Source organism: Manis pentadactyla, chromosome 2 (genome assembly GCF_030020395.1).
Source record: "Manis pentadactyla isolate mManPen7 chromosome 2, mManPen7.hap1, whole genome shotgun sequence".
NCBI lineage: Eukaryota > Metazoa > Chordata > Mammalia > Pholidota > Manidae > Manis > Manis pentadactyla.
Genome location: NC_080020.1, coordinates 154,310,694 through 154,875,573, shown reverse-complemented (window position 1 = coordinate 154,875,573; position 564,880 = coordinate 154,310,694). Strand labels below are relative to the sequence as shown.

The 564,880-nt window shown below is 39.8% G+C and overlaps 6 protein-coding genes, 1 long non-coding RNA gene, 1 pseudogene and 1 gene segment (V, D, J or C); 5 read left to right on the top strand and 4 right to left on the bottom strand.

Moving 5' to 3' along the window:
• Positions 1-51,175: 51,175 nt before the first annotated feature.
• On the top strand, positions 51,176-52,918 carry LOC118914240 (cytochrome c oxidase subunit 5B, mitochondrial). The gene is made up of 4 exons (XM_036888912.2): positions 51,176-51,339; positions 51,879-51,952; positions 52,113-52,212; positions 52,718-52,918. Exons 1-4 carry the CDS (start codon positions 51,237-51,239, stop codon positions 52,828-52,830), a joined length of 390 nt encoding a protein of 129 aa, XP_036744807.1. The 5' UTR covers positions 51,176-51,236; the 3' UTR covers positions 52,831-52,918.
• A 12,129-nt stretch (positions 52,919-65,047) lies between these two features.
• On the bottom strand, positions 65,048-73,766 carry ACTR1B (actin related protein 1B). Of its 2 annotated transcripts, XM_036888924.2 has the most exons (11): positions 73,502-73,751; positions 71,626-71,690; positions 70,343-70,418; positions 69,152-69,277; positions 68,691-68,815; positions 68,233-68,449; positions 68,006-68,098; positions 67,739-67,913; positions 66,589-66,650; positions 66,310-66,350; positions 65,048-66,115 (listed from the first exon to the last, which is right to left on the bottom strand). In XM_036888924.2, exons 1-11 carry the CDS (start codon positions 73,547-73,549, stop codon positions 66,013-66,015), a joined length of 1,131 nt encoding a protein of 376 aa, XP_036744819.2. In that variant the 5' UTR covers positions 73,550-73,751; the 3' UTR covers positions 65,048-66,012. The 2 variants fall into 2 exon arrangements, with proteins under 2 accessions (XP_036744819.2, XP_036744826.1); XM_036888931.2 differs by lacking the exon at positions 71,626-71,690 and having other exon boundaries at positions 73,502-73,766.
• Positions 73,767-73,902: 136 nt separating this feature from the next.
• Positions 73,903-101,167, top strand: LOC130682540 (uncharacterized). Of its 3 annotated transcripts, XR_008995739.1 has the most exons (5): positions 73,903-74,012; positions 74,222-74,630; positions 91,499-91,593; positions 92,517-92,594; positions 101,037-101,153. It is a non-coding gene; the product is annotated as an uncharacterized LOC130682540 (long non-coding RNA). The 3 variants fall into 3 exon arrangements; XR_008995738.1 differs by lacking the exon at positions 92,517-92,594 and having other exon boundaries at positions 101,037-101,167; XR_008995740.1 differs by lacking the exons at positions 73,903-74,012; positions 74,222-74,630; positions 92,517-92,594 and adding an exon at positions 82,489-82,626 and having other exon boundaries at positions 101,037-101,167.
• On the bottom strand, positions 84,545-198,286 carry LOC118909533 (girdin-like). 2 transcript variants are annotated; one of them, XM_057496960.1, is made up of 20 exons: positions 197,024-198,286; positions 194,167-194,287; positions 193,969-194,069; positions 178,846-178,954; positions 169,323-169,392; positions 167,788-167,846; positions 159,954-160,037; positions 158,560-158,700; positions 143,150-143,307; positions 110,703-110,784; positions 108,586-108,744; positions 104,767-104,913; positions 104,036-104,180; positions 100,998-101,182; positions 96,234-97,304; positions 92,878-93,023; positions 91,804-91,896; positions 91,475-91,689; positions 87,997-88,078; positions 84,545-85,253 (listed from the first exon to the last, which is right to left on the bottom strand). In XM_057496960.1, exons 2-20 carry the CDS (start codon positions 194,227-194,229, stop codon positions 85,232-85,234), a joined length of 3,132 nt encoding a protein of 1,043 aa, XP_057352943.1. In that variant the 5' UTR covers positions 194,230-194,287; positions 197,024-198,286; the 3' UTR covers positions 84,545-85,231. The 2 variants fall into 2 exon arrangements, with proteins under 2 accessions (XP_057352943.1, XP_057352944.1); XM_057496961.1 differs by lacking the exons at positions 167,788-167,846; positions 178,846-178,954; positions 193,969-194,069; positions 194,167-194,287; positions 197,024-198,286 and having other exon boundaries at positions 84,546-85,253.
• Positions 153,702-155,889, top strand: LOC118909525 (sushi repeat-containing protein SRPX-like; annotated as a pseudogene).
• A 26,410-nt stretch (positions 198,287-224,696) lies between the features above and the next one.
• Positions 224,697-225,480, bottom strand: LOC118909532 (immunoglobulin kappa variable 2D-29-like). The segment is given in 2 exon segments: positions 224,697-225,028; positions 225,406-225,480. Coding segments are annotated over 2 exon segments (381 nt in total).
• Positions 225,481-250,881: 25,401 nt separating this feature from the next.
• Positions 250,882-258,825, top strand: C2H2orf92 (chromosome 2 C2orf92 homolog). Its single transcript, XM_057497525.1, is given in 5 exon segments — positions 250,882-250,885; positions 256,058-256,168; positions 257,544-257,694; positions 258,589-258,644; positions 258,647-258,825. Coding segments are annotated over 5 exon segments (429 nt in total). The 3' UTR covers positions 258,754-258,825.
• A 7,291-nt stretch (positions 258,826-266,116) lies between these two features.
• LOC118909508 (tyrosine-protein kinase ZAP-70) lies at positions 266,117-286,619 on the top strand. Of its 4 annotated transcripts, XM_036880037.2 has the most exons (15): positions 266,139-266,259; positions 266,496-266,576; positions 274,603-274,664; positions 274,971-275,421; positions 275,965-276,125; positions 280,162-280,300; positions 280,401-280,488; positions 280,566-280,612; positions 280,820-280,871; positions 281,788-281,980; positions 282,523-282,729; positions 284,440-284,632; positions 284,727-284,867; positions 284,972-285,084; positions 286,279-286,619. In XM_036880037.2, the coding sequence occupies exons 4-15, from the start codon at positions 275,020-275,022 to the stop codon at positions 286,400-286,402; spliced, it is 1,860 nt and encodes a 619-aa protein (XP_036735932.2). In that variant the 5' UTR covers positions 266,139-266,259; positions 266,496-266,576; positions 274,603-274,664; positions 274,971-275,019; the 3' UTR covers positions 286,403-286,619. The 4 variants fall into 4 exon arrangements, with proteins under 4 accessions (XP_036735931.2, XP_036735932.2, XP_036735933.2 ...); XM_036880038.2 differs by lacking the exon at positions 274,603-274,664; XM_036880036.2 differs by lacking the exons at positions 266,496-266,576; positions 274,603-274,664 and having other exon boundaries at positions 266,117-266,259.
• A 35,032-nt stretch (positions 286,620-321,651) lies between these two features.
• TMEM131 (transmembrane protein 131) lies at positions 321,652-559,035 on the bottom strand. Of its 2 annotated transcripts, XM_036879946.2 has the most exons (41): positions 558,617-559,033; positions 494,427-494,488; positions 449,770-449,810; positions 437,181-437,249; positions 413,214-413,337; positions 394,587-394,703; positions 392,188-392,310; positions 391,288-391,368; positions 388,713-388,863; positions 388,561-388,617; positions 387,592-387,653; positions 380,834-380,942; positions 377,637-377,745; positions 376,648-376,801; positions 376,377-376,547; positions 375,091-375,201; positions 374,867-375,001; positions 372,385-372,489; positions 367,950-368,036; positions 364,784-364,936; positions 364,608-364,683; positions 364,305-364,422; positions 361,877-362,015; positions 361,656-361,765; positions 361,123-361,189; positions 353,128-353,279; positions 352,595-352,737; positions 351,975-352,161; positions 350,764-350,949; positions 349,851-350,009; positions 348,872-349,452; positions 339,080-339,258; positions 336,076-336,203; positions 330,921-331,045; positions 330,582-330,731; positions 326,902-327,067; positions 325,704-325,825; positions 325,509-325,605; positions 324,588-324,685; positions 323,734-323,894; positions 321,652-322,691 (listed from the first exon to the last, which is right to left on the bottom strand). In XM_036879946.2, the coding sequence occupies exons 1-41, from the start codon at positions 558,792-558,794 to the stop codon at positions 322,404-322,406; spliced, it is 5,631 nt and encodes a 1,876-aa protein (XP_036735841.2). In that variant the 5' UTR covers positions 558,795-559,033; the 3' UTR covers positions 321,652-322,403. The 2 variants fall into 2 exon arrangements, with proteins under 2 accessions (XP_036735841.2, XP_057352941.1); XM_057496958.1 differs by lacking the exon at positions 330,582-330,731 and having other exon boundaries at positions 558,617-559,035.
• Positions 559,036-564,880: the final 5,845 nt, after the last annotated feature.

The following is a 564,880-nucleotide window of genomic DNA, read 5'->3' as shown; positions in this document are numbered from 1 at the left end:
ACCTGGGTCAAGCAGGAGGAAGACTGGACAGCCTGAAAAAGAAGAGTGTGAGGAAGGAGATACATAAAGGAATAAAGGTTTTGAAAAGCTCCCACATAAGCCAGAGTCTAGAAGGCCACATGCATACCACAGGCTGACACATACTGAGGGAAGACCTGAGAAGACCCGTGAGCTTTCACCTCTGGCTCATGATTAGATTCCACAGAACTGGGAAGTGAAGGCTAACGCAGAGTTGCCAAAGACCTGGCTAAGTGCTGAAGGAGCGCTCCGACACAGAGCCCACTGCAAAGACTGGGAGAGTTTTACTACTGTTGTTCTTGTTTGGCTTTAGTCATCTGAGGAACTCTATCAAATCACCAGTTGAGTACTAAGCTAAAGGAACAGCAACTTCAGCGACCACACACAACAAAAGAATAGTTTTTACAAAATAGTTTAGAAAAGTCACTAAACAAACAAACAAGTACCAATACCCCCAACTCTGGTGAAGGGTGGGAATCTTATTTCCAGATTTACTGCATTGTAATTTTCAGAATTCCCAATTTTCAACAAAAATTACAAGGCATGCAAAGGAAGAAAGAATGGCCCATTTATAGGGAAAAAATAAATGGAAAAATAAAACTGTCCCCAAGGAAGCCCAGACATTGGACTTATTAGACAAAAACTTTGAATCAATTGTCTTAATATGCCCTAAAACTAAAGGAAATGATGGACAAAGAACGAAAAGAAATCAGAATGTCTCACCAAGAAGAGAGTAGCAATATAGAAATTATAAAAGGAACCAAATGGAAATTCTAGAATTGAAAAGTATAAAAAGGAGTGAAAAACTACCAGAAGATGTCAACACCAGATGTGAACAGACAGAAGATTGGTTAACTTTTAAACAGGTCAACTGAGATTATCCAGTCTGAGGAACAAAATGAAAAAACAATGAAGAAAATGAACAGCACATCAGAGACCAGTGGGACACAGTTAAGTATATTAACATATGCATAACAAGAGTCCCAGGAGTTGAGAGAGAGAGAGATGGGGGAGAGGGATGGAAAAAAGATTACCCTTCTGAGAAGCTCAACAAACTCTAGTAGGATAAGTTCAAAGAGATCCACAGCTGCATACATCACAAACTGTTAAAAACTAAGGAGACAGACTTAAAGCAGGAAGAGAGAAGTGATTCACCACGTACAAGGAATTCTCATGAAGACTAACAGCTGATTTCTCAACATAAACCACAGAGAAAAGTAGGCAGTGGGATGAAATATTCAAAGGGCTGAAAGACAAGACTATGGACCAAGAATACAATAACCAACAAAACTATCCTTCAAAAAAGGAGAAAATAAGATATTCCCAGATGAACAAAAACAGAAAATTTGTTGCTAAGAAACCTGTCTTACCAGAAATACTGAAGTAAGTCCTTTAGGCTGAACTGAAAGGGTATTAGAGAGTATTCACATGAAGAAAAAAGAACACTGATCAAGATAATTAGGTGGATATATACAAAAGATAGTACAAATGACTTTTCTTTCTAATTCTTTTGTACAATCTGACTTAAAAGACACCTGCATGAAGCAATAATTATAAATCTGTCTTGATGGGCACAAAATATCTAAAGATATAATTTATATGACAATAACAGCACAAAGGAGGGAAAAGGAATAGATCTATGTAAGTGCAAAGTTTTTGTATCCTGTAAAAATTAAGTTGGTATTAATCTGAACCAGACTGTGAACTATGTGGTATTTATAGGTAAATAAAAATGCAAGTATTACTGTATTTTTGGCTTTTAATTCTTTATTATTGTATATGACTTAAAAGACAAAACAATATTTTACACCTATGTTAATGAACACACAATGTTTAAAGATGTAATTTGTGACAACAAAAACATAAAAGGAAGGGATGGAGTTGTATAGGAGCAGAGTTTTTATATACTATTAAAGCTAACTTGGTATTAATTCAAATTATTTATTATAAATTTAAAATACAGATTATAATATCCAGCATAACCACTAATAAAATAACTAAAAAATAAAGAAGAAATGAAGAGGGAATCAAAATGGTACACTACAAAAAAAAAATCAATGAAACACAAAAGTAGGCAGCAATGGAGGAAATGAGGAACAAAAAAGAAAAGGTTTATTGGAAAGTAATAGCATAATGGCAGAAATTCTTATTAGTAATTAGTTTAAATGCAAATGGATTAAACTCTCAAGTCAAAAGTGGATTAAAAAAACATAAGCCAAATATACACTGTCTACAAGACACTCACTTCATAGCCAAAGATACAGAGAGGTTGAAGGTGAAAGGATAGGAAAGATACTCCATGCAAAGAGAAATCCAAACAGTGCTGGAGAAGCTATCCTAATTATTAGACAAAAAGGACTTTAAGTCAAAAATTACTATGAAACAAGGAAGTCTTTAAATATCAATAAAGGGTCAATCATCAGGATGGAACAGTTATAAACATATACTCACCTAAAAATAGAACGCCAAATATGCGAAGTCAATTGACAAGAGTGTAAGGGAGAGACAGTTATAAAATAGTTGAAGACTTCAATATCCTGTTTCCAATAATGGAACCAGACAGACGATCAAAAGAAAATAGAGGACTTGAACAACACTATAAGCCAACTAAACATGACAGACATATACAAAACACTTCAGACAGCAGAATATAAATCCTTTGCAAGTACACATGGAATTTTCTTCAGGATAGATCATATGTCAGGCCACAAAACAAATCTCAATAAATTTAAAAAGACCTAAGTCATATAAAGTATCTTTATCCAATCACAATAGAAACTAGAAGCAACAGACAGAAAATTGGGAATTTCACAAATATGTGGAAATAAAACAATGAACTCTAATAACCAATGGATCAAAGGAGAAATTAGAAAATACTTAGAGATATGTGAAAACAGAAGCACAACATACTAAAACTTAGAGGATGCAGCAAAAGTAATGCTCAGAGGGAAATTTGTAGCTTTAACTACCTACATTAAAAAATAAGTTATCAAATTAGAAACCTGACTTTACACCTTAACGAAGTAAAAAAGAAGAGCAAACTAAGTCCAAGTCTTGCAGAATGAAACAGAAATAATAAAGTTTAGAGGTGAGACCAAAGAAACAGAGAATAGGAAAACAATAGAGATAATCAACAAAGCCAAAAATTGGGTCTTTGAGAAGACCAACAAAATTTGCAAATCTTTATTTTAGACTGACCAAAGAGAGAAAAACTCAAATTACTAAAATCATAAATGAAAGTGGGACATTACTATTGGCCTTAGAAATAAAAATGATTAAAAGTGAGAAGATTATGAAAACCGCACACAAATTAGAAAACCTAGGTGAAATAGACAAATATATTTAAGGAATAAATTTAATGAAGTTTAAACTCTAAAAATGACAAAATATTGTTGAAAGAAATCAAATAAGACATAAGTGGAAAGACATCTTATATTTGTGGATTGGGAGGCTTAATATTAGATTGCAAAACACCCTCACACAGTGTACATTATCAAATTCCTATCAGAATCCCAAACATTATTTTTGCAGAAATGCAACAGACAATCACAAAATGCATGTGGAATCATGAGGGACCATGAGACAGTTTTGAAAAAGAAAAACAAAGTTGGAGGACTCAAACTTTCTGATTTTGAAACTTACTACAAAGGTACAGTAATCAAAACAGCATAGTACTGACATAAGAATAGACACATAAATCAATGGAACAGAACTGAGATTCCAGAAATAAAGACATATACCTATGATCAACTGATTTTCAACAAAGACGCCAAGATTATTTAATGGGGAAAGAAGAGTCTCTTCAATACATGGTGCTAGGACAACTGCACATTCACATGCAAAAGAATAACATTGGATCCTTGTCTCACCAGACACTACACACAATAACTGACTCAAAATAGAGGAAAAGCCTAAATATATTATAAATTATAATATTAATTATAAATATATAACTAAATACAAGTTAAAACTATGATTCTGAGAAGAAAAAAGGGTGGTAAGCCTTTATAGCTTCAGATTTGGCAATGGTTTCTTAGATGACACCAAAAGCACAGGAAACAAAAGATAAATTGGTCTTCATAAAAATTTAAAACATTGTGTTTCAAAAGATATGGTCAAGAAAATGAAAAGATAACTTACAGAATTCAATAAAATATTTGCAAATCATACATCTGATAAGGGCCTAGTATCCAGAATATACGAATAACTCTTACAACTCAACAACAAACAAGCGAAAAAATCCAGTTAAAAAGTAAACAAAAGACTTGAACAGGCATTTTTGAAAGAAGATATGCAAATGGCCAACAAGTACATGAAAAGATGCTCAATGTTATAGTTATTTTATTAGGTAAGTGCAAATCAAAATCATCATGAGATACTACTCCATACTCACTAGGATAGCTGCCATCAAACAAAACAAAAAATAACTAGTGTTGGTGAGGATTAGAGAAACTGGAACCATCATATATTGCAGATGTGAATGTAAAATGGTGCAGCCACTGTGGAAAAGTTTAGCAATTCCTAAGTTAAACGTGGATAGACCATGTGACTCAGCAATTCCACTCCTAAGTGAATACCCAAATGATATTAAAATAGGTATTCAGACAAATCTTTGCACATGAATGTTCACAGTAGCACTACTCACATAGCCAAAAGGTGGAAACAAAGCAAATGTCCATCCACTCCTGCGTGATTAAACAAAATGCAGTATATCCATATACTGGAATAACATCGAGCCACAAAAAAGAATGAAGCACTGATAGATGCTGTGACAATGGATAAATCTCAAAAACATTGTGCTAAGTGAAAGATGCCAGACCCATGTTGTATGATCATTGTATGATTCTCTATATATGAAATGTCAAGAATAGGCAAATCCATAGACAGAAAGTAATTACTGGTTGCCAGGTGCCAGGCAGGAGGAAAATAAAGAATAGGGAGTGACTCCCTAATGGGTCCAAGGTTTCCTTCTGGATGATGAAAATATTCTGGAACTAGACAGCGCTAATGGTTGCACAACATTGAATGTACTAAGTGCTAATGACTTATATACTTTAAAATGGTTAAAAGGGTAAGTTTTACACTTATGTACATTTTACCTCACTAAAGATAAATATATAAATTATGCATAGGAAGAAAGTATGTGTAGAATAATGTCAAGTAAGTAGAAGACAACACAACTTGGTAGAAATCATGGATTAAAAATAGAAAAGTACTTAGAGAAAGATGAAATAACCATATTAAGTGAAGGATTATAGCTATGATTTTTGTAAAATTGCTAAATAATAAAATGTTCTAAATTTGTACCTAAGTCCTGGAGGGCAACATCAAAAGCTTCTAGGGGACCAGTGATGTAAGGACAGTGCTAAAAATTATCCTTTGTTTTGGTTCTGACACACTGTCCTCCTTTGGGCCTTAAGGTATTGCCCAAGATTCTACCCATCCTTCTACTAGCCACTGCATTTATTTTTTTCTAATTTTTCTTTCTTAAAAAATAACCAATCTCAGGCTTTTTGGATTAAAGATGGTGGCATGAGAGGTGAGACAGAGGCTTCCTCCTAAAACTGCATACTATACAAAAATATAATTAATACAACTAATTATTAAGAGCAATAGGAAAGAGGACTGCACCAGACTGCATACACCTGGAGAAAAGAGCAGAACTCACAGAACAGGGTAACGTACCAAAGCTGTGGTCCGATGGGATCCAAGCCCTTCCCCCACCCCAGCTCACTGGTGGGAGGAAGAGAAATTGAGTGGGGAGGGAGTAGAGGCCTGGGACTGCTGAATACCTAACTCTGGAGATCTGTTCTGGGAGCGCAAACCTACATTTCATGGTGCATTCATGATATTCTCGTGATTAGGGGATTGGAAAGCTAAGACAGCTGGAATTCCTGGAGAGACTGAGATTCCAGCTACTTGTGGAAAGCAGAGATCCATATCCGGCTGCTCTGGGATGAAAGAAAGGTGGGCAGTCTGAGAGACTTCCTAACAAGGAAACCCTTGGCAAGAGGGCTACTAAAGGGGCAAGGATGGCACAGAGCTTACTGCTCAGGAGAAAGGACAGGTAGACAAAATTGTCTGGGTGCACTTGGCCCAGCAGGTTGGAAGCTTTCACAATTTTCAGGTGCTACAGCTCCCTGGCTGGCTACACAGCTCCAAGGACCCCCTCCATGATAGACAGCCTATTGCATCTCTCTCCCGGCCAGCTACACCTGGCTCACAAACCAGCAAACCTTACCCCGGAATTAGGCCAGCCAGAGGGAAGATCTGTCTACAGCAACTACAAATGCAAAGCACAGAGGCTTATACCTGTGTGCTCGGCCCACTGGTTCAGGCAGTGGAGACAGACATAGTGGCCGGGAAGCAGGAAACAGCTCTTTCCTCCTCCCAGGCACCAATACCGCTCCCCTGTGACCCCCAACATTGCTTCAGGAGCTGAGCAGTTCCAGAGAATAGAGCTTCTGGACTCTAGAGGGTGTCATATACAAATATGAAATGCCAAAGGAACCTGGTCCAGAGTAAAATTATTAATACAACTCCTGAGAAAGACTTAAATGACATGGACTTCATGACTCTTCCTGAAAGGGAGTTCAAGATAGAAATCATTAACATGCTCATGAAGGTACAGAAAGATATTCAAGAACTCAGGAATGAATTCCAGTCGGAGATTCAATTGTTGAAGAGCACAATGGAGAGTATTAAGAGCAGATTAGATATGGAGGAGGAGATGATAAATGAAATATAAACTAGAGAAGAGGAATACAAAGAAGCTGAGGCACAGAGAGAAAAAAGGATCTCTAAGAATGAAAGAATATTGAGAGAACTGTGTGACCAATCCAAACAGAAAAATATTCACATTATAGGGGTACCATAAGAAGAAAAGAGAGAAAAAGGGATAGAAAGTGCCTTTGAGGAGGTAACTGCTGAAAACATCCCCAATCTGGGGAAGGAGATAGTCTCTCAGACCATGGAGATGCACAGATCTCCCAACGCAAGGGACCCAAGAAGACAACACCAACACATATAGTAATTAAAATGGTGAAGATCAAGGATAAGGACAGACTATTAAAAGCAGCCAGAGAGAGAAGTCAGATCACATACAAAGGAAAGCCCATCAGGCTATCATCAAACTTCTCAGCATAAACCTTACAGGCCAGAAAGGAGTGGCATGATGTATTTAATGCAATGAAGCAGAAGGGCCTCAAATCAAGATTAATTTATCTGGCAAGACTATCATTTAAATTTGAAGGAGGGATTAAGCAATTTCCAGATAAGCAAAAGCTGAGACAATTTACCTCCCACAAACCATCTCTACAGTCTACTTTGGAGGGCCTGCTATAGATGGAAGTGTCCCTAAGGTTGAATAGCTGTCACCAGAGGTAATGAAACCACAGTAAAGAAAGTAGAACAGTTAATTACGAAGCAAATGCAAAATTAAATTAACTATCCCCAAAGTCAATCAAGGGGTAGACAAAAAGTACAGAATTTGATACCTAATATATAAAGAATGAAGGAGGAAGAAAAAGGAGGAGAAATAGAAAAGAACCTTTAGATTGTGTTTGTAACACCATACTAAGAGAGTTAAGTTAGATTCTTAGATAGTAAGGAAGTTATCCATGAACCTTTGGTAAACACAAATCTAATGCCTGCAATGGCAATAAGTACATACTTATCGATAATCACCCTAAATGCAAATGGATGAATGCACCAATCAAGAGATATAAAGTCAATGAATGGATAAAAAAAACAAGACCCATCTATATGCTGCTTACAAGAGACTCACTTTAAACCCAAAGACACACACAGACTAAAAGTAAAGACATGGAAAAAGATATTTCATGCAAATAGTAGGGAGAAAAAAGCAGGAGTTGTAGTAGTTGTATCTGACAAAATAGACTTCAAAACAAAAAAGGCGCAAGAGACAAAGAAGGACATTACATAATGATAAAAGGGTCAATCCAACAAGAAGATATAACCATTATAAGTATCTATGTGTCCCACACAGGAGCACCAACATATGTGAAACAAATACTAACAAAATTAAAAGGGGAAATAGAATTCAATGCATTCATTCTAGGAAATTTCAACACTCCACTCACTCTGAAGGACAGATCAACCAAACAGAAAATAAGTAAGGAGTCAGAGGCACTGAACAGCACATTAGAACAGACGGACCTAAAAGACATCTACAGAACTCTACACCCAAAAGCAGCAGAATACACATTCTTCTCAAGTGCACATGGACCATTTTCAAGAATAGATCATATACTAGGCCACAAAAAGAGCCTCAGTAAATTCAAAAAGATTGAAATTGTACCAACCAGTTTCTCAGACCACAAAGGTAAGAAACTAGAAATAAATTATGCAAAGAAAATAAAAATCCCAAATACATGGAGGCTTCATAATATACATGTAAATAACCAATGGATTAAGGACCAAATAAAAACAGAGATCAAGCAATATACGGAGACAAATGACAACAATAATTCAACAATGCAAAATCTGTGGGACGCAGTGAAGGCCGTGCTGAGAGGAAAGTATATTGCAATACAGGCCTACCTGAGGAAAGAAAAATAATCCCATATGAGCAGTATAAACTCACAATCTATGAAATTAGAAAAAAAGGAACAAATGAGGCCCAAAGTCAGTAGAAGGAGGGACATAATAAAGATTAGAGAAGAAATAAATAAAATCAAGAAGACTAACACAATAGAAAGAATCAATGAAAGCAAGAGCTGGTTCTTTTGAGAAAATAAACAAAATACATAAACCCCTAGCTATATTTATCAAGAAAAAAAGAGAATCTATTCACATAAACAGAATCAGAAATGAGAAAGGAAAAATCACTATGGACACCACAGAAATACAAAGAATTATTAGAGAATACTATGAAAAATTATATGCCAACAAACTGGATAACCTAGAAGAAATGGACAACTTTCTAGAAAAATACAACCTTCCAAGCCTGACCCAGAAAGAAACAGAAAATCTGAACAGACCAATTACCAGCAACGAAACTGAATTGGTAATCAAAAACCTACTTAAGAACAAAGCACCTGGACCAGATGGCTTCACTGCCGAATTTTATCAAACATTTAGTGAAGACCTAATACCTATTCTCCTTGAAGTTTTCCAAAGAGTAGAAGAAGAGGGAATACTTCCAAACTCATTCTATGAGGCCAGCATCACTCTAATACCAGGCAAAGACACCACAAAAAAAGAAAATTACAGACCAATATCCCTGATAAACAAAGATGCAAAAATACTCAACAAAATATTAACCAATCGAATTACAAAGTACATCAAAAAGATCATTCATCATGATCAAGTAGGATTTATTCCAGGGATGCAAGGATGGTACAACATTCGAAAAGCCATCAACATCATCCACCACATCAACAAAAAGAAGGACAAAACCACATGATCATCTCCATAGATGCTGAAAAAGCATTTGACAAAATTTAACATCCATTCATGATAAAAAACTCTCAACAAAATGTGTATAGAGGGCAAGTACCTCTACATAATAAGGGCCATATATGACAAACCCACAGCCAACATTATACTTAACAGTGAGAAGCTGAAAGCTTTTCCTTTATGATTGGGAATAAAATAAGGAAGCCCACTTTCCCCACATCTATTCAACATAGTACTGGAGGTCCTAGCCACGGCAATCAGACAACACAAAGAAATAAAAGGCATCCAGATTGGCAAGGAGGAAGTTAAACTGTCCCTGTTTGCAGATGACATGATATTGTACATAAAAATCCCTGAAGAATCCACTCCAAAACTACTAGATCTAATATCTGAACTCAGCAAAGTTGCAGGATACAAAATTAATACACAGAAATCTGTGGCATTCCTATACACTAACAATGAACTAGCAGAGAGAGAAATCAGGAAAACAATCCCATTCACAATTGCATCAAAAAGAATAAAATACCTAGGAATAAACCTAACCAAGGAAGTGAAAGACCTATACTCTGAAAACTACAAAACACTCATGAGAGAAATTAAAGAAGATACCAATAAATGGAAACACATCCCATGCTCATGGATAAGAAGAATTAATATTGTCAAGATGGCCAGCCTGCCTAAAGCAATCTACAGATTCAATGCAATTCCTATCAAAATACCAATAGCATTCTTCAACAAACTAGAGAAAATCATTCTAAAATTCATTTGGAACCACAAAAGACCTTGAATAGCCAAAGCAATTCTGAGAAGGAAGAATAAAGCTGGGGGCATTATGCTCCCCAACTTCAAGCTCTACTACAAAGCCACAGTAATCAAGACAATTTGGCACTGGAACAAGAACAGACCCATAGACCAATGGAACAGAGTAGAGAGCCCTGATATAAATCCATGCATATATGGTCAATTAATATATGATAAAGGAGCCATGGATATACAATGCGGAAATGACAGCCTCTTCAACAGCTGGTGTTGGCAAAACTGGACAGCTTCATGCAAGAGAATGAAACTGGATTATTGTTTAACTCCATACACAAAAGTAAACTTGAAATGGATTAAAGACTTGAATGTAAGTCATGAAACCATAAAACTCTTAGAAGACAATATAGGCAAAAATCTCCTGAATATAAGCATGAGCAACTTCTTCCTGAACGCATCTCCTCAAGCAAAGGAAACAAAAACAAAAATGAACTCATGGGACTCTATCAAACTAAAAAGTTTCTGTACGGCAAAGGACACCATCAACAGAACAAAAAGGCAGCCTACAGTATGGGAGAATATATTTGTAAGTGACATATCTGACAAGGGATTAATGTCCAAAATATATAAAGAACTTACACACCTCAACACCTCAAAAGCAAATACCCTGATTAACAAATGGGCAGAGGATATGAAGAGACAGTTCTCCAAAGAAGAAATTCAAATGACCAACAGACACATGAAAAGATGCTCCACATCACTAATCATCGGAGAAATGCAAATTAAAACCACAATGAGATATCACCTCACACCAGTAAGGACTGCCACCATCCAAAAGACAAACAACAACAAATGTTGGCAAGGTTGTGGAGAAAGGGGAACCCTCCTACACTGCTGGTGGGAATGTAAGCTAGTTCAACCATTGTGGAAAGCAGTATGGAGGTTCCTCAAAAAACTAAAAATAGAAATACCATTGGACCCAGGAATCCCACTCCTTGGAATTTACCCAAAGAATACAACTTCTCAGATTAAAAAAGACATATGCACCCCTATGTTTATCGCAGCTCTTTTTACAATAGCCAAGATATGGAAGCAACCTAAGTGTCCGTCAGTAGATGAATGGATAAGGAAGAGGTGGTACATATTCACAATGGAATACTATTCGGCCATAAGAAAGAAACAAATCCTACCATTTGCAACAACATGGACAGAGAGGGAGGACATCCACTTAGCATACGTTCAGTGAAATAAGCCAGGCAGAGAAAGAAAAGTGCCAAATTTCCCTCATTTGTGGAGTGTATTAATGAAGCAAAACTGAAGGAACAAAGTAGCAGCAGACTCAGAGACTCCAAGAATGAACTAGTGGTTACCAAAGGGGAGGGGTGTAGGAGGGCAGGTGGGGAGGGAGGTAGAAGGGATTGAGGGGTATTATGTTTAGTACACATGGTGTGGGGGGATCATGGGGAAAACAGCGTAGCACAGAGAAGGCACATAGTGGATCTGTGGCATCTTACTACACTGATGGACAGTGACTGCATTGGGGTATGGGTGGGGACTTGATAATATGGGTGAATGTAGTAACCACATTGTTTTTTCATGTGAAACCTTTGTAAGAGTGTTTATCAGTAATACCTTAATAAAAATTTTTAAAAAAATAATAACCAGTCTCTTTTCCTTCCAGTCCTCCCTAAAACTGCTTCTGAATCAACATTCCTAAAGCATCAACTCAATTGGCTACCTTCTCTGCTCAAAAGCCATTGCCAGGCACAGGTACATGAGGGATATTTACCTTTTCTTTTTCTTTTTTTATTTTGTTATCATTAATCTACAATTACATGAAGAACATTATGTTTACTAGGCTCCCCTCTTCACCAAGTCCCCCCCACCCCATTACAGTCCAGCGTAGTAGGATGCTGTAGAATCACTACTTGTCTTCACTGTGTTGCACAGCCTCCCCATGCCCCCCTACATGCTAATTATACATGCTAATTGTAATACATGAGGGATATTTAGAGGGTGAGGAAAATACTATCTGTCTTCATTGTGGCACCGGTCACTCAAACTATATACACTTGTCAAAAATTAGGGAACTGCACATCTAGAAAAGGTGAGTTTTACTGTATGTAAATCTTACCTCGGTAAACCTTTTAGTATCACCAGCATCCACTTAGCATATGTTCAGACCAACTTTCCAACATAAGACATTATTTCTATATTAGAAATCATCTGGATGAAATGAAAACAGAAGATGCTCTGTTAAAACAAATAAATTGTTTTAAATGAAATGGAAATGCTCTTGGGATATTCAAAGCCATCTCTGTAAATAAAGTATCAACTGTTGGCTTTCCCAGTTCCACCCTCCACAGGAGGGAGCCTAGCAAGTGCTAAGGAATCAGTGAACAATGCCCTGTAAAGGACTGGGAACAGGGGGTGTCAAAAGCTTGACAGGAGTCCCCAGTGGCATTTTCTTTCCCACTGTGGGGTGATACCTGTGCTAGGGTATATCTTGTACCTGGGATGCACCTTTGGCCCTGGGAAAACAAGAAGGACCAGGGCAGGCCCAGAGGAAAGGGAATCAGACAGAGGCTTCAGCACAACCCAAGCAGAAGACAGGTCTGGAACTCAGGGGAGTGGTTTGTCCATCAGGCATGCAGGACAGAAGAGCAGGGAGGGTGTCAGGGCACTGGAGCATCAGGGTGTCTGTATCAGTCAGCTTGGTCTGCTGTAACAAATACCACAGATTGGGGGGCTTAAATCACAGACATTTATTTTCTCACAATTCTAGAGGCTAAAAGTCCAAGATCAAGATGTTGGCTGGGTCAGTTTCCTGTCCTCTCCTTGGCTTGTAGATGGTCATCTCCCTGTTGTCACATAGTCTCTCTTCTGTGTCTGTCCTAATCTTTTAAGGCTACCAGTCATACTGGATTAGGGCCCACTCCCAATGACCTCATTTAAACTTTAAAAGCCCCATCTCCAACTACAACCACGTAATTAGGACTTTCGGAGGGAGGTCACAATTCTGCCCAAAACAGTACATTTGGCAACAGCCCTGAGCTTCACAGAAGGTAAAGGCTGGTGGTGGTGGCCTCTGAAAATGTTAGAAGTTCTTCGTATCAGAAAGGGTGATACGTCCAAGGGCTTTCCCATGTTCCTGATTTGAACATCGTCTTGCTGCCAATACAGCCACTGAATCAGCATGATCATAAAGGATGACTCAGACATCAGCTCAAACAACCAAAAATTGTGAGTGACCTACCTAAACTCTCAATGGTTTAATACGTGAGCTCACAGGGAAAGATCAGTAAAATAAATTGCTCTTCTAAACAGAATGATCTGAAAAGCTGTTAGGTCCATAAATAACAACACAGGCGGTGGGAAATGTCTCTGTTCCTGAAAGCACTGAAGACTAAGTCCTGGATTCATCACTACTTACAGAGGATGAGAAAAACGTAGAGAGAAGGAAGTATAAACACAGTGACTACACCTCTAGCTGTTTGATGGAAGCATTTTAACAGGCAAACTGCAAAGTTTGTCAGAAGTAAAATTTGCAAAATCCTACAAAAGTTAGAAAAATACAGTATTTCCTTTGCTTACTGATTATGTAAGGAAAAGCGCTTTGGAAAACAGCCTGGGGGTTCCTCAAATAGTTAAGCATGGAGGTACCAGATAACCCAGCAATTCCATTCCTAGGTATATACAAGAGACAAATGAAAACATATGTCCACAGCAGCATTATTCATAATAGCCAAAAAGTGGAAACAATACAAATGTCCATCAGTTGTTGAATGGATAAACAAAATGTGGTAGAGACATAAAATGGAACATTATTAAGCCATAAAAAAGAGTGAAGTATTGATACATGCTACAACATAGATGAACCTCAAAAACATACTAAGTGAAAGCCAGACTCATAGACCACTTATAGTGTCATTTCATTTATATGAAATGTCCAGAACAGGCAAATCACAGACACAGAAAACAGATTAGTGGTTGCTTAGGGTTGGGAGAAAGGAGGGAAGTTGGGGATGACAGCGGAGGAGTGCAGGGTGTCTTTGTGGGTGTGATGAAATGTTCTAAAATGGACTGTGGTGATGGTCGTACAACTCTTATGAATTGTACACATTAAATGGGTGAATTGTATGGTATGGGACTTACATTTCAATAAAACTTTAAAAAAATTAAGTACAAGGAGAGTAAAACTAAAGGCTCCTGTTGATGATGAACTTGAACCTTCCAAGGACAAAGGAATACAGCCGACAGGAAGCTGGAAAACACGTTAAAGTCTGTTTGTTCACATTGTAGACGCTAATCAAGACGTGAGCAGCAAAACCAAGAATAAAAAGTATGATCACTAAAATCTTCCAGAAATATTCTAAGTGCCTTTTGAGAATTTATGGTGGGGGAATTAAACCTGCTCTTTAAAAAACCTTTTTGTTCAGGGCACTCACTTAAAGTACCTAGTTGATTTGGAACAGTTGCCAAAGACAAGAAAACTGCCCCAAACCAAGCAAATGTTTTAGTATTCAGAAGTCTATAGAGATGATAAAATAGAAAAAGAATCAGAAAGTGCTGATGTACCAAGACCACTTCCATGTAGCAAAAGCTGGGTGCAGTGAGGGGAGGGAGGGAGGGAAGGTTATTTTCTCCTTTTTAAATTGGTTTCTTTTCTGAGCACAAGTGCTTTCTGTGTCTTCCTAACAATGCAGAGCCCACTAAGTTTAGGAAACACAACACCAGCCTTTGTTCCCGTTTAAAGTTGACGGTTTTTGCTGTTCCAGTTTTGGCTGTTCCTCAAGACCATGAAAAGCAGCATTCTCTGGTTTCTGAAAGTTCAGCGGTTCACTGCTCCAGATGGAGAAAACAGGGGAGCACTTAACAGTACGTTAGAGGAGTAAACCTGTCACTGTGGACTGAGGAACTAATTTCCAAGTCCCTCTTCATTTTCACATGCTTTGTATCTTTACACACTGATGAGTTAGTCCTCTTCTTGCGTCACCTGGGTGCACAGATGTCTTCCCTTCGTTCCCCAGTGTCCAGCCCAGGGTCTAGCTCAGAATGGATTGTCAGAAAATTAGGTGGTTGATGCTGTTGTGGTTGATGCTACTGTGCACTTACATGTGCCTTAGCTCAGCCTGCCGTAACAAAAATACCATAGTCTGTCTGGGTGGCTTAAACAGATTTATTTCTCATAGTTCTGGGGGCTGGAAATCCAAGAACAAGGTGCTGGTGAGATAGGCTTCATTCTGACGCCTTTTCTCATGGCTTGAGGGAGGGGCCATCTCTTGTGTGCTCACATGACCTCTCCTTCATGTGCGCCTGGGAAGAAACGAAGGGAGGGAGGAGAGAGCACACAGGCTCTGGTCTTCTCTTTTATAAGGACACTAATCCCATCACGGCCCCACCTTCATGACTTCATTCAATCCTGATTACCTCCAAATACCATCTCAGAGGGAGTTAGAGCTTCGACTCATGAAATTCAGGGGAGACAGAATTCAGTCCATAGCAACATGAAATATACCAATATCAGTATGCTTGGTGCAAATCAAATAATCAACTTTAAACTAAAGTATAATTTACATTCAGGAAAGTGTACCAGGATAAGAATACAGCTTGATGATTTTCACAAAGTGAACACACCTAGGTAACCATTACCCAAGTGAAAAAACATCACATACCAGCTCCCCAGAGTTCTCATGTTCCCTCCCACCCTTGGCCCAAAAGCTAAAATGACTAATACCACCAATTGGTTTTGCCTGTTTTTTGAATAGTGCATAGAAGGAATCACACAGTATGGATTTTTTTGTGCCTGGCTTCTTTTATTTTTTTATTAAGGTATAATTGATATACACTCTTATGAAAGTTTCACATGAAAAAACAATGTGGTTACTACATTCACCCATATTATCAAGTCCCCATCCATACCCCAATGCAGTCACTGTCCATCAGTGCAGCAAGATGCCACAGATTCACTATGTGCCTTCTCTGTGCTACACTGTTCTCCCCGTGATCCCCCACACCATGTGTGCTAAACATAATACCCCTCAATCCCCTTCTCCCTCACTCCCCACCTGCCCTCCCACACCCCTCCCCTTTGGTAACCACTAGTTCATTCTTGGAGCTGTGAGTCTGCTGCTATTTTGTTCCTTCAGTTTTGCTTCATTGTTATACTCCACAAATGAGGGAAATCATTTGGCATTTGTCTTTCTCTGCCTGGCTTATTTCACTGAGCATAATGTCCTCCAGCTCCATCCATGTTGTTGCAAATGGTAGGATTTGTTTCTTTCTTATGGCTGAATAGTATTCCATTGTGAATATGTACCACCTCTTCTTTATCTATTCTTTATTCATCTACTGATGGACACTTAGGTTGCTTCCATATCTTGGCTATTGTAAAAAGTGCTGCGATAAACATAGGGGTGCATATGTCTTTTTGAATTTGAGAAGTTGTATTCTTTGGGTAGATTCCAAGGAGTAGGATTCCTGGGTCCAATGGTACTTCTATTTTTAGTTTTTTGAGGGACCTCCATATTGCTTTCCACAATGGTTGAAGTAGCTTACATTCCCACCAGCACTATAGGGGGGTTCCCCTTTCTCCGCATCCTCGCCAGCATTTGTCGTTCTTAGTCTTTTGGATAGTGGCCATCCTTACTGGTGTGAGATGATATCTCATTGTGGTTTTAATTTGCATTTCCCTGATGATTAGTGATGTGGAACATCTTTTCATGTGTCTGTTGGCCATCTGAATTTCTTGTTTGGAGAACTGTCTCTTCATATCCTCTGCCCATTTGTTAATCAGGTTATTTGCTATTTGGGTGTTGAGGCGTGTAAGTTCTTTATATATTTTGGACATTAATCCCTTGTCAGATATGTCACTTACAAATATATTCTCCCATACTGTAGGCTGCCTTTTTGTTCTGTTGATGGTGTCCTTTGCCGTACAGAAACTTTTTAGTTTGATAGAGTCCCATGAGTTCATTTTTGTTTTTGTTTCCTTTGCTTGAGGAGATGCGTTCAGGAAGAAGTTGCTCATGCTTATATTCAGGAGATTTTTGCCAATATTGTCTTCTAAGAGTTTTATGGTTTCATGACTTACATTCAAGTCTTTAATCCATTTCGAGTTTACTTTTGTGTATGGGTTAAACAACAATCCAGTTTCATTATCTTGCATGTAGCTGTCCAGTTTTGCCAACACCAGCTGTTGAAGAGGCTGTCATTTCCGCATTGTATATCCATGGCTCCTTTATCATATATTAATTGACCATATATGCATGGATTTATATCAGGGCTCTCTACTCTGTTCCATTGGTCTATGGGTCTGTTCTTGTTCCAGTGCCAAATTGTCTTGATTACTGTGGCTTTGTAGTAGAGCTTGAAGTTGGGGAGCATAATGCCCCCAGCTTTATTCTTCCTTCTCAGAATTGCTTTGGCTATTCGAGGTCTTTTGTGATTCCATATGAATTTTAGAATGATTTCTCTAGTTCATTGAAGAATGCTGTTGGTATTTTGATAGGAATTGCATTGAATCTATAGATTACTTTAGGCTGGAGGGCCATTCTGACAATATTGATTCTTCCTATCCATGAGCATGGGATGTGTTTCCATTTATTGGTATCTTCTTTAATTTCTCTCATGAGTGTCTTGTAGTTTTCAGAGTATAGGTCTTTCACTTCCTTGGTTAGGTTTATTCCTAGGTAGTTTATTCTTTTTGATGTAATTATGAATGGGATTGTTTTCCTGATTTCTCTCTCTGCTAGTTCACTGTTAGTGTATAGGGATGCCACAGATTTCTGTGTATTAATTTTGTATCCTGCAACTTTGCTGAATTCAGATATTAGATCTAGTAGTTTTGGAGTGGATTCTTCAGGGATTTTTATGTACAATATCATGTCATCTGCAAACATGGACAGTTTAACTTCCTCCTTGCCAATCTGGATGCCTTTTATTTCTTTGTGTTGTCTGATTGCCATGACTAGGACATCCAGTACTATGTTAAACAGAAGTGGGGAAAGTGGGCATCCTTGTTTTGTTCCCAATCTTAAAGGAAAAGCTTTCAGCTTCTCCCTGTTAAGTATGATGTTGGCTGTGGGTTTGTCATATATGGCCTTTATTATGTTGAGGTACTTGCCCTCTGTACCAATTTTGTTGAGAGTTTTTATCATGATTGGATGTTGAATTTTGTCAAATGCTTTTTTAGCATCTATGGAGATGCTCATGTGGTTTTTGTCCTTCTTTATGTTGATGTGGTGGATGATGTTGATGGCTTTTCGAATGTTGTACCATCCTTGCATTATTGGTATAAATCCTATTTGATCATGATGGATGATCTTTTTGACGTAATTTTGAATTCGGTTTGCTAATGCTTTGTTGAGTATTTTTGCATCTCTGTTCATCAGGTATATTGGTCTGTGACTTTCTTTTTTGTGTTGTCTTTGCCTGGTTTTGGTATCAGAGTGATGTTGATCTTGTAGAATGAGTTTTGGTGTATTCCCTCCTCCTCTACTTTTTGGAAAACTTTAAGGAAGATGGGTATTAGGTCTTCACTAAATGTCTGATAAAATTCAGTGGTGAAGCCATCTGGTATAGGGGTTTTGTTCTTAGGTAGTTTTTTGATTACCAGTTCAATTTCATTGCTGGTAAATGGTCTATTCAGATTTTGTGTTTCTTCCTTGGTCAGCCTTGGAAGGTTGCATTTTTCTAGAAAGTTGCCCATTTCTTCTAGGTTATTCAGTTTGTTACAATATTTTTCATAGTATTCTCTTATAATTCTATGTATTTCTGTGTTGTCCATAGTAATTTTTCCTTTCTCATTTCTGATTCTGCTTATGTGTGTAGACTCTCTTTTTTCTTGATAAGTCTGGCTTAGGTATCTCTTTTGTTTATTTTCTCAAAGAACCAACTCCTGCTTTCATTGATTTTTTTTATTGTTTTATTCTTCTCGATTTTATTAATTTCTGCTCTAATGTTTATTATGTCCTTCCTCCTGCTGACTTTGGGACTCATTTGTTCTTCCTTTTTTAGTTTTGTTAATTGTGAGTTTAGACTGTTTATAAGGGATTATTGTTCTTTCCTGAGGTAGGCCAGTATTGTGATACACTTCCCTCTTAGCATGGCCTTTGCTGTGTACCACAGATTTTGCAGTGTTGAATTATTTTTGTCATTTGTCTCCATATATTGCTTGACCTCTGTTTTTATTTGGTCATTGATCCATTGATTATTTAGTCGTATGTTATTAAGTCTCCATGTGTTTGTGGGCTTTTTGTTTTCTTTGTGTAATTTATTTCTACTTTCATACCTTTGTGATCAGAGAAGGTAGTTGGTTCAATTTCAATCTCTTTGAATTTACTGAGGCTCTTTTTATGGTCTAGTATGTGATCTACTCTTGAAAATGTTCCATGTGCACTTGAGAAGAATGTATATCCTGTTGCTTTTGGATTTAGTGTTCTGTAGATGTCTGTTAGGTCCATCTCTTCTAATACATTGCTTAGTGACTCAGTCTCTTTGCTTATTTTCTGTCTGGTTGATCTGTCCTTTGGAGTGAGTGGTGTGTTGAAGTCTCCTAAAATGAATGCATTGCGTTCTATTTCCTCCTTTAATTCTGTTAGTATTTGTTTCACACATGTAGGTGATCCTGTGTTCGGTGCATAGATATTTATAATAGTTATATCCTCTTGTGGGACTGACCCCTTTATCATTATGTAATGTCCTTCTTTTTCTCTTGTGACTTTCTTTGTTTTGAACTCTAATTTGTCTGATAAAAGTACTGCAACTCCTGCTTTTTTCTCCCCATTAATTGCATGAAATATCTTTTTCCATCCCTTTACTTTTAGTCTGTGTATGTCTTTGGGTTTAATGTGAGTCTCTTGTAGGCAGCATATAGATGGGTCTTGTTTTTTTATCCATTCAGTGACTCTATGTCTTTTGATTTGTGCATTCAGACCATTTACTTTTAGGATGATTATCCATAGGTATGTACTTACTGCCATTGCAGGCTTTAGATTTGTGGTTAACAAGGCTTCAAGAGTAATTCCCTTACTGTCTAACAGTCTAATTTAACTAACTTCATATGCTATCACAAACACAATCTAAGGGTTCTTTTCTTTTTCTCCTCCTTTTTCTTCCTTCTCCATTCTTTATATGTTAGGTATCATATTCTGTACTCTTTGTCTATTCTTTGATTGACTTTGGGGTAGTTGATTGGATTTTGCATCTGCTTAGCAATTAATTGTTCTACTTTGCTGTGGTTTTATTTCCCCTGGTGACATCTATTTGGCCTTCGGAACACTTCCATCTATAGCAGTCCCTCCAAAACACACTGTAGAGGTGGTTTTGGGGAGGTAAATTCTCTCAGCTTTTGCTAATCTGAAAACTTTTTAATCCCTCCTTCAAATTTAAATGATATCCTTGCTGGGTAGAATATTCTTGGTTCAAGGCCCTTCTGTTTCATTGCATTAAATATATCATGCCACTCCCTTCTGGCCTATAAGGCTTCTGTTGATAAATCTGATGATAGGTTGATGGGTTTTCCTTCGCATGTGATCTTTTTTCTCTCTCTAGCTGCTTTTAAAAGTCTGTCCTTATTCTTGAATTTTGCCATTTTAATTATTATATGTCTTGATGTCTTCCTTGGGTCCCTTGTGTTTGGATATCTGTGCACCTCCATGGCTTGAGAGACTATCTCCTTCCCCAGATTGGGGAAGTTTTCAGCAGTTACCTCCTGAATAACACTTTCTATCCCTTTTTTTTTTTTTAGTATAAATTTGATATATATATATATTTTTTTTTAATAATTATTTTTTATTGAAGGGTAGTTGATGCACAGTATTACATTACATGAGTTTCAAGTGTACAACACAGTGGTAGAACATTTATATACATAATTCTAGGTTCCAGCTATCACCCTACCAGGCTGTTACAATATCTTGACTATATTCCTTATGCTATACATTACATCCCGGTTACTAATTTATTTTACCATTGGAAGTCGGTCCTTCTTTTTTTTTTTTTTTTTTTTTTTTTTTTTTTGTGAGGGCATCTCTCATATTTATTGATCAAATGGTTGTTAACGACAATAAAATTCTGTATAGGGGAGTCAATGCTCAATGCACAATCATTAATCCACCCCAAGCCTAATTTTCGTCAGTCTCCAATCTTCTGAGGCATAACAAACAAGTTCTTACATGGAGAAAAAATTCTTACATAATGAATAAGTTACATAGTGAACAGTACAAGGGCAGTCATCACAGAAACTTTCGGTTTTGCTCATGCATTATGAACTCTAAACAGTCGGTTCAAATATGAATACTCATTTGGTTTTTATACTTGATTTATATGTGGATACCACATTTCTCTCTTTATTATTATGATTTTTAATAAAATGCTGAAGTGGTAGGTAGATACAAGATAAAGGTAGAAAACATAGTTTAGTGTTGTAAGAGAGCAAATGTAGATGATCAGGTGTGTGCCTGTAGACTATGTGTTAATCCAAGCTAGACAAGGGCAATAAAACATCCACGGATGCAGAAGATTTCTCTCAGAACAGGGGGGGTGAGGTTCTAAGCCTCACCTCTGTTGATCCCCAATTTCTCACCTGATGGCCCCCCTGCGACTGTGCCTGTCTTAGGTTGTTCCTCCCTTGAGGAATCTTACCCGTCTCTGGCTAACCAGTCATCTTCCGGGGCCATACAGGGAAATGTGAAGTTGGTAAGTGACAGGGAAGCCTTATTGTTTGAAAATGTTCGCTTTTTACTTCTTTGCATATTTATGCCCTGTGGCTTCTATGCCCAGCATTTGTCTTGAGGTATCTTTACCACTTGGAAGAATTATGATACTCGGTAAATTTGATATGAGGCACGAATTCTATTTAAGGGTTGTAATTAGGAAGGAAGAAGAAAAGCTATAGAAGTAGCAGGCGGAAGAAAACATGGGAAGATTGATTATTTCTTTGACATATCTTCTTGTAGAGTAACTTCAGCATGTATAGGTTTTAAGCTACTACTTAAATTGCACACACACATTAACATAATAGGAGTATAGTTACATAACCAAAGCATATCTGTAATTACCAGCCATCTCCAGTGAAACCAAGAAAACCAGTTAGGCACCTTAGGAATTTGTGAAAACTTATCTATGATATGGTGGATATTGTCCAACTGAACTTGAACAGTCTGAGAGAAATCAGACAAATTAAAACAACCCATTCCTGGGGACTGCTCACATGCCATATGTTCTTTTAACTAAATAGTCTGTAGTTGTAAGACTTTGGAGCGCTACAATTTGCACTTCTCCTAATTCTTGGTTGAGTTCCAACAGTATAGATCCAGTCAAATTTGTTGTTTTACTGTATGCACAGGCCAGCTTAGATATCTCCTTCATTCCCATGGCAAGTCCAGGAACGGGTGGGATGAGTGCATCTACAGCTGTAGCAGTGCGTGGATCTTTGTTGGGGTTTTTTGATGATCATCTTCTGGCATGAGTCTTCCAGAGAGTGCAGATGTTGGAAGTTCTTTTTCATATCGTATCTTAGTTCATTTTCGGGGTAGCCCAATTAGACTTTGATCCTCTGTATAAACACAAACAGACCCTTTGCCTACACTTTTATATGCCCTTTATACCCTTGTGTAGAACTCGTTGGAGGTTACCACACAGGAACTGCCCCCTTTTTTTTTTTTGCTTTGTTTTTGGTATCACTAATCAACACTTACATGACAAATATTATGTTTACTAGGCTCTCCCCTATACCAGGTCTCCCCTATAAACCCCTTTACAGTCACTGTCCATCAGCATAGCAAAATGTTGTAGAATCACTACTTGCCTTCTCTGTGTTGTACAGCCCTCCCTTTTCTCCTACCCCCCCATGCATGTTAATCTTAATACCCCCCTACTTCTCCCACCTTATCCCTCCCTACCCACCCATCCTCCCCAGTCCCTTTCCCTTTGGTACCTGTTAGTCCATTCTTGAGTTCTGTGATTCTGCTGCTGTTTTGTTCCTTCAGTTTTTCCTTTGTTCTTATATTCCACAGATAAGTGAAATCATTTGGTATTTCTCTTTCTCCGCTTGGCTTGTTTCACTGAGCATAATACCCTCCAGCTCCATCCATGTTGCTGCAAATGATTGGATTTGCCCTTTTCTTATGGCTGAGAAGTATTCCATTGTGTATATGTACCACATCTTCTTTATCCATTCACCTATTGATGGACATTTAGGTTGCTTCCAATTCTTGGCTATTGTAAATAGTGCTGCAATAAACATAGGGGTGCATCTGTCTTTCTCAAACTTGATTGCTGCGTTCTTAGGGTAAATTCCTAGGAGTAGAATTCCTGGGTCAAATGGTAAGTCTGTTTTGAGCATTTTGATGTACCTCCATACTGCTTTCCACAATGGTTGAACTAACTCACATTCCCACCAGCAGTGTAGGAGGGTTCCCCTTTCTCCACAGCCTCGCCAACATTTGTTGTTGTTTGTCTTTTGGATGGCAGCCATCCTTACTGGTGTGAGGTGATACCTCATTGTAGTTTTAATTTGCATTTCTCTGATAATTAGCGATGTGGAGCATCTTTTCATGTGTCTGTTGGCCATCTGTATTTCTTTTTTGGAGAACTGTCTGTTCAGTTCCTCTGCCCATTTTTTAATTGGGTTATTTGTTTTTTGTTTGTTGAGGCGTGTGAGCTCCTTATATATTCTGGACTTCAAGCCTTTATCGGATGTGTCATTTTCAAATATATTCTCCCATACTGTAGGGATCCTTCTTGTTCTATTGATGGTGTCTTTTGCTGTACAGAAGCTTTTCAGCTTAATATAGTCCCACTTACTCATTTTTGCTGTTGTTTTCCTTGCCCGGGGAGATATGTTCAAGAAGAGGTCACTCATGTTTATGTCTAAGAGGTTTTTGCCTATGTTTTCTTCCAAGAGCTTAATGGTTTCATGGCTTACATTCAGGTCTTTGATCCATTTTGAGTTTACTTTTGTATATGGGGTTAGACAATGGTCCAGTTTCATTCTCCTACATGTAGCTGTCCAGTTTTGCCAGCACCATCTGTTGAAGAGACTGTCATTTCGCCATTGTATGTCCATGGCTCCTTTATCAAATATTAATTGACCATATATGTCTGGGTTAATGTCTGGATTCTCTAGTCTGTTCCATTGGTCTGTGGCTCTGCTCTTGTGCCAGTACCAAATTGTCTTGATTACTATGGCTTTATAGTAGAGCTTGAAGTTGGGGAGTGAGATCCCCCCTACTTTATTCTTCTTTCTCAGGATTGCTTTGGCTATTCGGGGTCTTTGGTGTTTCCATATGAATTTTTGAATTATTTGTTCCAGTTCATTGAAGAATGTTGCTGGTAGTTTCATAGGGATTGCATCAAATCTGTATATTGCTTTGGGCAGGATGGCCATTTTGACGATATTAATTCTTCCTAGCCACGAGCATGGGATGAGTTTCCATCTGTTAGTGTCCCCTTTAATTTCTCTTAAGAGTGACTTGTAGTTTTCAGAGTATAAGTCTTTCACTTCTTTGGTTAGGTTTATTCCTAGGTATTTTATTTTTTTGATGCAATTGTGAATGGAGTTGTTTTTCTGATTTCTCTTTCTGTTGGTTCATTGTTAGTATATAGGAAAGCCACAGATTTCTGTGTGTTGATTTTGTATCCTGCAACTTTGCTGTATTCCAATATCAGTTCTAGTAGTTTTGGGGTGGAGTCTTTAGGGTTTTTTATGTACAGTATCATGTCATCTGCAAATAGTGACAGTTTAACTTCTTCTTTACCAATCTGGATTCCTTGTATTTCTTTATTTTGTCTGATTGCCGTGGCTAGGACCTCCAGTACTATGTTAAATAACAGTGGAGAGAGTGGGCATCCCTGTCTAGTTCCCGATCTCAGAGGAAATGCTTTCAGCTTCTCGCTGTTCAATATAATGTTGGCTGTGGGTTTATCATAGATGGCCTTTATTATGTTGAGGTACTTGCCCTCTATTCCCATTTTGCTGAGAGTTTTTAACATGAATGGATGTTGAACTTTGTCAAATGCTTTTTCAGCATCTATGGAGATGATCATGTGGTTTTTGTCTTTCTTTTTGTTGATGTGGTGGATGATGTTGATGGACTTTCGAATGTTGTACCATCCTTGCATCCCTGGGATGAATCCCACTTGGTCATGGTGTATGATCCTTTTGATGTATTTTTGGATTCGGTTTGCTAATATTTTGTTGAGTATTTTTGCATCTACGTTCATCAGGGATATTGGTCTGTAGTTTTCTTTTTTGGAGGGGTCTTTGCCTGGTTTTGGTATTAGGGTGATGTTAGCTTCATAGAATGAGTTTGGGAGTATCCCCTCCTCCTCTATTTTTTGGAAAACTTTTAGGACAATGGGTATTATGTCTTCCCTGAATGTCTGATAAAATTCCGAGGTAAATCCATCTGGCCCGGGGGTTTTGTTCTTTGGTAGTTTTTTGATTACCGCTTCAATTTCGTTGCTGGTAATTGGTCTGTTTAGATTTTCTGTTTCTTTCTGGGTCAGTCTTCGAAGGTTGTATTTTTCTAGGAAGTTGTCCATTTCTCCTAGGTTTCCCAGCTTGTTAGCATATAGGTTTTCATAGTAGTCTCTAATAATTCTATGTATTTCTGTGGGGTCTGTTGTGATTTTTCCTTTCTCATTTCTGATACTGTTGATTTGTGTTGACTCTCTTTTCTTCTTAATAAGTCTGGCTAGAGGCTTATCTAATATGTTTATTTTCTCGAAGACCCAGCTCTTGGTTTCATTGATTTTTGCTATTGTTTTATTCTTCTCAATTTTATTTATTTCTTCTCTGATCTTTATTATGTCCCTCCTTCTGCTGACCTTAGGCCTCATTTGTTCTTCTTTTTCCAATTTCGATAATTGTGACATTAGACCATTCATTTGGGATTGCTCTTCCTTTTTTAAATATGCTTGGATTGCTATATACTTTCCTCTTAAGACTGCTTTTGCTGTGTCCCACAGAAGTTGGGGCTTAGTGTTGTTGTTGTCATTTGTTTCCATATATTGCTGGATCTCCATTTTGATTTGGTCATTGATCCATTGATTATTTAGGAGCGTGTTGTTAAGCCTCCATGTGTTTGTGAGCCTCTTTGCTTTCTTTGTACAGTTTATTTCTAGTTTTATGCCTTTGTGGTCTGAAAAGTTGGTTGGTAGGATTTCAATCTTTTGGAATTTTCTGAGGCTCTTTTTGTGGCCTAGTATGTGGTCTATTCTGGAGAATGTTCCATGTGTACTTGAGAAGAATGTATATCCCGCTGCTTTTGGATGTAGAGTTCTACAGATGTCTATTAGATCCATCTGCTCTACTGTGTTGTTCAGTGCTTCCGTGTCCTTACTTATTTTCTGCCCAGTGGATCTATCCTTTGGGGTGAGTGGTGTGTTGAAGTCTCCTAGAATGAATGCATTGCAGTCTATATCCCCCTTTAGTTCTGTTAGTATTTGTTTCACATATGCTGGTGCTCCTGTGTTGGGTGCATATATATTTAGAATGGTTATATCCTCTTGTTTGACTGAGCCCTTTATCATTATGTAGTGTCCTTCTTTATCTCTTGTTACTTTCTTTGTTTTGAAGTCTATTTTCTCTGATATTAGTACTGCAACCCCTGCTTTCTTCTCACTGTTGTTTGCTTGAAATATGATTTTCCATCCCTTGACTTTTAGTCTGTACATGTCTTTGGGTTTGAGGTGAGTTTCTTGTAATCAGCATATAGATTGGTCTTGCTTTTTTATCCATTCTGTTACTCTGTGTCTTTTGATTGGTGCATTCAACCCATTAACATTTAGGGTGACTATTGAAAGATATGTACTTATTGCCATTGCAGGCTTTAAATTCGTGGTTACCAAAGGTTCAAGGTTAGCCTCTTTAGTATCTTACTGCCTAACTTAGCTCGCTTATTGAGCTGTTATATACACTGTCTGGAGATTCTTTTCTTCTCTCCCTTCTTGTTCCTCCTCGATTCTTCATATGTTGGGTGTTTTGTGCTGTGCTCTTTCTAGGAGTGCTCCCATCTAGAGCAGTCCCTGTAAGATGTTCTGTAGAGGTGGTTTGTGGAAAGCAAATTCCCTCAGCTTTTGTTTATCTGGGAATTGTTTAATCCCACCATCATATTTGAATGATAGTCGTGCTGGATACAGCATCCTTGGTTCAAGGCCCTTCTGTTTCATTGTATTAAATATATCATGCCATTCTCTTCTGGCCTGTAGGGTTTCTGTTGAGAAATCTGACGTTAGCCTGATGGGTTTCCCTTTATAGGTGACCTTTTTCTCTCTAGCTGCCTTTAACACTCTTTCCTTGTCCTTGATCTTTGCCATTTTAATTATTATGTGTCTTGGTGTTGCCCTTCTTGGATCCTTTCTGTTGGGGGTTCTGTGTATTTCCGTGGTCTGTTCGATTACTTCCTCCCCCAGTGTGGGGAAGTTTTCAGCAATTATTTCTTCTAAGATACTTTCCATCTCTTTTCCTCTCTCTTCTTCTTCTGGGACCCCTATAATACGGATATTGTTCCTTTTGTATTGGTCACACAGTTCTCTTAATATTGTTTCATTCCTGGAGATCCTTTTGTCTCTCTCTATGTCAGCTTCTATGCGTTCCTGTTCTCTGATTTCAATTCCATCAATGGCCTCTTGCATTCTATCCATTCTGCTTATAAACCCTTCCAGAGTTTGTTTCATTTCTGCGATCTCCTTTCTGGCATCTGTGATCTCCTTCCGGACTTCATCCCATTTCTCTTGCGTATTTCTCTGCATCTCTGTCAGCATGTTTATGATTCTTATTTTGAATTCTTTGTCAGGAAGACTGGTTAGGTCTGTCTCCTTCTCTGGTGTTGTCTCTGTGATCTTTGTCTGCCTGTAGCTTTGCCTTTTCATGGTGATAGGAATAGTCTGCAGAACTGGGACGAGTGACGGCTGGAAGGACTTCCCTTCTTGTTGGTTTGTGGCCCTCCTCTCCTGGGAGAACAGCGACCTCTAGTGGCTTGTGCTGCGCAGCTGCACGCAGACAGGGTTTCTGCTTCCTGCCCGGCTGCTATGGAGTTTATCTCCGCTGTTGCTGTGGGCGTGGCCTGGCTCGGGCAGCTACTCCAAAATGGTGGAGTCGCGTTGGAGCAGGAGCTGCTGGGAGGCTATTTATCTCCGTAAGGGGCCTCCCTGCTCCCTGCAGCCCAGGGGTTAGGGTGCCCAGAGATCCCGGATTCCCTACCTCTGGATTAAGTGACCCGCCGTGCCCCTTTAAGACTTCCAAAAAGCACCCGCCAAAACAAAACAATGACCACCAAAAAAAAAAAAAAAAACAAGAAAAAAAAATTTTTAAATTAAAAAAAAAAAGTTTTTAATTAAAAAAAAAAAATGTGGTCGTTCGTTTTTCTTTATTCTCTGGTGCCAGCCTCAGGCCTCTGCTCACCAGTCTTTCTGCCCTGTTTCCCTAGTATTGGGGTCCCTATCCCTTTAAGACTTCCAAAAAGCGCTCGCCAAAAACAAAACAGCAAAAAAGCAAAAAAAAAATGGTCACGCGCTTTTCTTATGTCCTCTGTCGCCCAGCCTCCAGTGCCTGCTCACTGTTCTTGCTGCCCTGTTTTCCTAGTATCGAGCGCCCTGCACTCTGGCCCGGATGGCTGGGGCTGGGTGTTCGGCAGTCCTGGGCTCCGTCTCCCTCCCGCTCTGCCTACTCTTCTCCCGCCGGGAGCTGGGGGGAGGGGCGCTCGGCTCCCGCGGGGCCGGGGCTTGTATCTTACCCCCTTCGCGAGGCGCTGGGTTCTCTCAGGTGCGGATGTGGTCTGGATATTGTCCTGTGTCCTCTGGTCTTTATTCTAGGAAGGGTTGTCTTTGTTATATTTTCATAGATATATGTTGTTTTGGGAGGAGATTTCCGCTGCTCTACTCACGCCGCCATCTTCCGCCCCTCTCCACTTTCTATCCCTTTTTATCTCTCTTCTTCTTCTGGTACCCCTGTAATGTGAATATTGTTCCATTTGGGTTGGTCACAGAGTTCTCTCAATATTCTTTCATTCTTAGAGATCCTTTTTTCTGTCTTTGCCTCAGCTTCTTCGTATTCGTCTTTTCTAATTTCTATTCCATTTATCATCTCTTCTACTACATCTAATCTGCTTTTAAATCCCTCCAGTGTATGTTTCATTTCAGATATGGAATTTCTTAATGATTGAATCTCCATCTTAAATTTGTCCTTGAGTTCTTGAATATTTTTCTGTACCTCAATGAACATGCTTATGATTTTTATTTTAAACTCTCTTTCAGGAAGATTGGTGAGTTCAGTTTCATTTGGCCCTTTTTTCTGGGGTTTGTGAGATTTTGGTCTGAACTGGTTTCCTTTGACGTTTCATAATTCTATGTGGTGTCCTCTAGTGCCCAGAAGTTCCAGTCTCTGGAGCTGCTCAGCCCCTAGAGTGATGTTGGGGGTGGTAGGGGAGTGGTGCTGGAGCCTGGAGGGAGGAAAGTGTAGTTTCCTAATTCCTGGTTACAGTGCCTGTCTCCAGTATCACAGCCAGTGGGCAGAGTACACAGGTGTAAGCCTCTGTGCTTTGCATTTGTAGCTGTTGTAGGCGGGGCCTCCTTCTGGCTGGCCTGACACCAGCGCAGTGACTGCCGGTTTGTGAGCTGGTGCTGGCAGGCCAGGAGGAAGGCGCAGTAGGCTGCGTGTCATAGTGGGGGATCATGGAACTGAGTAGGCAGCCAGGGGGATGGAGCACCTGAGGCTCCTCAAAGTTCCCAACCTGCTGGGCAAAGTGCCCCCAGACAACCTTTTCCACCTATCCCTTCTCCTGCGTACCAATCTCCGTGAAAACCCCGCCCCTTCAGCAGCCCTCGCTGCTAGGGAAGCCTCTCAGATGGCCTGCTTTTCCTTTGTCCCAGAGTGGCAGGAAGTGGATCCTGTCCTCCACAAAAGGCTGGAATCTCAGTCTCTCAAGCACTCCACCTGTCCCAGCTCCCCAACCTTACCAACCTCCAGAGCACCACACAATGTAGGTTTGTGTTCCAAAGCAGACCTCCAGGGATGGGTGTTCAGCAGTTCTAGGCTTCCAACCCCTCCCCACTCTGTTTCTCTTCCTCCTACCGGTGAGCTGGGGTTAAGGAAGGGCTTGGGTCCCACCTGATCAAGGCTTTTGTACATTATCCTGTTTTGTGAGGTCTGCTCTGTTCCTGAGGTCTGCATGCAGTCTGGTGCAGCCTTCTTTTCTGTTGCTGTTTTAGGGCTAGTTGTATTAATTATATATTTACACTATATGTGGTTTTAGGAGGAATTCTCTGTCTCACCTCTCACGCCACCATCTTGAATCTCTCTTAACAGTGTTTTTCTAAAGAAAAGTTTGTAAGTTTAATGTAGCCTAATTTACCAACATTTTCTTCTATTAGTGTGTTCTATGTCCTATTTAAGACATCTTACCCTGTCCCAAAGCCATGAACGTATTCTCCTAAGTCTACACTTAGAATTATTATTTTGCAATTCACATTTGGATCTGTAACCCACACAACATGTTTTAATTTTTATTGGTAAGATGCACAAACCTGCAGTGTTCAGCCAGGTGGATTTCTGCATATACATTCCTCACATTAGGTAGTACTCTCATACCTCCTTCAGTCAATAATCCCCAAAGCTAACAATACTCTGCCTCTATCACCATCAATTATTTTGCCTGTTTTTGAACTTAATACATGAAATTATACATTTTGTACTTCTCTATGTCTGATTATATTTTGCACATTAGGCTTCTGAGATTCATCCACGTTGTTGCATGTTACAGTTGCTCTTCATTTTCCTTGTTCTATAGTTTTGCATCATATGAATAATCACAACTCATTTATCCACTCTCCTTTTGATGGACATTTGGGCTGTCTCTTAGCTAACAGTGTTTGAATAAAGTTACTATAAATATTCTCGTACATGCCTTTGGAAGGACACAAACACTCATTTCTGTTGGCCGTCTACCAGGATGCACAAAATTTTAATGTTACTATACTACAAAAACCATTTAGATTTGTCAAGCTCTCTCTGCCAAACACATATAGTATATTTTATCTGTTCCCACATCTATATTCTTATTGGAAAAAAACTATGAAAAGCAGTCTTTTCTATTTTTTATTTTGAAACAATTTCAGACTTCCCAAAAATTGCAAAAATAATACAAAGATTGCCCGTATGCCCTTAATACAAATTTCTCAACTGTTAACATTTCACTAAGTATGCTTTATCATTATCTCTAATGTGTATGTGTGCATATGTGTGTGTAAATATATGATCTTGCCACTGTTTGTGATGTTTCCTCATGATTAGATTCCGGCTATACAGTCTGGCCAGGAAATACAGAGATGTGATGCTGTGCCCTTCTCTGTATCATATTAGAAGGCACAAGATGTTGATTTGTCCCATTACTGCTGTTGCTAACTTTAATCACTGGGCTAATGTGGTATTTGCGAAGTTTCTGCACCATAATATTACTATTTTGGTCAGAGCTAAGAGGCCACTAATTTTTTAGTGTACCACGACTTTCTGTGCCACCAAGAAAGGCAAAAAAATGCCAAATGAACAATGACACAAAGGAAGACACAAGCCATTGTGGGATGCAGCGGTTAAAATGTAAGCAACGATGAATTCTAGAGTCAATTAAAAATTTAATTCTAATTAATCTGACATGCTTTGAGCACTGTGTGGCAGGTTCCTACAAGAAACACAGGAGAGAACAAAAGCGACCATGTCAAGACCACCCTAAATCAAATGCGAAGACACAACATGTAATTTTATTTCTCTTTCTGCTCTCTCTCTCAAGCCCCCATCACCCAACCAGGCAGAACCCATTCCTTCTCAATCTCACTCATACTCTTTCCAGGCAGGACTGAAACCATCTTCTCCAACCCAGCCCAGGGACTGCAGCACCCTGTGCCTAAGGCGTCCCACCACAGGATTAGTGCCTCCCCAAATCCTGCAAACCCTAGTCCGAAGCCTGTAACGTCTGTCTCCCTCCCCAACCTCTCTCTTCATCAGTGTCTCGCAGTGTGATTTCAACATCACCTCACTTTTTTGTTCTTTTACAGTTCTTTCCCTGTCTACAAGAAAAATGAAATAATCTGACTAAAAATGTAGTCATGAGGCCTAATAATTATAGGATCCAAAATGCATTGAGCCTTGACGCAAACAAATCTCAGATTAACTCAGAATATCACAACTGTTTTGTTTTCATGAATACTGCTTTTTCAAGATGCCTTATTCCTAACACCATGCTTTATGTCTGTCCTGTTAAAACAAATATTTAATAGTTTAGGAATGTTAGTGAGATCAGCGTCTCTGGTCAGCGAAGGACTCAGCTCCCAACTTGAAAGATGAAAGGAGATGAGTTTTATCCACAAAGAAAAGTCAAACAGTCTCCAGGATCTTAAACTGCACATCCATCAAACTGGGCAGGGGCTGGGAACAAAAACCTTTTCTGGAAAGAAAAACAGCAGCTACTCTTTGTGCTCTGGGTAACATTTGAGGAAAAAGAAAACAAAACCCACCACCACCAAATCAACCAAAACATAAATGAATTCTCAAATTAGTTGGAAGAAAGTTCTACCCAAGACAAGTAAACCATGCCTTGGTGACGGTGCCACCTAGGAGAGGAGGGCCTGGCCTGCCTAGCCCTGAGCCCAGCATGGTGCCAGCTTCAGAGTAAAACACAAATACACGTGTTGAATGGATATCCACGAAGGCACAAAAGAGGCCGTGGGCAGCTGTGCTTGATCTGACTGACCCATACGCAGGCATTGGGACAGACCGGAGTCCCAGTGGGCCGTTTCCTGGGTGACCACCATGGGCCCCTGAGGTTCCTCAGCCTGTCTCCTCACCTGTAAAAAGGAGCGGACCATCCTACCATCTGGGTTGCGGGGTGAGGTCTGCAGAAGCGGCCTTCACCACGCAAGGCCGGGGTCAGGAGGGCCAAGGAGAGCAGACCGGAGAGAGGCACAGGCCTCAGAGATGGGACCCAGCTAGCAAGTTAAGAAAGGGGTCGCAGGATTGCAGGGCCACGGAAGTAGAGTGGGCAGCAAGAAGGGCTGGCCTTACCTCCATGGCCACCAGGCCCTGCCTGCCTCATGTTGCACCTCAGCCTGTTGCTCAGCGCTGACCACACCAGCCAGCCCAGCCCACAGATGTGCATGCAGCCTCTGTGCGTACCACGCACATGCGCGCCACACTCTGCAGCACGCAGGGCGGGGTGCTTCCCAGGGCTGGGCCCCCGCCTCTCCCAGCAACTGCCTACACCACTCCCACCTCCGTCCCCACTGGCCATTGGTTTGTACCCATGCTCACCCCAAGGGCACAGGGACAGGAGCCAGTGGCGTCAAGAATGGTACCCTGACAGGTGATCGCCTCTCAGCCATGTGACCACTTGGGATCTTTCCCAAGTTGAGACACTACATGCGATGTGTGTTGGGAGTGTGAAAATGAAGCAAAACCATGTAACTTCTGCCTCCCCCATATCCATCTGTGCCAGAAAACAAGATGGATCCTGTCAGGCTAACCAAGGCCCCAAACCAGATGGAGTCAGACGCCATGTATTGACAGAAGGCTGGACACTATCCTGTGTTCCCGGAATCACCACAGCGGACTTCTATTCTCCTAGGCGGAACCAGTCCCTGAAGTAATCCACTTCCTGATGTAGTCCTGCTACTGCGACCAAAACAGACCTTGGCTAGGAAATCAACAAAGCAGCTGCGACTTGCATCAACCAATCCAGACTTAAAGCTAGCCTCCCTCATTTACATAGGGACTTGTAGGGGAACCTGGGCAGAAACCTTTACTGTAAAAGCAACCTTCTCTATGTTTCTGTGGAGCGTACTTTGGTTCGCAGTCAAGGGCTACACATCCCTGGTTTGTAAACCTTTTTTTGCAGTAAAGTTCTCCTTCATTAAATTTCCTGTTTCACATAGGGATTTGTTAACAAGAGCACTCCACTCATAACTACAATTGATGATTATCATCTGCCACCTTTTGCTTTGAGAACAGGTCTGTGCTGGCTGCATGTATCTAAGTGTGAGTGAGTGTGTTTGTGTGCACATGCTTTTAGGCAGCTCAGGGAATCCGATAGAGGATGCTTGAAGGACCTGGTCATGCCCAGTGAGGACTTGCCTAATCTCTCTATTCTCCACTTCCTCTCTTCCCAGGATCTTCCCCTCCACATCCTCTTCCTAGGATCTCTGTTCTTACAGGCCCTGCCCAGTGGGACCACATGACCCATGTGCCCACTCCTAGTAGCTTGATCTCTCAGGCCCTGTTAAATAGCTGTGTTCCCAATAGTTCTTTGAATAGTGACCCTAGTGATGGGACTGACTTGGGAGAGGGGTTTTTGGTGAGGTAGCCTTGCTCTTTCCCGAGTCATCCCATGTAAGTGGCTGCTTACTTTTCTGAAGGCCAGCCTGGAGTGACACTTTCAATTATTTTATTCATTTATAGCTTCTACATTGTGTGATTATCATTTATCAATCATCTCACTAGGTGCTACATACACTATATACATTGTAATTTAATCCTTTTTAATGACTCAAACACTACCCCCAGGATCGAACTGAGATTCAAGGATGAGGAATGAATAAAGAGCAGATATCATGGACTCTCCTTGGTCTGTCCCTTTTCCCTTTTTTCTTCTTCAACAGAAAGTGAAGTAGAAAGTAATCTGAGCTCATGCTTTCTGATGTCATTTTGGGAAGAGAACCTTTTGGAAGCTTCTTTCACTGAATCTTCTGCTCACTCTGAGCTGGACTGTTGTTTGAGACAGATCTTCGATCAACTGTGAGCTAATTTTGTATATGATGTGGAAAGGTCCATATTCTTTTTTATGAGGATGTGCAGCTGTCCCAATGCCTTTTGTTGAAAAGACTGTTTTTCTACCAGTGAACTGTCTTGTCACCCTTCTTGAAAATCACTTGAACATAAATGTGTAGGGTTATTTCTTGACTAATGTGGGCATTTCTATCACCATTTTACAAAGTTTCAGAGAGGTTAAGCACTTGGCCAAGGTCACAGAGCTAGTAAAGGAGAGAACATTGGATCCAAAACTAGCTCCTTAGATTTGTGCAAAGTGCTATGAGGAAACAAGGCAGGAAAACTATTAACTTCCCACCCCAGGTGACTGGTTCTGAAGAGCCCTGGGGAAAATGAGGACTTGCTAGGGTAATTTGATCTCCATTCTCTGGGAGAGGGGCAGTCATTGGAGGTTTGTAGGCTGGGATGGATGGGGAGGAAGAGGTGGAAGAAACTTGGAGGGGAAAGAGGATGTGTTTGGAACACTTGACTTTGCAGTCCCTAAAGACCATAATGTGGAGATGGGGATAGGCAGCTTAGCTGGGAAGAAGGGGGAAGGAGGCTCTGGTGGGGCCTGAATGAAATGGCAGCTGGGGACCAATCTCCAGTAGAGGAACAAGTCAAGGGACTCCCTCACCCACTGGTTGCCAGTTAGGTTCACAGGCAGGAAGGAGGAGGGAGGGAGGGGAGAGACTTGGGCATCTGTCTGCATCGCCATCCGGCACACCTCCATTAGCCTCTCTGCAGAGCCAGTAGTGGTAAGACTCCAGCTGCTGCAGATCTGACCAGGTACCAACACCAGTCAGTGCATCCTCTGTGGCTGTCTCTGGTCCTCATCATCCCTTGAGGATCCCTCAGCCCTGCTGCCCTTCTGCAAACAGTCCTTGACTAGCCTCTTGCATGGGGTTCTGTGGGGCCCTGACTTAGGAAGAACAAATCCCGAGGCAGGCCTGGGAGGGGGTAGAACAGGAAGGAAGAGGGGGAAGGAGGAGGTGGATATGGGAAAGAGAGGAATATGAGGATTCCCAGGTGGTGCTGAAATTCCTCCACAGGATTGGGAAGAGTGGGTCACTGGGTGAGAGAGGGTCCAGGGACAGGAAGGGTGACAATTCACATCACCTCCTGTGTGAGATGCCCTGTGCTGCCCGGATGGCTTAGCAGACTGCTTTCATTCCATAAACACACACACACACACACACACACCTTAGCAGACTGCTTTCATTCAAAACACACACACACACACACACACACACACACACACACACACACACACCTTAGCAGACTGCTTTCATTCAAAACACACACACACACACACACACACACACACACACACACACACACACACACACACACACACACACACACACACACACACACACACACACACACACACACACACACACACACACACACACACACACACACACACACACACACACACACACACACACACACACACACACACACCCCCTCCCCTCCCCTCCCCTCTGACCGCTGTAAGCTCCAGCCACAACCAGGCCCATGCTGGGAACCACACAAAAACATTTGTTCTGACCTGGCTTTTCAGCCAGAAGGGTCCTAGCTCCTGGCAGTCTGCCAGAGGTTCAGCCACTTTGTCACATCTTCGTCAGACCTGCCTAGGGAACCCCTGGGGCCCGGCCTGTCCCTGGCTGATGCAGGATTTGGCCAGGCCTGCACATAGCAGCCGTCTTCACCCACCTTTCTAATAATTAAAAATTGACCCTACACGTGCCTTGGTAAATCAGGGCCTCTGTGGTCCAGACACAGCTCCTTAGGGTGACAGAAATGCAGATTAAGTCCTTTTTTTGACCCCATTACTTCAAGCTTGTGAGGACTCTGCAAAAACCAAGAGCACTCCAACTCTTCCACCTTCCTTGATAGATTCAAAGCAGACTAGCGCCCAGGCACAGCCCTCGGAAAGAACTCACTATAATCTCCCTACGTTCAGAGTCTCTGTAAGGCAATAAGATAATTGTCTTGCCAGTGGGTTTCAGCCCCCGGCAGGTTCGTATGGATTCAATGTGACCAAAGAAACTGACAGCAAAACGTTTTTGGGGTGAAAGGGTTTATTACCCGGCTTGTTCCCCAGACAGTAGGTCGAGCACTAGCGTCTCTGCCTCCTTGCAGAGCGCTGGGCCGAGCTCTCTGTATAGCGCAGTAATAGCTTATTGCCTAAAGGGGTGGAAGCAGTAGCCCAGCAACAGGCCAGTTACATCACCAGGTGGTTTAAGTTCAGTGAGGATCCTGGCCATAGGAACCCCAACTTCCCCACAATAATCAACCTCCCCAAATAAGAATATGAATAGCCAATTTAAAAAATGTATGTTTCATTCCTGAATAAGAAATACATTCACATAATTAAAAACCAAAATAGTGTAAGAGGTCAGCAGTGAAGTCTTGCTCCACCCCTGTCCCCATGAGCCCAGTTTCCTCTCCTCAACTTCCCCCTACCCTACGGCATCCACAGGGGTAACCACCTGCATTAGTTTTCTGTGTATCCTTCTAGAGTTCCCTTAGGTGAACATAAGCCATCCACTGAATAAACTGAAGAGAAAATTTTTAAACCCGTGAGCACTTACAGTGTGGTAGGCACAGTTCTGAATGCTTTATAGGCATTAACTCAGTCCTCACAACAGCCCCCAGGCTGGCGCTGTGTCCATCTTAAAGGAGATGAAACGGAGGCAACAAGAGGTTAAGAAGTTTGCCTGAGTGTCTGCACCTGGCAGTTCACAGCCCAGGAAATGCAAATGATCAATTAACATTTGGAAAGATGCTCAGCTGCCTTAGAGGTTAGGGAATAGAAAATGCAAACACTAAGAGCTTCTCATTTTTTTATCCATCTGTGGGCAAACTTTGCAAAAGGAGGTGGGGACTGGCACGCACATGCCCTGCTGGTGGGAGCATGAATTGCTCCAAACTTTTGGGAAAACAATCTGGCAGAATTTATTATAATGTTTTAATGCATACACCCTTTGATGCTATTCCTCAGAAAAAAAGGCTCCAGAATATAAAGCTAATGTGCACAGATGTGTATTGCAGCATTGTTTGAGAGGCAAAAAGATAGAAACCATGTGAATATTCATCCAGGGGGAAGTTGTTGGGTAAATTACCATACATTCATAATAGGGAATATTACACAGCTATTACATAAAATGAGATCTGTATGTATTGATTTGTGATGTCCACAAAATATTTTTTAGGTGAAAGAAGCAACTTACCAATAATTTGTATAGTAGTTACATGTTTTTGTATTTTATATTCATTTATATATCTGTATATTTTAAAGAAATATCCCAACTGTGGATAAAATGAAAGTTCCTGTGCCCAGGATTCTCACCTGGTTCTGGTTGGCTGGCTCACTACACATGTGTGGGCAATACATTGCTATTGACTCTATATAAAGAGCTCCGCCCAGTGGTCTGGGCAACAAGGTGGCAAGGCTACAGGAAAGCCAAGGCTGGAGTGCTGGCAGCGCCAGGGACAGAGACTCAGACGATGGCTGTGAGGTCAGAGAGGCTGTCTTGCCAATGGATTTCAGCCCTGGGCAACTTCGCTATGGAGTCAATGTGACCAAAGAAATTGACAGCAAATGTTCTTTGGGGTGAAAGGGTTTATTACCCGGCTTGTTCTCCCAGAGGTAGGTCGAGCACCAGTGTCTCTACCTCCTCCCAGAGCACTGGGCCGAGCTCTCTATATAGCACAATAATAGCTTATTGCCTAAAGGGGTGGAAGCGGTAGCCTAGCAACAGGCCAGTTACATCATCAGGTGGTTTAAGTTCAGTGAGGATCCTGGCCGTAGGAACCCCAACTTCCCCACAATGAGTTCTTCATATATTTTGGATATCAACCCCTTATCAGATGTATCATTTACAAGTATCTCCTCCCATTCAGTAGGTTGCTGTGGGGACAATGGAAGTTCCTGTGGCCAGGATCCTCACCTGACCCTAAACTACTTGATGATGTAATAGGCCTACTCCTAGGCTAATGCTTCCACATTTGTTGGCAATAAACTATTATTGACTGAGTTGTTATATAAGGAGCTCTGCCCAGCGCTCAGGGTTGAGGCAGGCATGGAGGTGGATTATAGATCCGCAGGTTTCTGGATGCGGACATGATTCTAGTGCATGACCTACCACTGTGAGAATAAAGCTGGGTATAAACCCTTTTACCCCAAGAACATTCAGTTGTCATTTCTCAGTATCACCAAATCCATAGTGAATCTGCCCAGGGCTGAAACCCTCAGGCAAGACCGTTGCCTTTTTGTTTTGTTGATGGTTTCCTTTGCTGTACAGAAGCATTTTAGTTTGATGTAGTCCATCCTGTTTATTTTGCTTTTGTTGCCTTTGCATATAAGAGGAGACATATGAAAGAATATATTGCTAAGACTGACACCAAAGAGCTTACTGAGAACGTTTTCTTCCAAGAGTTTAATGGTTTCAGCTGAAGACATTTTTGGTTGTCACCACTGGGGAGTACTAACCACACAACTACTGAACATCCTACAGTGTGCACACAGCATCCCCACCCCATGCCCTGTAAAGAATTATCCAGTCCAAATGTTAATAGTGCTGAGGTTGAGAAAACCTGGCAGAGAGGAAGGAAAAGAAAGGACTAACACAAAACTAACAATTAATTTGCCCTCATAACTATGTTGTTTGACTTACTACAATGTGCATTTATTTTGACAACTAAAAATTATCCTATAAAAGTAAAAATACTACTCAGTAGTTTATTGTTTTGGTAAAGACAGTGAGGGAACAGGAGTGGGAGACTGTTCCCCAAGCCAAACTGTTTTCTAGGAGATCTTGGGAGGCATGGGTATGACTGGAGGGTGGTGGGAGCTGGAGGGAGCAGGGGATGAGTGGGGGTGCCCCAGAGGCTGGACCTGACATTGGAGCTCCCCCCTACTGTCTGAATAATCCCAAGGTTTTTGTGTGCTGAACAAGGACCTGCAAAAAATGTCCTATGATTAGGCAAGCCTACTGTGATGGTGAGAAACAAGCCTGAACCCTATTTCCATTTTACAGCCTGGAATAAACCACCTTATGGTCAGGATGCAGGGAATTATAACTCATCACAACTGAACTTCTCATTGCCCTGCTGAGAGAGTTGGGTTACTAGGTGTTTCTTGGGGGAAAGTGGTTAATTAAGATGAGAAAACTCTGGCTTAAACTATGGGTAAATGAAACAGGATTCTCTGCTGCAGGCCTAATCGGAGCTTTTAATATGCTAGCATGTCATCTCCAAGAAGGTGGTCATCAAATGTGGGACTTCCTTGTCTTGACCAAGTCCTTTCTGGTGAGAGCATCTCCTGAGACTAGGATTCCATGGAATACACTTTGGGAAACACTCATCTAGTCTAATCATAGTTTTACTGATGAGGATATGGTGGTCAAAAGAAAAAGTAATTGGCTGAGCTAACTGGGATGGGTGGGGTTCCATCCCAGAACACCTATCTTCCAATGTTTTGTTTTCCTTTCTAGCACTAAACATATAACCATAGGTACAAATTGATGTTTAGATACTTGGGCAACATTGTAGGGTTTAAGGACAGACTTTTTTCTTGGTGGAGGGGGCACCTGCAAAGAATGCTTCACCAGGTCCTTTCGAAAATATAACCTGCATAGGACAGGGCAGGACTGCAAAGGGAACACTTAGGACTTCATCACTCTCCAATTTACTTCAAATTGACCTCGTTGGGCCAGGAGAGGCCCTACAAAACTGATGCTGTTTTGTAGTTCTAAAAAGTAAACTGACTAAAAAGTATTTGATCCTATTATATGCTGGCCTTCTGCAGGGTACTGAGGATTTAAATATGAGAAGAGTGTAATTCATCCTGTGAAGTGATTTTCTACCTGGTAGTGATACTGTATGCAGCTAGAGTGTGATAGGGCTATACTGAGAGTGTGAACAGTCCTACAAGCTAGCAGAGGGCAGTGTTTACAAAGCCTTTCAAATGCCCACCCTTCTTAAGAAGTGTGCACACATCAACTTGTGGACAATGGGGAGCTATAGAAGATGTTTTCAGTTTTAAACAGAGAACCCAGGCCTTAGAATGTTGTAACCCCATTTCCCATTATCAACTCTCCTTCCTGATACCCCTGTTTTATTTTGGGTAAATTATGCTCAGAGAATGAGATTGTCTTTTGCCAGTAATTTACTCAACACAAGTTCACTGTGGGAGTAATAATTTATAAGAATATTTCACAGGAGGGAGCCAAGATGGCGGCGTGAGTAGAGCAGCGGAAATCTCCTCCCAAAACCACATATATCTATGAAAATATGACAAAGACAACTCTTCCTAGAATAAAGACCAGAGGACACAGGACAACATCCAGACCACATCCACACATGCAAGAACCCAGTGCCTTGTTAAGGGGGTAAGATACAAGCCCCTCCCCCCAGCTCCCAGCGGGAGAAGAATAGGCAGAGCAGGAGGGAGACGGAGCCCAGGACTGCAGAACACCCAGCCCCAGCCATCCGGGCCAGAGCGCAGACACAGTGCGTGAACGGGGGGCCCTGGATACTACGGAAACAGGGCAGCAAGAACAGTGAGCTGGTACCAGAGGCCTGGTGCCGCAGGACATAAGAAAAGTGAGCGGCCATTTTTTTTTTTCTGTTTTGTTTTGGCGAGTGCTACTTGGAAGTCTTAAAGGGATAGGGACCCCAATACTAGGGAAACAGGGCAGCAAGACTGGTGAGAAGATGCCTGAGGCTGGCGCTGGAGAATAAAGAAAAACAAGTGACCATTATTTATTTATTTATTTATTTAATTAAAAAAAATTTTTTTGTGGTTGTTGTTTTGTTTTGGCAGGTGCTTTTTGGAAGTCTTAAAGGGGCAAGGCAGGACACTTAATCCAGACGTAGGGAATCCGGGGATCTCAGGGCACCCTAACCCCTGGGCTGCAGGGAGCAGGGAGGCCCCTTACGGAGATAAATAGCCTCCCAGCCGTTCCCCCTCCAACGCGACTCCACCACTTTGCAGCAGCGGCCGGAGCCAGGCCACGCCCACAGCAACAGCGGAGATTAACTCCATAGCAGCCGGGCAAGAAGCAGAAGCCCTGTCTGCGTGCAGCTGCGCAGCACAAGCCACTAGAGGTCGCTGTTCTCCCAGGAGAGGAGGGCCACAAACCAACAAGAAAGGAAGTTCTTCCAGCTGTCACTCGTCCCAGCTCTGCAAACTATTCCTATCACCATGAAAAGGCAAAGCTACAGGCAGACAAAGATCACAGAGACAACACCAGAGAAGGAGACAGACCTAACCAGTCTTCCTGACAAAGAATTCAAAATAAGAATCATAAACATGCTGACAGAGATGCAGAGAAATACGCAAGAGATATGGGATGAAGTCCAGAGGGAGATCACAGATGCCAGAAAGGAGATTACAGAAATGAAACAAACTCTGGAAGGGTTTATAAGCAGAATGGATAGGATGCAAGAGGCCATTGATGGAATTGAAACCAGAGAACAGGAACGCATAGAAGCTGACATAGAGAGAGATAAAAGGATCTCCAGGAATGAAACAATATTAAGAGAACTGTGTGACCAATTCAAAAGGAACAATATCCGTATTATAGGGGTACCAGAAGAAGAAGAGAGAGGAAAAGGGATGGAAAGTATCTTGGAAGAAATAATTGCTGAAAACTTCCCCAAACTGGGGGAGGAAATAATCTAACAGACCACGGAAATACACAGAACCCCCAAAAGAAAGGATCCAAGGAGGACAACACCAAGACACATAATAATTAAAATGGCAAAGATCAAGGACAAGGAAAGAGTTTTAAAGGCAGCTAGAGAGAAAAAGGCCACCTATAAAGGAAAACCCATCAGGCTAACATCAGACTTCTCGACAGAAACCCTACAGGCCAGAAGAGAATGGCATGATATATTTAATGCAATGAAACAGAAGGGCCTTGAACCAAGGATACTGTATCCAGCACGACTATCATTCAAATATGATGGTGGGATTAAACAATTCCCAGACAAACAAAAGCTGAGGGAATTTGCTTCCCACAAACCACCTCTACAGAACATCTTACAGGGACTGCTCTAGATGGGAGCACTCCTAGAAAGAGCACAGAACAAAACACCCAAAATATGAAGAATGGAGGAGGAGGAATAAGAAGGGAGAGAAGAAAAGAATCTCCAGACAGTGTATATAACAGCTCAATAAGCGAGCTAAGTTAGGCAGTAAGATACTAAAGAGGTTAACCTTGAACCTTTCGTAACCACGAATTTAAAGCCTGTAATGGCAATAAGTACATACCATTCAATAGTCACCCTAAATGTTAATGGACTGAATGCACCAATCAAAAGACACAGAGTAATAGAATGGATAAAAAAGCAAGACCCATCTATATGCTGCTTACAAGAAACTCACCTCAAACCCAAAGACATGTACAGACTAAAAGTCAAGGGATGGAAAAACATATTTCAGGCAAACAACAGAGAGAAGAAAGCAGGGATTGCAGTACTAATATCAGATAAAATGGACTTCAAAACAAAGAAAGTAACAAGAGATAAAGAAGGACACTATATAATGACAAAGGGCTCAGTCCAACAAGAGGATATAACCATTCTAAATATATATGCACCCAACACAGGAGCACCAGCATATGTGAAACAAATACTAACAGAACTAAAGGGGGAAATAGACTGCAATGCATTCATTCTAGGAGACTTCAACACACCACTCACCCCAAAGGATAGATCCACCGGGCAGAAAATAAGTAAGGACACGGAAGCACTGAACAACACAGTAGAGCAGATGGACCTAATAGACATCTATAGAACTTTACATCCAAAAGCAACAGGATATACATTCTTCTCAAGTGCACATGGAACATTCTCCAGAATAGACCACATACTAGGCCACAAAAAGAACCTCAGTAAATTCCAAAAGATTGAAATCCTACCAACCAACTTTTCAGACCACAAAGGCATAAAACTAGAAATAAACTATACAAAGAAAGCAAAAAGGCTCACAAACACATGGAGGCTTAACAACACGCCCCTAAATAATCAATGGATCAATGACCAAATCAAAATGGAGATCCAGCAATATATGGAAACAAATGACAACAACAACACCAAGCCCCAACTTCTGTGGGACACAGCAAAAGCAGTCTTAAGAGGAAAGTATATAGCAATCCAAGCATATATAAAAAAGGAAGAACAATCCCAAATGAATGGTCTAATGTCACAATTATCGAAATTGGAAAAAGAAGAACAAATGAGGCCTAAGGTCAGCAGAAGGAGGGACATAATAAAGATCAGAGAAGAAATAAATAAAATTGAGAAGAATAAAACAATAGCAAAAATCAAAGAAACCAAGAGCTGGGTCTTCGAGAAAATAAACATATTAGATAAGCCTCTAGCCAGACTTATTAAGAAGAAAAGAGAGTCAACACAAATCAACAGTATCAGAAATGAGAAAGGAAAAATCACAACAGACCCCACAGAAATACAAAGAATTATTAGAGACTACTATGAAAACCTATATGCTAACAAGCTGGGAAACCTAGGAGAAATGGACAACTTCCTAGAAAAATACAACCTTCCAAGACTGACCCAGAAAGAAACAGAAAATCTAAACAGACCAATTACCAGCAACGAAATTGAAGCGGTAATCAAAAAACTACCAAAGAAGAACAAATGAGGCCTAAGGTCAGCAGAAGGAGGGACATAATAAAGATCAGAGAAGAAATAAATAAAATTGAGAAGAATAAAACAATAGCAAAAATCAAAGAAACCAAGAGCTGGGTCTTCGAGAAAATAAACATATTAGATAAGCCTCTAGCCAGACTTATTAAGAAGAAAAGAGAGTCAACACAAATCAACAGTATCAGAAATGAGAAAGGAAAAATCACAACAGACCCCACAGAAATACAAAGAATTATTAGAGACTACTATGAAAACCTATATGCTAACAAGCTGGGAAACCTAGGAGAAATGGACAACTTCCTAGAAAAATACAACCTTCCAAGACTGACCCAGAAAGAAACAGAAAATCTAAACAGACCAATTACCAGCAACGAAATTGAAGCGGTAATCAAAAAACTACCAAAGAACAAAACCCCCGGGCCAGATGGATTTACCTCGGAATTTTATCAGACATACAGGGAAGACATAATACCCATTGTCCTAAAAGTTTTCCAAAAAATAGAGGAGGAGGGGATACTCCCAAACTCATTCTATGAAGCTAACATCACCCTAATACCAAAACCAGGCAAAGACCCCTCCAAAAAAGAAAACTACAGACCAATATCCCTGATGAACGTAGATGCAAAAATACTCAACAAAATATTAGCAAACCGAATTCAAAAATACATCAAAAGGATCGTACACCATGACCAAGTGGGATTCATCCCAGGGATGCAAGGATGGTACAACATTCGAAAGTCCATCAACATCATCCACCACATCAACAAAAAGAAAGACAAAAACCATATGATCATCTCCGTAGATGCTGAAAAAGCATTTGACAAAGTTCAACATCCATTCATGATAAAAACTCTCAGTAAAATGGGAATAGAGGGCAAGTACCTCAACATAATAAAGGCCATCTATGAAAACCCACAGCCAACATTATATTGAACAGCAAGAAGCTGAAAGCATTTCCTCTGAGATTGGGAACTAGACAGGGATGCCCACTCTCTCCACTGTTATTTAACATAGTACTGGAGGTCCTAGCCACGGCAATCAGACAAAACAGAAAAATACAAGGAATCCAGATTGGTAAAGAAGAAGTTAAACTGTCACTATTTGCAGATGTCATGATACTGTACATAAAAAACCCTAAAGACTCCACCCCAAAACTACTAGAACTGATATTGGAATACAGCAAAGTTGCAGGATACAAAATCAACACACAGAAATCTGTGGCTTTCCTATACACTAACAATGAACCAACAGAAGGAGAAATTAGGAAAACAACTCCATTCACAATTGCATCAAAAAAAAAAAAAACCCAGGAATAAACCTAACCAAAGAAGTGAAAGACTTATACTCTGAAAACTACAAGTCACTCTTAAGAGAAATTAAAGGGGACACTAACAGATGGAAACGCATCCCATGCTCGTGGCTAGGAAGAATTAATATCATCAAAATGGCCATCCTGCCCAAAGCAATATACAGATTTGATGCAATCCCTATGAAACTACCAGCAACATTCTTCAATGAACTGGAACAAATAATTCAAAAATTCATATGGAAACACCAAAGACCCCGAATAGCCAAAGCAATCCTGAGAAAGAAGAATAAAGTAGGGGGGATCTCACTCCCCAACTTCAAGCTCTACTATAAAGCCATAGTAATCAAGACAATTTGGTACTGGCACAAGAACAGAGCCACAGACCAATGGAACAGACTAGACAATCCAGACATTAACCCAGACATATATGGTCAATTAATATTTGATAAAGGAGCCACGGACATACAATGGCGAAATGACAGTCTCTTCAACAGATGGTGCTGGCAAAACTGGACAGCTACATGTAGGAGAATGAAACTGGACCATTGTCTAACCCCATATACAAAAGTAAACTCAAAATGGATCAAAGACCTGAATGTAAGTCATGAAACCATTAAACTCTTGGAAGAAAACATAGGCAAAAACCTCTTAGACATAAACATGAGTGACCTCTTCTTGAACATATCTCCCCGGGCAAGGAAGACAACAGCAAAAATGAACAAGTGGGACTATATTAAGCTGAAAAGCTTCTGGACAGCAAAAGACACCATCAATAGAACAAAAAGGAACCCTACAGTATGGGAGAATATATTTGAAAATGACAGATCTGATAAAGGCTTGAAGTCCAGAATATATAAAGAGCTCACATGCCTCAACAAACAAAAAACAAATAACCCAATTAAAAAATGGGCAGAGGAACTGAACAGACAGTTCTCCAAAAAAGAAATACAGATGGCCAACAGACACATGAAAAGATGCTCCACATCACTAATTATCAGAGAAATGCAAATTAAAACTACAATGAGGTATCACCTCACACCAGTAAGGATGGCTGCCATCCAAAAGACAAACAACAACAAATGTTGGCGAGGCTGTGGAGAAAGGGGAACCCTCGTACACTGCTGGTGGGAATGTAAATTAGTTCAACCATTGTGGAAAGCAGTATGGAGGTACATCAAAATGCTCAAAACAGACTTACCATTTGACCCAGGAATTGCACTCCTAGGAATTTACCCTAAGAATGCAGCAATCAAGTATGAGTAAGACCAATGCACCCCTATGTTTATTGCAGCACTATTTACAATAGCCAAGAATTGGAAGCAACCTAAATGTCCATTGATGATGAATGGATAAAGAAGATGTAGTACATATACACAATGGAATACTACTCAGCCATAAGGAAAGGGCAAATCCCACCATTTGCAGCAACATGGATGGAGCTGGAGGGTATTATGCTCAGTGAAACAAGCCAAGCGGAGAAAGAGAAATACCAAATGATTTCACTCATCTGTGGAATATAAGAACAAAGGAAAAACTGAAGGAACAAAACAGCAGCAGAATCACAGAACTCAAGAATGGACTAACAGGTACCAAAGGGAAAGGAACTGGGGAGGATGGGTGGGTAGGGAGGGATAAGGGGGGGGAGAAGTAGGGGGGTATTAAGATTAGCATGCATGGGGGGGTGGGAGAAAGGGGAGGGCTGTGCAACACAGAGAAGACAAGTAGTGATTCTGCAACATTTTGCGATGCTGATGGACAGTGACTGTAAAGGGGTTTATAGGGGAGACCTGGTATAGGGGAGAGCCTAGTAAACATAATATTCGTCATGTAAGTGTAGATTAGTGATACCCAAAACAAAACAAAACAAAAAGAAAAAAAGCAACAAAAAAAGGGCAGTTCCTGTGTGGTAACCTCCAATGAGTTCTACACAAGGGTATAAAGGGCATATAAAAGTGTAGGCAAAGGGTCTGTTTGTGTTTATACAGAGGATCAAAGCCTAATTGGGCTACCCCGAAAATGAACTAAGATACGATATGAAAAAGAACTTCCAACATCAGCACTCTCTGGAAGACTCATGCCAGAAGATGATCATCAAAAAACCCCAACAAAGATCCACGCACTGCTACAGCTATAGATACACTCATCCCACCAGTTCCTGGACTTGCCATGGGAATGAGGAAGGAGATATCTAAGCTGGCCTGTGCATACAGTAAAACAACAAATTTGACTGGATCTATACTGTTGGAACTCAACCAAGAATTAGGAGAAGTGCAAATTGTAGCGCTCCAAAATCTTACAACTACAGACTATTTACTGTTAAAAGAACATATGGGATATGAACATTCCCCAGGAATGGGTTGTTTTAACTTGTCTGATTTCTCTCAGACTGTTCAAGTTCAGTTGGACAATATCCACCATATCATAGATAAGTTTTCACAAATGCCTAAGGTGCCTAACTGGTTTTCTTGGTTTCACTGGAGATGGCTGGTAATTACAGGTATGCTTTGGTTATGTAACTATACTCCTATTACGTTAATGTGTGTGCGCAATTTAATTAGTAGTTTAAAACCTATACATGCTGAAGTTACTCTACAAGAAGATATGTCAAAGAAATAATCAATCTTCCCATGTTTTCTTCCGCCTGCTACTTCTATAGCTTTTCTTCTTCCTTCCTAATTACAACCCTTAAATAGAATTCGTGCCTCATATCGAATTAACCGAGTCTCATAAATCTTCCAAGTGGTAAAGATACCTCAAGACAAATGCTGGGCATAGAAGCCACAGGGCATAAATATGCAAAGAAGTAAAAAGCGAACATTTTCAAACAATAAGGCTTCCCTCTCACTTACCAACTTCACATTTCCCTGTATGGCCCCGGAAGATGACTGGTTAGCCAGAGACGGGTAAGATTCCTCAAGGGAGGAACAACCTAAGACAGGCGCAGTCGCAGGGGGGCCATCAGGTGAGAAATTGGGGATCAACAGAGGTGAGACTTAGAACCTCACCCCCCCTGTTCTGAGAGAAATCTTCTGCATACGTGGATGTTTTATTGCCCATGTCTAGCTTGGATTAACACATAGTCTACAGGCACACACCTGATCATCTACATTTGCTCTCTTACAACACTAAACTATGTTTTCTACCTTTATCTTGTATCTACCTACCACTTCAGCATTTTATTAAAAATAATACTAATAAAGAGAGAAATGTGGTACCCACATATAAATCAAGTATAAAAATCAAATGAGTATTCATATTTAAACTGACTGTTTATAGTTCATAATGCATGAGCAAAACCAAAAGTTTGTGTGATGACTGCCCTTGTACTGTTCACCATGTAACTTATTCACTATGTAAGAATTTGTTCTCCATGTAAGAACTTGTCGTTATGCTTCAGAAGATTGGAGACTGATGAAAATTAGGCTTGGGGTGGATTAATGATTGTGCATTGAGCATTGACTCCCCTATACAGAATTTTATTGTTGTTAACAACCATTTGATCAATAAATATGAGAGATGCCCTCACAACAACAACAACAATAAAAAGTACACACTTCCAATTGTAAAATAAATAAGTAACCGGGATGTAATGTATAGCATAAGGAATATAGTCAAAATAGTGTAACGACTTGGTATGGTGATAGCTGGTACCTAGAATTATCATGTATATAAATGTTGAATCACTGTGTTGTACACCTGAAACTAATGTAATGTAATACTGTGTGTCAACTACTCTTCAATAAAAAATAATTATCTAAAAAAAAAAGAATATTTCACAAGCCAATAGCATACAGGATAGTATCTCTTAATAAATAAATAACATACTCCAAACCAATGGTAGGTTAATTACACTATGCTTCCAGGAAAACGGAGATAAAAAAAAGTCCAAATTCAGTTGAGGTACACCTTTCTACAAAATGATTGTCAGTATAGTCGGTCTTTCCAACTAAAAGCTGGGTATCAGCTATGTGCTTAGGTCGCTCACTCCTGGGGCACATGGATAATAACCACAGCACCAGTAATGGCAGGCAGGGTGGGTTGTTCCAAAGGTGTACCATTTGAGGGACAGCTTGCACCACTGCCTATGAGGAGCAGCCTCACCAAGACGGAACAGATGTCCCATCTCTTCCTGATACTGCTGAATGGTTTAACACAACTGCTGACCAAGGGGAGTGTCTCAAGACTGGAGAGCTATTTAGATCAGCAGAGTTGCCTTGCCCAGACTCGACACTCTCGAGTTGGTCACACCTCTTGGTTTTTAAAGTTTAAACGTCTATTACCTTATGGACAGACACCACGGCCCTTACTATGGTGTCAGTGTGCATAATGGTCCTTTCCAGTCCAGGGCAAGAGTTCCATAAGAAAGTCCTAACATTCAACTTCAAAACACGTTATTACAAGATCAAACCGCAAACAACTTTACAGTTTTGGCAAAGGCGATGATGGAGCAGGAGTGGGACTGTTCCCCAAGCCAAACTGTTCCCCAAGCAGACAAGATTTCAAGACATGTATCTGAAATTTTACATCAGTACACAACATTCTCCTTTATCTTCTTCCCTGGTTAATAACCTCCCCGTGGAGTCGTCCCCTCATCCCACATCACCAAGGGCCTTGGTCCCAGATCTCCCCCGTCCCCTCCCACCTCAGGCCTGGACCTCATCACCTGTAATCACCACCACCTCAACACCACTGTCACAGGAAACTGGTGCTCGGAGTACAGACTGGTCCTGCCCAAGTTCGCGATGGCTCACAAACTGCCAGGGGAACCAGCGTAACAAATAACGCATTGCGTTTAGGAGCCCACTCCTAAATTTAAATCGTCTGGGGTCCAGCAGGTCTCTCGAAAGATGCGGGCTTAACGACTTCCATTCATCGGCAGCCTCCACGTTTACTGAGCACAACAATCAGGGAAGACGCACAGGAAAGCCAGCGTGGTTGCTCCATTCTATAGACAAGGACACTTAGCCCAACGGACGCAAAGCGAGTCGCCCCAAACGTCAGAGTGAAGAGCAAAGCCGCAAAAGCATTCAGCGGATGCTGTGACCACCCCGGCTCCTCGGCTGCACGGACAGAGTGAGGCAGAGCTGGGCATGCGCAGTCTTTCCCGGCCGGCGGAGTCACGTGAGTGGGGCGGGCCCGCGGGTCTGGAGGAAGCGGAAGGCTGAAAAGAAGAGACCAGGGCCATTCCCCCGGAAGTCCCCCCTGCCTCCGAGCCTGTTCCCGGAAGTGCTGTTGTTTTCTGCGGGTGTGATGGCTTCAAGGTTACTTCGTGGAGTTGGATCGCTAGCCGGGCAGGCCTTGAGGGCCCGCGGTCCCAATGGAGTCGCCGCGGTACGCTCCATGGCATCTGGAGGTACACAGTCCACCGAGCGCGCCAGGGACCTCGCCGTTGTCCTCCCGCGGTGGTGCTAGGGCAGCAAAGCGGGGCGGGGCCGTCCAGCTCCTTCCTCTGCGCCACAGTGACCGCTCCACTGTCCCGAGTGCTCAGGCTCTGCGGGCGTGTCCCTGTTATTCCCGACCCCGAACTGCTGCCTCCCACCGAACTGACCCTGCTGCCAAATCATCCTAAACGGAGCTGCCGAGTGACCTTGGGGGACAGGGGCTGCAGCCGGGATGTGGAGAGGCTAAGCCGCCCTTTAAATCTGCCCCGACCTCAGTTGGATGAACCCCACTAGAACTCTGATTGACCTGCTTTTAGAAAAGTGGTCTTAATGGCTAAAGGAAGAAAAGATTTCCCTTCTGCTGCCACTTTTGGGGATCATGACTCTGCTTCTTAGGGGACAATGTGTATGGGTGACCTTTAGGAGCTTGTGAGCTGTGTGCAAGAATGTGTATATGTGCGTTTCCCATCTTGATAATTTCAGACGACATAATTCACGTATCTCCCTTTAGGTGGTGTTCCTACTGATGAGGAACAGGCGACTGGGCTGGAGAGGGAGGTCATGATGGCTGCACGGAAGGGACTGGTGAGGAAAAACTCCCTGTTGTGCGTTCTCCGGATAGGATCAGACCGATCTCCTTTCTGGGATCATTTGATCCAGGAAGTCCGGCTTGTGGCAACAGTGCTGCTAGCCTCTGGAGGGTTAGGGGAAATGAGGCAGAATGACTCAACTCTTATTTTTTCAGGACCCATACAATATTTTAGCCCCAAAGGCGGCTTCAGGCACCAAGGAAGACCCTAATTTAGTTCCCTCCATTTCCAACAAGCGAATAGTGGGCTGCATCTGTAAGTACCCCATCACTATTTTCTTATCCATTTGTTTAATATATCCTAATATCCTATAAGCTACTTCAGATTTTTTGTGTGTAAAGAGGATGTGTGTGTGTAAATGAGTTATTCTAAGGGTCCTGGCCCTCTCAGGCCTCAACTTGAATGGACTGCCCTTACTGTAAAGAGGCATAGAACATTGGTAGTACTGCTTCCTGCAGCATAAAGTGTTCAGCCAGAAGATAATTATTTTACTTCCTCCTTGCCAGATACTGTTTTACGCACTAGAACTACGTACCAGAATGGACCTTGCTTTGGGATTCTCCATGGGCAGGGGACCTGTTAGAACCTAATACTAAACTCAGGGCCATCAGTTGCTTCATCTCAAGAGTGGGGAGGCGAGCTCGAACTGATCTCTTAAGGTGCCAGTTGTAACTGCCTATCTCAGAGGTGTATGAGGATGAGATTAATATTGAAAGCCTTCCCTAGGTTGGATGGCCCTTAACCACCTTTTGCCTTTCAGGTGAAGAGGACAACAGTGCTGTCATCTGGTTCTGGCTGCACAAAGGCGAGACCCAGCGATGCCCCAGCTGTGGAACTCATTACAGGCTGGTGCCCCACCAGTTAGCCCACTGAGCCTTTGCACTAACTTAACTCAAAATGTATTATAAAGTTTCTTCTTTCCAATAAAGAGTAGTTGTTGTGTTGGCTCCTTCTCCCACAATTGGTTGGTCTTATTTTTCTCCTGTATTTTTTGTTAAGTCATGGATGATTCTTATATTGGGAATAGTTATCTGTTAATATTAGCTTGCCATCCACTTAACTAGTGTACACTGAGGTTGACAATCCCATAATACAATGATTGGGACCCACTGGCACGGGGAAAGCACAGGCTGTGGAGTTGGGCTGACTGGATTTGTAACATTGGCTCCCTCATGTAGCTTTGTCACTGTGGATGCCTCTCTGAGAGTAGCTTACATTTGTGAAAAAAGATAAATACCTTGTATTATGAGTAATAATAAACATAATAAAGAGGTTGGCAGGTGTAAGTCCTTACAGTATTGTTACAAAGATAGGATGACCTCGTGAGGAGAGTTTTGGGGGCTTTGAAGTCATAAGGGACTCAGGTTCAAATTGTAGTTCTTGGGGATACTATCAGCAAAATCCAGAGCATGGTACAATTCCAGAAACCAATGGCCAGTTCAGATAAATGGCAACAACAAAACAGCCAAAATAGTAGGGGGGAGGGAGGGCACTTAAAGTGAAACAGGTGTGAGGAATATGCCAGCCAAGAGTGATGTGTGGACCTTGTTTGGATCTTGATTTGAAAAGCCATATGTAAAGAGAAAAAATAGAACTCATAATATTTCATATTTAGTGATTAATTTTAGATGTGTTAATGGAATTGTTTATGCTTTAGAGATGTGAAGTGAGGTACTTGGGGGTGAAATATGTCTGGGATTAGCTTTAAAGCATGGGAAGAAGAGTAGTTTGGGGTATGACTGATGCATTGTATCTAGGTACAGGAAGGGCTATTGTTCTTTCAACTTCTGTGTATGTTTTAACTTTACCATAATAAAAAATGGAGTTGAGAGAAAAATCCAATTCTGCCACTTTATAGTTGTGACACCTTACAATTCTCAAAAGCTATTAGCTGAAAAACTGGAAATAATGGCTTTCCATTTGGTGTTGGGATTAGCCACAGAGGTGGCTCTGGTTGCCATCTCCACAAAATTGGCTCAGACTAGATCTTTCAGTTGAACTTATGGGAGATGGGAAGCAAAGCCCTTTTCTCCATTTTGACTTACCTCCTCTTATTGGTATCCATTGTCAACACTACTGCTTCCATTACTTGCTGTTAGTTATCTCATTTCCAGGAAATGCCTGAGCATTTAGCTGCCATTCAAGGCCTTTCCCTTCAGGAAAGAGAACTCCTACATACCTGTGGGGAAGTTGGGGTTCCTATGGCCAGGATCTTCACTGAACTTACACCACCTGATGATGTAACTGGCCTGTTGCTAGGCTACCGCTTCCACACCTTTAGTCAATAAGCTATTATTACGCTATATAGAGAGCTGGCCCAGTGCTCTGGGCGGAGGCAGAGATGCTAGTGTTCGACCTGTTGCTGGGAGAACACGCTGGTTAATAAACCCTTTCACCCCAAAGAATGTTTTGCTGTCAATTTCTTTGGTCACATTGAATCCATAGTGAACTTGCCTGGGGATGAAACCCACTGGCAAGACAATTGGTGTAGTTGGCAGAGTTCATTGTTGACCAAGGAAAAAGGCTGCCCTTAAGGGAGGGGTGCTTCAGTGGGCTGCCCCTGTGAATGGGGAGATAGTGGATTGTCCCCCAATGGGTATGTAGTCTGAGGTGGCTTGCCTCCTAGAGGACTGGACCCTACGACAGAACTGGAGACAAGTGGAGGTGATACCTGAGGCAGTAGGGGTAGCCCTTGGTATAGTAAGTAGGTCTTTTGAGAGAGAGTACCTGTGAGGCAGCAGGGACTGTGGGTTGGCTGCTTCTCAAGAGTCTACAGAAGAGAAGGACATGCTCCTGAAAAAGACCCAAGAAATGGCAGCACAAGAACGTGAGCTGCAAACTTCTGTGGATTCCCTGAAGAAGAAAATGGCATTGATGTGAGAGGATGCAGCATGAGAACACCGGCAGCAAGGTGCCACTGAAGAGGTAAAAGATTCCTTACAGATTGAGATGGCAGCACTGCCAGGGGCTCTGAAGGAGAAAAAGGCCATCAAGGAAAAAAGACAAACTCCTGAGGGGAGCACAGACAGAGGTGGCACAAGAATGCCAGCTGCAAAGCATTGAGGTGAAGGTAAGAGAGCTGCTTAAGACAGCTAGCATTGCTGTGAGGCATGGTAGAAAAGGTAAGGGTTGTAGCAGAAGAGGCACTCATGGGAGGGGAGAGAGGTGCCATCATCCCTGGAAATGGAGGAGCTGGGGAAGGATGAAGGGGTGGTGCTGGAGGCACTGACACCTCCTGTATTGAAAGCACACCCAGTGATTTGTAAAGAAAATAAAGACCCAGCAAGCTGAAAGTTCCCCAAGGAGAGGAGCAGCCCCCTCCCCAGGTCATGTAGCACTCTATGGTCCACCCCCATACTCAGGCTGAGCTGATGGATTTGGGTTCCCAGTTTAGACAGAAACCCTCAGAGTCAATATCAGCTTGGCTCCTGCGTCTGTGGGACTTAGGGGTGGATGGAATTGTTCTGTTGGGATCAGAGATGGGAAAGCTGGCTTCCCTGACATTGCACATCAGTGATTACAAAATGCACATCAGACCCCAGGGAGTCACTCCATCCTCAATTGGCTAATGACTGTACTTCGTGCTGTGTGGCCCAATCTGGGTGATCTACTCTCCTCTCCTGCTAGATGGCAGATGTATCTGAGCTCCAACAGGTGTTATGAGAGCTAGGCATAAGAAATGTCATTATAGTCTGGAGAATTATGGCCCAGATGAAGAGATTTTCACTACTGAGATGAGAAATACTGTGCTTCAAACGGCTCCCACATCCCTCTTGGGGTCTCTAGTGGCCATTCTTTCCCTTCATTTAGGGCATCCCATAAGTGAGGTGACACATACAGTAGCAGACTTAGGAGAGGCTGAAGCAATGAGAACACAGAAAGAAATAAGGTCTGCTACTCACAAGAAGACTTTAAAGGGCCCCATGAAGGTTACGAGGACTCAGAAGGTTACGAGGACCCAGATGTGGGTTGATTTAATACGGGCAGGAGCAGATGGAAGGAAATTAGATGGGAAGTCAAATAGGATCTTACTAGAGCTATAGAAACAACTGAAACCAGAGCAGCAGTTCCAGCCATTAGGAACAAAGAGGCAGAGGTCCGAGACAGAGACACGAGTCCGGCTTGTCTGCAAGACTTCCTGCTGGAGAGTGAGCCAACCTCACTTGAGCACACACAGGAAGATAATAGGAGAACACAGTTTGACTGAGAGGAAGGTCGAGGTATCTGCCCTGAGGGACCAGGAGGGGACCAGAGGCCACATGTTGAAATAGCTATCCATTGGTCCCCAGTGAACATACAACGTGTCCTGGCAATGGTGGACACAGGGGCTGAATGTTCACTGATTCATGGTAACCCTGAGCAGTTCCCTGGGACCCCCACTATCATAGATGGACACAGGGGTAAGGTTATCAGAGTGAAACAAGCCCAAATCCCCATGGGAATAGGGTGTCTACCCCCAAAAGAGTATACTGTGTATATATCTCCTATCCCTGATTGTATTTTGGGGATTGATATTCTGCAGGGTCTATGGTTGCAGACCACTGCAGGAGCATTCTGACTGAGAGTACATGTGGTGAAGGCAGTTCTGAGGGGACATGCTAGACACCCATAGCTTTGCCTGTGCCTCAGTGGGTGACTAATACCAAACAATACAAACTGCCTGGGGGGCATAAAGAGATTGGAGAAACTCTCCAGGAGCTGGAAAAGGTGGGTATTATAAAGCCCACCCGTAGTCCTTTCAATTCCCCAGTGTGGCCAGTAAAAAAGCCAAATGGCTCCTGGTGTATGACTGGATTACAGAGAACTGAATAAAGTCATACCCCCTATGTATGCTGCTGTCCCCTCTATTGCAGGCCTGCTGGATACCCTCAGCCATGAACTAGGAACACACTACTATGTGGTAGATCTTGCTAATGCCTTCTTTTCCACTGACATTGAGCAGGAAAGTCAGGAACAGTTTGCCTTCACTTGGAAAGGATGGCAGTGGACTTTCACCGTCCTTCCACAGGGATACCACCACAGCCCCAACATCTGTCATGGACTTGTAGTCGAGGGCTTGGCTACATGGGAGAAACCACCAATGGTGCGGCTGTACCATTATATTGATTATGTCATGCTCATGTCCGATTCTCTTTCAGATCTAGAAGGTGCAGCACCTAGACTGCTGCAACATCTACAGGAGAAAGGATGGGCCATGAACAGTACAAAGTTCAAGGACCTGGTTTGTCTGTCAAATTCTTGGAGGTAGTCTGGTCGGGTAAAACCAAAGTTATACCAGAAGCAGTTATAAAATCCAGGCCTTTCCTACCCCTACAACTGTAGTATTGCTACAGGAGTTTTGGGGTCTTCAAGGCTACTGGAGAGTGTTTATCTTACACTTGGAACAAATTCTGAAGCCCTTATACTGGTTGGTACAAAAGGGCATCAGGTGGGACTGGGATGAGATATGTGCATCTGCCTTTACTACAGCAAAATGGGCAGTCAAGGCCATGCAGGCCTTGAGTGTGATAGACCCATCAAGGCCCTGTGAGCTGGATGTTCATGTGACTGCAGATGGTTATGGCTGGGGTCTCTGGCTGGCTTGAATGAACTCGCCAACCTATTGGATTCTGGTCACAACTCTGGAAAGGGGCAGAGGTACAATACACTTTGATAGAAAAACAACTGGCTGCCATGTATCACACCTTGCTGGCTACAGAACCCATCACTGGAATGACCCCAATAAAGGTAATAACCACTTATCCCATCTTGGGGTGGGTACAAGACTGGACCCCAAAGCCAAGGAGTGGTGTGGCACAAATGCCCACACTGGCCAAGTGGGGTGCTTACCTACAGCAGCATAATGCCCTCTCTAGTAGCCCCTTGAGTGAAGAACTCCAATGCTTATTGGAGCCAGTGAGAGTGAAAAGCAGGAAGAACTTACTTTTGAACCATTAGTAGCAGAGAGTCCCTATTGGGAGGGAAGAGCCCCTATGCCCGAAGATGCATGGTACACAGACGGTTCCAGCCATGGGCTGCCCCCAAAATGGAGGGCCATAGCTTTCCATCCTAAGACTGAGACAATATGGATGGAAGTTGGTGAGGGGAAGAGCATCCAATGGGCAGAGTTGTGGGCTGTGTGGCTTGTGATCAGCCAGGAGCCCTCCCCTATAGTTGTCTGCACTGACAGCTGGGCTGTCTATCAGGGCTTGACCCTGTGGCTACCAACCTGGTACCATGCCAACTGACTGGTTGGTCACTGACCCCTTTGGGGGCAAGAATTGTGGTAAGACTTATGGGCCTGTGGTCAGACTAAAATAATTGCAGTTTACCATGTGACAGGTCATTTGCCCCTGGCATCCCCAGGAAATGATGAAGCAGATAAATTGGCCCAGATATGTTGGTTAGAAGAAAAGCCTGCCTCTGATGTAGCTCAATGGTTATATCAGTGTTGCATGCAGGGTAAAAGACAATGTGTGCTGTAGCCCATCGGTGGGGCTTGCCTTTGATCTTTGAAGAAGTTAGCAGAGCCCAACAGGAGTGTGTCGTGTGCTCCAAAGGGACTTACACCAAGTTCCACAGCAACATGGGACAATAGCTAAGGGGCCTATACCCCTCATCAGGTGGCAGATAGACGATATTGGGCCTCTACCCATGTCAGAAGGATATCAGTATACCATGACTTGTGTGGACACAGCTACTGGACTTCTGGTTGCTTTTCCTACCTGTTGTGCAGACCAGCAGATGACCAAAAGAGGCCTGGAGTGTCTCTTTGCCACCTATGGCCAACCACAGGTAATTGAGAGTGATTAGGGTCCCCATTTTACTGGACATACACTGCAAGAATGGGTGCGACAGCTGGGAATCAAATGGAAGTTTCATGTGCCATACAACTCTACTGCAGCAGGCATGTTAGAGAGGCACAATGGCTTGTTAAAATCCAGACTAAAGTCAGATACCAATTGTCTGCAGGATGGTCATCCGCTTATGGACCATACTACGGCGTTTGAATGAGAGACCCTGAAAGGGAGCCCTGAGCCCTGTAGACATGTTAACACATATGGCTGCCTCCCTTATACAACTGTAAGTACAAACCAAGGAAGAATCACTGAAGCTGAGGTTCGGCCACCAGAATAACATCTTGCTGCCAGCACTAACTGCACTGAACCCCGGAGACTCCACTGAGTGGATGTGGCCTTGGACCTTTCGACACATGGACCAACGATGGCTGGCTCTCCTGGCACCTTGGGGACAAGGCCTGGAGGCTGGCCTCCTGTGTATTCCTGGAATAACAGCAGAGTGGCCTTCTAAGGTCACAGTAGTATATCCTGAATGGCCAGAAGGTAGGAGCATCTTCCTGGGGAGTTTTGTTTTATCATTGTGGCCAGTGCATGCATCTCCAGTAGCACTACATATAGACTCTTCAGTAACCCCCACGGGGAAAGGAGTAAAAGTATGGTATACTAGACCTGGAAGGGACCCCCTTCCTGCGACAGTCCTATCACAGGACCACTCTCTTGCATGCATCCTACCTGATGGACAAGATTTGCCTATGTTGGTGTCATTAAAACCTGTGTCTTATTGCCCCTAAGGTCTTTGTGGATTGGGACTTCCTCTGGCTTGAGGATTATTATAATTTTTGTTACCTGTATCAAAATATTTTTGTAGCTTAATTTTTGTTAGTATCTCTACGTTGTTGTTCTTCTCTGTTGCTGTTGTGTAATCTGGTTACAGTGCTCCAGCTTTCTCACACAGGGACCATTGCGGAAGATTGAAAGTGTGTATATTGTAAGGCGAGAATCCTGGAGGGGTAGAGTGTGGGGAAGTTGGGGTTCCTAAGGCCAGGATCCTCACTGAACTTAAACCACCTGATGATGTAACTGGCCTGTTGCTGGGCTGCTGCTTCCACACCTTTAGGCAATAAGCTATTGCGCTATATAGAGAGCTCGGCCCAGTGCTCTGGGCAGAGGCAGAGACGCTAGTGCTCAACCTACTGCAGGGAGAACAAGCCAGGCAATAAACCCTTTCACCCCAAAGAAGGTTTTGCTGTCAATTTCTTTGGTCACATTGAATCCATAGCGAACTTGCCTGGGGCTGAAACCCATTGGCAAGATAATAGCCATCTATTAAATCTATCCCTACCACTCCCACTTGAAACGCTGTTCTGCACAAAAGCTTCCAATAAGTTAATCATGAAGATGGCCTGGCACTGCCACGAGGTACTCCTGCCTGGCCTGTCTCCCACATTCCCTTTCCTTTTTCATAGTCTCCTTTTGAATCAACTGCTTAAGGTGAGCTTTTGAATCTCTACATCAATCATCTGGTCTGCCCTCTCCCTCATCTCCAAGCGCCTCCTCCTGCTTTTTCTTTAAAATTTTGGCCAACTGGCCCCTAAAGAAAAATGTCCAGTACATTTCGGAACTGCTGCAGGCAGAGTAATGCCCTCTGAACATGTCCATAGTCCCAAAGACTTTGGATATGTTAACTCATGTAGTAAAAGGCTACCAGGTTTGCAGATGGAATTAAAGTAGTTAATTGGCTAACTTTAAAACAGATTATCCTGGATTATCTAGGTGAGCCCAGTAATCAAAAGGGCAGAGAAGCAGAGAGTTAGAGGGAAATGTGACTGGAAGAATGGTTAGAGAGATGCAGGATTTCTGGTTTGAAGGCAGAATAAGGGAGCCTCTAGAAGTTGGCCAAGGAAAGGAAATGATGTTCCCCTAGTCTCCAGAAAGAAATGCAGCCCTGTTGACACCTTGATTTCAGCCCAGTGAGACCCATGTCAGATTCTATAGAACTGTAAGACAATTGTGTTGCCTTAAACCCCTGTGTGATCATTTTATTATGGAAGAAATAGATCAATAAACAATTCCTGCCTCCTGATTTAGTGGATCTCAACTTTAGCTGCACAGTAGAATCACCTGGAGATCTTTCACAAATCCCTATGCTCAGGTCACACTCAGACCATTAAAGCAGTTTCTGGGGTGGGACCCAGTCATCAGAGCTTTGAATTCCCAGGCGATTCCATCCTGTGGCCAGGGCTGAGAACCTCTGCCCTGGGCTAACAACTATGAGCAGCTCTTTTCCTGCCTCTTGGTAACTGGGACCCCTAGGGGAAGAGGAAATGTAACATCCCCTACAAGGTGTATCAAGACTGCTTTTTGGGTAGAAGTGGGCTCCATCTGAATCTCTGGCCATTTAGCAGCTTAGTAATTAGAACTATTTTTTTCTGGAACCATTTGAGTGTAAATTATTGCTCTGATGCCCCATCACACTTGAGTGTGGATTTCTTACAAAGACATTCTCTTATATACCTACAATATGACCATCAAAATCAAAAAATAAAATTTATACATTTGTACCATTTAATCCTCAAACCCTATTGAAGTTTTGCTAATCCCTACAGTATCCTTTGTAGCAAAAGGATTTAGTTCAGAATCACGTATTGCCTTTAGCTGTCATGTCCCTTTAGTCTCCTCCGCTCTGAACCGTTCCTCAGTCTTTCCTGGGTTCTTGTGACCTTGACACTTGAAGATTACACTACCAACTTGGATTTCTCTGATGTTTCCCAACCATTGGATTCAGGTTATGTATCTTGGACACAAGTACCACAGAGGTCATGCATCCTTTTTGGTAGGCACGATGTTGATTTGTCCTGTTGCTGATAGGGTTCACTGTGGTCACTTGATTAAGCTAATGTCCACCAGGCTTCTCCACTGTGAAGTTGCTCCTTAATTATTATGTATCTTATGGGACAACAGTTGATGTCAATACCCTGTTCCCCATCAAACTCTCAATTTATTAATTTATGTCAGTATAGACTCATGCTTATTATATTGTATATGTTGTATTTTGTATTGCATATTATTTATGTTGTATTCAGATTATAACTCATAACTGACATTACTTAGTTACTGATGTTTAATTTGTTCCAAATTTAGCCCTGGGAGTTTTTTCAAGCTGGGCCCTGTGGCCTACATCCCTATCATTCTTTGAGCACTTATTTTCTGGAACAAAATGTTCCAAGCTCATCTTCCAGGCTGTTCATGAACTCATGATGTTTGTGCTATTATTATCACCCCCATATTAGAGATGGGGAGACGTAGAACGCTCAGGATCCCACAGCTAGTTAGTTGTGGCAGGACTGTGAATCCAAACCATTGAGCTTAAGCTTGAGCTTTTTGCCTTTTATTTTGAAGTAATTTTAGACTTACAGGAAGTTTGCAAACCCAGTTTCTCTTAATGTTAATATTGACATTACCACAGTATGGTGATTGAAACCAGGCCATCACATTGACGCAGTGCTGTTAATTTTGCTAGTTTCCCCAGCGAGGTCCTTTTCTGATCCAGGTTCTCATGTAGCATTTTGCTGTGGTACCTCAGTCTCCTCCCTTATGTGACAAGTCCTTAGTCTTTGCCTTCATAACGACACTTTTGAATAAGAGAACCGTCCATTCATCTGTAGAGCGCCTTCAGTTTGGGTTTGCCTGATGGCTCCTGGCTAGACAGGTCACGTGGGAGCGCCACAGGAGATGATGGGCCCTTAGTGTATATCAAGAGATAGTGACTTTATTACTGGAGATGTAGACGTTAACCATTTGGTTAAGGTGGTATCCACTAGGTTTCTCCAGTGTAAAGTTACTGTTTTTCCTTCTGTAATTAGTATTTATCTTGCGGAGAGATATTTTGAGACAATGCAAATGCCTTATTTTTGCATCCTTTTTTGCCTGCAACTTTTAGTACTGTGGTGTTTGTCTAAAGGTGTTTCTTTTCTATTATTCCTTCTACATTAATTGGACTCCTACTGTAAGGAATGACTGTTCCTCCTCCTATGTATACATGTATTCAATTATTTATCAGATTAGACTCATGAATATTTGATTCTATGGCTTATAATCCATTACAGACTTGACCACTGTTTCCTGTGTCCCTTATTATTTAGTTCCTTTAGGTAAGTCCCCTCCCATTTTTGAATACTTCCTTACTTTATGGACCGCAAGAAATTCCAGACTCATCTTCTACTTCCTCTTGCCTCCAGATTTGGAATTTCTCCAGGGAGCTCTGGTTCCTTTTATTGAAGCATGGTATTTAGAAACTAAGATCTGAACACTTTATGTGCTCATTGCTATTGGGTGTCACTGCCTAGATGTAGGCCCTCCAAGTGGACAGGCATATATATTCTAACCCTGTCCTCACAGAGAGATGATTTATTTACTTCAGTATCTATTTGCATGTATATTAAAGAAAATGAGTTCATACCTCCAACCCAACACAAAGTTCACCTGGCCTTACCACCTTCTTATCTGTGGCTTTTTTCCAACAGTGAGAAACCCGGCAGGGCCAGAGCTCTGTAACCATACCATCCTTGCTAGAAGATGGAGTAGGGAGGTGTTGGCTGTAAAGGATGGGATTTTGACCAACAGAATGTGAAGTCACTCCCCATAGAGGGAACAGTATGAGTAGAGGTTGGCAGGCAAAGCAGGGCATGACAATGTGTAAGCCTAAAACAGGAAATCCCAAAGGGCCTGAATGAAATGCAACAATGTGTAGTTTGTGAAGGTGACTTCACCAGTGTCACATCAATTGTTTTATTCCATCAGGCAGTGTAGAACAGCTTGACATTCTGGATCAGGAAGTGACAGAACCAAGGCTGTCTGGGATTTAGATCCAAGAGCAGATGGATTGGGTGGAGAGGGGAATGGAGCTATGGTCATGAGCTAGGGTGACAGTGGCCACCAAGGAAAAGAAATGATGGGTAGGAAAGGTACTACAGAAAAACCAACAGAACTTAGTAACTGACAGAATGTGGAGGAGGCAAGGGAAAGGGAGGAGTCAGAGTCATAAGGCTTCAAACCTGTGTGCTTGGGAGAAAGCGGTGCTATGAACAGAACCCTAAGGGGTTCTCTGTAAATTCTGTTTCCCCATTGAAGGCACGTACAGGCTTAACTGCTCTGTGACCACAAAGCCTAACAAAATGCCTTGCAGAGACAGGCCTGGTGAAATGATCTTTCTTCTCCTACCTCATCTCCTCAGTTTGGGGCCCTCTCTTAGCCCCACCAACTCCAACTGCCTTCGACACACAGCTATGATGTCCATCTTCCCATGGCTGGCTGGCTATCACCCGGGACACACCTAAAAATCCTCTCAAGGCCCTGCACATGCTGGCCCCAAACTAGTTTTTTGATTTACCTTGTATATAGCCACAAGCCCCATAGAGAGAACAGTGTTAGTAGAGGCTGGCAGGCAAAGCAGGGCAGGACAGTGTGTGAGCCTCTCCTGCTGACTTGGGATCGCCTGGGTCCCCGTCCTTCTCTCCAGCCCCGCAGGTCTCAGGGATCTTCTCGAGCTCCTTCCTCCACGTAGAACACCCTCCCCTACCTGGGGAGCCCCTCCTGGACCCGTACAAGTCAGCCTGTCCCACCCGCTGGGTTAGATGCCCCTACTCAGTCCCCACTTTCTATCAAAACAGCCTATTTATCTTCCTCCAGTGACCTGTATGTTTTCAGGGCAAAGACATGTAGTTTACCATTTGCCCCAGAAATGGCACCCTCCTGGGTATGCTTTAGGTGTTCAAATACTTGATGAAGGAAGGTCAAGGCAGACACTCTCTGAACTCCCTGCTGCTCCCTCTGCTCCCACTGCCTCTTCCTTCGGAGCCAGCGCATCGGCACAGCCTTCTCCACCGTGCTCCTGCCTAACTGCTCTGAGTGCTGAGCCGGCATCCCTGTTGGTCTGTCAGCCTGAGGCACAGCTGAGCCGGGCAGCAGAGGGGCTCAAATAGAACAGCGGAGGATGCAGCTACACCAAGTCCTGGCCCTGCCAGCATGAGGTCCTGTCCAGGAATAAGGCGGAGGAAGGCAGCCTTGTTCTCTGCATCTCCTGGCAGATTGCAAGTGGGTAACGAGGCTGGGGAATTCTACCAACAGGTTGAGAGTCCAGCCTCCTGAGGCCTCCCGAGCCACGTTGCCCTGCCGACCATGGAAACTCTCGGGCTTCTGGCTGGAGCCAGTGCCACGCTTCATTCTCACTGGTCCTTTCTCTCCAAGTCCCCAGGGATGAATGAGCAAACAACAGCACAAAGAACCACAAGAAGTCAGAGCCACACACCATGCCTTGTCCATCGTTACTACAATTATTTACAAAAGTTTTTTTTCAGGCAACTGTTTTAAATTATTGTACATAAATGGGAAGAGGTGAGGGGCCTGGCCACAGGGTTAATGAAGACCTCTTTTGTGGGAGAGTGGGAGAAGGAAGTTTGCACCCTCTCATCCCCCTCTAGGTCTGACTCCTGATTGAGTGGCTTTCCCTCAATAAGTCAAGACCATTAACCCTTTTGCACCCAGGGTACTGGGTAAAGAAGAGGGCGCAAGTCAATGAAGTGCTCTGAGGCAGAAACCATAACGAACCGTGGCTGCCTGAACCCCATGCATCCTCTGCCCTGGTTCCGAAGGGTCCGCCCCTGGGCCGGATCACCTCACTGGGGATGGAAGACTGCCCAGTACTCGGCCTACACAAGCCATCTACTCTGGAAGACGGGAAGATGGTGCGGCCCTCTGGGCTGCCCACAGGGTCAGGAAGAGGCGGTGGCACTAGTAGCAGTGACGCACCAGTGGGGAGCTGCCAGCCACTCCCCTCATCCACCCCATTCCCCAAGGCTCGTGACACAGGCACTCCGGCCCTGGGAGGAATCCTGTCAGACGAAATGGGGGCATTTGGGTGTCTGCCCTTGGAGCTCCAAGCAGCAGCCCTGAGGGTCAGTGCAAAGAACCACAGGCCCAACTGGCCCTGCCAGGGAGACTCCCAGAACTACCCGAAGCTGGGTTCCTAAATTCCTACATTCTAGGTCAAGGCTCCCATCCCTGTGTGAAAGTGGGTGTGTGCGGGTGTGCACGTGCACGCACACATGTATGTGCAGAAGGAAAGGCTGCTGGGAGGCACTGCTACATCACCTGCCCAGAATTCAGGGTGTGCAGGGGACAAGACCCTAGCCTAGTGCGTGAGCCCAGACCAGACAGGACCGAGGGCCTCGGCTCCTCCTCCTCCCTCTCTCAACGTGACACGCCCTCCTCGTGGACACTAGAAGGTTTTACGGTGAATAGCACGGGAGCCATCCTCTTCATACTCCTTTTTGGATACCCACATCTTCTTAAACGTGTCCAGTGAGGCCAGGATGGAGCCACTGTGAGGAGGGAGGGGACAGTATTCCTGTGGACCGAGGGCTGGGCCGACCACCCTCCCTGGGCACTCAGAGCTCTGTTTCCCTTACGTGGGAGGAAAATCCACCCCCCTCCACCCGGCCTGGGCCAACCCTGGGAGGAGGGTCCAGGGTAAAGTGGTCTCCTCCCAGAGCCCTCCCTGCGAGCCCCGCCTCACCCGATCCACGTGGAGTACAACCGCTCCTGAGGGGCCGAGATCTGGAGGGAGCAAGCGCAAGGTGACGCTTCATCCCCACCCAGCAGCCCTGTCCCAGCCCCGGGGGCTTTTCCACCCAAGGCCTGGCACCAGACAGCGAGTGCACCAGCTGGGGCAACAGTGCGGCTGAGTGGGGAGGAGCAGGAAGGGAGAGGGCCTCTGGAGGGGCATCTACCCCCTCCTCCCTGATCAAGACTGCCCAGCACCCCCACGCCCCATGGGGGTTCCCCATAAGCTCACCTTGATTTTGACATCCTTTGGGGCAAGCTTCTTCACTTCACTTAGTAATCGGTCACCAAAGCCTGTGAACACAAGGCCGGCTGAGCCCAGGGTCTACGTCTGGCCCCGTTGCCACTAGGCTCCCTTGTCTCCAACCTCTGGGAACCCCCTGCCTCCCCAGCTGCTGCTACCCATCTTTCAGCAGTTCTTTCCAAGAGTAAGGGGAGGGCTGAGCCACCCCAGGACAGATGAAATCCAGCAGCATGCCTGCAGGTGTCCAGCTTCCTCAGAGAGGTGGCATGAGATGACCCCAAATCACACAGCTCTGCAAGACCCCTATGCTCTCCCTCACCCAACACCCCAGAAGGCAAAACACACCAGAAGCAAAGTCAGAGACAGATGACACGTCAGGAAGGTATGCTACCATTTCTACCCATCAGATGGGCAAAGATCACACAGCACTGGGAGGGTGCTGGGGGCCTCTGGTCCGTAACTGGTGGTGTAAGTGGTCTAACCTCTCAAGATGGTTACGTTGGCAGTGCTCACCAAACACCAAACACACACACACATCCTCTGACCCAGCTATTTGACTCCTAGGATTTATCCCTTAGGTATGTTCTCATCACATGAAATGAGGGGCCTGAGGGTATCCACAGCAGCATCTCTGGGATTAGAATTGATTACAATGGCTTCAGAGGCCATCATCAGGATGAGGGTTGAATAGCGCATCCATCAGTGACATACCACAAGGCCACATAAGAGAACTTACACTGACAGGGAGAGCTCTTCAGATATGGGGCTAAGTGAGACGCAAACTCGCAGAGTATGCTACAATTAGCGTAAAAGAGGGAGTGAGGGAAATGCGCATTTGCAGAGATGTTGCTCAGAGCAAACCCAGATGCTGATACCCTGTGGGGAGAGAACTGGCGGACTAGGAAAATGGAGAAGGGAGACTTTATCTAATACATTTTAGCCCTCGTGTAAACTTATCACATATTTATAATGTAAGTAAAATTTAACTTTAAACCTCCTTTAAAAAAAAGGCTTGCTGAGCACCAAAAAGCCAATAGAAAATGGGCCACGTCCCAGGCCCCAGGGAGCAGAGGGAGGTCTGAGGGCTTGGCTTCCCTTGGCTTCCAAGGTCTCACCAACACCTTCCCAACTACGACACCTTTGAAAAGTGTGGAGCCACCCGAAAGCACGATGTTGGCAAACAGCGTCCGGCGCAGGTCCATGTCAGACTTGTGGATGGCAAAGGCCAGCACCTCATGGAGCCCCTCACTCTCATCCCCTATCAGGTCCGGCTGGAACAGCAGCTCGGGGGCCCGGAACCGCGCTGGTCCCACCTTTGGAACACAAGATCGAGGCAGACAGGCCTCTTCTTCATCCAGGTCCCAGTGTGATGGCCACCACCCAGTGCAAGGCTTGCACAACTTACATCAAGTGTGCTGCCATCCGGCAGGGTGTACTGCACCTTCTCTGTCTCTAAAGCTTCATCCTTCTGTGGGTTGATGGACAGGTAGCAGGCTCGCTGGGTGGACAAGGACACAACTCTCAGCAGGCTGCAATCAGGAAACCTGCACCCAGGGCTCAACCTCATGCTATGGGCCCACCATGGCTCATTTCCCCACCCACGCCATTCTGTGCCCTCCTGCCCTCAGTCACCTCTTTGATGGTCCGGACAACCTCAAACTCAGCCGAGGTGTGAAAGTCAATGCCTTCCTTGCGCAGCAGGAGCCGGAGATAGCGGGAGACGTCACGGCCAGCAATGTCCACCCTCACAATAGAGTGTGGCATGGCAAAGCCCTCGTAGATGGGGACAGCATGAGTGACCCCGTCTCCTGAGTCTAAAACCACTCCTGTCGTGCGTCCTGTGGCATACCTGTCACCAGGTCAGCATCCCTTCACCTCAGCCACTGAGGCACAGGGACCTCCTCACCCCTGAAGGGGACCCTGGGACATTTGCATTATCTGGTCTGAAAAAGGGACACAAGAAACACCCTAAAGGAACAATCACAAGGGGGCTGTTTCTATAGGGAAGTCAGACACCTGGTCACTTTGAGCAGGAGGATGGCCACAGGGAGGATGGGGACCAGGGGACCCAGAACCTAGGGAGCACTCACAGGCTGAGCACGGCCTGCATGGAGATAAACAGTGCTGGCACATTGAAGGTCTCAAAGAACACCTCGGCTGCCTTTTCCCGGTTCTTACTTGGGTTGAGTGGAGCTTCTGTTAGCAGAACAGGATGCTACAAGAGATGGCAGAGCTTGGGCATGGGCAAAGACATGTGCTAGGCCCTGAAAGGACTTTGCTGAGAGCCGGGGTCCCCGCTGTGAGCACATGCAGTGCAGGCCACTATGCTTCCCGAGGGTACCATCCTGTTAAGTGCCAGCAGTCACTCTTCCAAAGACCCAGTTCTCGGAAATATTCTGCCTGGCAACCGCTGACCGTGTGTAACACATGAAGAGGCAGCAGGCCCTAACAAAATGCAGAGGCAGTGTGGAAGCCTGGGCAGGAAGAAGTGCAGCAAGGAGAGGGCCAGCTGGGTGAATCTGGGGCACGGTGGAGGGGCTGGCTGCCGCACCTCCTCGGAGAAGGTCTGCAGCTGATCCTTGGAGTAGACATACTGCCAGATGCGTTCCATGTCATTCCAGTCTCTCACCACACCATGCTCCATGGGGTAGCGGATGGCCAGCAGCCCCCGGTGCTCCTGGGAGGGGTGGGAAGCCAACTGTAGCACCAGGCCCCTTAGCTAGCGACGGCTTTCTGCCTTCCTGGAGCTGCCCCTCGTCTGCCCTGAACAGAGCCACCACTGCTTACCGGGTGTCCTTGTGCCCTGTGGTGGGTCTGGAACTCAGCACAGGCTCATCCATCTAAGAGATTCTCAAGCGGTCAGAGCCCAGCCAGCTTCAGAAGTTGGGGACCAGGGAGGGTGGCGATGTGCTCCTTCCATCCCCCAGTCCCTCCCCTTCCTCCCCGGCCATGCTTCCCAAGCTTCTCTGTACCCAATGCCAAGATGTTCTCCCCGACTCTCTCACACACTGCCTGGGTCCCATTCCCACCATTCCCTAGTCACTGTTGCCATTAGCACCAGGGGCTTCCTCATGGCTTATCCTATGTGGTCCCCTCCTGGGCACTGTTGCCCATGACTTTCCCCAGCTTTTCAGCCAGTGCTCATGTCTCTCCCACAGACCGGTCCCTTGATGCTACCCCTGCCCCCATAGTGTGCCCCTTCTTACCACTTGGCCTCTCTCACCCACAGCCATGGCTCCTACTGACCCCGTCCCTCAAGAGTCCCATATCTGCATCTCCAGGCTGTGTTCCTCAGGTGCCTAAACTACACTTGCCTGTTGTTCCCACCCCCATCCACACCTGCCTCTCCTCTCAAGGGCCTCATTTGGTCCCTAGGCAAGTCATCCCATCTGGAGCATGAGGCTGTCCCCACGGCTCTTGTTTGGATCTCTCACCAACTCTGGGTGATTGAGACTCTTAAGTCACTTTTTAATCAGTTCTTTCCTCTGTAGCTTCTAAAAAGCAGGGCATTAAGTGGTCTGTGTTTCCCCACACAGGACCCATCACTTCATCTCACAGAGCAAAGGGCCCACCGTGCACTACTTCAGAGCTGGAACCTGGAGAGTCCAGGAGAGCACCTGGCAGAGGGCCCTGGGGACAGATTCCCAGGGGCCTCTCAGGAGGCACAGCTCTGACCACCAGCTAATGCTCCTGGGACTATGAAACCCCAAACCCAGGCAAAGGCAGACTCCACAGGTGTTACCTCTGCTTTCGGTCCAATGAAGAGGTCCCCCTCCAGGGCTCCAGCCATTACCCGCAAGTGCTTAGGGCGCCCAACACTGTGAGGACAGGTAAAATCAACAAGGTGGGCAGAGGGCACAGCCATGTCCACATCCAGGAAAACCAAAGTCCAGCTCCAAAGGTCAAGAGGGTAACTGTACTGTAAAGCATCAGAATGTGGCTATGGGTCAAGGTCAGAAGCCAGGCCTATGATTACAGAGCAGGCCTTGGTGGGATGGAGCACGCAAAAGAAAAGGTGTCCCTTCCATTCCCCACCCTTCCTCCCAGAGAGGGCCAAATACTCTAGAATCTCAGCCCTCCTTGGCCCAGCCCTGGCAGAGGGTCAGCTTCTGCAGCCCCTCACTCAGCCCACACCATTGATTTTAGGAGGGCAGAGATGCTCCCACCATCTGCAGACCAAGGGACAATGGCCCTGGGTAGCTGGATCGCGGCTCCCTTGAGCACCCCTGTCTCACTTAGTTGATCCTGCCCTTTTCCACTGCCAGGGCTTCCAGAATACAGATTCAGGCTTGGAAAATTGGACGAGCTCCATTCCAAAATTTGACCCAAGTTCCCTGCACATCAACAGGAAAACTTCTCATTACAGCTAAAGGAACCTTTAATTACACCCAAGTGAGGGGCAGAAAGGAAAGCTAAAGTCTGACAGGGCATGCTGGCTGTGTCCCCAGACTAGGCCTGGGGTTCTTGGTATAGCCAGCTGTTTTGGGGGCCTTAGGATCCACACCACCCCCGCTGAGGCCAATCACTCCCAAGCCTCCAGGATTTGAGAAGAAGCACTGCAGAGGGAAAACCTCCCAATGGGCTAGAGTGGCCCAAGGAGCTCCCGGCTTCAGGGAAGGATTCCCCTTGATGGGAACAAAATATCTATAAACAAGCCCTGAAGAAAACATCTCCTGGGAGAAAGAGGTGGCTGTACATTAACTCCCCATTCTTTTCCCTCTGAGTTTAGGTCTTTCTCCTGATGGCTCCCTTTTATTCTTGCTGTTGCTACCATACCCTGTCCCCAAGAGAATGCTGGCAGCTTTGCCTCTTCCCTGTGTCAAGGGACCAAAATCAGACTCCAAGGAAGGGAAGCCCAGAGAACTTGCTTCATCCCTCCAGAACCCTTCACAGTGATAGCACGAATCTGGTGTTTCCCTTATAGGTGGGGCAAGAGTTGGCCTCTAAGAGGGGGCTGTGACACAGGGCCAATGTTCTCCCAGGAAACCAGTAAAAGGGTTAAGCTGCTGCCTGAGCAACACTTACTAGTTTGCGAAACAGTATTTGGGAATCTGGTCTCCTGCAAAGCCAGCCTTGATCACCCCTGAACCCTGCAAGGAAAAGTAATGTTTAGCTTCTGACATCAGCTCCAGATGAGTGCCCTACAGCAGAGAGAGCTGGCTGCCTCACCATGGGGAGGTGAGCCTAGAGAGGAGGCCTGAGGTCCTGCCAAGAGGGCAAGATCATGTACAAGTACACCAGGGGTTCAAAACTGGGGTGACTGTGCACCCCTTCACCAAATCTGACAATGTCAGGAGACTGGGGAGGGGAGGGAGGAGCGGCACTGTTGGCATCTAGTGGGTGAAGGCCAGAGATGCTGCTAAACACCTTCTAATCACAGGCCAGCACCTCGCAACCAATATTATCCAGCCCAGAATGCCAGTAGTGCAGAGATTGAGGTACCAGGGAGTACATGTTGCTCTACACTCACTCTCTAGGGTCAGCTCCAGGCAGGAGGAATCCACAGCAGCAAGAGCTAACCCCCAAAACCAGCTACAAGTAACCCCTAAGAATAGTTTTTACAATAGCCCCTGGCACTCTGTCTCCTCCAGGAACACGGACCATGTTCCTGGACCTTCACCCACTAGATGCCAACAGTGCCGCTCCTCCCTCCCCTCCCCAGTCTCCTGACATTGTCAGATTTGGTGAAGGGGTGCACAGTCACCCCAGTTTTGAACCCCTGGTGTACTTGTACATGATCTTGCCCTCTTGGCAGGACCTCAGGCCTCCTCTCTAGGCTCACCTCCCCGTGGTGAGGCAGCCAGCTCTGTCTGCTGTAGGAGAACTCGGTCTCACCACTGCTCCAGTATGGAAGCTTGACTTAGGGTCTTAAAGGAACCCTTCACCAATGAAAGAATCAGCATCTCAAACCCAATTCCGAAAAGGAGAGATCTCCGAAGAACACAGCCATTAGGGTCATGTGGAAGGGAGACAGATCCCAGAAGGAGAAGTGACTCATCATCAAAAACATCAGAGGCAGATATTCAGCTAGGGGTGGATCTATAGATCCCTGCCCTTCATTTTCTTCCCATGGACCTGAAATTTCTGAGGCCATAAATCCTTGGAGGGCAGCTGCAAGCATACTGAAACCCAATGCTTGAAAGACAAGGCCACAAGCAAGGCAGGCAACTTTCCTCTGAGGCTTCCAAACATTTATCCCAAACTGCTTATGGGTCCTGGGAAGAGTGGTCCTGAACTCTCTCCACTGCTCTGCCAGATCTGGAATTTCTGCTCAGCACAGGAGCACTGAAGAAGAGGGTCAAAGTAGCCAAGTGGCCAACCAGGTGGTGGTGCATTTGTGGTTGGCCTTAACTTGCATAAACCCCAGGCCCAGGGAAAGAGCACGGTAGAGCCTTTCCACGTTGGAGCCCATGCCTGGGGGTGCAGACCCTGGGGGAGTGCTGTTGTAGAGGTCACAAGAATAACCCTCTCCATAACATGAGGCCAGCAGTGTCCAAAACGGCAAATGCCATCTCTCCTCCACTAGGAGAAGCAGCCAGAGCCGGAGCCCAAGGACGGATCAGGGGGCTGGGGTCAAAATCCGCCCAGCTGGCCACTCTCAACCGAGAAGGTCCGGGGTGCCTCCGGGGCCGGATACCCAGGAGCACCGGCTGCGCCGCCCAGCTGTCACTCCAGCTCTCCCGATGCTGACCATGGGCCGCCAGACGGAGGGGACCCTTGCCTCTCCTATTCTCAGCACCCGGATCGGGGAAGGCTTGGGCAGCAGCTCTGCGGGGCCGCCGACGGGGCTGGTCCCCAGGCTCGGGCTACAGGCTGGCTGGCAGGCAGGGAGCGGAGAACAAGCCCTGGCGAGAGAGGGTCCCTCCCGGCGCCCGCCCTCCTCCCGGCTGGCAAGCCTCACGTTGTCGACGACCACGGGCTGGTTGGCGATGATGTCGTAGGACTCCATGGCCAGGCCGGGCCGGGCCGGCCCTGCCCAGCAGGCAGGCTGCAGGAGGGACCGGCTAGCGGGCAGGTGGGCAGACAGCGACCGCAACAGCTCCAGAAGTGGCGCTGCGCCCCTCCCACCCCGAGTGCGCAGTCTACGCGAGCCAGGCGGGGCTTGCTGGGGGATGGGCCCCGCGGCAAATCACCACCCCGACCTGGGCAGATTGACGGCGGGTGCCCTGGGCCTGCTGCGGTCACAGAGGCGGGGCCGCCGGGTGCTGGCCAGCCAATTGAGGCCGCCCGGAAGGCCGGCCTGGGCGCTTCCAAGGTAGGCTGCGCTCGGTGGGGATGACGTCATGGCTCCGCTCCTAAAGGGGCCGGGGCTGTAGTCAGGCAGGCTGCGAGTTTGCGGGTCGGGAAGACTGGTTGCGGGAGCCCCAGCACCTCCGATCACTCACTTTCGTGGGCGCGCAGTTCTCGAGGAGGTGAGCGCTGGTTACTGCACCCAGAACATTTCTTTGTGGAGCACTGAGAAGGATCCTTTTCCTTGTAAAAGTTAGATACCGTGGCAATTCAGTAGCTAGCGTTAATCGAGCACCTGCTGTGTGCTTACACTTCTACCCAGTTCACATAGATTATTTTAAATCCTTGCAAAAACTCTACCAGGTAGTTGTATTATTGTCCTCTTTTACAGATCTGGGGACTGAGGAGCCTCACACATAACTAGCCCAAGGTTATCCAGCTTGCAACAGCTGGGATGAGCGCGGGCAACCTCCAGGGCGCTGGGGTCAACGGCTTCAACAGTGCAAGATACTGAGCCCTAAATTTATGTACCAAGTTGAGCTATGATTACTGCCTCTGTGTATACTTTTCCTACTGGATTGTGAGATTAAATTTGGTGAAATGAAGCACAGCATCATACAGAAAACTGCAGAAATCCTAAGTATACGTTTCAGCGAATTACTAGAATGTGGACACAATTGTGTAACCATCACTGAGTTTAAGAAACAGAGTATGACCAGCACCCCAGAAGCCCCCCACTCGTCTCTTCACTGTCTTGTTCCTCCTCCGACGTGACTACTTTTCTGATTCTACCACCACAGGTTAGTTTCCCCTATTTTGAAACTTCATGCAGATGAAATCAGGTATGTACTCATTTGTGTCTGGTGTCTATGCATTCATAGCATGGGTCAGTGTGCAATGGCTTATTAGCCATCTGTACATCTTCTTTAGGGCAATGTCTATGCAAATGTCTTGCCCATGTTTGAATTATTTCTTGTTGTTTTAGGAGTTCTCTTTATATTTTGGTTATTAATCCCTTATCAAATACACTATTTTGCAAATATTTTTCTCTTTCTATGGGTTGCCTTTTTACTCTGTTAATATTGTCTTTTGATGCACAAAATTTAAAAATTTTCAGGAAGTCAGATTTGTGTTCTTTTGCTGCCTGTGCCTTTGGCATCATATCTGAGGAGTCATCACCAAATCCAATGCCCTGCAGCTTTTGCCTTGTGTTTTATTCTACAGATTTAAAGTTATAGCTCTTGTTTTTAGGTTGACCCAATTTGAGTCAATTCTTGTATATGATGTAAGGGTCCAGCTTCATTCTTTTGCATGTGGATATCCAGTTTTCCCAGCACCATTTGTTGAAAAGGTTGTCCTTTTCCCATTGAATGGTTTTGGCTCCCTTGTGAAGTCATTTGACTATGTATGTGGAGCTCATTTCTGGGCTGTTTATTCTGTATGTCTGCCTCTATGATATATTACTTTTTAAATGAAATAGAAAACTGAAGGGAAAAGGTATCTGCTAACCAACACCTGAGCATTTATAAAAGAAATGCCAGGGTCCTGTTTGTAAAGAAACTCCCTGAACACTGGGGCCATGGGGGCAACAGTGCTGGGGGAGGAAGGGTTGGAAAAGGGCCTCCAAGGGACATGTTGTTGAAGGCTCTGGAGCAAACCTTCTATAGAGGCAGGAGGGCAGGCTCATCAGTTATCCTCTTGAGATCTGAAGAGGAAAAGCTCAGAAACTTTACTTTAGAGGGAGAAAAGAACAAAGAGAAGAGGAGGGAGGTGGGTGAGAGAGGGACATGTGAGACCCCTAAACATACCAGGCCCACCACTCCCCCTTTGCTCCTTCTGCCCACCCCTCCACATCTCCCCCTTTTCTCACCAGTCAGTTACCCTCTGATCTTTGCAATTTCAGTAGCTGTAAGTTACACCCACTTTACTAATAAAGAAAAGATGTACCCTGCAGGTGGGTTCTTAGCACATGTGGAAGAGCCCACAGGGCAGGGTCTTTGGGGACTTCCCTGGAAGACAGACCCCCTAAGAAGGACAGACATGAAGGAATGCTGAGCTTCATGCCATCTTCTCCTTTTTACTGTAGACATCCAGTTGTAGCCACCAATGATCTGAGAAAAATAAGCGATCAGCCAAAAAAGTGTTAAGGAAATCCTGTCAATTAAATCAACTCTGAAAATGGATGAGTCCTTTCTGCAGCCTGAGTACTTCCCCTGTGATTTTGGTTGGATTCTCTTTTGCTCTTTCCTTGGGGCCTTAGGATAGAAGATTGGGGTGAATTCAAGAGTTAGATGTTTGGGTTTCATTTGCCACCCTTGACTCAGAATCCTATCATTCTATTTCACTTTTGTATGTCTCATAGATGAAAACATAGGATTATTTAATTAGACATTGTATTTTCTTGCAGTGTTATTGAGATATAAATGGCATATCATAAATTGCATGGATATAAAGAATACAATCTAATCAATTTGACATAGGAATATACCTGTGAAACCATTTTCCCTGATGAAGATAGTGAAGCTATCCATTGCCCTTTATCATGCACCTTTGTAATCCCTCTCTCCGCTACTCGTCCTACCCCTTTCTTCATTCTTAGGCAAACAAACATTAGCTAGCTTTCTCTACTGTAGATAAGTTGTTATTTTCTGGAATTTTACATTTTCTATAATATAATATATATATATTCACAATTACAATGTAGAATTAATATACTTAAGTATATAGAATAAATTGTAGTAATTATAGTAGAATTTTAAGTTGTATGTAAATGGACTAAATAAATGGGCCTATACAGTATTTCTTCTGTTGTCCAACTTCATTGGAGCATAATTATTTTGAGACTGCTTCATGTCATTGCATACAACATGTTATTTTTAATTGCTTAGTAATATTTAGCCACATGGACATACCAGTTTGTTTCTATTCACCTATTGTGGCTATTGGGTTATTTCCAGTTTTTTGCCTCTTGCACTCAAAGCTACTATGAACATCCATGCATAGTTGTGTGGGCATCTGCTTTCATTTCTCTTGGGTAAATACGTAGGAGTGGAATGGCTGAATCAGATAGCAAGTGTAGGTTTAATGCTTTGAGAAAATGCTGTTTTCCACAGGGTTGTACCATCTTGCATTTTCACCGGCAGTGTATGAGAGAGTTCCCATTGTTTTACATCCTCACCATTTGCTATTGTCAGTCTTTCAAACTTTTAGTCATTCTAATAGTTTTAATGTGTATTTCCTTAACGACTAATAGTATTGAGCATCTTTTCATGTTTATTTGCCATCCATGTATCTTCTTCAGTAAAGTGGCTTCAAATCTCAATCCCGTATTTAAATGGGTTGCCTACTTATTAAGTTGTAAGAGTTCTTTATAGGCTCTAAATGCAAGTCTTTTGTAAATATTGCTTTTTTTCCTTATTGTAACAGGTCTTTTGAAGAATGTTATTTATTCTGTTCAAGTCCAAATCTAAGTCAATAAGAATTTCCCTTATATTTTACTCTAGAAGTACTATATTTTAGCTCTTACATTTAAGTCTATGCTTCATTTTAAGTTAATTTTGCATATGCTGTGAGGTAAGGGTTGAGGTTCATATTTTTTTGTATGTTTCTATCAAATTATTTCGATATTATTTATTCAGAAGAATGTACTTTCTCCATTGAATTGCTCTGTTTGATTAGTTGATTGACCTATTTGTATGAATTTACTTTTGGATCCCTTATTCCATTCCATTGATCTATATGCTAATAACACATGGTCTTGTTTACTGTAGTTCTATAAAGCTTGAAATCAGGTCATATAATCCTCATTTGTTCTTCTTTTTCAAGTTGTTTAGAACATTCTAGGTCATTTTGATTGCCATACAATTTTAGGGTCCATTTCTGTAAGGAAGCCTGCTGGGATTTTTATTGGTTTTGCTCTATCAACTAATTTGAGGAGAACTCATCTTAAAAACGTGTATCTTCTGATCCATAGCATTGTATGTCTCTTCCTGTGTTAGGTCTTTTAAAGTGCCTTATTATTGTGTATTCTAAAAGTCTTTAGTGTATAAGTATTTTAGTCTTTCATCAAATTTATCCATATTTCATTTTTTTGATGCTGTTATCAATAGTGTTATTTTAAAAATGTCAATTTCCACTTGTGCAATGTCAATGGCTAGAAATACAATTGATTTTTAAAATAGATTTTATTTGAAAGAGATTTTAGGTTTACAGAAAAATTGTGTAGGATGTAAGAGTTCCCATATATTTCCACCCCTTCCCCCCACTTTCTTCCATTAACATCTTTCATTAGTATGGTACACTTGTTACAACTGAAGAACCAGTACTGATACATTATTATTAACTAAGGTCAATAGTTAATGTCAGGGTTCACTCTTGGTGGTGTACATTCTATGGGTTTTGACAAATACATAATGTTATGCATTCACCATTACAGTATCATACAAAATAGTTTCAGGACCCTAAAAAAGGCCTCTATGTTCCACCTATTCATTTTTCCCTGCCCCCTGGCAACCAGTGATCTTTTTACTGTCTGTATGGTTTGGTCTTTTACAGGATATCATATGGTTGGAATCATCCAGTATGTAGCTTTTTCAGGTTGGCTTCTGTCTCTTAGTAAGATGCATTTAAGTTTCCTCTATGTTTTTTTGTGGCTTGATAGCTCATTTCTTTGTCTTACCAAATAATATTCCATCGTTTGGATGAATCAGTTTGTTTATCCATCCACCTATTGAAGGACATCTTAGTTGCTTCCAGTTTTTTCAATTATGAATAAATCTGTGCTGTAAACATTCAAGTGCAGCTTTTTGTGTGGACATAAGTTTTCAACTCATTTGGGTAAATACTTAAGAGTGCCATTGTGGATGGAACCTACGTTTAGGTTTGTAAGAAGGTCCTAAACTTCATTCCAAAGTCGCTGTACCATCTGGCATTTCCACCAGCAATGAATGAGAGTTCCTGTTGTTCCACATTGTCATCAGCATTTGGTATTGCCAGTCTTTTAGACTTCAGCCATTTTAACAGGTGTGCAGCAGCATCTCATTGTTTTAATTTGTAAATCCCTAATGCCGTATGATGTTGAGTATTCTTTCATGTGCTTATTTGCTATCTCTATAGGTTTATGTTTGGATCTTTTGCTCATTTTTTTTCTTTTTCTTTTTTTGTTATCATTAATATACACTTACATGAACAACATTGTGGTTACTAGATTACCCCCATTATCAAGTTCCCACCACATACTCCATTACAGTCACTGTCCATCAGCATAGTAAGATGCTGTAGAATCACTACTTCTCTTCTTTGTGCTATACTGCCTTCCTCATGCCCCCCCTACATTATGTGTGCTAATAATAATGCCCCCTTTCCCCCTTATCCCTCCCTACCCATCCATCCTCCCCAGTCCCTTTCCCTTTGGTAACTGTTAGTCCATTCTTGGGTTCTATGAGTCTGCTACTGTTTTGTTCCTTCAGTTTTTGCTTCGTTCTTATACTCCACAGATGAGTGAAATCATTTGATACTTGTCTTTCTCTGTCTGGCTTATTTCACTGAGCATAATACCCTCTAGCTCCATACATGTTGTTGCAAATAGTAGGATTTGTTTTCTTCTTATGGTTGAATAATATTCCATTGTGTATATGTACCACATCTTCTTTATCCATTCATCTACTGATGGACACTTAGGTTGCTTCCATTACTTGGCTATTGTAAATAGTGCATAGGGGTGCATATGTCTTTTTCAAACTGGGCTCCTGCATTCTTAAGGTAAATTCCTAGGAGTGGAATTCCTGGGTCAAGTGGTATTTCTATTTTTGTTTGTTGAGGAAACTCCACACTGCTTTCCACAAAGGTTGAACTAATTTACATTTCCACCAGCAGTGTAGGAGGATTCCCCTTTCTCCACATCCTTGCCAACATTTGTTGTTGTTTGTCTTTTGGATGTTGGCTGTCTTAACTGGTGTGAGGAGATATCTCCTTATGGTTTTAATTAGCATTTCTCTGATGATTAGGGATGTGGAGCATCTTTTCATGTGCCTCTTGGCCATCTGAATTTCTTCTTGGAGAAGTGTTGTTCAGATCCTCTGCCCATTTTTTAATTGGGTTATTTGCTTTTTGTTTGTTGAGGTGTGTGAGCTCCTTGTATATTTTGGATGTCAACCCTTTATTGGATATGTCATTTATGAATATATTCTCCCATACTGTAGGATGCCTTTTTGTTCTACTGATGGTGTCCCTTTGCTACACAGAAGTTTTTTAGTTTGAAATAGTCCTACTTGTTCATTTTTGCTTTTGTTTCCCTTGCCCGTGGAGATATGTTCATGAAGAGGTTGCTCATGTTTACATTCAAGAGAGTTTTGCCTATATTTTCTTCTGGGGGTTTTATGGTTTCGTGCCTTACATTCTGGTCTTTGTTCCATTTTGAGTTTACTTTTGTGTATGGAGTTAGACAGTAATCCAGTTTCATTCTCTTACATGTAGCTGTCCAGTTTTGCCAATACCAGCTATTCCAATTCCACTAGGAGTGGAAGAGTCTGTCATTTCCTCATTGTATGTACATGGATCCTTTAGTGTATATTGACCATATATGCTTGGGTTTATATCTGGATTCTCTATTCTGTTCCATTGGTCTATGGGTCTGTTCTTGTGCCAGTACCAAATTGTCTTCATTACTGTGGCTTTGTAGTAGAGCTTGAAGTTGGGAAGTGAGATCCCCCCTGCTTTATTCTTCCTTCTTAGGATTGCTTTGGCTATTTGGAGTCTTTTGTGGTACCATGTGAATTTTAGAATTATTTGTTCCAGTTCATTGAAGAATGCTGTTGGTATTTTGATAGGGATTGCATTGAATCTGTAGATTGCTTTAGGCAGGATGGCCTTTTAAACAATATTAGTTCTTCCTACCCAAGAGCATGGGATGAATTTCAATTTATTAGTATCCTCTTTAATATCTCTTAGGAGTGTCTTGTAGTTGTCAGGGTAAAGGTCTTTCACTTCCTTGGTTTGGTTTATTTCTAGGTATTTATTCTTTTTGATGCAATTGTGAATGGAACTGTTTTCCTGATTTCTCTTTCTGCTAGTTCATTGTTAGTGTATAGGAATGCAACAGATTTCTGTGTATTAATTTTGTATCCTGCAACCTTGTTGAATTCAGATATTAGTTGTAGTAGTTTTGGAATGGATGTTTGAGGGTTTTTTACATACAATATCATGTTATCTGCAAGCAGGGACAATCTGACTTCTTCATTGCCAATGTGGATTCATTTTATTTCTTTTGTGTTGTCTGATTGCCATGGCTAGGACCTCCAGAACTATGTTGATAAAAGCGGGGAGAGTGGGCATCCTTGTCTTGCTCCCAATCTTAGAGGAAAAGCTTTCAGCTTCTCGCTGTTAAGTATAATGTTGGCTGTGGGTTTGTCATACATGGCCTTTATTATGTTGAGGTACTTGCACTCCATACCCATTTTGTTGAGAGTTTTTATCATGAATGAATGTTTAATTTTGTCGAATGCTTTTTCAGCATCTATGGAAATGATCATGTGGTTTTTTTCCTGCTTGTTGATGTGGTGGATGATGTTGATGGATTTTTGAATGTTGTACCATCCTTGAATCCCTGGGATGAGTCCCACTTGATCATGGTATATGATTCTCTTAATGTGTTTTTGAATTCAGTTTGCTAATATTTTGTTGAGTATTTTTGTATCTATGTTCAGTAGGGATATTGGTCTGTAGTTTTCTTTTTTTGTGGTGTCTTTGCTGGCTTCATAGAATGAGTTTGGAAGTATTCCCTCCTCTTTTATTTTTTGGAAAACTTTAAGGAGAACGGGTATTATATCTTCTCTAAATCCCTGATAAAATTCAGCAGTGAATCCATCTGGTCTGGGAATTTTGTTCTTGGGTAGTTTTTTGATTACCAATTCAATTTCATTGCTGGTAATTTGTCTGTTTAGATTTTCTGTTTTTTCCTGGGTCAGTCTTGGAAGGTTGTATTATTCTAGAAAGTTGTCCATTTCTTCTAGGTTATCCAATTTGTTAGCATATAGATTTTCATAGTATCCTTCTATAATAATTTTTTGTATTTCTGTGGGGTCTGTCATGATTTTTCCTTTCTCATTTCGGATTCTGTTTATGTGTGTAGATTCTCTTTTTTTCTTAATAAGCCTGGCTAGGGGTTTATCTATTTTGTTTATTTTCTCAAAGAACCAGCTCTTGGTTTCATTAGTTTTTTTCTACTGTTTTATTCTTCTCAATATTATTTATTTCTTCTCTGATCTTCATTATGTCCCTCCTTCTGCTGACTTTGGGCTTCATTTGTTCTTCTTTATCCAGAGTCAATAATTGTGAGTTTAGACTATTCATTTATGGAAGTTATCCACTTATGTTACTAACTAATTCTGTATTCAGGGATAAAAATGGCTGAGATGGATGAGCCACAGTAAATGACTCTGTGCTATGTTTAGCTGATATTGTAAATGCATAATTAGTCATATTAATAGTGGGAAAAGTTTGGTTTAAAAAATGTGACCTTTCTGTTCTTGAGTTTCCAGCCTGGGCATATAGACACTGGCTTATGTGTAGCAAAATCATTTTGTGCACAAGAACCCATAGCATATGTTGGACTGTGAAGTGCACGAGAGGACCCCTGATGTAAACGGTACTCACTGGATGCTGCAGTGATGCTGCTATCAGCAGTAGCTGGTGGTGAATCAACTGACTTAGGCAGTCTACTGTCCTTGGTCAGAAATTCATGGACGCTTGTCCTTCTAGTAGTTCCTTCGTCAGTAGAGATCACACTGCTTGCGCGAGGTAAGTGGCATAATGATTACTATCTTTTGATTGTTGTGACAGGGAAGTTTCTTTTACTAATTTTATCTTTCCTTGTGTGCCTAGTGTAGGTTTTCCTGGAGAACTAATGAAATAAGTATCTTCAGTCTTTTGAGGACCAAGTCTTACAAATTGTTCAGGCTTAGTTGTCTGTCTATCATAGAAGTCTCCTGGAGATCTCCCACCTGGCCAGACCACAGCTAACTGGTTTGTTTTTTCCCAAAAAGTCAGAAGAGACAGACAAACTTTTCATTACTTCATCTAAAAGATTTTCTTGACTTGAGGACTTTATCTGTTAAAAAAAATCAAAGCAGATTAGTGAATATGGCCATGTTTTTACTTTCCTGATACATTAGACTGTATGATATAAAATCATTAGTATCTCTAAACACTCCTTTAAAAAGAAAAGCTCTAAAGTTTGATCTCAGAAATTTAACTGTAGTGTCCTTCTAAATTAAAGTAATCATAGATAAAACTAACCTGTATTGAGGTGAGCTTGTTGCTTTCTTCTAAAAACTGTTGCAGAGTAACAACTTCACTTCCAGGGGAACCAGTGTTGAACTTGTGGTGTGCTCGACTCTCTAACGTTTCAGGCATTTTGTGCTGGAGCCCTGGACTTGATCTGCCTTGTCTTTTCAAGTGCTGGATTGGACTGCTACCCCTGCTGGACCAAGCCTCACAGTCATGAAGCAGGCTAAATTCTCCACTGCTGTGGCTTTGTGGCCTGCTTTGGGTAGTATCTGTACCTGCTTTGGGAGTAAATGATGCATTTAGAGTTTAATAATAGAAATGAGGTAAAAACTATGTAAGTAATAACATTTACTGACTAGATTTTATGAATAGCCAAACTGACTTTCAAGCATTGTTTAGAAATGCTTAAGCCATGTTAATCTTTCATTCAGTCTACCATAGCCCGCTTTCTTATTTTGTCAAATTGACAAATATAAGCTTCACAAGGGCAAAGATTTGCTTTCATCACCTTACCCAGAGCCTAAACATACAAAATAAACACTTGGTATGTTTAATGAATGAATTAACGAATAAATAAATAATACATTTAAAAAAATTCAGGTTCAAATAATTATAGAACACCTCACAATTATGAAAACATGATTATATGAATTTTTAATTATTTCAGAAATGTTAAGATCAAAACTTTCAAATGCGAAAAATGCTAATTCTCTGTCTCACTGTGAAGTCTTTATTCTTTATTTGAAGGCTTCTTTGTTCACCCTAAATGAATAACCTTAAAGAAATTTTTAAAATTCAAATGTTAGTTATAGAAAGAAAGTCAAATGGAGACATGATGATTTACTTAGATAATTCCAGTAAAAATACAAAATCAAATATGTAGTACTTAGTTTTTACTTAATATCTGAATTATCTGATTTTTTCTGCTTTCCACTGTTGGTATAGTGGCTACATAACCTTAAAAGATCAGTTGAAGTTGCACAACTGTAGAGAACGCAAATTAGGTGTTCTGGAAAAAGCACCCTATAGTTTATGCCATTCCTTGAGAATTGTGATTCATTTTGATCAATAGTGAACTGTATTTTTCTATCTTAATACTGTAATATACATATACAGTATTAAGATAGAAAAATCTACCTTTTCATGGTTTCCTAGTCACAGAGAATAAAGTGGGCCATGAAAGATTTGGTGTAAGTTACGTAACATTTTATATAAATATGATTTCCTTAAATTTTCAAATCAGAAAAATACTTCTTTATATTTTCAGACTACATTTCTGTACTGGATATAAGAACATGACTATAAAAATGAAAACATTGTCCCTCCTTAAAATCAGATTTTTCAGAGCATTATAACACAGTCATATAGCATTAATGATAAAATTACAACAGACAAAATCATTTTATGATACAAAAAGCAAAAGAACAGATTTATTCACTATAATTTGACAATTCTGGACTGCAGAGAACAACTACTTTAACCAACCTTTATAATCCATTAAACAATTCTATAATCTGAATAGGCAGTATACCTTTAAGGAAAAATATATTAGTCAAGGTTTCCAGACATTTACATATAAAAATATTATGTTGGAATGCTTGTTAAAAAATTAAGGGAAAGTATCTTGAAATAATTCTTTAAATGAGCTATATGCATCCATTTAGCTCGTTACACACAAATGTCTTCTCAAGTTAAAAAAATTCACCTTATTTGTGGGTAAATTAAGCTGTTAAGTATCTCTAAAAGACTTGTGTAATGTGTTCCATGTTCATGCATCAGGACAACCATTTTCATGACAAAGACAAACAAGTAAATGAGGACCTACATATATTTTTGAAGTAAAGATTATAATAAAAAAATTTTATCTGTGAAGATGAAATATGGAAACCACAATAACTGCTCCTGTTTTCACATTTGTATACATTGAAATACATTTGTATTACAATGTGATGAGTACATGATTTGGATTTCATACTTTACTCCAGAAACTTCATCAGTCTCCCACTTTTAAATCTGGCAATGGACGGAGCATATTAATAAATTCACCTACAGCGTACCTTTGACCTCATGGAGTGAAGCATTATTATTGCTATTGCCAGTGGATGTTCGGCTACTGTCAAGGCTGGCTGGTCTTGAAGCTAAATGAAAAAATCAGGAGACAGTGTGATAAAACTTCCAGCTAATGCCACTGAACTCTACATTCTGATCACAGAATGCTGTCAGGAAGCAATCATGCATACGTTCACTGGCTGAACATGCCCACAGAAAGTTGAATCTTAGACATTAGAGAGCACAGGCATTTCCAGATAGACACTTGAGAAGAGGATACTTCTGCAACAATAGTTAAGATTCAAAAAAAAGAAGATAAAGTGCATATTTAGATTTGGAATTGATTTCTAGATGGCCACACAGACTGTTTTAGTTGACCAGGATGACATGTCCCCCACAGAAAAGTGCTAGTGATTAGGTCACTTACAAGAGATCACACAAGGTACCCTGCACATGGCAGAGACGCCACGAACAGGAGGAATATGAGCACCTGCACTGTTAATGTCCTGTATTCCTATCCACACAAGGGAAACAACTGCAGTTAACATGGCTCTATCCTATTTCTTAAAGTCCTGCTTACATATGAAATTCCTTTAACATCTTATCCACTTATTGTTAATAATTTAGTTTGGCAAGATATTCTCCAAATAGAAACTTAAAAATCACAGACATTCAACATTGCAGAAAATGTGGTTTCTTAAAGTTCATCCGTTACCAAAGTATTTTTTGAACCAATGGTAAAATGTATCACTCATAACTTCAATCTTATACCAAAATAGCCACAAAATTATCTTTGTGAATGATCTTGACTAAAATACAGAATATTTAGATGAAGCAATAACCTTAAAAGGGGCAAAACAAAGTTTTAGGCTTGAAGAAATGGCAGAGGTAGCTATATGATATAAGTTAGAGAAAACATGCTTGCTGGCAGTGCCACATTCACCAGTATAATACAAGTCTTAGCATTCCCATTCTGTACATGATAAGAACTCTCTACATAAAGTTTGTATCTTACCATGAACTCTTGATCTCGTACTAGAATCATCACTAATACCTTGTGGACTTACATCTCCAGAGGATGGTAGTATCTATATAAAATAGCAAAATGGATATAAAAATATTTTTAAGCAAAAAAAAAAAAAAAGCCGTTATAAAATTATTTATGCAGAATATGGAAATTCTTTTCAGTCATAGATAATACATCTTGATTTAACATATTTCATGGATTCAACCAGAAACACTAGGTGCAAGAAAGAATAGCTCTGAGGAGAGTTGACTCATTTAGTGAAAACATAAGAAGCAATGAGACAATCTCCCATGACCCTGCAAAGCAAAGCTAGAGCCTGGGTTGTTCTACATGTTTTCTCTGTGCAGTTGGAGTGTTTTTAGGTTTTTTGTAAAGCTTTTATTTCTCCTTTTCTCACTCTTTACTTGGTTTACCTTTTCCTTTGCTTGTTAGCTCATTAGCTGTTTATTATGAAAAGCCTAGGAAAGACTTCGGTTATTTGTATGATGTTTTAAATTTTTGAAATGATTTCAAATCAAATCCAGATTGTTTTGATAATTATTTCGGGTTGCTGCTATCAAAATTATACATAGGCAAATCAAATGAAAATTCCTGTTGCCAATAGTTACACCACAGTGCAAATAGCAGATGGCCTATACTTTATTATTAAACAACTGCTTGCATATGAAGCCTGTAGAAGAGTTGACAGTTGAAAAGTTGATGGCTGTAGTAGAGAAGGCCATAGCTCCCAATTCTTTTCTCCTTTTACCCGCTGAAATATCATCAGGAACCTCCAAATGTTCAGTACTACCTGTCCACTGTCCTCCTCCTAGGACCATGGACCGCACCAGGTCATTCATAGCTGGGATGCAAATGAAAGCAAATGAATCAGCATGGTTAATGTATATGCTCTTAGTTCTATTTCGTATTATAAATGAGCTGGTTTTTGTCTATGGCTTAATGCAAATGAACACCAAAAACTATAACCACAACGTCATTCTAATTATGACATGCATTTAGCTGAATGAAATGAGTAGGCCAAAGCTTGATAAATTTCAATGAGTATTTTTATCCCACCTCCACCCCCTTTAAAGAGAGGAAAAGGAATTTTACTCTGTACAAATGTCATGCTTTTGTGCAGTAATGTGCAATATAATTAGAAGCCTTCATAGTGTGGTTTTATGGTGACAAAAATGGAATGAATAAAGGTAAGATGGAGAGCAGTTCTTATACAGCATCATCATTGAAAATGATAAAGAGTCCTTGGTCAAAGCAGGTTACTGATGAAAATTTTTCATTTATTAATCAAATAAGTGTACCACTCAGTAAAAACCTGAAAGAGATGGTATCCAAAGTGACAGATATTTAATGTGATTATATAATAACCAATTCAACTTAGAAAAACCAGAGTATTGTTCTATAAAGAATGACAAACATTTTCAAGAGTTACAAGCCATTTTATTTATTTATTATATTTAATTTTGTTCATTAAGGAAATAAATTCCTAATGCTAAAGGTTTTGTTTTAAACCAATTTATTTGGGAAAAAAATCTCTATGGCATTTTTTTCCTGCCAACTCTTAGAAAGCACTGGAAATTTATATTACATGTATGACTAAATATATGCATGCAAATGTATCTGAGCATGCATATAATGCAAATTCAGTGCCAGTTTAAAAAAAATATTCTTCCAGCTCCTTTTATTAGAGGAAGACTGCACTTTGCAAAATAAGACAATTGGCACAGTCCAGAGAAAGGTTAGTGAAATATTAGAAATGGAAGCCAGTGTAGTCATTTGAAAGAAGCTGAACTGTCATAAAGTCTTACACATGGAACGATGGTAGGTCTTCATTTTTGTCTTTATCCTTCGGTCTCTTCATCAAAAAGGGCAGTCTTCTCAGTGCAACCACTTTAATGTCAGAGCATGAGGAAAAACAGAAACAGAAAAAAGGGAGAAGAACAGATGGGAGTTAAATGTTGAAATTAAGGACAGAAATGAATGTCTGAGTTTCAGCTATGTATGCTATACTAAAGCTATTATTCTCTTGCTGCTGAGTGATAATGAAATATGAAATATGTCCTTTGATACTTTAAAATACTTGGAATAACACTGAAGGTAATGATAAGGAACAATGTATTTTGAAGCTTGGATCAGCTAGAGTCCTATCAATACAGGAACTGATTAGAGTCACTTATGGAAGGAAAAGTTTTCCTGGTTAAGTTGTAAAGGTTTACTTTTAAATTACGGCTATTGGTGGCCCACAAAGCATATGTTATGAAAATATGTGAAGGCTTTTTAATCCTTTATTTTTTTCTACTTTTTAAATTATAAGGCTTAATTCTGGAAAAAACATAATTTAGGAAAATACAAATTCTGTACAGGAGCATTTTAGTAAAATACATCAACCATAACTGGGGTGCCCGGGGATGATTAAAACAGTCTAAAGAAACTTTTAATATTTTCATTAAGGACTTTCATTATTAAACTCTACTGCAGAAAATAGGGGATTCTTGGTTTAAACTGAATTCTGGTGTATTTTTAGCAGCACCATGGAAATACACACTCTTTTGAGCAAAATCTTTCAAAAGATAACATTAGTAATTATATTAATGTCATATTGCAAAAGGTTGGCTGGCAGAAGAGAAAAGTATTCTGACAGTAGTAATAAATGCTAGCACTTAATATATAAGCTAATAAATAAGGAAGCACCCTAAAGCAAGCAAAAATGACAGAGAAATATGCATTTATAACATTAGATATTCTGAAGGACTTTCTGAATGAGTTCATTAAAAAAAAAATCAAAGGTAACTTCTAAAAAATTTTGTGAAAGAAAATTAGGGTTATACATAGGTGTCAACAGCATACAAATAAAAATGTTCACTAGAGTCGCTCACAACATTCATAAACTACATTTTATCAGATTTGAATACAAAAAGTTATAACATCTTTTGGAACTGCAATTTAGGAGCTAGGGAAACAACCTGCATAAAGTCTTAAAAGCATACTGTACACAGCCTTAGTAACTACGCTCTTTCTTGGGGCTTGCTGTCATCTTGTAAATAATTAAAGCTCTTTGACAAACCGACAAATATCATTCATCAAGGAGACTGCAATCCGCATACAGCTTTTTAACTTACTTGACTGCTATTAGGAATGGTCATGATTCATTTAAACTTTTAATCAGAACTATTTCTCTACTAGATTGGTAAACACAGCTGTTATCAATGATTAAAAAGAAATGAACTGAAAGCAAAAACGGACATTTAGCTAAAACAAAGCTGAGTGGTTGCAGCATGCACATGGTGTCTTGTTTAGACACTTTTTCTGTTTTCAACTGTTTTCCAAAGACTGCTTTACTGACTGACAGACACTCTCCCAATGGACTGGATAAAAGGAGTTTTAAGTATGCCAGTGGTGGAATGTGATCCCTCTCATGGCAGTTAGTTTGTAGATACACAATGTTCTTTTCTCAAACCATACTGAAATTAAGGGAATGTTAGCATTGTTGGATTTTGTGTTTCTTTTAAAACTTCTAAAACTGAACAACTGCAGGAAAGGAGAATATTACTTCCTTCTGATTCTTATTCTGGAAATGTTTCAGCAGAGAGTATGAAGGAATGACAAATTTATATTTAAAATAAACAAGATGCCCTCAAAAGTGATTGTGCTTTTCTTGTGAATGTTCTCATATCTGCATTGAAGTATCTTCCTTTGATTAAAAAAATTAAGTGCGTCCATTACCATCTCTTATTTAATAAGATGTTATTAGGTATTTTATTTCAAAAGGTGGCAGATAAAGTTGAATTACCTGGCACCTTTTTAGGGAAAACTTGATCTCTCTACAATATTCAGGTTTCATGTAGATTTGCTAACAAGACTAGCAAAAGACCCAGATAACAATAATCTTATGTAGGCGTATAGAATTAAGCCACTTTCTTGAGACTAACACACACACACACACACACACACGGGGTATAGAATTAAATCATTTTCTTGACACTAATACAAACATATGTATGCATAACACACATTATGCATATATGTAGACATGTACATATGTATTCTGTGATGGTTTTTGTTCCTTACATATGGATTTTTAGAGTGATATAGGTGCATTCTGAAACATATACTATAATGAATGTCTAATCTCCTTTACCCTAAAAAATACTCTTCTCAGAGATAATTCTCCCAAGGCTATAGTTAATTTTGAGCGTTTTGAGAGCTGCCCATAAGGAGAGTCTATCTTGGGGGGAAGTATTAGCTATAGCTGTTTTTCCCTATTTACTTCATATACTTACTATATATAATATGTATATAATTTCACTATTATTGTATATAATATATATGTTCATAAGTAAATAAATTATACAAACATACATACATTTATGTAAATATAAATGCATATTTTTAATTTAGTGACTTTGGGGATAGTGTGAATGGATGCAAAGTACCCTGTTTACATATTGTAAGACCATTGCTAGTGGTCAACTTCTTGGACATCTTCAAAAGGCCTAACACTAGACTTTTTTCTCTCTTAAAATATGCTTCCTCAGGCCTTTCTTTTGCTCTTGCTGTTTAGCTAAGCACAGTAGGAAAGAAATATAAAGACTATGAATTATATGTGGTACATTATGATGTGTAGTTCTGCTTTTGTCATTAAAAAAATGAAGTCACAACTTTACACACAAACTTCTAGCACCACATCTATTTAATTTTAATTGATCATTTACCAACCACTCAATTCTCATAACCTTCAATTCATTCTAAATCATTGAGTAACATTCTCTTCAAATTTATATCTATTTCTCTTTGCTACCCCCCAATGTAACTTTGTTCCAATTTGACACCATCAATGTATCAGAATAAAACCTCATTATAAAATGCCTTATTATCTATTTAGTTATAAAGAATTATAAAAATGACCTCTTAGACATATTTCACACCTCATAATCACCCTATGAAGTGTGACACAAAGGTAAAAAAGGCTTGCCTTGTATTAGCAGAACTAGAAACTGGCAGAGGTATTCTGGCTCTTATTTCAATGTTCTTTCTATACTATTTTACCTCCCTGGCCAAATGATGGTATCTTTGTGTATAGTATATCCCTAAACACACAATATCGCAAATCATGTGGTTATGCAGTATTGCAGTGTGCAATGCATTTTATAATTACATGGCATTAAAAAGAAATGATTCATCAGACTATTATCCCAAAGGACTGTTGAAGTTATTTAAGAGGAATCTTCAGAAACGATTCTAAATCAGAGTAGAAATCACAAATATTTAAAGAATTTGAACACTCACTGCTTCTTTTTTTGGTCCCCAAAGTTTGGCCATCTTCTAAAGAGTTTGAACCTGCTGAAGAACTGACTTGACTATCTTGATGGGGGAGTTGAAGAAATCCTTCACTGGAGTCTGAGCAGGTAGGTGTTAATGTTAGAGATTTCTGATGTTCCCGATTAATATCTTTCTTAGACTTCATCAATTTCCTCATTTTCAGAGTAATCCAGTTGCCTTTCCTAATAGTTTAAAAAATCTTATCAGCCTAAAATCCAACATATAAATCCTTCACAAAATTAGATATCTTAACTTTTTTTGTCAAACCATGAATGAATAAATTTGGTTAATAGTACCTTCTAGGAGGAGCTGGGTCAGAAAATTTGTATTGATCCATTATTTTTCTTTCTAATTTCTCCTTTTGTCTTCTTAATTCATTTAACTTCTCACTATTAACAACAAAAATTACATGTTAGGATGGGTATCATAACAAAAAATCTATGCTATTTCTATTATACTATGGTGCTGCTCATTTTGGGAACAAGGGGAAGAGAAAAATTTAGTAAAGGTGAATCATGGTTTAATACTAAGACAATTAATTCACTGAGATGCCCAGGTTAAAATCCCTGATTTTACCAGATTTCTCTATTCTCAACAGAGATCTAACTTAGTCCTGTCAGTTCTGTCTCTCATATCTATCTTTGTATTTGATCTCAAGTTATAACTGCTTGTGATTATTTTTCAAAAGATCACTGCAACAGCCTTCTTAAAATTTACTAATCTCTATTCTCAAAAGCTCAAATTCATACTCTAGAAAAATGTTATAGGTGGTTTAAAAAAAAATACAAATTCCATCATATTCTCCTGTTCAAATTTTTCAACGACTTCTTTGTATGGCATAGAGATACCTTTGAGAAGTGACCCCTGAGTATTTATCCACTGTTCCGGTGTTCCTCCTTCCTCAGTTTTGCTCCAGGCAATAACAATTACTTTTTAGATCTTATACCATGCTATAACATACTTCGTGTTTTTACATTTTTTGCTCTCTTGGCCTGGTAAAACTCCTCAGGTGAGCTCATATTGAACTTCTAAGTCTCAGATCAAGCAACCATCTCTGTAAAGTCCTCCTTGCCTCTCCCAGACTAAGGTACTCCTTTTTACTATGTTTGCTCTATTTCTATTCCATTATAGCAATGATTTGTATTGCTTCCTTTATATTACTAGTTCTTAAAGAGCAGAACCCACATGTATAAACGTCAGTACTTCTGGTTCCTAACATAATGTGTAAAGCATAAGCATTCAAAAAAGTATATATTGAAATAATAATGTCAAAAATCAAGAAAAATTAGCATTGAGTTTCTCTGCCACTGGGTATGGCAATGATGAAATCATGAATAATATTTCAGAGTGCAAAATTATTTGGTACCTACATGTACTGTCTTTGTTCAGCATGAAAAATATTCTTGCTTTCCATATTTTGTTCCAATAGTTTTCCGTTCTGTAGCATTAATGTCTGAATTTGATCTAGCAGATGTCGATTTTCTTCTTCTATATTTCCTTTAAGTTGGCTTAGCAACTGTTTAAAACAAACGTTTATTTTTTAAAATACCAACATTTAAATTTAACATAAATCACCCAAAACATCTGAAAAATACAGAGTACTTCACAAAGACTTGAGACTTCTGCTATTTGAGCAATTAGATGGTTACACATTGACCATAACATGAGTGATTTATTTTAGAGATGACAGCTAGAGTGCTGGGCTCTGTGTTCTACCCATACATTTCCTTAATTCTCATGAACACTGGGTTTTAACATATAATAAATTATCTAGTTCCAAAAGCATAGCTTTCTTCAAAACTGTTTAACTCACAGTCTGAAAATTCAATTCAAATCTATGGCCCTCTATTTAAGTAGCTACGAAAACTGGACAACTTACTTTATTTTCTTAGTTTCAATGACTTCATCTATAAAATAAGGATAATAATTCCAACCTCAACCAGGGTCAGGTGAGAATCCTGGTCACAGGAATCTTCACTTTATCCACAGTTGGTCAGGGCCCCAAGACCGCACCCAGAACAGAGGCTGCTGTGAATTTGCTGAATGAATGAATGATGCTCATTTAAGAATCAAGGTCAGGGCAGACACATTCCAGTAAATTCAAAAGTTTAGGGAAAGGATTAAAGATGGCGAAGTGAGAGGTGACACAGAGGGCTCCTCCTAAAACCACATATAATATGAAAATATAATTAATACAACTAATCCTGAGAAAGCAACAGGAAAGAAGGCTGTGCCAGATTGCAAACACGTGGAGAAAAGAACAGACCTCACGGAATAGGGTAAAGTACCAAAGCTGTGACCTGGCAGGACCCAAGCACTTGCCTCACCCCAGCTCACTGGCGGGAGGAAGAGAAATGGAGCAGGGAGGGACTGGAGGCCTGGGACTGCTGAACACCTAGCTCTGTAGATCTGCTCTGGGAGCACAAACCTACATTTCACGGTGTTCTTGTGATTAGTGGAGTTGGAAAGCTAAGACAGGTGGAATACCTGGAGAGACAGACTGATTCCAGCCGCTTATGGAAAACAGTGATCCATATCTGGCTGCTCTGGGACAAAAGAAAGGCAGGCAGTCTGAGAGACTTCCTAACAGTGAGAGGGCTGCTAAAGGGGCAAGGATGGCACAGAGCTTACTGCTCAGGAGAAAGGACAGGTAGACAAAATTGTCTAGACACACTCTGCCCAGCAGGTTGGGAGCTTTCACGATCTTCAGGTGCTCCATCCCCCTGGCTGGATATGCATTCCAAGGACCCCCACTGTGACATGCAGCCTGCTATGCCTTCCGCCCAGCCAGCCGCCCCTGGCTCACAAACCAGCAGCCCCTGCCATGGTGTCAGGCCAGCCAGAGGGAAGCCCTGCCTACAGCAACTACAATCGCAAAGCATAGAGGCTTATACCTGTGTGCTCAGCCCACTGGTTCTGGCAGTGGAGACAGGCATAGCAGCTGGGAAACAGGAAACAGCTCTTTCCTCCCCCCAGGCACCAACACCGCTCCAACGCTGCTCCCTTGCAACTCCCGACAATGCTACAGGGGCTGAGCAGCTCCAGAGAGTAGAGCTTCTGGGCACTAGAGGGCGCCACATACAAATATAAAATGTCAAAGAAACCTGGTTCAAACCAAAATCATACAAACACCAGAAAGAGAGTCAAATGAAACCAATCTCATTAATCTTCCAGAAAAGAGATTTCAATATAAAAATCATAAACATGCAAATGGAGGTACAAAAAAATATCCAAGAACTCAGGAAAAAATTCTGGTTAGATATCCAATCATTAAGGAATACAATGGAGGGTTGTAAAAGCAGATTAGATACAGTGGAGGAGATGATAAATTAAATAGAAATTTGAGAAGAGGAATACAAAGAAGCTGAGGCACAGAGAGAGAAAAAAGGATCTTAAAGAATGAAAGAATACTGAGAGAACTTTTGAACCTTTGACCAATCCAAACGGAACAATATAATTCAAACCAAGACAGACAGAAATGTTGCTGAACTTTTCCTTTATCATTAAAAAGCAGTTAAGCAACAAATATAAACTAATTTAAACAGTGGTGTTTTTTTTGGCTAGTACTTCTTTTTAACTTTATAGTGTTCAAACTAAAAGGTGAAATTCTTTACTTGCGAATACATACCTTGGGTTTGAGAACTTGGGGAAAAAGTACACACATCCATTCACTTTTTAATAATGAGCTAGAACTTTAGTGCATATTTCTTCTTATGAATGTATGTTGGGTACAACACTCACTCCCACCCCAAAAACCTCTGTCCCAGTGGAAAAGGCTTAAGATATTCATCTGAAGAACTAGGAGGCATTCTTAGAAGTTCAGGCATAAGAACCTGAAGTCTATGTCTATTAGACTGAAGAACACAGAATAAAACAAAAGGCTAATAGTGGTCCCTCTCAATGTGTCTTCAGCAGAAACGAAGACTTCCCAATATGATTTTCTGCCAGAGTGCTTAAGGAACTTAAAGGATTATCATATATATATAGTAAAGAACAGGGAAAGCAAAAAAGAGCCAAGAATGCTATCTTCTGATACACACCAACCATTTTTCATAGGACCTATTACCAATCTACCCTTATAAATCTCAAAATTATTTTCAACACATAGATCTAAGCAACTGCCAATTGTTCAGTGTTGATTTTTAAGTTCAACCCTGATTTGCATTCTCTAGCTTAGAGGTCAAAATTCGTAAGACTTTGGAATTTTTAGGGTGTGGGTTTGAATCCAGCAATCTGATTCTGCCATTTATTAGCTGTGATCCTGAACCTCAGTTTTCTAATCTAATGAAGAGAATAACTATAAAGAACTGGTCATAAAAATTACATAAATATACAGAAATACAACTAATGAAGTTTTTAGCCCAGTACTTGCTACTTAGTTAACATTCAATAAATAGTACCTACCATGCTTCCTATTTTACTTAGCATTCAGTATTAGTCTTGATCAAATATTTTAATATTATTTTGAAACAGAAGTATAAAATTATAATGTAAGAAGTCAGATATCACAAGGAAGCCTTATTACCACAACTTCATTAAAAAAAACAATTCACATTTACTTCTTAGTTTAAGAAAAGAAGGAAACTTGTAAACTATAGTTTTAATTCCAAATTTCAACTTTGAACCAGATGATGCAAATCACTAATGGCTCCAATAAAAAAATTTTTAAAGCCTTGAGTTAAAAATACATAAAATATTTGTCTTAAATCTAAGTAATTATATTTACCTCTCGTAATGTAACCAAAGTTTTTATTTCAATAGATGCTCTTTTCATGAGCTCCTTATTCTCTTTCACTAATTCTTTCAGATGAATGTAGGATTCTTTATAAACACCAATCTCTTTGTAGAGGGTTTTATTTTCTTTTTCTGAATTTCCAATCTTCACATTATTTTCTTCTAATGTAGTACCTTTTACTTCTGCTTGTTGTCGGAGTCTCTTATTTTCCTTCTCCAGTTGTTTCTTATCCTTTTCTAGTTGAGAAGTCTCTTGCTCTAATGACTTATTTTCTTTTTCTAACTGTTCCAGTCTTTTGCTAGATACTTTTAACTCTTCTAGGTTTCTTTGCAATGTTTGATTTTCCATCTCTAAGTCTTGAAGTTCATTCTCTAATTGCTGAATTTTCTTCTTGCTGTTTTCTAGATCTTTCTGTAGCCTTTGATTTTCGGTATCTAAACCCTGGTAGCTAACTTGCAAGCATTCTGTTTTCTCGAAAGTTGCTTTCATGAGCTCTAAACCCTTCTTAAGCTGTTCTTTTTCACTTTCCAGTTCTTTATTTTCTAGTTGTAGCTGAGCCATTTTCATGCTTGCACACTTCAAAGATTCCACATTGCTTCGCAGTTCTAAGTTTTCCCCGTCAAGTTGGGAATTCTCTTTTTCTAGGGATTGTAACTGTAAAGTAACGTTTTGAAAGCTATCCAGTGCTTTTTTAAATTTCCTATTCTCTCTTTCTAGCTCTGAATTTTCTTGTTTCAAGGCCTCAATTTTTTCACAAGTAGTTTTTAAATTGGTTATCTTTTTCTGTAACAATTCATTTTCTTTTTCAAGATGATGCAACTCATTTTCAAGTTCCTCTGCTTGTTCTCCTTTTTCTTTATAATGTTCCAATTCTTTTTTAATTTGTCTTTTTTCAAATTCAATCTTGCTTAGCTTGCTACTTGTTTCTTTGATAGATTCATGGAGAATTTTATTTTCTTTTTGAATATCTTTCACCCTTGCTTCAGCACTTATCTGGGAGCGCTGCCTTAAGGAAGACACAGTTTTATTCAGATGTTCATTTTCCTGTTCTAATATTTTCATCTAATTTTTAAAAAGAAAGGAGAAAATTAAAACCTTAAATTAGCATAAACTAAATATTTTAAATTACATCGTTTTTCCATTCCAAAAACCAATGAAGAAATCAGAACATGAATGTGTATAACATGTCTATCTTACTTTTAATTCTGACAAATATTTACTGAGACACCATTGTATGAACACACGGCCAAGTCGGCCAGGTCATTAAAGCTCATGTCTTTCAGGAGTTCATAATGTATTCAATATTACTCAAAATGACCTTTAGTTATATACAATTACATTTTTAATTTCAAGTATGAATACTGGTGAAATATACACACATATTTACTTAAATTTCTTTGATAAGCTTTTAATTAAATTAATTTTGCAATGTATATATACATTGGTCTTCAGTAAATATTTTGCTCTATTTTACATGTATATATATATATGGGTGTATATATATGTATGTGTGTATTCATTCCCCAAAAGAATTCTAATTTGCCAACATCAAAATGACAAAATCTCCTGGAACATCTGAACTAATCCATTCAATTTATATCATGGCCTAATGTACTGGTTCTCAAAATTCAGTGTGTTAAACAATCCCTTAAGAACTTACAGAAGTACAGATTTATGGTTGGCTATAGAATTTTTGTTCTGTAGCTCTATGGAAATCTGTATTTTTATAGGTGGCCTGAGGACTATACCTATATAATATAAACAAATCATCTTACTTCTAAAAAATAAATAGAAATTTTAAAATAGGAAGTCATTCAATCTATCCAGTTTCTTCAAGCATAAAATGAGAATGACCAATCAACACTTGAAAGCAAATGTGAAAGTACCCAGAAATGTTGCTGCCACCACTTCTCCCTCCTCAGTGAGGGTAGAGTACAGGGGTGTTTCCCTCCGCCTCTACTCAGGGACTTCAGAATCTGTAGCCCTCTTCCACAGATACTTTAACGCACAGGTATGGCAAAATTTTATACCAGAAGATTATTAAGCATAATGGCAATTTAAAAAATTTTAAGCTTTCCCTTCAACTTTCCTAAAATATGAGAGAAAGTTATGTAAAACCATAGTTACTTGAAAATCTAAAAAATTCTAAAATATTTCCCTTTAATATTCTATGACATTTTGTTTGCACATTTTAAAATAACTTCAATAAATGTTAAATACATTGCTAATAGGAAATTTATTTAAATAGTTAAGAATTCTAAGAATTTTGATCATTTTATGTAAAGGAAGTTTTATTTTTCTACTTTAACCTTAACAAAAATGGAAGATAATCTCACATGGAAAAAAGTCTTCCCATATTATCTCAAAAGCATCAACTTGCAAATCTTATCCAGGAACTCAAGTCAACATTAATTTCCATGTTCAGGAAGGTTTTAGCTATTAATAACTAACGGTTCTACCTTTACAGATTGAAATATATGGATAACAGGTATTCAATTACACTTGTTTTACATCAGTGAAATTTAAGTGAAACATTCAGTTTACAAGACATCTTTCATGCAATGACTTTATCAGAAATTGCTAGAATCACTAAGAATTTACAAATTAGACTGCAAAGATAATTTCAAAATCAAATTATAATTTCCAGATCCAACTATAATGATAACCAAAATAAAACTTCCAAATACTAAATGGCTACTCCTACACTTTAACACTATATTGGTTGTCAAAAGCTTATTAATTGGTTAATGGATTAAAGATATAAAAAATGCTTTAAATGAGTAAAAATTTTTAAAGAAAATCAAGGAGTCTTTTCACATTACTTAAGGCAGTGGTTCTCAAAGCATGGTTCCAAAACAACAAGATGAGCATCGCCTGAGAATTTCCTATTAATAAGAACTCTTAGCCCTTAGCTGTGACCTACCAAATCAGAAACTCTGGGCAGGGGGCTCAGCAATCTGTTTGAACAAGTCTTTAAAATGATTCTGATGAATCTATAGTTCAAAACCACTATTGTAAGGGTTAGGGAGATTTTCATAACCAAGTCTAGAAACCCAGAATCTATCAAAGGAAAAACTAGACATGGTTGACTACATATAGAAATAAAAACTAATTCATAAAGACATATGTGTAAGAGTATTTATTGCAATACTGTTCCCAGTGACCAAGAACTGGAAACAAAAGTGAAAGCACATTTGGGGGAAAAAATGTGATGACAGGTGTTCCTGATAAAAACATCACGTGTGTTCCTATGACATGATTCTATTTATATAAAATGTGTGTGTATGAGTGTATGCAGAAAGATATGCAAAAATAAGTTACTTGGATCTATCACACAATTGTAATACTTCTGATTCAACCAAGCCTAATTAAAATTCAGGTTTTGTAATGCCTAAATTGTGGTCTCTAATACTTCTGATTCAACCAAGCGTAATTAAAATTCAGGTTTTGTAATGCCTAAATTGTGGTCTCTACACCATTTACCACTGAAAGGAACAAGGGCTTTTTGGAGAAATGACTGTTTACAGGTCTCAGGCCAGAAATATTTCAGAGGAGCCTGGAACACTTTGTCATGGCAGAAAGCAAGGTAGCTTACAAGGAGTGCTAAGGTCATGTCCTAAGGATTAAGGAACCATTTTAAAGAGTTATGACAGTAACAAACGTAAATGCAGTGGACTGAAACACTTCAAATAATTTAAATCCATGAGTTCATAATGACAGTAAAACAAAAAAACTCATTCATTATCTCAGGATATGAGAGAACCAATTCCTTACTTGGAAACTTGTAAATAAAGGGAAAGACTCAAACATTCATCCTGCTTTTTCCATAGAGCTATTCCTCAGAGTAACGAACGACTGATTTTTGTTTAAACCAATAATTTTTAAGAGAAAGTTTTTCTTTATAGAAATAATCTAGCTACCAAATTAAGAACAATATCAAAATTTTGCAACTTTGATTAAGGGATCCAAGCATATGATTTCCATGACAACTAACATCACAAAAAGAGAGACAACCAATCAATGTGCCTCTTGATTGAAATATACTCCTTATGAATATTCTTACTAAAAACTCAGTTTGAACCTGATATGCCTACAGATAAAACAAGAAATATAGGAGACAAAAGAACTTGTTAGTGACACAAAAAGGATGCAAGGAGCAAAATCTAGATTGTGGGGTATAGTTAGACAAAAATCCTGGTTTCTTCAAGAGGAAACTTGCTAGGAAAAAAGAATAAATCTATACACCAAAAAAAGACTTAAGAGTCTATTATTTTGTAACATATTAAAACCAGAGTCTTTTTTGATTGAACATATTCATCTTACTTGGATTTAGATTCCAACAAAACATTAAAAAAATCATTAACAGATTTGGAGAAACTGAAATACTGACCAAAACACATTAATTTTTTAAGTGTGATAATGTCACTGTTCTTGTTTTCTGAAAAAATTCCTTACTTTTTAGCAATATATACTGAGATATTTATTGGGGAAATTATACCAAGTCTAGGACTTATTTCAACATCATCTAGTGGTTGTAGGGAGAGTAGACAGGGTAGAAGTAAGAAATAATTGTTGAAGCTGAATAATAAATATAGGAGTTCATTACTCCACATTTATGTGTCTGAAAATTTTCATAGTAAGGCAAAAAAATGAGAGTACATTAAAAACTGGAAAATAAGTACTCTGACAGTGCTATTAATTGATACTTTTACATATATTTTTTTGACATTACATTAAAAATTAATTTGAATTTACCTTTTTATTTAGTCTTTGATTTTCTTTCTGAACTTTCAGGATTTTGGAAGTGTTACCTTCTGCAGAATCCATACTACTCCGAAGTTCTTCTACAGTTTTTGTCAAACTCTGGTTTTCCGTTTCTAATTTCAATAAACTACTTGATGTCAATTCATTCACCTCATGGCCCAAAGATTTTTGTGGTGCTAAAATATTGAAAAATATATATTTGGTAAATCTGTGTCTACTCTTTACTATTTAAATTGTTGAGTCTAAATGTACTATATCACCTGGTCCTGAACTTTATGAAATTTTCTACAGTGATACAAGATATACACAATAAAAAAATAACATATTAAAGACAGGTAAATCTTGAATTCTTGAATTTTTATTGCATCCACAGACATTCTAGTGGGGAAAAAATGTACAAAATTTACACTGAAGAGACTAGAGTTTCAGCTCTCATTCCATGAGAAATCAATTACTTGACAATGTCCCAGCCACTTTAAGTTCAATGAGTCTTAAGTTACTTGCGCAAAATATAGTTATTGCCTTGTGCGCTCTCTCCTGGAGTCATTGCTTGATTCAAGTAAGAAGTATAAAACATATCCTATCCCCACACCTTCAAAAATTAAAGGACAGTTTGGGTTAAAATATCCTAATCTGATTCTGAAAAAGGAAAGACAGCATACACTGGTCACCTTGAAAAAGTCTTTCTCTAAATGAAGAATCCCTAGTAAACCTAAGTGTAAAGAGCAATATGTACTTCACTTTGCCAAAGAAAAAAAATCTAAACAGATTTGAGCATTACATTTTTTAAATTAAGAAAACTCAGTTTCTAGTTCTGTAAATGATACTCTTCGGTAAGCTAAAATAGTTATTTTTAAGTAACCCTGCAGCAGACTCATTTAATCTGTTAATTAATTTAAAATATTTACTTTGATGATATAAAAATATTAGGGTTTACAAATAAAAAAAGACACCTATAATTTATTTTAAAATCCTCAATTTCAGGAAAGGCAACAGAAGTACAGGAAGGCCTTTCTAGGTCTGTCTACTTTTGTGTATATTGAAATTCTCCATCATAAAAAGTAAAGAAATATGAACACACGAAATAATATCCCCACAAGCATACATTCTTTCCAAATTAGGTATGATAGACTATCCCTTAGATTTTAAGCAAAGAAAGCCTTGATTCTTCTATCTAGCTTTTTATTCTAGTCTGCATATTATTAATCTTTTAAAAGTTGATGTACTAGGGAGTCACTCACTTTTAAAATTCCATTAGTTGTCCAAGTCTTCTTTAGTAAAACTCTAGTTCATGATTTGTAGTCATGCATTTCAATTAAACAAGATTAAGCTATTAAAGCAATATACCTTAGTAATACTTTTAATACAGTAACTGTGTTTGAAAGAAGTTTCAGGTCAGACACTGCAGAATTAAAAGGATGCTTACAACACATTTTTAACAACATGGGGATCTGCCCATGTTATAATCCTAGGTGAAAAAGAACCTGAATTGTATACACACTAATCTGATAATGTCTAAAATATCTATGCATGTGTAAAAAAATTCTAGAAGCAAATTTTGTGAAATGTAAAAGTGACTTAAGAAAGTATTCGTTTCTTTAATTTCTCACTTTATATTTTTCCGCATTTTATATTTTTTCCAAATTTTCTATAAAGAAAGTCCCTTGTACAACTTAAAAAACCAAACTACAACCCATTAGAATGGATTTGCAGGTCTATAACCCCAAGTAAGGATGATGACGATGATATAATGATAATAATAATTATAAACGTTCAAATGCTTACTATTTACCAAGCACTATTTTAGGGGCTTCATAAGTATTAATAAATTCAATCTTCACAACAGCCCTACAAGGTATTTACTGTTATTGTTCTCATTTAACAGATGGGAAAACTGTAATTTTAACTACTTTGGTATAGAAAACATTTAAGTTTGAATTGCTTTCCTTGTAACAATTCATAAAGAATACAATAAAAAATGTTTCACAGGTATTTTAAGAAACACATCTCACCAAGTTCACTGGCTGAATATTATCACTTACGACAAAGGGAATTCCTAGAATTTGGAATTGGGTTCTCAAGTATAAAATCAGGAGAAGCCTAATGGTAATAAATATGACAAATCATCTGTGAAAGTAATTACTGTAATTACTCTGTTAGCACCAGACTATAAGCTTTCTCAGACCTTATATCTATGTCACCACTGTATCTTCAGCCTGCTATAATATTTTACACATGGTAGATGCTTATTAAATATCTGCAAAAGGAAGGAAAGCAGGTGAAATAATCTAATATTGATTAACTGAGGAATTATGGAACCAGTCTAATTCAAATAAATGTGACTTAGATGTAATTTCAATAAACATAGCAGTACTAGCATTCTCAAAGCTATAACCCAAATAAATATATGTATATGCTCAGCTTTAAGTAAGAGGACAAGTCAATATGGAGGGTATGAAAAAAGAGTCAAAAGTCAAAAATTTATCTAAGGGTCTTTTATCATCTCCAGGGTAAAACTGGGCTGGACTGGTTGGTAGGTATAATCCTAAATTGCTGATTACATATATTGATGAAAATAACCATTAAGATCCTTAACTTGCTTTTAGAAATCTGGCTACATATTCTCCTAAGAATCTTTTCTCTGCATTTTGACTTTCTAATTAGGTTTGCCTCTAGTCAAAGAACAGGTTGACCAGCTAAGTATGACTTTTCTGTACTATCTAGTAGATGGCTATCTTTTTCAAAATAAATTAATAAACTCGTATTCCAGCTTCCTGTGATATTAACATGAAATAATGCCTAAACAACTGATCAAATCTGTCACTGCACTTATAAAGTTGAGTTGTAAGACATGTAAAGATAAGGACCAGATCCAGGAATGTGGTAATTAAAATTACTCTAGACATCATATCTAGAGAGACATCTCCAGGCAGGGAATATAAAACTGCAATAAAATATCCAGAAATGTAAGCATAAATATGACTTCATTTACTCACTCATCATTTTAATTAAAATGATATAGGGAATACCTTCAGAAAGTTCACTAGTTCTGTATATTTGTTCTAGCTGCCAGCCAAGATGTAATGATTCATCCATACTCTGTTTCTGTGCCATTTCCAAAGTCATATTTTCTTCCATTAATTCTTCTATCTTTTTTCTATCCATATCACATTCCTTTTTCATTGGCAGGGAGGAGACAGAGAAAAGAAGCTAAGAAACTGTACAATTTCAAGCTAATATTTTATTATTACTCTTATTTATCAGAAACTGAACAATATGAGGATAAATTTTGAGTTCCTTAAAATTTTTCACAGTTTGAAGGTAATAGTCGGTTACAATCACTACTACTGGTCATTACACTGAGCAGGTGTCTGACATCCTTAAAAAGTAATCTCTGGGCCACTGAAAATTTCTTCATATGAATATAACATTTTGGTAGTATAATAAATAATTTCCTACCCAATGCCAAATTTTAGCAAATAGTTTTATTTCTGTATTTTTAAAGGCATGTTTACACAATAGCTTATTAGGGTTTTTGGAAAAGTAGAAGATAAAATTAATAAATAATAATTGAACAAGAGCATAAAATTCTACCACTCCTGTATTTATATAAAATTTATGTGTAATTTATTTATATATAATTTATTTAGCTAGTTCTCTGTTAAAGCCTCAAGGGCACTAGCCATCCTTGTTATTACAACGAAATTAGAAGAAGCCTGTATTTTTTTTCTTAGAGGCCATGTTACCTTAAAATACTTACCATTTTCATATCATGCAGTTTAGCTTTTAGTTGTAAATTCTCTTTTTCTAATTCACGTAATTTATCAGAATGAGCTCGAGTGCCTTCTAATTGGTCCTCCAACATGGTTTTTGTTTCAAATAAAACTTGATTGTCTTCTTTTAATTCCTAAAAGCATTTCAAATAGGCTTTATTTACAACAAATGGGTTAACATCTGTTAAATTTTCTAACTTTGACACATAAAAATTCTTTATTGTAAAGTAAGACATTAAGCTGTCTTCACCAACTATTCTGTGCAAGAGTAAAGCACTGAGGAATATAAATACAGCTGTTTTCTTGGTTTCATATTTTCCCCCAGAATTTAAGCTATTATGCAAACAAAATCTCAGTACTTACATTAGAATGAGTAATGCTATTATAATTTCACATGAAATTATCAGCATACATTTAAATTCCTTAATCACAAGGATAAGGAAGTACGGGTAAGTAGTCTTTCAAATATTTAAGACACAATACCAATAGAACCAGGGCTTTATTTATTTACTGAAATAGATTTAAAGACTTCTCTCTACTTAAACTATACCTTGAAAGTATATGGTTTGGGGTTTTTGAGTAAAATATAAGACATAATGTCAGCAGTATATAAACTAAAGTCAAGAGAAACTATATTAAAATGGTGGCATTTATAGATCGTAAAGTATCTAAAGATTCCTTAGCAGTGCCATGCATACATGCATTTCAATAACTGTTGAAGAATTAATACGCACCCTATTTCTGAAGTCCACTAGATCTACTTACTGGTAAATGTCAGGCTAAAATGTCCTAACTACTTAAAAAAATTTTTTTATTGAAGTTAGTTGATTACAATACTATATTAACTTTGGTGTATGATGACGATTTGAAATTATATACGATATGAAATGCTCACCACAGTAAGTGTGATTACTGTCACCAGAGAAAGTTGTTATAGTATTACTGACTACATTCCCTATGCTGTTCTTTTCATGTCCATGACATATTATTTTAAAATTGGGAAGTTTGTACCTCTGTATCTCCTTCACCTATTTTGTCCATTCTCCCCCATCTCCATCATCTATGGCCCCACCAGTTTGCTCTCCTTGTTTATAGTCTATTTGTTTTGTTTTGTTAGATTCCACATGCAAGTGCAATCATATGGCACTTGTCTTTCTCCGGCTTATTTCACTTAGCATATCCTCTAGGCCCATCCATGCTGTTGTCAAAGGCAAGATTTCATTCTTTTTTAAGACAGAGTTATACTCCAGTGTGTATACATACCACTTCTTCTTTATCCATTCATGTATAAATAGACATTTAGGTTGCTTCCATATCTTGGTTACTGTAAATAATACTAGGGTAAACATTGGGGCACATATATGTTTTCAGATTAGTAATTTTGTTTTCTTTGGGTAAATACCCAAAAGTGGAATTACTTGGTTGTGTGGCATTTTTAATTTCTTAAGGAACCTCCATACTGTTTTCCATAGTGGCTGCACCATTTTACATTTCTACCAACAGTGCACGGTGACAGTTCCCTTTTCTCCACATCCTCACCAACCCTTATCTTTCTGACACTAGCCACTCTGCCTAGCATGAGGTGATATCTCATTGTGGTTCTGAACTGCATTTCCCTGATGATTAGTGTTGTTGGCCATCTGCATGTCTTCTTTGGAAAAATGTCTATTCAGTTTCTCTGCCTACTTCTTAATTGGACTATTTGTTTTGGGTATCGAGTTGTATAAGTTCTTTATATCTTTTGGATATTAACCCCTTATTGGAAATATAATTTGAAAATACATTCTCCCATTCAATAGACTATCTTTTCATTTTGTTGAGTTTCCTTTGCTGTACAGAGGCTTTTTAGGCCAGTGTCCAAGAGTTTACTGCCTATGTTTTCTTTTAGAAGTTTTATGATTTTAGGTCTTACATTTAGGCTTTTAATTCATTTTGAGTTTACTTTTGTGTACGGGTTAAGAAAGTAGTCCAATTTCATTCTTGTGCATGTACCTGTCCAGTATTCCTAACACCCTTCATTAAAAAGACTCTTTTCCCCATTGTATATTCTTGACTCCTTTGTCAATATATATAAATTAACATAGAAGCATGGGTTTATTTCTGGGTTCTCTATTCTGTTCCATTAATCTGTGTGTCTATTTTTGTGCTTATACCAAACTATTTTAAATACTATATCTTTGTACTATAATTTGAACTCAGGGAGCATGATAACTCCTGCTTTGTTCTTCTTTTTTCAAGAATGCTTTGGCCATTCAGGGTCTTTTGTGGTTCCACACAAAGTGTAGGATTATTTGTTCTAGTTCAGCAAAAATATGCCATTGTTACTTTGATAGGGATTGTACTGAATCTGTAGATTGCTTTGGGTAGTATGGTACTAAAAATATTCATTTTTCCAATCCATAAGCATGGTCTATCTGTTCAATTATTTGTCATCGTCAATTTTTTTCATCAATGTCTTACAGTTTTCAGAGAACTTTCATTTCCTTGGTTAAATTTATTCCTGGATATTTAATTCTTTTTGATACAACTATAAATGGGTTTTCTTCACTTCTCTTTCTGCTAGTTCATTATTAGTATATAGAAATGCAACAGATTTCATTATTAGTATATAGAAATTCTAATAGTTTCTTGGTAGAGTCTTTTGGGTTTCTATATAAACTATCATTATCATCTGCAAATAGTGACAATTTAACCTCTTCATTACTAATTTGGATGCCTTTTGTTTTTTCATTTTCTTGTCTGATTGCTGTGGCTAGGACTTCCAATACCACGAAAAAAGTGGTGAGAGTGGGCATCCATGTCTCATTCCTGATCTTTGAAGGAAAGATTTTTTCAGCTTTTCACTATTTTGATGCTAGCTGTATGTCATATATGGCCTTTATTATGTTGAGGTACATTCCCTCTAAACCCAATTTGTTGAGAGTTTTTATAATGAATGAATGAATTTTGTCAAATATATTTTCTGCATCTATTGACGGATTTTATCCTTCTTTATGTTAATGTGGTGTATCACACTGACTAATGATAATGAACCATCCTTGCATCTCTAGAATAAACCACAGTTGGTCATGATGAATGATTTTTTATTTTTTAATTCAGCATGCCTATATTTTGTCATATATGGACTTCTCAATCTATGTCACCAGGAATGAACTAGTTTCTAACTACTTTCACTTATAATATTTTCACTTCTTGAATTTGCATACAGCTTCCTTATCCCCATAATGAAAGTGAACCAAATTTTCCCATTTACAATGAAGAAACTAAAAAAGGAAAAAAGACTGCAGAAGCAAGCACTGTCAAATTCTAGCTGTCAAACTCAACTTCACATAACACTGAAGCACAACCATTAAGTAAGAAAAATATTCAGAGGGGAGGGAGAGAGAGAAAGGGAAGGAGCATGAGCATGTGTTGAGAGAGCCTTCATTGATCCTACTTTAGTATTCTGCATTGAGCAGCAAAGAGAAATATGTTTTGCTTTCACTTCTAGGAACATGTTTGAATTAGTAGAGATACACACTTTATTTTGACTACGAGAGGACTCAAGTCTTCCCTACCTATAATGCAAAATAAAGGAATGAAAGAAGAACCCCAAAGAATTCAATGAAATTAATTATGTCCCCAAACCCTTTTTACAAGTCTAAGTGATATGCTCATCTATCATAAAATAAACATCTGGAAGTATTTACAGTTTGTCAACATTTCCAGAGTTCCTTACATTTATTAAGTGCATTTGAAATGCACTTTGAAAAATTGCAACAATTTCAAAGAAAAAAATTGTGAGTGGCTTAAATTATGCAACATACCTCAACTCTTGCCTTATAAAATCCAGTATCATGTAGCCTTTCTTTATATTTGCTGACTTCACTTTCCAGCTGATCAAGTCTGACTGCCTTCTCCTGAAGTGCATCTAATTCATCTCGGTACATTCTTGCAGAATGAGCATCCGAAAGCAAGTTCATGTTCTAAATATAAATAAGTTTTAATATCTTAATATTGTTTTCTATTTTCAAATTGATAACCTTTGGTTGCACAACTTGATGAATTTACTAAATAATAAAAAAAATTGTATACTTTAAAAGTGTGAATTTTATGGTATGTAAATTATATATCTCAAGTTGTTTTTTTTTTAAATGAACAGATAAAAGTTTTTTTAAAACCTAGAATAAAAAGTATTAAAAAAATTTTTTTTTACATATAAATATACAAACTTATGCTTACATACGATTTTTCTGTAGTATTCTGTATTAGGAATATAAAAAATATTTAGGATATTTTAAAATAAGTGAACCTCTCCTTAACACAAATTTTTATGAAATGTTATATATAGGAATATAAAAAGTATTCAGGATATTTTAAAGTAAATGTACTTCTATTTAACATAATCATTTATAATTAACTTAAGGTGAAAAAGTTAACTTTAAAATACTGGGTAAGAACACAGAAGAGGCAAACTGTATTACTAAAATTCATCATTACTTACTTTGGAAAAATAATGTTTCTATCCAGGTAATGTAACAAAATTCTGCTGAGTATTTTTTAATACTTCCAAGGGAATGCTTAGCTGCATATCTTAATGTCATTTCAGGCAAATTAAAATTCAACCTTTTATAAGTTGTCATAATACTTTAGAATAGCAGTTACCACACTGTGATCCAGGGACATCTGTGGGTCCCTGAAACCCTTTCAGGGAGTTCATGAGCTGAAAATCATTTTCAAAATAATACTAAAACATTATTTACCCTTTTGCTCTCATTCTCTCACAAGAGTGCAATGGAGCTTTCCAGAGACGACATAGCATGTGAAATCTCAAGAGACTGAATGCAGAAAACAGATATGAGAATCTGGTAGTCTTCAATTAAGCCAGGCATTAAATAATTTGCAAAAATGTAAAAGTACGAGTCTTCTTAATTTGGGGGAGTTGTGGGGGGGGAATAATGGTTATATGGTTAACATAATTTTTAGCATAGAACGGGTTGTATATTCTTTTTAAATGAATTAATATTTAGTTTTTTAAGTTTTAATTTCAAGTATAGTAAATACCAGTAGATACAATCCACATTAAACATCCTTATTAATTTTCAAGAGTGGAAAAGAGTCTTGAGATCAAAAAGATTGAGAATCACTGTTTTAGACAGAACACACATATAAAGAATTCTGCTGCCAAAAGTAGAAAGCAACCACAGCATATTTAGAAATAAATATCATGATTCCCAGTGTCATTCATCTAGCAAGGTTCCAGTTTATGATCCTGCAAGTAGAATATTCCCTCAATTTAAAATGGCACGTTCGGGTAAGGAAAAGAAATAATTGTCCAGCTTACTAGAATCCTACCGTTTATGGTTAAAGAAGACCTCAAGCACTACCTCCAAATGGAAATGAAACCTTATAGTTATTAAAGGAAGTGAACTCGTAAACAATCTTGGTTCAAGATTAAAAAACACAAAGCTTTAGTAAACTAAAAATAATTTTTTAAAGTAAAAAATTTTTATCTTAATAAGAAAAAAGTGAAAAAGCAAAAAACATTCTATTGTATATAAGTTAACATAAAGCACCATCAAAGAGCAGAGACCTAAGGAGACACATATAACCAGCACAGGTTACAGTACAGGTGTTCCAGCTTCCAAGCCCACTGAGGTCAAATGCACATAAAAGAGAAACTTGGAACTGCCCTCGGCCTAAGAGGCTCCTCTGAATCTTAGTGAGGTTGGAGTAACACTGACATAGAAAAAAGAAAAGTCCAAAGACCTTGATTTCTTATCTTGGCTCTACCATTTGTGAAGAGAGACACTGAAAAGTCATCAAATTTCTTTAAGCATCAGCAACCTCATAATTCATTAAAGTAAAAGTTATAAATTATAAGGAGAAAAATTAATTTCCAATTACTTAGCAGTGCTACACAATAAAAGTTTTAGGTACAAACCTCTTGTTGTAGCCTTTTTAATTCTATTTCCATTTGCTCAAGTTCTTCTTTGCAGTCCAATAACTCTTCAGTATTTTCGTCCCTTAAATGCAAAAAATATTTATTTTATAATAAGCTTACTGCTTTTGAAAACTATGATCATCATCTGCATTAATACAAATGCATTATTATTACTAAATATCTAGTTGAACACAGCATTAGCCATAACCCCAACCAAGGGGAGAAAGAGAAAGAAATGGGCATTGGGAATTTGTGATCGGATGTCATTAATCAAACTACCCCTTAAAGTTTTCCAAAGGCTAATAACCTCAGGGATTAATGCCCTCGTAGTTCACAAGGCAGTTTCTCTCTCTTCACCCTTCCTGCCAACCTCCATTCTCACTCCCCTTTCTAGCTCTCTCCCTCTCTTCCTCTCTGCATAGTCAAAAACAAATAAGCTGGAAGAGTTTTCATGCAAGGCAATACTATCTGGGTCTGAGACTTATAAGGTTCTCCAAACTATTTTCGACATAGTCAATGGCCTAAAGGAAATCATACACTGCCACACAGATTCCTATAGTCTTTATATCTCTATTGGTTTCTAACCTGTAGTCTATAAACATCTTCAAATTTCTACAATTTTTTTTCCTCTTTAAATTGCTTTACTTCTACCTCCCATTTTCTATCTCCCCTTCAAGGCCACGCTCGTAAATAAAGTCTCCACTCATTATCTCTACTTTTCCACCAACTGTTCTTTTTTTTTTTTATCATTTGATATTTTTAACTCAACAGGATACTGGAAAAACTTTCACAAAACAATACATACAAAAAAAAGCATAATACATAAATACCATCAATCCATTTCTATATGGTGCTGTTCTCAAAAAACAATCACCAATAGTCATACACTTAGGTTGTTACCAGTCTTTTAATATTATAAAACTTAATAAATAAGCTTGCACAGCCAAATCTGTATGTCCCATCTAATCTACATATTATTTTAATACTTAATGTGGTTTTATATTTTTAATCAGCCTCAAATCGTTTTCATAGGAATTTTTATTTTGAAATAGTTATAGACTTAAAGGAAATTGCAAAAATAGTACCTGTTCTCATGTACCCTTCATACAGCTTTCCTCAATGGTGACATTTTATATGTTGGCAGTATAGTATCAAAAGCAGGGATTTGGCATTGGTACAATACCATTAACTAAATTTACGACCTTATTTCATTTTAAAATCTATTTCTGAAGTAGACAGGAAACAAATAGCATGATTTTACATGTACATACCATGTTCCACATGCTATGCATACCTGTCTAAAGGAACTAGCTTTCCCTAATGATAAATGTTGGCAAATGTCAACAGCCTCACTAGAAAACAAAATTTCATTGGGACTATAACATGAAAAGAAAAGAAGTATCCAACAAAACAAGCAAAAAACCTCAAGGTACCAAGCTGGAGAGCTTATGTGAAAGTGGCAAGTTGGTGGTAGAAGCAGTGAGAGCTTGAAGCTTTACAGGGAGACAAGTCACAGCGTCAGTTTGCTCAGGAAGGACACCCCGGGGAAGCTGGCATCTGTGCTAGGACTTGCACAATAAAAACAGAGTTGCATAGGCTGGGATAGAAAGAAAAGGCAATCCAGGGACAACAGTGCAGAGGCAGGAAGGTAAGGGAACCAGGCATCTGGATCCGTGAAAACATTTCCCAAGTTCCTGCTCTGAAACAGGCCCTGGGCTGCGGGTTGGATAGTCACATGGGTGAAGCAAAGGCTCTGCCCTTGCTGAACCTACAGTTTGTCTGGAGACACAATGTGACTGGTGCTGTGATAGAGGAGGCACTGGGGTCTGTGGGGGTCCAGAGCAGCAACTGAAACTCCCAGGGGTTGGCAGAACTGGGAGAGGCTTTCCACCATCTGTTCTTTAATAAAATGTTTGTGTATATGAACTGTATTTCAATTTTTATAAAGGGTAAATGTTCATTGTAAAAAAACAATCTGTTGTTGACATCCCGTCATACCAATACATTTTTTAAAACAATAAATTTTTAATGGAAAAATATTCCCTTTGGTAGGGAAACTATAATTTATTTAAGTGGATTCCATTTTTCACTGTAATGCATAATGGTCTGGTAAATAAAATTATACATAAAACCTACATATTCCAGATTTCTAAAAACACATTGCAGGTTTGAAAGTTTTTGATATATACTGTCAAAATGATCTTCAGAAAGGTCATTACCAATTTATAATACACCCAGCAGAGGATAAAAATGCCTATATGTGAAAAAATTTAACAACCAAAAAGTGCTGATATTGTTCTAAATTGCCTTTATTTGAATACAAAGAATCACTGTGCTTTCTTTTATGCCACTAAAACTTCTTCTGATAAAATGCTATTATTTTAAGTCTTTTAACTGAAAAAAAGCTATTACTTTTGTGATTTATAAGATATTTCTTACAAATATTTCTTTACAGTTTGTTGAATGCTTTTTAAAAATTAAGAAAATTTTTTTATTGTGGCTATATATATATATTATATATATATATATATAACATAAAATTGTAATTTTAACCATATCAAATATATAATTCAGGGGTATTAATTACATTTACAATGTTGTTAAATTATCACCACTACTTGTTCGCAAAGCTTCATCACCCCAATTTTGAAACCATTAAGCAATAACTCCCCCATTCCTCCAACCCCTTACCTCTAAAGTACTTTTTGTTTCTCTAAATTTGCCTATTAAAGATAATTCATTTAAGTGGAATCATACAATATTTGTCCTTTGTATCTGTCTTATCTGACTTAGCAAATTGTTTTCAGAGCTCATTCATGTTGTAGCAGATAAGAGAATTTCATCCTTTTTTGGCTGAATAATATTCTATCATATGCTTATAGCACATTTTGTTTATGAATCCATCTGTACATGGACACTTGGCTTGTTTCCACCTTTTGGCTATTGGGAGAATGGAGCAACGAACACAGGCATAACAAATACCTGTTCTGAGTCCCTGTTTTCAATTCTGAGGGAATACACCTAGGCACAGAATCTAGGTCATATGAAAGTTCTATGTTTAACTTTATGATTAATATTCAAATGTTTTAATTTTACTCGTTTCTTTCTGGATGTCTATATATTAAAAATTTGTTATAAAAATAGAGCAACCAGGAGGGGAGGCTGAATATGGAGGAGTAGGAAGGCAAGACAGACATCTACACACACACACACACACACACACACACACACACACACACACGAAGCAACTACAGCAAATCCAATTAAACCCCAAAATGAACTGAAGACTGCAGAACAGACCATCTACACCTGGGGGAGAAGAGAAGACCACACAGAAAAGGTAAAGTGGCAAAGCACCAATGGAGTGGGACCCAAGCCCTTCGCCCGTCCCAGCCCAAAGGCAGGAGGAAGAGGAACAGAGCAGGGAGGGGATAGGTGCCCAGGAACTCTGCACACCTGACCCTGGAGATCTGCTCTGGGGACACAAGACCACACTGCACTGTGTTCACCTGATTAGAGGGAGTAGACACCAGGGACAGCTGGAATACTCTGAGAGATGAGACACCAGCCACCTTTGGAGGACAGACATGCTTCATTTGTCCTGCTGAGGCCCAAAAGCAGAGGCAGCAGTTTGAAAAACCTGCCAGCAGTGGGAGGGGAGCCAGAGGAGCAAGGGCTGGAGGGAGGTATCTCTGCAGGAGGAAGGGCAGGTGGACAACATCTCCCCAACACTCCCTTGGCCCAACAGCTTGGGCACACATGGGAGCCCTAGATACGCCATTCTCCTTGCTGGCCTCATTCTGAAGTGCCTTCCTGTACCCCACTAATGCGACAGCCCACTCAGCCCAGCAGCTTTGGACCTTGCTGCCTGGCAGGCAGAGGGAGACTCTCCCAGCTTTCACAGCTCTGTTTCAGCCCAACTGGGGAGGTGCCTGCAGGAGCCAGATATGAGAGCATCTTCCTCCCCAACGGTGGCCCAGCTGGGTAATGGTGCCCCACTGTTGCTAGAGGGCACCTACAGGACTCACTGCTCTAGCAGCTGTGGGCCACGGCAGCATGATATGCTGCCTGCACTGCTGATATGGGCTCCCACTGCACACCTCGCTCCCACTGCACACCTGCGCACCCCACACACCCACCACGGGACTAACTGACTCAGCACACCTACACCCCTCCCAGCACTGCAGGACCCCACCACAGCTGCTGCATGCCCCACACCCTCGAATCACACAGCTAAGCCACTGCTGAGCACCCCTGCACTCCACAACCAGGTGATTTGACAACGCCTGCACCCTGACATAGTACAACTACCCCTGAAACCACTCAACACACCCTGTTAAGGCAGCAGCCGCACCATTGCTGCAGGGCAGGTGGAGGGCAGCCCAGCCCACAACAATCCCAGCAGAATCCACTGGTTTGATCACATAGGCCTGGCTGAGGAAAACTGCTGGGCCTCAGCAGACTGAGATAAACCATGGCCAGAATACATACAGAAAGGCAACCCCACCCATTGCCCACCAACAGCTGCTGGGGCTCCACAGGAAAGGACAAGCAGGCACTTGAGAGGAAAGAGTCCTGAGCTTCTGGGCACCACAGACACCTTCTTTATAAAGCCTTTACTCTCTATGTCAGGAAGCATAGCAGATCCATCTAATAGAAAAGAAAAAACACAGAACCCTGACAAAATGAGGAGGCAGAGAACTATGTTCCAAACAAAACAACAGATTAAGACACCAGAAAGAGGGCTAAATGAAATGGAGATTACAAATCATCTTGATAAATATTTCAAAGTTAAAGTCACTATTTGCAGATGACATATTACAAATAGAAAACCCTAAAGAATCGATGAAAAAACTACTAGAACTAATAACTGGATTCAGCAAAGTTGCAGGATATAAAATTAACAGAAATCTGTTACACTCCTATATACTAACAATGAACCAGCAAAAAGAGAAATCAGGAAATCAATTCCATTTATAATTACATTGAAAAGAATAAAATACCTAGGAATAAACCTTACCAAGGAAGTGAAAGACCTAGACTCTAAAACACTCATGAGAGAAATTAAAGACACAAATAAGTGGAAATCTATCCCGTGCTCATAGATAGGAAGAATGTAGTCAAAATGACCATCTTGCCCAAAGCAATCTGCCCAAAGATTCAATGCAATTCCTATCAAAATACCAACAGCATTTTACAGTGAACTAGAACAACTACTTCTAAAATACATATGGAACCACAAAAGACCCTGAAGAGCCAAAGCAATTCTGAGAAACAAGAACAAAGCTGGGGGGATTACGCTCACTGACATCAAGATCTACTACAAAGCCACAGTAATCAAGACAATTTGGCACTGGCACAAGAACAGACCCATAGATCAATGGAACAGAATAGAGAGCCCAGATATAAACCAACACATATATGGTCAATTAATATACCATAAAGGAGGCATGAATATACAATGGGGAAAAGACAGCCACATACAAGAGAATGATTACTGGATTACTGCCAAACTCCATACACAAAAGTAAATTCAAAATGGATCACAGACCTGAATATAAGGTAAGAAACCATGAAACTCTTTGAAGAAAACATAGGCAAAATCTCTTGACCATAAATATAAGCAATTTTTTCCTGGACACATCCCTTCATTCAAGGGAAACAAAATTGAAAACAAACAAGTGAGACTACAGCAAACGAAAAAGCTTCTGTACAGCGAAGGACACCATCAGCAGAACAAAAAAGTGACCTACAGTATCGGAGAATATATCTGTAAATGATTTATCTAATAAGGGGTTAACATCCAAAATACATAAAGAGCTCATACACCTAAACACACAAAAAAACAACCTGATTATAAAATGGGTGGAGGACCAAAACAGACATTTCTCCAAAGAAGAAATACAGATGGCAAACAGGCACATGAAAAGATGTTTTACATCACTAATCATCAGGGAAATGTAAATCAAAACCACAATGAGGTATCACCTCACACCAGCAGAAGGGCCACTATCCGAAAGACAAGAAATAAGTGTTGGTGAGGATGTGAAGAAATGGGACCCCTCCTACACTGTTGATGGGAATGTCAATTGGTGCAGCCACTGTGCAAAGCAGTGTGGAGTTTATTCTAAAAATCAGAAATAGAAACACCTATGGACAAAATAATTCCACTTCTAGGAATTTACCCTAGGAATTTTGAATCAACAAAATCCTTGATCCAAAAAGATATATGCACCCGTTTATTGCTGCATTATTTACAATGGCCAAGATACGGAAGCAACCTAAGTATTCATCAATAGATGAACGGATAAAGAATACATGGTACATATACACAATGGAATATTATTCAGCCATAAAAAGAAAAGTAATCTTCCCATTTGCAACAACATGGATGGAGCTATAGAGTATTATGCTCAGTGAAATAAACCAGATGGACAAAGACAAATACCATATGATTCCACTTATTTGTGGAATATAAATACAAAGCAAAACCCAATGAACAAAACAGCAGTAGTGTCATAGGCACTGAGAAGGGACTGGTGTTTACTATGGGGGTGGCATTGGAGTGGGTGGGTGGGAAGTGTGAGGGGGATAAAGTGGCACAAAATTCTCAATCAGAGGCGGAGCCAAGATGGCAGCGTGAGTCTCCTCCCAAAAGAGAGCAGCGGAAATCTCCTCCCAAAATCACATATATTTTTGAAAATACAACAAAGACAACTCTTCCTAAACGAGAGACCAGAAGACACAGGACAACATCCAGACCACACCCACACCTGCGAGAACCCAGCGCCTTGCGAAGGGGGTAAGATACAAGCCCCAGCCCGGCGGGAACCAAGCGCCCACACCCCAGCTCCGAGCGGGAGGAGAGGAGTCAGAGCGGGGAGGGAGAGGGAGCCCAGGACTGCTAAATAGCCAACCCTACCCATCCGCACCAGAGCACAGACACAATGCATGTGTGGGGTCCTGGATACTAGGGAAACAGGACAGTAAGACCTGTGAGCAGGTCCCCGCAGCTGGCGCCCTGGGGATATAGAAAAGCGACTGCTTTTTGGAAGTCTTAAAGGGACAGGAACCCCACCGCTGGACGGAAGCATCCTGGGACACTTAGTCCAGCAGCAGGGAATCAGGGGAACTCTGGGCACTCTAACCCCCTGGGCAGCAGGGAGCACGGAGGCCCCTCAGGGAGATAAACAGCCTCCCGGCCGTTCCCCCTCCAACATGGCTCAACCTTATCGGAGCAGCAGCCCAAGGCAGGCCATGCCCACAGCAACAGCGGAGATTAACTCCACAGTGGCTGAGCAGGAAGCAGAAGCCCCATCTGCATGCAGCTGCCCAGCACAAGCCACTAGAGGTCGCTGTTCTCCAAGGAGAGGAAGACCATAAACCAACAAGAAGGGAAGTTCTTCCAGCTGTCACTCGTGCCAGCTCTGCAAACTATCTCTATCACCATGAAAAGGCAAAATTTGAGGCAGACAAAAATAACAGAGAACACACTTGAGAAGGAGACAGACCTCACCAGTCTTCCTGAAAAAGAATTCAAAATAAAAATCATTAACATGCTGACAGAGATGCAGACAAATATACAAGAGCTAAGGGATGAGGTCTGGAGGGAGATTACAGACGTCTGGAGGGAGATTACAGACATCCCAAAAGAGATGACAGAAGTGAAACAAACTCTGGAAGGATTTATAAGCAGAATGGAAAAGATGCAAAAGGCCATGGATGGAATACAACAGAGAACAGGAATGCATAGAAGCTGACACAGAGAGAGATAAAAGGATCTCCAGGAATGAAACAATATTAAGAGAACTGTGTGACCAATCTAAAAGGAACAATATCTGTATAATACGGATACCAGAAGAAGAAGAGAGAGAAAAAGGGATAGAAAGTGTCTTTGAAGAAATAATTGCTGAAAACTTCCCCAAACTGGGGGAGGAAATAATCAAACAGACCACGGAAATACACAGAACTCCCAACAGAAAGGAACCAAGGAGGACAATACCAAGACACAATAATTAAAATGGCAAAGATCAAGGACAAGGAAAGAGTTTTAAAGGCAGCTAGAGAGAAAAACGTCACCTATAAAGGAAAACCCATCAGGCTATCATCAGACTTCTCAACAGAAACCTTACAGGCCAGAAGAGAATGGTATGATATATTTAATGCAATGAAACAGAAGGGCCTTGAACCCAGGATACTGTATCCAGCACGACTATCATTTAAATATGAAGGAGGGATTAAACAATTCCCAGAAAAGCAAAAGTTGAGGGAATATGCCTCCCACAAACCACCTCTACAGGGTGTTCTAGAGGGACTATTCTAGACGGGAGCACTCCTAAGACTAAATAGATGTCACCAGAGAAAATAAAATCACAGCAAAGAAAGGAGACCAACCAAATACTAACTAAAGGCAAAAAATAAAATCAACTACCCAGTAAAAGCAGTTAAAGGAAACATGAAAGAGCACAGAATAAAACAACCAACATATAAAGAATGGAGGAGGAGGAATAAGAAGGGAGAGAAGAAAAGAATCTCCAGACAGTGTATATAACAGCTCAATAAGTGAGCTAAGGTAGGCAGTAAGATACTGAAGAAGCTAACCTTGAACCTTTGGTAACCATGAATCTAAAGCCTGCAATGGCAATAAGTACATATCTTTCAATAGTCACCCTAAATGTAAATGGACTGAATGTACCAATCAAAAGACACAGAGTAATACAATGGATAAAAAAGCAAGACCCATCTATATGCTGCTTACAAGAAACTCACCGCAAACCCAAAGACATGCACAGACTAAAAGTCAAGGGATAGAAAACATATTTCAGGCAAACAACAGAGAGAAGAAAGCAGGGGTTGCAGTACTAGTATCAGACAAAGTAGACTTCAAAACAAAGAAAGTAACAAGAGATAAAGAAGGACATTACATAATGATAAAGGGCTCAGTCCAACAAGAAGATATAACCATTCTAAATATATATGCACCCAACACAGGAGCACCAGCATATGTGAAACAAATACTAACAGAACTAAAGGGGGAAATAGAATGCAATGCACTCATTTTAGGAGACTTCAACATGCTACTCACCTGAAAGGATTGATCCACTGGGCAGAAAATAAATAAGGACACGGAGGCACTGAACAAATCACTAGAACAGATGGACCTAATAGACATCTATAGAACTCTACATGCAAAAGCAATAGGATATACATTCTTCTCAAGTGCACATGGAACACTCTCCAGAATAGAACACATACTAGCTCACAAAAAGAGACTCAGTAAATTCCAAAAGATTGAAATTCTAACAACCAACTTATCAGACCACAAAGGTATAAAACTAGAAATAAATTCTACAAAGAAAACAAAAAGGCTCACAAACACATGGAGGCTTAACAACATGCTCCTAAATAATCAATGGATCAACGAACAAATCAAAATGGAGATCCAGCAATATATGGAAACAAATGACAACAACACAAAGCCCCAACTTCTGTGCGACACAGCGAAAGCAGTCTTAAGAGGAAAGTATATAGTGATCCAGGCACACTTGAAGAAGGAAGAACAATCCCAAATGAATAGTCTAACATCACAATTATCGAAACTGGAAAAAGAAGAACAAATGAGGCCTAAGGTCAGCAGAAGGAGGGACATAATAAAGATAAGAGAAGAAATAAACAAAATTGAGAAGAATAAAACAATAGCAAAAATCAATGAAACCAAGAGCTGGTTCTTTGAGAAAATAAACAAAATAGATAAGCATCTAGCCAAACTTATTAAGAGAAAAAGAGAATCAACACAAATCAACAGAATCAGAAATGAGAATGGAAAAATCACGACAGACTCCACAGAAATACAAAGAATTATTAAAGACTACTATGAAAACCTATATGCTAACAAGCTGGAAAAACCTAGGAGAAATGGACAACTTCCTAGAAAAATATAACCTTCCAAGACTGACCAAGGAAGAAACACAAAAGTTAAACAAACCAATTACGACTGAAGAAACTGAAATGGTAATAAAAAAACTACCAAAGAACAAAACCCCCGGGCCAGACAGATTTACCTCGGAATTTTATCAGACACACAGAGAAGACATAATACCCATTCTCCTTAAAGTTTTCCAAAAAATAGAAGAGGAGGGAATACTCCCAAACTCATTCTATGAAGCCAACATCAAGCTAATAGCAAAACCAGGCAAAGACCCCACCAAAAAAGAAAATTACAGACCAATATCCCTGATGAATGTAGATACAAAAATACTCAATAAAATATTAGCAAACCGAATTCAAAAATATATCAAAAGGATCATACACCATGACCAAGTGGGATTCAAGCCAGGGATGCAAGGATGGTACAACATTCGAAAATCCATCAACATCATCCACCACATCAACAAAAAGAAAGACAAAAACCACATGATCATCTCCGTAGATGCTGAAAAAGCATTTGACAAAATTCAACATCCATTCATGATAAAAACTCTCAGCAAAATGGGTATAGAAGGCAAGTACCTCAACATAATAAAGGCCATATATGATAAACCCACAGCCAACATCATACTGAACAGCGAGAAGCTGAAAGCTTTTCCTCTGAGATCGGGAACAAGACAGGGATGCCCACTCTCCCCACTGTTATTTAACATAGTACTGGAGGTCCTAGCCATGGCAATTAGACAAAACAAAGAACTACAAGGAATCCAGATTGGTAAAGAAGAAGTTGAACTGTCACTATTTGCAGATGATATGATACTGTACATAAAAAACCCTAAAGACTCCACTCCAAAACTACTAGAACTGATATCAGAATACAGCAAAGTTGCAGGATACAAAATTAACACACAGAAATCTGTGGCTTTCCTATACACTAACAATGAACCAATAGAAAGAGAAATCAGGAAAACAACTCCATTCACAATTGCATCAAAAAGAATAAAATACCTAGGAATAAACCTAACCAAAGAAGTAAAAGACCTATACCCTGAAAACTACAAGACACTCTTAAGAGAAATTAAAGCGGACACTAACAAATGGAAACTCATCCCATGCTCTTGGCTAGGAAGAATTAATATTGTCAAAATGGCAATTCTCCCAAAAGCAATATACAGATTTGATGCAATCCCTACCAAATTATCAGCAACATTCTTCAACGAACTGGAACAAATAGTTCAAAAATTCATATGGAAACACCAAAGACCCCAAATAGCCAAAGCAATCCTGAGAAAGAAGAATAAAGTGGGGGGCATCTCACTCCCCAACTTCAAGTTCTACTACAAAGCCATAGTAATCAAGACAAGTTGGTACTGGCACAAGAACAGAGCCACAGACCAGTGGAACAGATTAGAGACTCCAGACATTAACCCAAACATATATGGTCAATTAATATTTGATAAAGGAGCCATGGACATACAATGGGGATATGACAGTCTCTTCAAAAGATGGTGCTAGCAGAACTGGACAGCTACATGTAAGAGAATGAAACTGGACCATTGCTAACCCCATACACAAAAGTAAATTCGAAATGGATCAAAGACCTGAATGTAAGGCACTAAAGCATAAAACTCTTAGATAAAAACATAGGTAAAAATCTCTTAGACATAAACATGAGTGACCTCTTTTTGAACATATCTCCCCGGGCAAAATGCAAAAGCAAAATGAACAAGTGGGACTATATTAAGCTGAAAAGCTTCTGTACAGCAAAAGACACCATCAATAGAACAAAAAGGTACCCTACAGTATGGGAGAATATACTTGTAAATGACAGATCCGATAAAGGCTTGACATCCAAAATATATATAGAGCTCACGCAGCTCAACAAACAAAAAACAAATAATCCAATTAAAAAATGGGCAGAGGAACTGAATAGACAATTCTCCAAAAAAAAAATTCAGATGGCCAACAGACACATGAAAAGATGCTCCACATCGCTAGTTGTCAGAGAAATGCAAATTAAAACCACAATGAGATATCACCTCACACCAGTAAGGATTGCCACCATCTAAAAGACAAACCACAACAAATGTTGGCAAGGTTGTGGAGAAAGGGGAACCCTTCCACACTGCTGGTGGAAATGTAAATTAGTTCAACCATTGTGGAAAGCAGTATGGAGGTTCCACAAAATGCTCAAAATAAACTTACCATTTGACCCAGGAATTCCACTCCTAGAATTTCCCTAAGAATGCAGCACTCCAGTTTGAAAAAGACAGATGCACCCCTATCTTTATCACAGCACTATTTACAATAGCCAAGAATTGGAAGCAACCTAAGTGTCCATCAGTGGATGAATGGATAAAGAAGATGTGGTACATATACACAATGGAATATTATTCAGCCATAAGAAGAAAACAAATCTTACCATTTGCAACAATATGGATGGAGCTAGAGGGAATTATGCTCAGTGAAATAAGCCAAGCAGAGAAAGAGAAATACCAGATGATTTCACTCATCTGTGGAGTATAAGAACAAAGGAAAAACTGAAGGAACAAAACAACAGCAGAATCACAGAACCCAAGAATGGACTAACAGGTACCAAAGGGAAAGGGACTGGGGAGGGTGGGTGAGTAGGGAGGGATAAGGGGGGGTAAGAAGAAAGGGTGTATTATGATTCGCATGCATAATGTGGGGGGTGGGAGAAAGGGGAGGGCTGTGCAACACAGAGAAGACAAGTAGTGATTCTACAACATTTTGCTATGCTGATGGACAGTGACTGTAATGGGGTTTGTGGGGGGGACTTGGTATAGGGGAGAGCCTAGTAAACATAATATTCTTCATATAATTGTAGATTAATGATAACAAAAAAAAAGAGAAAGAAAAGGGGGATTACTCCCTGATAGGATAAAACTAACTGCAAATCAACGATTAATGCGTGCTTTACATATCCTTAATTTTGATCTTTTAAAGGGTGTCAGATGATCAGCTATGGAAGTACATTTTTCTGATAATGTTCCTTTCTCTTAAAAAAAAAAAAGCAGTTCCTGTGTGGTGATCTCCAATAGGTTCTTCACAATGGTATAAACGTCATATCAAAGTGTGGGCAAAGGGTTTGTTTGTGTTTATACAGAGGATCAAAGCCGAATTTGGCTACCCAGAAAACGAATTAAGATAATGATATGAAGAAGAACTTGCAACATCAACATCCTCTGGAAGAGTCATTCCAGAAGATGATCATCAAAAAACTTCAACAAAGATCTTGGCGCTGTTGTAGCTGCATTCATCCCACCTGTTAATGGACTTGCCATTGGAACGAAGAAGGAAATATCTAAGCTGGCCTGTGCATACAGTAAAACAACAAATTTGACTGGATCTATACTGTTGGAACTCAACCAAGAATTAGGAGAAGTGCAAGTTGCAGTGCTCCAAAATTGTGCGACCATAGACTATCTAATGTTAAAAGAACATATGGTATACAGAGGATCAAAACCTAATTTCGCTACCCTGAAAATGAACTAAGAAACGATATGAAAAAGAACCTCCAACGTCAGCACTCTCTGGAAGACTCATGCCAGAAGATGATCATCAAAAAACCCCAACAAAGATCCACGCACTGCTACAGCTGTAGATGCACTCATCCCACCAGCTCCTGGACTTGCCATGGGAATGAAGAAGGAGATATCTAAGCTGGCCTGTGCATACAGTAAAACAACAAATTTGACTGGATCTATACTGTTGGAACTCAACCAAGAATTAGGAGAAGTGCAAATTGTAGCGCTCCAAAATCTTACAACTACAGACTATTTACTGTTAAAAGAACATAAGGGACGTGAACATTCCCCAGGAATGGGTTGTTTTAATTTGTCTGATTTCTCTCAGACTGTTCAAGTTCAGTTGGACAATATCCACCATATCATAGATAAGTTTTCACAAATGCCTAAGGTGCCTAACTGGTTTTCTTGGTTTCACTGGAGATGGCTGGTAATTATAGATATGCTTTGGTTATGTAACTATACTCCTATTATGTTAATGTGTGTGTGCAATTTAAGTAGTAGCTTAAAACGTATACATGCTGAAGTTACTCTACAAGAAGATATGTCAAAGAAATAATCAATCTTCCCATGTTTTCTTCCGCCTGCTACTTCTATAGCTTTTCTTCATCCTTCCTAATTACAACCCTTAAATAGAATTCGTGCCTCATATCAAATTTACTGAGTATCATAATTCTTCCAAGTGGTAAAGATACCTCAAGACAAATGCTGGGCATAGAAGTCACAGGGCATAAATATGTAAAGTAAAAAGCTAACCTTTTCAAACAGTAAGGCTTCTCTCTCACTTACCAACTCTACATTTCCCTGTATGGCCCCGGAAGATGACTGGTTAGCCAGAGATGGGTAAGATTCCTCAAGGGAGGAACAACCTAAGACAGGCACCGTTGCAGGGGGGCCATCAGGTGAGAAATTGGGGATCAACAGAGGTGAGGCTTAGAACCTCACCCCCCCTGTTCTGAGAGAAATCTTCTGCATACATGGATGTTTTATTGCCCTTGTCTAGCTTGGATTAACACATAGTCTACAGGTACACACCTGATCATCTACATTTTCTCTCTTACAACACTAAACTATGTTTTCTACCTTTATCTTGTATCTACCTACCACTTCAGTGTTTTATTAAAAATAATAATAATATAGAGAGACATGTGGTATCCACATATAAATCAAGTATAAAAATCAAATGAGTATTCATATTTGAACTGTTTATAGTTCATAATGCATGAGCAAAACCGAAAGTTTCTGTGATGACTGCCCGTGTACTGTTCACCATGTAACTTATTCACTATGTAAGAATTTGTTCTCCATGTAAGAACTTGTTTGTTATGCTTCAGAAGATTGGAGACTGACGAAAATTAGGCTTGGGGTGGATTAATGATTGTGCATTGAGCATTGACTCCCCTATACAGAATTTCATTGTTGTTAACAACCATTTGATCAATAAATATGAAAGAAGCCCTCACCAAAAAAAAAAAAAAAAAAAAAGTGCACACTTCCAATTGTAAAATAAATAACCGGGATGTTATAGTGTATAGCATAAGGAATATAGTCAAAATATTGTAACAGCTTGGTATGGTAATAGCTGGTACCTGGAATTATCATGTATATAAATGTTGAATCACTGTGTTGTACACCTGAAACTAATGTAATACTGTGTGTCAAGTACCCGTCGAGAAAAAATAATTATCTACAAAAAAAAAAAAAAAAAAAAAAGAACATATGGGATGTGAACAGTTCCCAGGAATGTGTTGTTTTAATTTGTCTGATTTTTCTTAAACTATTCAAATTCAGTTAGACAATATCCATCGTATCATTGATAAGTTTTCACAAATGCCTAGGGTACGTAACTGGTTTTCTTGGTTTCACTGGATATGGTTGGTAATTGTAGGTCTGCTTTTGTTATGTAGCTGTATTCCTATTATGTTAATGTGTGTACACAATTTAATTAGTAGTTTAAGACCTATACATGCTTATGTTACTCTACAAGAAGATATGTCAAAGAAATAATCAATCTTCCCATGTTTTCCTCCGTCTGCTACTTCTATAGCTTTTCTTCTTCCTTCCTAATTACAACCCTTTAGGAGAATTCGTGCCTCATATAGAAAATTACTGAGTATCATAATTCTTCCAAGTGGTAAAGATACCTCAAGACAAATGCTGGGCATAGAAGCCACAGGGCATAAATCTGCAAAGAAGTAAAAAGCTAACCTTTTCAAAGAATATTGCTGCTCTCTCACTTACCAACTTTACATTTCCCTGTATGGCCCCGGAAGATGACTGGTTAGCCAGAGACGGGTAAGATTCCTCAAGGGAGGAACAACCTAAGACAGGCACAGTCACAAGGGGGCCATCAGGTGAGAAATTGGGGATCAACAGAGGTGAGGCTTAGAACCTCACCCCCCCTGTTTTGAGAGAAATCTGCATCCGTGGATGTTTTGTTGCCCTTGTCTAGCTTGGATTAGCACTTAGTCTATAGGCACAGACCTGATCATCTACATTTGCCCTCTTACAGCACTAAATTATGTTTTCTACCTTTATCTTGCATCTACCTACCACTTCAGCATTTTATTTAAAAAATAATAATAATAAGGGAGAAATGTGGGATTCACATATAAGTCAAGTATAAAAATCAAATGAATAATCATATCTGACTTGATTGTTTATAGTTTATGATGTGTGATCAAAACCGAATGTTTCTGTGATATGACTGCCCTTGCACTGTTCACCATGTAAGAACTTATTCACTATGTAAGAACTTGTTCACCATGTAAGAACTTGTTCGTTATGCTTCAGAAGCTTGGAGACTGTTAAGAATTAGGCTTGGAGTTGATTAATGATTGTGCATTGAGTCCCCTATACAGAATTTTATTGTTAACAACCATTTGATCAATAAATATGAGAGATGCCCTCTCAAAAAAAAAAATTCTCAATCATAATGTAGGTTGGTCCTGGGGATATTAATACAACATGGAGAATATAGCCAATGATTCTGTAACATCTTCCTATGTTGACAGATAGTAGCTGTACTAGTGTGGGTGAGGATTTAATAATATGGGTAACTGTTGAACCACTGTGGTGTATACCTGAAGCTAATATAAGACTGTATATAAAAAAAAACAAAAAACAGAGCAACCACTTCTTTTGCTTTGTGCAAAGATATCCCCTACCTAGAGGACAAATATATATATATATATATATACTTCTATATTTCTTTTTGGTTCTTTCATCATTATTTAATTTTTTACATTTAGCTCTTTAATCCATCTGAAATTCAATTTGGTTTATGTGCAATATTAATTTAAATAATTTTTCCAAGACTTATCCAGGATTTCCAGCCTCAATAATCATTTCTTTCTGCACTCATTTGACTATAGCAACGAGGCTTTCACCCACAGTTCCCCACTGACACTGTTTTTCAAGAGCTGATTACTTCCTTACTGCCAAATCCAGTGGATTATTTTTGGATCTTTTAGCAGAATTTAATATAATCAACTCCATTCTTTTCCTTAAAACAGTCTCCTTTGACTTCCTGACTCCACACTCAGGTGTTTCTACTCCTCTACACATTAACTCTAGCCCTTTCACTGATTTCATGTTTTGTGCCCATCTTTTGGCCAAAATTATCAAACTCGAATTATCTGTACCAAGCACTTTGGTTAAGCACTTTTCACTTTGTCAAGCACTTAATCCTCACAAGCGCCCTCTAAAGAAACAGTAGCAGTGATAGCAGCTTACATTTATTGAGCACTAATGTACTAGACACTGTTCACTTGACAATTTACCTCACACAACAAACTTACAATAGGCACAATTATTATTACTACTTAATAGGCTAGGAAACTGATCTTAGAGAGATTAAGTAACTTGGCCGTAGTCACTCAGTTAAGTGGTGGGCCAGGATTCCCACTCAGGCAGAATGCCTCTCAAGCTCATGCACTTGATCATAGGCTACAGGCAGCCTCTCTCCAGGGTACATATTAGAAGTTTCATTTTTATGAAGAGACAGAGTAATGCATATGTATGAATACATCTATAATATTGTTGAATAATATGTGTGAAGAAACACAGTAATATGGCTAAAAAATGGTGAAGTCTGCCCTTAACCACTTAAACACCTTTATATTGTGTTCTTCAGATCACATTCTTCTCATTCTTCATGTTCTTCCTGGGCAGTCATACCACTCCCAAGGTTCAACTCCTATGCACAATGCTGCTATTATTCTGCATCAGGTATATCCTAATAATTCCAAATCTCTATTCTGAATTTGAACTAATCATCCAGGGATCATCTCCATGGAGATATATCAAAGGTACCTCAAACTGAATATGTCAAAAACTAAATTTGTCTTTTACCTTACTATTCTTCTTCCCTCTTATGTTCCCTATCTGAGTAAATGGCATCACCATCCCAATAGAAATCAACGGTAAGAAACCAGGAATTATACCTAAATCCTGCCTTCTCCCTTACCTCCTCTACAACTTCACTGTTACAACTTTGCATCAGACCCACACTATATGCCTGGACTGCCTTCGGTCGACCTTCACACTGTCAACAAAATTTTTTAGTCTAAAAATTCACTAAGAGTCAGTTATTAAGACTAGTATGTCTTTAGTAAAACAGAAATCGGATATTACACTCCTACACAAAAAATCTTCAATTCGTCCCTGCTATTTAAAGTCTGAACTTCTGAGTACTACATATATTACCGTCCATGTATTCCCTCCATCATTTCCTACCTTTCCTTTCCTTCCTCCCTCTCTTTTTTTAATTAACGTATCATTGATACACAATCTTATGAAGGTTTCACATGAACAACATTGTGGTTTCAACAGTCACCCATATTATCAAGTCCCCCTGCCCTGACCCCATTGCAGTCACTGTCTATCAGCATAGTAAGATGCTATAGAGTCATTACTTATCTTCTCTGTGCTATACTGCCTTCCCCGTGACCCCCACTACATTATGTGTGTTAATCACAATGCCCCTTAATCCCCTTCTCCTGCTCTCTCCACCCCAACCCCTTCCCTTTGGTAACCGCTGGTCCCTTCTTGGAGTCTGTGAGTCTGCTACTGTTTTGTTCCTTCAGTTTTGCTTTATTGTTATACTCCACAAATGAGTGAAATCATTTGGTACTTGTCTTTCTCCTCATGGCTTATTTCACTGAGCATAATACCCTCGAGCTCCATCCATGTTGTTGCGAATAGTAGGACTTCTTTTCTTTTTATGGCTGAATAATATTCCATTGGTATTCATTCCATCATTTTCAACTTCACTTCTTGCCATTGCCCTCCTTAAATCGTATTGAAATTCTTCAACTTCACCTTCTGCTCACAACACCCAAATAAGCTTTTTCAGCGTAGTTAATGTCTACTAAAGCTGAAATGTGACTATCTCTATGAAAACTTCTTTACACCCTCCCTTTTCGCTACCAAGTCAGAAATGACCAAAAGTCCTTTAGGTTTCAACTGCAGGCTATATGGACTTCTTATATAACTCCAGTTTCATGTAACTTCACTGATTAAAAGTTTATCTCAAAATTCAATTTAAAAATGGGCAAAGGAACTGAATAAACATTTCTCCAAAGACGACGCACATATGACCAAAAGGCACAGGAAAAGATGCTCCACATCATTAGTCATCAGGCAAATGCAATTCAAAACCACAATGAGGTATCACTTCACACTTACTAGCATGGCTGTAACCAAAAAGGAATATAAGTATTGGTGAGGATATGGAAAAACAGGCCCTCAGACATTGCTGGTGCAAATGTAAAATAGTGCAGACAGTCTGACAGTTCCTCAAAAGGCTAAACATAGAGCTACCATATAACACAGCATTTCTCCTTCTTGGTACACAACCACCAAGATAAATGAAAACAAATGCCCACATACAGACTTGGATATGAATGATCATAGTAACATTGTTTTATAAAGTCAAAAAGGGGAAACAATCCAAACATACAACTCATAAATGGATAACTAAAATGTGATATTATCTATGTAATGGAATAGTATTCAGCCATAGAAAGGAATGAAGTACTGAAACATGCTAGAATGACGATGAACCTTGACAACATTATGCTAAGTGAAAGAAGCCAGTAACAAAAGGCCACATAATATATAATTTCATTTATATGAAATGTCCAGAATAGGCAAATTCATGGACTAGAAAGTAGATTAATGCTTCCCAAGAGCCTTTGGGCAAAAAGGGACAGGGAATGGCTGCCAATGAGTATGCAGTTTCTTTGTGTGGTGTTAAAAATTACTTGATATTAGATGGTATGTGATGGTTGCCCAGCTCTATGAATTATATAACAATCAGTGAATTGTATACATTAGAAACATGAATTTTCTGATTTTTGAATTATATCTCAAGAAATCTATTTTAAAAAAATACACAATTTGTGTGAAAGAAAAACTCTGAATACATGAGATACAAGGAAGCAGAGAAAATTATTAAAGAAAGTCTTTGATAACTGAGAAGTGACTGGTGGTTATCATGGGGGTGGGGTTAGGACGGGTAGGTAAAAGAGATAATGAGGCACAAAATCTAAATCATAATGTAAGATGGTTGCAGGGATGAAGTGCACAATGGAGAATCAAGTCAATGATTCTGTAAAATCTTTCTATGTTGACAGACAGCAACTGTATTAGTTGGGGTGAGGATTTAACAATGTGAGTAACTGTTGAATCACTGTGTTGTATACTTGAAAACAATATACTACTGTATGTCAACTATATTTCAATAAAAAAGAGAAGAAAAAAATGAAGTTTTTGATGTTAACTAATGCAAATAGTGAAATTTATAAGGAATTATGTATTCTTCCATCCAATTCACAAATTATTCTTTTACTCTGTATATTAATAAATCAAAAGCAATTATATTACAATGTACTACCCATAAGTAATTATGCTATCCATTGCATGTTCTCATTACAATTATTTATTTCCATTAGGTATAAGGCAACCTGAACTATTTTTACCTACCATGATTCCCACACCTTATCACTTTAGTCAAGATCTGTCCCAACAAAAATACGTAAAACTAATGTTAATAGAAGAAATCCATGAAGGAATGTATTTTCAAAGAATAACAAAGATGGCATTTGACAAAATGTTAGTTACTGGGAATACCTGCTTTATCTGGCACATTTATTTACTCATTTAAAATCCTCATTTACGTTTTTCCACCAACATATGAGATAGTCAATTTTATCAATCACTCTAAGTTGCTTGGAATTTTAAAATACTCCATGGCCAAATAAGTTTTATTTAAAAATCAAATTTTAATATAGTGCAAAATGTTAAATGAATTCACAGCCGTCAATGCAATTCTAATTGCATACTTTAAATACTGAAGAAGATTATGCTAAATCATATGGAAACAACTAGTGTTCACTGTTTAGGCTATCCATTAACTGTCAGTCAAACTAAGAACAGCAATCTCTCCTCCAATTTCCCTGGTGCAGCTGTTTATAGAATATCCTGGGCGTGTTCACTTCAACAGGTACATAATAATACAGACATCCACAATGAAAGCTATATCTTTTTGTTTTCAAGTTTTCCTACAGACTGTGTATTTTTTATACCTTGTATATTCAGTCAGATTTTTAAACCAAATTTTTTAAATAATCAGTAAATAAACATAACTGCTTTATTTTGTCTTTAAATTTAAATCTATACTCTGAAGACCAAATCTAGGAGAACAAATCAAGAAAAAAGGTAAGAAGAAAAAACTCCAAACACAAAAATCTTCTGTTCTTTTTGAAGTGCAAAATAAAAAATCTCCACTAGAGATTGGTCATGTCTTTACAGGCATAGCTCAGAGATACTGCAGGTTTGGTTCCAGACCACCCCAAGAAGCAAATATCATAATAAAGTGAATATCACAAAAAAGCAAGTCAAATGAATTTCTTGCTTTCCCAATGCATATAAAAGTCAGGTTTACACTATACTGTAGTTAATAGTGTACAATAGCATTATGTCTAATGTTAACTTTAAAATATTTATTGCTAAAAAATGCTAACCATCACCCGAGTTTTCAGCAAATTATCATCTTTTTGCTGGTGGAGTCTCTTGCCTCCACGGTGCTGGCTGCTGACTGCTCAGGGTGGTGGTTGCTGAAGGCTGGGGTGACTGTGGCAATTTCTTAAAACAACAATGAAGTTTTCCACACTGACAGACTCTTCCTTTCGTGGCTGGTTTCTCTGGAGCATGTTATGCTGTTTGATAGCGTTTCACCCACGGTGGAACATCTTTCAAAGCTGGAGTCAGTCCTCTCAAACTCCGCTGCTGCTTTATCAACTCAGTTTATGTAGTAGTCTAAACCGTTTGTTGTCATTTCAACAATCTTCACAGCATCTTCAGCAGGAATGGATAGCATCTCAAGAAACCCCTTTCTTTGCTCATCCACAAGACGGAAATCCTCATCCATTCAAGTTTTACCATGAGGTTGCAGCCATTCAGTCACATTTCCTGGCTCCACTTGTAATTCTAGTTCTCTTTCTGTTTTTGTGACATCTGCAGTTACTTCCTCCTCAGAGTCTTGAACCCCTCAAAGTCATCCATGAAGGCTGGAATTAACTTCTTCCAAAGTCTGTTAATACTGACATTTTGAGCTCCCTCCACGAATCACAAATGTTTTTAATGGCATCTAGAATAGTGACTACTTTCCAGGTTTCAGTTTACTTTGGCCAGATCCATCAAAGGAATCTATCCATGGCAGCTACAGCCTTATGAAATGTATTTCTTAAATAATAAGACTTGCAAGTCAGAATTACTCCTTGATCCATGGGCTGCAGAATGGCTGTTGTGTAAGCAGACACGCAAACACATTGCTCTTGTTGCACATCTCCACCAGAGCTGTTGGGTGAGCAGGTGCGTTGCCAATGAGCAGTAGTGTTTTGAAAGGAATCTTTTTTCTGAGCAGTCACTCTCAACAATGGGCCTGATATATGCAGTAAACCATACTGTAAACAGATATGCTGTCATCCAGGCTTTGTTGTTCCATATATGGAGAACAGGTAGAGTGGACTTAGCATAATTCTTTAGGGCCCTAGAGTTTTCAGAATGGTCAATGAACACTGGCTTCAACTTCAAGTCACCAGCTGTATTACCCCCTAACAAGAGAGCCAGCCTGTCTTTTGAAGCTTTGAAAGCAGGCTTGCTTTGACTTCTCCTTTCTAGGTATGGAAGTCCGAGGTGGCAAGTTCTTCTGATATAAGGCTGTTTTGTTTACATTGAAAATCCACTGCTCAGTGCAGCCACCTTCAAGAGTTGCCTTAGCCAGATCTTCTGGATAACTTGTTGCAGCTTCTAGGTCAGCACTTGCTGCTTCACCTGCACTTAGATGTGTTTTGGAGACATCCTCCTTCCTAAAACCTTAAGAACCAACCTCTGCTAGCTTCCAACTTTTCTTCTGCCCCTTCCTTACCTCTCTCAGCCTTTATGGAATTGAAGATAGTTAGGGCCTTGCTCTGGATGAGGCTTTGGCTTTAAGGAATGTGGCGGCTGGTTTGGTCTTCTATCCAGACCACTAAACCTTTCTCCCGATCAGCAGTAAGGCTGTTCCACTTTCTTTTCACCCAGGGGTTAACCAGAGTAGCGCTTTTAATATCCTTCAAGAACTCTTCCTTTGCGTTCAGAACCTGGCTAACTGCCACAAGAGGCCTAGCTTTCAGCCTGCCTCGGTTGTTGACATGCCTTCCTCGCTAAGCTTAACCTTTTTTAGCTTTTGATTTAAAGTGGGAGATGTGCAACTCTTCCTTTCACTTGAACACTTTAGAGCCCATCGTAGGGTTATTAACTGGCCTAATTTCAATATTGTTGTATCTCGGGGAATGGGGAGGCCCAAGAACATGGAGAGAGACAGGAATGGCCGGTTGTTAGAGCAATCAGAACATGCACAATACTTATGGATTAACTTTGGGTTGTGTTTCTGATACCCCGAAACAATTACAGTAGCCTTAAAGATCACCGATCACAGATCACCGTAACGAACTTTACAATAATGAAGAAGTTGAAATATTGTGAGAATTTCCAAAATGTGACACAAACATGAAGTGAGCAAATGCTTTTGGAAAATGGCACTGATAGACTTACTTGACACAGGATTGCCACAAACCTTCAATTTGTGAAGAAAGCAGTATGTGTGAGTGCAGTAAAGCCAAGTACGCAATTAAAGAACAATAGAATGAGGTATGCCTCGACATTTTCTTCACCAAGGATGGCCTATGTGACATTTATACTGACTTTCCTATAATGATCTTTGAAGACTAAATAAATATAATTTCATCAGCACTAACCAATCTGAGTATTTACCATTTCTAAGTACATGACTCAAGCATTTCCATTACTCAGTACAGAGAATACATACACAATATAATTTTTTTGTAATACTTTATGCTAACAATTCAGTCTTTTATGACATTTATTTTAAGAGCTAGACTTGTTGATCTGATTTGGGGGATGCTAGTATTTTGGATTTCACGGGATGTTAAAATAAAAAAAAAAAAAAAAAATTAAGGAGAGGGGCGGAAGATGGCGGCGTGAGTAGAGCAGCGGAAATCTCCTCCCAAAACAACATATATCTATGAAAATATAACAAAGACAACCCTTCCTAGAATAAAGACCAGAGGACACAGGACAATATCCAGACAACATCCACAACTGAGAGAACACTGCGCCTCGCGAAGGGGGTAAGATACAAGCCCCGGCCCCGCGGGAGCCGAGCGCCCCTCCCCCCAGCTCCCGGCGGGAGAAGAGCAGGCAGAGCGGGAGGGAGACGGAGCCCAGGACTGCCGAGCACCCAGCCCCAGCCATCCGGGACAGAGTGCAGGGCCCTCGATACTGGGAAAACAGGGCAGCAAGAACAGTGAGCAGGCACTGGAGGCTGGGCGACAGAGGACATAAGAAAAGCGCGCAACCATTTTTTTTTTTTTTCCTTTTTTGCTGCTTTGTTTTGGCGAGCGCTTTTTGGAAGTCTTAAAGGGACGGGGACCCCAATACTAGGGAAACAGGGCACAAAGACCGGTGAGCAGAGGCCTGAGGCTGGCACCGGAGAATAAAGAAAAACAAACGACCACCTTTTTTTTTTAATTAAAAAATTTTTTTTTTTTTTTTAATTAAAAAAATTTTTTTTCTTGTTTTTTTTTGTGGTCGTTGTTTTGTTTTGGCGGGTGCTTTTTGGAAGTCTTAAAGGGGCAGGGCGGGTCACTTAATCCAGAGGTAGGGAATCCGGGATCTCTGGGCAGCCTAACCCCTGGGCTGCAGGAAGCAGGGAGGCCCCTTACGGAGATAAATAGCCTCCGAGCAGCTCCTGCTCCAACGCGACTCCACCATTTTGGAGTAGCTGCCTGAGCCAGGCCACGCCCACGGCAACAGCGGAGATTAACTCCATAGCAGCCGGGCAGGAAGCAGAAACCCTGTCTGCGCGCAGCTGCGCAGCACAAGCCACTAGAGGCCGCTGTTCTCCCAGGAGAGGAGGGCCACAAACCAACAAGAAAGGAAGTCCTTCCAGCCGTCACTCGTCCCAGTTCTGCAGACTATTCCTATCACCATGAAAAGGCAAAGCTACAGGCAGACAAAGATCACAGAGACAACACCAGAGAAGGAGACAGAACTAACCAGTCTTCCTGACAAAGAATTCAAAATAAGAATCATAAACATGCTGACAGAGATGCAGAGAAATACGCAAGAGAAATGGGATGAAGTCCGGAAGGAGATCACAGATGCCAGAAAGGAGATCGCAGAAATGAAACAAACTCTGGAAGGGTTTATAAGCAGAATGGATAGAATGCAAGAGGCCATTGATGGAATTGAAATCAGAGAACAGGAACGCATAGAAGCTGACATAGAGAGAGACAAAAGGATCTCCAGGAATGAAACAATATTAAGAGAACTGTGTGACCAATCCAAAAGGAACAATATCAGTATTATAGGGGTCCCAGAAGAAGAAGAGAGAGGAAAAGAGATGGAAAGTATCTGAGAAGAAATAATTGCTGAAAACTTCCCCACACTGGGGGAGGAAGTAATCGAACAGACCACGGAAATACACAGAACCCCCAACAGAAAGGATCCAAGAAGGGCAACACCAAGACACATAATAATTAAAATGGCAAAGATCAAGGACAAGGAAAGAGTGTTAAAGGCAGCTAGAGAGAAAAAGGTCACCTATAAAGGGAAACCCATCAGGCTAACGTCAGATTTCTCAACAGAAACTCTACAGGCCAGAAGAGAATGGCATGATATCTTTAATACAATGAAACAGAAGGGCCTTGAACCAAGGATACTGTATCCAGCACGACTATCATTCAAATATGATGGTGGGATTAAACAATTCCCAGACAAACAAAAGCTGAGGGAATTTGCTTTCCACAAACCACCTCTACAGAACATCTTACAGGGACTGCTCTAGATGGGAGCACTCCTAGAAGGAGCACAGCACAAAACACCCAACATATGAAGAATCGAGGAGGAGGAACAAGAAGGGAGAGAAGAAAAGAATCTCCAGACAGTGTATATAACAGCTCAATAAGCGAGCTAAGTTAGGCAGTAAGATACTAAAGAGGCTAACCTTGAACTTTTGGTAACCACGAATTTAAAGCCTGCAATGGCAATAAGTACATATCTTTCAATAGTCACCCTAAATATTAATGGGTTGAATGCACCAATCAAAAGACACAGAGTAACAGAATGGATAAAAAAGCAAGACCCATCTATATGCTGCTTACAAGAAACTCACCTCAAACCCAAAGACATGAACAGACTAAAAGTCAAGGGATGGAAAAAAATATTTCAAGCAAACAACAGTGAGAAGAAAGCAGGGGTTGCAGTACTAATATCAGACAAAATAGACTTCAAAACAAAGAAAGTAACAAGAGATAAAGAAGGACACTACATAATGATAAAGGGCTCAGTCAAACAAGAGGATATAACCATTCTAAATATATATGCACCCAACACAGGAGCACCAGCATATGTGAAACAAATACTAACAGAACTAAAGGGGGATATAGACTGCAATGCATTTATTCTAGGAGACTTCAACACACCACTCACCCCAAAGGATAGATCCACTGGGCAGAAAATAAGTAAGGACACGGAAGCACTGAAAAACACAGTAGAGCAGATGGACCTAATAGACATCTATAGAACTCTACATCCAAAAGCAACAGGATATACATTCTTCTCAAGTGCACATGGAACATTCTCCAGAATAGACCACATACTAGGCCACAAAAAGAGCCTCAGAAAATTCCAAAAGATTGAAATCCTACCAACCAACTTTTCAGACCACAAAGGCATAAAATTAGAAATAAACTGTACAAAGAAAGCAAAGAGGCTCACAAACACATGGAGGCTTAACAACACGCTCCTAAATAATCAATGGATCAATGACCAAATCAAAATGGAGATCCAGCAATATATGGAAACAAATGACAACAACAACACTAAGCCCCAACTTCTGTGGGACACAGCAAAAGCAGTCTTAAGAGGAAAGTATATAGCAATCCAAGCATATTTAAAAAAGGAAGAGCAATCCCAAATGAATGGTCTAATGTCACAATTATCGAAATTGGAAAAAGAAGAACAGATGAGGCCTAAGGTCAGCAGAAGGAGGGACATAATAAAGATCAGAGAAGAAATAAATAAAATTGAGAAGAATAAAACAATAGCAAAAATCAATGAAACCAAGAGCTGGTTCTTCGAGAAAATAAACAAAATAGATAAGCCTCTAGCCAGACTTATTAAGAAGAAAAGAGAGTCAACACAAATCAACAGTATCAGAAACGAGAAAGGAAAAATCACGACGGACCCCACGGAAATGCAAAGAATTATTGGAGAATACTATGAAAACCTATATGCTAACAAGCTGGGAAACCTAGGAGAAATGGACAACTTCCTAGAAAAATATAACCTTCCAAGATTGACCCAGGAAGAAACAGAAAATCTAAACAGACCAATTACCAGCAACGAAATTGAAGCGGTAATCCAAAAACTACCAAAGAACAAAACCCCCGGGCCAGATGGATTTACCTCGGAATTTTATCAGACATACAGGGAAGACATAATACCCATTCTCTTTAAAGTTTTCCAAAAAATAGAGGAGGAGGGGATACTCCCAAACTCATTCTATGAAGCTAACATCACCCTAATACCAAAACCAGGCAAAGACCCCACCAAAAAAGAAAACTACAGACCAATATCCCTGATGAACGTAGATGCAAAAATACTCAACAAAATATTAGCAAACCGAATTCAAAAATACATCAAAAGGATCATACACCATGACCAAGTGGGATTCATTCCAGGGATGCAAGGATGGTACAACATTCGAAAGTCCATCAACATCATCCACCACATCAACAAAAAGAAAGACAAAAACCACATGATCATCTCCATAGATGCTGAAAAAGCATTTGACAAAGTTCAACATCCATTCATGTTAAAAACTCTCAGCAAAATGGGAATAGAGGGCAAGTACCTCAACATAATAAAGGCCATCTATGATAAACCCACAGCCAACATTATATTGAACAGTGAGAAGCTGAAAGCATTTCCTCTGAGATCGGGAACTAGACAGGGATGCCCACTCTCTCCATTGTTATTTAACATAGTACTGGAAGTCCTAGCCACGGCAATCAGACAAAATAAAGAAATACAAGGAATCGAGATTGGTAAAGAAGAAGTTAAACTGTCACTATTTGCAGATGACATGATACTGTACATAAAAAACCCTAAAGACTCCACCCCAAAACTACTAGAACTGATATCGGAATACAGCAAAGTTGCAGGATACAAAATCAACACACAGAAATCTGTGGCTTTCCTATATACTAACAATGAACCAACAGAAAGAGAAATCAGGAAAACAACTCCATTCACAATTGTATCAAAAAAAATAAAATACCTAGGAATAAACCTAACCAAAGAAGTGAAAGACTTATACTCTGAAAACTACAAGTCACTCTTAAGAGAAATTAAACGGGACACTAACAGATGGAAACTCATCCCATGCTCATGGCTAGGAAGAATTAATATCGTCAAAATGGCCATCCTGCCCAAAGCAATATACAGATTTGATGCAATCCCTATGAAACTACCAGCAACATTCTTCAATGAACTGGAACAAATAATTCAAAAATTCATATGGAAACACCAAAGACCCCGAATAGCCAAAGCAATCCTGAGAAAGAAGAATAAAGTAGGGGGGATCTCACTCCCCAACTTCAAGCTCTACTATAAAGCCATAGTAATCAAGACAATTTGGTACTGGCACAAGAGCAGAGCCACAGACCAATGGAACAGACTAGAGAATCTAGACATTAACCCAGACATATATGGTCAATTAATATTTGATAAAGGAGCCATGGACATACAATGGCGAAATGACAGTCTCTTCAACAGGTGGTGCTGGCAAAACTGGACAGCTACATGTAGGAGACTGAAACTGGACCATTGTCTAACCCCATATACAAAAGTAAACTCAAAATGGATCAAAGACCTGAATGTAAGCCATGAAACCATTAAACTCTTTGAAGAAAACATAGGCGAAAACCTCTTAGACATAAACATGAGTGACCTCTTCTTGAACATATCTCCCCGGGCAAGGAAAACAACAGCAAGAATGAGTAAGTGGGACTATATTAAGCTGAAAAGCTTCTGTACAGCAAAAGACACCATCAATAGAACAAGAAGGATCCCTACAGTATGGGAGAATATATTTGAAAATGACACATCCGATAAAGGCTTGACGTCCAGAATATATAAGGAGCTCTCACGCCTCAACAAACAAAAAACAAATAACCCAATTAAAAAATGGGCAGAGGAACTGAACAGACAGTTCTCCAAAAAAGAAATACAGATGGCCAACAGACACATGAAAAGATGCTCCACATCGCTAATTATCAGAGAAATGCAAATTAAAACTACAATGAGGTATCACCTCACACCAGTAAGGATGGCTGCCATCCAAAAGACAAACAACAACAAATGTTGGCAAGGCTGTGGAGAAAGGGAACCCTCCTACACTGCTGGTGGGAATGTAAGTTAGTTCAACCATTGTGGAAAGCAGTATGGAGGTACATCAAAATGCTCAAAACAGACTTACCATTTGACCCAGGAATTCCACTCCTAGGAATTTACCCTAAGAATGCAGCAATCAAGTATGAGAAAGATCAGTGCACCCCTATGTTTATTGCAGCACTATTTACAATAGCCAAGAATTGGAAGCAACCTAAATGTCCATCGATAGATGAATGGATAAAGAAGATGTGGTACATATACACAATGGAATACTACTCAGCCATAAGAAAAGGGCAAATCCAACCATTTGCAGCAACATGGATGGAGCTGGAGGGTATTATGCTCAGTGAAACAAGCCAAGCGGAGAAAGAGAAATACCAAATGATTTCACTTATCTGTGGAATATAAGAACAAAGGAAAAACTGAAGGAACAAAACAGCAGCAGAATCACAGAACTCAAGAATGGACTAACAGGTACCAAAGGGAAAGGGACTGGGGAGGATGGGTGGGTAGGGAGGGATAAGGGGGGGAGAAGTAGGGGGGTATTAAGATTAACATGCATGGGGGGGGTAGGAGAAAAGGGAGGGCTGTACAACACAGAGAAGGCAAGTAGTGATTCTACAACATTTTGCTATGCTGATGGACAGTAACTGTAAAGGGGTTTATAGGGGAGACCTGGTATAGGGGAGAGCCTAGTAAACATAATATTCATCATGTAAGTGTAGATTAGTGATAGCAAAAAAAAAAAAAAAAAATGGCAGTTCCTGTGTGGTAACCTCCAACGAGTTCTACACAAGGGTATAAAGGGCATATAAAAGTGTAGGCAAAGGGTCTGTTTGTGTTTATACAGAGGATCAAAGCCTAATTGGGCTACCCCGAAAATGAACTAAGATACGATATGAAAAAGAACTTCCAACATCTGCACTCTCTGGAAGACTCATGCCAGAAGATGATCATCAAAAAACCCCAACAAAGATCCACGCACTGCTACAGCTGTAGATGCACTCATCCCACCAGTTCCTGGACTTGCCATGGGAATGAGGAAGGAGACATCTAAGCTGGCCTGTGCATACAGTAAAACAACAAAATTGGACTGGATCTATACTGTTGGAACTCAACCAAGAATTTGGAGAAGTGCAAATTGTAGCGCTCCAAAGTCTTACAACTACAAACTATTTACTGTTAAAAGAACATATGGCATGTAAACAGTCCCCAGGAATGGGTTGTTTTAATTTGTCTGATTTCTCTCAGACTGTTCAAGTTCAGTTGGACAATATCCACCATATCATAGATAAGTTTTCACAAATGCCTAAGGTGCCTAACTGGTTTTCTTGGTTTCACTGGAGATGGCTGGTAATTACAGATATGCTTTGGTTATGTAACTATACTCCTATTATGTTAATGTGTGTGTGCAATTTAAGTAGTAGCTTAAAACCTATACATGCTGAATTTACTCTACAAGAAGATATGTCAAAGAAATAATCAATCTTCCCATGTTTTCTTCCGCCTGCTACTTCTATAGCTTTTCTTCTTCCTTCCTAATTACAACCCTTAAATAGAATTCGTGCCTCATATCAAATTTACCGAGTATCATAATTCTTCCAAGTGGTAAAGATACCTCAAGACAAATGCTGGGCATAGAAGCCACAGGGCATAAATATGCAAAGAAGTAAAAAGCTAACTTTTTCAAACAATAAGGCTTCTCTCTCACTTACCAACTTCACATTTCCCTGTATGGCCCCGGAAGATGACTGGTTAGCCAGAGACGGGTAAGATTCCTCAAGGGAGGAACAACCTAAGACAGGCACAGTCGCAGGGGGGCCATCAGGTGAGAAATTGGGGATCAACAGAGGTGAGGCTTAGAACCTCACCCCCGCGTTCTGAGAGAAATCTTCTGCATACGTGGATGTTTTATTGCCCTGGTCTAGCTTGGATTAACACATAGTCTACAGGAACACACCTGATCATCTACATGTGCTCTCTTACAACACTAAACTATGTTTTCTACCTTTATCTTGTATTTACCTACCACTTCAGCATTTTATTAAAAATAATAATAATAAAGAGAGAAATGTGGTATCCACATATAAATCAAGTATAAAAACCAAATGAGTATTCATATTTGAACTGACTGTTTAGAGTTCATAATGCATGAGCAAAACCGAAAGTTTCTGTGATGACTGCCCTTGTACTGTTCACTATGTAACTTATTCATTATGTAAGAATTTGTTCTACATGTAAAAACTTGTTTGTTATGCCTCAGAAGATTGGAGACTGACAAAAATTAGGCTTGGCGTGGATTAATGCTTGTGCATTGAGCATTGACTCCCCTATACAGAATTTTATTGTTGTTAACAACCATTTGATCAATAAATATGAGAGATGCCCTCACAAAAAAAAAAAAAAAAAAAAAAAAAAAGGACAGACTTCCAATGGTAAAATAAATTAGTAACCGGGATGTAATGTATAGCATAAGGAATATAGTCAAGATATTGTAACAGCCTGGTAGGGTGATAGCTGGAACCTAGAATTATGTATATAAATGTTCTACCACTGTGTTGTACACTTGAAACTCATGTAATGTAATACTGTGTGTCAACTACCCTTCAATAAAAAATAATTATTAAAAAAAAAAAAAAAAAATTAAGAAGACCCCAAAATACCAAGGAAGAACATTATTTTATAAATGAAAGGATATTTTAAAACTAGAAAGATAGGAAGGACAAAAATCCAGAATAAAGGACATAGTGTAGACTGGTAAGATTTAGCATTAGGAAATCCTTATGCCAGTTTCCTTATTTTTCTCATTTTGACAAATACTAGTAAAACTCTGACACAGGCTAGTCAATGGGAACCACTGCTGTATATGCCATAAGTCTATACACATTACTTAGGTCAACTCTGTGACCATATAAATTCAATGAAACTTGAAAATCAGCAACTTACAATTCGTCCCTAAGCCTTCTTATCTTGGCTTTAGTGTCTGCCAGTTGTTGACTTTCTGTTTGCCTCATGCCTGGAGAACCACAGGGTGACTGTACAGATGAAGAGGCATGGGGTAGAAAGTGAAGACCATCTTGCTCTTCAGAGAGTTCTGTGATAGTCTAAGGAAATACAGAAATAAACACAGATTCACTTTTAGTATTCTAGGTTATGAGAACATCAACATGATTCACTGCATGTAGTACTGTACTACAATATGAAAAACATCTCATTGGTCAAAAAATATCTTAACTTTGTGATACGTAGCTCTCATTTTTAAAAGTTTCACTCAACAATTCATGGATAAGCTATTTAGTTGACAATACTAGAAGACAACTTACTATTTTTTCCTTCCTAGTTCTTTTAAGAAATCAATTGTGATAAAAGTAACGATTCCGATAGCAATGTTGGAAAGGCATAGGAAAATGACATAGAAAAAAAATTAAGCCAAGAGTGATATGTCTACAACTGTGCTGGCCAATATTGTAGCCAATAGCACAAGTAGCTATTTAAAATCTTTTCAAGTTAAACACAAGGTTCCTTGTCATACTAGCCACCTTTCAAGTGCACAATGGCCATATATAACAAGTGGTTACCGTACTGCACAGAGCAGAAATACAATCTTGCCATCACTGCAGAACTGGACAATGCTCTAGAACTGACCTAACAGGGGCCTGACAGGGACCTAATAGGACCTCAGAAGTTTAGTTCAATTTCTTAATTCTGCAAGTAAGGTAACTGAGTCACAGGAATTGATTTGCTTATGATCACACAAGCTAGTAGCAAGCAATGCCAAGACTCTAGGCCAGTTTCTTGACTCCATATCCTATGCTCTCCTCTTACAGTATTGGTCCAATCTGCTTCCCATGTCAATGCTACTTTTATTTCTTTGTCTAAAGACGCTCTATGGGACACAAATCTCCTTCTACTTATCCTAGACCTGAACTTTAAAGGGCTATTTAACCTACATGGACTTCATTCAATCATATTCTCCTCTAATTTTCCTCTTTTTGAAAACTCTCTTTATTCTAAACTAATTTCTCAGGTTTTCTTTCAAACTTCGCAGGCAAACAGAAATTGTCTTCAATAGCAACTTCAACTGTCCTCCTCCAGAATGGGTGGGAATACCACCTTGAGACCATGAAATCACAATCCTCACTTTGTTTCTCATCACCAAGTCTTATAATGCCCTCACTGAATCATTACTTTTCTTATTTTTTTAACCACTCATCACAATTCATTTCTTTATCCTCTGCATTTTTTTTTCAGCACCTGAATCAAGGTCTGTCCTACTACTGCTGTTACAGATTCCAGTATGCCTACTAATAAACCACAGAGTGGAGCTTCACAGTCCCTTTTCTCTCTACAACTCCACATCCACTCGCTATTCAATAAATAGATGGTAGGAGGGGCGGAAGATGGCGGCGTGAGTAGAGCAGCGGAAATCTCCTCCCAAAACCACATATATCTATGAAAATACAACAAAGACAACCCTTCCCAGAATAAAGACCAGAGGACACAGGACAATATCCAGACCACATCCGCATCTGAGAGAACCCAGCGCCTCACGAAGGGGGTAAGATACAAGCCCTGGCCCGGCAGCAGCCGAGCGCCCATCCCCCCAACTTCCGGCGGGAGAAGAATAGGCAGAGCGGGAGGGAGACGGAGCTCAGGACTGCCGAACACCCAGCCCCAGCCATCCGGGCCAGAGTGCAGACACAGTACGTGCCCAGGGGGCCCTGGATGCTAGGGAAACAGGGCAGCAAGAACAGTGAGCGGGCACCAGAGGTCAGGCGCCAGAGGACATAAGAAAAGCGCGTGACCAATTTTTTTTTTTTGCTGTTTTGTTTTGGCGAGCGCTTTTTGGAAGTCTTAAAGGGATAGGGAACCCAATACCAGGGAAACAGGGCAGCAAGAACAGTGAGCGAGCACCGGTGGCCTGGCACTGGAGGACACCAGAAAAGCGAGCGCCCATTATTATTATTATTATTATTTTTGCTGTTTTGTTTTGGCGAGCGCTTTTTGGAAGTCTTAAAGGGGGGATAGGGACCCCAATACTAGGGAAACAGGGCAGCAAGACCGGTGAGCAGAAGCCTGAGGCTGGCGCCGGAGAATAAAGAAAAATGAGCAGCCACCATTTTTTTTTTTTTTAATTTAAAATTTTTTTTTTTTTTGCTGGTCGTTGCTTTGTTTTGGCGGGTGCTCTTTGGAAGTCTTAAAGGCGCAGGGCGGGACACTTAATCCAGAGGTAGGGAATCCGGGGATCTCTGGGCACCCTAACCCCTGGGCTGCAGGGAGCAGGGAAACCCCTTACGGAGATAAATAGCCTCCCAGCCTCTCCCGCTCCAACGCGACTCCACCACTTTGGATTAGCTGCCCGAGCCAGGCCACGCCCACAGCAACAGCGGAGATAAACTCCATAGCAGCCGGGCAGGAAGCAGAAGTCCTGACTGCCGCAGCTGCGCAGCACAAGCCACTAGAGGTCGCTGTTCTCCCAGGAGAGGAGAGCCACAAACCAAAAAGAAAGGAAGTTCTTCCAGCCGTCACTGGTCCCAGCTCTGCAAACTATTCCTATCACCATGAAAAGGCAAAGCTACAGGCAGACAAAGATCACAGAGACAACACCAGAGGAGACAGACCTAACCAGTCTTCCTGAAAAAGAATTCAAAATAAGAATCATAAACATGCTGACAGAGATGCAGAAAAATACGCAAGAGAAATGGGATGAAGTCCGGAGGGAGATCACAGATGCCAGAAAGGAGATCACAGAAATGAAACAAACTCTGGAAGGGTTTATAAGCAGAATGGATAGGATGCAAGAGGCCATTGAAGGAACTGAAACCAGAGAACAGGAACGCATAGAAGCTGACATAAAGAGAGACAAAAGGATCTCCAGGAATGAAACAATATTAAGAGAACTGTGTGACCAATCCAAAAGGAACAATATCCGTATTATAGGGGTCCCAGAAGAAGAAGAGAGAGGAAAAGAGATGGAAAGTATCTTAGAAGAAATAATTGCTGAAAACTTCCCCACACTGGGGGAGGAAGTAATCGAACAGACCACGGAAATACACAGAACCCCCAACAGAAAGGATCCAAGAAGGGCAACACCAAGACACATAATAATTAAAATGGCAAAGATCAAGGACAAGGAAAGAGTGTTAAAGGCAGCTAGAGAGAAAAAGGTCACCTATAAAGGGAAACCCATCAGGCTAACGTCAGATTTCTCAACAGAAACCCTACAGGCCAGAAGAGAATGGCATGATATATTTAATACAATGAAACAGAAGGGCCTTGAACGAAGGATACTGTATACAGCACGACTATCATTCAAATATGACGGTGGGATTAAACAATTCCAAGACAAACAAAAGCTGAGGGAATTTGGTTTCCACAAACCACCTCTACAGAACATCTTACAGGGACTGCTCTAGATGGGAGCACTCGTAGAAACAGCACAGCACAAGTCAACCAACATATGAAGAATCAAGGAGGAGGAATAAAAAGGGAGAGAAGAAAAGAATCTCCAGACAGTGTATATAACAGCTCAATAAGCGAGCTAAGTTAGGCAGTAAGATACTAAAGAGGCTAACCTTGAACCTTTGGTAACCACGAATTTAAAGCCTGCAATGGCAATAAGTACATATCTTTCAATAGTCACCCTAAATGTTAATGGACTGAATGCACCAATCAAAAGACACAGAGTAATAGAATGGATAAAAAAGCAAGACCCATCTATATGCTGCTTACAAGAAACTCACCTCAAACCCAAAGACATGTACAGACTAAAAGTAAAGGGATGGATAAACATATTTCAAGCAAACAACAGCGAGAAGAAAGCAGGGGTTGCAGTACTAATATCAGACAAAATAGACTTCAAAACAAAGAAAGTAACAAGAGATAAAGAAGGACACTACATAATGATAAAGGGCTCAGTCCAACAAGAGGATATAACCATTCTAAGTATATATGCACCCAACACAGGAGCACCAGCATATGTGAAACAAATACTAACAGAACTGAAGGGGGAAATAGACTGCAATGCATTCATTCTAGGAGACTTCAACACACCACTCACCCCAAAGGATAGATCCACCGGGCAGAAAATAAGTAAGGACACGGAAGCACTGAACAACACAGTAGAGCAGATGGACCTAATAGACATCTATAGAACTTTACATCCAAAAGCAACAGGATATACATTCTTCTCAAGTGCACATGGAACATTCTCCAGAATAGACCACATACTAGGCCACAAAAAGAGCCTCAGAAAATTCCAAAAGATTGAAATCCTACCAACCAACTTTTCAGACCACAAAGGCATAAAACTAGAAATAAACTGTACAAAGAAAGCAAAGAGGCTCACAAACACATGGAGGCTTAACAACACGCTCCTAAATAATCAATGGATCAATGACCAAATCAAAATGGAGATCCAGCAATATATGGAAGCAAATGACAACAACAACACTAAGCCCTAACTTCTGTGGGACACAGCAAAAGCAGTCTTAAGAGGAAAGTATATAGCAATCCAAGCATATTTAAAAAAGGAAGAGCAATCCCAAATGAATGGTCTAATGTCACAATTATCGAAATTGGAAAAAGAAGAACAAATGAGGCCTAAGGTCAGCAGAAGGAGGGACATAATAAAGATCAGAGAAGAAATAAATAAAATTGAGAAGAACAAAACAATAGCAAAAATCAATGAAACCAAGAGCTTGTTCTTCGAGAAAATAAACAAAATAGATAAGCCTCTAGCCAGACTTATTAAAAAGAAAAGAGAGTCAACACAAATCAACAGTATCAGAAACGAGAAAGGAAAAATCACGACGGACCCCACAGAAATACAAAGAATTATTAGAGACTACTATGAAAACCTATATGCTAACAAGCTGGGAAACCTAGGAGAAATGGACAACTTCCTAGAAAAATACAACCTTCCAAGACTGACCCAGAAAGAAACAGAAAATCTAAACAGACCAATTACCAGCAACGAAATTGAAGCGGTAATCAAAAAACTACCAAAGAACAAAATCTCCGGGCCAGACGGATTTACCTCGGAATTTTATCAGACATACAGGGAAGACATAATACCCATTCTCCTTAAAGTTTTCCAAAAAATAGAGGAGGAGGGGATACTCCCAAACTCATTCTATGAAGCTAACATCACCCTAATACCAAAACCAGGCAAAGACCCCACCAAAAAAGAAAACTATAGACCAATATCCATGATGAATGTAGATGCAAAAATACTCAACAAAATATTAGCAAACCGAATTCAAAAATACATCAAAAGGATCGTACACCATGACCAGGTGGGATTCATCCCAGGGATGCAAGAATGGTACAACATTCGAAAGTCCATCAACATCATCCACCACATCAACAAAAAGAAAGACAAAAACCACATGATCATCTCCATAGATGCTGAAAAAGCATTTGACAAAGTTCAACATCCATTCATGATAAAAACTCTCAGCAAAATGGGAATAGAGGGCAAGTACCTCAACATAATAAAGGCCATCTATGATAAACCCACAGCCAACATTATATTGAACAGTGAGAAGTTGAAAGCATTTCCTCTGAGATCGGGAACTAGACAGGGATGCCCACTCTCTCCACTGTTATGTAACATAGTACTGGAGGTCCTAGCCACGGCAATCAGACAAAACAAAGAAATACAAGGAATCCAGATTGGTAAAGAAGAAGTTAAACTGTCACTATTTGCAGATGACATGATACTGTACATAAAAAACCCTAAAGACTCCACCCCAAAACTACTAGAACTGATATTGGAATACAGCAAAGTTGCAGGATACAAAATCAACACACAGAAATCTGTGGCTTTCCTATATACTAACAATGAACCAATAGAAAGAGAAATCAGGAAAACAACTCCATTCACAATTGTATCAAAAAAAATAAAATACCTAGGAATAAACCTAACCAAAGAAGTGAAAGACTTATACTCTGAAAACTACAAGTCACTCTTAAGAGAAATTAAAGGGGGCACTAACAGATGGAAACTCATCCCATGCTTGTGGCTAGGAAGAATTAATATTGTCAAAATGGCCATCCTGCCCAAAGCAATATACAGATTTGATGCAATCCCTATGAAACTACCAGCAACATTCTTCAATGAACTGGAACAAATAATTCAAAAATTCATATGGAAACACCAAAGACCCCGAATAGCCAAAGCAATCCTGAGAAAGAAGAATAAAGTAGGGGGGATCTCACTCCCCAACTTCAAGCTCTACTATAAAGCCATAGTAATCAAGACAATTTGGTACTGGCACAAGAGCAGAGCCACAGACCAATGGAACAGACTAGAGAATCCAGACATTAACCCAGACATATATGGTCAATTAATATTTGATAAAGGAGCCATGGACATACAATGGCGAAATGACAGTCTCTTCAACAGATGGTGCTGGCAAAACTGGACAGCTACATGTAGGAGAATGAAACTGGACCATTGTCTAACCCCATACAAAAGTAAACTCAAAATGGATCAAAGACCTGAATGTAAGTCATGAAACCATTAAACTCTTGGAAGAAAACATAGGCAAAAACCTCTTAGACATAAACATGAGTGACCTCTTCTTGAACATATCTCCCCAGGCAAGGAAAACAACAGCAAAAATGAGTAACTGGGACTATATTAAGCTGAAAAGCTTCTGTACAGCAAATGCACCATCAATAGAACAAAAAGGAACCCTACAGTATGGGAGAATATATTTGAAAATGACACATCTGATAAAGGCTTGACGTCCAGAATATATAAAGAGCTCACATGCCTCAACAAACAAAAAACAAATAACCCAATTAAAAAATGGGCAGAGGAACTGAACAGACAGTTCTCCAAAAAAGAAATACAGATGGCCAACAGACACATGAAAAGATGCTCCACATCGCTAATTATCAGAGAAATGCAAATTAAAACTACAATGAGGTATCACCTCACACCAGTAAGGATGGCTGCCATCCAAAAGACAAACAACAACAAATGTTGGCAAGGCTGTGGAGAAAGGGAACCCTCCTACACTGCTGGTGGGAATGTAAGTTAGTTCAACCATTGTGGAAAGCAGTATGGAGGTACATCAAAATGCTCAAAACAGACTTACCATTTGACCCAGGAATTCCACTCCTAGGAATTTACCCTAAGAATGCAGCAATCAAGTATGAGAAAGATCAGTGCACCCCTATGTTTATTGCAGCACTATTTACAATAGCCAAGAATTGGAAGCAACCTAAATGTCCATCGATAGATGAATGGATAAAGAAGATGTGGTACATATACACAATGGAATACTACTCAGCCATAAGAAAAGGGCAAATCCAACCATTTGCAGCAACATGGATGGAGCTGGAGGGTATTATGCTCAGTGAAACAAGCCAAGCGGAGAAAGAGAAATACCAAATGATTTCACTTATCTGTGGAATATAAGAACAAAGGAAAAACTGAAGGAATAAAACAGCAGCAGAATCACAGAACTCAAGAATGGACTAACAGGTACCAAAGGGAAAGGGACTGGGGAGGATGGGTGGGTAGGGAGGGATAAGGGGGGGGAGAAGTAGAGGGGTATTAAGATTAGCATGCATGGGGGGGTGGGAGAAAGGGGAGGGCTGTACAACACAGAGAAGGCAAGTAGTGATTCTACAACATTTTGCTATGCTGATGGACAGTGACTGTAAAGGCGTTTATAGGGGAGACCTGGTATAGGGGAGAGCCTAGTAAACATAATATTTGTCATGTAAGTGTAGATTAGTGATACCCAAAACAAAACAAAACAAAACAAAAAGAAAAAAACAACAAAAAAAGGGCAGTTCCTGTGTGGTAACCTCCAATGAGTTCTACACAAGGGTATAAAGGGCATATAAAAGTGTAGGCAAACGGTCTGTTTGTGTTTATACAGAGGATCAAAGCCTAATTGGGCTACCCCAAAAATGAACTAAGATACGATATGAAAAAGAACCTCCAACATCAACACTCTCTGGAAGACTCATGCCAGAAGATGATAATCAAAAAACCCCAACAAAGATCCACGCACTGCTACAGCTGTAGATGCACTCATCCCACCAGCTCCTGGACTTGCCATGGGAATGAAGAAGGAGATATCTAAGCTGGCCTGTGCATACAGTAAAACAACAAATTTGACTGGATCTATACTGTTGGAACTCAACCAAGAATTAGGAGAAGTGCAAATTGTAGCGCTCCAAAATCTTACAACTACAGACTATTTACTGTTAAAAGAACATAAGGGACGTGAACATTCCCCAGGAATGGGTTGTTTTAATTTGTCTGATTTCTCTCAGACTGTTCAAGTTCAGTTGGACAATATCCACCATATCATAGATAAGTTTTCACAAATGCCTAAGGTGCCTAACTGGTTTTCTTGGTTTCACTGGAGATGGCTGGTAATTATAGATATGCTTTGGTTATGTAACTATACTCCTATTATGTTAATGTGTGTGCGCAATTTAAGTAGTAGCTTAAAACGTATACATGCTGAAGTTACTCTACAAGAAGATATGTCAAAGAAATAATCAATCTTCCCATGTTTTCTTCCGCCTGCTACTTCTATAGCTTTTCTTCATCCTTCCTAATTACAACCCTTAAATAGAATTCGTGCCTCATATCAAATTTACTGAGTATCATAATTCTTCCAAGTGGTAAAGATACCTCAAGACAAATGCTGGGCATAGAAGTCACAGGGCATAAATATGTAAAGTAAAAAGCTAACCTTTTCAAACAGTAAGGCTTCTCTCTCACTGATCAACTTTACATTTCCCTGTATGGCCCCGGAAGATGACTGGTTAGCCAGAGACGGGTAAGATTCCTCAAGAGAGGAACAACCTAAGACAGGCACAGTTGCAGGGGGGCCATCAGGTGAGAAATTGGGGATCAACAGAGGTGAGGCTTAGAACCTCACCCCCCCTGTTCTGAGAGAAATCTTCTGCATACGTGGATGTTTTATTGCCCCTGTCTAGCTTGGATTAACACATAGTCTACAGGCACACACCTGATCATCTACATTTGCTCCCCTACAACACTAAACTATGTTTTCTACCTTTATCTTGTATCTACCTACCACTTCAGCATTTTATTAAAAATAATAATAGAGAAATGTGGTATCCACATATAAATCAAGTATAAAAATCAAATGAGTATTCATATTTGAACTGACTGTTTAGAGTTCATAATGCATGAGCAAAACCAAAAGTTTCTGTGATGACAGCCCTTGTACTGTTCACTATGTAACTTATTCACTATGTAAGAATTTGTTCTCCATGTAAGAACTTGTTCGTTATGCCTCAGAAGATTGGAGACTGATGAAAATTAGGCTTGGGGTGGATTAATGATTGTGCATTGAGCATTGACTCCCGTATACAGAATTTTATTGTTGTTAAGAACCATTTGATCAATAAATATGAGATATGCCCTCACAAAAAAAAAAAAAAAAAAAAAGTACACACTTCCAATGGTAAAATAAACAAGTAACCGGGATGTAATGTATAGCATAAGGAATATAGTCAAGATATTGTAACAACTTGGTATGGTGATAGCTGGTACCTAGAATTGTCATGTATATAAATGTTGAATCACTATGTTGTACACCTGAAACTAATGTAATGTAGTACTGTGTGTCAACTACCCTTCAATAAAAAATAATTATCTACAAAAAAATAAAATAAATAAATAAATAGAGGTTTCTCCATGATAGAACCATTCCCCTTTTCTGCCTTGTTTCATACGAGCATGACTCCCAAGTCAATGTATCTATCGTAAACCTTGAATCACTCAATTCCCCGCTTTTTGCCCACCCAAAAAGATTATTCTTTTACTCTAGACTTCCTACTTAGCCTGGAACTGCAATTTAGCCCTTAAGTATTACCCTTACTTTTGAATTTAATACTATCATTCCATTCTTTGACTCTGAATCACATTGGGGAACAAAGAAAAGGGTATGAATATTTAGAGGACTTTTAGCTAGGGGATTTTCCTATAAGAGCTTATTCAGTATTATAGTCTGCAATAGAGATATTATGTCTGTACACATAAGGAAACTGAGGTTTATATAGATTAAATAACCAAAGTCACATATCTAATGGTAGTTAACAGGAATTCAAATTAAAGTTTAACTAAAACACTATGTTATTTTTCTATCATTAGTTTTTCTATTCCTGCTCCAAGGTGATAAAGAACTCTCTAAGAAACACAAAAACAAAAAAATACACAGCACTGATACAGATCACAACATCCATTTTCAAGTATGTTCTTTGTAATGCCCATCAATTGTTCTATTGGAAATCTTGCTCAGTTCCTGGCAAATGTCCTTATCCAGCATAGCAGTGGGCACAAAAATAGTTGTTCATAATTATTTAACTAAATAACTCACAAAATGGAAAACTCAAGAGAAGTACTGAAGACACATAGTCCACTTGAACTTAGTTAAGTAGTGAAATAGAGATTATCAAGAGCTTCCAGATGCCAACAGAGTACAAAAGAACTATGGACAGCAAACTATTTTTTAAAAATAAAAAAAGAAAGAAACCTGGTACTAAGAATTAAGAGTATCCAGAAATATTTTTAACTAAGATTACATAGTATTTTGACTTCTAATGGTGACAGTTTCTTGAGCAGAAAGCTTCCAAACATTTCAAAAAAATCTGAGAGGAAATGGTATTAAAGCATAACTTTAATTTCATAAGTCGCCTCTCATCCTTCTGACCCTAGACATTCTACTAGCAGTTGCAAATAACATCTTTCTTTAAATTCCTACAGTATTTAGTTAGATGTCTCATTTGGTAATTATCACTTTTAAAATTTTATTAGAGTTAATTATGTTATTAAAATAACTTCCCTATTTGATTGTAACAATCTATGCTTCTTTTTGAAAGTTAGTTTGTTGCTCCAACGCACTCTTAGTACAAGACCTTGCAAAAAGCAGGGGCTTACAAATATATCAGAATGAACACAAAAATATATTATCAAGGCTGAGAACAAAATTCAGGTGACCTAATAATTCTACTTATAGCACTCATCATTAAGGAAAATAATCAAAGATTTGTTTCAGGTAAAGGTGGATTTAGACGAAGGTATTATATTGGTTAGTTAGGAACACAAGCATTGGAATTAGACTTGGCAAGTTATTTAACTTCTCTGAGTTTGAACATCCTCATCTATAAAATGGGGTTATTGCATAGAATTGATAAGATAGTATTGGATAAAACTTGTAACACAAAGCTTGGCAAAAATAAAACAGCAATAATGAAGAGATCTTAAATTTAGTAAGCTCTCCTATTTGGTTCTTAATAAAAGGAGATGATTAAACAGATACTTGTTCTACAGCACTAAGAATAAAAAAGTGAAGAGTAATTAAAAACAGGGTGACCAAACTATACTTTCTAGATTGAAGAGACAATTAAGACAAAAGATCAATTAGGACAGAAAAAAAAGGGCTCTCTGTTCTAAACAGAGAGAGCATCCCCAGTGGGCAGCTTGCAGTTGCCAATACTGACTGAAAAGTGACGTCTCACTCATGCCATGCCCGCAAACGTAGGGTGCTTAAGTGCATAGATGGTGCCTATTTTAACTCCAGTGAGACGACTACTGTTCACCAGGGTACACATTATAGGTTTGTATAGAGTATGGAGTAGACCTTCAATATTTATTTGTTGAAATATATTTAAGTGGAAGCAGTCATGTGTATGGATAGGGAGGAGCTGTTGACCAGTCTCTTGTGTTCATATGGAATCTCCTAGAATCAAATGCCCAAGTGTGAAGGATGCACACTAATGCAACCAAATAAACTGACAGTCCATGTGTCCAGGGAGACTCCTGACGGAAGAAACATATCAGACAACATTTTAACTGATGTTATTCTAAAAGGCATCCTCCCAGACTTGAATTTTCAAGGAGACCACAAGATCCAGTACATAGGTCAGAACAGGGCCAAGAAGGGTATTTGCAAGTAAGACACACTAGCAGAAACTCAACTCTCCAGAGAATGATTACATAAAGTGCCCCAGCAACAGCCATAATTACAGACCCACCTGTGGGTCCTACTGCTACAGACCTTCTGCATTATTGGCTATGAACTACAGGGTATCCCTGACCAAGTCTGTCAGTCCAACCTGGCTTGGTCTGGCACAGAGCCCACGTGTACAGCCATGAATGTCAATGTGGGTGTCAGAATAGCAGTTTTCTGACTCCTGGATCAGTTTCATCAGAAAAGGAGGGTCCTCACAGTGTCCATACCCATAGCTGGAAACCTCTTCTGGCTGCAGCTGGGAATGCTACAACAAGGACAGCACGGCCTGGATCTTTGATACCTCACAGTGCTGGAGCTGGTAGGCATGTCCAGCAGGATGGGAGCAAAGATTATGCCTCCAGCACTAGTGCTGCAGCTCAAGCTGTTACTGCAAATTCCACTCTGCTCCTTCAGTGTGGTGCTAGAGGATAAGGATGACACAGACAAGGAGCATAAGGTCTCTCTGGTGAACCCTATGACTCTCTTCAACTTGACTGAGGCTTTCCCCTTGAGAAAGAGGAGGTGGTCCTACAAGCTGAAATGGGCCAAATCTGTAACACCCTATCTGAAACACTTGGGAGTTCCACTTTTCTTTCTACATGGTGCTATGTACACAGAAAGGCCTTGAAAATCTTTGATATACAGATTTTTATTTATAAGTTTTAAGTCTATTTTATAAGCCTTCTTTCTACTTAAAAATTAGCATAACGCTTTTTGTACTTTGGATTGTTCTCAAAAATGATATAAATATGGTAGTTACTCTTTCTTTCCTCATTCCATCTTTGCTGGTGTTATCAGTGTGACATATATAACTTTTTTCTATTTTGCTTTTTACATAAAATTTTTATTAATGAAATTTTTTGGAGAAAAAACTCAAAAAAAGTTAAAGGGAAAACCTAACCAGCTTGTTTCAATCCAACAGAATGATAGAGAATTATATTTACATTTGTCTAATATTTTTCACAATTATCTTAAATTATCTTTTCTAATTAGTCCACTGGCAACCCAAATTGAAAAAATTTTACCCCAGAAAACTGGGTTTAAACTAGCTTTCCAGATACGTGATATGAGAATGTGACTTTTTTCTTGTTAGAAAAACAAATTCATTTAAAATGTTTCTTAATCAGTCAAGATAATAGATTTTAAAAGGTTTTTCATCACTCTATGTTTTTATATTTTGACACAGATCATGTAATGACAAGTATTTTGTTCACATTTCTCCAAAATAATGTCTGCCTTCACCCCATATTAATCATTTCATGTGAGGTCAATTTATACATATACACCAGTTACATGAAACTAAAGTATAGATTTTTAGAAATAATTCCTCAGAAGTTGGAGGACACCTTATCAAAATGCTCTAGAACAAAGAATGTTCTAGAGAATTGATAAAGCAGTAAAATGTACTAATATTAAAAGACTATACAGTATATTCAGTATATATATATATATATATATATATACAGTAAATATGATTCAAAATTCAGATTGAAATGAAATGATCTAAGTACCTCAGAATAAGTTTGACATATACTCAGGATACTTTTTAGGTCACTGTTTTCTTTCTTCAGTCTCAATGTCTTAGATTTTTTTTTTTTTTTTTAGTTGTTGCTCTAAAATATTTACTTATTTCCTATACATTTTCTCTTTTAATGTGCAAATGAAACTGAAAATTCTTATCAGAAATGAATACACTGTATAGCAACACAGAGTTTTGGTTCAGAAAATAAAAATCTCTAGGAATTTCTTTGATGTAGTCTTTCGTTAGTCCCACGAGTGATCAAATTTTCTATAAATAAGCTCAAAACTGCCTCTCCCATGTAAATGGAACATCTGATCAAGGCTACACATTCTCCTGAAGGGCAGAGTACTCTGGTCAGCTATTAAGAAAACATTACTCAGCATCATTTGCAACAAAGTCTAGACTCCTCTAAAAATTATAAGCTGCTTTCAGAGTGGGCAGGCAAAAAAATCTGTGTAATTTTGTTCTCCTTAAAAAGCAAAGTACTCTCTGGGAATGTAAACTAGTTCAACCATTGTGGAAAGCAGTATGGAGGTTCCTCAGAATGCTCAAAATAGAAATACCATTTGACCCAGGAATTCCACTTCTAGGAATTTACCCTAAGAATGCAGCAGCCCAGTTTGAAAAAGACAGATGCACCCCTATGTTTATCGCAGCACTATTTACAATAACCAAGAAATGGAAGCAACCTAAGTGTCCCTCAGTAAATGAATGGATAAAGAAGAGGTGGTACATATACACAATGGAATATTATTCAGCCATAAGAAGAAAACAAATCCTACCATTTGCAACAACATGGATGGAGCTAGAGGGTATTATGCTCAGTGAAATAAGCCAGGCAGAGAAAGACAAGTACCAAATGATTTCACTCATATGTGGAGTATAAGAACAAAGAAAAAAACTGCAGCAGAATCACAGAACCCAAGAATGGACTAACAGTTACCAAAGGGAAAGGGACTGGGGAGGATGGGTGGGAAGGACAGGATCACGGGGGAGAAAAAAGAAAGGGGGTATGACGATTAGCATGTATAATGTGGAAGGGGGGATGACGATTAGCATGTATAATGTGGAAGGGGGGCACAGGGAGGGCTGTGCAGCAAAGAGAAGACAAGTAGTGATTCTACAGCATCTTACTACGTTGATGGACAGTGAATGTAATGGGTTTGTGGGGGGTAATTGGTGATGAGGGGGTCTAGTAAACATAATGTTCCTCATGTAATTGTAGATTAATGATACCAAAATAAGTAAATAAATAAATAAATACATCTAAGAAAAATAAAAGCAAAGTACTCTCTTAAAGGAGGGTATAATAATTCTTTTTTTAAAAATCACACTTCATTATACTGACTACAGAAATTTGAAATATTTTGTGGGACATTTTATTCAGAACACCTGTTACTCTCCTTTCATTAACACTTATTTTTCTAAACTCAAAATGTGGCAATAAAACTAAGATAACTTTAAGTTGATTCTTATGTTTCAAGGCAATGATTTCTCCACTTATATCAACAATATTTTCAGTTTCACATTTTTGTACTCCTGCTAGAGCTATGGAGATGACTGAAAAAACATACAGGATGAAAATCAGAACAATTTAAAAGGAAGGAGAAAAGAAAACTTAACTGCAATCTGCTTACTAGCAATTGGGGGATTTTATACATCCTTTCTAGTTCCTGTGTTGCACAAAAAAAGATATACAGTACTTTATTACTGTCCCTAAGCAACAGAGTATCAATTCTAAACACTCTCTGAAGCTACTTTTTTCCTTTTTTGGAAAGCAAACTTTTATAATACACTGAAAGAAATCCACAAACCTCTGAATATTCATCTCTTTCATCTATAAGTCTTTTTAGATGCAATGCCATATTTTTCAAGAGTGGTTCTAGTTCCTCCTGAGACATATCAGTCTCTTCCATCCACCGAAGATCAAACACATTCTCTTGATTATCGATTACCTTTAGGAAAGCAAACCAATTAAACAATTAAAAAATGGCTAATAGTTAAAAACTGGTTTCATTTTAGTACAATATTTGTTGAGATATATAATATTCATATATAATACTCATATTTATACAATAAAATGCATACTTATATATTAAAATATGAAAAAGATTTTTAAGAATGGAAAAGCTATATAAGTAAAATACGTATTTCTTATTTTCCATTTCTCACCATGATTCTAATATTTTCCTTTAACTTTTAAAATAAGCAGAAAGAATAACACTTTCAAGAATGGTGGCATATTTCGTAACTTGCAATACTTAGCATTTATTCAAAATAAAATACAAACCACAAAGCAAGCATAAACAAACATATATGTATGTGTGTATATATATATATATACACACACATATATAAACCAATACCAACAAAACTGTATTTTGTAGAGTACTAATATGCTTACTGGTGACAACAATTTTACAGACAAGAAAGCTGGGCTCTGTGAATGTTAACAATGAGAAAAGATGATAGATGGAATACAAAGTCATTTAGATAATATTTTTAAACACTACCACTGATTTTCACCATTTAAAAATTTGCTCCTCTCCCTTTTCAGTTTTTTTCTACTTAACATGGAAAATCTCATATGCTCTAGTTGTAAAGTCTTGTTAAGCATGCAAGATTAAAAGCCTATCACTGGATAGAAGCAGAAATGGCAGCTTTTAAAATCAATCTTAACAAATAAATTATCTTAACTTTAATTATTTGACATTGCACAGTATGTCCTAGATTTAAGTTTTGTATGGATACTACAAATCACTAAGGAATTTATTATTCAAGTAATATTTTCAACAAAAGTTATGCTGAATATTCATTCAAAAGAAAATCACTGGAAGAACATAATACTAAGGTTGTTATTTTACCTTACCTCACTTTAGTTTTGAATTACAGGAAGTGATCCACTTTCTACTGCTTCCATTTACTACACTACTCACTCTGTGCTAACAAAGACATATACTTCATCAAATTAACACTTTGTGCCTATGTCCCTAGCACAGTACATCTGTAGTTGAGCACTGTGCCATATATAAGATAATTCATTTAAGAAACTATTTCTGACAAGAAGAAAACAAAATGCCTAAAAGCAGAGTTCATCAGGATTTAACTTTCATGTGTTCATGCTTATTCTTTGAGTATTTTGGGACATATTCAAATATACCACAGGCTTCATAAAAAGTACATAAAAATTGTATGCAGGTTATATTACCTCTTGAATATGTGCAGCAACTGCTGCTTTGGTGTCAAAATTTAAGCCTTGAATTCTTCCAATAAATTCTTCTTTTTTCTGACACTAAAAGAAATGAATAAAACCATCATTCACACTTAACAGGTAAAGTACTTGATATGCTTTAACTAAAACTCATCAGGTCAAAAAGCCTGGCTATATTTTGAACAGTACAATGAGGGTTTGTTTTACTTTGTATTTAAATGGTCTCTAATATACTTACCTAATAAAAAGATAAGAATTCAGAAATATTTATTTAAATAGCAAGGCACTGAAAATCCACACTATTTTTATGCTGCTAAGTTCTAAAGTGGGAAACCATTACACAGCCTATCTGAGTTCAATACAGTAGTATTAATATGCTAACTTTACAAACAGAAGTAAAGAATCAAGAACTTGTTTCAGGGAGGGTGGATAACTGCCAAAAAACACAGTGAGTCAGTGGCAGAATTCGGAATACAGCCCAAATGCTCAGTCTTTGGCTATCATCAAACAACACATCCCTTCTTCTTGGAAAAAAAATTTAAGCAATTTTTGTTTTAAGCTTACAATTCATTCATACATCTTCATCCTATCAATCTTAATAAAAGACCTATTTCTGAGGCCCAGTTCAACATTTATAAGGTAATACAACAACTATTTAATTTGTTTCTGCCAGTACTAAAGTTACCAGGAGCAAAATTTAAGAATGCATATATAAGTACACATATATTAAGCAGAATAAAGGCAGCATTCTTTATTGTGTAATTTTAGAAAGCTTTAAATAAATTTAAAAAATATTACAATGCAAATGTAATCCCTTTCTTTCCAGTCAGTATTGAATAAAGATTAAACATGCATCTTAATCTCTGCCTTCTGTCCACATCTCTTCCACTGCAATCCAATCCAACTGCTAGTATAACTGTATTCTTGTAGTTACCAAAAGAGAAGTGCATACAAAACAGACAGCATTGCCTTGTCTAGCTTAGCTGCATCTCCTGAGACAATTTCTGAACTACTAGTGAAGACAATATACTCAAAAAAGAAAATCTGGCTCTCTGATCAAGAAATTTAGCAAGGTTCTGATTTATTCTCTACACATTACATCAAATCATAACATTCTGTTCCTATTGCCATACAGTTCAGCTTAATCAAACACTTTCCCTCCCATCAGTGCAAAAAGTTCTGTATCTATGTTGTAAAAACACAATTATTGGGATGATATAATAATATTTAAAATTAAGTTACTAGGAATGTACATTTCCCAGCTGTGACTAGAAAGTCAGAAATTTGGGGGAAATGGGATGAAAATTACGAATTTTTAAAACAAGAATTTTTTTTTGTACAGTAAATAATATTTGACAGGCCTAATGAAAATAATTTAAGAATGACTTTCTGATAGTACATTTGTAGCATACAGAAAAACTAACTTTTTAGGTATGATAACCCCAATTTTTAAATTTAATGCTTCCAAAAATGTTGACCTGTGCATAGTTTCTGAGCCAATGAGCATATAAAAATGGCATGGTTAAGACTGAATCATTGAAGGGTCCTCCAATTCAACTGTCATATCTTCGACTTCAGTTTAAACTAAACACATATAACTTCCCTTTTCTAAGCCCCACAGCCATTGTTTCTTTACTTAAACTATCTTTAGGAGCTCAACCTCTAACACAGTATCAATACAAATCAGTAAGAATTCTTCCTTTACCCTTAGAATACCCACAATTTCTACTAAACTTCATCTTTATTCAAACTGTAAATGTTTTAAATGTTGTAAGAATTCTGAAAATGCTTTATAAATAGGTTTTCTTCAAGAATATAGAATGAAGTTTATAGGATCTTGAAGGATAGAAAAAAGAAAGATTATTAAAAGATGGAAAAGAGAATGAGAGAAGATTCAAACTTTGAAGTTAAATCATCAGACCACATGTTTTATACCAGTGTTGTCACATACTGTAATTACTAGCTACATGTGGCTACTGAGTTTTAAATTGTAGCAAGTGCTATATTTCTGAGAAATTGAATTTTAATTTTATTCGACTGTAGTTAATTTTAATTTAAATAGCTACATGTTCAGTGGCTATTGTACAAACAAGCCTAGCTCAAGAGCATAAAAAAGTCTGATGTTAAAAAAAGACATAAAAGTAGTTTCACTTTCAGCTATAAAGACTCTGGTGAAGACTTAATAATCATCAGCAAATCTTTTCCACTTAAAAGTAAGTTCTATTTTATCTGTATATACAGCTCTTCAAGGGTTATGAGCACTAAAGTTACTTCTAACTCTATTACAGTAACGGATTCCTAAGCCTGCAAAATACCATGATATTCCAAGAATATGATATGGACACTGGAATACAGGAAAAGAACAGAAAAGCTATTTGGGTGGCAAGGTGCGGGAAGGAGAATTGCATTAACCCTAAAATTGACTTTCTTCCAGCAGAAAGTTTAAGTTCTTAATACATTATTCCTCCAATTCCTCATATTCACTTGGTGCTCTCAGTGCTTTCACTTCTTAAAGGAAGAAGACAGGCTTATGTGGAAAAATTATACTAAAATAGAGGAAGGAATACCCAAAACAAATACTGAAAATAATAAAGCAAGGAATACATTATAGTGTTTTCAATAATAAAAGCACCAATCGCTAAACATATCACAGTTCTACCTAAGTAACACCAAAAATAAGCCACAATAAAAGAAATAAAGGGAAACTAAAATTCTCTCCTTAAAAGATGACTATTACAAAAAAAAAAGCAGAAAATAATAAATGTTGGAGAGGATGTGAAGAAATTGGAACCCCTCTGTATTGGTGGGAATGTGAAGTGGTACAGATACTATGGAAAACAGTAGCAGTTGCTAAAAAAGTTACAAACAGAACTACCATATGATACAGCAGTTCCCCTTCTGAATACATAGCAAAAGAATAGAAAGCAGGAGCTTGTGCTATTTGTGCACCCATGTTCATAGCAGCATTATTCACAGTAGCCAAAAAACAGAAGCAACCCAAGTGTCCATCAATGGATGAATGGAGAAACAAAATGTGGTATATATGCACAATGGAATATTATTTACTCTTGAAAAGGAAATTATGACACATTTCACAAATTGAGTGAATCTTAAAGAGATTATACTAAGGGTCCATTTACAAAAGGACAGATAGTATAGGATTCCACTTAGGTGAGGTCCTAGAGCAGTCAAATTCATAGAGACAGAAAGTGGAATGGTGGCTGTTAAAGGCTGGGAGCAAAAGGGATGGGGAGTTACTATTCAGTAGGTATAGAATTTCAGTTTTGGAAGAAGAGAAAGTTCTGTTGATGGATAGTGATGATGGTTGCATGACACTGTGAATGTACTTAGTGCTAGTGAACTGTAAATATTGGTTAAAATGGTAATTTTATGTTACATATATTTTTCCATGACTACAAACATAATAAAAATTTAAAAAATATCAGCAAATAAATTACCTCTTTAAGTTAAGCTACATTTTCATATATTCTTGGAAAAAGAAATGCCTCAGCTAGAAGTTATAGATTGTTTTATCTTCCCAAAATGTAATACAATAATTAATATTTCAAAATGCTAATTTTTAAGATGCTTTACAGAAACTGATAGGAAAACAATAGACTGTAGCCCTCAAGCTGACCAAGTTCGAAACTGGTTTTTGGAATAAAATACTAGTTAGAATTGCTTGTGAGGGCACACATTAAGGTCAAAATTTTAATTTCAACCACATTTGACACTCACCCAGTTACTTTCAAGCACTAATGGAACTGGCCAAAGTCCAAAATAAATGTTTTTGGATACTGAATAACCAGAGGTTATTTGCGGATATAAATGTAAGTTCGCCTGAAAAGGGGTGAATTCTGAGATTTGGTCTCGGAAGAGAAATCCCCAAACAAAATACACAGCAAAATTTTTCCTTTTGTGTGGGATGAATTTGTGTGGGAATCTCTCAACTACCTCATAGTGGGGATGCAGGGCCATACAGCTCTGAAAATTCTAGCTGATGCTCAGAAGTGGTTCAGGAGACTTGTGTTACCCACTGAAAAAGGTTCTGGAGGGAACTGACTGGTTTAGCCGACCAATAATGAAAATACCCAAGCTCTGGTCTTGAACAGTTTTCTTCATATTCAAAGTTATTCCTATAGCTTACATATATATGTATTTATATATAAAAGTCTTAATTATAATTTATTCTGTGAGGTAAGATATTTGGATAGTGACTAGTGTTACTGTTTTTGAATGCTGCCTTCCCCTTAAGAATTTCATCATTTTTTCTTCAAAAGAAAAACCCAGAGCCCACTGAATTCTTGGACTATAGTATCAAATCAGCAAACTTTAAACTTACTATTTCTACTTACAAGTCACAAGTATAATAGATAAAGCAGATCTTAATGTGAAAAACATTTATGCCATTTATACATTATACTAAATATTAGAACTTTAACCTATTCAACTACTAGATGAACTGATTTTCCATAATAGAGATTATGTTCTAGAAAGTGTTCAAGCAATACTTGTCAACTGATTAGTTTTCTAAATAGTTTCTGGTCCTAAAATACATTTTGTTTTTCAGCATCAACAAAGATTTATTTTAATTGTTCATATAGTTAGAGCTGAAGGCTAGCAATAAATATTGTTGTTACACATTTAATGTCCATAGCATTAGTAGCTCCCAAATATCTGTAGGATAAAATACAAACTCTATTTTAATATGGCAAATCCAGTCCTTTGTGACTCAATCCCTGTCACCCCTCTAGTCTAATCTCTTGCCATTCTCCCCAATGCATGTTTCATTCCAACCATACTTGATGGTCCCTAACAAGTTGTTTATCTCAATGTCTTTGCTCTCACATCAAATATTACCTCCTGAGAGAGGCATTCCCTTACACTACAAGCAGACTTAAGAAAATATTCCCTCTGTGTACCAATATATCTTGCGTTACGGTAATTATTACCGTGTACTGTTTATTGTTTGGTCTGTCTCTAAAATTTAAACTCCCTGAGATTTGTATTTTTTAAAAAAAATCCCTGTCCCTGTTCTTAACTACAGCATCTGGTACATAGTGTACATTTGGAAAAAAAAAAAAAACAAATCATTAACATTTTAAAAATACAGAATGAAAAAATACAGTATTTTTTTCAAAATTGGATCCTACCCCCGTTCTTGGTAGACCTGACATTTTGGCACTACAGATGCGTCTCAAGGGCTTTCAAGTGAAAAAAAAAAATTCTGCCATGACTGCAAATACATAAGAATATATACTATGACTGTTTTACATCAATTCACATCAAAGACAAAGGTCTGACAACCCTGCCACCTCCTCATTTCTATAAAAACTCTGAATGATGCTGACACAGGTTAAGATTAGAATGATGGTCTCCTTGAGTCTTTGCTTTGTTTTTGACAACTGGTAAAATCTATCCTTACTATGAAAAATGAACTTCCTTGTATTTATTCTTCCTTTATTTTCAAATGCGTTTGCTACTTTGGGTCCTAGACATCTTCCAAACATAGTGCTACAAATTACTCTTCACTGACTCCACTCATACTTCCCAAGAGTCACACTTTCACGTAGCAGATACATTTCATTTAGTGGCTCTTTAAACTATTCTCAAGTTTAGGAAAAAAATTATAAACCTAATGAACTCCTTCTGTCAACCCTAAAACCTACCTTCACACTGCCCTGCTCTCTCAAAACATCTTAAAATTACCTTTATTTTCTAGGTTACTTTATTTACTATTTATGTCACACCGATGCATATTTATATAATTACTCTTTTACACAATTCTCCCACTCTGTGCCTTCTCTTAAACCTTAATATACCCAAATATTCTTCTTCCTTTCTCCAATGACCACTTGAAATAACAACTACCTAACAAGCCCTTCCCAGCTAAGTGAGTCTAAAGTACAGGTAATCATAACCAGCTAATAAATTAATAGAAAAAAATAAGAACACTTTAACATCACTAGAAAATCTTCTTGTTTTAATTACATGCTGACACTAATGTAAACTATTTTAGAAAGTGGGCTCCTTACAAGAGTAAGTCTATGCACATGTAGTTCTGTGCATTAATAAAAAGGAATGTATATATCTGACATTTTAATTGATGATTTCTAGAATGGCTATTAAGTAGTTTTAAGAAAAATTTGCCCATTACATAGAGGTGCTTTATTTCAATAGTAAAGTAAAATGAAAGAAGTTGTTTTAAAACATATGTGTCAATAGTCATTCAAATGTCAAAAATTATTTGTAAATTTCTTTAGGAAATCACCAATATATTGTTACACAATATAATGGTACACAGAAGGAGTATTTTCCTAAGTCTAGAAGAAACTAGAAGAGACTTCTGGTTTACATAGGTTAACCTACCTAAAGCTTTAGCTTATTAGAAAAAGAATGTTATTTTCATGCCATCCTTTTCATTTTCCAGCATCTGGGACACTATTATCTGAGTTATAGAAAATGGTAGGGAAGGGGGAAGCAGTTAAGATTTCATAATCTTTCTTTGTTACTCTTAGAGATGGTAATAACATTGGTTTCCTTAATATTGAACCTTTCCCTAAAGTGTTCATAAAAAAGTCCTTGGTTCTGCTTTATTTACTGTTAATTTTACTAATCAGCAATAACAACCACATAGTAACCAGAAATAACAACCAAATTTATGCCATCACTGTGTTGCCTAAATTTACATAACATTCATCAACAGAGTATTTTTAAAGCAAATAGAGTACAGAAAGGATGTAAATAATTAATGGCTATGTTTATAACTCAAGAGTTGGTGGCCAAATTAGAAGATAATGAATATAAATACTATATTCAACTTCATATTTCATAAATTGTGAAGTAAACACCTATACATTACATATCATGAAGCTTTAATAACATAAAAATACGTAGTTCTGCAGTCAGCTCTAAAAGTCAATACTCTTGAATATATGACTTCTGGCATATGTAATAAAAAATCATTAGTGGCCACATTATTTATTTGTTTACAAATAACTTTATTCCACAAAGAGCTAAGATAGTTTAAAGTAATACTGTAATCACTCATCCAAATAATGGCAAATTAAAGGAAAATCAACATAGTATAATAGGTTTTGAAGTCAGACCAGAAGTGAGTCTCAACTCTTCGGCCTGCCAGCAATATAACTTAAATCTAACGCGGCCCCTTGGTTTGTCGGGGACAGCCCCAATGACACATGCACGTGCAGTTCCACTGTAACTGCTGAGAGAACCCTTCTTGACTCTCACAAGTGACTTAATTTTGATAACTTAAATATCACCCTATCTAAATATCAGTCTCCTTATCTGAAAAATATGAGAAAACCTATGTAAGGTATTATATCTGACACAAAGTAGGCATTCAATAAATCACAGTTTCTATTATTATAATCATTGACCAAAAAGGGCAATATAATTACAACTCAGACTCCTAAATTAGTTTTCATAATTCTGACTCTTTTTAATTGTTAATTCTGCTTCCTTTCTATAATACAAATGCATCTGTTTAAATCATAAGGATTATGTTTTGGGGGAGGTTTTTAAGGGTACTTCTACGGAAATTTGAAAAACTTGGGGCCATTAGAAGCCGCAGAATAAAAAAAAAACAAAGATTTTGAATGCTATGACTATCTGATAATATAAAGTTTGAAATTAGATAACAAAACAAGTGTTTTTCTCCAAATTCTCCTTGGGAGGTTATACAGCTATTTGAAACTTTCTAACAGACTGAAAACCAATGGCCTATCTGTAAGTCTTTTAGAAACCAGAGCCTGAAAAAACATATAAGGAAGTTATTAAAATGAAAATATGAAGAAATATTTTAACTTACTTGAACTGCACAACCCAGTAAAAGTAAAAGCAACTTTTTAACTTCTTCTGTGCCTTGTTCTGAAATAAAAACAATTACTAAGTACAATATTTTACTTTACTTCAACACTCTTTCTCAGTATTGGCAGAATCACTTCTAGAAGTAAGAGTCATAATTCGACCAAAGGATTAGGACTGAAAGTACAGTGCAGAATTTCAAAAAGCAGCTCTGAACGTGCACAATGAAGTAATAGCAGAAGACATGGGCAAGGATCTCAGTTTTTTAAAGGGCTGCAGTATAGATAAAATAGAACGCCAGGCTCTGTGCAAAAAAGTATGGTCACTATAAATCCACTACTTTTCCATAAATTGATCACACAAGCATACCAAATGAAGAGCTGCTTATATAGGGACATGTCACAAAGTCAAAATGGTTCCTAACAGGTCTGGCTTCTTTTAGGCCTCTTAGTGTTTTCTTTCTAAAACACATCTTATATGCAGATTTATCTATCTATAAAATTTACATGGCTTTCCACTGTGTAGATTCATGAGGACCAAAACCTCAAATGCAGTGAGTTACAATGACACTGGTAAAATAAATAATGCTGGAAAAAGTTAATGATCTGTAATAGAACAAGAGTTCATTCACTGTCCAACAGCATTCACATCAGATTTTTCTTAGGACATTCAGCTGACAAAATAAGTCACTTCTTTGGCCCAAAATTTTATCACAGGCCAATAATAAAACAACATTCCTCTATAAAAGATCAAGATAAAGTCAAAATCTTTTTAAATGAAACGACCTACCTTCTTAGCCACACTGAACCATACTAATCACCCTTCTCCAAATAAATATTTTTTTCATTTTTTAAAATTCCTTTTGGTTTTATTTTTGTTAGTTTGACTGAGGGTGGGGGTGGGGTTTGGGGAAAATATACTTGATTTGGGTTACACATAGCTTGTAGGAAGAGTAAGTCCTTTGTTGAAACTCTGTGGTTGCTGCTAATTTCCCCAACTGTTCAAAATTAAAACTCTGAACATGTCACATTTAAAATATGGTAAAGGGCAGAAAAGTTTCAAAAAAGTAAATTAAATGATCCAAGAAACTGCTTCTTAGCTTTCCATGCAGTAGTTTAATATAAATTACAACCTATCAGTCAGTAAAACTTTGGATTCAGACAAATTTGGCAATGGTAGATAGTATATATACACACAGCAACCTAGAAATTACTTCAAAATCACTTTTCTAAGGTTGTAACCATATTATCTTCTATTTTTGTTTATAATGAGACACTAAAAATCATCAGAAATAAGTATCAATTTGGTAGTAAAAAAAAACTCTGGACTTAATGCACAATGTGTATCTGATCCCATATACAATTTACAAATATTGTAGGTTTATTTTCTCTCTATAAAACAGATTATCAACTGCAACTTTCCCTATAAAGTCATAAAAGACCTAGTGTGTTAATGTAAATAAGCAAGATCTTGGTAAGCATTACAGTATTGCATAAAGAGAAGACTCTATTATCACATTATACTAATTCTAATACTTACCAGAAAAGGGATTTTTGCCAATGACTAAGACATTTGGCAATGACATCATGATCAACTGCTGCAAAGTCTCCTGTAAAAAAAGATACCCAAAGGTTGTTATATGGGTAATACTGATTAGGTAATTACTCAGTAAGCCATGACTTAACTTTTGTGCACTTCTCTGTAGGTATGCTGTACTGCAATTTAAAAGCTTAAAAAAAATAAATGTGAAAAAAGATATCCAAGGTCTTAAGTCTTTTGTACCTTTAAGTTAATGAATTAAATAACTAAAATTATAATATCAGATAGACTACAGTAATTGCATATCAATTGCCCACAAAATAAAAGTGTCCAAGTAGAAGTGGTCTAATATTTATAATTTGGAAATCTAAGTTTTAGGTGTTAAATAATTAAATAACATTCTTCAATAAAAGTTCAATCATGTATACTCTCTTTTTTTTGTTACTTCTCTCTGAGGGAACTAAAAATGTCAATTGATATTAAAATTAAGAAAGCTAAAATAAACAAATAACTGAATAAAATTAAGAAAGCTACTTTATTTGAAACTCTATCTTATGATCATTTCATGCAAGTGTGCTCTTCCTCAGTGAATCATTTTTTTCTCTCTATCTACAACAGATGTTTTATTTTTTTTACTTCTGTCAAATTTTTAGACAAGAATATATGTACAATTTGATGGTACAGGATGATTCAGAAAGAACTGAACACTTTCAAATTACTCATTTTAGGTAATACATCAAGTACGTACCTTCTGTTTATGCTACCTTTCCTTTGAAGAAATAAAGGAACACATGATGTCCTTTATTACAACCATTACAATGATTTGCTACGAAGGATCTGGGATAAATTAGGCTATAGATGATACAGATTCTTTGCAAGATTACAGAAATAACTGTAAGGGTCTTTACAATCTAGTTTCTAATACATCATCAGACATAACTAGTTACTGAGGAATGAGGTTTTGAAAGTATTCAATTCTTTCTAAATCACTCTTAATACTATGATGAGGAAGCATAATAACCATGAAAAGTTAATTTGTGTTGTTTTTTGAAAGATGTGTAATTCTAGATCCACTAAAGCATTTTCCTATAGCCAGTGTGTGGCAAGACACCAGTGGCTACTTAGAATTAACCTTTCATCTATAATTATCCATAGTTAAGTATTAGAAAGTTTCAAAAAATTTTCTCCAACATTATATATACTAGCTCTTTAAAAAAACTATCACCAAAAATATACATACATTTAAAGAAAAGTATACTCAGTATGTGCATCATTTAGGTAAGGTACAATTAAGGATATTAAGAGTATTAAAAACTGCTAAAATCACTTACTGTAAAGATTTATAGTGAATTTGCTATTCAATAAATGAATTTTCCAGTTAAAAGCAATTTATCTCAAGAGGGAATGTGCTATAGCTAAGTCTGCAGCAGCTAAATGGACTTAAAGTAATATATTTCGAATTCATTCTAATTTTTACCTTCCTTGCCTTGAAGCAGAATTATCAGGACTATCACTGTAGATATTTAAAAGAAATCATAAAGAAGAGATATGTATAAAAAAGTGATCAGTGCTTTGTCTATATCCCATTTAGTGGAGATAGTCTCAGCCAGAACAAAGAACAGTCAAATTCATTCTCATAGAGGCTTTAACTTTTAAAAGATCCAGAATTACCAGAAGAAAAGCTTTATCTCACCTTCCAAGATAAAAGATAATTCTTATTCACACCACTTATTTTGGGGGTTAACAGTCAAAATTGATGAGTTAACTAGAAAACATCAGCTTACATTTCCAAGGCAATTTTGTAACTGATTTACTATGTATTTTTCTAAGTTGTGACACTTTTATGAGGAAACTGTCCAAAGTGGTTAGGAATCTTCAATACGGTCCACTCTCTCTCCTCCACCCTCTTCGTCAGCTGGCTCCCCACTTCCTGCCTACTATGTTACCCCATGCTCTCATGCTAGCTCAGTCTCCCCACAAAGATGAAAGCAATCTCATATATCCTTTCACCATAGGGCACCATCAATGACATCATGTGTTAATACAGCTGACCTTTACACTATGAAGTTCGATTATATTTGGATGATGCAAATTACTGTTGCAAATTGCTAAATTCAAACTTACCTCTCTGTATCTAACAATGTACTCTAGTGTAATGAAATTGAATGAATTAGTAAAGAGTACTCTGGTGCAGCAGAACCAGAATGCCTAGGCTTAAATCAGCTCCATGACTTTTTATGTGTATGACTTTTGTTGGGAAGAGTAGGAAGTGAAACAAAAGTAGCAAGTTACTATAACGAAGACTGGTGGGGGGGAAGGTCTACCTTTTAATTTAGTTCCAACTATTAATTTTAAGTTATCCCTGAACAACTGATATTAGGTAAGACAGGTAAAAATTATACAAATTTTAGAAACCCTACTTATTCTAAACCTTGTATTTCATTCTATTGGTTCTTCAGAGGTTTCCAGCTATATTTTTGGAAAAAAATCCTATTTCTTTATTCCAGTCTTATAGGTAATTAAAAGATATACAAGACATAAGAGATGAGAGACTAAAAAAAAAACTGATTGGTATTGTTAAAGCTCTATTGTATCATCCCCAGACTTCCCAGACTTCACGTAGTTCTAAAGATGTTCATTATTAAGGTGCTAAACAAATGGAAAAATAATATATAAATGAGCTCAAGATAAATGATTTTAAGTAGATGGAACTAATTAGTTGATGGGTTAAGGATAATACATGTACATGAAGTAGTAAAGATACTTCTTGAATTGGTTACTAAAGTAATAAAAACTTATAAAAAGTGTGTAGAGAAAAGAATTTTAGCAATACAATTGAAAAAGGAGAAAGTTTTGAGAAAATCAGAACAGTCATTCATCCAAGAAATATTTACTGCATGTTGATTTTCTGACAGACATTGTTTTTGACTCTGGAGATACAGCAATGAACAAACAAAACCCTTGCTCATGGAATTTATGTATTAGTAAATTTACTAAAGGGGTAGACAGAAAATAAGTAAGTAAATGTTTTTGTTGATAACTGCTAAGGATAAAAACAAAGCAGAGAATGAGGAGTGTTGGTGGAGGTGAAGATAGGAAGGTTGCAATTTTTTAAAAGTATGCAGGCATTCAAATACAGAGAATTGGAGTGTTTCCAGGACCACTAAAGCTGACTCACTGAATAGGTGGAAATTTTACCCTGGTAGGAAGACAGTTGAGAAAGATTTGGAGAATAGCAATACTTTATAAAAAGAAATAGGACAAGAAAGAGCTAGCAGAAATTATGTTAATAGGAAAATTATAATAGAGGTGCTTTGAAACATAATACAAGCAATTTAATTCCTATTACTTTTAGTTGGTTTGTATAACTTCTCTATAAAAATGTTATATTACTCTAATTTTTAGTTGACCACCTAAAAACTTTATTAATACACATTAAAGTTTCTGTGTGTTAAAGTTCATGCTACTAAACCATTGTAAGAAAGGATATTTCATGTTTGTGCCAAACACAGACATTATTTAGTTACTATTCAAAGATAACTTAAACTAGCCTTCTCCTTCTTCCTGTAAATTATCTGTAACACTTCCTTCACAGTAAGAAGTCAAATGATATTGCTGGCAAAGGTCTGAGCTTATTTCCCTTCGCTGAATCACACACTAAGCAAAATATTATTACTATAAGTTCACTTCTATAGTACTAAGTATGGGTTTTAAAAGTTTCTACAATAAACTGGAATGATAGTCTCTCCTTTGAGACTCTTATAATCTATTTAAAAATTTTGAACATAATTACATCTATCATACTATTTGTATTTGTCCTTTTATTTGTACTACTAGTGAAAAGATTTAAGACTGTTACCATAATTTTAGCAGACTATAGAAAAAAGTTAAATGCATAGCATTAAGGGAAAGAACATCTGACCAAAGGGTCAAACATATGACAAAACATAAAGCATTTGTTGTAGAGCAAAGGGTCTCATTTCCTTGACTACTGAGTTTCATTATTACTGCAAATGTTGCTTGTTATAGGAGATGTTAAAGAAAAAGCTTTAAAGAAATGCTTTTTCTGACAACTAGATTAATGGTACTAGACTTGGTTTTTGTTTTTAATATTAGTTACATCAATCATGCAAAACCTTCCTAATAAATTTAAGTTTCCTAATTGTAAAGTATGCTTTCTTTTTGACCCCGAAATGATTCAGATCATTATTTTAATGGTGGGTGAAACACTACCATACTGCTTTTAGTACTTATTTAAACTGCAGCCAGTGCAGTCATTCCAAACAATAGCTCTCGACAGAGATAAAAAAAAAGGACTAAGATTTTTACTTGTAAAGTATGTCTCTGATAATCAAATTATGATTTGTTTTGCTTGCCTGGGTAATTTTACATATTACAAAGTTCTTAGGTAATTTACATTTTATGAAACAAAACCCTTTGTTATTATGTAAATAATTCCCCCCACTAACAATCTTCTTAAGAGTATTCTGTCAAGTTTCCTGTCACCCTGGGAATCCTTTTTGCAAGGTAACCTTGATGCTTACCAGTTCATTAAAAAAAGAATTGGAAACAAACATTGTGAATTTTAACCTACGCAAATTCATTTTCCTTTTGTGAATCAGAATATCAAAACGTATTAAAATATTTTACTTCAAATGCTTTTTCTGAGAGATGTGTAAGATATAAAAAAATATTATTACTTTTAGAAAGATTTTTGTGGAAAACTGGATTTTTCCAAGAGATGGGTAATTTAAGAGATGGTAAGAACAGCAATACTTTAGACTTTGTTAACTTGAAACCTGTCATATATTAAACCATGCCATGTGTGTCTGGGTAATAAACATGAGAATAAAACATTATTTTAGTAAGTCAATTAATTATGTAAATGAGATGGTTAACCTGTTTCTTTAGAAGTACCTTAGAAACATTTTATCTAAGAATATGAAGCATGAGGCAGGCTAGAGATTGTATGGTAAACTGTAGTGGTACAAAGGAAAATTCAACCCTTGGTAATATTTTGTGTTTTAAACATCTTAAACAATATTGACAAAATGTTAAGATATTTGATCCCTTCCAGACCTTACTTAGTCCACTGGTATTCAAACTTAGATTAATGAAAAGGGTATAACTGGTCATCCAGCAAACGTTAATGAAAAACTTAGATCTGTTTAAAACAAAGTTGATAGTCAAGTCAAATTGCTAAAAATAATAGTATCGTCTTGGCACTATTAACATTTTGGCTTCTCAACATTGGCACTACTAACATTTTGGGCTGCATAATTCATAGTTGTGGAGAATTGTCCAGTGCACTATAGGATCTTAGGTGCATTCATGGCTTCTTTCCATTAAATCAGTAGTACCTCTAGTGTGACAACCCAAACTATCTCCAGTCATTACTAAATGCCTCCCAGGGAATAAAATCACCTTCCATTGAGAACCACTTCACTGCTGAACTGAAAGATTTCACAATTCTCTCTTCCTCAAATCAAATTTTTTTACAGCTATAATTTCATTAAATTAACATGACTAATACAAAGATAACTTTAACAGTTGCCTTGGGCATGAGAAGACAAAGAACAAGAAAGTAGTAGTTTAATAAAAAAGAATTAAATACTACCACATGCTACGACATGGATGAACCTTGAAATCATTATGTGAAGTGAAAGAAGTCAGTAACAAAAGACCATTGTATAATTCCATTTTTATGAAATATCCAGAATAGGGAAAACTACAGAAACAAAACAGCTCAGCTGCCTCAGGCTGGGGTGGTGGTGGCAGAGGCAGGTAAGGATGGTGGCAGATGTGTATATGCAGGGTTGGGGGAAATGGAGAGAGACTGCTAGTAGATACAGGGTTTCTTTAGGCAGTGATAAAAATCTCCTAAAATTGGTTGTGTTGATGCTTGCACAACTCTGTAAATTTACTAACTATTGAACTGGACAAGATAAATGGGTTTTTATTATGGTATGTGAATTTTATCTCAATAAAGCTGTTAAAAGAAAACGTTAAGTATACAATATAGAAGTAGGTTGTATTGACAATGGATTTAAGATTCTGATGCAGAACTCCCTTTGTCTTTTTTTAAATTCAAGTATTGTTGACATATGATATTATATTGGTTTCAGATATACAACACAGTGGTTCAACAGTTACCCATATTGTTAAATCCTCACCCTCTCTAGTGTGGTTACTATTTATGAACATAGTAAGATGTTACAGAAACATTGGCTATATTCTCCATGCTGAACTACCAACCCCAGGACCAACTTGTATTGTGGTTGCAAATTATTGTGCCCCTTTATTGCCTTCACCCTCCCCCACAACCCATCCCAACCCTTCCCCCTTGGTAACCACTAGTCCCTTCTTTGTGTCTGAGTCTACTGATATTTTGTTGCTTCTGTTTTGCTTTGTTTTTATACTCCACAAATAAATGAAATCGTATAGTATTTGTCTTTCTCCACCTGGCTTTTTTCACTGAGCATAATACCCTCTAAATCCATCCATGTTATGACTTTTTTCCACAAAAAAGTTTCACTGAAATTTTTAAGGGAAATTTCCACCTCCCTAAAAATAGTATGAAACTAAAAATCCAGCTTCTTTCTCTACTAAGGTCAAAACTGATAAAGATTGTCAAGATAAGTCACTGTACCACTTACTCTAGTCTTTTGTTTAAACTATCTAGACATATGATATGAAAAAACAATAAAAAAACAAAACAGATATACTGTAAAACCTAATTCACTGAAATAATCTGGAGGAAAATGAAAGCCAGAATATTGGCAACTATTAAATTAAGTTTATTAAAAAAAACCTAACACAGGTTTTTACTTCTGGGAACAATAAGTGCTAGACATTAGAAAGGAATTTAAAAATGCTGGATAATTTTTTTTAAATCTTTTAAAATATATGAGTGAACTCAACAAAGTAAAAAAAAATAATATTCAGCTAAAAAAAAACAAAATAAAAAACCTGAACTCTGCAAAGGAAGACAAGGAAGACGTCATTTTTCTTGGCTTTTGGTACAGACTGAGGAGGGTTGTTTCCTTAATGATTTGCAGTAATGTAGTCCCAATCTTAAAAAAAAATATCAACACATATATAACTTACATATACAGAAACGCAGAAAAAGAGATCCAGGAGCCCAAATACGCAGGCTCTAATAGTGGCAGTCTCCTGGCACTGAAACTGTAACTGTGTTTGTACTTTCTACTTTTTTTTTTAGTTTTCTACAGTATACAAAACAAGTGTTGCTTCTAAAATAACATAAAGTTGCTTAAAATAAATTAAAAGTGGTTCTGGGTAGGCTACACAAAAAGAAATGAATCCTCTCTGAAGCAATGCATTTTTGATCCAGACAAAATGTAAACTGTGCTCCCACAAATAAATTTCCCACACAAAATGAGCTCACAATTAAAACATACATACACACCACTGCCACCATCATCCTGAGAAAAATAGCAAGCAGAAAAGAAATAAAGGTGAGATTCAGACCCCCACAGATCTGATTTTAGATTTTGGAATTATCAGACATAAAACCCAAAACAAAAAATGCTTAAATTCTGAGGAAATACAGGAAGGAATTAAAACAATGACTACTAAACAAAATGAAAAAGCAGACATAAAAAGAATCAAGCACAACTTCTAGGAATGAAAGATACAGTTACTCAGAGTCAAAACTTAACCAATGAATAAAACAGAAGATTTGACACACAAGGGGCAAATTAGCAAAGTGGAGAGAAAGTCCTGAAAAAATACTCAATGAAGCAGAAGACTCATAGTGTAAAAGAAAGTTTAATAAATGTGGAAGACAAAGTAAGAAAATCTAATACACATGTAATATCAATATCTGAATAATATCAGATTAACAGAATAGAAAAGATGCTTTTAAAAGAGAGAATATTAGAAGCTACTATGGACATAAATAAGAAATTTAAACTTAAAACAAAAATTATGCTTATAGCTGACTTCTCCAAAATAAAAAGTAAGCCAGAGATAGAAGAATAAAATCTACAAAACACCGAGAGAAAAGAAATTGTTAAAAAAGAACTGCATACCCAGTAAAATTGTCATTCACGAACAAGAGTAAAATAAAGACATTTTCAGGACAAATGAACACTTAGAAACTTTACTATCAACAAGCTCTCTCTAAACAAACATTTAAGGATGTACTTCAGTAAGAAACTTATACAAAAGCAGGCCTGAGATACTTAAGAAAACCAGGAGATGCTGAAAAAAGGAAGACATGGAGCTTGATCTAAAGAAACACTGAGTTTATGTATTTAATAGTACTTTCAATATCTAATTTATGAGTTTAAAAAAAAGAAAGTACAAGAAAAGAACTGGTTAAAAGTCACAGGGGAATGACTGGACATAAAGCATTTAAAAGCCATAGTACTATTCTATAAAAGAGAAAAAATCTTGATTAATTTTGGCCTTTGCTATGCTAAGTATGAAAGGTAAAATTTTGAGAGTGGCCTCTAAGAAAAGAGAAGAGAAAATCAGCACCATACAAACTATAGTGGCCTCTAAAAAAATAGAAGAGAAAATCAGTACCACACAAACTATATTCTTTGAAAATGTTTAAACCAGTAGAAAGCAAAATATGAGGAAACAATTACTGATAAGTGTATAATTGTGCAGAATAATTAAACAATTTTAAATTCATGTACCCAATAACATAGCTTTAAACTGTATAAATGAAAATTTGACAAAACTGTTATCAAAATGGGAGATTTCAAGTCATCTTTCTCACTAAGTAATAGATCAAGGGACAAAATTAGTCAGGCTGCAAAAGACTGAATAATATATTTAACAAACAAGCTTGCTCTGACTCACTCAAACAATTGGTGAGTACACATCTTTCTCAAGCGTATGTCAAACAATAATGAAAACTGACAAAATACTAGGTCAGGGCAAATAATTGTTAACAAATGTCAAAAAATCAGTACCATACAAACTATATTCTTTGACAAAAATAAAAACCAAAAAAGGCTGATTGAAAAATACCAAATGTTTGCAATCTAAAAGCATATTTCCAAATAAAATTAAGTAAAATAAGAAATCATAACAAAAATTAGAAAATGCTTAAACACTTAAAAAATATAACATATCAAAATGTGTGTGATGTAGCTATAGCAATTCTAAGAGGCATATTGATAGCCTTACAAATGCTCATATTTAAACTCTGAAATATGCAACCAACTTAAGTTTTAAAAAGGATGACAGAAAGTATATTTTTCAAAGGCAAATTCAAGTAAGCTACAAAGTGTTACACTATGTGAGTTCTCAGGAAACTAGGAAATGGTTTTAAAAATTTATCAATTATTTGTGAAATTAGATAATTATGAAGTGCATTAATATTGAATAAGAAATAAACTATATTATTCCTGCTCTCTCCAGCAAAAAGATCAGATCTGGAACATAACAAGAATTTAATATATATTAGTTGATTGATACTAAATATCACAAAAATATGAATATGAAGCAGTTATGAAATTAACAGATGAAAAAAGGGACCACTTACCTGGTAATAAAATTTTATCTGTCTCATCAAAATGGATAGATTATGAATTCTAAGTGAGGCATCATTGTTGACTTTTTTATTGACTCTCTGACTCTCCAATTTAGGATTACTAAAACAAGAAATTAAAGAAATTAAGAAAAAAATTTTAAATGCTTTAAGCTACAATTATATTGACATACACCTATCAGCCTATGGATGACAAAAAATAATCATATAATACATTTTTTAAAATTTGTGCATTCAGCTGTATTAACAGAGAATCAAAAAAAAGACAAATGATTACTTTGACATGTATTCTGTGCTTCTAATTAATATAAATGTACCTGATATTTCTAAGACCTACAAAACAAATCTGAAACATTAAGTAAGATGCTACCCTTCATTCTCATTTTCTCTCCACATAATATGGGGGAGGGGAGCACAGGGAAGGCAGTACAACACAGAGAAGACAAGTGGTGATTCTATAGCATCTTACTATGCTGATGGACAGTGACTGTAATGGGGTATGTGGTGGGGACTTGATAATGGGGGGAGTCTAGTTACCACATTGTTGCTCATGTAATTGTACATTAATGACACCTGCCCCCAAAAAAAGGTTACAAGCCAGTTATTTCACAGAACATTCTTCAATTGAATTTGTCAGATTAGTCTGTGTCTGACTCAAGTTCAGGTTATATATCATTGACAAGAAAAACAGATAAGAGATCTTGTGTTCTTAATGCATCCTAAGAGGTGGTACATGATTTTGATTTGTCCCATTTTTGTTGACATTCCCTTTTCACTTGATTCAACTGGTATCTGCCAGTTTTCTCTAAGAGAGTTACTCTTTTTCTTTTGTATTAAGTATTTTGTGGGAACAAACTTTGAAACTATGTCAATATCTGATCTTTAATTTATTTATATCTGTATGCATTCATGGGTACCAATAGTATTCAACTGATCATAATCTATTACCATAATTACTTTGATAACTACCATAGGTTATCTTTTCGTTTTGTAGATTATTTCCTTTGTGGTGGTGAAGTTTTTAGTTTGATGCAATCTCATTTGATGAATTTTGCTTTTGCGGCCATATCCATCACTGGGTTTTCTTTCAAAACCACTTTATAATATTCTTTATGATGGTCTTTTATTAGATGCTTAAATGCCTTCTAGTATTTGCTGTTAGAGTGAATGTAGTATTTTCAAATTATATCTGTTAATAGGCTATTATTCATATATGAATGCTATCAATTTTTGTGTATCACTCTTATCTTTAGAAATCTTGCTAAACTTTAATAGGTTGTCCTTTGATATTCCTTGAGGTCCCCTGAATATAATTTATAGTCTTTCCATACTGATCATCAATTATCCCAACAATTACTAAGGAGCTTATCATTTCCCACTGATCTCTATGGTATACTAGATGCCCATTATGTAAGTGTGGGTCTACTTTTGGAGTCTACTCTGTCCCATTAACCCATATATTTATTCCTGTGTCATTAAAACCTTTTTAATATTACCATAGCTTTATTATTATCTTAATTCTTTTAGTGCAAGCTCCTCTTTTATGTTTTTGTTTTCTAACTTGTCCTGACTGGTCCTATACATCACTCTTTTCTATGAATTTTAGGACATTTATAAGGTTCTATGAAAAACATCATTGAGATTTAATAGGATTTCATTAGTATTAATTTGATAAAGACTGACATTTGCATTAGTAAAATGTAAAAATTTCCCCCACAAAAGTGTTGCACATTTAAATAAAAAATTTTAACTTGGGTTTTTGTGAAATGGATGTTTTCTATTTCATTGTCTACTTTATCATTGCCAGTGTATAACAGGAAAACTGTAGTTTCTGTGTATCTCACTTTTGATTAACCACCTTTCAAAATTTAGTTTACTTAGTTCATTGTTCTAGGTTTTCCAGGTAAAAAAATCTTATCATCATCAAATATCAGTTTCGTTCCTCCTTTCCAATCTTACATGTCATTTCTATTTCTCTTCTTATTGTATTAACAAATAATAATGGAGATAGGAGCTACCCTATCTTCTTCTTAAAGTTAATGGGATATTTCTCCACTAATGTTTCTCCACTAATGCTATAATCTCCTAATGGATACTCTCCTTCAAGTTAAGTTCCCTCCTATTCCTATTCAATTATCTGTATAGGTGCTGAATTTTATCCAATTTTTCCTACATCTACGCCTACCTGATTCTTCTCCTTTGACATGTTAATGTAGTGAATTTATGTTACTGAATCATCCTCATAATCCTAGACTATTTACTCCATCAGCTCCACCCCACAGTATAACAACTACTCCCTTTTTTTGGTATAAAGTTCTACCACAGGTTTTCTAATAACTGCCATTATGCCTGTCATGTTATCACTAGACCAAGCTTCTTGAGAGCAGAGACCATATCATATTCACATTTTTATCTCTATAAAATTACCATATAATCTAACACAAATGTTGTTTGAATAGATAAGAATAAGTGATCTGAGACTAAGCATAGTATTTTAAAAATTGTTGCTTTCTAGTAAGAGTTATGAGATGGCATTCTCCAAGCTAGTAACTCACTTGGCAACCTGGAACAAATACTTCCTACCAATGCGTGTGTCTCCAAAATCAGTTGAAAACAGAGTCCTAAATACAATTTGACTTTTACCAAATAAGGGAGAGTAGTAGGAAGATGGCAAGCCAAATCTGACCCATGACAGATTTATGCTTAGTTCAAGGGAAATAATGAATAGCCCAAGGCAAAAGAGTATAACTGTAAAAGTGGGTCAACGAGGTAAAAGCATGAATCTGAATTAGTCACAATGACAAGGATACTACATCACAGATGTCAGATCATGTGTATAGGCTTTTACCACTTTTTTCCATTCGCTTTCTCAGCTTTTCCCTTATAGGGTTATTCAGGAAAACAAAGAAAAGACAGACAGAAAAAAGTTTCAGCAGTGTTTTATCTATAAAATCCATGTGCACAACAAATCATTGTTTTTACTATATTTGGCAGACAAAGACAAACAGCAGCATGGTCACAAAGTCATGGTTAAAAACTCAAAAGAGAGCTGAAGGGAAACTTGTTTTATATAATTAACTCTGGTATACTTTAAGTCAGTAAATTAAACAAATGTTTATTGAATACTTACTGTGGCTATATTAATGTATAAAAGCTTAGTTTAGTCAAGCTATCATTGTGGAGAAAAGTACATCTGTATTTGGGAGAAGAGAGTAGGAACAACTCCAGTAACCAAAATATTAGATAGTTATTGTAAGATAAATTCCAATAAATTTTGACCGAAGTAAGCAGGCGAAGAGAAGCAACAAAGGGCCAGGTAGTTTATTTGAATGCCACCCCTGGGTGATGTTCCGTGTTCTGAAACACAGGCCAGGGAAGTCACACCCAGCAGAGCAGGCAGCAAGTTTTTAAAGAAGGCAGGGGGAGGGAGAGCAAAGGTGTACAGTGGCTCCAGGATTGGCTCATCTAGGGTACGTGGGGGTCTCTCATTGGCCTTTAGGCAGGTACTGGAAAGTTACCACTAATCTTTTAGCTTGGGGGAAGGGCTCTAGTTGGGAGGGTTATCGCATCAGGCTCTGTAATGTTGTCGGACAGGAACCTGTTAGTCTCTTTGCCTCCTTTGGTGAGGCCTGAGCTTGTCTATCAGGCTCACCCCTTCCCCTGATGCCTGCAGCCTAACAGTTATGTAAATTTCATCTGCAATCCTAGGCACTCAGTAAATCTTTTCCTCTCTAGTCTTCTTCCATCTCTTTGTTTCTATTTTCCTTGCTCTATATTTGAATCCCCGTATATACCTCTCATCCACCACTGTCTCCTATTCATATGTTGGTAACATTTAAACCTAAAAAATACTTTAGAGATTATCTAGTTTCACTATAAATCAGAAAATCAAAGTCCAAAGTAGTAATTTGTATAGGCTTTTACCACTTTTTTCCATTCTCTTTCTCAGCTTTTCCCTTATAGGATTATTCAGGAAAACAAAGAAAAGATAGACAGAAAAATGTTTCACCAGTGTTTTATCTATAAAATCCATGCACACAACAAATCATTGTTTTTACTATATTTTTGGAGCATATCCCTAATTCTGTCTTCACAATAAGTAATCAATCTAATGAAAATTCATTTCCTTCTCCCCACCCCTTGTTTATTACAGTAGTTTTTATTATAAATCTAGGTATTTAATTCTGAAAACAAATACTTAAGAAATATTTCAGTATTACTACTGAACATGTGTATAAACTATAAAAACTGTACAAATTTACATGTAATCCATTATTAAATGACAATAAACAATTTGGATTCTTACTTTGGGATGGATGTATAATATTCTAATAAATATGTGTGATTTCATTCCCACTTTAAAAAACTCCCACCTTAACAAGTAATGTACGTATTGTCTTTGTGCTTGACAGGTTATTACCAAGTTTCCTGTGCTCCTTAGATTTAAAAAAAATAAATTCCCAAAGTTTTTTGTTAAATTTATGTCTAACACTCCACCTTACGATATTTCAAAACTTAGTTGCCAGAAAGGCCTATAGTCTCTCTCTTTGAATGAAGTTTTTCTAAGAATTGGCGAGTCTCAAGAATTTAGAACTGTGGTTTGCTTGATCTTTTAAGATTTTTTTGTAAAAAAAATGTTTTTTCATTTTTTATGTTTTTTCATTTTCATTCTTTGAGAAAGACTGCTTGAAACAATTAAGACAATTCTGAATATTAAAAAAGGAACTGTTTAGTTTTTAACTATTAAGATATCAGATGAAATTATTCTACTAATCTAGGAAAAAGTGAGAAATGCAATTTAGAGAAGCTAGAGAAAGTATTTTGAAAAATTCACAGAAAAGTATTTTAACAACTAAAAGTAACCTCATATTCAACAGGGATCTTAAAGATAGGGGAATGAAAGTTTTCTACATCCTTTTATAAAACTGGTGCTTTGTGTTTACAAATCTCTGCTATGATCACATGGGATTTAAGGGGATTTTTATAAACTGGCCGACTCATTAGGAAATCCAATATAATAGTGGAGTTCTTTGGTAGAACAGGCAGATACCTAGGTTCTCACAGCCTCAGTTTCAGTTCCTAATCTACATTATACCTATTTAGAGTGTGCAAACAGAAATATAAAATTCCTACTTCTTTAGAATCATAGGATATCACACCACAGTTTATCTATAAACTTTCTGGACTTGGACACCAGGATAACTACTAAGCACTCTGGGCATGAGCAATAAACTTCCAGTTATAAGGGTTGGATTTCTCACTTGACTCATGTCTACTTTGAGTTATGGTCATACTTACATATGTTAGGAATATGGAAAACAGGCCCTTTCAGTCCAAGAGTGTGATCTCTTTATGGGAGAAGGATCACCCTTTGGTGAAACTGCCCCAAAAGTACTATCTCCACTTCCATGAAAAATAGTTGAATATTCAAAGATAGATTTACTGAAAATTATGCAAATCAAGAAACAAAGTAACTCAGAAAAAGAGTATTTTTTTTTAAAAGAAAAATGTGATAATGGTACACCATCTGGCACTGCAAAGAACATTATAGTTATACTATATAACTATACAGTGTAGTATACAGTGATTATTGATTTAACTAAACTTGGAATAACTACATTAGGACGACAGGGGAAGAAGATAGGGCATAAAAAAGATAACATTCCATTTACCATTATCCAGAAAGAAAACAGATAATGTCTAAAAGGGATAAATCAACATATACTAGGGCAGACATATTATCACTATATATGGGCTAAATAATAGAAGAAATTGTTAAAAAAATTCAAAGGTTTTACTTTACAGAACTGAGATGTGAGTAACTTAGGGCAGGGGACTGCTGTTTTTCATTACAAACCTTTTGGTATTAACTAATCCTTTTAACCATGTAAACATTTTCTAAAGGGAGAAAAAATACCCACAAAAAAATTGTGTTTCATGAAGCCTGTCCATTTTTTTTACTTTGAGGGAAAAATTTAAGTAATTGTATCTGACTATTATTTAACTGAATCACATTTAATGAGGCTATATATTTGTAGGATTCAATGACAGATTCAATAAGACAAGTTTGAGAGACTATGCATAAACAAAACAGTATAAAAAATTTCTCTTGTAGAAAGTATGCACTCTGTGTGAAAACAGAAAAAACTTTATGCCTGCATGTATTTTAAGGTTTGTTTCTTTTTTTTTTTTTTAACAGTGGATCAAGGCTTTAATGACGGATGGTCTTGCAAGATCCGGTGTCTGGTGGGCAGTGGTTTGTTTCTTTATATAGTAGAAGTCACAGTATAGTAATTTAAACAAACTGGGTATAGTAGAAGTCTAAAATTCTCTAAAAGGAAACTGTAGTCTCTCAAGTATTCTCAATATTCTCTTTCCTTCACATTTAATAATTAAAATGCTAACCAAAGATTAATTCAGAATAGACAGAATCATAGTTTATGAAGTTTTGATTAAACCCTTTTAGAAGGCATACTTTTAAAAAATCTTATCTTTGGAAAGACCTGTTTTTCTAAAATTACAGAAAACCTATGGAATTATACACATGTGATATGTGAACAAGTACCTTTCTAATCATATGTAGCTATTTCCAAGCCAACATTCTCTCAGATTGACCATTTCCTTTCACACGATGAAAAGAGAAAAATGCTTTATTTAGAGGCAAATAGCCTAGAGCAATACAGCTCAAATCCGTCCTGCCGGAAGCTAAATATAACATGACAATAAAAGAGGGCCTCCAGAAATTTCACATTTATAAATGATCTACTTATGACCAGATGCATTAATTACAATAAACAGTAGTGTTATCTATCACTGTATATAGCTAATTTTTAAATTAGGGTAAGAAATAAAGGAAAAGTTAGCAGTTCTGCAACACTAATATTCTAAATTTGGTCCTTGTATAACCAAGGATTCTGTCTTTATTTATTCATAGATCAGTATCTACAAAAAAAGAAAACTGATAGCTTTAATGGCTTCATGTTCTTCTGCCCAGACTGCACACCTGTTATGTACCTTCCTGGGCCATCTGTTTAGTGCTGGTGCTTCACAACATGTACTCGTTTTTGATCATGCCACCCTAACTGACAAGTAGGTATATACAGGGTTTTCTTTTTAATTTGGGGTATATTTTATAATATTTCCATGTCATGATGAAACATTTCAAATAACTAACTTGCATATCTAACTTCAAATGTACATATACCAGGATGAGTGCTTTATGAAAAATAATTATCACCATTTAAGGTTATCCAAGTAAGAAGGCATCTCAGTCTTGAGTATAATCAGGGAAATAAGTGGTTTAAAAAAAAGTATTAAATCAAGAGAACCAATGCTCTGATTTAAAAATTGCAACTGGACACAAACAAAATAAAAATCAAACCTAATACATACCCTTAACTTTGGTTTTATCTGAACTGGACAAAATGACTGAAGATCTACGCTTTACTTCTTAGAATGAGTCAGTCTTCAATATTTGACTCCTTCAAATATTAGACTAGTAGTTTTCTAACTTTTTGGTGTGAGCACCCTTTTCCATTCTTAAATTACTGAGGACTCTAAAAAGCTTTTGTTTATGTGAGTTGTATCTACCAATATTTACTATATTATAAATTAAAATTAAGGATTAAAAAATAATTTCTTAGTCTGCTAAGAACAAACTCACATGTTAACTTAAAGACCATTTTTATGTTAAATGTTTTTTCCTAAAACAAAAAAATTTAATGGGGAGTGACATTCTTTTACAATCTCATTTCCCATTAGCAAGAAAAATAAATCTCTGCTTTGGCCATACCAAATAACCTAGAGTTCTTTAATTACACCATTGTTATCTACATCTTTAATGCCACTTTTCATGCTATTTTCTTTGCTTAAAATGTCCTTCCTCCTACTTCTGGTTATGACTCTTATTCACCCAATTGCTCCTACTTAATTTTAACTTTTAAGTTCTAGTTCAAATGCTCCTTCCTCCAAAGAGCCTTTCCTCCATATAATTCATCAGATCACTTTGTGGCAACACTGTATCAAAAACTCAATTACAGGATACAGCACATACATCACACTACAATTCGTTTACATGCTTGTCTCCCCTTACCAGCGACCAAGGACCATACCTTACTTATGCAGCATCATATGCCCGACACCTTGCAGATTGTTTGTCATATAGAGTAAGTCACACAGTAAGCACTGAGAAACCATTCACTGACTAGATTGAACTTTGATGAACCATCCTTTCACACTTCTCTCGGTAAGTACTATGTTTAGATACTGGCAAAAGAGGGCTCAGCCCTGAGTTCCAGACTGGCCCTCCTCAGGGCCACACACCTCACCACTGGGCAAGAAGTCCATGGAAATAAGACAATGTACCCATATACTCCTCCTTCTAAATGACACTCCAGTCACTTAGAACTCTGGAATTTCTTGCTCAAATACCTCCAACCCAATTTCAAGGCCTGAATGGGCCACATGTTCTAAGGATGGACTATGCTACACACATGTAGACCCATGGGCCAAGGAGCAGTATCTAGAAGAGGGAGTATAAGAGCTAGCACCTTGGGCATGCATGCAGGAAACCCACAGGCACACACGAGACCTCTTCATGGTGCCAAACAGAAAAAGGGATGGGGGAGGAGGCTGGGGTAGGAAACTATGCGTGTATGAATTCTAAATTCAACAAATCCTAAATCTGAATCTTCCCTTTTAAGTCATTATGAAAACATATGTATCAAGACAAAAGGCAAAAACATATTTAACAATTTATTAGCTTGGTTATAACCTTTAAATATTTAGAACTATTGTGGTAAATTAATGCTTGCCTGGGTCTCACGAAGGTTAGGGGTAGGCCTCCTCTCACTCAGAATTAAGTTGATAAGTTTCATCAACCTAGTTATATTAATCACTAAACTAGCAAAACAATGCTGAGATAGCATAAAAATAAAATCAGAAGGGAGAAAAGATGGTGGCATGAGTAGTGTGGCAGAAATCTCCTCCCAAAGCTACATATATTTTGAAAATACAGCAAATACAACTATTCCTAAAAGAGTGACCTCAAGTAACAGTACACCAGCCAGTCTACATCTGGGAGAAGTCAACATCTCATGGAAAAGGGTAAAGTACAAAGCCACGACCTGGCAGGACCCAGGCACCCCCTCCACCCCAGCTCACCAGCAGGAGGAAACGAATCAGAGTGGGGAGTGAGTGCAAGCACAGGACTGCTGAATACCCAGCCCCAGAAATCTACCTGAGGAGCACAGACCCACACCGCATGGTGCTCTGGAGTAAGAGCAGCTGAAAAGCAAAGTCTGAGACTAAGACGTGAACAGATTCCCACAACCAGCTGCCCTGGGACAAAAGAAAAGCAGGTGCTTTAAGGGATCTCTCAACAGTCAGAGGGCTGCTAAAGAGGCAAGGGTTTAGGAGAAAGAACAGGTGTACAAAATCGTCCTAGTGCACTCAACCCAGAAGGCTGGGAACTTTCAGGAGCTTCAGGCGCCCTTTTCCCCTGGTTGGCAGCGAAGCCCCAAGGCCCATCACTGCAATAAGCAGCCTGTCGCTCCTTCCTCACCACCGGCACCTTAGCACAAACCAGCTGTCCCTGCCACTGCTGCACACCAGCTGCAGGGCAGCTACACCTACAGCAACTACACAACTGAATGCAGATGGTTCTCCCTGCACACAGCTAACTGGCCCAAACACAGAGGCTGCTCCCTGGGCATGGTTGACTGGCACGGCACAGACAGCAGACATTGGTGCTGAGACCGGGAGCCACAAAGGGGCTTTGTTATCCCAGTGGAAACTGCACTGCTCACCAACGACCCCCACCATTGCCTTAGGCCATCCCAAGGGCAACCCAGCTCACAGCACTTTAGGGATTAACCCAGAGGTCACTCCCTGTGCTTGGTTAACCAGCACGACAGTGGACACAGGCAAGGACACTGGCAAGCAGGAAGGGACTTTGTCCTCCCAGCTGACACGGTGCCATTCGCTGGCAACCACTCCCATCGTTTCAGGACTATGAAAATGCAGAACAACCTTTTTCAATCCAAAACCATTCAAACACCAGAAAGAGGGCTCTGTGAGACTGAAATCACCAATCTTCCAGAAAAAGAATTAAAAAAAAACAACTCATGAGCATGCTAATGGAGATACAGAAAAATATTTAAGAGCAAAGGGATGAATTCAGGAGGGAGACAATGGAAATGAAACAAACAATGGAGGGATTTAAAAGCATATTAGGTGAGGTATAGAGGAGCCAATAAATGGAATATAAATCAGAGAACAGGAACACAGAGCTGAGGCACAGAGCAAAAAAAGGATCTCTAGGAATGAAAGAATTTAAGAGAACTCTTTGACCAATCCAAACAGAACAATATTTGTATTATAGAGGTACCAGATGAAGAAGAGAGAGAAAAAAGGAAAGTGTCTTTGAAGAAATAATTGCTGAAAACTTCCCCAATCTGGGGAAGGAAACAGTCTCTCAGGCCATGGAAGTCCAAAGATCTCCCAACACAACGAACTCAAGGAGGACACCACCAAGACATACAATAATTAAAATGGCAAAGATCAAGGATAAGGACAGAATAATAAAAGCATCCAGAGTGAGAAAAAAGACTACCTACAAAGGAAAACCTATCAGGCTATCATCAGATTTCTCAGCAGAAACCTTAAAGGCCAGAAGGGAGTGGTATGATATATTCAGTGCAATTAAACGTAAGGGCCTAGAACTAAGAATACTCTACCCAGAAAGATTATCATTTAAATTTGAAGGAGGGATTAAACAATTCCCAGATAAACAAAAGTTTGAGGAAATTTACCTCCCACAAGCCATCTCTATCATGTATTTTAACGGGACTGCACTAGATGGAAGTGTGCCTAAGACGAAATGTCTGTCGCCAGAAAAAATAAAACCACAGCAAAGGAAGTAGACCAATTAAATAGTAACCAAATGCAAAATTAAATCAGTGACCCACAAAGTCAGTCAAGGGATACATAAAGAGTATAGAATATGACACCTAACATATAAAGAGTGGAGGAGGAAGAAAAAGAAGGGAGAGAAAAAAGAACCACAAGACTGTATTATAACAGCGTAATAAGTGAATTAAGGTAGACTGCTAGATAGTAAAGAAGTTGCCCTTAAAGCTTTGGTAACCAAGAATCGAAAGCCTGCAATGGCAATAAGTACATATCTTTCAATAATCACCCTAAATGTAAATGGACTGATGCACCAATTAAAAGACACAGAGTTACAGAATGGATAAAAAAGCAAGACCCATCTATATGCTGCCTACAAGAGACTCACTTCAAACCCAAAAAGTTCCACAGGCTAAAAGTGAAGGGATGGAAAAAGATATTTCATGCAACTAATAGGGAGAAAAAAGCAGGTGTTGTAGTACTTGTATCAGATTAAATAGACTTCAAAACAAAGAAATTAACAAGAGACAAAGAAGGGTATTACATACTGATAAAGGGGTCAGTCCAACAAGAGTATAAAACCATTAAAAATATCTATGCACCCAACACAGGAGCACCAACATATGTGAAACAAATACTAACAAAATTAAACGGGGAAATAGAATGCAATGCATTCATTTTAGGAGACTTCAACACTCCATTCACTCCAAAGGACAGATCAACCAGACAGAAAATAAGTAAGGAGACAGACACCCTGAACAACACAATAGAACAAAAGGACCTAACAGACATCTACAGAACTCTACACCCAAAAGTAGCAGGATACACATTCTTTTCAAGTGTATAAGGAACATTTTCCAGAATACACCATATACTAGGCCACAAAAAGAGCCTCAGCAAATTCAAAAAGATTGAAATTGTACCAACCAACTTCTCAGATCACAAAGGTATGAAACTAGAAATAAATTCTGCAAAGAAAACAAAAAGCCTCACACAAACACATGGAGGCTTAACTACATGCTCCTAAAAAATCAGTGGATCAATGACCAAATTAACACAGAGATCAAGCAATATTTGGAGACAAATGAAAACAGCTCAAGGCCCCAACTTTTGTGGGAGGCAGTGAAGGCACTTCTAAGAGGAACGTATATAGCAATCCAGGCTATTTAAAGAAGGAAGAACTATCCCAAATAACAGTCAAAATTCACAATTATTGAAACTGAAAAAAGAACAACACACAAATAAGGCCCAAAGTTAGTAGAAGAAAGGACAGTATAAAGATCAGAAATCAATAAAATTGAAAAGAGTAAAACAATAGAAAAAATTAATGAAACCAAGAGCTGGTTCTTTGAGAAAATAAACAAAATAAATAAACCTCTAGTCAGACTTAACAAGAAAAAAAGAGAGTCTACACACATAAACAGAATTGGAAATGAGAAAGGAAAAATCATTACAGACACCACAGAAATACAAAGAATTATTAGAGAATACAATGAAAAATTATATGCTAACAAACTGGATAACCTAGAAGAAATGGACAACTTTCTAGAAAAATACAACCTTCCAAGGCAAACCCAGAAAGAAACAGAAAATCTGAACAGACCAATTACCACCAATGAAATTGAAACAGTAATCAAAAAACTACCCAAGAACAAAATTCCCATACCATATAGATTCACCGCTGAATTTTATCACACATTTAGGGAAGACTTAATACCCATTCTCCTTAAAGTTTTCCAAAAAATAAATGAGGAGCATATACTTCCAAACTCATTCTATAAAGCCAGCATCACTCTAATACAAAAACCAGGCAAAAACACCACAAAAAAAGAAAACTACAGATCATCTCCCTGATGAACATAGATGCAAAAATACTCAACAAAATATTAGCAAACCAAATTCAAAAATACATCAAGAGGATCATACATCATAATCAACTGGGGTTCATCCCAGGGATGCAAGGATGGTACAACATTTGAAAATCAATCAACATAATCCACTGAATCAATAAAAAGGAGGATAAAAATCACATGATTATCTCCATAGATGCTGAAAAAGCATTTGACAAAATTCAACACCCATTCATGATAAACACTTTCAACAAAATGGGTAAAGACAGCAGGTACCTCAACATAATAAATGCCATATGTGACAAATCCACAGCCAACATCATACTTAACAGCGAGAAGCTGAAAGCCTTTCCTTTAAGATTGGGAACAAGACAAGAATGCCCACACTCCCGGCTTTTATTCAACATAGTACTGGAGGTCCTAGCCATGCAATAAGACACCACAAAGAAATAAAAGCCATCCAGATTGGTAAGGAAGAAGTCAAACTGTCCCTGTTTGAAGATGACATGATATTGTACATAAAAAACCTTAAGGAATCTACTCCAAAACTACTTGATCTACTATAAGAATTCAGAAAAGTTGCATGATACAAAATTAATACACAGAAATATGTTGCATTCCAATACACTACCAATGAACTAGCAGAAAGAGAAATCAGGAAAACAATTCCACTCACAACTGCATCAAAAAGCATAAAATACCTAGGAATAAACCTAACAAAGGAAGTAAAAGACCTATCCTCTGAAAACTACAAGATACTTATAAGAGAAATTAAAGAAGATACCAATAAATGCAAATTCATCCTATCCTCATGGGTAGGAATAATTAATATTGTGAAAATGGCCATCCTGCCTAAAACAATCAACAGATTCAATGCAATCCCTATCAAAATACTAACAGCATTTTTCAACAAAATAGAACAAATAGTTAGAAAATTCATATGGAACTACAAAAGACCCAGAATAGGCAAGGCAATCCTGAGAAGGAAGAATAAAGGTGGGGTGACTACGCTCCCCAACTTCAAGCTCTACTACAAAGCCACGGTAACCAAGACAATTTGGTACTGGCACAAGAACAGACCCATAGACCAATGGAACAGACTAGAGAGTCCAGATATTAACCCAAGCATATATGGTCAATTAATATACAATAAAGGAGCCATGGATATACAATGGGGAAATGACATCATCTTCAACAACTTGTGCTGGCAAAACTGGACAGCTACATGTAAGAGAATGAAACTGGATTACTGTCTAACTCCATACACAAAAGTAAACTCAAAATGGATCAAAGACCTGAATGTAAGTCATGAAACCTTAGAGCTAATTTTGAAATGCAGGTTACTGAAATCTTGATAACAACTAGATAATGATTTAGTAGGAAAATCTTGGTCTTTTATGCTTATGATATTGGGTTCATATTAAGTAGGAATGTGTTTTTGAGATGGTAATTGAATATCAAAATCATACTGGGAGCTGGACCAGTGAAATAAAACTCCATTTTATCATTTTAGGTAGTGTAGCATACATGCATTCTAAATATATCACTATAGGTCATCAAGCTGAATATTACAGTTGTGTTCAAAATAACATGTATTTAGCTTTATTTCTTTTGAATAATACTGATAACAAGAGTACTGTAGAGCTTTCAATTTCAGGAGATTCTTATCTTTTATATATGTGGGAATTTAATGTGTTATTAATACTTAATTGTTACTAGAGAATAAGTCAAGATTTCAGTAACCTGCATGTCAAAATTAGCTCTAAGAGTACCTTAAAATAATCCCACAAATATTAATATAATAAATCACATGATAAATCATCTAATCAGACTTCGGTCATTTTACACATTTAAATTACTTGCTGCAGCAACAGTCCTCACCAATCAGAACTGTTTGAAATTCTCTCTTCTAAAATGTGTTATTACTTCACCAGTTTCAAAATTTGAGCCATTTATTTTTAGACACAGAGGTTAATGAGAAACATTTCTGCATCAAAGATACATAACTTCACAGTAGAGGTTTTTTTCCCCTTAGGAAACTATTCTCATTCTCTCTCATTTTACCAATAATCAAAGTGGTTACTGTGTGGTTTGGATTTCAGCACTGAAGACAATAAATGACAAGACTTGGTTTGCATAATGAAAAATTTAAGCTTCACAATTTTAACAAGTATAATTACTGGGTTGTGATAAATGGGCTGGGCATGTAAGACTATTGCTCCTTTCAAGGTCCAATTCTTGAGCCACTTGAATTTTTCTGGCCAAAGAATCAAATCAGGAGCTTAAAACATAAATTCTAAGTTTACAGTATGCAATTTTTCAATAAAACAAGTTATCTAGAAAAGAAAAAGACACTTACATTTGGAACATAACCTGGTTCAAGAATACCCCATCCACCAAAGCCACATACTCATCCAGGACAGTCCCATTTTCTTCAGCCAGAGGTCCAAACGTTTTAACCTGGAACAGAACGATCATCACGATACGAACGCCCACCTCCATCTCTGCAGCCACAAATAATGCAGCAAAATAATACGATAAATAACACCCCACTTACCCAAGTGACCATGGGGCTGGTCATGAACTGCTCCACAAGGGGCGTAAAACTCTCGTTCTCCATTTTACGGATATTTGTAAAAGGAACTATCACAAAAATATGCCTAGGGAATTGGTCAACGCTTAAGTAGGAGGAAATCAATGAAATACGTTAGATACCACGCTAAGGATTCAAAGCGGCCCCCATGCTCAAAACGTTCCAGCCACCAGTGGGTATGGAACCGCTTCGACCCGCGGAACCTTCCCTGCCCGCAGCCCCTTACCAACGACAGGCAGGGCTCGTCCCCTCCCCAAGGGGAGGGGGCTTGAACGTGTGTTCCTAAGCCCTCAGTTTCTTGCGCCCCGCCAGCCTTTTCAGTGCGCCTCTGTAAAAATCACTACCGCGCTCCAGCCTCCTCCTTCTCCTCCGCCCTCTGGAGTGGCTGGAGTAACGCTCTCAGAACCGCAGAACCGAATGACACCCCGCTCCTCGCCGACCAACCAATAGCGGGAGACCGCGCTCAATGAAAGCGCGCTGCTCCCTCCGCCGACTCTCCGCCCCACCCGCGCCGAAGCCTCTGGATTGTGACGTAAGAAAACCGCTGTATGAGCGCGCTCCCGAGCGAGCGCGCCTCCGGGCCGGCTCCGCCGCCGCCCAGATTTTGGCGGCGGACGCGGGCGCGCGCTCGCTGCAGCTGCTCTGGTGGCCGGCCCCTAGCTAGTGCCCAGGATGGTTGCCAGGGCTTAGGGGGCGGAGACGGGGAAGGCAGAGGAAGGGGTTTGTCTGCTTACTCGCTCATACCTAATTATATGAATGGGATGAAAAGAGAGTGAGGCCCACCAAGAACTCAGGGAGTTAATCAGTTTAAGCCAGAGAGCTAGAAAGGACTCACACCCTTTCAATGTGAGTTCATTCCACATGCTCTGAATCTGGGCTGACCTTGAGACTTGCTCTAATGCAGGTGAGATAGGGCAGAGACAAGGGACAAGCGTTATGATAAATTTTCCTAAAAAAATGCTGAGATTAGCATATTAACAGGAGAGACTTGTCTTAAAGCTGAATTTCCACTTTTGAAAGACAATTGGGAAGTTAGATTCACCCAACGACTCTCTTACGGCAAGGCAAGCAGTCTTAACTAATGTGTTCCCAATACTTGGGGTAGCCACTAACTTAGAGAGGAACAAAAGGTTTGTCCTACAAAATAACCTAGAAGACTGGCTGTAGACAATGACATACTGTCTCTCACCAGAGATAGAATCATGAGATGAGACTGCCTGACAAGCCTATACCCCTGACCCTATACCTTTGCCCCATTCTTGAAAGCCTTAAAAGACACAATCCCAGGCTTTGGGTGCTCCTCCTCCTCTCTGAGATTGCCCACACTCCCCTTCCTTGGAGTGTGTATTTTCAAAAGACTTTTTTACTGCTCAACTTACTGTAGTTTGTCTCTCTGCTCTTCCAGTGGTGTCTTTGTCACTTTGCTATTCCATTCTATCTTCCAAACTTTAAGCATAAGTCTGCACTCTCTCTGTCCTACTCCAGATAAGCAAGTAAACCTGCCTTTATCTTCCTTGGCTCTGGTCCTCCCTTAGAGTATATTCAAATAACTTTCATTCTGCTTCACTACTGTGTCTCTGCCCTTCAATTCTTTGTTGCAGTAGGGACAGGAACCAAAGAGAACAAACTGATCACCTCCAACAGATTAGCTATGGGGACGGGGAATTCATACCTTGTATAACTGGCAGTTCAATTCCAAAGAGATTTCTGCATCAGAACAATTGCCTAGACCCTGCGCTGGATCTACTGACAATTTTCCCTCTTTATGCTCTTTTGTAGCTGTCATGGAGATCCTACCTGTGGTTATTGTTTTCCTACTTCTAGGCATAATTTACATTTCTCAGTTACAATCACACTCAAATTCTTTCTCCTTTTTACTGTTAGTTTGCCACATTTGGATTTGTGTACTCTTGAAAGCTTTCAAACAAATGTGATCCTTTGGCATATGCCATTATCTTCAAGAGGGAGATCTTTGTGATTCTAATGCTTTCTAATGTCATTCTCAGAGAGAAACCTAGTGAAAAAAGTGAGCACTACGATACCTTATATACCAATATGAATTTTAAATGAATGAATGAGTTGTATATCCTTTAAAAAGTAAAAAAGAGAGTGACTATTCTATTGCTGAAGTTTACTTTCTTAACTTAGATCTGAATAACTTAAAAAGGAAAGAATGGCATTTGGTCACACAAAAAAAGGAACTTCTGTAGAAAAATCAAACAAAAACAAAAAAACTCCTAAAATGGTGTGAGTGCCGGGACAGCGCCCAGGACCCGGAGCAGAGCCCACAGGGGTTCCCACTGGATCTGTGGAAACACCGCGTGCATTTCGGGGCAGGTGGCATCTGAGCTGGAGGAATCTGCCAGGCAGCAAGGGCCCCGGGCGCATCCGAAGGGCAGGGAACGCAGGAGCCTTAGCCGTCAGCCCCCAGGGCGGGGACGGACCGGAGAGGCGACGCGCGTTAGGGTCAGACCAGCCCCGGAGCAGCTGTCAGAGTTCGCGGGGGGCGCAGCCCTGGGATCCAGGGCTCTGCCTGAAGACAAATCCGGGTCGCAGGATCGCTTGGCTTCCTTCTGGAGAAGCCGGGCAAGCGTACCCGGAGAGGTGACAAGGCGGTCTCGGCGGCGCCGCCGCGCAAGCGCAGGAAAGGCACCCGGGAGACGAGCGGCACAGCACACGACCCCCTTCTGGCGGCCCGCCTCCGGGCTGAAGACGCCGCGGCGGCACGGCCACTCCCGCCGAAAGTGTGCCATCGGCGGCTCCTTCCCTCCCGGCCGCACTCCGACGCCGACTGGACCCAAGGGCCCGCGGACTCACTCACCCGCAGCGGCGGCGGCGGCTGGCCGCAGCCTCTCCATTGCTCCTCAGCAACGGTTTTTTTCAAAGGTCGCGCTCGCAGCTGAAGCCGAGCCTTGTGTGCGTCCACCCGCTCTCATTGGCCCCTGTGGGTTTGAAACCCGCCAGTCGGAGGGGCGGGAGAGCGGGACCAAAGGAAAGGGGCCCTTGTGATCGGTCTTCCCCTTGGAGCCCGCACCCCGGGGCCCGTGGATTGGAAGAACTGCACCACCTTGGTGAAGAGAGGCGGTGGGGCCCGCGGGGCGGAGGCTCAGGGCGCCAGGGCTGCCCCGTGGGGAAGCTTCACCCTCCGTACCCTTATTCCTCTCTCCCCCAAGGTCCACCGACCTACGGAGAATAAGGTCCCCAGACCGGGGGAATTCTGGCGCTCTCCAGCGCGGAGCTGCAGGTCACGGTCTCCGCGCTCAGGCTTTCAGTGCTGCGCTGTGGGTCCTGTTTTGAGTTTTGTTGCGTAAAATACAACTGAACGTTTTACTCTTTTCAGGCGTGCGGTGCAGTCGCATCCAGAAAAACATAGTGTACAAACTCCGTCGCCATGCAGCTCCTCAACCTTTTCATCCCCGTTTACTGGCCTCCCTCCCTGCCCCGCGCCCTCTGGTCCCCCATGGAACGAGCACCGCCGCTTGCAACGGTGGAGCGGCGGGTCCACAGAGTCCCTCCCTGGAGCTGTGGGCTAAGTGTCGGGTTTGTGGACGGCCTGGGCCCCTTATTCACAGAAACACCTCCTTGGGATGCAGACTCCTGACCAAGGTCTTGTTCCTTGGGGCTCTGCTGGCACAGCACACGGTCTGTCTCCTTGCCCCTGGCTGACACTAGTCTCTGCCTCTTCACCCCAGCATGCAGGTAGTGGCTGTCCCCTTGTTAGGCAGAAAGACAGATATGAGCTAGGTGGAGAGAGAATAAAGCCAGTAAAGCCCACTAAAAGGGACTCAAAGAGTTAACCAAATAAAAACAGAGAGGCAGAAAGGACTCACAGAGTCAATTAGTCAAAGTTTCAAGGGCCAGGAGTGACTTGGAATGTCCAGACACTCCCCAGATGAAAAACAGCTTTCCAGATGAGAAGCTTCCAAGCACAGACACTCCCCCAGATAAAGAAAACATCAGAGGACAGGCACAACAAACATCAGAGTGCTGCCCATGTCTCCTTATTACCAATTAACCAGGCCTCCAAGGCCAAAGGCCAAAGATTGTCAGTCAAGGATGTTTCTGCCCTGCCAAAAACCCCATAAAAAGAAGCCTCACAGTAAACAGCTTGCCTGTCTAATCTTAGGCAGGCCCACTCTGTTACCCTGTACAGAGTGAAATACAATTTACTGTGCCTTCCACACTTTGGTTTCATGTCTCACTCTGTCTGATTTCCCTGTGACTCTGAACCAAGTTCCTCCCCAACACCCTCACCCCTGGCACATAGGTAGTCTGTGTCCTCTTGCCCCTGGCACACAGGTAGTCACTGTCCCCTCACCCCTAGCACTCCTGTAGTCAGTGCCCCTCACCCCATATAAGCAGTTCCCTCCCATCTGTGATAGTGATGGGCAGTCTCCTCCAGCAGGTGCTCCTGGTCTTCCTATATGAGTCCCAAGAAACTCTTGTCTCATCTGGCATCTCTGGGTCTTTCCTTGTGGATGTGCTTTCCCATCCCAACTGGCCCACTTGGACCTGCCATCGGACTTGTGAACACACATCTGCTGCCCAGGATTTTGATGACTCTCAGAATCCCATTGAAGTGGAATGGGATAGCATTTGTCTTTCTGTGGCTGGCTTACTTCATTTAACATTGAGTCCTCAAGGTTCATTCATGTTGCAGCATGTCTCAGATTAGCTTCCTAGACTGAAAATATTCCATGATGTTTATGTGCCCTATTTTGTTTATACCTTCATCTGTCATGGTTGGGTTGCTTCCGTCTTTTGGCTCCTGTGAATAACGCTGAGATGAATGCAAGTGTATACACCTATCTGTTGGAGTCCCTGCTTTTCATTATTTTGGTTATACATCTAGAAGTAGTATTGTTGGATGATTATATGATAATTTAATTTTTAATATTTTGAGGAACTGCCATACTGTTTTCAGTATGGAATCTATGTTTTTGATTTGACTTCATTAGCTGAGGAAGGGATCATGAGCTCAAAAAAGCCTCTTGCTCATTAATTAGTCCTAGTTTTTTGGAGCAACAGAAGCCACTTCTGCTCCCTCTTCTACATTCTTCGAATATTTGAAGGACTATTTTGTAGAACACAAAGAGTGCAAAGAAAGCTAGGCAGGCTTCACAATTCTCAACTCATCAATCAAACTCTCCACCACAGTTCTCCCGTGCCTTCAGTGGCTTCTCTTGCTTGCAGGCTAATGTCCTACAAATCCCCACAGGGCCTAGTCTGCTTGTTTAGCTTCAGCTCCTACTCTTCTCCCCTTGCTCACTGTAGTCAGTCATGCTGTTTTTTTCTTCATTCCTTTCTATACTCTTCTTTCTGGGAACTCAATCATCACTCTCTCTTTTTCCTAGTTAATTATAACAGCTCTGTTGAGATATTCACAGACCATATAATTCATTCATGTACAATCCAATTTTAGAACATTTTCATCACCCTAAAGAAACCTCATACCCATTAGCAGTCAGTCACTCTCCATTCCCTCTTCTTAGTCCTTGGAAACCTCTAATCTACTTCTGTCTCTGTGGATTTGCCTCTTCTGGACATTTCATACACATGAAATCATCCAGTATGTGGCCTATGATGGGCTTCTTTCACTTAGCCTGTTTCTGAGATTCACCATGTTGTAGCACGTATCAGTTCTTCATTCCTTTTTATGACTGGATAACATTCCATTGTATAAATACACCACACTTTATTTACCCACTCATCAGTTAATAAACATTTGGGTTTTTCCACTTTTTAGTTATTGTAAGTAATACTGCTATGAACAACTATGTGCAAGTTATTGTGTGGATATATGTTTTCCACACTTTTGGGTATATACCTTAGGAGTAGAATTACTAGGTCATATGGCAACTCTATGTTTAAGCATTTGAGCTCAAATAAGCCTCTTGCTCATTGCTCCTTGTTCTTTTGGAGCAACAGAGGCACTTATGCACACTCTCCTACATTCTTTGGATAACGAATGAGATCAAAATGAAATATAATGTAGAAGTTGGAAAGAAGTCTAGATTGAAGTCACCAAGGATAGTGGACTGGCTGGTCAAGAGGCTTCACTTGATGGTTTGCAGAATGTCTACTTTCACCTAGATTCCAATCTTCTCTTTGTGGGTTCAGAAACTTGACATAATTAGTATCTTGATTGTGGATTACTCTCTCAGGGACACATTCACTAAGTAAAAACGATAGCAGCTATTATTAGGTGAATGAATGTATGAACTGAGATTTTTAAATCTCTGGTGATATACTGAGCTCTTTCTGTATTTCATCTCATTTAACACAACAAACCTTTGATATAGTTACTACTATCACCATTTTTAAAATTTTGTTATCATTGATATACAATTACATGCAGAGCATTATGTTTAGTAGGCTCCACCGCCACCAAGTACCCCCCACAATCCCCATTACAGTCACTGTCCATCAGCGTAGTAAGATGCTATAGACTCACTACTTGTCTTCTCTGTGTTGCACAGCCCTCCCCATGTGACCCTCCACATTATAAATGCTAATCGTCATGCCCCCTTTCCTTTTCCCCACCCTTATCCCTCCCTTCCCACCCATCCTCCCCAATTCCTTTCCCTTTGGTAACTGTTAGACCATTCTTGGGTTCTGTGATTCTGCTGCTGTTTTGTTCCTTCAGTTTTTCTTTGTTCTTATACTCCACATATCAGTGAAATCATTTGGTACTTGTCTTTCTCCGCCTGGCTTATTTCACTGAACATATTACCCTCTGGCTCCATCCACGTTGTTGCAAATGGTAGGATCTGTTTTCTTTTTATGGCTGAATAATATTCCATTGTGTATATGTACCACATCTTCTTTGTCCATTCATCTACTGATGGACACTTAGGTTGCTTCCATTTCTTGGCTATTGTAAATAGTGCTGCGATAAACATAGGGGTGCATCTGTCTTTTTCAAACTGGGCTGCTGCATTCTTAGGGTAAATTCCTAGAAGGGGAATTCCTGGGTCAAATGGTATTTCTATTTTAAGCATTTTGAGGAAACTCCATACTGCTTTCCACAATGGTTGAACTAATTTACATTCCCACCAACAGTGTAGGAGGGTTCCCCTTTCTCCGCAACCTCACCAGTATTTGTTGTTGTTTGTCTTTTGGATGGTGGCCATCCTTACTGGTGTGAGGTGATATTTAATTGGCTTATTTGCTTTTTGTTTGTTAAGGTGCGTGAACTCTTTATATATATATATATTATAATCAGAAATCTTTTTTTAAAATTTTTTAATTTTGGTATCATTAATCTACAATTAAATGAAGAACATTATGTTTACTAGGCTCCCCCCTTCACCAAGTCCCCCCGACATACCCCTTCACAGTCACTGTCCATCTGCATACTAAGATGCTGTAAAGTCACTACTTGTCTTCTCTGTGTTGCACAGCCCTCCCCATGTGACCCCCCACACTATACATGCTAATCGTAATGCCCTCTTTCTTTTTCCCCACCCTTATCCCTCCCTTCCCTCCCATCCTCCCCAGTCCCTTTCCCTTTGGTAACTTTTAGTACATTCTTGAGTTCTGTGATTCTGCTGCTGTTTTGTTCCTTCAGTTTTTCTTTGTTCTTATACTCCACATATGAGTGAAATAATTTGGTACTTGTCTTTCTCCGCCTGGCTTATTTCACTGAGCATAATACCCTCTAGCTCCATCCATGTTGTTGCAAATGGTAGGATTTGTTTTTTTCTTATGGCTGAGTAATATTCCATTGTGTAAATGTACCACATCTTCTTTATCCATTCATCTACTGATGGACATTTAGGTTGCTTCCATATCTTAGCTATTGTAAATAGTGCAGTGATAAACATAGGGGTGCATCTGTCTTTTTCAAACTGGAGTGCTGCATTCTTAGGGTAAATTCCTAGAAGTGGAATCCCTGGATAAAATCTATTTGAGCATTTTGAGGAACCTCCATAGTGCTTTCCACAATGGTTGAACTAATTTACATTCCCACCAGCAGTGTAGGAGGGTTCCCCTTTCTCCACAGCCTCGCCAGTATTTGTTGTTGTTTGTCTTTTGGATGGTGGCCATCCTTACTGGTGTGAGGTGATATCTCATTGTGGTTTTAATTTGCATTTCTCTGATGACAAGTGATGTGGAGCATCTTTTCATGTGTCTGTTGGCCATCTGAATTTCTTCTTTAGAGAACTGTCTATTCAGGTCCTCTGCCCATTTTTTAATTGGATTATTTGCTTTTTGTTTGTTGAGGTGTGTGAGCTCTTTATATATTTTGGATGTCAACCCTTTATCGGATCTGTCATTTATGAATATATTCTCCCATACTGTAGGATACCTTTTTGTTCTATTGATGGTGTCCTTTGCTGTACAGAAGCTTTTTAGCTTGATATAGTCCCACTTGTTCATTTTTGCCTTTGTTTCCCTTGCCCGGGGAGATATGCTCTTGAAGAAGTCACTCATGTTTATGTCCATGAGATTTTTGCCTATGTTTTTTTCTAAGAGTTTTATGGTTTCATGACTTACATTCAGGTCTTTGATCCAATCGGAGTTTACTTTTGTGTATGGGGTTAGACAATGGTCCAGTTTCATTCTCTTACATGTAGCTGTCCAGTTTTGCCAGCACCATCTGTTGAAGAGACTGTCATTTCCCCATTGTATGTCCATGGATCCTTTATCATATATTAATTGGCCATATATGTTTGGGTTAATGCCTGGAGTCTCTATTCTGTTCCACTGGTCTGTGGCTCTGTTCTTGTGCCAGTACCAAATTGTCTTGATTACTATAGCTTTGTAGTAGAGCTTAAAGTTGGGGAGCGAGATCCCCCCCCCACTTTATTCTTCCTTCTCAGGATTGCTTTGGCTATTTGGGGTCTTTGATGGTTCCATATGAATTTTTGAACTATTTGTTGCAGTTCAATGGAGAATGCTGTTGGTAATTTGATAGGGATTGCATCGAATCTGTATATTGCTTTGGGCAGGATGGCCATTTTGATGATATTAATTCTTCCTAGCCAGGAGCATGGGATGAGTTTCCATTTGTTAGTGACCTCTTTAATTTCTCTTAAGAGTGTCTTGTAGTTTTCAGAGTATAGGTCTTTCACTTCCTTGGTTAGGTTTATTCCTGGGTATTTTATTCTTTTTGATGCAATTGTGAATGGAATTGTTTTCCTGATTTCTCTTTCTATTAGTTCATTGTTAGTGTATAGGAAAGCTACAGATTTCTGTGTGTTAATATTATATCCTGCAACTTTGCTGAATTCATATGTTAGTTCTAGTAGTTTTTCAGTGGAGTCTTTAGGGTTTTTAATGTACAATATCATGTCATCTGCAAATAGTGACAGTTTGACTTCTTCCTGATCAATCTGCATTCCTTGTATTTCTTTGTTTTGTCTGATTGCCGTGGCTAGGACCTCCAGTACCACGTTGAATAACAGTGGGGAGAGTGGGCATCCCTGTCTTGTTCCCGATCTCAGAGGAAAAAGTTTCACCCTCTCACTGTTCAGTATGATGTTAGCTGTGGGTTTATCATATATGGCCTTTATTATGTTGAGGTATTTGCCCTCTATGACCATTTTGTTGAGTTTTTATCATGAATGGATGTTGAATTTTGTCGAACGCTTTTTCAGCATCCATGGAGATGATCATGTGGTTTTTGTCCTTCTTTTTGTTGATGTGGTGGATGATGTTGATGGATTTTAGAATGTTGTACCATCCTTGCATCCCTGGGATGAATCCCACTTGGTCATGGTGTATGATCCTCTTGATGTATTTTTGAATTCAGTTTGCTAATATTTGGTGAGTATTTTTGCATCTACATTCATCAGGGATATTGGTCTGTAGTTTTCTTTTTTGGTGGGGTCTTTGCCTGGTTTTAGTATTAGGGTGATATTGGCTTCATAGAATGAGTTTGGAAGTATTCCCTCCTCTTCTACTTTTTGGAAAACTTTAAGTAGAATGGGTGTTATGTCTTCTCTGTATGTCTGATAAAATACCGAGGTAAATCCATCTGGCCCGGGAGTTTTGTTCTTGGGTAGTTTTTTGATTGCCAGTTCAATTTTGTTGCTGGTAATTGGTCTGTTTAGATTTTCTGTTTCTTTCTGGGTCAGTCTTGGAAGGTTATATTTTTCTAGGAAGTTGTCCATTTCTCCTAGGTTTTCCAGCTTGTTAGCATATAGGTTTTTTCATAGTATTCTCTAATAATTCTTTGTATTTCTGTGGGGTCTGTCATGATTTTTCCTTTCTCGTTTCTGATTCTGTTGATGTGTGTTGACTCTCTTTTTCTCTTAATAAGTCTGGCTAGAGGCTTATCTATTTTGTTGATTTTCCCGAAGAACCAGCTCTTGGTTTCATTGATTTTTTCTATTGTTTTATTTTTCTTGATTTTATTTATTTCTTCTCTGATCTTTATTATGTCCCTCCTTCTGCTGACCTTAGGCCTCATTTGTTCTTCTTTTTCCAGTTTTGATAATTGTGACATTAGACCATTCATTTGGGCTTGTTCTTCCTTTTTTAAATATGCTTGGATTGCTATATACTTTCCTCTTAAGACTGCTTTTGCTGTGTCCCACAGAAGTTGGGGCTTAGTGTTGTTGTTGTCGTTTGTTTCCATATATTGCTGGATCTCTATTTTGATTTAGTCATTGATCCATTGATTATTTAGGAGCCTCCATGTGTCTGTGAGCCTTTTTTATTTCCTTGTACAATTTATTTCTAGTTTTATACCTTTATGGTCTGAAAAGTTGGTTGGTAGGATTTCAATCTTTTGGAATTTACTGAGGTTCTTTTTGTGGCCTAGTATGTGGTCTATTCTGGAGAATGTTCCATGTGCACTTGAGAAGAATGTGTATCCTGTTGCTTTTGGATGTAGAGTTCTATAGATGTCTATTAGGTCCATCTGTTCTAGTGTGTTTTTCAGTGCCTCTGTGTCCTTACTGATTTTCTGTCTGGTGGATCTCTCCTTTGGAGTGAATGCTGTGTTGAAGTCTCCTAAAATGAATGCATTGCATTCTATTTCCTCCTTTAATTCTGTTAGTATTTGTTTCGCATATGCTGGTGCTCCTGTATTGGGTGCATATATATTTATAATGGTTATATCCTCTTGTTGGACTGAGCCCTTTATCATTATGTAATGTTCTTCTTTATCTCTTGTTACTTTCTTTGTTTTGAAGTGTATTTTGTCTGATACTAGTACTGCAACATCTGCTTTTTTCTCCCTATTGTTTGCATGAAATATCTTTTTCCATCCCTTGACTTTTAGTCTGTGCATGTCTTTGGGTTTGAGGTGAGTCTCTTGTAAGCAGCATATACATGGGTCTTGTTTTTTTATCCATTCAGTGACTCTATGTCTTTTGATTGGTGCATTCAGTCCATTTACATTTAGGGTGATTATCGATAGGTATGTACTTATTGCCATTTCAGGCTTTAGATTTGTGGTTACCAAAGATTCCAGGTTATTTTCTTTACTATCTAAGAGTCTAACTTAATTCACTTAGTATGCTGTTACCAACACAATCTAAAGTTTCTTTTCTATTTCTCCTCCTTTTTCTTCCTCCTTCATTCTTTATATATTAGGTATCAAATTCTGTACTTTTTGTCTATCCCTTGGTTGACATTGGGGATAGTCAATTTAATTTTGCATTTTCCTTGCAATCAGCTGTTCCACCCTCCCTACCATGGTTTTATTACCTCTGGTGACAGCTATTGAACCCTAGGAACACTTCCATCTATAGCAGTCCCTCCAAAATAGACTGCAGAGATGGTTTGTGGGAGGTAAACTCTCTCAGCTTTTGCTTATCTGGAAATTGTTTAATCCCTCCTTCAAATTTAAATGATAATCTTGCTGGATAAAGTAATCTTGGTTCCAGGCCCTTCTGCTTCATGGCATTAAATACACCATGCCATTCCCTTCTGGCCTGTAAGGTTTCTGCTGAGAAGTCTGATGTTAGCCTGATGGGCTTTCCTTTGTATGTGATCTTATTTCTGCCTCTGGCTGCTTTTAACAGTCTGTCCTTATCCTTGATTTTTCCCATTTTAATCACTATGTGTCTTGGTGTTGTCTTCCTTGGGTCCCTTGTGTTGGGAGATCTGTGGATCTTCATGGCCTGAGAGACCATGTCCTTCCCCAGATTGGGGAAGTTTTCAGCAGCTACCTCCTCAAAGACACTTTCTATCCCTTTCTCTCTCTCTTCTTCTTCTGTTATCCCTATAATGCGAATATTGTTCCGCTTTTGTCGGTCACACAGTTCTCTCAATTTCTTTCATTTTTAGAGATCCTTTTTTCTCTCTGTGCCTCAGATTCTTTGTATTCCTCTTCTCTAGTTTCTATTTCATTTATTGTCTCCTCCACTGTATCCAACCTGCTTTTAATACCCTCCATTGTGCTCTTCAATGATTGGATCTCCAACCTGAATTCATTCCTGAGTTCTTGGATGTCTTTCCATACCTCCATTAGAATGTTGATGATTTTTATTTTGAACTCCCTTTCAGGAAGAGTCACGAGGTCCATATCATTTAAATCTTTGTCTGGAGTTGTATTAATGATTTTACTGTGGACAAGGTTCCTTTGGCGTTTCGTGTTTGTATATGGCACCTTCTAGTGTCCAGAAGCTCTATTCTGGAGCTGCTCTGCCCCTGAAGCAATGTCGGTGGTCGCAGGGAAGCGGTACTGGTATCTGGGGGGAGGAAAGAGCTGTTCCCTGCCTCCCGGCTGCTGTGCCTGTCTCCACTGCCTGAGCCAGTGGGCTGGTCACACATGTATAAGTTTTTGTCCCAGAGCAGCCAGATATGGATCCCTGCTTTCCACAAGCAGCCGGAATCTCAGTCTCCCCAGGAACTCTGCCTTTATTAACTTACCATGCGAGTCTCATGAAAGCACCATGAAATGTAGGTTTGTGCTCCCAGCGCAGATCTCCGGATCTAGGTATTCAGCAGTCCCAGGCCTCCACTCCCTCCCTGCTCCGTTTGTCTTCCTCCTGCCGGTGAGCTGGGGTGGGGGAGGGGCTCGGGTCCCGCGGAGCCACAGCTGTGGTATGTTACCCTGTTCTGTGAGGTCTGATCTTTTCTCCAGGTGTATGCAGTCTGACACCGTCTTCTTTCCTTTTGCTCTCTCAGGATTAGTTGTGCCAATTAAATTTTCTAATTGTATCCAGTTTTAGGAGGAAGCCTCTGTCTCTCCTCTCATGCTACCATCTTTAATCCTCTCCTCAAGCTGTCTTTTTTTGTCTCATTTTATTAGAGCAATAGAGTCTGCGCGATTGGTCATGAAACTTAGCTGCTTTTGAGCAGAGAAGAGAGCAAAGAACTGTTGAAAGCTCTTAGTTTAACTAATTCTCTGAAGTGTGCTAAGACAGAATTTCTGAATTCTTTTCAAACTAGATAAGAAGCACTAAGCCATCTTGTCCTCTGGTGATCAATTTAATACCTGATAGGACTCTACATCCTGGTAGTCAACAGCAAAGGATGAAAGGAAGCTGATGTACACATACATGACTGAGATGATTCCCCTAACCAGTTTATACAACCTGTAATCAAAGCCAGGGAATGAGCCTCTGTAAGTTTAGGGGGTGGAGAGACTTCCTGCTTTATTAGGGGTCTTATTTATGGGTCATATAGACAATCATTAAGAAGACTGCTTTGCTTTCAAATCTCTCCTGAACAATTGATGCAAATTCCACAATTAGTGACTTTTTTTCTTTCTATCCTGACCTTTCCTCTGTTAAAATCAAGAGTTTGAAAGCTGCATGCAGGAAGTTATAATCAATTTAGTCTGGGTCAATAAACATGCATTGAGTGCCTCCTATGCTAAGCTTAAGATACAGAGACGAGTAAAATGCTTGTCTTGATTTAAGGACCACATAGCCTAAGCAATGATTTCCTAAAGCCAGCCCAAAGGATTGCACGAGATTACAACTGAGGTCCTGTTAAATAAAAATCCAGATCCCCAAGCTCCATCCCACAGATTCTAATTCATTAGGAGTTCCTCAGGTGATTTTGCTATGCAGTCTGAGTTAGGATTCACTTGTTTAGGAAAGGGACAAAAACATCAATCAAATAAGTTATTTTAATTCCATGTTATAAATTCTATAATAGAAGCATCTACAAAGTGCAACAGGGCAAGCAACTAAGACTGACTGGAAGGATGAAGTGGGAAATCTGTAGAACAGACATGATATTTAGACTTGGCAGTGATGGATGAGTGGAGTTTATTTGGTGGCCAAAGGAGTGAGAGAGAAGGGCATTCCGGACAGAGAGAAAAGCTTGTGTGTGGACGGTAAGAAGGAAAGTACTTGACATGTTCACTGGGCAACTCATAGCCTGCTGTGATTTCAACATAGACAATGAGCTGTGGAGGGGAGGCAGACTAGTTTTCCATATTAAACACATCCCTTTGTCTAAAGGGCACAAAACTATGAGAGAATTAACTGAGAAGACACAGACAAGCAGATAAAACACATTAAGTTATTAATTTAAATGCAGATTTTCACTCAACTTATTATTGAATTATTATTCTTGAGTCTTATTCTTGAGACTTACTCAACAAACGTTTATTGAGCAACCTCTGTGCTCACACTGAGCATTTTTGTTTCTGCTGAAAGCTCTATCTTCAGATAAAGACCACAGGGAAGTATAGAAGAGAATGAGCCCTGGAGCATAGGAAGGAAAAGTGGAATGCTCAAAAGTGACCCATTCAGCATTTAAATGAAAATTCCTGAAGACATTGAGAATAGTGACTCAAGACTGGAGATTCCCAAGTAGAATGAATGGCTATATGAGTGGCTAATCTGCACTGGAATGTAAGAACTGGAATTGGATAGATAATGTATTTGAAAATCATGTGTAACTATATATCACTACACAAATGTTTAAATTGCTATGTAGTCATACAAAAATAGAGTAGCATGTGAAGTGTGAGGGAAGATTGGTTCCAAGACAGGTCATTTACTAAAGGGTTAATTTATTCCTGTCAGGTAGTTCAGAATCATGCACTTGGAGAAGCAGGAGTTGCCAGTGCACCTCAGAAAAGAAAGAAGCTTCAGGTCTGACTGTTGGTTCCTGAATTCTCTATCATAGAAGTCTTCCACTGGAGTCCCCAAGGCAAGGACATTGATTCTGCTTAGAAAATCTCATTGGCCCCCATGGGAGAAATTTCAGCCTGGGAATTTATGATTCTATTTACTTTTCTTTCTTCTTCCTTCTTTCTCTTGTTGTGTGCGGTTGTCTGATTTGACTGCTTAGGGGCATTCTGTGTCCTTCTTGTTGATGTTTTGCTTTGCTTTTGTTTTGATTTCATTTGTTTCTCCTAACTTGTTATCCTTTGTGGGGAGGTCCAGCATAGACTTTACTGATGAGACTGATGATCTCCATAAGGCCCTCCTCTTCTTCAGGAAAGCTGGCATGGAAATGGGTTGAGGATGAGCTTCTCAGGGACTAAGGAATAGGGTGGGCCAGTGTCTTAGTCATCTCAGGCTACCATAACAAAATATCGGAGACTGGGTGGCTTCAGCAACAGAAATTTATTTTCTTACAGTTCTGGAAGATGGAAGTCTAAAATCAAGGTGCCAGCGTGGTCGGTCTCTGCTGAAAGCTCTATCTTCCTGGCTTCTAAACAGCTGCCTTCTCTCTGGTGGGTCTTCTGATAAGGACACCAATCCCATCATGGGGTCCCCACCCTCATGACCTCATCTAAACCTAATACCTCCTAAAGGCCCCATCTCCAAATACCATCACATTAGACGGGCTTAACATATGAATCTGAGGGGGACATAATTCAATTCATAGCAGCCAGTGCCACCCCCTGCCAAGGCCAACTCTTCTCATGCTGGTCCTGGGGCTGATGGTCCAGAGTACTTGTTAATTAGAGGCCACGTAGGCTATGGAGTCCACCATACAGATGCAGTCGCGGAATTCATCTTTATACTAGAAAATGAGCTTGACAAAGTGGTTGTAAGGGCCATGGCTGATCCAACATCAGAGGTGGAGGTCTCACTGAAACCTCCTTTTCACCTGGGATACCCTTGAGGGGTCCCTCTAACACCTGCCTCACCTTTTGTAATGTAACCTTTTGTAACTATTTTCCAGCTTTCTCTAGAGATCAGGTCAGATCCATGACAGGTATGTTAGGGGTAGGAATTTGGAAGACCAAGCCAGTGAGATTTCTGTTCAACTCAGGAGGTCCTTCCCTCAGCTCTGCCAGTTCCCTGGACGTAGAGATGGTGCTCTGGGCAGCACCCCAGGCACTGTGCCAGTCTCCTGGAAGAGCTATGTGAAGCTCTCTGTGTGGCAGCACTGGCCTTGACGTAGTTACCAGTGTCTCTACAGTACCATCGTTGTCATGATCACCTGGGAAACCAAGAGTTGATGTAGGAGGTGCTGCTGACAAGGTTGAGGTCAACGCCACCACAAACACGATGGCATACACAGGAGGGGCAGAGATGACGCGAGCCCAGCCTTCCATAGGTAGTCAAGACACCAGTGGTCTCATACTCATCCACGCAACCTGGTCAGCACCAGCGCCACCCCCATTTGATGTTATAAGGTGGAGATGTACTTCCCATTGATTCCAAGCCTCCCAGTCTTAGCTTACTGCCAGGGAACTTGCCATGGACAACAGAACCACAGAGCATGTAGTTGTGATTGAGGGGGACAATGATGGTAACAGTATTGCTTTGCCAGTACTGAAAGCAGAGCCCTCCCTGGTGATCAGGCGTGCTGTATGGCCAAATCTGTTTATTCTGACATTGTCATAGGGATGCAGCTGGCACTTCATGAAAGGGCACAGCTGACTGTTGAGTGGGAATGAGCCTTTCTTAAGGAGGCAGGATGGCAACATGATTATGTCCTTTCTTACATTCTCAGGGAAATAACCAGAGAGGAAGCCATCTGTATTAGCACAGGAACTCAGGGGTGGGTGCCAACACATGCCAGACACCTGAAGGAATTCCTTAGGCACATGGTGCAGGAGGAGCCACTGGGAGCTGACACGAGGCCCGCAGAGTGAACTTGGTGGTGTTCGTTCACTAGAAAAAGAAGTCCAGAGCCAGAGAGTGCAGCCCCTTGGGCTTTACTTGTCCACTGAAGCCACTGAAAAGTTTTAACCCAAAGAGTAATATACTGGATTTCTAATTTTAACAGATTAAGAGACTTGGACTAGGATAGTGGCAGTGGAAACTGAGTAAAGTGGATAGGTTTCCCGAATATACTGAAAGTACAGTGATAGGTTTTTGTGTTGGATTGGATGTTAAAAGTAGCTGTCTATGGGTCATGGAATTGGAGGATAATTTTTAGTCACCTCTTTTTCTTTTATACATTTTCTAACTTTCTACAATGAACACTGATTTTTCAATGATTTTTAAAACCGAAATTTTTTTTTTAAAGTTCTTCTTGAATACACCAAAAAGAAATAACCAGATTATGTGCATGGTAGATCTTGGAGAAATCAACTTCCAAATAAGAAAAGTCTTCAAAAGAAAAGCAAGAGAGATGGAAGAGGAGCCAGGCCAGCGGCTGGCATGTGGAAATGGCATGACTGTCAAGGTCCCTGTGCTTGGCTAGGGCAGTGGGTCCCAGAATTGCTTTCAGCACTGGAATTGTTTCTTCAAATAAAATCTACACAGAGGCCCTGCCTATAAAGAGATGGCAGGGGCACTGCTCTGGCTGAAGGGAGGGGAGGCCCTGAGCCCCTGTGGCTCCACCTCCCCTCCCTTTTCTCTCCTTCCCCAGCAACAAAGGCCCGGGCACCTCTGAGGGTGAGATCAACAATGGTTGGCTTTTCCTTTTCTGTTTCCTTGGCTTTAGAGATTTAAGCAGAGGCAGTTCTGTTTGAGGCATGTGATATGTGGGTGACAGACAAAACTGAGTGGAAGCCTGGTTTCACTGTTGGTCGATCATAGCCATTATTGTGCATTGGCAAGAATGAATGTATTTTGAAGGTAGTACAGCCCTGATTAGAAAGATGCCTTATATGATAAACATCTTAGATGGGAAAACAAAGGAAAGAAGACGTTTATCTTTTAAGGAAAGAAAAGACAAATGAGAGATGAGAACATGACTTGCGAGACAAACACCTACCCCAGGTTGGGCTTAAATTATACGTTTTCTTAATCTTTTGTTTGAATCAGGGCCACTGCTAAGGACACCTAATCAAATTACAGTGCTAAGAGAGCCAGCTAGTCCAGTGTAGGTGAGCAGGCTGGGCCCCTGCCCTGTGGGCAATCACTACCCCTTTTCTGTCACCACTCAGACAATAAAGGGGTGTCAGTGTCCTGTCAAACTGAGTTTTCAGCACAGCTCTAAGAGCTTATGAATTAATGTTGGGAAACCATACTATTATTTTTGAAGTTATGCCTTTTTAGATCAATTCATCTTAAAAGAGGTTTGATGGAGAACAAGGGCATGGGGGGTAGGTTAAGAATGCATTCTTTTTCCATCCCTGACTCCTCTCCCTGCCCTGCCTCATGGTTGCTATGGCAGCTGCCCTGTTCTTTATGACTGTACTCCTGGCCAGAGGTGAGGCACAGGGATGAGCATGCATTCAAGCTGGACCAGTCCTAACACTTCATCCCCAATTCTAGCTGATTTCTTCAAGGGTGGCAATCGAATCCATGCCAAGCCTATGAAACAGAAACAGAAGAAAGGAATTCTGGATTTGAACCCAAGAACATCAGTTCATCTTTTTGGGCAGCTGAAGAAGTAAGCATTAAAACTTTATCTCATCCTTCAGTAGGTGGATGGATAGTCAAATTCTGATACATCCACATAATGGAATACAATACAACTGTTAAAAGGGAGAAGCTACGGATACACACACCAACTTCTGTTGAGATTTCAAAGACACTTTGCTGATTGAGGGAAACCAGTCCCTAAAAGTTATATACTTTATATTTCTGTTTGTGTGACATTCTCAAAAAGACAAACTATAGTGATGGATATATGTCAGAGGTTGCCAGGTGTTAAAGGTAGGGGGAAAGTATGACTGTACAGCAATAGCAAGAGGCAGTTTTGAGGGCTATGCTATTGTTCTGTACTCTGTGGTGGTAGTTACACAATTGTATACACATATTAAAATTCACAGAATTCACAAATCTATTTCAAAAGAAAAAAGTAAATTTTACTGTATGATATTTTTTAAAACAACAATTTCAAACTGTTGAAAAGAAAGGCTTTCTCATCTACAAGGAGAGATGGCTGATCTGCAAAAGATAGAAAGTAGAGAAGAGGCGAGAAGGTACAAGAAATGAACCCGAGTCCTTTGAGGCCAGTTGTTCCAGAAGCTGCATTCCCATTCCTGGGCTCCATGAAACAATCTCATACTCTTATAATAAATTCTCCTTTTGAGTTTAAGCTAGCTTAGCTAGGTTGTTTCATTAACAATCTGGAATCCTGACTAATTTAGTCAGGAATTGCTGGTTTGTTTTTATATTTGTTGTTCTGAAGCTGGAAGATAGCTTTCCCCTCTATAAGTGTAATAGTGAATGCGAAGCTACTTTCCAGATAATGTCACCTCAGCATTTATAGGTTTTACTGCATGAATAACAAAACACACATTCCAAACTGCTGACCTACTAAGTCCTAACCCTTGCCAAAACATATCTCTCCCTAAGGTTACCACATAATTGTGTGAGTGCCCATTAAATCTAAGAAATTTTTAAGCAACATTTACTATCACATGCAGTTCAGCTGACCTTATAGGGCAGTTTCCACAAAGCATGCCAGGAAAAATCCCATGTTCCTAGCCTGCTGATGGGGTTAGCCCCCCAGGTTAAGCACAAACTGATGAAAGACGCCAATGATGCCAAGCTCAAAGAAATGCTTTTAAAATTTAGCAATCTAATCACCACCAGGTTTGGGAAAAGTTTAAAGCATTTCAGAAACAGTGAGAAAAGCAAAGGTCCTGTTGACTATGAAGTTTGTTCTTGGTCACCAAGACCTGAAGTAAGGTTATGATCACTGTTTTAATATGAAATTCAATTTTTTCATTTAAAAATAAGAAAGATAGGCTAGTGTAGGCCTTGTTGCTCCTGTAATGAGCCAAAAGACAAGAGCCGCAATTCTGATAGATGGAGAGAGAAACGTTTTATTTTATTATTAAAAATTTTTTCATTGAAGTATAGTTGATATACGATATTATATTGGTTTCAAATATGTATGTTTTATTTTATAGGTTGATTTTGTAAAATAGAATTCAGGATTTAAAAACAAATATCAGCATTTTCATGTTCATAAGATTCATATTATAGCAGAAGCTCTCTTAACAGTCTGAACTAATGAGCAGATAAACCAATATTCCTCATTGTCTTTGTAATACACTCTGACCCATATATTCAATCTGCCTTGTTACTGTAAGATGCCTCATCCACTGAGCTGTACACTTACCAAGAGTATTTGTTTTCCTCTAGCTCTACTCATTCTTTTATATGCATTATAATGAAATATTCTCTAATCTGATAAAATGGGATTGCAAAGAGACAGAGTTGAATACTCAAGAAATATTCAATAAGACAAATTGCTGATAATAAAGAATAGGCTGACAGAGACAGCTATCAATAACCAAGAGGAGAAGGGAACACCTATGGGGAATATATATAAAGATTTTTTTTTTTGCTCATATCATTTGGTTCTCATTCTACTTTACAGAAACTGGAACTGGAAACTGCAGCTGTTACATTCTAAGTGTGAACTAAGCAAGCAAGACCATGTAGAACTCTTATCCCTGGGCCTGTTTTCTAAGAGCCATAACTTTTTATCAAAGATTGCCATATAAATATATTCATGTTTTAAGTTGACATAAAATGGTTTATCTTTTACCCACAAATGTACCCTTTGTCCTTTATTTTTATCAACATTTTGATTTCTTGTCCATCTGCTGGTCCTCAAAGCTACCAGTTGAGAGGACATGGGCTCAAATACTTTGCCCGTCTGTTCCTGTAGCTTCAGTTACATCAAAACTTTGATGTCTCCCAAATATCCTAATTTAAGGCCTGTTTGTCAGATTACTCACTGGATACTTCCACTTGGATGTGCAAAAAATAAACTCAATATCCCAAACCACATTCACTCCCTGCCCCTACCTCAAGTCTGCTCCCCTCCTGCATCTCCCATCCCAGTGGGCCCAGCACAGCAGAGACTTTGCCCCTGGTTTCTTCTTAGCCCACCATCTCTGACCGTTTCCTGAGGTCTGTGTGTGTATGAGAGAGAGGACTCTTCTCTCTTAAGAGCTCTTCACATCTGTGTAGCTCTCTCTAAACCTACTGCCGTTCTTCTGCTCCAGCCCACTGTCGCTCTCTCCTGGATCATGGAACAAGCCCTAATCGAACCCCTGCCTCAAGCCTGTTCCATTCCCACCATTCTCCTTCACACAAAGTGGCCTTTCTAAGATGTAGGTGTGATCATGTGAATCCCTTGATGAGTTTCTTGATTACCATTCTACAGTTTCCCTTTGTTCTTATAATAAAGTCCAAACTCCTTGATGTGGTTACCAGGCCCCGCAGGACCTATTTTCTAATTACGTCTCCAGCCTCAGATATTACCGTTTCCCTTTCACACTCTAAATCCAGCTGGAATAAACTGTTCCTTTCTAGGGACATACTAGGCTTGCTCTTGCCTCCTGGCATTGAGTAAACTCTTCCTTCTTCTTGGCACACACCCTGCCCCCTCTACCGAAGTATCGTCTGGATTATATCCACCCACCCTGTAGTTCTCAATATAGGCTTTGCTTACATGAAACACCCTGGGGCGCTTCTCCCACTGTCTTACGTGTTCCCCAAACACCCTGCATCTTCCCTTCCTCTCACTTGACACTCTGTGCTGTGATGCGCTCCTCAGGGCCAGGGTGATGTCTGTTCACTGCTGTACTCCCAGCACCTGATAGAAAGTACTTTCTTAATAGAGGCATGTGAAATGTGTGATTGAAGACAAGTGTCCCCACGGGTAGCCCTGCTCTGATAGTGGAACCTCCTTTTCCAGACAATAATCTCCCTCACCTTTCTTGAAAGCTTGACTTTCTTACCTTTATTGCTTTTAGTACTAAGTACTCTAGCACTGAGATTCTATTCCCAAAGGCTTGCAAAGGCAACATATCCTGAAATTTCTTTTCACCATCTACCCTTCTCTCACATAAAAAGTATAGGTTTTAGCACCCCCTTCTGGCATATAATTGAGTCAGCTGGGAAATGGAAGCAACAAATTTTTATTTTATAGCCCATAATAAAGTTATCTGTCATCAATATTGGAGGGCACAGGATGTCATCTAATCCAAGGGATCATATTTTTCTGCAAAAGGAAGTGAAACACTCTTGTGCTAATTATTTATTCAGCGTGAATGAAGCACCTACTGTGTGCATGGTCACTGGTCCACAGGTAGACAAAAAATTGGTCCAATCATAAACATGACTACTTCTATCAGTTAGACAAGGCATACTGAGAAGAAGTGGAATCGCTTTTTTTACTGGGCTAGGAACTAGCCCTCATCATTCTGACAATTTGCCTTAAAGAGAGCTAACCATGTAGGAATGACTCCAGAGATAAAACAGCACAGATGGGTTAGTTTTCGTTGACCAAACCCTACTCCAAGCCCTCAGCACTTGTCTGTTTCATTAGTTTACTAATTTGTCACAAGGTGGCTTAAACTGATGAGTTTTTTACTTAATTGTCAAAATTTTAATTGGAAAAAATCATAAACACATGGCAATCATTTCTTCTATTCTAGACACTCTGCGTTAAAGGAAAAGAGTTACAATATACCCTGCTCATCCTAATCTCAACCCAAGAATATGCTGTTCCACCTGCCTAGCCACCACCGGAATATAAAGAATGAAAAGTGCTTGGGGGGTAGAGAGAAGTCATGAGAACAGGGTGTAGAAAAACTACAGAATTTCTCCCCAGGCAAGGCATTGGAAACACTGCCCTGCATTAGGAAGCCACAGAATAGCCCCTCTGTGCTGACCTGGTGTGGAGCCTGAACCTACAATCGAACTGGCTTTAGAATAAACTTCTCCTCTGCAGGACAGGTCAAGGGCCCTTTCTGCTGGCTCCACATCAGTTTTTCACATCACTGTGGTAGAAAAACTGACACCAGCTTTGGTGGTTTGTTCTGGTTGGTACTAGGATGGGTCATGGCAACCCTCATTCAGCTGCTTTGGGCAAAAGCAGAGAAGAGGCAGAGACCTGGTGACAACTCATTCTAGGTCAAGGTCACATGTATTACAAAGTCTTTTTTTATTTTTATTTTATTTTTCAACCAAAGACAAATTGCTTTCTTTTTCAACACGTTACATGAAAATCAGCATTCCTCATTCCAAGGGCAGGCCGCAGTTGTGGGCATGCCCAGTAGAGGGAAGTCTCTCAGCTGCTTACAAAGAATATTCACTACGCAGTAACAGATTTATTTACAGGGAGAAAAATGAGAATAAGAACTTAAAAAATGGTTTGATATAAAATCAGGCCAATTTGGATTATTGGTGCTTGAATTTTACCTAAATATAAAGGACAGAAAAGGCAAAACAGGGCAACACAGCATTTAAGCTCCTGGAGTCCTTGCAACGGGCTCTTCTGTCCTTATTTCAGACAGACATTAACACCTAGTCCAGTCTGCGGATAGAATGGCTGGCAAAGAATTCAGGGTATCCCTCCTAAGAAGTTCAAGCTATTGGGATGTAGAAGATTTCTACATTCAGGCATGGTGGTGATCAGCTGCATTATTTTACATAGAACATATCCTGTGAATAACTGTTTCACATAATAACATCTCCACTAGCACCCAGGATTCTGAATTGCACAACCCCCACACCACGTCCACTATGAAGAAGGGGTCCCCCTCTATTTCCCGCTGAATTCAGCTCATTTCATGGACTCCCAAACCAAGGTTTAGAACAAAAATGAACCTAGTGGCTTTCTTAGCCCCCCTTTCTCCAGGGTTTAACCCCAATTTCAAGCCTTTATGATGGTTGCTTCTCTGATGCTGAATAAAAGTATGTCAGACAAGAGAGCAGCCGCAGGGGAAAGCCTACCAGCAGAGCAGGTAGCTCACTGCTCCCTGAAGATGGGCAGAGTTTGTTGAAACCATTAAGAGCTATAGAGCTATAGACCCGGTGCTTGAGGCCCAACAGACTTCTCAAGTTGTAAGTTCTGAAAAGGGCTTATTTATAAAGAAGTGCTTGAGAACCAACTCAAAACCTGTACAGGCTCTGAAATAGGAAAAGAAAATGTATCATTGGTAAACACCTCTCTAGTACTTGCCGTGCCCCAGGCTGGCTTCTGAGTACCTCTCTCATGCTAACGCATCCGTGCCTCAGTAACCCCCTGGTACTCTTACTTCCGTCTCCATGCTGTGACGGGGAAACCAAGACATGTAGCGATTAGTCACTCTGCCAGCAAGTGGTCGGGTCAGGATTTGAACCCAGGTGTCTGGTTCCTAAACCCTTGCTTCTGGATCTCTAAACCAGGACACCTCTCTAAATGGTTCATCTTTAATTTAAATACCTACGACTGTCTATCAACTAGAAAATTATATTCCAACTCCATTTTTATAGTTGCATATGCCCTAGAGGATCTCTCATACACATTCCAAAAAAAGTATCGTCATAGCTATGTTGTTGGTAACAGCAGAAACTTGGATAAACAGAAATGTACATGAATAGGAAGATAGATAACCAAACTGTGGCCTATCAGAATGAACTTTTACACAGTGTTTAAATGAATAAATTAGGGTGACATGGATCAGTATGGAGAAATCTCTAAAAGCATAATGTTAGTGAAAAAAGGCAAATGCAGAATAACACAGCTTTAAAACAGGGAGAACAATGCTAGACATTATTGTGGGTTCATGCTTATGTGGTGAAGTGTGAGGCATGCAGAGATAAGATAAATTCAGGAATGTGAGTTCAAGATGGTGATTCTCTGGTGAAGGAAGGAGGAAGGGCAAGGGCAAGGGAATACGAGGAGTAATATCTGTGATTCTATATATTTTTGCATATGAGAGAAGTATAGTATAATAGAAAGGATTTAAAAGAATAGAATTAGACATAAGGCTGCAAACTTTCAGTCAAATACCAGAATGCCCAAAGCTTTTATAGTGGATGAAGGAAGAAGAAGTTTCAGACAGATTTTTTCACTATTCAACAGATTCAAGGAACAGGGCAGGGGTGTGTGGGGTGGGCACTGCCCTGTGGTGGTAGGGGTTTCGTGAGAAACCCTAGGATAAACATACATCAGGGTTTGCTCAGCTTGATTATGAATAGTGCCACCTTTCACTTTCAAAAGTGCCCCAATTTGGAAGGTCAATGATTTGCTCACCGTAACAATAAAGCACCTTTAGCTATGCCTGAGGAGCCAGACATGGGTAGCAGGTACAGGGCTTGCCTGGCAAGACCAGAGGGGCTCATTAGATGAATGAAGAGCTGGACACAGGAGAAATTCAAAAGACCAATAATAGTAGCCAGTCTTCAATAGATCTTTTATCTAAAAATGAGGGTCTCAGGATTCTCACCTCCTAAGAATCATGTCAGATTAGAACAAAGGTCTGAGGTCTTTGAATCTTCTCAAAGACACGGCTGATGCAGTAAAATGGCCTACAGAGCAAACTCACAGACCTGGTTTGTGCAAAAATACACTTGAGTAGTTGATTTGAGACCTGGGGAGTTGTGGCCACAGAATCCATATTTTTTTCCACTTTTCAGGTAACTCTGGCACACGGATCCACAGAAATTTGAAATGAACACCAGAACTCTACAGCTGTGCTATTTTACATAGGCACTTATTACTAATAGCTAGTCTTATATAGTGAACTTAAATCCTCGGGTATCTGTCCTAACCTATCCTCACTTCTTGACTTAATTTAAAGATTTTTCCAGTCTCATTACATACAGCTTACAATCAGTCTCTCCTCTTGGTTAAATTGAAGTGGATGGGTCTCTACGATTAAGACCGAGAAAGGGCTGGAACCCAGGATCTATAACATGCTCCCTCCTAGCCTTGCTGACGCAGCATCCAGGGTGCCCTGAACACAACGTCAGGTCAAAGGACACTTCATTAGTGACCTAAGTCCAAACCCTCATGGGAAACTCTAGCCCTGGTCATTGGGTAGAGGTGTTTTGGCCCTTGATGCAGGTACCTAGCATAGCTCAGGCCCTATCCTGCCCCTCTGTGAGGTAAGAGGCACTGAAAGGCCTGTTTCTGTTCATGTCTCCTTTTCAATTAATAATCTGGAGCGTACTGAACAAAAAGATGGGGTCCTTTTCAGAAAACCCTGATAAATTCAACAATGAGCTCAGGCAAATTACCCAGGGGACAGATGAAAACCCAGCCCTCGTTTATAAATGGCCTTTCAGAGGTGCACAAACACCAGCCCTAACTCCCCTGAGGGCCTTATTCTCCTACCCTCTACTTCATTTGCCAGTCTGACCCAGATATTCCTGAAAAGCTCCAAAAATTAAAAAATGGACCCCAAACACCTCAGAAAGAACTTGTAGACCATGCCTTTAAAGTTTTCAACAATTGGAATTAGCAACAAAAACTCAGAAAAACAGGCTAAAGCCAAGTATCAGATTCTGGCCTCCTAGTTCGACATCCTGCTGACAAGCCCGCAAAAGGCTCCACCCCACACCCTCCTGGCAACTGTTCCCGCTGTGGCAGTCTGGGCCCCGGGGCAAGAGCTTGCCCCATCCCAGGCCTCCTACAAAGCCGCGGCCGCACTGCGCACAGTGGGGTCACTGGAGAGTGGATTGCCCTCTTGGGAAGTCAGCCCCTCCCTTGGGACACATCTAGAGAGGACCTGGCACTCATGGCCTTGTCCTTAGCGACCAATTGACGCGGCCTGGATCCCAAGGCCCCCTCCACAACACCACCAGCGGATCCCCGGGTAACAGTGGTGGTGGCAGAAGTCAGGTTTCTTTCCTGGTCGACACGGGAGCCAGCCTCTCTGTGCTTACTGAATATTCGGGGCCTTTGCTCCCTTCCTCTATGCTGGTCGGTGGAATGAAAGGCTTAATAGAAACTCCAGCCCAGACCCCTCCTTTATATTGTTCCTTGGTCAGTATTACTTTCCCTCTTTCCTTTCTAGTAATCCCCCACTGCCCACCCCACTTCTGGGAAGGGGAATCCTCCACCGCAAGGGGGCAGGGCCTGCGGCCTTGACTGATATGCTCCCAGAGGGAAGCTGCTATCCTGGGAGGGGACAAGACTACTAAAATTCTTATGTTAATTTTGCAGACTTACCCACAGGACTGGTAAGATACTTTCTACCTCTGGATGGTTGTGACCTGATGATGTAGTAAATGGCCTGTTGCTCGGCTACCGCTTCCGCACCTTTAGGCAATAAGCTATCATTGCACTACAGAGAGCTCGGCCCAGTGTTCCGGGCAGAGGCAGAGACGCTAGTGCTCGACCTACCTCTAGGAGAACAAGCTGGGTAATAAACCCTTTCACCCCAAAGAACGTTTATACTGTCAATTTCTTTGGTCACATTGAATCCATAGCCAACTTGCCTGGGGCTGAAATTCACTGGCAAGACAATTAGCCAAGTTGGCAGGGTTCATTGTTGACCAAGGAAAAAAGACAGGCTGCCCTTAAGGGAGGGGTGCCTCAGCGGGCTGCTCCTGTGAATGGGGAGACAGTGGATTGTCCCCCAATGGGTATGTGGTCTGAGGTGGCTTGCCTCCTTGAAGACTGGGCCCCACCCCAGGACTGGAGGCAAGTGGAGGTGACACCTGAGGCAGTAGGGATGGCCCTTGGTATAGTAAGTAAGTCTTTTGAGAGACAGAGTGCCCATGAGGCAGCCGGGACTGTGGGTTGGCTGCTTCTCACAGTATTAAAAAAGTCTACAGAAGAAAAGGACATGCTCCTGAAAAAGACCCAAGAAATGGCGGCATGAGAATGTGAACTGCAAACTTCTGTGGATTCCCTGAAGAAGGAAATGGCACTGATGCGAGAGGAGGCAGCACAAGAACGCTGGCAGCAAGGTGCCATTGAAGAGGTAAAAGAGTCCTTACAGAACAAGACGGCAGCACTGCCAGGGGCTCTGAAGGAGGAAAGGACGAACTCCTGAGGGGAGCACAGGTGGAGGTGGCATGAGAACACCAGCTGCGAAGCACTGAGGTGAAGGTAAGAGAGCTGCTGAAGACTGAGCTAGCATTGCCGCAAGGCACGGTAGAAAAGCTGAACGTTGTAGCAGAGGAGGCACTCAGAGGAGGGGAGAGAAAGGTGCCATCAGCCCCAGAAATGGAGGAGCTGGGGAAGGATGAAGGGGTGGTGCTGGAGGCACTGGCCCCTCCTATACTGAAAGCACACCCAGTGGTTGTAAAGAATATAAAGACCCAGCAGCTGAAAGTTCCCCAAGGAGAGGAGCAGCCCCCTCCCCAGGTTGTGGAGCACTTTATGCTCCGCCCCTATACTCAGGCTGAGCCGGTGGCTATGGGACTGAGGGGTGGATGGAATTGTTCTGTCGGGATCAGAGATGAGCAAGCTGTCTTCCCTGACAGTGCAGCCTGCCGTGAGGCAGCGATTACAAAATGCGAGGTGACACGTACAGTAGCTGAAGCAACAAGAACCCGGAAAGAAATAAGACCTGTTAGTCACAGGAGGAATTTGAGGGGCCTCGTGAGGGTTACGAGGACCCAGATGTGGGTTGATTTGATACAGGCAGGAGTAGATGGAAGGAAATTAGATGGGAAGCCAAATAGGATCTTGCTGGAGCTATGGCAACAACTGAAACCAGAGCAGTAGTTCCAGCCATTAAGACCAAAGAGGCAGAGGTCAGAGACAGAGCTGCAAGTTTGGCCTGTGTGTCTGCAAGACTTTTTGCTGGAGAGCCTGGAGAACAATGTTCAAGCTTCCTTGCACAGGGATCATTGCAGAGGACTGAGGGCACATAGATTGAGAGGAGAGAATCCTGGAGGGGTGGAGTGTGGATAAAATGAGAGTTCCTGTGGCCAGGATTCTCACCTGGCCCTGGTTGACTAGCTCACCACACACCTGTGGGCAATACATTGCTGCTGACTCTATATAAAGAACTCTGCCCAGTGGTTTGGGTGTGACACTGGGTGTGATGGCCAGGCTGCAGGAGAGCAGAGCAGAGGCTGGAGTGGTAGCAGCACCGAGGACAGAGGCCCAGAGGATGGCTGTGCAGGACAGAGGGGCCCAGAGGATGGCTGTGCAGGACAGAGGGGCCCAGAGGACTGCTGTGCAGGCAGAAACGGCTGTGCAGACAGAGGGGCCCAGAGGCAGAGACCGGCTTGCTGCATGCAGCCTCGCTCTGAGTGAATGGGATTCTAGTGACTGACCTGCCACCTGAAAATAAAGTTGGCTATAACCCTTTCACCCCAAGAACGTTTTGCTGTCAGTTTCTTTGGTCACATTGAATCCATAGCAAACTTGCCTGGGGCTGAAACCCATTGGCAAGACAGTCTCATGTCAATTTCATTCTTGGACCGTCTACAAGAACCCTGAAGGATAGAGGAAAGCTTTTCCTCCCCAGTACTAGTACTTCAAAAACCATGAACATGGGTAGATTTTTTCAGCTACTCCATTGAGGACTATAATGTACAATCTTATGCCTGCTGCATAAGGACAAAGAGAGTGGCTAAGAGTACAGTGGAAAAGTGGATGAGAAGAAAATAGTATCTTAAAGCATGAAATATTATCCTGCTGTATGTATACCAGCAGCTGATGAACCAAATGAAACCAGAGATGCATTCGTTTTGTGCTGCCCCTGTGACCACAGGAAAATGAACCACCAACTTCCTCAGGCCTGAGTAAGATGGTTTCATTAACTCTGGGAGTCTCAAAGTGGCCCCTCGTAAGAACTTAAACTTTCTAACTCTACAGTACAAATTAAAATCAAGCTAAAAACTAAACCAAGTGTGTACCCCATCTGCTCTCCTGTGGCATCTGGATTCCTGCTCAAGGACATAAGAAAGAATGTTTGCCTTCCCATAATACCCTTCGGTGACCTGACCTTTTTTCAAGCATCATGTATCTTATATAGATGGTGTACCCTTCTGGAGTTCTGTTTTTTTGCCTGCCTCCTCAAGGATAAAACACCTTCTATAAGACTGTAGCTCCTGGCAACACTTGTATTTGTAGAATTTGTGTCTCCCAGGCTAGTTCTCAGTTTGGCTCACATAAACTCCCTCTTTATTTTAAAGTGACTTTAGTGGTCTTTTTTGTCAATGCCATGCATTGGTCTCATTATGTGGCTGAAAGAAATTAATTGATAAAGGTGTGCAAAGCAGGGAGAATTAACATGGGCTTTTATTCAATTCTCCCTTCTGACATCTCTGGTTGCCCAGTGGCAGCATGGACCCATTTTTCTTTTAGGTTTTATATGTCAAAGCTGTTGCAGCTGTTGGGGTTTCAATATGTGGAGCCCTGAGTGGAGGCACTCAAGGTCCAGAGCCCGCAGCTGCCACCTACTTCCCTGATTCTGCAACCTCTTCCTCTCATTCAGACTCAGAGAATCTATTTTGCTTGCTCAGCGGACAAGCAACGTATTTGTGCAGCTGGGCCACCCCAAAGAGGGAGGTTTGTGTTCAGGGCTGTATCATTGTGGGAGGAAGTTGTGTAGCTTGTACACAGAAATAAACTCCAGCATCATCAGCCTGCACCCTGCTGATCCTGAGAGTGAAATCTGTCCCTGATCCACTGCCCCTGAACCTGTCTGGGACCCCGGACTCCCTGTTGGAAACCCAATAAACCAGGCGCTTTGGAGACTGGCCTGGCTTCTGGAGGAACCAATCAAAATAGGTTTTTCCATCACTGTGTGGGAGGCTCTGACTAGACCTGCAGGAGATGGAGGCTGGCTCTCCGGGGCTGACAGGCAGGGAGAGTGGGGTCTGCGTCAACACAATGTCCCCACCGGATCCTAAAATAATGAGAGAAATACAAGGTTATGTACGAGTAATATGAACAATTTTCATCATTTAACTGGTAATTATTTCAGGCTGAATCACTTTTTGTGTGATTTTGATTCATATACACCAAATACCCAATTTCAAAAACTCACAGAGATTTGTAAGGTACAAATGGCTCTCTAGAATCTCCTACACCTGCCCCTTCTTTCTGTAACAGAGTCTTGTTAATTTTAGGTTCGTCTAATTCTCACAGATTTAAACATGTCATGCCACTTCCCCAAGACCAAGACATATGTATTTAAAAGTGTACAGAATAGACATGGAGAGCAGTGGTGCCCCTGAGCTCAGCCTCCCCACTCCCCTCTCCTCATCTGCCCTCTTTCCTTACCAGGGATCCAGAGCATCAGCAGCCCCAGGAGCTGAGCAGGGAACCCCATTCTGAGAAATGTGTCTGATGAGGCCTGGTAAGTCAGAGCAAGCCTAGAGCTGACCTTTTATCTCAGCCTTGCAGGGAAGGTCCTCCCTGGGGCACAGCATGCAAATCCCCAGGTGGGGGCAGCAGTTTGGAAACAGCCAGGGTGAGTGTGGGAGAACCTCTCAGTGAGCCAAGTGAAATACAGTATCTTCCCTTTTGTAGGTAATTCAATAGAGATAAAGTCCATGCTGCCTGCAGTAGTAGAAAGAAGGATGCAACTGTGGAAGTCAGGATGTGCAGCATGGATGCTACACATGGTTCTGCCCTCTCACAAAGCATCAGAAACAATGACTGCAGAGATATCCTCATGTCAATCTCTGGGAGATCAATGGCCATTGCCCTCGGCTCCCTCCAAACTAATCTTGAGGAGACAGCTCTCACCTCCACTGGAGAGTAAGGGCCTGACAGTTGGCTTGTTCATTATTGTGATGCAAGTGCCAGACATGAAGCTTTCATTGTCTAGGCAGCCACCTCTAAGACAGCTATCTCAAGGAAACACAGTGCCAGCTACAGGACTAGAGAAAGAGCCAGACCACCCCAGCCCTGGGTTTCCTTTGTTTTAATGATCTCCTGTGGCCTGAGATTCCTGGCTTTTGGCCTCTTGTTTTTCTCTTTCAGCACTTTAATTGCTTTAAAGTCCCACTCTGTCTTATATTCACTAATAAAGAGTGAACCCTCAAAACCCTTGGCTCCCCCACCTTTGACCCTGAAATGAGCAGAATCCCAGGAACCTTAGGTATTGCCCCAGGCATCATGTATCCTCCAGGAACTCTGGGTAATAAATTTTGTCTTTCCAAGTTCTCTGAAGGATGTTGAGGGGTGTCTTACAATCGTAAGGATCAAAGGGCTGGCCCAGCTTGAACAGGGGTTCTGAAAGGGGAAATATCTGTGGGGGATTACCTCTAGCCCAGATGAGTGCCCCTAGACATTTCCAGCTGATAGCACCACTATTCATAGGCTTGGGCTAGCACAAAACACCCACTAGTGTTGATTTAGGTGGCTTCTCCCAATAATAGCATGGCCTGGATAGGTGAAGCGTTGTCTGGTGTCTGATGTTACCAGGCTGAACTGTTTTAGAATGATAGACGTGAGGGCTAGACACTGACTTTCCTTGGGACCTAGTGGATTAAACTCCATAAAACACTCAGGTCAGAAGAAACTGATCAGTGGGAAAAAAACTTCTCACAGCTAGAAATGTAAGAGGAAAATGGAAATAATTTTATGCCTCAGGCAGTGAATATGAAATTCCTGTTGACTGGCTGTTATATACTGGTGATTTCCTATCATGCTCACTGGGGAAAAAATTGCAGTATTTCCAGAATCTCTCACCTGGCCTTTGTGCATCTCCACATCAACAGGTGTTTCCAAGGTTGTGATTACAAGGGTTGGGGGAGCGAGGGTATATCTGGCCTGGAGAGGATTGGTGGGGTCCCTCTTTTTACAGCCATGTTGCAAGAGACACGGGAGAGCAGAAGTGGATGACTGCTTGTAATAAATAAATAGATTTCTCCCACTTTATTTCTTCCTTTGACTGATTTTGGCTTCAAAGGTTATTTGCCCTGGGCTGGGAACGTATTTTCCCCCCTGGAGTTATACTTACCTCTCTCTTTCTCCACACACACATACACACACAATCAGATAATTAGAAGAATTTCTAAGTGGGAAAATTCCTTTGAGATGATGGAACAGATTGAACAAAAAGTAATTGTGTAGTATACTATTTTTTTGAATGGTTATAGAAAAATGATTCCTGCATTCATAGCCATGAGTCCACCATTTAAGAGTAGATCCCATATGTTAGAATAATAGGAACTAGATCCACTTTGTTAATGTCTCAGTATAACCTGGAGCTATGACTGACGTTTTCCTAGGCCTTCATCAGAGATGGTCAGTGGAAAAGGGTGCTGGGCCAGAGCTGCTCAGGGGCATTAATTTCAGACTTCCTGCCTCCAGAGCTGAGAATAAATCTATGTTGTTTCCAGCCATCAAGTGTGTGGTACTTTATTAAGGCAGCCCTGTGAAATAAATGTACCCACTATCTAACATGGAAACCTAAACTGTGAGAAAATGAACAGTAATGAAAACTCTGTCATGTTTTCTTTTATTATAGATCAGTTCCTGAAAAGGCTACTTTTATACAGTGTTGTAATTACAAATTAAGATGCTTGAATTCCAGAGAATGGTTATTGTCTGTGAAATTAACAAAAAACCTTTAATAGCCCCCATTTCTGATTGTTGGTTTATGCCACAATCTGTGTCCCTGAAATATACAGAAAATGTCATATAAATATATTTCCTGGCCAGAAAAAGGCTTTGATATTTTCCTTTATTACCTGAAGATTGAAAGTGTATTTCTAATTCTAGAAAAGAATCTGTCTCCTTTAAACCATGCTGTGGCCTGAACAAGAAAACTGATTGGCAGTCAAAGCTGGTCCCTCTACACTGGTCACCAATAAGAAGGGTTAGTCAAGAGGTGTAAGTGGGTCAGGTGGGAACAGGCCTCTGTATTTCTCTAATTTTGACCATAGTCAACAGAATGAGAAAGGACTTGTATAGGTGGGTTTTACTGTAGTTTTGTCTCTGTTGCCAAATGCTGTTAGTTTGGGTTCCAAATATGAGCCAGTCTGTGGTCTGCATGACTTAAAAGACAGTCTAGTTGGTATAACAGCTTGTATTTGTTATCCTGGAGTCAGAGATTGTTGAGAGGAGAGTGTGAAATTGTTACACATTCTGTGGACTTTGATCTATAAACTTTGTCACCACAAATAGTCAAAACTCACATTCTTCAGGCCAAGACTGGAGATACACAAAAGACTGACCCCCTGACTGGGCGCAAATGCAGTTTCTTCCCAATTAAAAGTGCGACTTTCTTGGAAATTGAAGAAGACACAAACAAATGGAGGGATATTCCTTGTTCAGGGATCAGAAGAATTTATGTCATTAAAATTCCCATACTACCCAAAGCTATCTATAGTCTATGCCACCCCTATTAAAATTCCAATGGCATTTTCCACAGAAATAGGAAAAACAATGCTAAAATTTATACAGATCCACAGACCCCTCAAATGGCCAAATCAATCCTGGGGAAGAAGTATCAAGCCAGATGCATCATACTACCTCATTTGAAACCATACTGCATAGCTGTAATAGTTAAAACAGTATGGCATTGGCATCAAAATAGACACATAGACCCACAGAACAGAATACAGAGCCCAGAAACAAACTCCCATTTACATGGTCCATTAATATCTGACAAGAAAGCCAAGAACACTCAAAGTGGAAAGAATAGCCTCCTCAATAAGTGGTGTTGGAAAACTGGATAACCACATGCAGCAAACCGAAATCAGATCCCTACTTACACCACTCACAAAAGCAACCTGAAAGGGATTAAAGACTTAATCATGTAAGATATGCCTTGCATAAAACTGCAAAACTTCTAAAGAAACCATGAGGAAAAAGCCCTTTGATACTGGCCTAGGCAATGATATTTTTGGATATGACAACAACAATACAGGAACAGAAGCAAAAATCAGCAAGTGGGACTACCTCAGTCTCAAATGCTTCTGCACAGCCAAAGAAACCATCAGCAAAATGAAAAGGTAGTCTACAGAATGGGAGAAAATATTGGCCAAGTGTATATTTGATAAAAGATTATTATCCAAAATATATCAACCAATTATTCAATTCAATAATAGAAAAAACAATTTGATTTAAAAAATGGGCAGAGGAAATGAACATACATTTTTCCAAAGAAGATGTGCAAATGGTCGACATGTACCTGAAAAGATACTCAGTGTCACTAGTCATCAGGAGAATGTCAATCAAAACCACAGCAGGGTTTCACCTTACCCCATGAGAATGACTACCATCAAGAAGACAAGGAATATTAAACATTGGCAAGGATGTGCAGAAAAGGGAACCCTTGTACACTGTTGGCAGGAATGTAAATTGGTGCAACCACTATGGAAAAGAATATGGAGGTTACTAAAAAAATGGAAATGGAGCTACCATATGATCCAGCAATTCCATTTCTGAGTGTATTTTCAAGGAAATGAAAACAGGTCATCAGGGATCCACACTCTCAGGTTTATTGCAACATTATTCACAATAGCTAAGATATGGAAACAATCTCAGTTTTCATCAATGGATGAACAGATAAAGAGGTGGTGGTACATATATACAATGGATATTATGTAGAGAACAAAGGACATTCTGACATCTGTGACAACATGGATGGACTTTGAGGTCATTATGCCCAATGGGAATAAGTCAGACAGGGAAAGACAAATATTGTGTACTATACGTGGAATCTAAAAGAGCTGAACTCATAAAAACGGACAGTAGTATGGTGGTTATCAGGGGCCAGGGGTGGGGAAACTGGAGAGATGTTGTTTAGGGGTATGTTAACCTTAAAAATAAAATACATAGTTATTTTACCAGCAAAATGAGCCTATCTGGGAATAGCATAGAAATTCCAATTCAAGACAAGCAAAGTACGGCAAACCATAGGCAAGTCCAAGGAGACAAGGAGAAGGTCAGCTTTTCTCAGCTTTAAGGAGGAAATGAACAGTGTTGTTTTGAACAAAAGTTCAATGGGGAAGAACAAGAGTTTGTGATTGTGTTTGAGATTGTGGCAGTTTCTCACTGGCTGCAAGCAGCTGGGGCAGGAAGGGCTTCTTTTTCTTAAAAGCAGAAGATAAAATTCCTATGTGAAAAGTGTTCTCCCTTGTCAAGGTAAGAATTACCTTCTTTCTTCCTGCTGGTTATGCAGGCTGCAAGGAGAGCGGTTTGTGCATAACAGCGCCCCCTTCAGGGCTTCTGGACTCCATTTTATTTACTCATTGATCTGAATAAAGTTGATGTACAATATTATATTGGTTTCAGATGTACAACATAGTTTCTAGATAATTATATACATTACTAGATGCTTGCTACTGTAAGTATAGTTACCACGTTACCATACCATGATACTACAGTGCTACTGGTTCTATTGTCTATGTGGTACTTCCATTTCTATGACTAATTTGCAATTCACAGTTTGTACCTTTTAATCTGCTTCACCTATCTTACCCACTCTTCCCCCACTTCCCTTTGGTAACCAACAGTCTGTTGTCAATACTTATGGGTCTATTCTCTTTTTGATTGTTTTGTTTTCTAGGTTCCACATATAAATGAAATCATATGGTATTTGTCTTTCTCTGCCTGGCTTATTTCACTTAGCATGATACCCTCTAGGTCCAATGAGGTTTTCTTTATTCATGGTCACAGGTACAAACTTGCAACTAGTAGAAAAATAAGTCCTGGAGCTAATGCACAAAATAGTGATTATAGTCAATGATACTGTAGAATAATCTTCAAAGTTGCTAAGATACTAGATATCTTAACTGCTTTCACCACGAAAAGGAAAAAATAATTGTACAAAAAGATAGAATTGTTGGCTTACCCTGTGGTGGCCAACATATTGCCATATATAAATGTATCAAATCAACACAGTGAACACCTTAAACTTGCACAATGTTGTATGTCAAGTATATCTTAATTTAAATAAACAGTGCTATTGGCTTCATATATAGAGAATAGTGTTAATTCAATGGAATGAATGTGACAAAGAGCTTGAATGTGATAATGATGGCTGTAAAAGTGCTACATGCATGCTACTTAAGAGAACAGTGTTACTTCAGGAAATCCAGTGTGGGAAAGCCATTCTGCAGTGTATACAGGGAGGTGTTCAAAACACATGTGAGAAAGATGGTTAGAAGAGTGAATAATAAAAAAAGAAGAGAAAGAAAAGTGAGACTTTCTCCTTGCATGAGAATTGAGATGCAGCCACATAGCAGAGAGTTCTCCCAACTGCACATGGGCCGCAATGGATTCCTGGAGCTTCTGGGACCTGTGATTGAAGCTGGCTATCTTTTTTAAATAACTGCAGGATGTCATCCACTAGGGGATAAATTTATGATAAATGTTCTGGTTTACTATGAGCTCAGGAAATCCCTATGGATGGGTGTGTCTTCTGAGTTTGTTTGTTCTCTCTAAACCGAGGGGGAAGCATGTATGTTTAGCTGGTTGACTTCCTTTTTTTTTTTTATATTAAGGTAGCACTGATATACACTCTTATGAAGGTTTCACATGAAAAACATTGAACATTGTGGTTACTACATTGACCCATATTATCAAGTCCCCCCCATACCCCATTGAAGTCACTGTCCATCAGTTTGGTAAGATGCCACAGAGTCACTACTTGTTTTCTCTGAGTTACACTGTCTTCCCCATGACCCCACACACACCATGTGTACCAATCATAATACCCCTCAATCCCCTTCTCCCTCCCTTTGCACCCACCCTCTCCCACCCCTCCCCTTTGATAATTGCTAGTCCCTTCTTGGGTTCTGTGAGTCTGCTGCTGTTTTGTTCCTTAATTTTTGCTTCGTTGTTATACTCCACAAATGAGAGAAATCATATGGTGCTGTCTTTCACCGCCTGGCTTATTTCACTGAACATAATACCCTCTAGCTCCATCCACATTGTTGCAAATGGAAGGATTTGTTTTCTTCTTATGGCTGAATAATATTCCATTGTGTATATATGCTTCCATATCTTGGCTATTGTAGATAGTGCTGTGATAAACACAGGAGTGCATATGTCTTTAAATTCCTAGGAGTGAAATTCCTGGGTCAAATGGTATTTCTACTTTTAGATTCTGAGGAACCTCCATACTGATTTCCACAATAGTTGAACTAGTTTACATTCCCACCAGCAGTGTAGGAGGGTTCCCCTTTGTCCGCATCCTCACCAGCATTTGTTGTTTCTTGTCTTTTGGATGTTGGCCATCCTAACAGGTGTGAGGTGATATCTCATTGTGGTTTTAATTTGCATTTCCCTGATAATTAGCAGTGTGGAGCATCTTTTCATGAGCCTGTTGGCCATCTGAATTTCTTCTCTGGAGAAGTGTCTCCACCCATTTTTAAATAGGATTATTTAGTTTTTGGGTGTTGAGGCATGTGAGTTCTTTATATATTTTGGATGTTAAACCCTTGTTGGATATGTCGTTTATGAATATATTCTCCCATACTGTAGGATACCTTTTTGTTCTACTGATGTAGTCCTTTGCTGTACAGAAGCTTTTTGGTTTGATGTAGTCCCATTTGTTCATTTTTGCTTTTGTTTCCCTTGCCCAAGGAGATGTGTTCAAGAAAAAGTTGCTCATGTTTATATTCAAGAGATTTTTGCCTATGTTTTCTTCTAAGAGTTTTATGGTTTCATGACTTGCATTCAAGTCTTTGATCCATTTCAAGTTTACTTTTGTGTATGGGGTTAGACAATAATCCAGTTTCATTTTCTTACATGTGGCTGTCCAGTTTTGCCAATACCAGTTGTTGAAGAGGCTGGCACTTCCCCATTATATATCCATGGCTCCTTTATCATATATTAATTGACCATGTATGGTTTGGTTTATATCAGGGCTCTCTAGTCTGTTCCATTGGTCTATGGGTCTGTTCTTGTGCCAGTACCACATTGTCTTGATTACTGTGGCTTTGTAGTAGAGCTTGAAGTTGGGGAGCATAATTCCCCCTGCTTCATTCTTCCTTCTCAGGATTGCTTTGGCTATTCAAGGTCTTTTGTGGTTCCATATGAATTTTAGGACGATTTTCTCTAGTTCGTTGAATAATGCTGTTGCTATTTCGATAGGAATTACATTGAATCTATAGATTGCTTTAGGCAGGATGGCCATTTTGACAATATTAATTCTTCCTATCCATGAGCATGGGATGTGTTTCCATTTATTGGTATCTTCTTTAATTTCTCTCATGAGTGTCTTGTAGTTTTCAGAGTACAGGTCTTTCACTTCCTTGGTTAGGTTTATTCCTAGGTATTTTATTCTTTTTGATGCAATTGTGATTGGGATTGTTTTCCTGATTTCTCTCTCTGTTAGTTTATTGTTAGTGTATAGGAATGCCACCAATTTCTGTGTATTAATTTTGTATCCTGAAACTTTGCTGAATTCATATGTTAGTTCTAGTAGTTTTGGAGTAGATTCTTTAGGGTTTTTTATGTACAATATCATGTCATCTGCAAACAGGGACAGTTTAACTTCTTCCTTTCCAATCTGGATGCCTTTTATTTCTTTGTGTTGTCTGATTGCTGTGGCTAGGACCTCCAGTACTATGTTGAATAGAAGTGGGGAGAGTGGGCATCCTTGTCTTGTTCCCGATCTTAAAGGAAAAGCTTTCAGCTTCTCACTGTTAAGTATAATGTTGGCTGTGGGTTTGTCATATATGGCCTTTATTATGTTGAGATACTTGCCCTCCATACCCATTTTGTTGAGAGTTTTTATCATGAATGGATGTTGAATTTTGGCAAATGCTTTTTCAGCATCTATGGAGATGATTATGTGGTTTTTGTCCTTCTTTTTGTTGATGTAGTGGATGATGTTGGTGGATTTTCGAATGTTGTACCATCCATGCATCCTTGGAATAAATCCAACTTGATCATGATGGATGATCTTTTTGATGTATTTTTGAATTTGGTTTGCTAATATTTTGTTGAGTATTTTTACATCTATGTTCATCAGGGATATTGGTCTGTAATTTTCTTTTTTAGTGGTGTCTTTGCCTGGTTTTAGTATTAGAGTGATGTTGGCCTCACAGAATGAGTTTGGAAGTATTCCCTCCTCTTCTATTTTTTGGAAAACTTTAAGGAGAATGGGTATTAGATCTTCACTAAATGTTTGATAAAATTCAGCAGTGAAGCCATCTGGTCCAGGGGTTTTGTTCTTAGGTAGGTTTTTGATTACCAGTTCAATTTCGTTGCTGGTAATTTGTCTGTTCAGATTTTCTGTTTCTTCCTTGGTCAGCCTTGGAAGGTTGTACTTTTCTAGAAAGTTGTCCATATCTTCTAGGTTACCCAGTTTATTAGCATATGATTTTTCATAGTATTCTCTAATAATTCTTTATATTTCTGTGGTGTCCATAGTGATTTTTCCTTTCTCATTTCTGATTCTGTTTATGTGTGTAGACTCTCTTTTTTGTCTTGATAAATCTGGCTAGGGGTTTATCTATTTTGTTTATTTTCTCAAAGAACCAGCTCTTGTTTTCATTTATTCTTTCTACTGTTTTATTCTTCTCAATTTTATTTATTTCTTCTCTAATCTTGGTGTCCCTCCCTCTACTGATTTTGGGCTTCATTTGTTGTTCTTTTTCTAGTTTCATTAATTGTGAGTTTAGACTGCCTATATGGGATTGCTCTTCTTTCCTGAGGTAGGTCTGTATTGCAATATACTTTGCTCTTAGCACAGCCTTGGCTGCGTCCCACAGATTTTGCGGTGTTGAATTATTGTTGTCATTTGTCTCCATATATCGCTTGATCTCTGTTTTTATTTGGTCATTGATCCATTGGTTATTTAGGAGCATGTTGTGAAGCCTCCATGTGTTTGTGGGATTTTTCATTTTCCTTGTGTAATTTATTTCTAGTTTCATAGCTTTGTGATATGAGAAACTGGTTGGTACAATTTCAATATTTTTGAATTTACTGAAGCTCTTTTTGTGGCCTAGTATATGATCTATTCTTGAAAATGTTCCATGTGCACTTGAGAAGAATATGTATTCTGTTGCTTTTGAGTGTAGAGTTCTGTAGATGTCTGTTAGGTCCATCTGTTCTATTGTGTTGTTCAGTGCCTCTGTCTCCTTACTTATCTTCTGTCTGGTTAATCTATCTGAGTGGAGTGTTGAAGTTTCTGAGAATGAATGCATTGTATTATATTTCCCCTTTTAATTCTGTTAGTATTTGTTTCACATATGTGGGTACTCCTGTGTTGGGACATAGATATTTATAATGGTTATATCTTCTTGTTGGATTGACCCCTTTATAATTAGGTAATGTCCTTCTTTGTCTCTTGTTTCTTTCTTTGTTTTGAAGTCTATTTTGTCTGATACAAGTATTGCAACTTCTGCTTTTTTCTCTCTGTTAGTTGCATGAAATATCTTTTTCCTTCCCTTCACTTTTAGTCTGTGTATGTCTTTGGGTTTAAAGTGAGTCTCTTGCAGCGAGCATATAGATGGGCCTTGTTTTTTTATCCTTTCAGTGACTCTGTGTTTTTTGATTGGTGCATTCAGTCCATTTACATTCAGGGTGATTATTGATACGTATGTACTTATTGCCATTGCAGGCTTTAGATTCATGGTTACCAAAGGCTCAAGATTAATTTCCTTACTATCTAAGAGTCTAACTTAACTCACTTAATATGCTGTTACAAACACAATCTAAAGGTTGTTTTCATTTTCTCCTCCTTTTTCTTCCTCCTCCATTCTTTATATATTAGGTATCATATTCTGTATTCTTTGTCTATCCCTTGATTGACTTTGGGGATAGTTAATTAAATTTTGCATTTGCTTTGTAATTAGCTGTTCTACTTTCTTTACTGTGGTTTTATTTCATGACAGCTATTAAACCTTAGGAACACGTCTATCTATAGCAGTCCCTCCAAAATAGACTGTAGAGATGGTTTGTGGGAGGTAAATTCTCTCAGCTTTTGCTTATCTGGAAATTGTTTAATCCCACCTTCAAATTTAAATGATAATCTTGCCAGATAAAGTAATCTTGGTTCCAGGCCCTTCTGCTTCATTGAATTAAATACATCATGCCACTCCCTTCTGGCCTGTAAGGTTTCTGCTGAGAAGTCTGATGTTAGCCTGATGGGGTTTCCTTTGTATGTGATCTTATTTCTATCTCTGGCTGCTTTTAATAGTCTGTCCTTATCCTTGATCTTTAATAATTTTATTACTATGTGTCTTGGTGTTGTCTTCCTTGGGTCCCTTGTGTTGGGAGATCTGTGCATCCCCATGGCCTGAGAGACTATCTCTTTCCCCAGACTGGGGAAGTTTTTAGCAACTACCTCCTCAAAGATACTTTCTATCCCTTTCTCTTTCTCTTCTTCTGGTATCCCTATAATGCAAATATTATTCCATTTGGATTGGTCACACAGTTCTCTCAATATTCTTTCATTCTTAGAGATCCTTTCTTCTTTCTGTACCTCAGCTTCTTTGTATTCCTCTTCTCTAGTTTCTATTTCACTTATTGTCTCCTCCACTGTATCCAACCTGCTTTTAATACCCTCCATCGTACTCTTCAATGATTGGATCTCCGACCTGAATTCATTCCTGAGTTCTTGGATATCTTTCCATACCTCCATTAGAATGTTGATGATTTTTATTTTGAACTCCCTTTCAGGAAGAGCCATAAGGTCCATGTCATTTAAATCTTCCTCTGGAGTTATATTAATTTTACTCTGGACCAGGTTCTTTTGGCATTTCATATTTGTATATGGCGCCCTCTAGTGTCCAGAAGCTCTACTCTGGAGCTGCTTAGCCCCTGAAGCAATGTCAGGGATTGCAGGGGAGCGGTATTGGTGCCTAGTGGGGAGGAAAGAGCTGTTGCCTGCTTCCCGGCTGCTGTGCCTGTCTCTACTGCCTGAACCAGTGGGCCAAGCACACACGTATAAGCTTTTGTCCTAGAACAGCCAGATATGGATCCCTGCTTTCCACAAGCAGCTGGAATCTCAGTCTCTCCAGAAATTCTGCCTGTATTAACTTTCCAACCCAGTCGTCATGCGAGTATCATGCAAGCACCATGAAATGTAGGTTTGTGCTCCCAGAGCAGATCTCCAGAGCTAGGTATTCAGCAGTCCCAAGCCTTCCACTCCCTCCCTGCTCCTTTTCTCTTCCGCCGGTGAGCTGGGGTGGGGGAAGGGCTGGGGTCCCACCGAGCCACAGCTCTGGTACGTTACCCCGTTTGGTGAGGTCTGCTCTTTTCTCCAGGTGTATACACTCTGGATCAGTCCTCTTTCCTGTTGCTCTCTCAGGATTAGTTGCACCAACTATATTTTCTAATTGTATCCAGTTTTAGGAGGAAGCCTCTGTCTCTGCTCTCACGCTGCCATCTTTAATCTATATCTCCTTTATTTTCTAGTCAATAGTTTTTCCCTGAATGAATGTTAAATTTTGTCAAGTGCTTTTTCTGCATCTATAATGATGATCATGTGATTTTTCTATTGATATGACAAATTGTGTTAATTTTTGAATGTTCATCCAGCCTTGCATTCTTTGAATGAACCCCACTGATTATGATATGTTATCCTTTTAACAAATATTATTGGGCTCAAGTTGCTACAATTTTGTTAAGCATTCTTGCGTCTATGTTTGTGAAAGATACTAACCATGGTTCTCTTTTCTTCTAGTATCTTTTCTCTGGTTTGGTATCAGGATAATGCTGGGCTCACAGAGTGAGTTGGGAAGTATTTTATCAGTTTCAACTATTCAGAACACTTTGTATACAGTTGTTGATGTTTATTCCTTAAATATTAATAGAAGTAACCAGTAAAGCCATCTGGGCTTTGAGTTTTCTTGTGGGAAGGTTTGTATCCACAAATTCCATTTCTTTTGTATAGAGCTTTTTAAATTTTTTATAAAGAAAAGTAATTTATTTTCTATAGAGCTATTCAGATTCTTTACTTTTTCTTGAGTAAGCTCTGTTTGTATCTTTGAAGGGATTTGTTCATTTTTATCCAGCTTGTTAAATCTATTGGCAAAAAGTTGTTCACAATCCTTACTTTCCTTTCACTGTCTTGAGTATCTGTAGTGATGTCTACTATTGCAGTCCTGATATTCATTATGTTTGTCCTCTGTCTTTTTCCCTCATTAGTCTGGCTAGAGGTTTATATATTTTATTGATTTTTCTTAAAAAACCAGCTTTTGGTTTCATTGATGTTTTTCCCCCAATGCTCTACATTTTTAAAGGTTGTAAGAATAAAGAATGTGAAGCTAGACATATATGGCCTGTAAAGCCTAAAATATTTCTATTTGATTTTTATAGAAAGAGTTTATTGACTCCTCCTCTAGACCTGGATGCTGCATAAATATAGATGTTTTTCTCTCATGCCTAATGGTCAACATTAGGAAATAATAAAGTAATAAAATAATAATGATAGTAAAATGCCTGGAAATAAGAAATCAGGCAGAGGAAGTCTGCTGATCACTTAAGGTAAGTGCACCATAGGGTCACTTAGGATGCCAAGCAGCCAAAATTCTCTTCCTCTGGTGATGTGGACAGATAGAAGGGAGGGGAATGGTGAGGAGGAGGGGGTGAAGATTTTGGTAATGGGATTTGTTGGGGTTCAATAGTGGTCTGAAGAATGATAAGGGGATTTGGTTGGCCTCTTATTTCATGGACAGTAAAGAGAAGATGATGGTGGTCTGGACTCCACTGGGGAAGTGGAGGTGGGGAAGGTGGCCAGATTTAGGAATGTGTGTCAGAATCAAACTGAGTGGATTTGCTTATGGATTGCATGTGTGGTGAGAGAGAAAGAGAGGAGTCTAGGATGACCCTGGATTTTGGCCCGAGTAAGTGGAAGGACTGATTTGTCGCTGAAATGGGCAGAGTAACAGGAGTAGGCAGTGGGGTCAACAGTTAAGTGGTTGCACATTTTGACTTTGAAGTTAGCCTATTTCCCATTGCTTCAGTTTCTACTAACCATCAGCATTGTGTGAAATCTCCCTGGTAAAAGGTCCCCAAAGGGTTCCATCTCCACCCCACGCCCAGCCCACACTCAGCCTCTTCCAGGATTTCACTTTATTGAAGCCACACCATCCTCTTTTCCCAGGTCATTTCCATCGATTGTTATTTGTTCTGATCTACCAGGACATACTGTCAGCATTTCCACATGTAGGGTGGGTTTTCTCTTTCTAGAGGAGATTTTGGACTGTCTTGGGCTGCTGCATTTCCTTGTTGCAAAGGCAAGCTGCAGAACAGTGAATCAGTGCCTGGGGTTAGTGTTTATTTTTCTAGTTACTGGTAATTTGAATTTGGATATTTTTGCCTTCTGGTTCTGTTGAGGGTGGGAGTTTGTGTTGTTCTATATGTGCTTTTTTGTTTTTAATTTTTTAAAGATATTTTAGAGAGATGATTTATGTTGCTGCCATTACTTAGTGTTGTGGGTTGAACGGTATCCTTCTCTCTAAATTTATATGTTGATGCCCTAACCCCCAGTATCTCAGAATGTGGCTTTATTTGGTATTTCTTTATGAAGGTAATCAAGTTAAAATGAGGTCATTAGGGTGGGCCCCAGTGAATATGACTGGTGGCCTTCTAAGAAGAGGAAATTTGGACCCAGGTTCATATGGAGTGAAGATGATGTAGACATAGGGAGAAGGTGGCCATCCATACGGCAAGGAGAGAGGCCTTGGAAGAACCAACCCTACTGACACCTTCAACTCAGACCTCCAGCTTCCAGAACTCTGAGCAGATACATTTCTGTTGTTTAAGTCACCCATTTTGTGGTAACTTTGTTATGGCAGCGCCAGCAAACTAATTTGCCTGAACTACTCAGAATTCTACTGTGTAACTTTCTGTGTAACTTTTTATTCCCCAAAGACCCTTTCCATCTCAACACTGCATACATTGCATGAACTCGAGGACTAAGGCAGGTTGGCTGTGCAATTGGTGAGACCCAGTGTAAGATGAATATGCAGGAAAAAAGTGGTTAAAGATGCTAAAGTATAGAATTTTCCTTTAAAAATAGTTATACTTACAAAAACATAATGGGGAAATAGTGATACCATGAGTGACAGCATCACCTTATACTTTTGTTTGTAATATTTTTGGTGTTGTAAATACCTTCTTCATGTGATGTCTTGATTTAGCATAAGATTTTTCTGGCTACCTCAGCTACTTCCAGTTCACTTAAACTGAGTTAATTTTTTGTCACATGCACCTTCAGAGTCCTGGTTAATATCCTACTGCTTTCAGGCTACAGTACGGGCAGGATGGAGGAAGACACTGCAGTGAGCAGGGAGGCTATTACCACAGTGCAACCATTGTCCCCCTCCCGTCCTCGTCTACAAACACCAGGTCCTCCCCTTTCCAGCTGTAGAACTGCCCCCATCTGGTTTCTGAGTGTGACTTCACAGACTGCCAGGTTCTGCAGTGTTCTGGAGTCCAAGGCTGTTATGTTGGAAGGGTTTCTGGAGATTTGCTTCTCCCTGATTGCATACAGACTATGGTAAAGAAGAGAGGAGCAGAAACCCTCTTCCTTGTTCTCTTCCTGGACTGTTGGCAAGGTGCAGAGCTCCACCCTTCCTATCTGGTCAAAGGTACTGTCACCAGGCTGTTGTTACAGCAGATAGAGAAGGTGTGAGGTGCACTGTGAGCCTAAATCAGGCAGGATGTGCTATTCTCTGTGGGTTCCAGAGTGAAGAACACAGGCTTTCTCCACATCTGCCTTCTTTACCTCCTGAATCTGCCGTAAGGATTTCTTATTCAGAAGGGAGGAACTATAACATTTTTCCTTACTTGGAAGCTTTCTCAAAATCCAAAGTGCCATGGGAGAACAGCACACATGCATATTATAAAAATTTCAAATGTACACACAAGGAGAGAGATTAGTATAATGAACCTCCATGTGCTAATCAGGCCAATCTTGTATGATCTCTCCTCTCATGTACACACACACACACTATATTTTAAATAACAACTTTATTGAGATAAAATTCACATAACAAAATTCACCCCTTAAAAGTGAGTAATTCAGTCTTTTTTAGTATCCCTAGAGTTGTGAATCAGCAATCTTTCATTTTGGAACATTTTCATCTCCCCACAAGGTAATGTCACACTTGCTAGTGGTCACCTGCCATTGCCCCTTTCCCACAGCCTCTGGCGACCACTAATCTACTATCTGCTCTATAGATTTGTCTATTCTGGTTATTTTATAAGTGTACAACATGTGGTCTTTGGTGTCTGGTTTCTTTCATTTAACGTGTTCTCAAGGTTCATTCACATTGGCATCAATACTTCACTCCTTTTTATGGCTGAATAATATTCTGTTATACAGATAGGCTACATTTTGTTAATCCATTTGTCAGTTGAGGGACATTTGGGTTGTTTCCACCCTTTAGCTACCTGGATAACACTGTTATGGACGTTTTCTGAACATAGCTTTTTAAAAATGAGCATTAGGTTTCCATACTCTATTTTTAGGGTCTTACAGCTTTTGGAACCACTATTGTAATTTGCTACACTAATTAACCACATTCTGGGAAATTCTCTCAGCGTAAAGATATTTGGTCTGTAGAGAAAAGCAAAAGCAATAGACACAATCCTTGTGATAGAGACAGCTGCAGTATTGTTCTCCAAAAATCAGGTAGACTGAGATCACAAAGCAGTGATCAGACAGGCCAGGCGGGTGACATCAGAAAAAGGGAGACAGCCACTACTCTTGCCAGTGCACTTAAAAAACCGAAGGATTTTATGATCAAATGTTTTACTGCATGAGCTAACTTTGCTTCCATTGATTGTTAATGCTTTACTAATATCTCAGCATGAGAGAACTTTCTATTTCTTGCATTTATTCAAAAATCTATCAGACTTGGGAGCAATAGTTATTTGCAGCATTAATGACCTGAGTACCAATTTTCCTGTAGAGTTGAAAGCTGACATGTGCACTAATTGCTACCTGGTTATGCAGATTATCTATGAGGAATCGTGTGGTTGCTGGCTTTATGTTAAAAGTTCAGATTCTCACAGATAATTCATGAATGCTCTGTGGCAGTCAGAATTGGTGGGCACTGTGGCCCTGACAGTACCTTCATTAGAGGAGAGATTTCTCCTCTTGGATGGTTTGCCCACTCCCTGAGTGCCAGAAAAAAGGGTTGGCCTTGAATCAGGAAAAGGTGTTCACCTCTGAGACATCACAGCATCCCTAATGAAAACCTGAAAATATATTTCAAAATCTCCACAAGTTGCTAGAGTCTTTTAGCACAGTTACTTCAGATCCTTGATGTGGCCGCAGCATGTCAGCAGCAGCCTTGAAATCAGTCTCTGACACTCTAGGAGAGATTGTGGACCCAGTCAGCTTCATTTTTTCATTTGTCAAGGGAACAGCAGGAATCCCTCGTGCTTATCAAACAGGTCAAACAGAGAACTTCAGGCCCTCTGATCCGCTCCCAAATACAGACACACAGTGTGGAGTCGTGCGGAGTCTGCAGTAGTATTGTTCCCCCCACTCCCAAACAAGAAAGCATCACATTTCTGAGATGGTCAAAGCCACTGCTTGCTGACATCATGTCCCATGCAGGAGGAAGTGTTTATGGAAAAGACACCGAGATGTGTGTCCATCTGTTCTTGTTCCTCCACCCCTGAGCACTGAGCATAACCATGCTCAGAACCAGCGCCACTCACTGCAGCTCATGATGGATAATAACACTGAGACGTGACAAGGCAGAGCGCTTTTCAGCCTGCAGATCACAGCAGCACATGAAGTGTGCCTCCCGTGGTGGATGCCTTCTCCACCATTTCAGATGAGAAAACCAAGCCCCACAGAACCTTGCTGTCCAAGCTCACAAGGCGCTCAGAGGGTGGACCAGAATCCAAGGCCTTCCTCCTGCAGCGAGCAGATTGCCCAATGCTCCTCTCCAAGTACCATGCAAGGGAGTATTGATTGGAACACATGCAGATCCAATGAAAGATTAATCACAGCTGACGTGTATTTTCCCACAGGTAATCCTCAGGAGAAGAGCTTGAAAAGCACTGCATTTGCATCAAGTTCAAATAAGCAAGAAGAACATTTGGCTAAACTAGCTGGTAAGTAACTCCCTCACGTGAAACCAGCAGGCTGTGTTTGAAGTCTTGTGCTTGTCTGTGGTTGTGCCCCCAATAACCTGTTCCTCCTGCTTTGATGGGAAGGACAGTGTTTGCTCTGAGGCTGAAGCAGTTCCTCAAAGTGTCAGGTCTCAAGAAACTAAGCAAAACAGAAGACAAACACTGGGAAAGGATTCTGCTTCTGAAGGAGGATCCATGTAGGAGCAGCAGGGCCACCAACTGGGAGCTATTGGAAGGGCAGGATCAGACCCCAGCTCAGACCAGCTGCACGGTCATCTGCCTTGAGGAGGGGCCCAGTTTTCTGCATGTGTTGGAGACAGTGAGGTCCTGGGGCTGAGATGGGTCTGTCCTAATTGAACATGAGAATTCCCTGGGGAGATTGTGAAAAAGAGACACCTGATCAGATTCCCTGGCAGGGGATGAGACCTTTGTATGAGTTTTAAAATACCTCCAGGTGACTCTACATTGGAACTCACTGGTCTACTCCAAGCCTCTCTTGTAACATTTGAGAAAAATCAAGGTCTACAAGGGAGATGGTGGAGTAGGGAGCTCCAGGAATACATCCCTTCCCCAAAGCTGCAATTGAGCTGATAAGAACTGTCTTAAGCAACTATTTTGGACTATTGAATTCTAGTTGAATACTTGTTTCATCCAGGGGAAAGCTTGATGAAGAGACTAGTAAATTTTGGTGAACTCAGTGTTTCATGGGGACCCAGCCATTCTCCAACCTCCAGCCCCATAGCAGGTAGCCAGGGGGTCAGCAGTCCACATTCTTGGTGTGGCTTGCTGGTGCCAGAGACAACTAGGGACCTTGTCCTCCAGAAATTTGGGTATGTGTTGATCACCGCTTTTGACACAGGGCTAGCACTGAGGCTGACCATTGTTTCAATCCCCACGTGCTGAAAAGGCTTTCAAGCAACTCTGTCAAGGGTATTAAAGAGACAATATTTTTACTTTTCTCCTTTCATGATAGAGACACTGAAGGAAACTTGTCAGGTCACTGAGGAACTGCAGAGACAGTGAACTGGGAATTCAGCACCCACACCCAAGGAATACACACTTTGCCTAAATAGTTTGGAGAAGTCCTAAGTGGATGGCTGTAGCCCTCAACGAGCAGAAATCAGCAATCCTGAGGAGTGGAAGATTTAGATTTCCTAAGTTACCAAACTATAATACTCAGAACGTTCAGCTCTCAACAACAAAAAATTACAGGAGCAGGAGAGTGTGGCCCATTCCCAGGAAATAAAAAGAATTTGAGAGAACCTATCCTCGAGGAAACCTGGAAATTGGAATTATTAGTCACAGATATTAAATCAATGGTCTTCAATATGTTAACACTCTTTGGTGAGTTCAGAAAATGATGGACAAAGGGCTTAAGGAAGTCAGGAGAATAATGTTTGAACAATATGAGAATATCAAAGAAATAGGAATTATAAAAAGGAGCCAAAGAGAAGTTCTGGATTGTAAAGTACAGTAACTGAAATGAAAAACTCACTAGAGGGATTCAGCAGCAAATTTAAGCAGGCAGAGTTAAGGATCAGTAAATTTGAACTTGGGCAATTGAAATTATCCATTCTGAGGAGCAGAAAGAAAAAAATGAACAGAGCCTGAGGGCCCTGTATGATACCATCAAGCGTACCAACATATATATTATAGAATCCTCAGAAGGAGGAGAGAGAGAGAAAATATTTGAGGACATAATGGACAAAAGTTTCTCAAATTTGATAACTGTACACACCCAAGAAGCTCTATGGACTCCAGGCAGGATAAATGCAAGAGATCACACTGCAACACATTCCAGTGTGATTGTTGAAACCCAAAGACAAAGAGAGAATCTTGAGAGAGCAAGAAAAAGCTATTCATCATGTACACAGCAGCCTCAGTAAAATTAAAAGCTGCTTTCTCAATAATCATGTAGGCCAGAAGCAGTGGTATGATATATTTAAAGTCTGGAAAAAGAAGTACTGTCAACCAAGAATTCTATTTGACAAAACTATTCTTTGAGCATAAAGGAGAAATTAAGACATTTCCAGATAAACAAAAGCTAAGAGATCTGTCCTGCAAGAAATGCTAAAGAGAGTCCTTCAGGCCGAAATGAAAGGATGCTATATAGTAACTCTAAGCCCAAGAATAAGGAACACTGGTAAAGGTGATTACATGGATAAATATAAAAGCCAACATAAGGGTAATTTCTGTTTGTAACTTATCTACATTTCCAATATGATTTAAAGGGAAAATGCATAAAACAAAGTTGTAAATCTATGTTAATGGGCACACAATGTGTAAAGATGTAATCTGTGGTAATAACAATATAAAAGGGGAGTAACAAAGATATATACAAGCAGAGTGTTTGTATGCTATTGAAACTAAGTTGGTACCATTCGACTAGGTTGTTATAAGTTTAAGATGTTGATTGTACCCCTCAATGTAACCACAAAGAAATAACTAAAAATATGCAGAAAAAGAATGAAGAGGACAATAAAATGTAACATTACAAAAACCAACTAATTCCCAAAGAAAAGCAGTAATGGAGGAATTAAAGAACAAAAAATTTAAGAGACATAGAAAGCATATAGCTTAATGGCAGAAGTAAATCCCTCCTTAATAGTAAGCACATTAAATTAAATGTTGATAGATTGAAACCATAAAACTCAGAGAAGAAAACATAGGCAAAAATCTCCTGAATATAAACATGAGCAACTTTTTCCTGAACGTGTCTCCTCAGGCAAGGGAAACAAAATAAAAAATGAACAAATCAGAGTACATCAAGCTAAAAAGCCTCTGTACAGCAAAGGATAACATCAGCAGAACGAAAAGGCATCCTACAGTATGGGAGAATATTTTTGTAAAGGACATATCCAACAAGGGGTTAACATCCAAAATATATCAAGAACTCACAGGCCTCAACACCCAAAAAGCAAATAATCCTATTAGAAAATGGGCGGAGGATATGAATAGATACTTCCCCAAAGAAGAAATTCAGACGGCCAACAGGCACATGAAAAGATGCTCCACATTGCTTATCATCAGGGAAATGCAAATTAAAACCACAATGAGATATCACCTCACACCTGTTAGGATGGCCAACACTGAAAAGACAAGGAACAATAAATGCTGATGAGGATGCGGAGAAAGGAGAACCCTCCTACACTGCTGGTGGGAATGTAAATTAGTTCAACTGTGGAAAGCAATATGGAGGTTCCTCAAAACACTAAAAATTTGACCCAGGAATTCCACTCCTAGGAATTTACCCAAAGAAAACAGTATCTCAGATTCAAAAAGACCTATGTACCCCTATGTTTATTGCAGCACTATTTACAATAGCCAAGATATGGAAGCAACCTAAGGGTCCATCAGGAGATGAATGAATAAAGAAAATGTGGTACATGTACACAATGGAATATTATTCAGCCACAAAAAGAAAACAAATCCTACCATTTGCAACAACATGGATGGGGCTAGAGGGTATTATGCTCAGTGAAATAAGTGAGGCGGAGAAAGACAAGTACCAAATGATTTCACTCATTTATGGAGTATAACAACAAAGCAAAACTGAGGGAACAAAACAGCAGCAAACTCAGAGTTCAATAAGGGACTAGCAGTTACCAAACGGAAGGGGTTGGGGAGGGTGGGTGGGAAGGGAGAGAGAAGGGAATTAAGGGGCACTATAATTAGCACTCACAATATAGGTAGGTCACAGGTACGGTTGTGCAGCACAGAGAAGACAAATAATGACTCTATAGCATCTTACTCTGCTGATGGATAGTGATTACAATGGGGTGGAGGGGAACTTGATATTATGGGTGAATGTTGAAACCACAATGTTGCTCACTATTGTTGTATATTTGAAACCTTCATAAGATTGTATATCAATGATACCTTAATTAAAAAACAAAATGTTGATTGATTAAGCTGTTATTATTTATTTATTTTAAAGTATCATTGATATACAATCTTATGTTGGTTCCAATACACAACAATAGTGGCTCAACATTTACGCATATTATCAAGTCCTCACCCCCTCCAGTGAGGTCACTGTCCATCAGTGAAGTAGGATGATACAGAATCATTAATGTATTCTTTGTGCTGTACTACCATCCCTATGACCAACCTATATTGTGGTTGCAAATTATTGTGCCCCTTAATCCCCTTCCCTCTTCCCCCCATCCTCCCTAACCCCTGCCCTGTGGTAACCACTGGTCCCTCCTTGGTGTCTGTAAGTCTACTGCTATTTTGTTCCTTCTGTGGATTAAACTGTTATTAAAGGGCAGAGGCTAGCAGATTGGATAGAAAAAAACAGGATCCACCTATATGCTGTCTACAAGAAAATCACTTAAGGTTAAAAAAAAAATACAAAGAGGTTAAAAGGAAAAGGATGGAAAAAGGCATTCCATGCAAATAGTAATCAAAAGAGAGCCCGAGTGACTACATTGTTTTCCAACAAAATAGATATCAAATTTTTAAAGTTTATGAGATTTATAGAACATTATATATTGATAAGAGGTTCAATACAGAAAGAAGACATAACAATAAAGATATAACAACAGAGCAAATGAACTGAAATACATGAACCAATAATTGAAAGAATAGAAGGGAGAGATAGTTCTACAATAATAATTGGAGACTTCAATACTGCGTTTTCAATAATAGATAGAGCTAGAGTTGGACAATACCATAAACCAATTAGACCTAACAAACATATGGAACACCCAACAACAGCAGAATGTACATTCTTATCAAATGCACATAGGACATTCTCCAGGATAGACCATATACTGGCCAGAAAACAAGTCTCAATAAATTGAAAAAGATTGAAATCATACAAGGTATCTTTACTGATCATGGTGGAATGAAGTTAAAAATCCACAACAGAAGGAAAATAGGAAAATTCACAAATGTGTGGAAATTAAGCAACACATTGTTAAATAGCCAAAAGGAAATTAGAAATTACATTGAGATGAATGAAAATCAAACAAAACACACTAAAACTTATGCAGCAAAAGCAATGCTAAGAGGGAAATTCATAACTAAAAATGCAAACATTAACAAAACAAGAATGCCCTCAAATAAATAACCTAACTATACACTTTGAGGAACTAGAAAAATAATAGCAAACTAAATTAAAAGGTAGAAGGAAGGAAATAATAAAGAGTAGAGCAGAAATAACTGAAATAGATAATAGAAAAATAGAGAAAATTCAATGAAACAAAAGATTGATTCCTTAAAAAGATTACAAAACTTATAAATCTTTAGAGTGAATAAAAAAAAGAGAAGACTCAGAAATGAACTCAGAAATGAGAGTGGGGACATTAGTACTTATTACAGAAAAAGAAAGGACTATAAGAGAAATTATGAACAATTTTATGCCAACAAATTGGATAACTTAGAAGAAATGAACACATTCCTAGAAATCTACAAATGACCAAAACTGAGTAATGAAGAAATAGAAAATCAGAATAGACTTATAATGAGTAAAGAGATTGAATCAGTAATCAAAACTTCCCAAAAAAGAAGAGCCCAGGGTCAGGTGGCTTCACGGTGATTCTACCAAACATATAAATAAGAGCTAATACTACTGTTTCCCTAAGTCTTCCAAAAAATTGAAGAGGAAGGGATACTACCTAGTACATTCTAAGAGGCCAGTATCACCCTGGTGACCAAAGCCAGACAAAAACATTATTAGAAAAATACAGAGTAATATTACTTATAAATATAAATGCAAAATTCCTCAACAAAATATTACAAATTGAACCCAACATCATAGTTAAAGGATTATACACCAGATCAAGTGGTAGTTATTCCACTACCAATGCAAGTATGGTTCAATGTATGAAAATCAGTTAATATACCACATTAAGAGTATGAAGTACAACATTATATGATCAGCTCAATTGATGCATGAAAAGTATTTCACAAAATTCAACATTCTTTCATGATAAAAGCACTCAACAAATTAGGAGTACAGAGAAACTACTTCAACATAATAAAAGTCATATATGGAAAGCCCACAGCTAACATCAGACTTGTTTTTCCTCTAAGATCAGAAATGAGACAAGGATGCTCACTCTCATCACTTCTATTCAACATAGACTGGAAGTTATAGCAGAACAACTAGGCAAGAAAAAAAAGAGGCATTCAAATTGGAAAGGAAGAAGTAAAATGATCTGTGTTCACAGATGATATGATTGTATATGTAGAAAATTCTATAGACTCCAGACACATGCAAAAAGCTGTTAGAACTAATAAAATAATTTAAGAAAGTTTCAGGATACAAAGTCAACACACAAAATCAGTTGCATTTATACACATTAATAATAATCCAAACAGGAGATCAAGAAAACAATTCCATTTACAATAGTATCAAAAAGAACAAATACTTGGGAATAAACTTAAGAAAGCAAAAGATTGTACAATGAAAACTATGAAACATTGCAAAAGAAATTAAAGATGACACAAAATGGAAATACATCCCATGTTCATGGATTAGAAGCCTTAATATTTTTAAGATGTCAGTAACACCCGAAGTGATCTACAGATTCAGTACAATCCCTGTCAAAAATTGCAAAGGCATTTTTTTTTGTAGAAATAGAACATCCTAATATTCAGATGGATTCCCAGGAGACAAAAACATAGCCAGAGGCCTCATATTTCCTGATTTCAAAATGTATTACAAAGCTACAGCAATCAAACAGTGTAGTTCTGAATTAAAGACAGACCTAAATTTATGAGCTAAACTGTTAAACTACTGGAAAAAAACATGAAAAAATCTTCAGGACTCTGGATTTGTCAGTGGTATCTTAATTTTGGTACCAAAAGTATAAGCATCAAAAGAAAAAATAGGTAAGTTAGACTTCGTCAAAATTAAAACTTGTACATCGAAGGATACTATCAATCAAGAGTAAAAAAGACAAACTACAGAATAGAAGAAAATATTTGCAAATCATATATCTGATAAGGGATTAATATCTATAATATATAGAGTATGCCTACAAATCAGAACAACAAAAACCAACCAAACAACCCAATTTAAAAATGAGCAAAGGACTTGAATAGACATTTTCCAAAGAATATACACAAAATGGCCAATAAGCACATGAAAGTTACTCCATATTACTAGTCCACAAATCAAAACCACAATGAGATACCACTTCACACCTATTAGAATGCCTGTTATAAAGGAAAAAAGGGAAATTAGAACCCTTGTGCATTGTAGGTAGGAATGTGAAATAGAGAAGTATCTGTGGAAAACAGTTTGGCAGTTCTTCCAAATGTTAAACAGAATTACCATATGATTCAATAATTCTACTTCTAGATACATACCCAGTAGAATTGAAACAGGCGCTCAAACAGATGCTTGTACACCAGTGTTCATAGTAGCCTTATTCATAATAGATAGAGGATAGAAGTAACCCAAGTGTCCATCACAGATGAATAGATAAACAATACGTGGTGGAGACATACAGTGGAATTAGGTCAGGAGTGAATACTGACGGTCACCTTGGGTCTGAGGAGTGCCCATGAGTGTGAGCACGGATGCTTCCCTCTGGGTGAGGAGCCATTAGACATTCTGATCACAGAGCCAGGTCTGCTGATCCTGCTTGGAAGTGGACATCTCTCTGCACAGGATGGGGACCTTTTTTCCAGACATGGTTCCATGCCTGGAATTCTGGGTTTGCCCTTCTTCCAAGTGTGCCATTAAAGAGGCTTCAGTAAGTCTGCACTGACCGTCAGGCTGAGTGAACGATGGGTAGGTTACCATGCCTGATGAATGGATGGGTAGGTGGGTGCAGATTGCTCTGGTAGTCCCACTGTCCCTGCTTTCAGGAATTCTCATTTAGGGATGAGAAGACTTTCTTCTCCCTGCAGGTGCCCTGTGTCTCTGAATCCAGCCCCACACGTGTGGAAGGGGAGTGAGTGCATTTGAAGATGGGTGTATGGTTTGGGGTTTGGGTGGGTCCCTTTGCCCCACAAAGGCTTGCTGACCTACCACGTGCCATCTAGGATTGGCCTTGGCATTGGTGGACCATGAGTAAACTTGCTGGGTTCTCTCTGAGCAACAATTCAGGAACGTGTAGGTTAACACATTCATCAGGGAAGGGGGCCAGTTGATGAGAACTAATTATTTGGAATGATTGAATGTGATAGTTAATCTTTTTGTGTCCTTATTCTAAGCATCTATTCCATCCACCCACCAATATACCAACAACTCTTGAGAAAGGACTCAGAATATATTCAAAATATATGAAATTTGTGATGATTATTTTCTGTAGCTTTGCAAAGTAAACCTAGAAGGCAAAATAAACTGCTGCCCCAGGAAAAAATAGAAGCCTGAAAATCTTAAAAAAGGAGGAGAAATTAGTGTGTTTTAAGAAATGTAACTATGAATAATTAAGAACAGTTTATAGATGAAGAGCTTTCTGACTTTCGGAAATCTGTTCTTTATTTTACATGCGCAGACTTCACCCATTTTTATGGGCCATCTTGGGGAAAGTCTCAGAAGTTAAAATGACGATAGGAGCAAGAAGGAAAATTATGACTAAATATCACGAGATTTGGAGCGAAATTTCTAGCCGCCTCTCTTTAGTGGGCAATGTTTACTGCTCAGGACATCCAGTGCGATCACAGTATTTCAGGAATGATTAGAGAGTAGGGATTTCCCTTTCCAAGACCAGGTACTTACAGAGAAAAATATGTCAGTCCTCCCCTGCTGGCATTTATATGTTTTTATTTACTTTGCTTGAGATAAAATTCTACAGCAAACATTTTCTAAAGTTCTGCATGACACACCCTTTGATGGAAGAAGAGCAGCAGACGAAGCAATTACAAAGGCAGACATGAAAGAAAGCAAGTATATGTTTTTAAAGCTGTAAGTGCACATATTTCTTAGGCTTATGCATTGTCATATACACTACACTACCATCTTATCATTCTCTAAAACAGCTATTTGTGTGGCAAAGACAAATCAGATGTGAAAGAACTGTCTGAAATCCTGTCCGTAAGCTCCAAGTCTGTGGTCTAAAGTGTGACTATCCCTCTATTTTGGGGTGACCCCTCAAGTTCATGTGTCAGGCAGGTTCTTGCTTTGTGGAGGTTGTTCAGAGGAAGAAACCAGAATCGCAGATGGTGTTTACTGTTCCTGACAGTTCCATGTATGTCGCATTATTATTATTATTAGGCCCGCATTTTACATACATGGGTACTGAAGTTATGTAACTGGCCACAGGTCCAGCTGGTCCCCAGTAGGAGACACTGCTGGTGTTTGAACTCCAGATGCCTGTAAGGGATACTCAGTTATATGTGCATTATTTGTGTCCACGTTAGGGACACCTGAAAGAATTTTTAGGCAGAGTTTTAAGAGCAACTTGCAATGGCTTATGATTAGTCATTAGATTCCCTAACTGGACCAGACACCCATTTGCTCAAGGTAAGACTTCTGCTGTCTGCTAAGTGGGCTCCACATGTGCTGCTGATGTGCTCAAAGTGTTGACACTGGCGAGCAATGCAGGTAATGTTTTCCTTTCAAGGAGTCACTAGATGAAATAATTTTCAAATGCAGAAGCTGACTATGAGCACTTCTGCCCCCATTATGACACTGGACAGGTCCAGGAGTCCCTGGTGCCTTGCTGAGCTTGGGTCCTCTGGGAAAAGTGTGGCACCCTCTCTTGGACCTTTGTGGCATGCCCCAACTTGTCATGTTGAGATTTCTCTACAGCTTCTGCATGTTACCAAAAATGACATCACTGTCTCTAAAACTGTCCTTTGGTAGTCAGCTTTATTGATTTTTCTCCCTTATAGGAGCTTGATTCAGTGCTTGACTACTTTCTAAACATGAAATAGTCTTATTCTCCTCTAATCTTCCCCAAGGTGTGTAGTGATCAGTCTGAACTAGGTTTCAATTCCATATACACATATTTGTAAACAAAAGATCCCATTACAAACTGATCATCACATTCATCTTGATAATCCATGATGTTCGGTTTCTAGAAGCCTCAAAATTAGAAGATATATGTAGATTAGTAACTTCCCTTGGGACTATAATGTGAGGCTGAATCATTTGAGCTTACTGTTTTTGTAGGTCAAAAATGGTCAAATCTCTCTGATTGCATATGGCTCAACCTAATATTATGGAGATCATTCAGGGTCTCTGCTTAATGGCACAGGTCACATACCCAAGTCCAGGCTCCCTGCAGAGTGAGATGCCTCTGGAATGGTGTCACTTCTTTCCATCCACGATTCCTGCACAAAACCAGAGGTAGCTCATTAAAATCTTTATATTCATGTGGACACAAGTATTCCTTTGTTCAATTGTCTTCCATGGAATTTAATTCTTACTGTGGTTTTAAAATATGCCTGCAAATTCTTTGATACCCCTCCCTTCCAAAGGCAGAGCTTAATCCCCCTTCCCCTGAGTATGGGCTGGACTTGGTGACTTGCTTCTAGTGAATAGAACATGGCAGAAGTGACAGCATGTTACTTCAGTGATTAGGTCTTAAAAGACATTGTGGTTTCTGCCTGGTTGTCTCTTAGACTGCTCATTCTAGGGAGGGTCAGCTGCTGTGAGGATGCTCCAGCAGCCCTGAGGACAGGCCCTTGTGATGAGGACGTGAGCCCTCCGGCCTACAGTTGGTGAAGAGATGCCTTCTGCCAACAGCTGTATGAGTGGAAGCAGACCCTCCTGCACCAATTGTACTGCACATGATCCCTCTTGGCTACCGGGACAGGCTTAGCTGGTGGTTCTGGCTCAGAGTCTCTCATGAGGTTGCAGTCAAGAGTCACGATTCTTTCTCTCACGAGAGCCTAAATATTGCTTTCCTGCCCGGTGCTCCCCAGAGTAAGAGGGCTAAATGAGTGTCCTCCAAGAGCTCACTGCTTAATCTCATCAATCATTATTAGAGATAAATATGCTGAAATCTAAGGTATTTAAAAAGTGCTTCAGGTGGTAGAAAATGCACGGAGCATTGAGCGAGCAAAAGAGAAATGGGTCTGCTTAACTAACAGTTTGGGAGCAGGGAGCGTGGAAAGAGAGGAGGCCTGAGAAAGTCTGCAAACGGTACCATGATCGTGCCTCACAAGAAAAGGAGGCCACCGGGCCCTCTTCAGAGGCCAGGAGCTGCTGTGAGACTACTCTGACGGGACCAGGGAGTCCCAGATCACACTGTCTGCACCTCTTCCTTAGCAGCAGTGACCATTCAACAACTACAACAAAAATTAATGGTAAAAAGGGCTGGGTAGGAAGAGAGCTGAGAAAATTATCCTTTTAAGAGAGAAGTCTCTTATAAAAGGTGTGCCCAGGTCTTCAGAGAATTCAGTTATTAATGATCTTGGATGACCCAGAGGGAATCTCATCCTCGGTTAACAACAGTGTAGCAGCAATAGGTTCCATTAACATATAATCAAAGGCTCATTTCAATACTAGAGTCTCCTAAGAGTAAAAAAACAAATCAAAACAAAAAATCAGAGAAAGTATGAGATGTAAGACTTCAACTCTTCCTTGAGCCCAGTGTGAACATTTCTTGGTGTTGAGCTCATTTAAGACAGTTTTGGGCATAGCAGGTCACTGGCAGCTTAGATGGAGTCTGCATGGTGGGAGTGGGGAATCCGCTTGTTGTGCATTATCAGAAACAAGGAAAGTAAAGATCTGTGTTCGGGGACAGGTGGTTTAACGCTCTGGAAGAGTAAAGCAAATGCAGCTGCTTGGTGGACTAACTGTGTTGCCCAGAGTTTTCTGTCTGGGATTGTTCGTCTCTCAGCTGGTCTGACAAGCTGGAATTTCCAAAGTCAAGTGATGGTGAATTACATTAAGTTGGGGGTTTTCTGTCTTTTCTAAGCCAAACTAAATAAGGGACATTTTTGTCTTTGCCTAGGAATAATTAAGACCTCATGAGGCTGTTACCACACACCTCCACCACAGTCTTAACCATGGTGTCATTCCCACACCAGACTCACCCCAAGGCTGCCTGTGAGCCCTCAGCGCAGCTCCCGCCTGGAAGTCTCCTGGGGGTGTGGATTCATTACTTCTCACTCTCATTCCCTTTTGATAGACTGACTTTCTAACTACTGAACGGTTAGGCCAAACACATGTCTCTGGAGCTCCTACCCACTCATCCTGGTTTGTGCCCTGGAACTTCTCAGAGCATCTCCCAGGACTTTCCGAGGGCCATTGCTGTGTGGGGCAAAAACATCTCTCCTGGCTTCCCAATTTTCTCCAAACTAAACCACTCAGCCCCCTTTGACAAGGTCTCGTATGCCCATCAGTCAAGATAGCCAATGCAGAATTAGGATGCTAACATTTCTCATTTTCAAGCCTGTCTGTTTTGACTAAACCATTCTGCAGTCTGTCTACCAATAAGAGAATATTTCAATGTCGTTTCTTTTCCTGCCTTGCCCTGAAACACTTCTTGTAGTACTTTGTGATTTTAGATTGTTTTCATGCACATTATGCTATCTGTAAGGTGGGTCTTATTATCTCTATTTTATACTAACAGAGACTGGGGTTAGAGAAGCTCAGCAGCTGGCTGAAAGGTTCTCTTGGGGTGCTCTGGCAGGGTCCCTGACCAGCAGCAGCTGTGTCGCTCAGGTCTGTGAGAAATGCACGTTCCCAGGTCCCCCAGACCTAGTGAATCAGAAAGGCTGGGGTGGGGCCCAGCGACCTGTTTTTTAACAAGGCCTCCTGGTATGACTCTGACTCGCACTCAAGTGTGAGAACCACAGCATCGGTCTAAGGGTGGGTCACCCAGGAATTTGTTAGATTAGAAAAATAAGCAAGACCGAAACACTGATGTACATTTGAACTCCTCCAGAATCCTCCCTAACTCCTCACTTTGACTCTAGAGGAAGTGACTTTTATCATAAAAGCAGAATTAACCACAGGCCAATAGTCGTTTTTCAACTAACACATTTTGTCTTTTGTTGTTTGTAGGTCACATTTCAGAGGAGAAGAGGGATAAAGAATCCTCTCTATTCGACAGGGATGTGGGTGAGCAGTTAACTACTGTCAATAAAGAAATACTTACAGGAGTGATTTTGCCAGGTGATAATCTAGTAGAGTGAGATAATAAGAAACACAAGTACAGACGACCTCAGAATGCATCTGTTTGCCTTTCATGGTATTTTAACAGAATAGATGTTAGCATATGTTTAATTTACCTGAGAAAGTATACCACCTGTGGTTAAAATTATGACTTAAATTAACTCTAGGAATTTGACCACTCTAGGGATTTGGCCACCGTTTCAAAAAAGATGCCACTTTTATGTTTTTTCTTTTATGTAGCCACCGTCATTCATAACATGGGCACCATCCATTACTGTGCACTGAGGCTTTCTGACAACCAGAGGTGGTTAAATGCCAAATGTTAACCTAGTCTCTGATCTTTAGCTTTGGATTATCTGAGCCTGGGCTCATTCAGAGTGGGTAGAAACTTGCCCATCGTGGCAGTGTGCCTGTACCAAGCCTAGTATACTCCCTCTGTATAGCCACCTGCTATCAAGATTGTAACTGGTGTCACTTCCTAACTCTAAGAAATTCAGTGCTGAACTCTTCCTACAGAGCCCTGAGAGTGGCTTAATGCTGCTCCCCCTTGACATAGTGTAGATGGAAGGGGGAGGGCGACATGCCCAGCTTTCTCCCCAGAACCGAGGAAGGCCGGGTTTCCTGGCCGGCATCACTAGGCTCCATCAGTAGCTCTCCACATGAAGCCATCCGATTTCTGTCACTGTACCTCTGTGCCCCATTTTCCTGATCCCTCTTTTGGTCACATTACAAATTGGGTGGATTCTAGGAGTCCCCGATGTTGGCTGGGGTCTCCTTCTGTTGACATCTAGCTAAGATCACCTGTTCTCCCAAGTCCCTGGTTGGTGGCTGTGCCCCAAACCTACCTTCAAGAGCTCTGCAGATCCCTAGGGGGCTGTAAGAGCTCAGGATCTTCTCTGGCATCCCATCTGCCTTATGTATGGAGTTCCCCCACACCTGCACACACGAGGGAGGCTGTATATATATGGCAGAATTTCCTGAAGCTGGTGGAGGGCAGCAGAGAAGAGGTGGTATCACTGCTCTTGAAAACCGAATAGTCTTAAAAGCCATGGCAATAGGACTCTTCACCTCCTCCAGTGCTCCTGCCTCCTGCCTCCATCTGAACTCCCATCCATTCTTCTCTTTACTGCCTACACACTGGTTTGTTGACCCTTAATCGTGGCTTTGCTGCTTGCCTGCTCATACCCTCTGTACCTCACCTCCACCACCTAAAGGCGTATGAGCGTATTTTTCTGAACAGAGCCAGTTTCTTGCAGAGGACCATCTGGAGCCATGGCTACGATGCTAAGGTTTTCATTTCTGCTACAAGCAGAACTAACAGGTATGCTGCAGATCTGCATGGGCATTTCTCTCTGTTTACTGTCTTCTCATTTAGATGTTCAAAAGAGAGACTGGCTGTGTGCACAGCTTCTGCACTTCCTACAGAGGAACATCATTATGTCTGCTGTCTCAGTGGCAGGAATCCTCGTGGCCACAGTGCTGTTTCTGCTGGTGTTGACCACATGCATCAGGAAGAAAAAGCTGTTGTGAGTGGCTCTTAGCTCCCACCTTCCAAGAACTTTTGGGTGTTTGTACCAGTGTTGCCCCAGAGCTTCCTGCTGATCCTGGATTTAGGAGGTTGGCAGCGACCTCTAAGACTGGCTGTACATCAGTGTCACCTGGCTGGCTCCGTAGGTGTACAGATGACTCAGACTGTCAGTTTTGAGGCACTGCCTTGGTGGTTCTGATGCACAGCTGGGTTTTGGATTTTCTGGCTTGGGCCATGCTTGCCTGTAAATGCCACTGCAGATACAGATATTCCCATACTGAGAGGACCACTGAAAGAGGAGATGGTACAGCCTCTGGCTAAAAGTAGGAAATAGGCATCGGATGTAGAAGAGAAAGGACAAGTACAGCTCTAAGAGGGCCGGGAGGGATAAGGTTGTGGAGGAGAGAGCAGGGCTGACATTGGCTGGCACAGTGGCACTAGTTAGAATATGGAAAGATGCCTCTGCTGGTGGGTAAACAGCCCCTTCCCAAAGCCTCCCCCAGATTTCCCCATCTTCCCTAGGATCCTGCAAATGCAGAGTTAATGCCTGGCACAGCAGAGACCCTCTAGGGCTCTGTTCCAACAGTGGCCATTTTGACTCGGCAGGGCCCGTCTGTACCAGTTGCTAAATATTTTGATTATTCCCTTGATGAGAGCTGAGGTACAGTGGCTCTGACGTCAGGTAGGCATGAGAAAGCGGACAGTTTCCAAGTTTGTGCATTCGCAGTGATTGCACCTTGAAATCATCCCGCATGTCACACACGGCAGACCTTCCTGGTGGGAAGCAGAATCCTCACCCCTCAGAAACATTAGCTCATTTTGCCACCCAGCAGGTAGACAGGAGGTATTCCTATACATGTAGTTGTGCAGTATGGCTTCTGTGTGTTTTTAGATTTCCTTTGGAAAACATTACATACAATATTTTCATAATAGATGGCAAGACCTGGTGGAAAACTCTCAAGAAAACAACTCCAGAGAACAGGAGGAAAAACAGAAACAGTTGAATACACACTGCTGTGTTGAAGCCCAGGCCAGCCAGAGCAAGACTTCAAGCTGAAGATGAGAGGCGATTCTCCATCCAAACGAAGAGGCAACTGAGTTTCTGGCTGTCAGGTGTACTGTACAAAATGTTTACCTTCTTGTCTCAGTCTTGAATGGACCAAGAAACAATGTTTTATGACTTGATGCTTGCATGGTATGGCAACAGGGATGAATGAAGAAGACTTAGCACATTTGCCCCCAAACACACCTGACAAACAGTGGATTTATTTATTAAATTGATTCACTTATTTAGCTGTATATTCTGATATTAATTGAACACTTAATATGGAGACAGTATCAAAGTACATGAGGCAACCAAAGATAATGGAGTCAGGCATGGCCCTCCCAGGTGGGCTACGCTTCTATGTTCCCACTGCTAAAGGAGCCGAGGGCAGGAGGCTTGGGGCGCAGAGGGGGAAAACAAGAGTCGGAAGCATGCACTACTTTCCAGAAAAGTGCCACTTTCTGAGTGCCACTTGGCTTTTATGAAAGACCTACGTTCGTACCTGTTTTCGTTAACCAAAAGAAAATCCTAAGAGGATTTTCACTTTTATGAAAAAAGTTACTGTGTCAACATAGGCCTTCCATGAGGCAAAGTGGCGGAAAGTTCTGGATCATTTCTTGGCTTAGGAACCCTCTACTTTGGGGTAAGGAGGAAACCTGTACTTGCCCCTCCTCTCTCCCAGGAGGCCGTCCGGAGGTCTGCCCTGGGGCTGTCGCAGTTCTGGCTGGAGGAGGGCTCGCTGCTGCACACCTGCTGGTCCACGCGCTCCAGGTCCCAATCCGGAGGCGACGCGCAGCCTCGTGGCACCAGTGGGGGATGCAGCTGAGGGCAGCCACATGCCCAGTCGCCGGCTTGGGCCCCATCCCTGGACCCAGCGGAGGCCTCTGCCCTTCGGGACACAGTGACAGGGACAGGAGACCTGAGGTCGGAGGAGCGAGTTAGCGTTGAAGGAAGGGCCGAAGCGACGGGTCTCAGAACAAATGGAGGGGCCCCAGACACCTGTGAGGGGCGAGGCCTGCGGGCCCAAGCCCGGGGAGCGGCTGGCAGGAGCAGGGGGCGGGGGGGGGGTGGCGGTTGGGTGTGTTACCTGGGGAGGGAACCAGGCTCTCTCAAGAGCGCGCGGGGCGCACCGGGCCGGACCTTTGGAAAAAGGGCAGACCACGGTCGACAACCCGCGGCAGGGTGGGTTCCGACTGAAGGCCAGAGGCGTGGCCTGGCTGGTGGAGGGTGCCCTCGGCCCCGGGGATGCCCCTGGGGAGGCACGGGCTCCCGCTCAGACACTCACAGTGGCCCCAGGTGCAGGCCAAGGCGTCCCCACCACCACCCCTCCCGGGACTCGTCCTCCCGCCGGCTGGAGAGGACCCCAGGTCTCCCACTCGCTGTCTGCTCCACGCGCCTTTCCAGAGCCTCAACCAATATCAGGTTACCTTACAGGCTTCAACCTGGGACCCTCTCTCTACCCTAATAAGCTGCCCTTATTGAGAAACTATTGTATGCTTTAGCTCCCTTAGGCATCATTATCCTCATTTTATTTCAAGAGAAGGAAGGCTGAGACAGGTAAGGTCACTTGCTAGAGATCACATAGCTAGGGGCCAACCTGGACTCTCAGATCCAGGGTCCCTGCTGTAACTATTGAGCAGCTCAGCCCCTGTCACCTTCTGAGTCTCCAGAGTGACACTGGGACTTGCTGAGGAGGCTTGAGCAGACAGGATTCTAGGAGGAGGGGTGAAGCAGCCCCAGGGGGATAGAGTTGGTACTGAAAAATCAGGCCTGGTGGATGGCTCACATTAAGGGCTCCATCTCTCATTTTCCCAGCTGTGTGGTTCTCCTTGTTTGTCTTCCCAAACTGGGGAAGGCTTCAAAGCTTTAAGTCAAGGCCTGGCTGGGTCTGAGGGGGACATTTTTCTGCACCCTTTCTTCACCAGTGAAAAAAATCAGCCCTACTGGGACTGACCCAGGCCCGGCCTGGAGAATGGAACAGCCCCAGGGAATCACTGTGCCCCTTTAGGTCAGGGTTGATATCCCTGGACAAGTCCCACTGGCTTCAGCTCTGGCAGATTCTTTGGATGCTCTAGCCTACATTCCACTCCATTTCCAAGGGACTTCCCTTTGAGAAATGGGAATCCTCTGTCCTCTTTAAAAACAAAAACAAAAAACACGTGTAATCCTCTCTTTGAACCGAACCTTCCAAGCTCTGGGAACTTGGACTTGGATCAACAGCCGTAGGAAGGGACCCTGTGTGAGAACTGGAGTACTGGGCAGATGCCGTGGTGGTGGGGATGCCTCTCCCTGTGCAGCGTCAGCAGTATTACCTGTTGAGCACCTGCCCTCCTCAGGCATTTATTGGACACCTCCCTGTACCAGGTGCAGTGTGCTGGCAACAAATACATCCCAACTCACCCGCCCTTCCAGAGCTCTCTGCTGGAAGTTGACCTGCGTGGGCCTACCCCTGGCCTCTGATCTAACCCCCTGTGAGGTGGACATGACCATTTCCATTTCACTGATTAGGAAACTGAGGCAAGAGAGAGAAAAAGCAAACATTCTAAGAAAGCTGAGCCCTGTTACTGTGGGTGGCCAGCTGCCCCAAGGTCTTCAGGTGCCTGGCCAGTTCTTGTGGGATGTGGCCAGTTGCACCTGAGATCTGCCTGCCCCGGATCTTACAACTCCAGGCATGGCTCTGTGGGAAGCTGGGCCCAGCTGGACTCCAATACTGGTGGTGCCTTGGTTTTCTCTGAGTCTTGGTTTCCTCATATTGGCAATGGGTTAGGAATTTACCTCTTTACAGGGCTTTCGGGTGACTCATGTAGCAGCAAACATTTACTGAACACCTGCTGTATACCTGAAACTGTGCAGGGCTGGATGCCAGGGACACTGTGGACAGCAGGTAGAGCAGTCTTCCTAATAGCAGGTTGCTGGTGTCTTCTGAGTTTGGAAGGAGATGCAGCTGTCAGGGCTTGGGTATACAGCAGGTGTACCATAAATACCAGACTCTCCCTTGAGTTCCCTGACTCATCCCATCCTCCTCCTGGGCCTTTGGGGCCCTAGACCTGAGAGGCAGCCACCCTCCTGTGGGCCTCCCTGCCACCTCAGACTTCCACTGGAAGAGCAAGCTTGGCTCAGCTGCCTCCAGCCTCTGCCAGCATCTCCTCATTGCCTGCGGGCTCAGTGGGAGCTGGCCCTGAGCTGTCTTTCATTTCTCTCTTTCTCTATCAAGAATTATCTCTCTTTGTGCTCTAATGCTAAGGGCTTCTGCCTTCAGCTCAGTGGTTGGTCTTGCCAACCTGTCCCTGGCTGGGTGAGGGCAGCCACCAGACAGCACAGGGACTTCAGGGTGGAGCCCTGCACAGGCTCTGGGCTCCCTGTGAGCTGGGAGATGCCAGGAACTGCCACTTACTAGCTGTGAAATCTCAAGCCTCAGCTTCCTCTTGGCCTCAGCTATGTATCTGTGAAATGCAGCTAACCTACTTCATGGGATTGTTGTGAGCATTAAATGCACCTTATCTGGGGCTAGCACAGGAGTGCTCAATATAAATGAATAAATAAATCCCAGTTGTTATGATTAAGCTGCAAAACATTAGTTCTTTCTCTCTTCCCAGCATCCTTTCTCCCTCTTTCCAGCCATAACCATAACCTCTGACGTCCTTGGGTTCTTCTCCCGTCTCAGTGTGCTGTGGGTGAGGCATGTGACCTCGTTCTGAGCCACCATTACACCCCATCCATGGCTTCAGGGACTGGATGGAGGAGGGACATACAATCTACCCACCCAGCCAGTGCTGTGTTGGGGCTTTTGCTGGGAATATGAGAGATTAATACTTACTGCTTGAGTGGGATTTGAAGCTGAGTTACGTCTAGGACCACAGGAGAAAAGTTGTCTGAGAACAAAGCCAACAGGTGGAGCAGGTGACAGCACTGGGGCCATCATTCAAGCCCTGAGCAAGCTTTTCCTAAAGCCCACAGCTGGGCATTTTATCCATTCATGGCATATTTGTTGAATACTATTAAGTGCCAAGTGCCACTGGTTGCTGGGGATGCATCCAGTAACAAGACAATCCTCATCTCACAAAGGTCACAGTCCTACCCCAGGGCCTTTGCATCTGCCTAGAATGATTTTTCCCTAATACCTCCATGGCTCTGTCCTGCACCTCCTTCAAGTCTTGACTCACAGGTTATCCCCTCAGTGAGGCCTGCCTTGACCCCTCTGTTCAAAATTACATGCCCATGCATCTCTTCTACCCTTTCCTGATTTGTTACTCCTTAGCACTTAAAACCACCTGATACACCTTTATAGGGTACTTATTTTGTCACATCTTTATCTCTCCATTAGAATGACAGCTCCACAAAGGAATGGATTTTCCTCTGTGTTGTTCACAGCACATTCATAGTGCCTAGAACAGAGTCTGGCACAAAAGTAGGTGTTCAGTGTTGAATAAATAGGAAGCCCCAGGAGGAAAAAGAGGTGTCATTGTTGTTTGAATGTTTAAGAAGGAACCAGACATTTGATGACCCCCAGGGGAGGGCACAGCATGTGGCTATTGTAGCAAATCAGTTCTCTTTTGATTTAAACCTTGTTGGATTATTTCTATTTGAGGGGGTGTCATTTTCAATCTAGGATCCTGAGTTGCACTAGGAAGTGTGCAGTATTTGAGAGCCGCCCCTGGAGGGCGCAAGGGAGCCCCGTTGCTGCACTTGGACGCGCAGTCACTAGCATACTTCAAACCCCAATTGAGATTAGGAAAATCATACATGGGGATAGAGATAGCAATAATGGCGTATTTGCTTTGAGGCTTGTTTTATTCTTCATAATAGCCCTATGAGGGAGGTATCGATATTATCCTCATTTCTTAAATGAAGAAACTAAGGCATAGAGAGGTCAAGTATATCTTGCTCAAGGTCTCTCTGCCATAAAGGCCAGAACCAGAGAAGAACGAATAGATAAAAGTCACTGTTGTCTGACTACTCAAAGGAAAGGTAGGTTGGAGGAGGAGGAGTTACTGCTCAGAGGAGTCACATGGCTGGATGCCGGGTGGGAGGGAATTCAGGAGGGGCCCTCGGGGGAGGGAGCTGTCCTCTTTTTGAGGATCTCGTGCTGAGGTGTGTCCCCTCTCTGGCAGGCTGGAGTCTCCACCCGCCAGCCCTCCTCCCTGACGTCTCCTTAGCAGTGGCCCAATGTCTTTGCAACTTTGGAGCCAAATCTAGCCTGCTCCAAGGTCAGGTGAAACTGACACGAAGCCCTCCCTGCACAGTAGGATGGGAAGGCTTCCTGGAGGAAGCCACATTTAATCATTGAGCTGGAGGAGGAGTAGGAATCAGGTAGTTGAAGAGGTGGGGGAAGAAAATTCAGGCTGGGACACAGCGTGGGTAAAGGCCTGAAGGTGTGGGTGGGAGCCATCAATTTCTTCCGAAGCTTTTTGCATATCTGGAGTGACTAGTTACCCAAACTCAACTGGGACAGACACACAGCAACTTTCCCAGCCCACGTTCCACCTGTTTGTATCCCACTTGCTCTCTTCACTGAACTTTCAAAAGAAGCATCCACCTCCTTTCACTTGGGCCTTATCTGCAAGCCAATCTCAGATTCGTCTGAGGGTGAGCAACCAGCTAGGGGCCTCTAGTTTCAGGACGCAACCTTGGGGACCGGAAGGGGGTTTGAGGGCTGCTGAGCCAGTGCTCTGCAGAGGCTGGGAGTCCCCTTCTCAGCCCTGAAGACCCCAAGACTGGAAGCCCCAAATGCTGCTGCCCCTAACACAGGTCTCTGAAGGTTGGCCCTGCAGGGGGCTATTTTGCAACCAAGGTTTCCTTCTCCTACATCCAGCAGGGCCATCTGCTATGGGGACGGGCTGCCCTGGTCACCTGGCATCTGTTATTTAACCTCTCTGGGCTTGACTTGCCTTATCTGGAAAATGGTTTAAATGGGTTTTATGGATTAAACTGTAAACTGCTGAGGACATTGTCTGGCACATAGTAGGGCTCAGTTAAGTGCTACTGTTATCGTCATGGACTGTGTGGTGCTGACGCTGCAATTTCTCCTGTCTTCAGTCTGCCAGGGCATTCTTCTTGCATTACCCCGAGAGAGGAGTACGCAGTGTGGAAACAGAGATTGCTTTCCTGCATCCTGAGTTTCATGGTACCTGTGGGGAAAGGGAAGGAAGGTTTCTGGCAAATACAGTCTTGGGGAAATCTGTGTACAGAAAAATACCCCAGCCTGGAGCCCAGAAAAAATATTTCCTGAGTGGCGAGAGGGAGATTTAGGGAACTAGAGGACAGATGAGACTAGGGAGAGGGTCCCAGGAAAGGAGACCTGGCCTGGAGCATGGAGGAAGCACCAGGTAGGGTGGAAACTGAGCCCAGGGTGAGAGGACCCAGAGAAGAAAGGTTCTTGGGGTCTCTGGACAGCCCCACATAGGTCCCCGAAGCCACGTGGGTGGGCAGGCCAGTGGAGAGATGCCCACGTGCCCCAGACGGCAAGGACCTGGCCAGTGAGAGCGCCCCCAGAGGCCTCGGGGCCCTGGGGGAGAGCTGGGGTGAGGTGGGTGCCAGGCGCAGGAGCGGGTCCGGCAGCTGCGTGGCTCTGCAGGCTGCCGGGCTAGTGGCTGTGAGGTGTGGCCGCTGGTCACTGTGGGGGTGGACGATGTGAGGGAAGAGAGGAAGAAGGGTGAGGAAGAGGCTGTGGCCAGAGCAGCCAGTGGCAGCATGTGGGGATGGGACGAGGTGTGGCCGGCCTTGGACTGGGTGGGCCCTGGGGGACACACCACCTCCGAGTCTCAACAATATGACCGATCCTACTCAGCATCCTTCTCTGATGCCCCCAGGCTGTGTCAAGATCTTCTAGGTCTGCACAGTGCCCAGGTCCACCTTCCCAGCCCTGGCCTCCCTGTTGACTCAGCTGCCTCCTCCTCTAGCCTGTGACCCATTTAAGGAAAAGGACAGTGCTGTCATCGGTGTCCCCATGCCTGGCACACAGTCAGTGCTCTGAATCTTTGAGGTATGGACCTGCTCAGCAAATTTCTCCTCTCTGGTTTTAACCTGCCTGTGGAATAAATAAATCACCCTTATGAGCGATTCCCCCAGGGGCCCCACGAGAGGGGAAAGTGGGGGCATTCCAGTTTCCAGTGTGTCCTGGGAGCCAGCTCCCCTGCCACTGCCCGCAGCCCCCCGCTTGCTCACCCGGCCTGCACACACAGCCCCGTTCTCACTCCCTCCAGGTCTGGGATGCTGCTGGAATCCGCATTGTCATTCTAGCACAGCCCCTTCCTGCAGCTTGCCTCATTTCCCCTGCTCCTGGGGTAGGCACCGCCTGGCCCCGGAAGTGCCCTCTGCCCTCCCAGGAGCACATGACCTGCAATTTTCCTTGAACACAGCACTTTGTGACTGTGATGTAAACTTCAGACGCAGCCCCCTTTCCTGTCTTTGCATCAAGGAAATAGGTTAAGTTTCAGAGAAACCCGCTAAGAGCACACTAGGCCTTCCGGCCCAGGTCTCTGCCAGCTTGGGCCTTTCTGCTGCCACTGGGGTATCCAGGTGAGTCCTCCAGCCTTTTGCCCCATTCTGCCACTACAGTCATCTGGGGAACTCTTGCAGCAGTGGGCAGAGGGTGAATAAAATTCCCACCCAGAGAGAAGCCCTGGTGGGACGTGGCCTCCTTACACCTTTGCCTGGGCATGTGAGGGAGTGGCTGGCCAGCAGGGGCCTCAGGCTGTGGGCTTAGGCTGCAGAGACACCCAAGTTGGTTTCTTGGGCCCCAATTCTTCATCTAGAACCAGATGCCTATCAGCATCGGGGATCAGATACCTCGTAGGTGGCCTGTTTTGTCTTGATACCCATCTGCACATCCCCAGGTAAGTCATCCCAGATGGAGCAGCACTGGGTAGTAGTCTCTAGGGGTGGCCTGGGGCTGGTGGAGGCAGACAGAGTCAGGAGGCTGCTGGGAAGGACAGGGAGGCTGTAGGATTGGTATGGTGGTGGGCAGCTGAAGAAGGAAGCAGGTATGGCTGTGGCCACCCCGAGGAAACCGCTCCCTCTCCAGAAGGTCAGCTGAGTGGCAGTGTCCAGGGGACACAGAGATGCCTGCTCGGTCCCTGGTCTCTTGCTGGGCCCCACTGGGGTGGCATCCTTGGCTCCAGGAAGCAGAGAAATCTCCAAAGAAAGCTCTGGCCCCTTGGCCCCATGAATATGAGGGCACTCAACAGGGCTGTGAATTTGAGCAACAAAATGCCAGTGAATCCTACGAGGGGCCTGCGGCAGGCTTGAGTCAGGTGTAGGGTTGCTCCCGTCCAAGGGGCACCAGGAGGGGGGAAGGAGCAAACTGCTCCAAAGCTGTTCAACTGTTATGTGTCCTTGGTGCATCACTGGGCCTCGGAGCCTCGGTTTACGCATCTGCTAAATGCGGTTACAAATATTGGTGTCTATGACTTTGGGGTGAGAGATTGAGAAAGGTGATCCCAGGCGGCAGGGAGTCTTGACAGGAAGGTGTGGGGTTTCATGTGAACAGCTGAAGGTGAACTTTGTTACTCTCATCTCAGCCAGGACATTGAGAACCTGGTAGGTGCTTATAAGGCTTTGCTGAGAGATTAGGGTCAGGGACACCTGTGTGCCGCCTGCCAAGGATCTTCCCCTGCCAACCCAGAGCTTCTTTTTCCTTTTCTTACCCATCCTCCAGCCTCATGCACACAGCCTGGCAGGGATGCTGGGTAGGCAGGCAGCCTGGATGGCGTTTAAGTGTACACTTTGGAGCCTGGTAGCCTAGATTAATGTCCTGGCTCTGCCACCTACTGTGTGTGCTGTGTGACCTTGGGCAAGTCACCCACCTCTGTGTGCTCAGATCCCGAATCTAGAAATGCTTCACTCACAGTATTCTTGCAAGGCTAGGTGAGAACATACCTAGAGTGCCTGGCACGTAGTTGGTGCTATATAAGCACATATAATTCTAATTATCATCACCAGCTCTGACCCGTCTCAGGCTCTGGACTTCATAGCTCCTGGAGACACTTCTGGGCACTGTAGCAGCCAGACCTCTCCATGCTGACCACTCCTTGCCCCACCCCAAAGCATAGGGTTATGGCAGCAGTTCTCATCTGGAGCCACTTTTGCCTTCCCCCTGTTCCCTGGGGACATTTGCTAATGTCCGGAGACATTTTTTGATCATGACTTGGGGTGTTACTGGCATCTAGTAGGTACAGGCCAGGAATACCACCAAACACCCTACATGCACAGGACAGCACCATGCTGTGCTCGTGTCTCCATCAGCCTCCAGCCTCCTGTTCACCACCCCACCTTGTCCGTCCCCTAAGCCTTGCCAGTCTCCCTTTTACAGTCACAGAGCCTGACACCCAAAACCCAGGCAGCAGAGGCTGGGGTGGCGGGACTGGTCTAATGGCATCGTCCAGCAATCAGCAGACACTGGGAGTCTGCTAGATGTGAGGCCCTGTCCCCAGACCCCATAAGCCCAGCACTCTGGGTCCTGACAATCAAAAGAGGTTCTAAGTGCAATGACACCAGCACAGAGCTGTGGATTCCTCTCTCCCCATGGACACTCCTGAGAGCCATCAGTGCCAGCTGCTGGTCAGAGAGACCCTCACTCAGATCCTGCGTGACACTCGCTGACAGTGTGATTCTGAGTATAACCTCCACCCCTCTGGGCCTCAGTCTCTTTAGCTGAGGAATGGGGATAACTGTTCCCGTTAAATGGAGTTGAAGTGAGGTGTAAATTAAGTGGGTAATGCTCAGGGGAGGTATAGTAAAATCCAGACACACAAGCTGTTGTTGTTACTGTTTGACAAATATTTATTGGGATGAAGTGGGGGCTATCGTGGAAAACAAGCCAGCTGTAGGCGCTGCCTTGGGGGCTCAGCCTGGTCAGAGACTGGAGAGCAAACAGACAGCGATCATACATGCCCTCGTGATGTGGGTCAACAGGGGAGATAGGGAGGGAGGCTGGGAATCATGGAACATTTCTGGGAGGAATGACAGTGGAGGAGGACTGAAGCACACGGCCAGAAGGGTGTGGGCACTGTCCTGAGCACAGGGGACAGACTGTGCAAGGCTCCTCCAGGTCGCCTACTCCTCCTACCACTGGTTAGTGGAGGAGGCCCCTGGGTCCAGCATTCACTTCTCTCCCCCAAGGTAGTCTCCACAGATCCTCTCTACCCCTGCCAGGCTGCCAGGTTCCAAAGACCCGTCACAGTGGGCTACATACTTTTTAGGTATGCCAGTATCAGTGGCCTCTACACACTATGAACACTTATTGGGCACCTACTATGTGCCTTGCTGATATAGGCAGGGAACAAGACAGAGTCTCCACTCTTACACTGATTGCATTCTAGCAGGGGATGAAGGTCCTATGTCAACACATTTTCAGGAATGAGGAACAGTAAAGCTGGGTCAGGGATAGAGAAAGAAGGAGATGTGATTTTAGAGAGGAAAGTCAGGAAAGGCCTCTTGGAGGAGGAGGCGAATATTTAGGCACAGCTCCCAGTGAAGCGAGGGATTTTGGGGTAAGAGTGTCTAGGAAGAGGGAACAGACAGTGCAAGGTCCTGAGGTTGCACCACTCCTGATTTGTTCAAGTAGCAGAAGGAGACTGGTGTGCCTGGTCAGGAGCGAGTGAGGCGGGCAAGGAGGACATGGGGCAGATGGTGCAAGGCCTTGGTGGCCACCATGAGGACTTGGGCTCTGACGCTGAGTGATGGGGGCATCCCAGAAGACTGTGAGCAGAGAAGGACATGAGACACAATGGCGGGTCAGCCTGTGCGTGGTGCACAGCGTAACTTAGCTCATGGGATCCCCACAGTGCCCCAGGGCTGGGCACCTTCAGTGGGCCCATTTTCCAGATGGGGGTCTGCGAACTTAGCCCACTGCCCAGAATGCACCATTACTACACAGTAGATCCATGATTCCATGATTTCAATATGACTCCCTGGTGTCAAGAAAAAGATATGAAGGAGCCTATTGCCATCCATGGAACAGTGCCAATGGCTGTTGTGACCTAGAATGTAACCAAAGTGGCATTTTATTGCCTGGCAAGTGCCTGTGCCACCTCTCTTAGTGGGCACAGGGGGCTGCACCGTGGCCTGCCGACTAAGGAGCAGGGAACGGCTTCAGGGGGACTCCGTGTATCTGGCAGAGGGCTGGGGGTCAGTGAAGGAGGCATGGGCAGTGAGGGGCTGGGCTTCAATTCCAGGAGCACCTTGGGTGGGGACACTTCTGGTGTCTGGCTGAGGGTGGCACATGGAACCTCCAGGCCTGGTTGATGCCAATCCCGCTCCCTCCCACCAAGTCCAGTTGGATTGGTTCCCTCCCTCTGCACCCTGACTGCCTCAGTCTCTCCTCTTGGCTCTTGTGATGGACACTGAATCAGGGTTTTTCATGCTCAGGTGTGTTCTGTGGAAGAGCAGAACTTTAAAGTCCTACTACATAGGTGTAGGGATCAAACAAAGCTAGAAAGGGTCCTTCCATGCAGATCTTGTCAGAGCCTTTAACATGCTAATATACCTTCCACAGCTTTTGAAAATGTGTTTGACCACGTGAGCCTTTTTCCTTTGAAGGATGTTTGGGGCATCAGGTCTGTCTGGAACAAATGTAATTTAACCCTGCCTTACCCAAGGAGGATGTTAAATGGTGGAATTCCAGGCAGATACATCTGGCCAAAGATCATAGATTTCCTCTTCCTGGACCTGGGCTATAAGAACAAGGCTTGTGTGCCATGATCTCTCAGTGGAGCCGCAAACTCTGTAAAGGCTAAGTTAGGATCTTTGAACTCAGAAGGAGCTCACAAGCTCAAGGGGAGGCTGGCTGGGGTCAGCCCAGCAGGACTGAGGTGGGGTGGTAGGGGCTCATGGTGGGCATGTTCCCTGGAAAAGTGCAGGGACACAGCTCAGGATAGAAGCAGCGGATCCCCCTGCCTGAGTCTAGGAGGCTGCAGATGGGCCCAGCTTATCTGGAAGCAAACACTTCATGCTGGCCTGGCCTGTGTGGGGGTACCACATGGACATGTGCTCCAGCTTCTTGTCCCCTGGGCCCTCACCTTCTGTCTCCTGCTGCCCACCTCCTCTGGCCTCCCCAGCATCTCTGGCCTCTGGGTCCCTGGGAGGTTGGTCACCCAGCGCTCACCCCCATGGTTTATTAGTGAGATAAGCCCAGAAAGGTGCAGGGAGGCCGGAGCAGATGCAGGGTTGGCTAAGCCCCGGACCCACCTGCCCTGCAGTGTGGTGGTTACTGCCGTCGTCATTATTGGCAGCAAGACTGGGAAGGTGGAATAAAACTGAGGGTGCCCAGGGAATGCTTCTGCCTCTGGGACACCTTGGCCTCGGGTTCAAGGTGGCCAGTCATGACTTACAGCCCTGGACGGGGCTCCCAGGGCAGCCTCCCCCACCCACCCTTCTCTAACAACCCACCTCTGGCTACCCAGGTTGCACCTGTGGCCATGGCAGGGAGGAGCTTCTCAAACTGTGTTGCCGACAGTTTCCTGCCACAGTTTCCTGCCCCAGAGACCAGCTTTGATACCCCCACCCCTCCCACAGTGCCTGGACAAGCCCCCACTGTGCTGCCTTGTTCCCCACTCATAACAGCTGCTGATGCTCTGTAGGGGCAGCTATACAAGTGTGTGAGCGGGGCTAGCTGGATCTGGGAAGATGGAGGGGAGTGAGGAGGGTGCCACCCAGCGGAGGGTGCTGCGGGGATTAAAGTACAGCAGTAAGTTTGAAGGGAGGCTGATAGTGCAGCCCAGCTGGAGCAGAGACAGGCTGAGGAGTTTAGTTAGATTCAGTGAAATGGGCTGGAGGGAGCCACAGTATGTTCTTGAGCAAGGGAGCCTTTACGAATTGCCTAGAAGCAACTTGCAGACCCGAAGCTCAGCTCCTGTGGGAAACAAGACTGTGGGGTTCAGCCAACCACAAGCACCATATGAGTTAGATCTGATCTTAGGTTTTATTAATAGAAACAGTGGGTGGAGATCAAAGTGATGCCAGCACAAACCGGCCTCAGGGGAAGCGATCTGGATGAGACATGTGCATGTGGCAGCGCAGAGAGCCAGTCAGGATGGCCCAGTAAGGGGGCCCAGGCTGGGAGAGGAAAGAGCAGGAACTGTCAGAGAGGAAGGCATGTCAGGGAGTCTGTAAGGAGCCAGGATAGCCAAGAGGCTCTAGCCGGAAGGAGGGTCACCCGTGTCCATCACTCAGGGAACCCAGCATGAGGAAGGCACTGAGTGCTTGCCGTGTGTCCCCGCTAGCATGGAAGGCCGCCTGGCGGGGGATGGGGGTGCACCATGAGGCTGGAAGTCAAGGAGGTGGGGCAGGAGTGTAGACTACACAGGAATATAGTCAGTGTCCATTATTCTCCTATTTCAGTTACTATTTTGAGTGTCTCATTTGTTTATACCCTTCAGTCCCTTTAATTAAAAGAATTAAGGTATAATTTATATGTAATAGAATTCAGCCATTCCAGTGAAAAATTCCGTGGGTTTTGACAAATGCACAGACCCAAGAAACTATCATCTCAATCAACATATAGATTACTCCCCCCAATTCTCTCATGCTCCCCTATAGTCAGTTTTTGCCTGACCCCCAGCCTCTGGCAACCACTGACATGTTCCCCATACGTATGGCTCTGAATGGAAGTACACGGTTTGTGGCCATTGGGGGCTGGCTGCTTTCACCGAGCATGATGCCTCTGAGGACCAGCATGTGGTTGTGTGTATTAGCATATCATTCCATTTTACTGCTGAACAGGATCCCCTTGTAGGGAGGGAAGTACCACAGGTTATCTATCCATCTGCTGAGAAACATTTGAGTTGTTTCAAAAAATCTAGCAATTATGAAGAGAGCTGCTATAAACATTTCCTGTGCTGGTTTTTGTGTGAAAGCAAGTTTCCATTCCTCTAGAGTGAATACCTAGCAGCCCTCTTGACTTTAAAAATAAAACACTTTTATGGAATGGTGACCTACATCTCCATGTAGGGACATAAACGCAGTCCCTGATTAATGGCCTGCCTGTAACAGTTGCACATCCAGGAACCCACCCAAGCTGGACCTCCCAACAGCAGTGTCAGAGGAGATCAGGTCAGAATGCAAATCCTGCCCCTTCCTCCAGCTGCTCTGACCAACACCGCACCTGATTCCCATCCAGTATCTTCCTCTCAGCTCTAGTGCCCATCCGTGCATGCCTCTGGTCACCCAGGGGAGAGGCAGCCTTTCTCAACCCACCAAAGCTTTCTTTGTGCCCCCTGCTCACATTTGCTTAATTGAGAAAGGCCTCCAAGGACCCTTGCTTGAACATAACCGATGCCTGGGTGGCCTTGCTGGGCCTATGTTAGTAGAGAAATGAAGTAGGAAACTGCTTAGGTTCTACAATGAACACGTTGTTATATTCACTTTATCACATATAGTCAATTTTCATTGTCAGCGGATTCCGTATTTATAAATTAGCCTACGTGCTAAAATCTGGCACTCCAAAACTAATATTCACATTTTCACTGTTGTTCAAGGACACATGCAGAGCAGCAAGATATTTGAGCCAACTGATGTACAGGTTCCCACCAAGGTCAAACAAGGTGACACTGGCCTTCTTGTTTTAGTTCTTACACATTGTAAACAAGTGTCCTCACAGTCTATTTGATCCCACATCTGTGTGCTTTTTATTGATGATTTCACTGTTTAAATGGCCTCAAGGTGCAATGTGGAAGTGCTGTCTAGAGCTCTTACATGCAAGGCTGTGATGCGCCTTAAAAAGAAAGAATGTTAGATAAGCTTAGTTAGAATGCTCTTGGCTGTGAGTTTTTTAATGAATTGATAGTATGTATTAAGGTGTCTTTAAACAGAAGTACACATAAGACAAGGCTATATATTGATTGACTGATGACAATGGAACCAAAGGCTTGAAGGAACCCAGCCCTGGATTTCCTCTAGGAACAATGGTTTTTAGCATTCGCAGATTTTTTGCAGTGTTTGTGGTAACTTTATGGAATGACTCCAAATAATAAGACTTGACTGTGCCTATCTACCTCCCTATTCACCCATCAATCGATGTTATTTTTTTGGATGCCTTTCAAAGTAAATTACAATCATAAGTGCCTACCAAAGCTAAATATTTTTACACACAGATCATAGAGCTAGGGGGTTAATACTTTATGGTTCTTTTAAAATGAGGGGTCCAAATACAATGTAATGAACAAATCCTAAGTGAACATTCTCTGAGTTTTGAGAGATTCAAACACTTGTGCAACCCAATCAAGTGTTTCAGACCCCACTATCAAGATTTCAGAACCCACTATCACCCTTGAAAATTGAAGGTAGATAATTTTAATTTTTCTACCTCACCAGTACATATTTATCTAAATATCCTTAATTCCTGCTCCTCACCTAGGATCATACTTTCCAAGTAGACACCTTATTTTTCTTAATTGCTGTGTCGAAGTTCACACTGGTGTTATGCCCTAATGTATTTAACCAATCCCTTATTGATGGATACTCAGATTAGTTTATGTTTTCTAGAAACACGTCCAGGAAGGCAGAGGGGTCAGTGCAAAGAGGAATGTCTAAGACCAAGAGGAAAGAGTCAGTGGAAAGGGAGAGGGGAAGGCTAGTGTAGTAAGTTTCCTCTGATGATCAATGCTTGTTTCAGCTTCGGGCCCTTTGCACTTGCTGTTCCCTCTGCCTGACATTCTCCTCCACACTTTTTGAATAGTTGGCTCCTCCTCAACCTTGAGATCTGAGCTCAAATGCTACCTCCTCAGAGAAGGTGACCATCCCAGCTTTAGTGGCCTCTTCTCTATTAAACCATTCTCTTTCCTTTATAACACTGGTCTCCCTCAATCTGTAATTATTATTTTTGTCTATTTTCTTGTTTATTGTAACCTCCTCCTCCTTTCCAAGACTGTTGTCCTAAGAAGGGAAGGACCATCTCTGTCTTACTCACCCAGATCTCCTGAAACACAGTAAGAATTCAACACGTGTTTGGGAAGTGAATGAACGGTTCCAGGGGCTGGTGTGGGGTACCGTGGAGGTGTTTGGGCACCCCGCAAGGTCTCCGAAAAGTCAGAGCTGGGTTTGGGACTCCCTGACGTGAGCTCAGCAGGCTGGCGCTCTTCTCCAGGTTGACTCTCACACAAAGCAGGCTCTGCGCTATCAGCACGGATGCCTCTCAATGAGGCCTCTCTCCCACTCTCTCCGGCCCAATGGACGGAGCTCAGAAGAGAAAGTCAAGGCCCTCACGCGCCTCCAATCCCGCTCTGAACCCGCAGGGTCTGCCGAGGCGCAGGGGTGAGCAACCTGCGCGGGGCGGCGGCGGTGATGCCGGACCCCGCGGCGCACCTGCCCTTCTTCTACGGCAACATCTCGCGCGCGGAGGCAGAGGAGCACCTGAAGCTGGCGGGCATGGCAGATGGGCTCTTCCTGCTGCGCCAGTGCCTGCGCTCGCTGGGCGGCTACGTGCTCTCGCTCGTGCACGATGTGCGCTTCCACCACTTCCCCATCGAGCGCCAGCTCAATGGCACCTACGCCATCGCGGGCGGTAAGGCGCACTGCGGCCCTGCAGAGCTCTGCGAGTTCTACTCGCGCGACCCCGACGGGCTGCCCTGCAACCTGCGCAAGCCGTGCAACCGGCCGTCTGGGTTCGAGCCGCAGCCCGGGGTCTTCGACAGTCTGCGCGACGCCATGGTGCGCGACTACGTGCGCCAGACGTGGAAACTGGAGGTGAGAGCGTGGGGCCTGGCGCCGAAGGGGCAGTGGGGACTCCGCGAGAAGGGCTGTCTTCGCCAACCCTCGCTTTGCGGTGCTGCGTCTGCTTTGGAAGCTGGAGGGGTGGGGCCCTGGCTCGGGAGGGACCTGGGAGGAGGCCTCTGAGGCCTGAGCTTCGTCCGGTTCTCGTCTGTGCCTGGTGGGAACGTGAAGGTTGCGCTGGGCCAGGAGGGGGCCGCGCCCTAGGGTAGAGTGGCCAGAGGATCGGTGGGCTGTGGTTTTCCACAGCCTGCACAACACCCGGTGCGCAACTACCACGTTCAGATGTCAAGCTTTAAATGAACTTTGGGCTGGCTGGAAGGCGAGGCCTGGGGTGGGGCCCCGGGTGGGTGGAGAGTTGGGGAGGGACCAAGGAGATCGTTGGGTGGGCTGTCCTCAACAGCGCCTGGGTGGGAAGGTCTTGGGGTCGGAGACAATTGGGGAGGTCCAGAAGATGGAAGAGGGTTCCTGTAGTCGCACCCTTTGCAACACAAGTCTCCTTGACCCCCACTTTCCTAGGGCGAGGCCCTGGAGCAGGCCATCATCAGCCAGGCCCCCCAGGTGGAGAAGCTCATTGCCACGACGGCTCACGAACGGATGCCCTGGTACCACAGCAGCCTGACGCGCGAGGAGGCCGAGCGCAAACTGTATTCAGGCTCACAGACCGACGGCAAGTTCCTGTATGTGGGGCTTGGGGTCTGCGGCTTTGGGTGGAGAGGCTGGGGACTGTGGCTGGAATCCTGGAGACTGGGGCAGACCTCAGTGTGCACGTGGGCTGGGGGGCTGTGCCAGTGCTCATGGGTGCAAGTGGGTAGTGGGTTTTTGAGTGCAAAAGGGCACCATATGGGAAAGGGGCAGCAGTGGTTAGGACTCAGTAGTTGGACTGCCTGGGTTGGAATCCATTGTCTGCTACTTACCAGCTGGGGGACCCTCTCCTTCATTAAACAACTATTTACTGAATACCTGCTGTGTGCCAGGCACTGCTTCAGGCATGAGGACACGGCAGTGAACAAAACTCACAAACCTCTGTCCTTGTGGAGCAGGTGGACAAAAAAATGTTGAATCAGTAAAATATAGTTATGTCAGATGCTGGATGCTATTCGTCTGCTCAGGCCATCCCACATGGTGAAACTGACCCATTTCCATGATTTCCTGCACCCACGTGAGATCTATGCATGTGTGCTAGATTGCCTGTGGGTCTCCTGCAAAAGGCAGGTCCCTCCACAGGGTTCTGCAGTCAGCTGATAGGATTTTTTTCATGCTGCCTAACAGATTTAGACTGTCAATTGGACTGAGTTTCCAAGCCTTCTGAAGGAACTCTTGAATGCATATTACAGATAATGCCTAGTTGCAAGGATGGCTTTTGAATAATTTGAGATAGAGTTTTCTTCAAGAGAGTAAACTTACTTTTGCATTTGTATCAGTTAGCTTTTGCTGTGTAACAAACTGCTCCAAGACTTACTAACTTAAAACAACAGTTTGTTATTCTTCATGATTCTGTGACTCTCCCAAGCAGTTTTTTGGTCTGGGATCAGCTGGGTGGGGATTGAACAGGTTGGTGGGCATGGATCTGGCTGTTGGCTCAGTGTCACCTGGGTGATGTGGATGAGTTTGCCACAGTGCTCATTGTCTAGCAGGCTACTTTGGGCTTATTCACATGGCAGTCGTTACAGGTTTCCCAGTAATAGTCAAGAGAGGTCAAGTTACAGCACACAAGAGCTTTTCAAGCCTCTGCTGTGTAATGTTACTGTCCTGTTGGCCAAACTGTGGGGAAGGACTACCCAAGGGAGAATTAAGGCAGGCAGTTTTGCAAATGGCCTATTATAGGATTGGAACAAGGTGAGTGGCATCTGTAATATGGGCATTTGGGGCTATCTTTCTTTCCTTTTGGTCTGTAAACTTGAGGGCAGAGCCAGCATCTGGTACTTCTAGAGGGCTCTATCTTCTACTACTAGTGATGGCTGGTACTCCAGATGTTACCCACCTGTGTCCAGAGGCTGCACACTCCCCCCTCAAATGTGATGCTCATTCAGACCTTGCTGACATTTGGTCACACGTGTCATGCACATTCATATCTCACGTGCTCGTACATGTCTCCCTAGGTGTCCGGGGACTGTCTCCAAGCCAGGCACCATGAAGGGAGGGGCTGCTGCTGCTGGCCTTCTGGTGTAGCCCACTCATTCTCCTGGTCTCTGCACTCTCCTTTACAGATGTATTTTCATCTTTCTCTGTTTTACAGTCTAGGTCTCCTTCTCTGGTTTCCTCTCCAGCTTAATTCAGCTTTTCATCACACAGCCTCACATGTTCTTTGCCTCTCTTCTGTCTTGTTTTTCTTCTCTCTTCCCTTCCCTCCCTCTGTTCCTCCTTTCTACCTCACATTGTCACACACACACACAGATAAGGATTCCACCATTCCAATTGTGCCTCCAATTTCCTCCAGGTCCCCAAAGGCCCCTAAAGGTATCACAGGATTCTGGGGGTGGGGGGGTGAAGTGAGTGGTGGGCAGAGCAAGTGGGATTCTGAACCCCCAGCCCAGCTCAGCTCTGACCTGTTACATTTCTTAAGCTTCCATACAAGATGTAATTTGACAAATAATTTGCTGCCCAGAGGAGAAGTTTTCAGACTTCTTGCAGAGTTTATGACAGACTTGGAGGTACCCATTCTGTTAAGATAAGAGGACTCTCTGGAGAGCCAGGACCAATGGCTTGGAGCAGGCGAAGGTGCTTTGGGTGTTGAGCTGGCTTGCATCTCTGAGGCAGGTTAGGGCAGCACTGGCCATGGGAGGGTGAGGCTGGAGGAGCGAGGAGCAGGTACAGTATAGAGGCTGAGGCTGGCTGAGGGTCAGAAGCAGTTGGTGATGTATGAGGGACAGTGACTCATGCCAGGAAGTGTCAAGAGACCAGAAACAGCTACATTGAGCCAGACTCCTGGGAAATTTGGCAAGGCAGGCTTTGGACAGAAACTGCTGTAGATTCTTCTTGAAGTTTCTGTTGTCAATGACTGCTTTCTCAGTGTGTGGCTAGGGACCAAAGGTCAGAGCTGTAGGCACAGAACCTCGCATGAGGCATGGCTGAGACAGCATCCCTGGTAGGTGGTGGTCCAGTTCTGAGATATGGGTGCAGGGTGTGATAGAAGGATGCATGCCACTCAGGCCAGGAGTTAAGACCAGGGCCACCCTCACCACTGAGCACAGTTCAGAGCTGCTGAAGAATGGATGGAATCATACCTAATGCTGTTTGCTACCAAAGCACTCTTTATTTCTACAGACTGCAGTGTGTGAGGTGCTGGTTCATTCTACTGAAAAGAAACTTGAGCTCTGGAAAGAGCGTGCAGGCATATATTGTTAAGTGTTTTTTAACCTCCTCTGAATCACAGACTCCTTTGGGACTCTTACCGAAGCTGAACCCTTCTTGCAACCCCCAAAACATATTTACCCCAAGGATTTTGCCTACAGTTACTTGAGATTATGGTTGAACCTGAGATTTGGAGCCCCTTTCATGTTAAGCAGCTCCGATTTTGTTCACTGAGGCATGCAAAGGCCAAGGTGATGTGCTCAGATAATCCGTGGCTGAGCTGTTTCCTGCTGACAGCTGTAACTCAGTGCCATTCCTCAGGCACTGGTTAGCTGCCGACAGCTTCCACAAGGCCCGAGCCCCGCAGGACAAGCTGGTCTCCCTCCTCCATCGGGAACCTGCACTTACCTATGGCATAGGGCCCTGTGCCAGTGACTCAAGACAGAGCTGCTGTGTGGGACACGTTGGTTGGTTCCACTGCAGGATGTGAGGGTTGCAGGTGTCTGGCTGTAAATTGACCCATGTGTGTGTGTGTGTGGCACGTGGTCAGATCAGTCTGTGTGCAGGTAGACAGGTTCTTACTGCACAAAGGCACCATCTTTGAGGGGTTCAGTTCCCATTAACAGACATGGAGGATTTGTTTATTTACTTTGGCAAATTTCCAGCAGAGGACAGTCAAGGGTCTCATTTGTCAAAGGTCAGTCTGTTACAGTAACCAGCGGGTCTACTGTGATGACAGGGTGACCCTTTCTGGTTTGTACAAAGGTGCTCCTGAGCTAGACACAGAACTGTGCTTACCTTTGTTGTTTTCCATGTAGAAATGACTTTCTTTCCCCAAGAGAATGGTCTTAAGGCTACCTATATAGACCTGTGTATCCACTGTGAGTGGCTGGGTGTCCACCATAGATGGCCAAACACCCCTCATGGGTGGCCAAGTGACCCCTGTAGATGGTCAAGTGTCCTTCACCTCCTGGATGGCAAAGGGTCCTCTGTGGAAGGCCAGGTGCCCAGCCATGGGTAGCCAAACATTTAGCCATGGAGGATCAGGTGTTCCCCCTGGATGGCCAGTGTCCAGCTGTGGGTAGCTGAGTATCAGGCCATCAGGGCTGAGTATCTGCTGTGAGAGGCCCATTTCCCTGTGGATGGTCACATGCCAGTCCTTGGACAACTGTGTTTCCCTGGGAATCCTGCCACCCCCCTTTCCCCTCCATCCCCCCCCCACCCCTTCTGTGACTGGCCTGTTACCAGGAGGTCTGGTGGTTGAGTGGGTCTGACCTTGGCTCCTGCAATCCCTGCTGCTCCTCCATGAGGTGCCAGGCTGCAGAGCCCAGGGTGGGGGTGGTGCGGGAACTGTGGTCCAGCAGGAGGAGCCACAGGAAGGGTCTGGTGGTTTAAGGTGACATCCCTCCTTGCCCCTGCCAGGCTGAGGCCCCGGAAGGAGCACGGCACATACGCATTGTCCCTGATCTACGGGAAAACCGTGTACCACTACCTCATCAGCCAGGACAAGGCGGGCAAATACTGCATTCCTGAGGGGACCAAGTTTGACACGCTCTGGCAGGTAAGCTGCCCGTCCACCCTGCTGTGGGCTGGGCTCTGTGGCAGGGCGCTCAGCTCCTGGGCAGGAAAGGAGGCCCTGCCCTGACACCACCCCCCTGCAGCTGGTAGAGTACCTGAAGCTAAAGGCTGATGGGCTCATCTACTGCCTGAAGGAGCCCTGTCCCAACACCAGTGCCAGCACCAGCTCAGGTGAATGGGGCGGTGGGGGCGGCGGAGGGAGCGGAGGCCCTGCCCCCACCCGCTCACTATCCTTTCTGCTCCCCCAGCGGCTGCTGCTCCCACACTCCCAGCCCACCCATCCACCTTCACCCAAGTGAGTTGGGGCCTCAGGGAAGGAGCTGGGTGGGTGGGCAATGGGTCTTGTTCCCAGGGTGAGGCTGGGATGGAGAGGGGACTACGTGGAACAGAAGAGGGCCCCCCACACTGTCCCTGAGAGTCCTCAGAGGATAGGGGTCTCATGAGAGGGGCTGGGTGCCCCCAGCTCGGCCCTGATGACCCTTATTGACCCTATGACCTTTAGCCTCAGAGACGGATCGACACCCTCAACTCAGATGGATACACCCCTGAACCAGGTGAGCTGGCAGAGGTGGAGGTGTGTGTGTAGGGTCTGCGCCAGGCTGTGACCAAGGTTCCTGCTGGGGTCTGAGTTGTGGCAGGGGAGGATGTGGCCCAGCCTGACCTACAGCAGCTGGCGTAATTTGCCGTGTGCTCATGCTCTGCCTGCAGATGTCCGTGTGGGTTCCCACTGCCCATGCATACCTGTGTGCGTGTGCATGGGGTGCTTGCTGACACGCAGGGGAGTACCCCTGGCTGTGCCTAAGCCACCTGGGGCAAACACATTTGTTAAGCACCTGCTGTGTACCAGTCACGCTCCCAGCTCACTGCCTATGAGCTTGTTGAATCCTCCTGACTTGCTTCTGAGGTAGTCAGGGTAACTGTTCTCACTTTACAGATGAGAAAGGAAGGCAAGTAACTTCCTAAGGTCCCACAGTCAGGCAGTAGTGGATCTGGGATTTGATCCCAGGCAGATGCTGCAGGGCCCACATTCCTAAAATTCCCTGCAGCTGATGCTCACGTGTTTGATGTGTGGATGCAAGCCTGTCCACGTGTGTGCATGTGCCCACAGAGGCTCATGCAGGGAGCTCTTGTAAATATGGCTGTGTGCTGCACACATAGACGTGGCCAGGCACGGGCATGGGTGCACATGGCTTGTACACACAGTGCTGGTGTGCATGCTCTAGCTGGTACAATAGTGGTGACATGCACAGATGCACTTTGGATCCTCATCACACAGAGATATGAGCAAGAGTGTACATGTGCACATCGATGCACACACCTTTGGAGTCCACGTGCCTGTGCGTGCTCTGGGTGGAGCGCCCCTATCTGGGGCATGTGCCTTGTGGGCACCAAGGTTGCCCTGCTGTCTTCATCCCCTGTCGCTCTCCCCACTCCTGACTTGGGAGCGTATACCTGTGTGTGTGTGCCCAGCACGCCTAGCATCCCCAGAGAAACCGCGGCCAATGCCCATGGACACAAGCGTGTATGAGAGCCCCTACAGTGACCCTGAGGAGCTCAAGGACAGGAAGCTCTTCCTGAAGCGTGAGAACCTCCTCATGGCTGACATAGAACTTGGCTGCGGGAACTTCGGCTCAGTGCGCCAGGGTGTCTACCGTATGCGCAAGTATGGCTGCCCTGCTGTGGTTTGGGGACTGCGGGGGCGGGGCGCAGGGGAGAGGCCTCAGCAGGCCTCAGGGGCTGGAGCCAGGGTGTGTTGTCATCTTGCCTGGGAAGCAGAGCCTGGGACGTGCTAGGCGATTACCTGGGAGAATCGGGGGCAGCCCCTGCGGCAGTGAGAGAGGCAGGCCTGTAAGGGGAGAGGTGGGGCTGAGCTGCCCTTGCAACAGGCTTCATCCGATCCCAGGGGAGCTGCAAAGGGCACCCCTTTACCCATGCATTGGTGGTCTTCGGATATAGGCGCCCCCCCCTCAGGGAGAGTGTAACTTTGAGGAGGTTCTTTTCATTGAGGGGCAGTTCCCGGTGAGGGACTTGGCTGTGAGGTGTCCCCAGCCGACTCTCCTGGCAGCTGAGGGAGTGTGTGCCTTGTCCCAGAAGGGTGTTCTGGGTGGCCAGCAGCATCCACTACACAAGTTGCAATGGGAAATGGGGCCAAGTGGGATATGTGCCAGCTCATGTGTTCACCTCTGTGGGCATGCACTGTGGCAGGAAGCAGATCGATGTGGCCATCAAGGTGCTGAAACACAGCACGGAGAAGGCAGACAAGGATGAAATGATGCGTGAGGCACAGATCATGCACCAGCTGGACAACCCCTACATCGTGCGGCTCATCGGTGTCTGCCAGGCCGAGGCCCTCATGCTCGTCATGGAGATGGCGGGCGGTGGGCCCCTGCACAAGTTCCTGCTTGGCAAGAAGTGAGTCCCGGGTGAGCTGGGCTTTGGGGGCTGGGGGCCTCACCCCCTCCATTCAAGGGATGTTTATTTTCACACATTCACAGACCCTCACACCTGCCCCCTTGCACACCCTGACACCCATGCCCACAAGGCAAAACCGTTAACGGTACAGGTGACAAAGCCCGACATCCAGGTGTGAATTTCACCTCTGCCACTACATAGTGTGACCCAGGCAGGTCTCTGAATTTGTCTGGGCCAGTTTCTTTGTACCACAGTGGTGGTTATAGTGTTTACCTCAAGGGGCAGGATCAAATGAGGATCAATGAGGATCAAGTGAATGGCTACTGCTCAGGTCTCAGAACAGTCTGGCACTGTTTTTAAGAGCTTTGAAAGTAAAGCTCTAACATGGTTGCTACCTCAACTCTTGGGCAAAATTACAACCTTCGTGAAGTTGCCGATAGTTGATTGTCTTTGACCCAAAGCAGGAGTCAGCAAACTGCAGCCTGTGGCTTGTTTTTGTACTGCGTGGCTTTGCATTTTTAAAGGATTATAAAAGAAGAAAAATCACAGAAGATTGCATGGCAGAGACCATGTGTGGCCTACAAATGTTGAGATATTTACTATCAGGCTTTTCACAGAAAAAGTTTGCTGACCACTGATCAAAATTGTATTCCCTTGTGCCTCAAACACTTACCCTCACAGACACCTTTTTACACACGCTGAGGCACGTGATGGCAACCCACACTTGCTGGTGTAATATGATAAAGTATAGCATATGTTGGAAAAGGGGGATGAAAGTGTCTGGGTGGGAGGTGAGGTGAGGCCTGTGCAAACTGAGGGAGCAGCCAAGTGCAGCTTAGGGGGAAAGGTGCCCAGGCAGAGGGCCCGGTGCCAGCGCAAAGGCAGTGCCTGGTGGGTGGAGGAAACCAGCGAGGGCCCTGGGCTGTGGTAGACTGGGCGAGGGGGAGGGGAGCTGCAGTGGGGAGGATGGTGACGGGGCACAGGGTGCAGGGACTGTGCGCTGTGGGGGAGCTTTGGACTTTCACCTGGAGTGAGGTGGGCAACCTGGGTGGCTGAGCACAGAGGGGGGCAGGACCTCACTCTGGTGTGGGGCCAACAGACTGGGGGAGCACGGGTGGGGCTGACTGTTCCGGTCCAGGCTGGCGGTGATGGGGCTGGACTGGGGGGCAGAAGCAGAGGTGGAAAGAAGTAGGAGGATTCTGGAGGGATTCTGGGGGCAGAGGTGCCAGCACTTGGTGATAGATTGGGTGCTGAGTGTGAGAAAGAGGAGCAGAGGGAAAGGGAATGCTGGAGGAAAAAAGTGGGGGGCGGTTGTCTGTGTGTGCGCCGTGTACAGGGGAGGGAGAGAGGGGGAGGGGAGAGGGAGGGGAGAGGGAGGGGAGAGGGAGGGGGAGGGAGGAGAGGGGGGGAGGGGAGGGGCGATCAGGAGCTAGGCTTTGACTTTGTCTTTGAGATGGCCAGAGGGCACGTGGAGGATGCAGGCAAATGTGTAAGTTCCGGGAGTGTAAGGGTGAAGTTTAAAGCCTGAAACCTGGATGAGGGCCGAGGTTTTTGGCTGCTCCATTCACCCCTGCATCCTCAGTCCAGTGCCTGGCGCACAGCAGGTGCTTGGTAAGCTTCTGTTGAGCACATGCTCGTGTGGGCTCAGAAGTGGGCTTGGGAAGCCGGGCTGTCCCCTCTCAGCTGACTCTGCCTTCCCCTGCACCCCAGGGAGGAGATCCCCGTCAGCAATGTGGCAGAGCTGCTGCACCAGGTGTCCATGGGGATGAAGTACCTGGAGGAGAAGAACTTCGTGCACCGCGACCTGGCGGCACGCAACGTGCTGCTGGTCAACCGGCACTACGCCAAGATCAGTGACTTTGGCCTCTCCAAGGCCCTGGGAGCCGACGACAGCTACTACACCGTGAGCCCCCTGCCCTGCGGTGCCCAGGTGGACGAAGTGGGTGTGGGTGGAGGGTCCCCCGAGCCCTGCGCCAGCAGCATCTCTCCCTCTCCAGGCCCGCTCGGCTGGGAAGTGGCCGCTTAAGTGGTATGCACCTGAGTGCATCAACTTCCGCAAGTTCTCCAGCCGCAGTGATGTCTGGAGCTATGGGGTCACCATGTGGGAAGCCTTCTCCTATGGCCAGAAGCCCTACAAGGCAAGCGTGGGCAGAAGTGGGGGTGGGTGAGGGGGCTGCCACGGAAGGGGGCGGGGTAAGGGCCTCTGCTTACTCACGCGGCCACGTGCTTCTGGCTTGAGCAGAAGATGAAGGGCCCCGAGGTCATAAGCTTCATCGAGCAGGGCAAGCGGATGGAGTGCCCGACAGAGTGTCCGGCTGAAATGTATACCCTCATGAGCGACTGCTGGACCTACAAGTGAGTGCCCGCGGGTGGGAGGGTGTCCCTGAACCGGCACCTGGGCCTGGGGCAGGCAGGGGTGGTTCCCAGTAGCCCAACCTAACTCATCCCCCATGGCCTTTCCAACACTCAGTACCTTTGGTCTCTGCATCTGCGCTCAACCCTTCAACGCTCTGACCCCTCGGGTTCCAGTGTGCTGAGCCCAACACACTACCTGTGGACACCCAGTGCCCCAGCACCTGAACCCTCAGCCCCCCACCAGCCAACATGCAACACGTTGATCCTGCAACTCAGATCCATGCAAGTCAGAACAAGTCAGTACTGTTACCCAAATTCCAATGCCAATACTCAGGGCTTAGGGTAATACTCTAGTGCCTAATCCTCAGCCCCTGCCATCCAACACCTAATTACCCAGACAGGTCAACACTGAAGCGTCCAAATACTCAGTGTACTCAACCCCCCACCTCTTGTCTGGTTGAACGTGAACACCCCACTCCTAACACCATCAGTATCTGAACTTCCCATCAGGCAATAGGCAAAATACACCCAAACAAGCAATTATCCTACACTGATCATGCAACGCGTGGACATTCCAACATTTGATACATCTCTGTCCCCAATGTCCATTATTCCACTGGCCAACATTTAGGACCCTGACACCCAAACACCTGAACAATTCAATAAATAGACACCCTGTTTATGACAAATAATTAATGGTCAGTCCATCCCTCCTCCAACATGTATTAACCCGGCTTCCATGAGGGAACCCTCAGGACACCACCACCCTATTACCCAAAGAGGCCAGCCAGCCCCCTAAAACCCAGCCATGGATATTCCCCACACAGGACCGTTAATACCCTAACTTTCCACTAGGGGGCCCTACCCTCAGTACGCAACGTTCTGCTCCATTACAGGCAGCATCCTCGCCCCTCGCTCTCAGCACATGCTCAGTACTTAGCATTCAACATCCTGTCTCCTGTGTTTATAGTTGCTTCCCCGACCCTCAGTCTTCACCGGCTAGCCCTCATAGATGGCCCCTGTCATCATGTATGTCAGCAGCTCGTCTGTAACACGCTCCGGCAACACCTGAACCCTAGTGCTCCACCACGCTGCCAGCCCCACTGAATTTTGGAGCCCGGTGCAGGTCTGCCCTCCAGCGGAAGTTGGGTTCTGGGGTGTGGTCAGTGGCCTAGATCTAGCCTGTCCCCACAGGTGGGAGGATCGCCCAGACTTCCTGGCGGTGGAGCAGCGCATGCGGGCCTACCACTACAGCTTGGCGGGCAAGGCCGAGGGCGCCTCAGCGGGCGGAAAGGGGGCCGACGCTGCCTGTGCCTGAGTGCCAGTCTGCCCAGGGCTTGCAGGCCCCCACGTGCCCTTGGCCCCAGCCCTAGTCTGCCGGGTCTCACATCCTCTCCCGTACTGGTGGGGCTGCCATCCGGTGGGCAGCGAGGCCTCAGGTTCCTGCTGGTCTACGTTCCCTGCCTGGTCACCTGTCCTCCATCTGGGAGAGGAGGGAAGGCCCCCGGAGGGTGGGAGCATAGTCCGGGCTGGTGCCTGCGGGGGGGGGGACCTGAACCAAGGGGGCCTTACAGCAAGGACGCTCCTTCCTCTGGGCCCCGAAGGGAAAGACTTGGGGGGGTCCTAGGTGGAAGGCCGCGGTCATTGTAATAAACTCAGCTTCTCTTGTCTGAAACTCCTCATGTTTTGTGGGGTGAGGGCGGCACCAGGAAAGGGGCTGTGCTGTTGGAAGGGGTCGGTAGGAAGTCCCTGAAAACTTCCCCTTCACGGGCCTGCACGTAACCCCCAGGGTCCGGGGAGCGGGGTGGGGTACTCAGGGAGGATCTTCATAGAGGGTGGGCTGTGCACGCCGACGCCTCCCTGTGAGCATTGCACGCGATGGGCGCTCTCTGTGCTGGCTACATGCTCGTGTAGCCACCTGGAGAGATTTTTAACAGATGCCGATCCCTCCCCCACTCTGTGCCCCAAACTGATGCATTTTAGTCTCTTTAGGTGAGCCTATCAGCAGCACCCCCTCAACTGCCCCATCTTTCTCCCTGGGCCCAGCTGGGGTGGGTGGTACCTGGGGACGCAGGAGGAGACTGCGCCTTGGGGACGCGAGAGTGTATTGCTGAAACTGGAAGTCGGCACTGGTGTTAAGGTAAGGATCTTAACTCTGATGTCACCATTTACTGTTGAATTATGGTAGTTTATTTGTAAGCTTCATATTATCATAATATTTAATGAACGTTGTATTCCGCATGGAAGTTAATTCAGAGGACCCTCAGTTATACAGTCAACTCCGGCACACCAAGACTCTAAGCTTTGGAGACTGATTTTGAAGAGTAAATTTGTAATGGCTTGGGATTGTCTGAGGGTCTCCAAGCTCTGCCAGACAGATACTCAAAACAGACAAGGAGAGCACAGTGATTATAAACATAAAGACACAAACTTGAATTATTTCCATTTTGTTATTCTGTGTGACCACTTGGAGATTTTACATTTAAAATTAAGACAGTGAAGCTTTGCAAACCATGAAATATAGTCAGTAAATGCACGTATTAGTTCATACATGAACTATATTACTAAATTGGAGTAACCATTAAATGCGAGCTTTGTTTCTTAATTGTTTTCAAACAAATGAGTGAGTCAAAAAAACATCAACGATACGAATCCGTGGCTTTCCAGACTGCACTGTTTGCAGATATTTCAGTTTTATTGAAATTCACTTGTTTGTTACTGGTCAATTAGTTACATTATTATATTACAGAAGGGAATGCATTTTTACTGTCAGCATGTCTTTTCTGGTCATCATATTTGCTTAATTGTATGATTATTGCAGAAAGAAATTAACTTTATAGGAAGGAGGGGTTAAAAATGATCCTTTTTGCCTGTCGAATACCTTAGGAACGCTAAATGTGCTCCTAGTTAATGTTTGTTGAATGAAACAATAACAGAGGGTGCAGTTCCATACACATACCACGAGGTGCCGCTGTTCCCCAGGCTAAAGTCATTCGGTTTCTCAAAACTGGTTCTGGCCACCTTCCTTCCTTAATAATCTAGGCTCTTTCCTAGTCTCCAGATTGTCTGAAGGTCTCCAAGCTCTGCCAGACAGATATTCAAAACAGGCAAGGAGAGCACAGTTCACCCCAGAAACACTTCCAGAATCTTTCCCACCAGCACTCCTGAGCAAGTCTCTCTCTACCCTCTTCAAGGGTTCTGCAAATATCCAGGCTGACTCATATCTCTGGACTTTTGCTTTTACTGTTCCCTCTGCCTGTAATTTTGTTTTTCAGTATTTATTGTTTATTTGCCACATTTGACATGTTACAGTTTGTAAGTTTAAGGTGTACAGTACAGTGTTACTTTGATATATTTATGTTGTAATAAGATTGCCATTGAAGCACTATTGACCACATTACAACATGATAGTGCAATGTTATTGACTATATTCATTACACTCTAGATGAGATCTCGATGGCTTTTTTGCTAATTGTTTGTACCCTTAAATATCAATTTTCCCCTCCCCTCCCCTGGTATTCACCTTTTTACTTATTTTTTTGAACAGGTTTGACTTAAATAATAGTTCCACATATGAGTGACACTGTATAATACTTGTCTTTCTCTGACTTGTCTCACTTAGCATAATGCCCTCTAGGTCCATCTATGTTGTCACAGATGGAAGGATATCATCCTATCTCATGGCTGCGTAATATTATTCTACTGTGTGTATGTACATCTTTTTTATCCATTCATCCCTTGATGGGCATTTGGGCTGTTTATGTATCTTGGCTATTGTGAATAATGCTGTGATAAATGTGAGTGTAGATACCTCATTGAAATCCTGTTTTCATTTCTTTCAGGTACATACCTAGAAGTGGAATTACTAGACCATATCGTAGATCTATTTTTAATTTTTTGAGGAACCTCTCTATTGCTTTCCATAGTGGTTGGACTAATTTACGTTCCCACCAACAGTGTATGAAAGTTCCCTTTCACCGTATCCTTGCCAGCATTTGTCTCTTGCATTCTTGATAATGGCCATTCTAACAGGTGTCAGGTGGTATCTCCTTGTGGTTTAGATTTGCATTTCCCTGATGTTGAGAATCTTTTCATGTGCCTGTTGGCCATTTTGCTGTCCTCTTTGGAAAAATGTCTATTCTTCCCATTTTTAAATCAGATTGGTTATTTTTGTTACTACATTGTGTATTTTCCATATTTGGAATATTAATCCCTTATCCAATATATGGTTTGCAAACATTTTCTCCCATTGTGTCAGCTGCCGTTTCATTTTGTTGACTGTTTCCTGTGATGTGCAGAAGCTTCTGGGTTTGATGGCTCATTTGTCAATTTTTGCTTTTGTTGTTTGTGCTTTTGGCATTCTGTAAAAAAAATCTTGTCGAGACCAATCTTGAATTGCCTCCCTATGTTTTTTTCCTTCTAGGAGTTTTATGGTATCAGGTCTTACATTTAATTTTTGTGAGTGGTATGAGGTAGGGGGTCCAGTTTTATTGTTCTCCGTGTTTCTCTAGTTTTCCCAGCACCATTTGTTGCAGAGACTACCCTTCTCCCATTGGCTGTTTTGCCTGGAATTCTTTTTATCTCCATTTTACTCCTGTCCACACGAAAAGTTCGTACTTCACTTAAAGATTTAGCCCTAATTTCCCCTGGAGGAAAATTACTTATTCCCTCTGTGCCTCAGTTTCTTTGGATGGATTGACTAGAAAGAGAAGGTGAATGCAGGACGAGGAGTTAGAAAATCTAGACGGCAATGGGGAGTCACAGAGGGTGTTTGAGCAAAGGAGTGTCCTGGAATGTAAAGAGAGAAAGGCCTCCCCTGCCCACCGCGGTCACCTGGCCCCACGGCCCCCCGCCCCCACCCCCGCGGTAACCCACTCCCCAAGGTCATCCCGCTCCCGCGGCCGCCTCTTCTCTCTCTCCTAGCCCTTTCTCATCACCAGCTCTGACCTCCTTCCTGTCTCCGTGCTGCTTCTGTGGCTGTCACCCCACTGCCTGTCCTCCAGTCACGGCCACTCAAAGCGAATTGAAAGGGTCCTAGGCTGCACGAACCCCCGGAAAGGCCCCGTTACCGTCGGTCCTTGGTAACCCCTTGGCGGGAAGGGGAGTATGGGGTGTGGCCAGCAGGCCGGGGTAGTGCTTGAGCCCGGAAAGACAGTGCCGGGAAGACGGGGGAGACCGGGGAGGCCCCGGCTGGTGTGCAGCTCCAGGGCCCTTGGCTCGGGCGCTGGCTGTAGACCCTGGGTGAGTGCAGGGACTCTCCTCAAGGAGAGAGACTGGGTTGTGGGCACCAGGAGAGGGACCAGCCCTGATGATAGCTGGGGGAGAGTGTTCCAGGCAGAGGGAAAGCTCATGCAAAGGCCCTGGGGCAGGAATGTGCCCAGGGTGTTGAGATCCAGTGAGGAGGGAGGGGAGTGTGGCTGAACAGAGTGGTGGGGGCAAGTGGGAGAGGTGCAGCCCAGGGCTCAGGGTTTGGGTTTTTACTCCAAGGAAGATGGGAACCACAGGGCTGGGCACGTACTAGTTGCACACATGGCCCCTGAGTGGTGCCTGCTGTCATACAATGTTGGCTGAGCCCAGGCGGGACCCATTCTGAGGCTTTCATGTGCCAGCAGCCTGCTCAGAGGGAGAGCCAGGGCTCTGAGGCCTTCTGAGGAGTGGGCTGGGCTGCCCAAAGCTGTGGAAATAGCCCCTGTGATCTCCCCTACCCCAGATCCCCCCAGGCAGCCTTCTGAGAGAGAAGAGGGGCACAAGGCCCGTGCTCAGCTTGGGAGAGGGCACTGGACGAATGCCTGGAGGGAGGGCTTGCCTGAGCTCATTACCCACCAAGGCAGCCCAGGATGGTGGGTGAGTTAGAATTCTTTGTTTTTGAAGCCTAAATTATTCATTTTTTTATTAAAGTATCATTGCTATATAATCTTATGAAGGTTTCACATGAACAACATTGTGGTTTTGACATCCACCCATATTACCAGGTCCTCCCACCCCTATTGCAGGCACTGTTCATCAGTGTAGTGAGATGCCGTAGTCATGACCTGTCTTCTTTGTGCTGTACTGCCACAGAACCTACCTACATTGTGAGTGCTAATTATAATGCCCCTCAATCCCCTTCTCCCTCCCTCCCCACCCGTCCTCCCCCACCCCTCCCCTTTGGTAATCGCTAGTCCCTTCTTGGGTTCTGTGAGTCTGCTGCTGTTTGGTTCCTTCAGTTTTGCTTCATTGTTTTCTTTTTCTTTTTGTTATCTTTAATCTACACTTATATGAAGAATATTATGTTTACTAGGCTCTCCCCTATACCAGGTCCCTCCTATAAACCCCTTTACAGTCACTGTCCATCAGCATAGCAAAATGTTGTGGACTCACTACTTTTCTTCTCTGTGTTGTACAGCCCTCCCCTTTCTCCCACCCCCCCATCTGCATGCTAATCTTAATACCCCCCTTCTTCTTCCCCCCCCTTATCCCTCCCTACCCACCCATCCTCCCCAGTCCCTTTCCCTTTGGTACCTGTTAGTCCATTCTTGAGTTCTGTGATTCTGCTGCTGTTTTGTTCCTTCAGTTTTTCCTTTGTTCTGATACTCCACAGATGAGTGAAATCATTTGGTATTTCTCTTTCTCTGCTTGGCTTATTTCACTGAGCATAATACCCTCCAGCTCCATCCATGTTGCTGCAAATGGTAGGATTTGCCCTCTTCTTATGGCTGAGTAGTATTCCATTGTGTATATGTACCACATCTTCTTTATCCATTCATCTACCGATGGACATTTAGGTTGCTTCCAATTCTTGGCTATTGTAAATAGTGCTGCAATAAACATAGGGGTGCATCTGTCTTTCTCAAACTTGATTGCTGCGTTCTTAGGGTAAATTCCTAGAAGTGGAATTCCTGGGTCAAATGGTAAGTCTGTTTTGAGCATTTTGATGAACCTCCATACTGCTTTCCACAATGGTTGAACTAATTTACATTCCCACCAGCAGTGTAGAAGGGTTCCCCTTTCTCCACAGCCTCGCCAACATTTGTTGTTGTTTGTCTTTTGGATGGCAGCCATCCTTACTGGTGTGAGGTGATACCTCATTGTAGTTTTAATTTGCATTTCTCTGGTAATTAGCGATGTGGAGCATCTTTTCATGTGTCTGTTGGCCATCTTTATTTCTTTTTTGGAGAACTGTCTGTTCAGTTCCTCTGCCCATTTTTAAATTGGATTATTTGTTTTTTGTTTGTTGAGGCATGTAAGCTCTTTATATATTTTGGACGTCAAGCCTTTATCGGATCTGTCATTTACAAATATATTCTCCCATACTGTAGGGTTCCTTTTTGTACTATTGATGGTGTCTTTTGCTGTACAGAAGCTTTTCAGCTTAATATAGTCCCACTTGTTCATTTTTGCTGTTGTCTTCCTTGCCCGGGGAGTTATGTTCAAGAAGAGGTCACTCATGTTTATGTCTAAGAGGTTATTGCTTATGTTTTTTTCCAAGAGTTTAATGGTTTCATGACTTACATTCAGGTCTTTGATCCATTTTGAATTTACTTTTGTATATGGGGTTAGACAATGGTCCAGTTTCATTCTCCTACATGTAGCTGTCCAGTTTTGCCAGCACCATCTGTTGAAGAGACTGTCATTTCGCCATTGTATGTCCATGGCTCCTTTGTCAAATATTAATTGACCATATATGTCTGGGTTAATGTCTGGAGTCTCTAGTCTGTTCCACTGGTCTGTGGCTCTGTTCTTGTGCCAGTACCAAAATGTCTTGATTACTATGGCTTTATAGTAGAGCTTGAAGTTGGGGAGTGAGATCCCCCCTACTTTATTCTTCTTTCTCAGGATTGCTTTGGCTATTCGGGGTCTTTGGTGTTTCCATATGAATTTTTGAATTATTTATTCCAGTTCATTGAAGAATGTTGCTGGTAATTTGATAGGGATTGCATCAAATCTATATATTGCTTTTGGCAGGATGGCCATTTTGACGATATTAATTCTTCCTAGCCACTAGCATGGGATGAGTTTCCATCTGTTAGTGTCCCCTTTAATTTCTCTTAAGAGTGACTTGTAGTTTTCAGAGTATAGGTCTTTCACTTCTTTGGTTAGATTTATTCCTAGGTATTTTATTCTTTTTGATGCAATTGTGAATGGAATTGTTTTCCTGATTTCTCTTTCTATTGGTTCATTGTTAGTGTATAGGAAAGCCACAGAATTCTGTGTGTTAATTTTGTATCCTGCAACTTTGCTGTATTCCAATATCAGTTCTAGAAATTTTGGGGTGGAGTCTTTAGGGTTTTTTATGTACAATATCATGTCATCTGCAAATAGTGACAGTTTAACTTCTCCTTTACCAATCTGGATTCCTTGTATTTCTTTGTTTTGTCTGATTGCCATGGCTAGGACCTCCAGTACTATGTTAAATAACAGTGGGGAGAGTGGGCATCCCTGTCTAGTTCCCGATCTGAGAGGAAATGCTTTCAGCTTCTCGCTGTTCAGTATAATGTTGGCTGTGGGTTTATGATCTATGGCCTTTATTATGTTGAGCTACTTGCCCTCTATTCCCATTTTGCTGAGAGTTTTTTTCATGAATGGATGTTGAATTTTGTCAAATGCTTTTTCAGCATCTATGGAGATGATCATGTGGTTTTTGTCTTTCTTTTTGTTGATGTGATGGATGATGTTGATGGATTTTCGAATGTTGTACCATCCTTGCATCCCTGGGATGAATCCCACTTGGTCATGGTGTATGATCCTTTTGATATACTTTTGAATTTGGTTTGCTAATATTTTATTAAGTATTTTTGCATCTACATTCATCAGGGATATTGGTCTGTAATTTTCTTTTTTGGTGGTGTCTTTGCCTGGTTTTGGTATTAGGGTGATGTTGGCTTCATAGAATGAGTTTGGGAGTATTCCCTCCTCTTCTATTTTTTGGAAAACTTTAAGGAGAATGGGTATTATGTCTTCTCTGTGTGTCTGATAAAATTACGAGGTAAATCTGTCCGGCCTGGGGGTTTTGTTCTTGGGTAGTTTTTTGATTACCGTTTCAATTTCTTTCCTCGTAATTGGTTTGTTTATCTTTTGTGTTCTTCCTAGGTCAGTCTTGGAAGGTTGTGTTTTTCTAGGAAGTTGTCCATTTTTTCTAGGTTTTCCAGCTTGTTGGCATATAGGTTTTCATAGTAGTCTTCAATAATTCTTTGTATTTCTGTGGAGTCTGTCGTGATTTTTCCATTCTTATTTCTGATTCTGTTGATTTGTGTTGATTCTCTTTTTCTCTTAATAAGTTTGGCTAGATGCTTATCTATTTTGTTTATTTTCTCAAAGAACCAGCTCTTGGTTTCATTGATTTTTGCTATTGTTTTGTCCTTCTCAATTTTGTTTATTTCTTCTCTGATCTTTATTATGTCCATCCTTCTGCTGACTTTAGGCCTCATTTGTTCTTCTTTTTCCAATTTCAATAATTGTGATGTTAGAATATTCATTTGGGATTGTTCTTCCTTCTTCAAGTGTGCCTGGATCGCTATATACTTTCCTCTTAGGACTGCTTTCGCTGCATCCCACAGAAGTTGGGGCTTTGTGTTTTTGTTGTCATTTGTTTCTATATATTCCTTGATCTCTGTTTTAATTTGTTCGTTGATCCATTGATTATTTAGGAGCATGTTGTTAAGCCTCCATGTGTTTGTGAGCCTTTTTGTTTTCTTTGTAGAATTTATTTCTAGTTTTATACCTTTGTGGTCTGAAAAATTGGTTGGTAGAATTTCAATATTTTGGATTTTGCTGAGGCTCTTTTTGTGGGCTAGTATGTGGTCTATTCTGGGGAATGTTCCATGTGCACTTGAGAAGAATGTATATCCTGTTGCTTTTGGATGTAGAGTTCTATAGATGCCTATTAGGTCCATCTGTTCTAGTGTGTTGTTCAGTGCTTCCGTGTCCTTACTTATTTTCTGCCCGGTGGATCTATCCTTTGGGGTGAGTGGTGTGTTGAAGTCTCCTAGAATGAATGTATTGCATTCTATTTTCCCCTTTAGTTCTGTTAGTATTTGTTTCACATATGCTGGTGCTCCTGTGTTGGGTGCATATATATTTAGAATGGTTATATCCTCTTGTTGGACTGAGCCCTTTATCATTATGTAGTGTCCTTCTTTATCTCTTGTTACTTTCTTTGTTTTGAAGTCTATTTTGTCTAATATTAGTACTGCAACCCCTGCTTTGTTCTCGCTGTCGTTTGCCTGAAATATGTTTTTCCACCCCTTGACTTTTAGTCTGTACATGTCTTTGGGTTTGAGGTGAGTTTCTTGTAAGCAGCATATAGATGGGTCTTGCTTTTTATCCATTCTATTACTCTGTGTCTTTTGACTGGTGCATTAAGTCCATTTACATTTAGGGTGACTATTGAAAGATATGTACTTATTGCCATTGCAGGCTTTAAATTCGTGGTTACCAAAGGTTCAAGGTTAGCCTCTTTAGTATTTTACTGCCTAAGTTAGCTCGCTTATTGAGCTGTTATATACACTGTCTGGAGAGTCTTTTTTTCTCTCCCTTCTTATTCCTCCTCCTCCATTCTTCATATGTTGGGTGTTTTGTTCTGTGCTCTTTTTAGGAGTGCTCCCATCTAGAGCAGTCCCTGTAAGATGCCCTGTAGAGGTGGTTTGTGGGAAGCAAATTCCCTCAGCTTTTGCTTGTCTGGGAATTGTTTAATCCCGCCATCATATTTAAATGATAGTCGTGCTCGATACAGTATCCTTGGTTCAAGGCCCTTCTGTTTCATTGCATTAAATATATCATGCCATTCTCTTCTGGCCTGTAGGGTTTCTGTCGAGAAGTTTGATGTTAGCCTGATGGGTTTTCCTTTATAGGTGACCTTTTTCTCTCTAACTGCCTTTAAAACTCTTTCCTTGTCCTTGATCTTTGCCATTTTAATTATTATGTGCCTTGGTGTTGTCCTCCTTGGATCCTTTCTGTTGGGGGTTCTGTGTATTTCCGTGGTCTGTTTGATTATTTCCTCCCCTAGTTTGGGGAAGTTTTCAGCAATTATTTCTTCCAAGATACTTTCCATCCCTTTTCCTCTCTCTTCTTCTTCTGGTACCCCTATAGTACGGATATTGTTCCTTTTGGATTGGTCACACAGTAGTCTTAATATTGTTTCATTCCTGGAGATCCTTTTATCTCTCTCTATGTCAGCTTCTTTGCGTTCCTGTTCTCTGGTTTCAATTCCATCAATGGCCTCTTGCATCTTATCCGTTCTGCTTATAAATCCTTCCAGAGTTTGTTTCATTTCTGTAATCTCCTTCCTGGCATCTGTGATCTCCCTCCGGACTTCATCCTATTTCTCTTGCATATTTCTCTGCATCTCTGTCTGCATGTTTATGATTTTTATTTTGAATTTTTTGTCAGGAAGACTGGTCAGGTCTGTCTCCTTCTCTGGTGTTGCCTCCGTGATCTTGATTTGCCTGTAATTTTGTCTTTTCATGGTGATAGAACTCGTTTGCAGAGCTGGGACGAGTGACGACTGGAAGAACTTCCCTTCTTGTTGGTTTGTGGCCCTCCTCTCCTGGGAGAACAGTGACCTCTAGTGGCTTGTGCTGGGCAGCTGCAGACAGGGCTTCTGCTTCCTGCCTGGCTGCTATGGAGTTTATCTCCGCTGTTTCTGTGGGTGTGGCCTGGCTCAGGCTGCTGCTCCAAAATGGTGGAGTCACGTTGGAGGGGGAGCGGCCAGGAGGCTATTTATCTCGGTAAGGGGCCTCCGTGCTCCATGCTGCCCAGGGGATTAGAGTGCCCAGAGATCCCCGGATTCCCTACCCCTGGATTAAGTGTCCCGCCCTGCACCTTTAAGACTTCCAAAAAGCACTCGCCAAAACAAAACAACAACAACAACAACAAAAATTAAAAATAAATAAAAAAAGAAAGAAAGGAAAAAAAGGCCGCTTGCTTTTCTTTTGTTCTCTGGCACCAGCCTTTGGTACCCGCTCACCAGTCTTGCTGCCCTGTTTTCCTAGTGTTGGGGTCCCTGTCCCTTTAAGACTTCCAAAAAGCTCCCGCCAAAACAAAACAATGACAACAACAACAACAACAACAACAAAAAATGGCCACTAGCTTTTCTTTTGTCCTCTGGCGCCAGCCTCCGGTACCCGCTCACCGGTCTTGCTGCCCTGTTTCCCTAGTATCCAGGACCCCATGCATGCACTGTGTCTGCACTCTGGTCCGGATGGCTGGGGCTGGGTGTTCGGCAGTCCTGGGCTCCCTCTCCTTCCCGGCTCCGACTCCTCTCCTCCCGCCAGGAGCTGGGGGGAGGGGCGCTTGGGTCCCACCGGGCCGGGGCTTGTATCTTACCCCCTTAGCGAGGTGCTGGGTTCTCGCAGGTGTTGATGTGGTCTGGATATTGTCCTGGGTCCTCTGGTCTTTATTCTAGTAAGAGTTGTCTTTGTTATATTTTCATAGATATATGTGGTTTTGGGAGGAGATTTCTACTGCTCTACTCATGCCACCATCTTGGCTCCGCCCCCTATGACTGGGTTTTTTTCTTGCTTCCTTGTTATACTCCACACATGAGGAAAGTTATTTGGTACTTGTCTTTCTCCACCTGGCTTATTTCGCTGAGCATAACACTCTCCAGCTCCAACCATGTTGTTGCAAATGGTAGGATTTGTTTTCTTTTTGTGGCTGAATAATATTCCATTGTGTATATGTACCACATCTTCTTTATCCATTCATCTACTGATGGACACTTAAGTTGCTTCCATTTCTTGGCTATTGTAAGTAGTGCTGCAATAAACATAGGGGTGCACATGTCTTTTTGAATCAGGGATCTTGTTTTCTTTTGGTAAATTCCTAGGAGCGCAATTCCTAGGTCAAATGGTATGTCTATTTTTAGTGTTTTGAGGAACCTCCAAATTGCTCTCCACATGGTTGAACTAATTTATATTCCCACCAGCAGTGTAGGAGGGTTCCCCTTTCTCCACATCCTTACCAGCATTTGTTGTTTCTTGTCTTTTCAATGTTGGCCATTCTAACTGGTGTGAGGTGATAGGTCCCTCTGGTTTGCATTTCCCTGATAATTAGCGATGTGGAGCATCTTTTCATGTGCCTGTTTCCATCTGAATTTCTTCTTTGGAGAAGTGTCTGTTCATATTCTCTGCCCATTTTTTAATTGGACTATTTGTATTTTGGGTGTTGAGACATGTGAGTTCTTTATTTATTTTGGATGTTAACCCCTTATTAGATAAATCATTTATGAATATATTTGCGCATACTGTAGGATGCCTTTTTGTTCTGCTGATGGTGAGTGAGCTAGAATTTTTAGAGTGTTCTTTCAAATCCTGACCCTGACCTGGACTTCTGTGCCTCTCTCCATGGTCCCAGTAACCTCTTTCACCAAATATTTCATGTCTCCTACATTTATCATGTGTTGAATGTCTTATACACACAATTTCCACTTAGTTCTCAAAACATCTGCCCATGATGGGGACTCTTAAACTCATTTCACAGATGAGGAAACTGAGGCTCAGAGAAGTTAAGACAAAAACCAACATCCAATGACCAATATGTAGGAGGCAATTCTATTGGCTGTTTTTCTGGGCTTCACTTAACCAACCCTTCTTTGGATATTAAGATTCTGTTAAATTTGATTCAAGTTCCAGAGGAGAGGGGTTGCTAGCTCTCCATTTCGAGGAGAAATTTACTCTCATCCTATCCTGTCAAGGAATAGAAACCCTGTCTCTCATCCAGGAAGGGGCTGTGCAATTCATTTCAGAGCCAGTTTTACACTTCAGGGAAAGAAAAGAGAAGAAAGAGGGAAAGACAACCTGAACATCCACTCTCCTTGGAGAGCCTAATTAGTGAGTTCAGCCTTGATTCTAGTTACATGTCTGCCACTAAAATCTGATATGACCTTGTTAAATTCCTTCCCAGCTCTGGGTCTTCATTTCTGCATCTCTCGTATTTTTATTCTAGCAACTATACATTTATATCTGAGCTCTGAGTTCTTTTATACTGGCCTGTTTTTGTTTCATAGTCTCCTATTCTCACTTATGGTGGTTATTCCTTCCTTTATCTCTTTGATTCATTTAACATATATGTTGGGAAACCCTTTTTAGATTGCTCCTATTCTCTCTTTCCTCAGATGTGAGTTCTTTCAGCTGGGAAGTTTGGGGGAACTGCATGAAGAGGTTGTGAATCAATCATCACTTTAGGGTATTTCTTACATGTGCACCTGGTCAGGGCTTTATGAAAGCAAGTGCTCTTGACCTCATGCATTTAGGGTCCCCGAGCCTCCTATGAGGGCATGGGGGCTTCAACCCTTGCCATTGGGTACCTCTTCCCTGGTCTTTTGCTTGTGTTAGTGTTTTCTTGTCATTTCTAAGTATTTGGAGTTGGGTGGTTGGTTCAAGTGTGTACTTGGTTTGCCATCTTGAATGGAAGTCCAATTGTATCACCTGTAAACATATCAGTTATGAGGAAATGGAAGCTCAGAGAAGCAGCCTGAATTGCACAAGCAGAGACAGCTAGCAAGGGGCATTATAATCTGGCTAAACTGTTCTCCTTCTTTGCATCTGGCAGCCAGGATGCTGATCTCAGCTGTGCCTCATTGCCAGCCATGTGTTCTTTGGACAGGTTTTTCCTCTGTGAGCTACAGAGACCTCTACCCTTCAGACATGCTAAACAAACTCAAAACTGTTCTTGGAAGAAGAAGTGAGAAAAGCTGGCAAGGTTTAATCTGGTGTATTAGAAAGGTGTGGGCTCTGGAGTCTGGTCGTCTGACCTCAGTCAGGTCACTTAGCTTCTTGGAGCCTCAGTTTTCTCATCTGTAAAACAGGGATAATATTTGTACTTACTTCTGTGGGTGCTGATGAGTGTGAAATGAGAAAATGAGTGAGCTTGGCACATAACAGGTGCTTAATAAATATTACTTCCTTCCATGGGGGAAAGCAGACTGGGGGTGTTTGGGAGTAAAGGAATGTGACATCTGATCCACCAAATCCCTCAGAATTTTGGGAGCCAGAGGGAGGAGAGGTTCTCCATGGAACCACAGAGAGAACAGAAAATAATAGGAAAGGATCTAGGGAAGGCAGATTTAGTTCCATTTTAGGAAAACTATGTAAGCTTATCCAATCTGGAAGGAGTTGACTTTAGAAGGAGTGAGTTCCCTGTCACTCAAGGGGACTAAACAGAATTCAGAAATAAACTCATACATATATGGTCAATTGATTTTTGACAAGGGTGCTCAGTCCATTTCTTGGGGAAGGAATACTCTACAACAAGTAGTGCTGGGAGAACTGGGTATCCACATGCAAGAGAATGAAGTCAGACCCTTGCCTCACACCATATGCAAAAATTAACTGAAAATGGGTCAGAGAGCTAAATATATAAGAGCTAAAACCAAACGATTCTTAGAAAACATAGAGGTAAGTTTTCATGACCTTAGATTTGGAAATGAAGTCTTAGATATAACACTAAAACCATGAGCAACAAAAGAAAAGTAGATAAATTGGCCTTCATCAGAATTAAAAACTTTTATGCATGAAAAGACATTGTCATGAAAGTGAAAAGACAACTCACAGAATGGGAGCAATTATTTGTAAACCATATACCTGACAAAGATTTCACATTTAACAGAATGTATAAAGAACACCTACAATTTGACAACAAAAAGACCATCAACCCAGTTAAAAACTGGGCATAGAACTTGAATAGACATTTCTCCAGAAAAGATAGAAAAATGGCCAGCAAGCACATGAAAAGATCCTTAACATAGTCTGTAGGGAAATGCAGATCAAAACCACAATGAGATACTACTTCATACCCACTGAGATGGCTAAAATAAAAAAATAAAACAAAACAGAAAAAAACAGCAGTTGGTGAAGATGTGGGAAAGTTGGAACCCTCACATAATGCTGGAGGGAATGTAAAATGGTGCAGTACTGTGCCAAAACAATTTGGTGGGTCCTTACAAAGCTGAACACAGAATTATCATATGACCCAGCAATTCTACTTCTGGATATATATCCAAAATAATTGAAAGCAGGAATTCAAACAGATATTTGTATACCAATGTTCATTGCAGTATTCACAATAGCCAAAAGGTGAAACAACCAAAATGTTTATCAACAGATGAATGGATAAACAATATGTGGTATATACATATAATGGAGTATTTCTCAACCATAAAAAGAATGTAGCCCTGACACATGCTACAACATGGATGAACCTTAAAAACATTATGCTAAGTGAAATAAGCCAGCCAGACAAAATAGAAAAAATACTGTATGACTCCATTTATATGAAATATCTACAATGGGTAAATTCATAGAGCTAGAAAGTAGATTAGAGGTTACCAGGGGCTAAGGGGAGTGGGGAATGGGCAATTTTTGGCTAATGTGCACAGAGTTTTTGTTTGGGGTAATGAAAAACTTTTCAAAATAGATAATGGTGATAGTTGCGGAACATTGTGAATGCAATTAAGGGCACTGAATTGTATGCCTAAACATGGTTAAAATGGCACATTTTGTGTTATGTGTATTTTTCAAGTAAACTTAGAAAAAACACAACTTAAAAAAAATGAATACAGTTACTCTGTATAAATCCAGTGAGGATCAAGATAAGGCAGAATCTTTCCTGCTTGGGACACATCTGATGATGTCTATCCTTGCCACAGGGTGTGTTCATGAGACTTGTGTTTTTAGGTTTCAGTTTGAGCAAGGAAGTAACTGGAATATTCAGAGGAGGTTAAGGGCATTTTGCTGCTGATGGACCAAAATGGAAGTACTTTAGTAGTTGGATAGGGGCAAGGTATAAGGTCAGATTAGGTCAGTGGCATGCACATTTGTTTTTACTATGACTCACACTATGAAATACAATTTATAGCATGACCCAGAAAGGCATATTAAAAAAAAAAAAGAGGAGTAGTAAAGTAGAAGCACAGTAAAGGGTATTGAAGAATCAGAAGTTAGTGACTTCTAGAAGATTCCTTAAAATCCTCAGTTTAAGATTTCTGGAAGGAATGGATGTTCATTAGCCAGGAGAAAGTGATGTACAATTGGCCCTTGAACAACATGGATCTGAACTGTGCAGGTCCATTTATATATGGATTTTTTCCAGTATATTGGAAAATTGTTGGATATTTCTACAATTTGAAAAAAGTTTCTTTTCTCCAGCTTACTTTATTGTAAGAATAATAATACAGTATATAATAAATTTAACATCCAAAATATGTGTTAATTGACCGCTTATGTTATTGGAAAGGTCAGCAGTAGGCTATTACTAAAGATTTTGGGGAGTCAAAAGTTATACATGGATTTTTGACAGCTTTGGGGAGGTTGGTGGCCCTGATCCCTGTGTTGCTCAAGGGTCAACTTATATTTTTTGATCTGGGAAACATGAATATAAGGATCAATACTTTTATTTTATTGTGGGTTTACATATTTTTATTTTTGTTTTTTAAAAATATTTTTTATTGAAGTATGTTTGATATACAATATTGGGTTCAAGTATACAACATAGTGATTCAACAGTTATCTACATTATTAAATGCTCACTCCAACTAGTGTAGTTACTGTCACCATAGAAAGATGTTACAGAACTATTGACTATATTCTCTATGCTGTACTTTCTTCCCTGTGACTAATTTATATTATGATTGAGATTTTTGTGTCTCTTTATCCCCTCATGTATTTTACCCCCCCGCCAAAGGCCTCCCCCATGGTAACCACCAGTCACCTCTCAGTGTCTATGAGTCTGTTGCTGTTGATGGGAATGTAAATTGGTACAGCCACTACAGAAAGCAGTATGGAGGTTTCTCAATAAACTAAAAATAGAACTATCATTATGACCCAGTAATTCCATTTCTAGGAATTTCTAATATCAGAAATGAAAGAGGGGTCTTCACTATTGAATAAAAAACATAGCAAAGGAACATTATCAACAACTCTATGCTCACAAATTTAATAATTCCTTGAAGGACACAAACAAAAACTCGCACAGTGGAAACAGAACATCTGAATTGGCCTTTAGAGTTTAAGAAATTGAAGCAATAATTAATAACCTTCCAAAAAAAAAGATGAAGAAAGGACCAGAACAGACCTAGATGGTTTCACTGGTGAACCAAATATTAAGGAAGAATGATACTAATTCTCTACAACCTCTTCTAGAAAATAGAGGCAGAGGAAACACTTTCAAACTCATTCTCTAAGACCAACACTACCCTAATACCAAAACCAGATAAAGACATTACAAGAAAAGAAAACTGTGGAGCACTATCTCTCATGAGCATAGATGCAAATTGAATCCAACAACAAATTACACACAACTGTATGGGATTTATTCCAGGTATACAAGGCTAATTAGTTATTATAAATTAGTTAATATAATCCACCACAATAGGCTAAAGGATGAAAATCATATAATCAGATAAATTGATGCAGAAAAAGCATTTGACAAAAATCCAACCCCTTCCATGAATAAAAATTCAGCAATAGAGGGAATTTCCTCAACCTTGTAAAGAACATCCATAGAAAAACCTACAGCTTAATACCCATTCATGACAAAAACTCTTGGTAAACTAGGAACAGAGCAAAACTTATAGACAAATAGATCAATAGAACAAAATAGCCTAGAAATAGACCCACATAAATATAGTCGATTGATCTTTGACAATGGGGCAAAGGCAATATATAGGAGTATGGACAGTCCAGCAAATGGTGCTGGAACAAGTGGACATCCACGTGTCAAAAAAAAAAAAAAATCTAAAGACAGACCTTACACTGTTAATAAAAACTAACTCAACATGGTTGTTCAAGTAATTGTAGATTAACGATACCAAAAAAAACCAACAACATGGATCACACACCTAACTCCAACGTGCAGGACTATAAAACTCCTAGAAGATAACATAGGATAAAACCTAGATGACTGTGTATGGGGATGATTTTCCAAATATAACACCAAAGGCACAATCCATGAAAGAAATAATTGATAAACAGGACTTTACTAAAATTAAAAACTTCTGCCCTGCAAAAAACATTGTCAAGAGAATGAGAAGATAAGCCAGAGGCTAGAAGAAAATATTTGTGAGAGACACACCTGATAAAGGACTGTTATCCAAAATATACAAACAACTCTTAAAAGTCCATAATAACAAAACAACTGGATTTAAAAAATTGGATAAAGACTTAACAGTTATCTCACCAATGAAATACAGGTGGCAAATAAGTGTATGAAAAGATGCTCCACATCATATAGCATCAAGGAAGTACAAATTAAAACAACAATGAGATATTACTATGCACTTATTAGAGTGGCCAAATCTAAAACACCAGAAACACCAAACGCTGGTGAGGATGTGGACAAAAGGATCTCTCATTCATTGCTAGTGGGAATGCAGAATGGAACAGCTGCTTTGGAAGACAATTTGGTTCTCACCATACAACTCAGCAACTGTGCTTGTAGGTATTTATCCAGCCAATTTGAAAATGTGTATCTTCCAAAAATTGTACATGAATGTTTATAGCAGCTTTATTCATAACCATCCCAAACCAGAAGAAACAAAGATGTCCTTCAACAGGCAAATGGATAAACAAATGGTGTTACACCCACACAATGGAATATTATTCAATAATGAAAAAGAAATGAGTTATCAAGCCATGAAAAGATATGGATGAAACTTTTTTTATTTTTGAAACTTTTTGGGATCAGGTTTATTGAGATGTTTATAGATAATAAAGTTTTCCCCTTTAAGGGTGTACTGGGATGAATTTTAGCAAATGCATATAGTCCTATAACCAAAACTATAACTAAGACATAAAACATTTCCATCATTGCAAAAAGTTTCCTTGTGTCTATTTGTAGTCAATTATCTCCCCTCACCCAGTCCTTAGCAAGCAGTGATCTGCTTTCCGATCTGCTTTCTGCCTTTTCAAAATGTCATATAGATGTAGTCTCAGAGTATGTAAGTTTTGTGCCTTCTTTCACTAGCAAAGTGCTTTCGAGGTTCATCCATTTTGTTATTTGTATTGATGCTTTATTTTGTTTACTAAGTTGTGTTCCATTATATTTATACATCACAAATTGGCTATACACTCACCAATTGATAAGCACTTGAATTATTTCTATTACTTGATTGTTATAAATAAAGCTTCCACAAACATCTGTATATATGTCTTTGGTGGGCATAGGTTTTCACTTTTCTTGCTTAAAGTAGTAGGAGTGAGTTTCTGAGTCACATAGTAAATATGGATTAATCTTAAATGCATATTGCTAACTGAAAGAAACCAATGAAAAAAGGCTGTCTACTGTGTGATTTGAATTGTGTGACATTCTGGAAAAGGCACGACTATAATGATGATGAAAAGATCAGTGGTTTGCAGTGGTTTGGGGGGAAGGTAGGAGGGTTGAATAGATGAAGCACATCAATTTAGGATAATGAAACTTCTGTATGATAGTGTAATAATGTGAAAAAAACTATTCTGTATGATTGTGGATACATGACACTGTGCTTTGTCAAAACCTATAGAACTTTACAGCACAAAGAATGAAGCTTACTATAAACAAAAGTGAAAAAATGATTTAGGAGGTTCCCAGGATGGAATGCAGACTGTAACAAAACAAACAATCCAGCTGTATTACAAATGTGTAAAACATTCTCACAGAAGTGGGTAGGGGAAAAGCTGTTGACTTAACTTTGGAAATGAGTATAGTCTCTAAGACCAAAGGCTGAAGACACTGCACCTGAGTTCTGTGTTCTCGTGGATAAGGTTGTTCCCCACATGAGTACAGGTCAGCACTTCTGGTACGGTGTACTGGGATTGAATAATTAAGTAAATGGCTGACAGATGGTGGGAGCCGGCTTCCTCATTTTTGGAATAGAAGTTTACATAGGAGTTAAGTGAGAATTAAGTGAAAGAAGGAAACTGAAATGATCCATATGGTAATGAATTAGAGATCTTAGTAGGAATTCAGGTTTAGCTTACTGTGGATGTACATGGTTACACATGAAATATTTATAAATAATATTTATATTTATATATATTGGGAGCAATGGCACTCTGGTAGCAACAAGAATACCTGGACTTGAAAGAACAAACACACACACACCCACACACACACCTATGAGAGCTAATAAATGAGTTCAGCAAAACTTGCAGAATACAAATAAATACACAAATATTTGTTATCATTTTCAAAATGAACAATCTGAAAAGGAAATTAAAACAATTTCATTTACAATAGCTTCAAAAAGAAAAAAAACTACTAGGAATAAATTTAACCAAGGAAGTACAAGACTTGTACATCGAACACTATAAAACATTGATGAAAGATATTAAAGAAGACCTAACTGCATGGAAAGACATCCCATGTCCATGGATTGAAAGACCTAATATTGTTATGATGCCAACAGTCCCATATTGATCTGTCAACCAATAAATGAAGCGGAGATCCTGGTCAAGTTAAACAGATGAAATTTTATTTGGGGTTTGTTAGGACTGCAGCCCATGAAACACAGTTTCAAGATGCACTTGAATTGTGTTCCACCAAACAACGAAATTGAGGAAGCTTACAAAGGCAAAAACCACAAGGTTACGGAAAATCATATAAGTTGTAAAAAATTATGATTGATGATGGCAAGAGGTGAGGATGCTCACTAAGTAAGGATTTATAGGGGGAAATCTTAGAACAACGAGGTTATAGTTTGCAGCTGGTATTTTGAAAAACTATGAGGTCGCAGTCAGCAGAATTTGGTCATATTGGTCTTTGAGATATTGTGGTTTAGCACAGTTTAAAGTTCAGGTTTGCCTTCACATTGGAGTGAGGACATCTTTGGCCTTGTCTGCCTGACTCCATTTTGACTGATACATTTTGACTGACTCCATCTTGATTTTTCAAAAGGTCAAAAATAAGTTCACAGATCTATAGATTCAATGCAATCCTTATCAAAGTTCCATTTGCCTTTCATGTGTGTATGTGTGTGTTTGGAAATAGACAAGCTGATCCTAAAATTCATATGGAATGCATGGGACCCCAAATAGACAAAACAGTTTTGAAAAAGAACTAACATGGAGGACTCACATTTCCTGATTTCAAATTTTACTACAAAGTGACTGTTATTAAAATAATGTGAGAGTAGCATGAGGTTAGACGTGTAGATTGATAGAGTAGAATTGAGGATCCAGAAATAATTCCACACATCTGTTTTCAATTTTTTTTAATACTGGTGACAAAACTACTCATGGGGAATGAATGATGCTGAAACACCTGGGTATCCACATGTGAAAGAATGAAGTTGGACCCCTACCTTATACTATATACAGAAATTAACTCAAAATGGATCAAATGCCTAAATTTAAGAGCTAAAATTATAAATTTTCCTTAGAAAGAAATGTAAGCACAACTCCTTGTGACCTTGGATTAGACAATGGTTTCTTAGATATAATGCCAAGAGCATAAGCAATAAAAGAAAAAATGGAGAAGTTGGCCTTCATCAAACTTAAAAACTTTGTGCAAGAAAGCACGTTGAAAATGAAAAGACAACCCATAGAATGGGAACAAGCACTTGGAAGTCATATATTTGATAAGGTGTAATATGCAAAATATGTAAAGCACTCTTACAACTCCAGAATAAAGACAACCCAGTTAAAAAATGGGCAAAGGATCTCAATAGACATTCCTTTAACTAGACATTTAAAGACATACAAATGGCTAAGTACATTGAAAAGACACTCAATATCATTAATCATTAGGGAAATGCAAATCAAAACCACAATGAGATTACACTTCAGAAAAAGAAAAAATAAAATGAACAATAACAATAGTTGGAGAAGATTCGGAAAAATTGGAACACATACATTGCTAGAGGGAATGTCAGAAGGTACAACTGCTTTGGAAGACAGGAGGTTCCTTAAAGAGTTAAACATATATTTACCATATGAACCAACATTCCACTTCTAGGTAATAGCCAAGAGAATTGGAAACATGTTCACAGCAAAACTTTTACAGCAACACTATTCATAAAGCCAAAAAGTGGAAACAAATGGAATATTATTCAGCCAAACAAGGAATGAAGCAGATTCATGTCATAACATCCATTAACCTTGTAAACATTTTTCTATTTGAAAGAAGCCAGACACAAAAGGCCTCATATTGTATGATTCCATTTACATGAAATCTCAAATATATGTAAATCCATACAAACAGAAAGCAGATTAATAGTTGTCAGAGGCTGAGTGGGTAGTGACAGCTAATGAGGTGTTTTTTTTGGGGGAGGTGGAGGGCAGAGAGTAGTGATAAAATGTTCTGGAATTAGAGGGCAGTGATGGTTGCACTACATTGTGAACAAACTAAAAACGACTGAATTATACCCTTTAAGATGGTTAAAATGGTAACTTTTTTTATGTGAATAAAAAAAAAGGAATGCTGTCAGAAGAGTGTCTATTGAACATAGTTTGTACTTGCATCCGGATTTCTTTTTCCCTGAACCATCTCCTGTGACAATGTCTGCTCCGTAGAATTTAAGACTCTGGACAGGCCGTACCTGCCGACTCTAATTCTGACAACCGTCAGGAACAAAACGACAATTTCTTTCGAAGGGATCTCAAAACCCAGGCATGGCAAACACTGAGGGAGAAATTTCCAAATTAATGGGTGGCTGTTACTGATCCACAAGGAGAGGGCGATGCAGCAGTAGGTATGTGTCTTCTCAACTCTCCACTTCCACACAGTGTGAAGTAACCTACTCTGGGTCCTGGGTCCTACCGTTTGCTAGTCCATTAGTACTGGGCCATGGCTGCGTGAGGACTATTCGCTCATGAAGTTGATGGTGGGGGCGGGGCCAGTTCCTTATAATCGATGTGTTGCTGTGGTATTTGTAAGGGGGACAAAAAACTCTACTTACTGGTAAAGTTAAAGTGGGTTTTATTTGATCAAGAAGAGGCTTAATTTTTAAAAAGCCATGACCCTACATATACACAATGGAATATCAGTCAGCCATAAGAAGAAAACAGATCCTACCATTTGCAACAACATGGATGGAGCTAGAGGATATTATGCTCAGTGAAATAAGCCAGGCAGAGAAAGACAAGTACCAAATGATTTCATTCATATGTGGAGTATAACAACAGAGAAAAACTGAAGGAACAAAACAGCAGCAGAATCACAGAACTCAAGAATGGACTAACAGTTATCAAAGGGAAAGGGACTGGGGAGGATGGGTGGGAAGGGAGGGATAAGGGGGGAGTGAAGAAAGGAGTCCTTACGATTAGCACGTATAATGCGGGGGGGCACGGGGAGGGCTGTGCAACACAGAGAAGACAAGTAGTGAGTCCATAGCATCTTACTACGCTGATGGACAGTGAGTGTAATGGGGATTGTTGGGGGGACTTGGTGAAGAGGGGAGCCTAGTAAACATAATGTTCTACATGTAATTGTAGATTAATGATACCAACAACAACAAAAAAAGGTAACAAGGAAACTTTTGAGATGATGGACATCTTCATTATCCTGATTGTAGTGATTGTTTCACAGAATACAATATTTCAAAATATATCAAAATATTTAAGTATGAAAAAAAAAACCCCATGACCCTTTCCTTCTTCCTTCCCTGATTTCTTCTTGTTTTGATTTTCCACCGGTGAGGAGGAACGAGCACTCGAACTACGAAGACCAGACGGTCGGTTGTGTTTTCCCTTCCTGGCTATGGGCTGGCCCAGTGCACTGCGGGGCTGTGGTGTCTGCGAGGCAGAAACGCTGGGCTTGCTCTCATCGATGACTGTCCTGCCCTGAGCCCTGGGGGCGCTGGGGGGCGCCTGGCCGCGGACGGCTGCGCGTGCTTGCGCGGTTTCCCCTGCCCTGTCAGGGCTGTACATTCCTGCAGCAAGATTTCCCCAGGAGGGAGTTCCCAACGGAAAGCCTGGCCGGTGTGCACTCGCCAAGGCTTGGGCCACTTCTAAAAGAAATTATGAATTCCAATTTTATAAAATGTATACCTTCCTAGCACTGTAAGGCCAATTTTAATTTTCTATAAATTGCTTCATATAAAATTTACCCTGAAAAAACAAAACAAAACACAAGATTCCTCCAACCCACCCCAGGAGACCACGAGAATACCCGGGTCCTCATCTCATTTGCTCTGGCTAGGCTGGCTGGTGCGGCTGATGGTTTAGATGGCCGCGCGCTCGTGGAGGAGGTATCAGTTACAGCGATTGCACATTTCTTATTAAAAAGAGGGGCGGGGCTAGAAGAGACGCCTGCGCAGTACCCTGCCCGGAGAGGAGGGAGAGGGCGTGGAGGTGGCGGGCAGGGACAGGGGGATGACCGCAGTGGGTTTTTCTCAGCAGCAGGCCATGGCCGCCCAGGGGTTCTGGGTGGGCGATGCACTGTTAGGGTTCAGGTCTGCAGATGTTTCCGGCAGAGCCATGCCTGTGAGCACACGATCAGAAGTGGGAGGGTGACGTAGGGCAAAAGAATTAAGGTACAGAGGGATGCTGGATGCAATAAAATGTGCAACCCGACACTGGCTAACAGGAAAGGGGGTGGTGATTTGGGGACATAAGAGATTTGATGCAGCCTCCTCTCCCGCAGAAAGGGGGCGTGGGCCAGGAGGAGCCGGCAGGGTACCACAGACACCTTAGTCAGACCCACTCCTCTAAGGAACGACCCTGCCACGGGGTGTCCTGATAGACAGGGGGACTGAGGCCAAGGGCAGCCCGGCGCCTGCTGTGTGGTGAGGGGAGGGGTTGGTGACAAATTCGCTCAAGGTGCCCGGGTCTGTGAGCCATTCCTCCTGCCAATGTTAGTTTAATCTCCTGGGTAAGTGAAGTTTGCATTACAAAGTTTTGACACTTGAAATGCCCTTGGAATAGCTTACCACAGTGACTAATACGAACAGGAAGTGCTACCACGTAGTTATTTTAAAAAATTTTATTAAGACATAATTGACAAAACCAGTTTCAGGTTAATGTAACGTAACGATTCGATATCTGTATATATTGCAAAATGATCGCCACAGTAAGTCTGTTTTAACATCCATCATCACAGCTACAAGTGCTTTCCTCTTGTGATGAGAACTTTTAAGATCTACTCTTAGCAACTTTCAAATATATGATACAGTATTGTTAATTGTAGTCACTCTGCTGTACATTATATCCCATGACTTATTTTGACCCCTTTCACTCATTTCACCCCCCCACCCCCAACCACCAATCAGTTCTCTGTATCTGAGTTCGGTTTTTTTTTGAGTGAGATACTTGTCTTTCTCTAACTTATTGCACTTAGCATTATGCCCTCAAAGGTCCATCGATGTTGCTGCAAATAATAAGATTTCCTTCTTTTTTTACAGCAGAAAATTTTTGCTGTAGTTTTGCACGGAACTACAAAGACTCAGAACATCCAAAGCAATCTTAAGAACAAAGAACAAAGCTGGATACTTCATCCCTGATCTCAAACTCTATCACAAAGAGCTTGTTCATCCATTCATCCATCTCTGGGCACTCAGGTTGCTTCCATGTCTTGGTTATTGTAAATAATGGTGCAGTGAACATGGGGTGCATATGTCTTTTCAAGGTAGTTTTTTTTTTCTTTGGATGAATACCCAGAAGTTGAATTGCTGGATCATATGGTAGTTCTATTTTTAATTTTTTGAGGAAACTCCATACTGTTTTTCATAGTGGCTGCATCAATTTACATTCCTACCAATGATGCACAAGGGTTCCCTTTTCTCCGCATCCTTGCCAACATCTATTATTTCTTGTCTTTCTGGTAATAACCATTCTAACTGGTGTGAGTTGATGTGTCATCATGGTTTTGATTTGCATTTCCCTGATGATTAGTGATGTTGGATACTGTTTAATGAAACTGTTGGCTATGTATGTCCTTAGAAAAATGTCTATTGAGATCCTCTGCACATTTTTCATTTGATTTCTTCTTCTTTTTCTTTTTTTGCTAATTGAAGTGTCTGGGTTCTTCATATATTTTGGATATTAGCTTCTTACTTGATACATGATTTGCAAATATTTTTGCATTTTGTAGGTTGCCTTTTCATTTTGTTGATGGTGTCCTTTGTCAGGCAGCAGCTATTTAGTTCAATGAAGAGCCACTTGTTTTTGCTTTTGTTGCCTTTGCTTTTGGTGTCAGATCCAAAAAAATCATTGCCAAGACCAATGTCAAGAAGCTAATTACCACCTAAGTTTTCTTTTAGGAGTTTCATGGTTTCAGGTCTTAAATTCAAGTCTTTAATCCATTTTGACTTAATTTCTACGTATAAGAGAGTGGTTCAGTTTCATTCTTTTGCATGTAGCTGTCCAGTTTTCTCAGTGTTATTCATTGAAGAGACTGCTCTTTCCCTATTGTGTATTCTTGGCTCCTTTGTCTTAGATTAATTGGCCTTATTTGTGTAATTTTATTTCTGGATTTTTTATTCTATTCCATTGATCTGTCTGCTTTTATGTCAGTGCCATACTTTTTTGATTACTATAGCTTTGTAATAGAGTTTGAAATCAGGGAGTATGAGGCATCCAGCTTTGTTCTTTGTTCTTAAGATTGTTTTGGCTGTTCCAAGTCTTATGCAGTTCTATGAAAGTTCTAGGAGTGCTTGCTCTATTTCTGTAAAAAATGCCATTGGAATTTTGATAGGGATTGTACTGAGTCTGTAGATTGCTTTGGGCAGTGTGGACATTTTAACGGTATTTATTCTTCCAATCCATGAGCTTAGAGTATCTTTCCATTTATTTGTATCTTCTTCAATTTCTTTCATCAATGTGTTTTACCATTTTCAGGGTGCAGGTCTTTTAACTCCTTGGTTAAATTTATTCCTATGTTTTATATATTTATTTTATTGCAATTGTAAATGGGATTGTTTTCTTAATTTCTCTGTTAGTTTATTGTTAGTGTATAGAAATGCAACTGCTTTTTGTGTATTGATTTTGTATCCTGTAACTTTATTGAATTCATTTATTAGTTCTAACAGATTTTTTGGTGGCATCTGTAGGGTTTTCTACATATAATATTATCATGTCATCTGCAAATAGTGACAGTTTTACTTCTTCCTTTCATATTAGGATGCTTTTTATTTGTTTTTCCTGCCTAACTGCTCTGGCTAGGAAATCCAATACTGTGTTGGAAAAAAGTAGCAAGAATAGGTATCCTTGTCTTTTTCTTGATCTGAGGAAGAAAAGCCTTTAGTTTTTCAACATTGAGTATGATGCTAGCTGTGGGCTAACATATATGGCCTTTATTATGTTGGGCAAAATTCCCTGTATACTCACTTTGTTAAGTTTTATTATAAATGGATGTTGAATTTTTTCAAATGCTTATTCTGCATTTTTGACATGATCATGATTTTTATCCTTCATTTTTTTAATGTGATATATCACATTGGTTGATTTTATGTTGAACCATCCTTGCATCCCTGGAATAAATCCTACTTGACCGTAGTGTATGATGCTTTTAATGTATTGCTGAATTTGGTTTGCTAATATCTGTTGAGGATATTTGCATCTATATTCATCAGGGATATTATCCTGTAGTTTTCTTGTAGTGTCTTCGTCTGGTTTTGGTATTAGGGTAATGCTGGCCTCTTAAGATGTCTTGGAAGTGTTCCCTCCTCTTCTGTTTCTTTGGAAGAGTTTGAGAAGGACTGGTATTAATTTTTAAAAAATGTTTGGTAGACTTCCTGAGTAAAGCTACCTGGTATTGTGAATTTGTTTGCTGGGAAGTTTTTGATTACTGACTCGATCTCCTTATCAGTAATTAGTCTGTTCAAATTTTCTATTTCCTCATGATTCAGTCTTAGTATGTTGTATGTCCCTAGGAATGTATCCATTTCTTTAGGTTGTCCAATTTGTTGGCCTATTAATATTCATAATAATCTTTATATAATCCTTTGTATTTATGTGGTATCAGTTGTAACATCTCTTCTTTCATTTCTGACTTTGTTTTGTCCTTTTTCTTGTTGAGTCTAGCTAAAGGTTTGTCAATTTTGTTTATCTTTTAAAAAACAAGCTTAGTTTTGTTGATCTTTTCTATTGTGATTTTTAGTTTCTATTTCATTTATTTCTGATGTGGTTTTTGTCATTTCCTTCCTTCTGCTAACTTTGGACTTCTGTCTCTTCTTTGAGGTATAGAGTTAGGTGGTTTATTTGAGATCTTTTTTATTTCTTGATGTAGGCATTTATCCCTTGAACTTTCCTCTTAGGACTGCTTTTGCTGCATCCTATACATTTTGGAATTTTGTGTTTCCATTTTAATTTGTCTCAATGTATTTTTGGATTTCCTATTTAATTTCTTCATTGACCCATTGGTTGTTTATAGTATACCATTTAATCTCCACGTATTTGTAGATTTTCCAGTTTTCTTCTTGTAATTGATTTTTAGTTTCATACCACTGTAGTCAGGAAAGATGTTTGATAAGATTTCAATATTCTTAAATTTATTAAGACTTGTTTGGTGGCCTAATGTAAGATCCATCCTGGAAAATGTGCACTTGAAAAGAATGTATATTCTGTTGCTTTTGGATAGAATGGTCTGGATATCTGTTAAATCCATCTGGCCTAATGTTTTTAAATTAAGGCTAATGTTTCCTATTGATTTTCTGTCTGGATGATTTGTCGATTGATGAAAATGTGGTATTGAAGTTGTCTACTATTATTGTATTACTGTCTATTTCTCCCTTTAGGTCTGTTAATATTTGCTTTATATGTTTAGGTGCTTCTATGTTGGTGGTGTAAGTATTTACAAATGTTATATGCTCTAATTGGATTAGCCAATTTGTCTCTTATTGTAGTCTTTGTTGTAAAATATATTTTCTCTGATATAAGTATAGCTACCTATTTACTTTTGGTTTTTCATTTGCATGGAATATATTTTTCCATCCCTTCATTTTCAGTCTGTGTGTGCCCTATCTGAAATGAGTCTCTCGTAGGCAGTGTATATTTGAGTCTTGTTTTTATTCATCCATTCAGGGGCTCTGTGTCTTTTGATGGGAGGATTTAGTCCATTTACATTTTAAAGTAACTAGTGTTAGGTATGTACTTATATCCATTTTGTTAATTGTTTTCTGGTTGTTTTGTGATTCCTTTGTTCTTCTCTTGCTCTCTTCCTTTTTGATTTCATGATTTTCTGTAGTGGTGTGCTTACATTTCTTTATCTTTTGCATGTTTATGATAGGCTTTTGCTTTGTTGTTAATATGAGGTGTGCGTAAACAACTTACATTTTAACAGTCTATTTTAAGTTGATAACTTAAATATTAACATTCAAAAGCTCTAAATTTTTACTACCTCTCCCCACATTTTTGATGCAATAATATGTATCTTTTAATGTGTATCTATAACAAATTATTAAAGATAGTAATTTTTATTATTGACTTTCAACCTTCATACTAGCTTTATAAGTGGTTAATCCACCTTTACAACATTCTCAATTTTACTATGTATCTACCTTTACCAGTAAGATACATTTTATGTCACTATTTAGTATCCTGTTTCCTCTTAGAGAAGTCTCTTTAACATTTCTTGTAAGTCCAGTCTAGTGGTGATGAACTCCTTTAGCTTGTCTGGAAAACTCTTTATCTGTCCTTCAGTTTGAAAGCACAGTTTTGCCAGGCAGTTATTTATTCTTGGTTGGCAGTTTTATTCTTTCAGCACTTTGAATATACCGTGTCATTCCCTTCTGGCCTGCCAAGTTTCTGCTGAAAAATATGCTGATAGTCTTATGTTCCTGTGTATGTAACAAGTTGTTTTTCTCTGTTTTCAAGATTTTCTCCAGTTTTAACTTTTGACACTTTAATTATAATGCATCTTTGGACTTCTTAGATTCTACTTACTGGAACTCTCAGGCTCCCTGAATCTGGATGTCTGTGTCTTCCCCTAGGTTAGGGAAGTTTTCAGCCATTATATTTTCAAGTAAGTTTTCTGCCTCTTTCTCTCTTCTCCTGGGACTCCTATAATGCAAATGTCGGTCCATTTGATGTTCTCCTGTATGTCCCTTAATTACCTTCCCTCCTTTTAATTCTTTTTGCTGCTTTGGCTGTGTTTCACTTCCCTGCCCTGTCTTCCAATTCACAGGTCCTTTATTTTGCCTCAGCTAGTCTGCTGTTGAACCCCTCTATTGTGTTTTTCAGTTATTATTCTTCAGCTTTATGACTTCTATTTGCTACTTATATTTTCTTTACTGAAATTCTCACTTTGATCACTCCATTCTTCACCTGAGCCAAGTGAACATTGTTTTGATCATTATTTTGAACTCTTCATCAGGTAAATCATTTATCTCTTTTTAATTAAGGTCTTTTTCTGAGGTTTTACTTTGTTCTTTCATTTGGAACATATCGCTCTGTTTCATTATTTTCATTGACTGTCTGTGTTGAGTTCTACCCATTAGATAAAAGTCACCCCTCCTAGTGTTGAAACATGGCCTTGTGTAGATGAACCTTACTGTTCAGCCTTGCACTAGCTCTTGGTTGTCTCTCAAATCTTTGTGATTGTCCAAGCAGCCTGCTTTATTCTTAGTGGTTCCCAGTAGTTGAAGGTGTGCCAAGACCTTTCAGTGCCCCAAAGGGGAGAATCTCAGTCAGCACCTGAATTTAGGCTGATTGGAAGCCAGACACTCAGGCAGTCACTTTTTAAGTATGCAAATATACCTCTCTCAGGGGGAGACTGGGAGATGAGTGCTTCTGTCTGCTTCCTCTGCACTGAGCCCTGGGGTGATAGCCAGTTAAGAGCTACTTGCTACCATCCCACTGAACCCACGAACACAGGGCCAGGCTATCAAAAGAAGTGTTCTCTGGGTAGTAGGCACAAAAGCCGGGCATCAGGTGTATGCACAAGCTCCTTTATTGGAGACACGGATGACCCGGGCAGATTAGAGGGAGAGCATGAAGATGTTGCCCACTGGCCTCCTTGGTCTCCGGAGAGGATCGTAGTTGGCCCCTGGATGTGTTTTAATTAAAAGCCTGCCCCTCAGGTCACACCTGTGAAGCTAAGAGGCCTCTTTCACAAAGACGGGAGCCTCAGTCTGTTGCCTCTCTACTGAGCCCTGGGGTGGTAGCTGGTTGGTCCCCTTTGAGTGTAAGCTTCAGAGCCACGCAATCTGGAGGTGTCTCCTGGGCAGCAGGGGAAAGAATCAAGGCACTGGATGAACGTACAAGCTCCTTTCCAAGAGATACTGGTAGCCTGAAGCAAGGCAGAGGGAGAGTGTAAAGTCAGCACCTGCCAGCCTCTGTCTTCAGGGATTATTAAGCTGTTAGGCGTGTGTTATATTGGACAGCTGGCCCTCAGGCTGACACTTTAAGATAAGCAAATATGTTTTCTTTCTCAGCAAGTCTGGGGACTTTTCAGCTGGCTGGCTGTGCACTGAGCTCTGGGGCAGGTGAGTCTGTGTGCAAGCCCTTGAAGAACCATTTCTGTTCGCTATAGTCTCACGGCCCTTGTGGATGGAAGCCCCACTGACATTCAAGGACAGAGGCTTTGGAGGCCTTTCAGGTGCAGGTCTTGAAAGTTGTGATGCCAGATGTGGTGTTCAAAGTCTTTACTCCTCAGGGAAAAACTTGAGATATTGAGTTCCTTTCTGATTGTAGGTTGCTGTGCTAGGGGTGGGGTTATGGTGAGATTGTGTCTTAGTCTCTCCTACCTGCTTCACTGTGGGTTTTTTTCTCATTTGCCTGATGTGTAGGCTTCACTAAGCTAGCTTTAGGGGTTCTTTCAGAGGCAATTTGTTTTTTCATATGTAGATTTGAGGTGTTCTCAGGAGGAGGTGTGCTCAGGGTCCTCCCATCACCATCTTGAATTGGATTTCCATTTATTTGGCCTCATCTCATTTTTCACACCATCCTCCTCTGAGATAGGATGCTCCTGTTTTACATATGGAGAAAATGAGGCTGAGAGCAGGAGTGAGAATGCCCAAGGCCCATCATCAGTAAATGGCAGAGCCAGGACTGGAATCCAGACCACCAGAAGCACACCTGGTACTACAAGCTGGACCCATGACTCTGTAAGAAGGTGTTTGGAAAAATCAATAATAGGATTTGAACTTTGGTTGGGCGATTTGGGGGGCAGGTCTATGCAATCAGTGATTTGCTCTAGGTTGGGTGCTGTTTGAAAGCCTCTGGAGAGTATCTATTGAATGCAGCTTGTGGTTACACCAGGGTTAATTCCCCTCCCCTCCCTACCCCTACATTGCAGAGTGAGGTGTTGAACCATATGACATAAATGCTATACAGCAGCATCAAAACTCTAGATAAGATATATTGGCTGTTCTACAGGCAATCATTTAGAAACCTTAGTCCTTATTAGTCCTTGTATCAGGTCTCTAAGCCAAGGCCTAGATTTTAACCCTGGGTAATAGAAACATGTCCCAAAATTCTGCTGGGTCTGCTTTAGAGAGTCACAGACTATATTCTATTTTCTTTTTTGTTTTAGTCACAGACTGTTCTATTTTCCCTACACGTTTATGTAGGTGTGAGAAAGGAGTATTTGCTATATAGCATTACCTGCCTCTGCTAGCTAAGAAGAAAACAAGGGCTATGTGGTTGTCCTTGACAACTCTGAAGAATGAACTCATGGTGTTGGGCATTTATTACTTCAGCTAAGCTTATGGATTCATTTTGAACTATCATCTGTAGTTGCTTTGTTCCCATGGTAAGAATTATAGTTTGCAGAGTATGCATGAAGAGCAAATTAATTATCTTTTTTGGAAGTTTTTTGAGTAACTCATGATAATTTTATTTTGTATTATTGGGTATTCTTTTAAAGAATGGCTTACTGGAGATTTGGTATTTCCAATTATCTGGGAACATCCGATACTGAGTAAGTGCAGAGTGGGTGAGTGAGTTCTAGACAGATACAAGCCTGATATCCAATAAGAAGTGCCCTACAGAAGCACAGATTGTGTAGGGAGATAAGTATTGTTTAGTGTAACAGGGATACATTTCCTGTCTTTTTGTTCCTTTTGTATAAACTAGATCATGTAGAGACCGGTGTTTTGGATAAGTAATCCATATTTGTTTACATAACGTTGGAAATAAAACGTGTTAATCATGTAGAAAGATTAGGGTAAAATTTCAAAATGCATGAGGTGGCATGTTATTGATTCATAAAGAGATAATGATGTGGCTGATCTTATAAACGCTATGCTGATGGTAACTTCCAAGTCATAGGACTTCAAAGGTTTCTGAGAGTTTTGGTAATATAAGTTTGAAAATTCTATTTTTCCAGAGGATTACAGAAGATAAGGACAATGAAGTGTCTGGATAAAAGGCAAAACTTTATAGTGTTTCTTAGTAACAGTACTAGAAAAATGAGTCTCTCTCTTAATAGGTAGGGACCTTCCAGGTTGGAAAACAAAATAAAGTACTTTGTTTTTGCCTTAAGTCTTTCACTCTCTAGCAAGGATATTTGCACTCCACAGTGAAAATAGACAATACCCAGAACATATTTATAATTCCTGGAAGGAGGTGTATGTATAAAGCCTTGGATGTGTCTGAAGGCCTCTGTGGCTCTGGTTCCTGCCCCATCCACCTTTACATTTTGTTAGGATCATTTTGTTTGCAGGGAAGACAGAGAGACATCCTTGGCAGTATCTCTACCATTATTACTCTATGAGTGTTTGTTTAGGGTCACTGTCAGTTTATCTCTGCAATTATGGGTAATATCATTAATTTTGTTAAGACTCCTCCACTGTGAATATTTTTTGGTGATATTACCAGGCTACCCCAAAATACATTTCCTAACTTCCACTGGTTTTTTTTTCCTAATCAGGGGCTTGTTCCAACAGTTAATAACAGCCTCTCCAAATTTCTCCAACTTCTCTTACCAGTGAGATTACAGGAGAGTTTCTCGAGGTTAATGTTGTTTCATTAGCTTAGTGGTCAGCCCAAGCACTACCACGAGAGGCTGAGTCTTTGTGTTTTTGTTTTATTAAAGCTGTTTTCCTGGGCAGTCGCAAAGCATCTAACCTGTCTTTGTCACTCAACTTTTTTAGGCTTTTGACAAAGTTAGAAGACTCTTTGTTTCTAAAGCATTCATACTGGGTAGACATCCCCCAAACATATTTATTTATACTGTTGGTATAAATTTTTTTTTGGCCAACTTGCTGAGGTGTGGGTAAATATTTGTCATCTGAGCTGATTTAATTTCTGGGGTTGTCTCTAAGAGTGAATTTAAGACTGTGATAGCATTTTAAGTGAGAATAAAATTAGGGCTAATTAGGGGAATCTCTAACAAAAATTATGAAGGGTATGCAAAGAAGCATTGAGAGTTAACAACTTGGTGACAAAAAGGAGTCTCTCTTATTTGCTGTAATTTAACTAAATAATCTTATGTGAAAAACCCAGTCTTATTTTATTTCTTTGGTACATTATTTATGTAAGAAAAATTTTAACATATCTACCACTATTCCTTTATTTGTATGCATTTAGGCATATATAGATATAAAAAAATAGACAGTGATTGAGAGTTTTGAAATCTAGCTTTAAAATGTAATCTTTTCAGATATTAAATACTATACATATATTTATTAGAATGAATTGTAGCAACTTTTAGAGATCAATAGAAAATCATATCTATTATCCTGTGCATATACCTTAATGTCTCTGTAATTACTGTACTCACTGTTAACTATGTTATGATCTAAAATAGTATATAAATATGTATGAATATATAAACTAATCAACTTAGTTTTTCAGACATGAGACTTTCAGAAATAGAAAAACTGTTAATGAACATTTATTTCACATTACTTTAAATATTTGAGATGTCAAAATCTTATCTAAAAGTACTTGTATATTTGTTAATCTACTGGAATTTTAAGGGTAAAATTCTTTTTATGTCAGTTTTTTTTCAGTAACTGTACAGCTATTTAAAGACTATTTATAAATCCCATCTAAGTGTTTCAAGTTAGTTACTTTACCAATCTGGATATTCAAATTTTATTAATATAGTTAGTCTTCATGAATTATAGTATTTAAGGAATTTTATAAAATTCAACTAATTAAGAAGATATCCATTATTTCAGCATATATATTAGACATATATAAAATTATATATATGTATTTGTGTACAGCAGAGAAGAGGTTGAACTCAAAATCACTGTGTACAATGTTTTAACTAAACCACTGTTGACTTTCTCAGGGGTGGTTGGATTTCTTAACGATGTAGCTGACTCAAACAGAACATTTATGTTTAGCATCTCCTGGTTACCCAGCAAAAGCTGTGTGTCCAAAGGCTGGCTTTAAAATAGACTGGGAACAGGAAGATGAGAAAAGCAGGTTGGAGCAGGCAAGACTTTCTGTTAAGACTGAACCAAACAGGGGCACGCACAGACCAAACTTGCTGGTACCCGTTACCACAAGGAAGAGTTGTGGGAGTTTTAAAATTGGAAAAGGGTCAATACATTCTATTTAAAAGGAAAAAATGAATTTTGATGTGTAAATAACTTTTCTCTATCATCACGGACCCTCACTGATTACCACGGAAAAACACAGAATTTATTAGACCACGGGGTTTCTAGTAATGACAAAAATCAAACTCTTTAGAATAAAGTGATGACAGGATGGCTTACTTTGGTGCAGGAGAATCCAAATAACTGTGCCTTGCAAGTATAGAAGGGACATAACAATTCAAGGCTTTTGAAAAAAGCATCATTTATTTCAAAGTACAACACAAAGTTGTATTTTTATGAAATACACATTCAATCTTGTATCTCAAGACTTGGCTATGTGCATTTCAGTTTCTCTTTAAAATAAATTCCGGTATACAAATGTTACATACCTCAAGTACAAACAGCACAGAAAATGCATATGGTCTCAACCGAATGTTTTTACATTCATTCATTTTTCTTCAAGTTGACTTACATTTCTGTAATCTGCTTTTAAACCAGGACAGCCTTAATTTTAAAAAAATATTCTGTATTTTCAGCACAAAGTCCCCATACATTTTTAAAATTAGTTCTTGGTGTATAATATTGTGAAATTATTAAAAACCAAATTTGGTAATTTAATAAAATTGTCACATGCCAGGACTTCTGAATCACCTCAAATTATTTCCTTAGCTGTAATGTCAAATTTGTGTTCATACAGATAAAGAATGGAAGAAGACAGGTGGTGGAAACTTGATAGCAGTTAAGGTTTTCAGTTGTACAGGTCTCATTAGAGTTTGTGGCTGAGTCCAGACTTTTCTCTAAAAGCACAACAGCAAATCTCATTATCATAATTGCAGAAAGATCTGAAAGAAGCAAGTGGTACAAGCCTGCCCTGCTGGAGTCTGTTTTGCAAAGATGAGGAGGGTGGGGGCGTGGGAGCTACAGCTGTAAGAGCCTTAACAAGATGTCCCTGGAACCGGCGCATCATCATCTAGACGAGGGGCCTTTTTTTTTTTGCCTAATTTAAATTCTCATGAGGGAAGTGCGAATTAGACCAGGGGTCAGAGCTTCTTCTTCCGATTGTGGGGCTCCATATCCGCCACGGGTTGTAGGCCTGTCCCAGATCGTCGGCGGGACTGGAGGCGGGAGGAGCGTGAGGGGCCGGGTTCTCGGAGCCCACGAGGCCGATGCCCGTCAGCGTGCTCGCGGGAGTGGTGAACGGCAGGGCGCTGCTCAGGTTGCTGGACCAGATGGAGCTGCTGAATGGAGTGGCGGACCACAGGCCGCTGGTGCTGCCGAGGATGGACTGACAGAACAGACAACACGGGGTGTGAGCATGGAGGCCGGCAGTGGTAATTGCTATGCTAAGAATGGGGACTAGGCCATAGTTTCTTTTACTTTTTTTATTTTAGAAGAAATGTTTTCTACATAGAGACATCCCAGAGTCTGAATAAAGGTTCTGATCATCTAAAGAAGGGTTGGCAAACTAAGCTGGTGGGCCAAAGCCAGCCCTGACAATTTTTGTAAATGTTTCCCTGGAACAGGGCTGCACCCGCTTGTTTCCCTACGGTCTGTCTCTTCTGTGTTACTGTGGCAGCAGGGAACGCCAGTAACAAACAGGATGGCCTTCCAAGCCTAAAATATTTACTGACCCATTTTAAAGAATGGTTAGAGGCTTTAAAAACGGAAGCCAGAATGATTACAAGTGTAGACATACTCTGGAATCTATGAAGTTAAAATACTTACAGTTAAACCTTACTTGTCTAATTCAGTTTTTCTGAGAATAAAGAAGGTAACCAGAGTGGGATAATAGTTTTCTGTCATAATTTTGTGAAAGATGGAAGTAATTATTTTCCTTGGTAAGAATGCTTTATTGGAGAATGATCTTTAGAGAAGCATTTAGCTAAAATACAAGTGCACACTGGAGCAGCTCAAGCTAAGACATAAGTGCAACCCTCTGGCAGCTGCTTCTGGGGGGTGTGAGGGGCTGCAGAATGTACTGGTGAAGGCCAAGCTCAGTCACCTGCTGACACTGGACATGGCAGAGCCAAGGCAGGCCTCCAGCCACCCTGTGGCCTACTTTACAGTCGGGACGAGGCTGAAATGACTCTTCTCCACAAGGAGACAATTCAGAGGCCAGCCCACAGCTGCCAATGTTCTTCCTGTCATTCCTTGACTACAACGGCTGTGGGGGTATTAATGTCACTGTGGCAGAGTAAGGAGGCATGGCAATGGAGACGCAGAGTGCTACCCGTTCCTCCTGCACTGCTCTCTGTACCTGTGCAGCACCAACCAGCGACAGCAGGAAGGACGGGAGCGAGGGTGTGGCCCAAGCCCCTGGTACTCACTGTGGCTGTGTGGGTCGGGGAACCGGAACCGGCGGGCCAGGAAGGGCTAGGATCTGTTGCTGGAGAGTCCCAAAGGTATGAAGGGCCACTGCTAAACTCATTCCAGCTCCTCTGTGAGGCCTGATTACACGATCGAGATAACCCGAGTTTGCTGAAAACTTCTGAAAATAAGGAAGCACCCACCAAGTTTATATTTTATTTTGCCATGTGGCTCCCGCTCAGTGGCACATACCCCACTGTGGCTCACCTGGAGTTGTCACACTCACCACTCTCCAGGGACAATGGGGTATAGGGGACATCTCCCAGAACCCAAGCAAAAACATGCGAGTTGAATGCTTTACTCACACCTATCACTGATGACACCAATGCAAACATCCCCCAACTGTAACATCATCATAGCAAAGGCAAAACTCACAATGTTACCTCTAAATCCTGGACAGCAAGAGAAAATAAGGACCCCAGAAGTCCTACTTCAGACACAGACTCCTTTCTGGGAGCTCTCCAGTAAGTGCTGTGGGACACAGACCCCTGGGACACACACAGCGCTGCACTGTCCATCACCCTATGTGGTAGCGCAGGTGATGGCGGGAGGACCCTTTCGAGAGCTGAGAATCTGCCCAGGAGAGCAAGAACAAACGCCTGCCCTAACGGTCAGCCCATCCACCTTACACCTAGCAGTGCCTGGCTGCAGGAACTATGAGGCGTATCTTCAAAAATGTCTACTGAGTGACACCATTTACCAGGCTGGGCTTCCTCTTCTACTTCAGTGTTTCTCCATGCTAGAACTTGCCCTCATCTTCCTTTCTTCTCAGTTCACGGGCTTATTAGTTACACATCTAGTGTTAAACACTCACCACCAGTTAGGTTAAAAGAATTCCCAAAGGCCGAGAACGAATTGAGGGGTGTGAAGTCAGGGCTGCTGGGGTTGCTGACGGGACTCCACAAGCCCGAGCTGAATGTTACAAGAGGAAAAGGCAACACACAAAAATACATGGTGGTTAGTGGGAACAGTCCATTGCGCACAGCTTCACGGGAGACACTGCTCCCACAAGGCTATTGACCAGAGACAGGGAGAACTGAGAAACAGCTTCCACACCACAGAGCATCGGGTGCAGGGAATCCCGAGCACCTGGCATGAGCTGAGGGCCTGCTTCAAAGCAAGTGTTTTGCAGAGAAAACAGGTATTTTTTCTTTATGTTTACTTTTTGGTAATGGAAGATTAAAAAAACTGTTTCAACTCTAGGACTCAATTCTTTTTAGCACCAAGTAGGCAAAACTAGGGCTCTATAGCCTGTCTTTACTGCTGCTGTTACCTGTCTGGGAAAACAAACCTCGGCAGTCACCGTATGTCCCCATGCCCCCTGTGGCTGCTCTGGGTCAAGAAAGAGGCAGTTCCAGTAATTTACTAAAACCGTCCAGTGTCTGCTTCAATTTCCTTCCTCTCAAATACACATTTGTTCTTCTATTTCTATTATCACAGCACATCCTTCCTTGTACCCGGCCATGATGAAGGAAGAGAAGATGCAAAGTGAGGGACACATGCTTCTGTCTCTCTGCTGGGGTGAGACCTGCTGTGTGCGCCTCCAGGGGACACCGCGCTTTCTGCCTCCACCCCACAGTCAAGAGTTCCCAGAGGCACCTGGCCCCTTCTGACACTGCCTATTTGAAGCTGGGGGGAAAAATGCTTTGAAATCACAGGTATCAGCAAAAGATGCCAACCTGACTTGAAAAACCTTTCTCAGACCCTTCCGTCGATTAAGAACAGCCTACTGTACCTGTCTGAGCCGTCGCTGTCAACAGGAGTGTGTGAAATGCCAAGGCTGCTGGAAAAATCTGTTTTGCTTGAAGAAACTTTAGCAAAGCCATTCCCACCTGTAACAATGGACTCTGAATCAATCAGAGGCAAATCAGGCCCTCCTCCGTGCCTGTAGCCCAGACGTGACAAGTCCTTCCGACACCATGCCACTCACCTGGGCTCTTGTCATACCCAGCCGCCACTGCAGCAAAAGTGGGGTTGCCGTTCTTGCCGGGGAGAGAGGCTGCTTTTGTCAATTTGTGTTTGCTTCCACTCGGTTGCTTTGCTTTAGGGTCACTGGGGGAAGATGCAGAGAGAGGCATTTTCTTCATCAGCATGGCCTGCTGTGGGGGCCTGTGTGGGTGCCGCCTGGGGGTGTGGCTCCTGCAGGACTGAGCCCGCCATCTCTGCGGCCACCCCAGGTCTTGTGACAGGGACTTGGAAACAGCCCAGAACAGCCCACAGAGCACAGCCTGGCCTCATGTCCGATGCTCTGGGACTAAGACTGGTGGTCAGATGGAAAATAAGGGACTTGGGAGAAAGGGAAGAAGACACAAGGTCCCTACGAAATAGACAAGAGCAGGAACCCAATGTGGGGACTGGAAAGCCTGCACTGTGTTCTAGAGAGGAACACTGGAGAGGGGCCAGCAGGCAGCGGGCCATGGAGGAAGATGTGAGTGACCAGCAGGCAGTCTCCCCGGGGCTAAGGGCCTCCTGTCTCTTTTGGTAAGAGTTACAACCTAGGGCAGCTGACCGTCGGTGCTGGCTGGGAGCTTCCCCACGGGAAAGCAGGAACAGTGGCATTCCCAGTAAGGGCCTGCTTGGGGGACAGTGCGGAGACCATGCCCTGCTGGGAACAGCAACAGGCACAGTAAGAACTTGACATGCGGCAGCTGTCACCAGGGTTCCTGTTACCCTGTGTCATGCAAACCTAAGCGTGTCTCTGTGAGAAGCGCCAGTTGTGGGACCCCATCTGCTTGTTCAGGAGGCTCCCTATGTGCATGGAACCCACTGCTGCACCTCCCCAAGAACTGCTCAGCTCAACTGCCAGTGGGTCAAAGTCAATGTCCCATAAGCACCCTTCCCCAACACACAGGGTAGCTCTGGTAGATCTCCGTTTAATGCTTAGGATTCTGACTCTTGAATAAGAACCTAACTCAAATAACTGAAATGGGGCAAAGGCCCCGGGTGGGAAGAGCTATGGATGGGGCTGGGGCACTGCGGGATTGGGCCCCAGGTGAGGGGCATACCCACTGTAAAGACATGAGAGGCAGACGGGGCAGCAGGTTGATTATCTCCACTTTGAGGGCGTGGGTATCAGAGTTCTGGAGAACTTCCCTGTCTGAGGATAGGGCGGTGACCCGTGGGCTTACCTGCTGGCGCTGCTGTTGACGATGCTGCTGTAGCTGCCCCGGGAGGCGAGCAGGCACGGCGCGGCAGGGGGAGATGGAGAGGCAGGTGGTGGCGAGGTCTGGCGTTGTTTTAAGAAAATGTCTGCGTTGAGGGTTTGCAGAGAAAGTTTATAAAGACTATCGGTAGCTGGAAATTAAAAATACGTCTCATTAATGCAATATTTTGATACTTACTCTTCAAAAATCAGTCACTTCTGATGTTCTACCTGATACTATGCAGAACTCAAGTGCTTTTACAAAGAAAACTAAAGCTTTTGTGTGCTGTTTAAAGGTTTTGACGATAAAATGGGCAGTCATGTCTCTCTGCACTCTGGGGCTCCCCTGCAACCACTGACATGGCCCACCTCTTGCTGCACTCTGCAGGACAGTGGCATGCGGGTTCTCCCACCTCAGGCTGAGGAGGCCTTTCACGTCCTCTGGGGGTGGGCAGGTGCATGGCCCTGGGCTCTAGTCACAATGACAGCCCTGCACTCCATGGGCACGCTGGGAGCAGTACCACTCCTGGTCCATTTTACAAGGATACCAACTCCTAGTACATTCCTGCTGCCCTTTAGTGTAATTTCTACACAGCTGTTGCAAAAATTTCTGTGTCATGAAATATTTATTTTGCACTCATTAAATGGAAATGTAACTTTTATCAGAAAAGGGCATCATTTTGCATGTCTACCATGTGCCTTGGTGCTGCTCCTGGGATACAAAGGAGCATAAGGAAAAGGCTTGGTCTCTCTGAGTTCAGTCTCCAGGGACTCTTAGGCGTGAGGCTGCCCAAGTACCCAGCTCTCATGGCCCCATCAATCTCCGTTCTCAGCCTGGCTGGCCTCCCATGCCCGGCAAGTTCCGTCTATGGTGGGGGCAGTCTGCTGCTCTCCGGGGCTCTGCCCCACCTCACTTCCAGACCTGCAGGCGGTTCCACTTCCTGTGATGCTCTCCTGCACCAGCTGCTTTTCCGCAGGCCTTTGGGGCTCAGGGCCTGGATCAGCTGCACATACCTGGCTAACGGCATGTTTGAGAGGCCCCATCATCACAGGACTGCCAAATAGAGCACCTTCTTTTGAGCCCAAGGTACCCATTCCCCATCTTCAGTGCCACCTGGACCTGCCCAGGAACTCCCCAACCTTCCTCAGTGGTGAGGCACCTTATCTACAGCCCTCGTCTCCGCCCCACCTCAACTCCACCCTTATCACATAGGCAACCGCTTCCTTACCTGCTGTTTGTTGGCACCAAGGGCCCACCTTGATGCCATCTTCCCTAGCTATGGGCAGGCTTGCACAGTCTCACATCACATCTACCCCGTGGGCCATTATTTGTACAACTGTCCTGACCGTTCGCTAGCCACCTCCTGTACGGCACCATGACCTCCCCCCACCAGAGTGACGTGGGACCTGCCCATGCTTGGAGCAGGCCATGCCCTGCCTCGCGCGTGCCACCTGCCCGAGGGCCTGTGCACTGCATCCCTCGGGTAGCTCTCCTCCAGCGAGATGAGCGTTTCAAGACCCAGCAGTTGCAGAAGCACTTGAAAAACATTCATGGGATGAAACAGGGAAAGTTAAGAAGTTAGGAAAAGACTTTATGGAATAATACTTGCAGCAAGAAAAGAAGATGGGGGAGGGAAGGAGGCCAAAAACAGCACAGTGCATGTGCAATTAGAGAACTTTTTGATTCAAATACTAACCAATTTCACCTCTGTGGTTTTTTGCCTTTCCTTTAACAACCCATTGTATTCGCTGTCTTTTTAAACCACAGAATTATTGCAGGAGAATTTTTTCAGCATCTCACATGGGCACTATGCTCTAAAGGGTGTGACTTGAGTTAGAGAGATGGCTGCAAACCCCCTGTGGGGTCCCAGCTATGTGCAGGCTTGTGCAGTCTCAGCAAGATCAAACAGCAAAGGCAGGGCAGGGGAGAAAGGATTAGACAGTGGGGGACAGGGAACAAAAAGAGACAAGTGACAGAGAATGTACTGGACTGACCGATGGACTATTCATGCAGCAATACTGTGTACATAGTGGAGCCCTGCCAGGACTTTCAGTGAGGTTGGTGGAGAGAGTAGAGAGGTCACAGGGCTGGGGACCAGTGTATGGACTTCCTTGGCTGGAAAAACATAAAATTTTGCAGATGTGGGCCTTGGAGAGAGTAACACACTTCCCAGTGGCAAAGCCATCTAGCAGTGTGACCCTGAGCTCTGGGAGGCATCGGCTGGCCTGGTGGGGCACTTGCGCTTACAAACACCTTCCCCAGACCACCTGCCTGGCATTTCTGGCATTCCTCCCCCTGAGATGTGAAGTCAAACTTCCATGGCTGGGGTCCGGTCATCCTTTTCTCCTCTATTCCAAAGGCGTGATGCCAATGTATGCCTAAGGTGCACTTGCTGACATCGCCGACAGCCACTCTCTCGTCTTGGAGGCTGTGCCTGGATAACCCCCTGCTTTCCTGCTCAGTGTGATGATTGTGTTGCTCCTCACCCAGCAGAGTTCATGCTCACCTCACACTTCAGGGTGCCCCAGACAACCCTAAGAAACTGGCTCCCTGGGAAATCATACTCCCAACACTGAAACCCAGTTTCCCTGGCAGTGGAAGTGGCGTCTGCTTGATGGGGAACTGCCCACACCACACAGGAAAAGCCAAGGACTACTGTCCAGCTGAAACCTCAGGAGGGGAATCTAAGCAACCAAAAAACAGCCAGCCTGGACACAGCACTACTGAGAGGCCATTCGAGGTTTCCTGAGTGACCAGGGATATAGGGTCATATCTCATCCCAAGTGAAACAAGTACTAAAAGATGGCCTAAAGTCTCATGGTGAATAGGGGGCTACAGCTTTTACAACACGGAGTCTCTGGAAGGCACGTACGTAGGTGAAAATCTAACAGGTGGCATGTGTCACATGCACCTCTCCTTGGCGTCTGAGTCCCTGCCTTCCCTCAATGCACCCAGGCCTTCCACCACCCACTCTTTATTTAATCCCCCCTTCACCTCAGACTATCTTATTGCTCAACCCTGCTTTTCCCCTTGGTACAAACACGCCAAGTGGGAGTTCACTCTAACTCTGGGTGAGTGCAGATCCATCAGTCCCAAGGCTGGACCTCTTCTGATCCCAAATGCCTTCAGCCTCCTGCCTCTGCTTGGCTGCTGTCTTCTGTTTCAGGTCCTAAGTACCTAGAGGGTGAGGACCTCTACCCTCTTGTTGCAGACCATGCTGTCATGACTCACTGCAGGCCACATCTGAGAAACAAGGCCAAGAAGCTAGCAAGAAAGAGAATGAAACCTTCACATATGTTGTTTATGTGAAAGATGTGGGTAGATATGAAAGTAGACTGAAGTTTTACCAAAATGATTACACTGGGAGTGTAGGAGGAACTAGTCAGGTAAAGGATGGCTGAGTTCACACTTTCATAAAGATACACTGCTGTGGCTCATTCACCACTCCAGACAGAGTTTCACTGTCTGTTCACTTTTCTGGTGTAAATTGTCCCACTGCGGCCAGTCAAGCTTCAACAAATCCGCCAGTGGTAGCCTACTTAACAACAGGCTCCTGTGGGCTGGTGTTCCCCAGCAGACCAGATACCAGGTGTGCTTTTAAGCAGTATGTCCCTGCAGAGTTTTCTTGACCAAAGGGGGTTGGGAGGGCTGTGAGTGATACTTACAGCTGCCGGGCTTGTGAACTGGCACAGAATCCCACTCTGGGGGAGGAGAGTCTTTTTCACCCTCTGAGCTACTGGTGCTGCCTAATTCTTGACTATTTGGGAGGAATTTTGCTAGGGCAGGTGGCCTGTTATCCACTAACTTACTTGTACCTACACAAAAAGCAGAGAAAATGGTTAATATAGGATAATTACTTTCTTTCAGGTCTATTTCAATGAACTTCTAATGAGGACAAGAGCACAACTGTAGCCTTTGGTATGACTAATAATTACTAACTGATTGTCAATTATAACAACTATTAACATAATGATCACAATCATATCTGTATGATCAAAAAGTACCTTTTGTCTTTTGGGAACTTCGGGATTTGGATCCGCTCATCAATGTAGTTGGAAGAGGAATCTTGGTGGGGATATTTCTTCGTTGTTTACTTTCCAACGGGGGAGTATATGGAAGCTCTAAAGAACTGAAAGATAGGCATGGATGGAAAATTTAGATTACCCCTGTTTTGGTGCACAGATCGATGTCACTGATCACTCTACAATTTCAACTCCATGTTTTACTAATTTGGCTTCCTAAAGCCTTATCTACCCATATGTAAGACAGTCCTAACTCGGAACTGGCTGCATTCCAAACACATCTAGGACTGCTCAGGAGACACTCACCACTCGTAGGTTTATCTTTTGCTTTTCTGAGTGCTGACATTGGGTCCATTATTTAATAATATGTACTGGAACAGAACAGCTATTTCAGGTAATGCATATAAAGCCTTTAACACAAACTTGCTTTTTGGGGTTGCTGAGTGCAAAGTCATTTTGCTTGTGAGTGACTCTATCCCAGCATCGAGACTAACTGGTGGGATTCTTGAATACAGAGATCCTGAAAGGTCTCAGGCTTACAAATGTCAAAGCTTCTGCTTTTTAAAACTTTGAATGCATTCTCCTCATAGAAACTATGGCATGAACCAAGGCTAAGTTCCTGGGTTACCCATGAAAATCCACTGAGCCCCCTGCAGAGCAGCAGGGCTGAGCATTTGCTTAGCTAAGGACTAAGGTGAGTGGCGGGAGTTGAATTTTCTTTATTCCTGAACTCAGGGTTAATCTGAGGCAAAAATTTAAATATCATATTTATTTATTTGGAATGTACATGCTTTCTAAAAGGTTTAGAGGTAAGCTTAACTCACACAATAAACACATTTGCGTAGAACTGTCAGTTCAGGCAAAATGGGAGGCATGATGGGCTATTTTAAGTCTCCACAGCCCAATGAAGAAAACACTAACATCTGCTGGGAGAGAAGCAGTCTGCAGGGGCAGTGGGAAGATGGTGCAGCTAAGGCAGCACTGTGAGCAGTGAGGTACAGGTGCCACGCACTGCGCACAAAGTTGCTTCTCTGTGCCCACCGAGGTCAGGCCCCAGGCTTGGGAAGGCCTCTGACAGGAGCTAAGCTGACAGGGCCCAACCAGGGCATTTTCTGTGAAGGCTGAGACACCGCTGAGAGAATTCTGTGGCCCCTAAGGCAATTCTTCCAAAAATCATCAGTGAACTCCACTGTGCTCCTGGTAGTGGCTAGAAGCTGTCAGTAAGGCTGGGTTTAGGGCTTGCTTTTCATTAAAATCCTCACAAAGTTTACTGGCTAACGAAGTTGTTCTAAAATGGATGTTATCGCTTGTGTTTTCCACCTTTGTGCCCTTCCTGTCCCCAGTCCTCAGGCGTGACCTCACACAGCACTCTGGCCTTGCTCAGGCCCAGGCTTCAGGCTCTTCTCACATATCATCTTCCTTCTGCTGCCACTCCAACTCCTCTCTCCTACAAGGCAGCCAGTTCCACCAGGTCCTGGGGTGGGGACAGCCCACTGTGCTAATTCACACCCCATTTCAGGGTCACAATTTCAAGGTCAAACCTTCCAGATCCAGTGGCACCACGGCAGCCCAGCCCCCCACAACCGTACTCAGATGACAGAATATGTAACATGTGATTTCATAAATACGTATATTTTAGTGGAGGTTATTTACTAACATTTATAAGGTAGTAGGTCAGAGGCAATTTTCTTTTCATTCTTTTGTTTTTCAATATTTCACAAAATTTCTATAATAAAAAGGTATTGTATTTGGTGTTAGTAGAAGAGCTAATCCAAAGGGTTAACCCAAGTTAAGTAGGATTTTAGTCAGGATAAGACACTGACATGAAAACACTGTCTATGGGTGAGAATATTAATGCTACAGTTTTATAAATCTTCTGTCCTTCTTTCACTTTAGACTGATGGGCTTTTAAAATAACCCTATCTTTTAAAAAAACAAAGGCCCCATGCCACAGCCCACCAGCCCTCAGGTGGTGCTGGTGGAGGTGGGTAGGTGTGAGTCATTTTAAAGTAGGTCATTTGTAAGTGTGGAGTTGGGGGCTGTCTGCACAAAGCTTAACACTGTGCCTCTGAAAATCAGTTGTTTTTTTAAGAAAAAGGTTCCAGACAAGTATTCTATTTTTGCTGATTCATACTTTCATGCTAGATGATCTCCATCAAAAAATCTTTTATAAGGCTTCTGAATAAAATGGCTGAGAGTGAACTTAATTGATTCTTTCTAAAAGGGAAAACAGAAAGATGGTTCAGATGCCAGACTTTATTTCTGCTCATAATACACACTATCTACCCCTGTTTGGGGGAGCAGGGTGGCAGAGGGCTGAGGGCTAGGTGTCCAGTGCCAAAGGGTCTAGTGTGTGGAACGTGGTGCCTATGGCCCTGAGCTGAGTGTGAGAGTACAGCAGATTATTTGGAGAGTACAATTATTCTATCTACTAAACTTTTAGGGGGGCACTTATTTTAGGTAATTACATATTAAGTTATAGATAGTTACATATAATTACATGTAAAAGGCTGATAAACAGAAAACAAGAGGATCAATGGACAGCTGGTACCCAAAACCAGGGATCCCTGGGCATTTCCTGGTGCAGAAGTCTTTTAGTGTCTGAGATCTAACTCCCATTCCCTGGCACTTTTGACCTATAACCCATTTTTCTGGAGGTCTACAGACCTACTTCTCAGGTGCTGAAGCTGAAAAAAATGTAGAGGCCAGACTCTGCCACTGCAGCCCCATTTTCCACATTCCTGGGAAATGACTTTTTTGAAGTCAACTCTTGGGAGTATGGTAGGATGGGGTTGCACAGGCAGAGACTGTGTCTGAGGTATTACTCTGGCTTTACTACTGTATTTTTAGGAAAATGAATTCTTCAACATCTAACAATTTGGGTCTTGAGGACTAGAGATGACATATAACAGTATTCCAATAACAGTGATAGTATTTAAAGACTAGCTTTTGGAAAAGCAAATGTGAGTGAAACCCACAGATTTAATTAATATCAGAAGGTCAATTTTTTGGCTGGTATATAAAAGATTTACTCCCAATCAGATAAAGCTGCCCAAGGAAGTGAAAATACATGCCTTAATATTAATGAGATCTTTTCACAGTGCAGAAATATGCCTCAGATGTGTATTATCCTACAGAAACACACTGAAGGCACCTCTTATAAGGTGACAGGAATTCCAGGTGTCATCAGTGCTAGGATTAGCCATGATGAATGACAGAGCAAGGCATCAACTATCACAGAGTGGACAGGGAATGGTTCCACTCAGGGAGGCTACCTTTCTGGTTATTAAAAACACCAGTCTTTGTTTAACTCTGTGTTTGATTGATGTTAATGTAAGAAAAACACAAAACAAGAGCAGTGAGTTTAAACAGATCAGATTGAGAGACGAGACGTCTGAGGTTGCATACGGATTCCTCCAGTTAACAAAAGACAATTTAGAGTACACTGCTTACACTGTCTGCTGGTAACGGTTTCTCTCTTTTACACCTCAAGGGAACATGAATTATTACTGTAACTGCCCCTTGACTAGGTAGGTGGTAGAGAACAGGCTACTGTAGCTTTTGGTTTACCAGAGAAGTTAAGATCCCTGCAAAGTTAGTGGCATTCAAATGAGGTGTTTTATAAATTTTCACAATCAAATTTGCTAATGGTCAACTTATATTTCATAAAAAAATCAGAATATAACAGAAGTCAGTGGGGGAGGGATGATGGTCAGGATTAACAAAGTACTATCTGTTTTAAAAATATGTCGCTTTAGGTACTGCACTCAGACATCAAGGCTAATAGTGCAGATTTGGTGACAGTCATCTCTGGAATGGTTTTCCTATGATAATTTTTAGAATCTTTGTTTTGAAATAAATTTATGATTGTAAGAATTACAGCATAATTGTCTCACAAGATCTTTGCATATGGAAAAAGTAGGGTTTTCATAATTTGGGTTTTTCAGCTCATTTACTTTAGAATACCTGAGCAGTCATCCAGTCTGAGAAAGGCCTACAAGACTGATCACTTCCCACTGGATGAGAATTATTCTTGTTCTGGGGCCAGGGTCTTAGCACCAATGAGTGATATCTCCTGGGAGAGATCCAAGTGGGACAGCCATTACCCCACTTGACATTCCTTCCAACTGGGGCAGACTGTTCTCAACAAATTGTGGAACTGGATCACTCAAATAACAATTTAAATTTTAGGTATAAATAATCCATTAGTAAGCTCTGCCATATGCTGTGTTATTTCCTAAGTTCAGGGACAAAGTTACATTTTACTGCAGTAACCACTCATTTCTTATTAGCTTTTGGTACAGAACAGACTGCCCCTGCTTGAGCTAGGCTGTATAATCTAGGGATAGAGACTAGGTTATTGGTGTTTTCGAAAGCTCAAGTATTCCTCCCAGCATCACAGTAAATGAGATTAGACCCTCCAGAAATCTAATGCCAGTTCTAATGGTAACAAACTATGACTTCCTTGATTAATTTACACCTAATTCTTTCCACTTCCTAGGTTGATGCCCACTTATCACACAAGGCAAAATATTGGCTTTGATGCTGATGGCCATTTTATATAAGACAGGAAGGGTGTTGTTAGTAATACCTTCCTGTGGGGCCTATCAGAATAAATCCTGTCCACAGGGACTGAAATGGAGTCATTTCAAGGTACATCTGCCTGACAGGTAATATCTGCCCTGAGCATTTTTCAAGTAAGAATAAATTCTTCAAAGTTTTACAGCACAGAATTCTAGACCCCAACTGCAACTCGGAGTTAGTGAGCACATTCTGGGATAGAGGTCTTGAGAAAATTATGCTCATACCAGTGGTTAAACCATCAAGGTCATCTTTGTGTGAAGTGAAATGGCTCTCTGCTTGGGAACAAATTACCAAGCTAAATTTCCCTTCAAAATTGTCACAAGTCATTAACTCTGCCTTTTACGTGTCTGACAGCAGAAGCATGTGGCTGTCCCTAATCCAAAACGGTGAACAGGCGTTAGAGAAACCCCAAGCAGGGTATGATGCAGGACACGGCTTTTGTTGCAATCCCCCCTAAAAATCAACCAACCAAAAACATACTGAGATTTCACCAGTAACTTCTTATGCACATCTTTCACATCTTTACCTCTCTGCACTCATTTATTGTTCTTACCTGGGTTTCACATCCATTGGGATTTCTTTCTTAACACTTAAGAGTTTTTTGCCTTTTTGCTTCACTTGAGACATTTCATTTTCATATTTTTCAGGCATGGCTTGTTTTCCCTTTTGCTTTTCTATATCCTGTAAAAGACATACATTTAATTGCTGACAAGGATTCATGAAAATGACTGACACAGTCCTGTCTGAAGGCAGAGACACAAAACCAAAGATGTAGCAGGTACACATGTCCTCTGTATAAAAACGATTAAACTCCTTTCTTCAAATATATCTTTACTGTGGTTCTGTCAATTTTTCAGTCTTTGACTTATTATAATTATGTTTTTGGTATGTTTAAGTTATAAAGAATGTCATTTTAATTTATATTCATACCTAAATGGGATGGGTTAGGTATAGTGGCAGTGGTAACGGCAAATTGGTAGCTTTTTATTTCTAAGTACTGGGGAGCAAAACCTTGCCTCTCTTATAGGAAAGTTCATCTAAGATTACAGAGTTGTAACACTCTGGCAATGTTCCTAATCCTGAGCAAGAGGAAAATCCAGGGCAAGGAACAGTGCAGGCAGTGCTAGGTGTTCACAGCTGTCACTAAGTATTCACAAGTGACACTGTGACTGTCAATAGTGTTACACTGGGTCCAATGCCAACAACTATTCACCATCAACAGGAGGGTGTTATTCATCCACTTACTCAACATTTACTGTGAGGCAGTGGGGTGACCAAGGGGGCCTGGGCCCTTCCTTCAAGGACTGTGAAGTCTAGCAGGAGGGAGACACATATGACAGTTAGTGCACTTTCATGCAGAAATGTTCACTGGCTGTGACTGGAGCACAGGAAGAGTTGACTTGCCTGGCTCGAGTAGGGAGCCCAGACAGAGGAGGTCACACCTGAGCTGCATCTTAAAGCTGAGCTACTCAACTGGCCCACCAACTGCTGTCTGTGGTCCGGAAACTGCACACATGCGTTTTTATAATAATTTGATAGTGCTGTGGCATTCAGGTGTGAGATTAGTGGACCTATCTTCTGAACAGGGCACATGTCCCTCAGGTATTACTGAACTAGCAGGGGAGCTGCATGTGGAATGGGTGTGCACCACTCACTCAGGGGCAATAGGAACCATGTATAGGACAGACTGGAAATAAAAAAACCTGGTTCTTAATCACAAATAGTTTGAACTATGTTCAAGGATGCACAGAGGCTAACAGGGGGACAGACAGGGGAAGAACATACTCAGCAAAGGGGAACAGCTGTGGGGTTGGGGGGTTTTACCAGCACATGGTAAATTTAGAGTGTATGCAAGAGTGTCCAGCTTCACAGATTATGATTATTAAGGCAGCCTGGATTTTAAAAGGTCACATCAGGTCAATCTATTTAACTGACAAGAGTAAGTAACCAGAGAAACGGCTACAACATCTTCCCACATATGCACCTTTTAAGACTACTCGGACTTATTTAAAAAGTATGTCCTGAAACCCGACTTGTCAAGAACTTTGTAGACTGTGAGCTCTTTGAGAATAAGAACATGGTCTTTTGTCTTCTACTATTTCCAAAGCACCCAGCAGAAGGCCTGGCACTCAGGTTCTCAATACATATTTGTAGAGTGAATGGGCCAAAGAGGTTTGGGAAAGACTATTAGAGAAAATGACCTGTCAAGTTTGTTATCTCATTGGAAGAAAATATACACATCTAGCGAACAGATCAGTCACCAAGCAGTCAAAGCACCAGAGTCCACACAGGAGTGCAGAAGGGGGGAGGAGAAGGTGCAGAGGCCCACAGAGGCCGTGAGTGCTGAGCTGCATCTGTAAGGCAGCCGGTGACAGGGAAGGCAATGGGAGAAGCAGGAGGCAACGGACAGCAGAGGTGCCAATCAGGCCAGGGGGCACACAGAGATTGGGGGCAGATGGCGTTGGCAGGAGAGGGTGCTGTTGAGGAGTGGTTGGGAAAATAGCTGGAAAGGCAAAAAAAGGAAGTGAGGAAAAGCTTTTACATGTATGTAATGTTACATACAGACAGAGAAGGCATTCTGCATCTCTGAAGGAATCTGTTAAAGGATATGAAGTACCGAACTCCAGTACTGCTATGGATTGTAAGGGGGTGCACAAAGCACCATCCCGAACATGAAGGACGAAAAGGGGAAGACAACTGACAAGAGAAGGAAGTTCCATGTACATCTGATTTTAAAAATTAATATATACAGATGACACTTTTGGATATCTTTAAGAAATGATTCCTTATGTCACTAGAAGAAAACTGAAAAATTCTGGTCTACTGTATTAAAGTCTCTATTAAGATCATTTTAGATATGAAATATAGCTATCTAAAAATAAAACTGCCCACATAAAATCACACTGTCCCCTTTCCATATACTGCTCATAACTCACCTCAGACAGAGTCACTGCAGCAAGCTCACCCTCCGTTCGTCTGAAGCCCACTAAGTACAGGGATTTGCAGTATTACCCCTGATACGAACGATCACCCTGGGAGCCGAGGACTCTCAAGAGTGAGGCTGGGTTGCCCGGTCACCACTAACGCCTGAGGTCTGTCCCCAGGCCACCTTCCCCTCTGGAGCAGTCACTGCTCTATGTGCATTGGGAATGGGCTGCTACTGAAGCCCCTGTACTAGCCGTGATGTGGCAGGACAAGTCCAACTAAAATGTTATGATTCCTTCTCATCCTCTTTGGATACTTAAAATTTGAAACCTATTTCATGAGCTAGAGGAGTTACTATTCCAGACAGACCCTAACTTTCAAGCAGAGTTTCCGATTTCTAAGTATTTTACTGCATTATTAACATGTTTCCCATTGTTCAGCCCTGGGAAGGTGAAGACATCCATCCCCAGGATTGGGACCGCTTCCCATAGGACAGTGACTATGTAGGCATGTCTGTGCACATCATGAACCCTCTGCACACTCTGGATGCTAAAATACTGTGTTTACTGTGTGTTACACACCCGGCCTAGAGGCTGGGCGGGCGCCATGCACGCCCGGGGGCCCCACCATACCTCCTTGAGGAGAGGCTCTGTGTCGGGGTTGGAGGTCTCTGTGGTGCTGGACGAGCTGTCATCGTCCGCCAGCGAGGAGTCCTTGAGGTCGTCTTCCTGGGCCTTTCCCTTTCCCTTCTTCTCCTTCTCCTCTTGTTTCTTAGGTGGTTTAACCTTGCGCTGAAGAGGTTTTCCTTTCCCTGGGGATGAAAATCAAAGTAAAATAACTCCTGAGTCTTAAATAGCTCAGAAAACAGCCACTGACACTTTTTGAAGAGGCTAGACTCTTGCTGATTAGTAAAGGTTTCTTTCCCTACTTTTTCTCTAATTAAAGCTTTCTAAAACGTGTTTGAATTTTTGATTAGAATATTTTTAAAAATCAACTTTACTGAAGTATAATTTATATACAGTAAGATAAACCCATTTTAAGTTCTCAGTTCAATGAATTTTGGCGAACTCAGTAGCTTTGACAAATCTGTATGACTGTCTTGGAATACTTTCTTACATCCCAGAGGGTGATGTAGCTTTGAAAAGTCACAGAAGTGATAATCAGATATCCTTTCCAATCTGTTTGGAGATGGAAGCCTGATGGCTACAAAGGCTGGGCTGTGTGTACGCATCACCAGGTGGCAGAGCTGTGATGGCCCAGATCCTGGCTCTACGCCAACTAGTGGTGTTATCTTGGCCTCTCATCTGTAAGGTGGGGGAGACAAAACCTCAAGGGTTGTAATGGAAGCCCTTAGGACAGTGCCGGGTACAGAAACAACATGTAATGTTACATACAGACAGAGAGTAATAAACATATTGGAAAGATGCAGATGCTCCTAAGACAAATGGGAAACCAACCTACAACATATTTGAGTGTCCACTATTTTCTGGGCAGTGTCCCATGTCCTGGGAAAAAAGCTGTGAACACCAACAACATGGTCCCTGCCCTCAGGGAGCTCACATTCCAACTGGGCTACATAGCGGCAGAGCATCACTGGATTCCAGCATTTCAGACTTCACGGCAAAATCACCATGGCAGGCCAGCAGGGTGAAGCTGCAGAAGCCGCTGAAGTCACGGTTTAACCCATTCTGTAGATGCCATTTTAAAATAATCCTTTTGTTAATGGTGACTTAATATAACTTTTTTAAACCCTGATGTTTTATGGCCAGAGACTCAAACTTCAGCATCTAGAACAGGACTGGCAAACTATGGCCCGTGGGCCAAATCTGGCCTGTGGCCTGTTTTGTGTAAGGCTGGTGAGGTGAGAATGTTTTTTACATTTTAAAGTGGTTGAAAAGAAGAAACAAAGAGGGTATGACAGAGACAGTCTGTGGCACACCAAGCCTCAAATATTTACTATCTGGCCTTTTACAGAAAAAGTTTGCTGAGCTTACTCTAGAAGGAGAACAAGTAAGCTCTGATTTTTAGCATGTCATTTTGTCATTTATTTCCACATTGATCCAGGAGGCATTAGATTTGAAACCATTAACTGGGATATTAGGTCTCAAAAATTGAGAGACCTTTGATGGAGTACAAGATTGGCCAGTTGGCTTAATTTTAACAGCCTCTGGCCCTGAGTGGCCAAGGTTCCTTTTTGCCTCAGCGGAAAGGAAGGAGCCCGTCCTGCTCTGACCTGCCTTGCACCCCAAGATTTCTCAGGTTCTGAGTTTGATAGTTCATGCTGAAAACACTTCAAACTTTCCCACATGATCAAGATCAATCTCCCATGCATGAATTTCGCACCTGGAATTAGACAATTTTGTCATGCTTAGGTTCAATGGCTGAGAGGCACTGTCTGTATAAGTCATCTCAACAATAACCTGAAAACCACCTTAGTAAACATGAAAGGGCTAGAAGGGATTTTTTTTCTTACTGGCAGGGTGGCCACAAATCTTCAATTTATAAAAAACACAACAGCTGTGAAGTGCAATGAAGCAAATCACAATAAAATGAGGTGTGCCTGTGTCCTGGCTATGATACTCTATTACTAAGTTATGTCTTGTTGATGGTTGCTATGCCCGCTCACAAAAATGGTCAGAATGAGGCAGTTTTCTTCATTGTTTTAGAGCCAAATTAAGTATATTTTTTCTAATAATTGTGTAAATTCAAAACTCGTTATTGACACAAACCATTTGTCCCTAGCTCAGGGCTAACCTGAGTGCACGAGAACAGAAGGCAGGCTGCTTAATATATATGACAGAGTCCCATCTGCTGCTTACGGGCCTAGCATCTTTACCCTTATCAGATGATCCCACTATGAACTGATATGTACATACCTACAGTCACCATAAAGGCTGTGCCTGTGCATGAGGTTGAGCATTATGTCCGAGAGGCATGATGGAGATGAGGAGCTACAATTTAGCTTTATAAGGCCGATATAAAGCATCTATGTGAAGAATATTCCCATGATGTTTTCAACAAAGACACAATGCACATTGTTACTCAGTGTCCTCAGATTCAAGCAGGAATTCAATGCCAGCAAAGTCTGTTTTTTCAGATGGACGCTTATGCTTCCTTTTCCTGCATGAGAGCTACACATAAATGTTTTCCTCTGGCCTTAGCTGCCAGGAAATCTGCAGCTCAACTAACACTTAATGGTTAACAACTAAGCTTATTCTGGGCCTCTGTCGAGAGCACTGTAATTAAAAACAAATACCAAAAAACTTCTTTTTGTCTTTTATTCATTGCTTTTTATGAGTTTTAATAATTGATGCCAACTCTGATCATTTCAACAGCAGGCAAAGTATGAATTATAGATTTAAAGACTACATCCTAATCATTTACTTTCTCTGTCTTCATGAAGTAGTGTATAAATGAATTTATAATCAGTTGGGCAAGTTGCTTTGGTTGTTTCTCTCCCAACCAATTTATATCAATTCATTTTTTATTTCCACCCAAAAGAACTGTTTCAGGAACGTTTCCTTTAGTAGCAAATGGTCTCGTAACTGGTGCAGTCCTGGCAGCAGTGGGCCTGACAGGCCAGGCAGTGACAGCATAGTCCCCCTGGACATCCTGCAGACTGTCTAGAGAAACATCAGCTCAGAGCTCAGGCAGAATCTGAATTCCTCCTCATCTTTTGGCTGTTCAAACGGTCTCAATGAGGCTGATAAACAATATAGACCAACACATGACTTACTTGGGTCAGTAAGTGCCATGTAAATTTATTTCCCCCTATTTGTTCTGAAATAATACCTTTATAAGAGTATGAGAAACAAAAACACTCCAAAAAATGCCTATGAAGAAAACTCTTCAGGAGTTCTTTAAGCTAAAGCAAATTAATTGTTTTCTGAGTTTTATAGCAATTGTATTATTTGGCCTCACTAAGCTCTGTGCTTAGACAGCAAAGATACTTCTTTAGCTCAAGAGAAGTCAGAAAAGAATTCCTACTAAGTGAAAAAATTTTACTGCTATCCCAGGGAAGGAATTAGTCTATCCATACTCTGTCTGGTTTGTTCTAGTTTTTCTTCTGTCTTTAGAAAGTTGTATATACCATTTGCAGCATGCAGGACTAGGAAAAAAGGCCGAACAACCAAAACTTTATAGTATACAGAGTTCAATTAGGTTTTCTATAAAATTGTTAAATTCAATTAGATTTTGGATTTGTTTATTCTAGAAATAAAATATCACAGATATTCAAAAGAAAACTTAACTACACTTTAATGTTGGGAGAAGACAGCTTGTTCTTCTGTGTTGGCATTTCTCTCCACATGCTTTGAGGGCAACTCCTCACCTGCCCAAAATGTTACTAGATGGGACCAGTGCCCGCCTCCCAAGGACATTCACTGATTATATTCCATTTGTGGGTGGGGTTATAATGGCTTAACACAGGTTATTCCAACCTCCCAATCTTGTTAAATGCAGATTCTCATTCTGCGGACTGGGTTGGGGCCCAACACTCTCCATTTCTCAAAGCTCCCAGGTGATGTCACTACTGCTGGTCCCTGGACCGCAACTTTGGGTAGCAAGGCCTTAAGAGCCTCTGATACCCTGTCCTCCAGGACATGGCTCTGTGTGGGTTAGCCACTGCACTTCCTGTCCCAGAAGGCAAGCTGACCTCAGAGGGCCTGCTTCCCTTCTGACACTAGCCCTTCTCTCAGCTCACTCCTGCCCAGCTTCTCCACCTGTGTGAGGCAAATCACGTTAGATTTAGTCCAAGGGCTAGTGTTTTTGCCTATGGGACTATATTTAGTAATAGAAGAGTGAGTGGAAAGCTTATTAACCAAGCCTCAGGCTTCTCCAATACTCAGCTCTGCTTTTGGAGGGAGGAGGGAATTAAGAGCAGATTTTATGATTTTCACTCTGCATCTTGTCTGTTCCCTTGGCAGGCAGCCCAGAAGGCAGGAGAGGGAACTGATCAGATCTGTGCTCCTAGAACCTCTATATTCAGGACCTAGATACACTACATATAAGTATATACATGACATTCCTACACAACACCTGGCACCAGATTCGTGGACTTCCTCTGACCCTCAACCTCCAATCATGTGGGCTCCAGGCCTTGTACAGGTCGGACCGACAATCTCTTATCAGTAACCCTGAAATCTCCAAAGCTCTCTAAAGCTTTTTCTAACTTATTTAGAAACAAAATTTGATGCCTAAACTCTCAGGAGTACAACCTAAGCTGAACTGATATGATGCTTCCTCCATAGATAGTCTTATGAATCACAAGCTATATGTACTATGAACCTTTCAAAAAATCTGAATTCCCTAATACATGTGGCTCCAGAGTGCTGAGTAAGGGTGTGTGGACCTCTAGCTCTGTGGCCTTGCTGCTGCTAATGGGCATCACTTCCATGTCACTTCCACATTCCATTTCCAAGGCCGCACCTAAGAACTTGTGATCGCCCAGAACTGCTTTTTTCTGAAACACTAAACCCTTGGGCCTCATTTCCATACCTAAGTCTCCATTAGCCCCTTGCTCCTACCATCCCTGCCATTTAGCTTGCTGGATCCCCCACCCACTGGCTTGTCCATGTCCTGTCTGGCTTCAAGTCCTTCTCCAGGCAGCTAATCCCACATAGTCCAGCATGTGCGTTGCTCTCCTGTCAACACCCTATGTCCTGGTACCTTCCCCGTCCTACAGGATTCCAACATCATTGTAATCCAACTAGCCAGCTTTCACTCTCCACCCTTGGGCTGCAGTGTACATTGGAGTAAAAGGACAGAAGTGTGAGGTAGTGCCACAGTGACCCTCAGCTGGGCCCCCAGTGGTACCTGAGGGGCTGGTCCTACAAACCCCTCTCAGGGCCCATGGACTCCCAGTCAACAGATGTCTCAGCTATTTGCAATGTGACTACTCCAAACTTAAGTGCTGACTGACACCACTGCTCTCAAGCTCTACTGGCTTTCTGTCATTGGCCCATACATATTTTCAAGTACCGTGATCTCCATTTTTTTCATTAAAGATACACACAATATATTCATTCCTATTCCTTGTCAAAAATTAGAGAACATGGAAACTAGAGATTAAAGAGTAAATGCCGCCAATGCAGACACTAAGAGGTGGCCACTGTTAACAGCCTGGTGTGAAAGGTTTTCTCTAAGCCACAGTAACCTGGCTTTGGGGCCTATTGCTTCACAGAGACTATCTTGCCAAGGTCAAGCACTGTCCTAACTGCCAGGCTCTGTGCGGCTCTGCTCGCTCTTCGCTGTTTCTGGCCTTGTTGGGATATGCTGACCACATCTTTTTTCCTGCTTCCTGTTACATGGTCGGCTGGCCTTCCTTCTGCTGGCCTTGCCCTCAGGATTCTGTCTTTAGCCTTCTACTTGTCCCATTTCTCACCCTCAAGACCAAGTTCCAAGCAGGCATTTCTGCTGGGATGTTCCACAGCCACCTTCAACTCAGCAGGCTGGAGGTGGTGTGCACCCTCCCTGCCCTAGTCACAATCGTATGCTGTGGGTAGTACTGATCTGCTCTACTTTAACAAATGGCAGCTCAGAGGACCACTTTTCTCGAGTCCTGCAGTAAGTGGCAGAGCCAGGATGTGATCTGGGCCTGCCTGAGGGTAAGCCTGGCTTTGTGACCCCATACCACTCTGTGTCTCTCTACCCTGGAGAAAGCTGCCCCTCAGACCACCAAAGCCAGAAATGAGGATGGCTGCAAATTCCACCATTTCTTCAGTTAAAGCAGATACTGAGAACTGACTGCACCAGGTTCTGAACTTTCTCAGGTTCTAACCCTCAACCCAGCAATGGTCTCTGTCCAGTTGCCAGGGTGTAGGTGTTCCTGAGGGAGAAACCACAGAAGTACACAATCTCATGACTGCCCGGCTGATGAGCCCCACTCAGGTCCACGACAGGGCCTTTCTGGGCGTCACCTTCCATGAGGAATAGCAATTGGAGGAGTGACCAGAGGAGTAGCTGGATGGCTACAGATGTAGGCAAGATCTAGGGGGCTCACATTCGGTTGGAGAGATGTCATTCAGAACAGTTTACAATAGTAGAAATTACATAAGCTCATTCATTGCCAGGAGACTTTTTTATTGGAAATAATGCGAGTGGGGGCAGAGAACAGGGTGCCTTTGAAAAGAGGTTCACATTTAAATATAAACACAATGACTATTTATAGGGGTGTTGGAAAGCTTTAAAGAGATTATAAAGGTTCTACTCAGCTAAAGGTTTTATGACATACCACTATTTTGCAACCCAGAGATCAATGCCCAGCGTTTAAAGTTCATTTAAAGACTGGCTTTCTATATGCAGATTATATTTCAATAAAAACACTTAACAAAAAAATAATCCAATTAAAAAAATGGGCAGAGGAGATAAGCAGACAGTTCGCCAAAGAAGAAATTCAGATGGCCAACATACACATGAAAAGATGCTCCACATCGCTAGTTATCAGAGAAATGCAAATTAAAACCACAATGAGATATAACCTCACATGAGTAAGGATGGCTACCATCCAAAAGACAAACAATAACAAATGTTGGCGAGGTTGTGGAGAAAGGGGAACCCTCCTACACTGCTGGTGGGAATGTAAATTAGTTCAACCATTGTGGAAAGCAATATGGAGGTTCCTCAAAATGCTCAAAGTAGACATACCATTTGACCCAGGAATTCCACTTCTAGGAATTTATCCTAAGAATGCAGCAGCCCAGTTTGAAAAAGACAGATGCACCCCTAGGTTTATCGCAGCCCTATTTACAATAGCCAAGAAATGGAAGCAACCTAAGTGTCCATTAGTAGATGAATGGGTAAAGAAGATGTGGTACATATACACAATGGAATATTATTCAGCCATAAGAAGAAAACAAATCCTACCATTTGCAACAACATGGATGGAACTAGAGGGTATTATGCTCAGTGAAATAAGCCAAGCAGAGAAAGACAAATACCAAATGATTTCACTCATATGTGGAGTATAAGAACAAAGAAAAACTGAAGGAACAAAACAGCAGCACAATCACAGAACCCAAGAATGGACTAACAGTTACCAAAGGGAAAGGGACTGGGGAGAATGGGAGGGAAGGGAGGGATAAGGGCGGGGAAGAAGAAGGGGGGTATTACGATTAGCATGTATAATGTGGAGGGGGTGGAAGGGGAGGGCTGTGCAACACAGAGAAGACAGGTAGTGACTCTACAACATCTTACTTCGCTGATGGACAGTGACTGTAATGGGGTTTGTGGGGGGAACTTGGTGAAGGGGGACCCTAGTAAACATAATGTTCTTCATGTAATTGTAGATTAATGATAACAAAAGAAAAAAAAACACTTAACAAAGAAAAAATAAAAATTTTTGGCTTCCTCCTTTCCAAACAGCTGCAGCGGGTGGGGTAACAAGTAGAATGGCACTCTTGTGAAACACCTACTCATTATCTCCTCAGGTGCACAAGAATCACTAATAATGATGGTGCCTGATAATAACATCGATAATAATAAGGGTACCCATGCTCCATCACTAATTATCTTCAGTAGGTCAACTAAGACCAATGTGAAAATTAAAAAGCATTTTTTAATTTTAAAATTTACATTCTAATGAATGGATCCTGAGAATAAAAATGGACATCCCATACTGATGTTAGAGGACTATCTTAGACACAGATGATGAGATTTTCAATCTGACTGCCAAACTCTTTCTCTCTGATGATACGTAAGAAAGGATGATACGTATTTATTTTATTCATGCCCTCAATATGGGAAAAACACATTATGTAACTAGATCTAATTTAAAAAGAATGTTAAACATTCATTTACTATTACTATAAAAACTACCCTAAAGTAAGTAAGCTCTATTAATAAACTAACAAATGATTTATATGGAAAAAGTTAAACAATATTCAAGACACTTTACTGTTTTACAAACCTGAATGCATGTAATTCTAAGCAGACTCTATATAACTAGCTTGTGTGTCACTGAGAGTGAGCATTCTCTGAAATTCCTGGGCTCTCAGGGCTGCCATGTTCCCTGTTCCCTGTAAACCAAAGGTGAAAACTCCTCAGTACATCAGCGAGGGAGGTACTTAACTAGGCTTGGAAAAACATGTACTGGCACAGAGGCCACAGGGGAGAAAGGAAGATGCAAAGTTCAGGCTGTGAAAGGGATTACACTGAAATAGAGCAGGAGACCATTTACAGGCTTTTACATTTTGATTTTAGACTACCTGTGTACAAGTGGCAGGTAGACACTTGGCTCCCACTGAGCCCCACTCTCCTGGTATTTAAGTTCTTGTGGAATTCTCCTTTAGAGTATGGGCTGGACCTCATTTCTAATGAGCAGAATACTGCAAAAGTTAATGAGCAAAATACTGCAAAAGCGATGGCAGGTCACTTCCAAGATTATGTTATAAAAGCCTGACTTCTGTCCTGCTAGCTTGTTCTCTCCCTTGTCTTCTTGCTTGCCTGCTCTGGGGAAGCCAACTGCTTTGAGCTGCCCAGTGGGGAGGACTCCTGACAGACTGCTGGCCGGGACAGCAAGGAACCAAGATCCTCAGTCCAATAGGCCCCAAAGAATGGAATCCTGGCATTACCCACCTGAGGGAGCTCAGAGGCAGATCCACCTTGACTTGAGCCTTAAGATTTTGCCTTCAGCTCCAGGCAACACCTTGACTGCAGTCTTGTGAAAGCCAGAGAGACCAGCTAAGCTGCACCCAAATGCCTGACCCACAGAAACCGTGAGATAGTAAATGTTGGTGTTTTAAGTGACTAGGTTTTGGGGTAATTTGTTACTGAGAAATAGATAACTAATACAGTATGCAGACCACCAGAGCAGGGGTCAGCAAACTTTTTCTGTAAAGCGCTAAATAGTAAATATTTTCAGGTTTCTGGGCCTTATGGTCTCTGTGGAAACCACTCAACTCTGCTGTTGCAATATGAAAGCAGCCACAGGTAGTATGTAAATGAGAGTGGCTATGTTTCTAATAAAGCTTTACCTGCAGAAACAGGTCGTGATTTGGCCCACTGGCTGCAGTTTGCCAACTTCTGCTCTAAGGACAGGTTGTGGAGAAATCCTATTTCTGAGTTAAAAGGCAGATGATCTCTATTTTACCACTGTGTTAAAAATTATCTTTACAATTAAAAAAAAAAGTTCAGCCTATTCTGGGCAACACAAGAATCACAGACACTTGAAAAGGAAAACAGGTGTCCAAAACATTTCTGAATTTGGTAAGTAATCTAAGAAATATAGTATCTTTTATGATAAATGGATATCTCAATTTGCATTTTGATAGGGAAAAGCTGACACCCAATACTGGAGACAAATGTGAGCCAGAGGACACTAACTGAATTAGTGGTTTACCACAACCTCGATCATGCTAGCTCCTTAAATATGTGCTGGTGTTCCCCTCACACAGCCCGCTTTCCTGGCAGTGAGCAGAGGGCCTTACCTTTGCTTTTGGACAAGGGCGATGGAGGCTGCTCTGTAAACACTTCTAGGGATGGGGAGTCATGGTGGTCGAAGTCCTTGTCCATGGCTTCTATGAGACCCGTGAGGTCAGAGTCCTCTGAGCTGTGCCTCGTGCTGCTGACCCGGTCGGGGTGGGGAGGGTGCGCAAGCCGGGTGGGGGACAGCCTGTCCAGCTGTGGCTCCTGGTGCACAGGCACTGGTGGTGGTGGGGGCGGACAGTGCTGCTCCAGCGGGCTGGGGACGTGGTGCTGGCTGCTGTGCTGGCTCTGTCTGGCCCCCTTGGACTTCCTGCCTGCTGCAGGACCCTGGGCCACGGCATTTGAGTCTAAGACAAGGGGGCCTGCTTTGCTAGCAGCTTGAGCAGAAGTCCTGCTAGAGGTACTTGAGCTGTTTTTGGCTCTTATATTTTCCACATCAGTTGAGTTTCTATTGCTGTGGCTGCCATGTGGGTGGACCGCTGGGCCACACTGCTTATGACCCCCGGCCCCGGGCCGGGACGATGAGCTGCCTGCTCCACAGAACCCCCTACTGTGACCTGGGTCACAGCTGAGAGTGTTCAAGCTGAAAAAAGGACCAACTGCACATCAGTAAAGAGCAACCTACAAAATCTAAGATTAAAAAAAATTTATTTCATTAGTTACAGCCACCACAAATATAAACCTCTCTAAGGAAAAAACAGCAAGAAATAAGGATAGTTTTCCCAACTCTATAGGGTCTGCTCTCTGCAAATTTAGGAATTGAGTCAGTCATCTATCTGAGAACATTTGAACTCTCACGAACATAACAGAAACAGAGCTATGAGTTCTTGTAACTGACAGCGACACACAGGGTATTATTAAGTGATTAGAATTAGGATTCTTTCCCCCCGAGCAAAGATGAAAAGCAGAAACTTATTTTTTCTAATTACGTCAGCCAGATCTATGTATACTAGATAATTTATTTCCAGCAAATGAACATACTTTCCTTCAGATGGAATACCAACGATTCTCCTGAGATCAAATGGTCTTCCCACATCAAAGGGCGGGTTTGAGGCCTCAAAGGATAGTCGCCTTCGAAATGGCTCCCAAATTCCTTGAGCTTCTAAATAGGCTGTTCCAATTACCAAAAGAAACAGTGCACTGTAGGTACAGAAGGTGGGGCATCAGGGTTCATTCATTAGTGCAAGGGTAATACAATTTAACATTAAAGGCAGAATTTCTTGGTTAAAGTACAGTATGATCTTAAAAAACAAAGATGCCTGTGACAATTTTTAGTGGACAAGATGAAAACAAAGCATTATAAATAAAACTTTGCCCACCAACTTTTATAGAATGCCAGCCTACAGAGGCTTATATGGAGAAAACAGTCATTTCTATCAGAACAGACATTTACTTAGAGGACACTTTTCTTTTAGTTTTAATTCTCTAGGCCAACTCTTTCCCTTAAAGGATGGGTTAACTGCAAATTAATTTAGAGGTGAGTATATCTGATTCTCAAAACACACAGAGTACACTGGCAAAAAAACACAAGGATGTTGAGGATCTAAAAATATTTCTAATCAGTTGTATGTAGCTTAGATATTATTTAAAAAAACATTCTACTATGTTGAGTAAATTACATATGCCCAAATCAAGTAACTTTACCCGGTAAGTTATGAATATTTTCCTTTAAGAAATTAACATGTAGTTACTGTGCTTATCAAATCTGTTTATCGTATATGTCAGCCAAGTTCTGAATGCTCCCACTGGCGTATGTAAGCTTGACTAATGCAGAGGTCTGCTTTGATTTTTGGCAGATCCCCACTACTCAGAACAGTGAGTGCCACACAGTGGGCACTTGAGAAACAGTGGCAGGTGATGCCTGAATACCAACCTCGAAGGAAGCCACAAGTACCTCATTATTCCTGAGATGATGATGTACAGAGCCAGTTCCCAGTTGGGTCTGGGGAGGGCTTCTGCACAGGTTGCTAACATATGGTATGGAAGGGATGCATTCAGTACAAACACAAATTCAGAGCCACTGGTTGTTATAAACTTCAGTTCACGAATAACTCTAGAAGCTGTGAAATCAGGAGTGAACCTGAAACAGAATGACGGCAGTAAGACTGTCTTAAAAATATACTGCAAGCAGTTTAAATATACTAGCCCCATACACCAAATATAAAAAAATCAGAACTTTTGAGTTTGATACTTAGATTCAACTTCCTCATTTTAAGATGGAGAAAGTATTATCCCATGAAGTTAGTAACAAAACCAATCATATTCTATGCATGACTGGAGAAATTACATAAAATGAGTGATTAGCTTCCCATCATTCAGTGCATGGTCTCTGAGTTTCCTTTCCCGTCCCTTCTCCCTTTGCCTTTATCTAAATCCACTGTTCTCCCAGGATACACTCCCAATAGTGCCTTTAAAACACCACCACCCTAGCTGTAGAGATCTTTTCATTTTCTGCCCAATTACTCTGTTGGTTTTCTAACTGTTTGCCCCCCAACCAGATGGTCTGCACCTTGAGGAAAGGTGACTTATTCCTCATTCCCGTAGGTGTCAAGCACGATGCCTTATACAGAGTAATGTAGTTACTTATTAAGTAAATGTTCACTGAAGAGCATGTAATTATCACTCCATTAAGGGGGCAGAGGTTACATTTTATTACATAAACCTTACAGCACAAGTTATCAATTGTTAAAATAATGTTGCCACTATTGCCAACCCAGGCATTCAACCGGTCTTCTGCCCAAAGCATCCCCGCTCTGCTGCTGTGCACTGTGGGAAGACTGCATGCGTGACACAAGCAGCTGCCTTGCTGCTGAGACTGACCTGAGAGCCAATTTACAGCCAGCGCCCTCTGCTTTAACACAACCCTGAAATTAATTTTGAAACTGGTTTCTAAGGTTATCTGATCTACTTGGGAGATAGAGAAAGTTTCACAATTTTGAAAACAAAGATATGAAGAAATAACCAAAGATAAAGTAAAAAAAAAAACCAAATGAACACATTTGTTGGTAAAGGCTTCCTTTTGTGAGGATGGAAGCTTATCTGTGCATAGGGTTGAAACGACTTGAGTATGCAAAGTTGATGAAAATCTTATGAGAAAATACTTACAATACGATTATGTCTTTAGAGGCATTGGCGCTTAGTGCAAATTCTTGACAATTAACAACTTTAAAGCCATATCCCTCACATGAGTACCCACTGACTTCAATGGTTTCTATGTGAATTTGAAGTTGTCCTGTATTCTCTACTTTAAATGTTCTTTTCAGTGTGAAATTTGGTTCTCTTACTTTTGAACCTAAAGGAAAAAAATCAGGTATGAGTGTAAATCTTGCTCCAGGTCCAAATGACTAATGTATTTTTCATGAATTTATGCCAGAGATTATGAGCCACCTCCTCTTACTAAAGTGACAATCTGCCGCCCAGATTTCCTCAGGAAGCACTCCACATTTGCCATTTCAGATGGCAGAAGTTTAATTATGCTCTATTTTTCACAGAGTAAACCACCTAAGGCATGCAATGAATACTGAGCATTTAAATCTTTAAAGATACAAATCAAACAACCTTGAAACCAAGTCAGGGTGTTTTCTTAAAAATCTTAAGAAAGCACATGTGCACTCATAGAAATACACATACATGCCCATGTAGAAATACTGTTGTTTTTATTTTATTCTATTTATTGTTGAATAAATGCTGAAATTTGTACGCTTGGAACCGTTAGGAATACTTACTATCTGTACAGTCTTTTAATAATGCCTCTGTGATTTTAAAGCGTAAGGAGCTCCCTGGACCCGGAAGCTTGCCGGCCACCCTCAAGTTCTCGGTTGTTCCTTGTCCTTGGACCATCACGGCATCCATCACGGTCAGGTTATTTCTATGCAAGAACAAGAATTCGATTTTTTTCTCCCACTAATTTGCATAATTTTTTGATCTATAATTTTTACTTATTTTATAAGCCATGTAGAAATGAATACACTAAATTTAAAACAGTTATACTTCAAGAGTTTTAGAATATTTTTACACAGAGAAGAGCAAGAGTTTTTCATTTTTAAGAGTCACACATGATACAGTAAGACTATTCAGGTTTTAAAGCCATAAATGTAATCACAAGGGTATGTTTCATCAGGTATGGTGTGTGCATATTTTGGATAAAGTGAATACTCTATTTCATAAACTAGATAGGCAAACTTATACTGAAACAAATCATGTATGGACTTCTATATAAGTACTAAAAATCTACCTATGATTAAATAACAGAACATACCTGATTATGATTAGTGAAGAAACAGTTCTATTATAAATTGGAGTGAACTTTACTTTGACAGATTTCTTTTCTCCAGGTTTTAAAATAAGGTTTAAAACTGAATGTCGAGAGAAGCCCTCTGTAAATCCTGTTGAACTCCGCACTGGATGAGCCTTGGAAAATTGGGTAAACAGGGGTCATTAATATATTCTCTGGAAAAATGTTTTTTTCTTTACCCCAGCTACAGCCCAGGATTAGTTTCTTGAATTGATTAAATATGCAAACAATTTGATCCCTCATGACTTAGACACTAGTCAGGTGGCAAGCAGAGCTGGGCAACCAGGGATGACACTTTTTATTGTGCATTAAGTCCCCAAAGGGGCTTTGTTCCTCAGGTCACCAAAATCTTCATGTTAATAATAACAATCTGTTTTTGTATACCAATCTTTTATTTTTAACTTTAAAATGTTTGAAATATAACACACATACAGAAAAGGACACAAACCTAAGATGAACAGCTCAGTGTTTCAGCAAAAAGCAAGAAGCTGTGTAACCAACATCCAGCACCCTGAAGTCCCACTGATGCTGCCCCTGCTCTCAGTCACTGCTTTCCTTGAACAGTGTTAGCTAGAGGATCTTAAGGATGCATTGTATTTTTTTATTTGTAAAATTATTTCCAATTCACATCAATCTATCTTTGAATTTTATTTTGAAAACTAAGCACATAATTACTGTTTCACACTTGATTTGAAGTTTAAAGAATAGTTTAGTTTCATAACTAAAATATGACTTAACAGCTAGTTACAGACAACATTAAAAATTTGTTTTTTATAAAAAAATCATAGTGATACATATGGATACACTGATTTTTAAGCAACATTAAGTTTAAATGTTTTTGGGAAAGGGGCTGGTAGCAGCTGGCTATAAATGTCCATGGCTCTTCATGGCTCTGCTAACATGTGGAAGGGAGTGAGTTCTGTATGATTTTCTACTCCACTTGGCATAGTTGAGTTTAAAACATACAGACCTATCTACTTGCACTGGCATACTTCTACAAATACAACTTAGAGTCAATAGGCTTAAGGAAGCACACTACTTCTTAACTTTCCCTTCTGAGGCAAAATTTTTTTTCAGCATGTAACAATCTTCTCTGTTATTGTCTACTAGGACAACAGAATATTCCAATTGTTCCAAAATGGTTGGCAAATAGGTTCCCTTTTAAATAAAATATCTGGTAATTGATGGATACATTACATACTATACTTGATGTATTCCCAACAAACTCTAGCTAATTTAACCTCTAGTAACTTGGCAAACACTTGAGCATGGTGTGATGCCTGAAGAGTGTCATCAAGGGCCTGGATAATTTTCAGTAATTTTGTAGTGGTGATTCTCAAAGAGGGACCCCATTGGGCCCCTGGGAATCTGAGAGATCTTTTCAGGGTATCCATGGTGTCAAAACTATGTTCATAATACCAACTGATGCTATTTGCCTTTTTCAGTGTTGACATTCACACTGATAGTCAGCAAAAGCAATGGTGGGTAAAACTGCTGACCCTTATGAGGCAGAACAGGGACATGAGACAAGCATCCTGATTCTTTCTTGCCCATGATGAAAAATGCCAAGATATAAATAGTATAGTAAGAACAGGAGGGACTCCATCTTAAGGCTAAGATTTCATTTTAAGGAGGTGAGATTCCTAACATACTCTACTGTGATTAGCCAACAACCGAATGTATCTTCAGGCAGGGCGAGTGGTCCTAAATGGGATGTTTCCACTGCTTGAGGGCAACCACTATCTTGGAGAAGAACAGGACCAATTAATTCCTTGTGGTAAGTTTACCTTACAGAATATCTAGAGGATTGACCATGGGTGGAGACATAATCTCTCTCACTGGAAACAGACATCATGTCAAGCCTATGTCCCCGGGCCCTTTGCCCCATTTTTGAAACCCTTAAAAGACACAAATCCCAAGCTTTAAGTGCACTTCCTCTCTGTGTCTGCCTGCATTCCCCTTTTTTCAAGTGTGATCTCTGCCTTAAATAAAGCCTTCTCACTGCTTGACTTACTGCGTTTTGTCTGTGCTCTTCCAGTGGTGTCATTACTTTGGTATTTCATTCAGCTTTCTAGACTTAAGCACTAGTCTTCTGTTGTTCTACTTAAGGCAAGTAGGGAAGGGCTACTGAGATCTCTGATTTGGGCCTCCAAGTTCCCATTGCTAGGGTGACCTGGACAAGACTGCAGCCGTATGATCATGCTCTTTAGCAGCTTGCCCAAAAATCTCCTTTCTTTGCCTTTGAGAAGTTCTCAGAACATAATCTCACTTTATCCAATGCTCCTCAGCTACCCCAAATCCTGGGGTCGTAGGGACTTAGCTCTCATGCCATGCAGGTTCGAGCAGACATTGGACCCCAGGTGACCCTGGCTTCAGAAGTTGGCAAGGGATCTGCCCTATGCTGAGCAGTTCAGTGGACTTCCCTGTCCTCCCTGTTTGTCCTTGCTCTCTACTGTCTGCATGGCTGTTGCACTGTTGCCAATTGCTACTACTCTCGCTTCTTACCTACACTCGTCCGACCTGGTTGAGAATTTTCTCGGTCAGAGTCAAGTACTCTCCCCAATTCAGGCTGAGGTTTCACCTAGTGCACAGGGAGACACCTCCCCAGATGCAGCTGCCCAACAACACTTAGGCATGAAGTGAAGCAGTGTTATCATACTTCCCTAGCAGGCGTTAGGTCTTCATTTTTGGGGGGGAAGGTGGCAACAGCTGGCTATAAATGTCCATAGCTCTTCATGGTTCTGCTAACATGTGGAAGGAGAATGAGTTTTGTATGATTTTCTCCTTCACAGCCATGCACTTGTAGTTAAAATTCTTTTATTACTGATTAGGCAGTAGTATTAATATCATTAAATTTCAACCCTTGAGCACATGCCGTTTTAATAAACCATGTAATGAAATGGGAAGTATTCATACCCCTGTTGCATACTGAAGTACCAGGCAGTCTTGAAAAGCTATAATTTGAGATGCAAACTGAACTACTTGAAAGAATGACTGACAGTCAATCTATGGTTACTCAGACTAAGTTATTTGGTAAATATTTTCATGAATTGTATCCATTCAATTAAAGAAAAAAATTGAAGTATTCACTGCCAATGATAAAATTCAAGTGTTTGAACAAAATTTACTATCTTGGAAAACTTGGGTCCACCCCTGTGAGCTCAACAGCTTGCCAATAGTTAAAGGTTCCACTGTAGAGTGAACTGAGTCAATATTTGGAAGCTCTGCATATCTTGGTGAACCAGTATTTTCCAAAGGACTGATGAATAGTATTTTAATTAAAAAGGCAATTACATGTATGTATCATGTCAGATATTTATCATATACTTCAACCAAAATAATATATCATGAGAGATTAGATGCAGAAGCAGATAAGAATCTGTGTATTAAGTTAGAGAGCTATTTAATAGATTTGTAAAAACAAACCCACTCTTGCAATTTTTTGGGGGGGAAATATAACTTTTTCATTTTTATGTTTACCTATGTTAAATTGAGTGGGTTGTGTTTTTTTATTAAGGTATCATTGATGTACAATCTTATGAAGGTTTCACATGAGCAACATTGTGGTTACTACATCATCCATATTACCAAGTTCCTCAGCCACTGCAGTCACTGTCCATCGGTGTAGTAAGATGCTATAGAGTCACTACTTGTCTCCTCTATGCCCTCCCTACACTATGTGTGCTAATCATAATACCCCTTAATCCCCTTTTCCCTCTCTTCCGGCCTGCCTTAACCACCCTCTTTCTCTTTGGTAACTGCTAGTCTCTTCTTGGAGTCTGTGAGTCTGATTTTGTTCCTTCAGTTTTTGCTTTGTTGTTATAATCTACAAAAGAGTGAAATCATTTGGTACTTTTTCTCCACCTGGCTTATTTCACTGAGCATAATACCCTCTAGCTCCATCCATGTTGTTGCATATGGTAGGATTTGTTTTCTTCTTATGGCTGAATAATATTCCATTGTGTATATGTACCACATCTTCTTTATCCATTCATCTACTGATGGACACTTAGGCTGCTTCCATTTCTTGGCTATTATAAATAGTGTTGTGAATAACATAGGGGTACATATGTCTTTTTGAATCTGGGATCTTGTTTTCTTTTGGTAAATTCCTAGGAATGGAATTCCTAGGTCAAATGGTGTTTCTATTTTTATATTTTTGAGGAACCTCCATATTGCTTTCCACAATGGTTGAACTAGTTTCCATTCCCACCGGCAGTGTAGGAAGGTTCCCCTTTCTCTGCATCCTCACCAGCATTTGTTGTTTCTTGTCTTTTGGATGTTGGCCATCCTAACTGGTGTTAGGTGATATCTCATTGTGGTTTTAATCATTTCCCTGATGATTAGCAATGTGGGGCTTCTTTTCATGTGCCTGTTGGCCATCTGAATTTCTTTGGAGAAGTGTCTGTTCAGATCTGCCCATTTTTTAAATCAGGTTATTTACTTTATGAGTGTTGAGGCATGTGAGTTCTTTATATATTTTGGATGTTAACCCCTTATTGGATATGTCATTCATGAATATATTCTCCCATACTGTAGGGGTACCCTTTTGTTCTGCTGATGGTGTCCTTTGCTGAACAGAAGCTTTTTAGTTCGAAGTAGTTGGAATGGGTTTATTCTTATTTTAAATGAGTTAAATCAATATTTTAAGGATTTCACTTCTTTTTCCCAGTTTTATTGAGAAATAATTGATACGTATCACTGCATAAATTTAAGGCATACAGCTTGATGGTTTGGTTTACAGAAATGATTACCACAAGAGGTTCAGCTAGCATCCATCTTCTCATACAGATATAATGAAAAGAAAAGAAAAAAGAAAAAGGAAAAAAAATTTCTCCTTGTGAAGATAACTCTTAGGATTTACTCTCTTAACAGTTTCCCTATATACCACACAGTGGTGTTAGCTACAGTCACCCTGCTGTACACTGATCTATAGTATTTATTTATCTTATAATTGGAAGTTTGTATCTTTCGACCACCTTCCTCCAATTCTTTCCCCCTACCCTCCACCTCTGGGAACCATAAGTCTGAATTCTTTCTCTATGAGTTTAGTTTTTTTTTTTTTTTGGTGGATTTCACATATAAGTGAAATCATACAGAATCTTTCTCTTACTTCTTTCACTCAGCATAGTGCCTTCAAGGTCCAACCATGTTATAAATGGCAGGAGCTCCTTGTTTTTTATGACTGAAAAATATTCCACTATATATTTATATCACAACTTCTTTAGCCATTCATCTATGGATGGACACTTAGGTGGCCTCCATGTCTTGGCTGTTGTAATAACACTGCTATGAACATGGGGTACAGCCATGTTTTTGAGTTAGTGTTTTTTCTTCTCTTGGAACTCCCAGAAGTGGGATTGCTGGATCATACAGTATTTCTATTTTTAATTTTTTGAGGAACCTCCATATTGTTTCCCATTATGGCTGCACCAATTTACATTCCTATCACAAGGGCTCTCTTTTCTCCACATCTATGCCAGCACCTGTTATCTCTTTTCTTGTTGATCATGGCCATTCTAACAGGTGTGAGGTGATATCTCACTGTGATTTTAATTTGCTTTTCCCTAATGACTACTAATGATGCACATCTTTTCATGTACCAGTTAGCCCTTTGTATAAAGAATCTTTAAAAATTTTTAATACAGTAAATATTGACAGATTTAACCTACATAAACAAAAAAAACCTCTCTGGCGTCCTTACTAATTTTTAAGACTGAAAAGGGGTCCTGAAGTCAAATATTTCAAGAACTACAGTTTTACAGCACTGTGGAGAACTGACAAATTTATCCTAAGTTCACCTAAGACCTCAAGAATTCCATATGTAGAATGGATTTCTGAGGTGTAGAGTTTTCTTATTCATCTTCCTACCTTCCATAGTGCCTATACGTCAGTGTTTTACATCAGGTAGATACCACTTAAGAATTTGTATTCAATAAGGAAAAAAAGGTAAATATTAGCTCATTTATTTCTTATATATATAGCTTCCGTTATAAAAGCAGAATGAAAGAAATTTTTGGTTCTTGAGTTTTCTGATTATTTGGAATCTAGATAACTGTGAGCTTATTATGTTGACATTTTATGGATGGAAAAAGCAAAATACAAAAAGATCCCAAGAGAAGAGCACAAGACTAGACTATATGACTGCCTAAATTTGGCAGAAAAAACCCCGCAACATTGAACATTTCTTATACAAAACTGACTTAAAGACAAGACTTAGAAAAAGGAACTATTCTACAAACGTTTGGCTAACATATGCCTTATATATTAAAACACAAAGCTAAATGTTTCAAGAACCATAAATATCTGGCTTGACAGGCTAATTAATGACTCCTAATCAGCAAATGACCGGGTGGCACAATGTCATGGGCAAGGGCTCTGGAATCTGAGAGAACTAGACTGGAATTTGGTCCTCCAGTTATTACAGGTATGAACTTTAGCAAATTACTTCCTCTTCTTGAGCTTTGTTTTTCCCACCAACAGAATAAGGGAATATCTCTTATGGTGGTTAGTAACTGCTCAGTCTAGCTGCTATAGTGATAACATGAAATTATAAATGTGAATCCATCTGGCATAATGCTGATACATGCCAGGTGCTCATGAAATGCTGGGAAGGGTTCTTCATTATGTCCTGTAATACTGAAAACCTTCATGTTGCTTTTCTTTCCAGGCCTAGTTAGCCACAGATTGACTTATCCAGTCAATATTTTCTGAGGGCTTCCTATACACCAAGGAACCAAATGAAGGGGTTCTGTGTGAGATTAATTTGCTCAGCAACTTCATAAGACACACATTACTAACTTCACATTACAAGAGAGAAAGCTGAAGTTCAGAAAGGTTTATTTACTTGGTCAAGATGACAAAACTAGTAGATACAAAGCCTGGATATTGTAGGAGCCAAACTGCCTTGTTGTAAGAGAGAAGCACGGCTGGAAGGCAGCTGCTATCACATGATGACTGTGACCATGGTCAGCAAAAGAGCCAACAAGCAGAGGAAGGAGGTGATCATTTTCTGTTTTCACTCAAATTCAGATGATGAAGGATTAACTAGATTCCTACTTTCATTCATTCAACACCATTCGTGTTATTAATATGGGAAAGAAACAAGATAAATAGAAGAGAGCCCTCAAGGAGCTTATACCCAGATCTGGAAAAAAGGGTACCGCACATCAAAAAGACAACCAAAACCAAAGTTAACCAAAGTCAATGGCAAGTCAGGGAGAAGCAAGGCCTCCCCCTCAGCGAAGGCTTCATGAACAGAATGTTTATGGATGAATGACATGTGGCTGCACAGAAGGAACAACACTGAGGCTAAGAGACATGAGCCAGTTTGAAGGTGGCTTTACTTCCAAGGGCGAATTTCCTGACTGATACGTACCCTACAAGGGCCTTATATAAGAATGAGTGCTGAGTGGCTGCTCACTGTGGCCTGGATAACAAAGAATATTTTGTTCCTAAAACAGATGAGTTTACGGATACATTTCTTAATTCAAGAATATCTATTGAGTGACAACTGTACATTTTCCTGTGCTAAGTATGAATACAGCCACCCACAGGCCTGGTGTTTTGGAGCTTACAATTTTATTAGAAAATATCCAAAATAAAAATTGTAATGATCAAGTTCAATATTTTGAGGCTTACTAAAAACAAATTATGTATTAGTATATACCTCATTTATATATTCTCTGGTACCCATTATTATAAACCTTCATGGGCTTAGTGTTTAATGCCTACAAATAGGAACCTTCCACCCAGTGTGTCTCATGTTGGTCTCAAGCCCACTAATTCCTCCTGGGTTTTTTGCCTCTTTTCAGAGGCAAATAATTACTGGACTGCTCTTACTTTTTTAGTAACTTGCCATTCAGCCAAACTTAAGGACAGTCAGTAGTTTTCTTTCACATTTGCATTTATCATATCATTGAATTTATCTTTGGAATAATATGAAGTCTGAATACTTACACTGTTTCTGAAGACTTGGAATTCTAGTGTTCTTAAATCTATCTTTGCCACCTTACTCAAGTTAAACCTAGAATAAAAAATGTACATATATTTCTTCATGAACAGCATCATAATTATGGGGTACAGAGTAATTATCAAGTTTGTACTTGTTTGCAGATTGCCTTTTCAGAAGATTCTGAGATAAATATTACTAGATTAACTGCCTTCAAAAAAATTGAAGTCTACAACTTACACTTAATGTTTTGTTGATTTTTAAAAACTGAAATATTTGTAAGGTTCTACTTATTTTCTCTTTATCATTTTTAGGAAAGGAATTCAACATTAGTTTTTCTTGTCTTAAACTGAAAGCTTTTCTTGGCGACTGACATAATGTCACTATCTCTCTCCAGAATCTTCTCTCAACTTTAAGTACAGATCCAGAATTTCTCTAAGCCAAGTCCCTTATTATATGAGCTGCAATAAAGTTTTAAATGTGCAAAATAATAATTCAGTGCCAGTATAGGAATATTTCCATGATCTAAAGCAATGCTTACCTTGACATTAACTTGTCTGCAAAGACTGAAGGGTTGGAATATAAAGCCAGAGGAATGAACTGAATATAGACAGGAACTTCTGCAGGGTTTTCTAAAGTAACTTCTTCTTCCTTAAACAAAATGACACAGTAAACCAAAGACTTCCACAGTTTAAAGTAAGAGTAGATACTTTATAACCCTATGAAGTATTTCCAAAGACTGATGTCACTTTGAATACTTACTGAAGAGCAGTTTGTATTGGTAAGTGGAAATTTCAAGTGCCGGGGTGAGCTAAGTATGGAAGGCCAGGAGAGCTCAGCAGTGATTTTTGATAGTATATTTTTTTGAAGGTCTGTATTTACTTCAAATATAGCACTCAATCTAGAAAAAATAATTTGGAAGTCACTATCAAAAGGACATATTTGAGTTTTCTGAATATAGTAAGTTCTATTAGGCTTGGGTACAGAAGAAATAAAAACAGAAATTTTATTCTGGTTCTGAATAAACACAGGTTTATATGCTCTCATATTCTATTATGCTTTTATTCATTTAATTTTTCTTGAAGTATAGTTGATATACAGTATTATATTGGTTTCAAATGTACATGGTGACTCAGCAGTTATCTACATTATTAAATCCTCACCCCAACTAGTGTAGTTACTGTCTGTCAACATAGAAAGAGATTATAGAACCACTGACTATATTCTCTATGCTGTACTTTCATCCCTGTGACTAATTTATATATGATTGAGATTTTGTGCCTTTTCATCCCATCCATTTTTTCACCCACGCACCACAACCCCTCCACCATGGTAACCATCAGTCACTTCTCAGTGTCATGAGTCTACTGCTGTTTTGTTCATTTTATTTTGTTTTGTATTCAGATTCCACATATAAGTGAAATCATATGGTATTTGTTTTTCTCTGCTTGGATTATTTCACTTAGTGTAATACACTCTAGGTCCATCCATGTTGTTGCAAATCTACTATGCTTTTAATAGACATGTATGAAGGTGTCTTTATTTTGGAACAAAGGCATGCCAAAATATCCATCACTGATTACCTGCATTGTTTTTGTACTGAATATGGAGAGGTAAAGGCAGGCATGTACAGCTAATATGATGTTATGGAGATTCCCAAAGGTCTTACACTCCTAGTGGAAAGCTGTAGACTAAAAGTAGGGAGCTAAGGATATTTTCAGTAAAACTAATGAGAAGGCAGTTCATTGCTTGGCTTATGGCTCTCTTCTGCTTGAGATTAAAAAAATAAGGCAAAATCCTGATAGGCAATGAAGATGTCAGTCAAAGAGGTAATAAAATGAGGGTTTTGTGCAGATGTATGTAAAGTCATTAACAATACTCAGGACCTCATTTGAGTATTTCCCTACTTATGCTTGTTTATAAGCCAGCTGTTTAACACTCAGAACACATTTCCTAAGGAAATGGTGTTAAAAATGGGGGCAAATGTCCCTGGGCCCAAACACTATAGCCTATTTTAATTCCAAAACCACTGAATTATGATACTCTAATATTGGTAAGTGTATTAGTAACATAAGTTCTCTGTAGCATGCACAATGCCAAGGAAACACAAAGGCAGAAGCAGGGAGAATGCCACACTCATGGCACCACTGGGGCATGGAGGAGTCTTCAGTGGCAGAATGCTGGGCACGCAGAGAGGAAGGCAGGGGTTTTGGTGGGTGGGAGGATGACGAGGCTTCCTGGCAGCACCATGAGTTTTCATAATTGGATGTTAAAATATGGAGGCTGCCTATATATTATAATGTCCACTATAGAAATGTAAGGGTCAGAGTGTCTTAATGAGTGTTCACTTAGTGGGCTCATTAGAAGAAGTCTCTTTGTACTTATTTTAATCATTTTAAAGGAAAAATTTCACTCTCTTTTGCCTTAAGAATACTTTCACAGCAGACAGTTCAGATAAATAGAAACTCTCAGATTTAATTATTAATGGTTTGAAAATATTACCATACTATAAACTGGAATATTCTCATGATACTGACAAATACTTCAAATTAGTCAATTGAGAAGAGCAGTTTTAAACAGTTGTCATATTATCATTATTCTATTCAAATTTTCTTCTGAAACAGAAGAAAAGATCAAATTTCTATACTGCCAAGTGCTTCTGAATCCAGGTGTGGTACTGGCTTGTTATTAGCACATTTTCTACCTTCCGAGGACATATGGTTAAAGCCCAATTGAACTGGGCCCCACGACCCCCTTAACAATTCAACTCTGGGAAAAGGAGGAGGCAGTTCTTTCCACAATGAGCAAATAGACACTTGGTCTCTACCATGGGGTTAACCTAGGAAATATTTGCTTTGCTTTTAACAGAAGTCAGTAGTAGGTAAAAACTCTCTTATGAATGTGTCTAAATAACACTGTAGTCATCCCACATAACTTCAAATAGTTTCTTTGTTCAGGAAGTGTCTAGAGCACTAGAGAAAAGCAAAAAATGGTAGTGTGTATATTTCTGAGTAATTAAAAATGGCAATTTAAGATGACTCATTAATAATTTTCTAAAGATGAGGCTTATTTTTTAGCTACAGAGAAGTAAAATAACCTAACAAGAATAACATTTAGGAGGTAACATCAACTGAGATGTTTTAAATGTGTAAAGATAGGTAAAATACTTCAAAAAAGCAAAACCACTAACCTATAACCTGAATTTTCATTTATTCCCATCCATCCTTTGAATAGGCTTTGATGCAAATCCCAATCAGCATCCCATGAGTCTTCCTGCATGGCTACACCAGGCTGCACTTTGGGTTCAGCTAAAACAAGGAAACATGTAATGACACACTCAGCTTTACATCTGTATCCACTTGTCAGTTAGTTTTCTTTCAGATGATTCCTATAGTACCAAGAGAGAGGAATGGACTTCACAGGCAGCAGCCTTTCATTAAAGAATATTCTGGGAGGAGTGAAGGGCACGAGAGAGAACAGCAAGATAACTTACATTTTGATAAAAAAGGCAAGCCAACATAGCAATGGTCCCCACACTGCAGTCCAGCATCAAAATAAATGTTTGCAATCTATGAAGAGGCACAGGAGAACCATGAATCCCAAATCCACAGAAGGTCACAATAACAAAATCCTAAAGGACGGGAATTCTCAGATACAACATTTTCAAACCTTTGATTTTTTTCCTGGCTCCAAGTCTTCCTTATTGCCCCGTAATCGTTTGTAGTAAAATCGAACATCTTCTGACAAAGATCGTATTTGTTGTATCTTTACCTTCTGTGAGAAGGAATTCATAATGTTTAAACTTTGATGAACTATTTTCCCCTACAGGAAGAAAACAAAACAAACAAACTCATTTGTATATGGCTGGATTTTCTTAAGAACACACACTTCAGATCTGACAGACATTTCTAAGAAACGAAAGCCCGAAAGACATCTAGAATTTTCACATATATGTTTTTTATGGCTTTATATAGAATAACTAGCAGGATAAATCTTTGCAATCTTGTTAAAATGAATTAAAGTAAAAATGTTTACATTTCACATTAAAATACTGACAATGCCAACAAAGGTACAGACACAGCTTAGAATAAAGTAAACAGTCACTGTGTTTATACCAAAGGCAGGCTGTCCTAAAAATGTCCAAATTCAGGATGAAATAATTCTAAAATCCAAAGCCAAATGAGACCCCCCCATTCAAAAATCAGATTTATTTTCCTGCCTAATATTTGGTATCAAAAGATAGAGAAGTTAAGAAAATGCAGAGGCAAAAGAGCTGAATGAGGGTGAGGTGAAGACTAAGGCCCATCATTTGCAGCCTAGCCAGAGGGAGCACTGTGGAGAGGCATCAGAGGCAGGCACAGGGGTGTGATGCTGACAGCATAAGAGCAGGAAGCACAAGGCCTCTGCAGAGACTGGGCTTGGCCTCTAACCAGCTGTGTTTTCCTGGCAGTTACCTGGTCTTCATGTCCCTGTAATTACTACTTCTCTCGTGTCCATGTCTTGTCTCTCAGGGGTGTAGTAGGGATCAAAAGAGGTAACAAAAATTACCTTTTACAATAACAAAATAAAATAACAAAGGTTCATTTTACAACAGTATTCAAATATTAAGTATTAAAGTAGGAGTTATTTGAAATGTTGACTTGAAAGTATTGTTTATCAGTTAGCTCTAGTATTCTCCATCTGCTGAAGAGAATTTACAGAATCTGGGAATTGTTATGGACTGAATGTTTGTGTCTCCCTCAAAATTCATTATGTTGAAATTCCAACCCGCAATGCGGTGATATTGGAGGTGGGGCCTTTGGGAGGTGATTAGGTCATGAGGGTGGAGCCCTAGTGAATGGGATTAGTGTCCTTAAAAGAAGACACAGAAGAGCCTGCCCACCCTCTCTGCTTTTTTGGCTCTGTGAGGATACAGAGAGAAGAGGGCCATTAGCAAAACTAGGAAGAGTGCCTTCACCATACTCTGGATCTTGGACTTCCAGCCTCCAGAACTATGAGAAATAATTGTTGTTTTAACCACCCAAACCATAAAAATTTGTAATAGCAGCCTAAGACAGTAATATCAAATTAATTTATAATTCTAAGCAAATATCTGGTCCTATAAGCCATCTGAAGATATGTGAAAGCTTAATTTGAAGTTGTTCAAAGCCACCACTTAATTTTTATACAGATACTTTCTCATTTAGTCCATCCATAGGCCTTTTGCTGTGTCATCTACTGAATCATTCATTCCCTTCTAGGATTTCTGCAGTGATTAAGGAGATCACTGATTGAAAAGGCAATTGAAAAAAGGAACAAGGTTCTTTTGGATAAGTAATGAAGTCAAGAGTTCTGTACAGTCAGTGCAAAGTGGAAAGACAAGACAAAGATTTAATTAAGACCCAAACTTAAACCCTGAAACTACTAATTCAAAATTTCTATTTTAACAAGCTATATTTTGAATTTTGGTTTAAATGTACATAGCATTAAGATTTTACAATATACTGTTTCTCTTAACCACATGTCAGGTAAGAGATGCTTCTATAGTTGCCCCAAGGTGCTTGGAACTGGTTTCATCATCTTCCTGCAAAAGGCAGTGGCTGTCTCCTGGTCTCCCCATTTCTTCCCTCCTTGTTCTCTAGGTTCAAATTCTAAGTCCTGTTTTTGACTGCTCTATCTACCTTATCCATACTTGTTTGACCTCCTCAGGCTATTCAAGCACAGTTCAAATGAATCATCTGACATGTCTCTTGCCTTAGTTGCCTTCTCCATCATTCTGCTCCTTCATCCCCCCAGTATCTTCTAAATGACTGCTACTGGGGATCAAAGATCTCTCACCCCTCTCCCAGAGGACCTCAGAGTCTTGTTGGGGACACCAACCGATAAGGCAGTATTTATAAGCCAATGTTTGCAGGCTTGCTGCAAAGAAAGGTGATTTCAAGTGGTTCCAAGATCACACATGAAACAACTAATACTGTTCAGTGGAGTCAAGAAATCTTCAGAGAGGAGATGACAACAGAGTTGAATCTTGAAAGCTGTGTAGAAGTTCTTGGAAGGTAGAACCAGAGGAAGAACATTCAAGGCAAACTATCAGCAAAGGCTTGGAGGTATGAAAGGGCTTTACTGCCTCTGTCAATGCCCTCAACTTAAGCCCCTCTTGCCGGGTTTCATGCGGATGCTGCCCAGAGTCCCTGGTTTGGCCCCCAGGCAGTCCACTGTTACTTCCACATGCATCCTATATTTACTTCTTCCAGAGAGCCAATCTTTAGAGCTCTGATGATGTCAAGCCTTTTCTGAAAAACTTTAGATTTTCATGGACTTAAATTCATTTATTATTTATTTTCATGCTATGACTCCAACATACCATTCCATCTTCTCTCTTGAAACCTCTCTTGATTCTAATGAGTAAGGCATCTCACTACTGCTTAAAGCCATCTCAGACTTCACTGCCACTGTGTCTACTCAGGTTGTTCCCTGGGGCCTGAAAGCCAGTTCACACCACCTCTTATCTATCCCTGCTGGAAGAAATTGTAAACCAGTTCATAAGGCATCTTCATCAATTAGATGTGTAGTTCCCTCAGAGCACTTAATTTTAACACTTCTTAGGGCAATTCCTGCATCTAGCTTTACATCCAGGAATCATGGGCCCACTTCCCATTCTATATAGAAAAACTTTTTGAGAGAAGGGATTTTTCTTCTTCTTCTTTCTATCACCTAAACAACTTGGCACAATGTCTTGACTCACAATAAGTGATTAATAAAGAATAACTGACTTTACTGTTGAATTCTAGGAACACAGAGGTAAAAGCAAAGAAAAAAACTGAGCAAGAAAAAGTCTGTAAATTAAATGTCTTACTGGAAAGGAAGGTGGAAGAACCATATGCTTTGGGAAGCAAGTCAGTGAACCCACTGCAATCACAGCCTTCACAGGAATTGTCAGGATCTGTGGAGTGAAGCAGCAGACGTAAAGAAACATGTTTCAGTCTGAGACTAATCTTGACAGTTACTGCATCATTTTTTGGATAAAAAAACTCATCTTTGGACTTACATTAGCACTAACACAATATTAAAACACTATTTATACATAAATTAATAAAAAAAAGGATTAGCAGCAGTATTAAAATCATCAGTGGATATTGCTGAATCTGTCCAAAATAAGGCATAAAATGCACAGAAATACAATAAATTTCCATGTACTTCTCAGTGATTCACTGAAGACATGTAAATGAAACCAATGGGGAAGGAATGAAGAACAGGTTTTTCATAATACAGGTTATTTTGTAGATTATTAATTCAGAAAAGAAAGTCAAATTGTACTTTTAAAGAAAAACTAGCATTTTCTAGAGCTACATAGCTCTATTTTGTTGTATAAAGCCATAAATTAACATCAACGTAATTACAAAAATATGAGTTGAACATTACAGATTTTGAATCTCACTCCACCCTTTTTGTAATTCACAAAGATACGTCTCTTAAGATATTTTTCCTCGTTTTTTAAATCCATACTAACAAAAACTTGTCTATCTATGAAATGCACTTATTTCTATCATATTGTTCACTTTTGGAAGTAATCAATTTGACATACTCCCAACAAATCATTTATTACGAATTAGTTTTCTTTCACATTAGGGTTGTATGTGCTGAAAAAGGCAGAAGAATGTGGGTAGCAATTGTTTAATTCAGCAGTGCTCAACTTCCCAAATAAATTTTTTTAATTTTTAATTTTGGTATCATTAATATACAATTACATGAGCAACACTGTGGTTACCAGATACCCCCAATATCAAGTCCCCACCACATACCCTATTACAGTCACTGTCCATCAGCATAGTAAGATGCTACAGAGACACTACTTGTCTTTTCTGTGCTATACTGCCTTCCCAGGGGCTCCCCACTCCGCATTATGTGTGCTAATCATAATACCCCTTAATCCCCTTATCCCTCCCTCCTCCCCAGTCCCTTTCCCTTTGGTAACTGTTAGTCCATTCTCAGGTTCTGTGAGTCTGCTGCTGTCTTGTTCCTTTAGCTTTTTCTTTCTTCTTGTATTCCACAGATGAGTGAAATCATTTGATACTTGTCTTTCTCTGCCTGGCTTATTTCACTGAGCATAATACCCTCTAGCTCCATCCATACTGCTGCAATGGATTTGTTTTCTTCTTAAGGCTGAATAATATTCCATTGTGTATATGTACCACCTCTTTATCCATTCATCTACTGATGGACATTCAGGTTGCTTCCATTTCTCAGCTACCGTAAATAGTGCTGCGATAAACATGGGGGTGCATATGTCTTTTTGAAATTGGGCTCCTGCGTTCTTAGGGTAAATTCCTAGGAGTGGAATTCCTGGGTCAAATGGTATTTCTATTTTGAGTTCTTTGAGGAACCTCCATATTGCCTTCCACAATGGTTGAACTAGCTTACATTCCCACCAGCAGTGTAGGAGGGTTTCCCTTTCTCCACATCCTCGCCAACATTTGTTGTTGTTTGTCTTTTGGATGGTGGCCATCCTAACTGGTGTGACATAATATCTCATTGTGGTTTTAATTTGCATTCTCTGATGATTAGCGATGTGGAGCATGTTTTCATGTGTCTGTTGGCCATCTGAATTTCTTCTTTGGAGAAGTGTCTGTTCAGCTCCTCTGCCCATTTTTTAATTGGTTTATTTGCTTTTTGTTTGTTGAGACGTGCGAGCTCTTTATATATTTTGGATGTCAACCCCTTATGGGATATGTCATTTATAAATATATTCTCCCATACTGTAGGGTACCTTTTTGTTCTACTGATGGTGTCCTTTGCTGTACAGAAGCTTTTTAGTTAGATATAGTCCCACTTGTTCATTTTTGCTTTTGTTTCCCTTGCCTGGGGAGATATTGAAGAAGTTGCTCATGTTTATGTTCAAGAGAGTCTTGCATATGTTTTCTTCTAAGAGTTTTATGGTTTCATGACTTATATTCAGGTCTTTATTTCATTTCGAATTTACTTTTGTATATGGAGTTAGACAATGATCCAGTTTCATTCTTTTGCATGTAGCTGTCGAGTTTTGCCAACATCAGCTGTTGAAGAGGCTGTCATTTTCCCACTGTATATCCATGGCTCCTTTATCATATATTAATGGACCATATATGCTTGGATTAATATCGGGACTCTCTATTCTGTTCCACTGGTCTATGGGTCTGTTTTTGAGCCAGTACCAAACAGTCTTGATTACTGTGGTTTTGTAGTAGAGCTTGAAGTTGAGAAGCAAGATCCCCCCTGCTTTATTCCTCCTTCTCAGACTGCTTTGGCTATTCGGGGTCTTTTGTGTTTCCATATGAATTTTAGAACTATTTGTTCCAGTTCATTGAAGAATGCTGTTGGTATTCTGATAGGGATTGCATTGAATCTGTAGATTGCTTTAGGCAGAATGGCCATTTTAACAATATTATTTCTTTCTACCCAAGAGCATGGGATGAATTTCTATGTATTAGTCTCCTCTTTAATTTCTCTAAAGAGTGTCTTGTAGTTTTCAGGGTATAGGTCTTTCACTTCCTTGTTTAGGTTTATTTGTAGGTATTTTATTCTTTTTGATGCAACTGTGAATGGAACTGTTTTCCTGATTTCTTTTTCTGCTAGTTCATCATTAGTGTATAGGAAAGCAACATATTTCTGTGTATTAATTTTGTATCCTGCAACTTTGCTGAATTCAGATATTAGATCTAGCAGTTTGGAGTGGATTCTATAGGGTTTTTAATATACAATATCATGTCATCTACGACAGTGACAGTTTGACTTCTTCCTTACCAATCTGGATGCCTTTTATTTCTGTTGTCTGATTGTCATGTCTAGGACATCCAGTACTATGTTTAATAGAAGCGGGGAGAGAGGGAGCAGCCTCTGGGTCTGGGCTGGTTAGCCGCATGCGGGGAGAAGCCTCTGCGTTAAGGTGTGTGGTTTCTGTAGGCAGGGCTGTTCTCTGACTGGTCTGCAGCAATGGCGGGGACAGCCAGGTTGCTCACAGGTGCCGGCAGGGAAGAAGGAACAGCAGGCTGCTTATTGCTGTGAGGACCTTGGAGCTGCATTGCCACCCAGGGGGATAGGGCACCAGAAGTTCCTTAAAGTTCCCAGCCTGCCGGGCTGAGTGTGCCAGGACAGTTTTGTACACCTGTTAAACCCTTGTCCCTTTAAGACTTTTAAAGTGCCTGCTTTTCTTTTGTCCCAGGGCAGCCGGCTGTGGGAACCTGTTCACAGTCTTGGTCTCAGATTTTACTTTTCTACTTCTCTAATATGCAGAGCACCATGCAGTGTGTGTCTGTGCTCCTTGGGCAGATTACTAGGGCTGTTTATTTAGCAGTCCTGTGCTTTTACTCCCTCCCCACTCTGATTCTTTTCCTCCCACCAGTGAGCTGGGGTGGGGGGAGTGCTCAGGTTCCGCCAGGTCACAGCTCCACCCCTAACCCTTTTCTGTGAGATGTTGAGTTTGCAGATGTAGCCTGGCTGGTGTGCTGTATCTTCTGGTTGCTCTTTTAGGAATAGTTGTATTTGCTGCATTTTCAAAATATATATAGTTTTTGGGAGGAGTTTTCCATCACCCTACTCACACTGCCATCTTTAGGTGGAGAGCCCAAAGAACTTTTAAATATTAAATTAAAATATTTAGGTTTGGCAGAAATATATCCATTAAAAGATTGCATTGAATGCAACATGTTAAACACCATGAAGAATCTTTAAAAAGCTCAATGATCTTTTGTCCTCTGACTCAGAATGATTCACTTAAATACAATCATTAGACTCAAATTATGATGTAATTTCCTGATTGTATCTCCTTTTTGGAATGTTACACAGGAGGATATTCATAACTACAGGAACAATCAGATATATCTCACTCAAGAATTTCACTTGGGACAGTGACTGTAAATGGGTTATGTGGTGGGGACTTGATAATGGGGTAACCTAGTAACCACAATGTTGCTCATGTAATTGCATATTAATGGTACCAAAATTAAAAAAAATGAATTTCATTTGGGGTCTGTCCAATATTATAATAATCTGTTAAGTACATTCCCAACAGAGCAATTCTAAAAGTGCCAAAGGCATTTTTATGAAGTTGTTTTTGGTTAAAAGAGTTCGGTTTCATCAGAAAACTATGAGATAAGGAACACCAATACTCTATAAATTATTGTCAAAAGTTCAGTTTTTAAGGCATGAAGCAGGTACTGTAACTTTATCAGTAACTTAGTTTTTTCTGTAAACATAAAAGAGGACTGAATTATTCAGAAAAACCTCACTGACATGAATCCCCATGAAGTCCATACCTCATAGTCTGTTGTGATCTGTATGGCTCCATCATGAATCCCTTCCAGTTTTTTTGCAGTAAGTTTGACTCTGAAGACTGCAAAATAGCCTGAAGCTAATATTACCTGTATGTGGTAGAAATGACATCATTCATTAGCTTTGCTACTTGAAATTTCCTATTAAAATGGAAAAGAAAGCTATAATAATAAAATGACTTCCAAATCCTAACGTTTACTGTTTACCTACAGTATGACAGTGGATTACCACATCATCATGCACAAATATGTCAAAATAATGTCCATCCTTGGATTTTTATTTACTACACTTATTCCATGGGCCACTGAAAAAACTGGCTCCCTGTGGAACAGATTTCCTGCCAAGGTGGGGAGGGGTATGGTCGTCATGCACCATCTGTGTACCTGTGTGAACAAAGAGGGTAAGGGCTGGGGCAGAGAGGCACAGCCTTCTACTGGCCCTTCAGCCACATTAGGGCATGAGAACATACAGAGCTGGTTCTGCTTCAAGCTCTGAATTTAACTGTCATGTTCATAATTATGTCTTCAGAGCAACTGAGAATGGGTCACATGAAAACAGCAAAATCAAGGAAAGGAGGAAGAGTCACAGTAAAAATCTTACAGTAGTATGGAGATATCACTCATTTTCTCAAGGTATTTGCTGATGTTTCTGGCACTTTTTTAAAACTGAGGTATAATTGACATATAACATTCTATTAGTTTTAGGTATATAACAACATATTTGATATTTGTCTACACCATGAAATGAGCACCACAAAGTCTAGTTACCATTCCTTACCATACATGTTACAGTTTCTTTGTTGCTGTGATGAGAACTTTTAAGATTTATTCTCTTAGGTACAAAATTCAATTTACAAAATAAATTAGTCATGGAGATGAAAGTACAGCATAGGGAATATAGTCAAGAATATTGTATTATCTTTGTATGTTGACAATGGTAACTACACTTATGGTGGGAAAACAATTAAATGATTGAAGTGGAAAAAAAAGATTCACTCTCTCAACAACTTTCAAATATGCAATACAACATTATTAACTATAGTCACCAGGCCATATATTACATTATATCCTTTACTTCTTTATTTTGCAATCTAAATTAATTTATAATGTCTTATCAGCAAAGTATGTAATTCAACCATTTGAGTGTAGATATACATATGATTTTACTCCAACTTCACTGTTGAAAGGAACACATTAATGGCTGGTATCATTATTTTTCAGCATTCTTTTTGTATTAAAAATAAAATCTCAGCTGGAGTGACAAATATTACTTCTCATGGAAATAACCTTTTTTGTCTTAAAAGGAGGCTTTATTTCTGAATCAAATTTAAAATACTATAAATTATTATAATATAAATATCCCCAAATCTACCACTATTCATAAATATTCAATTACGTAGCTTGAATGCTACATAGTTGTAATTGGAATATACATTATTTAGTACTGTTTCCCACTTTCTCATAAATGCTTTTCCAAGTTTCTACACACAATCATGTCTATAATTTTTCATTTGCTTCCTATTCAATCATAAAATCATGATTTATGAATTGAGCTGTTTCCAATTAGTTGAAATTACTAATGATGATATCACAAACATCTTCATTTTCACAATTTTTTGCTCTTTAAATTACTCCCATGGGAAGAAATCCCAAGAGTAGTAAATACTGCCAAACTGCCCCCCAAAATAACTGTTTTGGGGAGCCTTTCAGTAGAAGCTGTTTAAATAAATTTCTACAACCTGTGTCATTTCATGAAAGCATATTTGTCAGTGATCTTTGTGTGTAAGGACATTTGCTTTTCCTTTTGTAAAACTTCTGCAAGACGTTCTATCTTAACTTATAGATGAGCTATGTTACGCTCCTTCTCACACAAGGTGATTCTAATTCTGTTCCGAGGAGGTATACACTCCCAAGTTCCATTTTATGAGTGGTGAGGACTTAGATTGATACATTCTTTTTTCTGTTTCATGCTCTATTTTATGACCAACTGCACATATTTTTAAGACAGAGTACATAGGCACATCTACACAGGGATCAAACAAAGTTTGCCTCACCGACACTCTTTATTTAGTACATAAAATTGGCCAGCAACATTACTATGTAATTGAAAACACTCTCTACCAACACACAGGGCTCTCTCTTTTACCTAGTAAATTCAACACAGGGACAGTTTAGCACCTATAGGGATTTCTCCTATAGTGACACATGTATTACGAAAAGTTAACTTAAATTTGACTTGTCATATATAGTACACTCCATGGTAAGGTAGAACTTAATTCCTTTAGGTTTCAAGTGTTCCCATCATAAAAGGAGGGATTGAAGTAGATTATCTATAATGACTTTCAACAGCAAATAACCAATGATAGTATGAATCTTATTAGCTGAAGTACATAATATAGGTACAGCATTTTATTTGGGGTTTACACACACAGCTAAATTTAAAGAAACAATAAGAAAGTTTACTTACTGATGATTGGTCTGATAAAGAGGATTTTTCTAACTCTGGGAGGCTTGAGATTATTGTAGTTCTATTGCCTCTTTCAGTAGCTATGAGTTCTATTGATAAACCATCTCCTATGATATGCCAACTTTTTACAGCCAACTAAAAAAGAGAAAAAAGACATGGAAATGATTATTGTGGCACTATCATAAAATCCTTAAATGTGATTTAGAATAAAAATAGATTTTTACCTCAATTGGATTGCTGTTTATAATTGCAAATAAAATACTACTTGCTTCTGTAGCACTCAGTATGCCAAAATCTATGAAACGTTCCTCTATTTTGGGGGGTAATATAAAGTACTGGAAAGACATAAAAGAACTATATTAAACAAAAAACTGCACTTAGTTGTTGAAGAATGTTATCAAGAGAAGGTAATTAAGATACATTTAAGTGTCTATATTTTATGTCAGTATACACAAATAGATAGAATTAAGAATATTGTACAATGAAAATATTTTGAGTAATTGGACATGAAAACACTCATGGCCTCTCTGGAACAGCTATTACCTCTGAAGGCACATAAAAGAAGCAGGAAGCTAAAGTACTAGGAGAGGCTAAGTGAGCCGTAGGGCATCAGGCAAAAAGTCTATGGTCTCAGCGAACATCATGTATCCATAAAGCAGTCACAAATAAGGTATCACTTATGCAAAACAAACGAAGCAGGAGCAGGATGATACTGTTGGTCCTTCCAGCTCTACTGATGTAGGGCTTTTTGGAGAACTAACTTTTTGTATGTTCTAATTTTCTTTTTATGTTTCATATCTTTCCTATCAGTTTTATTTCCCATCTAAACTTCTTTCATCGATTATTTTAAGGACAGCTCTGTTTGTATTCTTTTCTGGTGTATTTTCTGTGTTCTTTCCTTCTATGCCGCTTATGGATAACTACTCCCAGTGTATGTCTCTACTGCCTGACTTTCTGAATTATCTGGCTCTTTTCTTTATCCTTTATCTCCTGGTTTTGGCCATCTCTTCCTTAGGTAGTTCCCTCTTTACTCTCCTTGTATATACTTTTTTCCTGCTTATTTTTCTTCTTTCACTTTGTTGGTTTTTAGCCATGATGATAACAGTTGAAAAACAAAACCAAGAGAAAGGAGAATGTGGAAAAGAGTTAAGACCTTAACTGAAGGACTCAACTGTGTCATGAGGAGAGATGGTTAGTGGGAAGGGTGAAATTAGACTAACTCATAGAGCACAGAAGACGGCAAAAATTTTTTTTATTAAGGTATTATTGATATACACTCTTATGAAGGTTTCACATGAAAAACAATGTGGTGACTATATTCACCCATATTATCGAGTCTCCCCCATACCCCAGTGCAGTCACTGTCCATCAAGTGTAGTAAGATGTCACAGAGTCACTATTTCCTTCTCTGTGCTACACTGTCAGAAGATGGCAAAATTTAAGAGTGTGCAACATGAAAACACAAAAGATGAGTGGGGAGTTTAAATTTTAAGGTAGATAATATACTTACATCTAAAAAACCTGTATATACCCGCACAGGTAAGTGAAATTTAGAAGCGTTGGTAATAAGTAAAATATTGTTATCTATGTGCATGGATGATGTGGATGGTATGAAAAACAGAGTAAAAATGTATCCTGATTCATTTGGAAGAATCAAGACTGGCTTGCTGAAGTTGTGAACCTAGGGAATTGAGGGAGAGAAAAAAAACAATGAACAATGTGTCAGCATCATCTAGTTGGTAGATCAGTAACATTAAAAGTATGAGGGTTCTCAGACGTACTTTAAACATTGTTTTGGCTTCTTCTGGTAGTAACACATCATGAATGAGGATCGCAAAACTGAAAGTATTCGTGAGGTATATTGGCCTTTCCACAGGGTCAGCAGGACTGTCGCGGATGTGAAATAGTGTTGCAGCGTGATCGAATCCCAAGTAACTATTAGAAAAAAACAAAAACAAAATAAGTCATTTTTATTTCCATAGGTTAATTTAAAACCCAAGTTCTTTTGTCACAAGTAATAATTTACTTTTAGCATTAAGGACTGCTATTAGAAAATTAGACGAATAAATATTTCAGTGACTGACCACATGATTTAAAACAAAATTTAGCTTGCAAAATATTGAAATGTAATATAAAGAACTATTCTCTAATGAATTACAGGTAATCCAATGTTAAAATCAGGAATGTACTAACAGAAGAAGTTTTAAGTTATTTTTAAAAAACCATGTTTATCATTCAATTGCAACCAGCTTTGTTAAAATGAATCCCTTCTGAGTCGCATATTAAACTATTATCAGTTAAAGTATAATTAGAAAATGAACATGTATTATTGTCCATTTATAAAAAGCTTTAGTTCTAGAACAGTTTATGAGTTTATAAAGGAATATAAATGATTTTGTTTCAAGTGACAATATACTTTAATAATAGGCCACAATCACTTGCTTGCTATACAAGGAATTACAGAAATACCTCAAATGATTTAAATATTATTTAAAAATCATAGGTTCATTTTTCTACTGTATTACTGAATTATTGAGATTTCATTTAAGCCCAAATCATGCAATCCCATTTACCCTTTTCTTCAAAAAAAAAAATACAACCAAAAAAGATCTGGAGCTGTCTCTCCTTTATAGCTCTACTTGTTCTTTTCAACAATTATTCCATGGAAATTATGTAAATTTGGCTACTAGTTTAGCTAAGGTCAATAAATAGGAAAACAGAATTTGCTGATTTGTATAAGTTACAAAGCTTATTTTAAAGAGAAACTCACCCATCTAAAACTTCTGCTTGGTATGGTATTTCAAGTTTAGAATAACTCTTTTCCTTTGCTTTAACAGTTATTTTCCCAGAAAATTGAGATGGTTTTCTTGCTTTTGATGCTGAAAGGCAACATAAAAAAATCACTTATGTCATCTTTTGCTATTGGGTTTATATAGAGAAGTATGAGAGTGACTTTATGTCTTTATCCTTTATCTCCTGGTTTTGGCCATCTCTTCCTTACGTAGTTCCCTCTTCACTCTCCTTGTATATATTTTTTTCCTGCTTATTTTTCTTCTTTCACTTTGTTGGTTTTTAGCCATGATGATAACAGTTGAAAAACAAAACCAAGAGAAAGGAGAATGTGGAAAAGAGTTAAGACCTTAACTGAAGGACTCAACTGTGTCATGAGGAGAGACGGTTAGTGGGAAAGGTGAAAACCTTCCTCAAAAGTGCTGACTAGGGAGAATCTTTGAAAAGTTGATCTTTCAATTGGTAAACAAAACTACATTTTAAATCAAATATCACATTATTGATACAAAAAGGGGAAAATTTTAGTTTTCCTGTGATGAGATGAACAGATAAAGAATTACCAAGTGAACACAATTCAGGAGGCAAAACACTGTATTTGAGCTACTTGTCCATAGCCATAAACTTTGGCTTTACCTTCAGCAGAGTTTCCCAACCTTGGCACTATTAGCATTTGGGGCCAGATTCCTTCCTTGTTCAGTGGGGGTGCGGGCAGGGGTGGGAGGCTGCGCTGTGCGTTGGAAGATGTTTAGAGGTGTTCTGGGCCTCTACTTGCTAGTTATCAGAGGCACTCCCTACAGGTGACAACCAGAAATGTCTGTAGACACCATGAAATGTCTCTGGGGAGGTAAAGCTGCCCCTCATTGAGAACCACTGGTTTGCAGCTGTATTAAGATATAACATTCCTTGTACGACCAGTCTTGCTATAAATACTAATATAGTAACACGCTGCAAAAAATGTGAAGAGTTATGAGCTCTAACTTATTACATAAGCCAACCCTAACTCACAGCATTAAGAGGAGTACCCTCTTGTCATACCCTCTCTGTCATCATACTGTCCTCACAGAAGTAAAACCTTTAAATTTTGTAGCAATTATGAAAAATTCCATCTGGAATTACAGAAATACATTCAGTTGGATCCAATCTGGATATCCATTAGATATTCCTTTCAAAGCAAATAAAGGATCTGTTTATCCCATTTAAGTATCCCAGGAACACTTTCACTTATGATAAGAATTTATGTGAGTTCTGCAAATTTACATTACCCAACTTTCACACAAAAGAACAACAAAAAAGTGGCACGACAGCCAGTTTGTGGCTATGTACAGATGATGACCTCAGATTTTCAAAAATCCCATGAAGTCTTGTTTCTTTCTGCTGGCTGTATAGCCATTTCTGGATGCTTTTAATCTTTCACTATTTATTCTGAGGTAAGGCTGATTGCAAGGGCTGTAATTTAGGAATTAGTATCTTATCAAGTCACATTTTAGCAAATGAGGTAGTCAAAAGCCTCAAGAAAAGTTGGTTAAAAATCATAAAGAAGAGTAACAGTAAGAAGATGCTGGCTTGGTGAGTGAACACTGTACAGTTAATACATACAGTGCATCCTGGAAATATCAGAAGTTAAATAAGGTACACATTTCTTGACTGACTTTCAGCACAACCTCAGTGGTACTTTGTATTGGAATCTGGGGCAGTAGTGGTGCAGGTAGTTTCCCATGATAATAAAAAACACTCTTAAGAAACATAGCACTTGCTTTAAAAGATGCCTTCCACTTTGTCTTTGTATTTAACCTAATTTCTTTAGGAATCACGACATGTCTATGATCTCAGAAGAACCAAAATTATTGACATTCCTTTATCTCAAGAATGGGAACACTGACTGGGCTGTCAATGCAGGCGTTCGGGAAGAACGCGGCAGAACACGCAGCCCAGCTATCCCCACTGCGCACTCCTACTCTGTGGATTTATCAGAAGGATGGGCCCTAAGTGCTCTGGGGGCAGGGATTATTACTGATGTTCTTCCTCAATAAGAGAAGAGAATGTACCTTCTGATGCAGGTGCTGATGATAAATGTGGGTCATGACTGTGGATCCTGGCAACATAGAAGACTATCACAGATTGGGAACTAACTGTGACACCAAAGCACAATACTATTTCTTGACAGCTGAGTTATGAAAGTGTGGCACATATTAACCTTTATTTCTGCAGGAGTTTTCTCTGAGGTCAGGGGATGAGTGCTGAGGCTGGCATCCTCCCTGGGACTCCTGGCTGAAGGAGTAAGTACAGATGCTCCCACACACTGTGCCTGGGTTCTGGCATTCTGCTACGCTCAGTAGCTCACTCAGGGATCAAATACTCTCTTCTGATGACGAGTTAAGACTCCTACATCATGGACCTATGGAAAATCTAGACTATGAGCAGAGGTGGCTTTAACCTAAGTCCAAAGCTTAAGCTTCAGGTCTCCTTACTTGCATAGGCCCTCATGAGAAAAACCCCATTGGGAGTTTTGGTTTCATTAAATGTAACTATATACATAGTTAATCAGCCATTAAATCACTGTTTAAAAACTTTTGTGACAGTAAATTCAACAAATTTTATAGTAAAGTGGTCAAAGCTGAATAATATATGCTACTGAAATATTATAAAGTCTGAGTTAACATTTCAAATGTTAAAATATCCAATACACATGTTTGAGGTAATAGTTACCTAAACTTACAATTCTATCATAAGGGCTTTTATGTTAGCTTAGTTAGGACTGTCTGCCTTGCTTATACAAGGCAATTTATGAAAGTGTTATACAGAGTACTTTATTTCTGCTCTCAAATTCAAACATGCTTCTGAAATTCAAGTATATCATCACTCGATTATAAATATGACTGTCTTTAGAGTTAAGGGAAAGTATAACAGGTATATATGTGAAAAAGCCCAGATTACAAAAATTTAATTCCAATCCTAATATATTTGGAAATACTAATTTAGGCTTATGAAGTTATAGTTTTCTCCCATGACACAATCAATAACGAGTTAATGATGGCTTATAAGAAAAACCAATCTAAGCAGTAATATAGAATCTAACTATAAAATGGTCTGGATTTCTTTATTAAGATGTCAACACAGATGCCTCCTACTTTATCAAAATAAGACCATCCCATTATAGAGAACCAGCTGAATACTTACCATCAAAACTAATACTTGCAACCTTGGTATATTTACTTTCTGAAGCTTTTAAGGTAATTGGTTTGAAGTGTACTGTTATAGCATCATTTTGTGGTGTAGGTCGAACACTCTGCAAAGATAAATACATATAGTGTTATGTTAGTCTAACAGTTCAGTAACATAATACTGGAAAGTGTACCAGAAAAGTAAAGCAGAATCAAAATTTGGGAAGTTTAACTTTGGTGGTCCCTTTAAATGGAGTAGGCTAAACTGGTAACACTTCAAGTTAATTTCACTAGAATATCTCTGTGAAATAAAACGACGGCCAGAGGAATAATGTATGATAGAATGTAAAGATTTAAGGAAAAACTAGTATGCTGGATATGAGTGCATAAAATAGGAAAAAAAAAAAGACATTTACTTTCTAAATGAAGGCCTTCTTCATATAGGAGGAGACATGAAGATTTATGACAGGGTCCCTCTTAAAAGAAACCCACAGTACTAAATGTAACACCCTGACTATATGAAGATGAAGGATGAACATGAACTTGGGAACTGGTGCCCCTTTGCCAAGGTGGTGTTGCAGACCCCACCGCTAAGGGCACGTTCTCTCCTCCTCCAGAGTGTGGCTGCCAAGTGGAGAGCCCTGGGGTGGAGGCAGGTCCGCACTCCCAGCTGCTGGACTGAACAGTGGGGCAGACTGCAGGGATGTGCAATTTGGAGAGGTTAGAATGCTTTAAACTTAAAAAATAAGATCTTTCTATTCAAACAGCTAAATCTAAAATATCTCAAACAGTAAAAGCTCATACTTTTGAAGCAAGCTAGAAAAATAAGTACACTTTAAGGTGGTTACTTTTTCTTGGTTATTCTTCCTGACACAAAGTGTTTTTTATTGGAAGGGAATTTAAAGATCCCAGCCTCCTTCCCTGTTTTATAGAGAAGAGAGCCTTGGAGTGTGGGGTGAGGTTCTAGTAGGTAGGAAGCAAGAGGCAGGGCTGGGAGCCAGGTGTTCTGGCTTGGTCCAGGGCCCTTTGCCTGGCATCCTAGTGCCCAAACATGTATTTATGAAATTGTGGAATTATACACACATCTTGCCAAAAATCTTTTGGAATTCAATTACAATCTTACTTTAGTCTCAAAACTCTTCTGGGGTTTTTGCTGGATCTTCAGGGGCTTTATCAGTTTGTGTTTCCTGCACAAACAACACGGTTCTCTCCTGTGACGCTCATCAGGGCAGGCCTGAGAGCACAGGCAGGTCAGACAGTTTCCCCAGCGGCCCTCCCCTCCTCTCAGCTCATTTATAAAGGGGGACTCTTCCCAAACCGAGCAGAGGGCAGTCCCCTGAAGGCCAAGTGGCACCCGAGAGGAGTGTGAGGAAAAAGTGTCCTTTTGCACTGTGTCTGTGATCACAGGGAACAAGGCTGGTTATTTATATCATGATTACAGATGCTGCCTCTTATTAGCAGTTGGCAGAGCATCTCCCTTCCTGCTGCTGGTTAGTCCTCAGTGGTTAGCACCACCTCACTGTACCTGGAACATGGCCCTAAGCATGGTTCTGCACTTTTCTGGGCTGGAAATCCTAAGAGCCTAGCTCTTGGCCGCAGGCCCTCTCATCATTTTAGCTCTTTAATCCTTCTTCCTATCACTTGTTTGAGAACTCCTTCTCATTTTGTTCATATCAATATGTTTATTACCAATAAGCTTGCTGTTACTAGCAATCACTTAAGTACAAATCTCTTTATTCCTTGAAGGGCATGTACAAATTACTTTTAACAATGAAACAAAGCAGTCTGAACTATAAGATCCACTACAGACTGGACATTTTTGTTCGGGTTCATTATATACACTACTCTACTAATATTTTTTCCAAAGGAAAGGAAAGCAGTACAGAAGTGCATGTGACAATCCCTAGTGATCAGTTTATGCAACAAAAGGATATTAAATATTTAATTACAAGTGTGAGTTTGAGTAAGCTGCCCATCTATTCTGGGCCTTATTTTTCCTACCTGTAAAATGCTGGGGGATTGGATCCAATTATTTTCTACAATCCCATTTATCTACACAATTTTATGATTCTATTGATTTTGTTTTTTCAAATTAGCCACTTCTGTCCTGAGGTTAAGATTTGTTAGAGAGATGAGTATATAAAGCTTTATAGTTTGCAGAGGACTTTCACAGATATGGTTCCTAATTCTTGCACCTGCTCTACTGTGTATGATGGGGAGGCAGTGGAACCTCGACCACTTTAAACATGCTTGAGGAACCAAAGTGGCAGCTCACCAAGTAACAACCAACACTTTGAGTGTTACCAGCCTGCACAGCACTGTGCCAGAATAGCCAAGCAATGGTGTTTATTATAATATAGTCACCCAAAGTAGTAAGAGCTTAGAATAGCTAAAGAAAAAAATGGTTCTCTCACGTGAAATATATCACCTTAAGATTTTCCTTACCATAGGAAAGTTTTACATTCAGTATTACCTTAAAATATGTTGTACTAATAGTAAGCTGATGTTCAATTGACTTGTGCTTTGTACAAATTATTTGTTCACTTGTTATTATTTTAAAAACCCCTAACTCAGTTAAAACCCCTTTTCCAAGGAAACAAAGCAGAGTGAAAAAAAACAAAACACTTAATAGTTGGTTCATTCTGGTGGCTTTAAGTGAAAAATACATAATCATTAACTTGTAATGAGCATATTCATACTAACAATATGTTTAAGTATCAGTCACTAACTGTTACTTAAAGTTAATCAAGAAGTAGAAAAAATATGGCAAGATTCCCAGGAAAGGCAGCTCGCACATGTTCTAAATATAGTTTCAGCCTTTTCTCACGACATTCATAACCAAACAATGCTCAGTAACTCTCAAGTGAGACTTAAAGGCCCAGGACATTCTGAAATTAGTTACAAAAACATTTGAGCAAGCAAGGAAAATAGCCTTTGGGTATATAACAACTGCATTTTTTAACAACAGACACACAGATTTCCAAAGCTGATTATCAAATTGACATTTGTAAAATTAGTAAGTGCATCTGTGATTCTTATTTATCAGTTAGCAAGGAAACTTCATGTAAATGTTCCTCTTAAGACATCTCAAGTGAACTTATTCCAACATCTATATAGTACTAATGTTTTCTAAATGTTGAGGACAACCATTTTCTCGAAGTTGTATTATAGACAATCAGTGTCAGGAAGGCTTGAACCTGGGCATCTCATTCCTAACAGGAGAGGTACTTGTATTTTGAGTTGCTTGCTTTACTAGTCCTGTATCTAGGAAGATGGGAGAATCTGAAGTCCCTGAAGGGGAATTTATAAGAAATCTCCAGCTTCTAGCACTGCCTAGCCAGTCCTAAAAATTCTATATATGCGTGAAATGGAAGCTCTCTTAAAACTCAGCTTCCATGATGTTGAAACCACAATGTTGCTCATGTGAAAGCTTTGTAAGACTGTAATATCAATGATACCTTAATTAAAAGAAAATAGTGAAGCAGAACCATCTGTGACATTAAGGAGTCCATTGGAAATCTGGATGCTGATTGAATTTTTGGTGGTTTTAACAACAGATCATTAATTAAACACATTTGTAATGCAAAAAAAATGGCCTTAAGGAGCAAATCTAGGATGAGAAGAGTCAACTGGGAATACTGCTTCCCATTATAATCCCTTTTGTATTTTTTAATTATAAGCATGTATTTCTTTGAAATAAGTAAAAATAAATAGAAAATAAAATGTTATAAACTGAGGAGAAAATGTAAGAAATTTGGAAATTAAAAAATTAATTTATTTCTAAAAAGGTAAAAACACAACACAACAAAACAAAAACACCTTCAGTTCCAAGATAGATGGGCTTGTTTCCTGGCTGTTAAGGGAAGAAGACTATACTACAATCATTATTCAAGTGGATGACCACCACAGAAGATTCTAACGTTCTGTACTCATTCTCCACAAAGTAGCTACAGTGACCCTGTACAACACATCAATCAGATGATGTCACTCCTGCTTAAAATCCCGTAATAGTTTAATTTCTCATTGCATTTTACTTTATAATAAAACCTAAACACTTCCCACTTGGCTCTCAAGCTTCCACCTTTTACATTCAACCCCTTCATGTTCCCCACAGCATTTTAAAGCTGTGCCTGCCTCAGGCCTTTGCACTTCCTGTTCCCTTTGCTGGGAACACTTTTCCGTCAGCTTCTCTTAGGGGTACCAACATCTTCCTCTTGTTATTCCGTCAAATACTAGCTCCTCAGAGACAACCTTGTCTAAATCATCTTCCTCCCCCACATACACTCTATTTCTTTCAGAGAACTTGGTTTGATTTACAATGACATCGTATGCCTGTTTGTTGTCTGTCTCCCAAAAAGTGAGCTTGGTAGGGGCAGGAACCTCAGTTGTCTGATTCGCTACTATATTCTCAAGTACTTAGTCTAGAAGCTGGCATGTAGCTGATGCTCAGAAAATATTTACTGAATGAATGAATGAATGAGGAAATAAAACAAAACTACCAAAACACTGGCAAAGTGTAGGCTCTGGATGTTAGAAAAAAATATATATATATAGGCAGATACAAATGTAGATATACAGACATATGCAGATCAATAGGTTTTTAATAGAATTATTAAATATGAAATTAAAATGATATATTAATAAAGACTTGATTGGTAAGTACCATTATATACCAGTATATTTTCATGCAACTTTTGACTTTTTATAGTTGAATAAGTCACATGAAAAAAGAAAAGCTTTGACTCATTTTTCCTATTTGGAAAAATAGGACCTGTGTACCCCATAGGATTGCATAGTAAGAGAAAAAAATGTTCACTTATATCTGAAAACTCCTTAATAAACGAGAAAAGAAGGAATATGGGTCTATTGAATTCCCTGTCATAATGAACTGAATATTGTGTTTTTTAAAAATTTATATTCTGAGGATTAACTGCTAATTTCATTTTTTAAAAGAAAATGTTTATTGAAAATGCCATTAGTTTCAGTCCATTCATTGTACGTAAAAAGTTAGACAAGATTGCTTGGGCTTAGTAAAGGCATTTTCCTATCATATCTCTAAGCCTTCACATTTCAGGAAGCAATTGCAGGCCTGAAGTCTGCTGGACAAGCATGAAAGTTCCCACTCAGACCCCACTCTGTGCAATGGCATCCCAGAGACTGAAGAAACCAGTAACAGATAAATAGCATGCTGAACACACAAAAAATCAAAATTATCTAACATCTTACAACAGATTATCTGATATGTGCCAATAGCCAGTGTCTGCTATGGGCAAATGCACTGACATCCAGAGCTAAAGAGGAAATCTCCAAATGTGGTGCCAGGAAGCTGTGCTTGTTCAAGGTGCTTCCTCTATGGAGGTGGGGACCTGAGCAAACAAGGAGAGGGCTGTAAAGAGAGGTGTGCGCTTGTTACCACGCACATGGTAAATGTGCTCCATGTGGCCAGGGGGTGCTCAAGGAGAAATCCAGTACAGAGTTGTTCAAAGAAGATGAATAGGTAGCACCAAAGCAAGCTGAACAAATTGCGCAGTGGGAATTACAGTCTATTCTAAAGGGAATGCCTTAACCTAGAACATTTTGAACAAAAAGAATCACAATTCTGGGTAGAAGATAAGATTTTATCTTTATCTGGGCCCTTGCAGACCCCTCCTAGGAGCATGGGTGTGAATTCTAACAGACTCAGGCCACTGTGTCACAGGACTCTCTCAGCCTGCAGAACGTTGGACAGGCAAGAACTCCAAGGGGGGTAGTTTCAACTCCACAGTATAGTGTGGGAAGCTCTCTACCAGACACCATGCTCCTAATACACCCCTGATTCTTCTATGTATTGGTCACTGCGCATGAGAAGGTGGTTACCAGGGATGGCCATCTGTCTCCTGTTTCCTCGTTGAGGGTTTGTTTACTCTCCTCCCTTTGGTGTCTGCTCCACCAGCTGATGGTAAATTCTGGGTTTGGCCATGATGGACAAAGGTCCTTCAAATCTCAAAAGCATTTGATCTACCGCATTTTATCAGAGTTCCCTGTTTAGGTTTCAGACATCAGAACAGGTTATAATAAAAATATGCTGTTCTCCTTCCCCATTATTTATTCCCTATGTATGTGTCTTGGGGACCTTACCAGAAGGTTGTGGGCCAAAGCAAAATTTGGGTATTTCTGTTTTTTTTTTTTTTTGCCTAAGGCGGTGTAATGGCACCCAATTCCACTATAAGGTATAAAGTCACCTGTTTTGTATGTATGTGTGAGGGAAGAGAGGCCTCTAGTTCAAAGTATGCCATCTAATACACTATGCTAAACAACTGCTGGTTACAAGGGGTACCTCTGACAAGCATTAACAGCATTCTGCCATTACCCACCCTATTTCTTTGCTTCATTATTTCTCTTCCCAAATTATCTGAATCTTTTTTTTTTATTTACCCATACCTTAAATCTAAAAAAGCCCAAACTGATAGAATGCTTATAACCTGTTTTTCTTTGCACATGGCACACAAACCCTAGGATTTATCAGAATCCACAGGTCTCTTGTATGATTCTGCCTAAATAGGAACCTCAGAAACTTTGGTTTAATCTTAACTTAGAGAAGACCATCTATTTTCCTTCTCATCCTTAAAATTTGGTGGTTAGAGGCAGAACAGGTTTCTTACATTACACTTGGAACCAAAGTGTCACCAGGTGGCCACAAACCAGAATTCCTATGGGGCAAGAGTTTATCTGTAAATTTGTCATAAGTTTAAAAAATAGAATATATAAAATAAGAGAAAATTTTTAAAAACTTACAGTTATTGGTACATCTTTTGTTCCTGAATTTAATAAATGAAGATTTAAAACTTTCGGCAGATCTGTAAAAATTGAGGAAAAGACATATTTCTTAAAAGTAGTGCTTTACACTAAGTTAGAATCTTTATCTTATTAGACATCAGACTGAATCTATTCCAGAGTGCAATAAAAGGATATCATATAATAAAAAGAATGTGTTTCTTTCTAACTCATAGGTAGGAATCACCTTTCCCATAAGGACATTGTGTATTACAAGAATTGCCCTCTCCCCTAAATAACCAGACCCAAAACACAAAACATACTTTTTAGTGAAATGAAACATTACTAATTTTTTAGTTTTCCAGAAAAGCAGAATGAAGCAAATCAATGTGCAATGTGAAATTAGGTTAAAAACAAATCTAACTTTTAAAAATGGATCTTCCAAATTTGAATTATATATGGCCTACAAAAACCCCAAATTACAAATACTATTTTTTCCTTAATAAATCCTTTACTTGGTTGTTTTTAATTTTAGAATTTGAATTCTTTCTCTGACCTTATGGCTTAAAATTTTAACATTATGTCATTATAATGCAATTGAATAATCCATCCACATCAAAGCAAAAATCCAAAAGTAAGTTTTTAAAATTTCCTTTATTTTACTACTTTAAAAAAAAGATTGAGTATAACTAAACAGGTGAGGAACTGGATTAGAACACTAAGAAAATACTTTCTGCTTCAGTCTTCCTCTTAGAAGTCTTTACTTGGATTACCCCATGAGCCTTCTTTCCCACCTAGTAAACAAGGGTATCTCTCAGATGAACAGGGAATAAATCTACGAGGCCTCTGAGTTCCCAAAATTAGATGTCTACAAAATCACATAACACACTGAGAAATAACCTTCAAAGGTGAATTACAAGGAGTTAAAGCAGAGCCACTCAGCACTGAACAGGGATTTTTAAGACCTATAAAGGCACTCTCTTTTTTTACCTTGTGTTCGTAGTGTACCAAAATCTAACATTTCAGTTGAGGAATAAATTCCAGGAGCTTGGAAAAAAAGAAAACAATTATATTTCACTTTGCCTGAGTAGAATGTATTGAAAACAACACTTATTTTCCGTTTCCTTCCATTTTCCACTAACCTGTTGTAACTTCAACCTCAACAGGAAGAATGATAAACTCTGTGCTGTCTGAAGCATTAGTCTTTATTCTTATGAAGGCTGTGTGATTATCTGCTTCTCTAGATGAAAAACTGGCTCTCATCACTCCTTTAGTTTCATAAGGAGGAATTTCCTGACAAGTTAACAGAGCATAATGTAGCACAGCTTTTATAATGTTCCATAACCACCAGTTTATTGAATAAGATGACACTGATAGAAAGATACGTTATTATTTTACATACTTGCCAAGGAAAAAAACGTGCTGCGATTAAACAAACATAGTTCACTGACTGTAACATACACTCCAATTATGGAAAATGTTAAGGTGTGGAAAAATGTGCATCTTAGAGTTAATGAACATGGTATATTAAAGTGAGTAAAATAAAAAAAATAAACTTATCTGAAAACGGGTTGTCAGTTGTGAAATCAACAAAATACATTATTTATTATAATTAATCTATAAAATTAGTTATTCTTTAATGTGGTACTTGGGTGTGTAATTCAGTCCTGGAATTTTCTTTTTGTTTTTCTGCACCCTGTCTCCCTGGCCATTAGTGAACTTGCCCTTAACGATGTGGGGGCTGGGAGGGCTCCTTTAGCAAAGAGGAAATGGGGTAAGCAGGGGGAGGGAATGGGGAAGATGGGGCCAGAGGTCACAAAGAAAGGCCGTGACCTCCAAGAGCCTCACACTGGAGTCGCTGAAGTGACGAGTCTCACTGGAACCGTTTTAGCAAGTGTCCCAGAGACAGTCAGAGTCCCTTGTCACTGGAATTTTTCTAACCAACAGAAATGTCACCATCACAGGGAACTACTTTTCCAGATACCTGGGAATCTTTCAAAACAATAACCAAAAGAGCTCAGACTCTGCCTTTCCTTTCATATAAAACCTAACAAAGCTTCCCAAATTAATCTACAGCTTACCAACTGTATTCAGTAAGGCTCTCAGCATGTAAGATAACAATTTTTTCAGGCCCGTAATGACAGAACATTCATACATACACTAGAAAAAAGGCTCATTGAAAAAAAAATTTTTTTTGTGTGTGTGATATAATTCTTTTCCTGGTTTTAGAACAATCCATGTTCCTCAGGATCACTAGAATTTTCCTACACACACCTTTTGGCATATTTTGGGAAGTCTGTGTTTTAGAGTTCTTGGTCTTCACTTACCTCTTCTTTCTTTTTAGTCTCAAAGTAGGAAAGATGTGATTGGAACCTTCCTTGGCCACTAGAGATGCACCATCTACTTCCCCAGCTTTAGGGAGCTAACTTGGTCTCTGGGGTTGTCTTATGGGCTGAGGGTGAGGTCAAGGCTAATTGACTTATACTACATTTGTAGGAATAAGGATCACTATCTTTTCTTATAGCTTCTGGGAGTATTAAAACATTATGCCATCTCTGCTACCATTCATTATAGTTCTTAACTAATTAGAAATCTGAGTTTTCTTATTATATTTCATAGTGAATCTTAGTTTTTTAATCTGGAATTACAACACAAATTTAATAGCTTATAGGTCTCTGAAACCATGTTCTATATACTATTTTTCCCAAAAGCTTTTCAAACAATAAATAATTTCAAGGTAAAACATTTTTGTGAAAGGATATAAATGGACTGTCTATTACATAGTCCTCCCTGCTAGTTTGTTTCTGTATCTTAGAAGTTAGCCAAATCACTGCCAAATTTATTTCAAATTATTCAAGTCAGCATCCTAAAAATGTCCCCTCCATGTCTCTTCCTTGGTTGAGACTGGTCACAAGTCAGACTCAGAAGCTATATGTGTTTAACAGAGCAATTAATAAATAAACTTTGATCTTCTGAATTTATTCACAGTGGTAAAGTCAGTGTGTCTTCAATTATGGATGAGCTGTTGGAGTGACCTTGGTGCAAGAACTGCATTCAATACACCTCCCCCTCTTTGACTAAAGCATGGCAGACAAACACTCTCCTAAGGCAGGAACCTTTACAAACAAGGCAGCTGTTACACAGTCATTAACTTGATTAATATTTGCTAGTATTCTCCAAGAAAAAGTGGTACTCTAGGCACTGACATAAACTATTGTTAAATATTCAAAAATATTAAACACAGATGTAGATCACCTGAGAATTTAAACATTTCTAAACTTGACTATGTCTCTCTGACAATGCCATCTCTATCAACAATAAGCCTGAATGTTCGATTCTTTACCTTTAAAAGTATAATGGATCCTTCCCATAGACTTTATTTGTTTTTATCTTTTATTTGTTTTATCTTTGGTAAGCATATTGTAAGTAATTAGATTCAGAGACAACTTTACCAATATAATTCTGTGAAAGAAGAGTTGAAATCTCTTCCTTTCCACATCACAGGTTAAAGCTCCCACCAATTTTATTAACTGCTCTTCCCAAGAATTACTACTTAATTTTTCTCCCACTCTCATCCAATTTTCAAATATATTTGATATCAATTTAATATTAAGACAATAATTAAGGAAATGTCACACACATTTGTTCATGTGACAAGGAGTTAAGTCTGTCTGGCGGGTCACGTGACCATACAGGAGCAGCCATGTTGGTACTCACCCATAGTTTTCTGGTCCCTCCCTGCTGACCTGTTGGGAGTTCAAGGTGAAGATCTCCTCCACTAGAGTACATTTCTACAACCTGTGACAAAAGAGCACATGATGGTTAAGTTCAAAGTCATATTCGTAATGCAAGTGGTTGGCTGTTATATAGAAATAAGTTTGACACCCTGTTTTATTAGAAAAATCTAAAAACATTTACAGATAGAAAAGTAAGGTAAGTGTATCATATCACTAGAGTCAGTGCCCCATATGTGTAAGCAATGATGCTATTTTAAATTAAAACTGGAAGCCACTGGGAATGTGAGGTGGGGATTTTAGGAAATATCTGAAGGAGCAACAATAGCTACCCCCACTGTGGAAGAGACAAGAAACCAGGGAGATTTCAAATGTGAAAACAATTAGAACCAAAAGACTGGGTAAGATAAGGAGGTGTGTTTTTTTAAATTAAAAATAAATAAATTTGTTTGTAATCAAGATTCTGTAATGCTCTTCCTTTGGGTTTTAATTTCCAGGCTGCTATCACCAAAAATTTATTATTACTAGAAATAAATATGAACTGTATTTAAAAAAATGTACATTGGGCCAGAAGGAACTCATAGGCAAGTAAAGAAGTGGCCTTGTGAAGCTGAAAACTCTTCTTAAATTACATGAAGAGCTGTTAAACTGTAACACCAGAGAAGCTGTAAGTTGTTTTAAAAATGGTTCCAAAAATTCAATAACTGGACTGCTTTACTCTAAATTCAGACCACAACAAGCTGCATAAAATACTGCTCTTCCATTCTTCTATAAAACCCCATTATTATAAATAGTCTTGAAAACTGTAACATACTGAGATTTCATGCTAAGTATTAATTCCCCCCAAAATGAAACCCATTCAAAATCACCATCATAAACTCACCTGTAAAGGCTCACTATGAGGATTGTGTATGTTTATTATAGGTGAAAAACTGCTATTCACAGGGACTCTGGCCCCAAGGAATGGCCTCAATCGATATGGATTTGGAACTCCAACACCAAATACCTATTTCAAAGGACCAAAAAAATGCAATTTTAGTTGTTTTGTAACTAATATTTTTAGAGTTATAACCAACTGATCTAGGGAAAATTGATAAATCTAATTTTATTAGATGGAAAAATCGTTAACAACTCCCTTTAAAAAAACCAACACATAGTTTCTGTACTTGATTTAGCTACAATTTAAATTACTAAACACACACTTATATGCATCTGTAATGATTTCTATAATATACTGGAAATTGAAATGACAACAATCCTTCATGAGGTCATGGGATAGGACAAAGAAAGAAGGTAGGGAAGCAAAAGATGTCCATACTCCAATCATCAGGAGATGTATCTAGGGCCTAGACAATCTCTCAAATATCAAGCCCAGCCCCAGGTCATTCCCACACATGGGAAGGCATGGCCTTGGGCTGATTAAACAGGGTGAACCAGTTTTTCAAATGACAAATATTTAGTAAGTGCCTACAACATGCTAGGCATGAACATACAGTAGTGAACAAGATAGAAAATTGTGCCTGCTCTCATGAAGCTTACATTCTAGTATGTGGGACAGCTTACATAACAGTACAAAGGTTTTTGGGTATTGTGATATACAGTAACTGGTTGGAGTTGCCAATGGGAATACTTTTTAAAGAGTGTGGTTAGAGTAGTCTTTCCTGGGGAGGTGATGCAAGCTGATGTCAACTGAAAGGTGAGAAAAGCCATCCCTGAGAGTGTATTCAGGCAAACGAAAGTGTACAGGCAATGGGCACGAGGCAGGAGGCAGGAAATGGCTTAGTTTGTGTGAAGATGAGAAGCATGATCAAATGGGATGAGGGAGGAGAGAGATGGTAGTCAGATCCTTTCAGGCTTATTGGCCTTGGTCAGAAGTTTACATTTTGCTCTAAGAACAATGGCAAAACACAGGGATTTTCATGGGTTGATGAGATTTGGTTTATGTTCAAAGAAGATCACTCTGGCTACAGAGGGAATACTGTGGTATGGACTGGGGAGGAGTGGAAGACCAGTTAGAAGGCTCCTGTGTACTCCACTGAGAAGTGATGGTGGCTTGGGAGAGAGCAGGGGCAGAGGAGCAGAGAGAGGTAGACAAAAGTGAGATATGTTTAGAAGAAGCCTTGGTAAAAGACTAGATGTGGATAGGTAAAGAAAGACAGCTGGTCCCCGAGGCTCACCTTGAGAATAACCTGGTCATGACCCTCTGGTAGTCCAGATTGGTCATGACCCCCTAGGTCAGTTGGGGTGCCTCTGTAGGGCAAAGATCTTCATATTCTTATCATAGACTTCTCATTTATTCAACAAGTGTATGTTAGATGAGTGTCATCTATACAGTGCTTCGAAGTTATTCATCTATTTGGCATTCATAAGTTTACTGACTGCCTATAAACAACCATTAAAGATTTATTCACCATTTATGAGCACAAATTTCTGACTGAATGGAATGTTTATTCTGACACTAATTTTCAAAATACATGAAATGTTCTGGGCACTGGGGAAGAAATGTTCAAAAACAGAAGCACAAAAGTTGCAAAGTAGGAAAATAACTAAGTAAGGATTTAAATAACTGAATTCCATAGGCAGGCAGTATCTATGCATGGTGGTTGAGAGGATGGTCTCTGTAGTTACACAGACATGGATTTGTTCATACTTAACAACCTACTAGTAGCATATTTTGGTCAAATTATTGAACCTTTCTAAATTTCCCCTTATCTAAAAAAATGAGAATAGTAGTATCTATAATCCAGGCAGAAATGCATGTAAAGTATGTCTTCTAGTTCTATATAAGCAATTATTCTGAATAATCTTGATAACCTTAATATGTAAAAATCTTGACTCACCATACATGAACTATCTTTAATAATCTAAACAATGATTGTACATGAAAAAGAAGTTTATCAAAAAATTTCAAACAATGTAGTTACTAAAGAAAAAGCAGGCATGTATGTTTTAGTCTTGAAACTATTATCAAGTATGCTTCATAAGTGTACAAAAGGTAAACATTAAAAATATTTATAGTCAGTATAAAAATATTTTTTACTACTCTTGCCAAACAATCTTACATTAGCATGTTAGCTGTAGCTTTAAGATAATTTGTTCATAGTCTGATATGAATAGGGATATTCACAGATCCCTCTTTAAGTATAAATGCTCTAAGCCTAAATGTTTACATTTTCTATTATCTCTGAGTTTTTGAAGAGAGTTCTTCAAAGGTTGTCATATGATAGGTCAGAAATGATAACTATATTTTATAAAATAAATGAGTTTTAATCTCGGTCTTACCTGGTAAGTAAATACGCCATGATTGGATGTGTTAATAAATAAGGTATTTTCTACATTGCCCACTACTCTTGCAAGAAAAACTACATCAAATGATGTATTTCCTCCTGGAAGAATTTTCTGAAAAAGAACAGCAATAAAGTTAAGTACTAATTTTTAAAAATTTACTAAAGTAAAATTCAGATAAGTCACTTCCATAAACAAGCTTTCCCCTGCAAATGTTAAAGCTTTAAATTAGCCAAACTATTTTGCAATGGAAAAATAATAAAAAAAGATATCTTCATATTGCTTGTCTACAGTCACATATCTTTGACAATTATGAGTTTAAAACCCTGTACAACAGATCTCTCAATTCTGTTCATTCAACAATCACTAGACTGGAATGATGTGTCTAATCATAGGCTGTTCTGTCACCATATAGTGAAGGAGGAGTTGAGCTGAAGTTGAGCTTCTTAAATAGACATACTACTCTACTACTAAGCAGCAATTTGTACTATTCCAAAGAAGAAATAAGCCCAGGCCTCATCCCTCTGACCTTCATCACCCATTCTCAGAGAAATGGATATCTCTGAAAAACATCACCCAGTCACAGGGATGACGGTTGACGGTATGTGCAGGAACTCACTCCTATTATTTTGTGTGGATTGTGAATGTCATTGTAGTTACTGAAAAAAAATTTATTACAACAAAACAACAGGGCTGCTCCATGCAGTTCAAGAGAATATGACTGTAATTCTATCTGCAATGAAGCCTTAAATGCATTACAGTATGTGAAGTTGCTCTCATTAGGCCCCTATGGCTAGAACTCTAAAATGGTCTCTAAATTATAGCTTAAAACACATGATATTGAGACTCCTGTTTTCACCTTTTGATGTGGAAAGCTGGAAACACTTCTGCACTATTAACAACAACAAAAAATAACCAACAAAATCATAACTTTTCTTGAACCCATCACAGACTTTATATATTAACTAGCCCAAAATGTAAGGAAAGACAAGAACTTCCAGGGAGAGATGGAATGTTGATACTGGCTCACCATGGCAGAGAATGGGAGGTGAGGCTACCATTACAAAAGGGCAAATATTGAATTTAACTAAAATTTTTACACCCTGCTGAAGTCAAGTGTGGGCAAGAAGAGAGTACAGAAGCCTTGGAAGCTGTAGAACTGGATGGGGGCCATACCTGAGACAAAATCAGTACCAGACAGCTTATCTGGTAAATCATCTAAATAGTCTGAAATTAAACAACACACTTCGAAATAAACCACCGGTCAAAGAAGTAGTCACAAAGGAAATTATAAAATATTTTGAATAAGTTGTAAGTTAAAACACAGCATTACAAAATTTATTGGCTGTAGCTAAAGTAATACTTGGAGGCAAAGTTACAATATTACATGCTTATTTTGAGAAGAAATGTCTCAAGTCAATAATCTATAATTCTACCTTCAAAAACTAGAAAAACAGTAAATTAACCCAAAATGTGCAAAAGGAAGAAAATAATACAGGCAGAAATGGAATAGAAAACAGAAAAATACTAAGAAAATCAAACCAAAAGCTAATGCTTCAGAAAGGTCATTATCCTTTATGCATAAAAAGGATGAAAAAGGAGGTAGAACAAATAACTCTATGGCCATAAATTCAATAATTAGAAGAAATGGACATATTATCTGAAAAACATAATGTGACCAAGCCCACTTGAAACAAAATAAATAACGAGACCAGACCTATATCCACTAAAGAAATTTAATTTGCAGTTAAAAACCTTCCTACATAATAAAGCCCAAGGCTAGATGGTTTCACTGGTAGAATGGTAGAATTCTCTATCAACCATTTAAGAAAGAATATCTACTTTACATAAACTTTCCAGCATCCAGAAAAGGTGAGAACATTTCCCACCTCATTTTATGCTTTTATGCACAATCAGCATTACTCTGATACCAAGACCAGACAAAGACTTGAGAAGAAAAGAAAATTACAGTCAATATCCCTCCTGACATAGATATACAATCATCTACAAAATACTGGGAAAATGAACCCAGTCAATATTTAAGAAAAGATAATACACCATGATCAAGTGGTTTTTAACTTGGCAATGCAACTGTAGTTCAACACTCAAAAAGCAAATCAATTTAACCAATATTATCAACTGACTAAAGATGAAAAACCACATGATCGTTTTAATAGATACATAAAACAGTTTAACAGAATTCAATATTCATTTCTGACTCAAAAATCTCAGTAAACTAGGTTAACAGAAGACAGCTTCCTCAACTTGATAAAGAGGATCTATTAGAAAAGTAGAGCTACTGTATTTCACAGTGAACGACTGAATGCCTTCCCCTCAAAATTTGAAACAAGGCAAGGATGTCCTTTCATGACAGCTATTCAACACCATATTGTAAGTACTAGCAGTGCAATGGGGCAATAAATAAAAAGCACAGAGAAAAGAAGAAAAATCTGTCCTTAGTCACAAACAACATGGCTGTCTACATAAAGAAGATATCCCCCAAAATATCTTCTAAAGTCCTGTTAGAACTAGTAAGAGTTTTACAAAGTCACAGGAATCAAGGTCAATATATAATGATCAATTGTATTTTCATATACTAGCAATGAACAATTTTTATTTATTTATTATTTTATTAATTTTTTTATTAAGGTATCATTGATATACACTCTTATGCAGGTTTCACATGAAAAAACAATGTGGTTACTACCTTCACCCACACTATCGTGTCCCCCCCATACACCACTGCAGTCACTGCCCATCAGTATAGTAAGATGCCACAGAGTCACTATCTGCCTTCTCTGTGCTACACTGTCTTCCCCATGATCCCCCAACACCATGTGTGCCAATCATAATACCCCTCAATCTCCTTCTCCTTCCCTCCCCACCCAGTCTCCTTTGGTAACTGCTAGTCCCTTCTTGGAGTCTGAGTCCAGTACTGTTTTGTTCCTTCAGTTTTGCTTCGTTGTTATACTCCACAAATGAGGGAAATCATTTGGTACTTGTCTTTCTCTGCCTGGCTTATTTCACTGAGCATAATATCCTCCAGCTCCATCCATATTGTTGCAAATGGTAGGATTTGTTAGCAATGAACAACTTTTAACAAGTATCATTTACAATAACATGCACAAAGAAATAGTGAGGTATTAATCTAGTACATTCTAGTTCTGTAAGCTGAAAACTACACTAACATCACTAAAAGTAATCAGAGAAGACTTTAAAAAATGGAGAGACAAACTGTGTTCATGTATCAGAAGATACATGTATCAGAAGTTACGGTATTAAAATGTTAATTCTCCCAGAACTGATTTGTATTTCCAGTGCAACTGCAATAAAAATTTCAGTCTAAGGAGAAATAACTAAATGCAATGTTAGATAAAATCCTAGGACAGTAAAAGTACATTGCTAGAAAAACTGATGAAATTTATGTAAGTTTTTTAGTTAACAGTATTGTAGTGATGTTAATTTTCTGGTTTTGATAATTGTACTATGATTATATAAAATATTAGCAGTAGCAGAAACTGGGTGAGGAATATATAGGGATTATTTTTCTACACATTTAAGATTAATTCAAAATAACAATAAAAAATCTCAGAAAGATTGAAAAAAAGAAATTGATAAGCTGATTCTAAAATTTAAGATGGTGAGAAAAGGGATAAGAGAGTAAAGCCATTTTGAAAAAGGAAAACAAAATAGGAGGCTGCACAATACCTGATTCTAGGAATTACTAAAAAGCTACAGTAACCAAGGTAGTGTGGTACTAGTGAAAGGCAGACGTATTGGAGTCTATCTGTTAGATACATATTGGAATGTCATGTGGAGTCCAAAAAACAGACCCACACCTATGAGGTCAATCGATTTTTCCCCAAAAATGCAGGGGGATTTCGGTGAGAAAGGATAGTCTTTTCAACCAATGCTGTAGGAACAACTATACACCCATATGCAAAACAAACCAAAACAACTCTTGGTCCTTCTCTCAAAACCTTGAAAATCTCTATAAAAAACATTAACACAAAATGGATCATAGATTAAATGTAAAATCTAAATAAAGCTATTAAACTTCTGGAAGAAAAACTGGAGAAAATCTTTGTGACCTTGGTTTAGGCAGAGTTCTTAGCTACAAGTCCAATAGCATGCATGACCCATAAAAGAGAAATTTGATAAACTGGACTTAATGGAAATTAAAAGCTTCTGTCTTTGAAAGTCTATAAAGAAAATGAAAAGACATGATGCTGACTGGAAGACAAGATTTGCAAATCCCATATATGACTAAGAACCTCAATTTGAAATATAGGAAGAACTCTCAAAAGCTCAGGAAGGAAACAGAACAGCCCACTTAAAAAACAGATGAAAGATTTGATTAGACATATCACCAAAGAAAATACATGGATGGCAAATAAGCAAATGAAAAGATGCTCAGCATCATTAGTTACCGGGAATGTAAATTAAAATAAAAATGAGCTAACATTATACACCTATTTGAGTAACTAAAATTAAAAACCAACCAACCCAAACTTGACAATACCAAGTGCCATAAGGACAACAAACAATTTGGCATCTCATACATTCCTGGTGGGAATATGAAATCTTTAGTCACTATGAAAAACTGCTGAACATGTATGTAGCATTTCCAATTCCACTCCTACATATTTATGTAAGGGAAATGAAAACTTCTGTTCACACAAAATCTCTATGTAAATAGTTATAGTGGTTTTATTTTTAGTAACTCCAAACTGAAAAGAACCCAACTGTCTTTTGCCAGCGAATGGATAAACAGACTGTAATACTGTCACCCAATGAAATACTACTCGGCAATAAAGAACTGATACATCCAACTACATGGATCAGTGTGAAGTGCATTATGATACATGCAAGAACCCAGACTCAAAAAGCTATATACTGTATGGTTCCATTTATATAACCTTCTGGAATAGGCTATACTCAGAGGCTTGAGCTGATTGGGTTGTTTATTACATGACTATGAGTTTGTCATAACTCAACTATATACTAAAATGGGTGAATTTTACAAAAGGATAATGTAATAAAATATATACATATATATTTTTGCAGATTCATTCAAAACAATTTAGCCTAGACCTTTGTTACAAGGATTTCAGTTTATTTGTGCCCTAGAGCAAGGACAAGTAATTGAATGTTTAGGTTAACCTCTTGGTAGGTAAGAATAAACTCAAGTCTATTTTAGGACAAGATTTCGAAACAAAGTGGATAATATCACTGAGTTCAGGCAGTATGTCCACATTTCTCAGAATCCTGATTTAAAATCCATAGGGTCACACTGCTGGCTACTATTTAACACCTTTATTACTCCTCTGATGGTTTAATGATTAAGTCCTGACATCTACAGACATGGAGAGGTACCTTAAGCCATTTGAGGCAAAATGACATTTTCCCACTTAAGATGCCATTCTTGTAATACAGATGTTTAATTTTTGTACCACACCAAGAAAAAAAAAACACTAAAAAATACAGAGCTCATCAGAAACCCCCACATAAGGGAAGGAGTGGGGATTAACAAAAAACCTCACAGAAATGGGCAGTAAAGAAATTTGTATGGCTCATTCTGGCCACTGCATTAAGGAGAAAAATTAATTTACTCTAAGAATTTGAACTATAATTCAGGACTCATGCAGGTCTACAGTCTGATTATATATTAGTGGTCAAAAAACCTTAAGCAGAAAATGTAATGTTCAGTTGGCAGTGCTGGGACCACTAGTATCAGTCATTCTCTTTGGAAAACTCAACTTTCATGCAGTCTAACAGTGACTAAGACTGCCTTCACTGTAAGATGTGTCCCAATTTCAGAGATCTAAATATGTTTAAAAAACTGTTAGGCTCAATGAATATGGTGTTCCTGTTTGGTAACAGTTCAAGTGTCAAGTATCAATGAAGATATTCATAAGGCCTGGTTTACCACAGGGAAATATATCCAGGCAGAGGAAAAACTCGTTTCCTTTAAAATTTTTATGGGAACTTAATTTTATTCAAAAAGTATATATATTTAAATATCCTTTAGAAGCCCAACTAAATTTCAAAAAGTAACGGAAATTATCATGGAATGCTTAATTCTTAGCATAATCTGTTATTACCAGAACTGGACATCTAGTCTTAAGTAGATGACTTTCTAGTTCTGTCACTATGAAACTATGATTTTGCCAAGTTACTAAACCTTTGTTGTTCTCCATCTCTCCTACTTTCAAAATGAGCCAGTTTTATTAGATGATCACTAAGATCTAATTATTAAAGAAACTGTCAACATGACCAATCTTGCTGCCAAATTCCTATGGAAGATGAGGCTTTGTTTCGTGATGTCATCTTTATCCTGGGGTGTGTGTGTATGTGGGGGGTTGTTGGTGGTGGTGGTGGTGGAAGAGCCCAGAAATGAAGAGTACAATTTCTCATCGATATTTCCCAATATGCAGTCAAGACTTGACTCTATTATTTCAATACTTTAAGATGATGCTGAGAAAGGCAACTAGAACAAATATTTCCTTCATAACAGGAAAAATCTAGTTCCAAGTGACACTTAATGGCATAACAAAATGGTGATTAAACATAACAGCAAATGCAGGCTCTGGAATGTAATCTTTCTATAAGAGTTCATCAGATTTGCTACAATTCACTTTTTGTTCCTTTCCCTGCACACTTTCTAAATTAGATGAATTCAGTGTGATAAAATTAGAAAACAGTAGAAAAAGTAATGAACACAAACACCATGTGCGAGCCTTAGTCTAACATTATCTGCAGCTAACCATCTCATCTTTGAACTATAGCTCAGTTCCTGGCCTTTCTGCTCCCTTGGTGATCTCATCCAGGCCCACAGCTCCTTAGCTTTACCAGTGACTCCTAAACTTCTATTTTGAGTCCAGTCCTTTCTCTCATATGCCAAACTCAACTGCCTACCTGGCATCTTCTCCTGGCTGTTAAGGAGGTCTGAAATTTAACATGTCCAGAATTAAACTATTGGCTGTACTACCCACACCTGCTCTACCTCAGCCAGAATTCTCCACCTCAGATGATGGCAACTCTGTCCTTCTACTTATTCAGGACAAAAATTCTGGAGTCAATCTTGACTCTTCTCTTTCTCTCAATCTCATTTCAGGAATCCGTCCAACCGGATGTATCTTCAAAATATGTCACAAATCCAATGGCTTTCTTCCCTTCCTCACCCTGGTCAGAGTGATGCCTTCTTACCACACAGTACTACAACAGCCAGTGGTGACTCTAATTCTCCCCTGGCCCTTCTTTAGTCTTTGATAAACAGTGATCCTTACAAACCATAAGCTATCATTTCATACTTCTGCTCAAAACCCAGATACGGCTTCTCATTTCAATCAGGATGAAAGCCGAAGCCCTTACCATAGCCTGTAAGGCTCTTCACAGTCTGTCCCTGCTCATCCCTCTGTGCTTCTCCTCTCTCCCTTGCTCACTCTGGTCTAGTCACACTGTCCTCTTTGCACACTAGGATGCTTTTATGCTGAAGCCTTTGTACTGGCTAAACTCTGTGTCTGGAATGTTCTTCGGCCATATATTCCATTTCCCTACCTATAGTCCTCTCTCTTCCCTCCTTCAAGATGTTCAAATGCCACCTTGCGAATGAAGCCTACTCTGAACCACCATATTTAAAACTGGAGGAGTGATGTACCATGGTGACATAAGACATTTCTCCTTTTCAGCAACAGATTAGAAATCTACCCATGAACGAAGTGCCTTTGTAGGAACTGTGGGATCCAGTGCCATCTGCCAGGAGACTTGGGTGTTATCTTGTCTACCTGTGCACCTGGTAACAGGCAGACAGATTTTGGTAAGGCTGTGGAACCAGTGAACCTGACTTAATTCCTCTTGCTGTGGTTGGGAAAAAAAACTGATGAGTGCTGACATGGAAAAATATCCATGGACAAGAGAGATTTTGTAAAAGTCTAACCTTTCTAAGGAGAGATTCCATCTAGCCATTGGAGTAAAAAAAAAAAAAAGGGTTTGGTTGCAGTGGAGACCATAAGAGGAATTTTCCCAGCACCACTCCACTTCCCCTCCCCTCAGCCCTGCCCAGGCCACACTGCATGGGACTGAACTGTCTGGCAGCAGTGGCCCTCCCTACTGGGGCTAAAGGAGAGCAGTGAGTGAGTGCCTGGCTATTCATTATGCAGGACATAGCTGGAGAAACCCATTTCTCTCCAGTGGCACCCAGAGTGCTGAGACAGGACCTCCACAACTGGGGGAGGGAGGGAGAAAAGAGGCTGGTAAGAATATCAAAGGCCATCAAAGCAGGAAAGTCTGCCCACAACCCTCTGAGAATACTTCACCCAAGGATCTTCCTACCAGGTCTACAGGTACCCCCAACACCCCAAGTACTAAACCTATACCTCTCCTCACTCTACAGCCAGCTCTCTGTACTCACCTCCAAGTGCAGTGGTGAAAGCAAGTCCAGTAAATGGACTATCAGAAAAACATACCAGGATCTGAGGGTATGGGAAAAACCACAAACCTGAGCTATAGCACCATCTTCCAGAAAATCCAAAAGGTGGAGAAAACTCCAGACACAGCAGCACCAACGAGCAGTATACTCCACCTGAAGACAACTAGTAAAGATTTAAGATGTCTGCTATTTCAAATGTTAAAGCAGCAACACAGAACTACAAGGAACATGAAAAATAAAGGAAACATGATCAGCAAAAGAAGTAATTCTCCAACAAATGAGCTCAAATGCACAGAATTTTACAATCTAGCTGATAAAGGATTCAAAGTAGTTCTTTTGAAGAATTCCATGAGCTATAAGAAAACTCAGAAAGATAACTCAATTAAATCAGAAAAAAATGAACAAAATGAGACATCTGTCAAGAGAAAAAAATCATAGAAAAAGAACCGAACAGAAATTCTTAAGTTGAAGATTTCAATAAATGAAATGAAAAACTAAAACAGAGAGCAGCAGAGGAGAACAAATGAAAGAATTAAGTGATCCAGAGGAAATTTTGAAATAAGCCAATTAGAGCCAAAGAAAAAAAAGAGAAAAGTGTAAAGAAAAAACCTACATGACCTATGGGACCCTATCAAAGAACAAATACTAGACTTGGTGTTCCACAGAAGAGAGGGAGAAGGCATAAAATGTATTAAGTAAAATAATAGCTGTGACCAGAGAAACATAAAAAGATTGCTGGGAAGCCTTAAGGTACAGGAAGATAATGCAGATCATAAAAGAACAGTCAGGGCAGCTGTGCAGTTACTCTGCAGGACACCTGTAGGAAGAGCAATGCTGGACAGTTGTGCTGGGGTTAGCATTTTGCTAGGCACAGAGATGAAGAGTCGTGGCTAAGGAGTTAAGAATGTTTTAAGTAGTGAGTCCTGGGGTCTAAACAAGATAACGGAGAAGAAAGTAAAAAGGAAGAGAGATGAAAAGAAGAAAGTGGGGAAATCCAGAGAGAGCTGCCAATGAGGTTGGAAAAGGTTAATAGAGGAGTCCAAAAGCAGGGAAGAACTTGTGATTATAGGGTGGTAAGGTGTTTGAATTTATGATTACAGGGATGGAGCAGTTCCAGATGATTTCAAGGTTCTGGGTGTGGTCATGGACTTAGATGGACTTAAAGCAGAAGTGGGTAACAAAGTTAATGTAGTTAAATTTTCAAGGATCTGAGAGATACAGTATTGTCATAGTATGCTGAAATCACTAGGATGATGACTGAGTAGAGAAAGTTAAGTCACTGAACCAGGAATTAAGTCTTCTGTGATTAAAAGATAAGAAGGGAGAAGTTTGTAGAGGACCACTAAGAAGAGAAACAAAGTTTCTGGCTAGATGGCTTTAGTCTCAAAGGAAGGAGATTTTACAAGAGTTTAGAAGACAAAAAGTCTGGAATCAGCATTAAAGTAGAAAAGAATGAGTAATCTCCGTTTGAGAAGTCTATAAGGGTACTAAGATCCTTACCCTTGAAGAACCAGGTGTCAGCTAAGGCAAGACCAAGCATACAATGAACAAATTAAAGAGGTTTGCCATGGAATGGGAATTTCAGAGTATAGTAAAAAACCTGGGCAGAAGCACAGAAGGAAAAAAAAGAGAAGTAACAGCTAAGAACTTCCCCAACTTGGGAAAAGACTCGGACATCTAAATTCATGAAATTAACCCATCACCCTATTATCTTGATGCAAAAAGACTGCCAAGACATAATATAATGAAACTGTGAAAAGTCAAAGATAGAACCCTAAAAGCAGCCAGGGGAAAAGACTGTAATCTACAAAGGAACCCCATTAGGCCATCAGCGATTTCTGAGCAGAAACCCTACAGCCCACGGGAGAATGGAATGACATACTCAAAACTGGAAAGAAAAGAACTGCTGGCTAAGAATACTCCATCTGGCAAAGTTATCCCTTAGATAGGGAGGAGAAATAAAGACTTTCTCAGATAACCAGAAGCTGAGGGAGTTCATCACCACTAGACTTGTCTTGTAAGAAATGCTCAAACGAGTTCAAGCTGAAATGAAAAGATGCAAATCAGTGACATGAAAACATATGAAAGTATACAACACACTGGTAAAGATAAATATAGTTAGACATAGAAAACTCTAATTCTGTAATAGGATGGCACGTTAACCACTCAATTATAGTATAAATGTTAAAGAAAAGTATTAAACGTAATTATAGGTCCTATAATTTGTTAAGAAATACAGAATAAAAAAGGTACATGGCATCAAACATATAAAAGGGAAAGAGTAAAAGGTGAAGCTTTCACATGAAATTGAAATGTAGTTGCTCTCATCTTAAAGTGGACTGTTTTATCTAAGCCTCATGGTACCAAAATGCAAACCCAGAACAGTCACAAAAGTTAAAAAAAAAAAAAAAGGGGTGGTGGTGGTGGTGGTGGCAGGAGACTAAAGCTTAACACAATGGAAAATTACCAATCTACAAAGGTAGACAGAAACACAGGGATAAAGAATCAGTGGAAATACAAACAACCAGAAAGCCACTAATAAGATGGCATTAGTAAGTCCTTACATGTCAACAATAACTCTAAATGTTAATGGATCGAATTCACTAGTCAAAATGCACAGAGAGTCTGGACAGATAGAAAAACAAGACTTAACCATATGCTGCCTAGAAGACTCACTTCAGCTTTAAGGACACACACAGGCTCAAAGTGAATGCATTGAAAAAGATACTCCATGCAAGTGGAAACCGAAAGAGAATGGGGGTAACTATGATTATATTAGACAAAATAGACTTTAAGCCAAAAATGGTAATGAGACAAGAAGGTCATTATATAATGACAAAGGGGTCAATTCATTAAGAAGATGTAACAATTGTAAATATATACACACCCAACACTGGAACACCTAAGTATATATTAACAAATATTGACAGATCTGAAGGGAGAAATAGACAATACCATAATAGTAGGGAACTTCAATACCCTACTTTCAGCAATGGGTAGATCATTCAAACAGACTATCAAGGAAATGCTGGATATGAACCATACATTAGACCAAATGGACTTAATAGATATATAGATTACTCCATTTAACAGCAGCAAATACACTTTTCTCAAGAGCATACAGAATGTTGTCCAGGACAGATCAGAGACAGCACACAAACAATCATAGCAAATTTAAGAAGGCTGAAGCCATACCAAGTATCTTTTCAGACTACAATGGCATGAAACTAGAAATAAACATGAGGGAAGCTGGAAAATCTACAAATATGTAGAAATTAAACAACACACTCCTGAACAACCCATGGGTTAAAGAAGAAATCAAAAAGGAAGTAAAAAAAATACATTGAAAAAATGAAAAGTAAACACAACATATCAAGACCTATGAGACATTGCAATGCAGTTCTGAGAGAACTTTATGGCAATAAATGCATATATTTAAGAAAACTGAAAGATCACAAATAACCTAAGATTATACCTTAAGGAACTAGAAAAAGAATAAACTAAGCCCAAAGTTAGCAGAAGGAAGGAAATAACAAAGATCAGAGCAGAAATAATTAAAATAGAGAACCAGAAAAATAGAAAGAAAAATCAACAAAATTAAGAACTGTTTTTTCAAAAAGATAAAACAGAATCAACAAATCTTTAGCTAGACTAATCATGAAGAAAGGAGAAAAGGCTCAAACAAAATAAAAGGGTACATTACAATAGATACTACAGAAATACACAGGATCATAAAAGACTAATATGAATAATTATACACCAACAAAAAGGACAGCCTAGAAGAAATGGATAGTCCTAAAACCTACAACCTATCAAGACTGAATCAGGAAGAAACAGAAAATCTGAATAGATCAGTAATGACTAAGGAGATTGAATTAGGAATCAAAAACCTCCTAACACAAAAAATTTCCAGGACCACATGGCTTCACTGACAAATTTTACCAGTTAAAGAAGAATTAATTCTAACATTTCTCTAACTTTTCCAAAAAAACTGAAGAGGAGGGAATACTTCCAAACTCATTTTATGAAGCCAGCATTACTTTGATATCAAAGCCAGATAAGGACATTATAAGATTTCTCAAAAAAATATTAGCAAACTGAATTCAACAATACTTTAAAAGGTTTACATACCATGACCAAGTGGGATTTATCCCTGGGATGCAAGCATGGTTCAATATATGTAAAGAAATCTGACACATCACATTAATAGAATGCAAGATAAAAATCACATGGTCATCTCCATAGATGCAGAAAAGCATCTGACAAACTACATCCTTGCATGATAAAAACCCCCAACAAACTAGCTATAGAAGGATCATACCTCAACATAATAAAGGCTATATATGAAAAACCCACAGCTAACATAATACTTGATGGAAAATTGAGAGGTTTTCCTCTAAGATCAGGAATAAAGACAGGGTGCCCACACTCACACTCAACATAGTACTGGAAGGCCTTCTTAGAGCAGTTAGGGAAGACAAAGAAAAACATCAGAATTGGAAAGGAAGAAGTAAAATTGTTATTATTTGCAGCTGATATACTCTTATATATACAAAATCCTAAAGACTCAAAAAACTGTTGGAAATGAAAAAATTCAGAACAGTTGGGAATTTCTGAATTGCTATACACTAACAATGTTGTGTTGCTATACACTAAAAATGAGACATCTGAAAAAATAAAATAAAACTATCCCATTCACAGTAGCATTAAAAAATTCTTTGAAATAAATTTAACCAAAGAGGTGAAAGAGCTGTATAATGAAAACTACAAAACCTTGATGAAGGAAATTGAAGACACAAATGGAAAGATATCCCATGTTCATGAATCAGAAGAATATTGCTAAAATGTCCATACTACTCAAAACCATCTATAGATGTAATATAATCTCTATTAATATCCCAATGGCATTTTTCACAGAAATAGATAAAAATTTATCTATTATCAATACAACTTAATAACCAGAACCAAACAATCTGATTACAGGATGGGCAAAGAACAGTTTTTTTAGACATTTTTCCAAAGATATCCAAATGGCCAACAGGTATATAAAAGATGCTCAAAAATTCTAGTAATCAGGAAAATCTAAATCAAAATCACACTGAGATATCACTTCACACCTGTTAGAATAACCATCACTAAGAAGAGAAGAGATAATAAGTGTTGAGGATGTAGAGATAAGGGAATCCTATATATTGCTGGTGGTAATGTAAGCTGGTTCAGCCACTATGGAAAACAGTATGGAGGTTCCTCAAAAACATTAAAAATAGAACTACAATATGATCCAGCAATCCCATTTAAGGTGTTAAGATGTTGTACACCTTAATCTTACACAATGTTATATGTGAATTATATCACAATCCTACAACATTCAAAGAAATGAAAACAGGATATCAAAGAGATATATGCACTCCCAAGTTTATTGCAGTGTTATTCACAATAGCCAAGATACAGAAAGTGTTGATGGATGAATGAATAAAAAAGTGGTGGTGTGTACACACACCACATGAGAAAAAAGGAAATCCTTCCATCTGTAACAAATGGATGGACATTGAGGGCATAATCCTAAATGAGGTAAGTCAGACAGAGAATTACTTTATGACGTCACTTGTATGTGGAGTCTAAAAAAGCTGAACTTGTAAAAACAAACAGTAGAATGGTTGTAATGGGGAAGCTGGGGAATATAGTGTGGAAGGGTACAAATGTGTAACCAGTAGATAAGTAAGTTCTGGAGATCTAATGCACAACATAGTGATTATAGAAAACAATACTGTATTATAAATTTCAAAGTTCCTAAGAGACTAGATCTTAATGATTTCCACCACAAAAAAGAAAGGATAATTATGCAACACATTAGAGGTGTTAGCTAACCCTGTGGTGGTCATCATATTGCAATATGTATAAAATCAACATGCTGTACACCTTAAACTTCTACAATGTTATATGTGAATTATATCACAATAAAAAAAGAAGAAAATTATTCTACAACACTTGACACACTTCTAATCCTCTTATCCTGCTCTTCTTTTCCTCTGCTTGTATCGTCATCTAGCATTTTGCAAAACTTTTTTATTATTCCTGCCTCCCCTCTGCTGCTGTCACCCAAACCTCCCAGAGTAATCATAAGTGAAGAACCTCTGCTGTTCACTAATAAACCCAAAGTGCCTGGCACTTAGTAGGCACTCAATAAATATTTGTTAAATTAATTCCTTATTTCCACTCAGGTGGCAAACTATTTTCTAATTTAAATTTTTGTGTAGGTTTTAAATTGCAAAAATAACTACTTATTTACTTAGAGATACAGTATAAAGATGTGTGGAAAAAAAGTTAATATGAGCAACCCTCCTCCATTCTCATCCTTTTCAGCTTACCCAGCTCACCAGCTGCATCTATCTATACCTTACTCTGCTGCTAATTCATACATCCAAATAAATACAGATTTTCCAGTTTTTATAAAAATGGCATCATATTCTAGTCTAAATATACTTTTATAACATATTAACATATGTAACATTATTCCAAGTCAATAGATACAACTGTAGTTTATTCTTTGTATTATCTGCACAACAATTTTGTATCACTGCTATATCATATTTTGTTCAATTCCCAGTAACATCCATGGATTGATCAGAGTTTAACCTAAAACAGGATAAACAATGTCCAGGTTTCTACATCTAACTGAAAATAATCATTAATATTCATTAATGATCTTCAACCTGTGAGACATTGTTTATTATAGCATAGTAAAATAAGTGCCCAGAAACATTTTCATTTTAGTTACAGACTGAAACAAACTTTATAGTAGTCAACCTCCAGTTTATCTGAAAATTTAGTCAATTAACAGGTTCTAGATAATCAAGGAAAAATTTTTGTTTGCTTACCAAAGTCTGTAACATACCTCGTTTCCACAATTTTTATGGTCATCAGAATTTGACTATTATAGAGTATTAAAACAATCTGTGTCTTTGACACAAAACACCTATGACGTATTTTATGGCCAACATATAATATATCCATGAAAGAGGAATAGGCCTAAACTGCAGTCTTAATAGCATGTAATTTTTAGTTGTAATTAATTAGACAATTTTAATTAACAGGTAATTATAACAGATAATTATTAGAAGTTATACATAGAAGAGTAAGTTGTCACAGCACGACATTCTTTGTTACCCTGATTCTTCTTGATCTCCAGGTTTTAAAATCAAAACCTTAGCAAGGGGGATTATTTGTGTGTGTTGACTATGGTTATGTAAAACTTGGCCTTTTACACAATAATTATTCTTTTCTATATTTCCTACTGGTTGGTTAATGTAGAGATGATATTGGTTAATAATCAGTAACTTGAGTTACAGAAAATGCTTTATTCTTGAAAAAATAAGATCTGACCAGAATTCTGAGGGTGCACAAGGGCAATCAGAGTTAGATTTGAGATAAAGGTTCCTATCAGAGTCATAAAATTTAAGTAGAAGAGAGATAAGGGTATTTTTTTTCCCCAAGAGTTCATTCCATCTCTCCCCTCCACTTCTTGAGCTTCTGGAATCAGTATCTTACTGTAGCAAATAAAAATGGAAAGGAAGAAAAGGGAAAAAAAGAGAAGATAGCATAGATTTTGGCAATCTCCTGAGGCTAAATCTGAATTACCTAAATGTAGATCTGCATAGATATAGATAATTTTATTGTTTAATTCTATCTCCTGACAATGGAAAACACATCCTGGTTTTTAACTTTGACTACATACAAATTTAGTTTATTTTTTTGACAAATTTCCAAAAAAATGAATCTCTGCATAAAGTTCATATGTAGAAATAAATTCCTGGGAGAGCCTAGTTCAGAAATGTCAATTTGGTGGCCTTTAGCTTGTTTTGTTTGGTCCACATTGTCTTTCTAGACTTGAATTCATTTCAGTATATAAAAATTGGGGGTTTTATATAAAAATTCCTATTTCTGATTATTTTTGGAAAAATCAGAAGAACTAGGCAGGTACTTACACTCCCACATGGCAACCACTGGCTGGAGCCCAGAACAAGCTGATCCCTTTGGAGGGGCCACATGCTATCCAGGTCACCTTTCTTCCCACTTGGCCTGCTTCTCTCCTTCACACTGCCTACCTGACTCCTTTGAGAATCTCTGTGTGTAACTCTCAGTCTAGTCTCTGTATTGTGATAGCAACATGGAAAAAGAGAAAACCCTGGTAGTCTTCAACACGTGTGAAGTTTTATGTTTAGATACAACTAAACATTGCCTGAATTAGCAAATTAAATTAACAAGTTAAAAATAAATCTGTAGTATAGTTGTCAACTATTTTTAAGCTGTTTCCATTTTCATTTCATTATTTTCCCCTTTAACCCAAACTACACACTGGTGATGTCTAAGAGCTGGGTGGTTCCGTTTGCACATACATGCTGCCTATACTAAAGCTGAATATGATACAAATCACTGGGTAGGCCGACAGGGCACCCAGACCCTCAGCCTGGCTCTTGAACTGCAGGACCAGGGGCAAACCCCTCAGAGGGTCAGCTTTTCATTTTCACAATGAGGGTACTGGACTAGATGAATACACATAGCTCTCCCCCAGCACTGGGATTCTATTATTTGAGAATATCAGTACATTTCTAGAAACTGTAAAAATGCCTTCTAGGTAATGATATTAAAAAAAATTTGAGAAAACTATCACTTTAAGAAACAGTTCACAGAATTATAAAAAATGTGAAAAGATTTTTTAAGGAACAATAAAGAATAACTAAAGGGAAATTTGGTTTAAGAAATATTTTAGAAAAGGGATGTTTTTTATTGAGTACCACAAAAAATTAAAATTTTTAATGAAGTAACATGCTAACTTATCAATTCCTCGTTTATAAAATACTTTTAAATTTAAAAAAGCCGAATATGTGTCATTTTTTTTACTCTGGAAGTTGCTAGCTTAACAACAATGAAATAGGATTTTAGAAAGAAGAAACGTAAAAATCTAAATAATTGGTACAATTCGTATGTTTAATAAAAGGTCCTTTTAGTTATGTATTATTCTCCCTTCTTTGGAGTCACTGAAAACCCTGGGAAAATGAAATTAGTTCCATTCATTTATTTCCCTCTGATATTTGCTATTTAGCTATTTTAGAAACCTATTTATAAGATATTTTGGAAGACTATATATACTAAGGCTTGATGTATTCTCTCAAATTCAATATTAAGATACAACTTTTTTGTTAGATAAAATTTTTTAATAACAAGTTTGCATACTATCTACAAAAATGATTATAAGTAAAACTTAGAGGATACTTGTGGTAGGTAGAACCCTAAAACAGCTCCCCAAATTTCCTGCCCCAATCTCCAAGATTGTGAATATGAGGTAATACCACACCTATGATTATTTACATTAAACAATAAAAGGATTTTACATTTTACAATAAAATGTAATGAGGTTATTTTAGCTGACTCAGTTAATCAAAAAGGAGACTATCCAGGTAGGTTCTGACCAAAACACATGATAAAAGCAGAATTTTCTACACTGGTAGCAGAACAGGAAGCTGATCTGAGATCTGAGTACGAGGTAAATGTGACAATATTGCTGGCTTGGAGATGGTGACAAGGCATGTGGAGGCCTTAAGGAACTGAGGTCCCCGGCTGACAGCCGGCAATGAAATGGGGACCTCAGGTCTACAAGCACACGGAACTGAATTTTGCCAACAACTTGAATGAGTCTAGAAGTGGATTTTCCCTGAGTCTCCAGTCAGGGACTCAGATCAGCCACCATCTTAACTACAGCCTTATGAGACCCTGAGCAAAGAACCCACTGGACTGATGACCTACAGAACTATGTGCTAATAAGTGGGTGTTGTTTTAAGCTATCATGTTTGTGGTATTTATTATGCAGCAACAGAAAACTAACACAATGCTAAGGAATTACCTATTATGAGGAGGGAACAGAAAATGAACTGTATCTGAATGCTACATTTTTCAGAGTGTTTAAGTTTCAAAGTTGATTTATTAATCTATTTCATGTTGAGAAAAACAATGTGTGTTGAAGAATAGAAGTAATAATTTCTTAGGAAATGGGGCAAACTGAAATCCAGAACAAATATGAACCATTCAAACCAGATTTTAATTATAGCAAATAAAATTATAACAAAAAAACCCACAAAACCCTAGGCATTTCAATTTCAAACTCAAGAGAAATCATCTGTAGTAGAGAAACTTACCCTATTTTGAAAAAATGATGCATGAAAATGTGATGTTGTGGCAGATATTGACACTAAAGTAATAGTTTCTTCAGAACTAGGATTATGTAAGTAAACTTTTTCCATTTTTGGCATTCCAACTGGCCTGTAAAAACAAAATGAAAATTGTCACAAATACTTCAAAGATAATTTCTAGTTGAAAAATTTAATACATAGCCAAACAATAAATCTATTTATTAAATTGGTTCATATTTAAAATCACACATAAAAATTCATTTAGCCATTCAGCAAATATTTATTTAGTGCCAATTATATGTCACACACTGAGACAGGTCATGGGATACAATGAAGCAAGTCCCTGCCCTGGATGAAACTACTATCTAGTGGGGAAGAAGGCAGGCAACGAAATGGTCAGATCCTTACTTCCTGTAACACCACCTCACCTTCCTACTAATTGTGACTCAAGTCTTCTCCCCAGATTCCACTGATACATGCTCTTCAATTTAGGAGGAGAAATCAAGTGGCAAAGTTATGTAAGCTTATCTGCCTTATGAGTTTAGGGATTATTATTATTCTCATGTTACCGATGGTGACACTGAAGAACAGAAAAGTTAATTAACTTGCCCAAAGTCGTACTTGGAACTAAATTTGAATCCAGGCCATCTTGCTCTAGTACATGTTTTAATCTGCTGTACTAAATAAAAACACACTCAGTGGTCTGATATCCACAAACACATTCTAATGCTTCCTTTGGCATCCATGTCATAATTTGTCTTAAAGTGAGGTCTCCTCAGTATGTAGTCCAGTAAGTACTTATCTAGTTCATCTTAGTTGTACAGACTTCCAGACTCCTACAAGCACTACAGAACTCTGCATATAAATTACATTTTTTTCCTTAGTGCTTTCTAATCATTTAATTAGAATCAGTCTTACTTCTCAACGAGATCATCGGCACCTTGAGGACAAAGGTCACACACATTACATATGCACTGTGTACTCCCCATATTGCCCAGCACAGTACCAGGCACATGGTAAGGGTGTGCACAGGGTTGCTCTCCTTCCCTCCCCAGTGGTTACTAACGTACTTCCAAATCTGACATCACTCAACCCTTGTTTGTAACTCCCTGTTTTCACAATTCTGACCTTCCAACTTGAGTCAGACTAGTTCTACGTGCGATTACCAATCTCTTTGCTCTGTGCCAATCTAAACCCTCATTTTCTGATTCAAATACAAATTCTTTCACAAGGTTCTCTCCTCAGGTGACCATCTTGGTCGATGTTTACTGAAACTTTATTTCATTTGTATAAACATCAAATCTGAAGAATTGAAGATACAGAGCCAGAACTGTGTTTTATATGTGGTTTGACTGTCCATCATGCTTTTGTCCTTCAGGAAACTTTGCCCCTAAATTTTCCTCTACTTTATGACTGGGGAAAGTTGATAAACAGTGAGTAGCTGATGATTTTCACTAGTTTGAAAAAAGGAATCAGGGGCTTTGGGTTCCTTTAAAGACACTGCTACTGGCTCTCCCTCACAGTACCCCCCCACCCTAACCCACTCTCTCTCTCTCTCTGCTGGAAAAGATAGAGGGAGGTACTGGAACCAAAGATTAACCAAAGAACAGTAAGAAATGCTTGGCGGAAGGCTGCCTTGAACTGGTGGGTGGGAAAAGTGAGGGACAAAGAGCAGCCTAGACTGACAATGCGAGAGTAGGGAAAGAGAAGTCTTCAAAGCTCTCTTCTCCAATTCCCCCCATTTGCTTTGGGACAATCAGAGCCCACCTACCCCTTCAACCTAGAAAAACAGGAAGGCTCATAGGGGTAAGAAACCGATAATCAGCTGCCCTTGAGCATACCCACCTCTAACTCCTCTCTCTGGTCCTCCAGAACCTGGGGCTGTTAGATTACAACTCAGGAGACACCTCTGTCCAGATGCTTCTGCCTAAGCACAGTCAGATAGTGGCAGCAAACATAAGACAATTAACAGCTTTTACGTGTGTGTGTGCAACTGAGGCTTTCCACCTTGGCAATCATATCCTTTAAAAAAGCTCACAACAGACAGAGACCAAGGCTCGGCCTTCCACCCTTCCTCAAGATGCATTTCAAGACAGAAGCTCCTAAGCTCACACATGAAAATATCATCACCCATGAGTACAGTCAACTAGAAAACATACAAAATGGGACACTGCAATGTTGTTCCCAATTTGCTGACTGAACCTGTGAAAAGATTATTCTCCACTTCATTAACATTAGGTTTGGCCATATGACTTGCTCTGGTCAAAGAAATGTGAACATATCTATAATATGTTTAAATAATTTTCCTGTATTCTTTTTCCTCTGCCAAGAAAATAGTGTTTCCCAGATGGAAGGTCTGATTTCAGTCCAAATCCAATTGGATTTTGGGACTGATTGTAGTCATGGCATAACCTAGTAAAGGCTAAATAATACATACCTGAAGATGGAAAAATTGGACCAAGAATTAAAAATAAGCATAATGTAATATACTTAAGGAGATATGGCAAGATATTAGCAAAATGAAGCAAGAAATCATATAGAAAAACAAGATAAAATATCAGTATAAAAAGAGTGTATAAAAGTGATAGGATCTATTAGTGAGTTTGAATATACTGACAATTTAGTTCAGAACTCAGCAAGAAAGAATATATTTAGAATATTTTTGAAGATAGAGCTATAAAAAACCAAAAAATATTCATAGGGCATAGGTGGAAAATGGAATTTAGAAATATTTGAAGAATGTGGACAAAAGTAATGGGCAAAACCCAAACTTTAAAAAAAGATGAAATAACTTGATTGAAAGGGTTTATGAAGTATTAACAAGGAGAGATAAGGAAACTGTACTTAAACACAGTAAAATTCAAGGGATTGCAAGAGTTCTTTATATATTGTGGATATAAGTCTCTTAGTGAGATATTTGCAAATATTTTCTCCTATTCTATGGGTTGTTTTTTTCACTTTCTTGATGGTATCATTTGTTGCACAGAAGTTTTTAATATTTATGTATCCAATTTGTACATTTTGTCTTTTGTTGCTTGTGCTTCTGGAGTCATATCTAAGAAATCACTGCATTAAACCAATGCATAATGCACATATATTCCATTGCTTTTTTTCTTAAGGTTTTACAGTTTAGCTTTATTACATTTACATTTAGCTCTATGATACAAGTCAATTTTTGTATACGTTATGAGGTAGCAATCCAACTTAATTCTATTGCATATGGACATCCAGTTGTCCTAGCACCATTTTTTGCACAGACTATTCTTTCTCCACTTAATTGTCTTGGTACCCTTGTCAAAACTCAATTGGCAATAAATGTAAAGTTCTATTTCTTGAGTTTAAATTCTTTTCCATTTACCGCTATGTCTATCCTTATGGCAGTATTACAGTGTCTTGTTTACTAAAACTGAGTAACGTTTGTGATATTAAGAACTGAGTCCTCCAATGTTGCTCTCCTTTTTAAAGAATCTTTGGCTATTCTGGAACGATCCTCTTATTTTTTTGTGAATTTTAAGATAAGATTGTCTATTTCTGCAAAAAAGTTAATTGAGAGTTTGATGGGGATTGTGTTGAATCCATAGATCAATTTAGGCAGCAATGCCACCCTCATTTGTGTCTTCTGATCTATGAATATGAAACAGCTTCTATTTATTTAGTTCTTTAATTCGTTTGGCTAATGCTTTATCGTTTTTAGTACACAGGTTTTCACTACTTCTGTTAAATTTATACTTAAGTATTTTATTCTTTTTGATACTATTGTAAATGGAATTGCTTTAAGATTGTTCATTGCTAGAATACAGAAATTAATTTTATTGTTGTATAGTAATTATATATCCTGTAACCTCACTACACTCACTTATTCCAATTTTTTATTTTTATGGATTGCTTAGGATTTTCTGTATACAAGAGTGTATCACCTGAAAATGAGGTTTTACTTCTTCCTTTCCAATCTGGGTGCCTTTTGTTTCTTTTTCTTGCCTAATTGCTCTGGTCAGACCTGCAGTATAATGTTGAGTAGAAGTGGTAAGAGCACACATCCTTATCTTGATATAGGGGGAAATCTGTCAGTCTTTCATCATTAACTATGATGTAAGCTGTGGGACTTTCATAGATGCTATTTATCAGGTTGAGGAGGTTTTCTTCTGTTTCTAGTGTTGTCATCATGAAAGGATTTTTTTTTCAATGCTATTGCCATGATCATATGTTTTTCTTTATTCTATTAACATAGTGTATTACATTAATTCACTTTCAGATGTCAGACTAACCTTGCATTCTTGGAATAAATGACGCTTGGTCATAGGGCATAAACCTTTTTATGTGTTGCTGATTTCTTTTTAAAATTATTATTATTATTACTATTATTATTTTTGCCATTAAATGAATTTGTTTTCTGGTAATCACCAAAGCATTTACATACATTTGAGAAATTATCATGCTTCATATTATTTTTCTAGATAACGCTTGTGCTGGTGTGGCTTTGGTAAAGTCTCAACCTGCCCACAGGTGGGAGCCTTCTGCAACTCCACACTGCTGATCGCCTCGGTTTTTTAAAATTATTTTGTGGAGGATTTTTACATCTATATTCATAAGGGATACTGCTCTGTAGTTTTCTTCTCTGTGGTGTCTGTGTCTGGTTTTAGTATCAGGATAATTTAAGCCTAACAGACTGAGTTACGAAGTGTTACTCTTTCTGTTATTTGGAAGAGTTTGTGAAGAACTGACATAATTCTTTGACTGGTAGGATTCATTAGTAAGACTTTCTGTGGATCAAAGCTTTCTCCTGGAAGTTTTTCTTATTATGAATTCAAAGTCTTTACTTGTTATAGTCAGTTCATTCAGATTTTCTATTTCTTCAGTCAGTTTGGTAATTTGTGTCTTTTCAGGAATTTATCCATTTCAACCAAATTAATGAATTTGTTAGCATACAGTTGTTCACAGTATTCCCTTATCCTTATTTCTGAAAGGTTGATAGTAATTGAAGGGCCCCCACCCATAAGATGGCGAACTTCCTGCTTCTCTTCTGGGTCCTTGGTTCCCGCCGGCACCACCTGAAGCCCAATCACCCTCGCCCCCCTAATCCCAGCACCTAGCCAATAGCCAGCAGCCCCGTAGAAGTGACACCACAATCACCCCATGCCCCTTCCTATATAACCCAGCACCTTTCCCTAATAAAGCGGAATTCTCCGGTGAATCGCTGCTGTGTGTCGCTCCTTTCCTTTCAGTAATGTTATCTCTTTCATTTCCAATTTCAGTAATTTGATATTTTCTCTTTACGGCTTCATCAGTATAGTTTAGGGTTTGTCAATTTTGTTGCTTTTCTCAAAGAAACAACTTTTGGTTTTGTTGATTTTCTCTACTGTTTTTTATTGTTTCATTTTTTTTCACTTTAGTCTTTATATTGCTTTCTGTTTACTTGAGTTTACTCAGCTTTTCTTTTTCTAGTTTCTTAAGGTGGAAGGCTAGGTTTCTGACTTTTTTCTTTGCTGATGAAGACATTTACAGCTCTAAATTTCTTTCTGAACAGTACTTTCACTGTATGACATAAGTTTTGGTATGCTGTGTTTTCATTTCATTCATCTCAAGATCATTTACTAATTCTTTTGCTTTCTTCTTTGAAACACTGATTATTAAATATGTTGTTTAATATCCCAAGATTGTTTTTTTCTTATCGTTTTCCAATTTAGTTCATTAGAGAATGCAGTAATCAGAGAACATACTTTGTATGATTTCAATCCTTTTAAATTTATTGGGTCTTGTATCCTGGAGACTATTCTATGTGTGTCTAATCAGAGGTAAGCATTTTGTTGTTGTGAGTGGAGTGTTCTATAGCTGTCTATTAGGTCTAGTTGTTTTGTACTAGTTTCAGTCTTCTGTTTCCTTTGTTAGCTCCTGCTTAGGCAGTTGAAAGTGGGATAGTACACTCTGTAACTATGAATGATGAATTGTCTATTTTCCCCTCAGTTCTGTCCTATACTTTTTTTGCTTCCTATACTTTCGGTTTTTGTTGTTCGTTGTATCTTGCTTTTTAAATCTGACAATCTTGGTCTCCTAATTGGTGTATTTGGACTATTATATTTAATGTAATTATTATGGTTAAAGTCTACCATCTAGAACTATTTGTTCTATCTATTATTTATTTATAACTGATATATGCAGAATTTTCTATTCCTAGACCAATTAAGCTAGAAATCAGTAACAGATAACTAGATTCCCTATAAATTTGTAAATAAATCAACACATGTATAAATAATCCATGAGCAAAGACAAAAACCTGAATAAAAATTAAGAATTACTTAGAACTGAATGAAAATGAAAAACTAACTCATTAAAAGCTAGTAGAATATAATTCAAGCTGTACTTAAGGAAAATTTGTAAATTTAAATGTAGATATTTGAAAAGAAAGCCGGTAAATTAATGAGGTAAGCATCTACGTCATTAGAGAAAAGAACAACAAACTAAACCCAAAGAAAGTGTAAGGGGAAAAAAAATGGAAATAAGAGTAGATACCAGTGGGGTAAAACGTAAAATAGAGATTTTCTACAAAGACAAAGTTTTCATTTTTGGGGGTAGGGGCTCTAGTAAATTGATAACTACCTGGCAATACTGATAAAAAAGAGATGGCATGAAACATCAACATCAGCAGTGATAAAGGAGACATCACTACAGATGCTGCAAACATTTAAACAGTCATAAACTGATATTAACTTTAGGTTAGTAAATTTGAAAATTATCCTGAAATTGCTAAAATCCTAGAAAAAAAGTTTACTAAAACTGATTAAGAAAAAAATATATAAGCACTACAAAAAAATCATATTAAAAAAATTAAATCCATAATTTAAAACCTTCCCAGAGGAAGAATTCTAGCCCAGGAGGACTTCACTGGGAAATGCTACCAAATATTTGGGGGAAAAGGGAAATGCAGATATAAAATGGAGAAAGATGATGAAGAACTCTGTGAGGTTGGATTTGAATTAGAAAAACTGAGATGGGAATTACCAGTATGAACCATGACTTATATGTAAGCATATAAGTATACTTCCATAGATCTGTTCATGCAAACCTAGTAGCAGTGACTCCAGAGATGACAAGCAATGACACCTGGGAGCAATGAGCACACTTAGTGCCCAGATCCGGGTTTCTGCATGTCATTCTCCATTAAAAGAAACCAGGACTTCTCATAGTTTTGGCTAATTCCAGGTCTGGGCCAAGGAAAACAGAAGAAAGTCTAGAATGTTTTGTTGTATCAGAAAGCAAAAAACTGTTCAAGGATTAAGGGGCACATAAAAAAAAAAAGGCAGTATTCAGCTTAAAGAGGCTTCTACTAGGAAAATTTGGAACAAAAAATAGTGAAAGTAACACTAAATAAAAAAGAGAACCCATGAGTCTATAACAAGTGTCCACATTTTCTGTAAAGGACCAGAAAGCAAATATTTTAGGTTTTACAGACCATGCAGTTGTGCAACTACTCAACACTGCCACTGTGAGCAAAAGCAGACATTGACAAAATGTGAATGAATGGGGATGGTTATGTTCCAGTAAAACTTTATTTACAAAAACAGGTGACAAGGGCCATAATTTGCTGACCCTTGGTTTATAGTGATGATCAAAGAAAAACAAGAGGGTACCTCTTTATAGAAGAATCTTATTTCCTAAATGAAAAAACAAAGATAGAATTTGAAGGAAAAAAAAAAGGAATCTTTGCAACTATCAATATAATAAATTATTTAGGCCAGAGTCAGTGGATGATGAGTAGGTAAAAACTGGTTAGATAAAAGGTTGTTGGAGAACAGGATATTAACCCCGCACATTATTTATTAATTAGAAAGGAAAAGGTATCTTTGCCATTTACAAAATCTGCCAGATAGTACATTAGGGAGTTCTCAAAGTAGCACTGGCAATAATTAGAAATAAGGACCCTACAGATCCCCTGATGTGATGTACTTGGAAATATACATTATCTATCTAATATTCCTGACAAAAATGCTTAGCCTGAATCTAATCAGGAGGTAATAATCAAATCCAGTTTGTGGAGTGTTCTACAAGTCAACTGACCTGGACTACCAGTGACAAAAAGGAAAAAGGTAGGCAACTCTTCTAGATTAAAGACACCTTCCAACCAAATGTAATGTGTAATCTTTGATTTGATCTTGGTTGGGGGGTGGGGTGGAGGGTAGATTATAATGGACATGTTTTTGGCAACTAGGAAAATTTTAATATAAACTATATTAGATGTTATTTTATCAACATTAAATTCTTTGGGTGTGATAATGGAATTGTGGTTATGTAGGGGCTGTCCCTTAAGATTTACTTACTGAAGAACTTAAGGATGAGGTATCATGATGTTACATTTACTTTCAGAAAAAAAAGTGGTGTGTGTGTTTGTGTGTGTGTCTGCGTAGGAAACAAGAAAAAAACAAATGTAAAGATTATCTCTTTTAGATAAAAGTTATTTAAGTGTTTACAAGAGAATTGTTTTTCCAACTTTTCTATACTTTAAAATTCTTCAAAAGTTAGGAAAAATATTAAGAATTTCTGTTCAATGAAGTATAGGAGGGGAAAAGTTAACAGGTGGCAAGCTGGAAAAAGATATTTGCAATTACTAACTATCTTTCTAGACTTTAAGGTTATTTCTACACTTAAAAGGAATTGCTAACAAATTAGTATGAACCTCAAAAGAGAAAAGATATGAATAGGCAATTTATAGAAGAGTAAACTTAAAAGGCCATTAAGTGCATAAAGAGATGTATACTCAAATTTACTAGCAGTAAGAGAAATACAAAATTAAGAATGAGGTATCACATTATCCCTATTTAACTAGCAAAATTAGAAAATTGGCTAAAGTTAAGTGTTAGTGAGATTATAGGGTATGTGGAAATACAGGAATGCTCATGCCCTGCTCTCAGGTATATACAGTGGCATATTCACAAGAGCATGAAGTGTACTCACACTCTGATCTATGCATTCCACTCCAGGGCTTATATTCCAAAGAAATTCCCATGATAGTCCATAAGCAAACTTGTAAGAGGATTTCATTGCAGGACTGTTGCTAGTGGTAGGGTATTAGAGGCAATATGTGTAGCCACCAAAGAGAGAGTTATGGTAAAATAGTGGATACTCTGATGTGGTTAGAAGCAAGAGAACAAATGGACACCTAACAAAAATGGATCTTTAAAAACAGAATAAACTTCAGAGCCACTTCATATAACAATATGAAGCCTTCTCATGAAATAAAAAAATAGTACCGTATGATCCAGCAATCCTACTTCTTTCCATATGCAAAGGAAATGGAAGGATCTCAAAGAGATATAGGTACTCCCATGTTCATTGCTGCATTATTCACAAAAGCCATCAACAGATGAAAGAAGATGTGGTATGTATATATACAATGGAGTATTATTCAGCCATGAGAAAGGACATCCTGCTGTTTGTGACAACATGGATGGTCTTCGAGGGCATTATGCTAAATGAAATAGATCAGACAGTGAAAGACAAATACTATATGATATCACTTATATGTGGAATCTAAAAAGAAGCTGAATTCACAGAAATGGAGACTAAAACGGTAGTTACCAGGGCTTGGGGAGTTGTGCGTAGAAAGGTTAAAGGTGGGTCAAAGAGTACAAACTTCTAGTTAAAAGATGAACTGAGTTCTGGTATCTAACGTACAGAATAGTGATTATAGTTAATGATACTGTATCATATACTTCAAAGTTGGTGAGACCTTAAATGTTCACACCACAAAAAAGAAATGGTAATTATGTGATGTGATGGAGGTATTAGCTAACCCTATGGTGATAATCATTTTGTAATATGTAGCATATCAAACCAACACATTTTGTGTAACTTAAACTTATACAATGTTTTATGTCACTTATATCTTAATAAACCTTGAAAAGAAACATTAAGCTGTATCACAATATTATTTGTATATTGAAATATATTTACATAAATTAAAAATACATAAAAATACATATCTAGTTGGGTGGCAGATATAAAACTACATATGTGCCATATATTTTTCTGTATATAGTTTCATAAAAAAAAGAAAGAAGATAAAACCGATGTTATAGCAGACTAATAAAGATACTCTGGAAACTAACACTACTCTACAACTGTTAAGCATCATCCTAAGAAAGTGGAGTAAAGCATTCAGAGCCTTTTTTTTTCTTTAGAGTGACCACATCAGTCAAGATGGCTTTGCTGTGTGATTGTTCAGAGGTCAATGAATCAATAGTTACTTGCTAAGGACCTACATTTGAGCTAGTGTTATCACAATGCTACATCATTTTTACTGTTGTCTTATATAGCCATCAATGCTGAATCCTATTTAGTCAGAGAGTGAGCCCTATATATTGTGATATGACTCCTCAATAATTCAATTTGAAAAGTACTTTAATAAATGCTCCCTAAAATAGAATATCAGAGAACTCAGGTGAAAGTAGTACAATTAAACATTACGTAAATAAATGAAGCTCATTTTATCACCCAAGTAGAAATTTTAGTCTGTTTCCTTATAGGTGTGTCTAACTTCCTCATTAGAACTTTTAAAACTCACAGCCTTTTTGGGGAGGAGGGGGAGGGAGAGGGGGAGGTAAAACCCTCAAAGTCAAAGGTTGGTTAGAATTTCATGTTTTCAATCAGACTTTAATATAGTCACATTAAATCACTTGATTTTCATATTCTGTATCATCAACATCTACTTCACCAGCACCTCACTCATTTCTTCTGCAGCTTCACCAACAGTTCTAATCTTGGATCACTTTAAACACTTTTGTCTTTTCTAGAATAAAATAATAGTATCTTCCTCCATACTACCAAAAAGCATCAGGTTCATATGCATTAGGTCCACATAAGGTCCACTGTCTTCTGTAAACATTTAGCACACTTTAAAGGTTTTGATAATAGTTTGTACTATTTATTTTACATACCACTTGAGAATTTCTTTATAACGCTGATGTGAAGTTTTGTTATTGCTGAAGTTAAATGTTTTCTAAGGCCTAGACCAAGTCATATATTCCCTTTCTGAGAGCTCATCATGGCATATGCTACCACCTCTTGTCAAAAGTGGGAAGGATGTGGAGAAGATGAACTCCTGGAAGTTTCTCAGCAGACAGCAGATGACCGCTGCATCAGCAGTCACCAGGAAGGCTGTGCCCATAGACTGCCCTTGAGAGGCAGGACCTCACCAAAGAGTTTCTCTGCCTTATGGGCAGGGAAGCAAACACCTAGCCCCAAATCATCCATGACTTACAGCCCAGCCATCAGCCATCACAAGGTACAAAATCTTCTGTGGCTTAACAGTTCAGCCATGAGGAAAAAACCCAAAGGTGGAACCAGGGCTTGGGTCCTGGGGAAGGGAGAGTGAGGTATCCACAGGTATGGTTGTAACAACACATTTTGGGTTAGGAAGCAGGAAGCTGAGTGCCCTCAGGAGATTCCTCAACCAGGTCCATCAATCCCAGGTGGGGTGACAGGACTATGAAACAGGGAAGTAGGTAAAGATCCTGCAGGGTCTCAAACTATGGGCATGATGCTGCAGGGAGAAGCTGTATGAAGACAATATAGATAAAATTCTTTTTCCTCAGAGAGAGACATGTAAGTCAAATAATAGTACACAAAAATAAAAATGTCCTCATTGTACCCTGAAAATTCACCAATAATGTGCTTTCTTCAACAAATATGCTCTTTTACAATTCAAATGTCCCAAAGGCTAACTGGCAACCAGCCATTTACCTCACTATGAACTCATTCTTCATGCTTTTCCTCCCGTGGACACCTCAGCGCAATCAACCTCAGTTACGATTAAGATAAATGGACTGGAAATTTGGGGGATCCTTCTAGAAAACTGAAGATGGCCTGCTGTCAAGGGAGGACCACGGGGGTAAGGAAGTAAGTTTGATGTTTCTAGGAGCCCAGAAGCAGGGAGTGGGTCAGAATGCTTGATCTGCAATGCTGTGGAGGCTGGCCTTGCCCCTTCTTCCGGGATCAAGGGATCTGGACCACACCCCAGAGAAATGAACCCATGCTCAGAGGAGAAGGGTCATCTGCTTACGTTGTTCCAAGAAGTTTGGCATGACAAAAACAGAGGATATCTCAGAATGGGTGTCAGCAGGCTATTCTAGCTGTGCACACTCTACCACCATTGGAAGCAGAGGGAGCATTCATTCCTTGAGCAGACCCCCATATGGACTCGTATGAACAGCTACCTCTGCCCCTTCCTCACATCAGTTCCCTTGGTGATATGAGCAGAATTCATGATAAAGTGGGAGACTGGAGAAGTCGTGCTAAACCATGGAAAACTGGTGAAGTACTAATATATGCTTACCTGTATATAAATAAGCAATGCATTCATTTTCTGCTACATAACAACTTACCATAAACTTAAGAGGCTTAAAGCGACACACATTTATTATCTTACAATTCTGTAAGTCAGAGTCTAGGCACAGCATGACTGGTTTATCTGCTCAGGGGCTCACTCACTGAAGCTCAAAGTCCTCTTCTAATCCAAGCTCATTCAGGTTGTTGGCAAAATTTAGGTTGCTCTCAGGCTCTTGCTGTACAGGCCCCCTTCCTTTCTAAGACCAGCACAAAGAAACTCGCATTACACCAAATACCTGTCACATCTTAAATCTTTGACATTTGTCTCTCTGACTGCTACAGCCAGATTTAGAGGGCTCATGTGATCAGGTCAGGGCCCCAGATAATCTCCCTATCTTAAAGGTCAACTGATTTGGGACCTTAATTACATTTAAAAAATCCTTTACCACAACATACAGATTAGAGTTTGACTGAATATAATTCAGAGGTGTGTGTATGTACTTTAGAGACCAGGAATTTGGGGGACCACCTTAGAATTCTGCTGTAAAAAGCAGTATGTGTTACTGCTTGGCTAGACAGGTAAGGTTTAAAAATAAAACAAAGATTTACAAATGCCTGTCAGTGCTGGTCTGTCTGTTTCCATTATCAGCTGCTCCAAAGACAGAAGTAGGGCCAAAGGGGACAGTGTGAACTATTTAGATAAACCAAACTGCATCAAATATATGCTGTTCTCTGTCCTGTTAGAGCAGAGCTGCTGATGAACTGTCCATATTTTAGAAGAATCTGAGGCTCCAAAAAAATTAGGAAGAAGCAGTTGTGAATTAGAGATTAGCTTGGAAACTAACCTGCAATTTTGTGCTCAGTGGCAAGTCTTCTATGCCACAGAAAGATGACAATGCAATGCCAGGCAACAGCTGAGCAACTGCCTTTAGACAAACTTTATGAATGCAGTGACACAGCACTCTCTTGAACACAACTTTTGGCTGGAAACTGGGCCAAATCAACACGCAGTATACTTCGTTCCACTCAATTACCACAACATCCAAGCATCTTTCAAATGCATTTTAGATTGAGGGCTGAGCCAGGGTGTTGGTGGAACAATTAAGAAATTGAAAAGCTGAAAGGCACTAAACATCATTTTAGAAAACAGAGTTTATTTGATTTTATTGGGATACCAAAAAGTGAGTAAGGATAAACACCTCTGATGAACTGAATTTAACTTGACAATAAAGACCTCCATTTTTACCAAAGGTCCTTCAATTTCCATTTTTTTAAAAGCCATTAGGTCTCCATTTTAAGCTTTATATTTGAAATCAAGATTTTCTACACTTAATAATTATATAAACCAAAGAACTCGGTAAACCAAGTTTCTACTCAAAGCATCTTTTACAGCCTACAATAAATGTTTGAAAAAGGGAGTTGTTATGGAAACAGAGAAATATTTAACATTGGCTTTATTAACTGGGGTCGGGGTAGAGGGTGGGGGTGAGCTGGTCATGCCCAGACTGCTCCAGCCAATTGCTGGGGGTGGGGGGTAGAGGAGAAAAGAGATAGAATCAAGGAATAAATTTAAATAAAATGGATGAAAACAAAGAAAGCCTATTTTTGAAGAAAGGTAATTAGATTAATTTTCTGTGAAAGAAGTTGCAGAGGGCAGTAGGGGAACAAAAGCTGTGTCCTTGCTGAGGGGCCTGCACCTCTCTTGGAGGCCCAGGATGGCAATTAGATGTTATTTGTAGTTGTAAATTCCATCCAACGTAAGAGTTCTTCCATAAACTCCAAAGGTGTTTTAAAATTAACAGTGACTTCTGGTTTAGCAAAAATGACCACAAGGAGTAGAAACAGTTCATAGAAAACATGAGCCAAAACTTTAGTGAATTAGTCAAGGTGGTAAGTAAGCAATGACAACTCTACTTAAATTTTCTGGAAAAAATATTAAAAAGTGTTCTGTTAAAGACTTCTTCTCAAGTCCTCAAATTAATCCTGTATGTATAAGTTAAATGAAACATTTCCAGTATGGACATTAAATCAGTACACTGTTGGATCAAGAAGAAAAGGTAAAGCAAATTTTCAATGTAGTCCAGCATACACACTTGAAAATCAATCTAATTTAACTAAAGCAGAAGAAATCATCAGGCAATCTTGTAGAACTTAAAAATAATGTATTGAATGCAATTATTGAGTATGAAGTATGTGCCAGAGATACAAAAATAAGTGTGTACTTACTGAGAGCTTGGTCTACTAGGGGAGCAGACATCAAAACAATTCAAACAGACATAATTGAAGTCCCTAAACAGCTGACTTTAATTAAAAGGGAGATTATTCTAGGTAGGCCTGCCTTAATCAGTTGGAAGCCCTTTCAAAGAGAGCTTAGCTCTTGCCTGAGCTAAGGGACTCCAAATGACAGCTGGATCTGCAATGTTCTGTTTCCGGGGATCTCCCTGCCTGCCTGCCTGTGCACAGCAAGCTTCAACTGGTGCCCTTGGGCTTTGAGCCTACTCACATGCCTCCCTTCGTCACCACCTGCCCCTGTACACTTTTGGGCTTACTTAACCAGCTCCCACAACTGTATAAGCCAATTCTTCATGAAAACATATATACATATACACACAAATGTAAAATCTCCAACTGGTTCTACCTTTCTGATTGAACCCTAATACACATGTGTTCACATCTGCTCCCAGTTTACGCTGGACACAGAAAAGTGTAAAGTAATGGTAAAACATTTTACTTTTTCTTTTGTTTCCCCTATTTTGGAGCAGCATATAACTTTGGTACTTGAGGGATGGTGAGGAGCCAAGATGGCGGCGTGAGTAGGGCAGCGGAAATCCTCCCAAAACCATGTATATTTTTGAAAATACAACAAATACAACTATTCCTAAAAGAGAGACCAGAAGATACAGTACAACAGCCAGGCTACATCTACACCTACGAGAACCAAGCACCTCACGAAGGGTAGTAAGATACAAGCCGTGGCCCGGCAGGACCCAAGTGCCACCCCCACCCCAGCTCCCCAGCAGGAGGAGAGGAGTCGGAGCAGGGAGGGAGTGCAAGCCCAGGACTGCTAAATACCCAGCCCTAGTCATTCACACAAGGAGCGCAGACACACAGTGCGTGCTGTGCTGGATACTAGGGAAACGGAACAGTAAAACCTGGGAGCAGGTTCCCACAGCCGGCGCCTCTGGGACAAAAGAAAAGAAAGTGTTTTTTGAAAGTCTTAAAGGGACAGGAGCCTCACAGCTAGACAGAAGCATCCCAGCACACTCAGCCCAGCAGTTGGGAATCCTGGGGAACCCCGGGCACCCGAATCACCTGGGTGGCAGCGCAGCTCTGAAGCCCCTCACAGCGATAAACAGCCTCCCAGCCCATTCCCCCTCTGGCGCAGCCCTGCCATAGCGAAGCAGCAGCCTGAGACCGGCTGCACCCACAGCAACCGCACAGAGCCTCTTCTGCAGCCACCCGGGCCAGATTCAGAGGCCACATCAGCGCATAGCTGCCCAGCACAAGCTGCTAGGAGTCGCAGTTCTCACAGGAAGGGAAGGCGACAGGCAAGCAGGAAGGGACTTTGTTCTCCCAGCTGACACACGTGCCAACTGTCTACGACTACCTCTATCGCCATGAAAAGGCAGAAGAATTTGATACAGACAAGAATAACCCAGACATCCCCTGAGAGGGAACCTGGGGAGATAGATTTAACCAATCTTCCCAAAAAAGAATTTAAAATAAAGGTCACAAAAATGCTAATGGAGCTGCAGAGAAAAATGCAAGAGCTAACAGATAAAGGTTGGGGGGAGAATAGAAATAAAACAATCTCTGGAAGGACGTAAAAGCAGAATAGACGAGGTGCAAGAGGCTGATAATGGAATAGAAATCAGAGAACAGGAACGCAGAGAGCTGATGCAGATAGAGATAAAAGGATCTCCACGAATGAAAGAATATTAAGAGAACTGTGTGACCAATCAAAACAGAACAAAATCTGCATTATAGGGGTACCAGAAGAAGAGAGAGAAAAAGGGATAGAAAGCGTATGTGAAGAAATAATTGCTGAAAACTCCCCCAAACTGGGGGAGGAAATAGTTGCTCAGACCACAGAAGCACAAAGAACTCCCAACAGAAGGAACCCAAGGAAGACACCACCAAGACACATAATAATAAAAATGGCAAAGATCAAGGACAAGGACAGAGTATTAAAGGCAGCCAGAAAGAGAAAAACGGTCACCTACAAAGGAAAACATATCAGGCTATCAGCAGACTTCTCAACAGAAACCTTACAGGCCAGAAGAGAATGGCATGATATATTTAATGCAATGAAACAGAAGGGCCTTGAACCAAGAATACTATATCCAGCACAATTATCATTTAAATTTGAAGGAGGGATTAAACAATTCCCAGACAAGCAAAACTTGAGGGAATTTGCCTCCCACAAACCACCTCTACAGGTTATTTTAGAGGGACTGCTCTAGATAGAAGCACTCCTAAGACTAAATAGATGTCACCAGAGAAAATACAATCACAGCAAAGAGAGGAGACCAACCAAATACTAACTAAAGGCAAAAAATAAAATCAACTACCCACAAAAGCAGTCAAAGGAAACACAAAAGAGCATAAAATAAAACACCTAACATATAAAGAATGGAGGAGGAGGAATATGAAGTGAGAGAAATAAAGAATCATCAGACTGTGTTTATTATAGCTCAATCAGTGACCTAAGTTAGATGGTAAGATAGTAAAGAAGCTAACCTTGAACCTTTGGTAACCACGAATCTAAAGCCTGCAATGGCAATAAGTACATATATTTCAATAATCACCCTAAATGTAAATGGACTGAATGTACCAATCAAAAGACACAGGGTAATAGAATGGATAAAAAAGCAAGACACATCTATATGCTGCTTACAAGAGACCCACCTCAAACCCAAAGACAGGCACAGACTAAAAGTGAAGGGATGTAAAAAGATATTTCATGCAAACAACAGGGAGAAAAAAACAGGTGCTGCAGTACTACTATCAGACAAAATAGACTTCAAAACAAAGAAAGTAACAAGGGATAAAGAAGGTCATTATATAATGATAAAGGGTTCAGTCCAACAAGAGGATATAACCATTATAAATATATATGCACCCAATACAGGAGCACCAATATATGTGAAACAAGTACTAACAGAAGTAAAGGAGGAAATAGAATGCAATGCATTCATTTTAGGAGACTTCAACACACCACTCACTCCAAAGGACAGATCCACCAGACAGAAAATAAGTAAGAACACAGAGGCACTGAACAACACAGTAGAACAGACAGACCTAATAGACATCTCCAGAACTCTACACCCAAAAGCAACAGGATACACATTCTTCTCAAGTGGACATGGAACATTCTCCAGAATAGACCACATGCTAGGCCACAAAAAAGAGTCTCAGTAAATCCAAGAAGATTGAAATTCTACCAACCAAATTCTCAGACCACAAAGGTATAGAACTAGAAATAAATTGTACAAAGAAAGCAAAAAGGCTCACAAACACATGAAGGCTTAACAACATGCTCCTAAATAATCAATGGCTCAACGACCAAATTAAAATAGAGATCAAGCAATACATGGAAACAAATGACAACAGCAACACAAAGCTCCAACTTCCGTGGGATGCAGTTTTAAGATGAAAGTATATAGCAATCCAGGGATATTTAAAGAAGGAAGAACAATCTCAAATGAACAGTCTAAAGTCACAATTATCGAAATTGGAAAAAGAAGAACAAATGAGACCCAAAGTCAGCAGAAGGAGGGGCATAATAAAGATCAGAGAAGAAATAAATAAAATTGAGAAGAATAAAGAAATAGAAAAAAATCAATGAAACCAAGAGCTGGTTCTTTGAGAAAATAAACATAATAGATAAGCCTCTAGCCAGACTTATGAAGAGAAAAAGAGAATCAACACACATCAACAGAATCAGAAACGAGAAAGGAAAAATCACGATGGACCCCACAGAAATACAAAGAATTATTAGAGACTACTATGAAAACCTATATGCTAACAAGCTGGAAAACCTAGAAGAAATGGACAACTTCCTAGAAAAATACAACCTTCCAAGACTGACCAAGGAAGAAACAGAAAATCTAAACAGACCAATTACCAGCAACAAAATTGAAGTGGTAATAAAAAAACTACCCAAGAACAAAACCGCCGGGCCAGATGGATTTACAGCGGAATTTTATCAGACATACAGGGAAGACATAATACCCATTCTCCTTAAAGTTTTCCAAAAAACAGAAGAGGAGGGAATACTTCCAAACTCATTCTATGAAGACAGCATCACCCTAATACCAAAACCAGGCAAAGACCCCACCTAAAAAAGAAAATTACAAACCAATGTCCCTGATGAACATAGATGCAAAAATGCTCAACAAAATAGTAGCACACCGAATTCAAAAATACATCAAGAGGATCATATACCATGACCAAGTGGGATTCATCTCAGGGATGCAAGAATGGTACAGCATTCGAAAATTCATCGACATCATCCACCACATCAACAAAAAGAAGGACAAAAATCACGTGACCATCTCCATAGACACTGAAAAAGTATTCAACAAAATTCAACATCCATTCATGATAAAAACTAAACAAAATGGGTATACAGGGCAAGTACGTCAACATAATAAAGGCCATATATGATAAACCCACAGCCAACATAATACTGAACAGCAAGAAGCAGAAAGTTTTTCCTCTAAGATCAGGAACACGACAGGGATGCCCACTCTCCCCACTGTTATTTAACATAGTACTGGAGGTCCTACCCAAGGCAATTAGACAAAACAAAGAAATACAAGGAATCCAGATTGGTAAAGAAGTCAAACTGTAACTATTTGCAGATAACATGATATTGTACATAAAAACCCTAAAGACTGCACTCCGAAACTACTAGAACTGATATCAGAATACAGCAAAGTTGCAGGATACAAAATTAAAGCAGCTTTCCTATACACTAACAATGAACCAATAGAAAGAGAAATCAGGAAAACAATTCCATTCACAATTGCATCAAAAAGAATAAAATACCTAGGAATAAACCTAACCAAAGAAGTGAAAGACCTATACCCTGAAAACTACAAGACACTCTTAAGAGAAATTAAAGAGGACACTAACAAATGGAAACTCATCCCAAGCTCTTGGCTAAGAAGAAATAATATTATCAAAATGGCTATCCTGCCCAAAGCAATCTACAGATTCAATGCAATCCTTATCAAATTACCAAAAGCATTCTTCAACGAACTGGAACAAATAGTTCAAAAATTCATATAGAACCACCTAAGACCCCAAATAGCCAAAGCAATCCTGAGGAGGAAGAATAAAGTAGGGGGGATCTCGCTCCCCAACTTCAAGCTCTACTACAAAGCCACAGTAATGAAGACAGTTTGGTAGTGGCACAAGAACAGACCCACAGATCAGTGAAACAGAATAGAGAGTCCAGATATTAACCCAAACATATATGGTCAATTAATATATAATAAAGGAGCCGTGGACATACAAAGGGGAAATGACAGCCTCTTCAACAGCTGATGCTGGCAAAACTGGACAGCTACATGTAAGACAATGAAACTGGATCATTGTCTAACCCCACACACAAAAGTAACTTAGAAATGGATCAAAGACCTGAATGTAAGTCATGAAACCATAAAACTCTTAGAAAAAACATAGGCAAAAATCTCTTGGACATAAACATGAGTGACTTCTTCATGAACATATCTCCCCGGGCAACGGAAACAAAAGTAAAAATGAACAAGTGGGACTATATCAAGCTGAAAAGCTTCGGTACAGCAAAGGACACCATCAATAGAACAAAAAGGCATCCTACAGTATGGGAGAATATATTCATAAATGACAGATCTGATAAAGGGTTGATATTCAAAATATACAAAGAGCTCACACACCTAAACAAACAAAAAGCAAATAATCCACTTAAAAAATGGGCAGAGGAGCTGAACAGACACTTCTCCAAAGAAGAAATTCAGATGGCGAACAGATACATGAAAAGATGCTCCACATTGCTAGTCATCAGAGAAATGCAAATTAAAACCACAATGAGATATCACTTCACACCAGTAAGGATTGCCACCATCCAAAAGACAAACAACAACAAAAGTTGGCGAGGTTGTGGAGAAAGGGGAATCCTCCTACACTGCTGGTGGGAATGTAAATTAGTTCAACCATTGTGGAAAGCAGTATGGAGGTTCCTCAAAAAGCTCAAAATAGAAATACCATTTGACCCAGGAATTCCACTTCTAGGAATTTACCCTAAGAACACAGCAGCCCAGTTTGAAAAAGACAGATGCACCCCTATGTTTATCGCAGCACTATTTACAATAGCCAAGAAATGGAAGCAACCTAAGTGTCCATTAGTAGATGAATGGGTAAAGAAGATGTGGTACATATACGCAATGGAATATTATTATTCAGCCTTAAAAAGAAAACAAATCCTACCATTTGCAATAACATGGATGGAGCTAGAGGGTATTATGCTCAGTGAAATAAGCCAGGCGGAGAAAGACAAGTACCAAATGATTTCACTCATATGTGGAGTATAAGAGCAAAGAAAAAACTGAAGGAACAAAATAGCAGCAGAATCACAGAACCCAAGAATGGACTAACAGTTACCAAAGGGAAAGGGACTGAGTAGGAAGGGTGGGAAGGGAGGGATAAGTGGGGGGAGGAAAAAAGGGAGCATTATGATTAGCATGTATAATGTGGCGGGAGGCACAGTGAGGACTGTCCAACACAGAGAAGACAAGTAGTAACTCTACACCATCTTACTATGCTAATGGACAGTGACTGTAACAGGGTTTGTGGTGGGGAGCTTAGTAAATATAATGTTCCTCATGTAACTGTAGATTAATGATAACAACAAAAAAAATTTGGTCCTTCAGTGATAGTCCAGTATAACTACTATATTCCTTTCCTGTGCGTGCTATGCTTCAAATAAATTGCATTACCAGACCCTTGTTTGTATGGGAGCTCATCTGTCCATTCATACATTCAACAAATCTTCCAGCCCCTCTCAACTCTTGAGATTCCAGTTTCTCTAAGATCAGCACCCGTCTCTTACTTAAATCTCATTTATTTCCTCTCTAGTCATAGATTAATTCATTTATTACTATCAGTTCTCCTATTCATGACAACAAATTGTTTCCTAGCCTAAATATTAACTAAAATTCTTTGTTTTCTGAATATCCTTTCATCTCACAATTTCATTTTTAGGACTCTCTCCTGAGGAAATAGTCACAGTGTGTGTAAATCATTAGTTTCAACACTGATTACAAGAACAAAAAGTTTAAAAGAATTACAAACACAATAAATTAATTTGATATATCCATACAATTTGATGTTCTTTGATACCATAAAATAAGATAACAAAATTAACTGGAATAAAAAATGTATAATATATTATGTTTAGAAGGCAGGTTATAAAATAGTTTATGTGTAGAAAATATGGTTATGTTTTTGTAACTCAGTAAATACATATAAGTGCATAGGAAAAGGACCTGAAAGATTAAAAACTCCATGTTAATGTTTCTGAGTGACTGGATTGTTAGTAATTTTTTACTGTCTCCTTTCTCTTGATTAAGTATCTTCTAAGTTTACTATAGTGGACATGTACTATATATGTATTAGAAGCAAAAACCCTCTAAGTTTTGTAGTGATTTAATAGCCTGTGGCCTAGAACAGGAATTCTTCAGTGGCTCTTAAGGATCCAGATATGGACTTTGAGGGGATGTCTAGAAAACCCTTGAACCTATTTGCAAAATTTGTTTATATGCACAACTGTGTGTGTGTGTGTGTGTGTGTGTGCGCGCACGTGCGCGCACGCACATGCACGTGCATTTGGAGAGAGTAAGGAAGATGTTCCATGGCTTTCATCTATTCTTAAAGAGATCCATAGAAGGTTAAAATCACCAGTCCAGAATCTTGCTTGACCTTATCTCCATTTCTCCTATTTCAGAGCTGGGGAATTGTTTAAAGGTTAAGAGACAGATTGGAACAGGAATTCGCAATTTCAATTCAGATATTCTGAATTCCTGAAAATTTCTTTACCTCAAGGGATACATGAAATTTGAAAATCCCCCTCAAAAAACAAATAATAATGTGAAAAGGTTAGATACAACTTTTGAAACAACCTCTCTAGAATGGTTACTGCTAAGCTTTTCAAAATAAGAATACAGACAGTTTTAGACTAAAACTTTTGTTACTACATACTGATCTCACTTGTCCCCACCCTCATATGTCATCATAAATACCATTCATACCACAGTCTTAGAACAGAGTTCATCAGTCTCTCTTCTGACCCACTCTAGAATGAGAACACACTCAAAGACAATTTTACTGGAGAGAGAAAACTCGCTGTTATTTTAAATATAATGAAGTCTCTTGATAAAGATCCAAAAATATGACATGTTTCATTTTGTATTTGACAGAAGGAGACAATGAGTGATATATTTTTGTGATTTGGATTAAGAACTCTATGTTCCTTTCAATCTCAACATTGTACCTAAACCTATTTTACAGGATAGAAATAATAGTGATGTATTTCCTATCTAGACATTATGGTCATTAAATCTAACACCTAATTAATACAAGTCAATTTACTTATACATTGACTATTCCCAAATACTGATTCCATCTAGAAGTGCACAAAGAAGCATGCAAATGTCTCTCTGTACTCCCACACCTAAAATGCATGATCTCTGAAAGAATGTAATCTCCTGAAAAGACAGAATTGCTATGAGCTATTTCTCCTTATGCTAACTACTCTATCACGGTTATGTACAAGTACAACTGATATATTTGATTATTCTAGGTATATGATTGTAAATAAATCATTGAAACTTAATGTGTTTACTATAGCAAAAAGTGATTAACTACAACTTTGACAACATTAAAGAAAATTATAATTGTCATTTATTAAGTCAGAACAGATCTACACAGAGCTTCCTTTTTCAATTCTCTTCTTCTTCTAACTTACCAGAGTGGCACTGCTCTAAGAGTTAACATCAATCAAGATGTTCCCTTTATCCAGTTGCTAACTGAGTTGGAACCAAATGCAGGTAAAGACTTGTTTTCCCCTTAGAATATCTGAGATGTGCAAAACCTAGGATGCCGAGGTAGAAGGTAAGCCAGAGTATGGTTTGTGAAAGCAATTCTGCAGTCTTTCTGCAGAATTAGCTTTTGTTTACCCTTTAGGGATGGTGATATTACTACTTACACAGTAATGCATAAAGTTTGTACTTTAAAGGCATATGCATCAAATAAATACCATGAATCCTTCTAACCTCAGGGAAAATTTTAAATAATAAAAAATGGAAATGAAGTGCTAATCAGAAAAGGCAACCTGTAAGTTTTATGCTGTTTCTGAAGATCTGATCCTCTGGACCAGCGACTCCATTATGTGGGTATTTTTGAAAGTCCAAAAGTTAATATTGTATGTTAGACTCATAATAGACATTTGCTTCTCATTTTCAAACTACGTTCAACGTCATTTGTTTCCCTGATGACTTGAAAATGTAACTTTCTCATATGGACAACACAACCAAAAAGGCAAGATGAACGCATGCATAAAATGGACATAATATTTTAATGGGAAACTTGGTCTGAAAACTTTTTACTTACTGTTCATGGAAATCCAGCATTGGTGGCTCAAATCGTATAGGTCTGCAATTACCCCGATACAGAGAAATACTGTAAGTAAAAAGAGAACAGCATAAGAAGCAAATTTTTGAAATACGTACTTCTCCAAACAGAAGTCAGGCACTTGAGGTTTGTCACAAGAAAGCATCTTCAAGAAAAGATGGTGGAGTCTAACGTTCTGTTAGGAATGTGAACTGCTTTTCTTATTCAAGGAAATTATTAAATGTGTGTTTCAAAAAATGAAAAAAAAATAGGAGTTTTTTCCTACTCAAAGGTATGGAAACAGAAAATGCTCATGTAGACTGAATGTTGAAATTTGGTTGATGTAATTGATAACAATATACCTTAATATGTTCATTTTTTGCTACATGTACAATGAATAATAGTTAATTCAATTACACATACTTGGCAGATAATATAGAGATAAAAACCACGATCACACTGTAACTGTAGAGTGGCAAAGGAACTAAACAACAACAAATTTTGGAAGAGAAATTGGCAAGAACTGAAATACCTTTCTGAGAGTCTAGAACACAATGATCTACGACATTTTGGCCTAAATATTTGAGCATCATTTCTAACTACCTCACTTGATACTAGAACTCACTAAAACAGATTTCTGAATAGCAAACCTCCTAGATATCACTAAAACCTAACAATGATGCAATGTGTAAGTGACCTTGGTGGGTGGGAGGAGTCCGTAACTAAAGTCATCTGCTTATATACTGAGAAAGTCAGAAAGTCAGCTACTAAAGTTTCCAAAAGTAGGTATGTATCTTTCTGTTGTAGTTTAAGAAATTAGCTTATAGCAAAACCCATTTCATGAGACTTTATTTCCATCACCACCAGAACTCACAAGAACACAAGCTTCAAGAGACACAGTAATTTCATTCTCGGGAAATATAGGAAATAGACATTCAGAATATGTAGGAAATTTAACTTTAATTCAATTCTATAAAGGTTAAATAGTTAAGTAGTGGAATAAATCTGCTCTAAGAGTTAACATCAGTCAAGATGTTCCCTTTATCCAGTTGCTTTATTCCATCACCACCAGAAACAGTTAAAAGAAATCAAGTCTTATGGTGTTTTTAGCCAACCAATTAAGAATATTCCTTTAGGCTGCTTGATAATCCTTCTACATATGTGAAACAGAAAGATAACAGACTAAGAAGGAAAACACCAAACTTTTACTAAAGCACAAAACTGAAGCCCCTGGGACAAAAATGGTACCATTCCTCACAAGAGGGCTGCCACATGGAGCAGGATGTACAGAATCTACTCTCTTGATTTCTGTTCTTCTTAGGCATGATATATACTAGGAACACTCTCTGGCACCTTTAAAATAAAAAGATACTTATCAGCCTGTCAGTTTTAATGGTGTGAGATCTAAACATATAAAATCTTAGTCCAATCAAGGAAGAAAAAAAGTAGAATTCATAAAGTAAATGTGTGTAAGTCATTAATTCATATAGACATGAACACTGTTAGATGCTGGAGAGCAGAAGAGATTGAGACAGTTTTTTTTCCTTTCACAGAACTGGTCTGTTCCTTAAGCTGTAAATGGAAATGTCTAAAATGGGCAGGCAAGGTGAAAAAAAGCACATACTCCATTCATTCAACACAAATATACCAAGTATCAGGGGTTGTCGAGTGGCTGAGGCTACAGAAATACAGCAAAGAGCCTGCTCTCATCCTGGCACTAACATCCCAGGAGGGGAGAAAAAAACGGAACATACCAGGTAATGATGTGTGACATATAAAAACAAATCCAACACAGAAGGAGGGACGCTGTAGATGAGATCTGAAAGGCGGCAATTTGGGGGAAGAAAGGGATATACTTGTCATGTTGAGGAGCAAGGGGGCTGAACCAGAGGGAAGGGAAGAACGGAGAGGAGGTAAGGGCTGAGATCAAAGCGGTACAAAGGCCAAGTCTCCTTGGAGGAGTCTGAATTTAATTCTAAGTTTAATCAAAAGCCTCTGCAGTGTTTTAAGCAAAAGTAACATGATCTCACACATCTGAAGAGGTTAATTCTGAATGCTGTGTGAAGAAGAAGAGGCTACAGGAACCTGAAAGTGGAAGCAAGGAAGGCCTGCAGTAATTAGTCTGACAAGAGGAATGGCTGCCACGTCTAGGAGGATTTTAAGGGGTGGGAAGAAGTGACTTGTTTCTGAACATATTTGGAAGCGAGAGACATCTGGTCATGCTAATCGACTGACTTTGGAGTGTGAGAGGAAGAAGAGAGGAATCAAGGATGACTTAATCCTTAAATTTTAGCCTGAGAAACTGGATATAGTCAGAACATGGAGAAGTGGGCTGGAGGTGGGAAAGGGTAAATGCATAGATGTCCAAGAGTATTTATTGCTTTAGACATTAAAATTTGAGGTATCATATCTAGATGGAGACGTCAGGTAGGCAGCTGGATATATATGATTATTGCTTTATATAAAGAAGTTATTGATTTTTGTATCCTCATCTTATACCCAGTCACTCTGGTGAGTTAATTCTAATTTTGTCTAGATTCTCTTAGATTTTCCCATTACTTTATGTGTTGCCAAAATGATCACTATCTTGATTATCTCTGTAGACAAATCATCTGCAAGCAACAATAATTTTATTTCTTCCTGTTAAATCCTTAGACCTGTTATTCTTTTTTTATGCCTTGTGTGGGTGAAGACCTCCCATGAAAGGCTCTATAGAAGTGGTGCCCAGCAACTGTTAACTGTGGTATTTACAGAAGGCTCACAGCATATGAGACAGAGGGAACAATACACAAAAGGTGACTCCCTCGTAAATAAATGTGTATTTTCAAAAACAACAGATCTATATTTAAGTAACAGTTTAATATTTGAATAGGTACACAAGTTGTCTTATGACAGAACCAAACATCTAATTACATAGCTGTCTTGTATCTGCAGCTTTTTGAGATGGTTGCTACTATGTTTATTTAGAAAAGGTGTGACATTATTTAGTGCTTTATTAATAAACAGAAAGCAAAGGTTTGCAAATCTATGTTGAAAAATAAGCTGGAGAAGAAGCAATGTGAAAAATGGTAGCCTCTGCCAATTTCAGAGAAACCAAATCTGAGATACTGTAATAGTATACTACATGATTTTATGCTTTCTGCAGATCAGTGATCATATGTTTTGAAAGCTTCAACACAATATTTTAATTTTCACTAAAATACTAACTATCTGGGAATAAGGAGATGAATAAAGACTATTTTCTAACTTCAAGCAAGAAAACAACTGGAGGGCAAGAAATCTCATGGGACACTGTCTATATTGCTTGGTGAACTGCCAGGTAAGGTTAAAGTTACGCAGGTAGCTCCCAAATGAAGCTTATGAGGCCTTCTTGGAGTTTTAGGAGTTTGTGTAGGAAATTTAAAATGTTTTTCTAGGGGCAATTACTACCTAAACAAAAGGTCATCTTCGGCCCAGTATTTCTTGAAGGTTTGTTGTGTACCTACATCTTAATCATCTAGAATGATTGTAGAAATGCAGATTCCAGGGCTCCACCTCCAGAATTTGATTCCTCACATCTAGTATGGAACCCAGGAACTGGCATTTTTACATATATTCTCACATTTGGGGACTACTCTCTTTTGCATCTTGATCCACAATAAGTGCTGTACACAGAAATAAGAGGGGGAAAAAAGTACCTTAGAAAATAAAACTTTCAAAGTCATCAACATATTTTTAAATGGTTCCAAATATGATTTTTATCACAGACACCTAAAAAAAGTGACTTAAGAGAAATTATATAGATTACTCCTGTATGTTTTTTCCTATATATCTATATACACATATCTATATATATTTGTATCTTTTAAATTTGCATTCCCCTAAGGACCAATGATGCTGAACATCTTTTCATTTATTTACTATCCCTTTGGATACATTCTTTTGTACAGTGTCTATTCAAAGTTTTTTAACTGGCATGTTTGTCTTACTGAACTGTAAGAGTTTTTATGTGTTCTAGACATGTGACCTTTGTCAGCTATATATGTATTGTGAATATTTTCTCCCTGTCCTTCCTTTCATTATTGTTTTGGGGAGTGATGTCATAAAGGTGTTGACATATATTGCTCCCAACTTCAGCCCCCTCACAAGAAGACCAACTAGCAACTATCCATATACAAGATACTATTGTGAAAATTCTGGAACATGTGATGAAGTTGAAGAACTGCCATGGACCACTGAGATTGAAAAGGACCATGTTAGAAAGGTAAGTAGGGATTCCAGCCAGAGGCTATGCCCATGTGCAGAGCTGAATCAGTGGCCTTGTCTGGCCAGGGAACTGGTGGACAATAATAGATGATTTGGTGGTATTGAAAACTGTGCCAGCCATGGAAACTGTTCTATGGCCCCACCTAGGCTAGGAAGTGAACTAAAAGACCTGTTGAAGGTTAAAGATAGCCTCCTGCCTCATCCAACAGGAAAGCCTAACCAGAACATGAAGTTGTCTAGTCCAACTTACAGCTCTGCTTATAATGGCACGCAAGCAGAGAACCCAGCCAATGGCACAGCTTATCTGCAGAGCTGAGCTGACTGCCTTTTCTGGCTAGGAGCTTGAGGGACAGCTTTGCTACAATGCTTGTGGAGCCTGTTATATGGCTCTGCCTGGGCAGGGAAGCAAATTCACAGCCCTTCCCAACTGCTTAGTACAGCACCCAGACCTGCCCAATTAGAAAACATGAGCAAAGAATCTGGGCACTGTGGAGTCCAGCCCATAGTTACGCATGGACAGGGAGACAAGTCAGCAGTTCGATCCAAACATTCCCAGTCAGTTGCAAATCCTCTGGCCTCAGAGATCAGAAACTGTCCTTGGCCAAATAGAGATCCTGATAACAAGTCCCACCTGCCCAAGGATGCTGTCAGTTGATCTCTCAAGAACCCCAAGCTGAGCTGACTGGTGAAGGATCATTTCTGCCAAGGTGAATTGGTAAAGTCTCAAAGAGGAGACTATTTACCCAAATGGGGAGATACTAACACAAGGAATCAAAGATTAAAATCAATCAGGCAAACATGACACCACCAAACAAAATAAATAAAGCTCTAATAGCTGACCCTAAAGAATGGAGATCTATGAGCCATCTGAAAAAGAATTCAGAATAATCCTCTTATAGAAGTTAACTTTAAGGACATCCAGACAATTACATGAAATTAGGAAAACAATGCATGAACAAAACAAAGTTCAACAAAGAAATATAAACTATCAAACAAAACAAAACAGAAAACTGAACAGAAATACTAGAGATGATGAAAATAATGACTGAAGAATTCAACAGAGAATTTTAGTAATAGGCCCAACCAAGCAGTGGAATCAATGAATTGAAAAATAGGTCATCTGAAATTATTCAGTAACAGGAACAAAAAGAAAAAACAATGAGGAGTGAAGAAAGCATGACAAGTTTATGGCATACCTTCAAGACAAACAATACAGCACTATGCCAATCAGAGAGTGAAGAGAAAGGACACAAAGTATATTTAAAGCAATAATGAATGACGATTTTCCAAATGTGGGGAGAGAAGTGGACAACCAGATTAAAGAGGCCCAGAGGACCCAATAGGTAGAACTTGAAAAGGGCTACATAGACACATTATAATTAGTCAAAAGTTAAAGACAAAGAGAAATTTTGCAGCAGCAAGAGAAAAGTGTCACATCATATGTAAGACAACGCCCATAAGACTACGGGAAGATTTCTCAACAGAAACTTTGCAGACCAAGAGAGTATAGGAAGAAATATTCAAAATACTGAAAGAAAATAACTGTTAACCAATAATATTATACATAGCAAAGCTGTTAATTCTGAAATGAAAGAGTTATGAAGACTTCCCCTAATAAGAGAGTTCATCACCACTAGACTTCTTACAAGAAATGCTAGAGTGCTTTTCAAGTGGAAATAAAAGGATACTAATTATCATAAAAATATGCATGTGTAAAACTCACTGGTAATGATAAATATATAGTCAAAGTAAGATTGTCTAATATTGTGATGGTGGCATGTAATTCAGCTACAACTCTAGTTTAAAAGTTAAAAAACAAATATATTAAAAATAACTAAATCTAAAATTATACATATACAATATAAAATACGTGTAAAATTTAACATTAATAAACTAAAATGTGAGGGGCACGCAAGTAAAAGTGCAGTTTGTGTATGCTACAGACTCAGGTTGTTATCATTCTTAAAATAAGATGTTAAGAATATATTTTATGTAAGCCTCGCGGTAACCATAAAGGAAAAACCTGCAGTAATTACACAAAGACTATGATAAAGGAGTCAAAGCATACTGCCACAAAGGGTTATCAAATCACAAAAGAAGACAGCAAGAAGCAAGGGACAAAGGTTTTACAGAAGAAAAAAATTAGTAAAACAGCAATAGCAAGACCTTAGTGACCAATAATTACTTTAAATATAAATGGATTAAATTCTCCAATCAAAAGACTTAGAATGACTGAACAGTTTAAAAAAACAAGATCCAATGATATGCTGTCTACAAGAGGCTAACTTTAACTTTAAAGACACACACAGACTGAGAGTGAAAGGTTAGAAAAAGATATTTCAACCAAGTGGTAACAAAAGAAATCAGAGATAGCTATCTTTATATCAGACAAAACAGACATGGGCTAAACATGGGCCAAAGAGACAAAGAAGGTTATTATATAATTAAAAGGAGTCATTCTAATAAGAAAGTATAAAAATCATAAACATTTATGAACTGAACAGCAGCACATATACTTTATAAAGCAAATACTAACAAAACTGAAAGGAGAAATTATAATAACAGTTGGAAACTTTAATATCCCACTATCAACAATGGATAAATCATACAATCAATAAAGAAAGAGTGGAACTGAACAACACTATAGACCAAGTGGACCTAACTGACATATATAGAACATTCCATCCATCAGCAGCATAATACATATACTTTCAAGCACATACTGAACATTTTCTAGGATAGATCATGTTAGGCCACAAAACAAGTCTTAGCAAGTTTAAGAAAAAAATCATTACTTTTCTGACCACAATAGTATGAAACTAGAAATTAGTAACAGTAGGAAAACTGGAAAAGTCACAAATGCATGGAAATTAAGCAAGGCACTCCTGAACAGCCAATGGTTCAAAGAAGAAATCAAAAGGGAAACTAAAAAGTATCTTAAAAGAGGAAGGAAAATGGAAACGTACCAAAACATATGGGCTGCAGCAAAAGCAGTTCTAAGAGGAGTGTTTACAGCTATAAACATATACATCAAGAATAAAGAAAGATCACAAACCAACTATATCTCAAAGAATTAGGAAAATAACAGAATAAGCCCAAACTTAGAGAAGGAAGGAAAGACTAAAGATTAGAGCAGAAATAAATGAAATAGAACAAGAAAACCATAGAAAATATTTACAAAGTAACAGGTGGTTCTTAGAAAAGATAAATTGACAAACTTAGTTACACTAACAACAAAAAAAGAGGATCCCAATAAATAAAATGATAAAAGTCAAAAAGATTATGACTGATACCACAAATGTACAAAGAATCATAAGAGACCACTATGAACAACTATACGCCAAAAAACTGCACAACCTGGAAGAAATGGATAGTTTCTTAGAAACACACAATTTGTGATGACTAAATCATGAAGAAATAGAAAATCTGATCAGATCACTAACAAGATGATTGCATCTGTAATCAAAATATCCCAACAAAGAAAATCCTAGGACCCAGTGGTTTCACTGGTGATTAACCAAACATTAAACAATACCAATCTTTCTCAAACCCTTCCAAAAAACTGAAGAAGAGAACTACCAGGAAACTGAAAGATTCGAAAACTCTGGTTCTTCTTGTGCGCACACACACACACACACACACACACACACACACACACACACACACACATCCTTCTTACCTGGCAATATACACAAACATTTCCAGCTCTTGTAATAACAGTAATATAATAATAGTAGCATTGCATCCAACAGAAGACCTTTGCACTAGCTGTTCCAGTCTGAAATGTTCTTCCCTAAGACTTTCATCAGAGGCCTTAAACAACTTTCAGAGAGGCCTTCCTTAACATCCGATCTAAAGAAGCAATGGAGCCCTGTCTATCCCAGACTACTCTCTAGCTGATATTTTGTTTATTCATTTTGTGGCTTATTGTCTGTTTTCCCCATTAGAACACATATTCCAATAGGGCAGGAGTCTTGACTATCTTGCCCATCCACCACTGAGTAGTTTTAAGATATGTTTACAAATTCTTTGATACTCCTCTCTTTAAAAGATGGAGCTTAGTTCCCCTCTCCTTAGGGGTGACTTCTTATGAATGAATAGAATATGGCGGAAGTGATGGTATGTGACTTCTAAGACTCAATTACAAAAAACACTGTGGCTTCTTCCTTGTTCTTTCTCTTGGTTCACCTTCTCTAGGGTTGCCAGCTGCTGTGACATGGGAACACTCAGCTCTACAGAGGGTTCCACATGGTGAAGGACTAAGACCTCCTGCCAATGGTCAGCAAAACCTGAGGCCTTCTGCTGACAATTAATTACATGAGTGAGTCACTCTGAAGATGATCTACCCATCCCAGGCCTTCAGATGACTGCAACTCCAGTTGATATACTGACTGCACTCTCACAAAAGATCCCGAGTTACAGCTATTTAGCAAAGGTGCTCCAAATGTTTGCTGTTGTAAGCTGCTAGGTTTGGGCATAATTTATTACACAGCAATAGATGACAAGTACAATTACTGAATCATCAACTCTGAGAATAATGCCTGGTATACATAAAGATCCCAGCTAAAATTTGCTGAATGACTGAATGAATAAAGTAGCAGACATCCACAACTTACATTCATAGAACGTTTTAAAGTTTGCAAACTATTGCTACCCAAATAAGTCTTCTCATTTGATCCTCACAACCACCTTTTATAATGTACGATCTTCTACCATATATAAGAAATACCAGGCAGAGAAATGATCTTCTCCAGTTTGCAAATGGAAGTCATGCTCAGAGCAGTTAAGGAGTTATTTCCCAAGGACACATAGCTGGTGAACACAGAACTGAGGGTTCTTGATTCTTAATCAAGAACCAAAGGGCTCCACAATCCTAGAAAAGACATCTATAAAAGGTGGCTTGATGTCACAAAATATTAAATTATTACTGATACTCATTATAATATTTTGGTGGTCAAGTCAAATAAACACTGATGGAACACTATACATACATCCTCAACCACTCTACCATGCAGCCAGCACCTCTTTAGACAAAATATTATATCATGCAACTGATATAACATAGAAAGGGTGAGAAATACAAAAAAGAGTATTCTGTAAAATTCTGTTTTTCATGAGTTTTATTACTTCTGGTCATGAGAGCAGCAGCTCTTTGCAGAATGTATGGGAGGCCCTTGGAGCCAAGTCTGCCCCACAGCTGAAGCAGATGATAATGGTGATGGGGTGGAGAGGAGAGGAGGACACTGAATGATAGCAGAGGTGGCATCTACCACTGTACAGACATACAGTCCATTAGCTAGAGAGCGATTTTGTTAATTAAGCTTTTTATAATATAAACTTCCACATAGTAGGTTAGATTTCTTATGCAGAATGAGAGTTTTTGCTTGGGAGATCATGTATAAGAAATTCAAGAAAGGATGGGGCTGAATTTACTGGGTCACTAAAAAAGACAGGTGGCAGCAAGTGGATCATACAACTGAAGAGTAGAAAAAGTGAGAAATTGACACAGAAAAGAAAAGGCAAAAACAAGGGGGCTCAACAAGACAATTTATTATGATTTCATAATCAGAATCATCTCTGATCATATGACAATTTTCATGTTAGTCAAATTTTCAAACACAATCCAAAACTCCTGATGCTTATAGAACAGTTTGTTTTTGAACTGAAAAAAATTACAATTTCTCTTGTTATATAACTGCACAGTTTATATTTTCATTTCACACACACATATTTTCATTATTCTTATTTAAATTATAGCTCTGGAAATGTTTAATTAGATTGTGCAGTCCTCAAACACATATAAAAAGAACTGGCTAAATTCTTCCAGTGTGGAAGCTATGTTCTGATCATCATGAACTAGATGAGTATGGATATTGTATTTGCTTTTCCACATTGTACACATTTTTAAATAACCTATTAAGGGTAATTCACAAATACCTTTTAGGTTAGTTTTCAGTTAGGTGACATGAGGTTCAAAATCTAACTGTAGACTTGTATACTGTTATGGACTGAATTGCATCCCCCAGAATTCACATACTGAAGACCTTAACTCCCAATGTGATTGGCATTTGAAGACAGGGCCTTTGGGAGGAAATCAGATTTAGAGAAGCTCATGAGGGATTAATGCCTTTAACAGAAGAGACACCAGAGAACCTGCATCCACTCTCTCTTTGCCATATGGGGACAACAGGGAGAAGGTGGGCCATCTGTAAGCTAAGAAAAGAGCCCTCACTGGGGAACTAAATATTCAGGCACCTTGATCTTGGGCCTCCAGCTTCCAGAACCGTGAGAAACAAATGTCTGTTGTTTAAGCCACACAGTCTCTGGTTGGTAAGCTAAAACATGTTAGTGTCTAATCCAGTTTCACAGCCATAGGAATTATATACCAATTCAAAACAAGTGTTTATACAATTCATGGTCTTGGTCAGAAAAAAAAAAAAAGTGAAATGTGATGGTTTTAAAACTTGTCCGCAAATCCTGTGACATTCCTGCAATGGATAGGTGAGGGATCTCCTCCGTACAACACAAATGCCTTGAATCCAGGCCAACCTAAGTGACTGGCCAGCCAACAGCATATGACAGAAATAACACTATATGACTTCAGAGGGTAGGTCATCAAAGGTGATACAGCTTCAACTGGTTTTCTATGGGATGCTCACTGTTGGAATCCAGTCATTATGCTGAGGGAACCCAAACAAGCCTTTGTGAAATGACCATACAAAGGGGCCTACATGTTGGTATTTCTGGCAATAGCCCAGCTAAGGTCCCAGGTAACAAGCTAGCATGTGTGTGAACATGCCTCCAGCTCCCAGCCACTGAGTCAGTCCCAGCTCTGGAGTCTCCTCAGCTGAGGCCCCAATCATCATGGAACAGAGACAAGGTGTGTCTGCTGTGCTCTGCCTAATTTCCATACTTACAGAGCCTGACAGCATAATAAAATGATTGGTTTTAGCAAGTGAGTTTGAAGTAGCTTATTGGACAGATGTAGATAATACATAAGTGGAACATGAGATCAGAATATAATCACATATTGATGTAAATTCTTTATTATATTAGGAAAAGAACTTACTCCCAAATCTTGATTATGGATGAATATCATCTTCATAAATGTAGTCCAATATAATGCCATGCCTAATGTCCTAACTACTGGAATAAAGGACCAAGGAAAAAGCACAAGACACTAAGGGTTCTGAGATGGTCCAGTCAAGGTGTCATCAGGCTAGACTTGTTGTGGTGTGGAAACAATCCACCCCAGTGCAAAAAATACTTAGAGGAGAGGTGGAGGATGGAAGGGTGGCATTATGCTTTGTAATCACAGTAGCAGAGAAGTCTATGCCTTACTGCAGGCAGTGGGTGTGTCCTTTGGGGAAGGACCACAGTAGAAGTGGACCCAACAGAACATGTAACATTAGGGAGGAGGACAGAGAAATGGGGAAGTAGAGCCACGTTACTATAGCTATTAAAGTGAAAGAACAGAAATGGTGAATACTGCAGGAGTCTCATCATTATATTTGTGAAGTAAGGTTTTAGTTGTTCTACTCTTAATCTGAATATTTGCTACTTATCACTCAAAATAAAATTCTTTGGTGATTCAACTTACATTTCACTAGTCTGAGGACATTCCGAGATGTCTTTAAGTATCAACGTTATCTAATTCACAGAAAGCTTTCATTCTCTTCTAGACACCAGGTGCAGGCCCTCTCTGGATACGGAAATGGAACAGGACAGTATCTTTTTTTATACTGTCTCTCTAATAGATTTGAGAAATTACCAAAAGACAAAAAAATTTGGAGGTAAGGACGCCATCTTCAGATTCATATGCATGAATATATTCTCACAATATCCGAGGGTAACAACTTTCCTGTGTGTTATCACAGAGAATGTGTTTTAAACACAGAGCTCTCTTTTAGTCACAAGACTGGGTGTCACTGCTCTGCGTTCCTCCTCCAGGGTCTGCAGGCAGACACCTGATGGTAACTGAGGGCAGCACCAGTCAGTCCATAAAAGGCAGGGACAGCCTTAAGAGACAACATCACTAGGGAGTTACAAAGCCCATCCACTTAGAAAGCAAGGAGAGTTTCAGCTATGAGTGAAACCCCCTTATATATGATAGGGGGAGTAATGCTACAGAATCCATCACATGCAAACTCAGGTTTAAACCTAGTTTTCCATAAACAACATTTCAAATGCATGATATGATTTATAAATAAATGTGATTTATAACTTGCTTTTCTCTCTTCACCAGAAAAGTTTGGGGATTCCCCAGAAGGAACTGAAAGTATGTTAGCAGCTTAATAAATATGTTAAAATTTGCATATTATAAATACATATATTCCTTCCTTACCTTTTCTGTTGATATGAACTGAGTCCAAGTGTTGTCTCAGTCTGTGAAAGGAAGAAAACAATGATGAAAACACTAAAACCTTTATACTATAAAACATGGAAAACCCCAAGTATTGTATCTGTAGTTACAACTTTGATCTTACACTCACTTGGATTTCAGGTTACACCTTATCCCCAAATCACATGAAATGATTTGTTATACTATAGAATTCAAACAAGAAAATAATTTGGGTTAAATATGAAACACACATGGAAATAACACAGTTATGAGATTGATTTTTTAAATTAAGGTATCATTGATATACACTCTTATGAAGGTTTCACAAGAAAAACAATGTGGTTATTACATTCACTCTTATTATTGAGTCTCCCCTATACCCCATCGCAGTTACTGTCCATCAGTGTAGTAAAATGCCATAGATCCCTACTTGTCTTCTCTGAGCTACATTGTCTTCCCTGTGACCCCACACACACCATGTGCACCAATCATGATACCCTACAATCCTCTTCTCCCTCCCTCCCACACCCCTCCCCTTTGGTAACCACTAGTCCGTTCTTGGAGTCTGAGTCTGCTGCTATTTTGTTCCTTCAGTTTTGCTTTGTTGTTATACTCCACAAATGAAGAAAATCATTTGGTATTTGTCTTTCTCTGCCTGACTTATTTCACTGAGCATAATACCCTCTAGCTCCATCCATGTTGTTGAAAATAGTAGGATTTGTTTCTTTCTTATGGCTGAATAGTATTCCATTGTGTATATGTACCACCTCGTCTTTATCCATTCATCTACTGATGGACACTTAGCTTCCTTCCATATCTTGGCTATTGTAAATAGTGCTGTGATAAAACATAGGGGTGCATATGTCTTTTTGAATCTGAGAAATTGGTTTCTTTGGGTAAATTCCTGGATCAAATGGTATTTCTATTTTCAGTTTTTCGAGGAACCTCCATATTGCTTTCCACAATGGTTGAACTAGTTTACATTCCCACCAGCAGTGTAAGAGGGTTCCTCTTTCTCTGCATTATTGCCAGCATTTGTTGTTCCTAGTCTTTTCTATGTTAGTCATCCTAACTGATGTGAGGTGATAGCTCATTGTGGTTTTAATCTGCATTTCCCTGATAACTAGTGATGTGGAGCATCTTTCCATGTGCCTGTTGGCCATCTGAATTTCTTCTTTGGAGAAGTGTCTGTTCATATCCTCTGCCCATTTTTTAATAGGGTTATTTGCTTTTTGGGTGTTGAGGCATGTGAGTTCTTTATATATTTTGGATGTTAAACCCTTGTTGGATATGTCATTTGCAAATATATTCTCCTATACCGTAGGATGCCTTTTTGTTCTGCTAATGGTGTCCTTTGCTGTACAGAAGATTTTTAGCTTGATATAGTCTCATTTGTTCATTTTTGCTTTTGTTTCCCTTGCCCGAGGAGATGCGTTCAGGAAAAAGTTGCTCATCTTTATATTCAAGAGATTTTTGCCTGTGTTTTCTTCTAAGAGTTTTATGGTTTCATGACTTGATTCAGGTCTTTGATCCATTTTGAATTTACTTTTATATATGGGGTTAGACATTAATCTAGTTTCATTCTCTTGCATGTAGCTGTTGAGTTTTGCCAACATCAGCTGTTGAAGAGGCTGTCATTTCCCCACTGTATACCCATGGCTCCTTTATCATATATTAATTGACCATATATGCTTGGGTTTATATCTGGGCTCTCTAGTCTGTTCCACTGGTCTGTGGGTCTGTTCTTGTTCCAGTACCAAATCGTCTTGATTACTGTGGCTTTTGCAGTAGAGCTTGAAGTTGGGGAACACAATCCTCCCTGTTTCATTCCTCCTTCTCAGACTGCTTTGGCTATTCGGGGTCTTTTGTGGTTCCATATGAATTTTAGAATGATTTTCTCTAGTTCATTGAAGAATGCTGTTGGTATTTTGATAGGGATTGCATTGAATTTGTAGATTGCTTTAGGCAGGATGGCCATTTTGACAATATTAATTCTTCCTATCCATGAGCATGGGATGTGTTTCCACTTACTAGTATCTTCTTTAGTTTCTCTCATGAGTGTCTTGTAGTTTTCAGAGTATAGGTCTTTTTCCCTTCCTTCATTAGGTTTATTCCTAGGTATTTTATTTTTTTTTGATGCAATTTTGAATGGAATTGTTTTCCTGATTTCTCTTTCTGCTAGTTCATCATTAGTGTATAGGAATGCAACAGAATTTTGTGTATTAATTTTGTATCCTGCGACTTTGCTGAATTCAGATATTAGATCTAGTAGTTTTGGAGTTGATTCTTTAGGGTTTTTTATGTACAATATCATGTCATCTGCAAACAGGGACAGTTTAACTTCTTCCTTGCCAATATGGATGCCTTTTATCTCTTTGTGTTGTCTGATTGCTGTGGCCTGGACCTCCAAAACTATGTTGAGTAAAAGTGAGGAGAGTGGGCATCCTTGTTTTGTTCCCAATCTTAAAGGGAAAGCTTTCAGCTTCTTGTTGTTAAGTATGATGTTGGCTGAATGTGGTTGATTTTTAAGTTTGCCAAACCAATACATCCTATTGGAAAAGTCCTCTTTACAATCACTTTGTGAGGCTACATGCCTCTTACTGTTCATGCCTAACAACCATATGCCAGGTATTGGTATAATGGTTCCTGCCATGACAGAGCTCAAGGTTGTGGGGTCGGGGGGAGAGAGTTTTTAAAACTAAGTAAGTATGATTGGACAACCTAGAAGAAATGGACACATTCCTAGAAAAATACAACTTTCCAAAACTGACAAAATACGAACGGACCAATTACTATCAATGAAATTGAGTTGGTAGTCAAAAAACTCGCGCCCCCCCCTCAAAAGTCCAGAACCAGATGGGTTCACAGCTGAATTTTACCAAACATTTAAAGAAGAGCTAATACCCACCCTCCTTAAAGTTTTCCAAAAAGTAGAAGAGGCGGGAATACTTCCAAACACATTCTGTGAAGACAGTCTATTACACTAATACCAAAACCAAAGACACTACCAAAAAGAAAAATTATAGACCAATATCCCTGATGAACATAGATGCAAAAACCAACAAAATGAGCAAATTGAGTTAAAAAATACATCAAAAGGATCATCCATCACAACCAAGTGGGATTTATTCCAGGGATGCAAGGATGGTATAATATTAATAAATCAATCAATGTCATAAAACACATTAACAAAAAGAAGGATAAAAGCCAAGTGATCATTTCAATAGATACTGAAAAGACATCTGACAAAATTCTACATTCATTCATGATAAAAACTTTCCACAAAATGGGTATAGAGAGTACATACTTCAATATAATAAAGGCCATACATGACAAACCCACAGCCAACATCATACTCAATGGAGAAAAGCTAAAAGCTTTTCTTCTAAGATCAGGAACAAGACAGGATATCCCCTCACCACTTATATTCAACCCAGTACTGGAGGGCCTAGCCATTGCAATCAGACAAGGTGAAGACACAGAAGGCATCCATATTGGTAGGAAGAAGTTAAACTCTCATAAATTGCAGGTGACATGATATTATACATAGGAAACCCTAAAAATTCCACCAAAAAACTATTAGAATAACTGAACACAGTAGAGTTGCAGGATACAAACTAATAAACAGAAATTTGTTGCATTCCTATATACTAACAACAAACTAGCAGAAAGAGAAATCAGGAAAATAATTACATTTACAATTGCATCAGAAAGAATAAAATATCTAGGAATACACCTAACCAAGGAGGTGAAAGACCTATACTCTGAAAACTGTAAGACACTCATGAGAGAAATTTAAAAGAAAAACACCAATAAAAGGATATCTATCCCATGCTCATGGACTGGAAGAATTAATATTGTTAATACGGCCAAAGCAGCTTACATATTCAATGCAATACCTATTAAAATAGACATAGCATTTTTCACTGAACTTGAAGAAATAATCCTAAAATTCATTTGGAACCACAAAAGACCATGAATAGCCAAAGCCATCCTGAGAAAGAACAAAGCTGCAGGCATTATGCTCCTTGACTTCAAGCTGTACTACAAAGGTACAGTAATCAAAACAATTTGCTACTGGCACAAGAACAGGCCCACAGATCAGTGGGAAAGACAAGAGAGCCAAGAAATAAACTCATACATATACGGTCAATTAATATATGATAAAGGAGTCATGAATATACAGTAGGGAAAAGAGTCTTTTCAATAACTGGTGTTGGAAAAACTGGACAGCTACATGTAAGAGAATGAAACTGGATCACTGGATAAATACATAAGGGTGCATATATCTTTTCAAATCAGGGATTTTGTTTCCTTCTAAATTCCTAAAAGAGGAATTACTGGGTTGTATGGTATACCTATTTTTAGTTTTTCTGAGGAACCTCCCATACTACTCTCCATAGTGGCTGCACCAATTTACATTTCCATCAACAGTGCAGAAGGGTTCCTATTCCTCGACATCCTCTCCAACACTTGTTATTTCTTGTCTTTTGGACAGTGGCCATTCTAATTGGTGTGAGGTGATATCTGATTGTGGTTTTGATTTGCATTTCCCTGATGATTAGTGATGTGGGGCATCTTTTCACATGCCTGCTGGCCATCTGTATTTCTTCTTTGGAGAAATGTCTGTTTAGGTCCTATGCCCATTTTTAAATTGGGTTACTTGTGTTTTTTTGGTATTGAAGAATGTGAGTTCTTTATATATTTTGGATGTTAAGCCTTTATCAGATAAATTTTTTATGAATATACTCTCCCATAATGTAGGTTGCTTTTTTGTTCTGTTGATGGTGTCCTTTGCTGTACAGAAGCTTTTTAGTTTGATGTAGTCCCACCTGTTCATTTTTTATTTTGGCAGGGCCCTGGGAAAAAGCCATGGTAAGATGTTTAGACTGTGTTGTACTCTAAAAACAAAACAAGGGGTTTGAAGGAGTAAGAGAGACAGAGACAGACAAGGTCTCATTTAAGTTTTACAGTCATTATTCTGGCTGTAGCACAGAGGATGGATCTGAGGACAAGAGAGAGAGCAGGAAGGTGGGAGGCAACTGATGAAGAAAATGATGCTCTTGACAATGATGTGTGAGAGAATGCCAAAACCCTAAGGAATGCCATCAGTGAACTTATCTCAAAAGGTCAGCTTCTATGTTATATTAGAAAAAGCAGTAAGTAGCATGGCATTATTTTTTCCCATTTATATATACTATTTTGAAATGGTATTTGGGAGAACATATAAGGGGAAGTATGACAGATGTGGGAAAATGTCCTTATTTGTTGGAAGTAAATGCTCAGATGAAAGTGAAGTGTCAAATGCCTGTAATTTAAAAAAAATGTTTCGGCAATATAATTTGTATGTGCATGTAAGTATGTGTATAAATAAAGCAAAGATGGCAAAATCTTAATAATCCATCTCAGGGGAATGGGAATGGGTATTCATTCTCAACTCTTATATTTTCTGTACTTAAAAATTTTCTTTAAGTTTTTGTTTTGAAGGTTTATTATTATGGGATAGAGTATTTGCAAATCATGTATCTGACAAAGGATTCATATGTAAAGAAACCACAACAACTCAACAGCAAAAAACAACCAACCTGATTAAAAAATGGGAAGATGACTTGAATAGTTTTCTAAAGAAGACATCCAAGTGACCAGCAAGCACATGGAAAGATGCTTGATGTCATTAATCATTAGGGGAAATATCAAAACTACAATGAGATACCACCTTATTCCCACCATGATAGCTACTATCAAAAAAACAAAAACAAAAACAAAAAAACAGAAAATAACAAGTGTTGATAAGGTTGTAGAGAAACTGGAACCCTCATGAACTGCTAGTGGGAAAGTGAAATGTGGAGCTACAGTGGAAAATGGTATGACAGTTCCTCAAAAAATTAAATGTAGAATTACCATATGATCTAACAATCTTACTTCTGGGTATAGACCCAAAAGAACTGTTCAAATCTTGAAATAGACATAGATTTCCTGAACAGGACTAAAGAAAAAAAAAGGAAAAAAAATCTCCAGCCATGTAAGAGAAATTTGATAGGTCAGATATCAACAAAATTTGGAAAATATTCTCACCAAAAGACACTGTTATGAAAATGAAAAGGCAAATCATACATATATAAAGAAAATATTTGTAAATCACATATTTGATGAAGGACTTATGAAAGAACTTGTGACTCTGAACTAAAAAACGCACCCCATTTCTAAAAATGGGCAATTATACAAATGTCAGGTAAGTACATGAAAAGATGCTCAGTATCAGTTATTAAGGAAAGGCAAATTTAAACTACAATGACACATTACACACCTATTATAATGTCCAAAATTGAACACTGACAATATCAAGGGTTGACAAGGCTGTGGAGCACCTGGTATTTTCATATGGTGCTGTTGGAAATATAAAATAGAACCACCACTTCAGTAGACGCAACTTGGTAATTTTTAACGAAGTTAAATATACACCTCCCATATGACTTAGCCACTCCACTGCTAGATGTTTGCCCAAGAAAAATAATAGCATGTGTCTACACAAACATTCATATATAGATGTTTATAGCATCTTTCTTTGTCATTTGTCTATTTTGAACAACCCAAATTTCCATCAACAGGTAATGGAAACATGAATTGTGATATAGCAACACAGTGGAATACTACTCAGCAATAGAAAAGAATAAACTCAAACACTGAAAATCTTTCCTTTTTTCCATTATACATTTCTTTATTAAAGGTTTTATGATATGTTCTTTAAAAAAGAATAGAAAAAAGAGCCAGAGCCAAGATGGCTGCATGAGTAGGGCAGTGGAAATCTCCTAAAATAACCATATATATTTTTGAAAATACAACAAATACAACTACTATTCCTAACAGAGAAACCAGAGGATACAGTACAACAGCCAGGCTACAATTTACATCTGTGAGAACTCGGCATCTCACGAAGGGGGTAAGATACAAGCCGCAGCCCGGCGGGACCTGAGCACTCCCGCAACCCCAGCTCACTGATGGGAGGAGAGGAGTCAGAGCAGGGAGGGAGTGGAAGCGCAGGACTGCTAAATAACGAGCCCTAGTAATCCACACCTGGAGTTCAGACACACACAGCATGGTGTGCTGGATATTAGGGAAACGGAAAAGTAAAATCCAAGACGGAGACTGCAAGGAGGTCCCCATAGCCGGCTCCCCTGGAACAAAAGAAAAGTGGGTGCTTTTTGAAAATCCTAAAGGGACAGGGGGCCTCACAGCTGGAAGAAATCGTCCCAGTACACTCAGCACAGCAGGCTGGGAATCCTGAGGAACTTCAGGCACCCCAGTCCCCTGGGTGGCAGCACAGCTCAGAGGCCCCTCATGGTGATAAACAGACTGCTGTTCATTCCCGTGGCTGGCGTGGCCCCGCTACAGCAGCTGAGCAGCCAGACAGTGGCTGTGCCCACAGCAGCTGCCCAAAGTCTCCTCCAGCACGCAGCCGCCTGGACCAGACCTGGGGCCGCAACCAGTGCGCAGCTGCCTGGCACAGGCAGAGAAAGCCAGAGCAGGGCACAAAGGGGTGCCGTTCTCTCAGGAGAGCACACCTGGCGCACCTGCCGCTTCCTGCAGGGCTCTGGGCTGACCTGCCCACGGCGACTCAGGGGATTAACCTGGACGCTGCTCCTGGTGTGAGGGTGAATGACACAGGAAGCTGAGAGGGGGAAGGATGACCAGCGAGCAGGAAGGGACTTTGTTATCCCAGCTGACACATGTGCCACCTGCCTACAACTACCTCTATAGCCATGAAAAGGCAGAAGAATTCCGCCCAGTACAGAATTACCAAGACAACCCCCAAGAGAGGACTGGGGGAGACAGTTATAAGCAATCTTCCTGAAAAAGAATTCAAAATACAGGTCATAACCATGCTAAGGGACCTGCAGAGAAATATGCAAGAGCTAAAGGATCAACTTAGGAGGGAGAATACAGAAATAAGACAATCTCTGGAAGGACTTAAGAGCAGACTGGATGAGGTGCAAGAGGCCGTTAATGGAATAGAAATCAGAGAACAGGAATACAGAGAAGTTGAGGAAGAGAGAGATAAAAGGATCTCCAGGAATGAAAGAATATTAAGAGAACTGTGTGACCAATTGAGACGGAACAATATTCGCATTATAGGGGTACCACAAGAAGAAGAAGAAGAGAGAGAAAGGGATAGAAAGTGTCTTTGAAGAAATAACTGCTGAAATTTTCCCCAAACTGGGGGAAGAAATAGTCTCTCAGACCATGGAAGCCCACAGATCTGCCAACATAAGGGACCCAAGGAGGACAACACCAAGACATATAATAATTAAAATGGCAAAGATCAAACACAAGGACAGAGTATTAAAAGGCAGCCAGAGAGAGAAAAAAGGTCACCTACAAAGGAAAACCCATCAGGCTATCAGCAGACATCAGCAGAAACCTTACAGGCCAGAAAAGAATGACATGATATATTTAATGCAATGAAACAGAAGGGCCTTGAACCAAGAATACTGTATCCAGCATGATTATCATTTAAATATGAAGGAGGGATTAAACAACTCCCAGACAAGCAAAAGTTGAGGGAATTTGACTCCCATAACCCACCTCTACAGGATATTTTAAAGGGACTGCTCTAGATGGAAGCACTCCTAAGGCTAAATAGATGTCACCAGAGAAAATACAATCACAGCAAAGAAAGCAGACCAACCAAATACTAACTAAAGGCAAAAAAAAAAAAATCAGCAATTCACAAAAGCAGTCAAAGGAAAAACAAAAGAACACAGAATAAAACAACCAACATATAAAGAATGGAGGAGAAAGAATAAGAAGGGAGAGAAATAAAGAATCATCAGACTGTGCTTATTATAGCTTAATAAGCGACTTAAGTTAGATGGTTAGATAGTAAAGAAGACACCCTTGAACCTTTGGTAACCACGAATCTAAAGCCTGCAATGGCAATAAGTACATATCTTTCAATAACCACCCTAAATATAAATGGACTGAATACACAAATCAAAAGATACAGAGTAATAGAGTGGATAAAAAAGCAAGACCCATCTATATGCTGCTTACAAGAGACTCACCTCAAACCCAGACATACACAGACTAAAAGTCAAGGGATGGAAAAAGATAATTCATGCAAACAACAGGGAGAAAAAAGCAGGTGTTGCAGTACTTCTATCAGACAAAATAGACTTCAAAACAAAGAAAGTAACAAGGGATAAAGAAGGACATTACATAAAGATAAAGGGCTCAGTCCAACAAGAGGATATAACCATTATAAATATATATGCACCCAATACAGGAGCACCAACATATGTGAAACAAATACTAACAGAATTAAAGGGGGAAATAGAATGCAATGCATTCATTCTAGGAGACTTCAACATACCACTCACTCCAAAGGACAGATCCACCAGAAAGAAAATACGTAAGGACACAGAAGCACGGAACAACACTCTAGAACAGATGGACCTAACAGACATTTACAGAACTCTACACCCAAGAGCAGCAGGATATAGATTCTTCTCAAGAGCACATGGAACATTTTCCAGAACAGACCACATAATAGGCCACAAAAAGAGCCTCAGTAAATTCAAGAAGACTGAAATTCTACCAACCAAATTCTCAGACTACAAGGTATAAAACTAGAAATAAATTGTACAAAGAAAGCAAAAAGGCTCACAAACACATGGAGGCTTGACAACATGCTTCTAAATAATCAATGGATCAATGACCAAATTAAAATAGAGATCAAGGAATATATGGAGACAAGTGACAACAACAGCACAAAGCCCCCACTTCTGTGGGATGCAGCAAAGGCAGTTCTGAGAAGAAAGTATATAGCAATCCAGGCCTACTTAAAGAAGGGAGAACAATCCGAAATTAATAGTCTAAAGTCACTATTATTGAAACTGGAAAAGAAGAACAAATGAGGCCTAAAGTCAGCAGAAGGAGGGAACATAATAAATATCAGAGAAGAAATAAATAAAATTGAGAAGAATAAAACAATGGAAAAAAATCAATGAAACCAAGAGCTGGTTCTTTGAGAAAATAAACAAAATATAGAAACCCTTAGCCAGACTTATTAAGAGAAAAAGAGAATCTACACACATCAACAGAATCAGAAATGAGAAAGGTAAAATCACAATGGACCCCACAGAAATACAAATAATTATTACAGAATACTATGATAATCTATATGCTAACAAGTTGGAAAACCTAGAAGAAATGGACAACTTCCTAGAAAAATACAACCTTCCAAGGCTAACCAAGGAAGAAACAGAAAACCTAAACAGACCAATTAACAGCAACAACACTGAATTGGTAATCAAAAAACTACCCAAGAACAAAACACCAGTCCAGATGGATTCACAGCTGAATTTTATCAGACATATAGAGAAGACATAATACCCATTCTCCTTAAAGTTTTCCAAAAAATAGAACAGGAGGGAATACTTCCAAACTCATTCTATGAAGCCAGCATCATTGTAATACCAAAACCAGGAAAAGACACCACAAAAAAAGAAAATTATAGACCAATATCACTGGTGAACATAGATGTAAAAATACCTAACAAAATAGTAGCAAACCGAATTCACAAATACATCAAGAGGATTATACACCATGATCAAGTGGGATTCATCTCAGGGATGCAAGCATGATACAACATTCAAAAATCCATCAACATCATCCACCACATCAACAAAAAGAAGGACAAAAACCACATGATCATCTCCATAGAGGCTGAAAAGCATTCAACAAAATTCAACATCCATTCATGATAAAAACTCTCAACAAAATGGGTATAGAGGGCAAGTACCTCAACATAATAAAGGCCATACATGACAAATCCACAGACAACATCATACTTAACAGCAAGAAGCTGAAAGCTTTTCCTCTAAGATTGGGAACAAGACAGGGATGCCCACTCTCCCCACTGTTATACAATATAGTACGAGAGGTCTTAGCCACAGCAATCAGACAAAACAAAGAAATACAAGGCATCCAGACAGGTAAAGAAGAAGTCAAACTGTCATTATTTGCAGATGACATGATATTGCACATAAAAAACCCTAAAGACTCCACTCCAAAATGACTAGAACAAATATCTGAATTCAGCAAAGTTGCAGGATACAAAATTAACACACAGAAATCTGTGGCTTTCCTATACATTAATGATGAACTAGCAGAAAGAGAAATCAGGAAAACAATTCCATTCACAATTGCATCAAAAAGAATAAAATACCTAGGAATAAACCTAACCAAGGAAGTGAAAGACCTATACCCTGAATACTACAAGACACTCTTAAGAGAAATTAAAGAGGACACTAACAAATGGAAACTCATCCCACGCTCTTGGCTAGGAAAAATTAATATTGTTAAAATGGCCATCCTGCCTAAAGGAATCTACAGATTCAATGCAATCCCTATCAAAATACCAACAGCATTAGTATTCTTCAATGAACTGGAACAAATAGTTCAAAAATTCATATGGAATCACAAAAGACCCTGAATAGCCAAAGCAATCCTGAGAAGGAAGAAAAAACCAGGGGGGGTCTCGCTTCCCAACTTCAAGGTCTACTACAAAGCCACAGTAATCAAGACAATTTGATACTGGCACAAGAACAGACCCACAGACCAGTGGAACAGAATAGAGAGTCTAGATATTAACCCAAACATATATGGTCAATTAATATACAATAAAGGAGCTATGGACATACAATGGGGAAATGACAGCCTCTTCAACAGCTGGTGTTGGCAAAACTGGACAGCTACATGTAAGAGAATGAAACTGGATCACTGTCTAACCCCATACACAGAAGTAAATTCAAAATGGATTAAAGACCTGAATGGAAGTCATGAAACCATAATACTCTTAGAAAAAAACATAGGCAAAAATCTCTTGGACATAAACATGAGCAACTTCTTCACGAACATATCTCCCTGGGCAAGGGAAACAAAAGTAAAAATGAACAAGTGGGACTATATCAAGCTGAAAAGCTTCTGTACAGCAAATGACACCATCTGTAGAACAAAAAGGCATCCTACAGTATGGGAGAATATATTCATAAATGACAGATCCGATAAAGGGTGACATCCAAAATATATAAAGAGCTCACCCCCTCAACAAATAAAAAGCAAATAATCCAATTAAAAAATGGGCAGAGGAGCTGACCAGACAGTTGTCCAAAAAAGAAATACAGATGGCCAACAGACACATGAAAAGAAGCTCCATATCGCTAATCATCAGAGAAATGCAAATTAAAACCACAATGAGATATCACCTCACACTAGTAAGGATTGCCACCATCCAAAACACAAACAACAACAAATGTTGGCAAGGTTGTGGAGAAAGGGGAACCCTCCTACACTACTGATGGGAATGTAAATTAGTTCAACCATTGTGGAAAGCAGTATGGAGGTTCCTCAAAAAGCTCAAAATAGAAATACCATTTGACCCATGGATTCCACTCTAAGGAATTTACCCTAAGAATGCAGCAGCCCAGTTTGAAAAAGACAGATGCACCCCTAGGTTTACTGCAGCACTATTTACTATAGCCAAGAAATGGAAGTAACCTAAGTGTCCATCAGTAGATGAATGGATAAAGATGTGGTACATATACACAATGGAATATTATTCAGCCATAAGAAGAAAACATATTCTACCATTTGCAACCACATGGATGGTGCTAGAGGGTATTATGCTCAGTGAAATGAGCCAGGCGGAAAAAGACATTTATCAAATGATTTCACTCATCTGTGGAGTATAAGAACAAAGAAAAAACTGAAGGAACAAAACAGCAGCAGACTCACAGAACCCAAGAATGGACTAACAGTTACCAAAGGGAAAGGGACTGGGGAGGATGGGTGGGAAGGGAGGGATAAGGGGGGAAAGGGGCATCACAATTAGCACATAATGTAGGGTGGGGGGAATGGGGAAGGCAGTGTAACACAGAGAAGACAAGTAGTGATTCTATAGCATCTTACTATGCTGATGGACAGTAACTGTAGTGGGCTATGTGGGGGGGACTTGGTGATTGGGGGAGTCAAGTAAACATAATGTTCTTCATGTAATTGTAGATTAATTATACCAAAATAGAAAAATAAAAAATAAAAAACGAATAGAAAATAATATTTGAATAAAAAATGAATAAACTATTGATAAATAAGAAAATTCAAAGCAGTTATGCTGAGTCAGACCCCCCCAAACAGTACATTCTGTATGATTCCATATATATATAATGGTTTAAAATATAAATTCATAGTGACAGACAGCAGATCAGTGGTTGCCTAGAGGTAGAGAGTAAGGATGGAAGGATTACAAGAGTCACAAGTAAACTTTCCGGGATGATGTGTATGTTCATTATCTTGATTATAGTGGTGGTTTCACAGGAGTATAAATATGGCAATCCTTTCAAATTGTACACTTTAAACATACACAGTTTATCATGTCAGTTATACTTCAATAAAGAGCATAACCTAAGAATTCTAGAACATGCAAACCTGTGGTTCTCATGTAACGTTGACAGAACGGGGACTCGGGGAGTATCACTCATGCATACTTTCTTAAGGGGAAAAAACAACCTTCATGAAGGCAGTCTGGCCAAGAAGATTACTCATGAAGAATTGCAAATGAGGATGCTATCTTATGAAAGCCAGGCAGACACTCACCATAAAGGAACTGTGGAAATAATGTTACAAAAGGAGAAAGTGAATGTTTTAAATAAAGTATAAGCCACAAAATGCCAACGATACATCCGAAGTATTAAGAGAAAGGGAAAGATCACAATAGGCACTATTTTGTTTCTGAAGTAATTTGAGAAATAAAGGCTTAAACATATCTTAAAAGTATATCTGAAAATTAAACCCTTATATCAAGAGAGAAAACAAAAAGGAAAGCATAAAATTTAGATGGTATTAATTAAACACATCCAGTGTGATTAAATGAGATAAACTTGCCTAGTTAAAAAAGACAAAAGACTGTGCAAAAAACCGAAGCCCAACTATAAATTGCATATACCCAATACAAAATAATGCAGAAATGTTGTAAGTCAAAGAATGAGCAAAAATAGGGCAAGCGCCCCCCAAAAAGGAAGAGAAAAAGCAGGCGAATAAGGGTTACATTAACAATGAAAAGATCTGATATCTTACATAAAATCTTTTATGAATCAACAGCGAAAAAATGAAGAAAACTGGGAGAATCAGGGAGGGGCGGAAGATGGTGTCGTGAGTAGAGCAGTGGAAATCTCCTCCCAAAACAACATATATCTATGAAAATATAACAAAGACAACCCTTCCTAGAATAAAGACCAGAGGACACAGGACAATATCCAGACCACATCCACACCTGAGAGAACCCAGCGCCTCGCGAAGGGGGTAAGATACAAGCCCCGGCCCCGCGGGAGCCGAGCGCCCCTCCCCCCAGCTCCCGGCGGGAGAAGAGCAGGCAGAGCGGGAGGGAGACGGAGCCCAGGGCTGCCGAACACCCAGCCCCAGCCATCCGGGCCAGAGTGCAGGGCCCTGGATACTGGGAAAACAGGGCAGCAAGAACAGTGAGCAGGCACTGGAGGCTGGGCGACAGAGGACATAAGAAAAGCGCGCAACCATTTTTTTTTTTTTGCTTTTTTGCTGCTTTGTTTTGGCGAGCGCTTTTTGGAAGTCTTAAAGGGACAGGGACCCCAATACTAGGGAAACAGGGCAGAAAGACCGGTGAGCAGAGGCCTGAGGCTGGCACCGGAGAATAAAGAAAAACGAACGACCACCTTTTTTTTTTTTAATTAAAAAAAATTTTTTTTTTTAATTAAAAAAATTTTTTTTTCTTGGTTTTTTTTGTGGTCGTTGTTTTGTTTTGGCGGGTGCTTTTTGGAAGTCTTAAAGGGGCAGGGCGGGTCACTTAATCCAGAGGTAGGGAATCTGGGATCTCTGGGCACCCTAACCCCTGGGCTGCAGGGAGCAGGGAGGCCCCTTACGGAGATAAATAGCCTCCCAGCAGCTCCTGCTCCAACGCGACTCCACCATTTTGGAGTAGCTGCCCGAGCCAGGCCACGCCCACAGCAACAGCGGAGATTAACTCCATAGCAGCCGGGCAGGAAGCAGAAACCCTGTCTGCGCGCAGCTGCGCAGCACAAGCCACTAGAGGCCGCTGTTCTCCCAGGAGAGGAGGGCCACAAACCAACAAGAAAGGAAGTCCTTCCAGCCGTCACTCGTCCCAGTTCTGCAGACTATTCCTATCACCATGAAAAGGCAAAGCTACAGGCAGACAAAGATCACAGAGACAACACCAGAGAAGGAGACAGACCTAACCAGTCTTCCTGACAAAGAATTCAAAATAAGAATCATAAACATGCTGACAGAGATGCAGAGAAATACGCAAGAAAAATGGGATGAAGTCCGGAAAGAGATCACAGATGCCAGAAAGGAGATCGCAGAAATGAAACAAACTCTGGAAGGGTTTATAAGCAGAATGGATAGAATGCAAGAGGCCATTGATGGAATTGAAATCAGAGAACAGGAACGCATAGAAGCTGACATAGAGAGAGACAAAAGGATCTCCAGGAATGAAACAATATTAAGAGAACTGTGTGACCAATCTAAAAGGAACAATATCCGTATTATAGGGGTCCCAGAAGAAGAAGAGAGAGGAAAAGAGATGGAAAGTATCTTAGAAGAAATAATTGCTGAAAACTTCCCCACACTGGGGGAGGAAGTAATCAAACAGACCACGGAAATACACAGAACCCCCAACAGAAAGGATCCAAGAAGGGCAACACCAAGACACATAATAATTAAAATGGCAAAGATCAAGGACAAGGAAAGAGTGTTAAAGGCAGCTAGAGAGAAAAAGGTCACCTATAAAGGGAAACCCATCAGGCTAACGTCAGATTTCTCAACAGAAACCCTACAGGCCAGAAGAGAATGGCATGATATATTTAATACAATGAAACAGAAGGGCCTTGAACCAAGGATACTGTATCCAGCACAACTATCATTCAAATATGACGGTGGGATTAAACAATTCCCAGACAACCAAAAGCTGAGGGAATTTGCTTTCCACAAACCACCTCTACAGAACATCTTACAGGGACTGCTCTAGATGGCAGCACTCCTAGAAAGAGCACAGCACAAAACACCCAACATATGAAGAATCGAGGAGGAGGAACAAGAAGGGAGAGAAGAAAAGAATCTCCAGACAGTGTATATAACAGCTCAATAAGCGAGCTAAGTTAGGCAGTAAGATACTAAAGAGGCTAACCTTGAAGCTTTGGTAACCACGAATTTAAAGCCTGCAATGGCAATAAGTACATATCTTTCAATAGTCACCCTAAATGTTAATGGGTTGAATGCACCAATCAAAAGACACAGAGTAACAGAATGGATAAAAAAGCAAGACCCATCTATATGCTGCTTACAAGAAACTCACCTCAAACCCAAAGACATGTACAGACTAAAAGTCAAGGGATGGAAAAACATATTTCAAGCAAACAACAGTGAGAAGAAAGCAGGGGTTGCAGTACTAATATCAGACAAAATAGACTTCAAAACAAAGAAAGTAACAAGAGATAAAGAAGGACACTACATAATGATAAAGGGCTCAGTCAAACAAGAGGATATAACCATTCTAAATATATATGCACCCAACACAGGAGCACCAGCATATGTGAAACAAATACTAACAGAACTAAAGGGGGATATAGACTGCAATGCATTCATTCTAGGAGACTTCAACACACCACTCACCCCAAAGGATAGATCCACTGGGCAGAAAATAAGTAAGGACACGGAAGCACTGAACAACACAGTAGAGCAGATGGACCTAATAGACATCTATAGAACTCTACATCCAAAAGCAGCGGGATATACATTCTTCTCAAGTGCACATGGAACATTCTCCAGAATAGACCACATACTAGGCCACAAAAAAGAGCCTCAGAAAATTCCAAAAGATTGAAATCCTACCAACCAACTTTTCAGACCACAAAGGCATAAAACTAGAAATAAACTGTACAAAGAAAGCAAAGAGGCTCACAAACACATGGAGGCTTAACAACACGCTCCTAAATAATCAATGGATCAATGACCAAATCAAAATGGAGATCCAGCAATATATGGAAACAAATGACAACAACAACACTAAGCCCCAACTTCTGTGGGACACAGCAAAAGCAGTCTTAAGAGGAAAGTATATAGCAATCCAAGCATATTTAAAAAAGGAAGAGCAATCCCAAATGAATGGTCTAATGTCACAATTATCGAAATTGGAAAAAGAAGAACAGATGAGGCCTAAGGTCAGCAGAAGGAGGGACATAATAAAGATCAGAGAAGATATAAATAAAATTGAGAAGAATAAAACAATAGCAAAAATCAATGAAACCAAGAGCTGGTTCTTCGAGAAAATAAACAAAATAGATAAGCCTCTAGCCAGACTTATTAAGAAGAAAAGAGAGTCAACACAAATCAACAGTATCAGAAACGAGAAAGGAAAAATCACGACGGACCCCACGGAAATGCAAAGAATTATTGGAGAATACTATGAAAACCTATATGCTAACAAGCTGGGAAACCTAGGAGAAATGGACAATTTCCTAGAAAAATATAACCTTCCAAGATTGACCCAGGAAGAAACAGAAAATCTAAACAGACCAATTACCAGCAACAAAATTGAAGCGGTAATCCAAAAACTACCAAAGAACAAAACCCCCGGGCCAGATGGATTTACCTCGGAATTTTATCAGACATACAGGGAAGACATAATACCCATTCTCCTTAAAGTTTTCCAAAAAATAGAGGAGGAGGGGATACTCCCAAACTCATTCTATGAAGCTAACATCACCCTAATACCCAAACCAGGCAAAGACCCCACCAAAAAAGAAAACTACAGACCAATATCCCTGATGAACGTAGATGCAAAAATACTCAACAAAATATTAGCAAACCGAATTCAAAAATACATCAAAAGGATCATACACCATGACCAAGTGGGATTCAATCCAGGGATGCAAGGATGGTACAACATTCGAAAGTCCATCAACATCATCCACCACATCAACAAAAAGAAAGACAAAAACCACATGATCATCTCCATAGATGCTGAAAAAGCATTTGACAAAGTTCAACATCCATTCATGTTAAAAACTCTCAGCAAAATGGGAATAGAGGGCAAGTACCTCAACATAATAAAGGCCATCTATGATAAACCCACAGCCAACATTATATTGAACAGCGAGAAGCTGAAAGCATTTCCTCTGAGATCGGGAACTAGACAGGGATGCCCACTCTCTCCACTGTTATTTAACATAGTACTGGAGGTCCTAGCCACGGCAATCAGACAAAATAAAGAAATACAAGGAATCCAGATTGGTAAAGAAGAAGTTAAACTGTCACTATTTGCAGATGACATGATACTGTACATAAAAAACCCTAAAGACTCCACCCCAAAACTACTAGAACTGATATCGGAATACAGCAAAGTTGCAGGATACAAAATCAACACACAGAAATCTGTGGCTTTCCTATATACTAACAATGAACCGACAGAAAGAGAAATCAGGAAAACAACTCCATTCACAATTGCATCAAAAAAAATAAAATACCTAGGAATAAACCTAACCAAAGAAGTGAAAGACTTACACTCTGAAAACTACAAGTCACTCTTAAGAGAAATTAAAGGGGACACTAACAGATGGAAACTCATCCCATGCTCGTGGCTAGGAAGAATTAATATCGTCAAAATGGCCATCCTGCCCAAAGCAATATACAGATTTGATGCAATCCCTATGAAACTACCAGCAACATTCTTCAATGAACTGGAACAAATAATTCAAAAATTCATATGGAAACACCAAAGACCCCGAATAGCCAAAGCAATCCTGAGAAAGAAGAATGAAGTAGGGGGGATCTCACTCCCCAACTTCAAGCTCTACTATAAATCCATAGTAATCAAGACAATTTGGTACTGGCACAAGAGCAGAGCCACAGACCAATGGAACAGACTAGAGAATCCAGACATTAACCCAGACATATATGGTCAATTAATATTTGATAAAGGAGCCATGGACATACAATGGCGAAATGACAGTCTCTTCAACAGGTGGTGCTGGCAAAACTGGACAGCTACATGTAGGAGAATGAAACTGGACCATTGTCTAACCCCATATACAAAAGTAAACTCAAAATGGATCAAAGACCTGAATGTAAGCCATGAAACCATTAAACTCTTGGAAGAAAACATAGGCGAAAACCTCTTAGACATAAACATGAGTGACTTCTTCTTGAACATATCTCCCCGGGCAAGGAAAACAACAACAAAAATGAGTAAGTGGGACTATATTAAGCTGAAAAGCTTCTGTACAGCAAAAGACACCATCAATAGAACAAGAAGGATCCCTACAGTATGGGAGAATATATTTGAAAATGACACATCCGATAAAGGCTTGACGTCCAGAATATATAAGGAGCTCTCACGCCTCAACAAACAAAAAACAAATAACCCAATTAAAAAATGGGCAGAGGAACTGAACAGACAGTTCTCCAAAAAAGAAATACAGATGGCCAACAGACACATGAAAAGATGCTCCACATCGCTAATTATCAGAGAAATGCAAATTAAAACTACAATGAGGTATCACCTCACACCAGTAAGGATGGCTGCCATCCAAAAGACAAACAACAACAAATGTTGGCGAGGCTGTGGAGAAAGGGGAACCCTCCTACACTGCTGGTGGGAATGTAAGTTAGTTCAACCATTGTGGAAAGCAGTATGGAGGTACATCAAAATGCTCAAAACAGACTTACCATTTGACCCAGGAATTCTACTCCTAGGAATTTACCCTAGGAATGCAGCAATCAAGTTTGAGAAAGACCAATGCACCCCTATGTTTATTGCAGCACTATTTACAGTAGCCAAGAATTGGAAGCAACCTAAATGTCCATCGATAGATGAATGGATAAAGAAGATGTGGTACATATACACAATGGAATACTACTCAGCCATAAGAAAAGGGCAAATCCAATCATTTGCAGCAACATGGATGGAGCTGGAGGATATTATGCTCAGTGAAACAAGCCAAGCGGAGAAAGAGAAATACCAAATGATTTCACTTATCTGTGGAATATAAGAACAAAGGAAAAACTGAAGGAACAAAACAGCAGCAGAATCACAGAACTCAAGAATGCACTAACAGGTACCAAAGGGAAAGGGACTGGGGAGGATGGGTGGGTAGGGAGGGATAAGGGGGGGAGAAGTAGGGGGGTATTAAGATTAACATGCATGGGGGGGTAGGAGAAAAGGGAGGGCTGTACAACACAGAGAAGGCAAGTAGTGATTCTACAACATTTTGCTATGCTGATGGACAGTGACTGTAAAGGGGTTTATAGGGGAGACCTGGTATAGGGGAGAGCCTAGTAAACATAATATTCGTCATGTAAGTGTAGATGAGTGTTAGCAAAAAAAAAAAAAGGGCAGTTCCTGTGTGGTAACCTCCAACGAGTTCTACACAAGGGTATAAAGGGCATATAAAAGTGTAGGCAAAGGGTCTGTTTGTGTTTATACAGAGGATCAAAGCCTAATTGTGCTACCCCGAAAATGAACTAAGATACGATATGAAAAAGAACTTCCAACATCTGCACTCTCTGGAAGACTCATGCCAGAAGATGATCATCAAAAAACCCCAACAAAGATCCACGCACTGCTACAGCTGTAGATGCACTCATCCCACCAGTTCCTGGACTTGCCATGGGAATGAGGAAGGAGATATCTAAGCTGGCCTGTGCATACAGTAAAACAACAAAATTGGACTGGATCTATACTGTTGGAACTCAACCAAGAATTTGGAGAAGTGCAAATTGTAGCGCTCCAAAGTCTTAAAACTACAAACTATTTACTGTTAAAAGAACATATGGCATGTGAACAGTCCCCAGGAATGGGTTGTTTTAATTTGTCTGATTTCTCTCAGACTGTTCAAGTTCAGTTGGACAATATCCACCATATCATAGATAAGTTTTCACAAATGCCTAAGGTGCCTAACTGGTTTTCTTGTTTTCACTGGAGATGGCTGGTAATTACAGATATGCTTTGGTTATGTAACTATACTCCTATTATGTTAATGTGTGTGCGCAATTTAAGTAGTAGCTTAAAACCTATACATGCTGAAGTTACTCTACAAGAAGATATGTCAAAGAAATAATCAATCTTCCCATGTTTTCTTCCGCCTGCTACTTCTATAGCTTTTCTTCTTCCTTCCTAATTACAACCCTTAAATAGAATTCGTGCCTCATATCAAATTTACCGAGTATCATAATTCTTCCAAGTGGTAAAGATACCTCAAGACAAATGCTGGGCATAGAAGCCACAGGGCATAAATATGCAAAGAAGTAAAAAGCTAACTTTTTCAAACAATAAGGCTTCTCTCTCACTTACCAACTTCACATTTCCCTGTATGGCCCCGGAAGATGACTGGTTAGCCAGAGACGGGTAAGATTCCTCAAGGGAGGAACAACCTAAGACAGGCACAGTCGCAGGGGGGCCATCAGGTGAGAAATTGGGGATCAACAGAGGTGAGGCTTAGAACCTCACCCCCCCGTTCTGAGAGAAATCTTCTGCATACGTGGATGTTTTATTGCCCTGGTCTAGCTTGGATTAACACATAGTCTACAGGCACACACCTGATCATCTACATTTGCTCTCTTACAACACTAAACTATGTTTTCTACCTTTATCTTGTATCTACCTACCACTTCAGCATTTTATTAAAAATAATAATAATAAAGAGAGAAATGTGGTATGCACATATAAATCAAGTATAAAAACCAAATGAATATTCATATTTGAACTGACTGTTTAGAGTTCATAATGCATGAGCAAAACCGAAAGTTTCTGTGATGACTGCCCTTGTACTGTTCACTATGTAACTTATTCATTATGTAAGAATTTGTTCTACATGTAAAAACTTGTTTGTTATGCCTCAGAAGATTGGAGACTGACAAAAATTAGGCTTGGGGTGGATTAATGATTGTGCATTGAGCATTGACTCCCCTATACAGAATTTTATTGTCGTTAACAACCATTTGATCAATAAATATGAGATGCACTCACAAAAAAAAAAAAAAAAAAAGGACAGACTTCCAATGGTAAAATAAATTAGTAACCGGGATGTAATGTATAGCATAAGGAATATAGTCAAGATATTGTAACAGCCTGGTAGGGTGATAGCTGGAACCTAGAATTATGTATATAAATGTTCTACCACTGTGTTGTACACTTGAAACTCATGTAATGTAATACTGTGTGTCAACTAACCTTCAATAAAAAATAATTATTTAAAAAAAAAAAAAAAAGAAAACTGGGAGAAGAATATTATGATTATAATATAAGCAAAAGGCAAGAACAGGCAACCTACTGAAGAAAAATAAAGGCCAGCAGTCATATGAAAAAGGTCAGCCTCACTAAACAGTGAAGCAATCCCTAGAAGACACTGAGATTTCGTATTTCACCATCTCATTGCAGGCACCTTTGAACCTTATGAATTCATGCCCACAGGTAAGGATCTATCATGAGCACTCAGGCTCTGGAAAATGCCTGCACCATGTATTTTTGGATTTTTTATCAAATATAAGACATACCTACAATATTTCAAACTACGCTGAACACAGAAGCTCAAGTTGGTAATTCTTGACTTAATGTAAATGATTTTACCATTGTGTCTTTCTAGAGAGACAGGCACAGACTCCTTCCCGCCCACAATTCAGACTCCATGCTTCTGCTGCATGGGCTTCAGTCTCAGCCTGGCTCACTACCAGGCCCCAGATTCCAGACCAATGTGAGCCCAGTTTCTCTCAAAGCACTCCAACCCCAAAGAAGAATCCATGAGAGAAAAATGGATTTTTCTTCCAACTGAATGGACCAGCCTCTGCAAAAATATATACCTATGCTCTAAAAAATTATTAAAATCTCATTATCACAAAAATAAGTACAACCCAGTAGTTTTCAATTGGGGGCCATGTGTCCTCTAGGGCTGTCTGGCAATGTTAGAGGCATCTTTGATGGTCACAACTGAGGATGCTACTGGTGTCAAGACTGTGGAGGCTAGGGATGTGCATGAACACGCTACAGTGCACAGCCCATCACCCTGCAAGGAATTATCTGGTTCAAATAAATACTGCCAAGACTGAAAACCCTACTGTAACTTGAATTATATCAAGAAATGTCTTTTAGATTTTTGTTGTAGTAACTTCTGCTTGCATTAAAATTCAAAGTGCTGATTATCACAACTGTGTCTATTTATAATAGCCCTTGTAGTTCTTAACACACTGGAGACACTCAAATACAGGATTATACTTTACAGAGAATGACACTAAGCCTCTGATGATTCAGATCATTAGTCCAGGGTCAAATGGTATAAATCAGAATTCAAATCCTGTGATCTGGTTTATCATTACATATTTACTATGATATATACTTGATAAGATTTCATGTGTCTAAAACTGACTTCTTTAGCTTACTTACATAGCTGAAGTTGGCTATATTGCTGCTAACAATTTTAAATGTGGCCACCATTTTCTACTGTGTAACAGTTGAACATAGTATTTAATTTTTCTAGAAAATACTCAACTAAATGAAATTTATAATGTCAGTTGTGTGCACTTACTTGGTGTGCTTAGAAATAATACAAGGTCTGTACCACCCTGGAACTTAAGATTCCTGCCGGCACAGGCGGGGGCCTGTACACAGCTGGTGGTACCAGGGAGCCTCGCTGGGCAGCTCATGATTATCATGCACCAGGAGGCTTTCCCTCAGCTGTGCCTGAGAAGAGCAGCAAAGTTTCCTTGCAGAGCTCAGGATTGTCACTTTCAGATATAAAATTACATACTTCCTCAAGGGTAGGGGAAGGGGCAGAGGATGAGGTCTGCTTTTGATCAAGAAGACTTAACATGGGACCCTGCTTCTCATCAACACCCTTCCAAACCTTCCTCCGCACATAATCTCATCACTGAAAATGGACAAGCATCTGTGAGGCAGTTGTAGGAATTTCTAATTCACAAAGTGTGTCTTTCCTGACTCTTCTTTGTAGTTGTTTTGCTTCGTGTACTTGACATATGTTTGTATTCTTAATATAAGTTTCTTTATTGAGATAATTGTACATTCACACACAGTTATAAGAAGTAAAATAATAGAGAAAGGTACATTTTACCCAGTTCTCCCACTGTAACATTCTGCAAAAACTATGTGACAACCAGGATATTGACATTGATACAATCCACTGATAAGATTCCCTTAGTTTTATTTGTACTCATTTGTACATGTGTTTAGTTCTACACAATATGCTCATTTGTGTAGGTTCATATATCCACCACCTCAGTCAAGATACGCAACATTTTTGTCATCCCAAGGATTCTGTATTCTGTCCTTCTAGAACCTTATTTACCTTCTGCCTCCCTTCCCCCAAACCCTGGCAACCACCAACCACTCTTACTCATACCTACAATTTTCTCATTTCAAAATTGTCATATAGATGGACTTATACATATATAACCTTTTGGATGTTCACTCAGTGTAATTCTCTGTCAATTCATTCAAACTGTTGTGTGTGTCAATAGTGTGCTCCATTTTTTTTTTGCTAAGTAGTACTCCATGGTATTGCTGTAACACAATTTGTTTGATTCATCCACTGAAGGACATCTGGGCTGTTTCCAGCTTTTGCTTATTGCAAATAAAGCAGCTATGAATAGATTTTAGTGTGAACATAAATTTCCATTTCTCTGGGAGAATGTACAAGAATACAATTGCTGGGTCATATGATAACCCCATGTTTAGTGTTATAAAAACTGCCAAACTTTTTCCAGAGTGGCTGTACTACACTTACAGATCCACTAGCAATGTATGAGTGATCCAGTTTCTCCACATGCTTATCAGCATTTAGTGTTGCCATTATTTTGGTGTGCATGGTTTTATTTTACATTTTCTTGATGGATAATGTGGTTGAACAGCTTTCAATGTCATTTGCTTTCAATATCCTTTTTTGCCATCTGTAAATCCTTTTCACTAAAATGTCCATGTCAATTGTCAAACTCGAAGTGTATTGTTTCTTACTGTTGTTAGTGAGTTTTGAGAGAGTTTTATATATTCTAAAAACTAGGTCCTTTGTCAGATATCTGGCTTGTGACATTTTCTCCTAGTTTGTATTTTTTGACTTTCTATATTCTCCACATGGTCTTTTGCATAGTGAGTTTTTAATTCATCAGTACTCCCCTTATAGATTGTACTTACGGTATCAAGTTTTTGGTGTCAAGAACCCCGCCTTGCTTTATAACCTGAAGCTTTTTTCTCATGTTTTTTTCGTAAGAGAGCTACCATTTTATATTTTATACTTAATATCCATCATTTATTTTAGTTTAATTTTCATATAAAGTGTGAGGGTTATCTGTATATTTTAGTTCTATTTTGATATCTTTTGGTGTTCTTTGTTCCTAGTTTTTAAATTTATTTTATTTTATTTTGTTGTCATTAATCTACAATTACATGAAGAACATTGTGTTTACTAGGGGCCCCTCTTCACCAAGTCGCCCCCACAAACTCCATTACAGTCACTGTCCATCAGTGTAGTAAGATGCTGTAGAATCACTACTTGTCTTCTCTGTGTTGCACAGCCCTCCCCATGCCCCCCGCCAACATTATACATGCTAATCGTAATACCCCCTTTCTTTTTCCTCACCCTTATTCCTCCCTTCCCTCCCATTCTCCCCAGTCCCTTTCCCTTTGGAAACTGTCAGTCCATTCTTAGGTTCTGTGATTCTGCTGCTGTTTTGCTCCTTCAGTCTTTCTTTGTTCCTATACTCCACATAGGAGTGAAATCATTTGGTGTTTGTCTTTCTCCGCCTGGCTTATTTATACCCTCTAGCTCCATCCATGTTGTTGCAAATGGTAGGATTTGTTTTTTTCTTATGGCTGAATAATATTCCATTGTGAATATGTACCACATCTTCTTTATCCAATCATCTACTGATGGATACTTAGGTTGCTTCCATTTCTTGGCTATTGTAAATAGTGGCTTTTGGATGTAGAGTTCTATAAATGTCTATTAGATCCATCTGTTCTAGTGTGTTGTTCAGTGCCTCTGTGTCCTTACTTATTTTCTGTCCGGTGGATCTAGCCTTTTGAGTGAGTGGCGTGTTGAAGTCTCCTACCATGAATGCATTGCATTCTCTTTCCTCCTTTAGTTCTGTTAGTATTTGTTTCACATATGTTGGTGCTCCTGTGTTGGGTGTCCTATATATAAAATGGTTATATCCTCTTGTTGGACTGAGCCCTTTATCATTATGCAATGTCCTTCTTTGTCTCTTGTTACTTTCTTTGTTTTGAGATCTATTTTGTCTGATACTACTGCAACACCTGCTTTTTTCTCCCTGTTGTTTGCATGATATATCTTTTTCCATCCCTTGGCTTTTAGTCTGTGCATGTCTTTGGGTTTAAGGTGAGTCTCTTGTAAGCAGAATAGAGATGGGTCTTGCTTTTTTATCTATTCTATTACTCTGTGTCTTTTGATTTGTGCATTCAGTCCATTTACATTTAGGGTGATTATTGAAAGATATGTACTTATTGCCATTGCAGGCTTTAGATTCGTGGTTACCAAAGGTTCAAGGTGATCTTCTTTAGTATCTTACTGTCTGACTTAACTCGCTTATTCAGCTATTTTAAACACTGTCTGGTGATTCTTTATTTTTCTCCCTTCTTATTCCTTCTCCTCTGTTCTTTATATGTTGTTTGTTTTATTCTGTGCTCTTTTGTGTTTCCTTTAGCTGCTTTTGTGGGTAGTTGATTTTATTTTTTGTCTTTAGTTAGTATTTGGTTGGTCTGCTTTCTTTGCTGTGATTTTATTTTCTCTGGTGACATCTATTTAGCCTTAGGAGTGCTCCCATCTAGAGCAGTCCCTCTAAAATACCCTGTAGAGGTGGTTTGTGGGAGGCAAATTCCCTCAACTTTTACTTGTCTGGGAATTGTTTAATCCCTCCTTCATATTTAAATGATAATCATGCTGGACACAGTATTCCTGGTTCAAGGCCCTTCTGTTTCATTGCATTAAATATATCATGCCATTCTCTTCTGGCTTGTAATGTTTCTGTTGAGAAGTCTGATGATAACCTGATGGGTTTTCCTTTGTAGGTGACCTTTTTCCTCTCTCTAGCTGCCTTTAATACTCTGTCCTTGTCCTTGATCTTTGTCATCTTAATTATTATGTGTCTTGGTGTTGTCTTCTGTGGGTCCCTTCTGTTGGGGGTTCTGTGCACTTCCGTGGTCTGATCGATTATTTCCTTCCCCAGTTTGGGGAAGTTTTCAGCCATTATTTCTTCAAATACACTTTCTATCCCTTTTTCTCTCTCTTCTTCTTCTGGTATCCCTATAATGCAGATATTGTTCCTTTTGGATTGGTCACACAGTTCTCTTAATATTGATTCATTCCTGGAGATCCTTTTATCTCTCTCTGCATCAGCTTCTATGTGTTCCTGTTCTCTGGTTTCTTTTCCATCAATGGCCTCTTGCATCTTATCCATTTTGCTTATAAATCCTTCCAGAGATTGTTTCATTTCTGTAACCTCATTCCAGACATCACCCCTTAGCTCTCGCATATTTCTCTGCAGCTCTTTCAGCATGGTTATGAGCTTTATTTTTAATTCTTTTTCAGGTAGATTGGTTAGGACTATCTCCTTTTCAGGGTTTGCCTCTGTGATCAAATTCTTCTGCCTTTTCATGGTGATAGAGGTATTTGTGGGGAGCTGGCGTGTGTGTTGGCTAAGAGAAAGACCCTTCTTGCTGGTTTGTGGCCTTCCTCTCCTGGGAAAACAGCAACTTCTAGCAGCTTGTGCTGGGTAGCTGCATGCAGGCAGAGTTTCTAATTCTTCCCTGGCCCCTGTGGAGTTTAGCTCCGCGGTTGCTATGGGCGTGGCCAGCCTCAGGCTGCTTCTCCAATATGGCAGAGCCATGTCGGAGGGAGAATGGGTAGGAGGCTGTTTATCGCTGTGAGGGGCCTCTGAGCTGTGCTGCCGCCCAGGGGGTTAGGGCGCTCGGAGTTCCCTGGGATTGACAGTTGCTGGGCTAAGTGTCCCGGGAAGCTTCCATCCAGCTGTGGGGTCCCTGTCCCTTGAAGACTTTCAAAAAGCACTTGCTTTTCTTTGTCCCTGGGGCACCGGCTGCGGGGACCCGCTCACAGGTCTTACTGTCCTGTTTCCCTAGTTTCCAACACCCCACGCACACACTGTGTGTCTGCGGCCTGGTGTGGATGGCTAGGGCTGAGTGTTTATCAGTCCTGGGCTCCCTCTCCCTCCCTGCTCTGACTCCTCTCCTCCTGTCAGGAGCTGGGGTGAGGGGCGCTTGGGTCCCGCCGGGCTGGGGCTTGTATCTTACCCCCTTCACAATGCATTGGGTTCTCGCAGGTGTAGATGTAGTCTGGCTGTTGTCCTGTGTCTTCTGGTCTCTCTTTTAGGAAGAGTTGTATTTGTTGTATTTTCAAAAATATATATGGTTTTGGGAGGAGATTTCCACTGCTCTACTCATGCCGCCATCTTGGTTCCTGAATCTTTTGTTCCTAGTTTTTAAGGCTATTTCTGAACCAGCTACTCAGTCTTCCTTGTACCATTTACTTTTAAAACAAAGGGTAGAAAATAGTAATGAGAAGGGAGTAGAGGGTCAAAATGGGGAAGAGATGGAGAACAGATCCTTCTGAGAAGACTCCAAATTTGGAGTAAAAAACAAAAACAAGGCCAAAGAACTTATGTTCAAATAACAACTCTGCCCTCACTAGCCAAGCTGCCTTGGGAAACACATGAGGAAGCACTCTGTCAACTGCCGAGAGCTGCATAGACCTCTGGTGAGGGCCTTCAGGTTTCCCGCCCATTTCCCCAACTGAAGCCATAAAGAATCAAGTTGACATGAGGCGAAATGGCTTGCTTTGGGTATAAAATTAGTTGTTATTATAAAACAAACTATACAGAATGAGAAAACAAAGCTATATTTGCAGAGAAAAAACACTGAAAGGAAATAAACTGAAGTATTAACTTGTACTACATTTAGGTGTTGGGATACAAAGATAACCCCTAACTCCCAGTCTAGAGCACAGTGGTTAAGAACTTAGGCTTTAGAATCAAACAGCCTGGTTTTGAATTCTAGGTTTACTATTTACTCGTCACTTATTTTGTTAAGTTATTTAAACTCTTTATACTTTACTATGCTCCCCTGTAAAATGATCATAAAACACTATCATATGTATTTAAGAATTTAAAAGAGTGCCTGGCACTTGGTAATAGCCAGTAAATATTACTTATAGTTATTATTCTTCCAAGTTTTCCACACTTTCTACAAGCACATACTCCTTCTGTAATTTTTTTTTTAAAGATGAGTAAGTACTTTTACAATTCTGTATGTCACAATCACAGCTCCTTCTTCTTTTCGGAGAACATTAAAAAAAATCAATAAAATTTAGAACAGAGGTTGGTAATCTACAGTCCCTGAGCCACATCTAGCCTGCCACTGTTTTTTTGTTTTTATTTTTTCCTTTCACTATTGTGGTAAAATACACATCATGTAAAACTTACCATTTTCACTATTTTAAGCACATTCACAAGGTTGTGCAACCACCTCCACCATCCATCTTTAGAACTTCTTTCATCTTGGAAAGATGAAACCCAATCAGCAATAAAACACTAACTCCCCATTCCTTCCTCCTTTCAGCCTCTGACAACCACCATTCTACTTTCTGTTTATGACTGACTACTCTAAGTACCTCATATAAGTGGAATCACACACTATTTATCTTTTTGTGACTGACATTTTCACCTAGTGTATGCCCTCAAGGTTCATCCATATCGTAGCATATATCCAAATTGCCTCTATATCCACACAAGAATGTGGATAATTGGAGGTGAGTGGGGTTTCCCAACAAATTAGATTAGTGCCTTTCTCCATACATCCATGTATCCCTTGATGGACACCTGGGTTCTTCCAAGCCTTGGAGTGGCAAATAGTCTTATTAATATGCTGATGAATTCAGTTTGCTAGTATTTTGTTGAGGATTTCTGCATCAATGTTCATAAGAGATATTGGTCTGAGTTTTCCTTTCTTGCAGTGTCTTTGATGTTGGTATTAAAGTGATACTGGTGACTTAGAATGAGTTAGTAAGTGTTTCCACCTCTTCACTTCTTTGGAAAAGTTTGAGAAGGACCAATACTTCTTCAGAGGTTGATAGAATTCACCAAACAAGCTATCAGGTGCAGGGTTTTCTTTGTTGGGAGATTCTTGATTACTGATTGACTCTCCTTACTAGTTACAGGTCTATTCAGATTTTCTATTTCTTTATGATTCAATCTTGGCAGGTGTTGTGTTTCTTGGAATTTCTTCATTTAATGAAGGTTATCCAACTTGTTGGTATACAATCATAGTACTCTTTTATAATCTGTTCTATTCTGTATAATCAATAGTAATGTCCCTACTTTCATTTCTAAATTTAGTCATTTTTCTTTCTTAGTCACTGCAGGTAAAGGTTTGTCTATTTTGTTGATCATTTTAAAGAACCAACTTTTGGTATCATTGATTTCCTCTATTTTACTATCCTCAATTTATCTCTGTTCTAATTTATTACTTCCTTCTTTGTGCTAGCTTTGGGTTTAGATTGTTCTTGTTTTTCTAGTTGCTTATGTTGTGAAGTTAGGTTACTGGTATGAGATCTTTTTTTTAATATAAGCACAGCTATAAAGTTCCTCCTTACCACTACTTTTGGCATGTCCCATAGTTTTAGTATATTGTATTTTTGTTTTTATTCATCTGCAAATATTTTCTAATTTCCCTTGTGCAATTTCCAGTTTTCCTCTGTTAATGATTTCTAATTTCATCCCATTATGATTGGAGAAGATACTCTGTATGCTCTCTATCTTATAAAAATTGACACTTGATTTGTGACCCAACATATGATCTATCCTGAAATGTGTTCCCCGTGTACTTGCAAAGAATGTGTATGCTGCTGTTGGACAGAATGCTCTATATAGGTCCATTAGCTCTAGTTGGTTTATTGTGCTAAGTCTTCCATTTCCTTACTTATCTTCTTCTCTGGCTATTGAGAGTGGCACACTTAGCCTCCAACTATTATTACATAACTGTTTCTCTCTTCAACTTCTGTTGGTTTTTGCTTCATATATTTTGATGGTCTATCATTAGTGCATAAGTCTTTACAACTGTTGTATCTTCTTGTTACACTGAGCCTTCTATTAATATGTATAAACATTAAACATATATGCTCTCTTTTGGTTAATATTTGCATGCAATATATTTTTCCATGGTCTTAATCTGTTCAGACTGCCAGAACAAAAATACCATAAAGTGGACAGCTTATAAAAAACTGAAATTTATTTCTCACAGTTCTGGAGTCTAGAAGTCTGAGATAAGGGTGGCAACATGGTTGCATGAGGGCTCCCTTCTGGGCTGCAGACTTCTTTCCATATACCCTCACACAGCAGGAGCACCAAGGGATTTCTCTGGGGGCTCTTTTGCAAAGGTACTGATGTAATTTATGAGGGCTCCTTGACTCACAACTTAATCACCTCCGTAAGGCCCCATATCTTCTAATACAATCACTTTGTATTAGGTTTTCAATATATTACTTCTGAGGGAACATAAAAATTCAGACCATATTACCAACTTTTTACTTCCAATTTATTTTTGTCCTTGGATCTAAAGTGATTTTCCTGTAGATAGCATATAGTTGGACCATGTGTTTTCATCTATTCTGCCAATCTCTTTTGACTGGAGAGTTTAATCTATTTATATTTAAACTAATTACTGATAGGAAGAATTTCAGCCATTTTCTACTTGTTTTCTGTATATCTTAGATCATTTTTGTTTCTCAGCTCCTCCATTACTGCTTTCTTTCATGTTTACTTGACTTGGTATTATTATTGATTTTGAATCCCTCCTCATTTCCTTTTCTCTATAAATATTTTTTGGTTATTTTCTTAGTGGCTGCCCTGGAGATTGTAATTTGTATCTTTAAAATTTTTAACAAACTAGTTTGAATAAGAACTTGGCTTCAATAGTATCCTTGTATCATTTTGCTATTTGTTTTCTACAGCTTTTCATAAAGCTTATACCTTTTTTGTCCCTCATTTCCTGCATTACTGTCATCTTTTAGGTTTAGTTTGTTTTTTGGTAGTGAAATGTTTAAATTCCTTTTGTGTATTTTCTATAATTTTTTTTGTGGTTACCATGGAGATTAATCTAACATCTTAAAGCTATAACACTCTAATTGGAATTTATATCATATTAACCTCAATAACATACACAAACTCCACTCCTTTACATCCTGATCTCTATACATTTTGGTGGTTGTTTTCGCAAAATTTAATCTTTATACACTGCGTGTTCAAAAAACACAAACTGACAATTCTTTTAAATATACTTGTCTTTAAATTATGTATAAAACAAAATGTGAGGTTACAAACCAATGTTATAATAATCCTAGCTTTCAAATTACTAGCTGCTTTTTAAAAAATGTCTTAGCTTCTTAAATCATGTAGAAAACAAAAGGTGGAGTTTTAAACCATTATTATAATAATACCAGTTTTTATAACTGCCCATATATTTTCTTTTACTGTATTGTTTGTTTCATCATATGGCTTTGAGTTTTTGTCTAGTGCCCTTCCAGTTTAATCTTCAGGACTCCCTGTAGCATTTCTTGCAAGGGAGGTCTAAAAGCAATGAATTTCCTCAGCTTTTGTTATCTGGGAGTTTCTTAATTTTTCTCTAACATTTGAAGAACAGTTTTAGCAGGTAACAGGATTCTTGGTTGATGGTTTGGGTTTTTTTTTCTCTTAGCACTTTAAATATATTGCCCCACTGCCTACTGATCTTCAAAGTTTATGATGAGAAATCTGTCGGTGTTCTTATTGCTCTTACTGTTTTCAAATTATCTCTTTGAAGTTTGATTATGACATGTGTCAGTTCATCTTGGAGGTCACTGAGCCCCTGGATGCTTATATTCATGTCTCATTAAATTTGTGACATTTCAGCCATTATTTTGTCAAATAATCTCTGTCTTTTTCTCTTCCGGTACCCAGTTTTCAACAACAGCAACAATAAATGTAATGGGGAGACAGGTTAAGAGGGACTTAAGAGACATCAACCGAATGAAATGTACAGACCTTGTTTGGATCTTGGTATGAATAAACTGAATGTAAAAAGGAATTTCTGCAACAGTGGAAGAAAAATGAACACAGACCAACCAAGTATTAGATGACATTGAGTATTCTGGTTATCTAGTGCTGCATAATAAACCACTCTAAAGTTTAACAGCTTAAAGCAACCATTTATTATTATCCTTCACACTCTTGGGTTGACTAGGCTCAACTGGCTAGGTCTCACTATGTCTCTCGTGTGGTTGCAGTCAGATGTGAGTTGTGGCTGCACTCATCTGAAGGTTCGAATATATGCTCATCCACACTGGCAAAGTGATGATGTCTAGTAGCTGGGCACTCAGCTGGGACCACTGACCACATGACTACATGTGGGCTCTCCATGTGGCTTAGGATTCTCACATGGCAACTGGGTCCCCAAAAGAAATGTCCCAATTCCTAGAGGTCCAAAAGGCCCAGGCAGAAGCTGACAACTTCCTATGACCTAGCCTTGGTAGTACCAGAATATTCTGCCATACTGTACTCATCAAGATATTATTATCCCTTTACACATTATGTATTCATTTAGTTACCCACATATTTATAGTTTGTTGCTCTTATTCTTTTGTATTCTGAGCTTTTATCTGATACATTTACCTTCTATTTGAAGAACTCTCTATTATTTCCTTTGGTGCAAATATGGTGACAAATTCTCTATATTCTTCTCTGTTTGAAAATGTCTTTACTTCTACTTTATATTTGAAGGACATTTTCACTGAGTATAGAGTTCTAGTTTGGGTATTTATTCCAGTACATTTGATTATTTTTGCCTCCAAATGCTTCAGTTTATGAGTGCGCCATCAGGCTAATTCTAGCTTCTTTGAAGGTCTCCTCCTTTTCTCTGGTTGCTTTTAGAATGTACCTCTTTGCCTTTGGTCTTCAGTAATTTTAGGGTGTACTACTCAGATATCCCTATAAAAAATTGCCATTCAGCTATGAGAAACATTGTTGGCTATCAGCTTATGACTGTAGTACCTTTGGGATTGACTGCAGTGTTTGAGGTAAGGTTAAGTTTTTTCTGCACAACTCCCAGTCAATGAATGAGCCCTGCAGATGTACTAGGGTCTGGCTACTTTTGCCCAATGCAGGATGTTTCCTTTAGCATGCTGCCCAATCTCTGCTCCAGAGCCCCCCACTGTGTTGGCCTGCATCACTGCCTGAGGCTCTCCCTGCCCAATCCTGTCTCCTTCCTCTTTTTATAGGCAGTGGCCCTCCAGTAAGTTCTTGCATTCATAACTCTGTCTCAGGATCTTGCTGAGAATCCTAATTGACACATATGATAAAGGGTATCTATTGGGGGTGGGGTAGAGAAAAACTACAGTAAACAACATACTTAACAGTGAAATGATGAAAGTTTTGTCTCTGAGATGGGTAATGGGTCAAAGATGCCCATTAAATACCACTTATGTTCAACATCCTGCTGGCTGTAACTAGTAAGGCAAGAAAAAGAATTAAAAACTGAAAAGACTGTAAAGGAAGAAATAAAATGTTAGTAACCTCAGAGTATGATAGTTTACAGAGGTACTCCAAAGCATCTAGAGAGAATTCATTAGACTCAGTAAGCAATTTAGCAAGTTGTCAGCATAACATTCAATATATAAAGAACAAGTGCATTTGTACATTTTATCTTAAGCCATATTAACTTGCACTTTAATAGATCAGAAAAGCCAACAGAGTCCAGAAACAGACTCATGCACATATGCTTACTTGATTTATGAATAAAGTGTCCTGAGAATTCTACTCAGGAAGGAAAATGTTGGGAAACCGTCAATAAAGGGTGCTAGGACAATATCTATATGGGAGAAATAAATAAGAAAATCACGACAATAACAAAAAAATCAATTCCAGTTGGAACTGTAGCTGTAATTGTGAAAGACAAAACAAAAAATTTCTAGATTTTAGAAGATAATACAGGAGAATACCTTCATGATCCTGGATAGGAAGATTTTTTTAACAGGGCACAAAAAGGATAAATTCTAATGGAAAAGACTGATTGATTAAACTACACTACAATTACATTAAAATTTGGAACTTCTGTTCATCAGAAGTCATGATTATATGTGAAAAGAACAATCCCCCAAGTAGGAGGGAATATTTCTAATACATATAACCAGAATGGTCTCCAGAATTCATAAACAATTCTATAAAACAAGAAGGAAAAAGATAGGCAACACAATAGTTACTCGGCGCAAAAGATTTAACTGAGATTTCGCAAAAGAGGATATCCAAATGGTCAAAAAATCATGAAAAGGTGCTCCACTTTACTAAGAATCAGGGAAATGCAAATTAAAACCACAGTAAAATACCATTATTCAACTTTCCAGAATGCTTTTTTAAAAATATGCCAAGTATTGTGGAGGCATATTCCAAAATACTGCACTTTGAAAAACCACATGGCATTACCTATTAAAATAGAGAAATTCACATACCCCATGAACCAGAAATGCATACATATGTTCATCAATAGACAGCATTACTTACAACAGTCAAAAATTGGAAACTGGTGAAATGTCCATCAACAGCAGAAATGATATATAAATTGGAGCATAGTCCTATAATGCAATACTATTTGGCAATGAAAATGAGTAACTACAGTTACACTCAACAGCACAGAGAATCTTAGAAACAATGCTAAGGGAAAGAATACAAACTGTATGAACTTTGAAAAAAATAGATGAAACCAAACTATAGTAGTTAAGGACACTGTTCGATCAGATGGTAAAACTTGTAGGTAAAGACATACTGTAAACTTCAGGACAATGGCTAACTCTTGGGGATAGAGACTGGGAGACAGCTTCAGGCAAAAACTTTCAGGAGTGCTGGCATGTTTTTAACTTGGGTGGTGGTTATATGTAATGTCTGTTTTACAAAAAAAAACCCCACATTTTAGGTATCTATGTATAAATTGTATCTCACTTTAAAGAAAATTAAATATGTTAATCAAATTCTTGGACTTCTTTTACACTCAAAGAAGTACAATCAATACAGGATTCCTAATTAAATGGTAAGAAGCCATTTACACTAGCTTGCCTCTAAAATGAACTCAATTCATCTTCTAAAAGGCAGAGCTTCCACAGGCTCCAGCTCCAACTCCAACTCCTCTTATTTATACATACTAAGAAAAGTAATCTAGGGGTTAAAGTTATCCCCAATAGCCTCTTTAACTCCTGTTAAGTTTTACTATAGCTGTCTTTAAAAATCAGTATCTTTTTAAATGTAAGCTCATCCAAGAACAAGAGAATTTAGACAATCAAACTACCCTCATTCATTCAATTTAGTGTTTTGGTGTGTTGCAAATAACTGTCTAGCTAAGAAAGGATTCCAGAGTTCTTTCTAGGACAACCTAACATATAGACTAGGAGGCAAACTTCCCAAAATCTTTTTCCCAATCTTCCTCTGGGAAAGTGGAAAGTATGAAGCATAAGCTTTAGAATCAAACTTCCTTCTTACTCCTACACCCCTTATTAGTACTGAAATTTGGGGCAAATTAATGAACCCACTGAGACTCCAGCAGCAAGTGCTCAAAAAATACTAGTACTAGTCAGTCTAATACTGTCTTCTAGTCAGTGCTTCCTATGATGGGCACTTGGAAGCCAGATTGTGAGTGAGCAAAAATAACAGCTGTCTATACGTTATGAGAACAAGCAATGAGCACTCAGGAAAGGAATATTTATTATCACTGTTTGTTGACTAAAGTTAGAAAACAAAATTATTGATTCCTATAGTTATACACTTTAAAAGATAAAACTGCATGTGTCCTCAATTCAGGAACACTATGGAGCTTGTCTTCCAACATTTTTAAATTCTGGTAGAAGAGTGGAAAAAATGCAGAGCTAGCCTTTTCCTTGGGCTTTATCTTTATTTGTTTATAAGAAACCTTGATTTAGAAAAAGATTAATGCTTATAATATATCTTTTTGTTATTCAAGCCTATAATCTATCAAAGGCATAGGTTAGGAAAAGCCAACCAATCTGATCAGTTAGGCCTGAAATGATGGTTAGCGATACTTGACAAGGGCTTCCAATTTTGATGATTCTTAATGCATTTTCTTCAGTTGGGATGCAGAATCCTCAGTATCTGTGTTCACCTCAGGAATTACTTCAACTTTCTATATTTACATGCCAATTTGTAGAAGCTTTTTTTGCCAAGCAGGAATGACAATGGTCAAAGTACCAACTATAGAAAATGCAGGCTCAGAGAATTACTGTGATTTCTAATTGTATATTAAATAGTGATAGCCCTAGAATGCACCAGAGAGAACTGCACATGTGTTGTGCTGTGGAAAGAGCTCAGAAACCAGGCAGGCTGGCTACTTACTGGATGTTGGATTCCTGCTTCAGCGACTGAACACTGAGCAAACCATTTAACTTCCATGAGCCTCATTTTCCTTATCTTTAAAAAACAAAGAGAGCAAATCAAATCTTACTAGCAAATTTTTTGAGTTTTGGTAATTTTTATTGACTTATCAATTAATTTTCAGGACTAAAAAGTTATTATAAGCCAAACCACATGAATGTAATATAAATCCCAAGATCTGGGAAGAAATGCTCTCAGGCAAAATTCTCCTTTTAAATAATGTAAAACAAGGCTGTTGCTTTGACTCTCTCCCTGATTTAGATTAAATCTGGAGAAACCTGATACATATTCTGCCACAGAAATGCTGTATGTCCATATTTCTGTTCTAATCATAAGAAATCTGGAGTTGTTTTAAGAAATAGTTGAACCTATTGGCAAGTCATCACAAAAAATAATGACATGTTGGAATCAAAATTGTTCTTAGGAAACACTCTTCAACATTAAAATAAATGATTTATGTGTATATATTCAAAAGGGTCTTATATTCTGCTACTTGAGGATTTATAATACACTATATATAGCATCTCAACACTAGAATTCTGCAGGAGTCTTAGTGAGGTTTTACTGTGGCTTAGATAACCAATTGGCACCACCTGTCCCCGATATTTTTCCAGTCCAAAAACTTTTGCCATAAAACTCTGTTAGGCTGGAGGAAGGAAAAACAAGGACATGCAAACAGAACAGAGAGATGCCATAGGGGGAGAACAGACCAGACCCCAAGATCCATGCCTTACATGGAAAGGGGACAGCTCTTCCTGAATTCCATCCTTCTGATGTGCCAACTAAGACCCACATGTCAGCCTCCTCCCTCTTGGAAGGAAAAAAGTTTCTAGTTGTCTATTATGGCACCTTTAGCCAATCATACCTCTCCATGCCCCCTAGGATAGCTTTCCCACTCCTCCCCCTCCTAATCCCTTATAAGCCCCCACCTCCCTGACCGGGTGTGACTTCCCTGGCCTGTGATAGCCAGACCGCAGAACATCACCTGGGAATTTGCATTCAAATAAACTACCTGGCCCTTTGTTGCCTTTCTTCACCTGCTTATTTTGGCTAGAATTTATCTTACATTTGGGGGCCGAAACCCGGGAAGAAGCATGAGCGTGGGGCCCCGACCGGCCACCGGTGGCCCCACCCCCTCCTTCCCCGACCCAGGACCTCAGCCTGCACTCCGCTGCATGGACTATTTTCCAGTGAGTCCCTCAGTTTCCTCCAGTCTGCTTCCCTTCCTAACTCCGTTTCACCTGGTCCATTAGAAATCATACGTTTGTCCAGGTGGGGGCATCTGGCCCACCCCTGGCCCTGCGGTACGGGAGACATCCCTACCCCAGACCCCAGGCATCCAGCCCGCCCCTGGCCCTTGGCATGGGAGATGTCCCTACCCCAGACCCCAGGACGTCTACAGGCATCCGGTCCACCCCTGGCCCTTGGTATGGGAGATGTCCCTACACCAGGCCCCAGAACGTCTCCCGTGACTTGGTGCGCTTGGGATGCTGGGCGCTCCTCTCAGCAGGATTAGTTGGGAAGTGGCGCAGACATGGGGAACCAGCCCTCAAAAGCAGAGGCTCAGACCCCGTTGCGGTGTCTCATTTCTAATTTGGCTGCTCTATATTTGTCCCAGGAAGTTCGCAAATAGAAGCTAGTCTTTCTTTGCTCTGAGGCCAGGCCTCAGTATCCCTTGGACAATCAATCTTGCTGGCCCCCTGAGGGAACTTTCAATTTTGGCCTCCTCACCAACTTGATTAATTATTGCCACTAGAGCGGAGAGTAGAGTGAAATCCCATATGTGCAGGCTTTTTCAACTTTGTGCTCCCGCTCAGACCTTTATGTTGTGTTCAATGACTCAGGTTCTCCTAGCCCAATCTCCAGTTAAAGATTGTCAGCCTCTTAGTCTGCCCAGTCCTTCTTCCTTTTCATATCCACCAGAAGACCTCAGTCATCCGCCTCCCTCAGCTCGCGATCCCCTCTCCCTCTCTCCACCACCATCTTTAAGTCCTTTGTCTTCACACGTGTTGCTGCCATCTTAAAATCCTACATTCTCAACCATGCCGTTGTCCTGCTCTCCTCTCCTGCTGCACCCCCACCTCCTTCCGCCTTCACCGCCCTCTTCCCCCACCAAAACACGCTCCTCCCGCCCTCTGGTTCCAGAAGCCACGGACAGGAAGCTGAAGAGAGGGAAGGCAATTGGATATCAGTGACTCAAGTCTTTATATCTGTTTGTCTGTCTGTGTACATGTTTTTGTGTGGGAGGTGTTGCTGACTGCAGTCATTGTGTCTCACTTTGTATGTTTGTGTGTCTAGGTGTGTAAATGAAAAATATTTTCCTACCTCCAGATGGTATTAATAAAAATTGATTTAAAAACAAGCACTTGTGAAAATTGGGCATTCTAAAACTTCCAGAAAATCTGATAAAAAATGTTAAGCATTAATGCTAATTTGGGTTTGGCTGAGGCGGGCATGTCCTTGTGGTTATCAGCTGCCTAAGTTTACCTAAGGTCATTTAAGTTGATGTTATCTGCTAAATCTTTTAAAAATAAAATGCTTAAAAGGCTTAGCTTTGTCTAATATTCAGTAAAGGTCTTGTAAGTAATCTAACATAGTTGTTACGAATCAGTGAACTAAATAAGTGTGACAAGTGAACACCTTTTCAATTGTGTGTTACAGTGTGTATACCTATCTACAGCCTAAAAATCTTTGTAGTAACCTAAAACCTTAAAATTTTGCTAAGTTAAAAAGATACACTTTGTACTTAGTGAGAGATTGTGTTGTAAAGCTCATAGTTAACAGAAATTATAAAATGTTCATAAATTTGTCAATCCAAACAATGCTAGTGTAACAGTTTACAATAGCCTGCGTCTCAGTGTTCACTAAAAATTAAGGTACCTAATAGCTTCAAGTTCTAATTAAAACTACTTAAAGTAATAAGGAAAACATTTCTGCATACTAAAGAATGTCTTGATAAAAGAAAGTAACTTTGTTCTAAAGTACAGCTGTTTATTTAGAGAGAGAACTCTAAATATAAAAAAGTTGTAGAAAGTTTATAGAAGAAATTAATATGGTCATGCTATATAAAATTAAAGCAAATGAATCTTGGTATCAAGTACACAGCAAAATTAGAGTTTTGTTTTCAGTTAAAAAGACCAAGTTTTCTGCTCTTAATATTGAAAAATTGCAAAAAGTTCTCTAATTGTTTTATCAAAGCAGTTTCTCATGCTTAAAGTCTCAATGAGTTGTCAGAGTATTTAAGAAAATGATATCTTAATATTAAAAAGACTAAAAGCTAAAGTTTGCTAACAACTGTGTAACCTTCTTTATTTGCCTTTGAAGTATTTTGTTGTCATTCTGATTAAATAGATAAGTATTGTTTCATAGCAACCTATAATCCTATTTAAGCAAGTGCCAAAGAAACTTTCTTCTGACAACTTCCCAAAATCAAATTCAAAAAAGTACTTTTACCTCTAGTTAACTCTGATATTTTCCAGAGGGACCCAGAACATGTCAGAAGAACTTTTTCTCATTAGAGAAAATATTTAGCTAATTTGGCTTATTTATCTGATAGATATTTACCTAAAAAGCACTGTCAAAAAAAATAATGCTAAATTTTGTTACTGAGTGTTTTGTGTTACAGAAATATCAGAATTTCCTTATGTCAACTGTCTTACAGTAGGCTCTCATCAGATCTTTAACCATTGTCATTTGTAAGTCTTTTATTATTTATAGTTACTGTTTTATTAGTCTTAAGCTATTAAAAGAACTATATTTCAGCAGAACAAGTATTAGTTACATAAGATTAACTAACTAAAGAAGATGATTTTGTGGCTTTTTGTTTCAAATGTCGCTGATAAAGTGTTTTAAGCTTTTTCTCTTAAGCTGACAACAGTTTAGTAAATGACTGCCTTTATAAGCAGAATTGAGACTTTATCTTTCTCTCTACTGGATCCCTCCAGAATTAAAAAAAAAACTCTCAGTGACTATTTTTATACTTCATGGCAGTATGTTTATTTGCGCAAGTTCAATAAGAATCTGCTTTCCTTGTAAGAAGACCAATTAGAAACACTGGTTATATTACCAAAGCTTTGACTGGAATGTCATACCTGAGAGACACGTGTGTAAACTCAGATATGAACAGACAGCTTTAAGGAACTAAGATTAACTTTATAAAGCCAACAAAGTCCCTTGGAAGAACAGGCCTGGTACCTTGCTTACAGAATTCCCAGGAGAGTAAAGAAGGTCCCTTCGTGGCAGGTGTAGGAACCTCAGGAATGTCTTGAGAACCTCAAGAAGAGAGGAATTCACCCAAATCTACAGGTACTGCAGGCACAACCTGATAGCAAGTCTGGCTTGGCTTTCTGGCCTCAAGGAGCCCTTAAAAGTTCAATCTGAAATTCCTTACAAAAAGTTCCAGCAAAGCATATTTAAAAGAGCCTATGTAATCAATTGCTCTTTTTGCTGCACTTATGCAAATAATCAAGCCAAGTGTTACTTATTTTCTTAACCTAGTTACTTCTAATAAAAATGAAGGTGATTTTAGAGAGAAGTATTATTTCAATAATGAAGTCTTATCTATACTAAATCCTAATACTAGTCATTGAGATATAAACTCGATCCAGAATTCCAGCCCCCCATAATAGCCTAGCTAATGCCCTTACTGAGCCCCCTAATAACAGTTTGTAGTTTACTCTTAGTTGCCCCTTATGTCCTCAAGTTCCTCCAACGGCAGCTAACCCAAATGACCTGGGTCACCACCAACCAGATTACTTCACCGTTACACACCTCTTCCCACTGAACCCCCTCCTTCAGCCTAATACCAGTCTCAAAACCCCACGATGCCCCTTGTCAACCAGAAGTAGCCAGATCGAGTTGTCGCCCACTATGACCAAAAGGCTGGAATGTTAAGCTGGAGGAAGGAAAAACAAGGACATGCAAACAGAACAGAGAGATGTCATAGGGAGAGAACAGACCAGACCCCAAGGTCCGTGCCTTATATGGAAAGGGGACAGCTCTTCCTGAATTCCATCCTTCTGATGTGCCAACTAAGACCCACATGTCAGCCTCCTCCCTCTTGGAAGGAAAAAAGTTTCTAGTTGTCTATTATGGCACCTTTAGCCAATCATACCTCTCCACGCCCCCTAGGATAGCTTTCCCACTCCTCCCCCTCCTAATCCCTTATAAGCCCCCACCTCCCTGACCGGGTGTGACTTCCCCGGCCTGTGATAGCCAGACCACAGAACATCACCCGGGAATTTGCATTCAAATAAACTACCTGGCCCTTTGTTGTCTCTCTTCGCCTGCTTATTTTGGCTAGAATTTATCTTACAAACTCCAAGGTCTCAGCCAAGCTCTCGGCCAAGCATTTCAGCAGACCCAAAGAGTGTATGTAAGTGCACCACATTCCAGTCCACAAACTATTCCTCAGCCAAGTCCATTTAGATGTGGACTGACTGCCTCCCCAGGCAAAAATATAAATCAAGCTCCCAGGATTCTCAAAATGGATTATCAATTTGCAACCTAGATGTCTAGTGCCTAAAGGACATGGACTCTTCCTCAATCAATAAAGAATAATTACAATTTCTCAAAAACAGAGACCTGATTTGCCTGCTCACCAGACTCTACAAACCATCTAAAAGATGATTAACTTAAAACAGTCATTCCTATAGGTTTTCCAAATTCTCCCTTGCAAGAGATTAAAGAACTAGGAAAAAGAGATTAAGGTAATTTTCTAGTAAGGTGGCTTTACAAAATTAGACGTCATTAAAATATCTTCAGTTTTTATGCAGTTGGAAAACACAGAAACTCATACAAAGACTTTTTGCAAATACCATGCAGCCAATGCCTGTTGTGTTTCTCAAATTCTCTTAGGCAACAGTATGAATGATAAGTTTATTTTAAAATTAGAAGCAAGAAAAAAGTTGCCACACTTACTTGCTTTATTTTCAGTGAAAAAGAACCTTAAAACCCATCACTTTTTCTTGTTCTCTGTTTGGATCACTGCCACAAATCTAAGTCTATTATAAAATGCCAACAGAAATCTTATTTGAGGTCTATAGAAGAATTATTTCTCTATTGCCTTAATCGAACTTTAATTTTTAGTTTCCTGTCTTTTTTGAATAAGTTACAGGAAATATTTTTTTAGAACTCTTTAAGTCATGTTATTTAGTTATAAATAAGTAAACAAATACATCTTAGGCATCATCATGAAACAGACTAACAATCACACCTGGAGTGAGAAGACCAGAATTCTAACACAGTCCCACTACCACAAAGTCATCAGTCTTGGGCAACTTGCTTAATCTAAATCTTGCTATCCCTTGAATATAGAATGAATTTTAAAACAATCAATCATACTGTCAGATAATACAGTACTTGAAAAGAAATGTTATCATTACAAAGGTGGTCAGTTAGGAGATGGGCATGGAATATGATAAAAGTTTGGAAGAAAGGAGAAAACAACTCAGCATAAAATCAGACGATTAGTTAAGATGGCTTTTACTGTCTCTGCCTGAAATTTCAGAACTGATTTTTAGCTAGGAAGACTAAAATAGGCTTCATGGGATATCTGAGCTAGGTTTGAAAGGAAGGACAGGATTTTATCAGATTATACTAATTTTATGTATATTTAAGGATGCAGCTTAGGATAGCAAGTGGAAAGATTATAAATCTATAAAACTTACAATAAACAGTAACATTTGTATATACATATATAAATTACATATTTATAGATTTACGTACACAAATTATATACTTATAGCATAACTGAATACTTAGAGTAAACCTATGGAACTTATATTCTCTAGAGAAGTTCTCTTCCAGATAAATATTTTGAGATCCAACATCCAAATTCAGCATTTCACTCACTGGCTCCATACACATAGCACTTGCCACCTGTCCCACTGCTCCTGACCCGACTCTCCCCACCTAATCTCCCAACAAACATAATTGAAAAGATAATTCTTCTAGCTAAGGAAGTTTTTGTTATGACTCATGACTCTAATGACTTGCCTGCATATCAAGCTCATAAAATGTACTTCATAGAAACCAGTTACATTTTTAAAAGTAAATAATAATTAAGTATTATTCAAGGCTTGACACTGAGATAATTCTTCAACTTAAAATAAAATTACCTGTAGTAACCCTCCATCATCAAAACGCAGTACTTCTATTATACTCTCCGACTGAATAAATGCTGTGAAGGAAACAAAACATACGATCACTTAACATGAACACAAATTTGATTTAAATAAAATCTTTTACCTCAAAGTTAATTAGTACAATTTAATACTTTATAAATACACTGCTTGATGATGATGATGGTTAAAGAGAAAAACATGACTAAAACTTCATTTAATAATTACAAAATGCTTTAAAATAAAACAATACAACCCAATTAGAATATACCTTCAGTAACCTACAGGCTGTGTAAGCCACTTGCAAATATCTATCTATTCCTGCTATACTCCCAGAAAGCATAATATAATCAAAATCGACTAGAAGCAGCTGATTATTCTTACTGCTAGATTAACTGAAAATATCCTAAGCACACAGAAAGGATCACTGGAGGATTACATTTCCCCCTCAAAAATAAGCTAAAATTCTGTATCATCTGCTCTTTTGTAGTGATGTAGGACCTGGTATCCATAGTCAAGAGAGACTTGGTGGGGGAATGGGCAAAGAAAATGGCAAAAGATTATTTTTTTCCAAGAAATGGAGTACAATGTGAAATCAAGGTATTTTAAAAGCTGACATACTTCTACTGTAATTTGGCAATTGTATTCTTCGGTATTTACCCAAAAGATCTGAAAACTTAACATCTACAGAAAAATCTACAAGCAGTTCCTTATAACAGCTTTATTCATAATCATGCAAAACTGGACACAATCTAGATGATATACTTCAACAGGTGAGTAGACAAACTTCAGTACATTTATACAATGGAATATTATTCAGTGATTAAAAGCAAAATAAAAGCTACATATTGTATGATTCCAAGTATACGATATTCTGGAAAAGCCTGTACTACAAAGAAGGTAAGAAGATGAATGATTGCTAGGGGCTTGTGGAGAGAAAGGAAGGCTCAAATAAGTGAAGCACAGGAAACCTTTCAAAGCAGTGAAACTATTCTGTATGCTATAGTAATAGTGGGTACATGACACTATGCATTTGTCAAAATAGATCTTATTTATAGCACAAAGAGTGAACCTAATGTATGTAATTAAAAAAAACAGGAGATCAGGATGGAATGCATAATATGACAAAACAAATTATATTACAAATACATGAAATGAGGTAATTGCATACTGAAGGGGCGTGGAGTCGGGAAAGGTACTCACCAAAGCAATTTGGAAATAAGTGGAATCTGTAAGACTAAAAGGCAAAGGAAACTATACATAAGCACTGTACTCTAGTTTATAATGTTACTTACCACAGGGGTTTCGGTTAACAATTCTGATGCTGCTCTACATGTGTACTAGAACAGAACAATTAAATACATGGATGGTGGAAGGTGGGAGTCAGATTTCTCACTGTTGGAATGAGTTTACATCAAAACAAGGGAAGGAAGCTAGTCTTAATCCATGTGGGAATGGATTAGAGTTGGTGACATCCGTATGAACTCATGTATAGCTTAATATAGATATAGACAACTGCATACAGAATTATAATAAATACGAGTATATGCAGGAGCTAGTATACACATACATATTTTCTTGCTCTTTTCAGTTGAGAGGGCCGGGAATCAAAGAGACCCCAGTAACAAAGAGCACACTTAGAACCCAGATGTCAGGTTCTGATGCCATTCTCCAAAGAGGGAACCAGGGCTTTATGTAGATGGCTAATTCTAGGACTGGGGCAGGAAATATACAAGATGAAAGTGGAGCATCTTGTGGTGTGAGAAAGCAAGAAAGTGAAAAACAAAACAAAACCCTGCATTGATGAGAATATGTTAGAGGGACATAAGAGTTAACAGAAAGAACTCCTAAAGGGCAAAAGCTAGAATTTGAGAAATAAAATATAGTGGTACAGAATTATAACCGAAAGTATAAAATAAATATCTATGGGTCCAGAAGATTCAAGATGGTGGCGTGAGAGGTGAGACAGAGAATTCCTCCCAAAACCACATATAGTGTGAAAATACAGTTAATACAATGAGCCCTAAAACAGCAACAGAAAAGCAGGCTGCACCAAACTACATAAAAACCTCATGAACAGAGCAGACCTTACGAAACAGAGTAACGTATGAAAGCCTTGATCCGGCAAGATGCAAGCCCTTCCCCCACCTCAGCTCACCAGTGGGAGGAAGAGAAATGGAGTGGGGAGGGGGTGGAAGCCTAAGACTGCTGAACACCCAGCCCTGGAGGTCTGCTTTGGAGCACAAACCTACATTGTGTGGTGCTCTGGAGGACTGGCAGCTTGGACAGGTGGAGTGATTGAGAGACTGAGATTCGGGCTGTTTGTGGAGGACCAGGATGCACACCTGGCCACTCTGGGATAAAGGAAAGGCAGGTGGTCTGAAGGGCTTCCTTGCAGTTACAGGGCTGCTGAAGGGGTGGGGATTGTACGGAGTTTGCGATGCGGGAGAAGGGATAGGTGAACAAGGTTGTCTGGGTTGGCCCAGCAGGTTGGAAACTTTGAGGAGCTTCAGGTGCTCCATCCCCGTGGCTGCCTACTCAGCTCTGAAGCCCCTCACTCTGGCATGCAGCCTGCTGCACCTTCCTCATGGCCTGCCGGCACCGGATCGCAAACCAGCAGTCACTGAGCTGGTGTCAGGCCAGCCGGAGGGAGGCCCTGCATAAAACACCTAGAGATGCCAAGAACAGAGACTTACACCTGTGTGCTCAGCCCACTGGCCCTGATACTGCACACAGGCACTGCAGCTGGGAAGCAGGAAACAGCTCATTCCTCTCCTCCACCCCCCGCACCCGGGCACCAGCCCAACTCCCCTAAGACCCCCAACCTCACTCTAGGGGCTGAGCAGCCCCAGGGACTAGAGCTTCTGAGCACTAGGGGCACCACATAGAATTATGAAATGTCAAAAGAACCTGGTTCAGACGAAAATATCACAAGCCACAGAAAAAGGGCCAAATGAAACTGAACTCACCAATCTTCCTGAAAGAGAATTTAAAATGAAAATCATGAACATGCTAACGAAGGTAGAGAAAAATATTCAAATACTCAGGGACAAATTTAAGACAGATTCAATCATTAAGAACGTCCATATCTGAAATGAAACATACAATGGAGGAATTTAAAAGCAGATTAGATATAGTAGAAGAGACAGTAAATGGAATAGAAATTAAAGAAGAGTATTGAACACAAAGAAGCTGAGGCACAGAGAGAAAAAAGGATGTCTAAGAATGAAAGAATATTGAATGTGTGACCAATCCAAATGTAACAATATCGGCATTATACGGGTACCAGAAGAAGAAGAGAGAAAAAGGGACAGAAAGTGTTATTGAGGAGGTAATTGCTGAAAACTTCCCCAATCTGGGGAAGGAGATAGTCTCTCAGGCCATGGAGGTACACAGATCTCCCAACACAAGGGACCCAAGGAAGACAACACCAAGACATATAACAACTAAATTGGCAAAGATCAAGGAAAAAGACAGACTTCTAAAAGCAGCTAGAGAGAGAAAAAAGATCACATACAAAGGAAAACCCATCAGGCTATCATCACACTTCTCAACAGAAACCTTACAGGCCAGAAGGGAGTGGCATGATATATTTAATGCAATGAAGCAGAAGGGCCTCAAATCCAGAATACTCTACCTGGCAAGGTTATCATTTAAATTTTAAGGAAGGATTAAACAATTTTCAGATAAGCAAAATCTGAGAGAATTTACCTCCCACAAACCACATTTACAGTGCGTTTGGAAGGACTGCTATAGATGGAAGTATTCCTAAGGCTAAAGAGATGTCACAAGGGAAGTAAAACCATAGCAAAGTATAACAATTAAGTACTAAGCGGATGCAAAAACAAACAACTACCCCCAAAGTCAAAAGAGATAGACAAAGAATAAAGAATATGATATCTAACATATAAAGAATGGAGGAGGAAGAAAAAGGAGGAAAAAAAAGAACATTTAGGTTGTGTTTGTAATAGCATACAAAGTGAGTTAAATTAGACTATTAGATAGTAAGGGAATTACCATTGACCCTTTGGTAACCACAAATCTAAAGCCTGAAGTGGCAATAAGTACATACCTATCGATAATCACCCTAAATACAAATGGTCTGAATGCACCAATCAAAAGACACAGAGTCATGGAATGGATAAAAAAACAAGACCATCTATATGCTGCCTACAAGAGACTCACTTCAAACCCAAAGACATACACAGACTGAAAGTAAAGGGATGGAAAAAGATATTTCATGCAACTAACAGGGAGAAAAAAGCTGGAGATGCAGTACTTGTATCAGACAAAATAGACTTCAAAACAAGAAAGAAACAAGTGATAAAGAAGGACATTACATAATGATAAAGGGGTCAGTCCAACAAGAGGATATAATAATTATAAATATCTATGTACCCAACACAGGATCACCTACATATGTGAAACAAATGTTAACAAAATTAAAGGGAGAAATAGAATGCAATGAATTCATTTTAGGAGACTTCAACACACAACTCACTCCAAACGACAGATCAATGAGACAGAAAATAAATAGACTGAGGCACTTAACAACATGTTAGAACAGATGGACCTAACAGACATCTACAGAACACTTCATCCAAAAGCAACAGGATAAACATTCTTCTCAAGTGCACATGGAACATTTTCAAGAATACATCATATACTAGGCCACAAAAGGAGCCACAGAAAATTTAAAGATTGTAATTGCACCAACCAGCTTCTCAGATAACAAAGGTATGAAACTAGAAATAAACTACACGAAGAAAATGAAAAAGCCCACAAACACATGGAGGCTTAATAACATGCTCCTAAATAATCAATGGATCAATGACCAAATAAAAACAGAGATCAAGCAATATATGCAGACAAATGAACAAAATAATTGAACACCACAAAATCTGTGGGACACAGCGAAGGCCATGCTAAGAGGTAAATATAATGCAATACAGGCCTACCTCAGGAAAGAAGAACAATCCCAAATGAACACTCTAAACTCACAATTAACGAAACTAGAAAAGGAAGAACAAATGAGGCCCAAAGTCAGTAGAACAAGGGACATAACAAAGATCTGAGCAGAAATAAATAAAATCGAGAAGAACAAAACAATAGAAAGAATCAATGACAGCAGGAGCTGGTTCTTTGAGAAAATAAACAAAATAGATAAACCCCTAGCCAGACTTACTAAGAAAAAAAGAGAGTCTACACACATAAACAGAATCAGAAATGAGAAAGGAAAAATCACTATGGACACCAAGGAAATACAAAGAATTATGAGAAATTCTATGGAAAATTATATGGTAACAAACTGGTTAACCCAGAAGAAATGGACAACTTTCTAGAAAAATTCAACCTTCCAAGGCTGACCCAGGAAGAAACACAAAATCTAAACAGACGAATTATGAGCAATGAAATTGAATTGGTAATCAAAAAACTACATAAGAACAAATCCCTGTACCAGATGGTTTCACTGCTGAATTTTATCAAACATTTAGTGAAGATCTAATACCCATCCTCTTTAAAGGTTTCCAAAAAGTAGAAGAAGATGGAATACTCCCAAATTCATTCTATGAGGTCAACATAATTCTAATACAAAAACCAGGCAAAGACACCACAAAAAATGAAAATTAAAAACCAGTATCTCTAATGAACACACATGCAAAAGTACTCAACAAAACATTAGCAAACTGAGTTCAAAAATATAAGCAAAAAGATCAGCCATCAGGATCAAGTGGGATTCATCCCAGGGATGCAAGGATGGTACAACATTAGAAAATCCATCAACATCATCCACCACATCAACAAAAAGGACAAAACCCACATGATTATCTCCATAGATGCTGAAAAAACATTTGACAAAATTCAACATCCATTCATGATAAACCCTCTCAACAAAACGTGTATAGAGGGCAAGCACATCAACAAAATGAAGGCCATACATGACAAACCCACAGCCAACATTATACTTAAGAGCGAGAAGCTGAAAGCTTTTCACCTAAGATCGGGAACAAGACTAGAATGCCCACTCTCCCCACTTTTATACAACATAGTTCTGGAGGTCCTAGTCATGGCAATCAGACAACACAAAGAAATAAAAGGCATCCAGATTGGTAAGGAAGAAGTCAAACTGTCCCTGTTTGCAGATGACATGATACTGTACATAAAAAACCCGAAACAATCCTTTCCAAAATTACTAGATCTAATATCTAAATTCAGCAAAGTTGCCATATACAAAATTAATAGACAGAAATCTGTTGCATTCCTATACACTAATGATGAACTAGCAGAACAAGAAATCAGGAAAACAATTCCATTCACAATTGCATCAAAATAAATAAAACACACAGGAATAAACCTAATGAAGGGAGTGAAAGACCTATACTCTGAATACTACAAGACACTTATGAGAGAAATTAAAGATATGAGTAAATGGAAACACATCCCGTGCTCATGGACACAAAGAATCAATATTGTCAAAATGCCCATCCTGCCTAAACTAAACTACAGACTTAATGCAATCCCGACAAAATACCAACAGTCTTCTTCAATGAACTAGAGAAAATAGTTCTAAAATTCATATGGAACCATAAAAGACCCCAAATAGCCAAAGCAATCCTGAGAAGGAAGAATAAAGCAGGAGTAATTACGCTCCCTGACTTCAGGCTATACTACAAAGCCACAGTAATGAAGACAATTTGGTACTGGCACAAGAATAGACCCATAGACCAATGGAACAGACTAGAGAGCCCAGATATAAACCCAAGCATATATGCTCAATTAATATACAATAAAGGAGTCATGGATATACAATGGAGAAACAGCATGCTCTTCAACAGCTGGTGCTGGCAAAACTGGACAGCTACATGTAAGAGCATGAAACTGGATTATTGTCCAACCCCATACCAAAAAGTAAACTCAAAATGGATCAATGACCTGAATGTAAGTCATGAAACCATAAAACTCTTAGAAAAAAATGTGGGCAAAAATCTCTTGGACATAAACATGAGCAACATTTTCATGAACATATTTCCCCAGGCAAGGGACCCAAGAACAAAAATGGACACGTGGGACTTTATCAAAGTAAAAAGCTTCTGTACAGCAAAGGACAGAATCACTAGAACAAAAACACATCTTCCAGTATGGGAGAATATATTCATAAATGACATATCCAAAAGGGGTTGACATCCAAATTATATAAAGAGCTCACACACCTAAACAAACAAAAAGCAAATAAGCCAATTAAAAAATGGGCAGAGGAACTGAACAGACAGTTCTCCAAAAAAGAAATACAGATGGCCAACAGACACATGAAAAGATGCTCCACATCACTAAATATCAGAGAAATGCAAATTAAAACTACAATGAGGTATCACCTCACACCAGTAAGGATGGCTGCCATCCAAAAGACAAACAACAACAAATGTTGGCGAGGCTGTGGAGAAAGGGGAACCCTCCTACACTGCTGGTGGGAATGTAAATTAGTCCAACCACTGTGGAAAGCAGTATGGAGGTTCATCAAAATGCTCAAAACAGACTTACCATTTGACCCAGGAATTCCACTCCTAGGAATTTACCCTAAGAACGCAGCAATCAAGTTTGAAAAAGACAGATGCACCCCTATGTTTATCGCAGCACTATTTACAATAGCCAAGAATTGGAAGCAACCTAAATGTCCATCGATAGATGAATGGATAAAGAAGATGTGGTACATATACACAATGGAATATTACTCAGCCATAAGAAGAGGGCAAATCCTACCATTTGCAGCAACATGGATGGAGCTGGAGGGTATTATGCTCAGCGAAATAAGCCAAGCGGAGAAAGAGAAATACCAAATGATTTCACTCATCTGTGGAGTATAAGAACAAAGGAACAAAACAGCAGCGGAATCACAGAACCCAAGAAGTGACTAAAAGGTACCAAAGGGAAAGGGACTGGGGAGGATGGGTGGGTAGGGAGGGATAAGGGGGGGGTAAGAAGAAGTGGGGTATTAAGATTAGCATGCACAATGGTGGGGGGGAGAAAGGGGAGGGCTGTACAACACAGAGAAGACAAGTAGTGATTCTACAACATTTTGCTATGCTGATGGACAGTGGCTGTAAAGAGGTTTATGGGGGGAGCTGGTATAGGGGAGAGCCTAGTAAACAATATTCTTCATGTAAGTGAAGATTGATGCTAACAAAAAAAAAAAGAAAGAAAAGGGATTACTCCCTGATAGGATAAAACCAACTGTAAATCAATGATTAATGCATGCTTTAAATATCCTTAACTTTGATCACTTAAAGGGTGTCAGATGACCGACTATGGAGGTACAGTTTTCTGATAATACTCCTTTCTCTTAAAAAAAAAAACCAGTTCCTGTGTGGTGACCTCCAATGAGTTCTACACAATGGTATAAAGGGCATATCAAAGTGTAGGCAAAGGGTCTGTTTGTGTTTATACAGAGGATCAAAGCCTAATTTGGCTACCCAGAAAATGAACTAAGATACGATATGAAGAAGAACTTCCAACATCAGCACTCTCTGGAAGACTCATACCAGAAGATGATCATCAAAAAACCTCAACAAAGATCCAGGCGCTGCTACAGTTGTAGTTGCATTCATCCCACCAGTTCCTCGTCTTGCTATGGGAATGAAGAAGGAGATATCTAAGCTGGCCTGTGCATACAGTAAAACAACAAATTTGACTGGATCTATACTGTTGGAACTCAACCAAGAATTAGGAGAAGTGCAAATTGTAGCGCTCCAAAATCTTACAACTACAGACTATCTACTGTTAAAAGAACATATGGGATGTGAACAGTTCCCAGGAATGGGTTGTTTTAATTTGTCTGATTTCTCTCAGACTGTTCAAGTACAGTTGGACAATATCCATCATATCATAGATAAATTTTCACAAATGCCTAGGGTGCCTAACTGGTTTTCTTGATTTCCCTGGAAATGGCTGGTAATTATAGGTCTGTTTTGGTTATGTAACTGTATTCCTATTATGTTAATGTGTGCCTGCAATTTAATTAGTAGTTTAAAACCTATACATGCTGCAGTTACTCTACAAGAAGATATGTCAAAGAAATAATCAATCTTCCCATGTTTTCTGCCGCCTGCTACTTCTATAGCTTTTCTTCTTCCTTCCTAATTACAACCCTTAAATAGAATTCGTGCCTCATATCGAATTTACCAAGTATCATAATTCTTCCAAGTGGTAAAGATACCTCAAGACAAATGCTGGGCATAGAAGCCACAGGGCATAAATATGCAAAGAAGTTAAAAGCTAACCTTTCCAAAAAATATGGCTTCTCTCTCACTTACCAACTTTACATTTCCCTGTATGGCCCCGGAAGATGACTGGTTAGCCAGAGACGGGTAAGATTCCTCAAGGGAGGAACAACCTAAGACAGGCACAGTCGCAGGGGGACCATCAGGTGAGAAATTGGGGATCAACAGAGGTGAGGCTTAGAACCTCATCCCCCCTGTTCTGAGAGAAATCTTCTGTATCCGTGGATGTTTTGTTTCCCTTGTCTAGCTTGGATTAACACATAGTCTACAGGCACACACCTGATCATCTACATTTGCTCTCTTACAGCACTAAACTATGTTTTCTACCTTTATCTTGCATCTACCTACCACTTCAGCATTTTATTAAAAATAATCATAATCATAATCATAATCATAATGGAGAAATGTGGGATTCACATATAAATCAAGTTTAAAAATCAAACAAATATACATATTTGACCTGATTGTTTATAGTTCATAATGCTTGATCAAAACCGAAAGTTTCTATGATGACTGCCCTTGTACAGTTCACCATGTAAGAACTTATTCACTATGTAAGAATTTGTTCACCATGTAAGAACTTGTTCGTTATGCTTCAGAAGATTGGAGACTGACGAGAATTAGGCTTGGGGTGGATTAATGATTATGCATTGAGCATTGAGTCCCCTATACAGAATCTTATTGTTGTTAACAACCATTTGATCAATAAATATGAGAGATGCCCTCTCAAAAAAAAAAAAAAATGGGCAGAGGAGCTGAACAGACACTTCTCCAAAAGAAGAAATTGAGATGGCAAACAGGCACATGAAAAGATGCTCCACATCGCTAATCATCAGAGAATTAGAAATGCAAATTAAAACCACAATGAGATATCACCTCACACCAGTTACGATGGTCAACATCCAAAAGACAAACAACAACAAATGTTGGTGAGGATGTGGAGAAAGGGGAACCCTCCTACACTGCTGGTGGGAATGTAAAATAGTTCAACTATTGTGGAAAGCAAGATGGAGGTTCCTCAGAAAACTAAAAAAAGAAATACCATTTGACCCAGGAATTCCACTCCTAGGAATTTACTGTAAGAATGCAGTAGCCCGGTTTTAAAAAGACATATGCACCCCTATGTTTATCGCAGCACTATTTACAATAGCCAAGAAATGGATGCAACCTAAGTGTCCATCAGTAGATGAATGGATAACAAAGATGTGGTACATATACACAATGGAATATTATTCAGCCATAAGAAGAGGGCAAATCCTACCATTTGCAACAACATGGATGGAGCTAAAGGGTATTATGCTCAGTGACATAAGCCAGGTGGAAAAAGACAAGTATCAAATGATTTCACTCATCTGTGGAGTATAAGAACAAAGAAAAAAACTGAAGGAACAGAACAGCAGCAGACTCATAGAACCCAAGAATGGACTAACAGTTACCAAAGGGAAAGGGACTGGGGAGCGTGGGTGGGAAGGGAGGGATAAGGGGGGAAAAGGGGCATTACGATTACCCCATATAATGTAGGGCAGGCAGTGCACAGGGAAGGCAGTATAACACAGAGAAGACAAGTAGTGATGCTATAGCATCTTACAGTGCTGATTGACAGTGACTATAATGGGGTATGTGGTGGGGACCTGATAATAGGGGTAGTCTAGTAACCATAATGTTGTTCATGTAATTGTACTTTAATGATAGCAAAAAAGAAAGAAAGAAAATCTATTTGTCCATACTGATACAAATAAACGATTAAATAAATAAATAAATAAATAAATAGGGGAAAGAGTTCTCTCCAGGCAGAAGAATTTTAAATAATTTATGTAGAAACTCTTGTATTTAGAAGGTAGAGAATACCTCCTCACTCCTTAAGCATAGGATGCACACAGGGATATCCTTCCAAAGAAAATAATGGAACAGAGGGAAAAAAAGAATAACTTTACAATGAAGAATCCTGACAAACATTACGTCAGTCAGATGATCATGGTCGGCATCCACAATGAAAAGTCTATGTTCATAGTACATACACTTAATATAACAAAAGTGACCTTCTGCCTCTGTGTCTTCTTCCCAAAATCACATAACTCCAGTTTCACCATGAAAAAAACACCAGACAAATCCCAACTGAGGGGTCTCCTACAAAAAAAAGTATCTTGACTCCTGAAAACTGCCAAGGTCCTCAAAAACAAGAACAGTCTGAGAAACAGTTACAGACCAGAGGCTTATGATAAAATACCATAATTACCTTTTACTTGATCCTAAAGTATCTAGTTTATATGAAAAGATTAATAAACTTGCTATACAATGAATGTTTGAGAACCATCACTACTATAAACAAGCAGTTAGAAAATCGCTAATACACTGAAGCTTATCCTAGTGTGCTTCCTCCCTTCTCAGCACGAGCAGGAATAAGTGGGAGCACCAGAGGCACCACATAAAACAAGCAAACCAAAACAACACTTCAAAGGGTCTAAAAATGAAGGTGTTATTGAAAGCACAATTCACAGCAGGATCTGTATTATAAACCTAAAGAGGATGACTCCCTGTAAAATAAAATATTTAAATAGTTCCAAGTCTCCAAACATAATAGGAATCATCCAAGTGTCTACCAACAGATGAATGGACCAACAAAATGTGATAAATAAACATGAAAATTATTCAGCCATAAAAAGGAATGAATTTTTGATACATGATATGACATGGATGGACCTTGAGAGCATTTATCCTGAGTGAAATAAGTCAGATACAAAAGGACAAATACTGTGGTTTTCCATATATAAAAGTTATAGAATAGGCAAATTAATTGAGACAGAAGTGAATTAGAGGTTACCAGGTACCTGGTAAGGTAAGGAGGAGTGGAAGCTACTGCTTAATGGTTATTGAGTCTCTGGGGTAATGAAAAAGTTTTGGAAATAGTTAATCATAATGGTGGCACTACACTGAAAGCAATTAATGCTACTCAACTATACCCTTAAAATAGTTAGAATGGTGAATTTTATGTTACATATATGTCACCAAATCACACAGGTTGTATTTTTAAAAACTACAGCTTATTAACTTGAACCAGAAAAACAAAAAAGTGCGACAGACTATTAACAAATTGAATAAGCAATATATTTAAAAAGTACACCTTGTGATAAATGGGATTTATTCAAGTTGTGTAAGACTCATTCAAAAATTTAAAATCAATCAATGTAATTCACCATTATCAACAGGCTAAAAAAGAAAAATTACTTGGTCACATTAACTACAACAGAAAAAGTATCTAACAAAATCCAACAACCATTCATGAGAAAAATGAGACCTCAACAACACAGGAGAAAAGTAGAACTACCTCAACCTCCAGTTAATATCTCACTTAATGGTTAAAGAGATGGCAACATGTCAAGGATGTAGCTCTTGCCGCCCCTAATCAACATAGTACTAGAAGTGCCAGTCACTACAACAATGCAAGAAAAAAAATACACAATAGAAAAGTAACACTGTGCCAAATTGCATATTACATAATTGTCTATGTAAAAATTCCTGGACTCAAAAGAAAACAAAAACTCTCTTAGATCTAATAAGCAACTTATAGCTTAGTTGCAAAATATAAGGTCAAAACCTCATAATCAATTGCATTTCTATACTAACAGTGAACATGTAGAAACCAAAATTAAAACCACAATGTCATTTACAATTGTTATAAATAAAATGAAACAGGCTGTAAATCTAGGCTAATAAGTACAGAACATATATATTTCAATATGCAAAATGCTGCTGAAAGAAATCTTTAAAACACACAAATGGGGAGACATACCATGTTCATGGATTAGAAGACTCAGGAAGATGTCAATTCTTCCCAAACAGACCTATGAATTTAACATAAATCCTGTGTGAATGTCAGATGGTTTTTCATAGACAAGCCTACTCTAAAAATCAGATGGAAAGGCACAAACCCTAGAATTGCTAACACAATCTTTAAACATAAGAATCAGAATCTAATTAGAAAGATCACTCTACCAAATATTACACCTTACTGCATATAGCTCAACAATCAAGAGAGCACATTTGTAAACAGACAGACATGTAAATCACATGGACAGAATAGAGAACCTAGAAATAGACTCAAATATTCCTACTTGATTTTGACAAAACCGCCAAAGCAATTCACTAAATGGTACAGAAGCCACTGGGCATGCAGGCAAAAACAAAACAAAACAACCTTGACATAATGCTCTCACCTTATATGAAAATTAACTCAAAATGGATCATGGATGTAAATGTAAAATCTTAAAACTTAAAAAAAAAATAGAGGAGGAAATCTTCGGGATCCATGGTTATGCAAAACATTCTTAGAATTGACATCAAAAGCACAAGCCGGTAAAGGTAAAAATGATAAACCATACTATGTCAAAATTTAAAACTTTTACACTCCAAGTGCCCTTGTTAAGAGGAGGGAAATTATTTGAGAACACATATTCAATAAAGGGCTATAACCTAGAATATATAAAGAAATCTCAAAACTGAACAGAAAAGAACAATCCAATTAGGAAACAGACAAAAGAGAGAACAGACATTTCACTAAAAAGGATATTCAGATGGCAAATGACTACATGATAAAATGGTCAACATCATTAGCTGTCATGGAAATGCAAATTAAAACCGCATTATCAGAATGGCAAACATGAAAACATCTATCAGAACGTCAATATCCTAGTTGGGACACTGTAGTATTATTTGCCAAGATGTTGCCTTTGGGAGAAACTAGGTTAAAAGTAAAAGGGATGTGTCTGTATTATTTTTTGCAACTCTCGATTATTCTAAAATTATCTCAAGAAGAACTTGCATTAAAAAAACTGCCCAAGTAGCTAATGATAAATCCTGGCAATTGTATTTCTACCTGCTCAATAGTTTACTTCATAGCAAAGTTTTTGGAAGATTGTAAGAATGGTTCCTAAGTGGATTAGTATTATTAGTAAAATTTATTAAGATTACAAAAAACAACTTCAAGATATATATCCTACTGCCAATATTAATTAGATAATTGAAGACTGATTCTGGCACTAAAATTTGAGAATAACAGCTTTAAAAACAGTACAAGAAAAGGGATGGGAAAAAGCAATAGAGATGATGCCAGTGAAAATGGCGAAGTATTAAGGACCTCTGAGAATTCTCTTCTCTATAAAAGAAACCACATTGGCAGTGTCTGAATCAACTTTTTAAGAAATCTAGATATTAACCATAGGTTTGCAGCAATCCAAGGAGCATTAATTCATTTTTTAAAAGCCGAATCTCTGCAAGAACAGAGATTTGTGGCATTTAGCTTGCTCTGTTTCCACTCCCCTCTCTCCAGCTCTGGGGTACAACCAGTAGCTAAAATCTTGGTGAAAACCAGCAGCCTGACAGTCATCAGAGTGGGCAGAATGGGGCTGAAGCTCCCTTGAAGTCTCCTTTCCAGAGAACTGTCTGTATCTGACCTGGCTGGTGAATCCCTCTAAGAAGCCATGTGGAGGGTCATCTTTACTGGATCTGGTTCAGAACCACCCCACTGTGAAAGCCTTATCCCTAGAATTTGTCAAAAACACTTACAGGTAATTTTTTTTAACAACTTGATTGCAGCCTGAGCTGCTGGATGACAGGCCCAATATGTTAACCCAAAAGCTTAAAAGAGAAAGTTGGGAGGTCATCTACATAGGCTTTGACAGCTTCCTGGCAATCCAGAAGGTCATGTCCATGCAGGGGGCTGTGTAGTTGCTCAGGAAAGAGTGAGAAGGCCCTGCTGTTCTCACACCTGGTTGGTCCTGAGGATCTCGGTGAGCAGGAAGTGAAGGATGAAGCCCAGTTGTCCACTGCCTGACTTAAGTGTTGAAGGTATAACCCAATACTTACACAGAGCCTCTCACCAAAAACTGGGAAAAGTGCTGGTTCCAGATGTTTAAAATAATCTCTGTTCAATCACTAGCTCACCACAGGCTAATAACTATGCTGACTTCAGTGGCCATGCATGACAAATAATACAGGCTTTCAAGGATTTGTTAAGAAAAGTCACTAAAGAAATAAACACCACCATGACCAACACACTTCAAGAAGGGGAAAAATCTCACCTCTAGAGTTGCCAGATTACATGTTATTTTAAATGTCCAGTTTTCAACAAAAAATTGTGAGACATACACATGCATGATCCATACAAAGGAAAAGAAGTATTCAACAAAGTGTTGCTGAGAAAACCCAGATGGCAGAATTACTAAACACACATTTTAAATTAAGCTACATTAAATATGTTCACAGAACTAAAAGGAAGATGAAAATGATGTCTCACAAAAAAAGAACACCAGTAAGGAGAAATAATATAGAAAAATAACCAAATAAAAAGTACAAATGAATTACTCAGTTTTTAGCAAAATTGCAAGAAATGTAAATAAATGACAAAACATGTCCCATACATACAGAGAAAAAAATTCAATGAACAGAAGCTGTGCCTTAGGAAGCCCAGACATAGCACTTACCAGGCAAAAACATTACTTTAGTATGACAGAAATAAAACCACGTGCAAAAAACACAATGTCTACAATACATGAGGCAAAAACTGACAGAAATGAAAGGAAAAATAAGGAATTAAAAATACTTTAAGAACTCAATACCCTATTTTCAAAATGGGTAGAAAAACTAAGCAAAAGACCAAGGAAATAATGAAACCTGAACAATACTAGGAACTACCTAGAACTAACAGACTGAGAACATCCAGCAACAGAATATACATTTGTCTCAAGTGCACATGGAACATGCTCTAAGATAGACTATATGTTAGGCCATAAAATAAGTTTCAATAACTTTAAAGGGATTGACATCATACAAAGTGTCTTCTCCAACCACAGTGGAGTAAAATAAGTCAGTAGCAGAGGAAAATTTGGAAAACTAAAAAAATATGGAAATTAAAAAACACAATCCTAAATAATCAACGTGTCAAATAAGAAATTAGAAAATATTTTGAAATAAAAACAAAACCACAAAATACCATATAACCTATAAGATGCAGTGAAAGTAGTGCTTAGAAGAAAATTTATATTATACATGCCTTTATTAAAAAGAAATGAAGAGCTCAAATAACCTAACCTACCATTTTAAGAAACTATTAAAAAAAAGAGAAAATTAAACCCAAAGTAAGTAGAAAGAAGGAATTTAGAGTGGAAATAAATAAAATTGAGAACAGAGAAACAATAGAGAAGACAATGAAACAAAAATTTGGTTCCTTGAAAGATCAATAAAATTGACAAATCTTTAGCTAATCTGACCAAGAAAAAATTCATAAATAAAATGGGGAACATTACAGCTGATCTTACAGAAAAATGAAAGGGATCTAATAACCTTACAGAAGCAAAAGGGATTATAAAAGATAACTAGGAACAACTGTATACCAACAAATAGCCTAGATTAAATGGACAAATAACTAGAAAGACACAAACTACTGAAATTAACTCAAGAATAAATAGAAAACCTGAATGGACATATAACAAAAGATTGAATTGCTTATCAAAAATCATTCCACAAAGAAAAGTCTAGGGTCAGACAGCTTCCTTGGTAAATTCTACCAAACGTTTAAAGAAGAATTAACACCAGTGCTTCACAAACTCTTCCAAAATATAACAGAGAAGGAACCATTTTCCAACTTATTCTGTGAGGCCTATCTTACACCAAAATCAGATATAAAGTTATCACAAGAAAGGAAACTACAGACCAGCATCTCTTACGAATATGGGTATCAAGTCCTGAACAAATACAAGCAAACTACATCCAGCAACATACACAGAGGATTACACACCATGACCAAGTGTGAGACCAGTACACTTTAAACTATAAGGCTTCAATGAAAGAAATTAAAGGACTAACTTAACACAAAGACATCTGATGTTCACAGTCTGCAATACTTAAAATGTTAAGATTGCAATACTCCCCAAACTGATCTTAGATTCAATGCAATTCTTATCAGAATCCCACCTTGCTTTTTTTCAAGTTGACAAACTGATCCTAAAATTCTTAAAAAATGCAAGGGACCCATAATAGTCAAAATAGTGTTGAAACACAGAGGAGGACCTATACTTCCTGATTTAAAACTTACTCTAAAGGTACACTAATTAAGACAGTGTAGTACTAGGAATAAAGCTAAATGTATAGATCAACAAAACAGAAGTGAGAGTCCAGAAATAAACCCTAACATTTGTGATCAATTCATTTATCATAGGAGTGCCAAGATAATTCAAACGCGGCAAGGCTAGTCTTCTTTTCAACAAATGGTATTGAGACAACTGGTATCTGCATGCAAAAAAAAACAAAGCTAACTTTACCTCACACCATATGCAAAAATTAACTCAAAATGGATCAAAGGCCTCAGTGTAAGAGGTGAAACTATGAAACTCTTCAAAGATAACACAGGTATAAATCTTCATAACTGTTAGGCAATGTTTCTCATCTAGGATAGCTAAGCAATCAAAGCAAAATACAGGTAAATTGGAATTAACCAGAATTAAAACCTTTGTCACAACCAAGAAAGTGAAAAGACAACACACTGAATGGGAGAAGATTTTTGCAAATGATTTATCTATTAGGGATATTTATATAGATATATAGAGAAAACTCTAACAACTTATTAAAAAAAGACAAACATCCCAATTTTAAAAATGGAGAAGGGATCTGAATAAACAATTCTCCAAAGATATAAAATAGCCAATAAACACATGAGAAGATGCTTAAGATCAATCATCAGAGAAATACAAATCAAACCAAAACAAGGTAACATTTCACACACACTAGGATGGCTATAATCAATATAATCAAAAAGATAGACAGTAAGTATTGGTGAGTATGTGGAGAAACTAGAAACCTGTAAGCTATTTGTGGGAGTAAAAAGCAGAGCAGCTACTTTGGAAAACAGTTTGGCAGTTATTCAAAAAGGTAAACATGGAGTTACCATACACAAAGCACTTCCATTCTTTACACACACACACACACACACACACACACACAGAGAACTGAAAACATGTGAATACAAAAACTTACACATAGATGACCACAGCATTATTATTCGTAACAGCCAAAATATAGAACCAACACAGTGGGGAATCCATATGAAAGAGTATTTTTCAGTCACAAATAAGAGTGAAGTACTGATCATGCTGCAACATGGATGAACCTTGAAAACATAATGTTAAGTGAAAGAATCCAGATACTAAAGGCTACATATTTTATAATTCCATTTATATGTAATGGCCAGAATAGGAAAATCCATAGAAACAGAAGTGTATTACCAGCTGCTAGGAGCAGGAGGAAATGGGGTATGACTAAATGTACATAAAGTTTCTTTTTGGAGGGATGGAAAATATTTTGAAGTCATATTGTGCTGATAATTATTCTGTGAATATACTAAAAAAAACCCAACCCACTCAATTGTATACTTTAAAAGTGTGAATTTATGGGAATTATATCGCAATATTTTAAAATTCAACAACAAAAAAGATAGCAGATGGTTTTGTGTTCTATTCCATACATCTTTTCTTAAAAGGTTGCCTGAATGGCATTTTAAATACTATGTAACTATTGGGCAAAATGTAATCTTTATTCCAGCAGAGCTTTAAGCTTTATAGTTCCTTTACCTACAGAAATTTTTTTTGAGCGTGTTATGTGTGGGTGAGTGGGGAGAATGACCAGCAAATGATAAAGTAGATGGGGCAAATTGTCAACGACAGGTGAATGTGAAGATACGTGTTTTTTATTCTGTTTTGATACTTAGAAATGTTCTGAAAGTTTGAAAATATTCCAAATAAAAAGTTCACAAAAAAGAAAATGATTTATGCAAGACTTATATAAAATTTGAATGTTAAACACACTCACTCTTTTAAAAAGCCATGTATCAAGCTCTAGTAAATCTTACTTAATAATGCCAAATTGGAAATACTGGTTACAGAGTTGCTTGGCATCCTTACTGTTGGCAAAAGTTAACCGTGACAAGAATAATAAAACTGCTGAAGTGTCTGTGACTACACTGGTATTACATAGCCTGCTTAATACTGTCAGCTAAAATATATACCAACTCAGCTGTTACGCAGGATTTTATCTTGTGTCTATTTTCAATATGAAATCATCTAAGATATACAGTGTATGTATAGTTATATTTATCTACATTACATATATATACACAATACATAACATATTCTAAATATCAGGTAACTTAACCATGCATATTTTACTAATATAGTTTTTAATTCCACATACCCAAAGTGACCAATGTAAGAAATTAGAAAAAGAAGAGCAAATTATGCTAAAATAGAAGAAAAGAAAAAATAGAGTACAAATCAATGAAAGAGCAGAAGAGAGAGAAATCAACACCTTTTTTTTTTTCCTTGAAAACAATAAAATGGAAAAACCTCTAGCCAGACTAGTCAGTAAAGAAAAGTCAGCCCCACAGTAGAAACCTAAGAAATGAGAGACTGGACATGACTACACTTTCTCTAGATATAAGAAGGCTAACGTGGGACTATGAATAAAAACTTTGTAAACAAAATGCATACAAATCAGGAAAGAAAACTAAAACTGCCCTTATTTGTCAATGACATGATGTTCTACACAGATAACCCAAAGGAATCTATAAAAAACATCAAAACTACAATGATTTCAGCAAGGAAGCAGGATATAAGATCAACACACAAAAATTAGTAACATTTCTATATACTTAGAATGAATATATGGAAACAAAACACTGTTTACAATCCAAAAAAAATTTAGATATGCACTTACCAAAATATGTACAGGATCTGTATGCTAAAAATTACAAAATGCTGATTTAAAAAAGACCTAAATAAATGAATATACACACATGGATTGGAGTACTCAATATAAGGCAACTGTTAATTCTCCACAAATTAACACAGATTTAATGCAATTCCTATTAATATCTCAGCAAAGTATTTTATAGAAATGGACATGCTTATACTAAAATTTATAAAGAAAGCCACATTCCCTAAAACTGCTAAAAGACTCTTGAGTAATGAGAATTAAGCGGAAGGAGTTAATCTACCCAGTATTAAGGCTTACTATATAGCTGAAGTATTTAAGGCAGTGTGGCACTGGTAGAGGGATTTACACATAGATCAAAGGGATAGAACCCAGAACCCAGAGACAGACCATACAATAAACAAGTATGCTTATCTGATCTTGACAAAGGTGCAGAAACAATTCATGGGAAAGAGGATGGCCTTTCGAACAAGTGGTGCTGGAGCAGTTGGACACCCATAAGCAAAACAAAAGCCAAACATTTCAGTATCTTAGAACCAACTTATTTTGCTTATGTTAAGTAGAAATGCAAAATAGTAACAATGTCCCATCATATAATTTGTTAACTATAGAGATAAGGCTCTTTTAAAAATTTTCATTCTTTGTTTTAACTCGTGGTACTTACTGATCTTCTGTACTTTGATCAGCTTCTGGGTGCAAATCAAAATGTCAAGTTTCTTCTCAAGGAACTCTTACAAGTAACGATTGTCATATTCCATTAGTGGTGAAAGAAAAAAAGAAACACAAAGTTTGGAAAATTTTCTTGGACACAGTAGTAACTGGGGTGAAAACAGATAAATGATGTCAAATTGAGAGTATGTTATAATTAGAAATTTTAAAGAGTATTTCAGTAGTGAAACTAGATTTCTTTTTTTTTACTATTAAATATGACTTGTATAAATTCATGGCTCAATAATTTTATTCACTATCAATCTTTAATAGCTACTTTAATAACTTATTCCTCACCACTGATATAAATTTTAAGTTTAAAAAACTGTCCAACAGTATTAATTTAAAAATGAAATAAGACGTTCAAAAAAAATGTGAGACTTTTTACAAAGGGAAGAAAAATTAAGACATCAATTTGGCAGGTTTCAAACTGACTAAAAACAAAAAAACAGAATTCCTATTGCACCCAAGTACTTAATGTTTTATTTAAATATAAAGTTTAGCATTACTATGAATTTTGAATTTTTTAAATTTATTAATATATTTTCATGTTATCCTATGATTACATGAATATAACAATGTCAATATAGATATTTTTTCTGCCTCTAGAAACTAGGCACAAATCTTAATTTACTTCCAGTCTGTGCTGGTTTGCTTCATAGCTTTGGCACTGACCACCTGCTATAAATGGGAAGGTACCAACTAACTCCCAGGATAGGAAGGGCAAGGTTACTTTATGATCTTCTTGTGTAGTGAATCAATTACAAACTTGAACCTAAAAAAAGAAACAAGTTACCTCTTCAGACATTAGGAAAAAAATGTGTTTAAGTGTTAAAACTTCTATCCCAAAAGGACATAAACGTTTTTTGTTTTGAAAATATGCTGAAAAGTTTCTCAGCTGTTGTCATGGCTGCCAAGTATGTTGACAAGCAAGAAAGAAAATTTCAAAATTAGGCCTCCACCTGCCCAAAGCAATTTACAGATTCAATGCCATCCCCCTGAAAATACCAATATCATTTTTCAATGAACTGATCAATTAATATATGACAAAGGAGGCAAGAATAGACAATGGGGAAAGGAGAGTCTCTTCAATAAATGGTGTTGGGAAAACTGGACAGCTACATGCAAGAGAATGAAACTAGATCACTCTCTTACACCACACACAAAAGTAGACTATAAATGGATTAAAGACCTAAATGTAAGGCATGAAATCATAAAACTCTTAGAAGAAAACACAGGCAACAATCTCATGAACATAAGCATGAGCAATTTTTTCTGGGCCTGTTTCCCTGGGCATGGGAAACAAAATCAAAAATAATGAGTGGGACTACATCAAACTAAAAAGCTTCTGCACAGCAAAGGACACATCAATGAAACAAAAAGGCAACCTACTTTACGGGAGAATATATTCACAGATGATATATCCAGAAAGGGGCTGATACGAAAAATATATAAAGAACTCATGCAACTCAACACCAGAAAAACAAATAATCCAATTAAAAAATGGGCAGAGGACCTCAGTAAACATTTTTCCAACAAAGATATACAGATGGTCAACAAGCATATGAAAGGATGCTCAACATCACTAATCATCAGCAAAATGCAAATCAAAATCACAGTGAGGTATCACTTCATACCAGTCAAGAATGGCTACTATACAGAAATCAAGAAGTAACAAGTTTTGGTGAGGATGAACTCTCCTACACTGTTGGTGAGAATGTAAACTGGTTCAGCCACTGTAGAAAACAATACAGAGGTTCCTCAATAAACTAAAAATAGAAATACCATATGACCCAGCAAAGCCACTTGTGGGAATTTACCTCAAAACAAAATTACTAATTTGAAAAGACATATGTACCCCTATGTTTATTGCAGCACTATTTAACAATAGCCAAGATATGGAAGCAACCAACATGCCAATCAACAGATGAATGGATAAAGAAGATGTGGTGCACATACACAATGGAGTATTATTCAGCCCTAAAAAAGAAGGAACTCTTGCCATTTGTGGTAATGTAGATGGACTTAGAGGGTATTATGCTAAGCGAAATAAGTCAGATAAAGACAAATACCATATGATTTCACTTATACAGATAATCTAAAAAACAAAACAAAAAAAAGAGACCCATAAATACTGACAATAGACTGTTGGTACCACAGGGGAGGGATGAAACAGGTGAAGTATAAACAGGTACAAACTAAAATAAAATAAATAGTCATAGGAATGGAAGTACAGCACAGAGAGCATAACCAAAAATATCATAATATCTTAGAATGGTAACAGGGGGTAATTACATTTACCATAGTGAGCATTTAGTAATGTATGTAATAATCAAGTCACTATGTTGTACATCTGAAACCAATATAATACTGTGCATGAACTGTATTCCAATAAAAAAAATCTAGGCCTCCAAATACAATTAGCTAATGTCACTGTAGGCACTCTGGTAATTTATTTTTTAAAAACAAACTCTTTTAATGGGAAGCTACTGCACGTAAGCACTGTGATAGGGGTTATGGCTGGACACTGCCTGTCCTGAAGGAGCTCACAGACAAAGATGGGACAGAGACAAGTAAATTAAGTACTGGGGCTCCAGGTGCACTGACGCCACCAAATTCAGCCACATGAGTCTGCAGATGCCTCCAAAGAAGTGGTTACACAGGAAAGACAAGTGAAAGTCAGAAAGGTGTCGTTCTTACCAGAAAGCAAAACAGGGCAAAGGCACTAGAGGCATGAGAAGCTATGGTACTCCCAGAAAATAACAGTCATTTAGTAGGTTGGAAGCTTAGGGAGTTTGGGGAAGAGGTAGAGATGAGGCTGGAGAGGGAGACCGTGGCTGAGCCACAATCCTTGCTGATCCCTGGGAGTTCTGTGCTATTTTCTCTATTTTTCTATTAACTTGGCCAAGGTCAAACAGCAGGTAAATGGCAGGGTTAAGATGAGAGCTCAGGTCTGACTTCCTACAAAATTCAAGCTCAGGCTGTCTCTGAACAATCTGCAGTACTTAGAGGGGGGTCTCTGAACAAGACTGGCTTCCTCAAGGTGGAGGATTCCAGAGTGAACGAGTTAACAACTAACCCTCAATTCATCAAGAGAGCAGTTCTCACAGTGGAGTCACTGGATCCCTGCATCAATTTGCCTGGGTTCTCAGTAAGATGGACATTCTGGACATACTTCCACAGGCACTGAATCACATTCTCTGGGACTAGGACTGAGCCTTGTATTTTTTTGTTTTACAGTGATACACACCAGAGCTTTGGAGGTCAGTGATTTAAATGCCTTTCAACTGAAGCCAGGTGGATGACCAGATTTGAGGGGAGTACAAAAAAAGGAAAGGCTTAATTAAAGTTCATACATGCAGGATTTGAGATAACAATGGGATACGAATCACAAGTGAAACCACTGATGCAGGCAGTTCCTGGACAGTATTTGAACTTGGGAAGAAGGATGCAACTGAAGACACTCAAGAGTTGAAAACCGAAGCTCTAACTTTAAAACGTCATCAAGGAAGAAATGGCCTATAGTTTAATGCAGGGCAGAACCTCCTTTAGGCAGTGTTGGAGCTACTGACAGTAGAGGTGTCTGAAAAAGAAAGTAAAGCAGAGTGTGTGTTATGGAAGCCAAGAGAGAGAAGGCTCAACAATGTCAGAGTCTATTGTTTTATATAGAGATGATGGAGGGGAAGGGAGGCAAAGACTTTACAATAAGCCACCTGATTTGGCCTACTGGAAGCCATTGATAAGTTTTGAGACAGGTTTCTGAGTGGAAGAGCAGAAGCCAGACTATATAAAGTGGCTGCCTTGGAGAACAAAGAAAAGAGGGTAAGAACTGGCTTTGGGAATGCTCTTTCTAAAGACTGAGGTAAAGACACATGTGGGAGAAGAGACACAAGTGAGGTTAAGAGATGGGAGAGCTAACAGAGGAGCCTCTGCTGGAGGGTCTGTCTTCAATAAGCTACGATTCAAGGTCCCCTGTGTCTAGGGGTAAGAGGTTGAAGAAAGAGAGACAGCCTTGTAGAGCCAACTACATCAGTCACATGGTAAACGATGTTGCCTTGACTCTCAAACAGGGAAACATCCACCAAATCTTTTACTGTCAAAAACTTTAGCCTATAGAAAAATTAAAAGACTGATACTTTGTTAATTTGTTTTGGCACATTCCCCTCCTCCTTTTCTCTCATTCTATTCACTTTTTCCTTCTTTTTTTTTTTTTTTTTTTGTTCAAACCCTTTGAAATTAGGCTGCAGATATCACATTTCCCAGTAAATACGTTAGTATGTGTCCTCTAAGAATAAGGCCATTGTTCAATATAATCACAATTCTATTACCACATACAAGTGATTTTATGTTGATAAAATAGTATTTTTTTAATGCAGTCCTATTTAAGTTTCCTCAGTTGTCTACTCAAAAGAGTCCACAATTTTTTTGCAGCCAAAATCCAATCAAGATCATGCATTTCAACTGGTTGTAATGTTTCTTTAATCTAATTAAATTTGAACAGTCTTTTCAAAATGCCTTTGTCTTTCATGTCATATTCTTGAAGAGCCAAAACCTGGTGTTTTATGGAACATCCTACAATCTTGGTTTTCTTTATTGTTTCCTCATGATTAGATCCAGATTATACATTTTTGGCAAGATATATAGATGACACTGTACATTTCATCATCAGGCAGATATGTTGGTTTGTCTGACATTACTGGTAATGCTAAACTGGATTGGTTAACACAGTATCCACCAGGTCTTTCCATCATAAAGATGTCCCATAATAAAGATGTCTTTTTCCATCTGTAATTAATAAGTAATCTATAGAACATTGAGATAGTGTGCATCTATCCAACAGCCTTTCAAAAAAGAGTTAGCATCCACTGAAGATTATGGCCTGAATCAATTATTACACTGGTGGCTCTGAAAGGTGATCTAATTCAATCCATTCCTTATACATTGAGTACATGACATTTTTTGGTAACGACATTTTGCCGTTTCATTTCCTCTCATCCTTCTCATTTTTTAATATGACTATGGACTCATGAATTTTCCTCCCAAAATAAATGACTACTGCTATTATTCTTTTTTGGTGCTTGAACTGTCTCAAATTTAGCCAACTGGAGTTCCTTCAAGACAGCTTTTCTGTCCTTCTGACATGTTCCCATTAGTCCTTGAGCACTTCTTTGCTTTCTGGCACAATAAAATGTTCAAGGGTCATCTTGTAGTTTTCCTCTCTAGACTCTAGATGGTTTCCTGAAACAGCTTAAAAGAAATAATACCAACCCTATATACATATTTCAACATTATAAGAGAATATACCTAACTTATTTTATGAGGCCAACAGTACCCTGGTACCAGAAACAGACAAAAAAAAATAAGAAAATTAAACAATATTCTCCATTACATAGATACAAAAATATTTAACAATGTTTTACCAAATTGAGTCCAGAAATATATAAAAAATGAGTAACATAATGTCCAAGTTAATATAATGCCAAGGTTGGTTTAACATTTTTAAAAATGTATTATTATACTAGAATACTAAAAAAAAAAAAAAAAAGACTACATAACATCTCCACAGATAAGGAAAAAGCACTGGACAATTTCACCAATTTGTGATGAAAACTATCAGAGAACAGAAAAATAGGAATTTCTTCAACTTGATTATGAGCATCTATGAAAAATCTACAAGTAATATCATACTTGATGGTAAAAGACTAAATGCTTTTCCTCTAAAATTGAGAGCAAAGCAAGAAAGTCAATTCTTGCCACTTTTAATCAACATTGTTATGGAAGTCTTAGCCCTAGCACCAAGGCAAGAAAAAGAAGCAAAAGGCAGGGATAATGCTCTTAGACTTCAAGTTCTACTACAAACCTATAGTAATCAAAATAGTTTGCTACTGGCACAAGAATAGACCCATAAATCAATAGAACAGAATAGAGAACCGAGATGTAGACCCACACATACATGGTCAATTAATATACAATAAAGGAGCCATTAATATACAATGGGGAAAAGCCCTCTTCAATAACTGGTGTTGGCAAAACTGGACAGATAATACATAAGAGAATGAAACTGGATTACTGTCTAACTTGATACACAAAAGTAAACTCTAATTGGATCAAAGACCTGAATATAAGTCATGAAACCATAAAACTCTTAGAGGAAAACATTGACAAAAATCTCTTGAACATAAGTATGAGCAATTTTTCCTGGACACATCTCAGGCAAGGGAAACAAAACAAAAAATGAACAAGTAGGACAACATCAAACTAAAAAGCTTCTGTACAGCAAAGGACACCATCAGTAGAACAAAAAGACATCCTACAGTATGGGAGAATGTATTTGTAAACAACTCATCTGATAAGGGGTTAACATCCAAAATATATAAAGAACTCATATGTCTTAACATCCAAAAAACAAATAACCCAATTAAAAAATGGGCAGAGGATCCGAACAGACACTTTTCCAAAGAAGAAATAAAAAATGGCCAGCAGGCACTAGAAAAGACGCTCCATATTGCTAATCATCAGGAAAATGCAAATCAAAACCACAATGAGACACCACCTTACACCAGTTAGAATGGCCACTATCCAAAAGACAAGAAATAAATGTTGGCAAGAGTGCAGAGAAATGGAAACCCTCGGTGGGAATGTAAATTAGTGCAACCGCTGTGGAAAAAGCAGTATAGAGGTTCTTCAAAAAACTAAAAAGAGAAATACCATTTAATCCAGTAATTGCACTTCTGTGAGTTTACCCAAAAAAAAAATCCCTGATTTGAAAAGATATATGCACCCCTATGTTTACTGCTGCACTATTTGCAATAGCCAAGATATGGAAGCAACCTAGGTGTCCATCAACAGATGAATGGATAAAGAAGATGTGGTATATATACACAATGGATTATTATTCAGCTATAAAAAGAAAAGAAATCCTGCCAATTGCAACAACATGGATGGATCTAGGGGGTATTATGCTTAGTGAAATAAGTCAGGCAGAGAAAGACAAAGACCATATGATTTCACTTACTTGTGGAATATAAAAACAAAGCAAAACAGAATGAACAAAACCGCAGTAGACTCAAAGACATTGAGAAGTGACTAGTGGTTACCAAAGGGGAAGGGTTGGGGTGGGTTGTGGCCAAGGAAAGGGAATAAAGGGGCACAATAATTTGCAAACACAATATAAGCCGGTCACGGGACTGGTAAAAGAGCATGAGAATATAGTCAGTGATTCTGTAACATTTTTCAACATTGACAGTTACTGCACTAGAGGGGGTGAAGATTTAATAATATTGGGTAACTGTGGAACCTCTGTGTTGCACATCTGGAACCAATACAAGATTGTATATCAATGATAGATACTTTAATAAAAAAAAGAAGCAAAAGTCATATAGATTAGAAAGGAAGCTGTGAAAATGTTTTATTCACAGCCTTGACCATGTATATAGAAAATCCTAGTTAATCTAACCAAAAAAGGCATTATTAGAATTAATAAGTACATTAATTAACTCCACAGGACACAAAGTCAACATACACAAATCGATTATATTTCTATAATATTAATAATGAATAACTGAAAATTAAATAAAAACAATTCCTTTCACAATAGTTTTCATATACATAAAACAATAAATTTAACAAAATATGTGTAACACTTGTGTATGAATGATAAAATACCACTTAAAGAAAATTAAAACACCTAAACAAATAGAGATGTACCATGTTCAAGGATTGAAGACTCAATGCTGTTATGATGTCAATTCTCTCCAAACTAATCTAGAAATACAAAGATTCAAAATCTCGGCAGGTTTTTTTTTTTTTTTTAGGAAATAGACAACTAAAGTCTGAAATTTATATGAAAATGTGAATAAACTGAAAAGACTAGGCCAATTTTAAAAAGAACAAAGTTGGAGAACTTACACTACCTCTTTTGAAGACTCACTAAAAAGGTGCAGTAATCAAGACAGTATAATACTGACAAAGTGATAGATGTATAAATCAATAGAATAGAATTGAGAAGATAAACACACAGACATGGTTAACTGATTTTCAGTAGGATGCAATTCAGTGGGGGAAAGGAAGTCTAATGACGCTGGTACAGTTAGCTGAACATCCATATGCAAGTAATGAACATTCACTTGTACTTCATGATATATACAAAAACTAGCTCAGACTGGATTATAGATTTATTTAGCTAAATAAAAAAGCTAAAACTGCAATATTCTAAGGAAACACATAGGAGTAAATCCTGTGATTTTGTGGTAGGCAAAAATTATTACAGGACTCAAAAAGCACAGAATTATAAATGAAAAAATTGAAAAATTAGACTTAACTAAAGTTAAAAATATTTGCTCTCAAAAATGTTTAAAAAATTTTGAAAAGACAAACTATATAGCTGGGAAACATTAGCAATATATAAGTGATAAGGAATCACATGCAGGTTTTAAAGAACTCACACAGGTGAATAAGACAATTCAAAAATTATGCAAAAGATTTAACTGGAAACATTACAAAAGGAGAGCTATTAACAGCCTAGAACCACATGAAAATATGCCAAATCATTAGCCATTTGGCTAAAGCAAATTAAAGCCATAATAAAATACCACTACACACCCACCTGGTGCCCTCATTCACTGCTGGAGACAGTTTGCAGTTTCTGATAAAGGTAAATTAAACAATCTTATTGAACATGCATTTGTCCCTCTTCTAGGTATTTACTTGAAAGAAATGAAAATATTGGCCCACAAGAAGACTTTTACTCAAATGCTCCTAAAAGCTTTAATCATAACAGATCGAAACCTGAAACAACCCAAATGTCCATCAACAGGTGGACATTTTTAATTCTGGGAAAGGCAAATACAGTGACAGAAACCAGATCAGTGGTTGCCTGGAGCCAGAATGAGGGGAAGGCATTGACTGCAAAGAGGCACAAGCGAACTTTGAGATGATGAAAAATACTATATTATGATGATGGTGTTTTATTAACTGGGCATATTTGTGAAACTAACCAAACTATACACTTAAGATTGATGAATTTTATTTATGCAAACTGCACTTCAATAAAGTTGGGTTAAACATGAAAAAAGATGGATCAAGTTCAATGACGTTCAATCACAGGGTTGAACAGGAATATATTACTACAGCCATATATACTCTAAATACCCCTAAGGCATATAGTTTTCACCTCGCTTTTGTCTTTTATTAATTTCCTGTGTTAAAGGGAGAGAAAAAGGAGTTAGGTTGCTTCCCTATGTTTGTTTTTTTAAGGTCCCATGACGTAGTTAGCTTTAAAAAATTTTATGATTGCTAAAACAATTTTATTTTCACTTTAAAAGCCAGATGTTTGTACTACATCACATTTTAAAGAGTTTTCTTCTATGCAAATTTATCATGGCAAATTTATGTAAGAGTTCAAAATATTTGGATATGAATGAGTATCTGAAAGAATGCTAAGTTTTTCTTTTCAAATATAAACATGTTCCACAATCCAGTTTTCTGATCCACAGGCTTATATAAAAGTGGCATAGATACAGTCATGTTCAAAACTCCGATCTACTTCCAAGAAAACTGGCAAACCAAGTGTTCACATTCTGGAATATTCTGCTAATAGGATGGTAGCAATCCCTACACACCCATTACCACATACAGCTGCAGCACAAAGTCTCTTTTTCTTTCTCAATCAGAGCTCCTATGTCCCCAGACAAAAGAAAATACAGACAGACCACCATCTACAAGTTAAAAAATACTCCTAATTTTAGTAAATTGGGAGAATTGTTATGGCATTACTGGGTTTATTCGAGGCACATCTTTGACCTCTATATCCTTGCAATTCTGCTCAGCTCACTTCCTGTTGCTGATATTAGTATGAAAGTCATAAACCTCCCCCTTTATGTTCATTCCTACTGCAAACAAATCACAAGGGAATATAGTCAGGGCAGAAGTCAATTATTTTTCATAATTTCTTCAAAATAAATAAATGCTGAGGAAAGCAAAATCACAACTGAGAATGGAGCTTGCTAAATACACACTTAAGATAAAATGTCCTTGATTAATCAACCTTACTGCACTCTGATTTCTTCTCCTTATACTACAGCTTTACTCCAGGCAGAAAAACACATCAAAATAAAAATAACCAGAGTAAAATATGTCTAATGACATCTACTGAATCCCTTCCATATACTCAACACTGAGCTATGTAATCTGCATGCACTACTCTTACTTATTCCCAACAAATTCTGGGAAGAAAGATATTAAACTCTATAACAGGAAGACAATACAAATGGTCAAATTATTAAATATATAGTATCAACTACTATCAGGAAAGTTTGGGGGAAATGTTGACTGATGGCTTTTAAACCACAGTCCCTCATCTATAAAACACACATACGTTTCTTGTTAAAACAGGCACTACTGTAGAGTATCTGGCACATAATAGCCACCACTCACTGGTATCTACTATCAGGGCCATTTATGGGGCCACTCAACTAAGTGCCTAGTGGAAACCAGGAATGATAATCTGGATGGTGTGACAAGCCCTATGACTGGGCACCAACTCATCTGATCAAGTCCCAATTCCATAGTATAATGAATATTACTCCTTCTAGAAACCTGAAGAAATTCTCCAGTGAATTTAGACTGTGTATACTGGCCTACCCCTAGATAGGCTAACTTCAAAAGCTAGCTTCTACCTTTCTTCAGACTGCTAATGGAGAAATGATTTAAATATAATTCTGAAACTCACATAAAAGCAGAAATAGATGGCATTATTTAAGTTTCCTACTTGGAATAGGAAGTGGCTCTTTCAACTAGATCTAAAAAATTTGAGTAGAGAAAGAACAAATAATGTAAGGTTAATTCAGTAAAACAGTGAGCAGAACCAAAGAAAAAAGCAAAAGCAAAATCAGAAAGTAAAGAAAAACTTTGTACGTAAGACTCAATTTTTAATCTAAATTGTCATCATTAATTTAACAGCAGGGGTATTTATATTTTTTCCCTTGCCATAAAACAAATTTCTATCAAGAACATCTTATATATTAACTTGTCTGATTATCAGGGTTGACAGAATACACACACAGAACATGCAATCCTCACAGAGTAAGTTTACTTGTTCTCTGCTCACTGCAACACATTTCAGCAGCAGCTGTTAAGCCTGCACAGTATCTGGCACGCAATTCAGATGAAGTGTTTCTGAGGTGCTTTATAATGAGCTCTGAAAGGAGAGATTTTACTAAAGCCACCAGGTATTTTACTTTTAGAGAACTTTTCTAATTTTCTTATTTCTTCCACTTTTCAAATCTAATTATTTATATATCCTGATCTTAAAAATACTTTGGGAAATCAAGAAGTATAATACAGAAAAAAATATATAAACTACTGGAAGACAGGACACCTCTTACTCATCTCTGAAGCCTCAATGACCAACCCAGGGTCTAACAAACTCCTTAGCCCTCAAGAAATGTTTGCTGAGCTGAACAAGGAGTCAATCTGATCCAACTGAAAATAAATGCAATCTGGCAAGGTTGGTATTAAACAAGTAATCCATATTGAAACATAATATGAGTATGTACCAACCCAGCACTAATCTAGCACTTACTATATGCCAAGCCCTACAGATGATCTCACTCAGTGCTCACACCAACCCTAGAAGGTAGGCACCCCTATTATCCCCATTAAAACATCAGGAAGCTGAGGCATGAGGGTTAGATAATCTGCTCAAGATCACAATCAACGTGTTCCTAGTCGGCTGTATGTCTAGTCACTATATGGAGATAGCCAGCTAGGCTCCCCCAAGATGACAAGACTGATCACTCATCAGCAATCAGTGATCATGAGCTTGCTCTGACCAAACTTTTTCCAAGAGTGTTCACAGGTCTGAATTCAGCCACATCTGCCCACAACTTGAAGCAACAAAAAAGGGGGCACACTTATTAGATGGGTGACAGGGGTTAACAGAATGGAATCCTGGAGCAAGGTTCTGACTTACTGTAAAACTGCACTAAATGGACCCAGACTTAACATCCTCTGTGGTACTGTTCTCTATCATAACTGACCAACACAGGTTTATTGACACAGTCAACCTAAGTCGCTCCTGTGGCACACACAGCCTTGATGGGGAACTTTACCTACTTTGTAATTATTTGTTTCTGCCTGACTCTCTAGTAAGAAATTCTTGGAAGCTAATGACTGTTTTACTCATAAACATACTCCCAGAACCCAGCAGTATGCTCAATAAACACTGGTTGCATGAAAGATGCACACTGACAGAGAACAGAAAGTGTAACTTAAAACAGTACAGTGTGTGAGTTTATTCATGTATGACTATAGATGGAAAGTTTAAGAGGGTTCTATTTATTTAAATTACCTGTGTACAGAGCAACTGGCAGAAAGCAGAAAGAAATAAAACTTGGATCATAAAAAGCACATGGAAAAAAGGAATTCTAGTAGATAATTAACAAATTCCCTGTAATTAAAAATTGTACACTAATTTGAAGCTTACAATGGAGAATTTTTCAAGAGAGTTAGTTGGCATTGGAGGAAAGGTGACGGTAGACAGATTTATTAAGTATCTTCAAAACGGAAGTTTAAACTCCTCACCACTCCATAAAATACTTTCATTCTTAGTGTAAGAGGAAACAGATTGGGGAGGGTGAGTAACTTGTACAAGGTCATAGAGCTAGTAAGTACTAGAGCTTCCAGCTTTTCTTTTTATCAAATTTTGCTGTCTTTCCTATAAAACATCCTGTTGGGTGTCTTCCACCATTTTTTAGGTGTTTTTTTTTTTAAAGGTTGGAGGAAGGAATGAGGAAAAAGAAATCCAAAACACACTCTTTGAGACAGACACATCATGCCAAAGTTATAGTGGCAAGCCTAAGACCCCCGATGGGGTTACTTATTATTCTAGGCAACGTCAGTGCGCAATGTATTTGCTTACTTACACACCCTGAAAGCTGTATGCAAAGCTACACATTTGCTTATGGAAGAAATGGCCCTAAAAAGAAATATGTGAACTGGATCACACTGAACGTCTTTTCTACGGTTTCCAGCTGAGCTCTTCTGCCTCCAACTCCCCTAGGACACTTACACAGTCCTGCCCACAGCAATGGGCCTAACCTGGCAACCACTTGTAACCTGTAACTCAAGTGTCTGTTGGCCTGCTCACCCATGGTACTGGAGACTCTCATAGGGCCAGAGTTGGGTCCTTACCTTTCTAGATCCACTGTAGGACATAGGACCTGCTGAATAAAACTAATTAATGGATTTACCAGTGTTCAGCCTAGTCTGGTGACCAAATAAGAACTGAGGGCTTGTGTTAAAAAAATCAATGTGGAGTTTTACTGTCAAGTATTAACATTTTAAGAAACTATGAAGGTCTGAGGTAAACACAGAGATGGTCATGAACCAGCTCATTGATGTGTAATTCAATTTTCAACTGAGTCAAGATTTACTGAGCATTTGCTGTGCACCATGCAAAATGCAGATAACAGCGGGAGCTCCTATCTTCCTGTAGCAAGGCCTCTGAGAACGACCTCCACCCTCAGGAGGGAGGTGTGCAGAAAAAAATATAAATCTTCAGAGAGTATGTTGAGCAGCCTCAGTGTGTGCTTGAGGTAAGTGTGCACAACACAAGGGTGCCGCCCAACAGCTTCCACTTGTCTCTGTGAAGACACAGTCCTGACCACAGCCAGTTTTGCAGCTGTCATCATCCATGGAACAGACTCCTTCCCCAACTCACCACCCAAGCCAGTTTCCTAAGGCACAGCCTTCCTCTCAGAACAAAAAGGATATGACCACACTTCTGTTAATTAGCTGACTTAACTCACTAACGTACAATTTGTTGATGTGTTATGGCTACCGATTACCTAAGTGTAAGTTATGACTTTTATTTTTGACTTTAGAAAAAATCATCCTGTACATAGTCACATCTTAAAACCAGCCCCCTAAAGATTCCAGTGGTGGGGGTGGGGTGGTGAGGCCTAGACAGGTAACTGTTTTGTCACCAGTTTCTTCCAGGCCCCAAGCCAACCTCATCTGCTTTGGTCTCTCTGCCCACCGCACCCACAACACCTCCTTCCAGCAGCATTCCCTCTGCTTGCTTGTTACTCTCCTCCCCTAACTCTGTCAGCAGACAGCCAAAGGCTTATCTTACGTTTCTGAAAACATTTCCTTTTCAGAATCTCATTAAAGACACTGAGGCCTGCTATGATCTTCAAATGTTTATTTCAGTGCTTATATTCCTCTGCCCAGGCTGTTACTCCAACATCCTAGAGCACTTATTCTGCAATCATTCAGGAATTTATCTATGTACCCACCTGGTGAAGATTATCCATATGTCATTGTATATACTTTGCTCAAAAAAGAAAAGATAGAAAACCACCAAAAAACTGATGTAATAAACATCTACAGGAACAGAACTATGGAACCGAAAGCCAAACACCTCCACAAGAAGCTGGTATCCACCATGGCCTTTCACTTCCAAGACAGTCTGTCTTACAACACTAAACCACCTGGTGTTAAGTAATGCAAAATTGTCCACTTCTCTAAATTTTCCTCAGAGTCCTCACAACAACTTGTCTCTTGATGAGATGTGCAGGGAACAGGGAAGGTCCATCTTAGACTCACTCTATAAACTAAGACCCTGGCAACATTCCATTTCATTCCTCTTGTTGACTGAGAACTACTTTAACAGTGCTGCTACAGCCAGTAAAGAAATGTTTCCAGAACTGTGCTGCTGTGAACTAGAAACAGGAAACATGAGATAGCTCCAGGAATATCCACTTAGGAAAAATTGTTTCTCTATTGAAATCCACACAGAATGAAATGCAAAATAAGCACACATTATTAAAAATAAAACAACACCTTAAAGAATTCGGCTACCTCTTGGGGTATATGTCCTTACATTTTCCCTGCCCCCAAGGAACTGGTTGGTAGGGAGCATGAGGGTATTAAGGAGCTGATCCAAGGGACAAAAGCTCTATGAGGAGTTTCCTTCTCTGGATGAAAGGGGCAGGAAGATATAACTAGCCACACAGGCCTAAGGAAACAGCATAGAAAATTAAAAAAATTTTTAAGTAGGGAGTCTTCCTAAATATATGAAAAGCTAAAATTTGAGTACCTATGTAAAATGCCTAATAACTCTATTAAGCGTAATGTATGCCCATTCTAAAGCTGAGAAAAGTCCACAATTAAATTATCTGTCCAAAGGACACTCTCAGCTAGTAAATTATAAACTAATAGTGGAGAAAAGTCATCCCTCTTCATAGCCTTGACCTTATAAATTTACCCAGGCAATAGCCAGCCAGGTGGAAGAACAGGTGCTGAACCAATCAGGGTCCCGGTCCCAGAACTGACCAGAGGATGATAACCCCAGGCCTTTTCCTGCAACAAGGACAAAGTGATGAGTGCATTGGGCAACTCTTACAGGTCTACCATGCTGGGCACATCTAGTTCCTTTTCACCAAGGAGTGTGCCAGTGGCAATAAAGCAGAAGAAAGGGGCCATAGAAGGCTTCATAAACAAATATCACTGGCTTGACTGTATGGTTTGAAAATTGGCCCTAATGATCTTCAAATGTGCTTGGACTTATAAAAGCCTAGTTTGTTTTCTTTTAATTGGGGGTGGGGGAGGGGAGTGGAAAAAGAATGATAAAAATCTGCATTATTACTTCTTTGTGCATTGGCTCCTAGCTTAAATGGTATGAAGAAATACTGTCTTAAACAACTGCTTTAGAATTCCACCAACAATTATTTAGACATATGAGGAAGATGGGGTCAAATACAACCAAAGACAGCTGTGGAAGGAAAAGTCAATCACTCAGAGCTGGTATACATAAATTATTCTGTTGATATTAAGTACACATAACCCTTCCCAAAGAATCATGAAGGCTAAGGAGAAAACCATGGGTCTACAGTACTGACATGTGTCAAAGAGCAATGAAATTGTTGAATGTGGGAGATGACACTGCTAAAGGCCTGATAGGAAAAGCACACACACAAGGAGTGACCAGATGCTCCACATGATAAAAAGTAACAAATGACACAGAAAGTTAATTGTGGTAAGTTGTGGGGGATATTATGATATGACTTTAAGAGAAAAAATTATTGAAATATAAGGTAGGTTGACATCTGTCTACATTTGTAGCAATTAACCAACTTCACACGCCTGAGAAGTTCCCATAGATTGCTAGACACAATGCATTGAAAAATTCTCAAATTACAACTTTAATCCATAAAAATATATTAACTGAAACTGAAATTAAAATATTTTGTCTAAATTTTATTTCTGATAGACAAACTACACATAACCCATTTAAAAAGTATAGGTTTACTGAGTTCATTGTTTCTAATAATACTTTTTAATGTATGTAAGAAGAAATTATTTAACAGATCATTTTTTTTCACTGCCAAAACAGAAGAAAAATGCCTGAAGCAGAGGAGAAGGAAGCTGAAAGCCATCTACCAATGGCAGGTAGAATAATGTTTCTCTACCCCCTAGAAGTCCACATCCTACCTCAGGAACTTGTGACTATGTTAGGCCACAAGGCAAAGGGAATTAAGGTTGCAGATGGCATTAAAATTGTAATCCTTTAAAATAAAGAGATTATTCTAGATTATCTGGGTGGTCCCGATATCCTTAAAAATGGATGTGGGGAGCAGTAAAGGGAGGACCAGAGAGGTGGCAGCTAAGAAGGACTTGGCCAGACGTTTCTGGCTTTGAATGTGGAGGGCAGGGCCACAAGCCAACGAATGTGGGTGGCCTCTAGAAGCTCAAAAAGTCAAGTAAACACATTCTACCCTACAGCCTCTAGAAAGGACACAGTCCTAACAACAGGAACAATTTCAGACTTCTGACCTCCAGAACCATAAGATAAGAAACAGTGCTATTTTAAGTCACAAAGCTTGTGATTATTGTTATGGCAGCAATGGGAAACTAATACACTAATATTAATTATACTTTATAATAATAAACAAACATGAATTACCAAATTTTTTCTGCAACAAGAGGTTCAGTGATAACACCTGAAAATAACAACACTGGCTATACTGGAGAATAACAACTGACATAAATGTCTAGACTTCTGCTTCTGAGCATGATGGAGTAACAGGGACCATATGTACCTTCCTACCTGAAACAACCAAACACTCAGACAAAATACATAAAATGATAGTTTTCAGACCCTACATATCAGCCAGTGAAGGACAACAATCCCTAAGAGATGGAAAACAAATGAGGTGGGCCCTATGACTGCTCCAGCTGACTGCTTTGAGACAGTAACTAGGCCACAGTGCAGCAATGGGAAACTGAGAGAGCCTTGTGGACCCCCTGAGTTGAAGAGACAGAGCTGGGAGTCCAAGGAAACCAAGGCAGTGAGAGTTCCCAGGACAGAGTACCAGAAAGGAGAGCTGCACAGAGAACCTGAAGAACTCCAGAGAGTTTCCATCAAGTATTCAGCAAAGTACTGATTAGCACATGTGTGTGAGGTAACTACCTAAGGCTGAGAAAGACCTGCCCAAAAGGATTAGAGGGAACAGTGCCTGGTGCTCACACAGAGCCAGTCACACTGCCTGTTTCCACGAAACTGGAAAAACCCACAATTCATGGGGTTTTGGATAGAGTTCTCAAGAAGGTTTTGCCTCAGCTGCGGGAATAATCCATCCTAGACTGAGCTTCAGACCAACCTAACCAATCTTAAAAAATAATACCGCCAAAAGATCAAACAGTTTCCAAGGAACTTAACTACATCTTTGAAAAAAGCTCAAGGATATTTCTAGCAATAAAAAACTACAGTATCCAACGCAATGTCTGGCATCCAAGTGAAGATTACCAAGCATACATAGAGGTAAGAAAACGTGAATCCATATGAGGAGAATAATCAGTTGAAACCCACACAGAACTGGCACACATGTTAGAATTAGCTGATAAAACAATAAAAAGGGTATTGTAAGTGTGTTACATATACTCAAAAAGTTAAATAGAAAAATGGAAGAGATAAACAGGACTGAAATCATATTTCTAGAGATGAAAAGCATAATGTGTGAAAAAAAACACTGAGTGGGATTAATGGCAGCTTAAACATTATGAATGAAAAGACTAATGGACTTGAAGGCACAGCAATATAAGCTATCCAAAAGAAACACACAAGAGAAAAATGCAAAACCTAATGTAGGGAAGTTGGGGTTCCTATGGCCAGGATCCTTACTGAACTTAAACCACCTGATGATGTAACTGGCCTGCTGCTAGGCTACTGCTTCCACACTTGTAGGCAATAAGCTATTATTGCGCTATATAGAGAGTTCCGCCCACTGCTCTGGACTGAGGCAGAGATGTTACTGCTCAACCTACCGCCAGGAGAACAAGCCGGGTAATAAACTGTTTCACGGCAAGGAACGTTTTGCTGTCAATTTTCTTTGGTCACATTGAATCCATAGTGAACTTCCCCAGGCTGAAACACATTGGCAAGACAACTGGCATAGTCGGCAGGGTTCACTGTTGACCAACGACAAAGACAGGTGGCCCTTATGGGAGGGGTGCTTCAGTGGGCTGCCCCTGTGAAGTGGGTAGATAGTGGACTGTCCCCCAGTGGGTATGTAGTCTGAGGTGGCTTGCCTCCTAGAGTACTGGGCCCTACTCCAGGACTGGAGGCAAGCGGAGGTGGTATGGGAAGCAGCAGGGGTAGCACTTGGTATACTAAGTAGGTCTTTTGAGAGACAGAGTGCCCATGAGGCACCAGGGATGCTGGGTTGGCTGCTTCTCACAGTATTAAAAAAGTCTACAGAAGAAGAAATACTCCTCAAAAAGACCCAAGAAATGGCGGCACGAGAATGCTAGCTGCAAACTTCTGTGGATTCCCTGAAGAAGGAAATGGAATTGATGCGAGAGGAGGCATCACGAGAATGCCAGAAGCAAGGTGCCATTGAAGAGGTAAAAAATTTCTTACAGAACAAGACGGCAATGCTGCCAGGTGCTCTGAAGGAGGAAAAAGCCATCAAGGAAAAAGATGAACTCCTGAGGGAAGTATAGGCAGAGGTGGCACAAGGACGTCAGCTGCAAAGCATTGAGGTAAAGGTAAGAGCTTCTGAACACCGACGTAGCATTGCTGCGAGGAAGAGTAGAAAAAGTAAAAGTTGTAGCAGAAGAGGCACTCGGGAGGGGAGAGAAAGGTGCCATCAGCCCCAGAAATGGAGGAGCTGGGGAAGGATGAAGGGGTGGTGCCGGAGGCACTGGCCCTTCCTGTATTGAAAACACAACCAATGGTTGCAAAGAAAATAAAGACCCAGCAGCTGAAAGTTCCCCAAGGAGAGGAGCAGCCCCCTCCCCAGGTCGTGGAGCACTCTATGCTCCGCCCCTATACTCAGGCTGAGCTGGTGGATTTGGGCTCCTGGTTTAGGCAGAAGCCCTCGGGGTCAATATCAGTTTGGCTCCTGAGTATGTGGGACTTAGGGGTAGATGGAATTATTCTGCTGGGATCAGAGATGGGAAAGCTGACAATGCAGACTGCCTTGAGGCAGTGATTAAAAAATGCACATCACACCCCTGGGAGTCACTCCCCCCTCGATTGGCTTATGGCTGCTCTTCGTGCTGTGTGGCCCAATCCAGGTAATCTACCATCCTCTCCTGCTAGATGGCAGACGTATGCTGAGCTCCAACAGGTGTTACGAGAGCTAGGCATAAGAAATGCCATCTACAGTCCAGAGAATTATGGCCCAGATCAAGAGATTTTCACTACTGGGATGAGAAATACTGTATTTCAAGCGACTCCTACATCCCTCTTTGGGTCTCTAGTGGCCATTCTTTCCCCCCATTTAGGGCATCCCATAAGTGAGGTGACACGTACAGTAGCAGACTTAGGAGAGGCTGAGGCAATGAGAACCCAGAAATAAATAAGGTCTGCTACTCACAAGAAGAATTTAAAGGGCCCCATGAAGGTTACGAGGACCCAGATGTGGGTTGATTTAATACGGGCAGGAGCAGATGGAAGGAAATTAAATAGGAAGTCAAATAGGATCTTACTAGAGCTATGGCAACATCTGAAACCAGAGCAGCAGTTCCAGCCATTAAGACCAAAGAGGCAGAGGTCAGAGACAGAGCCCACGAGTCCGGACTGTGGGTTTCAACAACTTCCTGCTGGAGAGTGAGCCAACCCTACTTGAGCACACACAGGAAGGTAATTGGGAAACATGGTTTGACTGAGGGGAAGGTCAAGGTATCTGCCCTGAGGGACCAGAAGGGGACTGGAGGGCACATGTTGCAATAGCTATTCATTGGCCCCCAGTGAATATACAACGTGTCCTGGCTCTGGTGGACACAGGGGCTGAATGTTCACTGATTCATGGTAATGCTGAGTGGTTCCCTGGGAGCCCCACTATCATAGATGGATACGGGGAAAAGGCTATCAGAGTGAAGAAAGCCCAAATCACTTTGGGAATAGGGTGTATACCCCCAAAAGAGTATACCGTGTATATATCTCCTATCCGTAAGTATATTTTTGGGATTGATATCCTGCAGGGTCTATGGTTGCAGACCACTGCAGGTAAGTTCAGACTGAGAGTATGTGTGGTGAAGGCCGTTCTGAGGGGACATGCTAGGCACCCGCCCATAGCTTTGCCTGTGTCTCGGAAGGTGACTAATACCAAACAAGACAAACTGCCTGGAGGGCATAAAGACATTGGAGAAACTCTCCAGAAGCTGAAAAAGATGGGTATTATAAAGCCCACCCATAGTCCTTTCAATTCTCCAGTGTGGCCAGTAAAAAAGCCAGATGGCTCCTGGTGTATGACTGCAGATTACAGAAAAGTGAATAAAGTCATACCCCCTATGAATGCTGCTGTCCCCTCTATTGCAGGCATGATGGATACCCTCAGCCATGAACTAGAAACATACCATTATGTGATAGATCTTGCTAATGCCTTCTTTCCCATTGACATTGAGCAGGAAAGTCAGGAATAGTTTGCCTTCACATGGGAAGAATGACAATGGACTTTCACCATCCTTCCACAGGGATACCTCAACAGCCTGACCACCTGTCATGGACTTGTAGCCCAGGACTTGGCTACATAGGAGAAGCCACCAATGGTGCGGCTGTACTATTATATTGGTGATATCATGCTTATGTTCAATCGTCATTCAGATCTAGAAGGTGCAACACCAAGACTGCTACAACAGGAGAAATGATGGGCTAAGAATAGTACAGGGTTCAGGGACCTGGTTTGGCTGTCAAATTCTTGGGGGTCGTCTGGTCGGATAAGACCAAAGTTATACCAGAAGGAGTTACAGATAATGTCCAGGCCTTTCCTACCCCTACAACTGTAGCATTGCTACAGGAGTTTTTGGGTTCTGTAGGCTACTGGAGAGTGTTTATCCCGCATTTGGCACAAATTCTGAAGCCCTCATGCTGGCTGGTACAAAAGGGCATCAGGTGGGACTGGGATGAGACATGTGCATCTGCCTTTACTACAGCAAAACAGGCAGTCAAGGCTGTGCAGGCCTTGAGTGTGATAGACCCATCAAGGCCCTGTGAGCTGGACGTCCATGTCACTGAAGACGATTATGGCTGGCATCTCTGGCAGTGGCTTGAACAAACTTGCCAACCCGTTGGATTCTGGTCACAACTATGGAAAGGGGCAGAGGTATGGTACACTTTGATAGAAAAACAACTGGCTGCAATGTATCATATCTTGCTGGCTACAGAACCCATCACTGCAATGGCCTCAATAAAGTTAATAACCACGTATCCCCACCTTGGGGTAGATACAAGACTGGACCCAAAGCCAAGGAGCAGTGTGGCACAAACGCCTACACTGACCAAGTGGGGTGCTTACCTACAGCAGTGTAGTGCTCTCTCTAGTAGCCCCTTGAGTGAAGAACTACAACGCTTATTGGGGCTGGTGACATATACTAGTTAAAAGCAGGAAGAACTTGCTTTTGAACCATTAGTAGCAGAGAGGCCCTATCAGGAGGGAAGAGACCCTATACCCGAAGATGCATGGTACACAGATGGTTCCAGCCGTGGGCAGCCCCCAAAATGGAGGGCCATATATTGCCATCCAAAGACTGAGACAATATGGATGGAAGATGGTGAGGGGAAAAGCAGCCAATGGGCAGACTTGCGGGTTGTGTGGCTTGTGATCAGCCAGTAACCCTCCCCTATAGTTGTCTGCACTCACAGCTAGGCTGTCTATCGGGGCTTGACCCTGTGGCTACCAACCTGGTACCATGCCAACTGGATGATTGACCACCGACCCCTTTGGAGGCAAGAATTGTGGCAAGACTTATGGGCCTGTGGTCAGACTAAAATAATTACAGTATACCATGTGATAGGTCTTTTTCCCCTGGCATTCACAGGAAATGATGAAGCAGATAAATTGGCCCAGATACGTTGGTTAGAAGAAAAGCCTGCCTCTGATGTAGCCCAATGGTTACATCAGCGTTTGTTGCATGTGGGGCAAAAGACAACGTGGGCTGTAACCCGTCAGTGGGGCTTGCCTTTGACCTTTGAAGAAGTCAGCAGAGCCCAGCAAGAGTGTCTCGTGTGCTCCAAAAGGGACTTACACCCAGTTCCACAGCAACATGGGACAATAGCTAAGGGGCCTATACTCCTCGTTAGGTGGCAGATAGAGTATATTGGGCCTCTACCTGTGTCAGAAGGATATCGGCATGCCATGATGTGTGGACACAGCTACTGGACTTATGGTTGCTTTTCCTACCCGTTGTGCAGGCCAGATGACTAAAAGAGGCCTGGAGCGTCTCTTTGCTGCCTATGGCCGATCACAGGTAATTGGGAGTGATCAGGGCACCCATTTAACTGGACATACACTGCAAGAATGGGTGTGACAGCTGGGAAGCAAATTCAGGAAGTATATGCCATACAATCCTACCACAGCAGGCAGGAGAGTAAAGCACGATGGCTTGTTAAAATATGGACTAAAATCAGATACCAATAGTCTGTGGGGATTGTCAGTCCGCTTATGGACCGTGCTATGGCATTTGAACGAGAGACTCCCAAAGGGAGCCCTGAGTCCCATAGACATGTTAACACATATTGCTGCCTCCCCTATACACCTGCAAGTACAAACCAACGAAGAATCACTGAAGCCAAGGTTCGGCCACCAGAATAACACCTTGCTGCCAGCACAAACTGCACTGAACCCCGGAGACTCCACTGAGTAGACGTGGCCTTGGACCTTTCAACACATGGACCAACGATGGCTGGCTCTCCTGGCACCTTGGGGACAAGGCCTGGAAGCGGGCCTCCTGTTTATTTCTGGCATAACAGCAGAGTGGCCGCCAGAGTTCACAGCAGTATATCCTGAACAGCTAGAAGGTAGGAGCATCTTACTGGGGTGTTTTGTTTTATCATTATGGCCAGTGCATGCACCTCCAGTAGCACTACATATAGACTCTTCAGTAACCCCCACGGGGAAAGGAGTAAAAGTATGGTATACTAGACCTGGAAGGGATACCCTGCCTGCTACAGTCCTATCACAGGACCACTCTCTTGCATGCATCCTACCTGATGGACAAGATTTGCCTATGTTTCTGTCACTAAAACATATGTCTTATCGCCCCTAAAGTCTTTGTGGATTGGGAACTTCCTCTGGCTTGAGGATTATAATTTTTGTTATTAGGAACCTCCTCCGGCTTGAGGATTATTATAGTTTTTGCTACCTGTATCAAAATCTTGCTGTATCTTAATTTTTGTTATTATCTCTACATTGTTGCTCTCCTGTTTCTATTGTGAAATCTGGTTACAGTGCTCCAGCTTTCTTGCAAAGGGCCAATTGTGGAAGATTGAAAGCATGTAGATTGTAAAGCAAGACTCCTGGAGGGGTGGAGTGTGGGGAAGTTGGGGTTCATATGGCCAGGAACCTCACTGAACTTAAACCAACTGATGATGTAACTGGCCTGTTGCTAGGCTACCGCTTCCACATCTTTAGGCAATAAGCTATTATTGCACTATATAGAGAGCTTCGGCCAGTGCTCTGGGCGGAGTCAGAGACACTAGTGCCCGACCTACCACCGGGAGAACAAGCTGGGTAATAAACCCTTTCACCCCAGGAAATGTTTTGCTGTCAATTTTCTTTGGTCACATTGAATCAACAGTGAACTTGCCTGGGGCTGAAACCCATTGGCGAGACACCTAACTAGTACAGTGAGCTGTGGGATCAACTTCAAGCCCCTAATATATGGATAATCAGATTTCCCAAATTCAGGTTAGGGAGAGGATAAGAAATACATTTAAAGAAATAATAGCTGAAAATTCTCCAAACATAGTAAGAACTATAAATCATTTGATCCAAAAAACTCACAAACCCTAACGGCAAGAAACATAAAAAACAACAAGAAGAAACATCAAATCAGATTGCTTGAAACAAGTTAAAAGAGAAAATCTTAAAAGCATAAAGAGAAAAAATTTATTTTACATACAGGGGAACAAAGATAAAGGCAGTAATGGTAATATCTCTAAAACACTAAAAGAACATTAAAAAAAAACATGTCAACCCGTAATTCTATACCCAGAAAAAAAAATGTCAAGAAAAACACAAAGGAAACAGAGACCGTCTCAGGTACACAAAAACTATGAGAATTCATTACTGAGGGATATTGTAAGAAATGTTACAGGAAATTGTTCAGGCAGAAGGGAGTGATAACCGGTGTATATATGGATATACAAAAGAATAAAAATCACTGGAAATGATAACTACAGGTTAATTATATGAACATGTGTGTATATCTTTTAATATATACTAATATATATTTTATATATCTTAAATTTTTAAAAATCTTTTAAAAAGTTGTTGACAGTTTAAACAAAAACCACAACAATGTAGTGGGGCATAAAATATGTAACATAAAAGATAAGACAACGGTAGCATAAGGGCTAAAAAAATATATTATAAGTGGTGTAATATCACTTAAAGGTTGATTATAATGAAGATGTATACAATCAACAACTGAATAACAAAACAGTTATAGGTAAGTCAAAATGATATAAAATGTAATAAAAAATTCAGAAGAAGGCAGATAAAAAGGAAAAGGGAATAAAGAATAGGTGAGAGAACCAATGGATCAATGACCAAATAAAAACAGAGATCAAGCAATATATGGAGACAAATGACAACAATAATTCAACACTGCAACGTCTGTGGGATGCAGTGAAGGCCGTGCTAAGAGGGAAGTATACTGCAATAGAGGCCAACCCAGGAAAGAACAATCCCATATGAGCAGTCTAAACTCAAAATTAACGTAACTAGAAAAGAAGAACAAATGAGGCCCAAAGTCGGTAGAAGAAGGGACATAATAAAGATTAGAACAGAAATAAATAAAATCAAGAAGAATAAAACAATAGAAAGAATCAATGATAAACCCCTAGCCAGTCTTATAAAGAAAAAAAGAGTCTACACACATAAAGAGAATCAGAAAGGAAAAATCACTACAGGCACCACAGAAATACAAAGAATTATTAGAGAATACTATGAAAAATTATATGATTGCAAACTGGATAACCTAGAAGAAATGGACAACTTTCTATAAAAATACAACCTTCAAAGGCTGACCCAGACAGAAACAGAAAATCTGAACAGACCAATTATGAGCAACGAAATTGAATTGGTAATCAAAAAACTACCTAAGAACAAAACATCTGGACTAGATGGCTTCACTGCTGAATTTTATCAAACATTTAGTGAAGACCTAGTACTCATTCTCCTTAAAGTTTTCCAAAAAGTAGAAGAGGAGGGAATACTCCCAAACTCATTCTGTGAGGCCAGCATCCCTCTAATATTAAAAGCAGGTAAAGACACCACACAAATAAAGAAAATTACAGACCAATATCTCTGAAAAACACAAATGCAAAAATACTCAACAAAATATTAGCAAACAGAATTCAAAATATACCAAAAAAGATCATCCACCATGATCACGTAGTATTTACTCCAGGGATGCAAGAATGGTACAATATTAGAATATCCATCAACATCATCCACCACATCAACAAAAAAAAGGACAAACACCACATAATCATCTCCATAGATGCTGAAAAAGCATTTCACAAAATTCAACACCCATTCATGATAAAAACTCTCCACAAAATGGGTATAGAGGGCAAGTACTTCAACCCAATGAAGACCATATATGACAAAACCACAGCCAACATCATACTTAACAGTGATAAGCTGAAAGCCTTTCCTTTAAGATTGGGAACAAGACAAGGATGCCCACTCTCTCCACTTTTATTCAACATAGTTCTGGACGTGCTCGCCACAGCAATTACGCAACACAAAGAAATGAAGGGTATCCAGATTGGTAAGGAAGAAGTTAAACTGTCACTGTCTGCAGATGACATGATATTGTACAAAGAAAACCCTAAAGAATCCACCCCAAAACTACGAGATCTAATATGGGAATTCAGCAAAGTTGCAGAATACAAAATTAATACACAGAAATCTGTTGCATTCCTATACATTAATGATGAACTAGCAGAAAGAGAAATCAGAAAAACAATTCCATTTACAACTGCATCAAAAAGAATAAAATACCTAGGAATAAAGCTAACCAAGGAAGTGAAAGACCTATACTCTGAAAACTAGAAGACACTCATGAGAGAAATTAAAGAAGATACCAATAAATGGAAAACACATCCTGTGCTCATCGATAGGAAGAATTAATATTGTCAAAATGGCCATCCTGCTTAAAGCAATCTACAGATTCAATGCAATTCCTATCAAAATACCAACAGCATTCTTCAAAGAGTAGAGCAAATCATTCTAAAATTCATATGGAGCCATAAAAGACCCCGAATAGTGAAAGCAATCCTGAGAAGGAAGAATAAAGCTGGGGGGATTATGCTCCCTAACTTTAAACTCCACTACAAAGCCACAGTAATCAAGACAATTTGGCACTGGCACAAGAACAGAACAATAGACCAATGGAACAGATTAGAGAACCCAGATATAAACCCAACCATATATGGTCAATTACTATACAATAAAGGAGCTATGGACATACAATGGGGAAATGATAGCCTCTTCAACACCTGGTGTTGGCAACACTGGACAGCTACATGCAAGAGAATGAAACTGGATTACTGTTTAACTGCATACATAAAAGTAAACTTGAAATGGATCAAAGACCTGAATGTAAGTCATGAAACCATAAAACTTTTAGAAGACAATGTAGGCAAAAATCTCCTGAATATAAACATGAGCAACTTCTTCCTGAATGCATCTCCTCAAGCAAGGGAAACAAAAGCAAAAATGAACACATGGGATGACATCAAACTAAAAAGCTTCTGTGCGGCAAAGGACACCATCAACAGAACAAAAAGGCAACCTACAGCATGGGAGAATACATTTATAAATGACATATCCAACAAGGGGTTAACACCCCAAAATATATAAAGAACTCACACACCTCAACACCCAAAAAGCAAATAACCCAATTAAAAAATGGCCAGAGGATATGAAGAGATAATTCTCCAAGAAATTCAGATGGCTAACAGACACATGAAAAGATGTTCCACAACACTAATCATCAGGGAAATGCAAACTAAAACCACAATGAGGTATCACATCATACCAGTTAGGATGGCCAGCACTGAAAAGACTAAGAACAACAAATGGTTGGCGAGGTGCGGAGAAAGGGGAACCCTCCTACACTGCAGGTGGGTATGTAAGCTAGTTCAACCATTGTGGAAAGCAACATGGAAGTTCCTCAAAAAACTAAACATAGAAATACCATTTGACCCAGGAATTCCACTCCTAGAAATTTACCCAAAGAATGCAACTTCTCAGATTCTAAAAGACATGTGCACCCCTATGTTTATCCGAACACTATTTACAACAGCCAAGATATAGAAGCAACCTAAATGTACATCAGTAGATGAATGGATAAAGATGTGGTACATATATACAATGGAATACTATTCAGTCATAAGAAAGAAACAAAACCTACCATTTGCAATAACATGGATGGAGGTAGAGGATATTATGCTCAGTGAAATAAGCCATGTGGAGAAATACAAGTGCCAAATGATTTTCCTCATTTGTGGAGTGTAACAACGAAGCAAAACTGAAGGAACAAAACAGCAGCAGACTCACAGACTCCAAGAAGGGACTAGTGGTTACCAAAAGGGCTGTGATGGAGTATCGGGGGACTTGATAATATGAGTGAATGTAGTAACCACATTCATGAGAACATTCATAAGACTGTATATCAATAATACCTTAATAAAATAAATTACAAAAAAAAACAGGTGAGACAAATAGATAACTAAGAGCAAGATGACAAACTCAACCTTAATCATATCAATAATCACATTAAATGTAACTGGTCTTATCACTACAATTAAAAAGCAGAGATTATCATATTTGGTAACAGTAAGACTCAACTCTACAAAAAAAAACACTTTAAATATTAAAACACAAATAGATTAAAGGAAACAGATGAAATAATATATAGCCTACTAACACTAGTCAAAAGAAAGCGGGAGTGGCTAAAACAGTATGAAAGATTTCAGAGCAAAGAATATTACCAGGTATAAAAGTTCACTTCATTATGAGAAAGGGGTTAATTCATCAAAAGAACAGAACAATCTAAATATTATACACTTAATAGCAGAGCCTTAAATGCATGAAGCAAAAACTAAGAAAACTGCAAGGAGACATGGACAAACACACAATTATGGTCAGAGATTTCTTTCTCATTTTTGCAAACTATATATGTTTTTACTAAAATTAACTTAATGCAATAATCCAGGTGTAGTGATAACCTAATTACGGTCAGAGATTTTACTACTCCTTTCTCAGTGACTGATAAAACAAGGGTACAGAAAATCAATGAGGAAATGGTAAACTTGCACAATACATTGACTAACCTGACCTGATATTTATAGATCACTCCAACAACAAAATTCCATATACTTCTCAAATGCACAACAGAACATTTACCAAGGTAAGCCCCTAGTTTAGATCATAAAACAATCTTAAACTCAAAAGGATTCAAATCATACCAAGTATGGTTCTGACCAGAATGGAATTTAAGTGTAACTCAATAACAAAAAGACCCTTGGTAAATCCCCTCAAAGGCCCCAAAATTAAAAAATCTCAGTTTCCACCTGAAGAAATTGAAGAGGATAAAAGATAAAACCAACCATAAAAGAGAACTTCCTCAACCTGAGAAAGGGTATCTATGAAAAAAAACCCTACAGCTAACATCACACTTAATGGTGAAAAACTGAATGCTTTCCCCCTAAGACTGTGAACAAGACGAGGATGTTCACTCTTGGTGCTTCTAACTAAACACTGTACTGGCAGTTCTAGCTGGAATAATGAAGAAAAATAAAAGGTATTCAGATTGGAAAAGAGGAAGTGAATCTGTATTTGCAGATGTAATCATCTATGTAGAAAATACATCAGAATCTACAGAAAAGCTATTAGAACTAATAAGTCAGTTTAGGAAAATTAAAGAATGTAAGATCAATATATATGTGCATACAAAGACTTGTACATGAATGTTCATAGAAGCTTTATTTTAATAGTTAAACTTTGTACATGAATGTTCACAGAAGCTTTATTTTTAATAGTTAAATACTAGAAACAGCCCACATTTTCATCAATATACAAATGGATAAACAATTCATGGTATATTTATACATTGAAATGCTACTCAGCAATTAAAAGGAATAAACTATTGATACAAGAAGTTAGTTGAATCTCAAAAGCATTGTGCTGAGTAAAGAAACCAGTCTCAAAATCATATGGTCTCAAAACTATATGTGCTGTATAGTTTCATTTATATGACATCCTCAAAAAGCAAAAACTAGTGATGGAGAGAACAGCTCATTGGTTGCCAGAGGTTAGAAGTATCAACAGAGGGTGTAACTATAATGGCAAAGCATGAGCAAGTTTTTTGGGATAATGGAACTTTTCTACATCCTGATTGTGCTGGTGGTTTGAACAAATTTATACATCTTTTAAAATTCATAGAACTACACACCAAAAAGTCAGTAAAAAAAATTTTGTTAAAGTAGCATACTCTACACACTCTCTCCCTCTCTCCCTCTCCCCCTTCCTTCCTCTTTCTCTCATACTCTGGTGCTTTCCTTTTGCAGTGTATTCAGGTAATCACTGAATATCAGATTCTAGAGATCTTCCTCATTCTTTTTTACAAGTATTGTTTTTTACAATAATAATCCATTATGTGCATACAATGTATTCAATTATAGACAGACATTTAAGCAGTTTCCAATATCTATCAATTACAAATAATGATGAACTTTGAAAACATTACACCTAGTGAACAAAGCCAGTCACAAAAGACTGTGTATGACCACAAAATGACATTTAAATGACATGTCCAGAATAAGCAAACCCATACAGACAGAAGTACAGACTAGAGGTTGCCTAGGGCTGAGGGAGTTAGGAATGGGGAGTACCTGCCAACAGTTGCCTAGGGCTGAGGGAGTTAGGAATGGGGAGTACCTGCCAATAGGTATGGGTTTCTTTTTGGAGTGATGAAAATATTCTGGAATTAGCGGTGATGATTGCACAACTCTGAATATAATGAAAAGTATTCATTGTGTGTTTTAAGTTGGAAATTGTATGATATGTGAATTATATCTCAATAAAGCTATTTAAAAATTGACAGATGTTCTTTTTGCCTAAGAAAAAAAGCAAATAACATTTCTAACATATCTGATTGGCAAAAGTTTCAAAACTTGGTAGCACCTCTGTTGAAGCTGTGGAAAGGCACCACCTTGCTGGTGTAAGTGCAAAAAACACAAAGCCTTAAATGGAAAGCAGTTTGGCACAGTATCTGGGACAACTACTTACGTGTTTATAATTTCGACCTAGTAATCCCAGTCTTCCAGTCTTAGGAATTGATGCTGACGATAAACTTCTGACATATAAATATCTATGTACAAAGTTATTCACAGCATCATTTCTACTTTTTTGCTATTATGAAAATTACTTCTGTGAGCATTCCTGTACAAGTCTGTGTGTGCACATGTTTACATTTCTTTTGGGGATATACCCAGGAGAATTGCTGGATCATATCCTAACTATATTTAGCATTTTGAGAAACTGCCAGACTGTTTTCCAAAGCAGCTGCACCATCTTATATCCCCAATAGAAACAATATGACATTCGAATTTCTCCACACCCTCATCAACACTTATCTGTCATTTTTATTACAACCATACTAGTGGTGTGAAGTGTTATTTCATTTTGGTTTTCATTTTTATTTCTTGGATGACTAATGATATTGAGTATCTTTTCATGTGATTATTGTAAATCTTCTTTGGAGAAATGCCTATTCAGATCCCTTGTCCATTCCTTAATCAGGTTGTCTTTTTCTATTGAGTTGTAAGAGTTCTTTATATATTCTAGATACATGCCCTTTATCAGACATGACATTTGAAAAAATTTTCTCCCATTCTGTGGGTTGTCTTTTAACTTTTTTGGTAGTATCCTTTGAAGCACAGAACTTTTTCATTTTGATGATGCCCAGTTCATCTATTTGTTCTTTTGTTGTTTGTGCTTACGGTGTCTCATGTCCCAGGGAAGCTCACGCACAGACTCACTGTCTTGTCTGTGGCAGGCTGAACAATGGCTCCCTAAAATGCTCACATCCCAATCCCCGGAATCTGTGAATGTTACTTTATATAGCAGAAGGGATTTTGTAGATGTGATTAAATCAAGGGTTTTGCAATGAGGGATTATTCTGGATTATCTGGATGGGTATGATATAATCACAGTGATCTTCGTAAAACAGAGGCAGGACATCAGTGGGACAAAAGGTGATGTGACTATGAAGAATTTGGAACAAAGCAAGACAGTGGAGTGATGTCAGGAAGGGGCCATGAATCAAGGAATGCCGGAGGCCTCTAGAAGCCCATGAAGGCAAGGAAACAGACTTTTTGCTGAAGCGTCTAGAAGGAACACAGCCTTGCTAACATCTTAGAATTCTGCCCTTCAGAATTGCAAGAGAATAAATTTCCTTTGTTTTAAGTCACTAAGTTTGTGGTAATTTGCTGCAGCAGCAATAGCAAGGAAACTAACATAGGGTCCCAGTTTTTAACTGGGGGCTGGTCATCAGGCACCCTCTGCCTAGCACATTCCAGACTCGAGAAGGAAGGCAGGTATTTAACATAAACCACAAGCACTTACAAATAAATTTATTTATGGATTTCTATTCTATTCCATTTATCTATTTATATACCAATACCTTACTTTTACCAACACACAATGGCTTAAAAGTATATATCTTAATAACCACCTGTACTAGTCACACCTCATAACCTTTCCTTTTCAGCATTTTCCCAGCATTACATGTTTATTTTTCCAGCATTACATGTCTATTTTTCCATATGAATCTTAACATCAACTTTTCTATCTCTATAAAAAGGTTTTGTTGGCACTTTTAAATTGCATTTGTGCTAAATTAATATTCGTTTAGGGGGAACAGTCATCTTCATGATACTGAGTTCTCCTATCCAAGCATAAGGATTATCTTTCTGCTATTCAAATCTACTTCTCTGCCTTCAAAGATGTCTTAAAAGTTTTCCTCAGATTCTGCACATTTCTTATTTATCCTCAAAACTATGTTTTGTTGTTATTGCTACTACTATTGATAGCTTTTTGCATTGCCTGAAATATTTCAAAAACTTTTAAAGAATTTTGTTTAAAAAAAGATACACACACACAAAACTAGAAGGAGCACCTGTGAAAGTGTTAGGGTGTGGCCTTTAGCTGTTTGGGCATCAGTAGGTTTTCTAAAGGGAGTAGATACATAAGTTAATACACTGAGAAAGTTCAGGGGGCTGAGTTAAGATAATTGCTGCTTTTAATTCAAACAACCAAAATCAGCAGCTCAAAGAAGTATAAGAAAACTTCAACAGATAAAGCATAACATCCATCCCTAATAACTTAAAAATACAAGAAATTTCCTATTATCAAGAACATCTAATTTCAACCAACTACCACTATCGTACTTCACAATGAAACACTTACGGTATTTCCCTACAAAGATGAGAAAAAGGTAAGAATGCCTGCTTTTTAGCACTCTTATTTAACATTGTTCTAAAGCTCTAGCCAGTGAGCTAATACATGTAAACATACATATTAGTATTACTGAATATTGTGTTATTCAATCATTTTGGACCTACAAAAGTGGCAAGTTCATATAGTTCAACTTAACACGTGTGTGTATATGAAGGAAAATAGAAAACATTATAAAGATGTCAGTAAGTTCTAAATTTGTCTAACATTTTAATGTAATTCTAATAAACAAGCAACTAAGAATTTCTAATTTTCTTTAAAAGTGATTTTAGGGTTCACTGGGAATAAAAACAAGATAGACAAGAAAATACTTTCGGAAGAATAATTACATAGGGGGAGGGGATGACCTGCCAAGCCAGCTAATAAAGTGTACAAATAAAGATGTAGTATTTAAAATAAATTTAAAACAGAAATATGCATACAGCCATAAAGAAAACAAAAAAACAGATCTAAGTATATAACATACTTTGCATGAAAAGGACTGTTAATGCAACTAACCATTTGAGAAAAAAGTATTCCCTAGCTGATACCAACACACTAAAGAATTAGAGATTTGCCCTTAAAAATAAAGCATGAAGCTTAAATATTTGTGAATATATACACATGCATTTTAGGAAAAACAACATAGGCAAACACCACAAAGGAAGAGTGGCATTATCTGGCCAATTTTAAAACCGTAATAATAAATAAAAAATTAAAACGTAAAAATTACAACTGGAAATGGAACCTTGGAAAAATAAAAAATTCTTAATGAAGTGTTCTTTTAAGTCAAAAACAAAAATTCAAACCCCAATGGAAAAACTGACAAAAGGTAGTAGCAAACAATACAAAAGGAATGCAAATGGCCAACAGATGTATGAAGGTGCTCAGTCTTACTAGTAATGTTTTTAGTTCATTGGGCACTGTGCTAAGAGCTTTCCACCCACTACCTCAGTAAATCTTTGCAACAAGTCAGTGAGACAGATGCTACTACTGTCTCCATGGATAGTAAAACTGAGACACTAAGTGATTAATTCTAATTACCTAAAATCACACAGCCAGAAAGCAGGGGATGGCCAGAGCACAGAGCCAGACTTTGAATCAGTATTTCTACTTCCCAACTATTGCAATCCCAGGCAAGGCCATGAATTGTCTCTAATTTAGGTAACTCACAGTGGTTTGGGTATGTTCTTCCAACACTGACTCCTTGCCATACACACTGAAATGGTGGTTCCCAGCATTGTTTCCTCATTGACACACATTTTGACTTTGGTCCACGTGTATGTAGAGGACTGCCTACAGGGACAGGAGGAATTTCCCCAAGTTATGTGAATCTCAGTATTCTACTTAGTACACCAGAAGCTCTACCTCTCTCTCTCTCTGAACCTGAGATATACATCTCATATCTAACTGCATCACTCAAATGCTGATATAAAATTATGATTAAGAAACACTAGGGTGGTTTTTTTTAACCTACTAAAGCAATTTGACAACTTTTCTTGCTAGTTTGGCAAGGACTCAGAAGGGTGACAGCCGGTGTGGGAGACTGGGCACCCTCACACAACATTCTTGAAATGTGAATTGATAGCTTTCTTCAAAGGCAATTTGCAATAGATATTATTTAAATGGGGAAGAGAGGGAGAAAAAAAGGGGTAGAACAACAAAAGATGAGGAGGGAATACAGCTTAAAACTGATGTTGATGACTGTTGTTGGCTCTTTCTACTTAACAGGTTACAGAGTTTTTCTCCACCTACTCATCTGTATTTCATAATTTGTTTCATTTTCACAATCAACATGAATTTAAAAAGTTTTCTTAAACTGACCTGTAGACTGTATGCCTGGGAAGAATTATTATATATTAGAATATCTCATTTTACTGGAGATTAAAATTTTGTTATTCTATCACAGACAAGCAACCCCCAGCTCCTCTGCCAGCAGTACTCAGAGCCACAGAGGAATTGTAGACAACAACAAACAGATTTGGGGGCCAAGGGGAGAAGGACTGTTGCCCCACATAGGGTTAATATGAGGATTAAATGATATAAGGCGTGCCAAGCAATTAGCACAGTGCTTCACACAAAGAAAGTACTTCATAAACATTGGCCATCATCATCAAGTAATGACAGGCATTACCAATTATTGACAATAATTGCTGACTTATATATTCCAGTGAAAAATCAAATTTGTATAAATATTATCATTTCTGAAGTCTTTTTGCTCCGTTCTGGTTTATCTTTAATTGGTTATGGTTCACGTTTTTCCTATCAAGACAGAACTCAGTACACTGAATCCCTTAAAATGCTAGCTGCAGAAAGAACGTGACCTGATCCTTAATCTCCAGAAGCTCATGATCTCATACAAGTACAAATAAACCAGATACAGTAAGAAGAAAGAAACTGACAATATTCAGAAATTAGTTTCTATTTACAAGACTCTCTAGAATTCCCATAAAATCAGATTTAATTCCAGCCTCTTCTTCCTTCTTATGGCTCTTCAACACGATTCTCAGCAACCTATTTTCACACCCAGCCATAACCCAAGAGAAACCCCCAGTACAGTGAGGTAAACCTCTAAATATGAAGTAACTTCCTACATGTGAAACGTAACTACTAAGGCTCTAGCTCGGCAAAGAGAAATTACCTCCCGATAGTGCTAAACACCATTTCATTTCCACATTTGCAAATCAAGAAACAAATACTTCAGATGATCCCACTGTCACCAATTCATAGAAGCATCGAGGCATTTATTAAAGTGGTCCAGTTTGAAAAGCACTACTCTACCAAATAACTTTTGGATGACAATGTGTCTGGGTGTGTATATATATATACACATTATACATACATACATATATATATACACATATATATATATACATATACATGTATATAGCTTTAAGATATGACTTAAGTTTTAGAGGACACCTTCATACCATAAATAATTCCGTAAAAAAAAATCTTCTGCTCCCAATTTAATCATACCCCAAAAAGAAAATCAAAATATGGCCCTTTTCATAACATGAATACAAATTGCTAATTTGTTTCAGTAGAGCTGGCTTAGGCTATTTCTCGAACATTATAACTGAAGTCATTTTTACTAGCACATATTTTGATGCAAATTAATACTATAACTATATAGAAAAAAATTAGTTCCTAACAACTGTTAGACTATTTGGCATTTTGCAATCATAACCAATTTAGAAAAGTTACAAGTTGTTAGGTCTAAAGAGGACAGTTCATTTTACAGGCAAGTAACTAAGAAAATAAGCATGTAGAATTTGTTTCAAACACAGATAATGCTTCTTTTATCAAAAACTACATGTTTACAACCCCTTAGTCCTACAATGACTGAAATCATTTGTTAAAAAACGCAGGTCTGATTTACAATACCATCAAAAAGAATAAAAAACTTAGGTATAAATCTAATAACTAGAAAGGATAAAGACTTGTATATTGAAAACTACAAAACACTACTGAAAGAAACTAAAGATGACACAAATAAATGGAAAGACATCCTGTTTCTATGGAACGGAAGACTTAATATTGTTAAGGTATCAGTACTACTCAAAGCAATCTACAGGTTCTATCAAAACCAGAATGGCATTTTTTGCATAAACAGAAAAATCCATATGGAATCACAATGGACCCCATGTAGCCAAACCAATCCTGAAGGACAAGAATATTGAGGTCTCACAGTTCTTGATTTCAAAACATGTAAAAAAGCTACAGTAATCAAAACTGTGTTTATCACTGGCATAAAGACAGACAAATAGACCAATGGAATAGAACAGAGACCCAGAAATAGACTCTCATATATATGACCACATGATCTTCACACAAGAGTTCCAAGATCACTAATGGAGAAAGAACAGTCTCTTCTATAAACGGTGCTGGGAAAACTGGATATCCACATACAAAAGAATGAATTTAGACCCTTACCCTACAGCTTATACAAAAATTAACTCTAAATAGATTAAAGAATAAAAACATTAAGACCCAAAACTGTAACACCCCTAGGAGAAAACAGAAAAACTTCATGACATTGGATTTGGTAATGTTTTCTTGGATAAGACATCAAAAGCACAGGCAACAAAAGCAAAAACAGACAAATGGAACTACATCAGACTTAAAAACTTCTGTGCATTAAAGGACACAATCAAAAGAATAAAAAGGCAACCTACAGAATGAAAGAAAATATTTGCAAATCATCTGATAAAGGGTTAATATCCTGAATATATAAAGAATGCCTACAGCTCAACAAAAATAACCCCATTAAAAAATGGGCAAATTATAAATTCAAATAAATATAGATTCAAGATCAACAGTTTTTCTCAAAAAAAAAAACCCCAAAAGCAAATGGCTAACAAGTATATGAAAAGATGCTCAATATCACTAATTAATACAGAAAGGCAAACCAAATCCACAAGGAAATACCACTCACATCCATTAGGATAGCCACTGTAAAGAAAAAAACAAAAATCAGAAAGTAACAAGTGTTGAGGATATGGAGAAACTGACCCTTTGTACACTGTTGGTAGATTTTAAAATGGTGCAGCTACTATGGAAAACAGTATAACAGTTTCTCAAAAAATTAAAAATAGAACTACCATATGATCCAGTAATCCCACTTCTAGATATACACCCAAGAGACTTAAAAGCAGGATCATGAAGAGACATTCGCACACTCAAAGTTCGTAGCAGAATTACTCACAATGGCCAAGAAGTGGAGGCAACCCAAATGTCCATTGATAGATAAATGGATAAAGTTAAAAAGAGTCTATACATACAACAGATTATTTTATTCACTCTTAAAAAGGAACAAAATCCTGTTGCGTGCTACAACATGAACCTTGAGAATACTATGCTAAGGGAAATAAGCCAGTCACAAAGAAGGTTCCACTGATATGAGGTATCCTAAAGTAGTCAAATTCATAAAAAAGTGGAATGGTGGTTACCAGGGGATGTGGGGGAAAGAGAAATGGGCAGTTGCTGTTTAATGGGTAGAGAGTTTCAGTTATGCAAGATGAAAAGTTCTGGCGAACTGTACACTTAAAAATGGTTACAATAGTAAATTTTATGTTTTTTTTTTAAATCCCAGTTATACAGAAACAAATCAATAAGCAAACACATAAAGTTTTGACACTCAATCATGTCAGATCCTTTCAGGCCTGAGGCATTTTCTTTCAACAGACCTTTGCTGTTCACAACAAAATGAACTAAACAAAAAAGTTAGGGCTTTTAACCAGCTATCTAAAGCAATCACCCAGGAACAAAAGAAAACTGATCTAGTACTATGGATGAAACTCATAATCACCTCATCCAAAAACACCTTGTATTAAAAAGAACAAAGCACCAAAAATTAACTTCTTCTGGTGCTCCTGGAAGTCTGAAAGAGATTTCCTCACTCTCAAAAAATGATGCCACTACCAGCTTCTAAATTATCTCATTCCTTTAATCCAGGGCCAGTTTCTGAGAATATTCCACATGTCTAGACTAACTCATCACACCCATCTCGAACAAGCAAGATAGCTTACTCTTAACCTAAGCAATATACCAAATACTTACATAATCAAGAGCAAAGGATCAGTAGATTCCAAAACCAGGGTTTTTGTTCCCTGGATTATCCACTCACAGGTTTCTTTGGTTTCTTTTTAAGAATGGGTCATTTTAGTGTTTAACATACCACTAGAAAGTAATACAGATGTTTATGGCTGTTAAGAATACTCCATATGTTGGTTTTGCACAAACTGAGTGGTCTATTCTTTTTCAAGTTGGTACGCAACGAAATCTACTACCTAAAGTACTCATTCAGTATTATACAGTTTAGCTCTAGGGATAGATGGTTTGAGATGGAATCCTGGCTCAATCCTACCTACCAGCTGTTATTACCTTGGAAATACTAATTTCTCTGTGCCTGTTTCATGCTCTGTAAATTGGGGTTTTATGAGGATCTTAAATCTTAAAATCCAGAAGTTACAAAAATGATGGTTCAGATAAGTATATATTACTCATTTTAGTTAAAAGGGAAAGAAACATGTAAGAAAAAAAAGGTGGTATCATCCTATGTCCTATTACAGCAGAATTCCTAATGATATCCGCATCCAAGTTCAGAGTTTAACGGGTACTCTTGACTCTCAACCCAGGTCTCAGGTATGAGAAGAGGAGAAGGTTGTTTTAGGCAAACCTTCACTTGAAACTGAATGCATTCTATGTACATAATGCAGATGTTGACAGAGGTTGTGCCCTGCAGACATTCCAGGCTGGGTGAAGAACGACACCCATAAAATAATGCAAGTAGCTAACCAAGGCAGCACAACTAAGTGTCAAAATGAATGACAGATGAGGAACAAAGACAACACAAATTCAGAGAGGAGATTACAGGACTGAACAGAAATGGAGAATGTTGGCAGGTGAGAACCTACTGCAGTGTCCCAGGCTGGAGGCTGTGGGAGAGTTGACCAAGAGGGTTAAAGCACTGATACCACTTGGTAAAGGATAAAAAATGAGACCAGTGTGGCAGAGAGAATAATCGTGGCATTAAAAGAAACCGGGAAACCTAAGGTGGCACAAGATGGCTCTGCTCTGGATGTGTGCAGTGTGTGCTGGCAGCCAGACATGCATATGAAGGAACACACTGATGGGCAGCTGGAGAGCAGTGACTGACAGCTAGGGCAGGATGATAACCAAGGAATGCAAAGTCACAGAAAGGAAGGGAGGAAAGTTCCAAGAAGCAGCTATCAACAGTGCCTGATGTTACTTACAACCGATAGCTAAATTCAGCCATAGAAAAAAGGGCTCTCAGTCTAGCAAGGCCAATCAGAAAGCTCAAGCCACATGGACATGAAGAATTCCTAACACGTCAAACACCCATCAATGATTTAACTTTTCCTCAAGAGTAGTTTGGCTTATTACTATTCTGCATGATAACAAATTAGATGATTTTACATCTACTCCCCAAAGCTGATCTTTTTGGCAGGTGTCTATGAGGACCTACTGCAAAGATTTATAGAGGAAAATAGTCAAGAGAAAGAGAGGACACACTTAACTACAGGATTCCAATGCTCCTGGCAGAAGCGAACAGTTTTCAGTAAAAGCAAGCAACAAAAGTACGTTAGTGAAGCAATAATGAAGTAATATTCTACTTCACAGGCCCTAAAGAGTACCCACTCTTACCTTCGCACAAATCACTCCTTAAAATATTTTTACCCTACAAAGTAATAATTTGATTAGAAAAAAGTATATACTACTCTTAATTAATTCTACCACCCTAAGATAAATATCCTATATCCTAATCAAGTTAGGTTTTCATCTCTTTTCTTCTGCTTTTATTCCTCAGCACTTCATTCATGGGTTTGCCAGATAAAACACTTTTATACCCTCCTCCTGCACTGTCACAGTTTACAACAAAAATCTGTGCATGTAACTAAAGCACCTCACAAACAAATTTAAGAATCCTAGTAAAGACTTACTGTACCCTGCCATTAACGTCCAATTAACGATAATACATGTGACACTGAAAACTTAATTGTCACAGATTAAAAACACCATACTCCCCCAAATCTATCCAAGTTTATATGTAGTAGGTATATAAAATGCAGCTTTTTATAATAAATTAAAAGACAACCATGTCTTCCAAAAACGAAGTTCACAATGAAACTGTATTATATATGACGCTTTTAAAAAGCTCTTGTAAAGTCACAATGGGCTCACTTATAAATCAAAATACTACTAAAAATTATGTTTTATACACATTTATTTTCACTATGTATTTTTAATTCACTACGCACACAAGCCTATTTCCACCAATCTCAATATTCTAGATCTTAGCTTCAAGAAAAATCTTGACACCAACCCAGAATAAGTGAGTTATTTGTAGTAATCATACAAGTAATTTCAACCTCTGGCAGCTCTTTCAAAGTCCTTATACACTGCAGAGCCCAGCCAAACATTCTCAAAAAGTCTCTTTACTCCAGACTAGTGATAATACACTCTCATTGATCAGTAATGATGGATGTTAAGATGCAGGGATGTTAAGACATGGGGAATGGATGGTAAAGACAAGGAATGGCTCATGTTTCCGACTTAAGAAAATTAGCATCTAGTCCAAACATGACAAACTGCATGAGGTAATCTAGCTATTTCTGCTGCTTTTTGTTAGGAGATACTGACTTTTATTTTGAAGATTTTTCTAGATTTCAGAATTTTGAAATTCTGCTGCAATGAAGGAAAAATATTAAAACATACCAAATACCCAGAGAACCATTATTAAAATTGCAGGTAAATCTTAATTTTGAAAAATTAGCTAGTTTATACTACCAAAATAAACACAAAAAATACTCAGGGTGTATGTAAACAGACAAACTAAACTTGGCTACCTTCAGAAATCTGCCCAGACTCACTTTTGAGAAAACTCAACAGCATCCACCTGAGGCAAATAGCTAGTCTGTACATTCCAATTGTTCATACAGACACCACATGGGTCACAAAACATGTCTGATTCTGCCAGGACCACTAGCTGATTCAACCACATCTTTTTATACTTGTCATATTTTATATATTCTCCTCATATTTACATATTCTCCTCACCCAGTCCTTACACTTGGGGGTATTAGAGAGGTGCTCTATAACTGCTAAGCTATATACAAATAGGAAATTTGCAAATATAATTTGAGCTGATACTACTCAAACAAGGGATTTGTTTACCTACCTATACAGAGAATTAGCACTTGAAATAATAAAAAACGAGCAACAAAACAATACAAACTTAATGTTTTACTAGTCTCAATCATTACTGTATTTCCCTGGGCTCATGGCTCGCAAAGACAGTCATTCACTCTCATGTTAAATGTCTACTATGTGCCTGGCACTGGGCAAAGTAAAAGTAAGCAAAAAACAGAAAATCAAGGACACAATGCCCACCAAGGAATACTTCAAACTCAGGGAGAAATGCCCATTAAATTACTGTACTATTTCATGTTTTCTGGACACCAACTACATGGCAGACTGTGCTGGGCACCACAAACACATATAAGAACAATCAACTACCTGCACATCCTATAACCAAGTGAAATAAGCCCATGCCTGACTAGTCCTAAAACAGCAATATTTTTGTTCTGGAAATAATCTTTCCTCTGTCAATTATCTTTTCTATACATGGAAATCTTCTGAATTATTTCCACCAATGTTAATCTAGACTGAGTTTGCTTAGAGAATTAAACGAGGGAATGTAATGTTCTGAACAAAGTAAATAAACAGTAAACTGAAGTACATTTGCACTTTGGCATTAATTTGGTTTATATTTGCTGTTGCCTTCAATAACAATAAAAAGCAAGTGACTTTAGTCATTAAGTAGAACATTAACCCTAAAGTTACTGTGGCAAGAAACTATTTTCCTGTAGTGGCAGTTTTAGTGTGAAGCAGAAGCTCAACCAACACATTTTGCTTAGCTATTTAAAAACCATTCTGTTTCAGTGATTTCTTCATGAAGGCTCTGTGACCACTCATTTCCCTAGGCTCAAAAAACAGGTAGTGCAGGCAAAAATTACAGATTTAATCATCTAGGTAACAAAATAATTTTTAACCCTGTAAAAGTGCCACTTTAACAGTCATACGATACTGAGTGTCCTCTAAACAGGGCCAACCCTTAACTGTAAATCATAAAGGTATGCAAAGCAGAAACTTCCAAGTTTTTAAAATCTTTCACGTTAAAGATAATGACAACTACATATCTTAAAATTTAAAAAGTAAACTTTCAGTATTTACTAGTTAAATGGAATTATATTACATATTTCACATATACATATGTACATATGTGTACGCATACACACAGTTGTTAGCTTAACTATGAACACTGCAAAGCGATTCTGGGAAGGGAAGCTGAAGAAACAAGATTCCTCTCCACGAAATGTTTGAGCAAATTCAAAGTAAAATTTTGTAAACTATGATTTGAAGCTTCTCCACTGAGCTCGCTATTTTTAATACATTTGAAAGCAAGCTCTGTTTGCACGCCGTTATTAAAACCGCAACCAAGCAAAAAAAGTGTCCTAAAATTTGCCTGTTAACAGCAACCAAGTCTAAAAATATGCCCCTCCTACACAGTGGGACAAGTGGCAAGAATATACAAGAACTCGGGAAGTTTTGAAATGGTAGTGACAGGATATCAGAGGGAAGACAAGGGGAAAGAATCACGGAGAATAAGAGTAACACCAAGGGCCGGCGCCGCAAGTTGAGATCCGAGCGCCCCAACTTCCCGGCTCGGGATGGGGCTCAACCGAGCAACTTCGCGCCGGACGAAGCTCCGCGCTCGGCCTCCCTCCAGGCCCGGAGCTGTAGCCCCTGCTCCCGGGTCGCAGCCCGGCAGCGGCCTCCGCGAGGGCGCGATGACAGCCGCGGAGCCCGGCCTGGGAGATGCCGGCCGGCTGACACCCACCTTCCTTCTCCGCCCGCGCCGCGGCCACAACGAGGGTCATCACCAGGTGCAGCGCTCCCAGTAGGCCGGCGGTCGCGCTCCGCGGGCCCCCGCCGCGGCCAGCCGCGGGCTCCACACCGGCCCCGGCGGACGTGGAGGCGGCGGCTCCTGCTGCTCCTTCTCCAGCCCGCTTCCCCATCCCTGCCGGCCGGAGACCGCCGCGCTCGAGGTCCAGCGCGGCCCTTCTCGGCGAGGCGGCAGCGGCGCGCGAGCCGTGGTCCGGGCTCTGGCCGCTGCGCCGAGGGTGAGAGCGGTTCCTGGCCCAGGGCTCGGGCTGCGGGCGTGGGTCTGGTCCGTACGTGCGTGTGAACGAGACTGTCAGTCACGGCCTCGGCATCGCCTACGATGAGTCGAAGCGGAGAGGCCGCGGGTCAGGAACGGCGGGCGGCCATACTGGAAACGGGCAGGGGCCGCGGGTTCTAAGCACTGGCCTGCGAGGGGCGGGGCGCAGCCTGGGAACCGCCCCCGGTGTGCCGTCAGCTGGGCGGACGGCTGGTCAGTCTGTCCGCCCTGGAACCCGTGGGTCCAAAGTCCTCGTCTCGCTCTCAGAGGCTCAAGACTTCACCGGCCAAGCGAGACAACAGATAGCAAAACCTCAACCAGTCACCGCGGCCCTGAGGGGGGAGGAGGAGGGAGGCAGGCCCAAGCCCAGATGCCAGGACTTACGATGGCGGCTCACACTTCGCAAAGGTAGGGACGGTGATCACATGGGGACGCGGAAGCCTTGCCACGCAGCCGCCGTGGTGCGTGGGCGGGACCGGGAGGGGCTGCAGGGGTTGCGAGATTCTTGCAGCTGTTCGGGCGCTTGGGCGAACGTCCGCATCTCCTGTGCTGCAGTGCGTGAGCCTTCCAGGGGACCGAGAACGCGTCCGTACCTCGAGGTCCTGCGCTGAAAATCCATTCGTGACTCCTCCCGGTTACACATCTGTCTCTCAGCCTCTTGGAGAATAAATACCCCGGGCCTGATTCAGTTCCTGGTCGCCCTTGAGGACTGGGACCTGCGCTTTTCATCTGTATGCTTCAAGACACAGCGCCCGGGAACGTTTAATGGAATCGTCTTACCCCTGGAGTGTGCCCACCGGCGGTGGGAAAACTTTTTGCCACATGTGTACAAAGCAGGAGTGACCCTGGAGGGAGAAGACGGATTGTTCTTTAGAAAAGTGCCCGATGCTGGCTTTCTTCGTCTTGGAATGTTTCTTAAATTTCATTCACATATTTCCTCCAAGGCCCAAATTTAACACCATCTCATAGTCTTTAGGAAGCTATCTCATTCCTCCTACATGCCCTTTTCATCTTAGATCTGAGTTCTTGGTATGGGTGGCTAATTTCTACAAAAAACTTAAGCTTCTTGAGGGACTCCCTGTACTCATCCTGGTAACTTCCCCTAACTCCTGACTGGTGACTATCTTAATAACTTATGCTTAGCAGTATTTGTTGAGTGATCGATGTATTTTAAGGCCACATTCACCCTATCAACGCCTTCAAACAAGCTACCTAGGAAAATAAGATTTCAGAAAGACTTAACAAAAGAAACTCTTTGTCACGCAACCATTTGAATTATAAACTGATACATTTTTAATAGCCTTTCCCTACTGATTTTGAAAATTGGTTTTATTTTTCTGAATCAGTGCTAAACTGAATAATCAACTTTTCTTAATGTAATGAAAAAGGAATAATTATTATCTCTTTAAATTGGCTTTTCTGTATTTGTATATGCCTAAGAAAGAGATTTCTGGAAATCTTTTAAATCATTGAAAAGGTCAAGCCCGAGAATGAGTAACTGAGTGCCTTAGTTGTTCAAAGCTTACCTTCCAAAGTGCGGCTGCCAGGAGTCAGCAACCCTTTCCCTATTACCAGGTTCAGGGCAGACAAGTCTCCCCAACCAATAAATGCTAAGGTTTTCTTATGCAGTAATCCACCATTTCCTCTAATTAGCCTGAGGTTCAAGAGCTCCATGGGAAATAACTTGTATATGTCTATAATTGGAGCATAGGCATACACGGACATGTTTGATCAGAGGCTGATTTTCCTACAAGCTAATGAAACTTACCTTTAGGGCCCCTTTCTGGCACACGTTTCTTCTGAAGCCCTGCACCTAATTGCGTATTTATGAGCTTGCACGCTTGTTCTTAAAGGGGCCCTGGCAATAGCTGTGTAAGGTTTTCAGTCCCACCATCTGAATCTCTTGTGCCGGATGGACTTTGGGAACCAGATGGGTGATGATGGAAGTCTATTCCCAGGAAAGGACAATGTGGAGACTGCTGGGAAGACAAAGACTGCTGGGAGAATAGTCATAAAAGAAAAAGGACTTGCTAAACAGCTTGGTAAACTATTGGAGAGTGTATATCCGGGGAGAGAAAATCCTGGAGCAAAATACCTCTGAAAACCGAAATCAGTCAAAGGGAGAAATACAGTTTAAAACCCATTTATTGCTTACAGAACTGCAGTCTGGCCCACCTCTGTTTCCTGCTCCAGCAGCAGCAACACTGGCCCTCCCCCTTGCCACTCAGGTACTGATAAGCCCACCTTGCCCAGGTATTTAGCCATTGTTATGGAGATGAACTTCTCTCCACCCCTGAGGAATGACACTGAAGCCATACTTCTTTCCAACACTGAATGCCTATTGATATGCAGATGTACTAAAGCCAGGCAAGATATTCTGGAAATGTTACAATTTTACCCACAGGCCACCCCTCCAGAAATCTCGCTTTACAATTTACTCATTCCCCTCTTCTGACTAATCTAATAACATACAATAGCAACAGCAATAAAATCTTGATAATCCTCAAGCCAGAGGATTCAGCCTATGCAGATTAAGTAAATGTACTTTATGGCACAATCTTTCACTAAGCACAAAATATGTTTCTGCATTTGTTTATTCATTCCTAACAACCATGCTAGATAGCTCACAAAACTTTCACCAAACATTAGACAAAAGTCAAGCCTCTCTTTAAGCATTTTTTTCCTGACAGCAGCAACACAATCATGATAATTCTCAAGCCAGAGGATTGAGCGAGGTTCAAAGTCATGCAGATTAAGTCCAAAGCTTGTCCATTCCAGTTATCATGTGGCAGCTGCAGCCAGGGGGTGCATCCAGGACACACCGACTGTAGAAGCAAATAACTGTGATTGTGGGGGGCCACTTTTCTGTTATTCCACGAATACACAGGAGGCCAGCATCCAGGCCTTTTCCCCAAGGTGCCAGAACAGCCAGCCATCACTGGTCCATGTGTCGAAATGTCCAGGGCTACATCCATTTTACTCCTAATTGCTGCACCCATCCTTGCAATGCATGCCCAGTAAAGTGGGTGCCTTGCTCACTCTCAGTCTCCAGCAACTGTCCATAGGCTGCAAAGAGACATTATAGGCCCCACTTGGTGGTTTGTTGATCTGCACAATGTGCAGGGCACTCCTTCCAGGCTCAGCTGACTTCTTCAAAGGTCAATGGCAAGCCCCACCAACATGCTACAGCCCACATTGTCTTTTGCCCCACATGCAACAGATGCTGATGTAGCCATTGGGACACATCATGGGCAGACTTTCCTTCTAGCCAGCGCCCCTGGGCCAGTGTATCTGCTTCATCATTCCCTGGGGAAGCCAAAGGCAAATGGCCAGTCACATGATATACAGTAGGTGTCTGTACCACACCACTCCATGGCCTTTGGGTCCAGTCTCTCACCCATCCCACGATGGGATAGGTGGTTATTAATTTAGTTGGAACTTTTCCGGCTATGGGCTCCATAACCAGCAAGGTGTGGTACACAGCAGCCAGTTGCTTCTCTATCAAGATGTATCGGACCTCCGCTGCTTTCCATAGTTGTGGCCAGGCTCCAGCCGGCAGCAAGAGCAGCAGTGGCAGAAGCAGTACCCTTAGACTCGGGCCACAGGCCAGGGTCAGCACGGCCAGCAGCGGTGGTGGTGCCGCCACAACCACACGAGTGTAGACACATGTCCCTCGGTGCAAGCACCACTTCTCCCCACAATTTCTTGGGGCAGCCGTCCCAAAGGCCACACCCATTATAACAGACTTTGGGTTCAGAGGAACGCTGCGGACTGTGCCAGATGTAATTCTGGGGAGAGGAAATCCCAGAGCAAAATATTTCTGAAAACCGAAATCAGTCAAAGGGAGAAATAAAGTTTAAAACCCATTTATTGCTTACAGAACTGCAGTCTGGCTCATCTCTCTTTCCTGCTCCAGCAGCAGCAAAAACTGACCCTCCCCCTCACCTCTCAGGTACCATTAAGCCCTCCTGGCCCAGGTATTTACCCATTGATACTGAGATGAACTTCTCTCCACCCCTGAGAAATGATGCAAATGCACTAAAGCCATACTTCTTTCCAACACTGAATGGCTATTGATATGCAGATGTACTAAAGCCAGGCAAGATATTCTGGAAATGTTACAGTTTTACCCACAGAGAGCATCTGGAGTTGAGTCGCCATCAATCCATCACCTCTCCCCCAACACCTGTGTGCCTTGAGAAGCAGAGAACTACGAGTTAAAACTGAAGCAGCTACCACCAAGGATGCTTCGGAAGTTCTGATTAGCTGTGGACCTCCCTTTCCCCATTTTGAGTATTAGAGACATCTAAGCATCTGGCAGTTGGAGGCAAGCTGTTTAGCTAGCAGAATCAGGGAAAACCCTCTAAACCAGTGGTTCTCAAAGTGTTATTCCCAGACTAGCAGCATTAACACCACCTGGGAGCTTGTTAGAAATGCAAATTGGAGGCCACACCCCAGAACCATGGAATCAGAAACTCCGGGTAGAGGTCCAGTAATCTGAGTTTTAGTAAGCCACCCAGGTGATTATGGTAACACACTCAAATATGAAGAATATTGCACCAAGTTTGTTTATGCCAGAAACTACAAGCTATTGGAACTCCTCATCTTCTGCTCTGCTCTCTACCCAGACTAGTAAACTACTATTGGAAGCAGAGTTAAAAGGGAGTCCCAAATTTGGGCTTAAGTTCCAGCCCTGCCTTTATTAGCTCTATGATGCAGGCAAATTACTCAACTTTTCTGGCCTCAGTTTCCTTCTCTGTAAAATGGTATCTAATAAACTTAGGGACATTTAGCAAAATATGTTTGTAAACACACAGAATTGTGTCTGGCACATTGTAGGAGACTGTCAAGGGTAGCTACTATTATGTACATACTTTTTTCAAAGCACCACATTAGGCACAGAGTTTCAAAGATCATTTGAAACTGACTGATTTATGCTCCTACTTCATTCCACAGAATATTTGAGGATGCTTAGAAGAATACATTCATTATAATAATCATACATTTGGGAACAGGAGGGGAAAATACTGTTGGGAGTCCCCAGGGCTTTGTTTCACTGACTCCCTGGTTGAGCGCACATGATCCTCTGGTATTTAACACCATCTATTTTCTTTCAAGTCCCAACTTGATGTCACCAGCCAAACTGTTCCCACTATTGCTGTTCCACTCAGCATGTAACTGACATCTTAAACACGTAAACTTCAAATCTCAAACCTGCTACACACAGCTTTTCCTATCTCCAGGGCAACTCCAACCATGCAGTTACACAGGCCAAAAACCAGGAGTCACTTTTTATTCATTTCCAGATATATCCAGACTCTTAACAGCTTCTTACCCCCTCCACAGTGTGCTGTGGTATGAGCCCCATCATCTTCTGCCTAGATTTCTACAAAAGCTTCCTAACAGGTTTCCCTGTTTCCAAGTGTGAATAGAAAATTTTTACATACAGCACTTGCCTAGGAGATATCAAAATGGAAAGCTGTTATACCTCCACTGGTTCAAACCAACTGAAGCTGATAAATCATTGTGAACTTTGAGTAACCCCTAGACCTGACACTCATTAGACCTAACTGAAGACTTGCTCCTGTCTAGTGAACAAAGGGCCTTGTTTTAGCCAACACAGTTCCTTCCTATTCAGAAGGATGACTTTCAGTCCTTGATTAGCATAACCACCATGAACCCCCTTACCTCTTTCTAGCATTTAAAAAACCCTAACTTTTCCCAATTCATGAATTACTTGGTTAACTTTTTCAGTGGTGTGTTTCCCTGCCTGACAAGTATATAAACAGCTTTGAATTTCTTCTTTTCTTTTTTTTTTTAGTTCTGGTGGTCTTTGCTTCATATATTGACATAAATTTGCATGTTCATAAACTATTGTCAACTCAGCAGCCAGAATGACCCATTTAAAACATAAGACACATCCCTCTTGCAGTGGCTCCCACC

What these genes read in the sequence shown, in the direction of transcription:
- LOC118909508 (XM_036880036.2), top strand. Translation starts at nt 275,020, where the DNA reads ATGCCGGACCCCGCGGCGCACCTGCCCTTCTTCTACGGCAACATCTCG. An exon ending in GCCAGACGTGGAAACTGGAG is followed by an intron (nt 275,422 to 275,964) that starts GTGAGAGCGTGG and finishes CCACTTTCCTAG; the next exon opens with GGCGAGGCCCTGGAGCAGGC. An exon ending in AGCGACTGCTGGACCTACAA is followed by an intron (nt 285,085 to 286,278) that starts GTGAGTGCCCGC and finishes CTGTCCCCACAG; the next exon opens with GTGGGAGGATCGCCCAGACT.
- LOC118909533 (XM_057496960.1), bottom strand. Translation starts at nt 194,229, where the DNA reads ATGGAGAACGAGAGTTTTACGCCCCTTGTGGAGCAGTTCATGACCAGC. An exon ending in AACTGCATGATATGAAAATG is followed by an intron (nt 104,181 to 104,766) that starts GTAAGTATTTTA and finishes CCAATGAAAAAG; the next exon opens with GAATGTGATATGGATAGAAA. An exon ending in GCTGAACAAAGACAGTACAT is followed by an intron (nt 91,897 to 92,877) that starts GTAGGTACCAAA and finishes TGTTGTTAATAG; the next exon opens with TGAGAAGTTAAATGAATTAA.
- LOC118914240 (XM_036888912.2), top strand. Translation starts at nt 51,237, where the DNA reads ATGGCTTCAAGGTTACTTCGTGGAGTTGGATCGCTAGCCGGGCAGGCC. An exon ending in TGGCTGCACGGAAGGGACTG is followed by an intron (nt 51,953 to 52,112) that starts GTGAGGAAAAAC and finishes TTATTTTTTCAG; the next exon opens with GACCCATACAATATTTTAGC. An exon ending in GCGAATAGTGGGCTGCATCT is followed by an intron (nt 52,213 to 52,717) that starts GTAAGTACCCCA and finishes TTTGCCTTTCAG; the next exon opens with GTGAAGAGGACAACAGTGCT.
- ACTR1B (XM_036888924.2), bottom strand. Translation starts at nt 73,549, where the DNA reads ATGGAGTCCTACGACATCATCGCCAACCAGCCCGTGGTCGTCGACAAC. An exon ending in TCATTGGACCGAAAGCAGAG is followed by an intron (nt 69,278 to 70,342) that starts GTAACACCTGTG and finishes CACCCCTCCCAG; the next exon opens with GAGCACCGGGGGCTGCTGGC. An exon ending in ATGCAGGCCGTGCTCAGCCT is followed by an intron (nt 68,450 to 68,690) that starts GTGAGTGCTCCC and finishes ACCTGGTGACAG; the next exon opens with GTATGCCACAGGACGCACGA.
- TMEM131 (XM_036879946.2), bottom strand. Translation starts at nt 558,794, where the DNA reads ATGGGGAAGCGGGCTGGAGAAGGAGCAGCAGGAGCCGCCGCCTCCACG. An exon ending in GAGGGACCAGAAAACTATGG is followed by an intron (nt 388,864 to 391,287) that starts GTGAGTACCAAC and finishes TTAACTTGTCAG; the next exon opens with GAAATTCCTCCTTATGAAAC. An exon ending in CTTTATCAGACCAATCATCA is followed by an intron (nt 372,490 to 374,866) that starts GTAAGTAAACTT and finishes TACCACATACAG; the next exon opens with GTAATATTAGCTTCAGGCTA.